The 404,245-nt window shown below is 44.7% G+C and overlaps 18 protein-coding genes and 1 long non-coding RNA gene across 44 annotated transcripts in view; 9 read left to right on the top strand and 10 right to left on the bottom strand.

Annotated features, from left to right (window-relative positions):
• Positions 1-367: 367 nt before the first annotated feature.
• fam110c (family with sequence similarity 110 member C) lies at positions 368-2,541 on the top strand. Its single transcript, XM_037449588.2, has one exon. The coding sequence runs from the start codon at positions 700-702 to the stop codon at positions 1,693-1,695; it is 996 nt and encodes a 331-aa protein (XP_037305485.2). The 5' UTR covers positions 368-699; the 3' UTR covers positions 1,696-2,541.
• Positions 2,542-4,807: 2,266 nt separating this feature from the next.
• On the top strand, positions 4,808-17,232 carry fbxo25 (F-box protein 25). Of its 4 annotated transcripts, none has more exons than XM_037449502.2 (11): positions 4,808-4,918; positions 5,496-5,667; positions 7,198-7,301; positions 7,586-7,722; positions 7,817-7,909; positions 13,383-13,476; positions 13,939-14,123; positions 14,369-14,551; positions 14,763-14,906; positions 16,036-16,062; positions 16,375-17,232. In XM_037449502.2, the coding sequence occupies exons 2-11, from the start codon at positions 5,543-5,545 to the stop codon at positions 16,462-16,464; spliced, it is 1,182 nt and encodes a 393-aa protein (XP_037305399.1). In that variant the 5' UTR covers positions 4,808-4,918; positions 5,496-5,542; the 3' UTR covers positions 16,465-17,232. The 4 variants fall into 4 exon arrangements, with proteins under 4 accessions (XP_037305399.1, XP_037305400.1, XP_037305401.1 ...); XM_037449504.2 differs by having other exon boundaries at positions 4,810-4,918; positions 7,673-7,722; XM_037449503.2 differs by lacking the exon at positions 16,036-16,062.
• LOC134107820 (uncharacterized) lies at positions 7,986-12,095 on the bottom strand. The gene is made up of 2 exons (XR_009942812.1): positions 11,679-12,095; positions 7,986-8,223 (listed from the first exon to the last, which is right to left on the bottom strand). It is a non-coding gene; the product is annotated as an uncharacterized LOC134107820 (long non-coding RNA).
• Positions 17,233-17,894: 662 nt separating the features above from the next.
• Positions 17,895-32,882, bottom strand: si:ch211-225h24.2 (uncharacterized protein LOC564539 homolog). Its single transcript, XM_037449506.2, has 4 exons — positions 32,457-32,882; positions 28,974-29,030; positions 20,172-20,287; positions 17,895-19,412 (listed from the first exon to the last, which is right to left on the bottom strand). The coding sequence occupies exons 1-4, from the start codon at positions 32,541-32,543 to the stop codon at positions 18,989-18,991; spliced, it is 684 nt and encodes a 227-aa protein (XP_037305403.1). The 5' UTR covers positions 32,544-32,882; the 3' UTR covers positions 17,895-18,988.
• A 9,398-nt stretch (positions 32,883-42,280) lies between these two features.
• On the top strand, positions 42,281-50,810 carry cmtr1 (cap methyltransferase 1). 3 transcript variants are annotated; one of them, XM_037449532.2, is made up of 24 exons: positions 42,281-42,447; positions 43,538-43,642; positions 43,793-43,944; positions 44,110-44,268; positions 44,387-44,479; positions 44,602-44,673; positions 45,127-45,221; positions 45,387-45,459; positions 45,547-45,745; positions 45,843-45,961; positions 46,091-46,187; positions 46,653-46,785; positions 47,005-47,184; positions 47,270-47,326; positions 47,449-47,506; positions 47,592-47,660; positions 47,889-48,020; positions 48,211-48,336; positions 48,528-48,619; positions 48,791-48,859; positions 49,072-49,119; positions 49,228-49,340; positions 49,474-49,582; positions 49,722-50,810. In XM_037449532.2, exons 2-24 carry the CDS (start codon positions 43,543-43,545, stop codon positions 49,855-49,857), a joined length of 2,481 nt encoding a protein of 826 aa, XP_037305429.2. In that variant the 5' UTR covers positions 42,281-42,447; positions 43,538-43,542; the 3' UTR covers positions 49,858-50,810. The 3 variants fall into 3 exon arrangements, with proteins under 3 accessions (XP_037305429.2, XP_037305433.2, XP_037305432.2); XM_037449536.2 differs by lacking the exon at positions 42,281-42,447 and adding an exon at positions 42,459-42,690; XM_037449535.2 differs by lacking the exon at positions 42,281-42,447 and adding an exon at positions 42,459-42,728.
• Positions 50,811-51,336: 526 nt separating this feature from the next.
• On the top strand, positions 51,337-54,787 carry hebp2 (heme binding protein 2). Of its 2 annotated transcripts, none has more exons than XM_037449538.2 (5): positions 51,337-51,414; positions 52,212-52,304; positions 52,657-52,792; positions 53,451-53,631; positions 53,754-54,787. In XM_037449538.2, the coding sequence occupies exons 2-5, from the start codon at positions 52,230-52,232 to the stop codon at positions 53,935-53,937; spliced, it is 576 nt and encodes a 191-aa protein (XP_037305435.1). In that variant the 5' UTR covers positions 51,337-51,414; positions 52,212-52,229; the 3' UTR covers positions 53,938-54,787. The 2 variants fall into 2 exon arrangements, with proteins under 2 accessions (XP_037305435.1, XP_037305434.1); XM_037449537.2 differs by lacking the exon at positions 51,337-51,414 and adding an exon at positions 51,847-51,990.
• A 1,623-nt stretch (positions 54,788-56,410) lies between these two features.
• nhsl1b (NHS-like 1b) lies at positions 56,411-130,066 on the bottom strand. 7 transcript variants are annotated; one of them, XM_037449755.2, is made up of 8 exons: positions 128,492-130,066; positions 73,050-73,202; positions 69,751-69,878; positions 67,733-67,937; positions 66,161-66,292; positions 61,258-64,530; positions 60,191-60,323; positions 56,411-57,899 (listed from the first exon to the last, which is right to left on the bottom strand). In XM_037449755.2, exons 1-8 carry the CDS (start codon positions 128,808-128,810, stop codon positions 57,242-57,244), a joined length of 5,001 nt encoding a protein of 1,666 aa, XP_037305652.2. In that variant the 5' UTR covers positions 128,811-130,066; the 3' UTR covers positions 56,411-57,241. The 7 variants fall into 7 exon arrangements, with proteins under 7 accessions (XP_037305652.2, XP_037305653.2, XP_037305654.2 ...); XM_037449756.2 differs by having other exon boundaries at positions 61,258-64,527; XM_037449757.2 differs by lacking the exon at positions 128,492-130,066 and adding an exon at positions 101,032-102,101.
• Positions 130,067-131,720: 1,654 nt separating this feature from the next.
• Positions 131,721-137,379, bottom strand: acbd3 (acyl-Coenzyme A binding domain containing 3). Of its 2 annotated transcripts, none has more exons than XM_037449768.2 (8): positions 137,055-137,379; positions 135,813-135,954; positions 135,349-135,489; positions 135,075-135,233; positions 134,671-134,845; positions 134,267-134,507; positions 133,154-133,441; positions 131,721-132,611 (listed from the first exon to the last, which is right to left on the bottom strand). In XM_037449768.2, exons 1-8 carry the CDS (start codon positions 137,320-137,322, stop codon positions 132,397-132,399), a joined length of 1,629 nt encoding a protein of 542 aa, XP_037305665.2. In that variant the 5' UTR covers positions 137,323-137,379; the 3' UTR covers positions 131,721-132,396. The 2 variants fall into 2 exon arrangements, with proteins under 2 accessions (XP_037305665.2, XP_037305666.2); XM_037449769.2 differs by having other exon boundaries at positions 133,154-133,438.
• A 1,994-nt stretch (positions 137,380-139,373) lies between these two features.
• Positions 139,374-141,794, top strand: mixl1 (Mix paired-like homeobox). The gene is made up of 4 exons (XM_037449770.2): positions 139,374-140,207; positions 140,378-140,598; positions 140,701-140,827; positions 141,081-141,794. Exons 1-4 carry the CDS (start codon positions 140,111-140,113, stop codon positions 141,656-141,658), a joined length of 1,023 nt encoding a protein of 340 aa, XP_037305667.1. The 5' UTR covers positions 139,374-140,110; the 3' UTR covers positions 141,659-141,794.
• On the bottom strand, positions 141,702-150,497 carry lin9 (lin-9 DREAM MuvB core complex component). Of its 2 annotated transcripts, none has more exons than XM_037449765.2 (15): positions 150,446-150,497; positions 149,450-149,482; positions 148,958-149,049; positions 147,577-147,690; positions 146,332-146,462; positions 146,021-146,146; positions 145,753-145,910; positions 145,304-145,437; positions 145,065-145,193; positions 144,633-144,734; positions 144,457-144,537; positions 144,246-144,371; positions 143,919-144,101; positions 143,604-143,701; positions 141,702-142,838 (listed from the first exon to the last, which is right to left on the bottom strand). In XM_037449765.2, exons 1-15 carry the CDS (start codon positions 150,474-150,476, stop codon positions 142,733-142,735), a joined length of 1,644 nt encoding a protein of 547 aa, XP_037305662.1. In that variant the 5' UTR covers positions 150,477-150,497; the 3' UTR covers positions 141,702-142,732. The 2 variants fall into 2 exon arrangements, with proteins under 2 accessions (XP_037305662.1, XP_037305663.1); XM_037449766.2 differs by lacking the exon at positions 150,446-150,497 and adding an exon at positions 150,121-150,137 and having other exon boundaries at positions 141,706-142,838.
• A 637-nt stretch (positions 150,498-151,134) lies between these two features.
• On the bottom strand, positions 151,135-161,257 carry parp1 (poly (ADP-ribose) polymerase 1). The gene is made up of 23 exons (XM_037449927.2): positions 161,018-161,257; positions 160,081-160,243; positions 159,367-159,482; positions 159,030-159,244; positions 157,141-157,231; positions 156,907-157,023; positions 156,619-156,795; positions 156,312-156,474; positions 156,040-156,180; positions 155,682-155,927; positions 155,477-155,542; positions 155,259-155,391; positions 154,877-155,072; positions 154,651-154,779; positions 154,464-154,547; positions 154,121-154,243; positions 153,909-154,037; positions 153,665-153,763; positions 153,426-153,578; positions 153,168-153,295; positions 152,988-153,049; positions 152,503-152,617; positions 151,135-151,862 (listed from the first exon to the last, which is right to left on the bottom strand). Exons 1-23 carry the CDS (start codon positions 161,138-161,140, stop codon positions 151,781-151,783), a joined length of 3,051 nt encoding a protein of 1,016 aa, XP_037305824.2. The 5' UTR covers positions 161,141-161,257; the 3' UTR covers positions 151,135-151,780.
• On the top strand, positions 157,942-159,003 carry LOC119195281 (adenosine receptor A2a-like). Its single transcript, XM_037450110.2, has one exon. The coding sequence runs from the start codon at positions 157,942-157,944 to the stop codon at positions 158,953-158,955; it is 1,014 nt and encodes a 337-aa protein (XP_037306007.2). The 3' UTR covers positions 158,956-159,003.
• A 1,362-nt stretch (positions 161,258-162,619) lies between the features above and the next one.
• LOC119195178 (uncharacterized) lies at positions 162,620-169,312 on the top strand. The gene is made up of 3 exons (XM_037449915.2): positions 162,620-162,748; positions 163,368-163,464; positions 164,013-169,312. The coding sequence occupies exon 3, from the start codon at positions 164,045-164,047 to the stop codon at positions 167,609-167,611; it is 3,567 nt and encodes a 1,188-aa protein (XP_037305812.2). The 5' UTR covers positions 162,620-162,748; positions 163,368-163,464; positions 164,013-164,044; the 3' UTR covers positions 167,612-169,312.
• A 1,357-nt stretch (positions 169,313-170,669) lies between these two features.
• itsn2a (intersectin 2a) lies at positions 170,670-197,300 on the top strand. 6 transcript variants are annotated; one of them, XM_062559437.1, is made up of 39 exons: positions 170,670-170,785; positions 174,574-174,645; positions 177,640-177,732; positions 177,841-177,904; positions 178,157-178,332; positions 178,604-178,825; positions 179,732-179,825; positions 181,425-181,567; positions 181,797-181,860; positions 182,865-183,002; positions 183,094-183,200; positions 183,285-183,535; positions 183,629-183,778; positions 183,869-184,009; positions 184,096-184,183; positions 184,262-184,401; positions 185,172-185,252; positions 185,792-185,958; positions 186,044-186,440; positions 186,854-187,029; positions 187,145-187,205; positions 188,333-188,565; positions 188,652-188,692; positions 188,781-188,947; positions 189,132-189,165; positions 189,278-189,402; positions 190,094-190,190; positions 190,315-190,506; positions 192,796-192,917; positions 193,001-193,107; positions 193,191-193,374; positions 193,486-193,584; positions 193,707-193,874; positions 194,106-194,318; positions 194,414-194,535; positions 194,605-194,714; positions 195,128-195,211; positions 195,369-195,542; positions 195,842-197,300. In XM_062559437.1, the coding sequence occupies exons 2-39, from the start codon at positions 174,639-174,641 to the stop codon at positions 195,991-195,993; spliced, it is 5,184 nt and encodes a 1,727-aa protein (XP_062415421.1). In that variant the 5' UTR covers positions 170,670-170,785; positions 174,574-174,638; the 3' UTR covers positions 195,994-197,300. The 6 variants fall into 6 exon arrangements, with proteins under 6 accessions (XP_062415421.1, XP_037304918.2, XP_062415423.1 ...); XM_037449021.2 differs by having other exon boundaries at positions 194,632-194,714; positions 195,842-197,299; XM_062559439.1 differs by lacking the exon at positions 178,604-178,825.
• Positions 197,301-197,508: 208 nt separating this feature from the next.
• On the bottom strand, positions 197,509-203,255 carry ddx1 (DEAD (Asp-Glu-Ala-Asp) box helicase 1). Its single transcript, XM_037449022.2, has 26 exons — positions 203,196-203,255; positions 203,022-203,073; positions 202,862-202,925; positions 202,744-202,773; positions 202,541-202,637; positions 202,400-202,447; positions 202,222-202,305; positions 201,977-202,060; positions 201,791-201,867; positions 201,640-201,712; positions 201,469-201,545; positions 201,280-201,394; positions 200,917-201,055; positions 200,646-200,706; positions 200,423-200,521; positions 200,177-200,266; positions 199,792-199,980; positions 199,557-199,608; positions 199,271-199,417; positions 199,068-199,159; positions 198,913-198,985; positions 198,724-198,796; positions 198,537-198,579; positions 198,346-198,441; positions 198,032-198,152; positions 197,509-197,923 (listed from the first exon to the last, which is right to left on the bottom strand). The coding sequence occupies exons 1-26, from the start codon at positions 203,209-203,211 to the stop codon at positions 197,793-197,795; spliced, it is 2,223 nt and encodes a 740-aa protein (XP_037304919.1). The 5' UTR covers positions 203,212-203,255; the 3' UTR covers positions 197,509-197,792.
• A 223-nt stretch (positions 203,256-203,478) lies between these two features.
• On the top strand, positions 203,479-309,855 carry nbas (NBAS subunit of NRZ tethering complex). Of its 3 annotated transcripts, none has more exons than XM_037449411.2 (53): positions 203,479-203,625; positions 203,975-204,026; positions 204,181-204,217; positions 205,379-205,456; positions 206,162-206,209; positions 207,210-207,253; positions 209,568-209,701; positions 210,434-210,567; positions 212,263-212,361; positions 214,396-214,534; positions 214,624-214,689; positions 214,793-214,921; positions 215,351-215,414; positions 215,896-216,089; positions 217,501-217,767; positions 221,476-221,601; positions 221,858-222,009; positions 222,131-222,268; positions 226,925-227,003; positions 228,546-228,650; positions 229,077-229,213; positions 231,979-232,065; positions 232,724-232,877; positions 235,823-236,008; positions 237,994-238,167; positions 238,440-238,573; positions 240,461-240,523; positions 242,033-242,155; positions 242,252-242,354; positions 242,560-242,637; positions 242,771-242,925; positions 245,633-245,745; positions 247,559-247,672; positions 250,365-250,478; positions 252,150-252,307; positions 252,755-252,838; positions 254,570-254,680; positions 255,336-255,449; positions 256,418-256,541; positions 259,918-259,994; positions 260,517-260,654; positions 267,195-267,418; positions 267,716-267,826; positions 272,679-272,929; positions 275,609-275,949; positions 277,524-277,748; positions 280,506-280,696; positions 283,297-283,386; positions 283,933-284,116; positions 299,015-299,154; positions 301,636-301,783; positions 302,828-302,962; positions 308,695-309,855. In XM_037449411.2, the coding sequence occupies exons 1-53, from the start codon at positions 203,533-203,535 to the stop codon at positions 308,968-308,970; spliced, it is 7,035 nt and encodes a 2,344-aa protein (XP_037305308.2). In that variant the 5' UTR covers positions 203,479-203,532; the 3' UTR covers positions 308,971-309,855. The 3 variants fall into 3 exon arrangements, with proteins under 3 accessions (XP_037305308.2, XP_037305307.2, XP_037305309.2); XM_037449410.2 differs by having other exon boundaries at positions 254,570-254,734; XM_037449412.2 differs by lacking the exon at positions 254,570-254,680.
• A 27,482-nt stretch (positions 309,856-337,337) lies between these two features.
• Positions 337,338-339,690, bottom strand: lratd1 (LRAT domain containing 1). Its single transcript, XM_037450186.2, has 2 exons — positions 339,511-339,690; positions 337,338-339,039 (listed from the first exon to the last, which is right to left on the bottom strand). Exon 2 carries the CDS (start codon positions 339,000-339,002, stop codon positions 338,214-338,216), a length of 789 nt encoding a protein of 262 aa, XP_037306083.1. The 5' UTR covers positions 339,003-339,039; positions 339,511-339,690; the 3' UTR covers positions 337,338-338,213.
• A 60,629-nt stretch (positions 339,691-400,319) lies between these two features.
• LOC119195384 (mitoregulin-like) lies at positions 400,320-401,196 on the bottom strand. The gene is made up of 2 exons (XM_037450281.2): positions 400,920-401,196; positions 400,320-400,595 (listed from the first exon to the last, which is right to left on the bottom strand). The coding sequence occupies exon 1, from the start codon at positions 401,091-401,093 to the stop codon at positions 400,923-400,925; it is 171 nt and encodes a 56-aa protein (XP_037306178.1). The 5' UTR covers positions 401,094-401,196; the 3' UTR covers positions 400,320-400,595; positions 400,920-400,922.
• A 162-nt stretch (positions 401,197-401,358) lies between these two features.
• The window catches only part of scml4 (Scm polycomb group protein like 4), an 11,970-nt gene continuing 9,083 nt past the window's right edge, over positions 401,359-404,245 (bottom strand). For 4 of the 5 annotated variants that reach the window (XM_037449897.2, XM_037449899.2, XM_037449902.2 and 1 more), the window contains 3 exons: positions 403,703-403,915; positions 403,072-403,217; positions 401,359-402,878 (listed from right to left, as the gene is read on the bottom strand). In XM_037449897.2, the coding sequence (XP_037305794.2) occupies positions 402,753-402,878; positions 403,072-403,217; positions 403,703-403,915 (485 nt within the window). In that variant the 3' untranslated portion in view covers positions 401,359-402,752. The remainder of the gene's footprint in view (positions 402,879-403,071; positions 403,218-403,702; positions 403,916-404,245) is intronic. The other variant, XM_037449898.2, reaches the window with a different exon arrangement.

Raw genomic sequence — 404,245 nt, 5'->3', positions numbered from 1 at the left:
GGATTCCACTGTGGGACACTACACTTGCAAATGTTTACGTTTACCTGCACACTTACAGAAATACATAGTTGATGTTGATGGAATTTTTTTTAATGTTTTTGTTTATTCACATGGTTTTATTGTGTTTGAATAGATTAGAGTGTTTTTGTTGGACCATTAAAGAGTGTTTCTTTCAGCGTTCAGTGTTACTTTTTCATCCAATTATAACTCAAAATATAGCTAGTGTCATAATATCTCATCAGATATCTTTAGAATCGCACAACACTGTTTTGATTGTCGGCAGATTAAAATTACAGTTACAGGGCAGACAAACTCTGTATGATGTAAAGATGTGGACAAAACCATTCATCAAAACTTTTTTCTTAGTAGGAATTCACATCAGACTTTTTCAGAAATTGAGCAACAGGGATGAAGGCCCACATTCCCTCGAGGACACGGGAAGAAAACATCCGCGTCAGCTTTCACTCACTTGGTATCAGGTGTACTTTGAACAGGCTTGTGTTTGGTTAGAACTCGCCTTGCACAAGATGGGTGGGGTAGTGTGGTCTTTGTTTGTACAGACATGGTGAAGCCTCCTGTTGTAACACATGCTCAGGCAAAGCACGGGCCTGAATGGAATCTTTTTACCTGAGAAGAGCCCACGCTTAAAGATCGCCCACTCTTTGGGGGGAAATAACTGATTTGAATGTTCAAACCACAATGGAGGCGATCAGTGGAACCACAAAAATCCTGGAGAAGGGGCCCGAATACCTCCGAAAGCAAATGGAACTTGAGAGTGAGACAAAAGGACGCATGAGTGCGGTGGAGAGGCTCGCTGCGACCAAACTCAAATACGTCAAGAGCAAGCCGGTGGTCAACTCAACTCAGGAGCCACTCGTCGGCCTTGGATTGGCCTCTGTGTGCAGCAGCGGATCCTCAAACCTAAGCTCGAGGCGCCGTGAGAACCTCTGCGTCGGGAGTGACTCGAGGACGGCGGCGTGCGGCCCTCAGATCGCCGGCTCGCCCTCGCCCGGGCAGGTGCGTCGGTCCAGCTCCAAAAAACGACGGGACTCGCTGCTGTTTTACAGGCAGAAATGCGAGTTGCTGACAACGTCGGCGGGCAACCGGAAACCCCGCGGAACGTGCGAGTTGTCGCTCGGCTCCGCGCGTAAAAAGGTGCCGATACCCGATCCAACAGAAAGGGAGCGCGAAGGTGAGCGCAGCGAGGCGGAAGCCGTCCCGCAGGAAAGGAGGAGGAATGGAGCGGCAGAGCAGCGCAGCGCAGCAGACCGCAACACCGGCCCAAAGGCCACAACGGGATCCCAGAGGAAATCCGGTCTGCTGACGATCCCCGAGTTTGAAAGGAGGTCCGGCAAAGCGGTAGGCCGGTCTCACTCTGACATCAGCTCCAGGTACTCCAAAAGCATCGCGGACTTTGATGTTTTTTTCAATTATTGTGGGCTGGGTGCGGATGTTGTGGAGTCTTTGGGGAAGGAGAACTTCTCGACGCGCTCGGACGGAAGTGCCGGCGCTTCCACGTCGGACAACTGCTTCTCCAGGGACAGCGGGGACAGCGACGGCCTGCTGGAGGACGAGTTGCTGGAGAAGACAAGTCAGGGGACGTCAGTCATTGAGCGCAACGCGAGGGTCATCAAGTGGCTGTACAGCTGCAAAAACGCTACAGAAACTGGAAAGAAGTTAAGAGACCTCGACTGAGGTGCCGACATGAGACCTCGAATGGTTGATAATAAACTCCTTGCTTTATTCTGTGGAAAAACACTGATCAACTGTGATGCTGTTTATCTTTCTTCTACCATAATAATTGTACCATTTGGTTTCTGGACATACTGTGTGTGTGTGTCTGTGTGTGTGTGTGTGTGTGTGTGTGTGTGTGTGTGTGTGTGTGTGTGTGTGTGTGTGTGTGTGTGTGTGTGTGTGTGTGCGCCCGCCAATTTCGGCAGAAACATCTGGAAGAAGATACTACTGTTGAAAATTGCACAGAAAGCTTCCTGTCACACACAGAAACATGGCAGCTGTTATGTTCCAAACATTTCCATTGGGAAAATATGTATTTGCTTGTGGTTTACTTTATTTATCAAACTGTGCAATCTTCACGGATTTACAGCACAGCTGCAACTTAAAGATCCAACTCGTATTAAAGAGCAAAAATTCTGACACACCTGGAGACACAAACAATAACATACAAATCCAAAAGATGTCATCAATTTTAAGTTTAGGAGTTATCATATTAAGGAAAACTAAGCAACTGGCCAAGAATACTGATTATGACAGATACAGTTGAGGATATTGCTAGTCTTTCAATTTCTTCTGAGGATGAAAAATGTCAAAAGACTATTAGTGGCCTAAAATGGTCTACACATGGGCTACAGAAAGATTTGTAATCTTCAACAGCACCACGCAGGGGCAACCGTGTTAATGGCAAACAGGAAACAGCACATATTGGTTTTGTATTCACAGTTGCAAATTATCTGCAATTTGGAAAAGAAAAACACGGACATAACACGTCTTTTAAATACATTTTTAGCAGCAACTGCACGTGACTGGAGTAACGGCCAAGTCTGTTTCTCTCTGACCCACACAGAAACAATGTTTATGTTTCTGTATGTACTCATTACTGAGCTGCACCTATATTTTGATCACGCCTTTCCCCTTTGCAGAAGCCCGGCATGTCATGTCGTGCCCTCTCGTGTTCTTTGCTTCTTAAAATGAAGTTGATGATTCCCTGAGAGAAACGACTACTTAACTTTGCATTTGTGGTTCAACATACAGAAATGTACAGTGTAATGAAATAGAGTGCAATTTATAATTATTGACTGAAAATGTACTTATTATATTGGAATTTGTATTATGTAAAATTACTATTACCACCCCGCCAAGTCAGACTATAGTTATGTTGCTGCCTATATTACATGTGTTTTATACTTACTGTATATTTTGCTACACAAATAAAGTTAATATTTTTCTTACATAAACTTTCCTCAAATGTATCGATGCTAACAAGTTGTGTGCACATTTCGTTGTGTCTTGTGTATTGGATTCTCTGGATGTCAATAACACGGTGAGTACATCACTAGTGGAGTAGTTTACATCCTTTTGAATGTACGATATGTAGCCTAAAACGTGGTATCTGACAACTAGTCTAAACCGGATCACTGCATTAAAAGGCCAGTAGCAGCACTAGTCATACTAAACCATTGACCACACTGTAATTACATAACCACAAATAAACCAGACTGAATGGATAAATGTAATGCTAGTTTTATTTTATTAGAGGAGACCAAAGCAAAACGTTTTGCACTAGTATTTTGTTAAAAATGAAATAATATCTAAGGTTGGCTCTTCAGCCATCTTTTACAGATAATTTAGATATTAGTGAGCTTGAGATTCTTTTAAATTAGACCCATGTTAAAAAATGAAAACATTTGACTTGACAGCAGAGGTTTTAACAATGCAGAAACAATGAAACCGTTCCAGGCAGGCTTCACATCAATTGAACAACGATTAAATGTTAGATGTTCGTGTACCAACTTGGGTCTTCTTTGGATTTATTCAAAGAAAAGATCAATAACCTAATTTAACATCTGTGGAAATGATACGTAAATCATTATGAAACCCAGCATTTATGCAAATTTTTGTTCAATGAAAGCATAGACTTATAGATTGCAGAACTCCTAACTTCTATAAGTGGTTGTCTGACCATGATTAGCCTCCAAATTATCTTAAAACCGTGCTTGTGTACAAACCTCTTAAACTCTTAGCAACATTCCACTTTAAACAGATGAATGTGAAACAGCTTTACAAAGACAAACTTATTAGTTATTAAGCCTAAGAAATGATTTGTTAAAGTTGTTTAAAACCCAGCTACATAAAGCTCAGGTTTGAAAGAATGTTACCTGTATCATTTTAGCCTTCAGGCTGTCTGATACCTCATACCTTGGAATTTGCCCATGAAGTCTGGGGAAGTAACTTCAACTTGCTTTTTAAAGAATTGCAACTTGACAAACTAAAAGGCAGGAGACTAGATTTAGGCTTGACAACAATAAATAGAAATGTTATTCCTAAAGTTCAAGATGAGAATGAGCAGCGGTCAGAATAGTAGAACGGTGACCTATATATTATTTTATCTAATGAGATTTGTGAATAATTCATTCAAATGCCTGGTTAAACCACATCATCATCTTATCATCACGAGAGTCTCTGTCCCGAACCTCCATCTCAAAATCAAAACATAAATACATGTGTGCAGCTCGAGCTGTCACGTGTGGAAGGAAGAAGGCCCAAACAAAACAGAATGGATTAAAAAAAAAGATTGACAGCTACATCAAGCCAATCAGCAACTCAACTGACGGTTAACCAGAGCCGTTTAATGGAAGTCGCGTTATCTCCGGTGATTTCTAAGCAATTCCTAAATCGCAGGTCGATGCGGGAGGATGGAGGAAGCATAGAGGACCGCCAAAGGAACGAGGAGCAAGGAAACATTCCTTTGCGGTTGTTTTTTTACCACACGTAAACAGATAAAGGGGCTTGACGCACGGCTGCAATTATCTCAAACTATGGCTGGACGTTCTGTAGGTTATTCAAATATTATATTTATTAAAGATGATCAGATCCACAATCAAACGTTCTGCCGTTTGGTTTCGTTTGGAACCTCGTAAAGAGCTGTTGTAACCACATTGCTTGATGCTATTTATCAGATTATCAGGTTTTTATAACCCACGAAGGCCGATTTGTTTTCCGCGACTCCTGGTTCTCACGGCTCTGGTGTCCGGTAGAAATTCGCTGAACAGACGCGTCGTCCAATCAGAGAGCAGCAGGGGGGCGTGTCCGCGGCGCTGGGTGCGCTTCCGTCAACATCTCTGCGCAAAAGAGACAAGAAGCGTAAACAGAAACAGATGAAACAACAAACGAGTCGCTGAAGGTTTGTTAAGCTCTTGTCACACAGACCCAGTGCAGTTATACCGCAGTTTTTATTCGTCCTGTCCTTATTGTTTCATGCGTTGAGCCGACTGACAGGTTGTCTAGTTTCCATCGTTTTACTGTACATCGCTGAAACGACGTTGACAGTGTTTGCTGTTATTTTTTTTCCAAAATGCTTTAGTAAAATGCGTCATAGACGTTGTCAGGGGTGTTTTTAAAGCATGTAATATCGCGTCAACATGTTTAATATGGGTTCGTTTCAGAAATCCGATGACCCTCGGTTTTATTTAGCAGCTGTTATCAGACAATAACCTGATGATAACCAGTAGTTAGACTAAAGACTGAAGCTATGGCAGAGAAAGACCATAATGCTCGTTTTCTTGTCCTAATTTAACCATCACTGAACACTTGTTGTTGACATATCATTGTATTTATACCAGAACAATATGTTTAATCCACTCAAGGGGTCAATTCAAGACGTGCATATAAAGAAGAGCTTTTGTGTCTTTTCAGTTATTATTTGTCTCTATTTGCTTCCAACTTGCACAAATCATTTCTTCATATTGTTAACCCTCCAGGTGTTTAGGCAGCGACCCTCTCGGCTCAGAGTCCTCCCCCTGCCTCGATGCCTTTCTTGGGAAAGGACTGGAGGTCACCGGGATGGAGCTGGACAAAGACAGAGCACGGCTGGAAGAGGATTTTCCTTTATGGACACGAGTTGGAAGACAACAGAGAAATCGACATAAAAGGGTAAGATCATTTATTTTTTACCATTGTCATCTACGTATATCCCCCTTTAACCCTTTTTCTCACCATTGTCAAACTTGAAATTGTCAAGGAGTCATAAATTAGACAAATTAATAATAATAATAATAATTTTTAGAACTTTGAAGTAGCAGGAAACTACCACAAAGGCGGTACGGAGCACACCAGATGTTTATTTCTCTGGGCACGCGCCTGTGGTCCGATTAGGAGTCACAAATCTTTACAGATGTGAAGTTGATATCAAAATCAAGTTTGAGTTTGAAGATGTGTGTGGCTGGCACTGTTTAAAGGGGGGAGGGGGGCATTGTCTTCTCTAGTTTGTTTATACTGTTTATGGCTTAGTAGTTATTTGTGTTGCTTGCTCACAAAGCCTCTTGTAAGCTTCAAACATGGATGTATTTTTTTATGGATGTACTTTGAAGAATAGCATTTAATGTTGGATTTTATACAAACAATTTCTCTTAAAAAATATACTTTGTTAGAATTCTGAAAATGGATAAAAATTGTCCTATAATGCAAAGAGTTAAAAAAAATCCTAATTATTGATGGTACGCTATGTAGCCTCCTTATTTAAATGCAATTGATTTACTTCCCCATATACAAACAATATTCAGTACACAGGGGAAGGAAACCATGTTCACAATAACAAAATACAACATAAAGGACAACATAAAGAGGAAATATAATGTTATTTAAACTGTGGGGGAAATTATGTGCCTTGTTTCATTCAAAAAAAGTTATAAATAAGCATAAAAGAAATACTTATAAATATATTATATATTATATATAATAACTGCCACGATAATGATGTTTTTGAAGTAAATGTGAGAAGACGGAGTTGCAGTGTTCAGCAAGGACAGCATACACCAACCGGCTCAGGAGCGAACAAAGCTTTAAACAGTGATCAGCATGTTAGTGTCCGGCCTGACGGAGTTAACTCAGCACCAGTACACGATATCTCCCTCCGGCCGGACGGGTCAGAAGGATGACTAATGACATCACGCTCTGCAGCTGCATTGTCAGTCAGAAAGGACGGTGACTTCATGCAGCAGAGGAGCATTGGCCAGACAAAACCTGCAATAAATGCGTTTTGAACCGGATCAGGCTAACAGTGAGCAAGAGAAGCGTTCCAGCTAAATGTCATTCACTTGAATGCTTGTTCTCCTCCGTGTCCATACTGACTCGCTACTTAACCTTCGACCCTCTGGTTCATGTATTTCAGGATATAATTCAAACATCCACAAATCCTTCTGGACATTACTACTGTTGTGTGTAACGTCTTTTTTTTTAAAGCCCTGACATGCAAGCTGCGCCAAGCTTGTTACTCTGCTCGCGAGAGTGTTTGTGTGTATGCCTGTGCGATTAGATAAATGGATTACTCTTCTGTTGACTAGACAAACAAAGCCATGCATTCAGTTACGCTGGAGAGAAAAGTAAATGTAAAGTTGGATCCTCGGCTCCGCTGGTCAACGAACTGTCAGGTAACCATTAACATTGTCTGCTCGTTCCGCTCAGGCTCTGCAATGACAACAATGAGCATCTGTTGGTCGGAGATGTGTGTGAGCTCGCCACCAAAAAGAGGAAAAAGGACCTCTACAACAATAACACCAAATCTCAGTGTGAGTTTCAGCAGCAAATAATCCCTATCTTGATTTTGAAAAATGTGTAATTAAAAAAGAACAAATAAATAAAGCAAATCCTGCATTATGATACATGGAACACCACTATAAACAAATGTGTTTGCTTAGACATGCATTCTCTTGTTATTTTTTATCTGTCGTATTGGGTTGGTTTAATAAGTACTTACATTCGTAATCTTTATAAATGGTTTTGGCCAATAATTATTTCTTTTTTGACCAGTAAAAATTAACTGAAAAGCAATTTCTTTTTTAAATTTGCACAGGTGCTCATCATATTATGTCACCCTTAATTCTACACCAAAACATTTCAACAGATGAATTAGGTGTTTGTTTGATTTTTCCCTGGCCAGTTGTCTTTGTGGATAAGTGGATCTACGTGCAGAACAGAAGCACCAAAGAAGTGAGTGCTGCAGCTATTTCACACAGAGGCTGTTGCTTCAAACTACGGCATTTTCACACAAAAATCGATGCGTGTGTTTTTTTTTTACACACAGCGGCATGTATACTCAACGCTCGGCGAAGCCCTGAACCGTCTAGACTTCTCCAGCGCCATTCAGGACTTGAGAAGATTCAACTATGTTGCAAAAGTGAGCGATTCTGATCACGCGTGTTCATTTTGAAAACGTTTTGTGGTGTGGAGAGAGAGAGGACCCAAAAGCGGGATGCAGGAAAAATAATGCTTTTAATAGGAAGGTGCAAACTTAGAGGACGCCGCGAAGGCAGGCACAAAAACAGCAACTGAGGTCTTCAGAGAAAAAGGGGAACAGAAGATCTCCCGGTGAAACGGGGCATTAGAGGTCGAGGGCTGGGGAGAGGAGCGCTCTGCCCGTCGTTCCCGACAAAGCCGGCTGGCCGTAGTTCAGCTGGGACTCCTCCTGTTCGGCGGGACCGGACGCTGGATCTAGACAATGAACACAAGACACGGTAGGACAAAACTCGGCGTAAAGACTGAGGAGTGTGTCTCCTGTGTGGGTGGCAAAATAATCTGACAGGGAACAAAGGGAAAGGGGAGCTAGAAATAGCAGGAATAATTAACGTCATGGGGAACAGGTGTGTAACAATTGGTGTGAGAGGAGGGGGATGGAAAATGGGACTCAGCTGGTGAGTTGTGGACACGATGTATGAATAACTAAAGACCAGTAGGGGGGGGGAAAGGGACAGGAGGAGCCCAAAACCATGACAGTGCCCCCATCTCAAGGAGCGCCGCTTGGCGCTCCCAAGGGGGGAACCTGGCGGGTGCGGAGGAAATCATCAACCAGAGAGCGGTCCAGGATGTCCCGTGAGGGGACCCAACTCCTCGCCTCAGGACCAAAGCCCTCCCAGTCAACTAAAAACTGGTGACCACGACCCCGCCGGCGCATATCCAGGAGTTTACGCACGGTGTAAATAGACTCATCCTCAGCGCGCACCGGAGGGGGCGGGGGCGCGCGGGGGGCGCGGGGGGGAGTGCGTACGACCGGTTTGATGCACGAGACATGGAAGACAGGGTGGACGCGACGAAGACCGGGGGGAAGTTTGAGCTTGACCACGACAGGATTAATGACCTTGGAAATCCGATAAGGTCCGATAAAGCGGCGGGCCAATTTGCGAGACGTGGTCTGGAGGGGTAAGTTACGAGTGGAAAGCCACACTTTCTGACCGCAAAGATACCTAGGGCTCTTAACCCGACGTCTGTCGGCATACTTGCGAGTGCGGGTCTTGGCACGGCAGAGCGCGGACCTAACTCTCCTCCAGGTGCGCTTACAACGGCGAATGAAAGCGTTTACCGACGGGACATTAGAGTCAGCCTCCTGTGAGGCAAACAAGGGAGGCTGGTAACCCAGGCAGCCGTAGAACGGGGACAGGCCGGTGGCAGACGTCGGCAACGAATTATGGGCATATTCTGCCCATGGCAGCTGATCTGCCCAAGAGGAAGGGTTACTAAATGCCAGACTACGCAGAAGACGACCCACGATCTGATTAGTGCGTTCGGCCTGACCATTGGTCTGGGGGTGGAACCCAGAGGACAGGCTGACGGCTGCACCCATAAGACGGCAGAATTCCTTCCAGAATAGGGACACGAATTGAGGGCCCCGGTCCGAGACGACGTCAGTGGGGAGACCGTGTAGCTTGAAGACATGCGTAGCAAGGACTTGGGCCATCTCCTTGGCTGAGGGGAGTTTAGCGAGGGGGATGAAATGCGCAGCCTTAGAAAAACGATCCACGACCGTGAGAATAACTGTGTTGCCAGCTGACGGGGGTAGACCAGTAATAAAATCAAGGGCAATGTGAGACCACGGACGGGACGGTGTGGGTAACGGTCTTAGAAATCCCGCTGGCGGGGCGCTGCTAGACTTAGTCTGCGCGCAAATGGTGCAGGCGGCGACGAAACGTCGTACATCACGGTCGAGAGTGGGCCACCAGAAGCGCTGGCGAATTGTGAACAGTGTTCCCCTGACGCCGGGATGGGCAGTCAGTTTAGAGGTATGAGCCCACCGGAGAACAGCTGACCGAACCACTACGGGAACGAAAAGGAGGTTCCTAGGTACCTTACGCGGAGCGACAGAGTGAGACAAGGCGCGTTTAACAATTCTTTCTATTCCCCAGACAACAGACCCGATAACTCGTGAGGGGGGATGACCTCCTTAGGCGCGGAGGAGGTGTCTGGGGAATCGAAGAGGCGTGAGAGCGCGTCGGGCTTCACGTTCTTAGAGCCCGGACGAAACGAAATGGAGAAGTCGAAACGGGTAAAGAATAAGGACCAACGAGCCTGTCGAGCATTAAGTCTCTTCGCAGATCGGATGTACTCTAGGTTGCGGTGATCCGTCCAAACGACAAACGGCACGGTAGAGCCCTCCAGCCACTGACGCCACTCCTCCAGCGCCATGCGAATGGCCAACAACTCGCGGTTACCAACGTCGTAGTTGCGCTCTGCGGGCGAAAGGCGGTGAGAAAAAAAAGCGCACGGATGCACCTTATTATCAGAAGAGGAGCGTTGGGAAAGGACGGCCCCAACACCCACCTCCGACGCGTCGACCTCGACAATAAACTGCTTGGAGCTGTCAGGGGTGACGAGAATAGGCGCCGTGGTGAAAAGGGATTTGAGACGATCAAACGCTCTCTGCGCGGATTCTGTCCACTTGAAACCTGACCTTACTGATGTTAAAGCGGTAAGGGGCGCTGCGACTTGACTGAAGTTGCGTATAAAACGTCGATAAAAATTAGCAAAGCCCAGGAAACGCTGGAGCGCGACACGGGAGTCAGGGGTGGGCCACTCCGTAACCGCCTTTACCTTAGAGACGTCCATACTCACCCCCTCGGCTGAGATAACGGAACCGAGGAAGGAGACGGAAGACGCGTGAAAGGTGCATTTCTCTGCCTTAACGAATAGGCGGTTCTCGAGGAGGCGTTGCAGAACACGGCGCACCTGTTGTACGTGGACCTGGAGGGACGGGGAGAAGATTAATATATCGTCCAGATAAACAAAGACGAAGATATTCAGCATGTCTCTTAGAACGTCGTTAATTAAGGCCTGGAAGACGGCCGGAGCGTTGACGAGGCCGAACGGGAGTACCCGATACTCAAAGTGCCCTAACGGTGTATTAAACGCGGTCTTCCATTCATCTCCCTCCTTAATGCGGATGAGATGGTACGCGTTACGAAGGTCCAGCTTGGTAAAAACCTTGGCTCCCTGTAACAAGTCAAATGCAGACGACATGAGCGGCAAGGGATAGCGATTCTTAATGGTTATGTCGTTAAGCCCCCGGTAGTCGATACACGGACGCAGAGTGCCGTCCTTCTTCTTAACGAAGAAAAAACCGGCACCAGCAGGTGAGGCGGAAGGCACGATAGTTCCGGCGCTAAGGGATTCTGACAGATACTTCTCTAGTGCTTCGCGTTCTGGGGCGGACAGGGCGAACAATCTACCGCGCGGGGGCGTGGTCCCGGGACGCAGGTCGATAGCGCCATCATATGGACGATGGGGAGGGAGAGAAGTAGCCCGTGAACGGCTGAAGACCGCTCTCAGGTCATGATACTCCTCCGGTACCCCGGCCAAGTCACCCGGCTCCTCCTGTAACACAGCGACAGGAGAGACGGGGGGGTTAGCAGACAACAAACATTCGACATGACAAGACAGGTTCCAAGAGAGGATGGAACCAGTGGACCAGTTAATATGAGGGTTATGTTTGGCTAACCAGGGGTGCCCCAGCACTAACGGGGCAAAGGGGGAGCGAAACACTAAAAAGGAAAGAGTCTCATGGTGATTGCCGGAAACAGTGAGCGATAAGGGAGTGGACTGGAGGTGGACCCTAGGTAGGGAGCTACCATCTAGGGCAAAAAGGGGGGTGACCCCCCCGCGTTCCTTCAACGGGATACCTTGCTTTCGGGCCCATGTCTCATCGAGAAAATTCCCTTCTGCCCCAGAGTCTATTAAGGCGTTACATGAGACCGATGACCCCGCCCACCGCAGGGCTACTGGAATCAGGGTGCACGATTTTGACGGAGAGATGGAAGTAGCGCTCGCCAGTAATCCCTCCTCTACTGTCGAGCGCTGGCTTTTACTGGACAGGTTGACACGAAGTGGGTGGCCGCGCCACAGTACATGCAGAGACGGTTTGTGATGCGACGCTCCTTCTCCTTAGCGGTAAGGCGCAGTCCACCCAGCTGCATGGGCTCCGGTTCAGCCCGGGGGTTAGGGTGGGAGTGGGTGGGGGAGGCGGCCGGTTGAGGAATGTCCACCACCCTGGAGCGATGACGAAGGTCAAATCTCTTCTCGATTCTTATTGCCAGTTCAATAAGGGGGTCGAGGCGAGTAGGCAGCTCACGGGCGATCACCTCGTCCTTGATGCTGGCCCGGAGGCCCTCCAGGAAGCGCGCAACGAGCGCCGGCTCGTTCCAGCCGCAGGTGGTGGATAGGGTGCGGAACTCGATAGAATAATCCGCAACTGAGCGTCCTTCTTGACGGAGGGTGGACAGGATGCGAGAAGCCTCTTCGCCATGAGCCGATCGATCGAACACCCGTATCATCTCCTCCTTAAACAAGTCAAATTGGGTGATGTAGTCAACCCCAGCCTCCCATGCAGCGGTGCCCCACTGACGAGCGCGTCCGGTTAGGAGCGAGATGACGTAGGCGACTCGCGCTCGCTCTCTAGCGTAGGTGACAGGCTGAAGTGAGAACACCAGTTCACACTGAGTGAGGAAGGCTCGACACTGTGTGGGCTCACCGGAGTAACAGGGGGGATTATTGACCCTGGGCTCTGGGGGTTCCAAGTCCCTGGAAGCAGCAGGAGAGGCTCTCCTGAGGTGGTGGACCTGGGCGGACAAGTCCGAAATTTGGGCGGCCAGGGAATCCACCGCATGGCGAGCAGCGGCTAGCTCCGAGTCGTGTCTCCCGAGCATGGCTCCTTGCGCTTCGACAGCTGCACGAATCGGGTGTTCATCCGCTGGGTCCATTGTTGGTCAGATTATTCTGTGGTGTGGAGAGAGAGAGGACCCAAAAGCGGGATGCAGGAAAAATAATGCTTTTAATAGGAAGGTGCAAACTTAGAGGACGCCGCGAAGGCAGGCACAAAAACAGCAACTGAGGTCTTCAGAGAAAAAGGGGAACAGAAGATCTCCCGGTGAAACGGGGCATTAGAGGTCGAGGGCTGGGGAGAGGAGCGCTCTGCCCGTCGTTCCCGACAAAGCCGGCTGGCCGTAGTTCAGCTGGGACTCCTCCTGTTCGGCGGGACCGGACGCTGGATCTAGACAATGAACACAAGACACGGTAGGACAAAACTCGGCGTAAAGACTGAGGAGTGTGTCTCCTGTGTGGGTGGCAAAATAATCTGACAGGGAACAAAGGGAAAGGGGAGCTAGAAATAGCAGGAATAATTAACGTCATGGGGAACAGGTGTGTAACAATTGGTGTGAGAGGAGGGGGATGGAAAATGGGACTCAGCTGGTGAGTTGTGGACACGATGTATGAATAACTAAAGACCAGTAGGGGGGGGGAAAGGGACAGGAGGAGCCCAAAACCATGACACGTTTCACGACTCAGACAAGCGTCTCTAACTGTTCATCTCTGTGTTTCTCCCACAGCTTTTCCAGCTAATAGCCAGGTCCCAGCTGACGTCTTTGAGTGGAGCTGCACAGAAAAACTATTTCAATATACTGGAGCAGATTGTCCGAAAGGGTAAGGAGGCCTGAGACAGAGACATTGCCCTGATATTTTGTGTATTTTTTCTCTGCATCCTCACCTCAATTTAGGCATATTTTTATTTGAAATTACCATATTATTTTACAGAGAGATAAATTCAATAACAACAAGTGTTATTGCAAAGAAATCCATTATTTTAGTTTTTGGGGTTGTGTTGCCTAATGAAGCAACTTACAGATCAAGTCCACCACATGTAAAGTCATTCATTTTAAAATAATTTGTTGGTATATTTGGTTAAGATTCTATTTTTCAGAAAAAATATAATGTTGGATATTCTCACTAATTATTATAATCTATCAAGGATTTTAATATCCCCTTACCTTCTGGTATGGGTATTGAGGTGGAAGAAGGACAGAAGTTTCAGCTTTTAATGTTTTGACATTTTTCTTGTTTGTTAAATATTCCTTGTTTTCCATTTTTTTCAAATATCACCACTAGTTCTAGACGACCACTACAACCCGCGCCTCGTCAAGGATTTGCTGCAGGACCTGAGCTTGACGCTGCACAATCTGACTATCCACGTCGGCAGGTGTGTCCTCGTGGGAAACGTCAACATCTGGTTGTGCCGACTGGAGACCATTCACAAATGGAAGCAGCAGGTCAACAACCTGCAGATCCCCAAGGTAGAAAACCTTTAACTACATTTAACTACACAGAAGCTGAATTCAATGAGAGGAACATGAAATGTGTATGGGGAAGTATTGTCAACTGACACATAGTTGGACCTGTTCATTTAATTTTCAACTGTGTATGAATCGTAATATCCCCTCATGTCATGTATGTGACATGAGTATATTTTAGTCTAGAGAATATTTTAGTTTTTCAGTTCTTTTTTATTTTAATGCATCTCTCTTTATCGCCTCCCCAGCAAATGTGCGGTGGCATGACTTTCAACGACTTGCCGCTGCACATGCAGAACAAGATCCTCAGCGAGTTATCTGATGCCTATGACATCATTAACGTGGGCCAGGCCATGCCTGCTGTGCACTGCCTCAGTGAGGACTGGATACTGTGGAAGAAACTCTGCCACTTTCACTTCTCAGACAAACAGGTGAGAAAACAGAAGCGTGATTGTTAAAAAGCTCACCTTTTCAACACTAGAGGGCAATATTGGCCCTTTTTTTGCTGCTCAGGTGCACAGACACACCATCTCACTCTATGAGATTCTATCAAATTACACTTCACTCCAGTTGCAACTACACAGCTGGTCCCTGTGTTTTAATTGTGTTTTAAATTAAGTTTTTCCTTCCATTCATGTGCAGTTCTGTAGGAATTTGGTCCTTTCCAACAGCAATAAAGTGGACTGGAAGCTGATGTACTTCACCCTGAAGAAACATTATCCAATGAAAGAGCAATACGGCGACACCTTGCACTTCTGCAAAAACTGTAACATCCTCTTCTGGAAGGTAAACAAAAGATGGCACACAGAGAGAGACGTTGTGTTATTTAGGAACTCAATGTTACATGTGAAAGCGTGGTTCATCAGACGGTAGAATACTAGTTCATTACATTGACGGACAATCTCATGAGAACACAAATAACTTAAGCTATAAGGACAAACAAATAGCTTAAGGACAATTTTTTTTTTTTAAATAAACCTAAAATAAATCCTGTGATAACTGACCAAAGTCGTAAAACAATTCAGTAAACTACATCAATCAATTCACTTTAAAGCCAAATAAAGGCAGTTAATGCTCTAATGATTCATAATCACAGAGTCTGAAAACATTAAAAGTGCTCCCTCCAAAAATGGTGCACAGTGTAGGAATGACAGCAGCTACTGGTTGTAGATGAGGTTGGCAGTGCAATGTGCGCTCATAAAGAAAGCAAACCTTACACAGACTGCAGTGAAACTGTGACAAAGACACAACGCAGCATGGCACACTGAATTTTCAAATAAGACACATTTGAATGCATATACAAAATGTCACCATGAGCAACTGCTGATAGAAGTGCAGGTTCAATTTACCTTTTGACCTGTCTGTAGGTCAGACAGTTGATTCTATCAAATCAAGTATCAATAATAACACTTTATTCCCTTGGCCAGAGAGCAAACATCCATTTTTACACTCTTTGGTATTCCTTCTATTGTGTCTAAAGTCTCTTTGGGCCAATCATACAGCCTCTCTCACACTGATATCTGTCTCTTGCAAGAAAGGTGTTCAACAATGATTGGAACGTAATAGTGTAAATATTTAGGAATATTTAAAAATAAAAATTAACCCCGACATAACAGATGGAATTATTGTAAAAGTTTTAGGACTATGTCAACGAAAAAAAGCTCCACTTGTGATTATTCAACAAGAACTGATGAGTGCTTTTCTGACCTGAAACCATTTACACACACTAACAGTTCTTGGATGTGGAAGGCAGCTATTCCTCTCCATGCTCCATGTTTTCTCAACACAATCTTGTTCTCCTCCTTGACTGGGTCCCTATGCTTTTTAACCTTTGCCCTCTCTGCGTCCCTCTCCTTGCTTGTGCTCCTTCTTCTCCGGCTCTTCTCCTGGTTCCCCTTCTCCCTGATTCCTTAAGGATCGCCCACTGGCCTTGTTATTCAAGGTACTCCCCGTCACAGTTTGTGCCGTGTTTTCTCCATGGTGACATATCTTTTTCCATGTGTTGGGCTTTGTCTTGTTCCATTCCGGCTGTTATCTTTCCAGTTTATCTTGATGTCCCCGTGTGTTTAGTAAACAGTGCTGTCATGCCAAAGTGCATAGATTCCTCTCAATGTTGAGTCCTCGTGTCCAAAGAGAAATCGGTCGGTTGTCGTTCAGTTGAACAAATGTTTCTGCGCTAGTGTGTGTCGAGTGAGCACCTCTGGTTTCCTGGTCTCCTTCCTCTCTCACGGTGTGGTTGTTGACTGTCTTGCAGGACTGCGGTCATCCATGCACTGCCAGCGATCCAGACAGCTGCCTGGTGCCCATTTCCCCGCAGCACTTTATCGACCTCTTCAAGCTCTAAACGCTGCACGGCGGCCATTAAGCGAACCAAACCAAGAGTGTGAGCGAGGCGTCACGGTCATTATGTATAAATATAAAGGGCTTCAACTGAAAGAGAGGACATTCGTTTAATGTCTGCATTTCCTCACGCACAAGTGTTTCCATAAGACAAAGGAAGGTGGGAAGATTTGAAGAATGTTGCTAATGGTTTGAATATAAAGAACTTTCATGTTTTTCCTCCACCTGCACAAACCATTGTCTTTTTGACAAAAATGGATAATGAGGGTAAAAGAAAAAATAATATATAAATGTAATATTGGAAAGGATTTATATGTACAAGGAATTGTAGCATGTTTGTGGTAGGTAAGTGTTGATAGGTCATGTCTAAGAGGTTGTTGCTTTTTAATGGAAACGGGTGAATATTAACCGTATGACGTGTCTAATGTTCAATTAATGGGATTAACTATTCTGATTTTGTTCTGTTTGGTTTTGGTGGTATTTAAATAATATGGTGGTGTAAGTGAATGCTGTTTACATGCTTCATGTTGTTCTTTGTGAATTCTTGATGTGCTCTGTGTTCATTAAGAGAACATAATGAACTCTGTAGGTTTTTACTGTCTAGTTCAGGCAGAGAAACATGGTACATTATTTATGGGGGAAAAATATTTTTGTATCTTTCCTTCAACTTTTGTAATAATCCTTTGGCGTCCCAAACCTTGTGCTGGAAACATCATTTCACTTTTATGGGACATGAACTAGCTAAAAATAATTAAACATTTGAAAAAAACTTGTTCTGTTCTTTTTATACTGCTGAGACCAATATATATATATATATAAATATATTTATTGTATCATTGACAGGAGGATCAAAGTTTAATGATTAATATTCTTCAAAGAATTGAGTAAGAATGTCCTCTAGGCAAAGTGTTGTTTTAAAGAACAATCATTTTCATAATGATGTAACAGTATTTCCATTTCGCTGTACTGTTATAAGCCAAGAAGAGTTATTACGTATTACGTAGATTTGGTTGCCCTTGTGGATAAGTTTCTGAGAACCCATGTCCTTTCATTTTAATGCTACATGGACTGATATATAAACCGCACCAAAACCAAATCTTAGTCTGTCTGCAGTGGGCTGGTTGCTGGAGTCAGATCTGAAAAACTTTCAGGTGAACCTTCATTTTTTTATAGAAATAGACAAACCTGTGGCTGGTGGTCTCGCTTACTTGAGAGGTCAGAGAAAGGCGTCTGTATCCCATTGAGACCGTTCCATAACTCGTTAAAATCTCCTCACAGTAAAGTAAAATTAATATAGAATTGTATGCCTTTCGAAAGTTGCATTTATCCCCATTAAGAAATCCATATTTTTCAAGTTTGTGTTGGTTTGACATTCCAGTACAGTAACACCACTACTACAGACGGCAAACGCGTTGAATAAAATAGAGCCAGACAGTCGGACTAGATCTTTATTCTGCTGGAGAGAATCCGACCCAGCTGCTAAACAAATAAATACCGGATAAATGCTTCCAATGTCCAAGTGTGCGTGCACAAGTGTACACATCTGGCTGCAAAAAAAGGAGACAGTTCAGATCAAAACACCATACAAGAGAGAAGAACACCAGTGGCATGACTTTACTTATTCAACTCAATCAAGAAAAATCTCTGTATAAATGAAATGACTCTTCATTGTCTGGGTCCTATGCAATATAAAAATATACAAACAGATGTCTGAATCGTACACCATGGGGGGATGGTCTGGATGACTAAAGCAGCAGCAGTGCATGCTGGGTCGACCCGTCCACACGTGCATCTTGGTCTTACAGAGGATGGTCTGGTTCAAATGTACAGCACACACATGATGTCTTTGTATTAATACAAGGCACAACTGGTTGAAGTCTCTGATTTTTACTGGAAACAAGTAAATACAGAGTTAGGCTTTTATTTTATCAGCATTACAAATGTTCTAAAAAAATTATCCAGCATCAGATTTAAACAAGGATCAACGCTGTGAGGGTTCTTTGATTTGATTCACTCGCATGCCCCCAACACAGCGGGACAAATATTTGATTTTGCTATTCATTAAAACAAATGTCCATCATTTACTTCCACTCCATCAACTTCTCTTTTACATATTTTAATTTGACATATTTGAGATCCAAATTATTTCATAAGCTGTTGCGTGATTGCACATATCGAGAGACACAGACGGAGGTTTGCATATTCCTCACAAAAATTATATGAAAATCACTCTTCTCATTTCTTGGCAGTACAAAATATATAAACGCCAGGCCGGTAGATATCAAAGTTAAATTGCTAAAATAGTTTAGGGCTTTTATTTGTATTCATTTACAGTTTATGTCAGTGATTCAAAAGCTCATTGATAATTCTAGAATGTTGACCTTTAAACGCTAAAATAGCATCATAAGTTATGCTCTGGGCTCTGTTAGCTTCTCACTATCAGTTGTTAGACTACCGAGACGAGCATGTTTTTGGTTCATCGTCTTTACTGACAGAGGGGTGAGAGGACATCGAAGGTGAAAAGCCTCCTATTTAAACCCCTCCCAAGAGCTTTCTGACACGATCCCTCTGCTCATTCTGCTGATTCCAGCCAACTTGACTTTGGCGCGCGCTGTCCACCTGACCGCGGCCGTCGAATCCTTGGAGTCCGACAGGTTAGCGTAGCGGGAGGAGTCCTCCTCGAGGCCTTGGCCCGCCCAGGCGGCCGGTGGAGACTCGGGGAAGGGCCCTGGCGAGTCCCCGTTGTGGCTCTTCTCCTCCTCAGCGTCGTCGGCCCCCGTCTCAGCTGAGTTCTCCAGATGCGGAGGCTCCCAGCCCTCTATTTTCTCCAGCTTTTTGGTGGGGGAGATCTGCCTCATTGTCATGGTAACGCTCTCCCAAAAACAGTGGGCCTTCTCTTGTTTGTCCTTTTTTTCCTTGTCCTTCTCGTCATCCTTGCTTTTCTTGAGAGACCTTGAGGGAAAAACAAACATCCCCCACACAGCACGTCATCAGATAGGAATTCCCAGTTGTTTGTAGCAGAGACACAATTTTGATAATGTTAACGATGTGCTGTAATGTATCCTAATAGTTTTGCCTTGGAGCTATATTATTATATCAGATATTAGATGTCCTCCCTGATTGTTGATATCTTATATAAATGGAATTATGATTCCTGTTTATCCAATTGTATATTATTTCATACTTATTTCTGATTGAGATGGTGCAGCCGCCACAACAAACTAGCAGGAGAGGGTTTGGCTATTAGCAAGTGTGAGAATAAAGTTGGCTGCAATGTAATGGCGGGTCAAGTGGCCAGTGGATTGCCTTCATGAAGCATGAATGAGCTACTTTGATCTTGTTCGTTGTCATTTCTCCCACCAACAACTAGGAAGTAAGCCGCGCTGTGTTGGCGGGTTAAACTGTTCATTCTCGTCTGGCTTCTGCAAGTTTAAAGTGGCGGAGGATCAGGGCAAGTTATCCATTTGTCCTTCAGAACCCAAGACTGGATCAGTGTTTTGGTTTGGGCCAAATCTCACACTCAGGTGAGACTTTCACGCCTGTCGGGGCGATTATGCAATCTATAAAATGACTGGTGGGCCTCTCACTTTTGTTTCCAGCCAAATGGTGAAGTACCAACAAGCTGTGATGCTCTAGAGTCTAGACCGACTACATCTTTGTGACATTTCTTCTTTGGAAGGAGACGGGTGATGGCAGCGTGTGCAACCTCACCCTCTGCGGTCGGTCAGCTTTACTCCGGTCAGCAGGAAGTGCTCGTCGTCTTTAGAGGAGAACATCTTCTTCTCACGCCGCTCCTTCTTCGACATGATCTTCTTCCCCTTCACCTCCTGAAAGAAATCAAAAGATAAGAGGTGATTGATTTTTAATCCCAGAGGTGGAAATATTGCAGCATCTGTTGCACGTTAGTTTGTTATCTCTTTTCTCTATTTGGTTGATATTTAACAGAGTGGGAAGTGAATTTCACAAAAATTTAGAAAAGCAATCTGATGCTCAGCTTGATGAATGTGCACATTTTGAAATTTTGCTATGGGCTTACTTGGTTGTGATCTAATGAAATGTGCCTTTTATCCAACCCAAGTCATCTTTTGATATTTAAACCTATTCTAAGTTTTAAGTAAGTTCAAACAAACACTTCATAAGTAACGCAAAAGTAGAAAGAAAGCAGCCATCATCCTTGGTTAAATAATTGGACATTTTGGAATATTTTAATGTTCGATCAAAGTCTCAAAGCTCCTAATTCTGTGTTATAGAGAGATAAGTACGGAGGGAGAGGGGCATTGAGTTGGCAATAACATGCGGCACATTCCAGTGAAAGACCCTCCACCTTCTCTTAAACTCCCCCGGTCTCCCCCGTCACATCGGAATTCCTCCCTTCCCTTTGCTGCTCTCTCCCAAGCACAGATACCGCCCTCCTCAGCCATCATAGAACAGACCTTTGGCTCTGCTTCTCTGCTGGGAAGAATTCCCAACGTCAACCGTCAAAGGCCACAATGTTTACTCGTACTCGTGTCCGTGCCGGCCTTTGCGTCATTGTTAAAATGTGCCCAGTTCTCACAACATCATTTCAATCAGGAGAGACTCGTTTAATAGTAATACAATAATTTATTCCACAAGCATAAAATACGAATTGTGCAAGGTCTTTGGCGATTGGACTCCATCACGAAGTACTATCCCAGAAGGCAGGGATAGTGAGGTCCAATAAGCCCAATCCCCCTGGAGTCCAGACACTGGTGGAGGTGGTGTAACCAATAGCAGCAACCTGATGACGAACCAGGAACAACGCTGATGCCAACTGGAGGTGACAGGGGTGGAGGAGGGTCGCTTCAGCTACACGCTGAAATGACAGCTGACAGCCAACAGAGAGGAGAACACTTATAAAGATTGACAACGACAACGTGATTGGCTTAAGGAAACCGTGTGTAGAATCTGATTGGTTACTAAAATGTGCCCGCCTCCAATCAGCTGATAGAGTAATTGCAAAGGAGGCGAACAGAGTCAGACTGGTTGTCTTCCTGACTGAACTTGCGCTTAAGCTACATTTCAATCAGGAGAGACTCGTTTAATAGTAATACAATAATTTATTCCACAAGCATAAAATACGAATTGTGCAAGGTCTTTGGCGATTGGACTCCATCACGAAGTACTATCCCCGAAGGCAGGGATAGTGAGGTCCAATAAGCCCAATCCCCAAAAGACATTTATTTTCTACGAATAAGTAAATAAATAAATACCGTACCCACTGCCGTAGTGAAATTCCTAAGCAAACGCCAAAAGTTAGTCATGACTGAAGTTAAACTTGCATGGGTTGATGTCAAAACAGAGGTAAGAGATCTGGTGAGTCCAAGCCCAGAATAGGACGTCGCAATGGACTGCCGATCGCTCACCGGGTTTACCAGACTGAGACTTAGAAAGAAGGTTACCTGGATGGGTCTTACGAAATCGGCCCCAGACCTTGAAACTTGTGTTGCCTTGCTGGGACTTACGCACTCGGCCCACAAACTTAGGATGATGTCATCTTGCTGGGACTTACACCTTCGGCCCTCAACATGGCAACGATGACATCTTGCTGGGACTTACACATACGGCCCTCATTAGAATGATGTCACCTGATGGGTCTTACACATTCGGCCCCCGCCATAGTAAGATGACATCTTGCTGGGACTTACACATACGGCCCTCACTTGACTGATGTCATCTGCTGGGTCTTACACAGCCGGCCCCCTCCATAGTAAAGATGACATCTTGCTGGGACTTACACATACGGCCCTCACTTGAATCATGGCATATGGTGGGTCTTACACACATGGCCCACAAACTTTGCATGATGACCTCCTGATGGGACCCTACGGCCTCTCTTCCAAGGGACACTAAGGAACCACGGCGGTCCACTGTAAGGGGACGCTGAAGTGACCTCCCCACATTGCCAAGGGAATACACCACCACCACCAGTTATATGCATGATTGTCTGTTCTTTTACCGCTTCAGGGATCTTGCAAGTACCGTGTTATGGTCAGGCTGGAGGAACGTCGCAGCAGCCGCCGCCGCCGACCACCGCCCTGTCAGCGGTGAGCTTGTCACTCACTTGGGTAGCTGCTGCAGCTCTAGCCCTTATCTGTATTGAGCGTGTGTAGGACAGCCTCTAGTGGAGCTTTGAGCATGGGCCAGGTCCGGAGCCGCATGGGCGGCGATAGGAAGTCTGGAGACGGGAAATTGCAGCGACATTTCGCAACCTGCCAGTGACTCGTTCCCGGGGTGAGGGCTCAGAAAACGCAGGTTAGATCTACCTCCAGTGCCGGTGCGCAACCTGCGAAGATAAGGGGGGTTTAAATGCTTAACAGTAGCTAAAGCAGATAGCAGCTGCCATTCGACGTGCTAGTGCCGTTGCTCCTTCCTAGAACTGCAAACTTGTCAAGTTGAGCCAGATTACCGAGTCTAACCCTCGGGCGTGCAAGGACTTCTAGGGACACGAGAGAAGATCCCCTGCCTATATTGTGGGAACCATTTAGTGCTGCAGCACCCTGCATGAGGAATACTGCTACATCGGCAACCACCCAACGAAAAGAGCTTTCCTGAACCCAACTTACCATCCTCGATGTTTGTGACTGTAGGGGTTGCCGCAGTTCAACGTCCCATTAGTGGCAGGGATGAAGAGGAGATACCTTTGTTTATAGTTTAACGTAGCTGCCCCTAAACGAATGTCTTGCGTACTGTAGATACTCACTTCCTTAAGTGGACCATCTATTATTTCAGCCAGCTAAGAAAAGAATTTTAACCTTAGTTGATATTAATGCTGCACTCTATTGTCACACTAAATGCCATCATCTGAAGAAAGGAGGCCATGGTCTAGCCAGCTGTGGCTCTGACTGAACCTCCCCAAAAAACGATGGCCTGCATTGTCTCAAGTTGCTGATCAGAACCGCTGTTGTGGCGGTTACCCTAATCATATGAAACCCCTGCCATCCACGCTCTGTCCGTACCGATCCTGTTGCCAGATTCAGTTTGCAAAGACGCCATGTCCTGCTAGCAGAACGGAAACGCAGGTCCGCCTGAGATGAAGCATATGGCAAAAGAGCCTCTCACTCTAACGCAAACTCTCGTCAACATGCTGCGAGTGTAGTTTAGCTTGCATGGTGCTGCAATGCAGCTCCATCTTACGCGCACTTGTGTCGATGACTCGTCCCAATTAGTGTTCCTAAAGGAGCCTGCACGTGCTTCAAAGAACTTCACTGCCAGCACAGTGGAGCAACGTCCCTTGTTGAAGACGACCCAGAGAACGACGTCTGGTGTGTGAAAGCCGTTTGTTTGTTCATTTGTTTCCGCTGTTCGCGGACATATTTGTCCCGTGTTCTCCTGCAGAACTATCGGACCCCTTAACCAGCCACCCGACGTTTGCAGAGATCTCCCGCCATGAATTAGAGTCCCTATGGGTGTCCTTGTAGTTTGCCAATGACTGGTTGAATAAGTGGTCCTATTTCCACATTACTTCCGACAGAAGCTATTCAATCTGATTAATCGCTTAGCATCCTTTAAAATGCCGGTATTATGCGAAAAGGATGGATGGAAAGGATGTTAGCCAACCAATCGCATCCCGCAAGAACATCGTTCGCAAGAGGGTGGAACCAAGCACGCCCCTGCGTTTCTCTGAAAAGCAGGACCATAAACTAGGCTTTAGGACCTCCTACCCGAAGATTTCTTGCTGCCGCAATGACTGTTCCATGTCCAAAGCAGGTGGTTGACGCGTCGCTGACAGGCCATCGGCGCTGGGTAACCCAATGTCGCACGGCTAGAGAGCGCAGTTGACTGTCGAGAAAGTAGAGTTCCTTGAAAGCTTCCTGTCCAAGTTGTTATTAACTTCTTTTGCTTGAAAGCCTCGAAACCCATGTACCTGCATACAGACATACCATTATTTATTTTATTCTATTCTATTGCTAGTGGTCCTGTAGTGTATTTATTTATGCTATATGTTGAGGATTAAATATAATCATGCATGCTCACGCTAGACTGCAATTACACTTGAACAATAATTGAATACTAATAACGAGTGGAGGCTGTGTATGACCCGGAGCACACAAACATGTTGATAAAAAGGCTGCACACACTCTCAGGGTCACGTCCAACATGGGACGGGGTGACCATGGCTCACACGCAAAACAGCCTTAAAATGGAGTGAACCTGTTGCTAAAGAACTGCACGCCCTCCCAGGGTCAAATGTAGATAAAACAGAATATTGAGACCAACATGTCTCACACACAAACTGTCTCAAGTATGCAGTGAACTCATGAACAACAGGAGACGTGATGATCCGAGAGCCTGAAGGGATAGACATCCCTGTGCTCCAATGGGGCTCTCCGAAGGTCATAAACAAAGGAGCTGCCTCCATCATAGTGAACCAATCAAGAATGCTCTTAAAGACTTTATATTCCGAGCGCACTTTGAACTAAGCGCCCTTTCATTGCTGTTGCTAGACAGATTGAAACAGGTCCGTGCACGTATGACTGCAGGACTGAATACTCCTGTCACAAATAAACATTGTCATATTGCTTTGATTAAAGCCTCAAGTCTGGTCCTTGTTTTGCGTTCACGACATATACATTATCTACATCATAGCCTATAGAATAGTCCAGGTGAAGCCGTTATTCTGCTATGGTCGTGTAGAGGATCCCTTCCTTGTAGTCAATGCGGTGGAGTGGGCCTGAGGACTTTGAAAGTTTTACGGTACTGGTGGCAGAACGATTACTCCCGTAGTTCGCGCTGAGATCGCTACCCAGCTCCGTACGAGTCTAGCTCATGCTCCCCCTCGGGGTATACATTACATTACACCGCAACAAACAACGCCAGAGCTACGTGCTCCCCCGTGGAGCGGTACTTTAAACAGTGCTTTACTTAACCAGACGCTGCGCTAGCATCACACAGAGGACGGCCGGATAAATGCTAACCGGGGTATAGCTTTGCATCGCGGAGCTTCAGCTGAGCGTGTCGTTACGTTAGCAGTTTAACGTGGATGGGGAGCGTCGACTTGCCTTACCGCGTGTTAGCCTTTTGAGAGGCTGCTATGCTGCTTGCTGGACGGAATGCTGCGTGTTTCCCAGGCGTTGGAGATGAAGGAGATTCCCGTCCTCGATGTCCCGCAGTAGCTGGAGAGCCCGTCCGGGGCGTAGCGCTCTCCCGGTTAGCCCGCGTAGCGGGTGCTTGTCGCTCCCTCAGAGAGATCTAACGTAACCCCTTAACAACAACCCGACTGTTTACGCCCTGGCTCTTAATAAAGCACTTGTAGTTTGGCTTCTTACTTATTTGTACTCTCTTGCTTCTTGTTCTGTACCCTCTGCTGAATGCATTTATTGTGCCATTGGAACATAATGGTCTGTTTCCGATTCACTCCGCCCGTCTGCCAGCTGTGAGCCTCACCCACTCACACCTGGGCAGAGGAGGCTTGGTACCGCGCTCTTACGTTTAGCATGACTGCTTCCTGCTCCGCCTCGTAGGCGAGTGCTACTACGCCGGTACCTCAGCGGGCTGCACGACGGCTCAGATTATTGATTTAGTTTCTCCACAATCGATCATCGTCCAATCGGAGTTTGGAGTTTACCGCAAGACTTTGGTGCCGGACCCGCTAATTGAACGCTTTGCTTTGCTTCGCTTCGCCTCGCTTCAGCTACACGCTGAAATGACAGCTGACAGCCAACAGAGAGGAGAACACTTATAAAGATTGACAACGACAACGTGATTGGCTTAAGGAAACCGTGTGTAGAATCTGATTGGTTACTAAAATGTGCCCGCCTCCAATCAGCTGATAGAGTAATTGCAAAGGAGGCGAACAGAGTCAGACTGGTTGTCTTCCTGACTGAACTTGCGCTTAAGCTACATTTGATGAATGAATTCGGGCCACGGCGACCCCCTAACTGCTTATTTTCCTTTCTATACAAGTGCCAACAAAACACAGACAAACACACACACACACACACACACACACACACACACACTGCGACTCTCCTGAGGATTCGACAGCAGCTACAACAAGCAAACAACCAACAAGAAGGCAAGTGGACCCAGACAGGAACAGGTACAATGCCAGGTCTGAGGTCACAGGTTCACAGTGGCAGTTTAGATTGCATGAACTCAAACAGATCTGCTCCTTCCACAGACTACACCAGCTCTGCGGTTCATACACACACAGGCTTCTTATCTGTGTTATCTTCTCATAATTCAAAACGAGGACTTTTGATGGATTGTCGAGCACTCTGCTCGCTTTGGTATCTCGTAAGGAGGCCGGCAGCGCTGCCAATAAACTGAAAATCAGGTCCTCCCCGTCTCACCTCTTTATCGTCATGAGCATGCTCGAGGGCAAGAACGTCCTCAGTTTATCATCATTAGCAAAATATTTAAAAAGAATAGTCTCACATATTTCAACACGGTCTGTTACTGTTTCTGACTCTCCTTTCCGCTCTGCTTCTTGTTTCCCGTGTGCCATCATGTGCAAACCGGCGATCAGATTTGCAGTAAGAATATCAGTGTGTACATATGTGTGTGAGTGTGTGTGCGCACGAACTGTAGCTGAAGTCCAACTGTGTATGTGCACGCATGCATGCCCATACAGAGGCCTTCCTATTCACCATTCTCTGCAACATTAACCTCCAGGCTTTTGGATCCAAAGCAGCTCAGTGCCCAGTAATCTGGTCGGCCAAAAAGCAGGTAAAGCCAGCAGCTCACAGAGGCTCGCTGTGTGGGGGGAGATTTACCTACAGCTCCACGCCCGGCAGAACAATAGAGCTCTTATTGGACCAAATTCCTCCTTCCATACAGCAGCGCTGGAAGCTGGATGAGAGGCATTTTCATTTAGAAAAGTTGATCCTTGTATTTTTCTTTTCTTTTTGAGAGACACTGCGATGACATTGTAATATTTACTTTCTCGGGATAAATCAGGAATGTTATGCAATTAAATCTGGATGGATCTTATGTCGGAAAGCGCTGTAGAATGTGAGTGGAATCGGACTCTAACAAAGGTGACCTTCCGCTTCCAGGACGCCACGTCTACTTTGTGTGTCCCAATGTGAGCAGAAAACAGCCGACAGCGGAAGAATTGTGGCCTTCCACCGTGTCAGAGCAGTCTGTGGCTATTTTCAGCCTTGTTTTCCTTCCTTAGCGATTGTTCCCGTCCAAAAGACCCAGCTCCTCCAATGAATGCTGCGTTTCCTTCCCTTGTCCAGCCTAGCAACCCCCTTGTCCTCACAACCGTCCAGTCCTGCGAACCGAGTCACCCACAATAGCCATAGATTCACGGAGGGAGGGGAGTCAGAGTTCAGAGACCACTTATATATGATACACACACACATTGTTCAGACACACCTTAAGAGTGAAGACTTGTTGTCAGTAAACAGATCAGGAGATATGTCACATACTGACACACACATCTACACACACACACACACACACACATTGTTTGGAGCGGGCACTGCTGATGAAGATACCTGCACACAAAAAGGCCACTGGTCAAACCTGCATCAGAGTTTAGAGGTCATTATTTTCAGTCAAACTCACCATGACCTTTGGCCTAATACGCATTTTCAAATGTGCGAATTGGTTACTTTGAAACACATTTAATGCTGTCCAATCAAAAATCGACTTTGTTGTCACTGCAGCATCATAAAGTACTTTAGAACATGCCAAATAAATCATGATGCATTTAATCCTTTTTCAGTTTGTACTTAGAATTTACATGAAGGAACGTGTGTTTCAGAATGAATATATTGCTACAGTTCAACCAACCAATGTTATTTGATCATTCAGACAAACATTATTGATCACTTGTACCATACTTTATGTTTTTCAAAAAAAGTTGACACTGTTAACAAATATCTTTTCATTTAGGGCGGATGTGTCAAGCATGACCGGTTGGCGTGAAATGATTGTCTTTTTTCCTGCCTGCAGTTGGGCAGCGTTCCCAGATATCAGCGTTTAACTTGCTGAGCACAATGCTGTAATCACTGATAAAAAATGATGGTCGAGACTCTGTGGGTTTCATGATAAGGATTATAGTACAAGCACACAAACAAGCGCCATAATAACAAACAAAATAGCTTTCTAGTCATAAAGTTATGGATAAAGCAGCTGGGTTTACAGATAAACAATAAAGTGCTCTGACACTTGAAACTGCCTGTGCACATGAGTGCATCGGGGGTATTGAGTTAATCAACAGATTAAGACATTCTTAGTCTACTAATTGCTTTGTTAGTTTCTTGTAAATAAGTAATTCAGCACTAAAAAACATTGACAAAAGAAATGTTATTCTACTAAGACCAAAAGAAACAGTTTGTTAAATAAGAGAGGGCAGAACAAGAAAGAATATGGATGTTTTTAGAATATGGAAGACTTGTAGATCATTTTAGGGTTACACAACCCTTAGTCAAAGGTGCAATATTGTGAGCACCGGTTTGTCGATGTGTGAGCAGATGAGAGCATGTTGGAGGAGTGCATTTATTCACGGTTTATTTATGTAGAAATACCTGTGCTGTTTACCTTGGATGCTGCAGTGACGTCTTCCTCCTCCTCCTCCTCTCCTTCTATCTCTTTGCCCTGGGTGACACACACATACACACAACAGCAGTTAGTTTACACAAATCCACACACCAGACACACTTTGTGGAAGGGATGTGTGTGACATAAACACGCTGCACTTGAAGGGTGCGCTGGAGGAACGGAGGACCAGGCAGGATGAGAGGAAGCAACACAAGTCAGAGGGCAGATTCGGACAAAAGAGAGAACAAATAAACCCGTGACCCGTGGCCTCCACAGTACAATGTTATGATATATGAGTGGAGATATTTAGGATCTATTGTGCTTTGGTCTCAATGATTTTTTTTCCATTTTTCGTATATCCTTTGTTTAAAAACGGTGTTATAGTTCTATTGCTTTCAACATTATTGACTAAGTTATTTTGTTCTAGATGACATAGATCTATAAACTTGACTTGGACAATACTTAAAGAGTAAAGAGTAAACAACTATGTGCACTAATTATCCTGCATCTTATATAATATATATTCTGATAATATTATTATTATACATTTACAACAACCGTTTTTTTTCACCAAGTTGTAGCCATTACAATAAAGTTGGATGAAATTTAAGTTAGTGATAGAATACCTCAACAAAGAGAGTAATTAAGTATTCACACAAAGTTAACAAGGCGTACACATGTCTCATCATAGTCTCATCACATGTCTGGGGCAGACTGTGATTACTCAAATAATTACACCCACTGATTCTCTTCACAGTGCTTGGCTAAAGAAAGTCAAGTTTAAAAACTTAATGTTATCCTCAATTACGATACTGAGGATAACACAGCTCTGCTAAAGATCATTAAGTTGTACAGGTTATCCCTAATTTTGGATTCATATGTACATGATTGTGCAACAATTATGGTAACCCAAATGTATCTAGAACGTTATCAATCTTAGAAATGAGTTTTGACAGACTATTTTTACAGGTTGCCAGTTAAGATGAATGACTTGACTTGGACTTCCAAAGGATTAAAAACATTAAATCATAAGAAGGGGGTAGCAAGAAGTCATCAGACGTGCAGCTGAGCCTGAGATCACTGAGGTCGAGCCAGAGTTCCTGTAAAATCATCAAAGCTGTAAGACGTTCTAACATCTCAGAGAGCGAGAGAGAGAGAGAGAGAGAGAGAGAGAGAGAGAGAGAGAGAGAGAGAGAGAGAGAGGGAGAGAGGGGAGGATAAATGGTGGTTGGACATGTCTGAGCAAAGTCTGCTGGGTTTACACCACCTGAGCTGATCAAAGACACACTCACACACATTGATTGCAAACTACCGTCAGAGGAGAAAAAGCATTAACAGCTTGGGACAAAGGGAGAGGGTGAGAAGAAGGGAAGATTCAGGGGAGGGAGGGGGAAAAAAACTTTCCTCACGGAAAACAAGGGGGGGCTTTTTTTTTCTTCTGTCTGCCTTTCTTTCATCCTTTGACCGAGTTTGTGAGCAAGTGTGTGAATGTTACCACAGCGTTGTCTTTTAAGAAGCCAGATTACTAGGCAATAAAGATGCAGAGCTAATGCCAATACCACAATAGCAGTAGGTTCCAAAAAAACACTGCACACCAACAATACTCCACAGACAATGTGCCTTTTCACCTCATAGAGGTTTATAGAGATTAAGGAGTATCAACCTCCCTGTCTAAATCAATTTAAGAAGAAGAATCACCCTTTTAATGTTAAGTAGACATAAAGCGGCCACATAAACCCTATTCTTTAACAATAACATGATTCGGTTTGAACTAAGACAAAACACACACATTTGATTTCCTTGATGTTAACCCTCACTCCTTCAACACATGATCCAGCCAGTCTCACCTCGCCTTTCCCCTCCACTTATAGTTAATACGTCAGGCCGTGGTATTAGAGTGGTGTTATTGAAGTATTCAGGTGTGTTACCGCTTTAAGCCGTTGGCAAACAGGCACACACGTACCTCCTACACGTACCTCCTGCACATACCTCCTGCACGTACCTCCTGCACGTACCTCCTGCACGTACCTCCTGCACGTACCTCCTGCACGTACCTCCTGCACGTTCCTCCTGCATGTACCTCCTGCACGTACCTCCTGCACGCTCCCACAGCTGCCTCTCAGCCTGCTGAGCTTCAAACAGAGAAAGCTAGCTGCGGCATGGGGGCCTGTGCTGTGGTCGCCCTGCAGCACCGCCGAGGGAGGACAGATATTCATTTTCCCCTTCATGCTCGCCCTCTTGTCGGCTGTGTGTCTGTGGATGTTTTATCCCTTCATGCTGGTTTGCCTCCGTCTGTCTGCGTGTCGGTGTACGTGTGTGTCCGTCTGTGACGCTGTTGTACCGTCCTGCTCTACCATTCAAAATAAAATAAGTCCTGCAAGTCCAGACTGCGTTATCATAACTCTTTATGTCTCACTTCATCCTGTATCACTGCTTGGCGGGATCTGGCTCCTCGCTGTGTTTACAGTATTTCGATGGCGTGACCCCTGACCCCGGCCTGTATTCAAACACCACGGTGACTCTGAGACCTCCATGGTGACTTTCCCAGGAATCGGCTCTCATCATCCAAAGTAATTCTGGTGTCACCAGCTGAACTCAAATCATCTCTTCTGGGGTACGGGTCACGTGTTGGTTCCCAGGGTGGAAGTTAAGAGCGGCCAATAAAACCCAGCCAAGGGTCACAGAACTCAACATTGTCCCAACAACGGATGAAAAAGGCCGCCGGTGATGGTTGATCCTACCAAATGCCAAATAATGCATATAGACACGCAGTATGGCACTAACACTAAATCAAATCAGTTTGTTAATATGCAGTTTTTACTCATAGAAGCCTGTCACAATACTACTGAAATATGATTCATAAAAGAACATTATTTTACTGTAAGAAGCAGAATAAATGTCACATAGCTGTTTCTAATGAAACAGCACTGTTGGGTCCTTTTGGCCCTTACTTACTTTCAAAAGAAAATTTGTACAAAATAAGTAATAATTTGTGTGCTTGTGTGTGTCTTTCTCTCCCAAAACACGTGCCTTCTGTCAATCCAAAATCTGATCTTTCAACTTTATTCAAGGAAAATAGATGCAAAGCTGACACTAATTTTGGTCAAAATGCTTTGACTTTATATTCCTGTTTAATGGGCCTACAGATTGATGTTGTTAATTATTCATTAAAACGGGCATGTTATCTTTGTAACATTTATTGATAGTTCTATTTTTTAATAATTCACTTATAATAGTTTTTGTAGAAAAAAATGAAGCTGTTTTAAAGACGCCTTTGGTAAAACATGAACCTTTACGAACCTTGAGCCTCATATTGAAATACTTAACATGCTGAACGCGTCAAACAGCGCGCGTATTAGCTGTAATGACTTAACCATTACTTTACCATTTCGTCCCTTGAACCCTGTTGTTTAAGGAAAGAAAGAAATAAACCGACCACAATTGCCTTTCGTTGTTAGCGGTGTTTGACATCCGTCTCTTTACCTTGTAGGAGTGGTGATAGCGCCACGACGTGTCCTCCTCCTCCGACGCGTAATCCACCAGCACTTTACTCTTGCTTTTTTTGAACATATCTCCTTTTGTCGCTGAGACAAGCCGTGTTGATCTGGTTTTCTGCGTTACCTTCTTTGGCCAAAAGTCTGAAGTTCACGCCGAACTATTGTGTCCGTTTTCAAGAGAAACCGCAGCGACGCGCCACCGGAGTGCGTTCTCCTCTTTGCTGGTGGTTCCTCCCGCTGAGAAGTATCCACGAGGAGGCTTTGGTTGAAAACAGCTTATTTCGTGATAGGACTACCGGGATCTGGAGGGATTTTTTTCATGACGCTCAGTATTCCGTAAATCCTCTGCGTGTGTTTGATGCGTTTTTACGCACGCTCGACCACCTGGACCTGCGCCCGTCGCCCCTCCCACAATCACACCGTCGCCTATGAAGTTGCGATGGTAGAAGGAGGAAGCCTTGAGCCTCGCGTTCATGCTAATATTGTCACATTATTATATTCTCAAAGTGTGGGGAAATAAAAGAAAGCATATTTGGAAGTTGTTCGTCAGCGAAGAGTTTAATTGAACAAAAAGATAAACCCGTGTTGTGTTTGAATGACATATTCAGAGATATACTCACTATGATGCCATGTTATTATAGTGGATGTTATTGGATTGCTATTTCTAAATCACAATGTCAGCCATGAATGGTGCTGGTCAAGATAGATTGAACTTCAGGCACGTCATATTCTGTTAGGCGTTCATCATCAAGTCAGCATATTTGATCAAATATTCAGAAATCCATAATATGCAAATTAATTGTAGCTCTGTTGATATTGATATCTGTTAAATCCAGAGGCCTTCGAACATTAAGAGGAAGGGTATACCTCATATTTGTGTTACATGAGCAAAATGTGTTTATTTGAATAAAATCATTATTATCAATCAATGCATGGAATAACAGCTGTTTATCATTTGGTCAAAAAGAAATGTTATTTTCAAAATGGTTTTTTTGCCTATCTTTTTTTTAAAAGGCTGCAGGTTCATATCTATTATAGTTCAAATCATACCTCTGAATTGCAGTAATGACTTCTTTCAGTTTAGAGTCTCGTATGTCCTCTCTCTCTCTCTCTCTCTCTCTCTCTCTCTCTCTCTCTCTCTCTCTCTCTCTCTTAAGCCAAAGGAAACAAATGACACATTATGCCGGTGGGCTGACCTCTATAAATAGCCACAGTCCAGCGCCAGTCCAGGTTTGTAAATCTCCATTTTCTATGTGCACATTATAAAGTAAAGAAAGTGTGTAATGTAGTTTGTTAGATGTGTCGTTTTGAATGAATTGCTTGTCTGGGCTCTGCATTATTACCAGCTATGACACAAGCCATGACCGGCTAAAACGTGTCAATCATTTGTCATCAAGCAGGTCGTTGACCTTTGACCTCTGAGATCATCAGTGGATTAACTGTCCATTTGAGCTTTCTGGGACGTGTATTCCCACAGTATCAGTACATCGGTTATTCGCAGTCTTGTTCTGGTTTGTCAATATGTACGTCCCCAACCAATCCTCTGCGATGAGCGTCTTACAAAAACTACAAATCCCCCTCGTGACACGATGACAACCTGACATCCTTCACACGGCTTTAGACAGAAGAAGAATATAAAAGATGATGTATATTGTACCGTGTTTGTAATCTTGATGAAGACCTTTACAGCTCCTAAACAATCCTTAATGCGGGCTCTATGTTGTGGACGGGCTTAAAAGGTTAAAAGTTTAAATTAGCATTTATTGTTTAAAAATACATTGTGCTGGTAATTTTTCATCTATAGTAAAAAAAATATCTTCCAATATATTCCATAACTATCTGTTGGTAGTATTGGTCATGGATGTTACATAAGTCTGCACTTAATTCATAGTCATTCAAAGAGATTTTCACTTAGTTCAGTCCTGTTGAGGTTACTCAGCAAACTGAAGGAGTCAGCTGAGGTTAACCATGACTCACCAACTATCTGCTTCCCCGGTCACAGGGTTCTCCTGCACAAACCCCCGGGTCTGTCAAAACGTGTGAGCCAAGAACAGAGACTAAAGCTTTAATTATGTTCACAACTCTCAAAATATTCTTTCCAGACTCTACTGGAGCTTTGCTGAACGGTTGTTCTCACCCGTTATGGCATTTAAATGACTTTCATGTTTTGCTGAGCATGCTCATCCTCTTAGAGAGTTTGATCAGTGAGCATTGTACAATATTTAGAATTTAACTTAAATTCAAGTCTTGTTTTTATTTACGTTATAATCTACATAACCGACAATAACATCAGGCAGCAAAGCTTTAGCTAAAATGTTGAGTGAGTTGATTGTTCGTCCAAAGCTTGTTTCAACAGGAGACACTGTGCTGCAAGTATTGATTGCCCTTAAACATTTGAGCATGTTTGGGCAGCAATTTAAGCAAATATTAGTGTTCTTTTGAGAGAGAGTCATCAATGACCTGATCTTAAAACTTAAGCTCCTCTGTTGGAAAATGGACATGTGAGACTCAAAGTCTTGACTAAAAAAAGGTCAGAGATACAAACGGTCGGTGAGAGGTTGTACAAGAGTTAAACATCTTGGGGGCCGTATAGCAGGTGATGAGTCATTAGAGCAGCCTCGGCGCTACAGCTCGAGGAAAGCGTGTGTTTGATGTGTGACCATTGAGCCCTCAGGCGATTGTACTTGCTGAGTGTCATACATCTGTGAACAATGTTTCTCTCTCTCCGTCTGTAGACTGAACAAGAACAGAACCGGAGGGTAGCTGATACCATTGTACGTATTTATACATATAAACAACAGATTGTATGTATGTATTGGAGTGTGTGTGTGTGTGTGTGTGTGTGTGTGTGTGTGTAAGAGACGGTGAAGGGGACAGAAAAAAAGGATAGATGTTTTAGTGAGCTTAAGGTAGAGAAAACATGTAAATGAGGCTAAGCTTTTATGAGGCATTTACACACCCATAGAAAAACACCAGGCTAAAGAATGAGTTTTGTAGTTTGCAGGCATGTTTATTTCTATGTGTGGATTTGTATTTACAGTTATTAAAATACATACTTTAAACATACAACTTTTCTCAAGAATAATCACAGTTACCTTTACGTCCATCAGTTAAACGATTCATTTTGAAATCTACTAAGAAAGGTCCATAGAGCTGCAATAACTTATTTTGCCACTTGACGGCAGCAAAAACAACTCTTGAACAAAACCGTGACATTAAACTGACAACCTTTGAGGTTATGGAGCCTGACTTGTTCACAACGAGTTCTTTATTCACACATCTAGCATTTACAGAGCACAATCAATCACATTGCAGTTATGTCGGAGTCCAATATCCTTTCCTCTCTTCCTCTGTTTTCTGTTATCAACTCTCAGGGAAAATCTCTGGCTCTTTAATGACTTAATGCTTCATCTCTGCTCACCAGCTGTTCGGTGCTGCCGAGGTAAAGTGTTGACTGGGTTAATCAGAGCTTTTTCCCTGGAAATGGCTGCCCGTTGCAGCGAAATAAAGCTATGAGCAGGCTGAAAGTGAAACAATACTGTAAATGAAACACCAGACGTAGTTTTTTTAAACAGTCTGATGCTCAGAAAGAATCTGTAGATTACGGTGATAATGATGTTATGGTGCATGACTGTGAGCTCCCTTTTGAAGTCATGATTTTATTCATTTTTACAACAAACATATTGATTATGGTTTCTTTATAGTGGAGACGTATCTTTTTGAAGACATATTTCTTTTAAGTTCCTTTGGCCACTGAATGATCCTGACTGTAAAGGTTTTACCTCATCAATCCTATCCACCACCTAAGTCCATTTCTAAAGACGTGTTCATTGTTCTTTTATAAGAAAATGTTCTCATACATAACTCTACTCTATGAGGGAAGGAAGAAGCAACAGATTCAGCATAAATTCCTCATAAGTAATGTAGATTACATTATTGCCATGTCGGATGGAAAGCCTTAAATAGCCCGTCTAAGTTCTGTGATTTAGAAACAGATGATTAAATGATGAACATAACAAGCACGGATGATAAACTAATCTGTCTCAAACTCACATTGTTGGACCCCTGAGAGAATTCTCTTCTATAAAGAGATCAAAGGTCAAACGCAGAGGGATTTTGTGTCTTGCTCTTGGACACTTCACAAAGGTGTTCACTTGATACTCGACCACATTGAGCTCCAGTTTACAAATGCAGTGCCATTAGAAAGGGCTCACTGACACATGGGCAGCTGTTTATTTTGCTGTGTTAACGTTGCTTCTCTGCCAGCTTTTAACTTTGTGCAGCTACTGGCAAGAAACCGGTTGTCATTTGCTTTACTTGTAAACACCTTGCCAAACATTCCTGTAAGATCAGAATCTAAGAGACACAACACTGATAACACAAGTGAGTCATACACTGCATGAACATACACGTGTATACATATGGATACGTATGCACAGCTTCTAAATGTTGAAATGAACTCGGGGATACGTCCCTCACTCGTTCTCATCTCATCTCTTTGGCACTAAAGACATTCAGCCTCTTTGTTATGGACAGTATAAGAGCGACTGTAACAAGAGTTTCCAGAGGGGAAGTCACTGAATCAGATACACAATGGGCCTCTGTCTATGTGTATGTCTGTATGTGTCTGTATGTGTTTGTATGTGCGCGTGTGTGTGTGTGTGTGTGTGTGTGTGTGTGTGTGTGTGTGTGTGTGTGTGTGTGTGTGTGTGTGTGTGTGTGTGTGTGTGTGTGTGTGTGTGTGTGTGTGTGTGTGTGTGTGTGTGTGCATTAAGCACTTGTATAGATTGTGCTGGACATGTGAATCCTGATTCATTTTCCTCCCTCAGGCTTGAAACCTGATGATAAAACCCCAGTCACACAGGTGAGTTTCCCACTACTAAAGGAAACCACAGGGATGTTTGTAATGTTGCCAAACTATTTGTCAAACTCCTGTTAAACACGGTCTGTGTTCAGATTCACCAGTACATTCACAGACATTTTCTCTGTAAAGCTAAACCCTGAGCTCCTGTTGTAACCAGGGAGGCACCTGCTCATTTGGGCTTGTTTCATAAAGCAGCTTAAATCGACAACTGGGTCAAACCTTTGTGTCTTAGCCTTGAGCTCGACCAGCAACACAGGAGGTGACCCTCTGGCGGGCGGATCAACGTGCCTGGATCGAGAGAAGGTGATTCAGCACAAAAGTCACTGTGCATGTCCAAAGAACAAACCTTTAGCCAAAGAAAAAGTGACGGTTTACGTATCACTAGAGCAGTGTTGATGCTTTAAAGTTTGACATAATTTTGCTTTGGACATCAAAACAGCTTTGGAGTGATTGTTACAGATTAAGTTTTTGCCGTGGAGTCTTATCAAATGCATTTTATTTTAGAGTTAAATCAAATGACATTATGGCTATTTGGACATCCTAACAAACCAAATAACTATAGCTCACGGACTCGTGATTTCAGTGTGAGCAAATGGCTGAAAATCTATGCTGACATCTAGAGCATGGAGGGAGAAATCTTTCCTTTTTCAGGAAGTCACAAGAGACACATACAAATCTGCCAAGTTCTTTACAATCTTTTGATTTATTCTTTATACAGAGTGATTATATAGTACAAAAGAATGCAAGTCAAAGGGTGCATTGTTGTGCATTTGTAATGCTTTAAACCACTTCAGGGAAACATAATACTTGAATACTAAAATGTATCTAACACTCAATCTGATCCCCATTGGGCACAAGCCTAATTAAACTCCTTCAACAACCAACAAGAAATACAAAAGGACAATTTCACGATATTTTACAATATTAATTTGCATCACAAAATTAGCTAAAATAATATAAATCTTGCTTTGTCACACTGTTACGTGTCTCCATTTCAGGGTCAGTGACCCTTCTCACATGTGAGCATAAGCTGGTCCAAAACAGACATGTATTGTAAGAGGATCTGTGAGGGATCACTGCCTCAGCGCCACACGCCGTGTGACCGGTTCACATGCCAATCTGTTCTTATATATTCAAACTATTGATAACCTCTCTACATACATTCATACGCTGTCAGAGTCATATCTATTCCACTACAAAACATTGTGCACAAGAGATATACGGCCCAAAAAAGTCTACCTATGTTAAGAGACCGCAGGGGTCATACATTTACATTCATCTTGTCTGACGATGGGGTGCAAAGGGATGACATCCAGGGGGGGATTCACATGTTGTTTCAGGTGGTGTCCAGGGTGGCTGTCCTGGTCCCTCTGCCTGACAACAACCAATCCAGCTGGATGTCACCCAGTCCAGCTCACAACACAGGCTGGTAGCGCATAACGTCACGGACGACTAATTTCCTTTAGCATTCAAGCGTCATGTACATGATTATATACTAAAAAAGAGTGCAAAGTAGCATTGTATGTTTAGGAGTTGAGCAAAGCCAAACAGATGGGGATTAATTCCTGACTTTTTCCTCTGATGCTCCCACAGAGGAGCACAGAGATAACAGCTGCTGCTGATTGGATTTCTCGCTGAAAATCCAAGCAAAGCAAAGTAACGGTGATTAGAAGTACAGGGCAAATATAACTTTGAAAGAAATCCATTGCATCAAAGACCATTTATGTGTTTGAAGGAATTGGGAACTCTGAAGGGATACTCCCATGATAAGACGAGGAACCCGAGGGAGGGATTGTGGTTCAATGTCAAACAAAATCATCAGTAACATCAAAAGCTGCCTTTCTGTTCCACTGCATCACAAGAAAATAACTGCACTTATAGCTTAAAAGGACTGGCAGTTTTAAATAACAAAATGTATTTTTATACTGCACATACGAAGCCTTAAGGCAACAATCTGTTCATCTCAAGCAAACAAAATCAGAATAAATCCAGAACCAGGATGACGCTGAACTTGAACCACAGTGAGGGGATTATTAGCAATAATGAACAGAAGATAAACTAACAAAATATAAAAACTGTTGGCTTCAATTCCTTCACTATTGTTAGTCTGTTCATATTGCTTTTTATTTAATAATAGGACATTTTGTTTTCTTTTTTGACATTTCAAAGAGCGTTAAGTGGCTTTTTTAAAAATAACTTTTAACTTTCCAGAGTCGGTTCATTTTCTAGGTCTAAGGTCTAACTTTAACCAAAAGATGTGTGTGTGTGTGTGTGTGTGTGTGTGTGTGTGTGTGTGTGTGTGTGTGTGTGCATGTATACGCCCTTGTTCTCCATCCGTCTTATCTAAAGAGGTGGCCCGCGGGCTTGTAGTTCAGTGTGAGTTGGCGGGAGCTGTAGCCGGACACGCCGATCCCCATGAAGCCCAGCAGGGTTGCCATTCGCGCCATCACAGCGCCCTCGCGGTTCTGCAGCACCGTCTGAGCTGCCTGAGTCTGAAAGAGAGAGCAGGGGTCACCACCAGGCTCTGGTCGTGGTGGAGTCCTTAAAGTGGAGAGACCCTGGTGGCACCTGCCTAAATCCCAGTAAGTCTTACCATGAGGGAAAATTCAAGTTTCAATACATCGCTGGAGAATAATCTGACATAAACTGAGCTGATCTGAGACACAGATAATGAGGTTTGACACAGTCCATCTTTTAAAACAAGCACACGCCAGGCTTTATGTTCCTAAATCCAGTTGCAGGTTCCTGGAATACTCAACAGAGTGATTGGGAACATGGAGCTCATGCTATTCCTCTGGAGATCCAATTAAATGGCATTTGGCTCTAGCTGAGGGGCTAAGTGCATCGCTGATTCAAATCCATTTAAAGAGGCTGCTGAAATCCTCTGTCTAAATCCTGCGAATGCACTCACGCAAAATGGGCACTTTGTGTACAATGATGAGTCAGTGCCATCGGCTTAAAACAAGCTGTTAGAGAAGGGACAATTCAATTGGAATGTCTTTTCCATTTATCTTTACTTTTTCTTCAGCAACTTGAGTTGGTTGTCTTGACAATTAATGCAACACCAACGTTTTACTGAAGCAGCGTAGAAGGGGGAATGTGCATGGATTTAGATCCACACAGTTGTTGGAAGCTCTAAGGAAATTTGCTCCGCTGATGTCCAAGACTAATCAGGAATCTATCGAAAGCAGAAAAATTGCCTTGATGCATTGTACGCACCTGGAGGTATCTTATATATCCAGGGGTCAGTCGAGGGATGCGGAAAAACATTGTTGTTGTTCTCTAAAGCACGAGACCACAGGAGAACCCTCCTCAAGCAGCCCTCAGGACTGTCTGCTAAGCAACTTTAACTCTGCGAAGCCGTCTGCGTCTCTCTCCTCAGTCTGCTCCACCAGGCCGAGTGTGTCAGCAGATCTCCCCTGTGCCTGGAAACACAGGTACATACACCTGCACTGTGACGATCTCCCACAAGAGAGACCAGCAGTCCCTACAGGTGGTTTATAAAGCCTTGGTTTCATTGCGTAAGCTGGTCACATGGTGTTGGATTGTGTTTGTGTGGGTTTTTGTGTGCGCTTACTCTTGTGTCAGTGGAGGATTAACAAAGCAGCTGGAGTTGTGGTGGATTAATGTACCTGTGATGCTCTAAATCCGTTGCCAACCCATTATGTTGGGAAGAAGCACACAACCTAATCGAGGGATGGCAAAGGAACGATGTAATGACGTCCGCTGGGAGGCAGGTTAGGATTTATCTCAAATTAAAATGCCGAAACCCATTGAAAAAAGAAACGCAAGTGTGTCAGCGGGCAAAGCAAACAAAACAATTAAGCAAAGTATCACTTACTTAAAAGATGAAGCAGATGAATACATGTGAGCTTTGTCAAAACAACATATTAAACAATTATCTAAATGAAGCCACAGCCACGCACCTTTTAAAATAGATTAAACAATTTAGACAATTTTTTTTCTAGTATTTCCAAAGCGAGGCTGGTTGTGGGTGCTTCTTCTAGTTATCTCTTTGGTGTCAGGAGTTAAGGGTAATGACGCTGTTTCTTCTGAGAAGGATTAAACAGTATCATCGATGATAGCATGCAATGCACTGACACGATGCACTAAGTCACGAAAAGAAGAGCCTTGAACCTTAATAATCCTATTGGATCTACTAAACCAGGCTCAGCGCACACATTTTGTAAAAACACAGAAAAAATGATTAATTTAGCCTGTGGGCAAAAAATGCTTTACTCCACTGTGCCGACAGTCTGGAGCCATAGAGGTTACGCTGACGTCTGTGTCAATGCCTTCCTCTCTCACAGGAAAGCAGAGGCCTATTTTCATGAACCATCATAAAGTACTACTGCGAATAGCCTAATAGTTGTTTTTAAGGGTAGCTTAAATGCCAAGAACAGATTAGCCGAATGGCACAGACATGTGAGACTGATTAAAGGAATATCCAATCACTTAATCACACACACAAAAGACGACACAAATTAAGGTTTTTTAAAATGAGTCCAAGCCACGATTATTTCTTGAGGCACATTAAAATCAAAACTGTATTCACTAAAAAGTGCAGCTTCAGTGGAGACCATGTGTTTTTATTGTGTACGTAGCCTTTTTCGAATTGTTTGCAACACGGTCATATAGCATGAAATTGCTTCTCTTGCATTCATATTTCTTCTTTATGTCACTATTTCATCAACAATACAAAATATGTATATATATATATATATATATATATATATATATATATATATATATATATATATATATATATATATATATATATATGTGTTACATTCAGAACAGTTGAGTAAAAATCGCGATAAAAGCAGGGAACGTAATATTATTGAATAAGTTAAATAAATAAACAATGTGTGGCAATAATAAAACAAAACCCACACAGGCACATGTTTAGACAGTCGTCATATCAGGCGCATCATCACTGCGTGGCATTAACACAGAAAGGACCCCTGAAATCTGTAAAAGCAGAACGCGGGCTAATGTAAACTTAAAACAACGTGTATTTATAACAAACGTATCCATGCAAATTCAAACCCAGCGAGGAAAGCGCGAAATATATGCGGAATTAACGTTTTGTCGCTGCTGTGTGGCCACAGAAGTGAGTGTTTCGTTTGAGCTGCTAGGAACCAGCTGGCTAATTCAGCTAGCTAACAGCTAAAGTTGCTACAGCTGCGCAGTTTCGTTTCACAGAAAACACCGAGAGCACCCACACTGACACGAACCACTCTGTTTACTTTAGCTGGGTTGTTTTCCTGCAATAGTAGTTCTTGGGGAGTGGTATGGACCGACTTTAACTTAACTTTGATAGCTGAATGCTGCTAACTACTACACACCCACAGAGGTAACTTCGTATCTGCAGTGGCTTTTCCTTTCAGATAGGTAACGTTAATACATCATATTGTGACGTGGGGGATCAAGACATAGCTTGTGTTTTATCTAAGGTTGAACAGCCACAGTTAAAGCCTTTTTAAAAACCTAGCTTAAATACATTGAAGCGCTAACTATAACTAGATGTCCCAAAATAACCAAGCGAGACTTGTTGATAATACAACTTGACGATACGTAATGTTATTCGATTACTTCCAACCCGGGGATTTATCACGATTTCCTCAAACAATTTTTCTATCCCAAAACAAACCGCGAACAACCGAGCAACTCTACTCAATTTAAACCAAACTGAGCAGAGCAGACAGTCTGTGGCATGAAGGACTGTTGTTGTGATCGCTGTTGGGATAGTGATCAATTTGTACTTATATTCTGCTTATCGGGCATATGTAAGGAAGTAACCCAATCATGTGTATTGATAGCCATGCACCAGGCAGCAATAATAGCTTGAAATAAACATGTTTTTATATGTACATGTTATCGCTTTGGTGGGCAAAGAGAGGTCAAAGCTAATGTCAAATGCATGCGGTAACCATTAATCAGTTAATTGAGTAATGGTTTAATCTTCTGTCAGATGCGTTTCTCCTGGCACTGCCTACACGCTTTATTGTCATACTTGCTGTTGTTTTTTTGTTGTTAAATGAATTTAGAATCAGTTTCACTTCATGTCTTAATTTCTTTTAGTTTTTTCTATTTTTAGAGCTCTATCTTTTGAAATGTTTCAAATTGCCCGATGAGTGCTAACGCACCTCATCCATCACACATGGAATAACATGTGTATTGTCCTTTCTGCTCTGTGCTAGCCATAATGAAGAGAAGAGCCGAAGCACCGCTCACAGTGGTGCAGGGGACGAAGAGGGTTTGTGAGGAGAGCAGCTCAGATGAGGAGTCTCAATTATCCAGACAAGGTATATATATATATATATATACAATCCTGTTGGTAGAGCTCTCATTTGCCACCTCTGAGAGGGGACCATAAAAAGTGTGCTTGTTTACGTTGGTTTCTCTGTCTGCTCCTGTATATATTTCAATGGTATGTCTGTTTTTTTCCTTTCTAGACTCCAGCCAAAATGATTCCCTCAGTGACCAGGACGATCAGAGGCCAGGGTTTTCCATGCCCTCCATTTCATCCTGCGATGACCAAGACACTGACCCCACACAGGCCGCCTCCAATTTCTCTATGTACAACAGTGTGTCACAGAAGCTCATGGTAATATATGGAGACTGTAACTAACTATCCGTTGGTTCTGTGGGATAATTTGAAGTTGCAGATATTAGCTTCTTAGATTAGGACATTTTTTGCTTATTTAACATTCAGTACAATCTGGATTTTCAGTTTTCTTTCTCTGCCTTTTTTTTCATTTCATACATTTAGGCCAAGATGGGCTTCCGCGAGGGTGAAGGACTGGGGAAGTTTGGCCAGGGACGCAAAGAGATTGTGGAGGCCTCTAACCAGCGAGGGAGAAGGGGTCTTGGTCTCACTCTGCAGGGCTTCCAGGGGGAGCTCAATGTTGACTGGCGCGATGAACCAGAGGTACACACATGCAGATGATAACCATCAGATGTTCTCACTCTAACTGAGTGGATGAGGACACTGCTTTTATTTATTTTTTCCTCCCTTAGTTTACCTCGTTTTCTGTTTGTCTGTGCAGCCCACTGCCGCACAGAAGGTAGACTGGTTCCCAGAATGCACCACAGAGACACCCGATTCAGATGAGCTGAGGGACTGGATGAAAGTTGGAGAGGTAAATACAAATCCTGAACAGACTCACAGAGCTGAAGTATTCACAATGTTCACTGTGTTTCAGCGTTTTGCCTCAAAATGTACACATTTAGTTTTTTAAAATCGTATATTGATTGCTTCCAGAGAAAACTTAAGATTGAGGATGAGACAGAGTTTTGCACCGAAGACCTCCTACACACTTTATTAAGGTGCAAGGTGAGTTACGACATCTTTTATTTTACTACCTTTCTACCTTACACAGAAAAATACATCATCTTAATAGTTCAGCGGTATACTTCTAAGGTTCAGGGAACAGAGGGGGAGTTTAGATAGAAGAAATTTACAGTGAAAATAGACAATGGCCGGAGTACTTGATCTGGTGTGTGTGTGAGTTTCGGGTTAAATTACTTAATTGCTTAAACAGTGCACACATAATAACTCTTAAGCACAGAAAAAACAAAAATAAGCCCAATATGCTGTCTACACAGGACACTACACAACAAGATTAGTTCCTGACGTCTCTGTATGGATCTGTATTTATTCAGTATAATGCTGTTACATCAGACAATCAACTACTCGGTTCCCTTTTTTCTGTCACTGGATTGTGCTGAACGAGAATGTCGAGGGACTTTTCTTTGTGTAAAACCACTGTTTCTGATGGATGTTCAGACTGTGTTTGACAACCTGGAAGGTGAGGAGATGAGGAGAGCGCGGACACGTTCCAACCCGTACGAGACCATCAGAGGAGGTATTTTCCTCAACAGGTCAGTTAACCATATGTGTGTTAGTAAATGATAATATTGTATGAAGATACGTATATCTAACTTAATGTATTTTGCTAATTTTAATATTTTCTACATACTTTTAAATGTGATTCGTATGTAATATAAATTCAGTGAAAATAATAATAATAACCCTTCTGTATTCAGAGCAGCGATGAAGATGTCCAACATCGACCATTGCTTCGACCAAATGTTCACCAACCCAAAGGACTCACAAGGGGTGAGTGAGTCGTTTAGAGTAGCAGCTGATGTGTGTCGAGGTGCTCGTTATGAACGCATGCTGAGACGAGCCTCTCTCACGACGCAGAGACCTCTGACGAAGGACCGCGAGGGGGAACTGCTGTACTTCGGCGACGTCTGCGCGGGGCCCGGCGGCTTCTCGGAGTACATCCTGTGGCGGAGGCGTTGGCATGCCAAAGGGTTCGGCATGACGCTGAAAGGGCCCTGTGACTTCAAGCTGGAAGATTTCTTTGCGGCGCCGAGTGAGCTGTTTGAGCCTTACTACGGTACGCGCACGGTCCCGCCCAGGAGAACGCAACCCTGGTCACGCCTCAAGCGATGAAGGATCCAGCGAACGGCCTGACCTTTTTGCCTCGTCCGCAGGTGAGGGAGGGGTGGACGGGGATGGAGACATCACGCGGCCCGAAAACATCACCGCCTTCCGAAACTTTGTCCAGGAGAGTACAGAAAGGCGAGGACTGCACATCCTCATGGCGGACGGGGTGAGATTATTTCACGTACTTTAAACCGCAGATAATGTTTTTTAGCTTTTCATCATCGAACAGAACGTCGGGTCACATATTCCTGCTCTTGCTTGCGGTGAGTTGAACGGAGATGACTTCCTTTGCTAGGGGTTCTCTGTGGAAGGCCAGGAAAACATCCAGGAGATCCTGAGCAAACAGCTGCTGCTCTGTCAGTTCCTCACGGCCCTTTCTTCCCTCAGGACAGGTTTGTGTGTACATGTGCATGGATGGATGAGTTACCTAAGTAGTATGCATACCTGTTCATATATGCATCATATCTTAATTCCTCAGCGGGTGCTACGTGCCAAGAAAGTGTTCACTTCCTCGCAAAGCCGGGGCAGCAACGCCTACATTCTCAGTCTCCTCACACTCCATTTTTTTACCTATATAATCCGGCTCTAATAAATAAGTATAACATCAGCAAAAAATGTAAAATCCCCAGCCATTCTTTCAATGGATGCCATGTTTGCTTTCCAGACTTGTTTTTTCATTTAACAATTTGTCATGCACGCCGTAAAGATCATTGCCATCGAGATTCCAATTCCAAACATCCAAATATCCTGTAGTTCTTCCCTGCATTGTAGCACGCACCGAGGAATTTATGCTTTAATCGACGTGCAAATATTTCCCTTTTTTAAATAGTTGATTAATTATATTTTTTCTCCTCAAGGTGGTCACTTTGTCTGTAAGACGTTTGACCTCTTCACTCCCTTCAGTGTGGGTTGTGTGTACCTGCTCTACCTCTGCTTCGAAAGAATCTCTCTCTTCAAGCCCGTCACCAGCAGGCCGGCCAACTCTGAGAGGTACGAGGGGCTATTCGTATATTTTAAAACAATATAAACACTATCGTGAAAAGACTTTTGACATCCGTAATCAGCATTTTACCTCACATGAATCCTCTGATCAAGCTTTTGGCAAATATCTTTTCACGCTTTGGGTAACTTTATTAAAACAAGCAGCTTCTCAATGTCATAAATGAGACACTGCCTCGGTTGCATCAGTTGAACTCGTCCCGCCCGCAGGTACGTGGTGTGTCGCGGACTGAAGCCCGGCTCAGAAGCCGTCAGGGAGTACATGTTCAGAGTCAACCTGAAACTGAACCAGCTGAGGAACACAGACCGCGACGTCACCGACGTGGTTCCCCTGAGCATCATCAAGGAAGACCTCGACTTCTACCAGTTTATGGTCAACTCCAACGAGAGGTGAAGACACGCCCGGGCCACAATGTCACGGTCATAGTGTTTCCAAACCAGTGGCTAAAAGAGCTCATGTTAACTCTCATTGCAGCCTGTGTGTTGTCCAGATCAAAGCCTTGGCTAAGATCCACGCCTTTGTCGTAGACCCGTGAGTGACCTTTGGTGTACTTGTCTATGTGCACACTCTCGTTCTCTACATCTCCTTTGCCGTGTAGCCGTGACTGATGGCGTTTATGTTCACAACTGACTGAGTGACCTTTGTTCATGCAGAACCCTGATGGAAGCAAAGCAAGCAGACATCAGAAAGGAGTGTCTGAAACTGTGGGGGGTGAGTCGAGAAACTTGATATGGGACCAAAAGAGAACTAATGGAAGGGACAGTTTGTTGATTATACAGCGTCTGTTTATTAACAGGTCCCGGACATGGCCAGGGTCACGCCGGCCTCCTCAGACCCAAAGTCCAAATTCCACAAACTGATTAAGGTTAGTAAATAAATCTTGGATTTAAGAAGCCGTACTGGGAATAAGTTTATGCAGATGAATATGTTTTGTCACAGAATTCCATTTGTTAATAATGAATATAAAATAAAAATTCATAACATTTCCCAAATCTTGTCAATGGTGATACATTTCTCTTAAATTTGAGTAACAGGAGACACTTGAAGAGTTAACTTTGTCTCTGCTGTCGCTGTACTTTTTGTTGCACCTCAGAACTCCGACGTGGAGTCGTTCCAGTGCAAGCTCACACCTCTTAACTCCACTACACTCGAGAAGCTGCGCCATATCATGGACCACAGGTGCATTGTGGGAGGCGGGGAGCAGATCTTCCTTTTATCTCTCGGGGTGAGTCACTAAGAAGCACAAAAGACTAAATGATTTTCTTGAACTTGATCTTTTTTCAAGATTTTCTGTATTTGAAATGAAATAGCCCTATTAGTCTGTTACCTTTTTTAAAAGCATGTGATTGAAGCATTCTTCATATATTGGTAAATATTATATATATTGGTTCTCTCCATTCGTTCTCGGCATGCAGAAGTCTCAGATATACACGTGGGATGGGAAGATGCCTCCGCGCTGGAAGAAACTGGAAAGTTTCAAGCTCGAGCTGCCTAGAGACACACTTCTAAGTGTGGAGATTGTCCAAGAGCTGAAAGGCGAGGTGAGAGGGGAACTGATGAAATGTGTGAGCTGACGTCCCGATAACTTGAAGCTGGGCTCCATTTCTTTTCATTCTGACATAATAATAGTTCTGATGAGATGATGTGATTTAGTTGTTTGTTGTTAAAACATTTTGTTTGATGCTCATGATGATGGGTTTTAGATGTTTGAAGGCATTTATTTGGTCCTCAGGGCAAAGCCCAGCGTAGAATCAACGCGGTTCACGTAATGGATGCACTGGTGCTGAATGGCACCGACGTAAGAGATCAGCACTTCAACCAACGGTAGGACAACGTCTCCTTTAACCGCTTTCATTCATTTACTGTAAAGTCCTCTCACTTTGAAGCATAAACACATACATATATATAGAAAAAAAACGTACATGTATTGTAACACAATTTACTTTTAATACCGGTTTTCTTTAGTTCCGTAAATAATGCCCATTGAATGTCCAGGATCCAGATGGCGGAGAAGTTTGTGAAGGCAGTGGCCAAACCCAGCAGACCAGACATGAACCCCATCAGGTATTCATTTAAATGAATTTAAACCTTCTGAATAACGGTCCACAATGCAGATCTGATGCGGAAACTTGAACCCTCCAGTTTACGTGAATTGAGAATAGATGTAAGTTTAATGGTTAAATTAATAATTCACAATTCTATATCCAGTGATTTTTCTTTATCTCCTAAAACATGTCTGGATGACGTAAACGTAACACCTTTCTTTTCCTAAACAGAGTGAAGGAGGTCTACAGGCTGGAAGAAATGGAGAAAATCTTTGTCAGGTACAACAGGACGACCAATGGGCAACATCATCTATTTAATAACAGGCCACACTTGATAAGGATGTACTTCATGTTCAGGATTGTCTACTCTCTTTTCTCCTCGTCTAGGCTCGAGATGAAAGTGACAAAGAGCTCTGGAGGAGTCCCACGTCTGTCCTACACCGGCCGAGATGACCGACACTTCCTCCCCACCGGCCTTTACGTCATTAAGACAGTTAATGGTGAGTTGGTTTTGTGCATTCACTGTCAATGAGCAGCTCTTCAATTTGTCTTGCAACTTCAAGTTGTTTTAATAATGTCAAAGGTGACTTACATTTAATTTAATAAGTCTCCTCCCCCTAACCCGTCCCTCAGAGCCGTGGACGATGGCATACAGTAAGAACTCTAAGATGAAGTTCTTCTATAATAAGACCACAAAGACCTCCACCTATGAAATGCCGCCCAACTCTGCTGCCCCCTTCAAGTATGTACAATCTTCTCCGCACATATTATTAAAACGAGAAACTGACAGTTCTAGAGTGGCGGTGAGAGAAACCGTGTCTGTATATAATAAAAGCATTGATGATGTTGTGGCTGAAATTCATCTTTTTCTCCATCCTCAGTGTTTGCCACTCGGAGCGGCTCTTCTGGGCCTGGGTGGATGGGGTCATAGTTCATGATTCTCAGACACGGATGGACCATGAGAAACTGTCCAAAGATGATGTTTTGTCCTTCGTCCACCAGAATTACCAGCAGTGAACCGCTCACAGAGCCCACGGCTTCCATCAGCTGCAACCTACACGAATAATTCACTACATTGTGGAGGATTTAGAGGCTCAGAAAAGGTTATCATACAGTGCATTAATTGATATCTAGTAAAAGAGGGATCTATAAAATAACGCTTAATTAATACATCTATCAAAACATAGGTCAGGACTGTCATAAAAGTTCAGCTTTTATTGATCCCTGTTTTTTATAATCCACCTAAATATCAATTACGAAACTGTTTATAACTAAGGCTCTCATGTGGCTTAGAGAGGTTGTAACTGGAGTTATGGAGCTCAACGGATGAGCTGTTTGTTGCTATTTCCAGTGGGAACATTTGGACTTTTCATGAACCACTTTCTGCTCTTTCCGCCCTCCTCGGCTCTACGGATTGTAAAGAACCGCTTTCTCCTCAGAACAATACGGCGACAAAAGCCGCTGCCGTCGTGCCCGCGTAGGATTGCATGTCCCCTTACAGCTCCGCCCGCCGCATCCGCCCTTTGGACGATGCTAGAAAGAGAGACGCGTTTTAAACTATGCAGCCATATATGTAAACACAGTCTCACTTGCCTTGCTCTACAAGCGCGTGCCGCAGAAGCGTGAATACAACAAACATGTTATTCACGTTTTGATTTATCCCCACCATCGCTTCAACATTAATTTCGGTTACAGGTGTAGAAGGTTTTTTTTCCACTCATAAATTATCTAGTTTGTGTGCGTGCGTGCGTGTGTGCGTGCGTGTGTGTGTGTGTGTGTTGCACATCTGGAAGGTGTCCTGGTTTTAGGTTGTTTTTACTCCTCTTTGTGGTCTCACCTCATAACATCTTGACTGTGGTTTTCTTAAACTCTGCCAATTGCTTATTTGTTTTTGTAAAGTTATCAATCCTTTATGATGTAAATAATTCAAATGTAGTAAATAAATGGGAGATGTTCTTCCCAGAAATAACTTTAATTGCCTGGTCCTATTTGATCTAGTCAATATAAATGATAATAACCACACGCGAAGCAAGTTTGAATGCTTCTGTTGCCTTAATTTGAAACTTCAACCATCCTGTTCTACACTGGTTGAAGTGTGTCCAGTACCACTTACTGGATTTAAGCGTTATTGTTTTCATATATATTTCAAATCTGACTCTAAAAAAATCAACACTTCACTGGTACACATGTAGGTTAATGAGTCCGGCGAAGCAAAACCCTAAAATACTGAAGTGAACAGGTATTTAAAAACACATGTTTTTTTCGGGGCTACAACAATAAAAGCGAAAAATAACTGGTTTTCTACTTTTAGGTTTAACTTCTGTTTCAATTGCCGATTTCTTGAACCAGTTCGTAGCATAACCGCGTCGCAACTCAATCAAACCCAAACTAATTTGAAAAGGTGGCCGAATGGAACTTTTCTATGTTCCTCTTTACTCCCTGGTGTAGACGTTAGGATCCGAGCTCTTATTGTGAAGTTCAACTCACTCAGCACACATTTCCGGTTTATGTAACAAGAAGCGAAAACAAACCCACAGACGCTCGAAACCCAATTACACAAGTGCACCTTCACAGGTAACTTTAATTACGTATTTAATTCTTAAACTCTGCCAATTGCTTATTTGTTTTTTGTAAAGTTATCAATCCTTTATGATGTAAATAATTCAAATGTAGTAAATAAATGGGAGATGTTCTTCCCAGAAATAACTTTCAATAGCCTGTTCCTATTTGATCTAGTCAATAATATAAATGATAATAACCACACGCGAAGCAAGTTTGAATGCTTCTGTTGCCTTAATTTGAAACTTCAACCATCCTGTTCTACACTGGTTGAAGTGTGTCCAGTACCACTTACTGGATTTAAGCGTTATTGTTTTCATATATATTTCAAATCTGACTCTAAAAAAATCAACACTTCACTGGTACACATGTAGGTTAATGAGTCCGGCGAAGCAAAACCCAAACTAATTTGAAAAGGGGGCCGAATGGAACTTTTCTATGTTCCTCTTTACTCCCTGGTGTAGACGTTAAGGATCCGAGCTCTTATTGTGAAGTTCAACTCGCTCAGCACACATTTCCGGTTTATGTAACAAGACGCGAAAACAAACCCACAGACGCTCGAAACCCAATTACACAAGTGCACCTTCACAGGTAACTTTAATTACGTATTTAATTCTATTTCTATTCGACACTTTGAGACTTTAAAAAGTGATGAGCTACAATGTTGCATCGGAAATGGCGACGTGACACAGCAGAAACAAGCGCTTTAACGATGTGTCACATAAACTATTCTCATGACCATCGATCAGTTCCATAACGCCTCACGAGTCCCGCTGAGTGTTTGCTGATATTGTGCTTTACACTTTGGACAGTTTGTGTGTCCTTGAGTCATGCTGAGGGCTGTGGGACAAGCGCTGTTCTCCACCGGGCTGCAGAATCCCAAATACACCGCAGGGGACAAAAAGGTACTGATCGCCTCGGACGAAAGGACAGTTGGGCCTTTGGTCCGAGGTTGTTTTGTTGTGTTTGTCATTTTACCTCAGAGGTGAGTATTTTGAATACAGTTTTTTTTTTACAGTACAACTTGACTTTTAACAATTCTTTTGTGGGTCTTTTATATCATCTGGAATGAAATATTACGGGGCTTTGAATTGAAAAAAGTGAGCTTGTGACCTTGTGACCTTGACAAATACCGAGTATTTGTATTCCAAGTAAAGGCGGCCACAATGAGAAATAAGACACAGATCCTGGTCACAGGAATTCATGTAAACGATTAATTGGATGAAATAATCAACATTGCACATGTCATTTCTGCAGGAACAGGACTATGAGGTTCGCACCTACCACGACACCAAGTGGGTGAGCACCGCTGTGAGTGGAATGCAGTGGGACGAGTCCATGAAGACTGGCTTCCGCAGGCTCTTCAAGTACATCCAAGGCACCAACCACAACAGTGAGCTCCAGCCACGGTGTTCCTAAAAATAACGTGAATTTAGCATATGTAGGGTGGAAAAAAATCCAACAGGAACAGTCTGATGTCATTTTCCTTCGTGAAGGTTACAATATTCTCAATTATATCGCAGCCTTTTCAACGAGATGCTAAACATTTTTTGTGTTTATGTTTTAAAATTAAACCGGATTAAATCAGACAGATTCATTTTGTCAAAATGCCGTAAAGTCCTAGATAACTTTAGCGTGAAAACAAGGGCGTCGATGAGTACGTGCGAGAGTCGATAGAAAAGTGCACTTTAGTTCTTGCTCAGCAGTTTGAAACAGCACTGCTGCCTTTGTCTTACTCAGCAGTTTACACCTGCATTATTTATGAGAGCATACAGTAGGTTGTTTGTACTGTGGACTGCATTGTGAGGAGTGTGTGTATAAACCTGCTGTTTAATCCTCACATTGCAACGTCTGCCATCTGGTCAGATTTTATTATTTAGTGAATTCTTTGTAATATCTGTGCGTGGTTTGTAAACTGATCACATGACAGAACCGTTCATCAACCTCAATGTTTCATTCCTTTTAAAATGCATCCAATTGTTTTCACGTGTTTTCTGCCTCTGGTCATTTTATTTAAAAGAATTAATATTATTATTATTTATTCCCTTCAGATGTGAAAGTGGAGATGACGGCCCCCGTGACGTGCCGCGTGGCCCCCGGAGCCGGCCCCGCGTGTGAGTCTCAGTTCACTGTGTCTTTCTACATCCCAGAGGAGCATCAGGACAATCCGCCGGAGCCGAGCGACCCGGAGGTGTTTGTGGAGCACCGGAAGGAGTTCACGGCCTACGTCAGGTACAGCGCAGCCTTAAACCGTCTTTTAGATTCATGCTTTTTGTTCGATTTGTATTAGCGAATGGCTGCACACATAAAAAAAGGAAGACTTAGACTTGACATCCTCTTGTTCCTTCTACCAGGACATACAGTGGTTTTTCCACTGAGGATATGAAGCGTGAAGAGCTCCTGAAGCTGATGGAGAGTCTGCAGAGAGACGGACTCCAATACGTCGACCAGCCGTTCTACACAGCCGGGTACGACAGCCCCTTCAAACTCACCAACCGCAGGAACGAGGTGTGGGTCCTCAAGAAGGAGCAGGAGTAGGAAGGTCAAAGGTCACCCACTCGATCTGACACTTTGTCCCAATCGAGAGGAAATACAAGTGTAAGTTTAATTGAGAACACTAACGCAGCCGTTACCAATGCATAAAGGGAGTCAAAATCATTCACGAAGAAAAGAAAACCTTTAAGCTTTAAGGTCATAAATTATTTTGTTTTACAAAAGGTTACTGATATTACACTTTCCTAAAAAAGGCTGCACAAAGAGACCAAATATATGATTACAAAAGCATATCATAAACAGATGAAATATGAATACATAGTGTATAATGGATATGGGGAGACAATATTACCAGCAGGGGGCGCCGACAGCTTTCTGTCATCAGGTGTATCTTAACAAAAACTACTAGTGCCTGTTTTTAAACTAATTAGTGGTTGAAAATACACTAATTTGTTTGATATTACAAACGTGAAACAGCAGGTTCCGTCTCCTTCCAGACGGTTTCCCCGCTGTGAGGGTGACTCCGCCCGCTCGCCTTCAAAACGATGGTGAATGTCATTTATTGTCATTGCAACAACAAAAAACATTCCTCTGACAAACATACTTGGGACTTATGTTGAATATGCTTTGAATATGTGTGGTGCTTGGTGAAAGACATTTTACTTTTTCTTTTTTTTGAGTTTACATCTTTTTATACATTAAATCATCATTGTATTCAAATAAAATTTACAATATATTATGTTTTCATCCTGAAGAAGGGAGACTACTGATACTTAATGAGGGGATGATGACATAACCACTGCACTCACGTATGAATCATGGGAGATATGACTTACTGCTAAATGTTTAAGAACGAAAAATGTATGATGCCATTAATAATAAACACAGCTCTGCAGTAATGTGTGTTTTGTGATGCAAGTCTCTTACTGTAGTTTGAACAGGTGGTCTGCAGACACACCTCCACACGCTGATCGATGGGAGCTGTCCGTCAGGGTTCACTCCTCTCTGACCTTCCCTCGTCACCAGGGTCGCGCCCGCTGAGTCGTTCTTTTTATTTGTGGCAGAACTGTTCCTGCTATCATGTTCAGGCGCTCAGCAGAAACGGCCTCTTTTTTTTCACCCTGCGAGCGCTTCGTCTGTATTTCACCAGTCGGATCGATGCTCGGTGCGGTGACGCACTGCCGCGCATATCAAATGTGTGAAGAGGCTCACGGTGGTGCGTTTAAACTCTTACTCTTATGCCTAAACTCACTTTGTGGTGGCAGATTAACTGGAAGAATCTGAACCAGCATTCTGATAATTCATTCCCCCCCCCCCCCATCACATATTGCAAATTAGGTGGACTCGACTTGACTGAACTGTAGGTGTCAGCTCATGTCATTGGTTTCCACCCATTTTGGCACAATGTTTTGCTCTGTGAGAGAACCGCTCTGGTCGATGGTTCGGTTTCCTTGAGTCTGATATGAGAGCGAAGAGAAGCACCGAGGTGTCAGAAGTGTGATTACAGCTGGGAGGGGTTTGATTCCTGTCTGACAGACAGATGGACACAGCATCAGAGAGCGTAATCTTAAAATACTGTGGTAAAAAGTATTTAGCTTTCCAGGTGACAGAGTAGGGGTGCCATGGCAACGGCGCTAATGAGGCTGCAATTTAGGGTGCTAGGGCTGAGAGACCAAGAGAGAAAGGACACAGAACCTCTTTAAATATCACCTTTTATTACACAGACAGACATAAGATCGTTATCAGCTCCCCTCCACCTGCCTCTTCTGTCCTCCCAGCTTGTCCCTCTGCGATTGAGGACGTTTATCCTGGCGTGAGACATGAGTTCTCAGTTGGGGGAGCTCGGAGACACTTTGGTCACAGGTGATTAAACCACGGGGTGTAATGAGGTTACTCAGGTTCTCAGTTGATGACTCTTAGGAGACCACATTTACTCAGCGCGGTGTTTTCATGCCTCCAAGATTAAGGGCGGTATAAGGTTTAAGCATAAATATAGGTCATTATTGACTTATTTTGCTACTATAAAGCACCTTTAAATGGTGGTAAAAACGTGGTAAATGTGGCCCTCATGACTCTTCCCTGTGGCTCCATCACCTCGCAAGTGGACTCTGATCACGACGTCTTTGACAGCTGAAAATAAATAATCTACAAAAAGGTAACCACTCCCTTCCAGGAAACACAGGGCTCTAAAAATGTTCAGTCTTCAAGTCCAAATGTCACTTAAAACGTATTTCTCTATGTATTTACATACGGGATCATATAAAACTGCAAAAGAATGAAACCTAGCAGAAAAGTCAACAGAATTATTGAGCTGGTTGAAGCCTCAGAGGGTTTAGTAGGTTCCAGCAGCGACCGGGCTGTACGCAGGGCGGCACACGCTCGGATTGTGTTCACTTCCAGTTTTAACGGCAAGTATTTCATTTCTTAGCTCTTTGGTACCCAACATGATCACTAAAAGACCCAGAGAGTAAAACGAGGTTATTCTCTTATATTTGTATATTCATACTTAACTCCAAAACACGTCATAACATAACTTGTTTATTAAAACAATTTTTAAAACATCGTTTTTAAGACACAAACGAAGAAAAAATATCTATGCACAATGCAAAATCTACAAACTAAAATTCAATTAATGGAGGTTTTATGAGTGAATTTGCTGTTTTGGTTGAGTCTACAGTTGTTTACTTCCTGGCCGCCACTAGGGGGCAGCACTGAGGCTTCTGCGCTTCCTGTGCACCACAGAACATCCCGGCTCTGCAAACCAAACCTCAGACTAAGAGCAGTAAGCGAAACCTGCCGATCAGCGTGGAGCCGTCCGCCTCCTCCTCCTCCTGGAGAGAGCCAACCGGTGAGAAGCAGATTCCCACGGCGAGCGTCCAGCACGCCAGACCTCCGAACAGCCCCATAGCACCGCGAGTTACGAGAACTTGTGACTCACTTCCTTCGGCTTATCCTTCCAAGAAAGATTCCTGCACGTTATTGACATCATAGTGAGAAAAGAAAAACAAAACAAAAAAAACAATGGAAACAAACTGAGAAACCAGGCGGGAAAACAACAGCGTTCTTTGAACGCGGCGAGTCAGGAGGACAAAGCCAGAATCACGGGAGCAGCGACAAGGTGCAGCAGATACAGTTCTCCACTTTGGACTAAGTTCAGTCTGGTCCGTGACCGGGCGACCTCTGACCTCACATTCCAACTTGACATTTAACTGGCCTCAGATGCGACCCGAGGGGGCGGGGCTCAGGAAGGTGTGCCTTGAGGGCCTTCTATTGGCTCCTCTTCCTGCCCCCACCTGCCTTACAGCGTGTGAGTTCAGCTCCTTGTATCTAAAGGGGCGGTCCTTGCTGTCTAACTTCTGCTCTCCTCGGATAAAGTGCCATTGGAGTTATTGAACGCGGGGAGAGTCGGAGCGGCGGGGGCGTCTCCGTACTCGCCCTCGGCCAGCTCGCCCTCGCGCTCGCAGATCACCGTCATCGGGCTGCTGAGGATCCGGCAGCGGGCGTTGTACTTGCTGCTGGCGGCGGAGGGCGGCGTGCGCGAGCGCCCGTGCCTGAACCCGCTCATTGAGAAGGACGGCGAGGTCGGCGAGGACATGGCCAAGGCCTCGTAGCGGCTCCACTCCTCCGGCGGCCTCTTGCCGCGACCGGGGGAGTTACAAGGGCTGTGCGGCCCCATCGGCGACGAGGGCGAAGCCTCCGGCGAGTCCAACGCCGACTCAGAGTGCGGCCTCTGCGAGCGGGGGTCGGTGGTGCGGAGCATCTCGGCGGCCGACATCCTGAAGCTGGTCCCCGAGTGGCTTCCCTTCTTCAGGAGGAGGGCCTTGAAGGTGTCGCTGCTGGTGGAGGACTTGCGCAGGTTGCGCTGGATGGAGCCCGCCTGGCGGGACGAGGGGGACGCCGTGGCCGGGGAGCCGCCTGACGGAGTGACGGGGGGCGATTGAGGCTGGCTCTCGGACCGGGACTTTTCCTCCTCAGATTCCTTGCGACCCAGGACCTTGCGCTTGGACCTAGGATGGATGATGGATAGTCAGATTAAAGACAGCGTTAGTGAATTGGAAAAAAAGTTGGACAGATGTTGAAGGGAGGAGCAAATGAAATGATCATCAAATCACATGTGAATGCAGAATATGGGAGTTCATAAAAATGAGCAGGAAGCCGCCTTTTGTTTCAGAGTTGTAGAAGCTAAAAAAAGAAAATCCGCTTTGTCACATCTTTGTCCCACATTCGCCGTATGTCAGCACTGCCCACAGCAGCCATGCGTCACAGAACAAGTCTTCAAAGAGGTAAAAACCAGGAGCATCGGCTGGCAACGAGTTACATTTGTGTTAAAGAAATCAAATTAGCTTTTTTTTTTTACACAAAAAGCTGCAGACGGCGCATCTCTGCAGGAAAGCTCGCACACAATGAAATTAATCATAAAGTGGGAAAGGTGACCGAAGCGGTTTTGATCACACGAGGACGATTCAGCCTTCTCTCAACAAGGGGTATCAGAGTGGTCGACTGCACCAACGCACAGCAATAAAGCTGCAACTGGCAGAATACGGGGGATTAGGGAAACAGCTCGATTAATCTGTGGTCTACGGGGGTTGCACTGTGGGATTAGTGTTGGTAATCCAAAAAGGTAGCAGCACCGCGATGGCAGGAACAAGGCTCGCTAATTAAAGGGAAGGGGATCTAGAGAGGATGCTCCCCCCCCCCCCCCCCCAAAGCATGTCCCCTCTGCACCAAGAGGGAGAGGAGGAGGAGACGGGGGGACAGAGATTAAAGGCATGAAAAATGCAGATACTGTGACAAGTACAGCCACGTGATGCGAAAAACTAAAAAGGGAGCAGTGATGGACAACATCCATAATCCTCAGATTGGATCTACAGAAAACAAGTCTTCCACACAAGACACAGAAATAACCGGTGGAGAATAGATTTGTGAAGGTCAGATGAGAGGGAGAACTGGAGAGAACAAACGGTCCCGCCAGGCTGTCTGTGTGAGGAAGACAGAGAGATTCAACCTACATCCAGCGCCATCCCCGTGATCTCCGTCAGCATTACATAGCACTTTGTCTCACACGTTCACACTCGCACACCTGAACTCAGGTCGACCGAGACGGCTCCACACTGAGCTCACGTTTTGTTGAATTCGCACACATTCGCATACATTCGGTCTGGAGCTTCTCCCTCCAGACAGGTTGGACCTTCAGCCACAGATGTGAGGGCATTTTTGTCGTTCTCTCTTTGAGAAGACAAGGAATGTGGAGGTGAAAGGACAACGATACTGGACAGGTGATAAAGGGAAAGGAAATTTCACAGAGACGTTAACCCAGAGGAAGAAAGTCACCATGAGAAACACAAACCATACACTAATGTCTCAACCTCTTCATTGAATTCTTTATAGTCATCCATGTGATAATGTACATTCTTCTACCAGTTGTTGAACCCTCTAGTCACTTCCCACTCATCAAAAAGCTGTCAAATGATGGAATGATGTTCCATACTGAGGAGGAGGAGGGCACTAAAGGAAGTGCTAACAAACCAATTCCACCGTGTCGCCCGAGCACACATGCATACACAATCCTGCCGTCCAATTAAACGGCACAATAAATCGCACTAGTGCACGTGATGTGTGTGCCATAAATACACCAACAATAAAATCCCGTGAAATTAAATCCTGCGATGCTCAAGAGAACTCCGACTGGCGGCGCACGTGACCGTGAAACACAAACGCGCGGGCTGCATGAGAAATTTATGTGACCTGCCTTTGAAGCACAATAAATATATATAATTACAGAGAGAGAGAGACAGAGAGTAAAAAGACAAACCACCCTGCTGGCCTCTAACCTAGATCAGGACCCGAGGGTGTCGAGTAGTTAAATAATGGATGAAGCACTCGCCTCTTTTTCTTCTGCTGAGAATGAGCAGCGTTACTGTGACTTCAATAGCACAGATGCCTTGATAAACATGTGACTCGTGACTCATTTTGCCTCTTGACTCTGACGAGGAACAAAAAAAAAAGAGCACAGGCACTCCGGGGCCGGAGAGCAGCTGTTTGACAGATGTGCGCGCTCGCCGATGGGACGGTGCTGCGTAAAGTTATGACCGAGAGGTGGAGGGCAGAGGTAGATGGAGAGGCGCGGTGTGGAGATGGAGACAAGACAAATCACGGGTTGCAGGGGAGCTCGGACTTCAGGGGGATACATTGTGGCTTATGAGAGGTGGGGTTGGGGGGGTGAGGTGGATGGGGGCGTGTGAAGCGTGTGAAGCAGTCAGAGTGGATGAAGTTAAAAGAGACAAATGCATCATGGTACCTGTGAATGGCAGCAAAAAGGTCCTCGGTGGTCCGGGGCCGCGAGGGAGTCGGGGTCACCATGTTCTCCTCGGACGCCCCGTTGGCCGACGGCGCCGGAGACGATTCGGCTGCACTGGAGTAGAACACCTCACCTGAGAGAGAGAGAAACACACACACACACACAGTTACAGGGGAGTAAACACATACACACTTCAGGTTAACTCCGTCAAACACACACTCGCGTTAACCTGTCTGTGAAATCAGAAGTGTTAAGAAGGAGGTGCTGCACTGTCTCCATTCTCTTTCGCTCTTTGGATATCCTCTCTTCTCTTCCCCTCTTGTTCTGCCTCTCTCCTCCTCCTCCTCCACCTCCACCTCCTCCTCCTCCTCTACACGCTCACGTCTGCCTGGGAGCTGCAGGCTCAGTCTCACTTTACGCTCTCTCCATCCTCTTACCAGATCTGTTCACCCCTCCCCTCTGATACGATAGAGCCCCTCCCCCCTTTTTCCCCTCCAACCACAAAAAAGCAGCCCCTCCGGACACTTGCCCCCTCCCTCATCCCAGAGTGAGAGAAGAAAGGATGGATGCTGGATGGGAGCGGGACAGAAGGAGAGAGGAGCTGAGTAGGAAAGATTAACAGCAGACAAGAGGAAAAGGCAAAAATTGATGTATGGGAGTGAGGATGGATGGTGGAGAGGGGGGAGGGGGGAGGGAATGCGGGGCAGCATATGAATATGTGGATGAGAGAGAGGGAGAGCGGATGAATTCGGGTCGCTGGGAAGCAGAGTGCCGTCCCAGCGATAAGTCGCCTCTCCTGCACTATTTTCACAGTTTTCAAATCTTTAAAAGCTGGCGGTTGTAAGTTGGGATCTGTTGCTTCGGAAGGCTACATTTATGTCACAGTCGACGGATGAGCAGCGTCACCTCCACCACTAAGCACATTGGACTACGGTAATGAGCTGAAGTGAGAATTAAATTTACATTTGGACTAACGGAGTGTTCTGTTTATGCAAATTGTCTGTGTCTAACTTTGTTTTGATGAGCAAAACTTGCTAAAACATTTTGGGGATTTAAGTCCGACTCACCAGCGTCGTCCTCCTTGGAGCTGATGGATCCAGTCGTGCTGCTTGTTCCATCTACCTCGTCCTCGTCCTCGTCCTGAGCCTCTCCATTGGTGTATACATCATCATCATCATAAACGTAGGACTCGTTCTGGGTTACTGTTGACGTTTTGCTGCTTTCTGACTCAATCTCCGAGCCCTCCGAAGCTTCCTCTTCCTCCCGTTGCTCTCGTTTACTCTCCTCCTGTTCCGTCTGTATTTGTCTGCGCGGCGCATCAACTTGGTCTTCTATTGGTGACGTGTCGGTTGTGTCTTCAAGGTGAGAAGGAACCTGTTCATGGATTGGCTTGGGGCCAAACTGTGAGAGGAAAGAGATTTGGGGTTTCTTGGAGACCGCCGGGGGCTTCTGTTTGACAGGAGAGCTCTGGGGGCTCTGTGGGGGGGCGGGCAATGATTCACGCACCTCAAATGTCTCTCTACTGCTCAGGATGAAGTAACTCTGGTCCTCGGCTCTTCCATTCATGACAGAGCTATCTGCTGCGTCATCTGTGATTCTGCAGTCCACAGAAAACTCTTCTAAGAGCCTCGACACAGGTGATGGTGAGGAGTTGCGTGGATCTTCTTCCGGGGGGGTCGCAGTAGGTTGCTCCAAGGGGGGAGACGGCTCCAGGGCCCGTGACTTTAGAGCCTGAGCCTCGGTCCGGTCCGATTTGCCGTTGATCTCCTTCTGTGAACGTTTGGCGGAGCGGAGCTGCACACTCTGCAGCGCCAACGGGGTGATCAGGGGCTTGGGTGACTTTGTGGGCCCGCTGGAAGGAGCAGCTTTCCGGGACTCTTTCACCGCCTTCACAAAAGATGGGGAGGGGGAAGGAGGGACAAAAGCCGGCAGTGGGGGAGGCGGAGGGGGACCCATGGAGGGGACGGGAGGTGGAGGTGGAGGGGGAGGGCTGAAGCTCCCATTGAAAGATGAACTGGGATGGATTAGCATTTCAGGGGATGGAGGGGGAGGGAATTCTGGGGAGGTGGAGCAAGCGGAAGGCGGGCTCAGAGATTGACACTGAGGGGTGGATGGCTGCGGGGGATCTGGCGACGGAGTGCCGCCACTGGAGCATGGTGGCAGGGGGGGAGGGAAGGGTGGAGGTGGGCTGAGAGGGGTGGTGGGAGCCGAGGAGGAGAAGACGGGAAAGGGTGGAGGTGGCGGAGGGGGAGGTCCGCAGCTTTTAAGTGAGTCCGAGGTGTTGGAGGACAGGGAGGTGGAAGAGGAGGACATGGATAGGGAGGAGAGGAGGGAGGACTTTCTCTCGGGGACTTTGGGCTTCGGCCGTCCGCCCGAGGGAGACATGGACCTGACGAACGAGGGCACTGGGGTTCCAGCTGTGGGGGTGTTGGACTGGCTGGAGTAGCCGCTGGATGGGGACGTCAGCCGGTGCACCCTGTCCGGCGAGGAGGTGGCCATTTTGGGCTTCGCTGCCACCGCTCCCTCCTGACCCGTGGCATCAGGAGCCTGGCTGATCTTCAGGATCTCCCCTCCGTTCTGCAGCTCTGCCGGGTGAGCCCCGGCCGACAGGTTCTCCGGGGCGTGGGCCGGAGGGGTCTGCACCCGCTGATCGCCGTGGTTACGGGGGTAGTCCATGTAGTAGCCCCAGGAGTCGGCGTACTCCGAACGCAAGCTGCTGGTGTCGCTGTGAGCCGGCGTCACGTGGCACAACGAGTACACGTTGGACACGCCCCCACAGTTGGCGTTAGCCAACAGTGACGCTGCGGAGCTGCACGCGCTGATGCTGCTCTGGCTGCGCGGCCGCAGCACCCAAGGGTCGTCGTAGTCGCTACTTGGGCTGTGAGAGGGGGAAGAAGGTGAAGCCCCCTTTCCTTTCCCGCCTTTCAGACCCATCTGTAGGCTCTGCTGCAAGCTGGCGATAAGAGTCTCGTTGAGCATGGCCCCGTTTGGCTCCTTGGCGCCGCCGAGGGCGCTGACGCCTCCGAGAGGCTTTTTCCCGGAAGTCTTGCGTCTAAGGGAGTCGGTGCGAGCCGGCGGCAGAGGAGGCTTCTTGCACTTGCGCAGGGAGATGCTGCGGGACAGCGAGCGGTCACTGTACAAGCTCCCGGAGTCGTCCCGATTGGCCACCTCGCGGCACTCGTACATGCTGTGCCTGGTGGCCCGTCCCGGTGCGGCGCCGTGCCCGCTGCCGTGGCTGCGAGAGCGCAGGCCTGAGTCCAGGTGCATGGAGGTGTAGTATCCATCGTTGTCTTGGGAATAGAGGGAGCTGGAGTCAGTGGTGGTCCTGGAGGAGTGATCCAGGCTGCTGTACAGCTGGTTCATGGGAATGGAGCAGCTGGAGGTCAGCGTGCGGTGCGGAACCGCCACGTTTTCCGGCGTGTCGTAGATCCACGGCTCCTCCGGCAGACCGGATGGAGGTGTGGGCGCCAAGGTGCTGCGGCTGTGCATGCTGCTGTCCGAGTGACCCGACTCACTGGCAGGTCTCGCCACTTCCTGCCCGCCATCCTTTGACGTGTGCGCGGGGGTAGAAGTGGCCAAGGCCGGGCAGGTGAAGCTGTGGGAGAAGGCGGTCGGACTGGAGATCCTGGGTTCGGTGGAGGAGGCGACACCGAGCGCTCGCCCCGTGGCGTAGGCGGGGGCCTGGGAGTGGGGGAGTTTACCACAGGTGTTGAGGCTGATGACCTCGGAGGAGCTGGACAGGGTGGCATTGGGGATGAACGAGGTGGAGTAAGCGGCGTGCGGGGAGACCACGCACGCTGGACCCCCGCCCCAATCACTGGCCTGCGTGCCCCTCAGCTCCTGAGACCTGGGCCGAGGCAGGGTGCCCGTCCGCGGCGCGTTTCTCATGTGCACCACTGTGTCATCAACTTGAAGCTTGCTGATCTGCCTCTGAGGTGTAGCTTGCTCCTCAGACCTGATGGGGGTGCTGCTATAAATGGGGTCGGCACTGAGGGACACCCGGGCGCCTGGTCGGGGCAGACTGTGGAAACGGGAGGCGTCTCTACTAAACTGAGGCAGCATCAAGATCCCGGAGCTGTCACTGCTCGCGACGGATATGCTTCCCGTCGAGGAGGAAGTAGAAATGCCGGCCATCTGCGCGGCGATTCCCTGTCCTCTTTGAGCCCGGATACGTCTCATGGACGGGGGCACAACCTTCACGTTTTCCGTCTGGCAGCCGGATTCTCTCGTCTCTGAGCGTCGGAGCGTGGAGCTGACACTCCCAACTCGGCCTAAGGTGGAGTACTGCCCCGGGATGAACATGGAATGCGGCCGGAGCTCTCCGCCGTATCCTTTAGCTGCTGTCAAAGAAATAAAGGAAATAGTTAAAACACACAAAGAATATCTTGTGTAACCCTTCTCCTGCCCTGCTCTATAACTCTGTCAGCAACCATGTTCTCTGCTCTTCTCGACTGGACCGGCCAGATAAACTGTGGTCACATGGAAGTTAATTCATTTGATTAGCTGTACCAGTCTCATGCGCGAACAACTCCTGGTTTTCTTCATCAAGGAGGAAAGGTTATGAGGGAGGACGAACTCCCCTCTTATGCTTCCTATCATGGCTCCGGCTCAGTCCGAATAGAAAAGTCAACAATCCGCTGGGGTCCGACAAGGTAAGGCAGCCGACGAACCCACACGGGCACGCACACAATGTGGATATGGTCACGCATTGTCACACAGGCCAGAACGTACAGAAAGATACAGAGACAAGGACACACAGGAATGCAGATATCCCACACACACGCACACACACACACACACGCACACCGAACATACCGGCTTGTAAACAAACAATTTGAAGAACGAGTTGCAAAACGAGAGACGATCTGTAGCCGGTCTCCCATCTGTGGTACCTCTCCTGTTGATGCTGGTGTCCCACAACACACACTCACTTCCTTCCTTTATGCTGTCTCTCCCTCTCTCTCTCTCTCTCTCTATATGAACACCCCCCCCCCCTCTTCCTCCGTTTGCTGAGAGAGTGACAGCTTGGCTGCTGTTGCCGCTGCTGCGATAGATTAAGCTGCAGGTCTTGTGCGAGGGGAGGGAGGGAGGGAGGAAGCACTGGGACCGTTACCCCCGGCCCAGTAATCATGACATTCGCAGGCTGTCGTCTGGCCGGTCGCTAACCAGACTTTAAATCTCCCTGCCTATCAGCCTCGGCGATCTTATCACACAAGAGAAATGACGTTCTGCTTTAAACGCAGCGGCTGCCCCACCGCTCAGAAGCGTGTAAATAAACATCAGCCGTGCAGCGGCGTCATCACAGCACAGTGTCAGCTTAGAAAGCTTAGTGTTTGCTTAACGCCCAGCTCAGCTCAGTCGGGGACGTCTGAAACTTAATATTTACCATGCATCCCTCGTCTGTTTGGAGGGTCCGGGGATAATATGTTCTGAAAATGGTTGGTGGGTCTTCTTTAGGTGTTCATGATCAGGGGCCTAGTTTGTCTCTTAATCAGTACTTGTTGGTAGGTAAGACACACATGCAATACATGCTAAAGATTATCATTAAGGCACATAATTAGGACACACAATTCACCGAAGCTGAGTGGCAAACCCAGCGTTAACTTCTCTTATGTGACATGACGACAGGCAAAGTCTAAAATCCGATTACACGAGTGCAAAACAGGGTGGAGGAGAGCAATTGAGGACATTTGGTATGAAGAACTGAAAGAGGGAAGCACATAACATCTGGGGCTTGATCCAACACTGTGGACCAGCATGGGTCATTTTCTCCCACTCAATATAACTTACTAAGACCAATGCTGGTGGGGTGAGTTCCTGCTCCAGCCCAAAGTATATGGCTGTTGGATCTAAGCATAGATCTGTGGAGAGTATTATTGGATGTAATGGAAGGGAGGGGTGCTTGTCCCCAGTGTTGGTACAGGCCCGTGGACGGTAGAGGGCAACATATTGCCCCGCGGCGATCCATACCTAGCTCATGGTTGAAGTTGTCAGGCAGCCCTGATATAGTCTTTCTGCGTTTGACCTTCTTGGGCCGGCGGGACACGGTGTCTGTGTTAATGAGGGAGCGCCGGATGCTCGCCTGTCGGTCAAACACTGCCCCTGGTAGCCGGGAGGGCGAGAGCAAGGCAGGCGGACACACACACACAGGCAGAGAGCAGTTAGTCGGAACAAACTCGACAACGTGCAGAAGTTTGTGTTTTTTTTTCTTCAAGTTAAACATGCAACATAGTAAAGGGTCTAGCGGTATCCAGGCATACAGATCCAAACCGTATAAGTCACCAAGTGTGTCAACATGCAAGACTTGTGAGAGAGCCTCCCTTAAGGAAGTATTATCTTAGAGGAACCACTCTTCTTTCTGTAGCGAGCCGGTGACAGCATGCAAGCGTAAGGGAAATACAACTTGATATGAGGGCAGATGGTGTCCATCACATTCCCCCCTGAAAATGACAGAAAAGTCGTCTCTCTTCGGTCTATACGTGTGTGTGTGTGTGTGTGTGTGTGTGTGTGTGTTTCCTCTCTCTTTCTCAGTAATGTAAAGTGACAGGAGACAAAGACAACAATGATTTGTGTCAGGTGGGACCACATTAAGCAGTCGTTAGTGTCTGAAGGACAGCGGGATCAGAGTGGCATTGACAGCAGTAAAATGAAGCTGTTGATACTGAGCTGCAGATCATCTGGCGTCATACAACAATATATATCTGGTGAGTTTTAAGTCTTATGAATGAACACGCCACCCTCTCATATACTAATCATCACGATTGGCAGAATGAGACGTAGTTTTCTATGTGTGGCAGGGAGCGCTGAAAAATGCTAACCGGAGAATTGCATTGACACGTTTTGCTGTGCTTGTCAATCAGACGCCGCGTGATCTGATGTAAAGTCAGCGAAGAGGCCTTGACCCTTGGATAAGCTGTCAAATGATTTTCACACTCAAGTGCCCGCTCACACACGCATGAAGGAAGGTGAAGGTCGGTCGGCACGGAGCGGGATGACAGAGGAGAATGTACACAGGAGGTACACAAGGAGAGGTGGACGTTCATGACTGACACATGCAGGTTTTTCCTCTGTGAGTAACTGATTTGAGTAATTGATTAGTCTATATGCACTATACAAATGAAGAATTTCCCTTTGTCCTGCCTTACTGAGAATTATAGGAGCATAACAATAAAACCACAGTATATGACATGTCAAAACTGCCATATATAAATTTTTCTTTTTTTAATCATCTAGCGCCATCACCTGGTTAAGATGTGAATTTGTACGGAAGTAATGACATTCCCATCATCCTTCTCAGTAAAACAGAAATAAAGCTAATTTAATGGTAAGAGGTTGATGCTACAGAGCAGAAATCAGGGAGGAATAGTTACAGATCAAACTCAAAAGTAGTTGGATCTTTCTAGGTCGCTATTCAACATGAAACTACAGGACCGGGACATTCATTTTCCACTAGACAACACTGATGGTGATTGGTCGCTACTCGGTGGCGAGTGGTAGATGTACACAGTGGTTGGCTGACGGCGGTTGCCGTGGAGGTCATACCTGTGACGTTGATGGGGACTATGTCGGTGGGCACGGCCCGGGCCGCCAGCCTCATCTTCTCCTCTGGGGTGGGGAGGGACGCGCCCCGGTTCCATACAACCTGTCCGTCAACCTCGTACCTCTCCCCTCCCTCGCCGCCCCCCTGCGGCGTCTGGGGCCTCATGGAGAGCTGGGATTTGTTGTCCTCCGCTGAGGACGCTGTGGACTGGACGAGAAAGAGGATTCGGTGAGATTTGGTGAGACAATGTCAACGAGGAAGAGAGAGATTACAGAAACAAGGAATGAAGGAGATTAGAATATTTTAGAACAGTTTAGAAACTAACTGACAGACGTTAAAAAGTGCATTAACGCACACGCACACACACACAGACGTATTACATCATTATGACCTTTAGATGCTTGCTGTGCTGTAAACATAATTAAGGATCAATCAAACCCCAAATGGAAACACAAGCGTAGAACCACGCATACATCGATCACAGGTCGCCGACTGAGTTTTAAAACTAGCAGGATAAAAGCGAGAAAGCAACAACGGTTTGGAAACCGTCACGCATTGAACTGTACTCGGTACTCAAGCCTGAAGTAGAATTTACTGCTGAGAAGCAACACACAACGACGCTTTACTGCAGCAAAGACGCTCCGAAATTGAGTTGTTAGTCAACAGAAAACCAGCTGCTTCCAATTTGCTGTCAATGCCCTTTTGAAATCATTGTAATGAATCATCATGAACACAAATACTCCCCAATGATTCTCATCATAGATCAATTCTGGCATCAAGCAGAGTCTGCCGTGGAAAGAAAACCCTCCTTGGGACTTTCTCTTCGTCAGCGATTTGATTTTGTTTGAATAAAGTTGTTTAAAATCTCCAAAATAGATCCAGTAATCACCCAGTGTCCATTACTTTTTATCCTCGCGCTCTCCAGCAGAATACTGGCTAGAAGGGACAGCGATTAGTGCTTTCATGCAAACCACGCATGGCTGGATGCAGAAAGGGGGTGAGGCAACAGAGGGGGCAGTAAACGGGGGGATGTAGAAGGCCAGGCTTGTTATTTTGCATTGTGGCTCTCAACCTGCGCCCCCCCCCTCCCCCCCACCACCACACCACCCGTTTCTCCCATCGAAGCTGCCATCAGGCAAAGTTAGGCTCACTGGCTACAGGACAACAGGAAGCGACAGGGACGAGAGACAAACAGAGTAGAAAGACCGATAAAGAGAGATGGGGGTCGACAGTTTAGAGAGGCGACAGCGTGTCATGTGGGTCGAGGGTCAGGGGAAGGAATGAAACAGGCGGGTCGACATGAAGGGGCTGCGTGGGACAAAGGGGACCCGGGATAATAAGAGGGTAAAGACCCCCAGACCCTCTCAGGACCCCTCATACCACTTTGTGTGGGAGAAATACAACTGAGGAGAAATATGTGGCCGTCCAACCATTTACACCTTGCTGCACACTCACTGCACACCAGCTGTCAGCCAGTTAACAGAGCGACAGCTTTTATTCTCTATTTACGTTCTGCCTGAAAAAAACACAAACCAGAGAATGAGACTAAAACCGGGAGTGAAACATCCAATTCAACTTTACTTTTAATTCACACAGACCGTCACAATGAAACGTGAATGTTCTTTACGTACCATTCATTCTTATGAATCTGTACATAATCTGATGTTACCGGTGAGTACAGTGTCAACCAAGGAGGAAGAATTTAATGGCAGAAGATGGTAAAATAAAATCCCTTTGTAGGCGTAAATAGATTTAAAAAGGTGATTACTTAAATAACGCCAGAAAGACAGACGTAACGCAATTAAACAGCATTCTCCTATACAACCACTGGAGGGCAGACTGACACTGTGGAAATGACAGGAGGTGAGTTGCCATGCCGCTGAATGGGCTGACGTGTGCACGTACATGCACAGCACTTGTATGTAATCCAAACAAGGTGACTTTTACACCTGGACAGCTGCGAGTGCAGCACGCGTGTGTGTGTGTGTGTGTGTGTGTGTGTGTGTGTGTGTGTGTGTACCTTCTTATCAATGTCATCCTCCTCCTCATCCTGAAGGCTGCTGGTGGACTGTAAGGGGTCAGAGAAGGTGGGACCCTGGGAGTAGTACTGAGAGCTCCGGAAACCATCCTTCCTCAACTTGTCGCATTCTGTAGGACAGACGGAAACAGAGAAACGTATTAGAGACAAAGGGAGATTGTTCCGTTCGTAGCTTTCTCCACGTCAGGAATCTGCCTGCAGTTGCTTTTGATTTCCCATTGTCTCCATTTGAGAAGATTTGATAAATGTCATAAATAAATAAATATCGTAATCCTTTGTGGATTACAATATACAAACAAAAGCCCCAAACTGTGTGTGTGTGTGTGTGTGTGTGTGTGGTGTGGGGGGTTCTGTGTGTCGGTCACATGACCACCGTGTCTGTTGGACGCTGCCCAGCGCCACTCACACCTCTTGTCACCACCTGCTGTGACGTGGGTTGAGATGTATATGTGTGTACGCCGATGCGTGACCAGATGGGAGTTAGTTAATAAAATGTGTGTGTCTGTGTGTGTGTGTGTGAGGGAGAGACCAGGAGGAGGGTATCCATTTCAGTCTGTCACACACAGATGGCAGAACTGTCCCTGTCTCTTTTTTTCCATCCTCTTCCATCTTTCCGTGAGGGGGCATCTAGCGCATCGTATCTCTCCCTGCAAATATCTACTTGTGCATCCTTTGTCTCGTTCTCACTGAATACTCACTTCTGCTGCAGCTCACAGCGTTTTGTGTGTGTAACCTGAAGGATCCAGACAATTTCACTTTTAAGGACAAACACTTAGTACTTTTGTAAAAACCTCCCTAGTGTTTTTTTTCATGCATCTTTGGGATTTAGTCTGCGTGTGATGCACAATTAAACTCCCTTTTGGAGACTGACACGCATGTGTACAAAAGCACATGCACATCACTCCTACCCTGGCACTTTGGCGATGCTGCTTTTGATCCCTTTTATGTGTCATCTATCTCCCAAGCTAATTACACCCCCCCCCCCCCCCCCCCTCTCAGAGGAGAGACACGCTGGTGCATGTATAATACTGTCAGTTAATGGATCCTAATTGGGTTGGCAAAGGTAGCAACAGGTTGATGTGGTAGCAGTGTGTAAGAAAGGATTTAGGAAGCATGATGATAATGAGGGTGATGACCGGGGGGGTGGAGCTGTTACGATGGTTGGGTTTTGCATGATTGACGAAGGGTGATAAAAAAAAAAGTCTTGATGAGGCACTTGAAGCGGCTATGGGACAGGAAGACAAGCAGCAAGGAGGACAAAAACCCTATAATTAGATGGACTGGGTGCATCCATGTACGTATACGTTGGCAGATTATAAAGCGGTAATTGACAGCAGACTGTGCAGGTAGCGTGTGGAGGGGGGTCCATAGTCGTAGTGACGCCTCGCAGACAGAGCGTGACGCGACAGCCTTTCCGCCTCATCAAACAAGTGATGTTGTTGGAAGCGAGACTCAACTTGTGTTCAGGCAGGAGATCAGAAGCACTTTTAAAGATTCTGTGTGTGCTCTCGGCTTTGATCCCTGTTTGTTCTATCAGCAGTATTTTGTGGTTGGAAATGAAAACCAAACACTGGCTTATTTTGCTGTATGATAATAAAAGCTCTTAAATAACAAGGCAACCTAAGGGAAATAAGAAAAAATAAAATGTGAGGGTTCAAATCTAAAATCTAAACAACCTGCTTGTCACTGAATGGCATCATTGACTAAACTAATAGATCATTCTTGGATATTATTGACGATCATGACTGTTGCGTAACGTTCCTGATATTATCTCGACCTGTTGGCACATTTTCTGTAACTCGGCTGCACCGCAAGCTCAAACGTATGTGTGTGGATGCACATTGCCATCTGATTGGTTATTGATCATTTGGCTTGACTCGTGTAGCTCACTGCACTCATGCTGACGTCCCTGGATGGAATGGATGGTTACGTGTGCATGAGAATGGGCTGGTTTAATTTGCCGATGTGATCCTTTAAATTACTTTTTTTTTTAAATATATCATTACATTTACACATGTAGACAACTTTGGTTTAAACGCAACCTAGATAGTTGTACTTGAATGTTTTTGAAACATTAAATATACTCTCTCTTGGTCGAGCTGTAGCTAGGTGTGAACCCTGCAGCCTCAACTTCCTTAATAAAAGTGCCAAAACACACAAGGACTCAATGGACATCACAGGTGCTCCCATTGAACACCTGTTGTCTTCCAGTCAGGACCCCTGGGGCTGAGTGGAGGACAGGATGGGGGAGGGTGTCTAATTTAATCCAACCTCCCAGGTGGTGTTTGCGTACTTAGCAACATCAATATTGCAGGAAGCGATATGCAACAGCACAGTGGTCAACAAAAGTAAAGATAAAGGGAGCCTGTAGTGTGTGTGTGTGTGTGTGTTTGTTAAAACTCTTTACAAACCATCACCATTGCTCTCTCTCTCTCCCTTTATCTCTTTTTTTATCAGCTGGCACACAAGGCCAACCTTTCATGTAAACAACAGGCCTTTATTGTAACACATGCACCTCTTTACGCACCCATAAGCACACCTCCAAACCTTTTTCTCACACCTGCCTCCCAATCTGTTATCCGAGTAACGAGTGGACAACCTTCCCGGGAACTGTCAGCGAAACAGGTGACCACATTTACTGGTGGATCCATTTCCTGCTCTACAAATGTTGTGAGAGTATTAAGAACATGTCACTCTTCTGCGACTCGACTCCCTTGTGTCGTCTCGACAACCAGGCTGCGGCCTGCTTTTTCCTCTTAGTTGTGCTGCACAAACATGGAGGAGAGGATCTCACACTGTTGTGTTGTTGGTTAAACTTAAGAAGGAACGGATGGACGCTTTTACAGCTTTTGTAGACAAACAGCTGCTCCTCAATGTCACGCGAGGGCGGGCTCGCATGCAAGATTTGTCAGTGTGTGTATTTTGTTTAATTAGCATGGAAATGATTTTGGATATCACTTAAAAGATAATTGGAACTACAATGACACAGAGCGTAAATAATTATTTGATGCATCAGTTCATTAGTCATTGCCAAAAATAATAAACAAAACAGTGTTACTCCTTCCAGAAAGTGTCTTATGGAGTCTCCCTGTGCACTGTGGATGTTACAAGCTCTCGTCGAGCTTCACATAAAGAAAACTAAACTTGAAAAAAACGCAAGCACTCTGTCATCGCCTCGTCTAGACGAGGGGCCAACGACTCCTCTCACCCAGACTCTTATCGCTTATTCCGTTGGATCCTGTCCAGCTCTCTGAAGCGAACCAATTTGGACCGATGCTTACCTCGCAGGGCGGTCTTAAGGTTGACTTTGGCCTGGCGGTGGAGGTCTTCTACGCAGGGCGGCCTGCTGCCCGGTAGGAAGACGTTCTCCTGCTGGTGCCACGGCGCTGTGTAATGAACCGTCCACTTGCTCTCCTCGTCCAGGTTGGACACCGCTGCAGAAACACAAAGATCAGGTTATAGATTCTTGTTCAACATTAACTACATTTAAAATTTGACCCTGGTGGATCTCCTGATGGAAGATATTTTAATGCATTTTCCCTCAAGAGCAATTTTGTTGGTTGTCGAAGGGAAAAAAGCAAAACATAACCTGCAAACATATCAGAGGAGTTATTTTTATTTTTGAAACGGGGAGTTCTGTGATACCCAAAACTTTGGATAAAAATGTATTATGGACTAGAAAATGTCTGGTAAAAGCAGAACTTGCTCCTGGAGGTTTATATTTGTCAGAGAAAGGGACGAGGAAGGAGATTGAGGTAACTCGCATCCAGGCGTCGGCCTCCACACCAACAACTTGACACACATCTGAGACATCGCACAGTTGGCCACACAAGTCCGAGGGGGAGGAGGGACGAGGGGCAGGTCAGAGTGAAGCAAACACCGGACGATATCCAGCCGACAGACTCAAACGGGCTACCGAGAACGTACAAACGCAAACCCAAAAGGTAAGCAGACTTGTGGTTAAGAACTGCCTCAGAGAAAGAAATAAAGACATTTCGTTTAGTTAGATCTCAAGTGACCGAGATGTTTATCTCTCTATTCGCTCACAAGAACAGACCAGACTTCTCAGAGTTTTAACAATTTTCTAGAGAACTTCGCTCTGTCACAACAAAGGAATCATAACAGAACATTATTGCATTTTGGCGCTTGTAATGATCATGTAATTGGCGGTTCCCCCCCGTGCTGCATTACATATACAATACAAACCTCAGGAAAAAAACTGGGGTGTAAATATCCACAAACGCACACAATCCTCAAAAAGTTTGGCTTACCAAGTGAGCGTATCCAAGCATAAGTAGCTGATCGTGGATGAAGGACTACCTCCATTTGGGCTGTCTGTCCCTGTCCTGACCGTCACAACATGTCCATCTGACTGAGGACTGAGGGAGACACGTCGGAGGGAACCGGGAGGAAGGGCACGTGTTGTGAAAGGGGCTGAGAGTGGGTGGACTGCTTTTTGTCTTTTTCACAGGTGCTAATGAGCCACAGTTGGATACATTGGGTGTGTGTTTGTGTGTCTCGGGGGAAAACAGAAGACCTCCGAGGTAGATGTATAGGACGGGGGGGTGGGGGAGGGGGGGTCCCATACATCCCTGAAATAGGTCGTTGGAGAAAGTGTGAGACAGTGTGTAGCGGCTTTGTTATACAGATACCTTCTACTGGGCTTCAACGTTAGTTACCTTAACACCTCTTTCCGTCCGACTCGGTTTACATGTGTGTCTCCTAACGAGTGCAGCAAGGTCAAAACACGGCTGCATGATTTCATTTAGAAGTCATGCAGCCGCTGGTGACTAATGGCAGCTATAGTCTGTTGCTACGGCTCATTGAGGAGCAGTCAGCTGTTAGCATTAGCTCAGGAGATCACTCTGTTCACATTCATGTCAACGTGGCAGCACCTACAGTCATGTCACCATGAGTGAGTGAGTGTGTGTGAGAGAGAGAGCGAGAGAGAGAGTGTGTGTGAGAGGTGCAGACGTCTCCCTGTGTGTGGCTGCGATGCGGTCAGAACTGGTCAGAACAATCAAAATGGACTAGAGTGGTGCGCCCAAGTAGTTTGTGTCGCACAATGCAAAACACACTCATGAGCAAGGCACTGAAGTGCCCCCAAAGCTCAACGGCCAAATCGTGGTCTCACATAATGACGTTTTTATGAAACCCATTTGTAATATTCTTGCTCTCCGACAAGTTCAGCACAGGTAGCCCTCCTCCTCCCTCCTTTCTGACTGTGGGGATTGAATAGACCTCAGTGAAGTCTATGGGTGAACCAAGGACACAGGGACTATGGAGACAAAGCCTGCATTGTCCCCCTGCATCAGTCTCCACATCAGGCCTTTCAGAGCCACAATATGCCCTAGCCCCTTAAAAGACACACACACACACACACACACACACACACACACACACACACAGGCGCGAAAGTCTTTCAGAAGCCTAATAATCCCTCTGTCCATTGACATCCCAGCTCTCCCTACGCAGACGGAGAGCAAACTGGGTGCTGAAAACTCTGAAAGACACAAACGGGCACGTATCGTGTGCAGGTGCGCGCGCACACACACACACGCATCCAACGCAAGTGTCAGCTCAGTTCATTTTTTTAGATACATAGTGTAAAATTATCGTGATTATTAATTGTGGGGGAGGTTGCCTTTTTACATAAAACCCAGATTGAGTCACAATTCTAATGCTACCCCTAAAAAGTGTGTGTACTCCTAATGATGAAAAGTTAAGAATGTAAGCAGTGCTTAGTTTGGAGCTCGCTCTCCTCTGGACTGCGGTGGGTAACCAGGGAGCAAAGTGCAGGCACATGCAAAGATAAGACCTGCCAAAAAACGCTGAGCTAATGATTAACAATAGCAGCTCAGCCTTGACCGAAACGCACGCTATAAATACACCTGAGATTAGAGTCGGCACAAGCAGCTTGCATCCACCAGGTCTTTGTTTAACGTCCTCACATACTTAATACACAGCTATCAACAACATAGTTATGTAGCCTTTTAACCAATAGTCCTGACCAGAATCTACTCTACACGCATGGCATAAAGTCCCAGTGTGGGTTCCTTTGATATCAGATTATCTCAAATATTTAGAAGTAAATAAACATGAATAACCCCTAAATTGCTCCCAGAAGAAAGAAAAAGAGGGCAATTCTTTTCAAATGTAGAAGCTGTGATTTCAAATGCTTCCAGCTGCCACAATAACAAAACGCTGTTGGGTCATTAAGTGCCATTAGTTGTCGGCTCTGTGAAGTCCTGGCTCAGTGGTTACCTGGTAACGGGGGGGGGGAAGCAACACGCTCACAGAAAAACGTCAGTTTGTATTAAAATGATGTGCAATTAATTGAAGCTGCCATGTGTAAGCATTTGATACAGTACAGCTTGACATTTTTTTTTAATACTTGGTCACAAGAAAGTACAAAAACAAGACAGTATGAATTTGAATCAACTGCTGTTCATTTGTTGTAGTTTTCATGGCAAGTAGTACTCACATGAGACATTGATGATCAATAGAGAAGAAAAGTAAATATATCTTACCCTTCCTTTTGAAGTACTTAATCAGAGATTTTAACGAGGTCCCGATAAACACCATTATTCCGATTGGGAGCCTGTCTCGCTTTAAAAAAAAAAGGCACTAAGAAAAGAAAAATCCTGCCAACGAGCGCTGGTGTCGGCTCACATTCTCACTCCACGGCGGCTTCACTGAGAGTGTGTGTGTGTGTGTGTGAGAGAGCGTCCACCACGCTGACAATGAGCCTCTACCCCTATCGCTGTCCCTCTAAACACACACACTGGGTCCGCCACTCCCACCGCCGCCACCACCGCCGCTGCTGCTGCTGCTGCTCCCCCCTCAGGCAGTCCAGTCGTCTGAGACGCACACACACACACGCACACACACACGCACGCACAGTGGGAGGGGTGTAGGACCGGCCCCCCTGTTCCCCTGTGCTTTGGTTACCAAGGAGTTCTGGCTGCCTCTCCCTTCATTTCTCATCCTCGGCCCGCCTTTACGCCTTTACGTTCTCCTCCTCCTTCGCTCCGCGCCACTCGAGGTCTCGCTCAAAGTTGAACTCGCTTCATTAATACCAACAGGTCAACTCGTGCACTTTTGCTGGGGAACGTCAGTCGCCCTTTACTTTCTGCAGCGAACTACAGGAGAACCTCGGACTTCCTTGAAAAGAACAGAAACGCGTCGAGATGGGAGGGTGCAGCTTCCACCTGCATGCAAAAGTAAACCCGAGCCCGTAGACGACAATCTGTCAGATGTGTTTACAGTTGTCTAAAACACTATTGACCCCTTCCTCCTGCGTCTGCTCACTCCCAACCTGCTGTGTGTGTGCACATGGCCTCGGAATCTGTGCCACATGAATATAGATCACATACAATCCTCCCATTGTCCAATCTATCACACACACACGCACACACACACACAGGCTGCCCCTCCTAATGCGGCCGTATTTCTTTTCAGCCCACATGGCTGAAGAGGGGAGGGAGGGAGGGAGGGAGGCTGTGCGGAGGGGAGGGAGAGAGGAGGCTGCAACAAGAGCTTGAATGGGAAATCTGCTAAGAGAGTATTTGGTATTTTTAGTATTTGGTCACTGAGGAGTGAAGCTCTAAGCGAGTCTCTGTGAATGTGGTGTTCCTCTCCAGCGTTCAACCTGCGTTTGACCTTATGAAATACTGCTCTAATGGTTTATGAAATAATTCTTCTTTTGCAATGAATGTTTAAGTACGTGTCATGTTGACTCCAAAGACCAACAAGTCACCAACAAAACCTGCTATAAAGTTACAATAATAACCATATTTAGGCTACAAATAACCTTGATCCTACAATAATTATAGAAACCAGTGTTGACAATCTCATATCAGAGCTAAAGAATGTCAGGTGGTTAAAGTTCTGATCATAATGTATCACTTTGTCATGAATCCAATTGTTGAACTAGATTTCTGCCTTTCACAATTATACATCGTTAAATTGAATATCTTTAGTTTTGTGACTATGGTCAGACAAAATGACCTATGAGAAATTTGCGAGGGGCATTTATTTATCTTTTTGCAGGTAGTTAAACAAAAAATAAGTATGATAAAACGCAGGTCTATCCCAACTGGGTTTAAACAAAGTCCCCCCAGAGTCCCTGTAGCCTCCGATTGGCTTGTATATCTCATACAGATTGGCACGCGTACAGTATTATGATCATTGAGGCGGAGACACGAGCCCGAGGAGCATCACTCATTAAAGAGCCCATTGTTCTCAGGCACACACACACACACACACACACACACACACACACACACACACACACACACACACACACACACACACACACACACACACACACACACACACACACACACACACACACACACACACACACACACACACACACACACACACACACAGGTCAACAGCTCTCTCTGCTGAAGGAGGGCTTCAGATCTAGGCCACCTCTAGGATTAGGGATATCCATCCATTGAGCCATACGTCTTCCCTCTCCCAGCGACCAAACAATATCAATCTTTCATGTGTTCATACCGTAAGCAGGACACGAAGAAAGCGTGATGCTTGGACCTTGGAGGAAGAGGCTTATTTAGCACCAACAAACATCAGGGATTATTAAGATACGTGATTAAAGATCAATCCTACTGATAATTGCCCTGTGGTTATGCAATTAATACATCTTAATTACCTAAACGTTAGGCATTTTTTGCTTTTTCTTTCTTCTTTATGAAGTAGTTTTACAAACTAATATTCTATCATTGTTCAATCTAAATCAGGATTTATTACTTTATTATTATTATTTATAGAAATATTCCTGTACTTCCGAAAGACATCTCTTCAAATGTCTTGTTTTGTGTAACAAACCAAATAACAAGAGATACTTAGTTATGAGTACACTTTGCTTAGAAAAGGACTTAATAAATGTATGATTCAACTCATTCACACAGAATCTCTCTCATTAGCATTAGCCCTTCTCGTTCAGAAAAAAACAAAACATCCCTCATCCAATATTGAGGTCTATCAAACCTCCTTTCAAGTTCCTGAATCAGGCACCTACACACACCCCCCCCCCCCCCCCCCCCCCTCATCTGACACGTTTACGCTTTTATTTCCTATTTGGACGCAATAAGAGGAGCGGTAGGCGGACCCCCTAAAAGCCCCTTAAGCTCTACCGGATCTGCTAAATGTAAAAATCCCCCCCCCCCGTCTTTCTTCCTTCACCACCAGTTGTCTTTCTTCTTTTCTTTTTGAAATCAGCCCTCGGCACTGCTAATGTAATCAAGCCTGCATCGATTTTACCCCCTACACCCCCCCACCTTCTTTCACCGCGTTGTCTTGTTCAGGCTGCGACATCGCACACCTTCCCAGTGCCGGAGGAAAACCTGCTGGGTGGAGATAAGCGTGAAAATGTGAGGTGTGGAAAACCATGAGGTCAAGTAACTGTTCACAGGAAGCCCACTGGTTTGTAAATGCATGAACTTAAGCTTAGTGAACAAGAAGCACCCATCTTGTCTTCAGCGATTGGAGGCGAGATGTCAAGGCTCTGCGCTACATTCCTGATCGCATCGGTTGTTAAAATTGAAATACACATTTCCCTCAATTTCTGACAAAGACCTGCCTACAATAAACAAAACATGTTGCGAGGTGGCTTATTAAGTCAAACAGCCCAAAACAGATAATTGACAGCGTAAAAAAGACAGACCCAGAAGCAACAAATGTTTGGACTTGGGCGGTTGGCTCTACCAAAAATGAATAAATAAAGATCATTTTCCCCTTTGTGCCACCATTTTCATTGTTCAGTCAGTGAATGAAGTTGTAGAATTTATTGCATGTAGAGCAACGTCCTTGCTCTCCAATCCAATCCCCCCTTTCTTTCATCCCTACATCTGTGTGAATGAAGGCGTGGCACCAGAGGTCAGCAGGAAACCCCATCGCTCTGGTCCTCCCAGAGATGAGGAGCAAAGCATGAATTATCTATCAGCACTGGGGGGAGGGGGAGATGGGGGAGAGAGGGGAGGCAGTGTAGGATGATGGAAGTTGACATCATCATACTCCATGTTTATAAGCAGCATTTCATTTTCTGCCTTTGTGTGAACAAAAAGAAAATGTGTAATCATTGGATAATAATGACATGAAGAGAGTGATAGTAGCACGGTATAATTGTCGAGTTTTAAGGATGTTGAAAATCTCTGTAGACACGACTACAGTAGAAGTTCAGCCAAGTTAAACTCATTCCTGAATAAACACCACTCTGTCTCACACACACACACACACACACACACACACACGCAGACACACGCACGCACGCACACACAGACCAAAGTGATAGAGAGGCTGTCCTGAGTAAACAAGGCGTGATAAATGTTTTTCTGCCACTGATGATTTTAGCATGAGGTAAAGTTCCCGAGCATCACGCACACAAACGCGTTAAGTTAAGCCCTAACATTTGCTTAACGACCTTTTTCTGACACCAAACTCTTGTTCCCTCCCTCACTGCCCCCCTTGTTGCACGTCTGCCCGTTCAGCAGACAGCGGTTACTGGGTAACAACGATCCTCCTTCCTCCCCCCACACTACTGCTCCGCTGTTTCCGTCTGACCTACTCCATTGAAGCAGCTGGGATTCCATCACACACACACACACACACACACACACACACACACACACACACACACACACACTATTGACAGTCTGCCCGTACACATTTTAAGACACGTTTGATCATGTTAGTGAGCTGACTCTGCACAGGTCGAACTGTAGAGGCTCTCCACATTTCATGTCCAAAGTGTCTCATGTGTGCCGTGTGAAATGTTGCCCTCGCAGCATAAACCGGGGGGGAGGGGGGGGGTCATTCACATGAGCAGAGCAGAGCGCTGCCTTTTGCAGTTACTGGGTGTTATTCTTCTGAATGAAAGGCAGCGGGGCCTCCTCCTGTCGGCTGCTGCTTCTCTGCGAAAGTCAATAGACACAATGCAAACTACGCCCTAATCCCACTGTGCTCCTTGTTTGTTTTTGGTTTTCATAACTCTGTGTCTTGATGTGGGCACACGCGTGTACTTGTGTTATCTGTTCAAACACAGCTTGATGTGTGTGTGTGTGTGTGTGAGAATCGTAGAAATGTCTTTGTAGAAGGGCAACACAATGCTAATGGGGTGGATAGGAAAAGGGAGATGGTATCAAAAGCAAAACTTTTCACAAAGACTTTTCAAAAACGGGGGAAGAGATGGGAAGCAGCGTTTTGCCACAGCAAGAGGGTGAAAGACTCTTTGATGTGCCGGAGCCATTTTGACCGAGTAGCGATGCGAAGCCCGATAGCGGAAGGGACAAAAGAAACAAGAGAGGAGAGATAAAAGCAGACCGGGAGAGAGAAAAGTCAGGGGGAGGAGAAAGGAGCAAGAAGTGAGGTAGACAGAATGCGAGTGCAAAACATCCCAAGGAAAAACAGTTATTATACACACAAACATACACAAAGACCCAGCAGGCATGGCGGTTATGCCTGGTTTTCCCTCCCCAAGTGTTAGACCCGACCGACCCCCCCCCTCCCTCTTTTGAAATTCGAGCCGGGATGAAGGAGAAACACTCGGGCCGGATCTGTGCACCTCTGCTGGGAGCAAGTGGACGGACGTTATCAAGAGACACAGTCGAGTGTTTCGTCTTTGTGCCTCAGCGTGGCCGCGAATCCAGATCCGGCCACGAAAAGACCGAAAGAACGCACAAACTGGTAGCACACAAACTGTGTGGGTCGGGGGGGATCTTGAGAGGTACTCGTGTTAAAACGCTCTTGTTTTACGAGCAGGCTGATTTGTACGCCGGAGCTTTTGGTGCCTTCGGACAGGGAGGCAGGTTTGTTGCAGAGTTGGAGATTTGTAGCCAAGCGTCCATTTCCATCAACCCCTCTCTCCCCCGGCAACAGAGTTTTATATTGAATGCAATCTAACCCCACTGGCCTGGTGGCCCCCCCGAAGCCAGAGGGACAATAAGATGGAACTGAAGAAGGAAGGTTTGTTAGTTCGCGGGAGCAGATTCAGTGCATGTTTTCCTGTTTCAGCAACTAAAAGAAAACTATCTCTGATTTTACATTTACTTCTGGTCATGAATACGGTTTTCAAACCCGTTTCAGAGCAGCGTTGAATGGACCTCTGCCCGGTCTTTGAAAGACAAAACACAGGGGAAAATTGTGTCTGACAAAATAATTAAATGCTCTGTAAGTTAAGTGTAACCCTCCATTAGTGTATCGTGCCAAAATTGAGCAGCATTTTGGCAAACTTTCATTTGATTCATTTCTGCTCGGCGGCATTCATTAAATCATCAAAGCGTAGTAACATGGAGACGGATCCCTGGCACCCGGGACTACATTAGGAGCCATTACCATCCAGCCTCACTGTCTCCACTCATATCGACTCCCATCTCGCTCTCCAGCGGAGCCTCCCGAGGACCGGCCGCATCAATAACCACAAGGCCCGAGTGTTTGTGGGGCTCTCTGGCCAACAGCCGGTTCACATCATTGTTTATCCCATTGTGTGTGTGTGCGTGCCTGCCTGCCTGCGTGTGCATACAGCTGGTTCTGGATCTCCTGCATTTAGACAATGGATTTATACACACTTGACAATGTAGATCTCAAAGGGTGCTGAATTAATATCATTGCATCCCATTAAGCTTCATCCTTCTGGTTGTCTTTGTTTACGCCGTCGACCCACACACATAAACAACCCGTGTGCCTATAGTCGACCTGCACACAATCATGTAACCGCACACACAAGTTAACATGAACATGGACACACTTCAATGTAGGAATGCCTGCACACACACAGCATTATGTCGGATGCCGCGCTTGTTTCCTGACCTACATTCCAGCACCAGGGCTGTCTGCTCTTCTGTCCTGAGGGCCTAAGTGTGTGTGCGTCTATCATTAATCCAATTTTATAATTAACTTCACACACAAAATGCCATAAATCTGACACAAAAACACTGATGCAATGCACTGGAGAGCCACGCTTGTAGTTGTGCACTGTATTCCCTTTTAGTGTGTGTGTTTGTGTGTGAGAGACTTTCCATCCCCCACATAAAGTTCACAACTGGCTTGATTAAAAGTGTGATGTAAATAATGTCCAAGCTGGGATAATGACAGGAATCAATAGGTAGCAGCTGGAATATTACTTCATTGACTCTCACTATATGATTGATGTGCATCAATATTCCGCTGCACACTTCACTCTGATGGCCGACACTCCAATTGTGACTGATTTACAAAGACAGTGCCGTGGGTTTGATGTCCAAAAAAAGAAGCAGGAAGCAGATGTAATTAATGTTCCTCGTTTCACACAGCTGTGCACAGAAGCTTCTGCATTGCCCGACACCGTGACCCTCGTGCTGCAGACGGGGGAGTGTTGTCTGAGTTAGACCGACAGCCACAGACCGAGCTAATTTAGGTTAAGTGCCTCTAGTCGCTCAAGGGCACAAAGCAACAAGCCACCTGGGGCTGGCAGAGGAAAGCCGAGTGTGTGTGTGTGTGTGTGTGTGACCCACTACCCACATTGCACCTCACTTCTCATAAACAACAGGTCATTTGTGGAGGGAAAACGAGGGCGGTCGCAACACCAAACCCGCTGATCAACAATCAGCCACGCAACCAATTTACCAACGACCACAAAACTAGGAAGTGAGCAAGACAATGAGCCCGGAGGTGGAGGCACAGCCGGGAGGTCGGATGTGAAGTCGGATGCGTGTTCTGGTGGATGGCATTGATCCGTTTTCCAAAACCAATACATCCACACTGCGTCACTGGATTTGGCCGTGTTCACCAGGGCCGTGATCCATCGATCCAAAGTCTCTTCTTTGTTAGTCGGATGTTCTGCACGTCCCACATTTCCTTCATGGGGCACAGAGTATGAAAGTAAACTCCTGATATAAATAATTTGTACATATAAAACGTTTATCTTCATGCGTTTCATTAGTCGCCATTTAGTAATGCCATGCTGGCAAAGTTCCTGGAAGGAGTGTGTTTTAATCCCTGGGTAAAGACTGAGAGGGTTTAATGTGTCTCAGGACAGGCTTAGGGCTCATCGGATGACGTGGATCGGTATCATCTGTAAGGCACACACATGCACACAGACACTCTGTGATGGTTTCATCTGACTTATGGAACAGACTCAGGGATGCACACAGGTGTGTGTGCTCTTGTGTGTGTGTGTGCACACACACGCACACATGTGCTAAGCCTGGGTTCCTCCCTTGATAATCCTGTATTGAGACCTCGTCTGGGAAATAGGCAGAACCCCAAATCCACTTAACCCCTCCCTCTCTCTCTCTCTCTCTCTCTCTCCTCCTCCGCTTTCCTTATTTTTAAACCACCCCTTCACTGTCCCATTTGAGCAATGATGAAGGGATGGAGGCATTAATAGAGAGAGCGGACCTCTGTTGGATGAAATGAGTGCAACCTGCTAATGGTTCCTGAGGGAAACGGGACTTGCTCCCTGATCTAATACTCCCAAAATGTATGACCCCCATTATTCTATTATGTGACAACCCATATGTCTCTCTTTGGTGTTAGTAAAATAAGCCCGTTCTCTTTGACGGGCAATTAATCCAACTGTAATTTGGTAATCTCCATAATCCAATGAATTTAGTCTGATGTTGTTGTTTTCGTTTTGTTTTTTGACTGTGTGTGATCTTAAGTCATTTTTATACTGCTTCTTAGATGATCAACTTTGAAATGTAGGCCTGGAAGCACCGGCTCAGTCCCTCTGCATGTCTGTACTACGTCGCCACCTGGTGGTGGAGATTAGCAACAGCTGACAAACGCTGGTTTACCAAAGTCATCCTGCTTCGTTACATCAGTTTAACAACATTCTAGAAATGTAGATTCTGCTATAAGCAAACGAAATGTGAGTCGAACGGTCACCGGTGGACACTCCCCTGAGGTTTTAAAAGCTGCAGCTTCCCTTTCTCCACATTGTTCCTTCTTTTTTTGCCTTTAACCGTAATCAATTGATGAAAGTGGAGTGGAAAGCCTTCAGAGAAGAGACGTTGCTATGGTGAGGAACACTCATTAGGAGACAGATTTAAAGAGGCTCCTAAAATCACTTTCCCTCTCTCTTTAATAATCAGCCTCTATGGGGGGACATGAGCTCTTCACAGGCTCGGCTTTGCTCTGTGAGGCTTAATGGAGCCTCCAGCTGATTGGGACATAAAGGAGAAGGGGAGAAAGAAGGAGCTGGTGCTTGGGTACAGGGTGGAGGAGTGAGGGTGTCTTTGGATAATGGGAGCTATGTGTCCTCACAAGCAATCACATAAGTTGTTTTGTGGTTGTCCAAGTCATTGAAAAAATACGTCTAACTATAACATTACTGGCACCCAAATAATTAACAGCTACCTTTTCTTTCTCGTTGGGTTGAAGCACATTGTGCACTTTGTGTGAAAGCGTACGGTAGAAGAAATGTAACCATGTGTGCATTCTGCGGGCAGAACCGATGAGGAGCGCAAACTAGGCCGGGAGCCTCAGAGGGCCAGACGCAAAGCAGCATGAGGTGGAAAAAAAAAGCTCCCTGTAAATGCAGCGCTCATTAAAGAAATGAGCTGCGACCGAGGTAGATACAGCCGTGGAGCGCTAAGACACACTTATCCTGCACTAAGGTACAATAAGATTACAATTACCAACGACACAGCCACCGCTGAACTGACTGAGGCTAAAGGAGAAGGCAAAAGCTGTAGTCAGATTAAGTCTTAAAATCGCGTTATGGCAAGTGTTAAGACAAACTCTTACATTCATTACGTAATTGTTTTTCCAGTGCAGATGGGTTTAAGCTTATTGAGACTTTGTAGTTTATACAAAACAATTTGTACCGAGCTCTATCATTTTACAATTTGTTAACTGGCTGCATGGAATACGAACGCCAAAGTATTGCTCACTATCAATACCAAATAAACAGAAGATTTGAGTTACAGCCTAAAAAAAAACATGGTACTGAGAACCAGGATGAGAGAAAAGGGTGAGATCCAAGAGCTCTAATTGTGAGCTAAAGATCTGCATGTGCATCAGCCATCTTCAGAATCCGGGTGCCATGTGGTGCCAAACAATGAGCCAACCCCCAGGTGACTCCCTTTGCAGAACACAGGAGATGGAATTGTTTGAGATAATTAGAAACAAAATATAAATCTACCGTGAAAGCAAACAGATGCAAGTGGGCCGTTACAGTGTTAGATTGTTGTTTAAAGCTCCCAGTATGGCCTTTGACACATTTGGTCAGAGGAAGGATTAATGTCTCTGTAGATTCCAGTGATTATCTCTCCTGATTTGATAATGAAGCCATTAAATAAAATTCAATTGTGCACATAAGGGGGCACCGAGGGTCTCGTACACCTGATCACTCCTGACAAATGAACTCCTCTCTCGTGCCGTCGCTTCCAGTCTCCCAGCTGAGAACAGCCCCATAATATCAATCAGACTATATTATATTACTACAACAAATTAACAAGCATGTGCACACCAAAAGACAATACCAACCCATCAAAACACTACATCTGACTTCAGGGCAGAATTAAAGAAGTGAAAACATGACAAATTAAACATTATTAAATCACATTTGGTAAAATTAAACTACTTTCTTTCCCCAAATTGCTTCCTTCTAGATTCCATCAACAAACTGTTACTTCAACTTAGAAAATGGAAGCAATCTGTGATGTGATTAACTTATTTGAATGTAACCTGCCACCATATTGATCATCATATTTCAGAGGAAACATGCTTATCTGCGAGGAGCAGACCAACAAAAGAGCCAATGAACAAACTCAATTACCTCCCGACGTGTGCCAGCGAGGACCCTCGCTAGCTGTCGGTCGCACGTGATGGAGGAGCGCCTGTTTAGCCAATCGCCGGCCAGCCATTACCTATTAGGCCTTTAACAAGCCGAGAGGTCATCCATCTGTCAGGCACACGGCTCCCTATTACCCACTGATTACACCGCACCTCTTTGGATCAGACCTGATAAATGTCGAAACGCATGCTCAGGACTGAATCAGCTGTTATGTCCGGTGAGTAGATTAGAAAAAAAAAAAAAAACACACACCGTTCACACAGACTTTATCTACGAGAGCGAGGAAGAGAGACTGATGGATCGTGGCAGACAGTTGCTTCGAAGGAAAAACACTGCCTCAACCCATTTTACAGTTGAACTACTCCGAGCGACCCCTGACCCCCTACTTACAGAAATGAGTTAGTGTGTGTGTGTGTGTGTGTGTGAGAGAGAACTCCCCCCTCTTTCCTTCATCTCATTAAGCCGTGTGTCATGCTCCCTCCTCCATTGTTCGCTACCTCCGACCGGCCATTGGGGGGTGGGGGGGGATTTCCATGCACATTCAGGACTGAGGGTGTACTCATGTACGAGTGAAGCCTTGAAACTGACGTGTTTCATTGTGTTGTCAGGAGAAGGTGTTTGACCTCAAACCTGAAAAGTCCCTGAGTAAGAGGAAAGACTTTACTGCAAAGTGTGGGAAAAATTAACGGTTTTATTCAAAATCAGTCAGTACGAATAGTTAACTACGGCTGCATGTATTTTGAATGCAGGAAAGCTTTAATTTTTCAATTGTGGAGCCACCCTCAATCAACTACCTGTTTTGATGGCTGGCGTGGTCCTTTTTATGTGAATGAAACCACAAAAGGAAGACGGTGACAAAGAGCTGAGGGCAACACCCAGCCGCTGCTGGTTCCCAGCGCCCCGCTCTTATTTCCCTAACTGGTTTTCAGCAGTACTTGCCCATTTCATTTGTTCTCATCTAGTTACTCTGCCTCCCTCAGGTGCTCTTCCCTCGGGAGTTGTTGGCACCGATCTGTCGATAGCTGAACCTGCCTCCCCACTGAGGGATTATGGGGGATTCGGTGGAACACCTGCTCCACCTTTAAACTGATGTAGAATAGGAGGAGGATCAGAGGAAGAAGCTCCTGGAAAAAAAAGAACTGCAATTTCTAATCTGCAGTATGTGAAGAACTTGGGGTCAGGTTGCAAACAAAGATAAGTGAAGACTGAAAAACAGGGCTGCACTATTAGTGGAAAAGCTTACAATATGAAAATATGGCCTACAACAAAATGGCAACATTTTCAATTATATATTGTCACGCTGCAGAGGACAAATTAGCAAAAAACAATTTGAGCGTGTTAGGGTCGTGTGTTCAGCGGCGCATGAATGCTGGGTGGTTGAATCAACCTAGAGACCCAGACAATACTGTACCCATGGCAGCGACATCTTGAGCTGTCACGGCGTGTTAGCCAGAGCAGGCGTCAGGGCGGGCCACACTGGTATGTCAGCACGCGGGTTTACCAAAGTTACCATGAAGGAAGACAGAGGAAAGCTGTGAATAGAGCGGATTGAAAAGACTCAACAAAAAAAGTAGCTACAGAAGTTGAATCTTCCCTAATTTGCCTTTTCACAAGTCATTTGGTCGCGACCCCAGGCACAATAAGCACTATGAAGTACTGTAATGTCGGATCTTTGAGTGTTCTCGTCAATAAAAAACGTGATCATGTGACGGATCTTGTCAAATCCTTCAGCACTCTGTCATGTCCCTCCGTAGCTCCTTTATGAAGTGGTGGAGGTGAAAGTGGGTCACCTCCATCACCCATCCACTGTCAGCTCTGCTACCCTTCCCTGCGGGCCTGGCCCATCACCTCCAGCTGCTAGCTATTGTGTCTTGTTCCCAGGGGGTGGCCACCCAGGGGTGTCACGGTGTCCTACTGTCGCAGAAGACAGTGAAGCGGGGTCTAAATGCAAGCAAGCGCACGGGCATCCGGTCTAGATGGCACATATTGACTAACAAGGTGGCTGACCATACGTGGAAGTGCTCAAACACATTTCTTGGACAGTAACTAGTGCAACATGCAGCATGAATGACAGTAGTCCTCGACGCCTTTCTCTGGGGGGTCACGGAGGCCTTTCTAGGAGCCCTGGCCAAGAGTCTCAGAGGTCACAAAGCCACAGTCTGTACAAACGAGACGCAGAGCATCTCTCACACACATACACAATCACAAAGACAGATGGCACAGATCACTCAGATAGCCGTAGATACCTTTCAAACGCTTTCCCCCCCAACAAAAGCACCACAATCATTACTGCAGCAAAACAGCAATGTGCTGCCACGTTAAGTCGGCTAAGTCTCAATAAGAGGCTCACAGAGACTGCTACCTGGTAGTCCGGCTCCGACGTTGAAGGCAAGAACCCCCTTCTAATCACATCGCCTTTGAGGTCAGAGAGGACGCACACACATGACACAATGAAGCTACACTAGACAGCACTCAACATCTCTGGCAAACTGACGAGTTTGTCCCAATTCCACAACTTCAAACCAACGCCCCCCCGCCCCGCTCTGCCAGCCATTACCTTGCCCCCCATGAAAGGCTCCAGTTCTCCCAGCTGAGACTTTGATGGTTGGTCCCAGCAGCGGTTTGGGTGTCCACAGAGAGTCCGGCCTCTGGTGGACCTTTGACATGGAGAGCAGGCGTTTGCGGAGGCAGCCCTCCGGCCTGGCGGGTCTGGGGCTGGGGAGGGCCCGGCTCTGGAGGCTGTTCCCCATCTTGCTGGTGGGCAGGAAGGAGCGCAGAGTTCCTTTCTCGCCAGGCGGGTCCTCATAGCAGGCCCTGTGCCAGCAGCTGACCACCGGCTCAGAGGAGAGGCACTGTGCGTATGTGATCATCCCCGGCTAAGATCCCCTCCGCCCCCCACCCCCCTCAAAGTCCACCCTCTCCAGCGCTATACAAGACCAAAGAGCCCCCCGACACACACACACACACACACATAACTCCTCCTACTTCTAGCACAATCCAATCTGTCTTTGGACACATGCAGTGGAGGTGATGGGACGCAGGGGTGACAGTGAAAGACCTCCCCTATGCTTCAAAATCCTCAGTAGGCCTCCCCCCGTCTTTCTGGGACGATAGAACGGGGGTTTGGAGGTTTTTGCAACCCACAGGGGACCCCCCCTCCACCTTGTATCCTCCCCTCTCCTCCTACTGTTTTTGTCCTTCCTCTCCCTCTCTCGGGGGATCCTTTTCACCCGCATGGATTTGCCTGACAAAGGCGGCTGTGCAGTGTTACAAGATTTAACTCCAGAACATCTACTACACTCGACTACTGCAGCATACAGCAAACAAAACCCAACATTAACGTGGGTCGGATGTCTGGAAGACACATACAAAAGCTGGATATATGACCCTCAGAAACAATCACAACTGAAGAACTTATGCAAAAACAAGGTTTTAAAAAGGACAATGCCTAACTGCAAATACCTGTGGTTAAAGTAGCTTTTTTTCTAAATACTAAGCTGTCCTCGACCCAAAAGTCGCCACCACAAATTGTGCAAAAAAAGATCCACAAAAAAGTTTAACAAAACAAACACATTATGACCAAAGATGGTGAGCGATTTGTTTGCTCAATATCTTTCAACACAAGGCTCAGCAAGTCTACAGTTTCCTTCTTCATCCATCCATCCATCAGACAGTGTTGCACTCTGGCGTCCACATGGCCTCTCCTCTCCCCCGCAGCTCTGCCTCCTCCTTCTCTTTCCTCCGCTGCGGTTCTAATCTGTAAACCCAGATTAGCCAGCCTCCAGCTCTACCCTGCGATTGTGACGGACACACACAACACAGATGGACACCAGGATCCACACAATTAACTACATGCTTCCAGTGCTCAAATGTGTACAAGTTCAAGAAGACCTGGCGAGATACGAGTCAGATGGTTAACTCGGATAACGCAAAAATCAAGCGTGGAGAGAACTGCGCTGATGTTACCAAGTACAGAGATCCAGCCAGAATCTAACTATTTAAAGAGGAAAAAAAGGTCAAAGGTCAAAAAGAAAGACAGACAGACAAAAAAAAAATGAATGAGAAAAACATCTTGAAAATGAAGAGAATTGCACGATTGCAACAACTATTCCTATGGGAATGTCTCCCTCTTGTGGTGACTGACACTGTTGCAAAAAAGACCACAATCTCTGGTTATAGCTTCTCCAATGGGAGGATTGGCAAACATTTTGAGGTGAATATATATTTTGGGCTGTTAGAGGAGCAAGACTTTTAAAGACCTTTCCTTAACTCTGGTAAACTGGGATGCAGTCTCCCCTTGTTTTGTGATATTTTGTGGTCTTCAATTAATCCAAGAAATATCTACTCAATAGTGAAAACAATTATTATCGCAGCAGCACACTCGTAGACCTAATGCAACTTTGAGGAAAAGGGAGATAATGTGTGAGTTTGTGCGCTTGTTACACTGCCAAAGCCTCAGCAAACAGCCTGAGGCTAAAACAGCCATTAATGATGGTTATCATTTCCACAGTACGGGGAGACGGCCAACACGCAAGCTGATTACAAAACCAAAACCCCTGGACGGGCACACACAGAGCATAATGGAAGAACCACTTTATACACACACACACACACACAGACATAAAACATTAGGTGGACTCACACAACCCACAGGGCGGGCCAAAAGATTCAGGCTGTGGCCTAAATTGCACTTATCACTCTTGATGCCCCAAATCCACAAACACATCGACACACTGGGTCATACAGATCACAAAGAGAGCGTCTCTCAATGGGGGGGGGGGGGGGGGGATACAGATACGATGATCTGTGGTGGGGACAGTTGTGTGAGAGGAGCGAATGTCCCGTGTGTCCCAGTTGGCTGTCAACGCTCAGGTCTTGCCCAGACGCAGCGTGCACGTCCGTCACACTCTCACAGCCCACTGCCCACGAATAGAGATTAATACCGGTCAGGAAATGTGTGTGTGTGCATCTTCAATGGTGCAACGTCCACTTCAGGACTGTGCATGTTGTGTATGCATCATTGCGAGTGTGTTTACATGCTTGTGTTCGACTCTCCTATGTGGACTGTGTGTGTGTGTGTGTGTGTGTGTGTGGAGTGCAGCGTATTGTGAGTGAGGGAAGCCAAAACGGAAGGCTTTGGTGAAGGGACAATGGTAACCGTGGAAACACATAGGTCTGAATGGAGCGAGAGGAGCACCTGCACGCTGAGTTAGTCCTGGGGAAGTCATCCACTCATCCACAGGGGGTCGGCCATTCTCTTTCCAAACTTCACCAGCAACAAAAACCTTCAGCTGTTGTCCCTAAAACAGGACGGCTTAGCGCCCGCCTCCTGGCACTAAAGATACAGTAAGTCCCCCTTAATGACTGCAGCATCTCTAAACTTTCCTAAGAAGCACATTGTTTTGTAAATGCTTCTCATGGCACAAAAGCTTCCCTTAAGTCCCGACAGAGGCCACTCACAGGAACTTCGGCAGCTATTGTTTCCCAACCAACACCAGAAATCGTGTTGTTGTTGTTGGGAGGAGTTTAACTTGTTTACAGAAGGTCATCGTCCCCTCTGAGGCTTCTTCTAAAGTCTCGAGCCAATTCGAAAGTTTGGTTTCAAGTACTCTTTTAATTTGAGGGCTAAGCAAACCCGCTCAAATCTCAATATAAGTACTCATCAAGAGTTCAACTATGCAAAACTACAGGTTAATATCAACCCATGTTGTGGTATTTATATCTGATTATTGGAAGTGGCTTTAGGATCAAACTAGGCCACACTGGAAAACACTTACTTTGCAGTCTACATTTCAGCCCCTCCCTCCTGCCCCCCCCCCCCTCTTCCCCTCCACTGGGCATAAGCAGCCTGTCATGTTGAGTGTGAGAACATCCATCAACACGACTACCCACAAGGCCAGAGGGCAGGTAGCGGGTCAGCAGCTCGAGTCAAGGGGTCACGGTAACTCCAGACGCAAAGCACAGGTGCATTGGTTAAAGAGGGACTGAAGGGAGTTTAATTGGGCCGCTAAAAACAGGTTGTCCGCCACTTTGTTACAGATGATTCTAAAAAATTTCAGACAAAATGTTGGTATTCCCTCCAGCTCATGCAAAAACATGCAAATTGACTTTGCAAATGTTCTACTTGGAGCTGCAAAGATCAACTGTGAGCACTTTAACATTTAATGATAATGAATAATCCCATCAATAATAAGGTATTGCCCGTACGCCAATATGGAATGGAAATGATTTTTCAGATGCAGCTGCCATAAAGGTGTGAAGAATCCTAAGTGAAATGTCACTAAGAATTTGAGGTTAAATATAGGTTTACACACATAGCCATATGGGTCACTGGGGGATGAACCCAACACGGCTTCCCCAGAGAAAAGAATCTCACACACACACACACACACACACACACACACACACAGACACACATATTGAATGTTTGACCTGATCAATAAAAAAATGAATTGATTTATCACTTTCATTGTGTGAATATACATATTTTTTGGTTACAAACCAATGAATACCACTGCTTCATCATATAACCCTTATAATACTTCACACAATGACTAACTTTATTCAAACTAGATGATTGCTCAGGCTCCAGTCAAAGCGCACACTTCATCAACCGAACATCTGGGCATGGCCTGATCACCACATCTGCACGTCTCCCCTCAGCGGATGTCCGCATGTAAACACATCCAAAGTCTCTCCAACGCTCACAGACCCGAGAGAAGTGCAATCACAAGTCAAAAAACAGACCGCCAAGACGTGTTCCTCCAGATCGGACATGGCCTTAAAGGACATCACGACAAGGAGGTCGGATACATCTGCCTGAAGGGGCTTACGTTGTCCAACTTGGACGGAAAAGATGCTGTTCTTTAAAACCGTCACACTGAAGGAAACCTCCAATTACAGTGGGAACGAGGTTTTCCAAAATCACTCCAACTAATCCCTACTTGGGCAGTATTCAACTAAAGCGGAGCTCAAGTGCAGAAATCACTTATGTAACACACCAAAAGCCACACCAAGTGGTCGGGCCGCCCGGCCAAAAGCTTACGCTAAAATGTGAGGCTTTGCAGCGGTAGTTGGGGGGGGGGGGTGTGGTTAAAGCAGATGAGAATCCACTGGCCACAGCTGGATGTGGAGGAACGTTGACTGAAAATGTGTCGCATCTGCCCAAGAGTTGGCAACCTCTACTGGGAGGACTTGTTTAAATCATAAACATAAGCAGACATTCTGTAACTGGCGTCCAATGAAGAGTAATCTACTGCTCGGATCACAGCGCTTTAAAGTAATACACAGCATGTGGGTCACTTTTTCATATCTTTTGCAGCTGGAAACCCAAACTGGAAGTGGTGTCTTTAACTTCTAGTGAGAGAAGAAATGTATGACAGCGTTTACAACAACATTTTACATATTATGTTTAACTTCTATAGGGAGGAGCAGCCATTTTTGAAGGGAAAGGAACTTCCTTCTAATCTACAGCTAGGTAGGTTGGTCATAATTTCAGAACTGTGCAAACAAAGTAAAATTTGCAAAGACAAACAACCTCTTTTCGTTTCTACAACACATGTGTTTGTGACCAGTATGAGGGCAGAAATGAGTGCGTACAGCTGACGAACTGAATCGATGTGTAGTGAAGTGTTCAGGTTCATTACACCTGGTCTCTGGAAGACATAAATCTACAGAAGCGTGAAAAAGTCTGAGGACCACAATGCTCCTCATTTTACTGCCTCTGCAGGCCTGGTGTTCCCTCATATCTTTTAACTTAGCCAGTCGCGTTTTCCTAATCTTACGTTATGTCCTGCATTTGAAGAACTTGTTTTGTACAATACAATGTGGGCGGACTGTTGCGGGGCAACAGAAGAGTTACTATTCACAATAACTAACTACTAAATCATCACTAATACAGCGCACATGGTGCGGTCAGTGTGTGTGTGTGTGTGTGTTTTTAAAACAATGAGAGAAGGGCTGGAGCCACTGCAGAGTCATAAATTGAGCATGAAATGTACTGCAGTGTAGCTAAGCAATGAATCCGAGTGAGAAGAGACAGAAATGCAACGAGATGCTGCCAGTAAAAGAGGAACCAGTTTTCCCCCTTATCTCACTTTAACTGGTCGGCCGACACATGGCCGCACTCTGCAGGACTGCTGCTCCGCCAGCTGTTACCGTGGACAACGCACACTGGAGACACGGGGACACACTCGCCTCCGGTTCAAATTTGATTGCGAGTGAAGCGGGTCCGAAGCGCAGAGGGTGTTGAACGTCGTCGTCTCAGAAGTAGAAGACGTGGGTGGATCGAGAGCGAGGCGATTAAAAAGCAAATAAAACGGAAAATAAAAAAGGTGTAGGATTAATGTCAGGGAACCATGAGCGATGCTGGGAGAAAGAAGAGAGGAACAAAGGGAGAAATCATTAAAGTGATGAAAACAAAAAGGGTTTCCTTCGTGAAGAAAAACACGCAAGGAAGGATATTGTGTTGGAGGAAGCCGCTGTGACAAAGATTACTTTCCACACGGAGGCGAGAGATGGTGCACAACTTTTTCTTTGTCTCAGACACTCTGCAGGGGGAAGAGTCCCACACACTCACACTGGGTTGATGCAAACACTTTCATGTGATGTACACTCACACACACACACGCACACACACACACACACGCACAAACTTACCTTTCAGACAGAACATGACTCTTTGCTTATATCCCCATGAAGCCAAGAGAAACAGATGCTTCCTGATGTTCCTCGCCCTCTTCGCTCCTCTCCCCCTCTCCTTCCAACTTCACAGCGCTCACACACGGACACACGGATCCAGACACATACACTCCTCTCGCCATCTCCCTCCCTCCCTCCCTCTCTTTCTCCCTGTCTCTCTCTCTCTCTCTCTCCTCTAAACCCGCTCACACCCACAACCACGCGCTGAGTGGCAGCTAGCCAGCTTCTAGACCGCAGGAAACTGCTTCACCCCCCCCCCCCCCCCACCCCTTCTCTCTCTCTCTCTCCCCCCAACTCCCGCCTCTCTCCGCCCCTTAAGTGTTAAGAGGAGGGGAAGCCCAGTCTGGATCTAAAACTCTGGCAAAATCATGGCGATCCACGATTGGTGTCCTGTGTGCATGATGCAAGACTTAAAACGCTGGCATGTATGTGCACGAGATAGACATACAAATATATTTGGTATTTAAATGAGATACACGCTGGTGTAAGGGCCAGAGTTTAGGTGTGTGCTGATCTTGTCTAAAAACAAGATCAGCACACACGCAACGAGCCTCGCAGAGGATTGTGATTGCAGAGAATCCGGGCAGTCAGCAGTTCAGAGAGAGGCAGGGGGCCCCCGGCTTGAGGCCAACCCATTGTGCGCTGATCGAATATAATCGCTTTAATCCCCACAATTCAACTGTTTGTCATCAGGAGCGGCTACAAGCTCGGTGATTTAAAATGCAGCAAAACACGAGAGAAACACGCTGTCACTCAAAAAATAGCACTCGCCTTTTGGTGTTACGGTGCTACTTGTGTCACTTCCATCAACTCCACTTTGAAAAGAGTCCAGTGTACATACAACGCTACAACGACATTACAATTTAGGACACAAATCATACGGATTAGATTTTATGAAAGCAACAAAGAAACGTTTGTTAAAGTAGCGAGCATTTTGTGTTGCTGTTTTTTTTAAACTTGAAATGAAAATACAGCGCTCTCAATATCGTGTCAAAAATCTAAAAAGAATGACGATAAAGATAAAAACGCAAACCCTCCACGTGCCAGAAGACCTGGTGACTGCAAATATCTTTTATGTATCATACACATACTATGGTGACATGCAGAATAAATGGTGTGCATTACTTTAGAAAAAAAAGTAACCAGTAACAGAGACAATTTCAACAGAGCAATGTGACAGCAATACATAAAACATATAGACACATCGCCTCGACCAGATGTCACCAATTAGAGGCTGATTGGTGTGTGTGTGTGTGTGTGTGTGTGTGTGTGTGACCTGCAGCCCCTCTTTAAGGGTCATAAAATGAAAATGCCACAAGTGCAACCCTGGAAATAATCAACAGTTAAAGACTCACATAAACCCCTGAATGGACTCACCTAACCGGACAATAAAATCTGACTCCATCAAACTTCCACCTTAATTGGATGCAGCTTTGCCCAAATTGGCTTTAACGAAATAACCGTTACCACGAAACCGTTGGCTGTGAAGTACCACTGGAGGTCTGCCTAATCACCGCCCTCACACAGCTCAGGTGGAGAACGCAGAGAAGAGGAATTTATGCCATCAAGTTAAGGGCCGTGACATTTTAAGTTATATTTGATCGCAAAATATAATTTTACATTATATCTAATATCTATTTTGAAAGTCATGCAGACGTAATTATTTATATGGCTTTGCTTTGTTCGAGCTGATCAAATGACATTCACACTTTAACATTTTCCAAAAGCCTCTTCCTGAAGGACGTGAAAAGGTCTCCTGGTTAAATGGCAGAGTTGCACTGTAACTACAGAGTATAAAGAGCGCATTCAGAGACATTCCGAGGGGTCATTGTTGACATTCTCCTAAAATACACTCATTGTCCCCGAACACAAGACTATCATCAGTCGTGCATCCTGTCAAAGGCCCCATGTGGGACAATATCTCATCTCAAACATCAATCAGTGACTCGGTGTACTGCACATCTTCTATGGTGTCCAGTGCTGCACAAACACACGTTGTTTGGTCCGCTGCGGGCTCTCCGTCAGGACACCAAACAACACGCGCCGATAAGAATTAACTCAGAATTCAGTATCTAAAACGATAAGACACGCCCTGAGAAGGAATCGGGAAATTGAAACATCTGACCCGACCTTTCAGGTAAATCAGGCGGGAGAAAAGCATGATTAGGTCCGCGCTAAAAGGTGAGTGGAGCAGATCCCCTCATTTCATTCGAGATCCTCACAACTCCTGCACAGTATTTTTAATCTCTCCCTTCAGGGTTGTGTTGGGACAACACGAGTTCAGCCTTTCGACACAAGCCTTAAATCCCCTCAGTGAAAAGATGTCCACAAATAATGTTTTTTCTCTACCTTCCCTTCTCATCGCTGAGCCAGGGCATTTATGGCATTTCACCAACAATATAAAAGGTAATAGGATACAGACAACAAGTAGAATCGGTGGGCGGATATGGGTTTTTAGTGGTAAACACAAGTTAATGCGATTTAATACAAGCCAAACTGGACTGTCACGAGAGAGCGGTTTTGTCCGTACCAAAGGTCTGATATGGGATCAGCTGAGAGACCTGAAAATGAGGTTATGTGGGTCAGTAACCAAAAAATGGGACTTACCTGAAGTCAACAGGTCACAGTCAGCACATACGAGAGAAGACAGAAATAAAGCTTGATTAGAAAGTTTAAAGACTTTGAACAGGTTTTTCATTGCATGTGTGTTAACATACATACAACATGTCTGTGTACAGCAGCAGTGTGTACACTCCCTGGGCTGTGGGCCACATCACCAGATTCTGTCTTTTAATGAGGCCTTGCTGGTTTATACATCACATCTCCTCCTACAGCGAATTATCATCTGCTAATCTGGATTTACTCATGCGCAGCATAATCATGACGAGTGTGACTGTGTGTGTGTGTGTGTGTGTGTGTGTGTGTGTGCAGTCTGTAGAAATGCCCTCTCGAATTTCAATATGCATTTCCAATAGATATAGATACTAAGAGACATTTTTATGCAACCTAAATTCATAAACAGTGAGGCCAAATTCAGATTCTGGTGTGCAAATATTTAAGTTAAATGTTTAAATAAGAGCCAAGATTACTTAAAATAAAAAAAACTAACATACTGTAAATACATAAAGCACATCCCACACAAGAGTACTACTAAATCCCTCAATCTTCCTACTTGCATGTTAACACGGTGCACTCCTGCTTGCCAACAGCGGATATCTTAATAAATTCACCAACTTCATTTCATATGGTGCACAACATACTGTATATAAGAAGCATCCACTGCGGGAGGCAGTGACCTAATCACACAAAGCTCAGATTCCAAGCTGCCAGACGGGGCTTCGGCCCCCACCACTCGTTCCACTTCTTAACACTGGCCTTCCCAATGCGGCCATTACACTCCCCCCCTGAATAGATTCAGACGTGCAGCCTCGAGGGGCGAGATCGATAGTTTTGATCGAGGTTAGAGATCGATCAGGTTATCGTGTGTCCCTGTGCACTTGTGTGGCAAAGCGAGGAAGAGGAGACGTTGAGTTCAAGCTGTTAATGGAGGAGGAAGAGGGAAAATATCCCCAACAACCCAATCATCTCTCCCCTCATCATTAAAGTGATGCCACTTACAAATGATCAGAGAATATTACTTAGTTTTCAATAATGCTTAAAAGTATTTTTCTCTAATAATTGACCATGAAAATGAGTTTTCAGTACATACAGTACTGTAAAATATTAGTATATAGCATAGAATTGGGCATTAAATACTATATACTGTTCACCTGTAGTGCTATTCCAACGATAAGTAGTACATCTTTTGTATTTGATGATTGTTCTCAGGACGAATGAGAAGCACCAGACGGCTCTCTTGCACATGATTGGTTAAGAGCGGCCCCAATAGAAAAGTTAAACTGAACCACACCAGGAAGCACTGACTGCGTCAAAATTGCAGGTTTCGGCGCCACAGGCGCTCATTTAAAGGCTATATTTACGCACGGGCACGGCCCACAGAGGCCCGTGTGTCCTGGCAGTCGTGTGGAAGCAAGATCCAGATGTTATAAATACTTGAGGTTCCAACTAGAGGGGCATTCTTATGAGAGGTTTCCTCTGTGTGGTGTGCAGCGTATAAACGTGTGTGTGTGTGTGTGTGTGTGTGTGTGTGCGAGAGAGAGAGCTACGGATAGAGTCGTATTGTATTGACCTGTCTCTGACACCATCTCTGGGCTAGAATAAGCTGTGACAGTAAATCAGACAGTACACCGTACATGAGAGAGAGACAAGGGAAAGAAAAAGAGGGCGTGTGAGGTTGAAAGTTTCTGGAAAAACAAATCCAGTAGTAGAGCTCTTTCTTTGTCTACAAGCCGATGTGTAGCTCAGAAAGAAAAGAAAAACCTTCCTTCCTTCTTTCAAGAGTAACAGGAAAGGATTGCCAAAGATTGAAATTATAGGGAAAATCAAAAATCTGAATTTTAAATTACAAGGATTACAAATCTTGAAAAAAGCTTAAGGAGGAAAACAAAATTTCAGATCAAAAAGGAAATAAAGTATAAGTAATAATGTTTTTTTCAGACAAAAACAAAACAGGAGTTTGTCACAGTTTCTTCATGTGGAAATCATTTAGGGAAAGATATAAATGTAATGAAGTATTTTTTACATTCTGTGTGTTGCAGCATGAGCGGTCTGCCGATTGTATTGACCTTCATGTTGTCTTTCTGGCCTTCATAAGCATGTTCAAAATATATAATACCAAAGTCACTGGCAGCTTTAAAATAAAGACAATAATCCTCTCCCACCTCGGTATTGACAATAACATTCCACCAGATAACTAACTAATGGATGCGATCATAAGGAAATGTTTCAAGATCTCGATGCAGATGAGACTTTGTTGCATATGAACCTGGACACATGGAAACATGTTGGGAAGCAAACAGCTACGGAGCTACGGACTCCCTGTTGCTTGACGTGCCGTCAAGTCCAAACTCCAATGTGTTTTTCCCTGTAGAGAAAACTTAGGATTTTTATTGGTAAATGCTAAATATTTGGATTGGAAATTCCTAATGATTATTAAATATCCGACTAGCACTCGCCCAGCTGAAACAGAGCCGTGGCTGCAGCCGGAGGCGACGACAGTATCGGTCGGAGTGAATAGAGAGAGTCATGAGACCGTAGTGCAGCAACGGTTTTATGTTCCATTTTCAGGTTTGTCTACGGTTACATCCGTTGTCTCCGAAACCTTACTGACACCACTGAGAGAGCGCACGCACGCGCATGGACAGACACACATGATCAATAAGTAACGAGCCTAATGAAGAGAATCAATATCCCAGAGATACTGAAAGGATATGAATGGCATTCTTACCTCAGTCAAGGTGGTGCCTGTGAAACTATAAAACGTCACAGAATGAACGTGTTGTCACTTCGGTCGGAGTGATGGGCCACGCAAGCATCCACACACACACAAACACGCACACACACACACTGCCTGCACTCAAATCACCACCAGCCTCTGACATCACCGCACCCGTGACATCCCCGGCTTCCGGCCTGCCGCATCATTGTTTACCTCCTGAGCGCGCACACACACACACACACACACACAAAGTGCCCTTTGACCCCCCTCAATAAGCTCCCTACAGCAAAGAGGAAGTGTCCGGGGGGAGTGGGGAGGGGGGTTGGAGACAGAGAACAAGGGGCCCATAAAAAGACGGTGGCGTTGGGTGGCTTCCGCACTGATACGAGTCATGTGGCCCGGGCGCTTTCTCGCCGCTCACCTATTCGGTGCTGAGGCCGGTACACCCATTCTTCCTCGTCCTCCGCCTCCTCGCCCTCCTCTCGGTCCGCCGCGTTGAGGTGAGTGTGCGAGTGCGTTCGGCGGTTGTGTGCGACGTGGAGCTCGTTCTGGCTGTGGAAGATGCGGCGGGTCTGGCGGGAGAGCGTGGACACGTTGAGCCAGCTGAGGGCGCGGGACAGGCCCACCGGTTTGTCCTTGCGAAAAGAAGCGCACCTCCTTTCCCCCCTCATCCTTGGTCGAGAGGCGTGAAGGTTCAATATGGAAAAAATAATCCTCAAATGCGGATCCTTAACTAATCCAAGTGAATCGTTAACTTCAGCTGCACCGGCCCATTTCTCGACTCTGACCCCAAAAGCCTCAATTTCCAACCTCTTTCTCCTTCAATTAATGTGCGTGTCCCGGGCAACAACTTTCAGCCGGGCTCAAATCATCTCTGCTTCTTGTCCTTTGTGTTTGAAGACTCCAGGCGTGATTCCCAAACCCGAAAAGCAGCAATTAAGCCATCCAGCATTCGTGGAAAAAAGCCGCCGCCCCTCTGCAGCACAGACACACACACGCACACACACACACAGACTGTTGACTGCGATAATCCCCGGTGGAGAAGAGAGGTTTCCAGAGGACACTTTTCACTCACAGCAAGTCGGCGTAGTAGCATTTACAACAACGTGTGCTCCTGTGTGTCGTCATCTTCAGCCTTTGGCACAACACACGCCAGCGGACTTGGGCCAGAAGCGACCATGAGGTGAGGAGGTGTCGGTGTCCCCGCGTCTATTCCCAGCCTGATGGAGTTACATTCACACGCTCGGGTATGAAATCCTCTCGCCACAGGTTCCAAACAGGGAGCCTCTGTTATGTGCGTGTACACGCCGCAGGGGGGGGGGGCGGCGACCCCTTCCTCAGTTTCCAAAAAGGCTTCAACTTCTTGCCACCACTTGGTTGTTGTTGTTGTTCCGCTCCATTCTGTTTTGAAGGAATTCCCAAGTAGGTCGACGTAGTGAAAGAACTTTGACCCTTCTGTCAGCTGATCAGCACGAGTGATCAGGAAAGAAAGCTCCCACCTGATGGACATCACACACACACACACACACACACACACGCGGGCGCGGGCGTGCACACACTTGTGTCGCGCAGACAGGCGGGTTAAGGAGTGTGCGCGCGCGGGGGGGTGGACCGAGCTCCGGTCTCGGTCGGAGCGTGACTGACTAGGAGCGTGGTCCGTGTTGTGACTGAGGCGTTGGGGTTACACCCAACCGGAGGAGCCACGCTGCTGAAATACGAGTGGACCCGTCCCTTCTTCTTCCTCTCTCCTCCTCCCTTCTCCCCGCGGTCTCTGCTCCGCCCATTCATTCCTTTTTGCCGGCATGGCAACCGCTCCTGCTTGCTTACGTACCGCCCTAAACACCCCCCCTTATCTTTATGTCTACTTTCCTCATTATCCTTGTCATCTCTAGTCCCTCAGGTGCTCGGTCTTCTGAGAAATCTGGAAGACTTCAAAGAAAAAAAAAGCACTGTACATCTGCAGGTGCTCAACTGTATGCGGCAAATTTTGAGAATATGAAGACGACTTCAACTTAACGAGCGGGTGAGAACACTGGGTGAGTCAAACACTCCACGCTTCAGCGGGTCTCGTTTTTAAAGCAGTTCGAGAAATATGCACTTGGGTGTTTTATTCTCGTGTAAAACATAATGCGCACCACATATTTAGCTGCCCAACACATAGTTGAGGAAGGCTAAAATAGCACACGGAGGCCCACAGGCCCAAAGACAAAGTCTGTACTGGGCCCTCGAAGTGTGTCAGGGAGGCGGAGCTTTCCCACCAAAGTGTAACTGCAGAGGGAGGGTGAACACCAAGGTGTGACCGTAAAATGGTGCTGGGAGTGCGAGTGTGTGCGAGTGTGTGTGTGTGTAAGGATATAAAGCACACAGCTGGAGCTCATCGATTCCAATCCCCTTTTGGGGAGCCATGGCGGAACCATAAATATCTGCCATCTCAGCACTTACACAACAAAAAGGACAACCGCTTGCTCTCACTCACTCACACACACACACACACACACACACACACACACACACACACACACACACACACACACACACACACACACACACACACACACACACACACACACACACACACACACACACACACACACACACACACACACACACACACACACACACACACACACACACACACACACACACACACACACACACACACACACACACACACACACACACACACACACACACACACACACACACACACAATATATATATTTTAAGACCTTTGGCCGCATTGATGAAACATAAGGCCACAGTGCTTTAATAATTAAGCTGCTGTACCCTACCGTGCTGCAATTAAAGTGATCAGCTGACGTGAAGGGCTGCAAGTATAGAAAGGAAAGCAAACAAGTGAAACACACTACTGGCTTTAATAAAGGAAAACGATGTTCAGTGCATCAATCTGCAAACGATACTGCGCATACTAGACAGACCAGTTTAGTCTATTGATTTCCTCTTTTCAGGAGGAAAAGCTCCTTTAGTACAATTTCCGACCCAAAGGGAATTAAAAAGTCAAAGGTCATCATAAGAGGTCGGCGCCCTGGTTCAACCCCCAACTCGTTTCCTTTTCATAGATCTCCTTGTTTTCATTCCCTTAAAGCTACACACAGAGAGGCGACAGCAGGGACCATAATCAATACGTTGAATCGGATATCTGTAGTGGACGTTTAACAGCTTCCTTTTGGCTGCCTCTGGTCAGATGAGTCAGTCAGACACATTCCCACTAGCAGCTCAGACATTATGTGTTGGTCTTTAGGAAAAATGCTAATAATTTGACCGTATAAATGAAAGTTGTGGATTCTATCAGAAATTTAACGATTTTTGCAGATGGAAAATGTGATTCTGATCATGACTGAAATAATGGGCCTTTATTTTTCCAATACCTCTGTCACTACTGATTAACTAACACCACCTACAAAACATGAAAGCACAAATACATTTCCAAACAATTGTGCGCTTTAGTTCACGTTTATTTTCTCTTTGCAATTCATCAGTCATGCTTGACTTTAGAAATTAAAACAGAATGGGTTTGTGATTCGGGTTGATTGTGAAAAATCTTGTTAACCCGTAATGTTTACAAAATATCAGATGTTCTGCTGTATCACATTGTGGTTGTTTTCTTACTGTAGGCATTAAACACACGGCCCTGATGCTGGTAGAGGTTACAGTAAATAACCAATAACGTCAATTCAGCCTCAGTCGCTGCCGGTCAAGGGAAACATGCAATAACAAGGAAGTGACTACATAGCAGACAAACATCAAGATTTGAATGTATACCTTCTTAGGCATGTGGGAGTGATTAGCAGCGACGCGAGACAGACGCTGAACGAGCTGCTTTGTAAAAGGCTCAGAGTCTGTTTGGGACATTCCTCTCACACGTGATGAGAAAAGGAGACACGAGGCAAAGTCAAAGCAAGGCCGGGCTGTGATCCTTTCAACTCACCGACGTTATAATTAAAGCCAAATCAGAATAAGGTTATAAGGCTGCAAAGAGACAGTGTGACGTCTCTAAAAGAGCGAGCTGGAGGAGATGACAGTGTGGATACACCGAATCAAACGGAGCTTTGAAAGGATAAAACATTGGGGGGGGAAAAAAAAAAAACTGCAACCTATAATTTTACTCCACAAAAGATATATCCTTCAGTGCCGTTCACATTTATTTTACCCTTTTCACATCCAGACACACACGTCACTGATTGCGTGACACAGACAGGGGGACGGCGACATTAGACCCGGTTGCCAAGTAACCCGATCCGACATCAGAGGCCGGGAGCGCTTGACATGGATACACACACTGGCTGACGGTCACACGGAGGGTAACCGCAGCAGAGAGGAGCGGGCCTACCTGGAAGCAACACGTAGCCAAACGCATTTAGAGCATCCACCCGTTGTGAGCCTCCACCAGACCCCACCCTCGCGTGGAATATGTAGGACGTATCAGGTGAAGATGCGCATTGAGGGTCAGAGTTTAAAGGTTTAAATTAGGAGACACGTCAAGGGAAGTAATGCACGTCAAGGGGAGTATGCTCAACCGGTGTGTGCGTGTCCACGTTCTACATTAGGTGCCTATCTATAGGAGTCTCCTACTGAAGAGTAAAGAGGACGTCTTCTCCTCACTTGGACAAACACTTGTAGGTGTTTCAAATGCAATTCTGGTTGGTCGGAGTCCCGACTGATTTTCAAACTCAGGACCGAGAAAAGTGATCAAAACTATTCCTCACACTTGCTTTCCATATACATATCCCAGATGTGCGTGGGAAGTCTGGTGTAACTTTATAATTATCAAACCATATGTGAATAAATGGTGGGGTTTGCTGCATGTGGACGCAAAAGGCCTGCCTCAGGATTACGGAAAGAGGGACAAGCACTAATGTAAACAATGGAAGACAAGAAACATTCAGCCTTGCATAAAGGAAGCTCACATTGGCATCGTATTCTTATCTTCACACTACAAACACTACAAACAGCAATATTTGCAGAAAACACTTGAGTGCTGATTGACCTGTGATGCAGTGAACCCTGACCCCTGACCCCTCTTTGAACCTCAGAGCTTAGCCTCCCTCTTCTTGTTCAGCATGTCTGACTGGATCATTTATCCTTCCTTTCGTCTTATTGCTTGTTCTAATTACGCTTCGTCACATTAAGGTACATCAAATGTGTTCTTATCACTCCCTACTTATCATTTAATTGATCACCCTCCTGTAAAATTCACACTGTTTGTGACGTGTGAACATTCAAACACTGTCATGTTTCCCTTTACACATTTCCATAAAAAAAATTAAAAATGCTTTTGAGGATGGAACCTCAAACCCTACATTTCTCTCTGAAGTCGTCCTTCACTGTCGGCCGCACACATTAATGGGATTAATAAAGAGCACCAAGAGTGACATTAAATTGTGTTACCCTACCCTGAGTGTATGTGGCTACTTCTTCAGGCTCCCATGAGGCTTTGCAAAGAGGTGATGGGTCATTCACACTGACAGTGATGGACAAGAGCCTCTGCTTTCGGACATCAACGTGTGTTTATGTGGTTTGTCAAAGACACCGCAGGATTTGTGTGGGTGGGTTAGTAAGATCAGGTAATTGTGCAGTGCTTTCAAATGTCGGGTCATGTACGCGAGTATTTATATGCAGAAACGGCGGTGTGAATATGTGTGCAGGACCACTCACTCAGTCAGTTAGCCATCTGAGCCTCTTGAGAATCCATATACTGACCTAATGTGGTGGCACAATGCACTTTAACTGCCACTAAGATCGATGGGAGGTTGAAGGTTGGGCGAGGTTGACCCTAATCATTATTTTTCGTGAGTCTCTTTACAACGAAAAGGCTTGAATACACACTCACAAGCAAGGCACACACACACACACACGAATGAAGTTTTTTTTTTCATGTAACACAACCTTGATGAAACAGCAGTGAAGGAAGGAAAGGAGACAACAGAATAAGAGTGACTAATCCTCATAATAATGCACAGGGAGAATGAAGGAAGAGCAACCCGGGGCGGGCTGGAACGGGGCAGGGCCTGTAACCCGGCAACGGCCCTCTGGTGGGTGCTGACGCTTACGGCCTTCAACGGAGCTTTGAAGTTAAAATAAGTTTCAAACTGCACTGGTTTTTCTAATTAACTTCGCACAATAATCGCTACAGAGAGTTGCGCTCCTAATGTTCCTTTCAAACTGTCCTTTCAAAATCTTTTCACTATTTTGCTTTTGCGCTTTTTGTAATGCACCTTCCCCAGCTCAGTCCTCAGAAAGAGAGACCACGTATATAAAATATAACATGGCAATGATAGATACTGATAATTGTGTCTTTGCATGTACTTAAACTACTTAAAAAGCACAAACAAGGCTCAATAAAGCTTGCCTCGTCTAGGTGTAATATTTATTTCTGACCACATGAGGACAGCATCACACTGAAATTCGCCTGAGGAGTAAAGTCTTGTCTACTTTGCTGGTCGGGGGCGCCTTGGGTCTTCACTGGAAGGTTAAATGGGCCAGAAAATTGGGCAACTGTGGGTCCGTAAGTACCCCCATTACACTTGGCTATCACACTACAATAAACAACACTATCTCCAGGCCTGAAGGGGATGGAGAACGCTTATGGGTTTATGCGCGCACAAAGATAGCAAACTTTAGGCCCGGGATAACGCTGCTATTCCAAACACTCAAGGCCTATGCTTGGCCTCTCTGGAGCAGCCCTGTCGAGGACGCACACGCACGCACACATGCACGCACGCAGTCCTGTGTGGAGTTGTTGGACAGCAACTAAGCTGGTTCAAACCCCCACAGTCTACTCTTATCAATTCGATATGGTTTGAAGACAAATCCCTTCATTCCTCTGGCCACGTGCTCCTTTATTCCAACATCTATGATGTGTGTGTGTGTGTCTGTGAGACAGTGTCAATGAGTGCGTGCGTGCGTCACTTCCATTAAGCTCTGGTAAAAGCAGTTGGCTTAGCTGGGAGCACCATTCTCAGACACCCCTCCTGTGTGTATGCAATTAAGAATGTCTGTGTGCATGTGAATATTTGAGTAAGTGTGTGTATGTAGAGTCACAGAGTCAGGAGAGTAAGTGAGTTTATCCAAAGACAAAACTGAAGCAGGTATTTTTGACCTCTCACCCCTGACCCAGCAGCAGCAGCTGACTTCAAGCTTAAGTCAGTCACTTTGTGTTGGGAGTGTGTATTTTAACACAAGACCAGACAATGCTGCACTTAATTCTCACACACACACACACGAGGAAGCACAGGCTGGGTGTGCGTTTAAGACTGTTAAGTTGTGTGCTCTCTGCTTCCAGTAAGTGTTGTGCCCGAAAGTCTGAATGATATGAAGCCAGGAATACTGAAATAAGGTGATGCCATGGCATGAAAAGAATTAAAGTTTAACAAAGGAGTGGCATCTTACAAAACAAATGGACTCCGGTAATCTGAGCAGGGCATTCACACACACACCCCACAGGCCTGCGTCCAGTGGTTGAAGGGGAGAAAGGGTGCGGTCGGCTCTGTGCATTCCTGATCGGTCATGCCTGAGTGGAGGAGCCTTCCCAGTAGACCTGAGCCCAGATGTGGTTTGCATATGCATTGAAGTCTCCACGCAGATTATGGTATTTGTAAAAATCATACGCAGATGGGGAATTTCAAAATACGAAAAACAGGACCCGGGGTGAAATGTGAAGACTTATTTAAAAAGGTTCCACATCTACCCGGGTGCAAGCATTTAAACTGCGCCTCTAAATATTTAAACACTGAACACACTTAAAATGTGAGATGATTCATGAAGTGCCAGCCAGCGTGTTTGTCATTGCAACAATGTTTTATTTTGACATGCGGGGGAACCTGTCTTCAAAATCTCAGAGGCGGGACCGTTGGAGAGAGCATGTGTGAGTTAGCTTTGACAAGCAGCTGTTTTAGGGGAAGCAGTCAAGACGGAAGAATGTATGGGTTCAACGCACAAGTTCCTACATGAAAGCAACGTCAGAAATACCGCAAACATTGCACACAAAAGTTTTAGCCTGTATGCTACTTTAAAACATATTGGTTGTTCAAAATGATTCAAATTATATCGATTGATTGATTGACAAAGCAAAATTGTGTCTACTCTGCGGTGATCTCAGGCTAAGCTGCTCTTAAATCAAGCTTCAGCACAAGGAGGCTGACCCCTACACACACGTAGCAGGGTTATTATTAATATATTGCCAGATTTATTCTTACAAAGAAATCCAGCTGAACTCCCGGGGGGGGGGGGGGGGGGGAACCTACAGAATGTAAAAGGAGGTGGGGACCGTTGGACAGTGAGACTGAACCTGGCAACCCTCCCGGGACTCCAATCTGGCACCAGGCCAAACCAAACCCCCCAGTGGGGCCTGCTCACTACAGGTACCCCAGTCCTCTGCTGAGGTTTCTTTTTTGTAAGAGCGTATGGCTACAAAAGATAGAAATAGAGAATTAATAGACACTGGTGTGTAGAATAGAAGTAAAAAGAAAAGGTGTTTCTTCAACACGCATTTGCAGGTTTACAACCCGCCATGAGGTGAGAGTATTAAACGCCACGTGTTTACATGTATAAAGCTTTTTAACAAGCACACAAGTGAGAGGAAAACTCTCACTTGTGTGCTTGTTAAATAACGGTAGCAGCATCCTTTTATTTAGAGAGAGTGTGTGTGTGTGTGGCCCTCACCCATCCCGCTTGGGTAGATGTGTGTGTGTGTGTGTGGAATTTGTTCTCTGGCCAGCAGACAGACAGACACACACACACACACACACACACACACACACACACTTTGAAACTCTCAGCAGTGGCATCGACGCCAATTTTGAGAGGACAAAGGCAATGTGTAAGGTATAAAAGCAGAGAGCTTGAGTGTAAAAGTAAGACTGGAGCTCTAAAATAAAAGGGGGGAGGCAACCGAACAAACAGAAAGACAGAAAAAAAAGAGACAGAAATACAGAGAGAGAGTAAATTATGCTGTTTGAGCAGACGGTAGGACGACCGTTACAATGGAGGCCGACTTTGGGTCTGGCGTTTTGCCCTCTCCAGCTGCGAGCCGTCTGACACACACACACACACTGAATGCAAAAATGTTCGTTATTCTGAGCTCATCCCGCTTTATCCTGGCTGATAGTACTACATCAATCCAGCACAGGCCTCCTTTAAATGCTGGACAAAGACCAGTTTTAATTCACAAACACACACACACACACACACACTCGTCTGAAACCTCTTTTGGCTCTGCTGGCTCAGTTTCCTCACTCCTGATCCAAGAACAGCTCTCAGAGCAAGTCATCCCTTTAGTGAGGGATTTAAGCGCAGAATCCAGATCAGCAGCGCCGACTTCCAGCCGCTACACACTGGGGGTTTCAAGGCACATTTCAGCCAAACCATGAGTGTAATGGGGAGCCCGCACACACACAAACAGTGAAACTCACACAATGGATTAGCTCAAAATAGGGCCCCCGTGAGGAAGCCACCCACACAGAGTACTATCAACAGAGAGGAAGTTCATATTCGCTGCGGTATGATTAACTATATAACTCCACAAGACTGTCAAAACACAGCCGTGTTCACGCACACGCACACACACACATTCGGAAATAGTGTTCCCCAAAGACATTCCTCCCACGATCTGTCAAAAAAGTTGGAGTGCCATCTGGCCATGCTCCATTTCTCTCCCTCTTTCCTTCTCCCCATCTGTCTTCCTCCCCATCCCTTCGTCTCGTCCCACCCGTCCTCAAACTCCCCTCCTTGATGGGCTTTTGTTATTTTGCCCATCCCAGACACCACCACCCCCCAATTGTTTTTAATCTAAATAAATCTGTTTCAACGTGTCGTTGTTCTTTCCCAATTTCCTGGAGCCCTGCCCTCTCCTCATCTGCGCCGGCTCTTTTCCTCGGACACAGCCAGTCTTTGTATCCCCACGTTGAGGGGGCGGGGCGCAAACTCTCGGCCCACCTCAGACTCAAAATCGAAAGGCCGCTGATCACAGCGTCCCGCCCACTGTGCCCCGAGACAGTAGGGGCTTTCCTGCTGTGTGTTTGTGTGTGTGTGTGCATAGCTGGGCTTCATGCCCATCCGTCTGCATGCATGAGGCTGCTCATAGGTGTGTGTGTGTGTGTGCGCGCGCACTAGTACGAGCATGTGTGTGTCTAGTCCAGTGACCACTTCCTGCAGCAGGCGAACAGCGAAGGGGGCTAGCGGGGCTACACTGGCCTATGTGCTCACCCTGTGTTGCTCAAACTACACCTTACACTCATAACTGTGTGTATCCGGTTCCTACACCACGATGAATATTGTTGTCTTTCACCAGAAAAAACAAGATGAATACATGAAATGTAGCCTTGTCCATGACAGGCATTGTGTATTTTCATTGTATCTCAAGTTCCACCGTTACCTCCTCCTCCGGGGCCTCTGACTGTGTTCAAACCAGCTTAGGTTTCTTAGACATTTGGGAAGAAAACCTCCATTATGGATTTAAAAGTTGGGCTTCAACAGTAAATTAATGACACTGCTTGGACACCAGCATGAAGAACAAGTGGTCTTACGGGGACCACAACATTAAGATCAAGTGGCCTTAAGGGGACCTTAACATTAAGAACAAGTGGCCTTGCAGGGACACCAGCATGAAGAACATGTGCCAAAAAGGCCGACCCATTCACAACAACACATTGTGTTATAAATATTCTGAACACCTCTCCGACCTTTTTGTGACTCCTTGAACCCCTAAAAAGGTCCTCCAGGTGGAGGTCTCCCTTACAAAAACATTTCCCCCCGCTACAGTAATAAAAATGGCTCGCAAATCTTTGGATCTAAGTGGCCGGTCGGACTGGTTGGACGAGTCGGCTGTAGCTACAGGCTGCTGGGGAGAGAGAGTCAGAGAAACTGTGCAGAGGAGTGATATGGTGATGGGGGTGGGAGGGAAGGTCAGCGCACTACAGTGAGGAAACACTTGGCCGAGCGGACCTGGAGTCTCTGTGGGTGGTTACCGCAGTGTGTTCGTCCCTGGGTTTGTGTGTCTGTGAGAGTTACACAAAGACAGAAACAGGGAAAACGAGAGTGGCGCCTGTGGGCTCAGCAAGGCACAGCTTTGACAAAACAAAGAGGATTAATGGTCCCACGCTATTTCACTTTCTGTCCCCACGTCAACAAAGACGACCGCGGGGACATTTCCACCACCTGGAGAAACACACTTAAGCTAAATTGGCTCTTTTTTTTCCCGGTTACAAGGTGTCGCTAGGAATGAATAACCAGTTCCAGGTGTAATTTTGACTGTCGCAACTCCTGTAAATGCCTAAATACAGCGAGAAGACAAAGATGGCGGTGGAGTTAGTATAAAAAAAAAGAGAGCAGGTGAAGGGATTGCTAGTAAAATAACACGTGTAGCTTGAGAGAAGATGGTGCAGTGTTGTAAATCTGTGGGGAAATTGTCAAATAAAAGCACTTACCTGTTGAGTTAAGTAGGAGGAGTCACAGAGGGGTCGGGTACCAGAAAACGACCATGTGGAGAGAAGAGGGAGAGACCGAAGGATTCATTAGTTTCACTCGGCAGACGTTTTGAATAATGAATAAATTTGAATGGGAAGCTGAAAAGGTGTCAACTGTGCATTTCTAAATCATCTGAAGACTCCATCGTGATCGGAATATTTCCCCTCACAGGAAAGTTTTGACAGATATCTGTAAAAGCACCTCGAGCCATTCTCAGAGCTGATAGAAAAAGACATGCCGAGCAACAAAATACTCAAGGGAGAACATTGGGATCCTAATAATCCAACAGGCCCCGAGGAGAGCTGTGTTTTGGCACAGTTCAGTGCTCATATCCCTGAAGGCCGCGTTACAACACGTCTGATACTCCTACGGCCTCATCAGAAGCATGAATAGATCATTGAAAATGTCAAGTGGAACCTTTATAACAGCTGTCAAGACATTGGGAAAGAATAACAAGACTGACGAGCACCCAAACATCTAGTGAAGATATGCAGCTGTCAGTCTGTTCCTGTTTACGCTGTCCAATGTGGTCTAACACTCGCAGTGATGCCAGACCCTTTTCAGGAAAAAAAGAAAGCAACATCCAAACAGTTGCTTTGGAATCGAGAGGAAACGAAGGCTGAAGGCCCAAGTCGAAAACCAAGAGAGCATAAAGAAACAGTGAAGAGAAGATTTAAAATAAACGTTTGTTCTTGACTGCAGCGGATGAGTCAGTGCCCAGCGAGGTCATCCAGGCCGATGTGAGGAGGAGGAACACTCGCTCTCTCACACACACACGCACACACACACACACACACACACACAGGCCCCACCAGGGTACCACCGAACAAATACTCTGCAAAGTGAATGGTTATTGGCCTGATTGTACAGTTTTCAGTCTTCTCACCACAAAAAGCATTCATGACAATTCAGACACTAATGGAACAGAAAAGTTCAACCTTCCTCGCTGCACCGTAGCAACACTGTGTCATGGACATGATGCGCAAAAATAGACCTGAATAGTTCCAAGCCATAAAAACAAATATTCAAACTTAATTTTTGGCCAATTTTACCAGCTGCCTTACAAAACATAATGTTTTAAGTGCAGCACCACTTCCACTTGCCGAGCAAACTGACCAGAAAAGCCGATTTAAAGGAAGTGCATTTAAGAAAGATTCAGAATCAGTGAAATCACACAAATGGAACGTCAAACGTGACAAAACTAAATCACTTGAGAACGAATGATAAAGAATTGAATCCGAACTGCTCATGTGGGTTGAAATAAAGAAACTGGGGAGTGTGATGTATGTGTTAGAAGGTGAGAGAGAAATGTGTTGATGACAACTATTGCAACACTGCTAATGAGCAAAGACACACCTAGGAGATGTGGTTAGTGTGTGTGTGTGTGTGTGTGTGTGTGTGTGTGTGTGTGTGTGTGTGTGTGTGTGTCACATATGGTAATGGTTATTTATTTTTATTAAACAAATAACACAGGTAAAGCAACATTTCAACCATAAAATTCTGAGTTGTCAGATCATTTATTTTTTTGGACTGTGGTATTGAATTGCCGTACACAAACTAGATATACTTAATAAACATATTTTGAGTAGAATTTAAAATTGTTTTCAGTTCATGTGGTTTAATACAGAATGTAAAATAAAAAAGGAATGAAATATCTGTCTTTAAAAAGATGAATAAAATGTATTTTTGTTGGAGGGAGGTGTAGTGTGTCACGTGACTCCAAATAAGAAACCCCTAATTAACAGGATAATACAGGTGGGTTGAATTACACAATAATGGGTTGCACCATAATGCAGTATAATATGATGTTGTACCACTCCTGTCCTCAATGGACTAAAGGCAACACTTTCTCACCTGCTGCACATCCTGCCCATTAATAAAACAATGCATACTCCTCTCCCATTGCACTAATTTCCCGTCAAACAGCTGGCTAGACCAGTTAGCATTAGTCAGCAAGCAAAGAAGCCCCACACGCCCTATTAAGCAGCGACTCAAATATATATAAATGAGGGTTTAAAAAAAAAGAAAAGCATCACCTGCAGTCTACCTCTCCATCAGCCTCCATTGAGTCCCAGCATACAGGCTCCTGCTGCTCTTCACCACGTCGTCCCAGCAAACCAACAGGCTGAACAAAGCCCGTCTGCACGGTGTATCTCCCCCTCTCACACCTCTCCTTCCAATTCACACGTCTCCATTTCTGCTCTAATCCCCCTTCGCACCCTCAGCTGCCTCACTCTTCCAACTAGTTAGACGTGGACGTGTGTGTCGGGACACTTTGCCTCTCACTCAAGAAAAAAAATACATACTTACCGGTGTAAGGGTTCCTTTTTTGCTTCCGGCTCCAAACCCTAATCCCTTTAACAGGCATGATGTTATCTGATCAATACATCGCTATAAACGTGCAGCGGTTGGCCCCTACACTCAACCAAAATCACCACTCACATCAGTTTAAAGACAACACACACAGGCAAAATCACTCCTGATCGCACTGTGTAACCTCTGCACTGCCTCGCTGCACGCGTGCAGAACCCACACACACTTTGACCAATCAAAAATCTGTCACAGCGAAAGAGGGGTGTGCATGTGTGTAAGGAGGGAGCGGTGCATTCAAGGGTGGGTGGGGGGGCTTAACCGGGTAACCTCTCAACCCCCAAGGTTGCTACGGTGATGCCCAAGCTATCTGCCTAGGCGACAGTTGTTGCCGGGGCGATGCAGCGCTTTGCGACGGGTCCTCGGCCCCTTTCAGTTATCAAGTTGGGGGTCATCGACGCAAAACACAGGAAAGCACTCACTTCTAAAAACAGGTTCATTGTAGGTTTAAGCTGAGCAATAAAGACGTAAAGAATGTTATCTGATTTAATGCAGTTAGTTTGGTGAAGGAGACAGCCGGCCTTAACAAGGGTTTCATTTAAAAGAAGAGAGATATGTTAAACCCCTAAAGGTTTCAAAAAAAACTCAGCACTGGCCGGTACATTGTTCGCCCTCATCATAACTCGCAAAGCACCCGGAAACCTTTTCGACAATCCCTTTCCGCGGAACAATTCCTCCACGCTGTTCTACTTTTCCAATTTGGCAGGAAGCAGTGGCGGAAGACTCGTCACATCCTCCGGATGCTGACAAGAAAAGTCAAAAGGGAAAACTCTGACGGAGGTGATTGGACGAGGCGGCTGTTCGACGAAGATCATTTTCCTTAAAAGTCTGAGTTCATGGTCACGGGTTGTGGGCGTTTTGGGAGGATGGCGACAGGGACAGGAAATGGAACAGGATGGAGTTGACAGCGCCATCTCCAACAGGATGCTGGGAAATGCATCTCTGACAAAAAGGGTTGATTCATGGTTAATGTTGTGTAGAGTGTGCAGGGAGAGGAGATTAACTTAAATAACAAGGTACGGTACGAAAGGACGAAACAGCAGTACAGAGTTCACAAGTTGTAGTTTTCATGCAAATATACGCCATCATGATCCCCTTTTTCAGATTTTCCTCCTAATCCAATAAAGAGACTACATTAACCTGTTAAAAAGAGGGGTTTCATTCAACTTTTCTACAGTCATGCTGAACAAAGACTGTGCACATGTGTCATCTGGGAAAGTCCCAGCATCTTGATATCTCTGCTCTTTATTCGTGCCGGGCCGTCTCTCGTTTCCTTTACAACCCCATCCTCTACATCCTTTCATCTCACGTCCTCTCGGCTTCGCTCTGCTATACAAAGATCAAATACATTTACCAATAACTGCACTCATTTCCACACAGTAAGGATTTCCTCCTTTTGATTTTTTAGGCACATCCTTTCCCTCTTCACCCTACCTGAAAAAAAGGCTTAGTGCGCCAACTACTCTCAAGGGCGTATTTTAAATGTGAAGCGCGCACGCACGCACGCTAAGTCTGTACAGTACAGTATGTGTCAGTATGTGAGCGTGTGTGTGTGTGTCTGCACGCACAAGTCATGCACTCACCCTCCTCAGCATTTGATGCCAATCACACACTCATTAACACCATGAGAAAAGTTGTCAAGACCCTCAATTAGACGAACGTAAACACAATTACCCACCACACAAGCCTTCATAGAACACGCGTGCGCGCGCACGCACGCACGCACACACACAAAAGAGTGAAGACAGATGAAAACATGCGCCGAAAACAAGAACATGTTTGTCTCATTTCTGATGCCAATGGAGCGAATCAGAGTAGCTGCACCATGAGGCAGCACTTGGTGTCTGTTCCTGCAGCATGTGTGTGTCTGGACAGTGTCAGCAGAGGGCCGCGGCAGAGAAAAGACAGCTGGAGAGTCCTATCGGTAAATGTCACCAGCACAGTAGCAGGGCACAGTGACTAACCACACACACACACACCCACCCACACCCACACACACTCTTGTTAAAGTCTTTGTGAGAGCATTGGACGGTCTGTGTGTTCAACATTTAATAGAAATGGGCAAATCTGATACACATATACTTAAGAGTAAGAAGAAGAGTTTCCCACAACTCCGACCTTTTACATTTAGACAAGTCCTATCTTCCTTTGGGAGGAACGGCATTAGCTAAGCCGTGTTGGACAAACATGAACTTGACCCCTTTGGTGCCATAAAAACAATCCCGCAGAATGCATAACTGCCACTTACTTACTAACTAACTAATGTAAAACCCCGCCAGTCGCCTTGGTGATTCATCGACACCAGCCGGCTACACGCAGCGAACTAATCAAATACGCTAGTAAAAGAATCAGTGATCGCTGTGCGTCTTAATGCTTTCCACAATAGAGAGCTCTTCTCCATCAATGCCTGTGAACACTCAGAAATGGGTTTTCTGGAGGGGGACACAAGATACACGGAGAAAAGGTCTTACAAAAACACACCTGAGGGGAGGAATATGATCCTCGTGCATGACGTTCACACTCTTGTCGAAAGCGGAGGCTCAGTGAACCCACTGTGTTATGAAGTGTTTTCGCAACATATACAGCCAGTTGGGATAAACAAGTCCACATGGATTTGGTTTCTTCAGCTCCACTGTGGAAACATTTTGGCCTTAGGCCGAGTCGGTATGTCGACTTCCCAACCAAGAGAGGCAACACAACTAACCTAAAATCTCACCTAAATCCCAACAGCAAGTACAGCTGGAACTGGAACGAGGTCTTCCAGCCAGTCCCCGGTTACAGATGGCTTTTCTCAACAGTGCAAATATAAACTTGACAGCAAAAAAATGGCGCACACTCACAGATGCCATGTTGGTGTTCCTTTCTCGGAATAAGCTCAATTGAAAAACAACAGAAAAGGCCTGTTGATGCATCTGTGCCTTTGTCTAGTTTTTGTTACCTTGCACTTTTTGCTAACAAAAGTGTATTTATTATTAATTTGTTTTATTTATTTAGGATGGATTTTTTTCCCATTTCAATTTTAATGTTGAATAATTCTGAATATAATAATATTGTCATCCGTGGCATAAAATGGCCTGAAAATGACAATAATGTTTATCGGAATAAATTTTGGTGCAATATATCGCAAAACGTAGTAGTAAAAAAGTAGTTATCGTGTGTGTGTGTGTGTGTGTGTGTGTGTGTGTGAGAGAAAGAGGGAGGCAAAGTTTGGACATCTACCACTACATTTGCTACAATGGTATTAACGTCAACATTCATCTACTATGGGTTTACCTTATATGGATATGTGACCTGATTCCACTCAGTGTCCCAGTGACCCACAAGGAAAACTGGTGGAGTGTGTGTATTTTCGTGTGACTTATAGTGTTAGTACATTTCAAGCTGCCATGGCCGGTAGACGTGAGCTCATACAAAGGGCTTCTGTGTGCAGCCGAGTGATGGAGAGATTAAACAACGAGGCAGAGCGGCTGAAATGGGAAGAGCAGCGTCGCACATCTGTGTGAAATCAGACTTTGAAGATTAACGCAGGATTCACAAAACAAAGGGGAGCGAGGGTTAGTTTTTCCTCTTGGCAAAAGCCACTCAGGATATGTTCAGTTAATAGAAGTAGTCATAACATAGAACAGACATGATTGAATACCAGCACTACCAGGAGCATATCCCACGTATTACGCATCAGTGCTTTGGTGAAGCGGACGAAAAAACCTTCCAAAAACTGAAAATTGGGGTGCTACCTTAAATTGCCTAAGCGGACATCTGGCAAAGCTCAACTACACCCAAAGCCCTCTACGCCCCAAACTTTGGCAGGGAACGGGGAAACTATTGGGTTTGAGCCCAAACCACAAACCGCTCTGTTGCTTCATGACCCGGACGAAAATGAAATATAAATAACTACCGCGACTTGTGCAAGTCTTCAGCATGAAACAAAGGGATGGGACGAGGCGGAGTGGTAGAGGAAGACTGCTTAGACCTTGTGTGTCACCTCCCTCCCCTCCCGTCCCGTCCCTCCTCCAGACCACAACCACATGAAAGGCCTACTGGGGTTGGGTTCCCATATGGTGCGGAGACACTGGGTGTGTTTGTGTGTCTTTAGACTGGTTAGCTGGCTGAGGGGGCTCCCTACGACCTCACGTCCCCGGGCCTTAAGAAGCCACGCACGCAGCTGTTTTCTTGGAGCGCTTCTCCCTCTTGAACACACAGAAGACACACACACGCACGTCATTGCCCAATTAGGACACCCAGTTGTGTTGTTAGCGTCTGTTTACCATAAACTACCCTCTGCCCCTTCACCCTGCCCACCCCCCCTGACCACACTATTCTTCCCCCTCGCGTAATGAATCATTAGCATAACATCTATTCTATTCCACAAATAGCATAATGTTCCATAACAGAGGGGGGGGGTAAACTAAAATAAATGTATTATTGGGAGACACGTTTTTTTGTCACCATAGTATTAACAAATGTTTTCATAATTTTCTGTCATGGACACAGTAAAAAGGTCGAGCTCTGGCTCCGTATTTGTTCACTCTCGCTCATGCTTTTTTTTCTCTTTCCTTCCTGTGTATACTTTATCCCAGCTGTCTATTCTATTCTTATTTTTTTTATCCTCTTTCTCCCCTCCTCTAGGGTATCCTCTCGTTTCTGCTCCCTCCCTCTGTCTGTCTGTCTGCTCTACCTCTATCGAGCTGCCAAGTTGTGACTGTACAGAATGGTCAGCTGGCTGGGAGGGCTAAAAACTGGTGAGCGATCTGTGTGTGTGTGTTTGTTTGTTTGTTTAACTGTGCTGTACTGCCAAAGGAAATCAGCCTCTGTTTTCTTCTTTGTCGCGAACAGTGCAGTCAGACTCAACGACACACTTTCAGAAGCGACGCATGAAAAGTGAAATCAAGAGGTGGTTGAAGAGAAGATGGGCAGGGGTTGGAGGAAATGCAACGAGCTGACCACGCTGAGACTGACTGAGGATTGGGAGTGAAGCCAAAGAAGGGAAATGAACAAAAGGGCAAAGAGGCGGACGTTTAACTGAATCCAGTATTGAATCGGCTTATTGAATGTGAATCTTTTAAAAGTCATTACCATGACAAGCATGTATGTGAAATTGTGTGTGTGAAATTTCAGTACCTCCCAACTCAACAACTATTCTTTGGGGTCATAATTTCATCCTGAAGTTCCCACACAAATTCCACTTTTGAAATGGTCTTGAGTTTCGTTGCACAGGGGTCAAGACTGTTGATGGAGGGAGGAGGTCATCGACAGGTTTGTTCTGCTACTCCACAGTAAAGCGTTGAGTCGCTGTGCGGAGTTTCCTTTATTAAAATCCATGCACGAAAGAAGCAGTTGAAGAGAAAAGGATTATAAAGACAGACCGAGTGGAAGAGGAGATAACATGAAAGACTAAATGGAGACGATAGCAGGACGCAGAACAAAGACCAGACTTATTCATAAATGATTGATAAAAGAGAAAGATTGATGCATTTCTCTTTTCCTTCCAGCCCTAGGGGATCTGACATTTCCATCCCAACCACTCATTGCTGCTCGAGTCTTCCCACAACAAAGGCGTTTCAGTCCAGTCTCTGGACCTCCGGGGTAGCAGGGCCCAGAGGACCTCTGCTCCCCAAAGGCCCACAAGCCCTTACTGGGCTTATTAACCTGCTGTCACACACCCTTCTCCTTCCACGACCTTTGGGCCTCTTGGCCGAGTCTTTCCCTGGAGGTAAGGGGTGCATTCGAGGCAGGAGCAGTGGGAGGGGCCTCTGGTGGGGGGAACCTACCCTGATGCTAGCAGACAGTAGAGGCACATTACTGGGTAATTGGGAGGAGGAGGGGCTTTTTCTTTCATGTGGTGCTGCCTCGTTTGCTGCCGTTGGCCTCATTTTAGGTTTCCGGATCAAAACAAGGAGTTATATTTAAGAGTGTGGGAGAGTTTAAGATGGTTAATTGCATTGAGTGGAAAGTGATAGGACTAGAATATAAATAAATTCATGAATAAAAAGGTCTAATGGAAAAGAAGTACAACAATTGGAACCAGAACGCAGATCAAGTTAAGCAACACAAAACATCTTGAACTTGAAACACAAACCTTGAATAAAGACAAAATGCCTTTCGCTGTGAGGCAGGAACAGCAACAAAGGGAGTGAAACTGCCCCCCAACAACCACATCTCAGATGACGCCACTGACAGGTGAACAATAAAGGCTACCTGATACCCGGCACCACATCGCTCCAGTTCCAGCTTCTAGTTCCAAAAAATATTTAAATTAATCTATGATCAAAAGAACTAGTTGAGGTCTTTGCATTGAATATATTTTGTCATCTTACCGCCCAACTTGACTACATTTGACTCAGTCTTTTCAATATTTAGTGATTTGATAACTACAAAAAGCTTTTCCACAGATTCTCAATCAATTATATAAAACGCATCCACGTGCTTGTCCGGGCTTCTGAAACCGCTTGGGGAAAACACACCAGGGGACGAGGGAACACACCCAGTCAAACAACTCAAGCACACACACACACACACGTAAAGAGAAGGTCAAAAACACAGCTGAGTCAATACACAAGCCGGCAGCATCCTCGAGGGTAGCCATGCAGTTTGTGACCAAACGGTTTGACCACTCAGATCCCAGCGCCGTCGCCACGGAAGAGACCCGAGCAACGCGCCTCGGGACACATTGTCGGCAGTGAAAAGAAAAGCAGGACATTAAAGAATCCGCAGGCAGGAAGAGAAGATTACAGCGACAGCAGCGGCTGAACCTTAAAAAGGACTCATTTCGATATGAAAACCACAAAAAGTCTTCCTTCACACGAGTAATAATCAGCAATGGTAGATATCTGTATCATGTGCCCACACTTATTAACCAGCAGGTAAGACTAACAATAGACACCATGCATTGTCTGTTCAGCTCCACATTCTCCTGTTGCCTCCATTAGTGGGCAGTAACAGGAATGGGCACGCAGACTCCGGCTGGGTTTAGGGAGATTAACCCTTCTGTCGCTGTATGAAATCAAATTCCTCATAAATCCCCATCACTGACTCCGAAAATCCCCTCTCACTGTGTGGCATGAGAAGGCCTTTCTAAATGTGCTCTGTTGTTATTTTAAACCCTGCACATCTGCACAAAACAGCTGGATATCTACACTACTCTTAACATATATACATGTAGGGTTACTGTGTGGGTGAGTTTTTAAACTTGAGCAACAACACAATACAGATGCAAAAATCAAATTAGTTTAACGGTAAATTGTGATGCACTTTCCTGTCGATGTTGCAGTAGTGATGCTCAGTGTCTCATATTTATTTGTCTCTCATTGCTTTTGCAAAAGCAAAAATGTTAAAATCAAATAATCCCTTTGAATATACCAGAACAAGAAGGTCGTTGTTTCAACTGAGAGAACATGTCAACACACGTCAGTAAAACGGCCGGGAAACCCCCAAGACATTATGCCGGACTTTCATACGAGTGTGTGATACTCCCAACTTATTGTCCCGTCTGATCGTGAAGGTTTGTGGGCACGAGCTTCTTTTTCTCCTTCTTCAAAAATACTTGCAATAACCTGCAGCTTTGTCTGCACGTGTGTTCAGCAAGGTACAGCATGGAGGGGCTATGGATTGTACAAATCACCGATTTGGATTTCTGCACCTATTCTCACAGAGACAGGAGAGAGACACGTCAGTAATTCATCGTGTTGTAGAAGGTAAAGGGCGTTGTGTTAAATGACGCAAGATAATGAAATGTCAATGTTATAAGATGGCACACACACACACACACACGTTTTTGTTATATAGACCCCCGGAGGCTTAAAATTGGGGGGGTTGGTACCTTTAGGCTTGTCCAGACCCATGTGACAGCAGATCGTGGGCCAAACATTTGCATCCCTCCACACCACAACTCACCCAGAGGGGAACAAGCCACGTAAATAACTACCTGAGCAGTGGTACTGTTCACGGGAACTACGGACGGACGGAAACTTTATCAGTGCACGTGCACACGATGAGGTGTCTGGGGAGGAGGCAGACAGCCAAAAGGAGGAGATTCAGGAGTCAATGGGGATTCCTGCATGGATTAAGTCATATTTCAAGTGACATCAGCTTTCTCGGGCAGTGCGATGGACGCTGAGTGGCTTATTTGTTGAGATAAATTAGCAGAGCAAATAAATCCCCTTGATATTAAGTATTACGTCATCGCGTCGTGACACTCTTGATTAGTTGCATTGAATATAACTGAAGCAAAAGCAATAAAAGGGTGTATTAGAGAGTTAGAGTAAGACTGAGAAAGACTCAACTAAAACAACACAGACAAGTCTTATTTTTAGTCTCGTGAAGCTTAAAGACTGTTTGGTAGAAAGAGAGAGACAGACACCGGCAGGCCTCGTGAATGAGTTGGTTGTTGAAAGACAGGAATAAAGTCAAAAAACTTGTCAGGAAGAAGTGTGATATTTAGTTTGTAGTTTAAATCAAGACGATCCAAGCTAAGTCAAAGACTCCCAACACCTGGGCCAACGACTACAGCTAAAAAACAGCCTTTTCTCTTCATACCAGTGCTAATTCATTTGGGTCTAGAGGCATTGGGCACTTTGATTGTATTGTATCTGTGCACGGAAGCTATGCAGTACGGGGCGGGGTACACGTACAGAGTAGATATGATCACCCAGGTCGACAAAAAGGAGCACACGAGCCGCTCCGAGAGCAGATTACGCTGCCTTCCTTGGAACCAAAACACACTGGCGGCACGGCGGTTTGAAAATGAAACTTAAATAATCTTGAATATCCCTCAATACTGCCAATTACTGGACTGAGTGTGAAAAGATATTAAAAAGAGCTTGAGTGTGCGTCTCTGAGGGAACAATAGACAGGTGTCTGACACTCTCGACTGTGACATAATGTTAACTATGACTGAAATCGGGGACTTTTCCAGCAGCTTGACAAGACGTTAAGACATAAGAATAAACACATTCTATGAGATCTCCTAAATATTAGACATTGTGTCTTTTTTCCTAAGACTAAACCTTACATCGCACTTGTTGATCAGCTTGTTGATTCAGCTGAAGAAACTCCATGTTTAAAATGTGCTCAAAAAGAGCCAACAAACCGCTGTGGGGAAACACAAACTTAGCGGCAGCTCCGCCCCCTTCTGTCATGTTGCCCCTGCTACTTTTTCAATGAAAGTCTTCAGTTTCTTCCTAAATTCAATGTTTGCTGATTACATTTAGCCATCACGAGATAAGCCCCGGCTCGCTGCAGTTTAGAAAATGCCCGTTTATTTCACCGCGGTGCTCATGGAGTCAGACTGTATATCCGTGTGCATCTGAGTGTGACCGCTGTGTGTTTACCAGGCCTCGAGTGCAGTGAGGGGAGGACGTGGCATAACAATAACCTTCACGCTCCCGTAAGAAGAGCTCCCACCTGCTGCAGTGTGTCATTACGCACTGTGTGTCTGTCTGCACGCCCCGTCTCACATCCCCCCGAATATTACACAGGATGCATTTAATCTCTGGTATTGTCTCGGTTTTTTTCTTCTGCTACACCTCTCGGTCATAAGCAGCTGCAGACTGTCGCTCTTTGAGTGGCCCCGGGCAGGATTTGTGTTGGCCAACACTTGTTCTTTGAAACATAGAACAGGGAGAGACAAACGGATATGAGGGAACAACGAGAAAGGCAAAGAGCGAGCAGGGGCCACGTCTTTGTTGTGACAGTGTGAGGCCGGACATCAAAGTGCAGAGGATGGACGGAGAGAGGAAAGGTCTGGAAGCCATATGAAAACAACAGGAAGAGAGAAAGGGAGAGAAACAGGACAGGGAGTAAGAGAAAGGGGAGAGAGGAAAGTCTGAGGCAACAATGGGAGTGACCGACGATGGAATATGCTGAAACGTCATGTGCACAGACACTGTCAGACGTTGCATGAGAATATACAACCTCCCTCGAGGCGTATTTCGTCGTTTTTTTATTTGCCTTTGGGGAAAAGAGCAGGGCACGGGCTCATCCATTCTCAGGAGACTTGGGTCTCGGGCCCCTTGGTCTGGCGCTCTAGTGGAAATGCTATTGATCCTGAACCCTGAACTTCGGCTATTTGTCATACATTTTCGCCAAAGCCGCAGTTGTGTAACATCGGGAGCAAAACTCAACTTCACGGTTCCCTAAATGCCAACAACTTGCTGATAACTTGTGATGCATTTCAGATGCCTACACGGTCATCGTTTCCCATAGAATAAACATCTGGATATCTGAAATGAGGACTGGGGACAGGAGAGATCATTGTGGTTATCTGTTCTTTTTTTTTTACAAGGAATTCAGTTACATTCAATTGCTAATTGCAATACATACGATCCAATCTAGCTATTAAATCTTTAAAACTCTAAATTGCTAGGACGAGCAAAGCTGTAGAGTTGACATCTTAATTAACAATCCGATAAGTAGGAAATAGTTTGGACCAGAAGAATTGCCATCTCATCTCTGAATCCTCTGAACAGAGGCCACCGGAGTGGGAGGTAAATGTTGCTCATCTCGCCGCCGGCGGGTTAAACCACAAATTACTCTGTAGTACCCACAACTGGCGACTCACAAGTGCTGAATCAGGCTCTTCTGAGTGGGTGAAAACGGACAGCCATGTCTAAAATCATACTATTGTGGATATGTAGGTCATACTTTCTGATTGTTTCAGCAGACACGCACACACCTCTACATTTAGACGATTTCTTATTAACTTAATTGCCATCAAGAGCAGAGAAGTCTTTGACAGATTTAGTTCTTCTAAGCGGGGGAACTGGAGTTGAGACACTACACATGGCGGTAACTAATAGACTGAAGGAGAAAAAAAGCATGCGTTATGCAAGTGCACATACACAAACAGGCGAGACGGGTTTAAGAACACCGCTTGCCAGGCTGTCCCCTCGCTGGAAGGAGCCCTGTGGGAACTGACTTGTGCATTCTGGCTGTGTGATGACTGCTCGCTTTCCATGAATGGAGGGCACCACGGCGGGCCCGAGTTGAATAGTGGCGACTGGGAATAGAGGTGGGAACAGGACGACGTGGGCCTCAATGTGTGTGAGAAACAAACAGATGGTTAAAAAAAAAACATAAACAGCAATTAGTTGATTTCGCCGTGGCAGTTGGTCTTTGTCATGTGATAAGGATTTCATTTGAGCGCTATGGTTCTTACTGTCGTTATAGTCATCGCTGAATAGAATTGTTTATGCATAAACATGGCCGGTGTGGTCCAAGTCTTAGCCGAAATATGTCCAACGTCATACAAGCCGAGTGTGAGAGTGTCCACACACACACACACACACCCCCACCCACCCACCCTTGAGAAGCTCTTGACCATCTCAACACACTAAAGATAATGCACACTGCAGATGAAAGACAGGTCTATTAATAAATGACTGGAGAGAGGAATGTTTGGGGGTCTGCATGCGTGTCTTTATGAGACAAAGATTTACTGTGGACATTAGCAGGACATTGAGCCCCCCATAGCAGGTAGCTAGAAGGCATCGAAATATGTGACATAGAGGCTTGTTAAGTCTCATCCAACTCCAATTAACCTTCACTAGTTTGACCTACTTTTAATATGGAAATAGCTTACTCCCTATTCGACCCGGTACTATATTTAGCGGGGGAGACTGTGTCTAATATTTATTAAAAAGGAAAAATCTTCTTAAAAGTTAGTATGTAAAACTTTTGGGCTCTCCCAGACAAAAGATGACAACTGAGAGAAATGTAGTGAAAACATTGGTCATCAATCAAAAGTTGGAGGTCTTGGATTGTTATTTGGCAATCAAAAATGTCTCCAACAGTATAAAACATATTTTTGCTACAACCCAAAACATCTGAATGTTACATAAAACTATGGGAAATTCACTGATGAGCTACAGCAAATGCTACTACAAAAATGATCTGGTTATCGTGTTAGATCTCCGACTCCGACTGCCTACCCCGTACATTGTGACATGCATTAGACACGGTTTCTTAATAACTACACTGTCGACTAAACAGTGTAGTTAACACACTCTTGTCAACCAGAAGCAGGATACTAAACTAGACTTTATCTAAACTCTTGACTCTGTTCCCCTCAGAGGCTGGACAGAATGACCTCTGACCTGCCGAGCGGGACTTCGGCACAAATGGATTAACAAAAAGGCATGAGACGGTCAAAATACACACATTAGCCTATCGTGTTCCTGTTTAAACTGCAACTGATGATTGCTTTGACTGCACAGGCAGACAAACAAGACCAGAGACACTAAACACACACACACTTACTCACTCACTACGCCCTTCCCTCAATGTCAGTCTTCCCAGCATACGGGGGGCCCTTTTTGCTGCCCCTTACCAGTAACACGATCCATCTCTGACCTGAGGTCATAGAAGGAATCCTAACCCACAGTAGTTGAAGACCAAAGAGTGACCGGTCACAATTAAATCATTATGTAATACAGTAGTTTACCGGACCTAAAGAAAAGTAACGGCAATGTGTGATGAGGTCTCAAAGTTGAAGTTAAAACACATATCGGACGTAAACACAGACGCAGTGCTGCACAGCAGCATGACATTCTACCATTACACATTAACTTTCATCTGAATACCAGTTCAAAGCAACGGCGCCAGCTGTTCTATGTTATGACACATTCAAATTCTCGAGTAACGCTGTGTGTGTGCGTGTGTGTGGGAGGGGGGGGGGGGGGGGCGCTGGGGTCTTCTAATGGCATTCTTGACAGACAGGTGTGTGTGTGTTGAAACAGTCAAGCATACATGTGTTGTAATGAATCTGTGGCACTGCTGGCCTTGGGGAGATGGCATCCACAGATAGCCACGCAACACACCGCATTCCAGTCTTCTCTCTCACACCTACATTGACTGAGTGAATTACTTAATTGGCTTCTATGTAAAAAGGAACTCCCAACCCCGGCTAGGACTGCCATCAGAGCGTCAGCAGGTACAGATACTAGGAGCAGTCCAACCGCACCACGACAGATTAGTCGAACGTCTGGTAGCTGTCACATAGCGGGATGGGGTATAAGTCTGTGTTCATGTGTGTGGGTGTGGTTTGTTCAATGGATTGCTCATCACACATCACATGTACTTGTGTCTGGGAACTTATAGTTTCCCTGCAACCAGTTTGTGAACCTTTGTGTGTGTGTGTGTGTGTGTGTGTGTGTGTGTGTGTGTCACAGTCAGAAAAAGGCGGAGTGAAAAGATGGGAGTGGGGACAGTAAAAAGGGAACCAAAACGTGTGACTCAAGAATCAAATCCTCTTCCGTCACCAATGTTCAGAACAATGTGGGCTCGTCTTCTGAATCCTACTGTGCAACATTTTTCAGAGGCAAACAAGTTTACAGAGTACCATGGAACTACCATTAAAAAGGGGAGCATGTACTCACTTAAAAGGCTCTACTATCAGGGCAGACCGAACGTCGGGCTAATCTCGCAGTCTTTACGACGCTGGGATTAACTCAGGCTACGCTGGAGGACCGTAGCCCGAGTTAATACACAACCAGCGTGTGACTACAGGAGGGCAGCAAAACAAATCACAAACCCACAAAAGTCAACACATGGGGGAGCAAAAAGGGGATTGATTTTCCATTTATCTTTCAGTTGACCAACTTTGTTTACGAGCATAAAACAGCAAGCATGAATGTGTGTGTGGAAGAGGGTCAGGGGGGGGGGGGGGGGGTGAGGCCTCCTGTGATCTCTGTGGCCTTTGAAGAGCGCAACACAGATGGCGAGTCCGTTGAGATGGAATCCATCACTTCTGACGGGACGCAACAGCCTTATTAACATAAGTCTGCTTCAACACACAGCCATGTGTCACCAGTCCCGCAGTCCTGGCTTTCAATGGACACGATGTGACACCTATTTCTGTCTGAAAAACTAATCAATATTTACATCACGCATCTATGTGTCCCATTCAGAAGTTCATAGTGATTCTGGTTCACCCACAACGTCATTATCTGGCTATGGGGCCAGATCTGTAGATCCGCATTCTAGCTCTCACACTGCGGATTTACATGTGATTTAGAAGCCGCCGCTAAACTCACGGATTTGAGTCTTCTTGGCATCCAGTTGAGCGACTTCAACTTGCAGCTTTTGCAGCCTCCCCTGGATCCTGCAGGATCTCCTGAACACCATCCCCGCCTCCACCTCGATGGCCAGGAAGATGTCGCCGGCATGTCGAGAAAGGTCGGAAAGTTGGTGGATTATGTTGGTCAACGTGTGACAGCAGACCTCGTCCAGGGACGAGAACAACACGGGTTTTCGCAGTTTGCGTCTCCCGGTTTCTTCTCTCTGTATCCAGCCATCTCTCGCCGATAACCTACCAACACGCCGCGGCTCGATGGTCCTCTGGGGAAAGGGCATATTTATTTCAGACCAGTAAATTCCAGCGGGACCGAAAACTGTTCACGCAATAAGCTTTAAAAAATAAAAATAAACGAATCCAAGACGCATCAACGTCCTTTGGCTGCTACTATTCGCGAGGCAGCGTTATCCTTCAATCCCGCCATATTTTTTTGTTTTTCAAAGCGTGAGAGTTTGCTGCTGTACGCTGGAGACGTTGCCTCCCAAAGTCTATTCAAATTCAACCAGACAGAGTGCAGGCTGGGGAGAAAAAGAAGAAGAAAAAAAACAAGGAAAAGTAGAGGGAAAGTATCGATGAAAGCCCGGAAAATACTGCAGCCACCTGTAGCAACTGGAACCGGAGCCAGATATTCAGGGGAGACTTTACCTGCCGCCCATCGAAGTCAGCTCAGCGGTCTGATGGAAAACCTGGAGCGGAGTACTCCTCCAAGTAGAACGAGGGACTTGGGCTTCAAACATTACAATAAGTCACAGTTGGGGGTTAAAGTTACTGTTTAACCAATTCATTCTTCATGAAGCACAATGTCTTGATTAAATTAATTATATTCTTGCTGGATTTATCAGCTGTCTTTCCATAAACAATCTCATAATTATACGGAAATTAACGTTAACGTTAAATGCCGTCTGAACTAATGAAAGCCTATCATATGTATGCTAGCAATAACCATATTTTAGAGTACCCTTACAATAATACAGAATGTGTGACTACAACAGTTATTTCCTTTCGCAACGTTGCAGTATAGTGAAATTAACCATGTAACGTTACATTAAAGACAAGAGGATAACAAAATGACCTCTTATTTTAATATTTCAGTTGACATGGCTAGCTTTAGCTTAAGTCTATGCTAACGCTAACTAACTCAGTCCTATGTGGGTCTTTCAGATTGTAGACAGGTTAAGAGTGAAATCACAGCAAAGCCAAACAAATCCTGGGTTGTATTGCTGTAAATCTAACGACTCTTGAGCTGCATGTGGGTATACTGTTAAAGAAATCCAGACGGGAAAACTTTACTTATTTTCTTCACTTTTGTGTCCCGTCTTTGGACTGGTAGGCCTGCTGCAACTTCCACATCTTAAAATTCATCTCCTGCTCGTCAGCAAAAAGTTTTAACATTACTCCAAATACTGACCTTTATTTACCACATCATCCGGTTACACGTCGAGTAACATCCGCATTTGAACTTACCTCAGCACTAAACGTGTTAGACAGCAGGGCAGCAGGAGGACGACACATTCCTCACCAGGGGGGAGAGGAACTAGATAATCTGGGTCCGTTTTCCCATGAACTTTATCAGTGTTCTCACATGTTCTCACCTTGCGAACACCTGTATCCTTCCTTTGGCTTGTAAATGCGATCATCTGAAGCTAAATGACGTCTGTCGCCCAGCGGGGTTTTCTTTAATATGTTGCTCGGCCTGGAGCAACGTTGCTGCTTATCCGTTTCAGGCAGTGAATGATAAAACATCAAAATCCAAACAAAAGTAAAAGAAAACTAGTCAATTCTAGAGATGAACATAAGTTTAATCAAGATTAAATATATGCCCCCAAAAAAGATTAACTCATAAGAGATCGAAACAAGTCAAAACAATACAAAAAGATGAGCTTTTCTGTCTGTCATGTCAATAGAGTATTCCAGTTTTATACTTCATACGAGTTTTGGACTTTCATTTGGGGTAAAATTGTATACATAAATCTCATTCACCATTTTTTTTTACAGTGCATTGATTCTCAAAACCATAGCCTTCTTCCACATCTAAAAACCCAAACAAACTCCTTTATAGAATTATTTACATACAAGGCTCAAACAAGTCAACTCAAACCATTTGGTGAGCAATATCAACGTTAAAACAAACATCACCCATCAGAACATTTGGGAACTTTCTTAAACTTTACGGCTGAGTTAAGCCATAGTGACATTTTGTTGCACAAATCACTGGATGGATGGGAGTGGCCTCTAATTATTAAATAAGATGAGGAACTCTGACTCAAAGAACATTGCAGAGTTACTTAACTTGCAAGTTATTCCACCTCCCTCTTTAAAGTTCAGTTGCGGACAGACAAAAATGTACAAAACTCAGCTCTGTGAGTGATGAAGTGAAACAAAAGGTCTACTAAACACATCGCTCGTAATGCATCTTTGTGGTAGGTACCCAAAGAATACACAAGTAACTGAACAGAATGAATCTAAAGTATGCTAGCAAATTAACTTAGAAAAGTTGAAAACAAGTGATTTAATAAGCAACCATGTCCCCATAGGCGCTAAAATAAGTTTACGTCACCTCTGTTTATTCACAAATCATTTTTTGAGATGCCAAGTTGAGTCAATCTTAACCAGGAAGAATAAAACTGAACAGCCACACCGCATTTTGTGTAATAGATTTTGATTTCCAATTGCTGCAGAGATGTAACAGTGTGCCTTGACCTCCAAAACTGACATATTTATTGTTGGGTGTAGTTGTAACACAAAATCTTCCTGGGCGATATTAATAGAATAGTTGCTGTAATACCAACTCCTTTTTTCTTGATCCTATCATGACAAATTGATGAGCAAATACAGTTAATGATTTGATGTAATCAGTCATGTGGAAATAGACACAGAGGAGGAGAAAGGAAGAACAAATGTAAAGCCAGATAGTCCATCTTTCCTTATGGATGTTACTCTAGACTCGCTCCCATAACACTTTAAAGGATGGAATGACGACTTCTTACCTGTCCTTCATACCTCTTAAATAAAACTATACTCCTGATGCATTCTGTCAATCAGAATGCATCAAAAAATAAAAGCGCAAATGTATAGTTTTTGAGAGTTCAGATCTTAACTTATTAAGGGTGGCCAGGGAGAAGAACAACAGACTCATGTTGGACAACAAAAAATATCAAGTTTGTGTACTATTGTGGTTTTTAAGTGTGTGTGCGTGTGCGCGTGTGTGTGTGTGTGTGTGTGTGTGTGTGTAGAGACTCAGCAAAGACCAAAGGCTCTTTGTGGAAAAGGCATAGTGTCATGACACACATTTGCAATATAACTATAATCCAACATTGTCTGTGTTCTTCTGGGATAAACAACGATCGATTGCCACCAAACATGAAACGTGGCTCTCAAAGAGGGCTGGACTTCCCAGACTTCCGACTAACACGGTCACAAAAGCGTCACCCGGTGCAGAAGTAGCCACAAGCCACGTTAGACAGTGCAGAGTTGCAGTGGCGACTGAAGAGGAGCCCGGGGGCGAGAAGTGATCGAAACAATACGAGAGAGAGAGATCGAAGCCCTGCAGCTTTGTCTACGGGGGCGCAGCGAGGACAGGTGATGAAAAAAAAGTAGAAAGGGCTCCATGACACACACTAGCATGGGATATCTTAGATACACACACTCACACACACACACGTATTAGTCCAGTCTCCAAACTAGGGCTTCCAAAGAGTCTCTTTGTCGCCCTCTGGTGGTTTTGTCCAGAATAGACCTGGTATCACTTTTTCCTTCAAACACACACACACACGTATATACGTATATCTGGACACACACACACGTATATACGTATATCTGGACACACATACACACTCCTTGGATCCCCTGTGTCTGTAGTCAGGCTTATCTGGTGTAGTAGACTCTGTAGTAAACACTCTTGGAGCGCCAGAGTGAATAGGAGTTGTCGAACTTGAGCAGGTAGACGCCGCGGCCCGGGTACTGATGGCTGCCGGCGTACACCTCCTCGTGACAGTCCCGCCGGTACACCGGCACAATTTCATCCACCTGAGGCTTCCCCGCCTCCTTCTTGGCCTTCTCCTCCTCGCTGGGAGGCTCACCTGATGACACGGGAGACATTGTTACATTACATGTCATTTAGCTGACGCTTTTATCCAAAGCGACTTACATTGCATTATAACCCACGCGTTACATTTTTGCCTGGGGAGCAACTAGGGGTTAGGAGTCTTGCTCAGGGACACATCGACATGGCACATGGGGCAGCCGGGCTTGAAACCGCTAACCTTGCGGCTCCCAGCGCATCACACTACTCCATGCGCCACCATCCCCCACAGTTGCAAAAAGGCGCAAGTGGGAAACCACTAAAAAAAAAAAATCTACATGGGCGGATGAGTCAAGAGGCAGAAATATGTCACTAAAACAGACATTCCTACATAAAGCAGCATCGGTGGCAAAGACGGAAATAAAGCACCACCATGACTAACTGAGCATGTGCTTCACATGGTAACAGCAAATGGCCCTGAATCGAATATCTAAAAAGTAATAAAAATGATGACCCACCACTAACATTTTATATCCGAGTGCCTCCAAGGGGAAAGATTGCGGCCTTATTTGACACACACACTCCCCACCCACAGCTCACCTTCCTCCTCCTCGTCCTCGTCGCTGGACTCCGACACGTGCACGCTGACTGCAGCGGAGGCTGCGTCCGTCCACTCGAAGAACACGCCGAAGCCGATGTCGTAATAGTCCGTGGCAAACTCCCAGAAAAGGTACGCGCCCTCCTCGTGGGTGGGCACCCGCACCGTGACCACCTCCCCGCGCCCCACTGTGATCACGCTGTCCGCGTCCTGCCGGATCTTCTCCTTGAAGTCCTTGATCTGTGGCCGCGTCCACATGGAGGGAGCCGCTATGACCGGTGGAGAGTCTGCTGCAAACAAAGGGATAAGAGACTTCTAACAATCTGCTGATTCAGTTTTTCACTTACACTAAAATAAACTTAGTATTCCCTATCATCACACACATCCTTCTGAAGAGAGTAATGCATTTAATTTAGTTTTTATGGCATTCTTAGCTTGCCATGTACGTCCACTTTGTGATATTTCCATCACCGTTTGATTCGGTTTAATCTGGACAAATCACAGGTTTGCCTCAAAGGGCTTCAGAATTTTTTTGTACAGAATTTGCAAACCTTTCCTTTGTATATGAAATTGTTAGAGGAAATGTGTGTGTGTATATATATATATATATATATATATATATATATATATATATATATATATATATATATATATATATATATATATATATATATATTAGTGACTTGTTGTATACATTTAAAAAAAAAAATAAGATCTGTATAATTTACCACTATCACATTCCACGTACGGTATAAATATGTTTTGCAGCTGTCCATCAATTTATCCTGCAAACGTTTTTTCTTTTTTAAAGTGGGCAGCCAGTGAATAATTTGGCTCAGGGTGTATGAATCACACTGAGGCCTTATTCACCTCTGGTATGATTGTTTACTCTTTTACAAGCAGAACGTGTGGTTGGATCAGACCTAAACCAGCATACAGTCATGAATCACTTGGTTCAAAACAGGTTTCCAGTTTGGAATAAAGCCCTGCTTTATATACTCTGTAGCCTTTAGCTGCCCAATGAGGAAAGATACGATTCTGTAGATTACTTTCTCCATGAAGTCTACTCGGATGGTTTAAGGGCTTTAAATGAGGAACATCCAAGGCCCACAAACCTAATAAAGGCCCGTTTTCCGAGACCTCCTCTGCCGGCTCAGGCTCCCTGTCCATGCTCTCCGAGTACGAGTCCGAATGGCCTCCATTGACTGTCGGGGCTTCCTCGCTGGCAGGCGGTGAGGCCGCATACATCAGCCCTGCGGCTGAGGCGGGGATCAGTTCGCCGCCGCCGAAGCCACCGGGCTCCAGGGTGCCCTGCACCATCGAATCCGCCTGCATCTGCTGCTTCTGTAAGGCCGCCTGCGGCGAAAAAGGAAGACGCAGCCGAGTCGAGACATTGAAATCCAAACTGGGGACATTAAAATTACTTTTATGTTGCAAACACCTGATCCTCCCCATTAACTGCAAACTATTAAAACAAAGTCCATCAACGTGTATCCCTCTGCTAGTAATGACATGCTACCTGTTGCTGGGCCAGCTGCACCTGGTAGAGCTGCTGCATGTACTGCTGGTAGTGCTGCTCCTGGAGCTGACGGATGAGGCCCAGCTGTTGCTCCGGGCTGTTGGGGTACTGCTGAGCAGCGTATTGCTGGAACTGCACCGCTGTCTGAGCATTCAGCGCCGCCATAATCTGTTGTCTGGGGGGAGGAGTAAAGGACACGGGAGCAGATTTGGTGAGGAAGGAACAGCAGGAAACCGAGAGAAGACAATGGTGGACGGTGGAGAATTGCAGGACTTTAATACCAATTTAGAGTTATTTTCTGATCTGAGCACAGACACTGCTGTCGATTAGAAATGTGAAACTGTGATGATCACGTCGAAGTTACTTTGCATTGTGCAAATACACGGTGATAGAGACACACATACTTCTGCTGCTCAATGCGTAGCCTCTCCTCCTCTGCCTCTCTCCTTTCCTCTTCCTCTCTCCTCTGCCTTTCCTCCTCCACGAGCCTCCGTCTCTCCTCCTCCTGCCTTTGCCGCTCCCTTTCCTCCTCCTCCAGGCGCTGCCGCTCCTCTTCTTCTTTCCTGGAAAAGAGCAAAGTAATGGAAGATGTTATAAATTACACGAAGATCATTCAAAAGCATCGTACGCCACTAGAAGAAAAAAAAATTGTTTGCAATTTAACTATTGTCACCTCACCTTTTTCTCTCCTGCTCCTCCCTTTCGATCTTGTGAGAAGTTATGTAGGGAGCAAAGAGGTTACAGCACTTGTTCAGCAACTTGACAAACTCCACCATGGCCTCCTCCTTGTCCAGGTTACCCAAGGAGGCCCACTCTTTCCTGCACAGTGAGAACAGAGGTGAGGCAAACTGGGCTCGGTTGTCAAGCACAACGCCACTTTTAGATGCCAATGTTATTGATATAAAATATCAAAACATGTGTTCGAGTGTTATTTTAAAAGTACTGGTAGCAGTTGTAACAAACATTGTTGCTTCCAAAACATAAGGTCTGAAATACAGAAAGTGTTTGTGTCCGGCCAACAAGCTATTTTTATGCATTTTTAATTTCAGAGCAAAGTGTTTACTGGACTAAAAGGACACATTAAATTGCTGGAATATTCATGCCCTCTGGCACACACATACAGAGATCTTGGGTTGGGTTACCTGCGGTCGTTGCCCAGGACATCAAAGAAGCCGACCTCTGGTGAAGCATCAGGATTATAAGGCCCCAGTAACACCTGTTTGTGCAGAGCCACCAGGCGAAGCTTCTCCTCATAGGTCGGGTGGAAGGCCTTTCCATCTTTATCTGAGAGCAGCAATGAGGAAGCAGTGTGTCTGCAGTCATTGCATTTTTTTTTTTTTAAGTTCAACATTGAAACGTGCTTGTAAATACTGTGACACACCCCTGTGTTGTAGTGTAACGTAGTAGTAACAGTAGAAGTATACAGCCTATAGTATTCTTTTGTTACTAACTTAATAAGATCATGGCGAGGTGTGTTAATTCCCATTGAAACATTAACTTAAGCTGAGGCAAGGACCGGATTCTGTACAAAACAAGTTACTGAAGATCGAACCCTAACCTACTACACATGTGCAGTTAAAATACAAAAAGCACAGATTAGAACACATAGTGGCGACCAGGCCCAGACCGGTTTGCACAGTCATCCCAAGCGCTTTGCTCCAAGAACAGAGCAAATGCACAGATTCCAAGAGGGGATCAGGATGTGTCCAGGATGTTTATTGGATTTCCTGTTGGAATGGCAGCACTGGGAGTGGCTTATGGTTACGAGCAGGAAGTTGGGCTGTAAAACACAGCCCCGTAAGTGCAACAAGCCCCGGTTTTAAAGCACGTCGATCGGAGACAACGGACCGGTATTCTCAGCGCAGACTCACTGCTGCAGCACAATGAGAGCCGGTCAGTCGACTCATCACAGAGGAATCTGTGTAGGCAGATGAAGTGCGAGCTAGCAGGGCGTGTTCAAGCTACAAAAAAAACAAATCACTGCGAGACACCACCGGGTTAGATTAGACAGCTCATAGATCATGACTGCATTAGTTGATGGGAGCAGTTGCACGCCACGCCAAGCCAGGATATTCTTCCTGACCCCGACAACGGAATGTGGATAACACCCTGCAAAGTGATGCTATGGAGGTGCAGCGCTCATTTCACCCTTTAACGAGCAGCTAGCAGGCTGTTAGCACCGTTGGCTACTCGTTAGCATCGAAGCTAATATAACGTTCGGGAGCTGACAGCAGCAGCCGAGGCGGTGACAGCTAACGTTGCAAGCTAACGTTAGCAAGCGGCTAACCTCGACCAGCGAGCGGAGTCGTCTCGCGTCTCTTAACGCGAACCATAGCCGCTTCTTGTCGGTCGGATGTGTGAGGTTTGGACACAAGCTAAAATACCTTTGAAAAATTTAAGGCCCATTCCGTAGAGCTCCAGCAAAGGAAAGCCCCATTTCCTCTCTATCGCGGATTTAGCAGTCTCTCCATCTTCGCCCCCCGCGGCACCCGACGTGTCGGTGTCGGGTTCCCCGGGTTCGGGCCGCGGCTCTTCGAGCTGGGTCTGCTCGCCCTCCGGGTCCGGGCTGAGGGTGAGGCCATCGATGGAAACTTCGAGCCGGCTGGAAGTAGCACTGTCGAGGTCGCCGCTCTGAACCTCTGTCGCCATCATGTAGACTGTCAGTTGAAGCGGCCACGTACCTACTTCCGTTTAAATTTGGCGGAAGTTCCGGGAGATTTTTTTCTTCCATGTAAATAATGACGACGCTTTAACCGAGAAGCGAAATATATTTACATATATTTTAAATTTCTTCTATACGGGGAACTGAACTAGTTTACATGTATTCCAAATACAAGACAAACATAGCAATGTAATTTGTAATTAACATTATTTTAATCAGCAAAGATTCACAACGCTGTGGTCACTTTTTCAATGTTGATATTTGATGTTACTGCTTCTAGTTATAAAAAATAAACTGCAAAATAATAGCGCTACAATAAAAAATTCAAATTTGTTATTTTACGATTCTTATTTTTTGTATAGTATTTATGTATTAAGAGCTAATTTAAATTTAAAAAGCCCCATAGTTATTACGTAATCAAAAGAAGATTGAAAAAATATAATTTATTCTCTCTTTTTGTTACATGATTGGATAGTTGTCTTGCACTCAGGTAAATACAGAGAACTATAATAAATTAATAGAATATTAAAACCATACCTCTAATATACTCTCTGTGGAATGGGTGTAGATGGATTCTCATACATCTAAATCATTTTAACAGGAAATACAATCCTCCCAGTATCCAATGCCATCAAGTACTTGGCTATTAACATATGTGCGTACAACCAGACATCCATGTATAAATGCATCATATCATATAATACATACATAAATACATTGATTTGAGGATGGATGTATTTCGGTTTATTTTTTGAGTAAATATGAACTATAGCATAATAATGAAAATATGTAGGGCTGCCTGGTAGTCCTTTTTCTATAAACACAAACCATTACGATCTGTAAAATTTGGCAAATATATATATAAAAGCTGTAATATAAATGCAATTTGTTACAGTAACATTTGCTAATGTCAAATAATCATCACACTTCTGATAGGCATAATAGTACTGAAACCTTGTAAATGAATGTACTATTCCTGAAATCATCCCTCAAATACACAAAGAACAAACTCAAAAAGAGGCCCATAAGACAGCTGTCTTTCTAACACAAACCTGTAAATTTGTGAGGACTTACCTGTCTGTCTACAGATTAAATGTATAATGGTCAGGTTCAACGGTGGGTGAAACAGTGGTCAGACTTCAAAGGTGTGAACATGCTTTTGTTTGTGTCTACAGCATGAGCTGCCAACTGGAAATGGCCAGTAGAAATCCCAAAGTGCTTTACTGTTTGATGTTTGAAAGTGCTGCCTGTTAACTACCCAGCATGAGTCAAGAACAGCATTCTGCTCGGCTGTCGTGGGCTGACAAAATGGGAATGAGTACAAACTATCAACACCGGAAATAAAAGTGCAATACCATTACAGCACAGCTGAATTCCTATTTTTCTGTGGTCATAACTCCAAAGCTTAGGGGACACATGTAGATGAATCTAAAAGTCATTTAATGTTCATTCTGTGATCTGAGGATAGCTCGCAGGAACACTGTCCATATATTACAAAAGGAATCAGGAAATCCAACAGCCTGATTTTAGCATACCAATCTGGTCTGTGAACACAGGCAATACCCAATTAGGGTCCCAGACAAAGCCGCCTGTGAACTGTGAATGTCTCTACCAACAGGCCCGTCCGACCTCAACAATGCTGTATGTGTCAAAGTACAAAGATCAATAAGAGCGGTTGTGGATGGGAAATGACATACAGGCTGTCAAGTAATTTTCCCACATACATTTTAACAAGAAAATAAAAAATCAAATCAATTAGAGTGAGGTTCTTGTCTCCCCACACCCAAAGTAACTGAACAAGTTGCATGAAATTGAATCTTTTTTTCCCACGTAAGTACAATATTTTACTATATGAGCTTGGACTCTCACTAAAAGTACATGTAACCAAAAATGTGTGAACAAATTAGTCCGTCTGTGATGTTACCTTACCTCTCCACTTGATCCTCCTCTCCTAAATCAAATGAAAGACAAGCACTTACTTCATGGGTGCTTTTGAACTGAGGTTCTTGTGTATTGAGATTAACTTTGTTGGAAATTAAAGGGCAGGGGGGGGATGCAAGCTCCAATATCAATGTGGATGAGCAGACTGCTAAAGGCCTCAAACTTATACGTACTACTACTATTTTTTCCCCCATTAACGACTAAATACGTGGACGCAGAATTGCAATTAACAAGGAATAAATACTTCTTATGGATATTCTTTATGCCATTTCAAGATGCTATTTATTTAGTGTCCTCCTGCTTTACTGCCAACACATGCAGATACAGCCTGCTACAGTTCACAAACATATCTGCCTACATAGCTTTGACAAATGTTGAAATAACGGGTGTAATATGTTATAATATTTATAATTTGATTATCACAAGGTAAAATTCGCTTCTTATAAAGAAACGGACTGCAACGAGGCTCAGATTTGGAAATGGCAGTTTCCGACTTGTCTCTCTCTTGGATGGCTACAGGTCAGTTATTTCTTCATCCTTTCCGACGGGGATAAATGTTTTCACTGCGGATGTGTATTGCGCATGCAGATTCCATTAAAGCCCCTTTTAAAAGAGACCTGCGGCCGCTCCACCGTCCCAGGTGTGATGCCTTCACACCTCCGACGTCCTGCAGACGTCTGAAGTCAGCGCGCGGCCGCTGCAGTGCCAGCCGGCCCCGATGGTCGGCCCATTCACACGTGCAGGCAGCAGCACCTTTGATCGCGGGGGGGATTTAAGTGCGGCGAGGCGCGCAGGTCTCAGGCTCAGTCAGTCGCTGGAAATAAGACGCCGCGGAGCATGTCTTCACTTCACGGGAATATGTGTGTCGGGGATCTGAATCATTACCAGATGTATCACGAGGGACCTCTGCAGATAAACAACATGGTGAACTCAGGTACGTCTCCTTGAAGCGACAGTCTGATCTGGTGACAAACAAACCGCATGGTGTCCAACGGTCACAGTAAATCAGGGTTTACAGCGCAGCTCCGCGCGTAATTTACGCGCACGCTCGTCGTCGTGATCCTCGCGTCCTCAACTAAATGGTCTGCACGTCTTTCTCTACAGATTATGTAGCGGCAGATGTTACAAACTACTTCAATCCCGCAAACTCGGTGCCGAGGGCGGATAAATGCGTGGCAATACTGACCCACAGAAGAAAGAGGACCAACTTCACGCAGCAGCAAATCGAGGTGTTGGAGAAAGTTTACTCGGAAACTAAATATCCTGACATCTACTTGCGAGAGAGACTGGAGGCTCTGACCGGGCTGCCGGAGTCCAGAATTCAGGTATTGTCTCAACGACGCCCTTTGATTTAAAATATATTTAATGTTGTTAAATCATTATATAGTACTTAACTTTCCTCACGTTTCTCTCCCACTGGTTTCCAGGTGTGGTTTCAGAACAGAAGGGCCAAGTCTCGTCGCCAAGTTGGCTCATCTGTGTCGATGAAGGCCGCGAGCACACCAGCTGCTGGCCCCTTCACGCAGCTGCAGAGCAGGATGGCCCCAGACAACGGTAACGCTCACAGTGACATACTCTGGGCTTTCTGTTTTGATTCCACTCAGGCACCAAGTTCTCAGTTCTGTATTGCACAAGTGTTTTTTTAATACGTCCAGACATGACTGGCTGCTGAAATGTCTTCTACACTTTACATGTGTACAATAAGTCTGCTTGAAAACTACTACTTTACTAAGGAATGAGCAAAAGATCAATACTGATGCACAACGTTTATTTTCATGTAACGACAAATGCCTCACTTCTTTTTCAGTTTACAGCAACAATCATGGCGTCGAGGCACACAGGACAGGAGGCTTTGGACTGGAGGAGAGCTTCAGACCCACAATGCACCAAAGCACGGACGAGCCTCACAGAACCAGCGCGCCCGCCGCACCCAGCAGCTACGCGCACACCTCCGTCTCTTGCATCTACGACAAGGAGGGAGGCAGAGAGAAGAGCGCGGAGATGCAACTCCGCGAGCTCAGCGTCAACGTCCCATGCTGCAACATCCATCTGTATCCCAAGGAGACCGAGCTCCCTCCGAGGATCGAGGCGAACGTGTCGGTTAACCAGGGCGCGAAGGTTCTGGTGGAATACGACAATTTCCCACCCAACAAGACCATCGGACCGGAGATGAAAGTTGTGATTCCTCCCATCCCCATCCAGAATAACTTCAGCAGGTCATCACCCAAGGATAACGGATGCCAAATCCAGTATCCGTGTGCGAGGGCCACAGTGGACCGGTTCAGTCCCTTCTCCCCGATCCACGCTGCGGAGGCCCAGGACTTTACCGACTCAGACTCAGACTGGGAGACAGAGGCCATGGCCGGCCTCAGTGGCTTCATGTGATGCATTATGAGAGCATATATATAAAAAGACGGCTATGTGTATCATAAGAGGCAGTATGCAGTTGTTTGCGTGAAAGAAAAATGTATTTATTGTTAAATAGTAATAAAAGTGTTGATTGTTAAAAAAAATAACAACACTTGATGTCATGGTCATGTCTGTTAATAAATACTAAAAACTAGACAGATTGCTGGTCTGCAATATGTTTAATATAAAAAGACGGAAACATTTATATACAATTGCCCTGAGGCACTCTCATGTACAACTTTACAAAACTGAAAAAGGAGATTCTCAAGGAATAAACGGTTGACTTAAATTTCAAGGCTTAGTGTGGGGGTTTGCAGCGATAGCCATGCCAAATATGGAAATGCTAAGATCATCTCAGGGAGTAAAAGGCTTGAAAACCAGAGTTCTCCTTTATACAAAAATACCAAAATCTCTTTTCAGTGCACACAAAATTACAAAAACCCATTTCTGAATACAGAGCAGAAATGGTGATCCTAATCCTAATAATCAGAGATATTATACAATTATCTACAATAAACAACTTTATAAAAACATTCTTTAGCCTCCCCGTGTGTACCATCAGTGGAGCAACAGAACACAACACTTACAGGGCTCAACTTTAGAGATAGCAAAATATTGTTTCAAAACCATACACACCTACTCAAAAATAAATAAATATGGACTATAAAAACGGTAAGAATCAATGTTTGGCACATGAAACCAATAAATAACCATCGACAGTTTGGAGATGTGGATTTGTGGCAACAGCTAAAAGGTTCTTTTGGAATCGTGTTAAACCAGGTGCACCAACATTTTCATATGATAAAATGGGCGGCTAAAATACTTGTGACATCCTCACTGCGTTCGGCGCTGAGCTGCCGGAGTCCGGGAAGAACTCAGAGTCGGATCACTGGGACATCCGGTGTCATATTTTTTCAGTGGGGATCCACAGCATCCAGGTGAGCCGTCTCGTGTCAGTTCAGGCGAAAGCACTGTCTCAAAAAGACAACATTGATGGCCCGGAACCTCTGGCCGTGCACGCGCCTGTGTGGTGTGGACGTTGCCGGGGTCTCACACTGCATTGGTGTTGTTGGCGGAAAATGCGTGCAGATTTCCCAGCTGACTAAGGCCACTCTGGATGTGTGCCACGTGGATCTCAACGTTATTCTGGAAGCAACTGGAAACACAGAGAAGACGATAGTATCAGAAAGGTTCTGATCTTTGAAGCTGACCGAGTAGGGACACTGATCTGGATAACAAGTAGGAACATGTTTATTTACCGTGTATGCCACTAAAACAACGAGCCATCCAATTAATCATTCATTTTAGCATGCTTTGAGCTCTGCAGACTAATAAGAATACAAATGTAGCGCTTGAGATCTTACTCTATATAATTAAACAGGCAGTTTGATTTAATGGGAAAAATTATTAGATTATTTTCAAGGACGTTGGTCTTGCGCCAGCCAATTGACACTTGATAATTAATGGTTACTAGATGTGTCAATAGGTTTGGTCTCTCTTGTTCTGTTGTCTGTTGCTCTGCTAGTGGCTTGGGTCCCTATCGTAGAGGAGACCATACGTATATCAGTTATCGGGCTCCTCAAAGCCCAAAACTGGGTCTGCTCGGCTGAACATGCCGCCGGTGTCGCTTCCGATAGCAGCTTACTTTCTCTGCATGTGAGCAGTAGTAGCACTATTTAATACGGCATTCAACTGCACAACAGCCACTAGTATCAACAACAAGTCCAGCAACACTCAGACAGAGATTCCGACACCCGAGGTGCAACAGCAACAACTTCGGGCCGCGTTGCCTCTGATCTGAGCTCTTTGTGGGGGGGGGGGGTTACAAAAGCTGTTGGCTAGTAAAAATTCAGGGCTAAAGTCGTGTGGTGTGAACTAGTCATGAGGAGGTTTAGCTAGAAACACTAAAGGGTCTTTTTACCTGAGGTTGGAGGGATCAATTGACGCCTTGATGTCATTAAGGGAATCTGTTAGAGATTTAAATTCAAAGGAATTCAGGTCACCCCCATCTGCCAGACACTGAAAAGCAAAGAATAATTAATGCACAGGTTATCAAAAGGTTAGTGGTCAATTATGTTTCAGTGTAGATACAAAAGCTGTAAGACGCTTCAGAACGTATATTGCTGCAAAATTTGAATGGACGACCATAAATATGCGTGCATCAAATGTTCCCCTGACATGCGTAATAACATCAGTGAGGAGGACTGAGGTATTCCTAGCGCCTCCTCCATGTTACCTTGATCTGTAGCAGCAGCGCGGTGAGGCGGGAGATGAGGTGCGTCAGGCTGGGGTTGGTCACACTCTGTTGTCCGTCCTTCAGCGAGTTGCTCAGCTGCACCATCTGCTGGGCTTCGTCTTCACAACGCCGTCGCAGCTCCGTGGGATGGTCGGCGGGAACCATGCCCTGATCTGGAGCCAGCTGGGTGGAGACATTTTTTATTTTTATTGATTAACAAGTCAGATGCCAGGAATGTCAGAACAGGGCATGAAATATTACAGGGAGATATATTTTCCTGTGCTGAGCTTCAGGGGCAATAACAGTGAAATTCAACGACAGACTTACTTCACAGCAGAACTGCTGAACCTCGTGGAGAACCTTGTTCAGATCTTTATTAAGCTGTTCAAGCTCAAGCACCGTGGTTGCATATCGCTTCTGAAAGTCAAGGTCAATGGGCATCGAGTACGACTTCTGAAAACCAAAAGCACAAGCAGTTAGGCTTGATATACTCATCTCTGGCCACAGTTCATCAACTTTTAGTAAAATGATGATGTACCAGTTTCTCTGCCTCCGTGTTCATTTCTTTTAAGTTCCTGACGTGGTCTTTTTTGATCATGAGGATTTTTGACAACCTTGTCTAGTCATTAAAAAAATAAAATAAACAAGGAATAGGTTACAAAGTTGTCGGATGTCAGATTTTAGTATTCCAGTTTCATCACAGGAGGTAGTTACCACTTGGACAAGGAATTTGACAGGAAATCCTCCCAGAGTATCTCCCTCAGCAGCAGGCAGCTTGCTCCTCCACGGCGACTGGTTGATAAGAGGGTCATTGTCCTGTTATCAGAAGATAAAAAAAGACAATATAAGGTAATTTATCTTCTTCAGCAATCTAGTGGAACAGATTCAAAACAAGTTGATTTTTCTCCAGAAGTACATTGTGTGAATGTCTAGACTTTCCTTAAGGTCAATGCCACCACTGGCTAGCAAATCCCAAACACTTTTGCATATATACATTTACAGCCCACTGGTAAAATATATATTGAAAACTAGATTGGGATTTGTGGCTGCTTGCTAAAGTATCCATTGCAATAGATACACCTTCTTCAGCACCAAATAACTGACACGGCAGATGTATATTTTTCATTAGACATCGGGGTACGATACCATGAGGACAGGAGTTGTAGCGGTTGGGTAAGACCCCCTGGGCGGCGTCATGACGCTCTGCATGTAGCGTGATATCCGATGCTTCTGGGCAAAGGCCGATATGGGCATGGTCTCGTTGGGCTCATTGCTCTGGAAAAAACAATCAATCCCTGGGGTTTACAACCCATGTAAATGGATAATAAAATAGTAAAGAGGTTGTAAGGACTAAAGTTGTTACTCGTCCAACGGGCTGTTCTCACCAAGACCTCGTAGTCAGGCACAGTGTGTGTTCCCAGGCCGCTGCGGTCAAAGGTGACGCGGTAGGTGGCTGCGCTGGTGTCCACCGCATCGATCTGCCCGGTGAACAAGCCATCGTGGACGCCTCGGAGTCGAGCTGTAGAACAAAGGAAAAAAAAAGAGAAAATCTGAATTATCAAGGGTGGTACAGCTTGAAGGAGTATTGAGACACCCTCACTTGTGCATGTGGGTCTAGTTTTTATTCCAACCAATTGCCAAACACTGATGCGATAACTCTAATTAGGTTTTAAATTGTGTCTGACTGATGTTTTTGAATGGACATCTTGCGAACACTGAAATTTATGACCGTGGTGCTTTTTAGGGAATTTGAATCCAATGTCAATGCAGCACTGGACCACAGCGCCAGGCTGCTCTTTAGAACGGTGGTGTATGTTCATTTCAGCCGTTTTACCGGTGACTTTGGTTCCTATGATGAGCGGCAGGGGTATTTCATCCGGGAGGTCTTTGCAGTTGGACACGTCGGACAGTTTTCTTTGCTGCAGCAGGCGCATCTTCTGCCTCTTCTGTCTCAGCGCTGTCCGCTCCTCAGCAAAGAACGCCGACGAGCACCTGAGTGAGTCGACGGGGCAGAAAACAATTTCCCATAGGTTGAAATGTTTGACAGACACAAGGAGTGAAAATGGTGTGCAGAAGCACGCGTCCTAAAGTTTGCAACATACCGTCGGGGTTTCCCCATCAGTCTCCGAATTGTCCCCCACTCAACCCTGGTCAGCTTTCTGGTTTTTAGGTTGGGGAAAGACTCCTTGAGACACAGGCAGAATTCATTGTCCCCCTCAAAGAGCGGCCTGAAAAAGAGTAATGATGCACAACATAATGAACACATCATTGTGCTGCAAACATTGCTGATAAAGTGGCTGCTGACTTATCAAACCGGGCTCAGTGTTATCACAAATTATCAAAAAGCTTTTCTGAATGGATTACAAGTTGTAGAAATGAATGGCTGTCCTCTGAAGGTCAAAGTGAGATTTACCTGTCGATATTGGAATAGAACCATTCATAGATGCACCATTTGTGAGCTTTGGGTAGTTTGAGAAGGTTTCTTAACCTCAGCCCTATTTTCTGGGATGCCTTCTTATCTGGTGTCACCACATTAGAACATTTCTGTAAAGCAAAACATTAAAATTGTTATTCCATAAAAGGGAAGAGCTTTGAAAAATTGTTAATTATTATATTACGGGTAAATGAAATCCAGTGATCTAATTGGTTGAGAGGGAGTCACAGGGTGTACATTATTGAGCGATAATGTACAGTACCTGTTCACATTGACCCGAGCGTTCCATATCACTGCGCACTCAAAGTAACAGGTTCAATTTTGCGCAACCATTGTCATTTCAGTCTTTAGTCCGCAAATGATCGGTTTGGGGCAACGCAAGATTTTGACACCGGACAATTAAGGTGGTCGTCACGAGCGATGTGAATGAATGAGATGGTGCAACATCTTGCAAGGAGACCCAATGCTGTTTATATGCACGTACAGGGACTACTCGAGGCTACTGAAATGCGATACGAACCTTATGGTGGCTACAACTATTTACAATTACGTATTATAAAAGCAAAAAATACTTAAAAGCAAGGTACTTGGGGGGGGAGAAATTTATCTTCAATAATGTAACAATTGGAGGGTGTTGTTAGGCCCGACACGAAGCAAATAAAAATGTGAACATTGTAAGGCTTATACTATACCAATTCTGTATTCAATGTATTCTTCTTCTTCTGTGATAGTCATCTGTAAAAGTATTCACTCTTGCCGATTGAATTTCTTCTTCACAAAATGAAGCTTCATGACGTTTTCTATGCAGGCAGCAATTCTCACAGTGCCTGGCAGTCTCAAATTATTTGGGTTTTTCCTATAATACAATACAGCCTCTTGTAAAAATGTCAGACATTGAGGCTTTCGACTGACTGCCCACTTCTAGTCCAAGTTAATGTGATGTTCAACATCACAATGTGGGCGTCTTGTTTTTTTGTAAGTCAATTGATTTGAGTTTTTTTCACTATGGAATAGTGAATGACGTACCCATAATTAGTTGAAAGGAGATTTAATCTATGTAGATTATTATTTCTCGGGCAATATAGCATGCCATGAGGAATTTATCGCTTCAAATTGAACGCAGTTACCAGGAACACTTGAAAGCACATCCCCTTAAGTCGAGGCCTACATTTCTAAGAGTAAACGAGTGTAAGTTAGAGAGTAGGAAGGGCCTCCACTTTTTACCTGTGGTGTGGTGCTGACCCTTTGGCTCCTCCGAGGGGATCTAGATGGGAGACGCTGCTGGGGCGACTCGTCCTCCTCCCGAAACAAACGACTTCTCTTTGAGCTCCGCGTGGGCTGGAAGGGCAAACGAAGAAAGATGTTGATGATGAATACTACCAATAATACTTCATACCAGAAACAAATATTTGGATGCATTATTCTTGTAGAAATGTATTTAATGCGCGGTTGTAAAAGTGTTGGAATAATGGGAATATTTCTTTTTATTTGAACAGCAAAATCATGTTGGACTTAAACATGCGTTTTCCAAGTGAACCCTTTTTTCTTGCAGAACCAAATTAGTAAGTACTTAAACAGGAACTAAAATACAGTACTGTATAGTAAACACTGTGTACAGAACAAAAACGTAACATTTAAATAGCGCGAAGAGCAAAGCATGCCATTCAGACACAAATCATTTTCTAATAACATGAAAATTTAAAGCTCTAACAAAATTCCATATTTTTTGGTTTGCATTTACTAAAGGTCCCACACTGTGTCATTGACAATCAGAAATACAGCTGGGATAGATTTGCACTTGAAATAGTGACAAGTTGCATGTGAATGACACACTCCAAACCTGTCCAAACCTGCATTTTTTTTCAAATGCATAATAATTGAGTCAATACATATTTAGGTCCTGATGTGATGCAGTTCAATGAGCAGTAGGATATTTCATAATAATGTTTGTAAGCTTAATTAGTGTTTCCCCTGTTATAATGGCAATTTAAATTTGTTTTTATTTTTCTACGCACAGCAGTTCCACATTGACATTAATATGTCGCAAATATGTCCGTGCGGCGCTCACAGCACCAGAGTGATCACCCTACTGCACCCCCCCCCCCCCACCCTGAAGTTGTAAACCTAGGGAAAATACTGTTTCAGGGTAACAGACAATGCCATTGAACTATTCTTATATATGAATACCGCACCTCTTCTAAACAAGTACACTAACCATCATCAAGTCCTAATGTGCTGTGTGGGAATGGTGTTTTTTTGTGACCTAAGCGACAGAGGTGAAGATAGTAAATCCTGGGAAACGTCTTGAACACATTTTGTTTTTAAAAAGTTTGTATGTCCGGTTGAGCCATGAGGATGGATAGAATTTCAAAACACATGTGTATCATAATACAATTCAATACATTAATCCTATAAATACTGTTCTGTGGGGTCTGAATGGGGTTCATTTCACAGTATGGTAATTGGTGAACTGATGTTTGCATTGTACTCTATCACATCGTAATGACTAACTTGCAATGTAATGTTGTTAAGCTTTGCATTTGTAATGGTGTACAACAGAAGCTCCTCCACTGCTTCCTCTTCACAAATCTTAAATGTCTCTTACGGTGTCCATTATGAGGGAGGAATGTCGTCCCCTGGTGTTGTGAGCTCTTGGGAAGCTGTTCTTTTCATTCAGAGTGTTGGACAAACTGCCTTCTATAATTAAAAAAAATGCATTCATTCAAAATAGTATGAGGACACCTGATACAGGACCCCGCTGAGAACTTCTCTTTACCGAATTCCAGACTCAAAACACTTCTCACATTACAGAAGAGGTAATTGAAGTGAAACAAGGCTAGACCATTTTGTTGACACATCATTATTATAATAAAGCCACAAATGTAAGGGAGATTGTCTATTGTCGTTTCAGTCAGTAGTTGAAAACAATAAAGGACATACGATTCCTAAACACATTGAATTAGAATCAGGTCAAAAACCTTCAATGGTCAAGTGTGTTTCAACATACAAGGAATTTGTCTCAGTAGTTACTTACACAATACTTATACACTGTCAAGAAGAGCTGTACAGAAAGTTAAAAAAAACACAACCCACATACCTTTTAGACTGACGAGTGCCTCTGCTGAGGAGCCTGGAAAAGAGCACAATTCTCGCTTTACATTGATTGAACGTCACACTCACCGCATACAGTATGACAGTTAAATGCTGTGAATGTTATACTACACGCTCCAGGGTGATAAAAAGCGTACCGAGGGGCCTGTCTTTAATGTCAAGTCATTGATATGCCATTAGTTCATTCAAGCTATCATGGAACACGTAAAACGAAAGGTGCTTATAAGTCAATGAGGCTGCCCTTTAAACGTTGACAGCAGCCGGACGGCGTCAGTTGTTAACTGAAGTTACATTAAGCTAGCGCAGTCAGTTAGGCCTTAAGCCCCAATATGAGCTGTCAAGAACGGGCATAACATCAGCAGAACACGTTCATAACCACGAAACCACCGGCACAAGCTAACGTTATCTTTTCGTTACGCCAATAATATGATAGAAAACCCACTACGATACTATTTATTCGGTTAGTAGCTAAAACAACTTGGCTGGTATTCCTTCTCCGTCTTGTCCAAACGATACTCAACGAGTCACCATGTAACGTTAACAAACCGCTAACGAACGTTAAATAAAAAGGAGCGTGTCACGGAAGACTAACAAACTACGGCCGAAAAAACAGAGCGCTAACATTGGTGGCTAGCGTGTGTAACGTTGCGGTAGTACCGTTGTTATTGCTGTTTACGACCGAAGGCTAGCAGACGTTAGCTCGTAGCTAAGCTAACATTATTTGTTTACCCGGTCGGGGCTGAAGTAACTTGCTCAACTCCAACATTAGCCACGGTTAGCCTCTGCTGCTAACAGGGGCTAGCAGACTTGGACAGACCGGCATCACTTTGCGTCTACGAATTACTTTGTGAACTCCGACCAAAACTCACGATATCCATCGCATGAACAGATATAGCAGTGCATTAACAAATGTGCATTGCATCACCATTAAACCGCTGAGTGTTTACCAGCCCGAACTCCTTCAATCCGTGTTGTTACTTACTCTCGTCTAACAGCTGGTCCATCTCCGCCATCTTGAATTAGCCGCGCCGCTTTTTCAAAGACGTTGTCAGATTGCATTCTGGGTCGGGACGCTATCTGGAGGGTGCTTTGAGAAATAGGTGGTCTATCGTTTAGCCGGCGACTAAATTATCACGTTGTAAATGTAAATATACACTTAAAATCATTTTTTACAAGCCCAACTTTGCGTACAGAGTGTAAAGGGAAAGTATCCGAGTCAGACCAGGCAGAATAGGCGTTCAGCACCGGAGTCAGATTTATTTGTTCTTATTCGTTGCTGTGAAAAAGGTAATAAATGGTTTATTCAACAAACAGTTTTCCTCTTGGTGAATATTGTCCTTAACCAGACTTAGAAAATTATTGTCAGAATAAAAAGCCTGTCGTGAAATATGCAAGTCTCTTTCAAAATTGTTAATCACCTTAGTAAATACCTTGTCTCTCTGTAATAATAAGGGTTTAAAATGTCCTAAATTGTAGGTGTGATGAACTGCACTGATATGACCTGCCCAAGGCTTAATATGTAAATAAGAGGGAAAAACCTATAGAATAAAATCCAGTATTTAATAATAGATGGCATGCAAATTCCCATTTATTTCCAAGAGGTACTCAAACCCAAAGTTGAAAGTGAATCCCAGATGCAATAGAAGAAAATAATGATACACAAGCCAGACATGACATTTTGAAAAGATTTTATTGCATTTGTGATAAGTGAGAAAAATACCAAGATGTACACGGCGGCCCTTTCTTTTGCAGAGTGCGCGGGAAAACACAAAATCACATACTTATTTATCAGCAAGGAAGGAAGGAAGTTTACGAGATCAGCAAACAAAACAAATATATACAAGTCCAACCTTATTACAGTATCTTTGAATCCAACGGTCTACAAAAATGTTCCTCTCAGCTGCTACTGTCTATTGTATACCTTCAGAAAATCCCTACTAAACCTTAATGAACTAAAAAGGTTTGATTAAGAACGAAGAAGCAAGATCCTTCTGAAGATAACCGCGAGACAGAAACCACAACCCTAAACCTGTCTACGAATGCACCACTCGCTTCTATCACAATATACACTGGGATTTCTGGGTCTCTTGTGTGAACAACTGAAATAGGTATTTAAGCACCTAATGTGTTACTAAGGAGGACTGGCAGCTAGTAAACCTGATGAAAAAGCAATAAAGTGTCTTGAAACTTTGCCGTGACCATCGTAGAACATCAACTCCGTCACCAAATATTCTCTGTTGCAGTGAAAGAAAGCCCAGGCGCTTTGAGGCAACAGTGGTGTTCATTTTCAGTGAAGAGGGTCCGGACGAAGCCTCGTTCACCACAGGGACGTCTGGTAGTTAAACTTGATCTTCAGGAGATACTTCATGTTCACCTGGGCCACATCATACACAATGTACCTGGAGGAGCAGCAGTTTAGGAAAACAAAAGACTGACACGGCAGACTCGAGACTCAAATAAGAAGATTTCACACAAATTAAAGAGAAATGAGGTGAACAGAAAGAGGATCCGAGAGAAGAGATCATACATTTACGGACCTGTGAAGTAATTGGCACGTTTAGGGAGGCAATGTGGTTTGAACACCTGTTATTCTTGTCCTGTCTTAGATATTCAGTCAGTGACTTATGGGTTAGTTTATGCTGGCATGTCATCCCAGTATAAAGCACTTGTAAAGCCTCATAGTGATCCACATCACAATAAGGAAGTTAGAAAACAACCCTACTTTTAGAAGATACAATGGGTACCAAAGATACAATGGGTACCAATTTTAAAAACAGATTGGAAGCATTGGTCTAAATTCAGAATGAATATTGTGTTAAAAAGAACTTGGCAAAATCAAAAGCTAAACCCTTAATGAGTGATAATAAATGTAATGCAGTTGTATTTAATTACAAGAACAATATGTTCCGCCCAAGTCTCTGACGCTGCACATACAAACTAAATAAATCATTACATTGCAAAACAGGAAACATGAAGGTTGAACTGGAAAAAAAGACTGTAAACGTCATAAGCCAAGTGGTTGTTGCTGTTAAAGGATACTCGTTGTACAGGAGACTTGTGTCATCAATGTTAGTGTTGGTTCCTTTTCCCAAAGGTACTTGCACCCCATCCAAAGTGACCGATGCACTAGGATCAGGAGCAGATCTGCCCAAACCTGCAAGAAGCAAAAAGTTGATGAATGAAAAGCTTCTCAAAATGTATTATCAAAAAGAGGATTGATTTGCAAATGTCCAGACATACTAATGAATAACACATTATTAATCAGGAACAGTGTGTAGGATTTAGGGGGATATATTATACGTTACTCGGAATTGAGTGTTGTGACGATTAAAGATTGAGACGGACTGACATGAACGTCGTTGCCACGGTTACCTCATGGGGAGGGTTGAGATGAGTAATCAGCCACCTTACTGCTGGAGGCCACCAAATTCTACACACTGTGCTTTTAGGCAAATACGTCTATTCCGAACTATTCCTCAAACAGACATTGAAATTTAAATTTGCAGTCACTAAAGTTTTCTGACCTTTGACACTGTGTTTGCCCTTAGGTAATTTTGTAATGTGGGATGCCTTCTTCAATTCATGCCTGCATTGAAGAAAAAAAGAAGAAAAAAAGACGTTAATCTATATATTAGTACAACACATTTCTAAAGCACATGAAAAAGTTGATATTCAGAGTGAACTAAACTCAGAGGGTCACTTACATGTTGCCGAGGGCAACCTCAGCCAGCAGCAGGAGGCCCACAGGCTCTGACCGGGAGGTGTGACAGTAGTTCGCACTCTTGGACACCATGTCGGCAAAGTACACACCTTTACCGAACATGTAACCAGTCTAGAGAAAATGAAGCAAAGCGGAATTGTAACAAAGTTCTAATAGGAGAAAAGTATACAATAAAATGGGACATTGTTGCTTCAGCACAAATGGCGGAGCAGTTTACGGTTCCCCTCAAACAAGAACTCACCACAGGAGCCTCTGGGGGGGCGATGCGGAGACCCTGAGACATGATGCCAGCGTAGTTGGTGGCGCGAGAACCGTGCCACAGGAGCTGCCGATTGTGTAGCTCCTCGAAGGGATGGAACCGCTGGCGCTCGCCCTCACGGACAATTTTGAAGATCTATGTAAAAAAATAAATTAAAAAAATGTTTAAAAAAAAATGTACGACATAATAAGCGGTTGTCATGTGAAAAAACGTTGACGTACCTCTTGCACTTCGAGGGTGTAGGTGTTGTGTGTAGCAGCGTGGGTGTTCTTCACATATTGTAAAATGATCTCAGCTTCTTCTGTGGTCTTGTCAACAACCTGTGGAACAACAAATACATATCAGACTGTAATCTTAGCTTACATAATCACCTCGTCATTCTATTACCATGCTAAAAAATAGCATGCTTGAAATAGAACCGCCCATAACTATGAAAGAGTAAAAAGGTGGAGTCACACTCCTTACCTCAATCTTGGTCTTGAGTTTCTCATAGTTGATGTCGATGGGGTCGCTCTCATTGTCCTGGGCCCCGCCTCTCAGCAGGCTGTACGCTACCTCGATGTCCAACAGGTTGTCCAACATCTGAACTTTAGCCTGAACAGTGAGGTGCGCGGATGTTATGAGATGCATTTGTACTCCGCCCGTTCATCAGTGGGACACAGCGTTTGGGTCCTTACTTGAATGTAGTCCAGGCTGTTGAGCAGCGGCGGTTTCTTCATGCCAAAGTCGTGAGGTATCAGGGTGTAGAAGCGATTGGAGAGATCCAGGATGTGGGCCTCGGACTGAGTGTCTGACACAGCCTATGATGAACAGAAACAAAGCGACTAAGAAACTGTGCTTCAGAGGTCTTGGTCCTAGAAGATGCTTCCTGGCAGAAGCACTACTTGTGATAGTTAAGTGAAGGAAAAGGAAGCAGGACAAGGAGCAGAATGTGTTGAAGTGGATTGTAATGGTGCACAGAACACAGCGAAGAGGAATAACGATAGTGAGGTAAACCGTGAGCGGTTGTTGGTTTCTGACCTGCTGTACTTCAGTGAGGAGAGAATAGGCGCTCTGGATCTGCCTCTTACTCAGCTTTCCCAGGGGCATTTTCTGGAGGTCGATCTAAAGACAGGAGAGATGATAATTAAAACTGGATTGTTGGATCTTCACTCGCAAGTACACGGCCCCCTAAATAAATAAATAAATAAATAAATAAAGGTCGGACCTCGAACTCCACCATGGCCTTCTTCATGCTCTCCACATCAAAGATCATCTTGATCAGCTCCTGGACGGGCTTGGCCAGCTTGGACTTGGTGCCACCACTGGCCGTCAGCCTCTTCACAGCTTCTTCGTCCTGTCAAGGAAGGTGAACACCTCAGAGCCCATTCAGATGCACCGGTCCCGGTTAGATGCGCCGCCTCCGGGTGGAGAGCGCGTTGACGTGTGTGTACCTGTCCGTAGTCAATCTCCAGCGGGTAGAACTTATTGGGGTATTTGGTGAAGTTGGAGGAGCTCCAGTCGTTGCCCGTCTTCTCTTTGTAGACACCCAGGAAGTTGTCCAGTGCAGAGTTTTTGTCGTAGACCTTGTCCAGCTTGTTGCCTCCGATGGTAGTGCCCACTCTGCCCCACGACCGGAAGACCCAGTACCTGGACACACAGGAACGATGGGCGATGTAAGACAGGGTCTCGGGAGAAATTAACCAGATTCAAATTCAATATTTCTCCAATTGTGATAATAGAATGAAGAGGAAAAGAAATTCCATGGATGGGAAATACAAAAATAACCTCCGCCCAACAAAGAAGGTGAAAAGATTTTTCTCCAGTCACACTGACCGTTTCTGAACATCATCCTCCAGCAGCTGCAGTTTATAGTAAGAGTTAGTTCCTCTGACGATGTCCACAAGGCCCAGCGTGGCACTGTACATCCTCCCGCCCTGCTCCAACACATGAGCGCTGTTCTCCAGACCTATGAAATGAAAGAAATTAAAATCTTCAGAAGTGGCGCAAAAAGGGACAAAGATGCGTTTCCGATGCGGCGTGCTCATGTCTACCTGAATCTGGGTCCACAGCAGCTCCTCCTTTGACCGTGAGTTTCATCTTCTTGGATTTGCTACCGCCTGCAGTGATGCAATTTGGAATTATTCATTAAACAGACCAAAAAAAAAAGGCACTCTTCCTCTCTGAAACATGACAAAACCTTTATATAACCATCTGATAACAGCAACACATATACAGTAACAGCAGAATGTCCTTTACCTTCCTCCTCCTTCACCTTCACCTTCCCTGTGCTCTTGGTGGCCAGCGGTCCAGACTTGGAGGCTGCAGACGAAGCTTGTGCCTCGACCTTGACCTCGGCCCCCCAGGGGGAGATGGCGTGCAGGGAGATCAGTTCTTGAAGGGCTTTAACCGACGACTTGATGTCCGCGAGGAAGTCCTCGGAGACCACGCGCACGCCAGCGTCTCTGGCTTCCTCCATTTTCTTAGTCATCTTCTCAACCTCCTCTGTTTGGGGGAAAAAAAACCCAAACCAAAAACATTGGAGGAGGAAGCGGGTGCGACACAGACAGGAAGTTAGGCACATCGGTAATCCTGCCGTTCCTGCCCGGTGACTCACTTTTGGTGCTGATGCAGAGGGAGGCCTTATTGGCCGTGGCGCTAATCTTTCCGCCCATCTCCTCCACGAGAACCTTCAGCTCCTCCTTGTTCTTGGTGAGCTTTCCCACGGTCAGCAGCTTCATACCAGTAAGAGGTTTGTCTGTGTGACAGAATTCCATTATACACTGAATCATTACCGTTGTATTTAAATAAGATGGCAAAAAAAAAAAAAGACCATCGATTAAATCAAATCAGAGGGATGACAAAGCAAATCCAGGTGTGATCACTTACCTGCGGGGGCTCCCTCTGGCAGGCACTCCGTGGGGGCACTGGATGCACTCGCCAAGGGTTCCGCTTTGACTTTGGGGAGGGTTTGGGTAGGGGCCTCCTTCGGGTAAACTCGGTCCTGTCGCTTGAACTTGAATTTTTTCAGGAAGGGAACTTCGTGGAATTCCTAAAATGTTTGGGCACAATATTCCGAATGGCAAATGTGAGAAATTGGTTTTAGATGTCGCTCGATCACCTGGACACGTCCATACTAATGCGTGCAACCATAACTAATTATTAGAAAATACATATCGAGCCCCGAGGAACCTACCTTGGGGGTGACCCAGTCTCTGCGTATGGGCGTGGTGGTTTTGAAAACACACTTTGTCCAGGCAGAGATGTCCCCTGAACAGTAATAAGCGTCGCCCTTGAAAACCAACTGGCCCTTGCACTCCTTGCAAGCCTCAAGGGCACCGAAAGCCATGGCATCGGCCAGGGAGTCCACCACCTGCCGGTTAGACCACACAAAACGAGGCTTTAATGGAGGACGCCACACGGGACGACATTGTGTATTTCATGTGTTTGAAATAAAGTGGGAGTTAAGTAGAAGCTCTCCTACGTTCGATTCTCCAGAGGGAACCTCTTGGCCATTCGCAATCAGAAGCTCCTTCATATCATTGGTTGAACAAAACTTCTTCAGCTTGTCCTTGAGTCCCCAAATGAGCTGACTTTGGTTCTGCAGATGCAAGAAAAAATACATTATATTGCACGTGCGCGTATTAAAAGCATGATCACCAACCAGAGTGTGATGTCTTCTGCAAAAATAGGAAATCAAATGAGGAAAAAAGGTTACTTTCAACAGCTCGTCCAGCTTCTTCTTTTCATCCTCTTCCGCTTTCTTTTGTTTCTTTGACGGTCCGTCCACCTCATCAGATGGACGCTTCCTGTAAGACCAAACGGAAAACTCACGAAAAGTTTTCTTCCAAACTTTTTATATTTTGTTTTTTTAATTATTCACCATGGACTAAAAAATTAAGAGGATGAAACAAACAAACATCCAAATGAACATCTTAAATGAGGCCAAAAGGGATACTGGAACAAACAAGCCCCAGTCTGACACCTTCATTCATTAAGGGAAATTCATTAGAGCCTCATCAGTTAACACACACACACACGCAGGTACATGTCTCTACAATCCCAGGTGTCGATGCTGATATCACCTATTCTGCCCTGCCAAGAAATATTCATTAGCCGCCCCATAGTACACACAGACACACACACACAAACAATGGTCTCCATCTAGTCCTTTAGGAAGAAAACAAGACAAACATCCCTGATCGGACATCTAGTGATGCCCCGAGGGAAGAAGGGACTCCTATAAAGAAACACCTTTCAGATTGGTTCAAAGCGAGCATGGGATGTTTAGTGTGAGGAGAAAGAAGTGTGCGCGTTATCAGGACGGCTGCGGAGTAACTCTTCAGTTCAATGAGTACGAACACTCGTTTTCCTCTCCTGCGGTGGACTGGTGAGCGACGGGTTTGCTTCCTGGCATCGCATCGCCCGACTGAGCGGCTCAGCTTGACATCGGACTCAAATCTTTCTCCTCTTCCTTTAGGGACAAACCACGGAGAACCGCTGCACTTTCCACCGAGCTATGAACTCCTCCCGTCCTCCTACTCCTTTACCGCGGATCTCCTCCGCTCCACCCTCCTCCAACAGCACCTCCTCCCTCCCGCCCTCTACGCCCTACCTCAACGTGGCGTACGTGGCGGCCGAGGTCGCCATCGCCTTGCTCTCCGTGGCCGGCAACCTGCTGGTCTGCGCCGCCGTGGGCCTCGAGCGCAGGCTGCGCACCGTCACCAACTACTTCCTGGTCTCGCTCGCGGCCGCCGACGTCTGCGTGGGCGCGGTCGCCATTCCCTGCGCCGTACTGACGGACATCGGGCTGCCGCGCCACAACCTCTACCTGTGCCTGCTCATGCTGAGCGTTTTGATCATGTTCACCCAGAGCTCCATCTTCAGCTTGCTGGCGGTGGCCGTGGAGCGCTACGTGGCGATATTCATGCCCCTCCGCTACGGGGCGGTCATGACGCCTCGCAACGCGGCGCTGGTGATCCTGGCCACGTGGCTGCTGGCCTTCCTCATCGGGCTCGTGCCTCTGATGGGCTGGCACAAGACGCCAGCCGGCGCCGGCTCCTGTTTCTTCGTGGCGGTGGTGGACATGACCTACATGGTCTATTTCAACTTCTTTGCGTGCGTGCTGACGCCGTTGGTGATCATGTTCCTCATCTACGCCAAAATCTTCGTGGCGGTCAAGCGGCAGGTGAGGCGCATCGCTTCGGAGCGCGGGGAGGGGCGGGCGAGGGCGGCGGCCGGCTTGCGCCGAGAGGTGAAGACCGCCGCCTCGCTCTTCCTGGTGCTCTTCCTCTTCGCCGGCTGTTGGATCCCCCTCCACGTGATCAACTGCTTCCTGCTTCTCTGCCCGCACTGCCCCGTGCCGCTGGAGCTGCTGCTCACCGCCATCCTCCTGTCGCACGCCAACTCGGCCGTCAACCCCTTCCTGTACGCGTACACCATGGCGGCTTACAGAGACGCCTTCAGGGCGATTTTCATGCGCTGCCGGAGGGGCGGCGGGGCTTTAAGCGCACCCGGCGGCGATGGCGGTTAGGGGGGGGGCAAACACACGGGGCGTGGCCCGCCTGCGAGAAAATATTTTTAGGCTCCCTTTCTTTTTGGACTCACCCTTCGGTTTTGACGGCCGGGAGCCTCTTCTCGAGTTCCTCCTTGTCTTCTGCCCGTAGCGCGTTGAAGCCCTTCAGCTGGGCGGCGCTGTACTCGGACTTGAAGACCAGCTCCTCCCTGCGGCTCACGAAACACGCCGTGTGGTACCAGCGGTCGATCAGACCCAGTTGGGGCTTCTCCGCGTCCACGGTTTTCTTGGATACACGAATTTGATCCTAAAAAACAAAAAGTCCACCTTCATTAAACTTATAACAGATATAACACATGCGTCATATGGAACCCAATGAGAGCATTTGGGACCTTTTCCCCCGTGTGCAAGAGAGAAGGAGCGGCGCACCTTTTCTATTTTCTGATCGCAGCCTTTGCACGTGCTGCGGTTCGATTTGGCGTATTCGACGGCAAAGTCATTCAGCGTCTTCTGTCCTTTGGCTCCACTCTTCTGGTCCCCTTTTCCTGCAAGAAGGAAGTTATCCCATTATCACTGCCGAGCGAACCGAGAGGAACAAAGTCTGACGCTCAACCCCCTGCTCCGCCTGTATGAATGCCGAAGTTCTCCTTGAGCCCAGACACCCAAAGAAGCCCACTGCTCCTAAAATGTTTGCCGTTTAAATTCTGAGGGCAGATTTGATGCATGTAGCTGTGTGTTTATGACAAATGTAATAGTTTTGATTATTACATGCAAATATGTGCACATTCTCTGTAACGGAATATAATTACTAGAACAAACCACCAGAATATCTTTAACTACCCTGCTGTAAATCCTGTGAATTTCCCCTCTGCGGGACTAATAAAAGATTCATCTTATCTGAATGTATTTGAAAATGTATATACACAGATGTGATGAAAGACTGTGAATCACACACCAATCTATCCTATGCCACTGAATCAAAACTCCTCTACGTATCAGTGTAATAAGCTTTGTTCGCCAATCAACCTCAATAGAAAAAGATGAAGTCAGCTGCTCAACAAAGCCAGACTGAGTGATGGTGGAAAGGTGACATACAAACTACCCATTAGGATCGAAGTGAAAGGCTTAAAGTGGAGCACTGACCTCCTGTGGCTCCACCACTTTCAATGGCCTTCTTGACTTTCTCCTGGTCCTCCCAGCGCAGGTCAGAATACCCAGAAATGTCCGCGGGCGACTGGGCCGCTGCTCGCAGCCAAAAGCAGGAGAAGTGGTGCCAGTGGGGGACTTTGCCATCGAACATGGGGGACTGGACGGACAAAAGACCAAAACACAACATGCTCAAAGTCAATGATCGTGCGGGACATCTCTTGGTGGCGTGTGCGGAGGATACATCACTATTTAAATTTCAATGTAAAAGGTATATGTGGTAACTCATGTAGCCCTGCTCCTCGGGCAAACATTAAAAATGGGGCATCTTGCAGGTGAAGGTGGGCATTTGCCTGCAAAGGGTGACACAGTGTATGGCCATTGTCACTTTAGAATATGTGGTTGTTTATAATGAACTTGCTTATTTAAAAATAACCCCTCATTACTGGCCTTTAGTGTTTAAAGTCGAGTGGGGTGAGGATGTGCAGCAGCTGCACGGTGCATGAACAAGAAGCTTCCTGAGCCTCTTAAGTTCATTCATTCATTCATTCCCTTAGGCAGGCTCACTCTGCAATGTGTTAACGAGGCTGCTGTGCGTTCGGCCTTTGAGGTGGGATCAATAACCTTCAGCCACGTAAAAAAATGTTATATATATAAAATGAAAACTCCCTTTAACGAGGAGCAGGATTGCGCGAGGTGGAAAGAGTCGGACGTCAAAGCCTTTGACGGCTCTTTGTGAGCAAAACCCCAAAACAATGACGCTAGCGAGGGCCTAACACAACACGTCCGGAAAACCCCAGTGCACAACGCGTGGGCTCGTGCTCTCGTCGTGTGCATCCGCAGAGTGGAAAGCAGGCCGGGTTGTTCACGCACGCCGCCACGGCGGCGTGAAGAGAAGAAGAAGCTAAAGCCCGTTTAGACGTCGCCGCGTTACCTGCACCATGATGGCCATTCTCAGCGAGTCTTTCGCTATGTTTTCCTTGCATTTCTTGCACGACGCACGGCCGCTTTTGGCATATTCCGCCTTGTACAGCTTGTCCTCTTGAGAGTCCGCCATACTTTTTTAGTATTGTTGCAACAAAATAAATAAATAAAAGCGACTGTGAGGCCAACTTTTCTACTGATGACAAGGGGCCGCGATCAACGCACAGAGAAGGGAAAGCCGCGTGCCTGTGTGGCGTCATCGAGATGAGACGAAAGAGAAGAGCTCTCACTCTGCCCCTGTTTACCGGCACCATAGCGTCCCCCAGGAAAGCATCAGCAGCTCTTTAAATATGTATGGGATTACCACGAGACATTTATTGATCAAAGCTTGGAGGAGCTTTTTCTGAAAGCTAGGTTTCATGTTTCAAGATGTATTGTAAAGTATTTACGATAGATTTGAAACTTTCCCACTTCTTGAAATTGGACACTGAAAAGCCACAAAACTACAAAGAATACCTAAATAAGGCAACAAGAGACAGATATAGGGAGCTGCTTAATTAAGGTATACGCATTATAAACAGTATTTTCAGGTAACAAGCAAAAATAGTAATGCAATTCTGGAATCTTTCTTTTGGTCATTTAGTCAGAGACCTTAAAGACGTTTGCTAATTAATTTAGCTGTGACTGGATTTAAGGCTTTTATTTTTATTTGTGCAAGATGTTGACACCCTAAAAAATCTATCGTCGAAATTACTGGTCTATTAAAATAGCAATGTTGTTGTGTAACAATTGTGGTGTATGATGGTGTCAGATTTTGATTTTTAGACTAAATATCTGTACAATAGATTTCCTAAATATTCCTGTACATGTTCTAAAACACTGAAACGGCATTAACAAAGAGAACATTTCTCGAAAATATAACAATGTGTGTGTCATAAATATCATAAACTTGGTTTCTTGTGCCAGATGAGTCGATATGTGCCGTAATGTGTATTTATTGTTCTGCATGAAACTGAGAAATTAAATCTAGCGTGAGAGAGGTTTAGAGCCTGGAGACGAACCCATGTTGATCCATCTGTCTTAATTTACGATTAATGGAGTCGTCCGCGAAATACGCGCGCAAGTTGCAGACAGAAGTAATCGAGTCCAGAGAATTGTGGCGTTCGTTCATCCTTGATGCCATGTGAAATCATTTAAACTGAAAAGCGGTAGCTCTGCTAAAGAGTTTGGAGTAGCCCCTTTGAAAAGCATTTGTCAACACAAGACATGTCAATAGATGAGCTTGACACTCGTGTATTGACATGCAGGGTTATGAAATAAGTTGTTCATGAACGAATTGTCTGGAACGAAAAATAAGATTATTAATGAATCCTTAAACACAACTTCAATATTGCCCCCCTGGCTCAATAAGCAAATCTTAATTTTCTCGCCAGACTTAGGAGCCAAAAAGATGTTGTGCCTCAAGGCACTAAACCGCTCACTATCCTCTCAGGAGCCAAATAGAACTCAAAATATTTTGTTGTCATTCTGTACATTTTCATTTTAATCAGAGACGCTCAGTTTCAAGACACTTTTATTCTGAAATCCCCGAACACTTCGTCACTTCCTGTAACGGTTCCGGGCGGTTCTTCTTCGCATCAACGTTTTTAAGTTTACCGATTTGAAGCCTTGCTTTACACAAGAAGACGTCGGAACTGAAGCACTGCGTGTAGTTAAAAGCGAATTATTCCCCCTCCGTTTGGTACGTATTGACACGATAGTTTCGTCCTTTTTTTTGTCCTTTCTGAAACTGAGAGCATGGCTCCATGTCTATGACTTTCCTTTTTGTCGCTGTCATGTTTTGTTTGGTACCATTTCATTAGCATTTACTTATAGCACATTTGTAGTTTCTTGCTTCCCGTGGTTCTTGGTTTGCACCCTCTTAGTTTAATTCACTTGAGTCACTTTGGATAAAAGTGTCAGCTACATGAAGCATGTAACTGTGTTTGGTAGAAGTGTTGCCATAGGAGCTGATTCAACCTGGGCGATTCAAAACGGGGAGCTTTCCACCTTGTAAGAGGCAGAATAATCAAGAAACGTCCGTTTACACAACAACGTTAAACACAGCAGCCTCTCAAACCCTTGCCCCTTACACAAGTGGTTCCCAAACTGGGGGTCGCAATCCCCAGGGGGGGCGGTAGGCCGACAGGTGGGTCCCAGCTCCAACGCCAACCCACGGTTATGGAAAAATAAAGGATAAGCAAAATGATTTTAAAAACGTGTGTTGTGTTTGAACTGTTGAGTTTAACGAGCATGAACTGTTCCCTGTAAATGTGTTTTTAAAAACAACAGAACGTTCTTTCCTTCTCCCATTAATTCAGGGTGGCTCTGACTGAGGGTTGTCTGACTAAGATGCAGGGATGCAGTGTGAGCCGGACATGATGGAGGTCCTAGCAAAGCTACATCCTTTTTTACGAGGTATGTAGCAAGCGAAAATCACGACCAAACAGAAGATAACTGCAATATGTAGAGATTATAATCCAAAAGATGTGCATTAATGTAACTCACTTCAACAAATGGGGAAACTTGAACAAAGATGTGAACACCCGAAACAGAATAGACCTAATTTTAAAGAGCTGCTGTCCCTGGAAAAGCCTGTTAATCTTCCTCCATTCAGCACAGAGCGAGTGGTCATTGTGGTGGTGGAGGAGAGGGCATCTGAGGGGGACAGTTTTGTAGAGGCCACTGCTTCTTATTGAAACTTAATGCAACCTCCTGTTAACTTTAGCTGCAGCCGCTGCATATTGCTGCTGAGAGAAATCACACTAATCTCATCTCATGTTTATGCCTATCGTGTGATGGCCAAAACACACATGGTTTAAATTAACAAGAGTGCAATTCCTCACAGTTAAGAGACTGACAGTATAGTCTGTTAATTAGTTCATAATTTATTTAAATTGTTTATGACTCCAGGCTGAGATTTAGTGTCTATATTGTATTCTGTTTTTGTCCTGAACTGAATACAGAAAAGCAAGATGTGGGAGGATAGATCACCATAATGGACAACATGGACTCCTGCAGTCTGGAGGACCAAAAAGAGATGGATTCCAACAAAGTATGGCAGTGGCGCATTACGTGTGGGAAGGGAAATTCCAGATATCAAGAACCATTCCATCACAGTAATAGAATAGGATTAGATTTTAACGTGGCATCCAACACACACAACAAAATTGACGCACAATCAGTAACAAATGGTGTCATCCTTGAGGTGTGCAACTTTGCGAAAACAGTAAACGAGAGTAAAGGACATTTTATCATTAATATTCTGAAAAATAATTTTGATCTTGGGTTGGAAAATGAGCAACAGGTGACTGATTTTACTGCTCAAATTCTGCGTAAAGTCCAAGACTTGATGAGAAAACCTCCTAAAGATAAAAAAGAAGTTTTTACTCTCTTTGATACGTCTTCAAAGCGAGAAAGCAACAATGGACTGAACGTGGCATCTGCAGAGCTCGACTCTGATAGTTTTGTGGGGGACATTGACGATACTGATGATCGTGGACATGGTGATGAATACACGTGCTCAAAAACCACTTCCAAAGAAGACTTGAAGACAAAGAGTCCCTTGGAGGAGACGGAAGGAGCACTCAGCGATGACAATGTGGACAGGAATGAACTGAAGTGTTCGGGAGAAATGTCAGCAGAAACACTGGAGGAGGATATTTTCCTTCCTAAGTTCACTTGTTGTGAGAAAATTGGTCTGAGTCTTGATGTTGGGTCAAAACAAAGTCTAGATATCGGTATGTTAACAACGGGTGTGATGTTGGAATTGGTGCACTTCACCAAAATACTGACCGCGTCCTACAGACTTATTGTTCTCAGGGTGCTGGAGCACAACTTTGAACTTGATCTCAAGAGTCAAAAAGGAAAAGATGCTATTTGGTTCAGGATATTGCACCTAGTAAAGAGAAGCATGGAGTTTAAAAATGAGCCATTTCCCCTCCCTCAGCAAAATACGTCTTCGTTAAAAAGTGAGAGGGCAAACCAGAAGCACAAAAGAGGAAAGTCTAAAGACACAGAGACAAACACACTCTCATACAACACTGATGTTTCTACAACTCAAAAGGCAGAAGGAGATGATTGTCAAACTTGTCCTCCATCAGAGTTTGATCTAGGCTCCTACACTGGCAATGAATGGGACAAAGAACTGGAGGAAATGGAAGTGGAGGAAGCGGGGTCAGATCTAGACAAAGTCACAAACTCTGAAGCAAGTTGTCTGGCTGTTCTTGAGTCTTCCTTCACCACCAACAACTCATCAAGTCTAGCAGTTGTAAAGGCAAGCGCCGAGTCACTGTGTGACTGTGTGATGTGTCAACCTGATGCACAAGGGCTCTGTGGAGGTGAAGCGCAAACACAGTCTCCAACTGAACGTGATGTAGAACAAGAGAAGATGAAAAAGGAGAAGAACATGTGGAAGATGCGGGCCAACAGAGTGAAACAAATCCTCTCTTCTGAAGAGTTTGGTCCTTTCAATAAGACCATACGTTTTGGCCTTACATTTAATGTTGGATACGGACCAAAGGAATACTTCAGTGTTGACTCTGTGCGTGATTCGTTTTTGATTGAACTTGCTAAATTCGCCCTCGCAATGAATTCATCCCAACAGCATTTCATCATGAACATTCTTGAGTACAACTTTGACCTGAAACTGAAGTCTGAACTTCAGAGAAATGGTTTCGGCTGGGAAATGATGAATAGAGTGAGACATCTAAAGGAATGTGAAGATTCAGTCAAGTTCTCCAAAGAGGTCTTTAAGCTGCATGGTGCCCTTCCATCAATAAGGATGGCCAGTCAGGGTGTGAGCTGTGTCAACGCTGAACTCAGCAGCACATCGAGGATGGAGGAGAGTGAAGTCACCTGTGGGATTCCTCTTCATTCGCAGACTGAAGAACATATTTCAGTAAAGAGTGAGGACCTTTATCCCTTCTGCAAGGAGATTGGTCTGAAACTACATGTAGACAATACTCAACCAAAAGAGAAACAAGATATCAACAGACTGACCTATGGAGCAATGACTGAAGTGGCAAACTTAGCAGAAAGCTTGTGTGGGACTTTTGAGCAGATTTGTGTTGACATCCTAAAACACAACGTGGACCTTGATTTGCTAAGTGGAGATGCTGACCATGTCAAAGAAATGGTTGCACGAATTCCTGCTGTGCTTGAGAAAAAAAATGTAATAAAGGTCTCATTCCTTAAAGGCTCAACAAACATGAAACTTGATTCTCAGAACTCAATTCCAGAGGCTGGTCATGCTGGTTCTTGCCAGGCTTCAGTCAAAAATGAAGAAGAAGGTAGTTCCTCTGACATAGAACACCAACCCAAGCTCAATTTAAAACTCTGGCAATTGAGGAAGAATCAAATTCAGCGAATCCTCTCAAGACCTCATATAGAACATTGTCCACTTTATTCTTTTTCCAGATGCAAGAAACTGGGCATTGATTTCAATGTAGGATCTGGAGTCCAACAGAATCTTGATCACAAATTACTGACCAATGGCATCATGGTTGAACTTTCTACTTTTGCCACAGAGATGGCGTCAGCCCCAAACTATTTCATCACAGAGATCCTGGAGCATAACTTTCATCTGGTTTTCAACCAAGAGCTGAATCGCAGTGCCTTTGTACAGCAATTGTATAAGAATATGAATATGAAGGGAAGCAACAAAAAATGTCTATTGATAAAGACGTTTGAACTCCCTGACACAAATTGCATACCAGAACCTTCCCATCTGAGAACCTCCTATTGCCCCAAATGCTATCTAGTCAGAAATTCTGACCATCGTCGGTATAAATGCGTCTCAGGTCACATTCATCATCATCCTCAACACACCAGGATTGATGCACCCTCTGCTGATAGAAACTCCACCACACGAAAGCCAGCAAAGTATCCGTCCTCCACCTTCTCACCAATGGAGGAGATGTTAATGGACAGGTACCCTCTCTGCAGGGAAATAAGCTTGAAACTGATGGTGGACAAACACCAGCCAAAACATAAGCTTGACCCACATGTATTGACACGCGGGGTTATGAGAGAAGTTGCTCATTACTCAAAACATTTGAGTGGAACGAAAAATCAGATCATTAATGACGTCCTTCAACACAACTTCAACGTTGGCAAGCTCGCTCAACAAATCAATCCTGCTTTGTTTTTCCCCAAACCAAAGGGACAACAGGATTTACCTCTGGCCTGGCTAAATGAAGTATTTAAAATTCAACGATATCAGTTGAAACATGAAAGTGAATTGAAGGAAACTGTAAAAAAAAGGACATTGCCAGTGGAAACACAGAAGAAAACGGCAAGGGCAACTCCTCGAAGAAAAGTAAGCCGCTTATCCACTCTCACTAAAAATGAGTTGAAATCAGGAGAGAGTCAAAAACTGAACTTGAAGCCAAAGACCAAATATATTGGTGACATGGAACAAGAAGAAATAGCACCAGAGAACTACTACACTCGTCCTCTAGAAGAGTCTGATCTGGAGTCAGATGAACTCACAGACTCTGAAAACTCTAGCATTCAAGATCACTTACAGAAACCCAGAAGTTCCTCTAAGCTCAGACGTCTGTAGAGAATCAGAAGCAAGTTCTCTGGGTGTTCACGAGTCTTCCCTCTCCACCATCACCTCCCACATCTCATCAAGTCTACCAATAGTAAAGGCAAGCACCAAGTCACTCATGTGTCAACCTGATGAACGAGGCCTCGGTGGAGGTGAAGCGCAAAGACTGACTCCAACAGAAACAGACAACAACATGTGGAAGATGCGGGCAAACCGTGTGAAACAAATACTCTCCGCTAAAGAGCTTGGTTCATTTAATAAGTCCAACATGTATGGCCTTGAATTCAATGTTGGATATGGACCACAGAGAAACGTCAGTGTTGACTCTTTGCCTGATGCTGTTGTTTTTCAAGTTGCTGACTTTGCCCTCGCATTGAATTCATCCCAACAGCACTTCATTATGGAGATTCTTGATAACAACAAGTTCTCCAAAGAGGTTTTTAAGCTGCATGGCCCCCTTCCATCAATAAGGATGGCCAGTCAGAGTGTGAGCAGTGTCAACGCAGGAAAGTTCCAGCCAAGAAATTGAACAAAGTTCGTTCGGGGCAACAAGTGAGATACTTTTTAGATGTATACAATCTGCATTTGGTCGACCGGGACAAAGTTAGCACGAAACTTCTGTCGCCTAATGAGGACACGCAGTTCCCAACCGATCCGGGGACAGTTGTGCAGACGGATGAGCAGCGTTTGGATACACGTTGTGACAGTCCTCTCTGGGTAAAAGTGGAGATAAAGGAGGAGGAGTGTGATCCACGCTACGGCAGTACGACTCCAGAACAAGACACAGAGCATTCATGGTTTGAAGCCTTGTTTTAAAGGTGGTTCGACTGTTCCACAGTTGGACTTTAGTCCAGATCTTTCCTTTTGTTCCGTGGGGAGCCTTGGTCATGTATGTTTGTATGTTGAGTATTTTTTCACTTCATTCAATGGATAACAGATTTTTATTGTATTGTTGTTTTTATCAGTTATTCATCTTCACTTTTCTACCACTTCATATGGTACTATGTTTTGATGTTGGACCTTAGGAAACGTTTTCGTTTTTTCAAATGGAAAATACTACTGTAAATTACTTTTTGAAGCTGTGATGTAAATGGCTAAAGATTGATTTCATCACCATTTGAATTACACAACAGAAAGGAACATCTATATCTTGATATGTTGTTATACATTTCATTTCTGTTTAGTGCATTTTACAAAAACATGTTGTTTTTTTTAACGTGTAATCCTTTCAAATACATCAATGCATACCATATACACAGGTTTGTGGCTCATCCTTTATTTTCTTGACTTTTTAATCCTCATAAGGAAATATTGTTCTTTGAATCTTTATTCAACATTGACTTTTTTGTCTTTTTCTGATTTTCTAGATGTGTATGCACAGCCAAGTGCATGTGATTTAAATGTTATAGCGGAGAGGAGCATTAAAATCTTGAGAAAAATCAGCATTCACACTTTCATTTTGGGTTAAAACGTAGCTAATCTTGTAATGTTTGCAGAAATAATAGCATGAAATACAACAAATCCACTTTACCTGCACATTGTCTTTGTTCCTCTCTGTGTGCCTGTCATACTGTTCATTCTGTCACTCTGGTCTCTCTCTTCCTTCCTGTGTTTCTCTCTCACACACACTATGGTCTGGTTGAATTTCAGAGGGCATTTACCTCTCATACAAAGTTCTTAAGGAAAAATCTCCCCAGGAAAATCTGATTGTGTCACCTTTTCAAAATAAAGCTCTGCGGTGCATTAACTGTATTCAAGCAGGAAGCTCAAAATTGGGCTTTTTTGTTGAATCAGACAATGATCGAATACAGTGAATATTAATATTCACACTATTATTGTTATTATTACTACTACCACCAGGTTATATCCGTACCTAATCTCCTTACTATAGCAATTACTACTACTATTACTTACCTTTTTTTAATTGACAGCTAAATTATTTAGTGTCCAGATTTAGCAGCATTGTAGATTTACGCATGTTGTCAGCAGCATAGTTTAATATTTTTGGCAGGCAGTTTCACATTTCTGTATTTTCACCAGTGCTTTGCAAATTACGTAAGCTTTTAGCAATCATCACATCCTTTTTACTTATTTGCTAAAAGTGCCTTTAAGAGTATTCTACACCAACTTTTTGACTGTCATATATCTTCATCTCAACCAGTCAAAGTATGAGGACCAGTGAGGTGATGAGTTAATTTGTAGATGCAATACTTACAATGGGCTGTCGGTGGTGCCCCAGACCAGCAGCAATTGTACAACTATGACTTCAGGGCTTTTAGTACATGTTTGTCTCAGGACTTGGCTTTTAACAGTTTAACTGGCCTAACTAGTGAAATCATCAATTAACAGCCAAACGCTGACATCACATAAGGTTGCCCCTTCAAAGAAATTAATTCATTAAATTAAATTCTCTAACTCTAATTTTTTAACTAAAAGTGAAATGGGATAATTCAAGTGGACACACTGCACCAAACGTTTTGTTTGATCCAATTAAACCATCTGGTCACGTGTGGCAGTAGTCAGTCAGACATCACGACACACTAACCCTCATGACCTGCAGAGCTGAAGCACAATGAATGTTTGGAATCAATATAATAGAAGCAATCTACAGGGGTTCATCAGTTACTTTCATAAAAAGTACTTTTCCTTTAGTTTGATTTCATACAATCAGCCTAAAATGTATACTCGTATACACATCTGAAACATCTAAATGACAGAATAAATTACCATTAACAGACAAAAGAAACATTTATTTTTTTCACAATAAATAACGTGGTATTAAAACAATGACTTTGGCTCACAGAAACACACATTTTAGAGGGACTGAGTCTAAAGTAACCATCAATATATTAATTTGTATATTTTGTTAAAGGTGTATCTTTAGTATTTTTCTTGTTAAAGAAGGTTGGGGGATAACCTCAGTTCAGTTCGTAGAGGGCATTTACCTCTCAAAGTAGTATTTACCAAAATGTAATAGTAGTATTTACCAAATGTCAAATAACGAGGGCCAACTTTTTTGTGAAAGTCCTAACCGGAAGTCTAATACGTATCTGCGCGACTCGACTCCTTGGAAACGCCCATTTCCGATCCACACCTTCAGCGCCGCTGGATCGGTTTCCTCCTCATTCAGGAGCTCGTTTTTTGCAGCCTGGATGGTGGATGATCACCGCAGTTCAACCGCAACAGGTAAACGACAATAAATAATGTTCAAGCTTTTATCGGAACAAGACGAGTCTTGTTAACACGAACCGGGTTTCCGTTTTTTGTTCATTTATTTTATTATGTTTTGCTTTTTTTATTTAACATTCGAGGCAGTGTAACCGTTTAAGAATGTAGCCATTTTTTTGTCATCCATAGAAGGTGAATTCCTGACACCTGTCACTACACTTGATCCATAGCTAGCTTTTTGTGTGCCTTTTAGATTAGGAAAATTAAGGCTGAAAACGACTGTGCCTACACATAGACCGGATTATACTTGAATATATATATATATATATATATATATATATATATATATATATATATATATATATATATATATATATATATATATATATATGTATATAAATATATATATATATATATATATATATATATATATATATATATATATATATGTATATAAATATATATATATATATATATATATATATATATATATATATATATATATATATGTATATAAATATATATATATATATATATATATATATATATATATATATATATATATGTATATAAATATATATATATATATATATATATATATATATATATGTATATAAATTTCTGCTGGGCAAAGAAGGTTTTTATAAATGTTTTTAATCACATGACTTTCTGTGATTAACATTGATTAATCACATTATTCGCAATTCAATAATGAGAAAAATTCAAACATTCACTATTACATTACAAACTACTGTAATGCACGCTTACAATATAAAAACAATATAACAGGCACTCTCAGAGCAACAGCAGGTTAACATATAGTAAATACATTTTCTCAACAGAAGAAACCAGCCTAATGCACAATGCAGCATCTGTTCAGTAGTAAGAGTCCCTGTTGGAGCACAACTAAAGGCCAAACAAACCTCTCCCCACACAGTAGTGAGTGTCTGTGTGCCTTCAAATTACGCCAGAGGGAAAGACATTGGATGTTTAGATTTTTTAACGGCACTGCAGTTTTCCATTCATCGCTGAGGTGACCTGGCGAGGTGCAGCCGTTTATCTCTGGTGTTCGTTCAGCACGGTATCAACTAACTATTGAAATTGCTAAGCGTGTTTGTTTGTTTGTGTTCTGCTGCTCTCGGTGAAATCTTTGCTGAAGTGGCATAGTCCATCCAAGTTAGTTTTCCCAATGGCATCCCAGCAGGGACTGTTACACATCCACCCGCCAAAGAAGAGAAGCATTGCATGAAGCACACAAGCCTACATACATACACATTCATATTTACATTCATTGTTTTATTGAAAGCTGGAGATTAAATTCCGACTTTTTAGGGTCCGGTTTCACAGGACAAACTCATGCAGCCAGACTAGAAATGCTTTTGTCGAAGACATTTCGGTGTAACGCTTTAAATGCATATTGTGCCGAAGATTAAGTTAAGAAGAAGCAGGGTTTGTGTTGTTTCAACGGGATGACAAATACGGATTCTTCTGCATCCCAATTTTTCACCTGCAGCACAGCGGAGGAAGATGTGGGCATGGTCTTTGTGTGTTCCGGTGCTCTTGTGAACAGGCAGAAAATACTGGCACATACGTACAACCCCCCCCCCCCACACACACACACAGGGGTCTTTCTTCCTCAGGCTCAGCAAAGCTTCCCGGGCTGTGTCTGCTCCAAACAGGGACCCCCTCTGTTTGGGGAGTGTGTGCCGGACACACTTGCGCACATACAGGCCGCCGCATTGATATGCACATCCGAGCGGGGCAGCACGCCGCACACAGGTGTCAATCAAAGTCAAAGGTTCTTTGATTCATTTTTCTCCCACAGTGACGTAGATCAGCAAATGGCCCTTAAATTTGACTCGCGCTGTCTCCTAACTACAAAGCTTCTTCCTTCCTAAATTATCAATATACCATCAATGTCAGAGAGGGAGGGATGTCTGCGCTGTAGCTTTTTGACATGTACACACACAACAGAGTCTGTGGCCTCGGAGGGGCCAAGCGTTGACGTAGAGGGTGTCCTCTGCGCCTCGTGTTGATTCTCCGCCGCTGCGATCCAGGATGTGTCCCGTTTGAACCGACAAGGCTCGGTAGCGATGGCCAATAGCCAATAGGCGCTATGTTGAGTTTTAAACAAAACAGGGAGTTACATTATTTGTGCATAAAGGAGTGTGCTTAAACCACTCATACACAACATTCAAGTGTTGACATAAGCGAGTTTGAGGAGCACTCCCACAGTGTTTACACAGACATACTCCCACATGGCTGCCTGTTAAGAGAATGCTTTTGTGTGGCATATTATAACATATAAGTAATATATATTACAAAGTTTCCATCGCGGAAACAAAATGGCCGCCAGCCGCACTCGGTTACATCGGAGGAAGAAATGCGGTAGTTCAAGAAGGAGAGCGCGCTTCGCATTGGAAGTGAAACTCACTGAGGCCCAGCAAACAGACCGCTTAAAGCACCGCTAGGCTAAGTTCGCTGCTAGGCTAAGCTAGCTGCTAGGCTACTTCCATCTCAACATCTACCCTGCAGAGGACCCTAGTTTATAAGACCTTCATTGAGTCTACGATACCAGGGATTATTTTCTGCTACAATCCAAAGGACAAATCCCTGAGAAGATTGATGTATTTCCCAAAAATTACACGGCATAGCTCAACATGACTTTAGCTGCGTTAGCATGTTGGCTAGTTTGAGAAAACATAGGATTATCGTTTTTGGACTTGGAATGCCAGTAATGTTTGCCTGTGTGTGCACTAGTGCACATATTCAAGCGTATGCGGAGGCATACGCCACAGTTCATTGCTCTTAAGTAATTGGCAGTGTCGGCATGTGCAGGGAATGATTAATACTACGACAACCTCGCCTCCCCCTCCAGGAATTCACACGCAAAGAGCGAAGCCAATGATGGCGAAATAGTGTACCGAGAGCAGAAGGGGAGGGAGGCATGAAAGACATTTGGTGGGAGTCAAACCAGAGCCACGATTCAGGAGTAGGGGAGTGTCAGGGGAAGGATTTGGTGCTTGCTCCTCATCTGTACGCTTGTAGATGGATGGATGGAGCGAGAGGAAATAGAAGGTTAGCTCTGAGTGGAGGCACTGATAGAATGTGAAGAGTAGGGTCAAAGGAGGAGGTGCTTGAATAATGGAATGAGAGACGGCAGAAATGGGAAACTCAGCTTTGCGTGAAAAACAAGGCAAACTTTTCCTCCTATGAATTTCAAATAAGACAAATATTTATATTCCTAATGATAGAAATATTTCCGATCTCATTTGAACAGAATATTCTTTGCAAAAAAAAGACAAAATATTTGTCTTTATATCCCAATAAATATGAATAAATGCCGAAACGGTAATCAATCGGCAATTTCATAAAACCATGAAAAATGAAGACAAAAAGCCGCCATCTGTGATCGAAGGGGAGGCGGTAACAGTTGCTTCGTCCTTTCTGCGACCACCATCATTCTCCTCCACCCTCGGTCCTCCTCTTTCTCTCCCCTGTAGCATCACCTTCCTTCTATTCTCCTCACCCTGCCTCTCCCTCCTCTCTCTCTGTCATTTTGTCCCCCTCCCGTGTCTTTATTTCCTCCCCTCCCTCGCTCCGTCATCCCTCCCCCCTCCTCCCTGTGCTTCCCATGCATTTCCCCTCCAACCGGGGAAATGAACCCCCCCGCCACCCTCACTCGTGCCCGCATTTATATAGTTTCTCACTTGCATTCCTCAGATATACGCATGCTGCTTCGTGACACACACACACACACACACACACACGCTCACATCTTTCTCCCTCTCTCTTTTTCTCTGCAGATGTCTGAGAGCTAGCCAGCTGAGTGGAGGACTCCCCTCTCTGCCCGTGCTCTCCACCTGCAGCCATGAATGGTAAGAACAAAGACGTGTGTGCACTTTGTGGCGAGAGGTCGGGACGAAAATAGGACTTTTCTTATCTTTAACGGGGGGGAAAAAAAGATCATTTAAAAGAGAACAGAAATGGGGAGACCAGGAGGCAGCAACAGCAGTTTTGTCGCGCCCCTTCTTTAAACTTTAATCTTTCTCCCCGGTTATCTCCCTGTTGAGACTGGAAGACGCGTTTGTACGCGCCTCTCGGGACGCGGTGATGTTTGCGTGACTGGTTGTCCCTGCCAACAGCTGTAAACTACACCCTGAGAGCGTCTGTTAATATGATATAGATCGGCTGATGGAGTGGGGGAGCAGCCACTTGACCCGTCTTCGATCCCATGACATATTGCACAATAAATTACAGCCAAGCGACCATATGTGTCATATGAACCTCCTCAGCGATGAGGGCTTGAAGGAAAATGATTAGTTATTATTTTAAGATTCATTTTGTGTGAATCCTGAGCTATTCTATTCTGCGCTAACTGCCTCGGTTTCTGTTGTGCCGAGCCTTGATTGTTACACATCACTTTCGCCTTGGTCTGTAGTCAGAATTGCGTGTGTGTGTGTGTGTGTGTGTGTTAATCCTCTTGTTTCACAGCCTTTGATCATAGAACAGTAGTTGCCGCTCCTTAAGGGCCTTTATGGGAAAGCCCTGTGTCGGAAGCATCGTATCCACATGACAAATTATGCATTTTAACAAAGTGCCAACACCCCCCCCCCCACCCCCATCTAGTCTATGAACACCAGGAGGGAGCAGTTCTGACTCACAGGCCCAGCGTGTGATGAGGGAGGCTGAGCTCGTCGCTTTATGGCACACTCCTAACCTGGTGGAATGGGGTCGTTTCAGTGAGTTGATTTCCAAAACAGGTGCACGCCGAGGCTCTTTGAGGAGGGGGGGGGGGCCGTGGTTTACATTCGGCACAGACATCGTCTACCATGCATTTCGGTGCTGCCGTTCTTTTCTTCTTTGTTTTCTGTCCATGAGCCGTGTGTTTACGTTGTCATAATATTTGCTGACCCAGAGTTTGTCTTTCTGTGCGGGAAGCTGCTCCCCTTCGTATTGAGCACAAGGTGGCCGTCTTAAAACAGGCCAACCAGCCAAAAGGCTCATTCTTACCAGCTCGCGTATGCCAAAATATATCAGAATTTGGCAACGTTTTATCTGGTCGCACATTGAATGGACTTGTGCTGTCAAGGTCCCTCGGGATGGCTTCTGTAAGGAGCTTTGCGGTGCCCCACTTACCCGTCGTACTGACGGGCCTGCGGAGGCGGCCATGCTGGCCCTCCCAGTGGCCCTGTGCTGAATATCCTTCTTCTCACTTGCGGTGACCTCTAAACGAGGTCTGTCAAAGCCAAAGAGACAGAACGGAGAATACTCACATCTCCGCCAGATATTAATTACTTTCGCCTTTTCCGTGGCTGCAGTTTAGCTGAGGGTGCCAAATCTAGGTCTCGGCTCAGCAAGGTGCTGTAACTTTGTGTAATTCCTCAGAGGTGTGTGTGTGCGTGTGTGTGTGCTGTGTCAACAGATGCCAGTTGCGTGTTTGTGTAAGCAAAGGGGAGGAACTTCCATCATGGGCAGGGTGGCATTTCCTGATGCCGGTGACTACATTACACCCTCGAAACTCTATTCTCCATCATATACTAGATTCTCTAAAGACATACACACATAACATAATAGGTTTTGTATTAGATTTGTAGATTTGAACGACATCACAGCTTCAATATTACAACTAGGTTTTCCAGTCTTTAGCTCTGCAGTATAGTATTTATATTTATACTTTTAGTAAACTAAACATTGTCACAAGGTGAGCTTTAAGTCAAGGATTCTTTTCAATTCGATTAGTTGATGGAATGTTTTTTCCCGTTCCCCATTTTGTCAAAGTAATCCTTTCCAACATGATATTTTTCACATAATGATGTCCATCAGCTCTATTGAGCTTATTCAGGAACTGAGCTCAATAGAGCTGATGGAGTTTGTTCTTTTATTTTTCCACCCAGTTGTTTTCCATTTGTAGCATTACATCTGTCCACTTTAAAACGGAAGCATTCTTAGATGAAACCATCTGTTTCCACCGTCTGAATGTAGGTTTCAGTCAATTAACTTTCACTCGGCTGTGCTTCACTCTACTTTCAAATCTCTGTTCATTATCTGTCATCAACTCCTCATCTGCATCTTTGTCCTTCAGTCTACGCCGTATGAACAGATCCATCCGTGCACATTGTCCATAGAGTTAAACTGTCCTCAAGTCATGGAACAAACCGAAGGAAAAGGCTTTGAGTACCTAATCGTGTTGTGATTTGATTCCCCAATGAATAATTTATTACCAGCTCCTATGATAATCTCTCACTCCCGCTCTATTAATGACGTCTCTGAAATTTAGTAAGAATTAAGTTTCACAGCCCTCACACGTTACATTCCACTTGATGTTTAATTCATTCAACCCTTAACTTACCTTGAGAAATGCATGAGTGGAGCGGAGCATAAAAGCGCCGAGTGGACGTTTTTACCCATTAATCATTGTCTGGAGTCGGTGGTGACCGGTTTCATCTGAGGAGAAGATCTCATTTGGGATGGAAATTCCGTCGTCTTTTCATATGACCAACTATAGAAATAGTGACTGTAAACTGATTTCCGCTTTGGGGACTTTCAACATGTTCCTGCATTTGCAGGCGTGTTGACGAGCTGAACGCAGCCTACGCACAAGGTTTTAAAATAGCATTTTTCTTCCTAAAGATGTGGCTCTATAAAAGCAGAATCTTTTTTGTATTTGAGTTATTTTTACACTGCAGCGGTGACCGCTGTTGACGTTCTGTAGCATTGCTGTCTATTGAAATGATGATGTGTGGTGTCTGTGCTTAAACTGTTTACACCTGTTGGTTTGCGTCTCTTGTATCAGCGCTTGTATCACTTTTTACGTTTATCCCATGTCGCGTATTACAGATGTTGTTTTTCGATGCGCTTTGTTCGTGCAGGCGGAGCCAGTGTGTGGGCCGTCACTCCGGAGGAGAGGGAGAAATACGATAAACAGTTCGACACGCTCGCCCCCGCCCTCGGCTACGTCTCCGGTAGGCCCTCGCCGGGTTAGGGTTAGGGTCGACGAACACCAGGGTCGTCGGCTGTTGAGCTGTATCAAATGTCTCTCTTAACCGGTGGGTTTTGTCTTCTTTTTTCAGGAGAACAAGCCAGGAATTTCTTCCTCAGGTCCGGCCTGCCCGCTTGCGTCTTGGCTGAGATCTGGTAAGCACCATCGGGGCGACCTTTGTGTTAGTTTAGCCGCGTTGGCCTGCTTTGTTTTCCCCCGTTGAGCGCTCACTTCCTTCACAGCTTGCCCCACCTAGGAAACCGAGTGTGTAAGTGTGTGTGTGTGTGTGCTCGACTCCGAACAGAAGCTTGTGTTACCCTTTCTCTTGACTCAGAAGGAAGAACAACTGGGAAAGCACCCTTAGCTAGAAACAGATGATGTTATGAGTCAGCTTTCTCCTCTTTTAGGAACATTGCTGACATGGACAGCGACGGGAAGATGGACAGACATGAGTTTTCCATCGCTATGAAGCTAGTAAAACTCAAACTTCAGGGGCGGAACTTACCTTCCGTCCTGCCAAACCCCATGAAGCAACTTCCCGTCTCCATTTCTGCTCCAACCATCCCTTTGTCAGCACGCTTTGGTAAGGATTTACATCCAATCTCAAAACCCTGATATCACAACTGTTTCTATTACAACTCCATTTCTAATACGTAACTCTCTTAAATAAGAACTCAAATTGGCATTGTATTTCAAAATGGGATACAGCTCCTCTCATGAGGGGATTGTCACTTCATTTAGTCCTGGTTAAAATGGAAATTTCCCATTTTTAAATTCTGCAATAGGTTAGTATCTCTTCTTAAACAGGCTTCTGGATCAGTTCATGTTCACATGTGTGTGTTTCCTCCTCACAGGGATGGGTTCTATGCCAAACCTGTCAATCGGTCTGTCATCCATGTCATCTATGTCAGCCATGCCCATCCTAACACCTTTCCCGGCTAACCCCTCCATGCACGCCGTGCAAACCTTTGTGCCAACACCAATGACCCTGCCCCTCGTCAACTGCCTGGGAAACTCTGGCCTCCCAAACGGCAACGTTAACCTCCTAACCCCGCCTCTCCTTCCCAACAACTCAGGTTGGTTCGGCAATGGAAGCGTTTTCGATTTGCTGACGGGACAAATGCAGCTAGAAATTGATGTGTGAATTAGCACCTTATTTATTCCAATTTAACCCGGGATTATAAAAAGTGAATGTTCACTGAAGTTGTTGGACTGTGTTCCAAAGTAACCGAGATATTTCACTGGCACACGAAAAAACCCCACAGAACAGCTTAAATAAGAGGCGTGTGCTATTGATACCATTTAAACATCCCCCCCCAAAAAACCACATGACCGTAGCATTACAGCTGAGAACACAGATCCAGGTAATGTTTTTACATACCTTCTAACCATATGACGTTACCTTGCTACTGACTTGAATATAGAATGGAAGTATATGAACATGCTGTATGTCTATGTATCTTGCAGTAACAGCTGCTTTTTAACACCTAAGAGTCACAGCAGTAAAATGTTGATGGATCTTTTATCCGACTGTGCAACATTCCTTTCTCACCTCCTGCATCTCTCCTTCATTCTCACCCTGTTCAGGATTCCTTCAAGCCTGTGAAATGTGCAGCCTAATTAGCATGACTTTTCTCTCCTACCTGCTACTGGATCTCAATCCTTCCCTTATGAAAGGGGGAAATCCATCAGAGCCACTGACTGAACACTCTGGGGAAGAGGAATCCGCTCTAGTTTTTTTATTAACCCCATGTCAATAGCCTTGCTGCCAGGGCTCTCTGTGCTGCGATTGTAAAGTATGAGGAGATAAGATTAGACATTCACACGTTCAAGGGCAGCAGCATCACCCGTCGCATAGTATGCTGCAGATTGATTGACTATAAAAAAAAACAGCATTCAGCAGATTGTTTTGTCATGTTATCTTGGTTTGTCAGAATGAAATTTGACTGTGAACAAACTTCCATCTAACCGCCTTTTTGCAGCGCTCCCCCTCTCTGGATTTTCCTCCCCTGTGGCGTTCTCTCCGTCCACCGGGATGTCCAACGCCAACTCTCTTCTGGACCTTGGATCCAGCAGGTGAGCGTGTAAATAGATAACATTTAAGAGAATACTGCTTTTCCTCTGTTGTCACATTCATGGGAGCTGTGACGATTTCTCAACTGCACCATTTATTGTGCAGGGATTTTAAGGGAACGGCTGCTGCTGTCACTGGTCTGAGTCTCACACCACCAGCCCCTTGGTCCTGTGCTTACAAAGAAGCGTTTTTGCAGGGAGGATCAGAAGGCGAACTGAGATGAAACTCTCAGATAATAGAGAGAGAGCAGGAAGGGCGTTTTGAAATCAGAGGTTCTGTTAAGGAAGTGATCTTGTTTAGAGTCATGCCCATTAGAGGCAAAAAGCCTTCTCCCGGGAGGAGGCCACTGTTACTAAGTAACCAGACCAGGTCCAACTCATGTTTTAGCTCAGCAGTTACCAATTGGATGGTCCTTACAGTTTGGAGAGATATTTGTGTTTCCCAGAGGACCAACCAGTCAGGTCAACATTTTAACTTGCCCAATACTTAGTTTGTATGACTTCATACTTTCAAATGCGATGAAAGTCCCATCAGTCCCAAAAGCAAATGCAATCAAAATGTAAGATGAGCGTGATCAATACATCTGCCGAAATGTGAGAAGGTGCCTGGAGGGCTTTGCAATCCCACATCCATGGCAGTGGAGCTGCCACTGTCGTTTGTGTTTTTGCACAAAGCACTTTATCCCTGCCTGGAATAGCTACAGTAGTGGGAAGTAAAGGACGTGTAAACGAAGACGAAACCAGTCTGAGACTGAAAAAAAGAAAATCGCATATCAAATATCGTAGATACTTCTCCTGGTGCCATGTGTGGTTTGGGAAAATGAGTAGGATAGTGTCCGATTTCATTCACAACGTTTTGTTTAAGTGAACAACTGTTTGCTCCAACCTCGGGTGTCGTTGGTGAGGCAAAGTGTGGAAAAATGGCATCAGGCAAGTAGGGAAGTCCAATAACAGGACAGGCTGATCCACACTACTTCAGCCTTTCAACTTTATTTTTTTGTATGCAACAATATGTGGGAAATCACATGCAGCACAGTGAGGAAAAGGAGAGGCATCCTGAATGCAAGTGGGCTAGAAGAAAAGAAAAACAGCAGACTGTGCTATGCAACAGTGTGCAAAAGCATTGTCTTTTTTTTTTTTTTCTTCTTTTCTTTGGCCCCCGGAGATTTTTACCCACATACAAACCCTGAAAAAAAAAAAGAAAATCCCTGAGGCAGAGGGAGCTCCCATTGTCTCCCTGAAACCTCTTCTATTTCAGAAGGGCGGTGCGAGTTCCCACCCAGCTTTAATGAATGAAAAAAGTACATTCTTCTCGAATGAACACCGGCGACCCGGCCTGTCCCATTGCTATTCTTGCAGAGGCGTTTCTTCGCGGTAGAAACAGACGGGCTGATTAGCCCGAGAGCGCGGCGCAGTCTTCTGTCAGAGAGTCAATGTGGTTGCGGTCGCTTCCTCTGTAGCTAATTAAGAGCTGAGAAATAACACCTGGGAGTCTCGGAGCAATTAGTGAGTCTAAGTCCAGGCTTGAATACAATACCGTGTAACATGTTGTCTCGTTTCACAATTTTTTTTAAATTTTTTTTTTTTACTCTCTCGCCTTAGTTCAAACTCTTCCTCCACCACGTCTCTGGCCGGCAACTCCCCGAAAACGGGCGCGAGCGATTGGGCCGTCCCGCAGGGCTCGAGACTCAAGTACCGCCAGCAGTTCAACACGCTGGACAAGCTCATGAGTGGCTACTTGTCCGGTAGGTGGCGCTCGCACAAAAGACACAACCGCACTGCAGTCAAACTACGCAGGAGGTGCTGAGGCCCGCTTGGCGGCCCACGGGGTGGCTTTAAACAGAGGTCAACGGAGCCTCGCGTCACTAAACACGCACTCGAAATCAAACCGATTGTTCTTCACCTCACGCCGTCAGACGTGGGCAAACACGTCCGCACCGTGGTATCATTTCTTATCTCATTCTTTCTTTGCAGGACCTCAGGTGAGAAATGCGCTGATCGCATCCAACCTCACCCAGACTCAGCTCGCCACCATATGGTGAGTGTACGTTGTGTGTGTGGCCAGGTAGCCACATCCCTGGGCCCTATTAAGTTCATATTAGTATCTATTGATCGCAGGACAGGCAGAACATGTAGATGTATATGACCTGCACCGATATTTTTGCTTCTTCACTTCATCTGGTACTTAATGTTACTTACTTTGCGAGTTGGGTTCATGGGAGATGTTTTGTGAGTCTCTATGTGATGTGAGTCTCACACCAACAGCCTGTTAGTCCTGTGCTTATGAAGAAGCAGAGTTTTTGCAGGGAGGGGACAAGGATCAGAAGGCGAACTGAGATTAAACTCTCAGATAATAGAGAGAGAGCAGGAAGGGCGTTTTGAAATCAGATGTTCTTTTAAGGAAGTGATCTTGTTTAGAGTCACGCACATTAGAGGCAAAAGGCCTTCTCCCGGGAGGAGGCCACTGTTGCTAAGTAACCAGACCAGGTCCAACTCATTATTGTTTTAGCTCAGCAGTTACTGATTGGATGGCAATGACCATTGTGTGTGACTTCATTCTTGCAATTGTGATGACACTTAATGTTATGATCAACGCCAAATAAAAACTGAAAAGAAAATCATTTAATGCCACTTGGTGTATAATTAAACAAAAATAATTATCCCAAATGACACAACTTATGTACAGATATACGTAATATGAACAGTTCCCTCATCAGCTGTTTTCAGCAAAAAAAATACAAGAAAATCAAGTTAGCGTTGAAAATCCAGAAAAACTTAGCATGGCTGTGTATTTAGGTATTTTCCCCTGAGGATGTCCTGCAAACCTGAATGCGTGTTGGGAAAGGGATGTATGAGCCAGGTGGTCTGTCACATTTCTGCAAATTCTTCATCGCTGTAACTAGATCGCTCACAATTTTCAGGCTGGCGGGTGGCAACTCCTCAGCATTCACAGTTTACCTCGCTTTCCCTTTGAGGAAGACCATTATGCTGCTTTAAAATCAGACAGGATCTTAATTGCTGTACTACCTTGTGCGCACGTAGGAACTTGGCAGACGTGGACAAGGACGGTCAACTGCAAGCTGACGAATTCATCCTGGCCATGCACCTTGTGGACATGGCTAAAACTGGCCGACCTCTACCCCTCACACTGCCTCAGGACCTGGTGCCTCCTTCCCTCAGGTAACCCGCACACAGATTGACACGCGCAATGGTTTCATTCACACATCTATCGTTACATATTCATTAATGTCTTGTTCACATTTGTCCTCAGAGGAGGAATTAAGCCCGGTGAGCTTGTCAATGGAACAGGGCCCTACATCCCTCCTTGTTTAATGGACACACCAGAGGTGGAACCTGCCCTAAAGACCAGGAGCAGTGGTACGTCATGTCCTGCTCGCAGGTTTCTTATGTTATAGTCTTCCTCTGTGTCACACTTCTCGGTCGGTCTTTTCCTTTCCTCAGTGTCTTTCGAGGACAAGCTGAAGGAGAACTTTGCGCGAGGCAGCGCCGAGCTGGAGAAACGTCGACTGGCTCTGGAGGAGGAGCGGAGAAGGGAGAGGGAAAGGAGAGACCGGGAGGAGAAGGAGGCCCATGAAAGGAGGGAGCGGGAGGCGAGGGAGCAGGAAAACCGGAGGAGGCTGGAGGTGGAGAGGCAGAGGGAAATGGAGAGACAGAGGGAGGAGGAGAGGTTGAGAGAGCTGGAGAGGAGGGAGGTGAGCTGAAGGAAATGGCCGAACATCGTCCCGGGCGTGACCGTGTCCCACCATGTCCCACCATGTCCCACCATGTCCCTACCATGCTTTCAGGCGGCCAAGCTGGAGATGGAGCGCCAGCAGAGGGAGGAGTGGGAGCGCGCGATGAGACAGGAGCTCGGCGGAAGGAGAGAGGGGGAGCAGGGGGAGATCTCCCGACTTAGGGCCAAAAAGAAGAGCCTAGAGCTGGAGCTGGAGGATGTGGTGAGATATTCAGAAACGAGCGCCAACAACGGTGCGCGGGGGGAGGAGGCGGGGGGGAAACGCACTGATATCCGTTGCCTCGTCTCGCAGGGCAACAAGCACAAGCAGATCTCGGGCCGCCTCCGCGACGCTCAGAGCAAGAGGCGGATCCTGAAGGCCGAGGTGGACCACGTCAATCAGAAGAGGGACTCGCGCAACATAGAGATCAACACGCTGCAGCTCCAGTTGGAGGTGAATTAAATGCTTTCTCTTTCAGGGTCCAACATTCATTCAATCCTCCCCACGGATGTTGTTCCTTCATTCCCCTCTGTGTGTAGGACTGGCAGAAGAAGCTCTCGCTGCTGGTCCCGGAACAACATCGGCTGACAGAAAAGCTGCGAAACATCCACCTCAACAAAATCTCCCGTGGGTGACAGGCGGACATCACTCGGGTCGCTGAGGTCTTGCTCTTCGCCTGCTTTACCTTTTTTGACCTTTTTTCAGCGATGACTCTGGCCTCCCTGAGCGGGAGTGTGACGGAGAAAGGAGGGAATTGCCGGAGGCTGAAGGGCCAGCTCGACACTCTGGAGAGGGAGACCACCGACAAGCTGGCCCAGATGGAGCAGTACAACAAGGAGCTGAAGGTCAGTGATGGCCACAGACGCCTCCAGGATACGGAGGCGAGAGTCCGGCTCGGGCCACTGCAGCAAAAGTGCAGGCTCCAGATTGATGGAACACTGATGTCACTCATTTGGACGGCTAAGACTGTTTACTTTGTTTACTAAGTTTTGTGTTCACCGCTTTCAATATCTTGAGATTTAGACGCGCTGGTATTTTTTTATTTTTAGACTTATAGAAGCTTGGTGTAGTCATAATATGACAAAATAAAGCAATGTAACTCCTCTAAATGGATTACACCATTATTACAAAGAAGAAAAGATATTTTTATGTTCCTTTTTAGCAATGGTTTATTGGAATAAAGAGTTGCACAGAGAGAACGTTGCTGTGAGAGCTTGTTCAGCAGGTCGTGTTTCCTAACGTTACAGGCTCGGACGGGCATGCTTACTGGTATACGGCCTGAAAATTCAATACCTAAGATATTGTCATTCTAATACTAAGAGTTGCGGCATTACATTTCTGGTCTGTTCTATTGTTTTCTTAACTGCTTTCAAACCTTTTAACACCTTTCCTTCTTTCCTCTTTTTCCCCCTGTGCTTACCTCAACCTGGAATTATTTCTCCTCTGCAATGGTTTTTCCTTTTTTTGGGGGTTTCTTTCTGATGCTTTTTTTCGGTCTTCCATTTCTTCTCTTATCCGTCTTCCAACTCACCTTTTGTTTTCCTCTATTCATCCTGATTATCTACTCTGCTCTATTCCCCTCGCTCCATCCTCACACGGTGTGTTTCCTTTATAGCTCGGGGATATGGATGACTGTGTCCTGCGAGGCCTTCTGTCTCTGCTGGCCTGCCTCAGCCAGCTCTTCCTTCTCATCAAGGTTACCCTTCTTCCTCTCTCTCTCTCTCTCTCTCTCTCTCTCTCTCCCCATCCTACTGCGTAATCTTTACCCGCCCCCCCTCCTCCTTGTTATCTCACCTCTTGCCTCAATCTTCCTCTCCTTTTCATCCAGTCATGGTTCGATCTGTTTATCTCATGCTTGGGGTTGTTTTTGTCTGGTATTATTATCAAATGCAACTCTGCGTGGCAAATGAACTCCATTTGTACACATACACACACATCCGCATGTGTCCGCGAATGGCTGCTAGTTTGTGGACTGTTTTGGATCACTTTTGCATGTTTGGACATGAGTGTATTTGCAATATTGCACCAAATATGTATTTATCTTTTTAAACCCCTGCTTAATATACATAGGGAGTTCAAATATCTATAGATCTTTTAAGTATAAATGTACCATACAGTCCTGTGCATCCACTACCTTTGCTTGTTTGAGGAAAAGCTTGCGCCCGCTTGTATTGTCGGATCATAAGACTGTTTCCTGGATTGTTGCGACACATTGTACCGTACGTTCTGCATCAGGAGCTGAGAGAGAAGCAGGTGAGGCAGCAGGCTGTCCTGGACGACCTGCACAGAGTCAAAGAGGAGAAACTGAGAGAGCTGCAGAGGCGCAGGGAGGAGGAGATGGAGAGGAAGAGGAGGGAGGAGGAGTTGGAGAGGAAGAGAAGGGAGGAAGAAGAGGCGGCCCGGTGAGTGTGACAGCGAATTACTCATACTGTACTTTACCTGAATCGGCTATATCTCTGTCGGGCTTTAAAAGTTTACTTTCCACAGGCAGGCGAAGCTAGAGAAAGAGAGAAGACAGCAGGAGAAGGAGGAAGAGGAGGCACGTCAGAGGAGGCTCCTGGAGGAGCAGAGGGCCATACAGAGGGAGGCGGAGGAGAGGCAGGCACAGGCGAGCCTCCAGGCAGCACAGGAGAAAGCCCAGGAGGAGGAGAGAAGGAGGAGAGAGGAGGAGGGGAAGGAGAAAAGGAAGAGGGAGGAGGAGCAGGAAAGGAAACGAAAAGAGGAGGAAGACGAGGAGGAGAAGAGAAGGAAAGAAGAGCAGGAAAGAGGAGAGCCGGCGTCGGCGGCTCAGCGACCCTCGGAGCTGACGGCGTACCGCGCTCTCTACTCGTTTGCTGCCCGGAACGCAGACGAGCTGAGTGTCGATGCGGGAGGCCTCATAGAGGTGAGAGACGCTCTTTCTGTGAGCTCCAGATGTTTGAATCAAATATTCACACGTTCGCCATGAGGGCTGGGAGCCGCCAGAAGCTCCACCACACAACATTATCACCGTACTTAGTGTGTCACAATTCAAACTCATTGCCATTTCAAACATTTCCCGATGTGCACATTGCAATGATTTAATAATTGCGAATTGTTACCTGCAAATGTTTGTTGTTTGTCGACACCTGTCCCTTCAAATGAGATGGTATCTAAGAAGAGGGTTCGTCTCACTCAAATGTTGTATTTCAGTTTAATAGTTATTGACCCTGATTGGTCCAACATGATTTCACCTGGGAAACACCATATTTATAATACCATCGAGTTGTTCTGCCTGCTTGCCTGGGATAAAGCGGTGTCTTTTTTTTCATGACGCAGGTGGATGAGCAGACCGTCGGTGAGCCCGGCTGGTTTTGCGGGCGTTACCGCGGAAACCGGGGCTGGTTCCCCCAGAGTTACGCGGAGAAATGTCCAACCCGCTCTACCGCCGACACGGCCGCCCCTCCTTCACCCGGAAGGCTGTCCTGTCCGCCGCCGCCACCGCTCAACTCAAGGTAACCCGCCGAAAGCCCGCCGGACGTTGTCCGTGTGAGCCGTCAGCCCCCCCCCCCCCCCCTCCTCCCCCCTGCGTCGCAATCACAATGGTTTGTTCCTCCTGTTTACACACAGAGTCCCAGACAGGGAGGTGGCGTGTGGCAGCCCTCTACCGGCGCAACCGGATGCCTCACAGGTAAAGCTCGATTCCGTTTGACTTTTAACTGCAGGCACACTGATGAATTGGGTCTGACTTAGTTTCCTTAATGGAAAGCTCAGAGTGGACAGGGGGCACTTTTTGGTGGCCGACTCCAGATGCAAAGTCATTTTTATATTAACAATGGATCAAATAAATGATTATACAAAAGAAGTCCATTGAATGACAAACGGAGGCAGGTGAATAATTCAGGAGTTCACCTCAGCTCTCAACTTTTTGTGTTTGCTCATTAATTATTGTTCTATATCATTGACATTTACTGTTCTCATCAACATCATCTCCAGCTGTTACGTATTTACAGACAAGTGTCGGGAGTCGGTGGCATCAGAAACAGAGGTAAAAGGAGAGTGAATATAGGACTCGCTTTTGTCAGGTGACCAAGGACATGAACGAATTTCATGTGTGTGCCAACATGTTTCCATATGAACATTTGAAAGTGATTGTGTGCAAAGGTAATGTTTACAGCGGGTTGCTGTGTTGGTTTCGAGATATCTGCCTTCATAGTATGTGTGAGCTATAAACAAGCTTTGGCAAGCAGCTATCTGGGTCTGGCTGTGTACACATGCTGCTGCTGTCACCAACACACACACACACACACACACATACGTCTTCAACAGCAGGGTGGCTGTATATTTATAGCTCTTCACTATGAGAGTTCCTCTCTGTTTGCCTTTCTGTGGGTCACACAGACATTTACAGATCTCCGTCTCCCAATGCATTTCATTTTAGCAACGTTTTATAGGAATAGAACAAAGAGTTGCACAGAGAAAACACTGCTGTGAGAGCTTGTTCAAGCAGGTTATGTTCGCTATCGTTATCACACACATAAAGACTCGGCAGACATGCATACTTGCTGGTACTGGCAGCCTGAAAATTCAATACATGTGATGAATGTTGTCGTATCTTTTTACAACATTGGTGTTGGTTGAAAAGATGCTCAGGTAATTTTTGGCTGTTGTTTTGTAATGAAGGTTCCATCATCTGCGTCATGCCACCCGCTCTGTTTGGGGCAGGGCACAGCTTTATCAAGGGAAGCTGCATGCAGTTTCACAAAACGAAAGCTGTACTTTGGGATTTGAATTTGCCCCTCTCATCCCACTTCTCAGACATCTGTCCCTCTGTTGGCTCGAGCCGTGTCCTCGTGGTCGGCCACCTCAGAAAAAAGCCTCAACCTCGGCTCGGGCACGGGTGACGTCATCACTGCAATGCTGAGCTTCTCCCTGGGCGACATCATCAGCGTGCTGCAGCAGAGGGAAGACTGGTGGTTGGGGCAGCTCAACGGGACTCAGGGATGGTTCCCCAAAAGCTACGTCGCTTTGGAGACGGGAGGCAATACTGAGTATGAGGACACCCGGGAGTGAGCACGCCTCTCTGATGTCAACTGTGGACCGTTAGACTAAATTGACTGTGTTGTTCCCATTCTAGTGTGGATGGATATGACACACCTGACACGGCTCAGCTAGAAGGTAACGACTGTCTATTGGAGGAAAAAAAATAAAACGTACTGTCAGACATGTTGCTCGCACTTACGCGCTTGTATTTGATCCAAACCAGAGTACGTGGCTCTGTACACGTATGAGAGCCCGGAGGTGGGGGACCTGACGTTTGTTGAGGGCGATGTTGTCGTGGTGACAGAGAGAGAAGGAGAATGGTGGCGAGGATGCATCGGGGATCAGACTGGAGTTTTCCCCTCTAACTATGTCCGACCTGTTGAACCGGAGGTATAAATCGAAAAAATACATACTATATTTTATGTAAAACTTCAAAAGATAACTCTGCTTTAAGCTTCTTGTTAAAGAAATGAATCTATATTGACCCATCTGTTGAAATACTGTGCATTTTTTTTAATCCAATTTCCTAATTTGTTACTTCACTCCTTAATGTACTGTGACTTTATTCATTTAGCTGTCAAAACCTGGAGCGCCAATCAAAAAGCCTGGTGAGACCGAAACACTGCACACAAAGTCTCTCACGGTCTGATGATTAACTATTACGCTCTTGAGATGAACCCGACCAACATCCACTCTCTGCCATATCTGTTTCGTCAACAGAGATCGCCCAGGCAGTCACAGCGGCTGCCGTCGCCCCGGCGACTCATCAGCTGCATCTGTCTCCGGGGCAACTGATAGTTGTCCTGGCCAAGAACTCCGCTGGCTGGTGGCTCGGGGAACTGCAGGTCAGTGTGTATACGTTGTTTGTATGGATCTCGTGTGTTATTGCATTCTTATAGATTGATATATATATCTATACAAGAATCATGTTATAACGTTAAAAAGTAGGAACACAGTTCTACAGGAATCATTTGGCTCCTAGTGTTCACGTGCCGTTGTTTGCGTAATCCACTATGACTGTATTATCTTTCCCTGTTGGAAGAAAGCTGAAAAATGAAATGAAAAATGTCTAGGGAAAATACATTTATTTAGAGAAACTTATTGCAACAAGGGACACAGTCGTGTTAAAAATGAGACAATGGAAGACGATTTAGCTCCGCTGGTGCCAAAGCCTTTTGTATCTGCTGACTCGTCGGATCCATGAAGAGCTGGAGGGGTGATAAACATCTGCAGCAATAAGAGGTCAATCCCCACGGCCTACTTAGTGCTGATGCTGTCATTAAATCTGTTTAGACTCTGTGAACTGTGTGACACTGTAATGACACAAAACAATTGATGCTTACTTAACAATGTTGGAGGATTCCCACAGCTCCTGGTGAATAATATGCTGGTTTTATATTTGTGTTAAATTTGGTCAATTTGGTCAATCTGCCCCGCTGAGACTCTGGAGGTGCAGCTCTCAAACCCACAACAATATCAATTCTAAATTTCAGAATTGAACCAGTGATTTACTCTCACTGGCTCTGTGCCCCGCAGGCTCGAGGCAAGAAGCGGCAGAGAGGCTGGTTCCATTCCTCCCACGTCAAGCTCCTCGGCCCCTCCAGCAGCAAGTCCTCCCCCTCCCCTCTGCCGGGTACGTCACCATTCCCCGATTCTCTCCAGAGGGGGAGACCCCGGCAAAGTGAACTATCACCACTCATCTTGACGCTTAAACTCCTCCTCCTTATAAAAGCCAATGTGTGCCCCTGAACCCTCAGTGTGCCAAGTTATTGCAATGTACGACTACACGGCCGCCAATCGAGACGAGCTGAGCTTCTCCAAGGGTCAGCTGATCAGCATCCTGGACAAGACCAACCCCGACTGGTGGAAAGGAGACGCCAACGGGGTCACAGGCCTGCTGCCCACCAATTATGTCACCATGACGACCGAATCAGACCCCAGCCAGCAATGTGAGTAAAACACATGTTTGCTTTCTGCCTTTAAAGGTTTGCACAGACGGAGGATGTTTGTCCGTCTGCTTGCGAGGAAATCAATAATGCACACTTATTATTGTGGTGCTTTTAGGGAAAAATAAGAGAAATGGAAAGTGATGAATTATATGCATCAGCTGGAGACATATTTTTTGGTGTTTCAGCCCTTCCTAAATTGAAAAAACTAAATTGATTTTGCCTTTTTAAGGTGCCCCTGAAACGATACAGTATACAATTATTCAAAGGATTAAATGTATGTGTTGGGAACAGCGTTTAAGCATCTTTTCGCAGAGAATGTGTTTAAAATTAAAACGAGTGCTAGCCGGCAGTTGGCTTAACAGGAAGGAAGGAACCAGGGAGAAAACATTTGTCTTGCTTTCTACCCAAAGAGGTAAAACTAACATAAACCCTAAATGGCATATCAGAACGTTTTCACACGCCAACAGTCTTCAGCTGCTGCTCGATACTTGGCGTGCGGATATGAGAGTATTAATATAACTCTGGGCACGGAAGTGAATGAGTTTTTTTCCCTCAAAATGTCTCCAACAAATCACCGGGTCACAGAATAAAAGTCAACAACTACTGATCAGTTTTAAAACAGAACCGCTTTTTTTCTATTGTATCAGTCACAGTTTTGGAAGATTAATACGTAGAATGCACTTTTGCATCATGCATACCATGCTCTATCGGGTGTTTTTCACTGAATTCACACAATTCACCTGAGTATTTCCTATGTGCACATTTTTAAGCCAGAGGTGCGTGTTTGAATTAGTATTCATAGTTTGCGTGTTCTTCCTACAGCAGTCGATCTGTTAACGAGAGTGAGCACTCTGGACGTTTCATTCTGAAGCATTTGCTAAGGCTGCAAACCCCAAACTCAATGACATTTTAATTCTGATGAACATGAACTCTTTCACACCCCAGCAGCCTGCGCTTCATCACAGATAAAATGGAAGGAATTACCATCACGTTACAACCGAGACGATTAGCAACATTTACATTTCCAAAATTACATTATTAATGCGCTTGCATGTAAGAGTCTAGCATTAATATTAAAACTATATTAATGTATCTTCGTCTCTCCTTCATCTCACTCACCTCCCCCTCCCGCTCCGACACTTCATTTTCTGTTTTCTCTGTAGGACAGTAATGCCGCCCTCGCACCCTTTCTCTTCTTTTTCCTCCTCCTCCTCCTCCTCCTCCTCCTCCTCCTCCTCCTCCTCCTCCTCCTCCTCCTCCTCCTCCTCCTCCTCCTCCTCCTCCTCCTCCTCCCTCTCTGTCTGAGCCGACCTGAATAGCCCTATCGCAACAGGAAGCCTGAGGAGAACAGCCCGACGCCGCGCTTTCCTCCTCACTCGTATTAGGACTGCGTTGTTCTAGGCTTCTCATGTTCTTGTGGACAACTTTTTCATGTGTTGTTTTTTACGTTTTTTCTTCCTTTAACTTCTCCTCTGTATTTGCTAATCACTCTTATTCCCCTGGCTCTCTAATCCTTTGTTTATATTTTATTTCTAACCTAACTAATTAGCTAGTGGGGCGCGGAGGCAGCTAGAGGTGATTTAGAGGCTTTTGTCACTAATACAAAGGCATAAAAAAAAATCACAAAAGTTAAGTTAGACAGTATAGTGACAATAATATTGAAAGGCAGTCAGACTGAAGTCATTTAGTTTTCTATTTTCAATCAGTACAACTTTTTTCACAGGGTCAATCATCCTTGCACTAACAACACTAAAACCTTGCTATAATGGACCAACATGAAGACTCGCGGTTGCTTAACTCACCAAACTACCCGATTGCTGCTTGCTGACGCATTGCTCTTACTAGAACCAATTAATTGTGATTTAATGATTCACTTCTGATGCACGCCTCCTTTATCAATGCTTTGCGTTTCCCTTGAGCACGAGCCACTTGACTCATTCACACCTATGCAAGCATTCGGAGCGAGCGCTCCACCATGACAGGTGCTTGTCCTTTGTAGCCATGACCATAGCGTTAGCATCGCCCGCTATGTCCCCCCCCCCCCCCCCGCCCCGGGTTCATGTCCTGCAACTACAACGTGCCTCACTTTTGTCTGTGCATTAAATGTAAATAAAATATAGAGCCAATAATAAATGCTCTGTGTCGTGTTTTTGACAAGAGCACTTGCTGACAATTCCTCATTCACGAGGGACAGAAAAGTATTGTGTGTGTGACGCACATGCTTGTGTGTTCGTGCACGCGTGCGTGCATGCCCGCATGTTCCCCCGTCGGCATGTACGTGCGCTGCAGGGTGCGCTGACCTGATGACGTTGGACACGATGACCCCTCAGGAGAGGAAGAGGCAGGGTTACATCCACGAGCTCATTCGGACTGAGGAGACCTACGTGGAGGACCTGGAGCTGGTTCTGGAAGTACGCTCACACATCCAAACGGGGGGGACCTGGTATTTCTACAGCGTTTTTTGTTTGTTTACATGTCTGCCCGTTCGCATTAGGTTTTCTACAAGCCCATGTCCGAGTCAGGCCGGCTTACAGAAGCTGAGATGGGAGTGATCTTTGTTAACTGGAGGGAGCTGATTATGTGCAACACCAAATTACTGAAGTAGGTACTGCTCGCTGACGATGTATCGAGAATCTTGTTTTAGCTTTACGATCATCATGATCATCATCATCCCTGATTTCCAGAGCGCTGCGCGTCCGCAAAAGGACGGAAGGAGAGAACATGCCGGTTGAGCTGATCGGGCACCTGTTGGCTTCGGAGCTGGCGCACATGCAGCCCTACATCCGCTTCTGCTCCTGCCAGCTCAACGCCGCCGCCCTGCTGCAGAGCAAAACCCACCACCAGCCCGACTTCAAAGACTTCCTCAGGGTGCGGGTTGCAGATGTTGCATAGTGACGACAGGAAAATGTTGTTTTTTCGAAAGGAACAAAAACAGGCTGATAAAACACCTCTTTCCCCGTGTTCCCGGCTCTCGAGCAGAAAATAGCCACAAACTACCGCTGCAAAGGAATGCCGCTGTCCAGCTTCCTCCTGAAGCCCATGCAGAGGATCACACGCTACCCGCTGCTCATAAAGAACGTACGTGGACAACGTGTGTGTCAAATTACCAAGCTCCTCGCCGTCCATTTTCTTTTTGTTTCCCTTCTAGCAGACATTCATTGTGTGATTCCACCTCTTTTTCCTCTTCCCCGCGCGGTCAGATCCTGGAGCACACCCCGGACTGCCACGGCGACCGCGGCCCGCTGAGGGAGGCCCTGCAGCGGGCGGAGGAGCTGTGCTCTCAGGTCAACGAGGGAGTCCGCGAGAAGGAGAACTCGGACCGGCTGGAGTGGACACAGAGCCACGTGCAGTGCGAAGGCGCGATAGAGGTTACCTCCTAATAAATATTTGATCGCTGCGATGAAGTAAATGCCCTCGACAGTGAGATTTGCTTTAGACAACTCGACGTCAGGATGAATCGTCTCGGTTGCCATAACGATTGCAGGCGTGAAGCACTGAAGCCGCTGAGCATTCTTTCCCCAAAGCACTGACTGTACTTAATCGTTTTTAGTCCTTACCCTCCTCGCTCCTCAGTCACGCCTGTCGTTACTGTCTTTCAGCACTTGGTCTTCAACTCGCTGACCAACTGCCTCGGGCCTCGCAAGCTGCTCCACAGCGGCCGTCTGTACAAAACCAAGAGCAGCAGGGAGCTGTGGGCTTTCCTCTTCAACGACTTCCTGCTCCTCACACACAGCGCCAAACCCTTCTCCTCCTCGGGACCAGACAAGCTCTTCAGCCTCAAGACCAGCATACAGCTGAAGATGTACAAAACGGTAAGCAAGGGGCTAGAGGTAGAAACAGGCGGGGTCTTGTCGTTGTCCTTCTCCGGACTCCTCTATGGGATTCAGAACTCGCCCTTCTTCCCCAGCCACTGTTTCTAAACGAGGTGTTGGTGAAAAGGCCCTCGGACCCGTCCAGCGACGAGCCCATCTTCCACGTCTCGCACGTCGATCGCGTCTACACGCTGAAAACCGAGACCTTGACCGAGAGGTACGCGCGCGCTTGCGCACATTCACAAAGTTCGACAACACGCCGACCACCTCGGGTTAATGTTTAAAGGACGCACGTGTGTCGCTGCTTCGGTAGGACGACGTGGGTCCAGAAGATCAAAGCGGCATCTGAACACTTCATAGAGACGGAGAAGAAGAAGAGGGAGAAGGCGTACCAAGGTGAACGCGGTCCACACAGCTTTTTTGCTCTTCACTTACTCCAACATCTCATGAGTCGGCACAACTTGTTTCACTGTTGACTAAATGAGGTGGAGCAGGAAACAATTTAACATGCCATAATCTAACTTAAACCATATTAGTGAAGTTCTGGAAATGTGGACATTAGTGGAATGAGCTATTTCAGAATGCATGTTGAACATTACAAAAGGTATGAATATGGTAGCCTCTCTATTTTAGAAAGAGATACTATTCAATACTTAATACTTAATACAGGTCAACTTTACATTGCTTTTGTTAATGCATATTAAAGTTAGCAGCCGAAATGGCTGCTAATGTGACTGATGTTTGCACAAAGCACTGAGAGTGTTTTCAGGCCAACATCAAATATCTCTGTGTGTGTGTGTTCGTTTCAGCACGTTCCTTAAAGAGCAGCGGTATCGGACGACTGATGGTTACTGTCTCTGAAGCCCTGGAGCTCAAAGCCTGTAAACCCAACGGTGAGGCCCGGAGAGGAGGAGGAGGAGGAGGGAGGGGGGGGGCGGGGCAGAGCCCGTCCATCGCTCTCCCTGCTGCCTCTCGTCCAGCCATATCATTTCACTGTAATCTCTAGTTAATTCAACAATGCATATCACCCCCCCCCCACACCTCCCCCAGGTAGGAGCAACCCGTACTGTGAGCTGACGATGGGGGCTCAGTGCTACACGTCCCGACCGATCAGCGACACTCTGAACCCAAAGTGGAACTTCCACTGCCAGTTCTTTGTCAAAGACCTCTACCAGGACATCCTGTGCGTCACTGTGTTCGAGAAAGACCAGTTCTCACCAGACGGTCAGTGGAGAAGAGACACAGGCATATTTGTGTGAGGCTCTTGGTCCATTTTTGTCCTGCCTGAGCAGAATGATGTAAAACGCACGCATTCGCTGCTTGCAATTCAGGCTCTGATGTCGGCTTCTGAGCTTTCCAGGCAGCATCTCTTTGTTTTGGTATGCTGCAGTCCCTTTTTTCTGTGTCTTTGTGTTCTTTGCTTTTCACATAAAGGTATTTTGCAAATCGAGCTATCTGTTGACACACTCACACATTTGAACCCCCTTGGAGACGCACGTTTCTTTGTCATTTAATCACTTCAGATTTTCTGGGTCGTACTGAAGTTCCTGTGGCAACCATAAAGAAAGAGATGGAGAGCAAAGGAGCAGCGAACCGTCGCCTGCTCCTGCACGAAGTCCCCACTGGAGAAGTTTGGGTCAAACTAGACCTGCAGCTTTACGAGCCAACCAAATGAGGACAACACACAGCCCAAATACTCATTCAGGGACTAGTAATGAAGAGAGGACATTTTGCATGTTTATTAACAGATGCATTCATCTGGAAGGGGCTATTTGTAGCGAGGGTTCCCTCAAAAAAAATGTTTTGCCACCACCGCCTTTTTTTGCCTCAACTCATTAAACTGACCCTACCAACAAAAGGTCTCATCATCTCTTACCCGGGATGACAAGGTGATGAAGTATGTATATAATGTATAGTTGCAGCCGTTAGTGAGCGGTGGCGCAGAATTTGCCGTTTATTTTTGTAATCATTTGACAAGATATTACGCTCCGTGAGAGTACCCCTTACACCCATTGATTTGGAGATATAACATGTGTTTGTACTACATAGGTCTAAAAGAAAAGTAATAGCATTCATATGATCAAAAAATCCCCTCAAATATAAAATTGGAATATTTAGTCTCAACCACTGGCAGTCGACCTTACAGTGTCCTGTTTGTGACGGTAATTCAACTTTTTTTACATTAGGAAGATTACAGCCGCCTTTACCCAGAAACATTTTACCATGCCATGTTTCACCAGCAGCACCAATGTCTCCATTACCTTTAGCAGCCCGGTGATCTCCAAATGCAGCTCCTGTGCGTGGTCACGTGATGGTCAGTGAGAGCTGCTGCAGGCGCATGCATCACCTTCTGCTCAATGTCCTTCGTTAGTAAGCAAGGATCGTTAATTAGCACTACCACGTTTTCTGTCAACTCCCGCAGCCTCATCACTTTGAGTTAAGGATATATGACAACCAGAACGTTAGGGTTTAGACACCGTCTGAACCTCCTGGGGAGATTAGTTCCATGAGAACTTGATATGAGCCGTAAATCATTTTGTATCCTCGGGTTGGAGAGATGCTGAAAAGGATTGATTTGTTGAGCTAGCTTGCCAACGTTGAAGTTGTGTTTAAGGACGTCATTAAAGATCTGATTTTTATTTCCACACAAATGTTTCGTGTAGGAAACAACTTCTTTTCATGACCATCTCGCAGGCAAAAGTAGAAAATTCAACCACGATGCCATTGGTCAAAAATTTGAGATCAAGATTCTGTTGGACTCCAGATCCTACATTGAAATCAATGCCTAGTTTCTTGCATCTGGAAAAAAGAGGACAATGTTCTACATGAGGTCTTGAAAGGATTCGCTGAATTTCATATTCCCTTAATTGCCACAGATTAAGTTTGATGTGGTTTCCTACATCTTGATTCTTGGTTGCAGCGTTGCACGTATGCCGTAAACCATTTTTCATTAAAAACCTTGCAAGGAAAACTATTTGTTTTTTGTATAAAATAAGTGCTTCTTTCAGTAAAAGGGGAAATTGGTATAGCCCCCTTTTTGTCTGGCTTTAAAACTCCAAAGCAATGATCTACTGTGGTCAGGAAAACCTACAATGCACAATGCTCCTTATTTATCAGACAGATACAACATAGAGACTCATCACTGCCACCCCAGCATTTGATGACGCCGCCACAACAAACCAAAGATGCATTCTTTTAGCCAATTACTCTTTAATGAAACTTATATTTAATTCAAACATATCAATCAGAAAGAAAAACATGAAATCCCCAAAATTAGATTTTAATTAGCGTTAGATGCCAGGGACAACTTGGCATTTTGATACCTTACAATATACATTTTATGTACAGGAAATCATTAATGAGTTGTGTCTATACGTTTGCCTGCGTGGAAAAATAGGCCGAGATCAGCACACTGCTGCTTGGTTGAATGAAGACTTGTATCTTTTATTTCTTTATTCTCTCGTTGGGCTTGGCTCAGAAGGCTCTGAAAAGCTGATTCGGCATGTAACCCAGGTGGAGGAAGGAAGACTGGGCTTCTCTCTCGAGGATTGCCAGCTCTTTGACCGTCGGGGCCAGAACATCCACGTGACCTTTGTAGTTACCACCTTGGCAACCGGAACATACAGGCGGTGAATTAACAGCCAATCCATGCAGTATGTATCAATATATATATATATATATATATATAATACGTCATTGTATAGCACACATACCTCCCAACTTCTTGCGCTGACCATAGGTGACCTTTCCATCAAAATCATCCAGGGGCACTTTGATGTCTGGCTCACACTGGGTGATGGTGCATTTTAGATGCTCCTCAATATCTGACAGGAGCTTTAGTCCAAGGGAAGAGGGGTGAAAAGACACATAAGGACACAAGTAGAACAGAAAAGTTCCACGATGGGTATTACGTCGTACTGCAACATTCAAATCTGTGTAGAGATTTCACATCAGACACACCCTCCGAACCAGAGGGGTGCGTTTCCATTTCAAAAAGCCAACTCTGCTTGGTGCACAAGTTTTTCACCTCTTTCTCGTTGTACCAGATGGTGCAACCTCCGTCCTCCTTCAGCCGAGTGTTGTAGCAGCCTCTGCCTCGGTTTGGGCAAGCGTGGTACCACACCTGCACAGATGGAGCAAATTTAGTTAGGCCTGTTTTTTCCAAACACTCTGCAGGATTAAAGTGAATGATCAGCATATTTCTATATTCCAGTCAACCTTCTCCTTCTCCATAGCGACCAATGAGATGGCCAGTCCCATTCTGCGCATTAAAAAAGGAAATTAGTCTTTTGGTTGAATTAATGACAAGGTACATCGCATGAACGTTTCCGGTTGCAATGAACATGGATTTCACAAACAATTATGTCTAAGAAAATACAAACTTCTCACGACAGTTCATGCTCACCTCTCTGCTCGTCCAACTCTTCCAATACGATGGACGTAGTTCTGCTTCTCATCTGGCAGGGTGACGTTTATCACTGGAGAAAAAAAAAATAGAGCGGACTCGTAGATACAAAATGCAGCAAAGCATTTTTTTTCAATGAAAAAGGTATATAGAAATGCATGTTGTGTATGCAAAATTGAATATATTTACCATAAGGAACCCCGTGAACGTCAATTCCTCTGGCAGCTACGTCTGTGCAGACCAAGAGCCTCACTTCTTTTTTCTGAGACAGAAGAAGATCTTCAAACACCGCGAGAGAGATTCCAATTGGGAAAATGGTCATCCATAAGTCGGTGTCCTTTTACCTTGAATCGCTCCAAGTTAGTCTTTCTCTCGATTGGCTTTCGATCACCATGGAGACAGACACAGGAGAGCTGGTGGTTTTTACTGTCTGGACCTAGAAATAAAATAACAAACACTCATACGTCGTCGCTGAGTTGAACGTGTATGATGTCATCTTCATGTAGATGAGTGTGTGTTCAATAGTTCACTTTGAATCGCCTCCTACCTCCTCCTTGCTGAATGAAGTACTGCTCCATGTTGTCACAGTCGATCTTGGTGCGGCAGAAGATGATGGCCTGGTCCATCTTGTGCTCTTTGATGGCCCTAACCGTGTACTCGCCCTTTAGCAGCTTAATGGCTTCCGACCACATTTCTAAAAAGAAAGAAAAAAAAGCACCCAGACACGTTTTTTTGTTCTCAATCACGACTTGTGAAAATAAATGACTACTGTGTCTGTGTTCTTGTGTACGTGATGCACATTGGTACATCCCAGGCTTCTTTTCAGCTCTTACCTGCAGAGTTGGCTCCAGGTCTGGTGTTATCTTTGGCATGGACTTCATCAGTCTACCCAAAACAAACCAAAAAGGGAAAAGGCCTAGTCATTCATCTCAATAGAGAGAAACAGCAACATGTGAGCTTAAACGTGTGTTGAATCTTCCATAACGCTCCAGCAGCAAGGCACTTCCCTGCGGCATCCTCCCCGTCATCAAAGCATGTCTTTGGGCCAACATGAGGGACGGGACTCACCCGGATGTGGTTCTTGGCGAGGCGCTCCCAGAGGCGATCGTTCTTAGGATTTACTGGCACTACCACGTGGTGGACGCTCTCAGGGACGGAGTCCTCGCCCTTCAGGTCCACCCAGGTGGGAAAGTGCATGATGCGCTCAGACAGCTTCTTCACGTCAAACGAATGCAGCGTGGCTGAACAGACAATCACCTGAAAGAGAAGACATCAACGGACGCTGATCGAGTGGACTTCCCCCCCACTGTCTTAGGACAATGATTTGATCCGTGAGTCTAGCACTGCTAGACCGCTTTTACTGTCATCTAAGGAAGTCGTTAAGTGCCTACACTCATTAAGTGACCGGAGGTTGTCGTCGCTGAAATGTTTATTGTCACACGTGTGTTTTTACCTGCAGTCTTTTACCGTCAGAAGTGACCTGAGGGATTTGTTTGTGGATCCTGTTAATAAAGTCTGTGTAGCCCGCGGACAGTAAGCCGTCCTAAAGGGACATCGGGAAAGGAGACAAACATCGAGTTACTTTAGGGAATTTTATGGAATGCAGCTAATAAAAACTGTATATTTGTACTTTGCAGGAAGGGAACAATTCAAACATTTTCATGCAACAGGACATATTTGTTGCACGTGTTGCACGTACACACTCATCCAGGACTAGAAAGCGGACTTGGGAAAGACTGAGCTTCCCAGTTGATATAAGGTCATCCAGTCTTCCAGGGGTTCCCACCACAATGTCAACCTAATTATACGATAAAACCAACAACAGGAAGAAAGGGGAGGAAAACATAGAATGAAAATTATGTTTGTTTCAACTCTGTTTTTAAATTTCCAATGTTTGTTTTGAGACATTACATGGGACCTACCCCCTGTTCCAGAGCAGCCATCTGATCTTTGGCAGGGACGCCACCAATCACCAGAAGGTTCCTGTAGGGACAAATGTAAATATTTAGTCAATGGGTAATCGCAGGAAGCGCTGGCTCCATCTGCTGGCATGAAACCAAAAGTAAAAAGCCCCATGCGATGACTTGAGAAAACTTGAGTAAACATGCAGCGAGAATTATTTTATGGGATCAGTATTGCTGTTTAACCCACACGTGGATTTGACAGTTCGTGGCTTTACGATCATCGTCATACCTGAGTTTGGGATTATCTACATATTTCCCACACTGCTTGACATTGTTGAGGGTTTGTTCGGCCAGTTCTTTCGATGGCTCCAGGATCAGTGCTCTAGGTGCGTTTGATGATGCCTTTGCCTGACTCACTTTGGCACTGCCTGCACCAAAACAGATCATAGACTGTTATTAAATTCTGTAACACACGAGTGACCCCTGTCTTTGGGGGGGAATGATGTTTAAAACAAATTAAACCTTTGCAAAATATTGTGAAAATAACTAATACATTACCCGGCCTGAGAAGAAATGATCTGTTGTTGTATACAAGTGTATGATATCTATTTCACAATGTCATTTAGTGTATTTACTTGCTGCATCCACACACCTGCTTGAGAAGATTTGACTGCGTGGCCCTCTGGCGCCTGTACCAAGGCAACAAACCCACTCTTAGGGGCATTTTTAAAGTCTTCTCCTCCAAAGTTGAACTTCAGCTCTGCATTCTGGCAAACAGAAGAGCAAAGAACCATTTGTATGGTGCACATCTCACGCCTGTTTGTTTATCTTGATGCAGTACCTTGAGCACACAGGAGGCAAAGAAGGGCTGACTCTGCACATTTTGAGGGATCTCAAAAGCCGTACCCAGGTCGTTCCCTGAAAGACAAAAACCAGAAACATGAGCAATGTTGCCATTTGAAACTGATCCCAGATGTCTTACGTATTTATGATAACGAGTGAGACTCGGCACCGTTTTTAGAGAAGGAAATCTGGCCCTTGTCTAGGTCCAGGTAGCATCCAATAGTGTCGTGCATGGTAAACTCCTAAAAAGGAAAAAATGTTTAAAAAAAATTATCCTTGCAATTGTTTACATGTCTAAATATTCACTGATAGATTGTCACCTCTCCATAGCTGTCAAACTGCTTGTTGTTGGATTTCTTTCCAGTCCCTCCAAAACCAAAACCATACTTATCGGTTCCTGGAAAGAAACACAAGAGTTTGTGGGGATTGGGTCAGGTACTATATAGCCAGTTCATTTGAGCGGTTTGTTATACAGCGTGGGGATTGTGATGCCGAGGGGAGCGTACCCAAGTCCAGAGCTGCCTGACTGGTCGACCAGCCGATGCGACACAGACCCTGATCATGGCAAGTCACCTCATAGTAGTACTTCCCTGGACACAGAAATACATGGATGGATAACAATTGCAAAGACATAAAAGGATCCACACAATGCAAGTCTACCAAATAATGATTTGGTTCCCTATAAAATGCACATATGTAGTCATGGAATCCTTATTTGTCTTCTACTGAACATCTTGGGTGCATTACACACCTTTGGAGACCCCTTTTGTAGAGCGACAGCCATGCCACTCTTTAAACTCCCTGCTCTGGCAGCACAGACCATCTGCACCGATCGCTGCAGAGGCATAAAAGGAAAACGTGTCAATGAAGAGAGATGACAAATAACAGAGCTGAAACGTGAGACTCAATGCTCATTTTCACCCTCGTACCGAAGGCAGCGCTGCGGTCATAAGGATTCATCTGCCAGTTGTTGAAAACTGAACGAAAACAAAAAAACAGGTAGGTTAACTGTCTGCAGAATGGAGAGCAGACTGAAACCTATAAAGTAACTAATATTTGAGTGGTCTCACTAGCTCCTCCAGTCTTGATGGAGGATCTGCCCCGCTTCCCCTCTTGTTCATCCTTCAGGGTCTCATACACAATCTGGATCACAGGGATACTGAAGGCCTGAGGATGACAAGGATTACATAGTTTAGTAGCTAATTCTGACTAATGTCGTTGATGCAAATTGCAGAGGTACAGTAGTTCTTTAAAACGAATGTCAAGTACTTACGCCGGTTTTACCGCTCCCAGTTTCAGCTGCCTGGGGGAAAAAAAAGTATAATAAATGTCAAACCTGCAGCATACAAACTTTTTGCCTGAGACAAGGAGAAGCAAAGAAGTAAATCTACCATAAGTACATCTCCTCCACCAAGTATAAGGGGAATAGACTCGGCCTGAATGTCAGTAGGTAGCCTGAAATCAAATGGTTGAAGCACATCAGTCAATTGTCAACTGTAACAATATGGGCATTATTTTTTTTAAGTAATTACAGAAACCAACTCGACTTACAGCCAGTCCAGCTCTTCCACAGCCTGCGCGATTTCGGGCATAACCCCCATTTCTGTTGGACAAAATACATATTATTCAGCGAGCACGTTCACGTAGATTTTAAAAACTAGTTTGGTGTTTTAAGTAAAATACGACTGCGACGTCAACGTGAAGTTTGTAACGTTAATTTCTCACCAGAAAATGCTGCCATTATAGCTGCTGCGAATGCAGTTTTACCGGATGTGACGTTTACACGTGTAGTGTAACTGGGCTTATCCCGGCAGCCGAGCAGCCTTATGACATTGGTTCCGGATGGTAAAGTAACTCATGAAATAGGTTGAATATTTGACTACCCATTTACTGCTGATTTGAGCTACATAAGCACATGTTTATGTTAATTTCATAATATGTAAGGAAATATTAAGCAACGAAAAAGCTTATATTGGGGGTTTGTCTCCAGACGGGGTTCCTGGTGTATTTTGTCCAGTGCTACTCGCCGTACTCGAGTTTTTGACAGGCTGTTCAAGTAAACATGGCTGAAGAAAGTCTGATTGAAGGCGAAGATGAGAACATTTTATACGATTTACTCGTCATTACTGAATGGCCGCCAGAGACCGACACTCAGGTCAGTTAGACTTCGATTTTGAACATCCTCAGTTTTGTGTGTAGATCTTTCTTGAACATTTATTTTGAATAAACGGCCTCCGAAAAACTCAGCCGCTCAAAGCCACGTAGCATACAGCCACATCAATATTTCTAATCTTTATTTAATACTGTCATTCGGCGTAGAAGGATTTTTAATTATAATACATGGTGTTAACGTTTGTTTTCGTCTGTGAGTACCTGGTGTTTTGCTCCATTTAGAAAGCTAACGTTAAATGGACTAAGCTAACTGTCATACTTTCATTAAAGTCAACCCGAAGACACCGACGCGCCTAACGTTAAGCTAACATGTCACTTTCTAACGTTTGCAGTTGCGAGGTAACAAGGAGCGCAACACGTCACTTATTGCAAAAGCAGTGACAGGTAAGTTCACTTGTAGTCTACCCTAACGTTAGCTGTGATACCCTGTAGGCCGAAAGGGGGCACTAGATCACGGTAAATAGGCTTATTTGGAGGTCATATTTGTCCTTAACGGCAGGTTTCACACCTTGATTTAAATGTGATATATTTCTTACAGGGCCATTCCGCTTAATCCTGCAGTACTTGTGGTACAGGTAAGTTCATTACTAGTGGGCTGAGAGTCACAACGGACCTGATCAGTCCCAAAACAGTTAACGTATGTCAAAACATGTTTTGGTGAAAAAAAAGTCCAAATATGTATGTATATATATATTATCAAGTCGGTTTTAATGTTTTATTTTTCCTCATGTTTGAACAACACAGCTATAGTTGGGAAACTCAACAATAAAGGCAAAATAAAATAGATTTTTCTGCCTGGAACTTTCGGCATAATTCTTTTGTATATATAACAGGAAAATCTCTTTCCAAAAGCATTTTTGTCTGTTTGTTTTGTTATTGACAACAACTTGCATTGTTTGTTAAGTGGTATTTGATGTATTAGATATTTGGGTATGATGTTTAACATGTTACATCATATAATGGCATTGATTATTCCCATTCTGCCTTTCATTTGGGCATTTTGAATTCTTTGCTAACTCAGATTAATGTTTCTACGTAGTAACTAAGACAAGTAGGACAACTGCACATTATTTTTATACATGCACAATCCTATATCCCAGATGTATATCCTGCTCTTATTGCCCATCCTGTTAGCTGATGACTAGATGTGGCCCATTGTAGATTCTGTAATGCTGCAGCATCAATACCTGCTTATCTTCTCCTTAGGTTGTTAGCTAGCACCTCAATAATCTGATTAAACACTCAAGAACTCTTTGAGCCATGTCTGGTTTCTAAAAAATTACAGATTGTGTGACAAACTTAGGACTTTAATGTAATTCAATTCATACCTATTTCTCATGAAACCTAATTTATTTATTAAACCTATTATTCATAATCTGACATAATTTGATATATATTAAATTATAATCTAATAAAATCAAATATTTAGTGTAACTAAATGAAGGTAGTTCAATTTAGTTACACTAATTCAAAAGGATTTTCCTTTTCCTTTTAGCTTGATTGTATTAATTACAATAATTGATTTCATTAGATTAAATTTCAACTTTAAACTAATGAAATCAAATCTAGCTCCCGTTCATACTTGTGCTGATTAACACAGATATTTTATTTAACATTTAATGACAGCCTGGTTCTGAAAAGAGAAGCCGATGCTAGACGCATACGTAGTGCCGTTTAGACGTTTTTTGTGTGTTTGTTCTCTGATCGTTATGTTTGTTGGATTTTGTGAACCTCAGCCCCTCCAGCTCGTCTCTGCCGCTTGGTCTTCTCCGCCTGGCCAACAAGCAGATCAACTGGCAGCTGGTGCTGGCAAGGTGCACGCAAACAAACACACACACACACATTACATTACATTACATGTCATTTAGCTGACGCTCTTATCCAAAGCGACTTACAATAAGTGCATTTCCACATAGAGATACAAACTCGGAAGAACAAGTAACAAGAAAGTACAATTTTCATCAAATAAGCAGTTTCCAAACAAAACACACACACACACACACACACATTCGGACTCAAATACCTGAATACAAGCTGCTTTGTTGCCAACATGCACTAAGTCTGCCTCCCCCAGGCTTCCCCGCTCAACCAGTCATTTAATTGTACTCATTATAGCAGACAAACCAAATAGAAAGACTTTTTTTAATTGGCTATCGATCCCACTGTAAGACGGCGTTAAGCGCAGTCAAATGAGTCCGCCAGTGTCCATTAGTTTGATGTGCTTGATCCTTAATCCCTTTTGTTTCTGTCTCCTCTTGAATTTTTCTCTCTCATTTAATTCCCTTGGAAAGGATCTCTGCTCTGGTTAACGCTCACAATAATTGTTGTTTCTCCTCAACTTAAGCCATCCAACGTCTTATTCGACCCCGAACATCCCATCCAAATCGGCCCACTATCAGACTTGTATTGTCCTAAATCAACCTAGCTGGTTTACATTTCAAAATCTTAAACATAATGACTTTTTACCACTTTTTTTCCCCATTCTCTGCCTTTCTGCCTTTCTCTTCTTCCCCCCACAGTAACGGCAAACTGTTGGCCGTGGTTCAGGACCAGTGTGTGGAGATTAGGTAATTATTGAATTCTATTTGCTGTTCGCAGTCTGAGGCGTTTTGTATGTATTGAGTGTTGGAAAGCGTTTTAATCAATCTGGTGTATGATCACATCATCCCTTTTACAAAGAGCTGCATTCTCAGCCTGTAGCTAATAAAGGAAAAAAAATGTTTTCAAGAATCAATCAGTAACAAAACAATCGGTCATTGTAAAAATATCTGTCAATTTAGCAAATCCTCCAAATGAAAGTACAAGCGCTGCCTAAATGTTTTCATTTGTTTGTGTGTGTGTGAGGTATAGAACAAGAGACCAAAGCATACACACGCACGCACGCTTGTGCTCATTTTGAGTGGCTGTAATTATTTTCAGACACAAATCCAATTTCCCTTTTGCACAGAGAAAATGTGCTCACTCTGCAATCTGCGCCACTGACACAAAGTAACGCTTTAAATGGAGCAGGAATTGAAAAGAAAACTAATAGCAATGTCGCGAATGCATCCTGCTCTTAGACTGACAAGAGGCGAATTTAACCAGTGCGAAGCGCTGGCTGAAAGGACTTGTTTTTCCAATCGACTCCTCCGTGTAATCGGAAGTAGTTCTCATGCAGATACCGATATGCAAAAAACCAGAGCGTGTCTCATTCATTGTTCGCATTCACCACACACCAAATTGTGTTGTGGTTGCGCCGTTTTAATCGAAGGCAATCAGGTTTCCCCCGCGAATGCCTCAGCTTGATATCGCCTTTGTTTGTTCCACCGCTGTTTAATCACAGCGTGTTTTATGGCCTCGCTTTATGGCATCGGTTAGTGCGAGTGGGTGTTAAGTCAGCTCAAGGCCTCATCCGCTGGGCTCTGTGGGAGAGTCTGCTCTCAACGCCGGTACCTCGATCCATTGAGCTACGATCAGTGGCGATTACATTCTACCCTTTAACTGGTCATGTATGGCTATGGAGTGCGTATGGTCGCACCCTTGGGTGCAGTGTACCGCTTTTTCATCTGTCCTGTGTTTGCTCCTCAGGTCTGTGAGAGATGACTTTGGCTCTGTTATTGGCAAGTGCCAAGGTAAGACCTTCCCCATCCTTTTTTTTTATTAATCACATTACGTTGATTATTTATTTTAAACCTGGAGTCTTCATTTGCAGTGTCTATGGCTATGTGTGTGTGTGTGTGTGTCTGATTGTGACCTCTGCTTTTAAAAGAGAAATAACGACCACGGTGGCTAATGGGAATGTGTGTGATCAGAAACACTGATTTACCCCCCTCTCGTAGCGGTTGATCAAAAGAAATGGCCTCCGTTGTCCGATGAGCCGGTAGAATGTCCCACAGAGGTTACACGTGCAACAGATGCACCACTTTGGAGCCATTGTGTGTATAATTTCTATTTACCGGACTCCAAATGATGGATTATGTTGCTCTGTGACTCCTCAATGGGTAATTGTAGTTGACATGCTAATCATAACAACTTTCTACGATCATGTTATTATGCAAATGTTGTGCTGCCCCCGGCTTGCCAAAAATATCAATTAACAGGGGTAATGCAACCTCTTTGGAGCCACTCTGTGTCCCCCTTTTCACCATCTAGTCAGTCTTTGTCTTAGCCGTTGTTGTGGGCCGTTGTTGTTCTAATGCCCCCCCCTGGGCCTGCGCAAACGCAGCCTCCTTCCACTTTTTCATTCCATCCGTTTCATTTTCCTTTTACTTCATTTCATTTCACGGAGATTTGTCCTAATGGATTTTGCCGTGATCCCGCCTTTTTCTTTTAATGAAGGGGCTTGGGTGTGTGTTAAATGCTTTTCTTCGCTTGTGCGCGTGCTTTGTGCGTATGCATCTCCTGGCGCGTTCGACTTATCCACACCTGTGTGCCCCCCACCCCCCTCCCATCCCTCTCTGCTCTTGTTACAGTGCGGTTGTCTCCCGCCTCTGTGCATAATTCACAAGTGTTGCGTTCTGATAAATGCATCCGTAGGGGGTTTGGATAGAGGGCTTTTGTTGGGTGGTAAGATGGAATTCTCCCCAAATTCAGGGCCCCACCATCACTATGTGACATACAGTAGCATCCAATTTTCCTTCTAACCCTAAAAAACCCCATCTATGTGGAAATGGAGCCCTTTCAGCCATAGAACAACACACTGTATGTTATTCATAATTTGACCGAGATGGGAAGGGAGGCAGCGTGAGAGTGAAATGAAAAAAGAAAAAGGAAGCAAAAAAAGGCCAAAAGAAAAAGGATCAGAGGAGACGCTCGGTACCTCTGAGTCTCATAATGCCCCCATGTTCGTGTCGGCGCCTTCCTCAGCCCGGAGTCTCACAGGTGTGTTAAATCGCCGACTTCCCGAGGTGCTGTCTGATACTTAGGCCTTCCAATTTTGGAAGCCATTATTTCTCTCAGTGGGTGCCGTATTCATTATTTCCTCCTCCCCCCCCCCCCCCCCCCATCCTCTCTATGCCTGTCTCGCCTCCCACTTCTCCCTTTTCGTTCTTCATTTAAAATTCTAGTCATACAATATCCGACGCCTCCAATCATTTGCTGTATTGCCCACCAGGGGTTGCGCCGGCGTTGCTCAGCCAGGAAATTCAATACAATAAACGCCGATAGTGGCGTGATTTGATATCAACAAAAACACAAGTCCCTCTTCATAACGTTATTGCTCGGCAGACACGGCACACGTGCTGCTCTATTGTGTCCCGCGCTGTCCTCCCACGCAGATGTCTGTGCTGAAAGTTGTGTGGTGTTCTACTCAAATGTTCTAATGGGCTCATCACAATACACAGAAAAAGGGTTACCCTGTTACCCCCCCCCCCCCCCCCCCATTGTGCCTAAAGCTTCATAATTGAAACGGATCTGGAATCGGAGGCCTGCCTGACCGCCCAGGCTCTTCCATTAGAGGGGGAAGTACGACACAGAGGCCTTGAGAAAGTGCCAGCAGGCGCAGATGTGCTTCATCACAGCGATATGGTTACATTCACTGCCCTGCTGAGCCAGCAGATTGGTAAAACAGTAGCCTATACTTCAATAAAAGCCGGATTTATGATCTCTGTTCTCCTCCCCCATCCTCTGCGTCCATCAGTCACTCTCTCCCACCTTTTTACCCCCCCCCTCTCACCACGAGCGGACGCACGCGTCTTTTGAGAGACCATCATTGAGAGGGATTGCTCTTGCTATCCCTCAGCGATGACTTGGATAGGTCCTTAGACAATTGTGTTGATGCATGGCTTCAGCTTCCTCCTTCTCCCATCCGTACTCCTGTCCGGCACGCCACACAGCGCCGGGGACGACTCGCAGAGAGTCCCCTCGTCTGTGTTAAATCCTCGACGACCTGTTCTGTGTCTGTTTGACCTTTCAAAGTCATTTAAAAAAAAATCCCGTCTGCCGCAGTGCCGAAGGACCCGAACCCCCAGTGGCGGAGGGTGGCGTGGAGCCACGACTGCGCCCTGCTGGCCTACGCCGACAGCTCCGGCACCGTGCGCCTCTTCGACCTCACGGGCGGCGAGCTTTTCGTCATGCCGCCGGTAACTGCGCCGGTCCGTCCTCTGTGACCTCATCAGAGGCCCCCCCCCCCCTTCACGCTCTTCTCCATGTGTAAAATGTTTGGTTTGCTCGTGTGCAAATGCTGCTCAGCCTCCTCGAGCATTCTTTGCATGTCTACCCCCCCCCCACACCCCCCACACCCCCTCCCCTCCACCTCACAGTCTCTCCCCCCGTCTGTCATTCCTCTATTTTCTCTATCCATCGCTCCTCCTGCTCCTCGAGCGCAGGCCCTCGACCCGACTCCCAAGTGTGTGAACTTTGTTCCTTTCGTGCAAGTCTGCTTTGTTGTGGATCTACAGTACGTGTTTCTGCACCCCCGTCCCTCCCCCCCACTGTTCCCCCTGTTTGTAGCTGTTTAGTGCACACACCGGTGACTTGCTGCTGTTTCTGAAGGGGAGAGAGAGCAAAAAAAAAAATCAATCTGACAGAGTATGCCTGTATGATTTGTTTCTACCTTTGTTCACTTTGTCTGTCTCCTATCTTTTGTTCACTGGCTCCCGTGTCCCGGCATTTCCCTCCTTAATCGCTTTCACTGTCTGTTTCATGTCATTTAACAGTTGTCGCTGATGTGGAGTATCTTTCTTGTTAGTCGTGGCGGGGCCACAGACTGCTGGATAATTACACATATTTCTACCTGTTTTAATTCCATCTACCGTTGGTACCTTTCCCCCCTGCCGCCGAACCTTCTACTCTGTCTCTTTGTGGCGCTCCAGGCGGTGAGCTTTCCCGGGGATTTCAGCTGCGCCGCGGCCGGCCTGATCTTCCTGGAGTACACGGGTAGCGCCCAGTGGTCAGCCGAGCTGCTCGTTATCACATGCGGAGGCGGACTCAAGAGCTACCTGGTCAGGTGAGTGAGGACCGTGACCAACACAACCAAAGCCCCTTCTTGTTAGTCACACTATCTTAAGTAGAACAAACGACTGTTTTTTTAAGCATTGTTTCGGATTAGAACCCCTCACGAATATATATTGCAATGGTCTGGTCTGTAGAAAAAAGGACCCTAGCCCTCTCACTTCCACTTACGAGTGGACTGTGATCACCTGCTTCTTCAATTGACGTTTCGACGTCCTTTGATGCTTCCCCTTCGACTGACATTATCGGCCCTTTCAGGTCTTTCGCTCTTTCCCTTTAATGTGTAATTGTGATTGACTTTAACCGCGTTTCTACTTCAGCTGATACATATTTGATATCATCTCTACATTATCAGTAATTCGGCTTCATCTACAATTTAAACCTTTTCAGTATGTAAGCCATATTAAACCTTTAAAATGCAAAGTCTCTGCAGGTACCATACCGATATCTGTCTTTTGTAGCTGTCCCCTTGTCCCCTAGCTGTAGCTTTTCTATATTACCATTTAATCTAAATGCATGTACTGTACACTGTAACCTTTTTAAAGGACATTGCAGCCTATTTGTGGTGAGATTTAATGCCCTATGCTTGTCTACATGGACACGTTAGTCGGAGGGATGCATACCAATTTCCCTACTTGCTAATCCCAATGCACATTTGGAATTATTTGATTAATGCCATTGGACTTGCTCCACCCTTTAGTGTGCGCACAAAATCAGCAAGAGTTTGCGTGTGTGCTTTCCTCGTGAATGCCCCACAACCGCCCTTTAATAAAGCATTCTTTAATACGGCATTATTTTTGATGTTTCCCATTTCACTCCGTGTGATTGCTGCTGTCATTGCGAGCCTCGGTGCACTGACACTCCAACACACAGGATGAGGCTGTGCATGTGTGTGTTGAATCTCGATCAGACGCCATCGTGCACACGGCTTCACTTCGGCTCTGTGTGCACGGTGGCGATTGCGAGCGGAGGAAAGCCCGTTTTTGCTTTCTTATTAGAGGGAGATAACTGGTGTTAGCTGCTTTTTTCAAGCCATCAGGGTGTCACTGCGTGTGCACATGTGTGAGGAGCTAATTAAGATTTGGGAGACATTTGCTCCTTTTAGGATTTCCAACTCACTACTCCTCACTCTCTTCCTCCTCATACGGCTGCATTCCAATATTTTCACTCAAACACTAAATTACAATTTCATAATTAAAGCTGAGCCTTGACAGAAAGTCATCTCTTATTCTTTGGCCCACTCTCTCTCTCTCTCTCTCCCTCTCTTTTGCTCTGCGCCAGCACTGCGCACACACACACACACACACACACAATTTATCATGGCATAAACACCTAAACTTCCCGAGGAAGTTAAACTGTTTTGTGTCCTTTCTCTCCTTCATTTTCTTCACCTCCCTTTTCCTCTTCTCTCTGTGCAGTTTACATTGCACTTCTCCCCACTGAGATATGTCCCACAAATTACATGGCATCTCATCTAGCACCAATCTAATTTAGATTGCCCACTTAAATTAGATTATACATTTTGCCATGTGTCATTTTAATTGCAGCTGAGATTTAAATTGCTCTGTCATCCTCCCCAAAACAGCTCTGTCGTACCATTTTGCACATGGGTGTTCGTGTTGTGATTGTTTGTGCGCCGGAGTCTAATCATAGGTGACATTGTCCTGTGATTATCTTATCCCTCTCTCAGCGTGGGAACCAATCAGAACTTCCAAGAGAACCACAGCTTCAGCTTCTCTGCACACCACTCTCACGGGATCACCTCGGCTATTTACCACCCTGGCCACCGGTAAGTTTAATCCAACACCCGGTCAACCTCAAGCGCTCAAAGAATATAGTGTAAATATTTTGAAAGATTGACATTTTTTCCATTTAACTTTTAATCCATCAGTGGCAGCATAATCAACGGCCGTAGCCTTTACTTCACACCCTCCGTGAATTAATTTTCTCTTGTGGTCTCCGCAGTTCGGTTTAAAAGTAGCCATGTGGTTGCGAAGGCTTTCATCACTTTTTGTTTTTTGAATAAATACCAGCATGTCTTCGAATATGCCCGTGTATATGGATTGATCTACCTACTAGAATTTACTGCAATAAAACTTTATACAAATCCGTTTTTGACCATAAAAGTCGGTTTACAGAGGTTATAAGGTTAAAGCACATATTAAGAACAGAAACAGATAATAGAAAATGTAACATCAGTTGATGACATAAAAAACAAAACACGGCAGAAATGCATTCAGACCTTTTCTGCATGGGCTTTGTAATGGTAAAATATGTTATAACATTACAATAACAACAACACAATAACAATTATTGCCTGTATTGAAATAATGTGAGAAAAGAAGGGAAATTCAAAAGTTGCCTTTGGCAGCAAGGGAGGGCAGTCAAACATGCTTTCACACAAATGCTCGAACAAAGGAACTCTGTTACTCCCATCTTAACCTTGGTTTTTATCTCAACTTGATTTGCAATATTTCATACCTGCCACTGAGGGTGGCCTTCACATGTGGGTATAAAAGCTCAGTGTTTTGACCGCTCAGAGACGGCGTCTCCACAGAGCACCGTAATACGTGCTTGTGTATTTGACCTCCTGCTCGCAAGCAATAAATGGACTTTTGCAACGTTGATCATTCATCAAGACCCTGTTTTTATTAGATGAACCTAGAAACAAATCATTCACTTTTCCCGAACTTTTATTGAAAAAAAAGCAGCATGAGATGTTATATTTTGGAATGGGGCCATCTCGCTCACTCAGGAATAAATGAACCGCCGACTTTAATGCAGAACCCGCAGGAATGGAATACAGCCGTCTCAGATGTCCTTGGCCCTCCTCGCCATGTAGAATTGGAAAGTTTCGCTACTATTTGCCCACTACCGTGACCTTACTGTTTTTCACCACGCTCCCCCCGGTCTGCACAAACCAGATTTAGTTTGGCCGGTGGAGCTTGGTTCGGCAGCTCAATGGATTCTGGCAGCTACTGTCAAGTGTTTGCCCACTGATGAGATGAAACTTTAATGATCCCTGTGAGAAATCTGGGTCAGGCTCAGAAAGAATAGGACAGAGAGAAAAGGCGAGGCAAGGTGAGGTGCTGGATATAAAAATATGTTTTCAGCCGCCAAAGATGTATGCATAATGAAGGAGATAAAACAGGATCAGGGAGACAGTATGTTTGAAATAAAGTGGCGCAAAGACGAGATTACAAATGTAGTCGGACTCATGTTTCCAAAGACCATAATGCATTATTAGGATCACAGAGTTGGTATACGACATGTATGCAAAGAATATGCAGATGTGAAACCAGGGCTGCGAGAAGTAGCCTCACATCTGATTTAAGGAGAACATCCTTGTATCACAGTAACAGTAAAGGTGGTTTCTTTCAGTCATTAGCTGTCGTCGACTATCTTTCTGTTGGCTCTTGCCCCTTACTAAATGTCTAAGTTCTCTGCAGCAGGGGGCAGTGTTGAGCTGGTCATCACTTCTCCATCCACACCTCACCCTCGGCTTCCTGACCGTTGTCGCATCTGTTCGTTTTCACCGCAAAGAGAGACCGACAAATCCCCGTAGGCGCTGTGGTATTGTTTGTGTCTTCAAACTATTGATTGACAGCCAGACTTTTCACCGTCCCAGGATAACTTTTTCAAACTCGCGCTTTGCTAGACGGCTCTTCAGGAGTGAAAATACTAACCACGGCTGTAAGGCCGAAGTAAGACATAGCAAGGACTGTCTAAATTAGCTGTCCTTCTTATGCCATGCAAATAGGTTTGTGAAGGGCACAATGATTGAGGTTCTTATCCTGTGTGTGTGTGTGTGTGCGTGCGTCAGATTGCTGCTGGTGGGAGGCTGTGAGTCGGGGGATGACTGTACGTCCAGGGCCTCTTGCTACGGGATCACCGCCTGGAGGGCTCTTTCTGGCTCGCCACACTACAAGCAGGTCACCGGCTATGAGGACGACGTCAGAGCGGTGTGGAGACTACACTCATGTTCATGCACACGTTATTCATAGATACACACACACACTGATCATTGACATTCCCTCTTTGTGTCTGTTAGAATCACAAGAGAGGTTTCTTCAAGATCCCGAGCTTCAGATTGTTTTCCAGGCAGGGAGATGAAAAGGTACCGCAGCTCTCTTCTCACCGTCCTCCTCAATAACAATTAAAAGCTCACGCAGAAGAATGTGGCCTAAATATGGGTGGTTGTGCGCATTTGTGGTGTCCAGGACGGTGTGTTCCGCATGAGCCTGAGCCCCGACGGCACCCTGCTGGCTGTCATCCACTTCTCTGGCCGCCTGTCTCTCTGGGACGTCCCCTCCCTCAAACAGAGAGCCGCATGGAGCCAGGACCAACAGGTACGCCCCGGCGCTGCTTGCAATACTCAACGAACCTGTGTGCATCGCACTGGCGTGTGCTGGTATTATTTTCTGCATTAAATGCTTGACTAAGCGTATCAATATCATCTCTCTGTAACCCAAGTACGTGTGTGTGTGTGTCTGTGTGTATGTGTGGTGCGAAGGATTGGATATTCGCGCGCCCATTAGACATTGAGTGAGGCGGCTTAGAGAGAACTTATATTTGCAGACGCTTTTGCAGATTCATGCAGCGGGTGTTTATGTTGTTCTTCGTCGCCCGGTCTGAGCCGACACACCAACTGTGTGTGTGTGTGTGTGTGTGTTCTGTAAGTGTAAACCGGGTTAGCAGATTCATTTCTCACCTCCATCTTCTTCTTCTTCTCCTCCCTTTCCTCTTATGTCCTTTCATCCTTCCGGCCCTCCCCGCAGCCAGGATTTGAGGAGATCAACCCGGAATGGAAGACATCGCTGGAGAGAAGGAAGAAAATAAAAGGTAGTTTGTCCCCGAAGGGCCGAAGAGAACCGACTTTGTTGCTCACACAGCAGTGCACGCTGGATACAATTTAATGATCTTTCGACACGTCTCATGCTCTGAATTATACAGTCTTTTACCCATTTTTTTGGCAGCGTCTGCCAAGGCCAGAGAATATTTCCCTCCTTCACACTGTCCATGCACGGGATTGTGGGTTTTTGTGTAGTTACATCTATATGTATTTGCGTGGCTTTACAGTCTTTTTGTCTGACAGTTTGGGGCCAGTTGTGACAGCCGTGACAGCTCGTGTAAGCACAAGCATGCGTGCGTCTAAACGCGTGACAAGCCACGAATACGTCCACGTGTGTAAATATGTCTCCGAGAAGCCGAATTCCCCAAAAGTTAATGAAGAAAAGAGTGCAGGAAAGTTTCAACGCAGATCCGGATCGACTTTGTCCCGACGTCATTTGTAAAATGTAATTCTCTCCATCACCTGTCCCAGATAAGGAGCAGTACTACCCGCTGGTGGATGTGAACTGGTGGAGCGACATCGTGTTGATTCTGGCTCGTTGCTCCGGCTCCGTCACAGTGTCCTCCGTCAGGACGCTGCGCAACCTGCTGGGGAAGTCCTGCGAATGGTTCGAGCCCTCGCCCCGAGTCACCGCGGCACGCGACGGGGGCTTCCTCAGCCTGGAGGTAGATGTGACGACAGCGGTGTGCATGTGTGGTCCGGTAAACGGAGTCGTTTTGGAAGAGCGTGTGAGACTCTGGGGAAACATCTCCGGGGCGCTAGTCACAGACTGTATGGGAGAAGTTGACACATCTTGGATCTTGGTCTTTAAGAATATTACAGATTTCTTTTTTTTAATAATTTAACAATTTGTTTTTTTGGCTCAGGAAGGTGCAGAGCTGCAACTCACACAAAGGGAACAAACTAGACAGGTCACCAGTCTGTCAGTAATTTGTTTTAATTGTTAGAGATGTGAAATGAAAAGTTCTTTTGAGCACACTGTTTCTGATCCTTTGTACTTTTAGCAGATGGGATTCCCCCAATAGGACAGTTTCTTCTTTCAGACAAATACAATTTGGATCTTTTAGGACTACCTCAGTTTGAGAATGTCGTGGTGTCACATGTGTGTATTTGTGCGTGTGCGTCTGTGTGTGTAAAAACTGGTTCAAAGTGTGTGATATCTCTCTATCTCCTTATTCGATAACAAAGACCGTAATTTCCGATCACCCTCCACTTTGATTTTAGCCCTCCCCTTTTCTTTTTCTTTGCCTTGATTGCATAAAGAATGAGGAAGGAAAAGATATTTCCTCACCAGCCAACTTTATAGAGAGGTTTCATCAGCCTGCTTCAGCATAGAGAGGGGGAGGGGTGTATCTAAAGCTGAAGTTCTGCGCGTGTTAAAGTGACCTTGAGCATGGGGGGGCTTGTGCTTGGTGTACGCCTCCACAGACTAATAATGTGAGCTTGTGTGTCCTGGATGATACCTTGTGCCTCTTTTGGAGTAGTGTATGAGTGCAGCACTATGGAAGCAGCCTCAGCTCCTCATTGATTAAGGCAAAACAAAACAAGACAAGTTGGAGAAAGTACTACGGACAGATTTTTTTCCTTTTTTTTTCTTCTTCTTCTTATTGAGCGAGCAGCTTGACCTTGTGTAGTTTTGTGTTGTGGGCAGCGCGCAGATGACAGTGTTAAAGTAATTGCGTTTCCCAGCTGAAGCACGGCTAGATGTGACGTGTGCTGCATGGCATTCCATGCTTAATTCTTCACCTCCTCAAGAAGTGTCCACTCCCGGCATCGGAAAGTCCTTCATGGCGAGGGCTGTAGATCTGTCTCCGTCTCAATCATCGGCATAATGGGCCTTCTTCGGTTTTGCAGCCCTCGCTTTATGAATCCAGCCTATTTTACACAGATCTATTTTTATGTACAGAGACAACTGGCTGACAACTGAAAGTTATGTTTAATTCCATTCTGTATTTGTTGTTAGTTTTCTTCATTCGTCCTGTTGCGCGGCAATCGGCTTTGAACTGTCTCTCCTGCTTCTGTTAAAGTTGACTTCCCTCCCGTTCCTAACGCTTCGCTTTCCCGCGCTGCTCCCAGTGCGAGGTGAAGCTGGCCCAGAAGCGCGGCCGCCTGGAGAGCAACCTGAGCGGCGAGGACGAGGAGGGGGACGACGGCGGAGACTCTGACTCCGACGAGGAGTCCTCGGCCAAAGCCCGCTACTTTGGCTACATCAAGCAGGGCCTGTACTACGTGACGGAGATGGAGCGCTTCGCCCCGCCGCGCAAGCGCCCCCGCACCGTCATCAAGAACTACCGCCTGGTCAGCCTGAGGTCCACCACGCCAGAGGAGCTGTACCAGAGGAAGGTAGGCTGCACCCGCTTATGCTTGATTCCTTTTTCTTTAAGCACTCAACCGGAGTTTTGAAAAGTGCAGTCTCAGATTAAAGGGAGAATAATGAGCCCCTGCGGTTTAACGTTGTCTGTGTTTTTGCACGGCTTTTCACAAAAATATATTTACCGTTTGTCTTTTAGTTTTTGGACTCAAAGCACAGCCTCTCGGGATCACCACTGTGGTCCAGACTGAAATATCTCAAAAGCCATCTGATCAATGCATTCATGCTCCCTGCAGGATGAACCGTAATCATCATCTAGCGCCAACATCAGGTCATTCAACACATCTTTTGAATGACCAATGGCCCCGCAGAACTAATGACATTCCCATCAGCCTCAGCTGATTGTGTGTCGCACTAATTAGAGAATTTCAGCGTGGTGACGTTTACTGTGCCCAATTCGAGCCACCAGCGTCAGTCTCAGGGATTTGAATGAATAGCCTGTTGGTTGGTTGGTTGGTTGCTGAGGTGCTGGGCGACACTGTGGAGAAGTCCCAGCAGTATTCATAACATTTCACATTGTTTTGACCTGTCGGGAATGGTACTTTTATTTGAGAAGTTGGGTCGCAGTAGGTCCAATAGGAGTCATCAGCATGAGGTGGCTTATTTCATTCTGAGTCACAAAGGAGAGCCACATTTCTGTTACTGTTTGCTCGCTGATGAGAGGAAGGCGTCATTCAGTGCTCACGCCTTGATGTTTGGATTTGAATGTTCTTTAGCTCAGCAATCTAAACAAGCAATTTCCTGAGCTGATGTGCATTTCTCGGTGCTCACAGTGTTAATGAATTCATTTTGCCAAAGAAATTGATATTGCCTATTAAATATTTCAAAGATTCTCATTCCTAATTAAACCACCCCTTATGTAAGGCCTTTATCACATGCAAAGGGATTCAGCCAGTTGTGGCTCACTGTAATGCCATTAATCATTTTTTAAGACGAATGGTTGGTTGTCTTCAACTGTGGATATCACACTTACCATGAAAGCCTTGTGTTTCTTTAGGCAGCGTGATTTAGCGGCAGCTGAAAGACGTCACATGAATCTCCGTGGTCACTGACTGAATCATAACAGGCTGATTTGCAAAATAGTTTTCTGACTAAGTTAACCCCGTGCCAGTCATCGAAGTGCCATTGTTTTGTTGGCTCAGCACCAGAGTGCCGTTGATGAGAAAAGAAAACCAAGCAAGATGTTCAGTCCGCTTTGAGGCTGTTTCTCCGTCCCAGGGGTTTCTCTGAAATGCTAATTGCTGCATTAGAAATATGGCTGTTGTTGCTCCTCGCTACAAATTGCTGCAAAGACAACAACACGCTCCGTCATAAAGCACAAAATCGTCTCTCAACGGCCCCGCGTTGCAGCGCTGTTCATCAGTCATCTTTATGGCCCGTCATCCACTTCCTTCTTCATCACTGTCATCATCATTAGATGCCATTAGTCATCGCCATCAATCCCACCAGTGGAGAGTTACAAAGTAATATATCATTATTATCTCTTTGCAACACTTGGTACCCGACACAGCACTTCCCCAGCTTCTGCTCTCCTGGCGAAAATGTTTTATTTTTTTATTCACATGTGAGTGTGTGTGAGTGTAGATGAGAAGAGGAAGGGTCTCTGCATTGTCTTTATGTTTATGTATGTCTGCGCATGCATATTCAATTCATTTCTTGTTGCTGTGAGTGTCAGTGCCAATGCTTCTGTTAGATTTGAGCAGTTTGACATTTCCACTTTCAAACCCACTCACAGAAATCCAAATGACCCGATCTCTCCTCGGAGATTCACCTCAGCTGAGGGTTTATAGTCCCGCTGACTGCGAATGGACCCTATCGAGTGATTTTGAGTTATTTCCTTCATGCGTTTAGGAGGGTGATGATGTGTTCTGTGGCGTAACCCTGCCTGCGTGAGTAGCTCACTGGCAGGGCTGCTCACAGTTTTATTAGCTGAATCCAGAGAGAGAAGGAAGCCGTGTTTGATGTCCTCCTGTGAGAGGTTTAACTGTGTGGGGTTCTTAGTGCCCTCAAGGAACCACAGTCTGGCTAATGTGTCTCTTTATACTCCCACACACAGAAAGAGATGGATAATGTGTGTGTGTGTGTGTGTTCTTGCACACAATGTGTGGGCCGGCAAAAACTGAAATGTTATGATGTTGTTGGATCAAATCATTTTGCGAGACATTGATAGGACACAAAACCTAGTAGTAGAAAAACATCTAAGGAAGGCCAATTTAATGATGACAAAAGCAACTACTACTGCGGCTACAAAATCAAAATATATGGTTACAAGACTAGCAACTTATGCTATTCCCTGTGCTGTCTGCTAACATTGGCGTATACATTATAATCACATGTTACGCATTTATCATGTTACGCATTTTAAAGTATCCACTACTCTTCTTTATGACCAAATACCTACAAAGCTATCATCTTTATTTTAATTCTACAGTATGTCCGGTGCTACTAGGAAACATTTGATCAAGCGATCGCTGCTACAATTGGAACGTATATTGTCAGTTGAGGGGATGATAAACAAATGTCTTTTGAAATAACCTCTAAAAGCTCTGAATCATTAATCAGTTAACAGTGAATTTCGTCCCTTTTTTTTAATGGATCTGACCGCACATATCTCCTTCTCCATATGCACTGTCGACAAGACCTTGCTCCCTGCTCCATTAGAGTGAATAACCTTATTGATATGGTTTGGATTGTGAGATGAAAGATAGCGGTGTGATACCGTCGCACGCAGGCCACTTTTCTAAAAGGATCCCTTATTTCAGTAGAGAGGATTAAATGGGCGATTAATTCGTTTAAAAAAAAAAAAAAATCAAAATGTTTATTCGTCCAACTTGAATGTTATTGTTCAATTTATTTTCCCACGCTCCATCAGATGCTGAGCCCTGTCGTTGCCCCCTGTCGATCTTATTCATCGTTGGACGTCCCGAGTAACCACGATCAAACGATATAAAACCACAAACCATCAACCGACCATAATGCTCACATGCTAAGATAAGATGGCTATTGGTTTTCAGTCCAGACACCGAGATACCCGAGTCACCGATTACCGACCCGATGCCAGTGAGAAATTGACTGGTACCAATCTTTTATGCAAGTCCCAATATCTCACTCCAGCTTCATCCCTTTGGCTTTTTCCTCCTACTGTCCTTTTGATACCCTTTCATAAAATATCCCCAAATAAACCGTTAGCCATACCCCTCTGTAGCAGCCCCTGTCCATGCTGTGTCACATTGCATGCCGCCGCACAGATTGAAATCTGCACGTTCCCATTCAGTGTCTCGAGTATCCAGATTGCCTACTCAGAATTTTGGTGCCATAGCTTGTGCCGAGGCCGACGGAAACCAGAACCATGAACTTTGGTCTTTTTTTTGTTGCATTTTATAAATTCAATCCTTTGTAGATGAAGATTTAATCAGGGGTATACCCTTGGGATAATATATACCAACCTAAATGTTACATCAGAAAATAAAATCATTTCTTAATTAGTTTTCTTCAAATAGATAATTCTTTCGTAGGCCGAAACTGAACGACTTCGAAATAAATGTTCATGTTCCCGTCTTTTCCGATCACATTGGTTGCAGTGCTCTTTGTTCCACAGTGTGAGGAAACATTTATATTTAAACACATTGATCATGCCCTCATAACGTGTTGATTGTGTGCGTTTTTTGTCGATCCCACAGATAGACAACGAGGAGTACGGTGAAGCCTTGTCTCTTGCTCAAGCGTACAATCTGGATTCTGACCTGGTCTACCAGAGGCAGTGGAGGAAGAGTACCGTCAGCATTGCCTCAATACAAGATTATCTGGTAAGAGGCAGAAGACATTAAGATTGATAGATGTCATGTATCACAGTATATTAGATGTCTGGTAGGAAATGTACTCTTTGTGTGTGTGTGTGTGTGTGTGTGTGTGTGTGTGTGTGTGTTTGTGTGTGTGTTGGGGGAATCACAAACAGCCCAATTTTTACACCCTTCCCTCCCAAGTTCACTCATTCGTCTCATTTCATCCCGCCACTTCTTCTGAACTCATTCCTTCTCCGTCCGTTCCCCGCATCCCACCCAGAGCAAGATCTGCAAGCGCTCATGGGTGCTGCACGAGTGCGTGGAGCGGGTCCCGGAGAACGTCGACGCGACCAAAGAGCTGCTGCAGTACGGCCTGAAGGGAACCGACCTCGAGGCCCTCATAGCGATAGGAAACAGGGAAGACGGTGGCAGGTGGGCGCGTGCACCAACACACCAACACAAACCCTATTTTTGCTGAGGCTCGTCCCGCAGGCCTCAAACAGCCAGGTAGCGTTTTAGCCACAGCCTGCGTCATTTCCTCGCCACCGCCCAGGTTCATCATCCCGGGCGACGTCGACCTCGATGACATTCCGTACGAAGACATCCTGTCGGGCGACGAGGAGCTGGAGGTGAAGAAGGAGCGCGACAGCAGGAAGAGAGCGGAGCTGTTGGCCAGGGTCGACTTCAGCAGGTACACAGTTGGCGGGAGAGTTGCTTAGTCGGCTTTGTTATTCAGTCAGACAGCAGATGAAAAGAGACGGTCGCAGCAGGCCGAGATGCTGACAGTGGTCTAAATTTCTAGCGACTGGAGTTTTTATTTGAGTAATGAACAAGGCCCGCTCGTGGTTGCGCCACTCCACCTCTCAGCTGGAGGACCCGAGCTTGGTAGACAAGCATCTTCCTGACTAAAGACATCATTTCATAAGCATTATCCTTTTAAGGTGCAGTTTACCCATTTTTAGGCAGGCTTATGGCATGGCTTTTATAGAGAATGAAGATTACTAGTCGGTCACTAGTTGGTTGTATTAGTTTGTACCTTGGTAGTTGGTCTACTATTGTGGTCCGAACTGAATCGTATCAACTGCTTGGAACTGCCAAGCAAACAGCATCTCGTTGCTCTTGTGCTCATTCAGTGTAATTGCAATTTGCATACATTCGGTACAAGACGGGACCCTTTCTATGCAAATTAACCTCAATTGAAGAACAATCCAATTCACAAGGATTGATAGTTGTTGGTAACTGTGACAGACTGGGTTTTAAATGCGGGCTTTTTGGTTCCTCTTAGTCGGTCGGGACCTGTATCTCAGTTCATTTATGGGCAGGTTGGCGCTGTAAAATTATTATCTACAATACGTTTTGTCGGTCAGGCCGTAAGGACGTGTTCATTGCAGCTGCAATCCTTTAACTGTGAATTTGCAAATTAGTCACTAAATTGGCGGAATTGGCCGCCGGGATTCAATACCAGCTTCCGCCTTCTAGGAACAGTTGTTAGGTGGGTTGCAAAATCGAACTGAGGGAAAACTGCGACTGCCAATCCGACAGGTTTCCTCCTACTTTTTACATAGCCCAAACCCAGTCGTCATTATTCACGGTATGAGCTATGAGGACGAGCGTAGCCCGCCGCGCCGCTGCAACTAAAGCCTAGGAGTGATTGCTGTGACGGCATGTGAAGTGACGACGAGGACGCGGCATGGAAAGGGGCGAGAGGTCTGCCAAATTGAACACAGATTGTTTGACGAGGTCGCGCGCCGCAAAGCGGGGATCATGGAGGCCGGGACATTAATGAGGATGAAGGAGCGTGAGGGAGGGACCGCTGGTGGAGATTAGTGGGTAATCTGCTGGAGGTAATTAATGCCTTTTGTTTTTGAGTGCCCAGGGAAAAGACTAATGAAAAACCCTTTAGTGATCACCAATCACCTCTCGCACACACACACACACACACACACACACACACACACACACACACACACACACACACACACACACACACACACACACACACACACACACACACACACACACACACACACACACACACACACACACACACACACACACACTTGCATGCAAATAAGCATACCCATGTATCATCAAACACTCTTAAGCTGAATTTGATTTCATACACCTGTTACACAATTAAAATGTCAACACAAAGAAACACATGGATTTTAACGACGCACACCCACTGCGTTTGTGCGTGCGTTGTGCGCAGTATTTAAGCTGCAGCGGTGGGGGTCGCGCCGCTTCCACTGTTGCCCTCGCCGCGGATACTTAGCGGGTGAGCCTCGGGTCTGTATCTCAATGAAGCCGCCCAGAAACTCTGTCATATCTGCCCCTCGGCTCACTGCCTGATTTCCTTTTTTGTCTGCTTGATTTTCTTTGTGTTCGGCTCATTGTCCCTGAAACAGTTTAGCTGTAATGCGGGAGCCGTAGTCCGCGGCAGATTGAGAAGATGGAGGGAGGTTCAAAAGAAAGGGCAGAGACTAAAGCGAAAGCATAATACACAAACGTGAAAGAAAACCGTTACATTAAATCGTCAGTAAATTGCCTTCTTAAAAAAGAAAAGCGGATGTTGCTGTTTTGTTGGTCTACCTCGCAGGCATAAATACACGTGCAGATCGGTGTGTGCGCTCGGGTGCAGCGATGCCCCCTCGCCACTGACACTTCCCCGAGTCGCCTTGAGGCCTGCGGCCGAGGTCTGACGGATAATAACTCTCTTAATTTCTTTTTAACTACACCACCATTACAGAGAAGGCTCTGTATCGATCACCGCCGCTCTGTGGGAGATGCTTGTGTGTGTAGATAAGGACTGTACTTAACTACTGACTGTCACGCAGACCTTGTGTGTGTGTTTTTGTGTGTGATTTTTACTATAAAGAAGGTGCTCATTTCCCTTCCAGGATACACACATTCTGGTTTAAAGATCCAATAGTATAATAGATGTTGATGCACTTCTCTAGCCTCTCGTGTTACTATTAGCTTTAGCCCCATAGGCATTGCATTACTTTATCCTGAAATGTAATGTCGCATAAGATACAGGCTTCCTCAGGTCTTTGGTTATTGCTCCACATTCTTAATTGTCATGCTCCATTTTTTTTTTTTAAACAATTTTGGCATTTTTATCTTTTAGCCACTTTCTCCTCCGTGTATGCATAAAAAAGTATCATTCAGAATCCGCCACAGGCCATTATATCTGCTGCTCTGACTCTGCAAACAGCAACGAGACGGAAATTACTGCAGCACTAGTGTGTGTGTGTGTGTGTGTGTGTGTGGGGGGGGGGGGGGGGAGGTGAAGGTGAGAATTTATGCAGTCTGCTGCAAGGTGTTTATGTTCTTATCTGATCAGATTCAGACCTCAATCAGAAGTCTCGTTTTCTCATTTGCTCCAGCATTGGTTGTGCGTGTGTGTGTGTGTGTGTGTGTGTGTGTGTGTGTGTGTGTGTCTGCCGGCACACAGACACCTTTCACACCTTTTCTGCGGCATCCATGTGCATGTGAAGACATGAGCCGAAGTGTATGAGCCAAAGTGTTTTGTCTGTTTATGCAGTCCAATTTTGTCCATCACTGTGATAATCGCTTTTATCACATGCCGCATTTCTCTGGGTGACAGTGTGTTTGTGTGTGTGTGTGTGTGTGTGTGTGTGTGTGTGTGTTTGAATGCAAGTGTGTGTTGTCCTGTTTATATGGTTCAATCTCCGTCCAGAACGGCACATCCAGAGTGTAGAGATGGAGGGCGATGCCATCGGATTTTAATAACCCCCAGAACTGAATACACGACACACACACACACACACACACACACACACACACACACACACACACACACACACACACACACACACACACACACACACACACACACACACACACACCTTGATTTAATTAGGGCCCAGTCTCTTTACATTAGAAGGCGTGTGCGATGACGCGTGATAGTATTAAGCGGAGTTTGAGTTGAATCCCCTACATCTCTGTTCAGATGTGTCTCTGTTCCCTCCCGGCCCCCTTCTCCCCCCCCCCCTTGTTCCCCTCAAGTCGACTGTTTATCCAAAGGGTAATTCAGGGACATAATGCAAAGCCCCTCTGCAGGTTGTCCATTTGTATGTGCACCGGCCAGCGTGCTACGTGCCCTTTCTGTGGAATTCTGCAGTGGGACTAGCGATTGAGAAAAAGTAAAACGAGGAGGCCTGAATTAAACATCGGGCTAACTGCTACCCGTCTGTGAGCGTCTATGAAGTGCACTTGGAGGAAAGGTTTCAGGCTTTTTTAGTGGCTGATGTTAAATCCCTGACCGGTAATTTGGATGAGAGTCGGATACTTAGTTAGGAAGAATCTTAGATGCATTCATGGTTCAAAGTGCACTTAATTTGTACAGATTTTACGTTTTCCAGTTAATGAAGAGGGTTTTCAAAACTTGAGGATGAGAGATTAGTTTTTCTTTTTCATTTTTTTTCTGTGCTGAAATGATTGAGCCGTCATTCAGACCCCCAAGAGGACAACAGACCGGCTAAACTATCTTTTTAACATTCCCTCTCAACCCCCTCTCTTTTTCTTTTTTCTTTTAACATTTACTCTGAAGAGGCAGTGCAAAGCAATAATTACCACTGGTACGAGTGCTAAGCCGCCCCTCTTTGATGTGCCAGAGAGAGCTGGTTGAGCCGGTGTTAATCTCTGCTAGTCTGTGTAGAGGAACCCCCGATAAGGCCTGATAGCGCACTCTGTAATGAGGGATTAGGGATTAAGGCGGCGGTGGAGGGGTCAGCCCTCCTGTGGTCCCACCGCGGTTGATCCAGGGGCGAGCTTTTCGGGAGCTCCGGGCACGGCTCCACTTGGTTCCGCGGTTTCCTTCTGGATCGCGCTTGGGAGTGTGAGAACAGGTGGTGAAAATGGCTTTATTTTAACCGACCGGCCCTCAGCCTCGCGGTGCCGTTCCCTCGGGCACACCTCGGGTGATGGAATTGCAGGTGGAAGCTTTACAACCTTGTGCCTTTGGTGTTTGCGGTCATCCAATTTATTTACGGTCGTGATTAAACGACATTGAAAATGGATTTGATCCTCACGGGGCGTTTGCTCACCTCATTGACAAACAGCGTCCCATACATCACAACCCAAGGGTTCTTGTGGTCATAAGGGGGTTGATTTGTTGCCCTTAAAAATGATTGGGTCTTGGGGGCTCTGATTGTATTGTAGTCACAGGTCCCAAGCGGGACCAATCGTTATTGGTCCCTAATTTACAGTTTATTAACAGCTACAGCACGTGTTGGCTATTCAGATGTTGTAATTTGAGTTTTGAATGTTGCGGGGATGTTGACATGCGATTGTGTGCTTCTGTGTGTGTGCGCATGTTCAGGCTGACTCTGGAGCAGAAGGAGCTGTGTCGGAGCCGACTGAAACTGCTCTCCTACCTGAAACGCCTGGAAACCTACGAGGTAACATTGACCGGCCGCCACTCACCCATCGATCAGCCCAACGGAGTCCTTCTGAGATATCGCAAAAGCGCCACAGTTAAAAGAGACTATTTGATTTATGGATGTGAAGATTTTCTTTTCGGGGCTAATCTTTCGATTACTCATTTTATTCAATTGTTTGTCTATGAAATGTCAGCAAATTGTGGAAAAAGTTCAGTCTCAGACGCTTTATTAACACAAAAAATAACAAATAATCCAAATTTGCTTTACTGTCAATTAAATGTTCTACTTATTATTTAATCTCCTGAATTAGCAACCAAAACCCTTAGCTAAACACCTCGTTGTCCAAACTGCAGCTCCAATGCGTGTCTTCACTGAAACCATTCAGCCACGACCTCACTGCAGTTACACATGGAAACAGATGAATGTTAACGGCTCTGTCGATTTAAACACTTGAAATGGTTAATAGTACCGTTGCCTGTTTTGGAAAAGATACAAACGCAGTGTTAATGCTTTTGTCAAACATTCTTCCTCGCTCTGTTGTTTTCCCCTCAGCAACCTAATGTGTTCTCCTTTCACATCCAATCCCACCAAAGCCCAGGGGCTTCTCTATTAAGACTCTCTCTTAACCCCACTAATCTCCTTAGAAATATTACAAAGTTGGGGAAGATATTTACGCGATGGGCCGCGATGGGAAGTATATAAATAAAAGCACCAAGGTAGAGTGGAGGTGTTCAGAAGTGAGAGAAATCAGATTTTAAAGAAATAACAGTTGTTCTCTGATAATGATTGGCCTACTGTACATAAGCACAGAGTGCTGCAAAGACAGATGGATGCTTGAAGTTGAACTTTGACATCTGCAACCACTTACCCTTCAGATTTACCGTGATTAATATCAAGACAAATGCCCTTTTCATCCACAACTCCTGGAAGAACAGGGCCGCACTTTCTCCTATGCAGGAGAGTTGAGACGAGGTTTTACCCCGGCTACATATTCCAGTCAGACAGAATGCTGTCTCTCTCTTTATACGGACATTGTCATGGTAACTGCAGTACTCGTCTGATTCCTTTTGCCCCCAATCCATTTTCTCTGGCTGTCTATGAATATGATATTGGGGTTTTTATCATCCTGACTTGGGCTGGATCTGTCTGCGTACGGCTCATTCAAAGGCGATCCATTGGACACACGCACACATGCACACACCCTGACAGAGAGGAGGGTACAGAGATTTTATAGACACAAACACCCCTCTCAGCCAAAGGCCAGCGCAAGAAATGTTCCCTTCTGACGCTCTTTCTTTCCTCAGATGGTTTCAGCTGTGTGCAGCCGTGTGCTGGAAAGTTAAACAGCATCTCTGTTGATTTGATGATCTGCATTGACATCTTCCACCCCCAGCCCTCTCCCCCTCCCCGCCCTTTCATCTTTAGTGCAACTTCCCTCTGACAAAATGACGCTATGCTTCTCCTCAAATGTCTTTTTATGATACCCATTTGTAATGCCTAATTCCCCCCCTCCCCCCTCTCTCTGTGTGTCACTCTCTCCCTCTGGTTCACACTCTCCAGGAGATTCTTGGTGGGCCTCATGCAGCGGAGCAGAAATACGATGCAGAGTTCTTCAAGAAGTTCCGCAGCCAAAATATTGTTTTATCAGCAAGAAACTACGCCAGGGTAACATAAGGTTCTTTTCTTGTAGTGCCTTGCCAATAATCTCACTTAATTTGGTTGTTTTAGTTGTCTGCGTGTCCCCTGGCATCGATGTGAAATACGCTCACGAAAGGAATGCAATAACTGTCTTGCAATAACTCTCATTGGGAAGGTGGGATTTATAGCAGGATTGTTGGATCCGACTGTATTAGTTTGATTTAACTACTAAACTTGCACCTGTGTGAATGTCTCGGTATTTTCTATCAAAGGGTTTTGGAATTTTTTCTTTTCCAGTTGATCACATCGAAATTGGTTTAGCAAATTATTTGAAATGAGTCATAAAGTCAATCCATTTTTGTGCTTTTTCTTTTAGTACTTTATTCACATAATACTAAAATAATTTAGCAAAATTTTAAAATCAGCGTCATATTGCATTTCTTTCACCGACAGGAGAGTAATGTGCAGGCGCTGGACATCCTGTTCACGTACCACGGAGCCGAGCTCCTCCAGCATCGGCTCGCTATCCTCCACAACTTCCCAGAAACCACCTCTCCTCACGAGTACACCACCCTGCTGCCAGAAGCCTGGTGAGACACACACAAACACACCTGCATCGAGGGCTGCGTCAGTCCAGACACTAACACATACACCGCCAGTTTCAAGAAGCAGGCGGTCCCTGCTGCTATCGGCCTGTTGAAGAACATCATTTCATTCACAACTGTATTACTGCTGACTGCAACAAATTGCCTTTTCAAAATCATTTATTTAGTCCAGTTAGTCAAAGCAAATGTCAAAAAGGGCTGTTCCTGTTGGTCTGTTTAAGAGAAAACACATCATCACATATCTAGATTGCTCCCTGTGTGTTTTCAATGACACAAGGGTGTGGATTTATGTTTGAATTCCAAAGACATATCAGCCTCTAAGACCATTTAACATGCAACATGTAAACATAATTTATAAATTTGCGTAACTGAAAAACAAAAAAATTGTTTTTTACTTTTGTCTATTTTCTAATTCCCATTAAAAAAAACAATTCACTTTTCAAACACGACAGTGGCGCTGTAAAAAAAACACACGCATTACCTCAGGGAAATGCGCACCCTCTGATGTCTGAAAATCAACATTCATAGCTTTCCGGGATACACAAGTGGCACGTCTCGCTACATTTCAAATTAAAATCACCTAAATGTGGAATCACACCTCTGTCAGCTCGTGCACTCTGAGGTCTCTTTCTCTCCGCCACACCGCAGGAAGCCTTCTTCCAAGTGAACGCACATAGCTTAAGGGCTCAGCTGCAAACACAGCGAGGATTCTAAATTTAAATGGAAACAACATTTAATACTTAAAAATGCTACAATACTTGGTGGTTGTATCGTTCTAGTTTTTAACTTTTTGCTCTGGGATCGGAGAGGAGAAGATGTGCGAGCAGTAGGTGATGGAGGAGCGCTGCATTCCTCACACCTACAGTTCACTCATACAGGGGACAGACTGATGAGTGCAGCTGGCCATCCATTTCAGCCTCTCCGTTTCCTCTAGCTTGTTATTTCCATTTCGCTCTTCTCCCTGGCCCCTTCTCCCCCTTCCTCCATGCTTGACTATTCCTATACGCCCTGTGCCGATATGTAAGTTATTCATACACCACATACACAGTTGTGTCAGGAAGCACATGAATACAAGACTCCACCTGGAGCTCAGTAAAACAGAAACGTAAATATATAAACATTTGTGTTCTTAGGGCTCTGCAGCCACACACACACACACACACACACACACACACGTTGCACTCTTCCATTGGATGTGTCGGAGTTTGTATGGAGGTCAGGTGGCTGTGGCTCTGCAGTGAGCATCCATCACTGCTCTGCCGCTGTGGGGCAGTTTCCTATTTTCCCCCGGCCCGTGGGCACCGACTGCTCCTCCCGACAGCGTGTCGCTCCTCCACTGCGGCAGGCGGAGGCCATCTGTTTGGGGAAAAAAATATCCTCCTGTATGCAAGGGGTACGACGTGCAGAAGAATGCAGAAACGGCGCTCTTTGGTTGGAAACTTTGCCCCCCGAGGCTGAGAGAGTCAGCCCGGGGGAAATAAAGATAAACTAAAGCATCGGCTCCAAATTTGCTTTGCATCTCCATCGTCCTCGGCGGCCCCGCCTCCTCGCCTCCCTCCGACAGACCAGAAGTAGATCAGGGGGAGCGAGTGCGGAATAATTCATTCTCTTCCATCGATATCTGAGCGCACCCAATATTTACTCTCCACCCTCTAGCCCGGCTGTCGGTAATGAGGAAAGAGGACCGCTGGAGTCGGGCAGCGACGAGAGGGGGGAGGGGGGGTGGGGGAGCATGTGGAGGTTCTCTTGCTGGGGGCCTTTTTTTAGAGGACAAATCGGCCCCTCGCCGTTAAAACTGAAATCTGAATAGATGAACCCGTTTGTGAGTGTTGGTGGGGAAAAAAAACAAACTTCCTTCTTGTGCGCCATGACAATCAATCAATCAATCAATCAATCATCCCCGCTGCTTGGACACGTGTTGTGTATTTTTTGCGGTTGGATAGAATTTATGGCCGCGTTAAATGGCTGCGGCCTTTTACTGCACCAAAGCTACACATGATTTGTAGCTACTTGAGTTTTTACATCCACAGTACATATTTTTCCGTCTGCAGAAAAATGGCTAACCGGAAGAAGTGCATTAATCCGAGAATGAGGCACGAGACGGCTTCTGCTCGTCTCCCGGGCGTCCCCGGTGCGAGGGCTCGCGTCCGGGCCGTCCGTCTCCGCGCCGCGAGCCCCGCCGGCGCTGACACGCGAGGTTACCGAGTCGTTCGTCACTTCGGTTTTCTTCTCTGTTCCTCCTTTATCTTCCTCAGGCCTGTCACACTCAAGGAGACCCGGGGAAGAAGCAAAGCTGAGCTCCAACAGGGCATTTAGGAAAAATAAAAGTCCCGGGCTTGTTTACAACCTCGGGCACGACTCGGAGTCTTTCCAAAAGTTCTTTGAATTGTTTATCGCTGTGCTTTTTGTTCTGTTATTTCCTCGCCGGTTCCCTCCCCATTATGCTCCGCTGTTCCCATTTCCCATAAGTTGCTCCCTGTCACCACAGTTTCCCTGTTATTTATGACCACGTTTGGTTTGAGACAGTAAATGTCTTTGCTGATTTACCAGGTGCCATTATAGGGTGGGGGGGTATTTTTGACTCCTGCCTAGCCGCTCGTATTTGTTGGGGTATTTGTTCCAGGTAAGCGCCTTTTCCTAAAGCCCTTCTTCCGATTTAGTATCTCCTCTTCCGTACCTCTCTCCAGCCTCGCCTCTTTTGCTCTTTTTGACTTATTGGTGTGTATTTTTTTTTTTCCTTTTACCCTCAGCACGGATGACGGAGGCGAGCTGGTGTTGATTCCATGGGACGAGCAGAGGCACAGAGAGATGGACTGGTGCGAGGCGGAGGAGTGCAGGTAGAATTGTTCAAATTCATGCTCCATTACGGGGCCAGGTGCTCGTGCCGGCATCAACAAAACATGACGTCCTCTTGTCTAAATGGGAAACGGAACCACAACAAACCAACACAGAATCTTGTTGAGCAGCCAATTTATGGCATTCGCTGGCTGCGTTCGGGAGGCCAGCTTCATTTACAATTTCATTTAGCGAGCTCTTTATTTCTTTTTTATTGCTCTTTTGTGTCGAGTCATAACACCGATCGGCTATTGTGGCGCGCTCGGCCCAGTATTGCTGGGTGAAAGTGTGATACTTTCCTTTTTTTTGCCGTATTCTTTCCTCTGCCTCGCTGTTTTTATAAATTATAATAATGATAATTTTTTGCATTATTATTCTCGCAATCTCTGCCTCTCAATTCTCTCCGCCTTCCCTGTTGTTGGCATCAATATGTTACTCCCGTTACTTAAACCCAATGTATTTACAGCAGCAGGACAGTAAATGTGGGATCGACTCAAGATAAAGCACAATGTTCACGCTGGCCGGGTGGCAGACTCATTGATGCGTTTCTAAATTGATAGTAAAAGTTTAAGTATAAGGAAAAATACAGAATGTAATATAGATTTTTACAGACATTTCCCCTTTCCAGCCCTTTTATATCATCTCTACGGTCTTTCTCAGAGCGATGCTGGACCAGAACCTGTTTGAGGACGACGGTTTCCTGTACGAGGGCGCTCCAGATCTGAAGAGGTTCCGCACAGCCTCGCCCTCCATCGAGCTACTGACCGACTGGTACCAAAGCCGAGCCAAGGACATTGACTCCTGCTCCAGACAGGTAGCAGCACTCCATCATGTTTTAGCAAAAAAAAGAAAGCTAGCCGAGTCCTTATTTCTACGGATTTAAAGAGTCAGACTCCAGATTGCCACGAAGACTCTTCACTCAAGTAGTTTCTTGGCTTTTAACGAATTGCACTTAGCATTAAGGTGACACATTTTCACACCGCGCAAAGGTTCCTTTTCAGGTTTACCTCCTCGTGTGATAATTGCCGTTGCACATTCTCTTACATGATCGCGGCAGAAATAAGTGACGAGCTTTCATTCGGGCTGCAGAAGAGAGACGTAGCCAACCCCCATCATTCAAGGTCACTCTGATCCTATCTGTGGCGGTCATTGTCATATGTGCCGGATGGACTTCTAATGAAGAGTCTCCTAAGCTTCATTCTCTCGGTGCCATAGAAAAACAGGACTTGATGGGACTTATTTAGTGGAGTAATGGGATGCAGCCGCTGGAGCGGCCCACTCTCTCCACCCACACCCTCCACATGGCAGCTCTGTCCCCCTCCAGCTCCTTCACAGTGATGGATCAAGGGTGTCACAGCGCCGTCTTTGTCTTTGTGAAAGGACTAACCAGGGTGCAGTCATATCTTTCCCCCCCTCATTTCTCCGTTTCATTCCTTTTCGCTGGGCGTAAGGAGGGCGGTCGACAGGGGGATTTGGGAGTCCAATCCTCATATTTCGAAGACAATGCCTTTCATCATCCACTCGTAGAGAAAGAAAGAGAGACTGATCGTGTGTTGATTCATCTCTCTAACCATCTCTTTCATTTCTTCACTTGTTCCTTTTCAATCTGACCGTATCTCCTTTTTTTTCTTTTCTTTCCTCTGACACATTACTCCACCAGCCTCTTGGGAGCTTCCCAAACTCTCAAGCCTCTTGCCTCACACTCGCATGGATTGAACGGAGGGTGACATTGGAGCAGCTCAGTGTTTTTCCCCCTCCTTCCTGCCCTCTTTACTATTTCATCTCATTTGTTCCCTCTTGTTTGGAAGAAGAGCCCCGCCGATTCCTCATCTGGCCGCGTTTATGTTTGGAAGAGCGTTTTAATGGAGGGAAATGGGGTTTGATTAAAAGGCGGCAGATCAGAGGAAGTTGGAGTGTTTTAAATACAGTCGCAGAGCGACAGTGAAGAAAGGCGCTGAATGGGAAGATTGACGAGTTGATTCAGTGGCGGAGAGACATTGTGAGAGATGGGTTTGAAAAAGCAGAGAATGAAAGCACACCCAGTGGAGGAGAAAAGGGGATAATTGCTGGGGCAATCTGACACCTCATGTTATGTTAGTGTGTATTACATACACAAAAATGGGAGGGGGACTGGATGGTAAGGTAAAAGGGGGGAAGTAATCTCATTTTCTGGCCACGAGACAACAAAAATGACCTGTGTGAAAGGGTCCAAATAAAGGATACAAAGGATATAAAAGACGAGCGTTGTTTGAAACACGGTTGGTACCAAAAGGACGGAGTGGAGAGACGGGCAAACACAGACGGCAAAGGGGCCACATGTGGAGTTCAAATGGAGGCCAGTCGGGGTGACTGAGGAGAAAATTATGTTCGAGAGAAAAGGGCCGATATAGGACACGCAGGGGAGACGAAGAGGGACAAAATTGAGTTTGGCAAATTAAAGTGAAGTGACAGAGGACACGAGTTGTGTTACTAAGCGCTGAGGAGGGTGAGGGCCGTGCCCAGAGATGAGGTTGTAATTAGAAAGTGTGATATTCGCACATCTGAATTGCCCGTGGTTTGCTGGCAATCTCTCTGAGGAGGGGAGAGGAGGAGGAGGAGGAGGAGGAGGGGAGAGGAGGAGGGGGAGGGGGAGGAAGAGCAGCATCTTTACTCACAGTTCGATCAATAGACTTCTCTCTCTTGTTGTGTCTAATTGCTCAGGCTCTGACTCCAGGTGATTCGGGTTCCCTCTCCTTCTGTGCCTGGGCGCCTTTTCCCCCGAGTGGAGGCGTGCGATTATTAATTCAACGAGTGTGCGCGTGTGTGTGTGCGTGCGTGTGCGTGTGTGTGTGTGTGCGCGGTCATGTGCTGGGGGTCAAGCCAGAAGCTGCACTAACCGCTGTGCTTGAGGGCTTTCCTGATCTAAAAGGCGGGCAGAAAGCAATCATCGCCACAGGGCCCGGCGGCATCTGCTATTGATTGGCTCGCGTCCACAGGTGGCCGAGGATCGATTGGCTGCCCGGCGTATGGGTGCTAGGGTATCGACCCGTTGCTCTTCTGGAGGGAATTTTATTGACCCAGAGTTGCAGTAAGCCCAACTCTTCCCCGTTTTATTGTCCCAAGACTAATGATTGGATATTAGTAATGACTGACTGGTATTATTTCATCCCGGATTAGTTGGGATGTTGTTGTTTTTGTTTGCGTCCCAGTTCAGCGACCTCGGCAACAGTTTTTCAATGACATGGCAACTCGCTCCAAAATGTCTTGATTTGACCGCTGCGTGCGTTACTTTGACCGGGCTAACTTGATTTTAACAGGCCTGGGAGACGGATAGCACAAAATAAAATGACCTGTAAATAGAAACTGAGTTTCGGTGTTGGCTTTGAATTTCAAGGGGGTTGTTTCATCACGCTGCAGGACCGCTGTGACGGTAGCAGCTTGTTGAATGTGAGCACCAAAGTAAAGGGAGGCACACTGCAGGGTCAGCACGGAGTATTTGATTGAATACACGCACAATACATCATACAATGGATGCTCCAATATTGACCTAAGAGTAAATAAGAAATAAATAAAAGTCCAACAATTGCATAACACACACTAAAGAGTAAGTACATTATCTTATTAAATACATGGTGTTTTCTCTTAATAGAAAACAATTCTGACTGGTAAGAAAAGAAGAATTACGTAATAACGTAAATGCTGCACTAACTGTTCAGACAGGTATTTTTTGTTTTGCTTTTTTTTTGTCCTCCCTTATTTGCTTTTCTGTGTCTCAATCAGGTGGACTGTGCCCTGTCGCTGGTGCGTCTGGCGAAGGAGCGGAAGATCCCGGGGCTGGAGCTCTTGTCCGACGACTTGGTCACCATGGAAACACTCGTGTATGAGACATCATGTGAATTGAGTCTGACACTTAAAGATCTGCAGCAGCTAAAAGACATTGACAAGCTCCACCTGCTAATGAAAAATGTAAGTGGCCTATTTTACATTTCACATTCTCGCTAGAAGGATTTTTATTCTCCCATAATTTGTGTTCTTTGTTGCATGACATTAATGATTTAAGTCTGGTTGAATGGTTTTCACTAGGTATGTGCTGATGTAGCGTTATCTGTCAGGGTTATATAGGCACAAGAGATACATTATAAAAACATTAACTGAACTTATCTTCTGGATCCAAACAGGATGGCCATGGATATCTGTCATTGTCATTATTAGTCTTTTGCTTCTTCACATTTTTTCAAAACCCAATTCTTCTGAAGTATTTGCACATAATTCATCAAACCCTTAATTGAGATTGCACCATTTATGTATTTCTTTTTACAATGCAGTCTGTCAATCCTAATATTTCTTTGTGTGATAAGTGAATGTTGCAACATGTTGCTTTGTCTAGCTGGCATAGTGTGGGTTGTTCAGCAAAGAAATAGGAATAAATACTCCATTTCCCTGCAATTACTTTTCACTTTGATGTCCCCAAATGAAGAATCTGTAATCATTCACTCCAGCTGAAAAGAATATGATGTACGCTAATTGAACCTTGAATAGGCAACGAGAGGAATTGAAGTTGCACATAATGTGAAAATGTCATTATTAACCATCTCACTGTGAATCCGTTGTTTTAACTTATGAAATCTCTGACATTGGACAACACAAACTCTCCATCCAATCTCAGGCAGAGAGCCATGAAAACGAGTGTGTAGTAGCTACTACAGTTTCAAGTCCCCTTGGAGGACATAATATGAGTTGTCCTCTAAATTGTAGCTAATAACTGCCAGCTTTAGCCGGTGAGGACCCCTGCCAGTAGGATCTTCCATACAGGCAGGCAGCCAGTGAATCCTGTTGACTGCGCTAACACATGCTGTTTGACGGCTACTCCCTTTGGGCGGTGTGTGTGTGTGTGTGACTTTTAAGTGTCCACCTCATCTTCTTTAGATGAAATGCTCCGCGTTGCCTGCGTCTGATGTCTTTCTTTATCAGAGATTGGGTAGGGCAAAGGGAAAGGTTTGCCTGTGGGTGTGCACGCTAGCATTTACCATCTGACTATTTCTCAAATCGATGTTTTTCCTGTGCATTCCTTCTTATCGGTGTATCCTGAGCATGAGCTGTCACAGGGTGAGTCCGGGGTCCTAAATAAACTCCACATGCATCTGCAGACAACTCAGCAAAACCCACACGCTGACTCATTTATAAGTCATCTTCCGGTTTAATTGCAATGCACGACTTTATGGAAATTTAGTCTTAGATTCTTTGCACTATTTTCACATGAATCTAAATAAGAAGAAAATGAAGGCAGCAAACACATAACTTTACATGTGACAATCTGACGCGCGATAGAGGGACAAATATAACCTTGCCAGCCTAGACTGACTAAAGGCATTTATAACCCATGATGTAACAAGTTTAAAAAGAAATACAATTAGTTTGGACTATGGTGTTTGATTGGTGTAGCATTGTAACAAGAAATTTCCGCTATTCAGCTAACTCTATCTGTGCCGAACAAGACCCGAAGTCTCATTAATAAAGAAGTGAATAGGATTCACACTACGCCAAAACAACTCATACACTTATAAAACCTTACATTTACTTCCCAGTATGCAATTTACCTTTATGATCTTTTATGAAGTGTGTGCAGCTGGTTCAGCCTCCTGCCACATTCTGCCATAAATGGTCAGTGCGAATATTGATCCATAGAAATGATAGAAATGATCGCTGCAAGTATTCGAGGAATATCGTGGATATCATGTAAGACAAGGACGTTATTAGATGGTTTGCATTATTTATTTAGTTTTTATAGCATTATAGTGGGAATATTCAGTGATTGTGTGAAAGCTGTCGCTGAGTTTTCTTCAAGAGATATTTACACAGTAAACATGTTCACAGCATGAGGAGATTATTGAAAGCTATTGACGCTCTGTTATACATTTCATTAACACTAGTTAATGTTTTTCTGTCAACAGTCCAGCCCCGAGCGCTACGTGAAAGACGCCACCCAGTGGATGGTGCCGTTCCTGCACCGATGCGAGGGGCAGAAAGAGGGCGCGGCTAAGTCCCTGCTCAGAGAGTACCTGGTCAGCCTGGCCGAGCAAGACCTCACCCTGCCCTTCATCATCTTCCAGCACTCCAAACCCGACGCAAGTATCCCAAACATACACACAAACACAACGGTCCAGGGTGTCCGGCTGGGATGATCACAAGACAGACACACACACACACACAGCGTGCGTGGCTGTTTGTGCCATGTCAGGGACAGTGTTGTCTCCCTGTGCTGTAAATGTTATATTTATGACCCCCATAAGGGCACAGCCAAGGACATGCCTCGTGGCCGTTTTGAAAATATGCACCACACACACACACACACACACACACACAGAGTGACACTGACCTCTACTCTCCTGCGCTCCAGTGCCAGCAAAAGATCATCGCAGACCCGGATGAGCTGATGGCCGTTGCCCTGCAGTGCATCTACAGCTGTGAGAGAGATGACCAGCTCAGCCTCTGCTATGACATCCTGGAGTGTCTGCCTCAGAGGGGCTACGGGTGAGACACACCGACGCAGCAGCCATGCATGTTTACACATACCCACGCACACTCGTCACACGGATTTATTTCTAGTAAACCATGATATCACCGCAATAAAGCAGTCCCCAATTGCCTCATTGGAAACAATACATCGGTTCAACCCTTACTGCCTCTTTCCTTCAGGGTCTTTCCTTCAGCCTTTCTCTTAGGACCCATCAATAAACCTAACCATCACCTCCTTTTCTGCATCCCTCCCTTTTCACCTTTTTCTCTTCTACCTCTCTTCATTCTCTCTTTCTCGCTTAACTCCCACCCCAAAGAGTGATCAGTTAGCCCTGCTACATCCTATGCTATTACTATCCAACTATAGCCATCTATCAATCCATCTACCCATCCATCTCTCTCTCTCTCTCCACCTGCAAAAGAGTTCCTTTAAGTCTCCCACGAGGCTGTGTGGGTGATACAGTAGTAATGGAGTGAAAGGATGGAAGCAAGAGTACAAAAGAGAGAATTGTTGGTAAAATGGTCCGCTAGAGGGTTCTGAATACTTTGAATGAACTAAAATGTCTCTTTCTTATATAAATGTGCCCCTCTGCGTGCACTTTAATTGCGTACTTTTCAACAATAGCGTCTTTTGCCCCCTTTCAACAGGGCTCACATTGCTCGCTTTGGCTGTGCTGTTGCTGTATGCTGTGATCTTGTACTTTTCCCCCTTCACACTCGCAGCAGGGATAACTGCAATGCAACAAGATATTATGGTTCGGCTTAGCAGCAGGCTCGTACTAAACAGTTGACTTGAAATTATTTTTAACCAAACATACTTTCCTGGGTGTTGGATCCTATATATAATAATATATATCGTTTTTTTCCAGTTCAATGTGAAAAAAAACGACAAAAATGTAGCCAAAGCCATGCAGAAGTACACTATAATGTTAAGATGAATACACTGAATATTTCTATGAGCAGCAGCATCATCTTCTATCTTCCTTCCAGAAACAATGCCTTTGTTAGATGTCTTAGGTCACAGCCGAGTCGGTCACTCCATCAGTGCCCCAAGTGCGTATTCTCTTAATAGTCCTTTAAAAAAATGCACACTAGCTAGTGAGCATATGAACTACTCAAAATATGGTTTTACTGTACAAGTATTTGAGTGTATATAAAATCCTTAATATTTCTCTCTTTCATTGGTAGCATTTCACTTTGGCAGACATGCTTCCCTTCTGCAGAGTTTGGATTAGCCGCAAGCCTTCACTGTATATGCAATGCCTTCAGCTTCTCCCAGGAGGGATTTCTCTGATTTGCTAATCTCCAAAATTGCCACCCGAGTATAGAATATTGCAAATTTGCGAGGAGAGAAACCACAACTTAATAGTTTCAGCCCAATTTTCAGATTTTGTTTTATTTTTTATGAGACAGCTTAATTAGGTCTGCTCAGAAGAACGTGACGTGTATTCTCCCTAAGAGAGTTGGGGAGTGGGCAGAGGATTAGTCGGTAAGGGAGGGAAGTGGAGTGAGGGAGAATGGGATGTTAGAAAGGGGGGGAGAGCTGGAGAGGAGCAGCAGAGCCAGTCAGAGCAGAAAGAAGAGAAATGCGTTGGGAGGTCAAGAGATTTGTGCGTGTGAAAAAAGCAAGAAATGGTTTTCTCCCAAAACACACACAGAGAAGGTTGTTTCATCAGGGTCAGCACTCTAGTGGGGCACAGGCCAGCCTGACCCAGAATCCTTTGCCTCGAGGCAAAGCATCATGGGGCTTTATTTTTAGTGGGGAATCGGTACAACTTCCACACACCCACACATACACTTCGCTGTACCAGTGTCATACAGACGCAAGGGCATACACACACTTATTAAAAAAAATAATAATAATAATCGTGTTTTTGTTTGTGTGTTTTTGTCGTCCCACAGACCAGACACGGACGTCACCGCGTCCCTCCACGATCAGGTGGACAAACTTGAGAAGCATCTCAGGTACTTCAGTGCGCTCACGCTATCTTTCAGCGGTCGTCCCCTCTTCTCTAGTTTCAGGAGCTGGACGCACCTTTTGGGCTGTGGACTCGGGGAGGAACAAACGCTTCCCTGCTGCGTCTGTTTGCGAGGGATTAAAGGTGTTGAGGAGGAGCCCATCAGTTGGTGGATTAGTGCTGCATTACTTGGGAAATGTTCACTTTGTAGTCGTGCTTATTGCTTTCCTCTCCCGTTATGAGCTTGATGCAAACACTGACAAGGATATACTGGCAGACACACACACACACACACACACACACACACTGACACTCAATATCAAAGCACCTCTGTCTGCCTCATGGTATTCAAACAGCCTGAGGCGTTTTCTCTGTTACAGGTTGAAATCCCTCTCTCTCACTCTCCCTCCCTCCTCCACCCCTCCCCTCAGGATGAACTTCCAAACATAGAGAAGTTATGAGGGGGAAGGGCAGAGGATACGGATGAAAGCAGGGGGAGGGGCGGGAGCCTGAAGGGAATGTGAATATAGATGATGAGGAGGAGGAGGGAAGCGGCAAAAACAGGAAAGCCCGTGTTGGCCTTTGCAGACAACTATCCACGCGTATTTACATGCAGACACACACCACCATATCCAAACGCACCCCGGGGAATCAGGAACGTGTGTTGATGTATATTTTTTGTGCTGAAGCATTGTGACTCGCACACGTACACACACTCCTACCCAGATGAATCAGGGAGTAAATGCAAAGTGTCTGCTCATTGAGCGCCTCCAGAATAAAATCTGTTTTCAGCTGCTGCCGCTACCACTTGCTGGCACATTAATATGTGCACAGGGAACATGCAGACACTCCCACACACACACACACATTCACACGCGAGCGAACACACTCGCATACTCGCACACATGTTAATCTCTATCTTTTGCACACGTACGCACACAGTCACCTGTTTACCATGGTAATGACTTGCAGCAGAGAGCGAACATCTGTAGCAAGACGACCCTGTTGAGACTCGGAGGGGCTTCATGCTAATCCCGCACCAACAAACACACGCACACGCACACACTCGCTCCCTTGGTCACATGTTACTGCCAGCATTGAAATCCCTCCAGACAAACACTTGCTAGCAAAGAGGCACCGCCTTGCTCGCTCGCGGTTCATCGTGTTGCTCTTCAATCTTACTCTGCTCCCTCTAATCGGCACCGTGGCTTACACATGACTATCTGCTGCCAAAATAATGAACGGCTTACACATCTGCTCTCTTTTGCACCTGTACCCTCCCTTCGATTTTTCATCGCTTTTATTTTTTTGAACCCCAGTTTCCTTTGGCATTTGAAACTGTGATACCTATCACTGCCAATTATCCCAGCTTCTGCTGAAAGTGAGACTCCGTAAATCTGAATTTTTTTCTTCTTTGTTTTGATTGCGCTCTCTCCCTAATTTGTTTGATTATATTTCCGGTGACCTTACCCAGTGACGGCAGCGATTGTACTCATATTGTGTTGATGCTTTTCAGTGTGTCGGAGGTTCTGGAGAAACACGGCCTGCAGAAGCCCATTTTATATGTGAAGAACAGTCAGAACAGTGAAGAGGAGGCACACCAGTTGATGGTGAAGCTGTGCCGCCACACCGGTCGCAAGTACGAACATCGACAAGACCCCACACCGACGGGTGGAATCACAAATGTCTGTTGAGATCCCTTGACTAGACCTAACGTTCATATGCATGTGTCCAGGGTTCCTCCAGTGAGTGAGACCGTGTGGACAGGTCTTCTGCAAGATCTGCTCCACATGCAGAAGAATGTCTACACCTGTCTGAAACCGGAGACATGCCACCAGGTAAAAACATCAAGAGAAGATGACACGGAGTTGAAGCCAAATTGTGTTATTTAAAAGAGCAAAAGCTATAATTTAAGGTCACAAAATCACACTTTTGTCCATAATTGACACATTGAGCGGTGTATTTCCACCAGGAGCAATGAATTCTGAAGTTGAACGCCTTCTCTCCCTGCATAATATCCCCTCTCCTCGCTGAATGCTGCAGGTCTTTGTGGAGTCCCTGCTGTGTTCCAGCCGTGTGGAGAACTTACGCCTGGCGGGGCAGCACATGCACTGCTCCAAGGTATATTAAACATGACTCATGACACCACTTCACATTCACAGAGCACATTCTGGTCCACATATATGAAACTGCCCACAATGAATTCTAATGCTGCAGTCTCATTGATCTCTAAATGTTATATTCATGTTTCCAGGTCAGCCAGGACATTCCTGTCAGTTTGTCTTTCCGGGGTAAAGGTTACGCGCTGAAGGTGGCTTACGACAACAGCTTGGAATTGGTGTTAGCTGCTGCTAGAGAGTACTTCAACTCATCCACAATGCTTACAGACCCCTGCATGGGCCTGGCCAGGTAAGGAGCAAAATGAGTAGTATTTCCCGATTTATGTTGTGAATCATCCTCGTTATAGAAGTAGTTTTGAGCCTTACTACACACACATTTACTCTGTAAAATGAAATGAATTATAAAATATTTTGAAGTTTTGGGTTTGATTTAACTTTTAACCAACTATGTACATGTCAGTCAGTTCATGACTGACTCACGGTAAAATATTGGTGGCGGCTTTCACTTCCTCCTTTTATAGGAACGTTGCGTTAAGTTTAAACCAAATACTTGTTTGGTTGGGAGTGAATTTATGTCAATTGCTGGTCTCAGATCTCAGAGGGGGGGCTGCTGGGTGCCCAACCTTACCGTCTGTTCCTGGTGGGGAAGTGGGGCAGTAATTGGGTCGTCATTCATTTATAGTAACGCATGCAGAGAACCCCCTCCATGCATTTGGACATTATCATCCATTGTAACAGTCGCTGTGTGTGCGTGTGCGTGTCCGTGCTTTTGAGACATGAGACAAAAATTAGCGTCTGATCTTATACAATCGCTCTGTAGTCCCTACAGACCCGGCTGCCGGTGTCCTTTAGATTAAAATAACTGCTCCACAGACACACATTTTGTCCCGTGTACTAAATACCCAAGACAAACACACACACAAACTGCACCGGCCATCTATCCTGAAAGCATGCGGCTATTTGCGCCAAGCAAGGCCAGAGATCCCTCTAAAAATAACAATCGGAAACCCCTTCAAATATGAAGGTGATCCTGCAGTATGACTGCAGGATCACCTTCATATAGCAGGAGAGGCAGAAGAGAGGCTCGGATGAGATAAAGAGACGTTCACATGTAACACAGTTGAGGGAGGCCAAGAAAACCGTACAAACACAGCATCAACTAATCCGTCATTTTGCGTGAAAAGAGGTTTCAAGCTATACGTTGTATTTTAGTAAATAATTTCGATTTGTTTTTAATAGCCCACAGTTCATACGGTCTGCTTTTGTAAACTTTGTTTCCACCTGTATAAGGAATTTGTTGAAGAAGACAAAAAACACTTCCTGCCGAGCACCAAAAGGCCGGCAGAGAAAGTAGAAAATTGATTCTAGACTTCTGGCTATAAAGGAAGGCTTCTGTTTTTCTGTGGCCGCTGCATGTGTACGCCATCTGGTTGGTGACCTGCAATAAGTTACAGGTGAAGTAGCAACACGTTGGCGTCGAACTCTACAGCCACTTCGCTAAGCCGCGTGATCACCCAGATCTTTATATTCTGAAATATATCACAGCTCTCTCCAATTACCTAAAATAGACTTATTTGTAATTTTGAGTTTTGTTATGGTACTTTTTCGGTTGATTGCAGGAAGGTGGACCAACATGCATGTTGCCATCAGAACTTCCAGGCATCGCAATGGCGAACATTTTCCAATTTTGCTTTTAACTCATTTTTGCTGTTTAAGCTTCAAGCCATTGGCAAAAAATAAAGTAAGGTACTTTGGTGAGTAAGATGATAATGCCTCTTATTCAACAAGAAGTGCAAAAGTACCAGCAATATTCCCAAAAGGGGTGATTTGTTTTTTTTTGCTTTTATTAGAGGCAAAAATGAAGAAAGAATAACTGCGTCCGCACACTGCTGCTCGATGTGCTGCTCCACGCAGTCACTGATTACCGCTATGCAAATGTTAACCTGTGTGACCTCCCCTGTGTCCGTCCAACAGGACGTAGTTATCCGCACACTCCAAAATACATGCTGCAAGGCACATTGTGACTCTCGACACCAACAAATATCGACACCCAAAAAATATATTTCCTACCGCTTGTCTTTTTCTAAGCCCTGCGCGCACAATCACCAAGAACCACACGCTGCACCCTGCAGACCCTCGACAGCGCGTAATCAACAGGCCCTTCTTCTGTCCCTCATTCGCCCAGACACAGGCTCTTTTTCCCGCTCTCGTTCGCCAGGACCAACCTCTTGTTCCTGGGACCAACGCCAGCCGCGCTCTGAGAGTGGGAAGCCGCCGAGGGTTTCGCTGTGTGTGTGTGTGTGTGTGTGTTCAACCTGTTTTGAAGAAGCATGCTTGGGATTGCTATGATTACGCCGACAGGGACGCTGAGAGGCCTCTTCTCCTGTGCTGCTGGCTTTGTTGACTACACACTCCAAGGACAAGATTCCTCTTCTGTACTGAGCTGACACCGACGTCAGAGCTCCTCTCTAAGCTCTTGTTTTATGGGGGATTTATTTATTTGTAAATTAATCATTCTGGTTTTTTTTTTTTTTCAATCTCTCAAGCTTTGCAGTATTTTGCTTTTGCTGTATAATTGCTTGATTAGAAAGCATCTCAAGCAGGCACCACACACACTCACACTTTCAGTGCACTGTTACATATGCAAAGTGATGTGCTACATAATCCCATTAAAGGTAATGAGTGTGGATTGCGTTATAAGAGTGAAACTCTCCGTCAAATGAGTTCTGACCTTGTAAATAAATCCATTTGAGCAGTCTCCTGATGGTGAAACTTCACAAACTCCAGATCGAATTTTGGCATTTTGTCACAACTACTTTGAAAGTTTATAGCTTTTAATAATATAAACTATACTACCAATGTCTCGTACATTGTTGAACTTCAGCCATAAACTTACTGCAGTAAGTCAGTGTTTCAGACATCCTCTTATGGTACAGATTATTATATGTGATTGGTAGTCACGTATCCATGTTTTAAGCCGTTGTTGTCTTGGCCAGGTCGTGTCTCCAGCTGATCACAGACTGTCCTCCGGCCGTCCAGGAGGAACTGGACCTCATCAGCGCCCTCGTCCAACTGGATGACTTCAGCGCTAGCATCCTGCCTCTGCAAGGTACAGCACAAGTGTGCTGGAATGTGCTTTCTCTGTGTTGGAATGCTTCTGCTCTCAGTCCCTTCGTCCCCATAATATAGAGCTTCTTCCCGCCACTGTATATAAATATATGGTTATTTATGGGTTATCTGTGCAAACAACATATGCCTGATGGGCCTAAATAGGATTCAAATGCTCGCCACGTGCACTCTCTGCTACACTCACATACGTGATTTCTTTTTTTTTACGCTTGCTCTCCATCTGCAAACCTGACCAATCAGTATTCACCTTCAACCTCTCCTTTTCCTTCTCTCCTGGCTCCACATGAGTTTCTCTAACGCAGCGGTTTCCAGGCCTGGCTTCCTGTTAAAGCCACAATGAGCCAGCTTGGCCCCCTCATTGCCTCACCTCTGAACCGAGATGTTGTTATGCCCCTCAGGCCTGTGCGCTCTTCCCCCATTTGCCCTCATCAAAGTGATCTGGCAGAATAAAACCCACTGTGACAGAGAGAACCAGCAACTGCCCTCTCTCCCACCCTCCCCCGCTGTCTCCCCATTCTCTCTTTCTGCATCACACATCCCTTAGTTTTTGTTTCTTTTTCCACTCTTTCTACCTTACGCGCACTTCTTTTTCTCCTCACGCCTTGCAGTCTACGTGCATTATTTTTTCACTGCCCACTTATCCTTCCTTACCTGAGAGAGAAAGTGGGGACACAAGGGAGTTTAGGAAGGTGCAGTGTGTGAAATAAAAGTGAAGGAAATGACCCAAACAAAGAGGTGCAGTAAAACTGTCCAATCATCCTTTCCTTTGTATTCTGTGAGTTTCGTGTAAGTGATCACCTCCTGGACTCTGAATTGGCTGCATGTACTGACTGAAAGACCCACGCACACGTACTCTGAACACACAAAACCACACATTCTATTTATATTTAAGTTACAACCGTATCCCTTTTGCACACACACAGATTAACAAGCTACACTACAAAGTGAAAGGATCGCAGCATATGTAATCCATTTTAGGCTGCTTCCTGCAGCACCCCACAGCGCCTCAGGCAACGCTTCGGAACTAACACCCTGCGCAGAATTTCCTCTGGGCCTTGCCCAAAGTGATGCCGAGCTGTCAACATCCTCAGCAGGGAAAGCTCAAAAGCCTGCGGAGGCACCACCGCACGCTACTTCTCCGGTTTTCAGGAAAGAAAACATGAAAATGCATTTTATTGTGTCTTGAATTCAAATTGTGGAAAAGTTTCAAACCCTCCTAAAAATTCACTACAATGCACCACCTAAACGGCCAAATCAAAGGCGAATGCCAAGCAGGACATGTTGCATCTTAAATCTTCTAAAATTAAGTGCAGTTTATAAAATGCCCAAATCCTACACATTTTGGCAGATTTAGTGATGCATTTATGGCAGTGAAATGAAATTGCATGAAAATCGTTTTACCGTACGGGATTTAACTGTGATTTGTGTGTGTTTTTTGTATATTTACTTATATACCCTGCAGGGCTGCAAATAACTACCATTAATGTATTACCTAATTGGTCCACAAAATGTCAGCAATTAGGGAATAAAGAAATGTCCTAAGTCCACGACCTCGTCTGGGACTGTTTTTTTTAATGTTATGCCATCGTCATCACTACAAACCAATTCATCATCCGGCTGGAGATTTCCTCTATACGCCATTTTAATATTTTGCAGACATCAAGGCAGCAGCTGCATCATTTGCACAACATCATTTTTATTGTCACCTCCAACATTTCTTTCCAGATTCAATAGTCCCTAATTTGCCAAATATGTCATGCACCCCTCCCCTTCTCTCCCTCTCTCCCTCCCAGTGCGCCTGCGATCGGACCGCCTGTCTCTCATAGAGGAATGCATCGCCCACTGCCCCACGGCTTACAAGCAGTCCACCACTCTGCTGAATCTGGCCTCGCTTCTCCGAGTGGCAGGTACCCACAGACACACACCTGCACAGCGCCAATCCCATCATCTTTCTCCTTGCTTCCTCTTCTGGGTTTTACCGGGTGGCTGAGGGATGCGTTCTGTGAACGTCGGCTTATTGAGTCCGTGCTCTGGTGGCGGTTTCACGATGAAACCCTTGAGATTAAGTGAGAAAAGGACCGCCCACACAGGGAGAAGAGCCGTACCCCGTGCATGCGTGGGTTCTTTCAGCCAGCGCGCTGGCGGCTCTCAGGCAGGAGAGAAACTCAGGATCATGAGCGGCGTTACAGCTTGCAAGCAAAAATCCATACTTGAAGCACACCCTCACTTAAGGAGCAAGCACGTTTTATTCCCCCGACACATCACTCTGCGCTCTCTAAATCGTTTTTTTTTTTTTTGCAACTTAATTTCCATGTAGTCAAGACAGTCAGAGGCAGGTTCTATTCTAAGCCTTTAAACAAATATATAAACATGTATTTGTAAGAAGATGTGTAGAGGATTAATGCATTGTTTTATGAATGTCAGCATATTCATACGAGGCACCTAAATTACTTTTCTTCAAAGCTTGAAATGGTTACAAACCCCTTTATGAGTTTGGTGAAAGCTACATCATCTGTATAATAAAACGTAAAAAATTGTTTATGTTGTTTCTAAAAGACTATTCAAAAGCTTGTGAAGTGTAGCATTTTGAGTATGACATCAACAGGTATAATTTTTAGGTGTAGGTTTAATCGAGTGTCACCTGAAAACAGGAATTGTTCTGCTTGTGTTAACTTGGAATGAGCTTCCTACCTGACCTAACTGACTCTGTACTCTACGCGGAGGCACAGGACTGTGGCACGTTTTTTTTTTTTTTTGCACAAGGGAGAACATTTCGGTCGGTTGCAATCTGAAACCTTTTTTATCAACATCTCACAGACTCTCACATCTCGCCAGGAAAGCCAGTGACTAACTGCGTCTCGTGTTGGTATACAGACTTTAGTTTAGCTTTAAGTTAAGGACTTTCTATCCCTTCATATTCACTTTCTTTAGAAGTTATTTACACAACCTCTGCGCTTGAGGTTTTTTTATTTTATTTTTGAAGCGTCAGTCTTTTTTACCGTTTTCCAAATGGGGTTCTCCTATATTTAGAATATAAAAAAAAAAAATCATGCAAGCCTTCATATCGCCCATTTGGGATTACAGTATCACTGCAAGCACACTGCAGCTAGCTGATGACTCAACACATGAGGCTATGTTTTGGTCGAGTTTAAATTCCTATTTAAAATTCATGAATTCCAAAAAGATATCCTCATGTACTATATTGGGGCCGCCGCCCCAGCCCTCCACGGCTACATGAAGTTGCATTAAAGCTAAAGGTGCTCATTGTATCGCCATGTGTGTTTCATCCGACAAATAAAAGCTAGACTCCCCTCCGCCGGTGTGTCGCAGCGTGTGTATTTTCTTTCTCCGTCTTCTCTCTCTCTCTCTCTCTCTCTGAGTCCTGTCACCATCCAAAAGGGAACCTGCTTACCGGCCTCGTGGCGTTCCTCTGTCTTTGCTGCTCGCATTCAGTCGGCAGGCAGCTCTCCCAGTGTAATTCAGGGTGAAGGCAGAGGGAGATGAGAAGAGGAATAAACACATTTTAAAATAAATAAATGCAGGAGGGGGGGGGGAAGCTTTTGAAGGGCGCACTGCTTGGGGGCTCCGTGCTGCATATTTAATGCAGGTATCACCAGCACAGCGGTTCGAAGCCCTTTGGGTCTGGTTCCTGCCTCGTTCTACAGAAATGCTCCGTAAATCATTCTTTCTTATGGGAGCCGAGAGGATACGAAGCAAAAGTTTATTTGTTTTGTTTGAATGTATCAATAATTATTGTGCTATTGAATTGTGCTGACTCGGAACGGATTCATGGTGGTGATCCGGTGCAAAGCTTCAGGAGCTTGTGTTGTTTTCATAGCAATGAATTGACTATTTCCAATTGGTTCTTTTTTTAAGATTTCTTACCGTGAATGACGGTTGAAGTCTTCAATCGGATTCCCGAGATGCCTGATTTAGCAGGGCTTGAAATAACTGCCAGAGCATGTCTTGATGATAGTATTCAGTCCAAAATAAACACACACAGAGACGCACAAATGCACATCCTTTCTCTCGAGTTCTTAAGAGCATTTGAAGACAAACCTTTCACAGGTCACTGAAAATATTTGACCAACCCTTCTTTCCCCCTCGCAAGAGACACTACGTTCCTATCGGCCACACACACACACGTCCCTCTCCTGCCTCCTTTCATCGCCCCGTCCTCTCCTTTTTGTTTGCTAAACTCAGATAGCGATCAGAGATTGTCCTGAGATGCCACGTGAATGTTAACACCACAACCAATCCCACCAACACTAAATTATCAAACTTTCCTTTTCAGCGAGACTGCTTTTTTTTCATTCCTTTTTAATATTTATACTCGTAGGTTTGAGACTGCAGTAACCTAATTTACGGCAGACAGATTAATATGCGGTCCCAGGCTTGGTCTAATACAGTCAGAGGCCCTGATGTTGCAACCTTGAGCCTCTCTGAGTGCATTCAGCAAGAGATTTAATAAAGACGTTTATTAAGCCAGATGTGATATGCAGGATGATGAGATTTGCCGTTGCGTGTGTTTTAACCTCCACATCTAGTCAGTTCTGTGTGTTGATGTGCGCTGAAACGGATACCTTCCTGTGCATCTAGGAGATGACAAGGACATGCGCAGAGGCCAAGTGCTGACCCTGCTGGCGGAGCAAGCTCTCCAGTGTCTGGACTTCAAGGCCTCGTCCATCCACTGTCAGGACGTCATGGCCGCAGGTACCCCCCCCCCCTCATGCCCGTCTACTTTTCCACCTCCTTTGCTTCGAACAGAACACGAGCACAGAGCTGTCCAGAAAATGTCATTTCCTGCCAAAGTGTGTTCAACTTTTACAATCCGGACAACACAGTCACTGTTGTTAAAAGGTCTATATTTTTTTCCAGCACTTTTCTTTGTCAACCCTTCATTAGCCTTCCATTTTCGTGTGAACAATGAAGCAGCAACAGTTTTATGACCTCGGATCATGGAATGGACTGTGTTAGCGGGGTTCTTTTCTTTATGCCAAAGAAATGCTGCAGCGCGTCAACGAAGTTCTTGACGGACAAATAATAGACGGTCATCCACTCACATTCTGTCCAAGGGGCATCACGATGTCATTCTAGGCTGGTGTTACATCATCAAGCGTACATCGTTCTATTCCTGTATCAAAACTTAAAACTGGAGATGATCCAGATTTCTAGAAAAAAACCTGAAGTAAAACTTTGAAATAAACAACATTTACAACGACATTTAAAATAAATGAATGTCCATGGGTTTTGTCAACTACTGAGGTGGACTTTGTGGTCTTTTAAGTCGATGACTGTAGTGGTATGGGCTTCCTCCTTCCTTAGATATCCCCAAATTGAGGTTGAGTTGCTTTGTGCTCGTCCTTGTTCAAGAACGATAATTGCAACAGCAATACAACAAATGACATCCTTAGTGAGACCGCCTGCTCCTCAGGGCCTCCCTGCAGGGATTCCAAGTGGTCGCTGCGGTAATTATGTTTTGTCTGACCCTGTTTCGTAAGAAACCCAAGCCAATAGGACTTGGATGAGTATTCCCACGTTGCAGGGTATCGGTAGACGGTGTGTGGATGAGACAAAGGTCTCCTGTAGGATGAGAAGGTGTAATCTGATAAGCACCGAGGTTCTCTGCCTGTGAACGCAGTGGGAGTAATTGGATCTGTTTGGAGGAATGAAGTGTTGCTTTGTGACTGTGATTAAATGAAATGTGTATTTGGAAGGTTGCACTTTATTGTGTCAGTATCTCAGCATTATATCCTCTCCATTTCTTTTTGCTTTTTACAACAAATTCGCTGAATTGTTACGGTGTGTGTGTGTGTGTGTATTTGTGCCCATCTGATTCACGATGATTCAGCAGTCATGTAAGGAGGCTGATGGATAATGAAAAACACTTTTGCTCAGCTATTTGGTGACGTGTTTGTGTAGAGTGGTGCAGGAATAATGAGTAATGTATTTTCGCTCTGGTTCGATTGTCTCGAACGCGAGGGCTTTTACAAATGGGCTTTTGGTTAGATGTCTGAAATAAGGTGAACATAAGCTTAATATATTCAAACATTTTGTTCTATGGTATCAAATACCTCAACACGTCTTCAATAAAGTGGTTTCTACCTCATGGCTAAATGAGACTAAATAAAGTTGTGGCGCCGACTAGTCCACCCTCACTCAACCCAGTAATCTTATTTTGGCCCACAGAACAACGTTACCCCTGCAGCAATCTTTATATGAGTTTGATCACCTCCTGCACAGCAATAGCTTCATGCACTCTCTCTCTCTCAGCAGGTGCTCTTATATCCTGCCCTCGGTCCCATGAATTAAAAGTTGTCTTATTTCCTCTTACTTCACCTTACCTCCTCTGCTTGTTCCGGTTCCCTTCTGGTCCTCCTCCAGGGTACAGTCCAGCGTGGGAAGTGTGCAGTCTGCTGGGTCAGTGTGAGGGCTACGAGGACCTGGAGGCCCGACAGGAGCTTCTGGCCTTCTCTCTCACCCACTGCCCCCCTGACAGCATCCACGGCCTGCTGGCTGCCTCCAGCGACCTGCAAACCCAGGTGCCTCTACTACACCTTCTATTGTGGTTTCACCAATATGGATTTTTATGACACCAATGTGAACTCTTTATTATAGTATTTATTCTTTAGTTTTCCTGCAGCTGATACAGGTATTTCTTTGTACCAATAGTCAGTGACTAAAAATGAGTTAGACCATAATTAATAACCGTACATGTAGGATTTTAAAATCAAGCTCATACATTGCAATCAATCAATCAAAACAAATGCATGTCCTCCTGGAACAGAAGTTATTTCTAATAAGTTATTATTATGGTAATGTCTTTTTTTCTTTTAAGAGGCACATTGAAAACTTCCTCCTTTCAACATTTTTGCCTTTCAATCATACCAATTATACTCAAAAATCACAGCTTCTAATGAGGTTGCTCCAATCAAATAGCAGATTGTCATCCTTGGATTTCCGTTCTCATCCCCGTCTCTGTCCTCCAGGTTTTGTACCAGGCTGTCAACTATCAAATGGCGCCCACTGTTGCTCCGAGTGGACGAGAGGCCGACGAGACCGATTCAGTCAAGGTTTGTGCATGTTATTCTCCGTTCCTTTTCCTTCCTGCATGTTAATGTGATTGCTCTTTGTCCCCAAGTTGTAGCGGCATCCTCTGCTCTTCCTGTGTGGGTGCGGGCTTTAGTACGGTTTGTGTGCTTTCCTATTGCTCCATATTTGATGAGGTGTAAATCTAGTGTTAAGGTTGCTCGGCTGGCTTGGTTTATTCATGCCTTCTCTTCCCCATCAGCACCGCCAGCTTTATGATGCCCTGAGTGGCTGTTAATGTTTCATGACGTGCATTGCATCCCCCTTGTGTGGGGACGGGAGCTCATTTGGAGTTGTCTGTTGTCATTTTTTGTTGTTGTATTGATGTCCCTTGTCCTTGCCTGTGTATATTTAGGCCCTAGATGCATGTGTATGTATGTGTGTGTGTATGTGCACTTCTAGAGGTGATTTTATTGTATTTCTATTTTTTTTTAATCAAACATCTCGACTATATGTATGTTTGGTTTGTTTTCATTCCCCAACCGGCAATCCCTTGCTAAATAAAGTATTGATGAAAGGCACTAAGCGATTTGGCCTCGGCCCACTGGCTCTCTAAATTTGGTTTTAAAACCCCTTTCAATTGTGCAGAAACCAGCATACCATGAAAACTGGTGGCACACTTTCAAAAATACCCCATGAATGCAATCCGCGGTGCTACGCACTATTCATTTGTTCATTCAAAAAATGATGACCTAATTAGGTGAGAAAAATGACGCCATTCTCATATATGTCTGTCAAATTTGATGCTGCAGCCAACAATCAGTTGGCTATCCCAAGAGCTTATAAACAAGCCTACTAGCACCTCGCACTCACAAATCAAACATTAAACTAGAGTATCAGTAGATGTTGTGACCTTTTAGACAGAGCCAGGCCAGCTGTTTATCCCCTGATTACAGTCTTTATGCTAAGCTAACTGGCTTTAGAAGGACATATAGGGGGGTGGTGTCTCTCATCTAAATGGCTGGAGAGCAAATAGTAGGTAAACTATATTGTTATGGTAATTTCCATAGACTTTGGTCACAAATGCTTATTAGTACATTAGTATATAGTATAGTATATATTAGGATGAAAACACATATACACTTTATAAAATGCAAACAAAACCAAACCTAATTAACAAAAACAAAAAAATTGGCAAACAACTAACTTGTACTTTTTAGAATGAGCACATTTCCCATAGTGTTGAACTTCTTTAACAAACAAGCAATTGGGTTTGTGTCGAGGAGTTAATCACTGGATGGAATTTGATTCAAGAGAGGTAAAAAGATCTTTGTGTAATGAATCTGCCCCACACTGCCTCCACAACATGATGCATTACCTGTGAGACTTATAGCACATTTACTACAAGAACTCACTGTGGCTCTCTCAGACAGGGCTGGGAGAATTTCTAATTCCCTCTTCCACTTTGCACAAACAAACCAACAGGCACAAAGAGCCCTGCTCTAATTCGAGCGCTCCTCTCATGTAGCTAATCAAAAAAAAAAAGAACACAACCATGTCTAATACCACTCTGATGCTCGAGAGTCCTCAAGCCCCACAGTACAGATGTAGCAATCAGAACTTTTTTTTTTATTGCCAAGTACTAAGAAGTGTTTAGATGCTTCTGCATGAAGAACCAAAGACTCACTGCAGCGACGCCCGAGTGACGCACTGGACTAACGTGGCTGCCATGCTCTCTGTCCCTCCTGCTGCCGCTGTCGCTCGCTGGGCCCCAGGCCGTCGCTCCCTCCGTGGCCTCGGCGGGGGACCTGCTGCACAGGACCACAGCTAAGACCATGAAGGTGCTGACCACGACCGGACTGACCACCAAGGCCGTGCTGACCAAGGTCAGCGACCACCGCTGGTGGAAGGACTCGCTCAACTACCTCCGGCCGCTGCATGTGAGGACACGTTATGACCTTATTGATGCGATCTGCCGCTCAAGCCGAAGGCGCCTCTCTCTCTCTGTCGGGGGCAACAGAGGGTCTAATAAGTAAAATATCGAACTAACTTGTGGATCTAAAATGTGCGTGGTCCAGCAACGCCAGCCCAACAACCGTGTGTGTGTAACCGCTTTGAGCTTGTTTTGAGCTAGTTCCTGGGCTGCACAGCGTGTGTGTGTGTGTGTGTTTGTGAAAAAGCCCAGCTGCATGTCTGCCCCTGCCTTCTTACCTCAAATACGCTCACTCACAGCCTTCATAGGCCTCATCCTTAAAGAAAACAACCAATCGAGAGAATGCACCCCTGCATAATTAATTGGGCCCCATGTTGAATATTTCAACATCTGGCTCGGCGGTGGGCAGGAATTGACGGCGTCTTTCGGTCCCGGCAGCGATTTGGGAGGCCGGCTCTCAGTCGCACGTTTCCAAGTAGAGAGTAAGTGGAGGGAAAAAAATTAAAAAGATGATATGAGCCTTGAGTCAGAGAGTGAAGGAGAGTGAGGGAGATGACAGAGCTGTGGGCATGTTGTGAAAGTTTAATGATGTTTTGATGGCTCCTCAGGGTCACGGCACAGGAGCCACGAGTCAGGAGTGGGCCTGTGAGAACTCCAACCTGCAGCGTCAAGGCTGTAGCCCCTTTTATCAGGAACTCATTGATGATGCCTGTGTGGACCTGGTGAGTGGCTGAAGACCAGCCTTCATGGCTCATTATTTTCTCTTCTTCCGTTTGTGTCCCTGATGTGCTTATTTCTCCTTTTATTTTCTTAAATAACTGCAGAAATGCTTGGCTCTAGGCATTTAATCAGATTTTTTTTTCCTGATTTATAAAGCTCTTCAAAAACAATGTTGAACAAAATGAATATTGATTTCATACTCAGTAGTGCCAAAAGCCATTTGAAAATACTAACAGTATTTATCAGCAAAAATAATAAACCAAAAAATAATGTTAAGACAATAAAATTTAAGATGTGGTAAAAAAAAATAAAGCCATAACAGAAGAAGTACTGTATGTATTAGATGAAGGACGAGAGATGAATACCATAAAACTCTAAAAGGAAAAGGCATAAAAACAGAGTTCTGAAAGTAGAAAAGTAAGAGAAAAAGGAGCTTGACCTTTATGCCTAGAAAATGGTCGCCACGGGCCATGACTGTGCTTTTTATTCAGAGACACAAATCATGTGGATAGCTTAAAGAGTGGACACGAGGGCAAACAGAACACCGATACATCTCTTCTCATGGCATGTTAATGGGCCTCTCCAAATCCCTTGCGCCGCTCCGTCCGGCGTTCATCCACCTTCCATCATCCGTCCACCAATAACGGCTCCCCGCGTCCATCTGTCTACCAACCAGTGGGATCAGTGGGATTGTTGTTTTTTAGCTCAACACTTACAATGAGGAAAGTGGTGGAGGGAGGAGAGGCCGATTGAGGAGAGAGACAAGAACAAAAGAGCTGCAGAGATAGACGTGAGATTTTCATTGTTAACTGAGGAGGACAATTGAGGAGTAACTTGTTTAAGAATCGTTTAAACAAATGATCTAAAGCCTCTAAGCCTTTGTTTACTACACAGGTGTTAGCGTCCTGACCTGTTCTCCCTAGTGTTTCCCTCAGTGCAATCACTCACTCTCGTTTGTTCTTTCTCTTAGAGTCAAGACGTGTATTCGACATTCAAAGACGTGCCTCAGGAGAACTTTGCCGAGGTTCTGCTGAGGACCGGCAAATTGGCGGAGGCCAAAACGGAAGGAAAAACGCTGTTTCCTGCTACGGAGGGTGAGCATGCAGAAAAACAGCCACACACACAGATGCTTACGCAGATAAAGAAAGTATAGCGCCATTTCTGAAGTAAATGATAACATCCGTGTAAATTTGAATCCAAAATTCTGCCTAGTTGGTCGTCATTTGATGCTCTGAAAATCTTCTTCTACTAGAATGTTATTGAATAAAATTGGAGCAGTTACAAGCGAGTACATTCATTGGTCAGCTCCAATCACAGTTTATTATTATTGTTAATTAACCTACAAGGTCTGACTAAAGAGACGCAATGCATTGTGGGCGTGCTAGGGTAAGTCCAGTAAGGTCACGCCTCCTACTCACCTGTGTGTTTGTGAGACCGTATGTGGTGGGCAAAGGGGACAACGTGGCAAGAATAGCCTCACATTGATTAATTAATGTACACCTTTGTAGCCCAGGGCAAAAGTAAATAATGACACGTCACCACGGCGATATCAGCGAGATAGTATGAAGTGAAAACATCAAGGCCACGCTGCGTGATGGATCACAGCTGCTTGCCAAAATCAATGCCACGACGGAAATAAACAGCAAGTGTGTGCGTTTGTGTATGCGTGTGCTTGTTTGAATACTAATACGCTGACACTAAAGAATTCGAGACACACACTTTGAACATAGAGTGCTAATGTGTCGATATGCACCCACACACACACACACAATCGAACCAAATTCAAGCGCTCCCTGCTGTTTAAAGGAATATCTCGCTTCTTAAAAAGTCACCTTCCCCAAGCGGCGACGTGTCGAGAAAGAAAAAGCGGCGTGGCGTCCGATAACAACCTTCGAATAATGACCACGCCGGCTGTCCTCAAAAACAGACCAGGAGATGGCCTTTAAGAATATAAATATATTGATTTTTCACCTGGCCCAGATAAGGTGGAGGTAATTAATGATGACACCAGTGGAAAGTGACTCAATGGTATTGAGCTGAGTAAGAAACGGGCGGTTTGTGTGAGGGGAAGCAGTGGGAGTCACACACACACACACACACACACACACACACACACACACACACACAGCAGTGAGTGCTGCCATTGGCATGTTGACCAGGCTATAATCATCTGTTTGTCACACGGCACGCACAGCTGAAATAGTAATACGTCACTGTCTCACGCTAAACAATGTTCCTGATTTTGCTGACGCAGGAGTGTGTGTGTCTGTATGTCGGGGGGTGTATGTATGTTCGTGGCGGCGCGAGGACACGCCTGCACCCCCCCCCCCCCCCACACACACACACACGGTCTGTTTTCCTCTCTCACAGTATGCTTTTAAGTCTGGGTTATCTATTTTGTGTGTGTGTGTTTACCCCTCTGGTAATTCCTGTCCCGATGGTATCAGTGGCTTTAGAGAGGCGTGTAATCAGCTCATTCTGAGGTGTAGCTCATTGAAACCCAGGAGGAGGAGGTGGAGGTGGTGGTGGTGGGCACTCCGCTTAAGAGAGCTGTTATGGCTCTTTAAGCTGGCGCATCGCTCTGCCCCCAGCCCCACCTGCAAATGTACACGGCGGGTATCGGCCCGTGTGCTGTACGCGCACATATGAATACATGGGTGCATCTTTAGTTTCCGGCAGTGTGCGTCTCCTCCCCCCCTGTCCATGCTCCACTTTTCTCCACTCTGTTCCATTTTGTCTGCGGCTCTTATCACCAGCACAGGCTTTTGTTCTCGTTGGGTCTGAGACTACAAAGTGATTCTGTCTGCCTCGGCTCCTCCCTGCTCTCTGCCCCCCGTTCCCTCGCAGTGACTGAGCGAATGACTCGGGGAGTCCGTGTGTTTACAGCGGGTGGTGTTTATCTGCTCTTGTGTGTGTGGGTGGATTGTGCATCTGTGCGTTTGCCTGTTGTGGCCTCCAGGCACAGGCAGTTGGACAAAAGTCCATCGCTGAGCCCAAAGTGTCATCTCAACGCCAAATCCCTTGGGCCTCAGGGACACCGAATGCACGGGCTGTGTCCCAATTCCGTCTCGCACACTAACTCTAAAGAGTTTTCCTGTATGTATTATGCCTTGTGGCTATAGTGTTACCTAGGTTATGTCAAGTCATTTGTACGTTTTTCTTTTGCAAGGATCACCGCCACTTTTACTCTGCCTCGCTCCTGGTTGAGAATTATGGAGGCTACATTTTTTAGTAAATGAGGAAGTTGACAGCATTTTGGGTGCAAATTGAGAAACCTTGCCTTGATGAACCGCATGGAGAACAAAACGCACCTGGGCTACAGGTCCTATTTAGTATTATACACACATAAATAGCCCTAAATAATAAAACAGTCTCATAATATCAAATCATATTGCATATTGTTTTTAATATAAGCGGAGATTAACACAAAACTTTGACATCATACCTGGAGGATAATGTCAGTAAATTCTATTAAAATGCTTCGCTTACCCCGTGGTACCCGGGCGGGTTTACATCACATTATGCCCCCCTGGAAATACCAGTCCCCTACAAATAGGGCTTTATATCAGGTGTGCTGGTTTGTTTGAGCTGGTGTGAGCGTGTTGATGCACACTATGCCCAACAATGCAATAAAAAAAGTAAATGGAACTGCAGTTCACAGCTGCGCGACATTAAAGCTCATTGCAAGAGGGAGTGATGCAGCTCGAGGACATGTTTGGATGACTTTAAGAGCAGTTTTGGTTCTCTCTGGGAGGCTTAATGCTTAGCAGTGCTGAGCCTAATGGACAGTAGCGTTCCAAAGTTTTCTGTTTGTTGTACAAAGCAGACACGTATGTGAATAGAAGTACACTACGGCAGTATGACCTTTAATCACAAATTGCTTATTCATACAGTCAACATTGCCCTGCTGTGCCAGAGCAGCGGTTCAAATGGACACGTCCGAAGCAGCTGAACTTTTTTTAATTGATTTTTTTTTGGATCCTTATGATTAAATGTCAGTCAATATACATAGGCTTATTTGGCATTCAGGGGATTTGACTTGAAAGTGCACTCAGATGAAGTTTGGACTCATCTGGAGAGCACTTATTAGAAGTGGGCATGTACTTACTCTTTGAATAATAAAAAGCTCCCTCTACAGGAAGCCGTGCACGTGAACACACACACACACAACCAACCAGCATTCATACAATGCACATGCAGACACAGGCACACAGGAAAGAGAGAATATGGACAGAATCCCAGAACTCGGGGGGACTTTTAATGACGCTTCTTGACTTTGTTTCCCTCTATTTTTACCTTCCCTCTCTTTAGTCTGGCCCACAGAGAGGTGTGTGCTGACAGGCATTGTCGTCTGAACTCAACAAACGTGGAATGAAACTTGTCGAGAGGGGAGGGTTTGTTGTTAATCCTCAGTGCTTGAGTTTAAGTCTTTCTCTCTCTCGCTATCTCTCTATCTCCAACCTTTTCCAGTTTTGCTGCAGCTGGCCAACGATGCATTTCCCAGGGACATGATGCTAGCTCTGTCCTACTTACTGGCCCTGCCTCAGGTTGGTGGACACAAGTTGCACCCGCACACATGCACACACACAGCTATTTTAGGCACATTTATATCAGGCTCTGCTAATACAAGTGTGACTGTATATCCTAGAGACTGAAGGAGTCCATATCCCTTCTAGACAAGCCATTGTGTTATCCAGTTGTCGTCATCAGCGTGTCAATCGAAGTCTCACTTAAAAGACACGGGCGCGATGCTGCCGACTGACATGTAACTGTAGCACTTAATCAAAGGCGCGACACGGCGCCGTTCGTCTCCCAGCGCACGTCGTATCTCACACGACGCACACTATAAAACATTCCCGCGTCATCAATATGTGGCCCCCTGTCCACTTTGTCCCGGCTGTCAGAGGAGCAGTAAATGTCTTCTGGTGGCTCGGATGAAATGTGAGACGGAGGCTAGCGCAGTGGATTGTGTTGTGTCTCAGTGGACTAAATTAAGATTATTTGTTTCCTTCCGTCGCTACCATTCTTTCTGATCTCTATATCCCCCCCCCCCCCTCCCGTCTGTGCAGGTACTGGATGCCAACAGGTGCTTTGAGAAACAGTGTCCTTCTGCCCTGTCACTCCAGCTGGCAGCCTACTACTACTCTCTGCAGATCTACTCTCTCCTCACACCTTGCTTCAAGGACAAGAAGCACACTCTCTACCAGGTTAGCATGGAATACCAATCAGGTGTGTGGGTGGTGGTGTGAGTGGAGGTACTGGGTGGAATGCACAAGGCGGCAAGTGACACATTTTCCAATTTGACATTGATATGAAGGATGCTTGAAAGAAGGTTCTGCACACCAGCTTTTCTTTACCCCAAATTCTGCAAATTGCACATTTGCACATTCACAGGTAATTGAGGATAGGTGCTGTTTTTGCTTTTTAGTCGGAGCGTTTCACACCAAGTGTAGTGAGCCTGGTGTGTGTGTGTGTGTGTGTGTGTGTGTGTGTGTGTGTGTGTGTGTGTGTGTGCGTGCGCAAAAAGGGGCAAGAGAGAGACAGCTGGCAGCAGAGAGAATCAGTGAACGTGTTGAGTGGAAATGAATGCTTTGATTCAAAATCACCTCTGGAATACGTGTCTATATTTCCCTCAACAAAGTGAGCTATAAGTAACCAGAAAAGGTCACATTGCTGTATGTTGTGTTTCTTTTGACAAAGTGTGAGAATTGATATGCAAACAAGATAAGAGCCGGAAAACATACGAGCGGGAAGTAGAAGAAGAGGAGAGTAGCAGCAGGGGGGGGGGGGGGGGATAAAAGAAGAAATGGTTGTGACCTTTACCTAGAATGGACCGCGGCTCTCATGGGTGCACGTAAAATGCTGTAATAATCAAAGGGAAGAGGCAAAGAGGCCAGCAGAGAAAGTGGATAAGTGTATCCTAGTTGACATTCGAGGTCAGAACCGGGCACAAAAAAAAGACCTCGCTCACACACTCAGACATGAGCGAGTCATCCTCACACATCGACACCGACACACACACACACACATCCTCCCCGCCATCTAATGGCAGTAATTACTCCCCCATCCCTGCTTGCTAAAGTGAAGTTCACGTCCATTAACTTAATAATATATATACCGCTTCCCCTCCTCCGCTCTGCACTTTGTACCTTCACTTTTTCTGTGTCCTCTCCACCAGAATGCTTGTTATTGTTGTTTTTTTCCACTATTTTTGACGAGGCAGCGGCGACTTTCTCCTCGAATACGGAGAGAAAACCTTTCAATGCTTTTACGCTGGTCTCTTTCTCCTCATCTCCTCACACAGTGTGTGTGTGTGTGTGTGTGTTGGGCCTGTATTTGCGTCTGCGTTGTGGCGTGTCTAGCTGTCTCCTCTCCACTTGAGGAGCAGCAACACTGCCTCCGACGCTCTCACGCCTTTTCCCGTTCTCTCGGCGCTATCACGTGAATTTCATATCTGAGCAACAAGACCAAACACTCGAGACGGAAAAGTAATTCACTTGCAAATGGTAACACAGCCCTGTGAGGGCTTCTTTTTTTCAGGTCTTTGGCATTCTTCCAAAGCCTCTATCAGCAGCCTGTTCCCTGACTGCGCTGTACATATGAAACTTTTGCGCTGCCTCAAAACATCTACACTTAAGGTGAAGGAAACTGTTCCTTAACTTGAATTAGATGAGTAAAATGTTCCTTTTTAGGAGTAACGAAAGCATCGATTGTACCATAACCCTCTTCAACATACACACACATACATTTGATTTCTCATCGACCTTCATGCTATGTGAACTAGACTAGCGTACACATTCGTCTATTTTTAAGGAATCTTTTGTGACTGACATAAATCCCAATCCTCTTTTACTTTTTTGTCTTTTGTGTTTATTGTTATCAATTGAATTGAGATGCATTAGTTATACTGATGACACAAAATTGACAGAAATGTTGACCAATATAAAAAATGCATTTGTAGAGTTCTGCTTTATTGATCCCTCCATTTGTCTCATTGTACTGTAGCTATCCGAAAAGGCTCCTACGACCTCAGTGAAGGATAATCAAGCCTATTTCTAGATTAGTTATCTTCCATTATCTGGCCATTTATAGTTTCGGAGCTAATAACACAATCATCACCAATGAATCGGTAACGTTGCGGGACGTGGTAACGTCACTAAAAGGAAGTCTGATGGGGCAAGAAACATGAGCAGTTAGATGATCATACAGGTTTTGATTAAGAGACGCCAGGTAAGCCAAGCAGCACGGCTGATGGAATCATTGTGTAATGAGGGCCTTATCTCTGACATTCTTTTTAGATTATTACCTCCAAATTCAATGATTGTGGAATAGACCTAACTTCTTTGCGAGTTCCCCTGATCTTCTGAGTACTCGTGTAACTCTGCTTTGTCAGACCTTTTTTTGTAAAATTGCCTCATTCCCCCAGACCCGAGTAATTCTCTGGTGACTTTGTTGTCAAAGCCAATAGAGCCTGTGGCTGTGAGAATGAACCGAGTTGTGACAAATTGAAAGTGATCTTTTAATTTAAAACCCTTTAGTTTTATTCAAACTCTCTTCCTACTTTCCTTCAATCCCTTGAATGCTAATTTAATATATTTTCATATTTACCTAGTACATTTGCCAAAATTGGTGATTAATTTGAGGCTAACCTAGTCACATGTAGCCTTTTTATTCAGACCCTGGAAAAACAAGCCAGTGTTCCCTGCGTCAGTCTTAATATCTCAGCCGTCACATTAAAAGTTAAGTCCTTAGGTGTTGTGATGCTTGTGTGCCCTTGTGGCATCATTCCAATTCTGCTCTTTAAGCAGGTGAACTAAAATACTGTCCTTTTAGTCTTGTTTTGTAATTCTCTTTCCAGGATCATTTGTGAGATGAGAAAGGCCTCATCTCTGCACATCAAATTGCGAACCGCCCGAAGCGAGACGTCTCAAATGATTTTTGAGTGCGCGCGCGCTAGTCAACGTCTGGAGTCAATAACGCGGGACCTTGGGAGCATGGTTTGGCGCCCCTGGTTCCAGAGGACCACATCAGACAGCTTTGTGCCCCTGGAAGATTCTTTTTGCCCGCTATCGACTTTCGAGCCCAACCATACGACAGCGGCTCCGGGGCATAACGGCGCCGCGCCGGGGCTCAATGACACGCATGCCGGGTTTCTGTTATTCCCCGAGTCATAATGAGCTGATTTCCACCTGCTCGCAGTGGAAGATTTCATCATTTCGCCTCAACTTTTCCCCCACATAGACGGCTTCTTTGCCGTTAATATTCTGCCGGTGGTGTTCACCCAGCATCGCGCAGTAGGCCCGGGCTTGTGCGGATGTTGAGGCCCGTCTCCCCCCGTCCTCGGCGGTGTCGCAGCGCGCGGAGCTGTGAATGTGCAGCCGATGTGCTGAGTAAAGACGTTGAGCTTTTTCACTCAACCATTCATCTCCCCCCTCTCTACTCACTGAGTATCGATCACTCGCTCTCTCGGGGGCCTCGCAAGTAATCATACATTTAAAGCATGTGCACCTGTGCCATAGGCGCACCCAGCGTGACTGCGGAGTACATCACTTAGACAGTCCGCCCAGCTCTGTGAACATCTCATTATGACATTTCCTTTTGTTACAAAAGCTCTCCGATGGAGTCAGTGAATTGGAAATAGAATGTGCACATTTTATTAAGTATATCAATTTGTCTTTTGCATCTACCTGAAGGAAATGTAAACTGTGTTTTTTTTTTTCGGACCGGAAAAAAATAAGGCACAACATTTAGCAAAGCACTCAGCAGAGACAAATAGATTAGGGGAGCAAAGATGAGGAGAAGTGTTTCCCTCCCAGCATCAAGACTCGGAAATATAACAGCACTTTGCGCACTTATAGCGACACGTTTACGGCGGTCAGCGCGGATGCTTTTTGTGGACTACGTGGCCGACTACTATAAACCTCTGATTTGATGCGCTGGGGTTGATTGTGCTAAGTGTAGGAAGGCTTAAAATGGAGTTTCCCTCCCCCTTAGAGTCTGACATGCCTAATAATGTGCACATGCTGCGTATTCCACTTACAGAATTAGTGCTAATGAGGCCACTGACTGTATAGCAAAGTGTTGGGCAGGATATAAACATATCTCATTTAGATCATTACCAGCTAACCCGCGAGGTAGGGGGTTCTCGGAGCCTCTGTTGTGTTTGTGTGTTCCTCGCCTCACAAACGGACTCAAAGAGCCAATGTGTTAAGAACTAGGCTACGAGTTTGATGATGTCAGGGTAACTCACACGCAGAATGATAATTATACTGAGAATGCAACAGAGTTCCGCCTTTAACCGCCTCAAACCCCTTTTAAGGATGGCCCAACTAATTGAGAGCAAATGAAGTGTTTTGATTTTAACAGCAATTAATATTAATTTATTCTACTAGCTCGGCTCTTCCATGTTAATAATTTAGCTGTATAACCTCTGCCGATTTTGCTTGGCTTTACTACTATTACTAATATGTTTTTCTTTTTAAAATGACAAAGGTGACTGGAACGAGTATAATGTGTCAATACATAGTTACCCTGTAGATATCAATGTATATTTTGATATAAGATATTAACATATTAGCCACAATGACAGGCGGAACAGAATTTGGTAAAAGGGAATAATGAGTAATACAATTTAGTTGATTCCTATGATGATATTGACAAATAGTTACTATCAGAGTCGCTGTGATCATATTAAATATTTAAGCAGACCGCATTTGGAAAAAGGCCGAAGGAGATTACACGGCTGCGAGGTCGTGACTGAAATAAGGTAACGCGGCACATTAAGAGTGCAACCAGACAGCAAGCCTGGATGAAAAGAGTTAGGGACAGAGACTTTTTATTTTTACACTCCTGCAGTATCACAGGAAGGAGGGAGTTTGGAGAAAAAAGCCCGAGGCAGCGCTGGAACCGCTAAGAGGGAGCTGGAGAGAGCCGGCTTCCTCCCAGCGACGCAACATCACGTGCTACCTTATGCAGCTAGACTCGACATACGGATTAAACGTCCCTCCCGCACACCAAAGACTACAAGTGGGCTGTTTAAGATACTCTGCAATGAGATGAGCAAGTCATTATAAGATAAATAGACAGTGAGAAATACAAGCGTTTTTTTTTGCTTAATTTGAAGATTAAATAGAATTGAAAAGAATATTTATTCAAAAGACGAAGGAGTTCGCGGCGATTTGAAATATGCACGGTACAACAAATGTTCAGAGAGGTTTATGGAAGGTTTAATCCAGCTCGCCCAGAGGACAAAGTACGACAGATGATTGACAGAGTGAGAAAGAGACGGCAAACAGAATTTCGTCATGAAAGACTTATTTCAATAAAGCTCTTCAAACATCGGCCCGTCCATCACAGTTGCAGCAGACTTTCTTCTCTCTTCCTGTTTTCTCCTTTGTGTGTCATTTTTCCTCGTCTGAATTCTTTAAATTACACCCGCATTAACAAATAACACCGACTTTTCCTCTCCTTCCTTCCATCGCTTTCCTGCTCCAATCTCCCGGCTTATTTCCTCCACCACTGACTGTCGAGACTTTTAATATTCTGCTCTTTCTAACTCTGTCCCTCTCTCGCTCCTGTCCTGCTTTTGAACTGCCACCATGACAAACACACACACACACATGCTGAGGGCGGGAAGGGACACAAATATAGACACACACCTCCGTTTTCAGGCTCACATGTCTCCAGCCGCCGTAATTACCTTATGCAAATAAGATCAGTGAATAAGCCATCTCATCCTGCTGGGCGACAACTCTTAAGGGGCCAAAAACCAAATTCAGGGGCACATTTAATTAGAACAGAGGTGATGAGAGAGATGCTACATTCACCTACTGCTGCCTGCGTAAATGTGTATCCGCTGTCAAATTCCCCATAGGCCTGATTCACCGGTGCAATTATGGTTCCTGGTACATTTTTTCCATATTTTTCAGGCGTGAGGGGAGAAAAGGCACGTAAAGAGTTGCCCGGTTTTAAATGGGGTGACTGAGTCAATGTCTCCCTGGAAGCCATCTTTTGACAAGTTATAGGAGTACGTCCTGGATCTTTTATCTTTCCCTACCTTTTAGTTTGCAGAGAATTACAGCCATTTAAAAAAAATGGTATACTGTATACTAGTTTGTCACTGCAAAGCATCAAAAGCCGTGTGCAGTTTCAGATACCGCGCAGGGTAGCTTGTTTGAATCGCAAAAAGAGCAGCCTTAAGGGCAGTTAATTGGTGGCTTGTGCACTGTGGTGCACCTCCTGGAACGCTCTACAAGTAAGAGCAACAGGTTCTGTGTGCTGGAAATAAATCCTGCATCTTTTGAGGTTGGACTGGTGCAGTTTCCGTCCCGTCATCTCGCTGCGCTCTCTTCCTCTGACGCAACCTTTTGTTCTCGAGACCAATCTGGATTTTTTTTCTTTACAAAGTGGTTCCAGGAGCACATTAGTAACAATAATAACACAATATCAACAAATACAATCAATTCAAGCTTTTTTGCCAATCCATGAACATTCTTTAGAACATCTTCTTTATTGTATCAAAAATGATGTTTGAGGTTTTGATTGACTTGACTGCAAAAAAAAATCTAAATTGACAAATGTTAAGCCGGCAAAAATTGTAAAGATTTTAGTTTTTCAACATGGGATTTGCAAATCCAGTATGTATTTGGAGGATGTCGTAAAACAGTCTAAACTTGGCTTTAGCCTCCCGAAATAACACATTCAGCAGCAATTTGCGAGTAAACTAATTACTATTCCTCCTTTCAAAGGCTGACCCGAAGGAGCTGATTCGATTGGTCACGCTGCACGTGTCCGCCTACTCGGATTGGCCGGAGGAGCTGCAGCAGATGATCGGCCAGCTGCACGGGTACAACGAGCGCCTGAGGGACTTCACCCAGGCCCAGGTGCTCCAGGGGCTCGGCCGCGGAGTGGACGTCCAGCGCTTCAGCTCCGACGCCGACTACAAGAAGGAGACCATCCTCGGCCTCTCGGAGTAAGTAGCGAGTGGACTGGAAGGAATACGCGTGGTCCGTACCACGTTTCTCTGACTGATTGACCGAGTATGTTTTACATGCATACGAGTGGGTGTGATTCTGCTTCATTGAGTCTGATCAGTTTTATTCTCTCCACCCGTGTGTGTGTGTGTGTGTGTGTGTGTGTGTGTGTGTGTGTGTGTGTGTGTGTGTGTGTGTGTGTGTGTGTGTGTGTGTGTGTGTGTGTGTGTGTGTGTGTGTGTGTGTGTGTGTGTGTGTGTGTGTGTGTGTGTGTGTGTGTGTGTGTGTGTTTTCAGGACGCTGGAGGAGGACGTGTACAGGATCGCTCTGTCTCTGGCTAAGCGCTACAGCGTTCCTCTGTGGGAGGTCTACATGACTCACCTTGAGTTCCTCTTTACAGACAGCGGGTACATGCACACAAACAAACAAACAAACACACACAAACCGAAAACACCCTCACATAAGCCTCCCTGAGCATTCCTCACCTCGGTTTGCTATATTAAGTCAGTCAATGCACACTAGAAATGTTCCTTAAAGCTTCTGTAATTTGATAAAGAAACGCATACTGCTCTGGTTTATTTTTTTACTCTCGTGTCTTTTTAGTTAAGTATGTGCACATTTCCTAGTCCTCTATTTACAAATTATAAAAAATTGAAATGTAAAGCCAATAATTTAAAGAACAACACAGCCGAGTTCCAACTGACACCTTCTACCTAAAAGCCTACTCAAAGCACCCCGTCGGTTAATCAAGCATGTTGTGAATATGTGTTTGTATGTGTGCGCTTGAGTGTGTCAGTCTATTTCCATAATCTATTTCCTCTCTGACTTTATGGCTAAGGATCTGACTAGCTCTGCACCTTTTCTTGTTTTAATAGAATGCCTTTTCAGCAGATGTGCGTGCACGTGTTTGCATCTGTGATAAATAACCCCGCTGTCGCATTCTGATATAAGGGAAATGGTTTATGGACTCTACTTAACGATAAATTACAACCTATTCCTTCTTCAAACCCCACCACAGCTGCTGTGTGTGTGTGTGTGGGGGGGGGAGTTTCTACACAAATCTCAAGATCGTGACAAATGTGTGAAGAATATTCATACTACAATCTTGGCAAGAGGCATCTGCAATATGCGTATTGATTTGACGGATGGATGGACACAGCGACTGGTATAAATAGAGCAGAAGAGGGGAAAGTTAAAGGAAAAGATGCACGCAGACAGAAGCAGCGGTGTGAGATGGAATTTAAACTGGTATTGATCCCTGTAGGGAAATGCTGCCTTTCACTCATTCTGTCTAGCTCTGAATCTGGTACTTGGAATCAAGGCGAGGCCTCCTATTGCATTACATTCATTTGACATTGATTTTCTCCAAAGCGGTCTCGCAAAAAGTGCATGCAAACAAACTAAATTTAAATACGCGGAAAGTGCGTAAGGAATCCTGTCCAGCTTCCTGGCCTAGACTGGTCTACGTAGGCTAGAGGTCGGCCGGGGTCGCCATTCTGAACCGGATGCAAGTAGCGACGGGCAGCTGGTGGTGTCTGAGGGGAACTTTGGGCCGAGTCCAATGGGAGACGCACAGGCTCCATCCAGAAGGGAGCCGTAGTCCAGGTTGTCGGATGAACACCTAGCGGGCGGCTTCACAAATCGTTGTGCACGAGGAATCATCTTCAGTTTTGAGAAAAATTAAATGATGATTCAGAATCCTAGTTGCATTGATTTTCCGTTTCAAAAGAAATACAGTACTGGTGTCGGACATCCAAGCTGCAGCCAGAGATCCCGAACGAGTCCCGATGACACTGTAGAGATCTGCGGCTCTTGAAATGAAATAGGCGCATATATTATTAGCAATACGATGAAAGGTGACAAATGGAAAAATGCGCAAATGTACTCGAGGTGAAATTCGCAGAAAGAGCCCCGGGGACCGTCGTCGTTAAGTGTTACAAAACGCCGCATCTGGAGAAAAGGTCATTAGGCACCAAAGAAATACCCACTGAATCAGTGTGTGCAGCCTGGGAGGGGTGGAGGGGTTGAATGGATTGATGGAGAAAGAAGAGATGGATGATGGAGCCGGAGTGTCCCTGAGACAGTCCTATTAACACAGAATAAACGCTTGGGAGGAATCGATGCCCCTCTCTGCATGGAGGGCTTTGTGCATGTGCGTGGGGGGGTGGGGGAGGCGTTTAGGAACACTCATTCCAGCTGCTTTTATTGACATTTTAGTGACAGTTGTTAAATCAGTTAAGAGACCTTTCCAAAAAGGGGGTGCCTGACTTTTTACTCGCTGGTGACCTGCCAAGTCTCTCTCTCTCTCTCTCTCTGTTTGACCTTGTGCACATGACATTAACTCAGTGTCTTGTAAAAGCCTTCGCCGTCACAGCTGGAGTTCCACGCTGGCTGGCGGTCAGCTGATCCAAACAAGCATCACAGATTTCCAATGGCGGCGCTGCTTTTTCTGCCGAGCGGCGTTTGTCCCGTGATGAGAAATAGTCTTTTGTGGCAGCTCTCCCGCCCGTCTCATCCAGAAGAGGTGTGTTTCTTTGAGCCTAATGAGGACTGCTCAGAGACGGCGAGGACAGCTTTTTGAGTTCTTTACCGACTCCATCGAGACTGCACAGCCGGTGAAGACAAAGTTCAAATGACATCGCACATTTGCAGTGTTACACACCATACAGTCATAACTTCATGAAAAATGGTGTATGTGAATAGTCTAACTCTTGCCATGTGAGGCCCTACGAGAAGGCTAAGTATTGACCTGCGATGCCAGAACCCCCTCAATTCCTCTTCATAACATCCGACGAGTTTGACCCTTATTTCTACTGAACCAGCAACCTTCACCTTTCAGCGACCTTGTGGCAACAAGCATTCACATCTGTCCTCAAAAATTCCTGATCTCTTTCATCTCCTCACTGCCAAGGGCATTTTTTTTTTTTTTTTTAGCAAAACCGAAGCAAATGAATGACTAGTCATTCTTGCAAATTAGACTCTCCTCATTAGCCTATGCGTGAGGCTGTTGCGCCCTTTGTAGCTGCCACACGAGCAATGGTTCACCCTGTTTGCATCATGCTGCTGCAGACGTCCATTTGATTATCTCAAACAATCTCTCTCAAATGAAGAAAATTCCTCTGCTCCGCTGCCGTTGGTTCTGATACTTACTGTAGGGACTTTCGATGTGCTGCCCTGAGATGCTGTGCAAGGTTTAAGCCTGCAGCGTGACCTGCAGAGTGGCTCTGAGCTCGATTCTTCGAGCCATTGGGTTGGGGTTCTCAGTCTGAAGAATGCCACTGCATGTGGCATAGTAGGTAAAAGAAAACGGCAAAAGTATTTTAGACTGAACCGCGCGCGGCTGGTGTGGGTCAAGACTTTTCAGAGCAATGCAAATCGCTCCGAAAGTCGGACGGTTGAAACGAAAGCAGTTAGTAAATTAACGCTCCTCATGTGACCCGCTCTTCTTAACTGCCATGTGACATGTGTATGCTTTTTTTTGGTGCTAATTATGTTTTGTTTCATGAATACATATTAGAAATGAACATTTCCGCAGTGGTAGCAGCAGGGCTCGAGGGATGGCAACTTCAGGAGCTTGTTGGTCCGCCAGTTTTCTCTAGGCATCATAAAGTCAGCAATTTTAATTTGTTTTGTGCTTTTGGTTAATGACCAAATGACTGTAAAAATAATGACATTCTTTTTGGCACAAGGCGGCTATTTACTATTATGAAAAAAGAAACGCATTCAACTCACTGTACAATACCTGGCAGCATAAAACGGCATTTAGCAGTTAAAGAGCCGGATATTTTAATCAGGAATTGGTTGTTGCCAAAATTCAGTTATAAGGGGAGAACATTTTGGACATCCACGCTGGACTGCATTTAGGAGGCAGACTGCATAGCGGAGACTGCGAGGGTTTTTGGCCGTCGCCAACAGGAAGGGACTCGAAAGGCATCAGCCACAAACTCAATATCACATGTAATGATTTTCACAAAAGTGGGTGTAGATTTGCAGATGGTGTGTTTGTACGTGTAATAAGCATAGAAGCACTGCTTCCCGAAGAAACACGTCATCAAGTCAAATTGTTGATAGCTATTGTCCAGTTAATGCACTGCGCAGCAAAAAAACATATATATATATTTATATTCATCTTCCCAATCTGAGAGAGGGAGTATCTGAGGGGGGGAACTGTGCTGTTTACGGAGAGAGATGCGAGCTCGATGCTTCTTGTACCTGGACAGAGGAAGAGGGCCGGGGTGAAAACAGAGTCTGACATGACCTCAGGGCCCTGACCCCCCCCCCACCCCCCTCCTCCATTCTTTTAACACCACTTGTTCTCATGCCGTGGTGCTTCCAGTCACTTATGTGATTTAAATAATGAAACGCCAGGGCTCTGATTGGGCTTTGGCAGTGAGAGAGGAGCAGCGACCGAGCGAGAGTCTTCACTTAAGTTGTTGGTGCTTCTGTGGAGCCCCCCGTTGTGCGGACGATCAGCGTTATCTGCATTATGGAGCTTGTTGTCTGCCCTCTCTGTTTTGGTCGAGAGCCTCTGATGGAGAGCCCCGAGGAACGGTTGTCCTCGTCGATGTTCGTTTGGTTCTAACAGAAACGTCCACACACACTGATGGCTCAGAGCCTCTCGGGGACAAACCGCCTCCTGCTTTTTTTTTTTTTTTTGCTCATTTTTTGCTTCTTCCCTTGTTCAACCTTTTGCTTGCGGTTCTCCTCTCCTGTCGCCGGTGTTTTTCCCGCGTTCCGTTCACTCGTCCTCCTGTCCTCCGAACCACCGACCGCTGTCGCAGATGTTTTCCGCTCTCGGAGCACGTCCGCGTCTCATCTTCACCCTCTTTTCTGTCCCCCTCTTCCTCATTTCCTTTTCACTGTTCTCAGTAGCAATCTATAGTCCTCATCTCATTTTCGTGGGACTGTGTCTTTGGAGATAAGCCCACAGATCTGTCCTGTTTTTCTATACTAACAAACACTTTACAGTGCTGGATATCTCCCTCTTTTCTTTTTTTATATTTTTATGCTCATGCTTTCTCTGATCTTTTTTCGGCGCAGTAGTTATCGCTGCTTATGTGAACAACTTGGTTCCTTATTAGTTTTTTTCTTTTTCAAACAAGCTGCCGTTTATGATGCCAGAAACTTGATGTAGAGAAGACGTATCTCACACAGCAGGTGTTTACATGGTGTCAAAAATGTGTTTGTATGGCTATGAAACAACATGTTCCTTGTGGAAACATGTAACGTTGCTTTGTTCTCTTTACCTTTCACGTCCAGTCTTTCCACCAATGACATTGAATCCCGGAGCGAGTCCCTCGGCCTGTTTGACACTTTGAAGCGCGACCCGGAGGCCTTTTACGGCCACATGACCAAGTACGTTCTGCCCACCGTGGAGGGAAGCGACCAGGGCCGGCTGCTCTACTACTACACCTTACTGGAGGCCGCAGGCTGTGAGCCCTACGTCACCACCACCATCAAGCCAGACTCCCACGTCAAACTGCTCAGGAAGCTTCGAACTGTTGCCAACGGTAAGAGCTTTTCTTCTCTTTCATGCAGATGGAGCCACGACCACAAGACGCAGTAAGAACGAAAGGCAGCCATAACACGCTGCATCATCTCCTAAAAATGCAACCTTTTCAACCTATGGATGCGGTTTGCAACGAAAAACCTGATTAAGTTTGAATTCTTTCAAATTATATGCAACTACTAATCCCTCCGCTACGAATTCATCCACACTTTGCTTATGCAATCATCTATGCAAGATGCATGTATTGTAAAGAAAGGAATTGATTTTCTTTGGCTCGACAATGCCAACGCTTACAATATCTCAATCAACAAAATCGCCCATTTGCCAAAGAATGTATGCTTTTAAAAGGGAGAAAATAGGCGTATAAAATAAGACGTGCCTTGGATTGGGCCCGGCTTAATGTACCGATATCCTACGTGGAAATGAATTTAAAAATTCTACCCGAGTGAGCAAAATCCTAGTCGATTCAAACTCCACGCGGAATAATTCTTACTCAAATTTTCTGCATCAGGGTTGACACAGACAAAACTACTCGCACAAGGGGAGCAATCCACCTCTGTATACCATGCCGATCCAGCCAACAGCCCGGGCTTGTGACACAGCGGCACCGGCAGAGCCTGTTTCCACTCAGAGTCCCGAGGTAGCGGCAGCGTCTCCAAGGACGCCGTGTCCAGGCTGGAGCGTGTCACTGGTTCAGCGATCTGGCTACAGTGCACAAGCCCGGCTGTGTGTGCAGGTGGAGGTGGTGTCACCTGTCGCTGAGGTTCAGTAAAGGTCAGCCAGGTGTCAGCTGTGTTTTCACGCCTCACTTCCTCCCTCGGCTCCAGATAACGCCGCGGCTTTTACCGGTGACACGTGTCTCTGTTTAACACACACACACACGCACACGCCTAAAGTCATCCACATTAACTCCCTTTTGCATTTCAAAAAAAGTACTTTACTTTAAGCTCGCGCTGCATCTACTTCATTTCAGTTTCATTCCCACACAACTACCGTATCATACCTCTAAAATAGAAACGGGTTGTTTCGCCCTTTGGTTGTTATGGCTTATTTTTCACTTTCAATGGTTCTTTCATTTCAAGAGTAGAGAATTGCTCCACCAGGGATTTTCTGATAGTTGGCGTTTTTGTGTGTTATCAATCATTTACACAACTTAATTGTGTGATATGTCATTGTATGACTTGTATATATTTATTTTTATATAATTTTTAAGATAATAAATGATCATACAGGATTATATATCTGCCCTAGATGGCCAATTTTCTTGAATAACATGATAAAATAATGAATAAATGATAACAGAGCCCTGGGAATGGCTCGCCTAAATGCAACGCGGCAATCACTAATTAATAACTTGGTGGCGTCTCCTTTCTTGAGCCAGCAGCAGAAACAGCAGAAATGAAACATGAAGGCTTTGCTCCGACTCGAGCTCCTTACACATTGCTTCAAAATGAGGAGGAAATACCAAGGTCATCAGGACTGCAATGCCAGGCTCTAGTTGCTCACTCTTCACTTCTGCCCAACTGCAGCAAAAGAAAGCCCTCACACAAATATCCATATAATACTAGCACTAGTCTGTGTGTCCGCACATGATCACTTTGCAGCAAAATTGACAAGCAGGCTGTCGCTTTAATCAACTCTAGGACACACACACACAACCACACTTGTAAGTGACTCATTTGCACCACTAAACCGACTGAAAAGGCATGCAGACAATGTAGAGACAGGTGGTGTGTGTCCAATATTCATCACACAGTTTCAGACACAGCACCAGGTGACTGTCTGAGCAGGGCTCTCCCGAGGTAGAGGATGACATGGGGCAGGGGAGAGACAGACAGGCATAGAGAGGGTGTACATGTGTAAGTGCGTGTAACTCTTATCTGTGGTTTAAGTGTCCGTCTGGACTTGTCTGAAAGTATTGTGTGTGCACTCTTACAGTTTTGTGTGTGTGTGTGTGTGTGTGTGTGTGAGAGCATGTGAGGCTTTCCGAGCAGCGTTGACTGAGTCCTCCCCACAGGCAGACATGTGTTAAATATTTAAGGCCCAGACAGGCTGTGGTGTTGCCACAGTAATGTGTCTGTCTGATAGTGCTTGAGACTAAGAACATGCCACTTGCTCTCTCTCTCTCCTTCACACACACACACACACACAGCGGTACTGCAGTGGCGTTTTCAGACGGATTCACAGGCTGTGCCCCTTTGCATGCAGATGGCACTGCCATTCGCACACGCTCTTCATTGTTCACATAAACCTTTTATTCTCTCCCGCGCATTTCTGTCATGTAATAGAAAATTCAACAACATCTGCATATCAAATCACAGTAATTATCCTGCAAGCGCTGTATGCTTTGCACATGTCGCATGTAATTGCAGCAGGAAAAGAGCCACTTTCTGAACAGCGTTTTGTTGGGTTTGCTCTTGTAGTTGTGAATGCTAATTCTTCCACCACAATGCACTTTTTTTGTTGTGTATGTATAATGCCTGAGAATCACTTTTTTTTTCTTCTATATTTTTATGAAAAGCCGTATAAATAAAAAATACATACAACAGATTCCAGAATTCAATTAAAGGTGTGGAAAACACGCAATCAGGATGTGTTCAGTGTTTTAAATAAAAAAATCTTATAGAAATATGTAGTGCAAACTTGTTCCTAAATAGTAAACTCTTTTTTTTTCCTGAAGGTTTGAACTACCGGAAGCTAACAGATGAAACGTCGGATCCACTGGTGACTTTGCAACCAGTTCTGACCAGTCAGAACGTACTGTCCATCTCCAAACTTGCTAATCGGCTGCCTGTGCCTGGAGGTGGGGGGGGCACAGTGTCCCCCAGTGCAGTCCACGCAGCGTGGCTGCAGAAGCTGTTTTGGAAAGGAGACCCAGTCTTGCTCAAGAGAGCCCCTCAGAACGAACAAGACTACCTCCACGCGTACGACACGTGCGCCAAATACCTGGACAGGCTGGTCCCGGCGGACGCCGTCGACTTCCTGGACAACGTGACCTTCTCACCCGATGCAGCCGAACAGGTACGCCTTCATTTTACTCAAACCCCCAAAATTCCAAATTCAGAGCATCAACCTGGCGGCAAACTATTGAGAGGATGTGTCACCCTGAACCAACGCTCGGCACGAGAGAGGGAAAACTGTGTGATGCGGTCCAGCCTGAAGGAGGTTCAGACAGGAACCGGTGTGAAGTTTGCAATTCCTAATTGCAGCACGAGGTAGTGTGTACCCCGGCAGGCACCCAGACAAGGTTAATATTGTCTAAGAGGAAGGATTGTGGGGGGTATCCAATCACTTCATCCCACTGTCATCTCCATCGTCCGCACAGTCCTCTCGTGCCCATCGGCTCAATTTTTTTTGAACTTTTCTAATTTCAAATGCATTATTCTGTTCACATCCACACTTCACTTAAAGCACAGATTGCAGTCATGATTTGAAAAATCTTATCTGAAAAAGTGTCTTGCAGGGGGAAGTGACTCAGAGCACTTTATCAATAGCAGCCCACTGCTTTTTTTCTTTTTCATACTGACACACTGCCAGCCACAGACCTTTCTTTTCTTCCCCTTTTGTCTCTTTGGCAGACACTCTAAGGGAGCTAATTGATCCCACTCCACTTCAGTGCCAATTAAAGTCAAATTCCCAGCGGGCACCATTTTCCCTCTGCTGCTTTTTAACATGCAGATTAACCTTCAGAAACCCACTGTCTTTTTCCTCTTTTCACTCCCCTTTGAACCCTCAAAGGAAAATGTTCACCCCTCTCACTGTTAGGAATGTATTTGACCTTTCACACCTCTATGGCCCCCCACAATTAATTGATCCATTACCTGCATGGCCAAAGGGGCGAGATGGAGGACTCTCACTTATTTCACCTGTAACAGCGAGGGCACTTTCCCCTCTCTGAAGCATTGATCTCAAATAACCTCCTTAGTGGAAGCTCAACCTCCAGCCGGTTTTCATTTTGGCCCGAATGCCTTGACTGATGTTGGAGTTTTTTTTATTTTTTATATCTGCTTCTTTCCCCACACACACATATAACAAAAGAGGAAAAAAACTTCTACAAACTTTCCCCTGAGAGAAATTGTGCCGGTTTGTCAGGAAACTCTATTTGAGTGATCATCCTGTCCGGGCAGAGGGAAGTGCTGTCCGTCTCAGTCGTGATATCTAGCCAAGGCAGACGTATGAGTTGCATGTGTCTGAGTGTGTGGCTGACGTAGGTGGTGATGTGAGGGTGGAGGATTTGTAAATGTCTTCTCTGGTGTGAACGTGCACGCTTCCATGGAAGAGAGTAAAACCTCCCACAGCCAAAGCCCCCCTTCTGCCCTACTGAATATAATCAATCACACCATGCTGTGAGCTGAGCTATCTCTCTCACACACGCCTCGCACAGATGCCACCCCAATTCCTGTTGATATTTTTGTGAATACATTAAGGCTCGTCAACTCGTTAAGTTTGAAATGAATACACGGTACATTACTTGTGCGCCTCTCTTCCCCCCTCTACCCTCGATTTGACCCACACCCCTACCCCAATTTGCTCTCCTTATCCCGTCCTTCCTCCTCGTCCTGGTGTGCCTTCCATCCATCCTCTTCCGTCTCCAGCTGAGCATCCAGGCGAGGTCGGAGGTGATAAGGCGCGCCACCAAAGCCCTGCGCCAGCTGGGCGAGAAGAGCAGGAAGAGAGGTGCCGATGGCAGCGGGGAGCTTCTGCGGAAGGACCCAGCCGAGATGACTTTTGATGAGGCTCTGACGCACCTGCGGCAGTCGCAGGCCCACCTGGACACCCTGAGCCACCCCTTCGTTCTGTCCCTCAAAGACTGCCAGCAGGTAGGCCCCATATGCCAGACTATTCCGGTGTTATTTTGGGAGAAGATCTTTTCTTGTTCATTTGTTGTAAATGATGGGTTAAAAAACAGTGGAGAACCAAAGTTTAGCATACGCAATATATGGTGATCAGTTCAGGGCTGAAATGGTAAGTTACTGTAAATTTGATTCAGCTGCATCCTAGTGGTTTTGTGTTTCATCTAGTGGTTTACTTAAAAGAGATGGCAAGAATATGTGATTGCCTTAAATAGTACTATTGTATAAATGAGACGATATAGTGAAAAACCTATTATGCATATTATATTAGAAAGTCTTGAAACTTTCTAACCTACTATGACATAGTACATCTACAAGTGACATATACTCAGTTTGTGTGTCTTTCATCTTGTTGATTTACACAGGACCCAAAAGAAAAAAATACAAATCTTGTGTTGAATAATGGCATGAAATTAAAACAATATATATATATATGGAGTCATTAAATGTTTTTTAAAAAGTCAAAATATGTTGAAAGATGTCATGGAAAGAATATGTTGCTTTAAAAAATGTTTTTGAAATATTAGGTTGAAAAATGTCATGGAAAAATAAGTGACCAAGTCATGCCTTCACTTCCGTTATGACACAATTACACATTACACACACTTTGTGGACTCTGCTCTGTTTGAAGTGAGCTCGCTATATGGCTGTGTAAAGTATGCACACAATGCTATGTCACTCAGAAAAGTCACGCAGACTTGCCTCACCGTTGTGTGTGTGTGTGTGTGTGTGTGTGAGCGTGTGTGTGTGTGTGTGTGTGTTTGTGAGCGTGTTTGTCTGTGTGTATACACACAAAATCAATGTGGGGCTAGAGAGGGGACCTTGTTATTTGGGGAGCTCAGTGTTGCTAGGCAACTATGAGACACCCGCAAAAACTGATCGTTTCTGACCCGCACGCTGTGCATGTTTACGATATTTACTGAGTGATTCATCGGTGCTTAGAAGCATTTACCCTCCATAATGGTGGAGAAGATACAGGCATTACGAGACAGAGCCAATGCTAAATTTACATATGCACGCGCACACACACACACACACACACAAAGTCTTCCCTTCTTTTAGTGCAGGAAGTGATTATATCCTTAGAGATAGTTACAAAGGATAGAAGTACCACGAAAGGGCAGATGGGTAGAGAAAGATAGATAGAAGGAGCCGTGTAGGCTCTGTTTGGCTGCACCGTGGTCATTTATCAAGTGTACGTGACCAGCTGCTGGGAATAATGGGGGATCGTAGAGGAACGTACCCCAGCGCCTTAAACTGCCACAGAGACGGACAGCAAATTACACGCAGTAGGTAGAGATTGCAAAATAACCTTCTCGTTTTCCTTTGATATTAGGCTCAATGGATCAAATCCTGCAGAGTATAAAACCCATGCCTGTGGTGATTAGCCTTCTCAGTAATGTAGCGTGCCGAATTCCCATCACATTTAAAAGTAATTATCATTTAGGCCATTTTCAACCTGTGTTTGAAAGCAGCAGTAGTTGGTCCAAAGTGAGCGGAGGGAGCGAGGGATGGGAAGTGAAAGGCAAAACGTCTCCTCTACTAGGTGCAAACTGGGGACAACCAAGTTTTTGGTTGGTACCAAAATTGCCACATAACAATTTCTGTTAGAAATGTGGTTTTCCATCTTGTTATTTTTCTTAATTTCAGTGTTGATGTCTGTAAACTTCAGCTAATCTGAGCACCGCATTGAGAGCTTTGTTTAATCATGCCTCTCTGCTACTTCCTCAATGGCTTTGAAGAGATTTCCATCTCTCAAATAGACGACCGCTGTCTGAAACTTGACTCCCAAACTGAATCACAATCGGCTTGTGAAGATTATCTAAAAAAAACTCATCAGTATTCAGCCAGGACAACCCACTTATGAATTTAATATGACTGTCATATATCATGAATGATGTCCATATATCATGAATATCAATAGCCTGCTTCGACTCGATGCAGAGAATGTCGACGTCTCCAGGGAATCAACGCAAGCTCTTCTGTGATTGTTTTCCTAAAGACGAGTGCTTTCAGATTGCTTTCTAAAAGTTTGCCCTTTTGAGGTAACTCGAGACAACAAAAAACGCGACAAAGTGTTGCTGGTCTCTCTCCTCGCAAACGAGAGCGACCTGCAGTACCAGCAGCAGCGGGCATCTAACTTTACAAGCCCTGCTTCTCACAGTATCTGCACGCCGCATTTACCCAGCAAAGCTCGTGCAGCCTCAGGAGTCCGGTATTAAGTATTAACCTCCAGAGCGGATTAATATAGAAAGACAACAAAGGGAGAAAAACAGAAAAATGATTAAATAAACAGACAACGATAGATGGTCACTTAATCGCGCGCACACACACACACACACACACACACACACAACACACAGCAGACAACACACACAACACACAACACACGACCACAGGCCACGTTCACCTCACCAGGTTGAGATTCTCAAGCCGTTTTTATTGGAAGAGAAAAACAAGCAAAGGGGAGGAGGACGTGGGGAGGAGTGAGGAGGTTCAGGTCTGGGTTAATACCTTCAGAGAGCCAAGCACTCGACAACCGACTCCACTCACTCAACTTTGTACTTGTACTTTGCCATTTCACATTACTATTTTCAAAATGTTTTTAACAAGTCTGAAAATTCTAAATTAGTATAAAATACTCTTGCCCTTTCACTTTTTAATATAATTTAAAGGTCAAAAATATATCTCGCACCATAACCTTTTTTCCCCCCTTTATTCCAGAAGTACTATCAACTTTATGATTTGTCCCGATCCGAGAGGTCAAAAGTACACGAGCTAGCAGTCACCATGGCAACTGATGGACAGCCCCTGGATCGCATTGGAGAGCTTCTGCGTGTGGCTGTTGGACCCCTGGAGCTGTCTGTGAAAACCGTGCTCGGTGACGCCATGGAGCGAGTAGTGGCCGCACTCAGGTAATCTCTCTCTGCTGCTTTCCCTACAGACCGAAAAAAAGATCAGCCCATTGAGAACAAGCCCAGTTACACAGAGGAAGCTTGGCTGGCAACTACAACTAATGACAGCGCACTTCTTACACTTCTTTGCTTGCTTGCCCGCAATCTAGATGAGAAAATGGGCCACGTCACGTCTGAGCCATACATACATGTGGAGCTGGAGCCCGGAGATTAGCTTAGTTTAGCATAGCTTAGCAAGAGTGAAAGCAAAAGGGAAAGTGCTCTCCTGGCTTTCTCTTCAGTTCAATAAGCAACTTAATGCGCCACTAACACATTCTTCGCCTGCCACTAATCAGATAAAATCACACCACCTGTTTCAGGAGTCAGAACACGGGTTATTTTTGTCCTTTCTGTGGGCATCGCTGGTGTTTTCACTGGGTTATAAATCATAAATGGTGTTGCACACTGATAGGCCCACTGCTAGCCCTGAGTTGTTCATTCGTTAATAATAGTAAAGCACTGAGAAAATTACAGTGCTGTAGGCTTGTGCACTGTGTGCCACCGAAGATAACCCACAGCGTGACAAAGCTAACGAAAGCAGGAGGAAAATCAAGTTGTCAGGTTTTACAAGCTGGTCTGGTATGATTAAAACATTTGAATGTAAATATACATGTGTTTATTTGTCAGATCAGTACAAATCCCTTTTGCCCACCGCTTAAAGGGGCTTTATGATGTGACATTTTCAAAATATTGAAGGTTACCTGAATACACCACCTAACCGGATCTCTGCTGGTTGTTATCTCAAAATGTTGTGTGTGTTGGTCCACTCTGGGCTCAGCATGTTTGCAGGGAAGCCACTGTCACAACACATGCCCGAAGGGTTGAATTGATTTTACAGTAGCTGCCTGTGGGAGTTGGACTGGCGGCATTTCATCTGTGTCTTGTTGCTCGCTCCATTCAAAAGGAAGGCAGTGATGTTTAAGGCTGACATGTCTCCGAAATGTTCAGGGCAATGGAAAATACTTGGGTCTTGTTGGTCTTAGCAGACAAAAACTAGAGAATGTAAGCAATGTTACGTAAGCTAAAATTGAAGGCTTATCTTCAGAGTAGTATTTTCTTTCATTGTTTTTTCAACCTCCGCCGACGGACCAATGCAAGCCTTTGTTTTAGTGACAGTACCTGACATCTTATCGGGCCATCTGATTGGCTTGATGAATGAATGCCAATCACCTTGATTATATTCCTGCCTCATTTCCCGCCTCTTCATGGCTGCTCAATGACGCATGGTGCAGATAGATGGCAAACGCACACTCACACACCGGAAGATTCTCGTGCACGGGCCCGGACACTCGCACATATGCAGACACGTGGCCACTATCCCTGACGGACAAAACACTGTTTTAGCACATACACGCTTTTCTCCTTTCTCTGAGTCATTATCTCCTAATAATGAATGCAGCCCGATCCAGCTGTTCCCCTCCAGATCTCACTCTGCTCCTGGACCAACACACAAATACAGTACTGTCGGTGTGCGTGTGTGTGTTCTGTTTGTCAGGTGCAAAATACACACACACAGCCTTATGTATTCACCAAAGGCAGCCGTTACCTTGAACATGTCACTCTGTTCGTGCATAATGAATATCCCTTTGTGCATTCAAGTAGGAGTGTGTGTGTGTGTGTGTGTGTGTGTGTGCGTGTGTGCACGCACACGTGTTTGAGTGTGTGCATGTCCGTCGTTGCAGGGCTTTCTCAAAGCATTGTGTTTGGCAGGTATGAATGAGCCGGTCTTGTTTTTGGCTCTCACAAAGCCTTCAGTCTGGCACAGCAGGCCTCACACTAATGGCCATCTTTTGTATCTGTCATAACTAGTCTGTGCGTGTGTGTTTTCAAAGAGAAAATAGCCGTAAGTAGTAAAATGCTATAAAGGAAATGCTGCGTTGTCATTTTGCCCTTTTCTAGAGTATGTTGTGTGCATGTATTTGTCTTGTCTTGAAAATATATAAATTTATATGTGTGTGTGTGTGTGTTTGTGTTTTCTGGTGCCTTTGTGTAGATGTGTACCTACATTAAAACTGCAGAGTAGAGTCAGGGGAAATTAACGTTTTTTTTCCCTTTCTGTCTTTGTGAAAAATAGCTCTCCTTTTGCGACAAACAGATTACACACACACGCGCACACGCACAGTGCAGCAGAACCTACAGCCACAATAGGAAATGCCACCAATGACTAGATCCCACGTTACCTATTTTAAGCTCAGCTAGTATGTTGTGCTGTTGAATCTTACACCTTTTTTGAAAGTACAAACCTCTTTAATCAACGTTAAATAACTAAATTGTTAAGACGTTCTTTGCTAAATTGAACCTGGTTGGTGAGCTGTAACGATGTCGACGAGTTTAAATGTTTTGCTCCTGCTTCATGTCTCTTGGACTTGTTTTTTACAAAGCTGTATTTGAATAAAACTTTTAATTGCTGGCAGACCCGTTTTTAGCTAACACCGTTCAGGAGAAGAAAGCCTTTGATTTGTTTCTTTCCCTCAGTTATTCTCCCTCTGCTGTGGACATTTGAAAATTGTATCTTGATTAGCGTATTCTGCAAGATGTTTGAGATGTGGTTTGTTTTACAGTGGAGACCCGGACGCCCTGACAAATTACCCACAACCCCTCAGAGTCCTGGAGGCCATGGTCACCGCGGTGCACAATAATGTTCAGAGTGGGTAGGTAATCCTCTCTCTCACTCACTCACACACACACACACACACACACACACACACACACACACACACACACACACACTTTGTTCCACATTGATTGAACGTTCTTCCAAAATGTTTCCCTTCCTCTTGTCGCTTTATTTATTCTCTCTATTCAAAGCCTCAAAATGAACACCTGCTGTGTGTCAAATGCCAGTAAAGTGTCTGTTAGTTGAACAACAAAAGGCAGCAGCAAACCTTCCTGTTAGCTTAGATGAGAACAAAGTGAAATAAATGCATGCCTGACTAAATGATTCCTCATTGTCAGTGAGGGATTTCCTTTCAGCTTGTTCTTTACTTTGTGTGGATTATTGGTGCAAATAAGAATTATATCTATCATCGGCACACAGCATGAGGCCAAGCATCCTCCGAGTTGGTAGAAAAGAACCATGACAGGCAAAAGATAGTGGCCCAAATAGATAATGTATAGCAAAGAGTTTAAGAAATCTCTGTCCCTTTATCACTGTCTCACTCTGTGCCCGACTGACCGCTGTCCTCCTTCTCCCTCAGTGACAGCGCCGTGACCTCGGATGACCTCCTGGCGTGGCTGCATCCGTTCTGCGGCGACGCGGCGCTCCCCGTTCGGCCCCGCATCGACGTGCTGCAGATCCTGGAGAGCAACTTCAGCCTCCAGGACAGTGACGTGCGTCTCCTGCTGCTCTACAGGACTCAGGCGGTGCTCAAAGGCAGAGAGGTAACGCGCACGCGGTCGTGACTCATCAGCCCCACTCCAAGAGTCGGGCGACTTTGAGAGATGTTCGGCATACGTTACTTGAGAATTAACTTTACAACACTGCCACTTGATTCGATGGGAGCCAGAGATGGCTTTTTTTTTTTTCGTTCTCTCCGAGGTCGTAACATCAAAAGCCGGACCGTAGACTTTGAACAGATACTCAAGATTGAGGATAAAGGGAAGAGATAAGTGGACGGAGTAGAACGGGTAGGAGTGTTGTTGAGGGGATTATTTTAAGAGGATTGAGAAGTGCCCCACACTCCATCGGGACACAGGAATGTGGACGTATACATTCCCATCATGCAACATTATGGGCTTTGAGCTGAAAAAGCGGTGGTGTGCCGCCGAATGCGTAAACAAATCACATGCGTATGTTTGAAAATGTGGCTCTGCCTGCCCACCCCAACCATCGAGCGCCATTAAGTTTCCTGACTGGCTGATTACCAAGCTGGTCAATTAATGTGTAAATGTATGCGTGCAGCCGCGGGCCATTGTCAGCGCAGGTAGACAGGTGTGTGTGTCTGTGTGTGTGTGTGTGTGTATGGGTCCAGGCTCTTTAACTAATTGGGTGCACTCCCGACATTTGGCAGCGACAAGACACACACACACACACACACACAGGCGGGCGCAAACGTGCGCTCTTAAGGCAATGTTCATCCCAGGGATCAGTTAATTTATCTTGTTAAAAAGGAATTGAACTCATCTTAAATTAGTCTCCTGCTCTCCCAGCGAGACTTGTTTCAGATGAAGTGCCACTTTCTCTTGTTTCTCCCCGAGGCAACCAAAAGGCCTCACAATGTGTGAACAGGGTTTTTGTAGCCAAATCTCTCATTAGATATGATTAGTCTAATTTTTTGGTAGTTGCATAGCTTTTCAGTTTCCACATGTGTGCCGAAGCACAAATTCAAAGCTTTTTTTTTTTTTGGTGCTCCCTAATTGGAGTGACACTCCATCCACCCATCTCCGCCGGCTGCAGCCCTGCTGAAAGCTGCCGGTGGCACAGTAATCATGTTGGCTCGGACTGCACCACCCGCAAGCGGTGCTGGCACCGGCGTCGGAGCCCCGAGGCCACGGCCGAGACCCGGTGTGACCTCGTCTTGTCGGCTTTGAAGCAGAAAATGAATCCATGGTTTTGATGAAGTCAGACGACAACATTTGGGAGACGGCAAGGATACACTGGCTGAGAGGGACTCACACACACATTGACCGTTTTATCCGCCTTGCACTGCATACTTATGAGGGGTGAAGCATATCAGAAATCATCACCAGTACCTCACACACCAAACTAGCACCAGACAGGGCCTCTGCCATCCTGAAAAATATTGATTTTGTAAATGTCAGACGTCGCTCGGTAGAGCGGCTCAATCAACAACTTACCTGCATTTGAACCAAACTGCATGAACTAGACCAAACTGCATGAACTAGGTAAAGGGAGTGAAAGTTTAAAACTTTTTATATGCTCCACACCTGAAGGCAGCTGCAAAATAGTTGCACACACACCGAATGTAAAGAAGTTTCCATGCGTTAAGATGCATGTACAAACACTCCCCCGGGCAGACTGGCTGAATGTCTTAATGAACGTTTTTTTTCCCTCCATCTTCTCTTTCTCTCTCTCTCCTTCAATTTGAACAAATACTAAAGTATTGGATTAATGAATCAAAGGGTATTTAACAAGTCATTCATTTTGCATTTTAATTATTTATATTTGTGGCCAGTTAAGAAAACGTATACTTTTTAATAATAAAAGGTTGTCTTTCTTTAAGGTTTTTAATGGATAGACTAATTATGCTAAAGAGAAATTGCTGTCATTCATCTTTTTTAATCTGCTACAAATCAGCCTGGTTAATTGTCATTGATAAATTACAGACATTATGCCAGACTTGCATTATATAGATTTTTTTGGTTCTTGAAAACAGGAAAAAGATTAATGTAGACACGTGGATATGTGCAAAAAATGAATTAATTAAATGTGGGTCATGAAATTGCAGAAGATGAATACTAACCAGGGATTCTCGGGGGAAGTAGTGTGCGAGGATACAAATAATGGAACGGGTACGCTTTGACATTGTGCCGTTGCAGCAGTATCTGAAATAATCTGATTCCAAAAGTGAATTGATGTTGACTTTCACTCATAGAGGGAATAAAGGAAACCCGACTAAAACACAGCAAGACTATTTTTAGTTTACTATTTATTATCATTATTAGCTCATGTTGGGACTCTTCAGCCGGAGACCTTTCAAGTAAAGGCAACTTGACCAAAATGAAGGCTCACAATCTGCGTGCTAAGCTAAGGCTGTAGCACCATGTTTACCTTGCAGACCCGAGAGAGCATATTTCAGAGATGTGCCACTATCTCATTGGAAAGCGAGTTACCTTAAAGACCGTAGGTTCGCAGCCTCCATTATGACTGTACATAATATGTCCCGGCTTGGTGCAGTGTGGACTGTTATGTAAATAACGCGCTAAATATGTCTGTCCTCGATTTGTTGCTGTTAATAAGCTGTGTGATCGGCTGCCAGGAGGCCCTCGCAGCTCTCACAACGGGGCTCGCGGCCTCGTCTGCCGCATGTGAGTCACAAACACCACGGACTCATTTAAACCACCTTATGTAAACCTGCAGACTTTTGGGCCACCGCGGAGGAGGAGGAGGCGACACTCGCGCTCTGTTAGAGCTCCTGTCTGCAACCAGTTGCCTCCACCTTCACAAAGCAGCATTGTTATCCATTCATTCGGAGTTATGTCTTTGGCAAGTTGGCCCTTCGCTCACCTTTTGTTCTCGCTTTGCTGCTGAATTCTGCACCACGTGCAAAAGCAGTGACTTGTTCTGTCCGCTGCGAGCAAAGCTTATGGTGGTGAACTGCCGAGTAGCAAAGTGACCCCATCACATCACGTCTGAGAAAGTATGATGTAGCCTCGTCTTACAATGCATCCGTCCATCCACAGGCTTAAACTGAAGATCCTTTTCGAGGGTATCAGTGGGCTGGAGCCGGGAGGTCACACTGTGGACGGTCCATCAAGGTGCTAGATTTTCCTTGTGCTACTCAAGTATTTTGCCAAAAGCTCACATACACAATGTACAGGCATTACGTCGGGCCAACTGGATTTTTCTGTCCGGCATCTCCGATAATCACAGTTGATTTTAGTTTAAAGCTCATCAAGCGCTTTCTTTTGGTTTGGTTCAGTCTACTGATGACCTACTTGGTGGTGTCTCTAGGCTGCATTGTGTATTCTTACAGAACTGATTCACGTACTGTGTAATCCTCCATCCTTGCCATATAGCCTTGTGAAAACACTTCTTTGATGCTACCTCAAGAAATCCTCAGATCCTCAGAGTCTGTTTCAGGATGTGAAAGGTCTCGTGTTCTCCTCATATTGGCCTTCCAAGCATCCGCGTCCCTTCTGCATGTTGCGGTCTGTGCACCCTCATCCATATACAGTTTGCCTTATTTGAATAACACCCCCACAGACCAACGTGTGTGCACAACCAGCATGCCAGCCTGTGAAAGAACCAAACAAATGTCATTATGGCAGAGGCTGTTTCGCCCAGACCGGGTCAAGCTGGGCCGTGTCAGTGGAAAAGGCCACTGGATGATGCAAAGCTGCTGCCTCGCACACACCCAGCGATGATGGATCAGAAGTAAACAAATAGAAAAATAATTAGAGAGAGGAAGGGAATGATGATGGATCCCAAGCGTACACAAAGAGAGGGAAAGATTTTGAGATGATATTGAAAAACATAAAAAGAGGACAAGAAGCCGCTTGCCTTTTCCGATACATCAGCTTTCCTCCCGCCAGCGGCATCCCGTGTGCATCTCAACACACTACTCAGGCGCTGGCACAGATGAAGACGCATAAAAAGGAGGAATTAATGAGCCCAATAGAAACGCTGACATTTAGGTACCATGGAGGGAGGATGTTAGAGGTGCAGACCGCGATACATTTTTTGCCTTCATTTTGAATGATTAGTCATAACAGCGGGGCATCCAAATGTCACCACTGTCAACACTGAAGCGTGCGTGTGTGTGTGTGTGTGTGTGTGTGTGTGTGTGTGTGTGTGTGTGTGTGTGTGTGTGTGCGCGCGCGTATTGTGTTAGAGCTCCATGTTACAAATATCAATATGCTTTAGGTCATTTGTTGACAGCGTTTCTTGGACAAAAGCGGTGACCACCTGCTGCTCAATGTAGAGCCTACTCTGCTTACCGTATTTTCGCGACTATAAGGCGCACTTAAAATCCTTTTTTTTCTAAAAAAACGGCGCGTGCGCCTTGTAATCCGGAGCGCCGTATATATGGCTCAATTGGTTGATCCATACTGGTTAACGAGGATCCATTGGAGGGAAAGTCTGGTGCCAGCAGCCGCGGTAATTCCAGCTCCAACAGCGTATTGTAACGGACTGTGTTTTCATGTTCTGGAGCGGCGTTGCACTTTACAGAGTTTTGGGATGTTCAGTGAAGGGCGCACAATGTGACGTCACTCATCTTAGTGCCACCTATGGGGACGCGGGAATTGTTGTTGTTTTGGAGAGCGATGGTGTGTTTTTGTTCGGCGTAGGCTACGGCCGACAGTAGCCTGTTTCTCGACAATAAAACCAGAAGATAAGCACATTGTCCAGAGATTCATTAGCGAGAGTCGCTACAGTATATTAAAGCTCGTAGTTGGATGTCGGGATCGCGCTGACGGTCCGCTGCGAGGCGCCACCGTCTGTTCCAGCGCTGCCTCTCGGTGCAAGATGCACGAAAGCATTTGCCAAGAATGTTTTCATTAATCAAGAACGAAAGTTGGAGGTTCAGAGATATTGTTAATATCCACATTAACGTTTGAACAACGTTTCCATGGGAGTGAAGAGTTTTCAGAACGCTTAATAACGTTTGATTTAGCACAGCCCGATCTAGTGGATGCATAACGCAGCCCCAGTCAAACGTTTTACTGCAGTTACTTCTATGCGCCTTGTGATCCGGTGCGCTCTATATATGAAAATAGTTCTAAAATTGGCGATTTATTGAAGGTGCGCCTTGTAATTCAGTGCGCCGTATAGTCGCGAAAATACGGTAATCCTCGATGTTTTCATCCAGGGAGCCAGGACGTTGCAGCAAGGTCTTCACACCTGTGTGCGCTCTAAATGATAGGAAGGTATGCGAGAAGATTCAACCCTGTGTGCGTGTGTGTGTGCGTGCGTGTGTGTGCGCGCGCTTGTTTGTGTGGATGAAAAGTCATCATCTAAGCTCATCAAGGATGATAGTTGATTCCTGCTACATGCCCCCCCCCCACCCCCGCTGTCAGTGTCACGGATCATTTGCTGTGACACCCTTGTTTTGATGCTGTGCTGTTTGGCCTTGCCGCGCGCCTTCGATCTGATATGGATGAGCGGAGCTGTGTCTGCTTCCAGCCTGCAGCTCCCACATCCCGACCAAGCTCCCACTTGTCTTCACTGATGCATGTTTTCGTTTATTTTTCTCTTCTTTAGATTTCATATGTTGTTGATGGTTTGATTTGATCAAGGCTGAGATCAGATTCCATTTCTTATTAGATGTATGGACTATTTTCCACTTGTGAATCTTATTTCAGATAAACATCGCGGCTTTGAACAGATCTTTGTTTGTATACCTACAGCATTAAGTCTACAACCGTACTTTTTATTCTTATTTTTTAAACCCTTTCCTAAATTCTCATTGCAGTCTTAATTGTCTTTCTCTTGTTTTTTCCCCTTTTTGAAGGATGCTAATTTATATTGAAACTACCAATTAAGCAGAAAATTACATAATTCCACCATTTCTGGACGCAATGTGTGAATTGTTTGCATGCATGCACACACACAGAGAGGCCATACATTTGCATTGGTGTATAGTCCACATCGAGGAAAACATTTATGTGACTCTAGGCCAGTCCTTGTTTCTCCACCTGTTGTGTGATTAGGTTGTAAGGCCACATTTTGGAAACCCCCAGTGAGCAGATAAGCCTTAGCCTTGACACATGTGCAACAAAATAAGTGGAAGAAGACAAGAAGAGCTGCCAAGTAGCTGCTGTATTTCTATCATACGACTGGAATACAAACAAACATAAGCAGGAATGTTGAAGGTTGTTAGAATCATTTCTTTTGTCTGCAGCTGATCCTTGTCAGAATCAAATATTATATATTGACAAACGGCTGGATGGGCTGTCTCTGTCAAACATGTGACCTGTGTTCAAAACTGGAAAAATGTCAGGATTTGTACCGCCAGGGATTGTCGGTGAGATTTAAAAAAAAAAAAAAAAAGTAGAAAAATAGACCAAGCTCAGCCGAGGTGAAGGCCGAGTGGAGAAGAGAAGACGGACTGAAAAGCTGAGGGAGATTTGTTTGATGAGCCCGGACTGGAGAGAGAGAGACACAGAGAGAGAGAGACAGAGAGAGAGAGAGGAGTCTGTTTCCAAGTAGATGAATAATAAATGTGACAGGGTCGAGGACGCTATCTAATAGCCACTCTCTAAGGCAACAGGTCATAGGTCAATGCCGTGATAGCCATGAATCCACGTGTTTTACTGGCGTTTATCTTTCCCCCTCATCCCAGAACAAGTTTACTCGCGCTCCATTTCATTCTTACTTTTACAATTTGAAACCAGGAGAGGAGAGCACAAGTCAGTTTAGTCATCTCGGCGGGACAGTCGACGATGACTCGTTTTTATTGGCAGGCACTCTGCTGCTCTCCAGCACCCAGCACCTAATAAAGGCTTCACTTCAACGGGTGGGATTTCTACTGTTCTTTAAGCACTAAGACACTTGTGTGCCAAAGCAACGCTGCTGCTTGTTGTGTTACATCATTTAGCCCCCCCCTCCCTTCTCCTTGGCCTCGACCCTTCTTAAAAATAGAAATATAGCGTGCGTGATTAAGCTTAACATACTATAGTGGCGGCTTGTGAACGTGAGCTTGTCACCGTTGTGATGTCGAGCTGGTTTGTGTGTGTGTGTGTGTGTGTGTGTGTTTGTGTGGGCCGACACGCTTGTTCTTTCCTTTCGTCCCTTCATCTGCTCTTCCCCTCCTGTATTTTGTCTTATGATCCACCCCCCCACCCCCCCTCGTCTCTTATCCTCCTCTACTTCCACTCCTGAGGCGCGTGTACCATTATGTATACTCAGGTGTCATGTTATACAACGTGGCTCCACTCAGACTCAGACTACAGGGAGAGAGAGAGAGAGAGAGAGAGAGAGAGAGAGAGAGTAAAAGCATAACAAATAGGTGTGGGGGGTGGGGGGGGTTAGAGAGCCGCATTTGTTTGTCATTGCACTCCCCTTGTCATGTCATCCTTTGCATGCACAATAATGTGTGTGTGTGTGTGTGTGTGCGTGCACATTTGTTTGTTCCCTACGGGCGCGCCTGTCTTCATCTTTACGCTTGTGTTTCCTCTGCATGCTCTTTGTGTGTTTCACTTTGAAGCCGTAATAAACCCCCCTCCCACTGGCCCTGAGGCTTCGTCCTTTTGGTGTTTGCTTCTCCGCTGCTCTCAGTTTGCACTGAAACCTGCACTCTCCCATCATCCCCCCCCCCCCCCCCCCCCCACTCCCCCTTGTCAAGTGTGCGACCTCTGCAACTTTATTCTGCCCGTCGCTCGGGACATTAGCCGGGGCGGGTCGATGAATATTGATGAGCGGCACCCTCGCGTAGAGGCCAGACACGGAGATGCGCAGGTCCCACGGCTCTACCAGCACTCCCAGTCCGATACACCGACGTGCCCACATCCCGTGTGCCCCAACCCCCACCCATCCCCATCCCGCTCCTGCTCGGGTCAAGGACCTGGGATAATTGCCGAGTCACAGAGGAGATCGCCCGGGCGGCTTTGTTGATGGGGGCAAAAGTTCACGAGGGTTTTTACTAACAGCTCATACAAATTCAGGCGGATAGAAGGCATCTTTGACTTGACTCAGAGAGGCGAACGGCCTCATCAGCTACACAGCACAGGCGCAGTGCCGCTTGCCATGCAGATATTTTTCAATAAACGGGGTTTCTCAAATTGGAAATACTTTCGGTATATTCAAAGGTATCGCCAGTGCTTTTTGTTTTTTTTGTTGGCAGCCTGCAGATTTATGCGAGTCGTCAATAACCGCCATGGTGTAACTGACGACTTTGCAGTGTCAGTGTTATAATTTAGTCTTAAAAGTCAGACTAAATCGAAACAGAGTTTATTAAGTAGGCCTATCTGTAAAAATAATGAGTTTTATGTTTTGGTAAGTGCAGGTTCTAGGGTAATGCTCCATTGGGTATTATAATCAGCCTAAAAGTGATGAAATGAATACACAAATTAAAACTGTATTAAATAGTTGGTTACTTGGAGCCGTAGGGACAAATTGTGGGTCCAGTAATCACAAACCATCTCAAAGATTGCTGTTGCTGTTTGGGTCCAGAATTCAAACTAGGCATAAAAATCATATCACAGCTGTTTTTTTTAACCATCATGTAATCCACAACATTTGTTAAACTGCCAGAAAACAGCTACCTGAAGATGAAAAGGGGAATCTGATGATCTATTAAAAGATGGGGTTGACCCTGCAGCACGACATTAAATAAAACATGCTATCCTCCTGATAGAAAGGTGCGAATTATGGCGCCCGCCATCATGAGCGGCAGTAGTAATCAGACGTGACGAGTGGGAGACGCGCCCAATGGCGGCCGCTGATGGTCGCACCGATCGTTAACCTGTCCTCCGCACGGGTTTGTTTGCCGCATACTTTAGCGAGTGCGCCGCAGGGTCCCCTCCTGGCAGCTATGAAGACATGGCGTGTATTCTCCGTACATGATAACTGGTGTTCAAATTGGGCTCCTGCTGGGCTTGTTTTGAGTTGTACTGACAGTATGAGTGGGTGTCGTGCTTGTGTTCTGGTGTCATCTCTGCCTTGAAAAGTGGTGACATCAGAATCCTTTTTCATTCCTTTGGTTTCTCATATCAATTCCCACCCATTACTGGGTTGTTTTGATGTAATTCGCGTTGTTGGCTTCCGGTTTTCATCTTATTGTCTCTATTGGCAAAGTCCGTCTGCTGGTCTTGGGTCCAGACAGATTCCTCTCAGCAACGGTTGGATGAACAACCATTACATTGGCAGAGAGCCTTTGGTGACTTTTCTCAACACACACAGTGCATGCATGCTTTGGCCAGTAGCCTTATCTCAACTATATTTGCTCTGGATTAATTGTCTATTCTAGGCAGGGGACGCACAGACAGAGGGGCTTAGCTCTGATTGTCTCCAAACTGAACATCTGATAGGACGTATTGATGCTGGCGGTTCAGGAGAAAATCATCCAGCTTTGAACAAACTTGCTCGAACCAGCACCGCGGATCGTTGTGTCTCAGAAGGCGCTGGGAGACATCCCCCGCAGAGTCCCCCAGGGATTGAGCAGTTTGTTTTCAACATATTCAAAACACAAATAACTAACTTTTAATCCAACAGTGTTTTGATTAATGGCGGGAAAGTGCAGATACAATATGTGAGGCTGACTGGTCCCTCTCTGTAATCGATTGACATTTGCCTTGCTTGTTGAATGTGTCATTTCCGCTGGTTGAAATAGCCACTGTCTGTCTCGCTGTGGGTGTAACGTCGTACAAGCGGGTCTTAACGCCCTGGCAGTGGCTGTCAATAATTTAGTGTCATCGGGCCACTTTAAACAGCTGTGGGAAACCCTGGGCATTGTGTGCTGTAACAAAGGGCCTATTTCCCTTCTGCTGGTGGATTCACAGATCAGTCAAAAGTCCGATTTAATTATGTGCTCTGTGGCTTTTGGACACCCACTGCCCCTTCAACACCTCGTTCGGGACTGCTGTAATAAATGGAGCGAAAGCTTGAGATTCATGAAAATCCTCAATCACCACCGACGCTTCGTACAGTGAAGGAGTAGTCTGATGCGCTGGGAGCTGCAAGGTTGGCGGTTCAAATCCCAGCTGCCCCATGTGCCATGTCAAAGTGTCTCTGAGCAAGACACATAACCCCTAATTGCTCCCCAGGCAAAATGTAACGCATGGGTTATAATGCAATGTAAGGTGCTTTGGATAAAAGTGTCAGCTAAATGTGATGTAATGTAATACAGTGACTTATTTTCCTCCTGATGGAAGTAAGCCTTAAATAATGATTATTCAAATGCTTGAGAACTTGAAATTGGTTTGGAGTCCACGGTTATTTGGTTAACATACTATGGTTAAAAAGGTTATAGCACTGAACATTTGTGTGAAAAAAGCTACTGTACCAAAATCAGCACAAAAAAAACAACTGATGTATGTTATAAGTAATGTTGCATGCGTGTCAGTGATGAGAAAGTATCAAAACAGCATTGGTTTTGCTGCTTGTGCTTCTTAAAATACAAGAACAATCCAGCTGGGTCTAATCAGTCCTGGATGTTCTTGGACACGTGGGGGGGGGAGTTCACCCCAGTAGACCCCTAATTGTCTCATTCTGACTGACACTTTAATCCCAGCTTTCTCATTTATGATCTTGATTGCATAATGCTACAGTTCATCAGAGGCCAGGCCAAATTGATGCTTGCAGAAATATAACTCCAAGGATTGCACATACACAATAACATAGCTGTTTTGTACGTGTCAGTATATGAAGTAAATGACGAAATGGTAATTTCAAAAGATCACTAACATTCCTGTCTTCTGGGCTTATGGGTTGTTTTCCAAGACAGGACAACAAAGTACAATCAGCCAATTCACCAAGACATCAAAACCCACATTATTTAAGCTGTGTCTGAGTGTCTAAAATGATCCACGGTATTAAAGTGAAGTGCGACTTGTGTGTTGAAAGCAGTTTAAATTTAAAAGCCGACAGTAGAGCATTTTGATGCTGGTGTGCATGTGTGTGTGTGTGTGTGTGTGTGTATATCATGTCCATCATTCAAAAGAGGAAAAGGTGACTTCTCTTTAATCAGTCTCACTCTCATGCGAGGGTAAAAGACACACACACACATACACACACATACACACACACGTTTCACCAAAGGAAAAAAAATGGAGATGAAGTAAAAAAGACGTGTGTGTGTGTGTGTGTGTGTGTGTGCGCGTGTGCGTGCGTGTTTTACCCTCATGTGGCTTCTGACAGCTTTCTGCTCTGCCTATCGATTTGCCCTAAAGCGGCTCACGTCTGTCTTACACACACACACTCGAAAACTCTGTTTCTGTTTCTCCGTGAACTCGGACTGCCCTGCAGTTTTTAATCAGTGGAGAGTCTGACTACACAAACTTTTTTTTTTTTTTTTTTTTCAGAAAAACTTTGTAATTGCGTTTTTGTCGTGAAATGTACACGTGACTGCATTCATATAACTTTAGAAGTGATAACAGTTTAGTCTTTTAGTTTTCATTTCTTACTTGAATAATTTAATTTAGCTGCTGGTAACAGCTATACTTGTCAAGATTAATTTACTTCAGCCTCTTCGACTGCTTACTTCATTTCCATGTTTACTTTTGGCATTATTTTGAAAAGCATGCCTACTTCCAATCACAGCAGGCCAGTATGGTGCACAGTGGTGGCGCTGCTTCCTTCCTGAAAACACCTACTGTCAACACACAGTGTGCGTGTGTGTGTGTGTGAGAACATCTGCATTTTAACATGTTGTCCATGTTGTTTCTGTATTCTTATTTTTTTGCTCTTGAAGCTGAGTGGTTGCAAGCTGGTGATGCCGTTCATAGCTCTTGTAGCTAGACAAAAGTAGCTCAATGGACACAGTCGATGGACTACAGTAGTTCTAAACAGAGATTTTAAAGAAATGTAACAAACAGATTAAGCCCACAAACTGATGAAGCTGGTTAAGTATACGCTCCCTGGCCCAGAAAGTAACTTCTGTACTTAGTTAGCTGGTGAGTGCTAACGAGTGCTAACGTGGTAGCGCTTTCAGCATCCATCAGAGTACATAAGACACAACTGTACTATGGCATGTAGAGAAATCTAAGGCTGGACAGGCCTATAGTGGCTAGTTATACAATGTACTAACCTATGATTGGATTGCTATTCAATATAAATGTTTAAACACTTCTCCTCCAAAAAGGAAAGTGGGAATCGGCCAAAAAGTCCTATAGTATTTCACAGATATAGTCCATTGGCCATTACCCTGCTGTCCACTACTGTAGCTGATCTTTTGATGGACAGATGGACAACGATGGGAACGTTGGAAAGTGTTTTAAAGGCCTCGATGGATGCAGAAGGGGAAGAATATAGGATGACTGACGGACCGAGAGACCATGTGTCAGATCCAATTTGCCAGCACCCCTCTGCATTTTAGCTGACGGTCTCGTCTCCTCCCTCCTCGCTCTGCCCTCCTGCCCCTCCGCACCCTGCTCTCGGTACAACACCCCACACAATAAATGCTTTAATCACTAGCTTTAATTAATTCCCATCCCTCACTGTTACGAAAATGAGAGCCACGTAGTCATTTTTCCATGCCATTCATTTGTGACCTACTGTATGTGAGTGTTGATCATTACGCGTCTGTGTGTGGGTGCATGCGCGTGAGAGGATAGATCTGAGTATTTCTGCATGTCTCGATGCAATTTCTAGTGTGTCTTGAATGGAGAACATGCGGTCAAAATATAATCAGAGAATCCCAAGTTCTTGCATACCCCTTACATTTCGAAAAGATGAATACATGTGGCCATAAAACTTTATGAAATGCCTCAACAGCTAGAGAGTCTTCAGTATTCAGCCTTCATAACAGAGTAAGGCAATAACAATGATGAACAGGCTTTGGGTTGCAGTTTACATTCAGTGATGGATTTGAGAGCTTTAGATTGCATTGAGGGCTTTTTACAGGTAGTTAAGATTCCATTTCTGTTTCCCAAATGACCTCCATTTCCAGAGGGTCCCGAGCTCCAGCTTTACTCATTTATTGCTCCATCCCCCATCGTGAGACGCTTCACTTCACCACTGTGCAAGGATCTGCGGTGCTGCTGCTTATTTGCATAAGCATTTACTTGTGAATTAGAGGTTCAACACCACCGATATCTTAAAACCGGTATCAGTACTTCATCAAGGAAATCAGCCCATGTGCGTTCTTTAATAATTACCGTTCGAATACCGTGATGGTTCCATTGTAGCACAATTACACAAACAAGTGGAATATATTGAGTGCCATTATTGGTTAAATGGACTAAAAGTGATTCTATTTATGCTCCATTTAGATTGTTTGACTCCTATATAATAATGAAGGTTGGTGTTTTTATGTACGGTATTAAAAACGTTTTTCCAAAGGTTTGTAACTTTCTTATTTAAGAGTGAAGATTGTTTATATATTCCATATATCATCATATCATTTTCATCATTTTTATTGACGTCTTTAGTTGTCACTTTGTCAAAGTCTGCACTTTATAATTCTTATGTGAAATAGCTATTATGGTTATGCAATGGATATTAGCCGAAATTATGGCTGGTGGACATTTTGTAGCTAATTCAAATCACCGAAATAAGTGCTTTTCATGTTTTATATTTTTTCATTAGCACTCAATCAGTTACATCTGGGCTTCCTCCACTTCTGACTGCACAATGACCCACATGGTAAAGGGACTCACCGCAGAGCTCCACTGTGGCTTTTCAACCAATGTCTCTCAGGTATATGTTTCGTAGAGAAGCTTATACCATTTAGCAGATGCGACACGCAGCTGGAACGCCACAGCAGCATCAAGCCACAGAGGTTTTCCAGCGTTGTCAATATCACAGACTTTAATTGAGGGGAAACGGAAAAGTTGTCATCATTTTATCAAGCATTAGAATTCCCGTGGTTCTCTTTGTCATCTTAATGTACCTATTTATCCGCTCTAGGAAAATGTGTTTTACTGCCTCCAAAGGAATTTCATTATATTATTTTCAATGGGACGCCTTCATTTGCAAAACCCAAATGTGAGTAATTTGGAGCTGCTGTAGATTGCACCTGCACTGATAGAAGTGCACAGATGGTTCCTGTACTAAGCTTCATTACCAACCCGCCATAATAACCGCCTGTGTTAACACGTTCGTCCGCAGACAGTCGCTAGTGTCTATTAAATGTTTAAATTAGACTGTGCATAGACCTTTTAAGCCGATGAAATATCACCAGGCATTACATGGATATCCAGTTTCTTGCTGAAACTATATTTTTTGAGCCTGGCTGCTGTAAGAGATGTATGTGTTGAGAGCGTGGGTGTGGGTGTGGGTGTTGGTGTGTGTGTGTGTGGGTGTGTGTGTGTCTTTTTGCAGCCACGCTTTGGCAGGTTGTAGTTTTCCCCTCAGAAATCAGCCGCTCTCTGAACTGTTAAATCACACTAGAAGCCAACCTTTGAGAAGAAAATTAATTACTTTCCCTCCGCCTCCTCTTCCTTTTCCTCCCCCCACATTAACCCCCCCCCCCCCCACACACTTATTCCATTTCACTCTTACACTCCCCTTCGCGATCTGTCTCTTCCTCGTAATGAAATACAATAAGTTTGGCCACAGGTGACGTTGTTTTGAAGCGAACACGCAGCGAGGCACGCTGCCCGGTTCCCTCCTTTCTGGCGCTTGTGTAAAGTTTGCTTTGATGCTCGTCTTGTTTGAGTGTTTGTGATCGCTCAGTTCATTTGGGCTCTTGTTTTTTGGCAGGGTGCCTTTCCCACAAACTGTGGCGCAATCATTGTGTCGTCATCCCAATCGAGAGTTTCATTTGAAATCGATGGAAGCTTTCCTGTTTCTGTGGAGCATTTTTTTTTTTTTTTTGGGATAGAGTCTAGTGGAAGTATCCAAGATATCAAAATAACAACTATTAGCGTATTTATCCACAAAATTGCTCGTGCTGCAGGATTTGAAAAGAAACCGATGGCCACTCTAGTTAGTCAACTCTCTTCATTTACCTAATTTGCGCTTTGTGCTCAATGCCTTCTCCCCACCCTTCCTCTCAGGTCCAGATAGAAGATGTGGAGAATGAGGAGAAACGCTACGCCCTCTTCCTGGAGCTGCTGGAGGCTGCAGAAAATTGGGAGGACCTTCAGCCCCTCGCCCTCCTGTTACAAGCGTGGCCACCGATGTTGAAAGAGGAAGTGTAAGACACGTGATTTGATCTCTTTTTCATTGACGACATTGCCATAACGATGGGCCTCTCTGCAAACGTGTTGTCATTTCCCCGACAGTGGGAATAGAGACAGAGACTGGTCGGAAATAGAAACGGGCGTCTTCACAAAGCATCAGGCTCTGGGCTTCTTGCACCAGCTGGCACCTCATGAGCCTCATCCGGTGCTGGCTGGTGCCTAATGATTTGATTGCTCTCCTCCTTCTTCATTGTTCCTGATTAAAAGCGAGTGGTGTCAGGAGTTCATTCCCTCCAGCTCAAGCAGACGGTGTTTAAAACCGTGTCCATCAGCAATTTAAAGAGTTCTTCTCCAGTCGTTATGAGAAACTCACAAAGCTCTCTATAGGCGTGTGTCTGTCAGCATTACGGACACTAAATGACTTGCCTTTTGTCCGATAAGGGGTTCCTGCAGTGACTTCCCAACCTGCCTCTGATGTGTCCGGCAGGCTTCCCGGGTCATGAATGTGTAACAACCACAAACACAAGGAAAAGGACCCAGAGCCAAGTGTGAGAAATGCTTTTGAAGTTGTCAGTCCATTAGCGATGGACCGCAGAGTTGCTGTTGAGTTTGTGTAAAGCTAGCGTCGTTCCCACTGAGAAGCAGGAGGAGAGATGGGATTAGGTACCCAACGACACAACCGAGATTTCTCTGACTTTGACAGTGCAGAACAGCTGTAGTCAAATTGCCACAGCTGGGACAGTCTGCCCCAATCGCTTCATTTCAACTGGACTGAGCTGTTGTTCTGTAAATCTGATTTAAATTCAAATACAACCCTGAGTACAAACTCCGCTTCCAATTATGGATTTTATTTTGGCTTGTCGCTTCAGTCCGCCTCATTTAAACCGCTGGAGTTAATTTGCTGCGACCGGCATGCTATGAAGTAGTCTGCCTCTTTGAAGCTTAAGCGCCAGGAATTTAAGGCCTGGTCTGTGTTCAGAGTGCATTTTATGTGATACGGCAGCGGTCATCCTTTCAGGAACCAAGACTCCGAATGACCTAACCTTCAAATGTTCCGCTTAAGATTTTGCGCTTTCCGAGACACATCGTTAACCTTAGCTTGTGGTCGGACTCTTAATCTGCGCCGTTTACTGCGCGGATCTGTGGAGGGGGACATTTGTTCCAGTGAGACTACGAGAGGCGGTTTTGGGAGCTGCATTGAGTCGGATCTGAGAAGCTTATCCCAACAAAACAGAGTCGTGATTCAACGCACGAACCGGGAGCTGGCTGTGACTCACGCTGCACCCTGTGACAGAATTGGCCCGTAGTCGCGTGCTGCAGACTTTTATTTCTCCTCGTCTAGCTAGGGATTTATCAGCACGTTACTTTCTACCCTTAAGCGTGTGTGAAAACACCTGGAGTGAAACAAAGCCCTCGTTTGTACTGGATCCATCCTGTCATCTCCAATCCCCTACTTTTCCCTACCGGGCTGTTCGACATTTAATGCGCTGCTCGTCATGTTAATCAATGCAGATTCTCTCGGCGATGTCATAGCCACGCCACAGGAAACCCCGAGTTTCCCCAGTGAGAATTTAACGCCTGATGGAGCTCGGCACGGTTTTTGTTTCCGCCACATGGTGAAGTCTCAACAGATTTAGATGGATAAGTGTGTGGATGGATGTATAGACACATTTACTAACAACTACATCATCTACAACCACTCTGATTCTGGTGAGCAGTTAGAGGCACATTGACTCCAGGCCATGCTAATATTAATACAATTAATACTTTCAACAAGATCCATCAGTCAACCGAGATCTAATTAACAGATAATGAGTCTCCCTGTGCTTCCCAAAAGTGTTTTCTTTCCCTCCCAAGACTGATATTAATAAAGATTGGTGAAGGTCACACTGCCTTAACGTCGATGGCATTTGCTGGCCTCACTGGGAGCTAATCGGTTACTCTGGAGGCATTAGCAAAGGTCTTGAAGACCTCATAAAGGAGCGTGTCAACAAAGTGACGCCTGTCAGCTTCTCCCCCCGGTGTTCACGGAGTGAGTGAGGAAGGGAGGGAGAGAGGAAGGGAGGGAGAGAGGATGCAGCGTGTAGGTGTTTAATATTAACCGCAGGAGTAAAGTGGTCAAACATCTTTCCTCCTCACTCGCATGTCAACGTCAGAATTCATCAGATCGACTGCAAACCTCTTGATAGTTCTGTCTGAGCTCGTGTCAGCCTGTGATTTGATGCTGTTATTCTTATATGGCTGTTGTATTTATATTTTTCGCAATGACATACAGCAGTCGTCTGGTGGTTACCGGGTCATTCTGCAGGATCTCCATCGGGGGAGCATTGGTTTAAATCTGCCAGGTTTTTACATTCCGTCTTCTGCTATGTTGCATTTTAATGCTCAGTTCCGTTGTCCTGAGCACGCTCACTAATACAGAGGATGCATTCACCGGCCCACGTTGCCCAGAGGAGCTCCTCATTCACAGGTCCGTCTCGCTCTCGCTTTTCCAGGGCAGAGTCGGAGCGTAACCCCTGGGTGGTGCTGACCTCGGCCCTGCTGACCCACCGCCAGGCGTCAGAGTGCAAATTAGACCCGGGTCAGCAGGTCGTCAGCGTGGTGCGGTCCGTCTACAACACCAAACACCAGCTCCCTGCGCAGGTAAGCAGCAGAGGTTTCTCGGATAATAATCTCTCATTGCTTTTCGTGTGAAAGAGTGCAGAGGTTCAGATAAACCATTTTTATTTTGGGGGGGAATTTGTGATTTAAAAAAAAAATGTTTTGACTCTCGTCAATAAGGACCAACTGAGCTATCCGAAAGAGTGATGAAAACCAAAGACCCCTTTTACCGCTTTAGAGAGGGCCACAATGGGCTGTCATCAGTTCTCCATCACCACCGCGTCGCCTCATTCGGCGATGGTGACTCAGCTGACCTTTATGTACATTCATATCTCAAAGATTACATTGAAAAGCCAAAGAAAGATATCCGTCCCCGACCCGTATTTGAATCCCCTCCTATGCATTTCACCGCATCTCTTAATACAGGAGCCTGAAGCTTCTAAGCACGTTACCCACTGCAACGTGTTCGCATCAGTTCAGTGCGTCTCGCGGCGTGTTATAGGCACTCGCCGCTCTTTGATGTCGGCCTGCTTGTAATGCTATTCATGCCATACTGAGCAGCATGGAAGCTGTGAGCCTAATGCCATTCTGTGTGCCCAGCTCCGGCTGACTGTGATATTAGTTTAGCGCTAATGCTATTTAGTGTGAATAGGCTCGTGTCTGCCTGTCTGTCTAATATCAGTGTGGGAAGAGGGGTGGGAGGTGCAGAAGGAGGCATTTTACTCTGTTCTCAACAGCTTTAATTTAAATCTGCTGGAATGAAACCGCCAGAGCACGGGGAAGTCAGATTGCATTGTGATATCCATATATTACTGGATAGCGCTGTGTGCCTGGTGCGCGCGTGTGTTTTGTGTGTAGGCCTTTTGAAAAGTATTACGCGCCCGCATGTCTGTACAGTATAGGAACATCGATTGACCTTTACTGTTCCTTTCCTACTATCCTCCCACTGTCTCCTGATCTCCTCTTTTGTCCTCCCTCATATTTCCTCTCGTTTGCCTTTATCCCTACCCTGCCTCCATTTATCCATTCATCAACAAAATCTTTCCATTAATCCCCCCCCCCCCCCCCCGGCTTTTTTCCCTCCAGTGCATCAGATATATAGCCACCCTGCTGCTCCAAGACGGGCAGAGCCTCCTGCAGCCTGCACTCAAGCTGATGGCCGAGAGCGGCGATGAGCAACTACTGCAGCAGACTCTGGATCAGATCAACAGCATGGATGCAGTAAGTTAGATTGTGACAGTCTGCATCCTCCTTGTCCAGATGCAGACAAAGCGGGGTCCACAGGAGATGAGATTGGATGCCATCATTGTTTCTTTGTTTGTGTCCAGAAGGTAAATACTCCGGTTGGCTCTGGTAGTCTGGTTTTTGCACGGTTTTGCAACGAGTAGGCAACACGGCCGGTTTGTGTCTTTAAAGCATAATTACGGCATATCAGCAGTGACTGTACATTATGTACTTTATTTTTTCATTTAAAAGAAACCGAATAGAAACGGTGCAACACAAAGAGGATACGGGCAGGACTGGAGACAACTGATACAAATGAACCTTCCTAAGATACGAATAAAGTTCTCCAAAAGAATCTCATCACTCAAATAAGCCGGTGCTCATCGGCCTGCTGACTGTAGTTGTGGTAATCCACCATTGGATCACAGAGAGTGACGGTTTAACACCGTCTGGGCCGGCCTCCACTGTTCCCCCATCAGATTAGCAGTTGTCACAAAGAAGGCCTCTCAGACCCGGCAGACCTGCTCTTTGTTCCTGCATCAGATTGGAGAAATCCACTCCAGTAAACGGCAGAGCCGCCCCATTAAATGAAACGTTAACGTCGGCGTATATATCGGCCCACCCGAGCCACACGCCGCTTTCATCCCGCAGGGGGGGGAAAGGACGGGCGCAGTGTCGGAAAAGGGAGAAAAGATGTGTGATTTAGATGTGAGGAGAGGAAATCAGACGGAGGTGGAAGCGCTGTTCAGAGCGAGAAACGAGAAGACGGAGCAGACGTACGAAGACGCGAAGCGCGAAAGAGAGGGCGAGAGGACGGAGCCGAGGGGAGAGGGGGGGGTGCTTTGAGACATTATCTCGCCCCTCCCTGAACGAACGTGGGCCGTGTTCCAGAGAAGAGCCGAGCAGACTTCAGCTGAAGATAAGATCAGCGCAGACAGAGAGGATCCGATAAGGTGCCGGCTCGCGGCTCGCGGTGTCTTCGTCTGTGTGGACCCCTTCTCTCTCTTTTCGCTGTTTGTTTCGTGTTGCATTGATTCTGAAGCCTAAAACAATTTAAAAATAATCTGTTCATTCAAATTCAAGTTTGGGATATCTGTTTTAATAATAATAATAATGAGAAAATATATAATTGGGGAGGCTCTTATCCAACCTTTTCTATTCTAATATTGATTCTGAGGCTCGGCTGGGAATGTGAGTGATTTTAGATTAAAGCTTTTTTTTTACCATAATGTCCTTAAACACCTTATGTCCGATCTACAAACGGACTTTTCAGCAGCCAGCTATTAGCAGATCGGAGGAGATTTTTTAAATTTTAGTTTGGCTTATTCAATCAGAAACTCGGGTGAGAGCCCCGCGGGAGCTTAACTATTGACTAACTGTTATTATGAAATTACTTTCGCCCACATTTATATAAAACATTTATCACATAAAACCATGTGGTTTTATTTACCTTCATGTCTACATTATCACGACTGAGGCAGATTTTGGCCACAATGCATCACATCAAACGCCAAACACGGCGCTCTTAATTAAATACATAAAAATGTCGTGCCACTCTGAGTGATTGACAGGTCTTATCTCAGCACTTCTTCCAGCGCTGTGTGTTCCGTCGCACTCTGCCTTTGTGTCTGATGTCATAGATTACGGTGTACATTGTTTCCCCCCCTCCCAGTATTGACAGTTTTTTAATTTTTTTTCCCCTCATAAGAGAGATGGCCCTGGATTGCCAAAAAAAACAAGATTCATTTTGAAGATTAGTTTTTAATTAAAATCCTGTTCTAGAAAACCACTTGACAGGAAAAAAAAGTAAGGGAGTAAAAGTAATTTATTGAGCTGTGGCGTGAACTACTTTTATTTTGCTTTTTTATTTCGGAGTAGACCGGTACGCGGGGGTGGGGGGCGTGGAGGCAAAAGGAGTGGGAGTAGAGGATATGACTCGAAAGGGAGACAAAGGAGTACCAGATGAGGCCGGTAATGAAGAAGAGGTTTTATTGTTTGATGCAGGGAAAAAGCGCGTCGCCTTCACTGCGAGCAGAAAGCACGTGTAGCCTCCTACCTCCCCTCCCATTATTCCCTCCTTTCCTCTGCTTCCTTTTCCCCCCCAGCTCCTCCTAGTGAAGATGCATGGGGTGTGGAGGAGGCAGAGGTTAACACCAGGCTGACTAACGGATCACACACACACACACACACACACACACACTGAAAGCAGAAAGCTTGTGTCTCCTCACTTTTCTTTTATTCTTTGGCTCATCATATTTAATTTTCATCTGATTATTTAAATCAAAATCTTTGTCCTTGGATGTAACTCTAGGGGAGTACCAGTGTGTATATATCTATAGATAAATCTAGCTGTTTGCTCAACGTGGTTTTGTTTGCTCATCTGCGTCACTTCCCATTTTTTATTTTGGCTTCACAACTCCTGTCACTTTCAATCAATGTGTGTGTGTGTGTGTGCGCGCGTGTGCGTGTGCATGTTTGTGCATGTGTGTGTGCACACTGGGTTGCGCCCCACGAAGCCCGGTGTCAGCGAGGACGGAGGGATTGGAAGCAGAGAGAAGGAGGAGAGGAGAAGGAAGAAGACACTTGAGCAAAGATGCTTTATGATTGAAATGATAGACGAAGGCCATACATTATGCATCAGGCGTTGTAGGTGGACCGTAATTTCAATTAAGCTCTCAGAGATAAGAGCAGGAGACGGACGTATACAGGAAACGAGAGACGTGCTGAGCAGGAGCAGAAAACAAGGGTGTTAAACATTGACCAGACCGATCAGTCAATGTTTAGCGTCCATGAAGACAAGTGGGAGAGATAACATGGCTGTCTTTCACTGGCCAAGACAGCAAGAAGTCAGGAGCGGGGGGCATGTTATTGCTACCGTTTGATGTGTCTTGTCATGCTGAGTGTTTGTTCATTCACTCACTGCGCACGGCAGCAGCATGGAGGAAGAGACACACACACACACACACACCTCACTCCAGACAGGAGATGCCTCCTGTTATCGCTTCACTAGAGAGACAAAGTGTTGTTTGAACCTTTTAGAGGTGAATCGGGGGGGCTTTTATCCTGACACACACACACACACATCTTTACCGCAAAATAAACATACGCCGCGGGACAGGTTTTCACGTTCTCAAAGCTGCTGACCTTTTAGAGGAAGAAAGGGAGGCGTGATGGACGGATCCCCTCCTCAGTCAGATTCTGTTTGCGATGAACTGTTTGTGCAGGCGAGACCCGGGGGGAGTGGAACCGAGGCTGAGAGAAGGGGGGGGGGGGGGGGGATTCAGGTTTGTCAGAGGTACAGTAGACCGAATTGTGAGCTGTCGTTGTCTTAGTGACCGGTTTTCCATTTCTTGGCTTTGGCAGATGGAATAATTGTTACTTAAGTCCAGATCACCGCGGTAGAAATGTACTGCGTACCATCAGCACCGAAGGTGCGGACAGAGCTGTTCATGCCGTAGAAAGGACATGAAGTTGTCTGCTTATTCACATCTATTTAATGCTCCACTGTCAATCCAACGGACCCTGAGACTCAAAACCGTGTGTGTGTGTGCGTGCATGTGCATGTGTGTGTGTGTGTGTGCGTGTGCGTGTGCATGTGCATGCGTGTGTGTGTGTGTGTGTGTCACGCGGCGCCATGTGTGCTCCGTAGGTGTGAGTCCTCGTTACAGCCAAACACCACAGAAGGTGATTTCAGTCATTAACACCCTCTCCAGTAAAATCAAGTCAAATTAAATCTTGCATCATTTAATCACAATAATAGCTTCAAAGGGCACTATGTTTAACCAATTAAAATATTGAAGGATTGGGGTCGGTGACCTTTTCGGTCTTTTTTTTGTGCTCGTGGCTCTGTCGTACCTCCACTTTTGGATGGATTGCAATGAAATTGGCTCCCTCTAAGCATTAATTGTTAATTCATTATATAATAACAGAAGGAATCCGAGGACTTCACGAAGCTCTCGCAGCGTACTAATTTCTTTTTTCATTTGTCGATGCTTTGGTTCCTGACCAGATTGACTTTGTCCTCGGGGTTGTGAGGTGTCGTAGCGCAGCAGAGTCTATGAGAAGACTACGACTTACATTAAGCGTATCCCTGGGTTAGACAAACTTTTTATGGTATGAAAGTTTTTAATTGTTTAAATGATGAATGCAGCTTTCGAGATGATTGGCTTTGTCACAAACCCAGACTGTCTGAAAGGGCTTTTCCTCACACAGACGGGAGGCTTTCTTTCAAGATAAATGACTTGAATGAGTTAAGCAATTAGCTGTTCATAATCACCTTCATTCATCATTAATCGTTTTAGCCCATTTTGTAAAGTAAAAGCCTGCCCTGCCAGCCTGTCTTCTTGTTAACAAACATGTCTGAAATAGTTGTTTTTGTCCTTTCTGTTGTTTTTTTTTCCCCCATTCTCCAGTTGATCCTATTTCTGGTTCTCGCTTCTCTTTGAGCTTCACTTTGAGCTGCATTCACCTGTGTGTATGAAATATACAAATTTAGTTTCAATGATCCACACTGCTTGGTGCTTGTGCGCCCCCAAAATGACCTCATCCACAATTTGGTTCAACGGCTTTACCTCATTTCTTGTTTACAGGCGGTGTCGTCATCTATTTCTTGCCTTGACATACTTTTCTGTTGTGCCGACGACTGCTTCTGTGCTTCTGTGCTCCCAGAACTCCCAAAAAAATATACTTTGAGGACAATATAATGACACTCATTGAAAAAGCTTGTGAAGTTGGAAATGATCTCTGTAAGATATTGAGCTTCAAAATGGGTCAATGCTGACTGCAGCTCCAGAAATCACATGTAGGACATTTGTCCCGGGCCTCCGTTGTGTCTCCGAAAGTCTGAAGTGTTAAGTTGTTTAGAAGTGGCTCCCCTTTACGCTGCAGTGCATTCAGCTCCTCGGAAACAGTTGGTGTCCTTAAATATGAATGCGCCTGATGCTTTCAGTGCCTCTCCCTTATTTCTCATTAGGACCGGACGACCTCCTGGTCCACCCCCGCCTCCGACATTTAAATAGCTTGTTGTGATTCATCTGGTCCCATCTCTGAATGAAAGGGAGAAATTCAGTTATTGGTCATGCACGACTGTACTGTGTCTCTAAAACTGTAATGTCAAACCTCTGTCTCCCTTTGGGACTAAAGCAACTTGTATTGTATTGTATGTATCACATCCAGGAATATTTCCAACGAAATGGTGAAGTTTAGGCCCAAGTGTTAATTGTCTCCGTCAGATTTGCTCGCAGTAGAAGGAGTAAAAACTCAATGTTCAAAGAGAAAAGTTGTATGATTCTATCATTGTCCTCGAAGGGGGGGGAACGAGAGATTTTAGAGGTGAGGGGAGAGAAATTCATCCGTCCTCGCTCCCCTCCTCAAATACGGAAGAGAAGACATGAGCTCCACATTCATTATTGATCCGCCTCACTTCCAGAAATACCCTGACAGGGACGGGCTGTTGTGCGTGCGTGTAGAGTTTAAGCAAGTGGCGGCTTAATAATGGAGAGCAGCAAACAGGTGAGAGGATGCACTGCGCCTCGCTGCACCTCTCCCAGCAGCCCCGGCAGCACGTTTCATTAACATTAAAACATTACGTAAAGGCTCGTTGGCGCCGTGTGTGTTGATTGTTTTTTGGGTGAACAAGGATGTTTGTGTGGCTGCAGTGGTGAGCCCCCCCTACGTTACCACATGCGTGCTCTCACGTTGTCCCCCCCCCCCTTCTTGTGTTGCTCCAGGAGACGGCCTCCTCCTGCGACGGCGAACTCCTCTCGGTGCTGCTGGACGCCGGGCTCCTGGTGGGCTGCGTCTCCTCGGCCCTCTACCCCCCGCTGAGCGCCCACATGCTGGCCCACCAGCAGGAGGGGGGCTGGGACGTCGGGAAAGCCGCCGCCGAGCTGCTGGCGGCGGGCCACGGGCCCGAGGCCGGCTCGCTGCTGCTGGCGCACCGCGGCACCCACCAGGCCCAGTTCACCTTCAACACCGCGCTGGCCGTGCTCAAGAAGTGGTTGTGAGGGAGGGAGGGAGGGAGGGGGGGTGGAGTTTAGGGGTTTGGGGATTTGGGGAATGCCAGTACGGTTAAAGTGTCAAAAGATGCAATAGGGCTCTTTGATCTGAAAATATAAAATATTAAGATCTGTGCGTTTTGTCCTGTAATTCATCAAATGGATTCGATACTAGACAATCTGCTCGATTACAAACGCGCACACACATGAACACTGCGACATGCCTGGGGGCTAATCAGAAAAGGCACTTTCTGGCTGTGATTGTGTGTGTGTGTGTGTCGTGTGGTAAATTAATTGAGCAGTAGCAGGGAAGCAGTGGGTGGATATTAGCCTATTGTTCCGTGACAGGTTTGCCTCCTTGACGTCCCCCCGTTAAACACCCTGCCTCCGATCCATTGTTTTCCCCCTAATAATGTCTAATTAATTCTTCCTCAACAAATTAGCCTCTCAGCTGCCCCCACGCTGTGTGTTGGTCTGTGTTTGTGTATTTCTATGTGCATGTGCAAATATATGCAGGCTCCGGCGATCTCAATTATGGCTAATGATGATGAGGAATAAACATGCACACGTGTGTTTATACACTCATTGCTGCTGTCAGCACGGTGTGTTGTTTGGGTGCATGTCTTATTGTGTCACACCTTTTAAGATCTGAAATAAAGAAAAATCTCACAACACGGCAATGAGTTTGTTTCATGCTATTTCTTATAATACACAACTGGGTAACATCTACGTTTTTGCCTTTTATTTGAGTTAAAGTAAGACAAGACAACATTTCATTTGACTTATAGTTTTTTTTTTATACTTGTAGATTTTTCAAAACTTGAATAATGCAGTTGTGTTGACTGTCTCACTTCTTACTGTATGTGCTCTAAACAATAAACCTGCCCTATCAAAATTAAAGTCCTTTTTTCCAATGGGAACTTCAGCTTTAAATGTTGATACGGCATGAAAACTAATTTTCTCTTCGAATCAAATACGCTGAGATATTTTTATTCAGTCAGTCACACTCCACAATATTTGGTGCTTCAGCTGACCTCTTTGAGGAAGATGTTGATCAGATAAGCATTAAGTTTCCCTTTTGGCATCGCTCTCATGTGATTGCAGGTCTGCCACCTGGTACGATCTGTCCGGTGATCATTTCTGCACAAAGCCATGGAAAACCAGATGTATGTCTTGTGCAGCGGTGCATTGGTGGCTGGCGGCACAAGTCCCAAAAGGAGCTGTACGTTGCCCGGTGACATTGTTCTGCTATTTGCATACTGGCAACATTCTCCTTGCACACGATTTGCATGAAGCTTAGTTGCACGCGGAGCACGAGCAGCGCGAATAAAACCAGACACTACTTCTTTAGAACTGACTTCAACGTTATTATTATTTAACTAACCGAAGAAGCGAGCTGACGAAAGGCGGACTTGTTTGCCCCAGAGTGAAACCATAAACGTGACGACTTCTTTCAGAAGCTGACGGTGTAATGGACAGTTTTCTGAGCATTTTAACGGCTGCACTAATGTGAGCGGTGTGCTTCAGTGAAGGATCCAGGCGCAGCTCGTTGTGAAGCAGCGTGGTTCTCGGTGACTACCTTCTGGAAATGAGTCTTCGGTGGCTTCGAGGCCCATTTAAATCTGTTCAGGCAGTAAACAGCAGATCACGTTTCCATATTTACTTTTTAACATTCTCCCGCTTTTCGCTTCCACGGACTAAACACAAGTTAAATTCTTTTAATTCCCACAGTGATTACGTTTGTACTAAACTCATTTTGTTTGCGCCCCCCCCCTTATCTTTTTGTTCCGTACGTGCACAGTTGCATTTGCCTGCCTGACTCCGCTGTCATTGGCATTACTTGTTGGCACGCCACAATAGCAGTATTTACCATTTCCTGAAATGTTCAACGTTGATTCACTCAGGCAGGAAATATTTTTAAAAAGCTGCTGGCGCAGAGTAGCTCGTATCACGCCACAAATTGAATACAAGGCTGAGGCTTGGAGGTATTTACCCTGACAGCCATATTGCTGTGTTTCAGGCACACATACAGGAGATGGGCTTCCGTGGGTGGTCTATATATCAAACAAGAAAGTAATAAATCCCCCCCCCCCACCCCCCCGACCCCCCACCACCACCTGTGGAGGACCGGAGGAAAATGAGAGAATGCTTGTGTCAGTGTCGGGCCACATGAAAATACAGCTCGACAAAACACTATCGGATTGGTTTATTGCAGGCGGCCTGCAAGGAAGTGTCAACATTACATCACAGGAGGAAGTAATGGTTTAGAGATGAATGGCTCCATTTCACAGGCTTCCACTCCTTCACTCACAGTCTTCTGAGCCAGTGCCACACGCTGGTAGTCATCAACACAAACTGGTGCTCATTGTCTTGTGTTCGACCTTGCAAAACAAATGAGATCGCTCTGGGAGAATAATTGACCCAGGTTTGTTTGCACCCTTCAGCTACAGCAGGGGTCCGCTCTTTCTTTTCCTTTTTTTTTTACTGCTGGGCGGCGTGAAATCAACCCTCTGTGTTGCGTTAACGAGATTACACGGAGCCTCGTTGTAATCAATCTCAACTGTTTAACGCTCCAGTCATAAAGGTTGATCCAATCAGCACCAGCGAGGGCCGACCTTTCCGGGCCGTTAGCGCTGCGGCAAAGTGGTACGTCTCAGATCACGTTTAAGCAAAAACTACACACAAAAAAAAAAAAACGAGGGAAATCTAAAAACAAAATCGCCATCCGTCGATGCAGGTTCAAGGTCACACTGCGTTTGATTACCCTTCGTTGAGCAGAATTCAGTGGGCTGAGCGAAGTGGTGAAACCACCAAAGGAACAATAGAGCAGCTGTTTGTGTGTGTGTGTGTGTGTGTGTGTGTGTCTTGTGTGTCTTGTGTGTGTTCAACACTCGCTCGACACGTTTTGTTCTTCTTGTCTATTCACTTAATCGGTTTTATTGGCATGACGTTTGACATGTGTTGCCGAAGCAATCGCACACACACACGCAAACACACACACCCTCAAGTCTGATTGAAGATTCTGCCCTTGAGGTGAGTAATTATTCATCTGCGTCGAGCCAGAGCCGTCATTCAGCTAAATAAAATGAAGAAAAATAAGAGGAATTCTCCGGGTGAGGCTAGTGGAGCATTTGATGAACGAAAAGAGAGAAAGAGATGAGATAAACAGCTTTAAAATGAATGATAAATATGAAAAAAGGACAAGTGCAGAGTGGAAACTGTGCCAAGTAGATTACCAGTGCAGTGTTTTTTTGACCCGTCTTGATCAGCCCCCCGAGGCCCCTCTCCGGCCCTGGAACAGCCTCTCAGTCACGTCCTCGCAGCTTATTTCACAGCCTTCCTCCAGCGACGATACAGAGGGAAAGCTTTGTCACAAACATTTTCTGTTCTCTTCATTTACTTCTGAATTGACACTGTTCTCTTCTCCCTGCGCTGTCTGGCGAAACGTACTTTGCTCCCTTAAAAGCGCAGATCAACATGTTTTCAAGGGAGAACATTTTTTTTTAAGTTTGTTGTTGAGAATTTCCAGCTTGTGTCTTTACCGTCGTATCACTTTAACCTTTAACACTACCAAACTGCAGAGAGACGAAAGGAGATTTCATCTTTCTGGTCTCTATCAGAATTGAAGATGTTTCTTTCTTTGCTACTATTGGCTGTCCATATGTGTCATTTACTCAAACCTGTAATGGGGTAAGTCTTTGAAATATTTTTTGGACCAAAACTTTCTTAAAAGTGGCCTTTCACTCCGTCGTCATGAGCCCCAACGACCTGCATCTCATGAATATTAAACCCAAGCGTGGCTTTTCTGCAGAAACTCCATTGTGTCCCTTCATAATATTCTTGCTTTTAAAAAAGACGCTGAAAAGTTGATGCTGACAAAACCATGGTGAGAATATTGAGATCTCCGCTTGCACCACCGTTTCAAACTAAGCTGAAACACACTGAAGTCACCTTGACTGAGCATTGGAGTCAAACCTCTTCACTAACACATTTCTCATTCACGTAGAGCTCAACACGATCTACTCACGCACACAAATTCTCCTCTTTACGGTCTTCCTTCTACTCTTGACATTGAACGTCACTGCTGCAGGAGCCACAAGGAGAATTGCAGTGTTTTTTGTTCATTGCTTTCTGATGTTTTTTGAGACGATCTTCCTTGAATCCATTTCCTCTTTGTGTATCATTACATTTAACACATGTCGGGGTATCCCTTGTTAGCACAGACACACCGTAAGTAACTGTGGGAAAATGTTGTCTACCTCCCATACTGCCGGGGTTTGGTGTAAACAAGGCGTCACCCCCCGCCAAGTGTCGGCATTTCTTTTTCCCTTTTTGTTTTCATGGATCCTGTCAGACGAAGCTCTGGATGATTTCCATCCACCCAGAAGGTGAGGGAGCAGCGGAGGGAAGAAGAGATTGAGACGGGATCATACGAACGCTCTCGCCTTTGAAACAAGGCATTGAACTCGCGCCCAGGAGTCCTCCGCCGAGTTTGCAGCGTGAGGAGGAGGAGCAGGAGGAGGAGGAGGAGGAGGAGGAAACATGAAAGCACGAAAAGAAAAAAAAATGGCGTTCGCATTTCCGGGAAATCCCTCGCAGGCCTTCCAACTCGTCAACAGACTGAATCCTGGGAAATCATCCACTCTCCGAGGCCATACAGTATTTGTTTCCTTTACCTTTCTTGTTTTTCTTAACCATATTTGACCCGTCGCCCCACCCCCCTCCATCCATTTCCCACGGGGCGACCTTCGGTCATGCATACTGGAATACAAAACCATCCAAACCAAACCCCTCTAAAGGATGCCGTGTTGTTCAGTGTAGAACGTAGAGGATGGAAGAAGAATGGGGAGATTAGCACGTGAGATGGGAAATGACTGAAGGTCAAACAGGACGATGCTAAAAGGGAGAAAGAAGGGCTCCGCAAAACAGAACCACAGAGAGAACAAGGTCATTGGTGCTGGCCCTTTAAACTCTGCAGTGAAACAAAGAGAACTGCTTTCGTATTGTACATGTATTGATAAACGGTCCATGATTACATTCTGTCCCTGTGGAAAAGGTACTTGCACTTAGAGGATTTCATATGTGTGCATATTGACAAACGCAGCGTGTGGGATTAAGTAGTGAGTGGCCTTATTTTATTTTCAGACATGCAGTCTGTCAACACAACGTTCACCTTCAGTGTTTTATGTCCGCGTCCTCGTGCATGATACAAACAAAATGAGGTGTTGTGTGCTGCGTTTAGTTTGCAGAGGAATCCCACGTTGTCCGTCTGATGGCTCTGCCGGGCGCTGCAGACTGGCATGTTGCTGTGGGTTGTGTTTCATTTATTTCAGGGAATAGTGTTGTTTGCGCGGAGGCACAAATGCTGCCGTCGGTGGTTCTGCGGGCTTTAGCTGCTGCCTCACGGACCAATCACAGCTGGGCATCGTTCAGCAGGGTTGCTGCTTAGTTCAGCGAGGGGCCCCTCGTGGTGGCTCTAATGGGGCCCCTAGGGGGGGTGGGGGGGGGGACTGTTAGTGTGAAATCATTTTGGATGCAATGTGAGGCGCAGAGCAGCCAGTCGCGTCCCGAGATGGAAGTTGAGCGGAAACGGGACCTTCTGAACGAAGATGGAAACAAGTGAATACATGAGTCTTATTTAATAATGTGAGCTTGATACCGAAGAGCTAAGACAGAGATTTCTCTGCGACCGATATTCAGAGTCAATTGTGGAAATCGCTGGAAACTCAACATCAGTTTTCCTTTTTAACTTTGAATCTATTTTTCAACTTTTAGATTCTCTTTAAACATTTAAAATATTTTGCCAGCAGCACGAGGTTCTTCTCAAAGGTTGAAACGTGGCAGAATGAGGCCAATCACTGCCAAGCTGACACTTGATTCCAAAAACCTGATGAAATGATTTGACTTGCATTGGAGACACATGGATATAACTCCCACAGCTGGTGGAGCCCTTGATTGATCGTAAGAATTAATAATAGATAAACATCCTATCTTTTATTGTTCTGGGCTGTGATTGTATAAAAGCAGCTCTGTGCTGCTGGAATGAATACTGTGATGTGGAAATATTGATAGAATTAAAGAGGCCTTACTCTGCCAGACTGGAGCATTATGGAGGTTATGAGATTACACATACGTCTTTCAGCTTTAGATAATTATTGCAGTAAGCACGGCGTGTTTCCATAGCAGCCGATTTATCACATCCACCATGAAGTAAAAAAAAGGGGGGGGGGGGGGGGGGGTAATGGGTTATGTTTTACATATTGGCATTACCACCTCATCCTCATCCACAGACACACACACGCACCACGTCCTCCTCTGACTGACAGATGTTCCCCAAACTGTTTCAAAACGAAGGACAGAGAGGGAGCCCATTTGAGACAAAGCAGTGAGGGAGTTTTATTTTCTGCAAGTGTGTGTGAAAAATAGAAGCAAAGCAGGAGAGATCGAGGACGTGGACCCAGCAGTTCTTCCAAATCAATACGAGAAGCAGGGGATATTCTTTTATTATTTTGTTGTTTTCGCAGATCGTGCTGTAAAAAAATGAGTGTGCTGTGCCTTTTTTTCTTCTTTTTAAACACATCAAATGGAGCGGATGGAGAGTGGGAGGGATGGAGAGTGGGAGAGCAGTTGAATAGCTGGGTAATACTTCAGACTAAGTGGAGTAAAAGTTTCATCAGCAGTGTGTGTGTGTGTGTGTAGGTGTGTGTGTTGTGGAGCGTGCAGCTACCTGTGGGCGCACGCGTGTTTCTGTGTGCGTGCAACGCGGCCTCGTGTCTGCACACTATACATTCTCCAGTGTGTATTTGTGTGTTTTCATCATACTTGTGTGGAGCATTTCTTCTCCTGCAATCAGTTGTTCATTGATGTGGATCTTTTTGGCTGAATGAGGCACATTGCTTTGCCAGCAACTTGAGTTTTTCTTCCAAAAAAAAGAGAAGAAAATGGAACGCAAGATGGGTATTTTCAAGATATTAAAAAGAAATATGACAGAGGAAGAGATTGTGGTATAACTGAGAAATAGATTTTATTTTTCTAATGCTGTTTGCATGATCAATCTCAAGATTTTTACCCCGTAGTTCTCAATATCACACTGTTACATCATTCAACTCAAGATCTGCAGACACATTTTCTTCAAAGATTGGCTCATCAATTGTAGATCCCAACATTCAAATCAGACACATTTGGGGGGAGGGATATCTGTACAGTGAAAATCTTTGGGACAGAGACATTTGCACCTGCTGAAAACTATGGATTAAAAAAGCAGGGTATCTGACAGTAAATATTTGTGGCTAAATGAGCAACAATCAAAGTTAAAGTGAAATACATGATCTTAAGATATCCTTTTATAAGAGTTAAGAGCTGTGTGATCACAGTTTATTGACTGTAGCCCGGCAACAAATCTGTCATAAACGTTGATATGTTGCACAGAAATGAATGACTTCCTTCAAACTAGTGATTTGAGTCAGAAGAAAGCCAAACGGTTGTGAATGTCCAAGTAAAAACCCGAAGCTCTTTGAAAAAAGAAAAGCCTAAAGGACGAAAAGCACACATTGTAGAAGCCTCTGGTTTCAAAACAGTCCAAAAAAGTGACAGACAAAACGAGAAAAACAACAACAACAACAACGGCGGCAACAACAGGACCAACAGGTGTTTGTGTTTCTAAGGAATCCGAGCCGGAGGAGAATGTGGCAATCAGTTACCATGGTGATGTTGAAGGAGGAGGAGTAGCGGGAGCCGGAGCAGGAGGAGGAGGAGGAGGTGGTGGTGGGGTTGAGGGTGTCTGTTTTGCACAAATACTTTGGTTTGGAGAGTGTCACTTACAGGCTTTGATGATGATAAGGGTTGCTGCCGGGGTAAACAACGCAGGAGCTTTAAAATACTGAGAGAATTGGGCACTCGAGAGGATCAAGGCGCTGCTCGCTAACAGCTTTTTCTTTCCTCCACCTCTCTCTCTCTCTCTCTCTCTCTCTCTCTGTCTCTCTGTCTCTCTCTCTCTCTCTCTCTCTCTCTCTCTCTCTCTCTCTCTTGCCCCCCAAACAACATCTGCCTGTCTGTCTTTATCTGCACTCAGACCCAAATGATGATGCTCGCCCATCGACCCGGGCTACCACATGCTTCTCCGTCCCGGCAGGTGCGCCGCCAGCTTATCAACGATCGAGTAACCACGGCAACGCTCTGACGCAGACTTCCAGCCACGTGCAGCTTGGGCATTTTGATCCTTCAAACAAAACAAGATTTTAAAATGAAATAAATTGGATACTCCATGCACTTTTTCTGTGTGCTTTTATGGCAGTGTATCAGATGCTGGTTTTTTTTGGAAGGCGTGACGTCCCCCGGGGCTCGTTAATGCGTCACACGGAGAGGGAATGTCACACCGCCGGCGGATAGATACCATCGGGCACGCTCCAGTGAACGCTTCTATCACTCTCACGCGGGGGGAGAAAGGGAGTACAGGCCTGATGCACTAAAAGGCAGCGAGGCAATAATCACAGAGGCAGGCGGCGAGGCCTCCGAGGCCAATCGAAATGGCAGATAGAGAAAAAGGGGGCGTGTCGAAAGGGGGCGGCGAGAGAAAAAAAGAAGAAAAGATGAAACTCCCGGTAAAAGAAGAGCTGCAGGATGATCCAGAGCAAGAGGAGGGGAAGTGATGAATTAAGAAAGGAATACGGAGATGCGAGCAAGTGTGTGTGTGTGTGTGTGTGTGTGTGTGTGTGTGTGTGTGTGGAGAGAGGGAAGAGGATGTTGAGCTGAAATCTTAACAGAATCGGTGGCACCGCACTGAGAGGCAGAACTGAAACCAGACATCAGGGCTTTGAGCTAATTAAGAAAAGCAAGAAGCTGCGTGTGTGTGTGTGTGTGTGTGTGTGTTTGCATGCCAATGTGGATACAGTTGTGTATGTGTTTGGTTTTGAGACAGAAGAAAAAGCAGCGTGTTTCCTCCCATAGGACAGCTGACCTTACTCTCCCTCCTCCCTTCCACATTCTCATCTCATTCACATCTCCGTCACACGTCAAACCAGTGTGTCTGTTTGTGTGTGTGTGTGTGTTTGCATGCTTTTTACCGGCTTAATTACCAAAAGATATCCATCTGTCAGGGAAATGAGCTTCCGGGATCAGGCAGCCGCACAATATCGTCTCCTTGTTAGTTGGGTCATGGTGTTGATTACTATTCAATCTGCAGCTCGGATGCACTGATGCAACAGGACACTTGGTAAACCGTGATCCATGTGCTACCACACTGCTCTTGACGTTACATTTCGAGTCTTCAAAAGGCTTCGGCCATCACTCCTGTTGGCTATGATAACGTTTACTCACCGACTATCTCGAGGCGTGATGAATTGTGTTCCCCTTTGCGATGATTCAGCTGGAGGACTTGCTCTTTGTTGTTGTCTTTCATGAGTGATCATCGGACCGCTGGTGCTCCGTGCCCTTTTTCTGAGGCCCCTCGAACAACATGCCCAGACGTCATTTCGGGGACAGGCAGACTAATGACGACTCTAGTTTAAAATATCCTATCACTAGTTGTTTTATTAATACGGGAATAGTGCAAAAGGGCATCAAATGCAAAGTTATACTTTGGCCACGTGTGATAGCAGCCAGTGTGTATTTATTTAATATCATATATTTATAGCCATAGTGCAAAGGGACATATTTTCAATTGAACACTCTGTCTGTCTTCAGTGCCGACAGCTTCTGTGACATGTTTTTTTTTCATCTGCAAGTCGTGTTCCAGATGCTCCTGATGACCTTCACAACAGTTTCACACTGGGTTTGATGTGTAAAATGGGAGAGGCTGCCCTTCAAGACCTCGCCATCCATCAGCAGTCAGGTGGAGCTGTCGGTCCAGCAGCTCTGTCCCCCTCCTCCACGTCGTTTAGCTTGTTGTCTCCGTTCACTCGGTCCAGCCGGTGTGTCCTCTCACCTGCTTCTCTTCTTGGACACCTGTCCGGGGCGCTGAGTCGGCGTCTGTGTCGTAAACCGCTCCACTGACAACACGGTCCGCTTCATCAGCCCTCCTCGGCTGACCGGGCGCGGTTTAGCTGTCCCGTCCGCTGAGCGTGACTGGAGACAGTCTGCTTGTCTTACAGGTGTCACCGTCACTGCCCTGCATAATCTGGTGTTTTTATGTAATCCCCCTCTGAGGAAAAAAAAATTGAGAAACTTTTTAAAAAATGATTTCAGGGACCATAACTTTCTAGATCATGTCAGATATTTCTTTCATAATGGTATGGTTGTGAAATAATTGACCCAGTCACATATTATATGTGATGGTGAGGCTCAAAATGTCCTTTATTTTATCAGTTTTCACCAAAGAAACTCTTTTTGTTGGAGCAGTTTTGGGTGAAGGCCCTACACACCTACACAGGTGTGTCACTCAATCTGGACATTAGTCCATGTACAATAATGTATTCTAAAAGTGTACAGAAAGGGCGCAACAAAGCTTGAAGATAAGTGAAAGGTATTCCAACACCTCATTTACTTTTCGTAATATAAATTTAAACACATTTCAAGCAAATAAATAGTAAAAAACATACTTCTTTTACTTTTGACATTTAGATTTTTTTTCCCCTTCAAATTTCCAATAACTCTCACTCAACTCTCAATGAGTAAATTCTGTGTACATAAAAACTGGTGGAGGAAAATGTACATCCAGTCAGAACCCTCCTACGCAGTTCAAAGACCTAAATGCTTGAATTTGATGTGATATCACGGCTGGTGATCATCTGGCGCATATAATGAAAGCAGCAAACATACGTACTTAACACCAGAAAGTTAAGCGGTGTTTTTCCCCTGAGTTCTCTGGTTAAAAGTTTCAAGTGTTCTACACCTCTGACTGCACAACGTTACGGTGACGCCACTGGACACCTGGAAATACACAGGGGTTTTTTTTTAGACCTAAAAACAGATGCAGATGTAGAATACAATCACAGTCTCTTTCAGAAGAAGAGACGGGACACCTTTGGACCTGGTGATTGAACAGAGAAATCAGTGAAAGAAGCCTCTGCTAAACCTTTCCACAGTCCATACATCATCAAATGCAGGGTTAATAATAATGATCTTCTACACGTGTAGCAGGTGGCACCAAGGGGGGTGGCTCTTTGAATTCAAGGCTGTGCCCCCATAAAAGAGGAAGGGAGCACTTTGCCACAGTGTTGCTGGACCCACAGCAGTGTGGGGAAATCCCCATTTCTTTGATCGGGTAAATGTGTTTCTATGTTGATGTTTCATGTATACTGTACACCGGTTGCATATTTTAACGTTCTCTGCATGGCAGGATCGGGATGACAGGCGCTGATCCAAGCAGAATGAATGGATGAATGAATGACTGGGTGTGGGAGTTTGACACAACAGGTATGTTGTGCTTTTAAGTATTTTTTTGTATGAATTAAAATTCTTTGCATGTATGTCTTTGTATGTAAGAGCGGACTAACTACTTTCTTTTGTTTGTTTGTCATCTGGTCACGTTCCCTACGTTTCCTCTGTACTTTCTGCAGTGCTCTGATCCTGGGTGAACTAAAGGGTGCACACAGGTGTGCAGTGCCGTTTGGTCGCCGTGTGCTGCATGGATCATTCCGGTATCACTCAGAGCATGTGTCAGAGTTTATGTGGGGCCGGATTAGATTTGTATTGAATAAATACCGTTAAACTTTATTTTGCTTCCGTTTCTTATATACATAAGTCAACACACACTTCTATCTAATTTTTACATTTATTTTTAGCTTTTTTTTTTACCAACTCCCATGACTCAAGTTCACAATTTTAATCTACTGTAAAATCACTTTGTTTCTCCTAAATGTAGTATGAATTAATCACATCCTCGTGTTTCTAAAGACACGCGTGGGCCTCCTTTGCCACAAGGGATGTTGCCGAATAACTTTGGCTGTTTGCTCTTTCCCTGCTCGTCCCTCCATCCCTCACAGCGCATTGAATTATAACAAATCCCCATACAGATCGATGCATGTTCACATTTCGAGCGTAATCTCCGTCGGCCCATCAAATCAATGGCCTCAAACAGAATCAACCCTTCTGATTGGCGTGGAGACGTGGCCTCGATTCCCTCGGGCCCTGAAGCCAATCAAACGGCGGTTACCCCCCCCCCCCCCTCCCCGAGTCATTCAAACACGAGTGGATCAAAATTGTCCGACTGCTGCCACAAGTGCATTCCAGTCCTGGTGAAAAGACTTTTGGAAAAGATCGCCTGTGGCTTGTTTCGGTTTCTCAGGCGAAAAGGGGGTCGGTTTATTCAGAATATTAATGGACTTCGGGCCGATTAATTCAGCTCTCGAGTGAGTAATTAAGCTGATACTTCCGGCGGCGGTTTGTTTACGTGTTAGTCGTCGCCTCTCAAAGCCACGTGGTTTCTTGTGGCGAACCCTTTTAGCAATCCTCTCGATAGACGATGAAAAGCTCCGTTATGAGTGACACACTTACCTGCTGAGCCAGGTATCCGAGTGGAAGCCTCGTCTCCACTAAAAGGCAGTGCATCTGGATTGTTGATCGTGTGATTACAACCTGATTGAGCCCGCGCCTGTTTACATGCAATCAGCACCAAAATGGACTCAATAATATCCAAGTTCTCTTGTCAATTTACTAAATCCATTTCATTGCCATAGCAACTAAAGCCAGATTGTCTCAAAAATTCTGCACCAATTTCACTTGAGAAACAAATTCCAAAAGCAAAGTAAACTGATTTTATTGTCAGTTTATGGAACAACTATAATATTTTAGAAGCATCACAGGCAGACACGCGATATATTGTAATAGTTCTTTCTTCTCTTGGGGACTCTTTACTTGACTTCTGCATGTTGGATGAACAAGTGCTTTAAGCTTTTAAACCGACGCTTACTGTTCACTGGTCCCTCTGGGTTTTCAGCTTTTGGGGGCGGCCCCCGACCACTTTCTGCCCTCGGTGAGAATACACAAGCCTTCAGCAGGCGTCTGAAACCTGATCACTGCAATAAGCCAGGTACTTAGGCTCAGGTACACTGTCTGCCAGAAGGGGCTAAATGGCTTGCAAAGTGCTCAGGTCTCTGCTTTCATTGACAGCTGTCTGGACCCGCGAACCAATGTATATCTAATATTTATGACTTTGTATTGTCCTTCTTCTATTGGGACAGCTATCAAATTTGTGTTAGTGCGGTTGCACCAAAATTAGCTAAATTCTCAAGTGTGAATTAATAAGGTTTCGATGCAATGGTGTGTGTAAATATATAATCAGGACAAATGCATGTTTACGTGTGCGTTCACATTTTCCGGGCAAATTTGGTCGATATATTCTCAGGCTTCAGCTGACTGAAAAAATGACTGTAATCAAGCGGTACCTTTCCATCACATGCTGCTCAAATGCTGCGATGACATTTCCAAAGGTGCGCGCCAGATGGAATATTAAAACACCGTGTCACACCAACTCTTTTAATGGCTTGTCTTTGTGCCTTAAAAGCCGCTTGACATTTCCTGTCAGGGTCCCCGGCTGTTAGCTTTGGCTTTTTTGAAGTTTTTTTTTGTTAAAGTGAAATCCATTGCTTTGGATTTTATACACGCTTTATGTGCTCTTGTTTTCTCTCAATTCCGTGTTTCTATGGTTAAAAAGAACTCTCACAAAGTGAGAAAAGGGCACATTATTTTTTACTCTGAGGGTGGAAAGGATTTCGTAATGAGATGTAAGAATAAACGACCGTTTGATTAAAGTGCCACTATAGAAGTGTGTGTGTGTGTGTGTGTGTGTGAATGCATTCGGGGAGGTAGGTCAGCATCTCTGCCTTCCTCCATCAGCTCCTTGACTGAAATGGAGCAGGACAGCCCCTCAAAACACCACCCTTTCAACCCCTCCGCCCCGGTAAGATCGGCCTTCTGGCCTCGGGTTCAGCGGCAGGAGAAGTAACCACCATCTCTCTTCTATGTCTTCCTCCCTGCTCCTCTCTGCGGCAGCTGCTCTCCTCCGTCTTTCTGTCTCGTCCAGAAGCTTTTTGCTCGCTGAGGCTCATCCGGGCGCCGGAGAGACGTGCCCGGAATCGATGGTCTGATTAAATACGGGAGACAAACACACTTAAAAATTGACCACTGTGAATAATTTACCGAGGTGTCATGATGATTGGAGCTTGCTTTTTTTGGCCCCCGGTGGTGCGTGAACACTCCGATATTGCTGAGACCACGTGGTGCTTCAGGTTGCCTCTGGGTTTATAACTCTAAAGGAGGTGTGTGTTTGCACATTTGTGGGTTTAAGGTGTCTATTGGGTCACACATCATCGTGTCACTCAGAGCTCAGCGGTTTTATTTAGAACGAACTTGGATGAATTGTGACACTTGGCTGCAGCACTAAGGAAAACAAATCAGCTGACAGACAAATTGGGGGCATTGTGATTTCACCACAGGTTTTTTTTTTTTAACAACACTGCTGGTGGAGTTTCCTGGCAAATTACAAGAGACGACGTATTTAGCTCCCGCACACAAAGCTGACACCAGGCGAATACAGCATTGTCTTTAAAAAACACATTTCTTACTTTGCAAAAGCTCTTAATCCCGTCCTTAGCTGCAGAATGAGGGTTTGAAACTGCAACCGACAAATCCTACTCATTGGCCCTCTAAGGACAGACTTGATACACGTTTGACGTTCCCAGCATTGTTTTAAGTATTAAACTGTGATGTAGTTTTAGTGTGAGGTTATACGCATGCACAGGTTCCTAAGGATATTTATACATTCAGCAAAACAAAAACTACTCAACTACTCAATAATGCATTTTCCGGTCCGACATGCAAAACATCCCATTTGCATAGTTGGTATGGTACGCATGCATGATGTCGGAGACGTGAGCCTCGCGGATTAGACAAAGACTTTGCTCGCGGTTTGAGGCCCCGCACAGAAGCTTAGAGATATCTGAAGCCAGGTGCTCCCAAATTCTGTTTTCATCCTTCATCTAACAGCATGAATGATCAGAACATGCTTCAGCGTCTGCCTCTGCACAGCTGCATGTTTCTCACGTGCCACCTTTCATGAGCTGCTTGTACTTACCTGGGCATATGCAGTTTGTTTGACTCCTATTATGTGCAACATGCCGTGAGTAGCTTACCACTTCTAACACTTGCTTCCAATGCTCCATTAGCTTCTTTTATTGCAGGAGAAGAACAAGCACATTTCTCGACCGGCTTTATGTGTTTTAAACGAGCTATTACATTTTTTTTTTCTTCTCATTAATACAACTTCTTATTTCTTTGCTAAAATATGTGCTGATTTGGGTTGAGATTGAGAGCGTGGCAGCTGTCAATCACGAACAGCCTGCATACACCCACAAAACAGAGCTTTAGCCCCCACAAATGCTAAAGTGAAGGCTCTGTATAGGTGTGCAGGTGGGTAATGTTCTTTTTTTAAATGGAAATTAAAATTCAGCGGAAATAAAACACAGTGTTGATGATTTCATCATACAGGTTTTTGCTACTATCCGTCCTTACTTACTTTATTTCTACTTGCCACTGTCACCCATAATTCACGACTACACTCTGATAGTCAATTAGTGGCCACAGCTGTCCAGCAAAGGTGACGTTGTGCTCGCTTTAGCAAAATATTGCCTTCATGGTTGAGCGAAAACAACTTTCACTAATTATAGAAGGCAAAACATGAAGCTGGGCTTAAATACGTGACTTTAATGAAAGATCAGTGTTGCAGTGGAGTGTACTCCTTCCTGTAAGAGGAGACTGTTTTCATGTTTACATTCTGTGGGTTTCTGTTTGGGTCAGGATCCCTCGGGTCACAGCTTGGTTGACTAGAAAGAATCATTTTATCCAAAAAAAACACTTTGAGCCAAAGCTCGTCCATCCACCTCACCTCTCCGTCACTTCTGTCATTCACCCACCTTCTCACAATTAATACCTCATCGTGTTGTCATGGCTTCCGCCATCCTATTATGTACAAATGGGGAGATGGTCCAAGCCGGGAAAGATAAGATGGCCATTTAGCGGGCGTTCGCTCTGCTATCGTCTGTCCAGATTTAATTACAGTGTTCGCTCTCCTCCCAAGAAGGCAGAAAGTTAGGCCTTGCTACGTGAATGTAAATGTGATCTGCTTTAAATGGCAGGTTCACCGCGTTGGTGCTCCGGCGACACTTTGCAGTCATATTTATACACAGCGAATCTGCGGTTTTAATCTGGAAATGATCAACCAGGTGTGTCCCATCGCCATCGGACCTTTGTCTTCTAATGAAGAGGCCAAATCAAAAGAGCAACTCTTTCCATGCCGGGCCTGAACGCAGCATTCCCATCAGGACCGTTCATCCTGTAAAACATGAAGTGCAGTCGTTGCCGCAGGCAGAAGAGGAGTGAATCGTGTAAAATGCGACGACACGATGTCAGCGGAGTGCGTCTGTGGCGTAACGGGCGGGCAGGCCGCCCTTCAGGCCAAAGGCCCGAGTTCCGGTGCCCTTGAGAAGAAAAAAATCACCGAATCCCGACCGAAAAGAGAATGAGCCTGGAGGGCGTTAACATCCTTGATCGTGTTTGGAGCACCAAGAGAAAACCAGTAGGATGATGTCACTGACAGAGCCTGTGATTTAAATTGTGTAATTAGGTTGTCCGCTCCATTTTAACAGCAGAGATAAACTTTGCACAGTTTGGATTTCTATCAGTTTTCCAGGCGTATTGCCCTTTCTCTCCTTCCTCCTCTTTTCTTGTCGCTATTGTTTCTCTGGATCCGAACTATTGTTGTTGCATTTGCTCATTTGGGCCTCGCTCCTTTTTCTTTCCCTATCAGTGGCTTGCCAGGCGGTGAGTCTGTGAAAGCTGTCTGATTTATAGCAGAAAAGAGAGCCATGCTGGACAGGAGTCTTCCCCTGGGTATTCACTAAGTGTGTGTGTGTGTGTGGGAGAAGAGAAGAGAAGCAGAGTCGGGGAGACAGAGGTTTAGTTTAGATCTAGTTTAGGACGACCACCAAAACCCTTTGAAACGTTTATGCATCGATGTAAGCGCAAACTACGGTGACACATCCATCTTTAGTATTAAAAACATGCCACGGAATGGAGTGACTTTGCTTTATTCAGGAATAGTTCCTGTTGGCGCACGAGGCGCAGCCTGCTGTGAATTATGAAGCTCGTTACAAATTGAATATTTAATTGAAAGACGGCTGTGTGTGTAACTCTTCAGAACTCAAAATCCACTCTTTTGAATCCTTTTTTCCGGGGCTGAGATAACAGAAGAGTGAGAGGAAAGAAAAGGAGAAAAAGGATGGACAAAGCGACAAGTGGAACACACTGTATTTAATATCCACAGGACATGCATGTGGGTGTCTATGTCTTTATTTATGTCCAATTATGTGTTTAATAACATTCAATGCGATGACATTTTCAGGAGAATCAACCGACTTCACTCCTTTCGTCCCGATAAATTCTCTTTTTCTTTGTTCAAATGTGACCACACATTGTATTTTTTTCTAGCTCACGAGCAACTTGAGCTTGTCTTTCCTCCGGATACAATTGCACGTGTCGTGCGGCCTTTTGTCTGTCTCTGCTCTCTGTCTCTTCCCGCCTGTCAGCCGATCAGCCCCCACCCCGTCTTCTTCCCCTTCGCTGTCTCCAAAATTTTCTCACAGTGATATAAATGAAGCAAAAGGTACTGGGTTGCTAAGGTAACCGGCCTCCCTATCATTCCCGTGATCCATCACAACTGTGTTAAACAAGCCAGTTTGAGGTTGAAATCCGTTTGAAGTTGGAAATTTGAACGCTCCCGGATAAATGATCCTGTAATGGCTGTGAGTGTGTCTCTCTGCAGCAAACCCGGTTGAGACGGGAAGCGAAGACCTTTTGACTGACTTTTGACCGATGATGTTAACTATAAAATATCATTTTGCACTTATGAAAGTGTTTTGTTGCAAAACAGTTGAGGTGGAAATGGGTAATGGGTAGAAGTACAGCGTTAAGCTGATACCAGTGTGTACATGTACTCACTGCGTTTTGGCTCTTTTTTCCTCCCTTTGCTATGAAGCTGCTGGAGAAACACAAACGTTTCCAAAGGAGGACGACTGAGCCTCAACGTGGCGAGAAAACAAAAGGAAATGGTCTCGTCAAATTGGGCTGTAACATAAGTTTTATCAATATTTAAACAGGTGTTTCTAAGAGTTTGTCCGGTTCCCACTATTAGATCACAGCACGGGGAAACGGTCCGAGGGAAGTCTGGCCCCGGCTCGGAGTTAATCAACCTGTTAATTGTCCCTCTGCGACAGGTTGATGTTTATGCTTTTATCTCCCTCTCCTTGCTTCACCCTCTCTTCCTCTAAGGTCCGGCTGTGGTAAGAAATCAGACCCAATCAGTCATTCGCAGAAGCAATTAACAGCGATTGACCGTGGCTGGATGGGAATTGTGCTCAATCAAAGTGTGTGTGTGTGTGTGTGTTTGTGTGTTTTCGACAACATTCATTCAGGAAAAAGTCCCCTGTGTGGGCTGAGGTTTTAGTTTTTGCAGGTGACGCTCAGACGCTGAGTGCATAATTTAACGTGAGTTGTTTCCACAGCTTCTGTGAGCTAATTACAAGTAATTAAGAATCATCTGTAGTTTAGGAAAAAGCATTTACACTAGAAAATATTTTAGGGCAAAACACTTTTTATTTATTAGTTTCATGTATTAAATGCAATGAACTCTGGACCACAACTCCAGAGGAAACTCGGTCGGTGGAGCAAAACTAACTAATGAATTATTCTAGAAGTATTTATATAAAAACAAAGCACAATCCGTCCCTTCCTTTTTCTTGACATCTGATTTAATTGGAATTCAAACCTCACACACACACACAGCAGCATGTTCGCAGTGGGGGAGGTGAGTGGGGGAATGTGAACACAAGCGCTGGCCGCAGCAACTTGTTGTCGACCCCCCTGTTGTGTGTCACTAGTTTGACATTCAGGGCCTTGAAGGACTGTGGAAGCACGTCTCTGTTGCCCGACCTCAAGTTGTAGATAATGAAAAAGGATACTCCCCCCCCCCCCCCCCCCCCCACCGTGTCTACATGGAATATATCACTGAAAAAAAAGAGCCATTTGGACGATGGCCACTCACTGTTGAAAAGCACTTCTTGGAAGTGGAGGCTTTTTATTTGTGCTGAATCATGCTTTTGCTAAAAAAAAATGCCACCCTGTGTGTGCGCATGTGAGCGTTTCACTCATCAGCTTCATTGTTACACGCCGCTTTATGTGTGTCTGTCTGTGTGAGCGCGGCGTCCATTGCCTTTCATTGGGAATTCAGAGCAGCTCTATTTTTGTGCTTCACATTTCTCATCAATATTTTACTCCCTCTCCTCCTCTCCTACCCTCTTTCTCTCACTCTCTCTCTCTCTCTCTCTCTCTCTCTCTCCTTCTTGGGCAACAAAATAAGGTTTTATCTATGCTCCACCACACACTATTGAAGAGCTGCCTGGCTGGCCGGGATCCCGTTGGGACGATATGAATTGCATCTGGTGCTATAAAGAAACTGCCACAGCCAGATGGTTGCAAACAATCCTTCCGCTATTTGTTTCCAACCTTTTATTTACCCGCAGCAGGTTGACACGGCCACGGCGCGGCCCGACACCAGCTCGGCCCTCCGCAGAGGGGGCTGTCCGGCACGCGACCGCTCTCTTTGACACGGGGCCATTTGGATAATCCACCGGAGCAGCTGCGGTCAAGGGCAGAGCGGTCCATGACAGCTCTTGAATCTAGTTTTTGGCCAATTCGCCGCCCCCACGCTGAGTCAATCAGGTAGCCCCTCAGCACCAATGGCACCCAGCAGACAGAGGGAGACACAGGGTGGGTTAAAAGAGCAAAGAACCCATGTGGCGGTGCGTAATGGCAGCTTACCCCCCATAATGATGACCCACGGCAGGCGCCACAAACACAGCTGACGACCCAGACGTCTGACCTTTGCCTCTTTCACCTTATTTTTCAGGTTTTGGCTCCATTTCAGCTCCCTTCAAGGGCAAAGTCCCGTAGCCTGTTTGCTACTAATCCGAAGTAAGATGGACACAGGAATTACAATTAAACGCTTGTGTAACCCAGAGTCCAGTCAGTGCACAGCAGGGCTGAAATGACTGAAGGAAACCCAGGATCCAACGTAAGGAGCACATGGAAATGAATGAAAACTCTGAATTAATGATGAACGAACATGGACTTGGGTTTCTGAGCAGTCTCAGAACTATTTTCTGCGAGGCGAGTTAAAGCTCCAGCTTGGACAGGCTTTGCTTTTATAGTTTATACTGCATTAAAAATGTAAAGATATTCAGACAGCCCACTGGTCAAGAGGGCCATTAGCCAACCATGAGCCGAGCGGGACACCCGTCCAAAGATCATCAAGCGAGATGCTTATTACCTGCTACTTTAAGTGCATGTACGCATATATATTAAAAGAAACACACCCAAAGGGATTTTGAGGATCACTCTCATGAACTTGGTTCTTTATTTCAGCGACACATTTCAGCCGCCCACACGTCATGATGAGAATTTAATTATCATATTGTATTTAAAGAAAAAATATATATATATTTCAATTTAATTAATTGATGTAATTAAATTCATGAACTTAGAAGTTGGGTAAACTATCATTTTATTTATATACCGTGTTTGCAGTATATCAAAGCGTCATAAAAGGTTTCACACATTGGAGGGAACATCTGTCTGCTAAATCTTTGCAATTCTAATTATTTCATTTTAATTACTGAAACATTTCAAACATATTTTTGCTTTATTAATTGCTGTCATTTTGAATGTAAAAAACATTCACATTGAGTTTTGAGTCCATTAGGAGAAACTGTGGCAGGCGCTCTTGCTCTCAGTAGCCAGCCGATCCTCGAGGGAGCAAAATGATGCTTTCTAATTATCATCGAACCTCTTTTGGAATATTCGGCTGTGCTCCATGTGTGTCTGTGTGTGTTTTCTTTTCTTTTTGTGTATCAAAATAAAGGTTTGATTATAGAGGACATTAGACCCTCTGCCTCCCATCATTAGGCCTCACATCAGGGGCTTTATTTCATCAGAGCTGACGACCTTCCTAGGAGTCATTTCTTTTTGCAATTTTCTGCTCGGCTTCATGTTCCATTAACGGCAGGTTATGCTTTTTTCTACCTTGCACATACGCTTATTTATGGATGAGCTCACGCAAAAACACATTTTGCACACACACAGATGCACACTCATATTTTGAATGCTCATGAATCCGCTCTCTATTGTCATTGGACCACTGGTTGCTGAATGGTGAATGGCAGAGCAGAGCACAGTAGTTAAACCTGTAAAGTGAAATCAATGATGTCAGTTTATTTACCCCTTGCTTCCATCCTTATTTCTCTACGTGTGTGTTAACTTTTGTGTGAGTGTGTATCGATACATTGGCAGGAATGTCATTTGGAGGATACTCATGTTGACATGTATTGTGTTGATTCAATTTGTTCTGATTCCTTTCTAGAGACACTTCAAAGATTTGATATTTAACAACCCAGTAGTTCATGTGAAAACAGCTGCATGTCTTCTGTATTCCTGGAAGAGTTTTGCCAAGTCTGAGAAAGTATCGTTATTGATTAAATTTTTAAGAACAATCCAAAAGCCTGTTTTGTGAACTGGGGGCGTGAGGTTTGGCAGCCGCTGGCGTTCACTCGAAGGAACGTTTGTCACAAGCTGCACGAACAGAAGGTTGAGCTCCTCAACCGTTTCTTAATGACTCCTGGATGGATCGCCATGAACATTCATGGTCCCCAGACGATGTTCCCTGGTGTCCTCCAGAGATCAGACGGTCTTGGCGCTGATGCCGACATCATTGGTTTTGGGTAATAATTGATCGACAAGCTGGTTTTCAGACATTCATGTTGCAGACGGGTCAAATGATTTCACTCATTTACATCCAGCGCAATACACGCGCAGTCCTGCCCCAGAAAGGATGATGAGATGCAATACTAAATCACACGACTACTCTGAGGGGTACATACACTATTGTGATTGTGATGTATGGTTGGTTTGGTTCTTGCAGTCAGTTATTTTCATGCTTCTGACCCCAGATAAATAGTTTTGAGCCTTCTTTGTCTTTCACAGTGTTTGGCTCCGTACGGTGTTGGACGGGATGTGAGGTATTATCATTATTCTCTTTTCCATAAACATCAAGCTACAGTTCTTTGCTATAAAATCCAATATGGCAACATTTGACCTTGGATATAAGCGGGACGGTTGAATCTCCACCGGTGTCACCTTCCGTTTTCCCTTTCCCGTTTCCCTGTGTCCTGCTAATTTACAAAAGTAGTGAAGGTGTTTATTCAGCTCGCTCTTTCAGCAATATTGGCCTTGGTTTACATCAATCAGGCCTTGAATATGCCAAAAGAAAATGCTGCTATGTCTTGTGATAAAAAAAAAATCAGCAAATAACAAATTGCAGTTTGTGTGAAAGTCGATGTCTTTTCCCTCACACAGTGCTTACGCCGTGCATTCTCATTTCTACGTGGCTTTCTTTTCCTGCATGACTTGCCAAAACAAAAAAGTGATGTTGATTCTCCAGCTATATCAAAGAAAAGCATGTATTTAAAACCAGATGCTATTATCTGCAGGCGTGCAGACAGAGAGTGGAGGATACAGAGCCGAGGGGAGGAAGGAGCCTGTACTTTCAGTCCATTAGTCTGCCGATGCTGGACCAGAATAGAAAGCACACACGCGGGTCACTGAGACACGAGTGGGAGAGGCTGAAGAGTGCAGGAGGAGATGGGAGGTGATAGACAGCGTTGTGAGAAAGAAACCCCCCCCCCCATCCCCCTCCCCCAACAGTAAAAGCAGCAATCTGTGAGCGTTTACGAGTGTCATTGTGCGTTTCGTCGTCGGTGTCATCAGTGGAAATACGAAGAACAATTGTTGTCAAAAATATCCACCACTTTAAGAGTGTTAAAGTGTTCCTGTTCTGTCTGTGTGTCATAGATGGACCGCCATTAACTGCGTGTTAGCACTCATTAACTTCTGAGGATATTGCCACTCTGTGTGTGCGTGTGTGTGTGTGTGTGTGTGTGTGTGTGTGTGTGTGTCTGAGGAATTCGTCTGGCTTAGTCGAACAGCATCAACACTAATTGATGAGTGTCAGCGGTGTTATTGACAAGCGATCTAGGATTCCTTCTCCACCTTCCCATCTGCTGCTCCGTGGTGAGCGGCTGTGATGGTGTTCATCGGAGGTGTTTATTTCATCCCAGAGATTTTTAATTTAGTTCTATGGTATTCAGAGTGAAGGAAATGTCCTTAATCTTTGGTGTAAGCGGAACTGTTGCACTCTGGTCACGTGTTGAGCAACATGATATTCACAATTATTCTTTCGCACTCACCACCTGGCCACAGGTTTAGTTTGAAGTGTTGCGGCATTGAAGATAACCATAATATTTAAAAATGAAACTTTGATTTAGTGTTCGTCATACGCATGTAATGAAATGTAATAATTAATCCAGCTCCTCTGGGATCATTTTGTTTCAGTTTTTTGTGAATGTAGTTATGATTAAAAGGTTTCTCTGCACCTCCCTAATCATAGATAAAGTATAATTAATCTCCCCATATTAAGACAAAGGTTATAAAAAGTAAGGGATGGCATGTCACTTTTGTATCTATAAAACATGATAACGTAACAGACGCTGCAATGATAATTTAATGAAACACACACTACATGTCGAAGGCTTAAAAACGACACCTTGACACAGAGATCCTTTTTAAGACACGGCTTAATGTTCGGCCATGAAGCCGAACTCACAGAAAACCAATCGATTTGGAGCCGTGCAGTCTATCATTGAACCGTTGAGATATTATTTTTTACTGCCCGGCCCGGCCCGATCACACACCTTTTTCTGTATCGAGCCGTGGTCTTCAATATGCAAACGCACGCTGCAGGCCTGGATGAGCTTCATGCTTATTCACCAGCCTCTCACCTCTTAAACAACCTTTAGAGGGCCACACGCTGACTGTCAAGTGACCACGTGCTTGTGTTCCAGCTGCACTCTTAAGTTCTTATCCGGGGAGGCAGAGATTACCAACTTCCTCACATGAACCTGGGCAGCGTGCGACTGGAGGAGAGAGGCAGGAAGCGTCCCTGGTTCAATGAGGGCCTCAATCAGCAGCGAGCAATGGTAGGAGATGCAAGAGAAAATTCCGGGTGCAAAGAATAATGATATGAAATGAAAAAATATGAACCTTTGCCGGGGAAAAAAAAAAAACCACTCCGGAGTCTAGCGAAATGTTAAGAGAATGACATTTAGCAGCGGGCTATTCAGAGCACGGCGGACATGAAGTTTCTGAAATGCCCATAATGACATTTACAATAACCTTTTCCTGTGACTTTTTAAAAAAAAGGGTTAAAACCACAGAGACGGAGGGATTGGGCGATGTTAGGTCCTTCCCATTAATCAAACTGTGATTGCGCCGGGCCGCAGCCTGAGGGCCATTTCTCTTCTCACTCATTAGGAGGCGAGGAGGAGGTGGACGGGGCCACACGCGTAGACACGTCACGGTGGACTGATGGGAGCAACGCTTGTCCTTTAACCAGACGCCCCGCGGTTAAACACCCCCCCCCCCCCCCCCCCCCAAGTGTCTCGCAAAATCGCTCTCAGTACCTCAACTACGGCAGCTTGGCCAGGGCTCCCACGTGTTGCGTTGCCTTTGAGCCACGCGCCAAAGCAACGTTAATTATTTTTGCACCAGTCGTTAAATGGAGCTGATTCAAAGGAAAGACGGCCGCTTTGAAAAATACGGATTGTGACGGACACATTAGCAAATGGGATTGGACGTTCATAAAATGTGGGAATGAGACCGACCACAAATTTCATCTAATGTTTCAAAAAACTCTGAGCTGAGTAAACACCAACGTGTTGTAAAGGGTAATTGGTGAGTTGCTGTCTCTTGACGTGGAGGTGGAGGGGCTCACGGGCCGAGTGGTGCTGCTCAGCACGCAAACACCTTGAGGCCATCACTCACTCCCTGAGCTCCACGCCGCGCCGTCAAATGTTGGAGCACCGGCCCTCGAAATAGAAAATGTATGAGCTGCACAAACATTGCGCTGTTTAATCATGGAGAAGTGCTTCTTTTTATGCCGCTGATTTGAAAGATATTGCGAAGAACGTAGCACAAACGATGCTAATGATATTGACTTCATAAGGCTCTGGCTTTAAGAGCAGTTGATTCTAAACAGGTCCTCTAATATTAGTATTAGTGGCATTACCGTATTACCATAAAAATGGATAGCAAATACATGCACTACATTTCAAGGGGAAATATTATACTTTATTTACTCTATGCTGTGTTTTTATAATCTATTTCAGAATTTTTCTATTTCATATAGGAAGAGCCATCTCACACCCAATTTCTTTGGGCTGCCACCTCTGTTAATAACAGTGTTTGTATTCTTAAAACATTGGGCATTTCAACTTTTATGTTAAAGAACTTAATTCTTCTTCCACCCCTATTCCCCCAAATATGTATGAAGTTTGTCCACACATCAAGGATATAACTTTACAAAAGATGCAAAAAAACTACATACAATAAATGTATATATTCAGCTGCAGTGTGACTCAAAGAGACTCCACAAGTTAACTTCACACATAAATCCTGTTGTCCTCCTCCTCCTCCTTCTCCTCCTCCTCCTCCAATGTAGTGAATTAGAATTGAGGAAGCCGGTTATGAATGAACACAACAGTTACTGAACATTGGCCAACCAGTCAAACAGCCGTGTTTGAAGAGGGGGTTTATTTGAATGGCAGTTAGTCCACCTGTTGATCCTAAAGCCGGATGGGGAACACTAGGGCGAGTATTTAAAGCACGAGGAAGAGGACTTTTTTGGTCACCAGTAAGATAATTTGAACAAAGTTCTTGCGAACAATAAAGTCTGACATGATTAGTCTGACTATTAAGCAAAAGATTCCATGAAAAGATCCAAACTAATACTCAATTAAAGCATTGCCTGATTAGTAAAGAAACAGGTATTGTAATTATATTAAAACACATATTTGAGCCATCCTGACCACCATGTTACTTTATAATGAGACTCATGGCCAGTGCAGTTTTTTTTTGACTCACCGCAGCTCAAGTGACACTTTGTGTTACTTTGTGTTACAGGTCGAGCGAGTCTTGCACAAAGACAATGCTGTGAAGGCACGGACGCTCCTGTTCGCCGTGTAATTCAAATCACAAATGTGTCGCAGCGTGTAATCAGTTTTGAATCCGTCGAGTGTAGCTAGCTGGTTCAAACATGGAAGTACTGCTTGTGATGTGCGCACACATTTTGTACAACAGATGTTTGGGAGAAACCACTGTTAGCAATGATTTAACAGCGTGTCACCCATTTGCCGCCGTCTCATTTACGTCTCCAGCTGTGCAGTCATTGTTGAATAAAGCTCCCGCTCTAACACGCGGCACAATAGGAAGACGAGACGTCTTTGGTTAACGGAGGCCACTGTCTGGATGAGAGGGAGATCCTCATTAAGAATATTCCGTCTTGTTGCCTCCTCTCCACAACATCTCCTCCAAGAGCAGGTTAGGAGGCATCTTGTTTTTGTCCACATGCAGAGAAACCCAGTGCAGGCACAAAGGAACAATGGTTGATCCCCAGTGAGCTGGTGTGTGAGGGGGGAAGGAGAGTTTTGGTTGTCACATGTTTTTTTCTTATCTAAGTAGCTGATAAGGGTAAAAAATTAGCTTTAAGATATGGATCACAGGCACACACACACACACACACACACACACACAGACACACACACATAGTGTATATCCATATGATGGAGAGTATAGTCGATAATAGCTGGAGTTGCCCTAGTAACAGTGTTTACTTTCACTCTGCTAATAGATACAACAAAGCCGACCTTCATGAATATACATGCAGTCAGCATATTGCATATTGTACATTTTATGTAATATATTTATATGTGATATTACTTTGTTTTGGTACTTTGGTCTCACAGATGCTATTAGTTGTCCATCAAAGCCAAGTAGACACACACACACACACACACACACAGTAAAGATAATGTCCAGTGTCACAGACCACAAACTCAGTCCAAGTTTGCTAATAAGAACTACAAGTTCGATGATTTTAATGTTTTGAAATTCTAACTGATGCCAATTTGGAATCTGAATCTGTTAAACATCATTTCTGTATTTGCCCATTTTAAAATTAAAATGAGTCTGAGAGGAAACACTGAGAAAACAAAAGTGAGGAGAATTAAGCAAAACGGAGCAAGACTGGAGAGATATCTGCCATCTGAAAAATGAAAGTAGAAGAGAGGAAAGCAAGATAAGTGTGTCAATATAATCCCATTGAAGCTGATAGAATCCAGTTTTGGGGTCAATAGCTTAAGAATATCTTAATAGGATTCAGAGGCTTATTAGCATGTGAATCTGTGAAGCCATGAAACATGTGGGCTGGGATTACAACATCTGTCACTTGAGAAGACCTGGGTCTGAACTGTGCACACCAAACCACACACACACACACACACACACACACACACACACACACACTGCACACACGCTGGTTTTCACGCTCTCCCTCTCTCCAACAAAACACACAAACATCTAAACGTTATGTCTGCCAATCAAGCTGTAGTCTGGCTATGTATGACCACATTGTGGCAGAAATCCTGAGAATCCTATAGGTCTAGATCCCAGATTGAAACGACATTATACTGTGAAAACTCATACATTCACCCATCACTCGCAGTCAGGCTGCCAGGAAGAACAAAGACAGCCGTTACAGCAGAAGCTTTCCATGAATCCACTCTGTGGTCCTTTCAGACTCAATTAGGCAAGAATAAGGAGACACGAGAAGTCAGACCGAGGTGATTAATCCCGCCTTCACTGATGCTACAGCGGATCAAGGAGGGAGGGAAGGCACCGCGTCAAAACAACAATCCAGAGATGAAGCCACTGCAGACGAACACAACACATGGTGCCAAAGCAACACAATGTGTTTCGTCAATATAAGCAATAATTGCTGGAGATCTTGTCTTCAGTGCAGTTTAGAAATAAGAGGTCAGTACTTGTCTAATGCAATTGAAAGAAAAACATGATCTACAGATCCACATGCCCTTGAATGTATGAATACCAACAGGAAATAATCAAGAGAGGGAATGTATAGGAATATAAATGCTGTCTCTAAATGTGTGCTCTCAGTGACAGACAAAGCAGCCTAAATTTGGTAGCTCCCGGGTCATATATGGATTTTTCATAAAGCCTTTGTGGGTTGGATGCAGATGACCATTTTATTGCCTCAGAATACTGTGGAGATATATGAAGCCCATCTGGCTGGGGGCAGGTCAGGAGCCACTCATATAAATCATTCATACATCCCTGCGTGTGCATGTGAGAGCAGCAAGAGATCATGCATTTTGCGTGTCAGTAATCATATGTGACCAAACAACACCTGCCAGACCGGATGCTTGTTTTCATACTTCAACCTCCATTTATTTCAACCAAAAAAAAAGATCAGGTTTAAATCCACTAAACGTAAATACAAAAATAAGGGACTCAAATCGAAACCAATATATGAATACAATTTACACATACATCCAGTGCTGTGGAGCACGATGGCAGCATTGTGAGAACGACAATACTCTTGTTATGGCAATAGGGAAGCTTAAGACAAGCCAACTGCTTTGTTTAGGCAACTGCGTAGCCATCTGGGACCGTCAGAGGTCTATGATTTAGTGGATCTGTGTTACGCTCAGTCCCGGTCTTAAAGCTAACAGTAAAAAAATAGAAGGGAGACTTTCAGAGAGCCATCCCAGATCCTATCTTTCACCCCCCCCCCCCCTCCATCTCTCACCGTCTGGTCTGCCGCAGCACGCGCCCTATACGCCGAGAGGGGGCCAATCCCATTATCCCGACAAATTAAACAGTGAACCAAACCGAGCCGTGCGCGCCATGTGCGGTCTGTAAAGGTGACTTTTGCTGTTCGGGGTAATTATATTATCCGAAATCGCGTGTCCCACTCAGCACGGATTCTTATCTGAAGGGGCGTTGTCTGTTTACGTGGCCGATGTCTCTCAGTTTTCAACACTCTGCAATATGATGGAAATTCCACTGAGCGCCTCCGGTCCAGGCGCAGCGCGGGGGCGCATCCACGGCAAGCAGACAGTCCAAAAACCAACAGGTCCCTTGCATGTGTGTGCGTCTGTGTGCTTGTGTGCGTGTGTGCCAGTACGTTTGCGTGTGCGCAAAACTGTGCGCAGCGGGCGGGCGGGCGGGCATGGGGGGGAGGGGTTTGAGGGGGTGGGGGAAAGGTGGGAACGGGGGCGATCAAACGGAATCCCCGATCACTCCTTGCCCCCGTTAACCAAAGACAGCTCTTTGAGAATGCCACTGGCGTCCACTCGCCTCCTCTCCCGGATCATGTCCTCCAAGCTGCGAAAGACCAGAGTGTGCACCCCGCTGCCGGACAGATGCACTTTGAGGAAATACTGCTGCTGCGCCGAGTGCGCCTCTCCCCCAGCTTTGAACTCCCGTTTCCCAAAGCGGCACCAAGCTGCGAAACTTTCCGCGTTGGTCCAGCATATCTCCTCGCTGCTCAGGCCCAAGTGTCCCACGGCGTTCTGCATCACTAAGTCAGGGTGAAGCGGTCGGTACCGGTACCGATTGTTGACTATCCTTCCGTGGCGGCCGTTGCTGATCTCAAGCAGGCTGTCCTTGCGGATCTCGCCCTTGTGCAGATGAATGACCCGGTCGTCCTGCTCGTAGATGGCCCAGTGGGGGGCCTGCGCTGTGGCCACCAGCTCCAGCAGGTCCCCCGGTTTGCACATTGTCAGCAAAGTTTTGGCCGAGTACACGTTCAAGTCCTCGTTCTCCCGCAGCTTGGAGAAGATGCATTCCTGGCAGCAGAAGGCTGAGTACTCCACCTCGCTGACCGAGAATGGTCCCTCCTCGGCCGGGTTTAGTTCCTTGGCGAAGCCGCAGTCGGACGGAGTCCGGTCGTCCACCTCCTCCTCTTCGTCAGAGAAGAAGTAGGCGACGCCGACCCGAAGCTCGTCCTTCTCCAGCCCGGACGGATCCCCCGTGGGCAGCTCGCTGTAGTTGAGGTGGGTGATCCGATCCAGTTGATTTCCCATCAATGACCTGGCAGGGCAGAGGCATGGACTGCGGTGTCTTTGAAGGAGAGGGGGAGAAATATGCAGAGATGGATATCAGAGTAGCGTAAAATATAGATGTCATGGAGCAAAAGCACAATATGCCCGATCGTATGGCTGCATTTAACCCCCACTGATCAATAGATAAGAGAGCAGGCTAAGAAAACACTCAATACTTCTCAGCAGTTCCTTATTGAGGGGCAAGAGCTCTCTAGTGGTATTGAGCCCAAAGAGAACACCAACACAATCAATGATCCACTGCACCTTGCCCCCTTCACACCCATTAGTCGATCATTAATTCCAGGGGAAAGTAAATGAGCCCGTGGTTCCCACGCAGAAAAAAATAGGTAAGAATAAAAGGAAGGACAAATTAGTATGAGGCTTTCGGGTGCTAAAGAGTGCTAAAGGAGAAATAACTGCGATTAAAGGCAAACCCTCTGTCTTTACGCACGGCGCAACACGAGGAGAAACTGGGTAAAGAGAGAAATACCTGTGCGCTCCCCGGGCAAATGGTTAAATATCCTTATGGTCCATTAGTTCAGAGGGCAGTCCGGTCCCCTGCTCTCCTCCTCGCTCTTCTTCTTCCCTCTTTCTTCACACACTTTTCTCTCACTCTTCGCACCGCGCACCGGGCGCTCCGGCAGTCGTGCCTGCTTGGACTTCACTTCTATCAGCACCAGAACCGCTTAAGTACCAAGGAGAGCTCCGCCTCGGCCGGCGCGCTCCGCCCTCGGTGGGGTTCTACTGGAACGACGTCACGGGCACATTAGCTCCCAACCAACGGGAATCGTGGAGGAGTTCGCCTGTCAATCACAGGAGCCAATCGGGTGCGCGCATGGCGGCTGGCGGCGATAGGCGGCTGTTACCGTGGCACGCTTTTTGTTGTTGGAGACCTATGGAATTCTCTACATGATCAGCCGGCGAGTGTTCAAGGCAACAGTCAGCAGCGATAACCACCTGCATATCTCAAGGCAGGCATATGAGAGAAGCTCGAGTTTCTTTTTTTTATTCGTCTCTGGTGTGCTTTAAACATTTCCACTATCTTGGCAAAAACTCAAAACGTGCACTCTTATCGCACGCGCGCGGTTGCTGTGTGACATGATAAATGTGTTCCCCACCTTCCAGAATACCAGAGCGGGGTCTGTTCTCTAGTTCCCGTGTGTATCTTGTAATTTATTTCCACATGCTTCCCTAGCTTCGCCGTGTGTGTGTGTGTGTGTGTGTGTGTGTGTGTGTGTGTGTCTGTGTGTGTGTGTGTGTGTGTGTGTGTGTGTGTGTGTTGTGTATAGACGATAAAGGGAGGGGCTGAAGGCAGGTGTGTATTGGTGGGAAAGGAACATAACAAAGGAGTCTACAGGGAGTTGATACTCACTAATATATTATCTTACTTTGCATTGATGTTGTACAAATGATGGAAATTAAAATGCATATTGAATTTCATATTTTGAACTGAGAGATAATTGTATCATCCGCACTCTCATGTGTCTTTTTATCACTGCCCAAAGCGGATGGCCTCTCACGGTTTATGTCGACCCTTCTATGAAGTGAACGTTTTGTCCACCTCCGCATTAGAAATATTTTTTTCCCCTTTTTTTGGCAGCATCCACAGAACTCCTCAGAGTATCTTTATCTTTTTTACTCTTCCAGATGGTTGGAGATAGCAGCCCTCCAGGTGCTGACATAGAACGCTCCCTGTTCTTTGTTTCCACCCGGACAGGCAGAGCGGATGGTGGCTTTTTGAGATATGATCGTGCCAATTTGAACCCTCTCCCTTACACACACACACACACACACACACACAAACGGTCATCTATGTCACCATGGGTTTAAACTTATTTACACCTCCTTGTAAAAGCAGCAGCATGAATTTGATTGAACGCCTTTTTTTTGGCAGTCCTGCATATTGGTATATGATTGTGATGTACTACTCACTTTTGTGTGTGTGTGTGTGTGTGTGTGTGTGTGTGTGTATGTGTATTTGTCCATAGCTACTTAAAGTCAGACAGGAAAAAATAAAAGAAGTGCCAATACCCTGGCTCTCTCTCTCTCAGACACACACAAGGTGTCATAAGACTGTCAGCAATGGCTATTGCTGCAGCACCTCCGGGCATGTGACCTGCCACCTATAATCTACAATGAGCAGAAATGAGTTTCCTTTGTAGACACCACCTTTCCTGGACACACACGTAGCATTTTCCCTCTCTCTTTCACACAAGCAAACCTAATCATATATGCAACTGGTGTAATAATAAGGCGGTACTGGAATAACTACTGAGACAGGGTGATATTTCACAACCCCAATAATTGGATATGTCTCTATTCCCTAATTACTATCTAAATCATGTACGCTGCATCAATGCAGTTAAAGCCAACAAGCGCACATTCAGATGTCCGCAAATGCTCAAGTTTATTCCAAACATCAATGTGCTCATCCGTGTTTCTTACTACCTCATAAACAAACACACAAAAACAGTAAGCCAGCCACAATATTTACAAAATCTTTTGCTTCTGGAAGCCGACATTTTATACAACACCATGATCTGTGTTGCACCGCAACCCTGCAACCACACTCCTGGCAGACACTGAGCATTCATTGACAGACTGAAACATATCATGACGGGTTTTCCTTCTATAGAAGAAACAGCACTTTATGAGGTCGTAAACCTTTGAGGAACAACATTTGAAACATTTGTGTGTTACTGGTGTTTCGGCCTTCTACTCTCCAAATCACTGAATCATTAAAAGAGTGCATAAAAACCAAGGTAGCACAAATATAATATCCCATAAGTTCCTTATCTTTTGCGATACCAGAGTAAATCCTTTTGTAAGATTTACAATAAATACGTTCAAATGGTGTGGTTTTTGTGGGGGTTGAGCACTAGGGGCACCATTCAAATCTCCAGCAATGTATTCCTTCTGTTTAAAAGCACTGCACGATTATGGAGAAGTGAAACGTGGCAAATGCTCCTCCACAAAATCTTGGGCCAGGAAGAAACAGAATATTTCTTCGGAATTAATTTGTGGTCCAGGATGTTTCTAAAAAAAAAATGTATAGACGGATGCAAAAATCACTCATCATTTCTAAAGACCATACCATCTGTTTGTATTTGATTCTTTTATCCTTATTTTTTTTGTTTAATCTGGTGTTTTCTTCACTGTCCGACCTTCTCAGTCTTGGAGTCACGGTACAGTCACACCAAGCCAGATGTGTAGTTGGAACACTTATAATTTACTTTTGCCAATAGATATTGTATCCGAATGAAAGCCCAGCATAGTAGTGACTGAACCCCAGATTTTGTTTGCCAATGGTTTAAGAGTTAATATTATGTAAATGAAAGAGGGGATGTTAATCCATATTTAAATTAGAACATTTGCAAAGCTCAATATCCAATTCTTATCAAAAACCTCTTTAAATCTTTAAAAATGTGTTAAAGTAATTACACCCTCCAGCATGAGTTTTGTTTGGGACTGTGATTGTAGGTACGGTACAGCAGATGGTAGCTATCTACATCATTGTCATATCTATAATCACAGTGAAGACTTTGCTTTGGGGTGTTATTTCTTGAATTGAGCATGGTCTTCAATGTAGTGGGAAAGAAAAGCAATTAAGCTCTGCAGGTTTGCATGGTTAAACCACATAATAAGTAATTATAGTATAAAATCTACACTAGCACAGCGCTGTGGTTTAGCTGACAAAAAATGGATTACTCCATGCACACATTCAAACCTGGTAAAGTGTCTACTGCAAGAAGTCCTTAGCAGGGCCGATGCTAGTTGATCCTGGTTCCATCTCTGAGGACCAATTTTGCTTAACTTTTTTAAGTGCAAAGGGCTCCACTCAGAGCTTTACATCTTATTTAAAGTTGCAAGGTGTAAGGCATTAACCGAGTGGAGCCACTCTCTTGTTTAACAATCCTCTTTTGGATTTTCATAGATATTAAATAGGGCCCCAAAGTGCTGTACTGCATAAATAATTTGATAAAAATTGATTAAAAATCCTAGTGAAAATGATTAAGGCTATCCCACCGTATTGATGATGTCGTAAAAGATGTTTGTCATCATGTCTTTCAGAAAAGAGGTGATGTCGTGAGATGGTGGATGTTGAAACCAGTGAAAAAAAAAACGAAAGCAAACACGCTTGTCTTTAATGGAGATGTTCTGTAATGTCTAAACATGTGAGTGTTTTGCTGGCTTAAAGGCCCTGATTCACATCCAGGCAGTCACATATGGCATCAAGCTGTCCCTAGACTTTGGACAATTCAACAAGGGAGGCAATTGCCATAGTTTGCTCACAAAACACTCCTTTTGCCAATTTGAAGGATTGAATTGGCAAAAGTCTTTCTGTGTTCCACCAGTTCCAAAAGTCTCCCTCCATGTGTTTCCTAATACAGACGGCCCCCTCTTTGTGATGCAAAACAACTTAATCTGTTGTACTGCTCACAACAATGTTCCTCTAAATAACTGGGTGTCAATAAGTTTGACTTTGAAGTTACACATCTCTGAACAGAGTGATATTATTCAAAGATGAGCAAGTCTACTCTCTCTTCAATAAGTTTTTGCAATATTTTAGATCTTTTCATTAACTGTGAGAGACAAGATTTACAAAAGTAATATAAAAAACTGTCACCCAAATCCTCTTTTGTCTGATAGTATCCATTTTGTGTGTTTGTGTACGGACAGGTTGTTTGTGCTTGTGTGTGTTTTGATGTGTTTTGTTCCAACTCCATCTGTCTCCCACTGAAAAGCAGGTCTTCTGCCGGGTCTTATCAGCTCGCCTCAGACTGTGGACTGTGACTCATTCAGGGGGCCTCATTTGACACATCTGAAGCCCATCGATGTGGCCTTGAATTTTAACTTCTGCAAATCCAACTCCTCTCCATCTCCAACATAACTTCCACAGACGTGAACCTTTAACAAACCTGTACCTTTAACAGAACTGTACCTTTTACAAACCTGTACCTTTAACAGACCTGAACCTTTTACAGACCTGTACCTTTAACAGAACTGTACCTTTTACAGACCTGTACCTTTAACAGACCTGAACCTTTAACAGACCTGTACCTTTAACAGAACTGTACCTTTTACAGACCTGTACCTTTAACAGACCTGTACCTTTAACAGACCTGTACCTTTTACAAACCTGAACCTTTTACAGACCTGTACCTTTTACAAACCTGTACCTTTTACAGACCTGTACCTTTAACAGACCTGTACCTTTAACAGACCTGTACCTTTTTACAGACCTGTACCTTTTACAAACCTGTACCTTTTACAGACCTGTACCTTTAACAGACCTGTACCTTTAACAGACCTGTACCTTTAACAGACCTGTACCTTTTACAAACCTGAACCTTTTACAGACCTGTACCTTTTACAAACCTGAACCTTTTACAGACCTGTACCTTTTTACAGACCTGTACCTTTAACAGAACTGTACTTTTAACAGACCTGTACCTTTTACAGACCTGTACCTTTAACAGACCTGTACCTTTAACAGACCTGTACCTTTTACAGACCTGTACCTTTAACAGAACTGTACTTTTAACAGAACTGTACTTTTAACAGAACTGTACCTTTAACAGACCTGTACCTTTAACAGACCTGTACCTTTTACAGACCTGTACCTTTAACAGAACTGTACCTTTAACAGACCTGAACCTTTTACAGACCTGTACCTTTAAGAGACCTGAACCTTTTACAGACCTGTACCTTTTACAGACCTGAACCTGAAACGAAAATAGAACAAATAGCGATATGTATCCCCTCCTCCCCGTCATGGCTCTGTGGTTGGTGGAGTCTATTGGTATGCAGAGTTATGTTGGCTGGCGTTTTCAGGGGACGAATAAAACGGTAATCAGTGGCAATGAAGCAGCTCTTGTCCCAGAGAGCAAATGTGCCAACATCAGCAACACCACCAGACCATGTGTGTATGTGTGTGTGTGTTCTTGTGATTATTTATGTCTAACAGAAAGGGAGCGGTATCAAAGAGGTCAGGCAGAGGTCATTGTCTTGACTGTTTTACTAAATTGATTGGAAAGAAATGTTGTCTCCACAGACATATGTAATGCTCACTAGATTTATTATTGTAAGAAGAATACACCCAGATGCATGTTGTTAACGTAGAGGCAAGGCATTTAAAAACTCATCACTTTTAGGTGTGTTGCGCAACAAAAATGAGTTACGCAGCACAACCTAATAAGAACTTAAATCGATAAAATCCATTCTTCAGGGACAGAAACCTTGAAGGCAATAAACAGTCAGATACTCAGCAGACAACTGTGGGGGACTGACATGGCCGCTTCCTGCCAGCAGCTGGCTAAATACAGGGATAAAGAATATCTACCACTCTGAAATCAGCGGCCTTAACCCTGATTATTCTCCTCAGATGTTTCTAATTTACACATTCCACATCCTGACTTCTTAGCGCATGAGCACATTAACATGCGTTTCCACCTAATTTATGTTATCTCTGTCCATAAACGTGTTTGTTTTGAACGGTTTGCTGAATATCTGGCTGAGCTCAAAGTGTTGACTGAGGGGACTGAGCCAGATGGCGGATGATAGACACGTTCCTGGTGTGATTCTCAAATCAAGCATATTGTTCTTCTAATTATGTTCATGTTCCTCCTCTCTCTTTCTACCTTGTTAATTTTAGCTGGGGGCTGTGTTGGCTGCAGTGAAACAGTTCAAGTTGAAACACATGAAACATTGTTTCTATTGTCATAATCTGCTTCCCCCTTTCAGGTCACTAAATCCATTCATGGATGGCGTTTCTGTTTTTTTTTTTCTTCTGTTATTTGCGTTTTCTCTCGCTTAATATTATTTGACTTCCTGCCTTTGTGTGTTTTCCTTCCAGTTTTGATTGTCTTCCCCACTCTGATTAGTTTTAAATGTCCCTTGTTAGCCCTGCAGTCATCGGACCTGCCTACCTGTTCCCTTTTCTCTGTCAGAGACCCCGCATTTGTAGCGGCCCAGTTCCAGTTTTTGGCTGCATTGTCTGCTCCTCTGTTGCGTGCCTGGTATTTTCTTTCGGACGTCATGCCTTTGACTCGTTTCCATTGCCTTCTCATATATATTTGTGTTTGTGTCCTTTTTCAGCAACCTGCTCTCCAAATCGTCACAAAAACCTGATATGATTCAGTTCAGTCTAAGAGAAAAACATTTTATATGATAGCAACAATGCAGAGCAAAGTCCTTGGCATGTCCTTTTACGCATTTCATTTATTTCATTCAACATCCAAGGTGCATTTATTTGATATTTTTATTTGTACTTTTGCTAAAAGCTTTTCCCCCCCTTAGTGTTTCCTACTTATTTTCAACAGTGGTAAAATCTCCCTTCTGCTAAAACTAGGAAAATTGTATAACTGAAAAAATGGGCCAGTGTTTTATTTATGTGAGTTCATCAAAACGCACAAATAAGTTCTCACCTTCACCTTGTTTTTTAATATGTTTCTTGTTGACTTGCCCTGACTTGCCCTGTAATGGCAGGCACAGTGATGAAGGAAGGGTCGATTTTCTAACAGATGGCTTGATTCAAATTCGATGTCAAGCATTTGTGTGCCCTGCACTTGAAACATGCTTGCGGTGCACATCACGTGGCCGGTGCTGTTACCATGCTTTGATCAATAAATGTGCTTGAGATGAGATGCCCTTAAAGGGCATTTAGCACCATCTCATGAAGGACATGCCAGTCCTCGTGCATCGTGAATGGCTCGTGGTTGTTCCAATCTCACGGTCAGCTGTCTGTACCTCTGCTTCTGTGTTGCTATTTTAATGAAGTGTTCCCTGCAACGCAACATTTCTCCTCGGACCACCGCACCAGGGTAAGCAGAAACCTTATCGGCCGCCAGGTTCATTTAATTTAAGGTGGCGTGTATTTACTTGTGCCGATTCTGCACCTCCTGCACAAGGACATCAAATTCCTCTGGGAGAAGCTTTTGTGACAGCTGTGCTGAAGACTGTTCTCATCAGGGAATGCAGAGTGCACAACGGCTCTCAGGCTTACCGATAGCGTATTTTCCACAATTTTAGCCCTTTATGTTTGTATCCCTCTGTATGAAGAAGAAAAGTCAGTTGCCAGAGTTTAACACTTAAAGCTCTGTGGTTTAAAGCTGTGCGTTGTATTTAATTACTACTCCCATATTCCACCGTCTGAGCCGTTACCAGCTTTCAACAGGTTTGACCTCGGAGGTCTGGCATTGAAAAGGTTTGTGTTCAGTCTCTTTCAGAGTGTGCCCATGAATTCACATATGTTTTGCCCCATGGGACTGTGTGTGTGTGTGTGTGTGTGTAGATTCAGCATGTGACTGCCTGCTGTGTGGCCCGGTCCCTTGTCTGACACGCCATCCTAATCTGCTTTCAAACAGCCTTGTAGACCTCTTGCCTTGTGCAATGACTGCCTAGCCCTGATTTGTGTGTTTGTGTGTGTGTGTGGCTGAGACGGTGACATTAAGGCTTGATGTAAGGGGTTCAAATAAGGGTTAAGGTGGAACATTCTTGTTATGGATTGCAGGGCCATGAGAGTCTACACATACTGCATGTGCACATCAAGTTCAAAGCCGTTCATGCCTGAAAAACAAAGATGGATTGAAAGTCAGAATTGTGTTTATAAATTGCCTATATTTCGCCGTTGCAATTTTTACGGTGTAATCTTTTACTTAGAGCCCGTAGTGTCTAAGTACAGCAGGAAAACACTGGCGCAAGCCCTCTTACACAGCTGTAAATGCAGTAAATTTAGAATCCAGATAGTTTTTGGGCTCACAATGCTTTCTGTCTTTGTCGTGCACAGTTGTTCCACTCACGTTCATATATGGAATTTCATTTGCATATTTACAGACAAAGAGAGGAAGGCCGGCATGATTGTACTTGTGATTTGTTCAGTATGAGATGTAAACCAGGTTTGGGCACAGTGACCATTTAGAATAATTGGCTCTTCTCCAAATACGACGGGCAGAGGGTTTTTTTTCTCGCAACATGTATTGGAAGCACAAACACAAAACTATGATTGAAAACTTGGATCTATTATACAAAAGGACACGAAAAAGGAGCATTACTTAGAAAGAGCGATACGGTTTTTAGCTGTTTCATTCATGCTTTACCTTCAGCTGTGACTACTATTATCTCCTCATATTCAGTCCGTTAGCGAGGTCGCTAGCTATTTTGCTAATGGGCCAGATTGCAAATGAATCATTTTTTGTTGCAGTTTATTGAAAAGTTGATATGACATGACAGCTGATGAACCACGTTAGCTTCCTGCATTCAACTAAAATTTAGCTGCAACAAAATTTGACAGTATAAAAAAAGAATATCACACCCTCTCCCCTTCATGTGTGAATGGACCGAATGCCGCGGTTCCGTTGGCATCAGCAGATTTTGCCGCTTTTTCCCCACTCATGTCATTGTTGCAGCTCCCTCCGCCACAACAACCATTTCCTTTTGTGCTAAACTTTTGGTGTTCTCATCTTTTACCGGGATTTATTCTTCATGTAGACTACGTGTTCGTTAAAGGGTTGTTGTTGTTTTTTACCCATGCTGCTTCTAAGATTCTTTGAGAGCTCCCTCAAAGAAACTCATCAGTTTCTTGTCACAAATGTGTCGCTGACTGTTGTAGTACAGAGAGGCTTTGAAAACATGGCCGGCTCGTCTTCTCTCATCCCTCAGTCCCACAGGAATTGGGAAGTGTGCAAAGGGGACGGAGAGCCGGTTTAATCATGTCGTCCAGCAGCAGAAGGAACTCTTCCAACTGAGGCGGCGCTTCAGCGCCCTTTTAATGCTGCTTAAGAGGTTTGGATGGCTCATTGTTCTCCGTGGGAGGGTTTTTTGTTAGTTGTGGTTTGGCTCAGACATGAACTCAGAACACTTAAGCTCATCCTCAGATAATGACTGTTCGGCCCTTTCTTCTCACTCTCTCACCCGGTGAACAGCCAAACAAACAAACCGCACGGACCACAGCTCCCCTTGAACAGACCTCTCCCCCCAGTCGACCTCCAGAGGCTCCACCACATGATCCCTCTGAAGCACGCAAAGCCTCATCTAGCTGAGCTAGCTCCAATGTTTACTGAGAAATAATCTGGCCTTCAAACCAAATATCACTCCTTAACCACGGCACTAAAATAACCAGATAACCAGTCTGTGTTTTGCCCAGCGAGCTGAGAGGAGCCACCGAGGCAGTTCGGTCAGCTGGGGCTGGACCGTGCATGGTGAAATGAAGACTACATTCCCCTTTAGAGTCAAACGCGATCCGTTCATTCAACGACCTTCAGTCGTCAGAAATGATTCCTGAAGGATCGTGTGAACTTTGAGGGCAGAGAAGCAGCCGGGGGTAAACGTGGCTGCTCGCTCAGGCGTCCGACTCCTGAAAAGGTAGGAGCAGAGGGGTCCTGATTCCCCCCCCCCCCCCGACTTGGTTATAACGCTGAAGGCTAAAGGCAAACACACATGACATCAGCACGCACACATATTGCACATTGCTCGGCTCCCCCTCTGGTTTCCCAAATTGTCTTCCAGCTTTAAAAGGTTATCTGTTCATGAGAGCGTGAGTGAGTGTAATATTTGTGTCTTGTGTGATTTCCTTTCCTTCATATCATGCCCTCGGTCCTCTTCTTCTCCTCTTCCATCGCTCTTGTTCTCTTCTTATCCCACCTGAGTAAAGCCCAGTCAATCTCTCCTATTTCACACATCTCCTTCCATTTTCCTCTTTTTTATTTCTCTTTTCGCCTGCTTCTCGGTCATGTGCTTTCTCTCCCCTTTTCGACAATTCTGGCCAGTAATCGTGGGATATACCGTGTGCTTTGAATCTAAAAAAGACCTGCCATTTTCCACAGTAGTGAACGCTTCGCCTGACTCTTTTGTGTCTTTCTTCCTTCACGAGTCCATCCCCTAAGTCGACCATGCTCTCGCTCAATATACTTTTTAAATGCAAGCACTGTCGTTCAGTATCTTTGAATTTCTCTACTTTTTATTTTTCCTTCTTTCTGCTCCCTCCCTCCCACCCTCTCTTCCTCTCCCTGTGTGAAGAAGCCTTTGTTAAATGTGTAAAAGGAGCACGGCGAGAACTTGGCAGAATAGGAATTCAATCAGTGAATGCTACCAAATAAGCACAAGAGGTGAATGCAGGCTTAACCAGACAATGGAGCCATTAGTGTTCTAAAAGACTTTATTTTTTTAAATATCTCCATGGTTTTCGGCGATGCTGCTATGCATATTCATTGTGAAAACCTTAGCCATCCTGGTACACAAACAGCATTTGAGAACTTTTCATTTTCGTGTCTTTAAACAAGAAGATATCCAGCGGTTTTCTCATTAACTCAAGTATTTGTGGGCGATAGTAAAAGTACTGCCACAGGTCTGCGTAACAAAAAATGAACTTCCATTGAAGGGTGAAAGCGCACTTGGAAGCGAACTATTCCATGAATACACAAAAAGATACCACAGTTTGAGCTGCATTTATGGGTAAGATTCTGTTGAGAAGGACACATCTGTCACATTTAGGGAGCTTCTTTGGTATCTTTGGTGCTCCTCAGATTTTCATCATGACCCTCATTGAGCAAATTTATACCAGGCACTTACCTGCAGTTGGTGCGTTGCTATGATGGGAATTAGTCAGAGAAACACGTGACTTTTTTCATGGTGATCTCTGTTTGTGTAAAACCGAAGTGAGAGGTTAAGGCAAAAAATAGAATAGAAATCAATTATCCGTGAAACAAGCCTACATCGACAGGTACCTACCTATAGCGTCACAGTATAAGAGTTATACTACGACCAAAGTATTAGGTTGAAAAGATTCAAGGAAAAAATACGTTTTTCATTGACAAAATAGACAAAGATTGAAAAAGTATTTAAATAAATAGGTCAAAACATGTCATGGGAAAGAAAGTGAAAAATATTTTGTTGAAAAATATTATCGGAAAAAAATTAATATTAGGTCGTAAAATGTCTAGGAAAGAAAATTAACAATATAAGTTAGACTTAAACATATCATTAAAAAAACTTTCAAATGTTATGTAGAAAATTGTCATAGAAAAAAAATGTTTAAAAAAATTTGTTTAAAAAAATTGGTCGTTGGCCAAAGTTAGTGGAAGAATGTGTAGGTGGGCGCCGTTAGGCGGTGGGCTCACTTCACGCTCCGGGTGTGATGTGCCATGAAAGCAAGTGATGAATGCTGCTCACATTCCAGTGTGGCTGCATTGTAGACACATCTTTTTTCAAGCAAGTCAAAGATTGATCGTCAACAGTGTTTTTCTGCATATACCTCATGCATATGTTTACAGGTTAGTGTGTGCATTGAGGGATTGTGTGAGCCCGGCTGCATCTGCCATGTTTATCACCTTCTGCTTTGTGGCTGTTTGCTTTGCCTCTGTGAGATCAGAGATCTGTTTGAATTTCTGTGCAGGGACGCTGTCTTTTTTTTTTTTGTACCAGTGACTCTTTCTTGCTTTTGCAACATCCACAAACTCACCCCTCCCCCTCACACACACACACACACACACACACCTCAGCATCCCATTTTCTTCTCCCTGTGATATTTCCTTACAGTGTGGTGCCTGTCATACAGTTTGCTGTTGCACTGACAGTTCAGCAGACTGTGGCTTCTGCTACTGTATGCATATGCAATTTCATTACCGATGCTCCCCACTGACAGAAAGTTCAGCTCTATGTGGCTCTCTGCTTGTTTTAAATATCCCAGGAGACTTGTGTCTTGTGTGGTGGTTGAGGTGCAGAATGTTGCAGTGTTTTCCAAGCAAATGCCTTTTTTTGTGCATATACTTGTGTTTGTGTGAGTTTCATTGTAATGAATGCATTAATTGTTTGCTTTGATTCATATTATGTCTTTTTGTAATTTAATAATAATAATATATTTTCTCTGTGATGCCACCACTAGATTGCCGCTTGTATTTTTTCCTAAAATATCTGTGTTTGGATGGATTTCCATGAAATTCTTGTTCCCTATCAACAGGTCAATATTTTTATTAATTTAAGTATTTAAGTAATTTTTTGACCAAACACTTTCAAACTAATTAGGTTTTCATTAGTCTCAACTGTATTTAATGCTAATTAAAAAACGTTAGCACGCAAACATGCTAAACTAAGATGGTGTACATTGTAAAAATCATACTATCAGCATTTTAACATTGTTTTTTGCCCATGTCGTAATCCTGCCATTAAAACCTCAAAGTACTGCTGCACCTTTGCTTTACTATTTTATTTTTTCGGGTTCGAAATAATAAATTCAACAAATTAAAGTCTTTATGGAAACATTGCAGTCCTCTAGTTTAGTCCTTTAAAGTGTGGTCCCTACGCGTAGCACCCGAGCGATGAGCGACATCAAAGCCATTCATTGCTTAACTTGAAATTCTGTCAATATGTCACTTTAATGATGTTTGATCCCGTGAAATAAGAGAGTGCACATTTAGTTTTTGAGAACGTATGTGCTCAGGAAAGCGTGGCTAATGCATTTTGTGTGCCCATTTGAGCCGAGCATGATAGAGCGGCAGCGATGGGGGACGTTCCTAATCTCCCCCCCACACAGGCAGGTCGACTCTTGTCAGACAGCCAGAAATTAAACCTGTAAGTCATACCTGCTGCCGTTGTTTTACATTTGCATTTAAATATATTTGACCTCCCCAGCAGTCAGGCCCTGCTCTGTCAGATGGGTGTCAGTAATGACGTCATGCTACAAGTAGCTTCTTCTTCTTCTTTTAATTTAATTCCAGGGTCGCCCCAGCGTGTGGATGAGGACAACAACCAGACAAATTACACACTCCCACGCGTCCATTTTGGACTCTGGAAACCACGTGTCAGAGTACGTTTACTTAGTTTTCTGTGTTACTATGCAGCAAAATACTTTTTTGGGGGTTCAGACAACAAAGGCACTTTGTCAAGTCCTTAAATTAGGTCAACATTGACTTTGTTTCCCATGACTCATGCATTCATCCTCCAGCCATCCCATGTTACACAGACTTAACTCACCGCATCAGTTGCTTCGACGTCTAATAATCACGTAACTGTTCTTTTAGATTTGCGTTGGTTTCAGACAGGACAACTAGTTGTCTGGTCTGAAGGAGACCTTGAGCAGTTGAGGGACTTCTCTGTTTGGTGATTCTACAGCTCGAATGCAGAGGGCTGAATAATTAAATTCAGACCACGAGGCTGTTTTTTTCTCCACTTAAAACTTGTTGTAAGGTAAATGCACACAAAGAAAGCACACGCACACCTTGGGGGTTTATGTAGATCAGTGTGCTCCTATGGACATTCTGTCCAGGACATTTCTGAATATTCTCTTTTCCTACACTCGATGATTGTATCTCCTTTAAAGCACAATGAAGCCATTTAAAACATTGCCCACTCGTGCTTGTTGTTGATGAAAACAAATTAACCCTCCTCCGCCGCAGTCAGGGAATGACCTTGGGACGGGTACTGATGCTGTGGCTCAGACAGAAAACATGGACAACAGTCTAAATCGACATCTGTGAAGCTTTCTTTACTGCGTTTTGACCTAAAAGTTTTGTGTTCCATTCTTTATTCCTTCCGTGGTTTCCATTTGTACACCCTGTCACCCTTCAATAATTATTGGATGGAGGACATTTAGTAGAAACATTCACTTTGAAAATTCACTTTCTTTTTGAAAAGGCCGTTAACTAAAAGTGTCTTTATGTGTGTGCATGTATATCTATAAATATCTATATACAGTAGATATATATATATATATATATAGATATATACAGTATATCTATATATATATATTTTCCTCCAACCATAGGAATTATTTCCACCATTTTGTTTGGGATTAGAGGGTTTTCATTCAAACCCCAATAATAGACACGTTCACACGCGCTCGCACACATACTCATACACAGCAGAATGAAAACCTCTGGCCGATCAGTACCTTCGGATTCTGCCCCCAACTATACAGAGCATCATCAGTTGCGAAGCTATTTTTCATCATATCGTATATAGTTGACTCAAATCCATGGAGCTGTCTGAACATTGTCCCTCACCTGAGGGTTATCACTTCATTCGGTGGCTTTTTCTCTGGGTTTTCATCCCCGTGTGTGTGTGTGTGTTTGCATGCGCTCACAAACAGAAATGCGACACCAAAGGCTGATCTTCCCATTTTGTCATGAAAATAGAATCTCGGTTTCTGTTTTTCTAAGCTTTAGCATCACAGGCTGTTTATGCCTCACATCCACGTGCACGCAGTTAGACACACATACGTCACCGGCGCGTAACCGTGGCACGGGGAGGTCTTTTAACTTGAGTTCTTTGGGTAAAGCTTTTATTTGCTTCCCACAGTCGGCCACAAACTGGACCTTTTTGTCCCTCGCACAAGCATTCCCACACATGCAGGACGCACAGCATTGTAGAGGGCAGTAATTATGACTCAGTGACGAAAAGGCCCCGTCATTTACTTCCACACTGATGCACACAGACAGCAGAGCACAGAGGGAGGCACACTGGATGACAACGAAGAGGCACACAAGCTTCATATTTAGGGGAATATCTTGCAGAATTTTTCCTTTCCCCCCTCTGACAAACATTTACGGTTCAAAGGACTACAAAAGTAAAGAATCTCAGGGTGCATCATAGGAAGTTTGACAAAGGGGAAATGGATATTATTTTAGCTGTTAATGCTACGAATGCCATCATCTAACCAAAGTAGGCTTGCATTTTCCCATTGGGTGACAGGGAAAAACTGCCAGCAAAAAAAAGGAAACAAAAGAAAAGCTCAATAATCTGCACGTGTGATGCAATAAAAAGGGGGGCTGGGTAAGCCTTGGGAGACCCATGACAACAACTTGTCTACTAAGAAATTCAAGATGACAAGAAAATACATAACTGCGCTGGATAACTGAATCTAATTGACAGCTCAAAACAACCTCATGGAAAATAACAAGATGCATGGAACGACAGGGGAAATGAAGAAAAATTAAAGTAGCCACGATGCAGAGAAATGTTGTGAATCCTGATTGTGAGATGATCAGTGGAATATAGGAGGGAACATGTACTATGAATAATGATTTATCTATGCAGTGACAAATTACAAAAACTCATATAAAGAAATGTTTCAAAATATCCAACAACAGAGTAACAATTGGAGATGTTTTGTACTGCAGCCAATTTCTTTTCTTTCAATTTCTTAAATTTTACACAATGAGGAAATCCAAATGTTTGAGTTATTGTGCTTCAGCTTGCATGTCTTATTGTGTGTTTGCTGCAAGGAGGCCGTCAGAAGATTCTTGTGTGGGATTTATGTTTTCCTTCTGAGACCACATGCACCGATTGGTTTCACTGGGAGACGTGTTTATTTTCAGTTGCAGAGACCTACATTTCTCTTATCACCTTGAATGATTACGGAGGCAGAAACGTTGACCCTCTTTGACAAGGCTTATTTTTTCATGTTGAATTGAAAAAGAATCCAGTGCTTGGAAGAAACCTCTCGAAATCACACTACACTGTATTTACTGGACAGAAAATGAATCCATAGATATGGAGGCAATTGAATTTTTGAATCTCATACAACTAACAACTGAAGCAACTGAATGATTGTGCTTGTTGGCACCAGGAAAACCACCCCTGCTCTCAAAAGACTATTCTTGTTGCTTTGAATTCAATAGGTTTTGTAATAACCTGACGGAAAAGTAATGCCTAACAGAGAAATTTGAACTATAATTAAAAAGATAGAAAGAGATAGAAAACATTCAAATGAAAGTAAATGTATTTATAAATAAAGGGAGGGTCTTAAGGAGGAATTTCAAAGTGCCAATAGATGGGGTGTGCGTGCAGAACTCAAATTGCTTTAGGAAATAACTTCCAAACTAATTCGTCACATGCAAATTAAGGAATTTGAATAATGTTGGAAGAGCGGGGATAATTTTGTACCATTTAAATGCATGAACGGATCCCTCCACGCCTCGTTTTATACAATAATCTACACTCAAGTGTCTTTATAGCTGCAAGTATACCTCTCCCTTTCTTTTTATGCTTTTATTTACTGATCTACAATATCAGTGTAAAGCACCCTGCTTTATTGTATTTTAATAGCTTTGGTGACTGAATGAATAAATAAAAGGTTTTATTTGACATCATTTTATTGTGATTAAAAACACTTGCAGAATAGTTGCATTAGAGGGTATGATTAGCACTGTTTTCATTCATAAAATGCAAACCTTTCATAATTTACTAATACACAATATATTGAGACCTAAGACCCTGGAGCCTCAGCAGCAACATTTTGGGGTTCCCTGGAAAATCCAAATTGAAGAACATTTATTCAAAAAAAATGAATACAGAACACCATTTCTTACAATGGCAGTTTGGGACACATGATAAAAGGACATACAGGATACATCACTCTGTCTCCAGCAGGAGCAGGTGGACCCAAACGCACAAGACCGAAGGAGGAAAAAAACGTTTAATTCAAGGTTCAAAGAAACCAGAAAGACTGAGGTACCCCGCTAATCTGACGAGCGGATGAAGTGCAGTAAAGAGACGGGTTCGGGAGCACAGGTGAAGGGGGGGGGGGGGGGGGGTGATGAGGTGATTATGCTGGAGAGCACGCAGAGAGCCGATTGGCAGGGTGAATAATGGAAACAGGGAAGGAGGGAAAACACAGCAAACAGACAGGACTACAAGACGGACTAGCCACACTTTTATTTGTAGGTGATCAGATCAGACCTGTGTGTCCATGCGCCGATCCTTTTTCTAATTTCTAGTATTCTATGTAGTCACCTGTAACAAAGAGAAGCTGCAGCCTGGTAAATCCAGACCAATTTTCCTTATGGAGAAATGAGCACAAGAACAAGGCTGCACTAAGGGAAAAAATCTCTTCTTTTAGACGAAATCCGGAGTTCACCTAAGCTCTTTAAAGTTAGTTATATAAGTTAAAGAAGAGGCTTTTTAATTATCTGGATTCATAAAATGCTAATATATAGTAGCTTTACCTGACATTGGGTGACACATACTGGAAACATGATCAGCCTCCTGCAAACTGTAATTTTCTTTGATGCAGTGCAACGTATCAAGTTGAATCACTTTAAACCTCAGAAGGATTGACATGAAATATGACCGGTGCAGTGAACAGGAGGTCTGTGCATCAATGGAAACAATGCAGATTGGAAAAAAAACATGACAGGTGAATAGAAATCATCTGAGATTTAGTTAGAGAGAGGGCAGCACTGTGTATAACCACATTACGGCAGTCCTTTGTCGATTGTATATGTCTACAGCATTCCCTTTTTATTGTGTTTTAGAATTCAATATCTGTGTATATACATAATCTCTTTATCTTAAACAGTGTGATGTCGTTCAGTAATAATAATAATCGCTTTCCAGTAATTCGCATTCAATAGCAGAAATCTGGACGGCTTCAGGAAGTCTTTATTTCTAATTCAGGAGGCCGCACACCAACACCCACAAAGAAAAAACACATTTCTTTTATGAATTGCATCTACTTGATTTGTATTCGATAGATTTCCTCCTGGGAGGCCCGTCATCGAGTACAACGCACTCAGCAGTACGCCATGTGTACTGCTGATGAATTTAAAGAGAGTGGAATAAAGAGGGGGGGTTCTGGCTCGATGTGATATGTAACAGAGGACAGAGGAAGGGAGGGGGGGGGTAAGATCTAGCTGGAGGATGTAAGGATGTAAAAATAAGGTGGTGTTCATGTGTGTGTGCTCACACCTGCATGCCTTTGAACACACACATATAAAGCCTGCTTTACTCTAACTGTGCTGGTATGTTTGCTCCAACCACTTCCTGCATTGATCCGTTTGGCTGGAAAAAGGACCCTAACAAGTGCTCGCTCTCTTGCGTAACTTATTTGTGGTGTTGATACTCTGTACGGATATAGAGGAGTTGTTAAGGAAAATTCTGAGTTGTGTAGAGATAGCGATGGGGTAGAGAAGGGGCTACAGAGAGCAGGGAGACAGCGAGGAAGAGGTTACAGAGGTGCCTTTCCATCCAGCGTGATGGAAATTAAAATGAGGATTAGAAAGATAGGGAGGGCGGATGAACAGGGAGGGGTGAGAAATGGTTTCAGGGAAGCGCTCACCTCGCTTCTCTCTTTGTGTCAAATTAGATTCTTTCTTTCTCTTCCCTTCCCTCCTCTGCAGTAGAAGGACCCGCAGCGTGTTTGCTGGTCATGCCCTCAGCGCCCGATGCTCATCCTACTGAAGCATTACATTAACTTGTGTGTGTCTGTCTATGTGTGTGTGTGTGTGAGAGAGAGCTCTGAGGGAGTTTAAGTCACACAGAGGATTTCTCCCTTCATGGCCACAGATCTGGGAACAGCTTTACCCTTAAACCAAATCCTTATTCTACCCATCCGAGCGTAAACGGAACTACGGACTCACAGTCACTGTGAACAAGGAGCTTCACCCTCAGCCTGTGGGAACCAGCTGACACACACACACACACACACACATGCATGTGACTGTGTTCCCTTTTTTTTTCATCAGCAGGTTCCATCTTTGATGTTGTTTTTCTCATGCTTGGCTGAATGCTCACCGTGGCCCCCTCACTTCTCCCTTTGACGTTGTGTCGTGCCGGTGGCTGTACGATGCGCATGTGACACCTCAGAGCCATCGCCGTGTGCTCCGTGCATACGGCTGAACAACCTGGCGAAGTCAAGATTAGCATTTCCCGCCCACAGTGGCCGGTTGTTGAACAGTCACTGTGGCGCTGGCTGCACACATTGTCAGCACACAGGGAAACCCACAACATGTCATCACCATTAAATGGGGCAAACCCATTTGCTTGCGTATGCATTTCTTTTTCTTTTATTTATATTAAGCACATATTCCTTAAAGCCCTTATGCTAATGTCTGTATGTGTGCCAGTGTGTATCCGTTGACTCTTGGTGCGTCCTGTGTGTGTCGGCGGGGTGCCGGGCTGGTATTCGAGGGGGACTGACCTTTCTGCATGCCCTGATACCAGATGAATATGGTTCGTTAGGGTGCTGAGGCACCAGCTAACGGTCACATTGTCAAACAGCCAGCGGGCGCTCTGAAGAGACCAATTAGGATTGATCATCAGCTCCTATTAGCGTTGTTACACTCCGACGTGGTGCGATTGCTTAATGAGAAGAGTCATAGGAGAGATGAGAGGATAAATGAAAGAGAGATGCAGTCTGCCGCTCTCCTTTGGGAAGAGTTTATTCCATTCGTTCAATATGGGGGTGAGAGAGGGGACAGATTTTACTTACTGTGTATAATAGAGAAATACAGAAATAAAAGAGGGGGGGGGTGTAGAAGTCTAACAAAACAAGAGTAAGAAGAAGTAAATCTTGATTAATTTTTACAATCCTTTCAATATACGTTTTTTTTATTTGAATCCTTTAAACAAAGACTTTAATTAATGAATTGTGAGATTATCTTGTTTGCATTGTGGGTCTTTTGACTCATGACACATATTTGTATTAAAACAGTGGGGCAGTTTTATATTAGATATTCTATATGAATCATATGTGATCATATATGAATAATTACTGTTGGACTCAATTGAAAATACAATATGAGAAGAAAAAAATTGACCATTGATGCTGTTGTAAAACACTTAAATAGCTCCAAAACTACTAATTGAAGGTAAATCCATTTGTGTACAACATTGGTCTTTTGGAAGCCTTTTTTGGTTTAGAATGAGAGCCTGTCTTCATACAGGGTTTTTTAAATGGGATGGAAAGTTAATTAAATAAATGTATAATGCAAGTAGCATTTATCATGTTTATGCTGGTCATTTACACAATACACTCGTACAAGCCCACAGCACGAAAAAAAGCCAAAGAAGGTGGAGATTAGATTACAAAAATATTGTTGTATTGTGGACATTGTCTATGCAGAAAATAAATTATTTTTCTGGATTAAAAAAGTTACTCTTATTAACTGGAAAGCAGATACAGTTAGTTGTTTGAGGTGCACAATGCAACGAAAGGAAAAAGTGTCAAAGAACAGAGATCACCTATTTTTCTTGTGAATTTTAATATCAGATTTCACTAAGTAGTATGCCTTTTTTTGTATCAAGCTTTAACACAGCAAAGTTTGTAAAATGAAGTTAGCATGCAAGTGGCAGGACTTACAAAGAATCCCCCAAAAAAGGAGACAAATTAGAAAATGGAAAACACTAATGCGCATTCTGAGGGATGATCTTTTTTCACACCATCAGGAATAACAGCCCGAATGCCTGCAGGGTGTAAATCACCAGCAGGTAATCAGTGAGCATGATGGCGTGTGAAGGTATTATGGAGCGGATAGATTTGTTTTTTGATGAATGTTGGCCATGACTGTATTGCTCTCTTTGCCCTTTGGCCCCACTCTTCCTGCCCTCGCTCCGTTCCACCCTGCATCCGTCCTCTCCGCGGTGATGGGGACGGATCCGAGTGGCGCGGCTTATCCCGGCACACTGGAGCAGCTCTTTGGATCAACGGCTTCGGTGGAGCTAAGACCCTCAGACGAGAAAGGGGAGTGCGGAGACAACCCCCCCCCCCTCCCCACATCTCTGCAACACAATAGAAAGCTATTATTCCTTTCTTTGTTTAGCTCTCACGGATCTCACGTCTTGCTCTTTTGACTCCGAGAGGCGACTTTGAAACCTTTTTGACTCACATGCTTTTGTGTGTATGTGAAGACATATAGAAATATTCTATTTGCTGGCATTGTGATGATAAAAAAAGGGTTTGGCCGAGTGAGTCTCAAACTGTGAAAGCTTTTAGGAATCAATCCATAAGTGAAAAAAGTAAGTAAAAAGGCATTTAGCAATTTGAAATACAAGCGCGAGACAAATAAATGTAGGTCATTGGATTTTTTAAAGCCATTATTTGGTTTTTCACTCAGAACAGGTAAAATATGGATGACTTATGTAATGAATAATAGATGATTCTCTCCACGACTGTCAACATAAAGACGGTCTTGTATCTACATCCCTTCCAACACTGACCAAATTCATATTAAATAGTTCAAAAAGAATGACTTTATATGTCAATGGGATTTAAGTATCCCATCTCTTTGATCATCACAATCCAGGGCTTCTTTTCTCTAATGCTGATTAACAAGATGGATAAAGGATTTAAGCATTTCACTCTTGTGAGGATTGACCCTTTTTACCGGAACAGTTAACATATTGGTGAAAAGTACCGGACATTTCTCGCTCCTTGCTAATCTCTTTGATTCCAGAGCGCGGACGTCTAACTCTGTCACCAATAATGAAAACTGCTTAAAGCTCGATTTGGCTGCTTCATTCCTGGCAGAATCCAGGTATTTTTAATTGCACATCCTGAAATAATATCAGCTTAGGACAGCACTCTTTAATCGGTCTGCCCCTTTTAGGGTCACAGGTATTACTTTTAGCAATAAAGCTAGCCGGTTATATGAGGGAGCTACTTGTCAACTGGGACACCTGGAGGCATGCTTTTGGATCCCTTCTCCAAAAAGACAGAGAGAACCCCCCCCTCGCCCCAAACGATGAAAGAGCCCTAATTAATTTTTCATATTAGTTACTTTTTAAATCTAACTCCAGCCAACAGGCCTTGTGCAGTGCTTTGAATGTTCGTACTGATGTTTTTATCCTCTCCCTTACCACTGGCTATGATTTAATGACATCTTGCCGAGCGCTGTGACCAGAGCTTTTCTTTATTTATATATCGGAGCCTTAATTAGCTACAACTTGCGGCCTCTCGTCTCCATCTTCCTGCTTTAACACCCCTCTGCCCCCCCCGGTTTCTTACAGCTTCTTGCAACTAGTTCTTGTCCTCCTCACACCCTCCAGTAGTCACTCAAATATATATAAAATGACACGTCCCTGCTTTGGGCTTGCAAAGTCTGAGCCGTGTACGTCTGTGTTTGTGCAACTAATGTGATTTTCACATGTCCTCTCTTTAACCTGTGCACGTAACACACCGGGGACAGGTTCCCCAGGAGGCGTGCACGCACACACGCACACGCTCCAAAGCATCTGATGCATCTTAAACTTGGTAAACACTCTTTTACGACCGGTGCTCATTAGGACGAGAGACGAAGGAGAAGAGAGAAGAGAGAGAGGGAGGGAGGGAGAGAGGGAGAGGGAGAAGGCAACAGGACCCATTACAGACAGACCTGCAGACGGGTCGATAAACAGAAAGAGGGATGTTTTCACCAAGCTGTTGTTCTTACAGCAGGATTTGCACCTTTTAACGGGCCTCCGGTAACGACGAGGCCATATTAGAGAAGTGTGTGCGTCTGCGGTTAAGCACACAGCAAATTTCAGAGAGTTAAATTGACTCTGTGAGATTCAATTTTAACTCTAAGCTGGTGTTTATATTGTCCCAATCTTGTCAGTGTTAAAACAACACTCAACGAAGTGTTAACAATTTAACTCGGAATGTCAAAATAAATCTGCTCAGTGTTGAATACAACGTCATTTAGCCCCATTTTAGCCCAGGGAGCAATTCAGGATTAGGTGTATTGCTCAGGGACACTTTGACATGGAACATGGGTAAGACAGGGTTCGAACCAACAACCCTGTGGTTCCTGGCGCACCGTCTCCAATCCTTGCGCTATATTACAGGGAGTTAATCCTGATACCAAGAAGTGTGACTCTGTACAGTTGCATTTAAAACCTAAATCAAAGAGTTAATTTACCTCTACTAAGTGTTGCAAATGAATCTGATCTTGACACTGGATAATGACTCCAGCTCTGTCCTACAATTGATTGTGTAAGAGTTGAATCTTTTTGCAGTGTGATTTCAGCTCCGCACTTTTGCCTAACACCGGAAAATTAACTCTAAGGATTTTGCTGTGCAGCAGTCGAGGTAATGGCGCCACCTGTTGTGGAGTTAACCTGTAAAGCAGTGCGATATGAGTGGGTGTGAATGTATGTGTGGGGGGGGGGGGGGGGGGGGTGCATGAGCGTGTATTACTGTGGCTCGGCTATGCATTTGTCACGCATTAAAAAGGACCCTTTATGTCCCACTGAAATGCACTCGGAGCAATCAGGGTGACTCTCGGCACAAACCCGGGTCCCGGGCCACTTTTCTATGACTTGATTAGGATGATTGTGGATGATAAACGAGTGCCAGCGCAAAGTGATTGCATCTGCTGAAAAACAATCACTCCTTATAGCGGAGCTGCTGTGCGCCGGCAGAAGAAATAGACAAAATTGCCAGTCGAAGAGGGCCCGCCTGCAATCTCGCTGCTTCGCAGAAAGGCTTTCGGTCTAATGTGAAATAATTCTGATTTAGAACGAGCCTTGTGGACAGCGTGTATTATCCCGCCGTGGTATTGTCGCCTGGAGAACACTCCACTAATCAGGATTGGAGTAAAGTGTGTGTCTGCCCGCCTCAGACCCGGGGGAGTAAAGGAGCAGCGCCGCATCGCACCACACAAATGGCCCCTGAGTCCATGATGACGCCTCCTTGAGGCAATCTGAATCCCATCAAGGACTTTGGAGTTTCTCCTGCCGCTGGGTCGACGCAGGTAAAGGCGCCACGCGGGCTGCATTGGATTACTGCGTCAAAGCCGAATATTCTGTTGGTTATATATGCTTTAAGTGGTGCCGCTTTTGCTTTCTGGAGGTTGTTGTGGTGGATCTGGATCTGCTCAGCAGTCCTCCCTGTGAGACAGGGACTGCTCACTATGTTTCATATTGTAGGGATGGAGGAGGAAAATTCCTTTTGTGAATACAACAATACACAATACAAAGTGTTCCATCTCACAGATAAAGCGGCAAATTGTCAAATATACCTCAGCTCCTCTGCCTCTACAAGAAAGTATAATTACGTACTTGTTGGTGTTGGTGAGTAACATTTTGTTTTACTGTCATAATAGATTTTTAGATTCTTCTCACTAATGCAACCCTTGTGTGATTGCATTTCTGTTGTTGCTGCAGGTCCAGGTGCAGCTTGTTTTAGCCAAAGGGTCAGAAGGTAAATTAAGGGGGTCGTGAAATGATGAATGCGGCAGGAAAGAGGAAAAAGAAAACTTCTGCTGCACACATTCTTTGGTGACCTTTTCATCAAACCTCAAGAGAACGTTTTAGCTCTCTGGGCTTCAAACCATTACTTGAAATCTGATTATTTTAAAGAGAAAATGTCTCTGGAACTGCCAACAACTCTCCTTTTAGTGAGGGATCACAAAGCATAAAGACTGGGATTATGTATGCTTAATATGAAAAATGAACTATTAGGCAAGCTGTCAAATGAATATAGAGAAGCAGAAGTATTCTTTCCTCTGAATAACATTGGAGTTGAAATATAAAGTGTGGTGCAAATTGTCCAGTAAAGAACAGGTAATAGAAAACCCTATTTGAGGTGATTCATTTGAAATTCAGAGCAGTAATATTTGCAGCAAACAACAATTGTCGGTGTAAAGGTAGCGTGAAGTATCGTCTATATGAGTCGAGAATAAAGTGAGTGTTTAGTATTTGCTTTCTTCTCCGTGCTTGTGAGCTTGACTCAATAGTGATGACTAACCCATGGCATTAAAAGGAGGAGTGAGGCTTTCTAAATGACTAAATTAATTTTTGTATGTGCGATAACTTTCATCCTTTTGATTCAGTGCGACCACAAAAGGTTATTAGTGCAGTATCTTTTCATGTGTGTGCTTCTTGGTTACTTTCCACCGCTGCACTCAGTGATGCATGCAGCAGGCTTTGCACACTTATGTGCACACCCACACACATACACGCGGCGTATTATCATTCTAAATGTTCCGTCTTGGCTCTTATCTCCAGCCACAGCGGCGTAATGGCTTTGGAGTGTGGACGTGTATTTTGAGGGACCTCTGTCCCCATCAACAGCCTCTCTGAAGAGACGGAGAGCACGAAAAAGATGGAAATGGCTCATATCAGCAAATGAATTGATAGTGAAAAGCAGAAAAAAATGTATTGAAAGACATCTCATCCTTTGACCGGTCGTCTCTTCGTCTTGTCTGAGTTTACTCGGGGACTTCACTTCTCTTTAGAAAACTCTCGCTTACCTCCCCCAGTGGCCACAGCCGTACGCTGGTAACGTCTTGTAGTTCCAGTGCCCTTTCTATCCACCTCTTCATCTCCCTCTCCATCCCTTTGGCCATCAAACCCCCAATTCTCTCCATCCCTTTGGCCATCAAACCCCCAATTCTCTCCATCCCTTTGGCCATCAAACCCCCAATTCTCTCCATCCCTTTGGCCATCAAACCCCCAATTCTCTCCATCCCTTTGGCCATCAAACCCCCAATTCTCTCCATCCCTTTGGCCATCAAACCCCCAATTCTCTCCATCCCTTTGTCCATCAAACCCCCAATTCTCTCCATCCCTTTGGCCATCAAACCCCCAATTCTCTCCATCCCTTTGCCCATCAAACCTCCAATTCTCTCCATCCCTTTGCCCATCAAACCTCCAATTCTCTCCATCCCTTTGTCCATCACGCTCTCCTTGTCTTCAGCCCAAATGGTTGCATCTACGGCCATTTTGACCTACTTCCAGACGACACCCCTTCCAGCAGGCCCTCGGCCCCCTCTTTTCTTTCCCTCCTGCAGACACTGGTCTCTCATTGCATACGCGGGGGAAGTTGCGAAGGAGGAAACCCTCACGGGGAAGTCAGGGCTCCCCTGTGTCTGAATGCCTGAGAGGCAACCTATTAAGGAGCAGAGAAAGAACAAAAGACGACAGGGTTTTAATATTAAAATGTATTTTCAGTCTATCGGGTGGAAGCTATTTGGAGTGTATGTTTAAAAAGACATAGACAGCAGCAGAGGAGGATACGGGTTACTTTTGGATGTACAGTGCGGTTCCAGTGAGACGGCCAGTGAGGATATTTTCGGCGCGATCGCAAAATCAATACAAGTGCGTGGCTCACGATCACAGATCCCAAACACAAAGAGCAGAGTACATCCAAAGGACCTTTAGTCTCACTTTACATCTACTCCGAGCGAGCATTTCTCTTTGCAGCAGACAGTGACGGCAGAAGGATTCTCACTCGCCTGTCACCACTCATGTGAAATATATTTATTGAAGGACTTTTACGACACCTTTGACGTTTGTGCCTTTGATGAAGATAATCTTACTGATTTATGTTACTGTCGATTTAAATATAATACAATCAGTTTCATCAATAACTATATAATAAAAAAGGTGTGCAAGTCATTTAAAGCTGGAGTAAGTGATTTATTTAGAAAGCTTTCATGCTAAATCTGTTGAATATTGTTCATATTCTACCAGAAATTGATGAATTAAATGCTCTGGCTGCATCACTCCTGTTATTTTTTTTTACAATCATATCAATGGGCTTGAAATTACTGGATGGCCAATCTTCCCGTCTTACTGCCTACCTACTTGTTCATGCTTGGGTATTTTTTTTAATGGTTGAGCTTATTACACCTGAATCTGACGCCAACACAATTTCTCAAAGTCATTTTTCATCATGATCCTTGAATAGGGAATTGCCTTTTTTCTTCCCTGAATCAAGCTATTTCCTGAAAGTTTTGCAGCAAAAAACATGAGGAACTATTTCCCCAGAGTTCAGAAAAAGCCAATTTTAAGGTTGAATTTGAGACTTAATGACTTGTAAAGCTATGTAGCCATCAAAGTAAAATGAAGTTTTATTAACTGTGACTGCAGGAAAAAAAGATTTGGCCAGAAAACGTCCCTGAGAGGAATTTTATCCTGTGCATCCTCTCTGGACACAGACTGCATATCTTGTTACTATAGTTAAACAGTGGATTTTCTTTACGGCATGTTACACATAGAATAGTCTTTTGCCTAGTTGTCCAGATGGCACGGTTGGCAGACAACGCATTGGACAGGAGAGGCAAAGCATTTCCTCTGCAACGTGATAAAAATACAACTTCCATCAAAAGGATAGTATCTATTCACGGTGTTGTGCAATGCAGTGCGAGCCTACTTTGAGGTCATCTTGCAAAAGTGAAATGTCAAAGGAAATTCTCATTTGTAGATATAATGCGCAGACGGCATGTGTGCTCGTGCAGCTTATTAGGAAAGTGCGGTTGGTGTGTGCCTGCATGTGTTTGCACGCCCACGCTGATGGATATCTGATTGTCTCTGTGACACGGAGCCACCATCCCATTTGACAATATTGATCCAAGCAACTTTCACATCTACGGGGAGCTATCCAGGACACGCAGCAGCCAAATCAAGCAAAATCCTTGGCAGAAAAGAGGGAGCAACAAAAGAGAAGCATGTACCTTCATCCCAGTTCATGCAGTCGTTTCCCAACACTGGTTAAGCTGATGCAACCTGGACCATGTCAGAGACTTTAATATGACATGTGCTGTAACTATTGTGGACTGTGTTGAACATTATTTATGAGATAGTAGCAAAAAGATTAACATGTTTTTCTTTCCTCAGTCTTTTCTTCTTTAAAAAAATGAATTCCCTCTACATGGCTCAGGCAAGTAAAGTGTGTTCAGCAAAAAAGGAAATTAATAAGATACAGTAAACATTAAACATTCATTCCCTTCAGGGCATCTTCTACATTCCATTATTCATCTAAAGGCATGCTATATGTAAATGAACAAATTCTGCTTGACTGCGACATGAAACATGAACACTTGTATCCCTCGCTGACTTGTGTATCCCTTAATGAAGGACTGGAAATGAGGCATCGTGCATATTCATAGTTTTAAGCTTTCTCTCGTCGCGTCGCCTGCAGGTCCTGTAAAGAGAGTCTTGGTTTTCGCCCTTGTGTGGCTCCTCTCCCGTACGTGGAGATTGTTGGGACGCTGTGTTGAAACATTTGACTCTTTTGCCATCTTTCTCATGGTGATGGCGCAACCCGTGCTTCATCACTCACATCACTCAAGAAGAAGCTGTTCAACACAACAGCACGTCAGCAGATACCATCATGCGAGTGCAGACCGTTTTTATACATACATACCAAATGCAAACGGTTCAGTCAAAATGTATCTACCAATCTTCAATGTTAAAATCCAAACTCCACAAATTTAGCATTTATACAACTTATTTTAAAATAGTCCTACAGACGTGGATTGGATGGTTGGATCCCCCCGAATGACCCCGTGCAGGATTCAGCACTCGTCACTTCAGGAAAGTATAGAAAGCTGCTTTGCCCCGGGCTGTTTATAAGGCTCCTTTTAAATCCAAAGTCGCATGTGTCTCACCCCGCCGGGGAGACGTCCTGTCTGCACGTACGGAGACCCACTTGAGTGGCTCATCGCGCACAGCAACATCGGGCACCCCTCCCCCTCCCCCCCCTACCCCCGCTATGCGCTCAAGGTACCTGGCAGTGCATCCACTCACGACATTTACATTTCAAAGTCGCAAACCGTTCCACAAACACACATTCACACACATTAATGGTGTTGCTGGTTCTCTCCCACCCACCCGTTGGTTTCCAGACCCTACGAGGCCCACGTGGTGTGACGATAAATGCTCGCGTTGATGCGTATCATCCTTTAAAGGGAAGCCGTGTTTCTATAACCCGTGGCTATGTACAGCGGCTACTGCAGGCCACAGTTTATACGTACACAGCCGTGCGCGTCACCAAGCTCTTCCTCGCGTCCCAAATTCACACGTGGGTTGTGTGTGTGTGTGTTTGTGCGTGCTGGCTTATGGAAGAGGCTGCGGCATTGAGGCGGCCTTATCTGCCGTGTTCAGAGAGGAAGCTCTAACAGCAGATAGAGCTCTCAGCTGGAAGCATGTGCGCCGCTGAAAAGACTTCTGACACACACCTACAGCTCTGGGTCGGACAGCCAAAGAATGAACCAAAGGGGGACGCCGTGGAAATATCAACAAACACATTTCAGTCAGAGGTGGGAGGGGGCATGTTTGTGCGGTGTTTGTGTGTCCGTTATTCTAAATGAAGCAATGCAAAGCGTGCATTAAATGCGTGTTTGCCCTCGGAACATCGCTTGAATATATCTCAATTTAACGCAATTCATTTAGGAATGCACTTGCATCAGCACCTCCAGAGGCGGCGCGTGCGTACTTCACAACACGAGAACTGACGTACGCATGCGTCCGTGTGCCCGCGTCCACTCACGTCTGCCGTTGTCCACGCTGCTGAATGTGAGTCGGGGGTTAATGCGGCCCAACCCTGGGCGGATGAAGCGGCTCTCGCTCACTATTAAACTGTCCTTCACGTGGGAGGAGATGAGCCTCATCATATCAGAGTCGCCATCTAATGAACACTAATCCCTCCCTGCTGAGGAAAGGCTGTGAGAAAGAGGAAGAGGAAGTTTGGATGAGAATGCTAAGCCAGGGAATGTAAAGAAGGAGGGACAGCTTGGAGGAGGAGAAGAGGTAGGGGTGAGAATGTGACCACAGGCGGCCATTCATAATTTTTGATCTTCTGCCTTTTTCCTTTGACTTTTCAATTGTACCCCCCCCCCACTCCTCCACAAACACAAACATGGAGACAACTCACACCCTACCCCTCTCCTTTATTCCTCCCTGCAGAGATCAGTGTGAGGGGAAACGGACTGTGAATGCATTAATGTCATCATCATCATCATCATCATCACCAGGGGACAGGATCCTTCATCTGTCATCATCCAGCGACAGCCGGGGCAGTTCTCCACATGGCGGGCTATTACTCTCCATTACCCACCGCACGCACACACGCACGCACACCGGGACGGGCAATGAGGGGGTGCATCAGTAGGCGTCCTCACGCTCCAAAACCTCGGATACATAATGTTTTTTCATCACAGTCTGGTTAAAAATGTATAAATCAATTTCCCTCACAAAAATGCTGCGCTATCGACCACAGGAGAATGTTTTTTTTTTTTTTACCAGACTGCAGCCTCAACTGATCCAGAATGAAATCAAATCTTCTTCCGGTAATACCCGCCCTACACAGTTACTGTTATCGGTTGAAGATGGAAAAATCTCCCACACACACAGTGATGAGGAGAAGATGGGATGGAATTGCAGAGGGGAGATGAAAGCATGAGGACGGCAGAGTAGAGATTTCAGCGACCGCCATGATCAATATTTCTCCATTTTTCATTCTATTAGAGCGGCTCTGGGACAATTTTCGCCCTCATTCAGAATGGAATACAATCTATTTCTCCTTTAGTCTCCAGTTGTGGTTTCATTTACACTGTCCTGCAGGGGGGACAGTATCGAATCCCTGACCATTAGTTAGTTATTATTACTATATGTGTTTTCAATTTTTCTTTAACATGAAGTCTGATATCATCCAGTCATCTCGTGTCTTTTGACTTAAGTCTCCAGTACATTAGAGTCTCTTTTCATCTCATAAATCCTTTCAAGTATAAACTCAAGTGCAGTTAATACAGTCCAGGTCTAAACTTTTTGAGAAAATGACGGGTCAAGTCTAAAATCTTTCAGATATAAAGTAGCCCCGTGTCAGGTTTCACTTCTTTTGGGTCGAGTTTAGTTTTTTGAAGCTACGTAGATGAACCTTAACATTACTGCAAACTAAATCCAAGAATCATATTTTTGACAGGTTGCCGTCAATCTTCATGTTCACCTCAAACTAAACTGAAGAACGAGCAAACGTAAAATCCCGACACCAATCTTGCATCGATGCTGGGCCAGAGCGGCATCATGTACTCAACCCCCCCCCCCCCCACCCCCCCCCCTCCGTGCACGGCCGACTTGCACCCGATTCATCTTGCATTACTTGTCATGGCCCTGAGGATGTCGACCTCTGTCAGCCATGCAGCTGAAATATCACAATAACCCAAACAGTCAGAGGGGAAGATTACATGGTGCATGGTACCATGACGAGAACAGCCCGGGAGGACGTGCACAGCACCGGCACCAAATATTTGACTCCCGCTTAACCTGCTTCCTGCAGGATCATGGAGGCTGCTTGAAAGCAACTCATTGAAGGGCATGTCTGTTCTCACCCAAAAGCCAATCACACAACCCTTGATTAGCACTGGAATGCATTTATCACAGAGGTGAAAAACTAAAACTCAGTCCATGGATTCCACCCACCGATAGCGACCGTTTTCTGCAGGAAGCCAAGACAGTTTTAGCACAAAGCGTCCGGACGCTGCGAGGAATCAGTCACACTGATTACAACGTGTCGACTTTAGCTTTCGGATGTCATTCGTGTCTAAGAGCTGGACAAGAAGGTCAAAGGAAAACGGTCAAAATGGAAAATCAATTACTTGTTAGAAAGCAGGCTTTTCCCTGTTATTTGTGTTGATCCACTAATGGCTTATTTGCTGTTTCATTGACTGGCCAGACTCTGCACACCTTCGGGTCCTTTTCTCTTTTTCGTTTTCGTTGGTGTCCCCTCAGCCGCCGTGTCCCTGTTCATGTTTTAATCGGAAAGTTTTTTATTACATGTTATTTATCTGACGCTTTTATCCAAAGCAACTTGCGTTGCATTATAACCCATGAGTTACATTTTGCCTGGGGAGCAACTAGGGGTTATGTGTCTTGCTCAGGGACACATCGACATGGCACATGGAGCAGCCGGGATTCGTTCCACCAACCTTCCAGCTCCCATCACACTACTCCATGCGCCACCATCAGCCATTATTAGAAAATGTTTTTGCAAATTCTTACAGTCGTCTCCGTCCTCTGTCCTCAGTTTGCCCTGAACCGTAATGAAAGTGGTCCCCAAAAAAATACCAAGTACTGGCCCTGTTAAGCATATTTGATGATATGAGCAGCAACGCCATGTTAAACAGCATATGATAGACTGCTGCAGGGATGTCTAACGCTGCAGGTACTATCCACAACTTTTGCACATGGAAAACCAAAAACTGTGCCGTTCATCTGTGGCACAAAGGAAAGGAGGGGTGAAAATAAGTACATGCTTTTGTGTGTGAAAAAAAGAGATTCAACGAAACGCTTGGACCAAATATTTTTTTACCTAACATATTTTGATTTTTCTTCCTTGATGGTTTTTTTCGACCTAATACTTTTACCCACACACAGAAGATGTGGTGTGTGTGTGTGTGTATGTGTGTGTGTGTGTGTGTGTGTGCTTGGGGCAGAATGAGAGTAGCAGAGCACTCGCAGGGAGGGTTTGCGCAGCATTGATGTTTTCACCTGATGATCACTTTGAGTCACTCCAGTCAGCCAGATATCATTATTTAATTATCAGCTTTGAAGCGATAGTGTGTGTCGTTGTGTGTCGTTGTGGATCAGAGAATCTCTCTCCCCACATGAATCTCCTTCTTTTGCAGACAAGTCGGCCCTTCGCCCAATCTCGTCCTTTTCAAAACAACCACGTTGTCATTAAGAGCGTTTCTGAGACAGACAGCAGGTGGACTCGCTCTTTTGATCTCACCAAATAAAAGCAAATCTGGAAGCTTTATACTTTTGTCAGAAACGGTATTTCAGACGATTGATTAGATTCAATAGATGAATGGTTTTACATCTCTACTTACTGCTCGCTCCTAAAATATGATATATCATTAACTCGCCATTTAACGACGATGTCTGTCTTTGCCACTGCGACGTCCTGATGCTCTACGGAGCCACTAACCTGAATCCAGACATCTAGTGTTCTCAAATGTGTGGATGCACATACGGATGGGTGAACCTCATTCGGGAAACGAAGGTGCCCTGTGAATTGAATTTGTCCCAACTCTGCCTCTTAAGAAAAGGAGGCAAAAAAAACAACAGGAAAATGGAAGAAAGTCAGAGAATGGAGACGCGTTCGAGCGGCATCGCCAGAGGCCCCTGTCAGAGGAGGCGCTGAATCGTGGAGTGTCTCTTTTTCTCTTAAATTCTACACCCCATTAACCCCCCCCCCCCCCTCATGGCTATACCCGGCCTTAGCCACAAAGGTGGGGGCCTGGCCTCAGGTGATTGAGGCGGAAGAAGGTGACACACACACACACACACATGCACACACACCTTCCTCTCGACAGCTGTAACGGCGAGGCTGAAGCGTGGAGACGGGGTCCCGGTCCGCCAGATGTTGGGACGCAGACGGAGGTACTGAAGTGAGCAGGAGCAGGAAAGAGGCAGCGAGGGAGGAAGGGAAGGAGGGGAGGATCGGAATGGGATTCCCAAACTCACAATAAACACATTCATCCTCATTATTGTAATAAACCGCTCGCCACGCACTGGTGCAGCATCTCTCCTCCTCTATCTGTTACCATCGGTCCGTCGTTTTCCCCCCACACTCACGCACACAGACACACTCATAGCCGGCAATACATTTCAAATAGGCTTATCGGTGCGCAAAGAAATACGGAATTTCAGTTTCACACTGTGCCCATCACGTCTAATCTTAGACCCGCAGAACAAAATCACTTTTTTTGTGCAATATTGTCGGTCAGAAGGGGTTCCACACCAATACGTCTGATAGATTACAAATGAACGTTTCCTCTGGCTTCCACACATTAAGCTCATCACATATTCCTGCTTCGTCCATTGTCCACCAGAAAAGCTGAGGGAACCACTAGTTGGATGTAACTAAAAAAAACAAACACACACAGGCACGGACAGAAATACATCCTCCTTGCTGTGCTGGATTCAGGTAGCGGACTGCAGTCAATCCCAAAACCTGAGAGTGTGGTGCACTGTAGTCAAAGGGACGATAAAAAAAAGAAATATAATTACATTTTAGTCTTTTTTTCCCAATTATATATATATACTCAGAGCTCCTCAGTCAGCTTCTGATTTCAGATTCAGTACCATTTGGTGAAATCTCATTGTTACCCTTCATGATGTATTTGTTAATTTCAGATTATTCCTTTCGTAGCAGTTTCTTTGTTTCTCTGCTCTCCCCCGTGTGAGAGGGAGAGAGAGGTGACAGGGTGAGAATAATCACTTTCTCCATCTCCATCACCTGTGTTATTAATAGGGTGAGACTTGGCCTATCGACCCGAGCAATTGAAAGGGTGAGAAGGGGGGAGGGCGACCTCGGCACATCCAGCCGACACCCATCAGCAGTCTGGCCACAAATCGTTGAGCATTTGTGGGCCAACGTCGGCCGATCCATCCAACACACATCCGGCAGCTATCAACTTCTTCGTGATTACTACTATAGACTTGCTATCGACATCAACAAAGTGAAGGGATGAACCGACCTGTGGGCAGCAGTCTTTAGGTGTGTCCAGGTGCCTGTACGTCACGACATGTGACACCGCAAACCGCTTCATCAGCACCTGTGTGGGATAGTTCTTAGTTCAGCAAGAAGGCGTTGGTGATCACTCTGTCGGGGGTAACCGCGTGGCAGCTGGTATAGATCCAGTCTGACCCCACTTTGTCTGCCAGCTTTAGTAATTGTTTAAATAGTGTGTATTTGTGGGTGTGTGTGTGTGTGTACGGAGCACATGGAGGGCGAGCATGGGTGGCTGCCGTCTGACATCTTCCTTCAGCTCGTGTTATTTGTTGGAAATCACTTGCTGCTTTGTGTCAAGGTTGTATGAAACGCACAAATACGCACAGACACACACACACATACACTTTGTACTACTATGTTACTTAGTAACATTATTGATTGAAGAGAGGGTAGAAGAAAGAGTTTCTTTAAGCACCCAAACTGAAAATATCCTTCTGGATATTAACACATTGGAGTTATAGGTCACAAATGTATCTCCTCACACATATAAACGGTAAAGCAACGTGGTAAGACATGTGGAAATACAGCGTAAAGTGTCCCCGATTTTTGGAAACATTTCTGCTCACCTTTGAATAAAGGGAAATATGTTTTGTATTGTGCTGCAGTGGCTGTCAAAAGGAATTTATTGACAAAAAAAGCTAAGACGTTGTTCCCGTTGCTTTGAGTGCAACCTCACATTTCATCTCAAAAAGTCAGCATCGCAGGAGAAATGCACTTCAAGGCCCCGCTAATGCATCAAGTGCAATTCCAAATAACATTGGGTTGAGGCGTTTCAAGTTGCAAACATGCTAAGAAAGTGTGCAGCAGCATCACGGCAGGGTGCACAATGCCCCCTCACGCTTTCCCCATCGTACTAGAAGTCACCACTCAGCCATTATACTGATCTGATGGCATTGACGGCGGAGAAAGCCTCCTTCCAACAAAGAGCGTTGTGTAGACAATGTGACAATGTTGCATCTGGGATCCGGAGTCACTAAAGACATTTTCTGATTTGATGACCTTGTTTTGGCTACAAAGGATGTCACGGTGAGTAAAAAACAAGCGCTCCTTGTAGGGGGAAAATGACATGGAAGGTTTATCTTTCCAAAAATGAGAAAATATTACAAATGCTGTTGTAACTTAAAAGCTCCCACAATCTCAAGGCTGTAAAAGTGTTAAAGTGTGTGTGGGTGCAGAATATTGCAGGACACAGGCTTTAAGCTTTGTATGCAGCAAACTTGATTGAGTCAGACAAACCAAATGGCCGTGAAGTAAATAAGATCAGCAGGTAAAGAGGAGCAGCAGGGTGTCACGTAGGAGGGTCAGTGCATGGAGGGAGGTGCCGGTTTGTGTCGTTCTTCTCTCTTATTATTTTATGTGATACGAGACTCCCTGTTTCCTGACAGCAGGTTGGCGGGGTACCTGAATGAGGGCAAAAACTCACAGCGCAGGGCATCTAAACGGACATAACGGCCAGAGAACTGCTGACGAGTGATGTTACATGAACGAGTGCAATGGTTTTTCCAGATGGGGGGAAGCAACATAAAGGGTTGCAGCAACGCAACACTATTCACCTGCCAAACGCACTGAAAAAGAACAGATGTCAGACGGTGCACAAATGCCCCCCCCCCCGAACATCGAGTCTCTCTCAGTCCAAGTTGTTTGGAAATTTGGGTTTTTATAAAAAACAATCCAAAAATGTAGAAGCACCATACATTTGTCTTAAGTCTGAATCGACTGTGCAGTGAATGGTCGAAGCAATTCCACGTTGATTACTGTTATTCCCCTCTTTTTTGCCATCATTACTTTTTGTTCTTTCGCCCATATTCAACTCATCACTCAGTCGATATCCCGGAGCGACTTCAAATGCGGGAGGGTGCTGGCGGGAACTGAAGAACTTAGAAGAAATGGATTGTTATTCGAGGTTTGTGCGTGCCCGGGCCAAACTGATTATAAGAGAACAAAAAGGATCCAAGAAAAACCTGTGCGGCATTAGGACCTGCATGTAATAAGTTGTCTGAGTGCAGGTGGAGAGAGGGGCGGAGCAGCTTGGTTGAGGGTAACGAGGTGATTAGGCTGGAGAACAGGCAGCCAGCTGATTGGCACGGGACACACTGGGAACGGGTCGGCACTAACGAGGCTGATTTAGAGCTGGAGTGTAAGAGTGTGTCAGACACACAGATAACAGAGAGAGAGAGAGACCTTCGAGAAACGCACAAACACCGTGGCTGCAACTCGCTTTTTGGGGGAAAACAAAGGAGCGGGCTGTTTCAAAGCACAGCGGAGAGAAGGGCCGGCCGCATGGAGGCTGAAGAGTACACGACGCAGGCAGAAGACGGATTAATGTGCTGTTCCTTTGAAGCAGGTTAAGGCTTTAAATCCAGGGAAAACATATTTTTAAAAAAGCAACCGCTGCATGTGTACGTTTTAGAATACTTTTGGTAGCTGGCGTAGGATAAACGAGCCATGAGCAATCCCTGGATTACGTTCAACAATGATCTCCATTGGCCAAAAATATTTCAAATTAAAAAAAAGAATATATATGCTCTTCTGTAACACCTGTGCATGGGATGTCATGTCAGGTTGGGATAGATTGTGTTTAAGAGAAAGATGCTGCTCACACAGTTCCAGAAATGGTGATTAAAGAGCCTTAAACTGGACCGACACTAAACCGTTTTTACCCTTTTTAAGAATTTCACACCAATGAATTACTGACGGCTGACGGCTCTGAGTTAAGCGTTGTGCTCGCTGATAGAAATTGTTTTCGAACTGCTGAGTTGGCTTTTCTTTTCTTTAATCACAGGGTCAGCCAACCAATTAGCCCGATGTCGAGACCAGCGGTGACTTCAGACATCATTGAGTTTTGTGTGGAAAAAAAAGCTTTAACTCAAAGTGTGAAGCAATGTGCAGTGATTCCTAAACAAAGGGGAAGCTTTTTGGAGGGCCACAGTGTATTAACTGAGTCTGCTTTTGGTGTCCTGGTCACATCCCAATGAAATATTGTTGAGGGAACGTGTGGAAACGATTAAAAAAAAAAAACGTTCGACAGATGCACCCTTCCGGCCAGCTTTTTCAGATTGGGTGGCGGGTGAATTGCGCTGCTCGCCACGCGGCCTTGTAGATCTGTATCAACTTAGTCGTCCTCCTCCATAACCACATTGCTTAGGGTTGTGCATCATTCTGAAAGAGGTTCTTTGTAGCTTCTGTGCGTACCATGGGGGACGAGGATTGTTGGATGATATCAAAAAAGAATATATATATATATATATATATATGCAGGGATGAAATTCATCATGTCTTGTCTTCTTCCCGCTCCCATTCCCCAACTTCATTTTTCTCCGGTATTCATGTCAAATCCGGTGTTCCTGCGTCCCCAGGACCCCTGCGGTCGCAACGATAAGAGATAAAGCAACATGCCCGCGGGCTACTTGTTTCGAATTCCAAAACAAACAGATGTTCCCAGATTCCCTTGCTCGCTGCGCGGAACGAATAGCACGACTTTGCGAAAGGTAATAAACGAACGTGTCAAGCGTACGTGTCCTCCGAGGATCAATGCTGTGTGAGGGACGTGTTCTCCCAGAAGCACATTACGTCCACAAAGACGCATCGCTTAGTTCGAGGGGACGCATTACTCATATGCACGAGATAGCTGTACACAAGTGTGAAAATTGGATTCACGTTAAATGGAACATGAAAAAGAGGCGACGCGGAGAAAGGACCCGGCGCTGCAATCGGATACATATCATTGACTGAGACGTGCTGGGTTGTGTTAGAGAGGGACACTTTGCGCTCCTGCATAGAGAACACTTTCTTTCCTGCACGATATGTTTTTGTTGGACTGAGCAAATCAGAAAGAGAGGCCAAAAGATGAGACGGGAGGTCTCCCTTAGAGACATAATAAAAGTCATCCAGGATTTACCGGTCCCATATATGAAGTATTCCTTTCCTGTGATTCAACACGGCAGATGCACATAAAGAGGGAAGATAATTTGCAAGAAATACAGCTATCCTCCACATGGAAGTATGTTCATGAATAATACATGACACCTGTTACAACTTTTCTCACCCAGTCCGATTTTCGATGTGAGCAGAATGTGGTTAAATACCCGCTGACTAGGACTCCAGGAGACCACTGTCTAACCTTTTCATTAAAGCTCCATTTTCATGCTACGTGCTGGTGCTTGTATTACATCGACACATCAAGTGTATGTAGATTCTTCCAATATTTCCCACAATAACCATGTTTGAATTTGACTTGTTTTAGACCACCAGGGCGTAAATAGAGAATTATAATGTGTTCAAAGCATTTGCCAATTCCAAACAAACAGGCTGTGTTGTCTTCCTAAACATTTAGTTTCAAGCGCGATGGTTCTGTAGATTGAAGCACAAACACAGCAAACTTTTCTTCACTCCCCATTTGCCTCGGCCTCTGTCGGCTCAGCTGTCCTTAAACTCCACCGGATGGCGTGACGCTGGCTTCCTGTTCGAGGGCTAAAGTGAAAGAGAGCATAGGGAAGAGTGACTGATTGCATTTCAAAGAGAGCAGAATCACAACGGAGCGCTGACCAGCCTGGCCTCCGGTAATCACAGCTGAGGCAGAGGCTCAAAGAAGGATGGGAGGATGTTCAAGAGGCTTCTGCCAGAGGGGAAAAATTATGTTTCTGCTGCAAAGTCTGAGCATTGTGCGGCACCGGTGGGTTTTATTTGTAGCCGGCTGCAGGAGATGTCTTGTTCTTGGCCAAAAGAGCAGGAAGCCAAGTAGTCATTTTTCTTTAGGCATGTGCACAATATATATATGCATGTAAAATACTTCAGCCTGTCCGTGTTCCGCTTCATGGAAATTGGGTGAGGCAGATTCCGCCGACACGCATCGAAATATCGAATCTCACCGGCAGCGTCCCTCTCAACCTTGCTCCTCTCCTCTTCTTCTTCTATCACCCCTCCTCCCCCCTCTCCCCCAACCAGTGAGCAGTCGGTACAGAAGCACAAACTCAATCTGCTGCTAATGATTGCTTTATTGGCGAGGCGAGGGTCTGTTCACTCGCGCGGGCATGCGACAACTTCAGGCCAAATCAGTTGGGGAGAAGAGACGCTGAGCGAGCCAGAGATGGAGATTCCATTCTATATTTACAGTGGTACGAATAATACTCTGGAGAAAACAATAGTGAACATGGCAGAGTTTAAATCCCAGAAATAAATCATCTGTTTGTATACCGTAGACCAAGTGGACCTCATCTTTAGAGGAGCAGGTTTCATATGGTCGGCATGGTGCAAGGCCAGCTGGTGTCGAGAGACATGACAAATGGTTAAAAAATGGGGAAAGGCCCGCTGAACACAGATGAGGCATTGCATATCTATTGCACTATTTACAGTATTTTGGTTCTGATATTAGTAAAATCTCTACACTCAATGCCGACATCCATCATCAGAATCCGTGCTTGAATTGGAAAGAAAAAGCCTTGAGCTAAATCCACTATTATTAATCACATCCTTCATTTCAACATGAAATGTTTCCCTTGTAAAATTACTTTCTGTAAATCAGAAGTCTGCATTTTTCTTGCTGTAACACAAGAAAAATGCACCGGAGTGCTGGTAGTTTGTACTCGCAAGCACTGACAAGAATACGTGCTGTTAGATCTCATTTTATGTATGGAAATCCTTCTCTGAATGCAGTGGTGTGATCTGTTTATATTCCTGATCCCTCTGAGACAGTTCCCTGAGCTTGGACCCTTTCTGATGAGAAATGGAAGCTCTCTGTATGTGTGAGCCTGCAGTGATAATGGTATTAAGAAGAATTCTCGACAGCCGGCCTTTAGCTGCCATAATAAGATCATATCTCCATGAGATGCGGGTTGAATTGAGCTCAAAAAACAAAGCAAAGCTGCGATTGCCAGTGGATTGGATTTTACACTGAAGTATGTTATTGTGTCTCTTAACAAGAATTACAGTACCTTGAGTCTGACCCAAGCACACGTGCTGTCAGATAAGTCTTTTCTCTTGAATTCATCCATTGTAGATACATCTTTTCTTTTTGAATGTCTCCGGAAGCATTTCTGGAACCTTTTATTTCCTACCAATTTTAAAGAAAGTAATTAAATGGTTTCATTTCAAAATGAAGCTAGTAATCCAACCCAGTCTCCAAAAAAAGCGTGAAATGGCTACGTTGGTCCACCGTGATAAACGTAGTCATGTTACGTTTTCCCCCAAAATAACGTTACTATGTTACGTTTCTTTTGGCCCATTCATTTACATTGCTTTGCAAATAGGTCACGTGACTATCAAGTTTCCCGGTAGCGAAAAGAAAAACATGGCGGACGGTCAGCATAATCTCCGTGAAAAACACAATATTTTAAGAAAGCATCAGCATTTGTATGCATTTCGATGGCATTTCTAGCGAGAAGTATGCGTTATTCTTTCATAATCTTCTATCAGAGACTGTAGAAGACCTTCCGTTTATTCGTTTCTGCGAAGATTTGAGTGTCCCTTTGGCAAAGCGTGGCTACGCAACGCCTTTAACGGCGCATTATTAAAAAAACACTTCCAGTGGGGGCGTTACCGTAAAGAGGCGTTCAGCCTTAAAGCCACTAATCGCCAAACAAAACAAACTCAAAGCACTCGAATCACATTATGACTTTTTAAACATAAATTCCGTTATTTTTATGAGTTTTCAATGAAAGAATGCATCATTTCCGGGGGTAGGCATGCCCGGGACATCCCGAATTATGGGCAATTTTGATTTGTCCAGCTTTTTGACAGCTCCAGTCCCGACTTCCAATCACAGCCTCCTAAATCAATGACGCGCCTAAAACTCTCGGATCGAACATTACGTCTTGTTTACATGGGAAAGGGGGGCGGGGCTTCGCCCTCAGAGCGGAGCGTCATTTCTCGCTCCACACGTCTCCTCTTTTTACTGGCCAGGAAAACGGGCGATCTATCCCACGTGGGTCTGGCTCCATTCCATTGGCTCTGACGAATCCATAGAGAGGCGGGACTTATAATTTGCCCGGCAAACGGAGAGATTTGAGCTGCATTGCTTCCACTGTGCGTGAAGTGGCCGTGAGGCCTCCACTAAAGTCTCTCTCTATTTGTTCTGCTTTACTCAATAAAAGTAAAACCTTTACAGATATACTGTCCACACACTAGGCTAACATAATGGAGACTTCCAGGCTTCGTCCTTTATGTTTTATGGGGATAAAGCCCCTGTAAGTAGTTTTTTCCCAAGCAAATCTGAGTTTCTTCTTTTTTTGTGTGTCCCATACAAATATCAAAATATATATACTGATTTTCACATCCAAACACACTCACTTATGTTCCCTTTTATCATGACAACAAGAAATTTCAAGATATACCTTTTGCTTTCATAAATCATACAGTTTTAGTGTGTAAATGCCCAGCAGTGTACGGTCCGAGGGCCCCTATCGGGCCACTTGTTAGATGGGTTTGATGGGTTACCGACTAAAATATATGCCCCCACCCCCTAACTTGATTTAGGTCTGTTGCCTCAGGGTAACTTGTAAATATAATAAGTCAAACAAGCAATGTAAGCATTAAGAAAGTAGTGCATTTTGAGCACATTAACCACAAATGGATTCAAACATAAATTCAAAAATATTAAACAAAGAAATGAAATGACCAACACTGTATGTACAAAATCCACATACAAAACATGTAAACTTAAAGGGCTTGTTTGTGTCAAATTTTATGGCATACACATTCAACTGGCCTACAATAACCTGAAGAATGTCTTAAAATACTGAAGGGGGGGACATGATATCATTAGAAATGTTATGCCAGAGGGAGCACAGAATGTATTGTGGGGTGTTCAACAAGGAGGATTTTCAACCTCTACTATGTCTCCATCCTCATCTTGATCGACAGACTCACTGTCACTATCATCAGACATGCGTTATCCTAGTTTTAGTGTGTAAATGCAATTTCCAGCATGAGACCTAAAAAACGCCTACAGGAATAAAAGGGTTAAACCAGATACAACTTGCTTGTTTGACTTATTTGACTTATTATATTTACAAGTTTCCCTGAGGCAGTTAGGGGGTGGGGGCATAAATTTTAGTCAGTAACCCATCCAACCCATCTTAAAACTCAGTCGAAGGAGTCTAACGCCGGAGTCACAGGGTGCAACAAAACTCTGTAGTGAAAAAAGTGAAGGCCGAGGCATGCTGGGTGAGGTGCGATCCCGGCCCTTTTGGGACAGTGTTGTGCCTGAACGCGTTCATAAACTTGTTGATATTTTGGGCGAACGTGAACTCAACGTACTGTATTAATGCCCGATGAACGTCACTGTTCTCGTTCATTCTGGTGTCTATGAACGGCGCGTTCGTTCAGCTTAATGTTCAATGGGGTACCAGATTTCTATAGAAAACACACCATAAACGCGCATTAATAAGTGTAGCAAAGAGGCGGCGTATAATAATTTTAAAGAGTTTATGAAGTTACTGACAAGGTCGGTGAGGATGGGAGGAATCTGACCTTTCTTTGCAAACATTTGCACCTTAATGATTACTGTCCTGTTTTTCTTTTAATAATTCCTTATTTAAAAAAGACCATTTAAGCAGCATGTGTTTGAGAATGTAGTGTAGGGGTAAACTCTGCAACTGCTGCTAGTGTGGAGTGAATAGACAGCAACATAGCATCAAAGAATCATTAGGGAAATGCTGTCCCCTCAATGCTAATGTAAACCCTGGTTGGATAAGGATTCAAATTGGATAAGAAGATTAAATCTGATGCATAGCTTCAGTGTTAAAACTGATAAAATAATTGCTGTCTGTGGTTCTGGGCTGTGGCAATAATTTAAAAAAAAAATAGCTCGCAGCAACGTATGGAAAAAAAGAACTGAACTAGTTCATTTTTTGGAACCGTGAACTTAGTTCAAATATTTTGAATTATGAACTGAACTAGTTCCTTTTTAAAATTTGTAAACTAAACTTTGAACTAGTTAATGTAGAAAGTAAACTTTCCCAACACTGGCTATAGGACCCCGGAAGATGATGAACTATGCCTGGGAAGGGCGAAGCCATGCCGGTACGAGCATGATGTGCAAATTAGTCGTCAGATCAAAGTATAGTAGTGATAGACTAATCGAACCATCTAACAAGTGGCCCGATAGGGGCCCCCGGACCGTACACTGCTGGGCATTTACACACTGTATGATTTATGAAAGCAAAAGGTATATCTTGAAATTTCTTGTTGTCATGATAAAAGGGAACATAAGTGAGTGTGTTTGGATGTGAAAATCAGTATATATATTTTGATATTTGTATGGGACACACAAAAAAAGAAGAAACTCAGATTTGCTTGGGAAAAAACTACTTACAGGGGCTTTATCCCCATAAAACATAAAGGACGAAGCCTGGAAGTCTCCATTATGTTAGCCTAGTGTGTGGACAGTATATCTGTAAAGGTTTTACTTTTATTGAGTAAAGCAGAACAAATAGAGAGAGACTTTAGTGGAGGCCTCACGGCCACTTCACGCACAGTGGAAGCAATGCAGCTCAAATCTCTCCGTTTGCCGGGCAAATTATAAGTCCCGCCTCTCTATGGATTCGTCAGAGCCAATGGAATGGAGCCAGACCCACGTGGGATAGATCGCCCGTTTTCCTGGCCAGTAAAAAGAGGAGACGTGTGGAGCGAGAAATGACGCTCCGCTCTGAGGGCGAAGCCCCGCCCCCCTTTCCCATGTAAACAAGACGTAATGTTCGATCCGAGAGTTTTAGGCGCGTCATTGATTTAGGAGGCTGTGATTGGAAGTCGGGACTGGAGCTGTCAAAAAGCTGGACAAATCAAAATTGCCCATAATTCGGGATGTCCCGGGCATGCCTACCCCCGGAAATGATGCATTCTTTCATTGAAAACTCATAAAAATAACGGAATTTATGTTTAAAAAGTCATAATGTGATTCGAGTGCTTTGAGTTTGTTTTGTTTGGCGATTAGTGGCTTTAAGGCTGAACGCCTCTTTACGGTAACGCCCCCACTGGAAGTGTTTTTTTAATAATGCGCCGTTAAAGGCGTTGCGTAGCCACGCTTTGCCAAAGGGACACTCAAATCTTCGCAGAAACGAATAAACGGAAGGTCTTCTACAGTCTCTGATAGAAGATTATGAAAGAATAACGCATACTTCTCGCTAGAAATGCCATCGAAATGCATACAAATGCTGATGCTTTCTTAAAATATTGTGTTTTTCACGGAGATTATGCTGACCGTCCGCCATGTTTTTCTTTTCGCTACCGGGAAACTTGATAGTCACGTGACCTATTTGCAAAGCAATGTAAATGAATGGGCCAAAAGAAACGTAACATAGTAACGTTATTTTGGGGGAAAACGTAACATGACTACGTTTATCACGGTGGACCAACGTAGCCATTTCACGCTTTTTTTGGAGACTGGGTTGAGTAATCCCAACACTGGGACTGAAGTGAAGCTCTGATACACACACACACACACACATATAATTAAACAGTCTAATCTCTGTATCTCTGAGGGCCGCAAAGATCAGACGAAAACGTACACTCAGGCCTCACGGATGAATATTAAAGGCACTATTTTTTTATTAATCCTTTCTTTGTATCTGTAAGAGAAATGAGCAGCATTTGACTCACTGTGGAGAAAAATGCATTAACCGGCCCATGTCAACTTTCAGATTTAATGAAAACATTTTGAAAAGTTTCTTTATTAGCATCTGTTTGTTGTAGCTGGGGGACCATCCGCTATGCAGCAAATTAAAAATACATTTTTGTTTTCTGCCGCGAGTGAAGCAGTAAAGGTCAAAAAGCTGATATAATCAAAAACTAGTTTGTCAAGGATCAAGAGATGCTGCGGGAGATATTTCAACCAATCTGGTCCCATGTTCTGTATCCATCTTGTACATTTGAATAATAACTAAGCATCACAAAGGCTTGGAATGAAATCACTTGGTTGTATTCTCCATGTTGATGCCTCTCCAGATGTGTTTCTATGTCCTCGCTGAGTCATTCAGAGGCTGGGAGAAATCTTTTCCAACAGAAATATGAAGCCAAGGCCAACAATGTTTCTTTGCATCTGAAAAAGACATCAAACCGTGTGTGTGTGTGTGTGTGTGTGTGTGTGTGTGTGTGTGTGTGTGTGTGTGTGTGTGTGTCTGCTGTAGAGCATCACTGAGCCTGGGAATGAAGTTGCTGACTGGTGCTGGAACAGGCCTTGACAATCTTCCACTCCTCCAGCCCCTCTTCCTCATTGTCTCAATTCAGATGCATCCCAAGTAAGGACCACTGATTTGTGTGTGTGTTTGTGTAGGCTTACAAACAGGTGTCGATCTCTTTGTGTGTACGCGTGGCGTTCAGCCCGAGCGAATAAAGCCCTCTCGTTGTCGTTGTGTGCGATTGCGTGGGTATTTTTGGTGATTTCTAAGAGCAGGAGGATCACAAATTCCCCTCAAAAGCTCTGCTCTCCTATTTGCTTTTTTGCGGTCTTGACGCCGAGTGCAAGCGCTGCCAACGGATCCTCTTTGTGTTTCATTGTATGTCTTCTTGTTGAAACCCACACCCAGCGTTTAGCCCATTACGCTATGAACTTCAATGCAACGCATGTGACACATGTGTTCATATTCAATAAACAAGGAACTCTGTGTTTTGCTGGCGGCTTGCAGCCATCGCCTCAGGGTTTAGACAACGTTTTATGGGTAGATCTTCCAAACGCACCGGAGCTATAAAAATATCTAAAATGGACTCCCCCATTTAAAATTGGGCTGATGGTGTTGAAGAGTTTTGTGCAACACTTCAGCCCAGAACCTCAAGACGTGTTGCTGCACAGACTGGATCCTGTTACTCAAATCATATTCCCCAAACGAGTCAGTGATCCCTCCAGCCCACTGAGGAAGCATCCGCATTCATTTATTCGGTATTTTTTTTTCCTTTAACTTGTCATCCGCTGACTCATGGGTAGTCAAGGAGACTGTTGCATGCAAGTGAGGCAGCAGGCACATAAAGAGGCGGCAACAGCACGAAAAACTGCCAGGGGGACTCGACCTGAGCAACTGACGGGAAGGGAAATTGTGGAATTCATGCCCGGATTCAGGTTTCAATAAAAATAGATTCTGTTTAATATATGAAATACAGTCAGATTTAATGAATGAGAACATGATTGAAGAGTTGGCTGAAACCAGCGAAGTGTTTTTTTACACTCAAACATTAGCTCTGAGCTCGTGTTCAGGCTCAGCCGAGCTCGGGTTCACACAGATCAGGGGGGAAGGCCCGGCCCGGAGCTGAAGTTTTTGAGCCAGTGGCAGAGAGGGGGACTCTCGTGGGGGTACATGAAGACTAATGAGGTGTCAAAAGTGTGTTGGCGGCACACTGGCTGCTAAGGATTGTGAAAGCGATGTTTGTGTTGCTCGATTCGAGTGTGTATCTGCACACACACACACACACACACACACATACACATACAGTGCTGCATAAGCAATCCCACTCCCACCTATTTGTTTGATGTGGCTTATCGGATCGGCCTTGCCTCTGCGCGCCGCTGAGAGGCTGACTTTGTTCAGCGGCACTGACAGCGTGCATTCATCACAGGTCCCTGCAAATTAGCATGCTAGCACGCGCCCAGCAGCTAGCGCTTGCTCCCGGGGCACACGAGTTGTTATTGTGTATTGAGTGAAGGCATTATCACTGCCCTGACTTGGCACTACGACACAGGTTCGGGCTAATCATGCCCTGCGGGAGAATCAATAGCCAGCGCAATTCAGTGGGAAGGGGCCAAGAGGGAGAGAGGAAGGCAAAGAGAGGAGAGGATAAATATGGTTTACAACAAGTTGTTGTTCAAGATGTATACGGAGGATTTGGATGTTTTAGTCCATTGGTTAAAGATGGTGCTTGATTTGAAAAATGATGTCTTTGTTGGTGTGTTACCATGGATGCATGAAAAAGGCCCCCTTCCGGATTCCCAATTATTTTGGAAGCCTTCTTAAAAAGTGGATTGGCTCAGTTATTGAGAGCCGCGTCACAGCTGACGTGAAACTGTTGATCGTCGATGTGACACCCCTGCGCAGGAGGGGACGACAGCAGTACCTTCAAACACTGTGAAACATTGCTTTGAAATATTTTTTTCATTCTAATAGCATATAATTGTATTCATAACAGCTTGCGCGAGTCCTAAATGTCCATTTCACACCCTGATTGGAACATTCAGTCGTCTTTTAATTGGCTGTGATTTGATATCAGTGGATTTTTGGACTAGATGCATTTTCATATGCATTCATTTTAATTACAGCTTATTTAAAGCACCTTGTGCAGCTGATCAGGGTATCAGTTGCTTCACAGTTGTCTAAAGAAATATGTGACAAATTGTTCTGTTTTGATGCTTACTTCAATTGGCCTTTTTCCCAGACGTTGCATGGCGCTGACAGCACAGCTGTTACTAATAACAGGGACGCGGGTTCTTTTCAATGTAAGCGTCCCGGTAAGCAGCGACGCAGTGGGACTGAAACCTGGGACTCTCTTGGAGAAAAGTGGCCTTTTACATTTTTTGGGGGGGGATGTGATTATAAACATATTTGGTCTTTGTGGTATAAAGAAAATGTGATGAGCGACACTTTAGATTGTCGCGCAAAGCGCCGAGACGCAATAAAACTGCTCAGTTAAAACCGTGTGAGCTGGATGATCACCATCTAAACAGGCTCGAATATACTCAGTTCTACTTCCTGATCGTTATCCACTACAGATTGTGGTTCTTATTCTCTTTAACATACTGGATTCAGATGTAGCTCCTAATAAAACTATCTCACCATTGACTGTGTAAATTCAAATAAGCCACAACTAATGATGTTTAAACAATCTTTTCAGACAAATAATTCAGCATTTCATTGCCTGTGTGAAGAAGCATTATAAAGAGACTTCTACTTTGTCCTAAGTTTACATTTGTTTTTGGCATAATTTGGTTTGAATTTAGTTGATTTATTGAATTCTTAAACAAAAGCTTATTTATTAACTCACTTAAAACATATTAAAGCCTGGACCGAAGTTTGTTTTTGTTAAGTCCATGTTTCATTATTGTCTGTGAATTACTGGATGAGAAAGAAGTCGCCCAACATAGTGACACCCAGACAGACACAATCAGAAAACCAATAAAGTCGTTTTTCTCTCTCTCTCTTCTGTCTATCTAACTACATTTGGGCAGCTTCCTGATCCAAAGCAGATTAATTAGGCAAACACAGTGCATGCTGGGAAAATTAGACCTTCATTTCTGCGATGCATTCCTCATTTTTAATTCCGTCTGTCTGTTTTGGGTGCAGCTCCATGGATTGATATGGCAGACGCCCCCCTCCACGGAGAGAAATAGTCAGCAGTGTGTTGGTGAATATTTTGTTCTGCTTCATCAGTGCAGACTGTTTTGTGGAAAGTTGAAAAGAGTCTGCTTAAACATTGCATTTTTTAGGAGAAAAATACTCCAAGTATCTAAACAGTAAAACGAGTGTTAGGAAACTGTCTGGAATAATGATTGGGCCTTGGAAGCAAAACCATTTGAGTGGAACCGTTTTGCAGTTTAATATGTTTAAATTCACAAATTACCACAGCTGTTAAAGGCTAATCTTTTTTAACCTTTTGGATCATGCGACTGAACACACAGGAGCCCCAATAGCCAAAAAATATGAATGCTTTAATGTTTGACGTCAGTCTTAAAATAAAGCTGTTAGAAGGCAAACATTGTGAATGAATCCTGTCAAGTTCAAATACTGCACTCGCTGAACTACTCACGGCAGCTTGATTCGATGCCCTCGACTCCTGTGAAAGAAAAACCTACTTCGTTTTTGATCATTTTGATAACTTCATTAAGGGTCACAGGCCCGGGGGGGCCCAGAGAGTCAGAATCAGCTTTATTGGCCATGTATGCTTACCCATGTATGGAATTTGATTGTTTTTTTTTCTTTGTTTCTTTTTTTTGGGACAAATTAACAAGAAAAATAAAAGATAAAACAGAACACAACAAAAAATGCAAACACATGTAAATATAAAGATGTGTCAGAACTAGGGCCGGGACTTTAGCGCGTTAACTACGGTTAATTAATTACAATGTGAATTAAGATTAATTAATTACACAAAAAATAACACATTAAACATTTTTACGCATTTTTACACTTATTTTTTGCACCGCGGAACGTTTCTTACTGGATGAGTTTCGGAGGACCGATTATACTGGAGCACCAACTAGCGTTCATGACTTCAGACAACAACAAACCACAGTGAACATGAACGAAGACGCTGACGAGACCGTGTCGGTTGGCCCCGTGAATGGGAAATCTTATTATAATAAACACACGGATGGTGGCGTCGATAAGAGCGTGGTTGTGTGCAAGCTGTGCAACAAGGAATTCACATCGAGCCTCAAGTATCACCTCAACGCACAACAATTAGCAGCTAGCGTGGACGTTAGCCCCACTCCGGGTACAAGGACCCACACCCAACCCGCACTGCACCAGATGACTGGTTTAAGGACCAGGGTAACTAAGTCCACGTCTGAAAAAATAACCAATGTTCTGAATGTACTTGAAAGTATTGGTCTACTTAAAAAAACCTAGTTTACAGAAGGTCTACTTACCTTTAGGCTACCTGAATTTCTGAAAGTACTATTTCTAAATATGCTATTGCTAAACTGGAATTGGTTGAACAAAAATAAAAATCCATGTGAAAAAAAATGACCTCACTGTTTTCAGGTCGAATATTTGTATGTATAATATATGCGATTAATTTCGATTAATTAATTACAAAGCCTCTAATTAATTAGATTAATATTTTTAATCGAGTCCCGGCCCTAGTCAGAACAAACATCAACATGACAGCTTATGTATGGAAGGATATTTTAAAACAGACACACAGCGCCATGTTGTTATGGCGCATGACTCCATACGGCATTGATCCGCTGTGAGTGATGATGACCAAAACGCTGCCATCTTTATTCACTGAGCAGGTCCTCCAGCTTTCTCAATGAGTCTTTTACTTTCTCAGAGCATAAGTCAATGCAAACGGAAGTAGTGAGGAAAGGGAAGAAAAAAAAAAAGCCTTTTAGGATTAAATAGATTACGTCACAAATACCGCTGTCAGACTCATTTACAGAAAGGCTGAAAAAAAACTGTTAAGTGAACAAATCCTATTCTTAGAGGGACTAAGTGAACAGCTGGACAACACAGTCAAGCTTCCTTTTGAATTAGATGATGGATCCACCTCACTATACGGTACATATGAAGCGTAGCGGCAGCAGCTGGTTATCTAAGGTTAGCATGACAATTTAAAAAGGAAAAAGGCTAAATGGCTCAGTCTTAATCCGTCAAACAGCATTTCTAAAGTTCACGTTACATCCTGTCCAAATGTTATATAGTGAGCCTTGCAGAGGCTGGTCCGCTTATTCTTTTAACCTTTGGATAATCCCAAACTGCTGCCCCTGAATTCCACTCTTTTACAAGGATATTTAACTTTAAGTTAGTGTGACCTCCTACTCTGGTTTTTAAAACAGAGATTCGAATGCATGACTTTTTAGTGAAGCCCATAATGAAACCCATCCAAGGCGTTTTCAAACTGTCTCGTCGTGACAGAGTTACTGCCACGTCCAACAATATAACTCACTTCAATAAAACTTTAGTAGGAGCCTTTTAAAACCATAAGTTAACCGGCTTTCATCTCAGGAATGAATCCGCACAACAATTTGATATTTAAGTGGAAATATATGATGGAGATCAGAACAAGTGAATTAGAGGCTTTCAAGTTTGTCCCAGCAGAGTCATTGCACAAAAGTAAGTACAGAGTTATCAAATATTCAAGTGTGTATTAAAGTGGGATCAGCCTCTGTGGAACACGGATCAATTGCCTCACTTGAGATTACTGACAATAAGTAGCCCACGATTCACACAAGCTCGGCGTGTGTATTATCCAGGAGGATAGAAATTATTAAAGGCTTATTGCAGTCTAATGGCCCCTAATTGCCATTCAGAAAAATGAAGGAGGTATCAGTTTCTGATTTCTTAAAAAATACAGAACCCCCCTAATTAATTTAGATAATGGTGTCTGTGTGAAAACGGCAACAAATTACTGATGTGCTTTACATTAAGAGAGACAATGAGGTAAAGAAAAAAAAATACAGCTATCTCACACAAACACCTTTAAGCTGCTTGAGCGAGGAGACAAACGGGTGCCGTCTGTTGCTCAGCATTGGTAAGCGAGACTGAACTCAACTGCTCTCTCACGAAAGTCAGGCCAAACCGTAATAGGCCGCCGCATTAAACACCGCGATGCAGCATTGATTTATGTCTGCATAAATTCCGGCCTATCATCTGTCTTCATTGGATTATCCAGGCAGCCAGAGAGATGCTCATATTGTTGGGACATGAAAGGCTTGCAGACTTTCAGGCGAGCTAACGGGAGGATGTGCCATTCACTTAATGCTGCGCCATATCAAAGCCGAAACATCAGGAAACTAATGCATTTCAAGTAACAAGCAGCCTTTCGTTCCACATTTGATGGCAGGCAGATGTTCTGCAGATAATGTATGTCTGTGAGCGTGTCGACAATTTCTTACTAAAAAAGCCTCACAGTTTCTTCCATCTTTGTCTACAGTTGTAAGTGCTGCAGTGGAGGAGGATCGGAAGAAATGAGTCAGAAAGGTCAGATCAAGGGTGAAGTAATGGGACAGAAGATGAAATAAGGCTGGCAGCTGTTGAAATGTGGGGTTCAGCATTGCTTTTTTTGCCACTGCACTTGCCACTTTAGTGTCCCTCTTCCAGGAGCACAGCTGTGATGGCAATATATTTAGACTTCTTGCAAAACACCTTTAATTAAGAGTTCTGCTTTGCATCAATTACAACGGCAACAATGTGGCTGCAAAGTGTGTTCATCCATCTATCAAACACGATGCGATCTGAGTACGATTTCACGTTCGATTAAACTGCAACACTGTCAAATCTGATAAATATGCATGGGCAGGTTATGAACATCCTTTTATCCCCCCCCCCCAAAAAAATGGTTGCCCTCAAGGTCCAAGTTGAAGTGGTTTTGCTTCACGTTCACCTGTGGTAAGGGAACTTTGTTGTCCCGGTAACCGCACAAGAGACATACAATTGTTTTTTAAAGATTTCAATTGAATTACATTATTCATCATTTGCAAATATATCCTGGCACAAAGTCATTTTGGTCTAATTTCCCGATAAGCAGAGCTGAGAGTACTTTATTTTATTATGATCTGGACAATCAGGAGGCTTAGTGATGCGGTTTGAGAAGAAAAAATGCTTTTTCTTAAAGCTTGATTAAATCCTTAAATGAAAAACTGATTAAACTGTCAGTACTGTGAAACAGACAGAAAGAAAAAGAGGGAGCTAAATGCCAAAATCCATTTGTTTACCCAGAGGCTAATTCATTCTATTTTCCCCTTCTATAATGACCGCCAGCTCGACTAAATAGTGTTAAAAACAAGTCACAGGATGAAAAACAAGAACAGGGGACAAATAGTGTGAATGTAGGAATAAAAAGGTATTTAAGTACGTGTTTATTTTAAATACAGTGTTTTATGTCAGATTAGGCCTCGCATGACGGAGGTTCCATGCGCATTGCAAAAAACGCATGGGGCCCTTTTAAAAGCCGGTAATCCCAAAGACCAGAACCCGATGCTTGAGATCTGTTCCGTGGGAGGCGGACCGCGGGGGATGGATACGGGGGACATGTGACTTGTGATTGCTCGTCCACACCGCAATAGTCAACACTGTAATTCAATTACTGGTTACAACATGTATCGCACCCGCGGAGAGTCACACGGGGCACCTCAGTGTAGTTTATTGGTGAGTTTATTGATCGTTCCTTGTTGCAATTGTCACGGACCGATGAGGACGTGCAATTGTTTGTTTTGGGTAAACTTTGATTAAACAATTAACAAGAGTAAATCACAGGAAGCTGTGAGGCTGAGATTCACATGTTAACAGGAACATATCCTTCTAGGTCTTTCCCTCTTCTTGCGCGATCAAAATAAAATAGGATCCTTTGTGTAATGATAATAACAGCACATTACTTTATTGATCCGGGTTGGGGAAAGTCCTCGCCACAGGCCACCGCCCGGCCTTGAGTGAAAGACGGGCTAATGGGAAGGAGGGAGGTTTTTGTCTCGCATAAGGCCCGAGACGACACTAAGAGGCTCTACAGTCGTTGGAAGACATTTGACAGTGCAGCACAGAAAGGGAAATGTGGCTCTTTGATTAGCTGTGTGCTGGTCCTTGTGTGACGCAAAGCGAGAAGTGACATCGATTATTTTCTGGAGCAAACGGAGCTCAATTAGGGCCCTCCGTGAAGTGCCATTATGAGAAATGTTGCGCAGAAATGCTGTTCGTTCTTGCAGTAATTGCTGGGGTTTTAACGTGATTGCAGTGATTGGCTTTCATGTTGCACGCTGACAGGGGGGCTCTGCGCGTCTGTGTGCGCGTCGATCTGAGTGCGTTTGCATGTGCGTGCTACTGTTTTATTTTGGGATGTAATTAAGATGCACGTTAGATTAACTTCTAACTCCCAAGTCGCTGCAAGGTGTGACTTTGGGGTCGCCTCAGTAAGTCATGAATGTAAACTTATCCCATCTCTGAATTCATTTGGCTTTTACGAAGAGAATGGTGCAGAACTCAATAATGACAATATGCAAAAAGCCCCGGAATCTAATTTCTACTCTCTCCATCGGAATTACAATGGCATCATTATTATTCCAATGTTGAAATTATACACTCCATCAGCTGGAATAAGCAGTTTTCACCAGCACACTGACTTTGTGTGTGCATATTGCCCTTGCAGAGTGTGTGTGTTGCATGTCCATGAGGGAAGCGAGTTTTCACTCATACATGAAAACTTTATTACAAAAAAAGGTAAATTTTTCAGGCCTGCAGGAAACATATCAACTTCTCAAGTTGCCAAGTTAGGACTATGTCATATTCTTGAAAAAGGATCTGGCCTGACCCCAACTTGCATTTGTTTTAAGATAACTATGTTACCCCAATTTTAAAGACAAATTCAACATTTTTGACCAATTCTCATGTAATATGTCACGTTGCTGCAGTGATGTTGAATGACTATGAGAAGTGTTCTATATTGGACGTGAGCAGAGGTAGTTGATCTACTTAAAAGAAGAAAATACGTTATTTAAAATGTAATTCAATATTCATATTATATTCATTTAATATTCCTAGGTCACATTTCCTTTTATAGGGGCCGTGGTGACGTGATATGAAACTGTGCCATCAAAGACCGTGGATACAACGCATTGATTGTCAACACATGTGGAACCACATGAACTAAAAGAGTAAATAATGTAAAAAACCAACACTCCATATCTGTATAACGGCCCTTTTTAGACGCCTGCATACAATGGATTATCAATCCTAGATAGACAGTTGCCTTCGTGTGCGTAGCCTGATAATAATTAACTGCTAGATTCTGCAAACACACAGATCAAAGCAAAAAGACGGGGTATCTGTTTAATGTTTCCAGTCTTTGCGCTGTGATACGCCAACCAGCTGCAGGCGGTAGCTTTGTGGGGAATACAAATGAGAAGGCTATCAGTCTAACTAAAATTAGAAAACAGCATAATAACAAAATCCTCTCAGGTCAATTGTTACATTTGTGCCCCTAGTGGTGAGGATTTAACCAAAGAACAAGTGTCCCAAACAAGTTTTATCCATTCAGCAGTTTTATTGTCGGCGTGAAACGAGCATTGAAGCCTCACCAGACCAGCACATCAGCCACAGGCCTTTAGTCATGTTTGCTGTTTGCTGATGAGCTTAACTTGGTCTACTCGTCAGTCTATTCTAATGTGTTTGCCACGGCCTGTGTTGGACGACTCGGGGCTCATCATTTATGATTAATTGGCTGAAATGGAATATAATTTCTCTCTCTCTCTCTCTCTCTCTGGAGATTTCTTGAGTTGAAAACTACGCTAGTTTGTTTCAAACCATTGCTTGAAATCTGCAGCTCCACCACTAGACGACATTGTATCTCACACACAGGGAGAGCATCTGGTCCTCAAAGTGTTTTCACTCCCCCTAACTGAAGAGCACAGACAACAAACACTCCCTTGAGTGTGTCCACATTGTTCATGTACTAAAAACTAAAAACCAAACACAGATGGATGAGCGTTTTTAACCGGGGCAGAAATCCTGTGCCAGTACTGTATACGGCTTAATTCCACATCTGTCCTTCATTTGGTTGCCAGTGCGAAATGAAGCTTTAAACCTGCGGTGCTCCCTGTGCCACACTTTACCCATCACACCAGTGAACACACTCTCAAAACAAGCCGCTTCAAAGGAAAGCAAAATAACAGTTTAGCAAAGTAAGTTTGGTCTGAATCATCCTTTTACGTCCAGTTTATTATACAATGCTGTATGCATTTATACCCCATGGATTATTTTAGGGGGGATTCTCTATTTTAAGGCTTTCTAAATCTGTAAAAAACTACATTTAAGAACTATGTTTGGATTTCTAGGATAGAAAAGACAAAACAAGATCAATTCTAGTAGGATACACATTTCATATGTTAACCCTAACCCAAATGTTTGTATTCACAACTTATTAATGATCTATAAAATGCGTCGAAGTATTGAGTATTTTGGGGTTTAAATTGAAGAAAATATCTAGTGTGATATTTTCAACTATCAAACGGCTTTTCTTGCCGTGTCACGTCACCGTTTAGATGGAAGTCTTTGCTTCTGATTGATTCCAATTCACCGTCTCATTCTCCATCAACATGCAGACTGTGTGCGGTGCGCTGAAGCTCAGTAAAGCTCGAAGCTCGGGTTGGTGTGTGCGTCCACAATTGTGAGTACATTACAATGTATTTATATGAGTATGAGAAGCATTAGAAAATAATACGTTTTCTTTGCCCTTTTACACAAAACCGCACACTCAGCTGTTTCCTCTGTTCTTTCATACTGAGAAATATCCACACAAAACCGTTACTGAGAATGCTCCTGTCTTTAGGCCAAATGGATTATATTTTGTGCAGGAGGTTTACTTCACAGACAACATAGGGATAGGAAAAGCACACTTGAAAGAGTGAAAGATACAAAGATGGGTTAAATCTGGCTGCTTCGTTGTCGGAGTGCGTCATCAACATTGGTGGGAGAGTAACTTTGTTTCAGTAAAGAAGGTAATTTGACTCGTTTTTCTTAAGGCTTTTAAACATGTAGACTTTTTCCTGTTGCTACGTGGCACGGCTTCTGGGGGTCTCAGTTGGGCCTCGTTAGGAATGATCTTTTTTTTTTTTTTTACACTATGAATTGTAACTCTAGAAAGACTTTCCCTCCTTTGTATTCTTTCTCTTCTCGCGTCCTCCCACCCTCCCTGTTTTGTAGACAATCCAGAGCCAGAGGGCACAATCACACAACTAGAAAGCCAATCAGGAAGCTTATTAAACATGACACCCGGCCTGCGCGCTGAACGCAGGCGAAGGACACAGGGCCCCGAGGCCTGCTCGCCAATTAGGAAAATCCGATCAATCACGGCAGTCGATGCCAACTCTCCAGCTCCGCTTTCCCTCCTCTGCGTCTCTTTTTCCGGCTCTCGTGCACATTACCTTCCCTCGTTAACATCTCTCGCTGAAGATACTTCTCGGCTGAATGCACCAGCACGGCGGCTGCACATGATCGCACACAGCTTGCTGAAAAATAAGCACAAGACGCTCGGCGTCACACAAACGCACGCCGTACTCCAGCACGCTATTCATCACAATTTAGCCACGGCATCAGACGTTGAGGGACATGACGCCCTCGCTCGCATACCATCCGGAACACAAACAGCTACGCGCGCCTTAATTCCCGCTAAGCTGTCTGTCACCTCTCTCTTTTTGTCTTATAAACCAGACTGTGCCATTCGAGTAAATTAAGAAAGATGTGACTGAAAAAGTGCCAGAAAACTTTGCTTCCTAACTGTGTTCTTTGTATCATGTGAATAGATTCTAAAATGTAGCTGTAACTAGTTGAGTATGGAGTCTATTCGTATAAAATGTGCTTTTTAATACTTTGTTGGGAGGTTATGCATTGCTGATTAGCTGATTATTGCTTATTTTTTGTATTCAGGAGATTGTCGTGGAGGTAGCTAACACAAAGAATGTTGGTATCAGATATGCATTGTGTGTTCAATACGTAAACAATTTTCTAATGAGAGAATAACATCCCATTAATACCTTGTGGATTTCCAGTCATTAATTGAAATAAATTCCCCAGTTCTCGTTATATTCAGAGGAGGCTGAACTCTACTTGTAACACGACGGGATATGTGACTTCATGAAGGACGTTCTAATTGCTAAAATGCATTGAGGGTAGTTATTTAAGATGATTAAATGCGCTACTGAATATGGGTATGAACTCAAATAAGAGTATAACAAAAGAGAGAGCAATATACAAAGTACCAGTTGTTGTACTTTGTATATTGCTTTGCCTATATTATATTGAGGAGACATCACATTGAAACTCTTTATATCTTCCATGTTGAGTGTAATACGTTACAAAAGCCTCCTTAGCTTTTTTAAAAATTGGTAATAAACTAAATAAACCCCACAAAATGTTAAAGAAGTGATTATTCTTGCACCAGACACATTCGCACACCTTCTGCATTCAAGTGAGTCCTTTTCATCATATTCAGACAAATTCAACCATACTTTCAAATCCTCATAAGACATGCTTCTATCAAACTTGAAATAACATTTTAGCGTAATGCCACCGTTCAAACACCTAATATTTTTATATTTTATGAGCCGATTTGATGAATCGAAATGCAGCTCGGTAAAGGTTTTTTGTATTCGTCTGTCAACTATACTTCACATAATTCCCCTCCAGTACCCTCACCACCTTATTTCTCATCAAGCCACAGAAGGAGTGCTACAGAAAAAGGGACTTCTTAAGCTTTTTTTCAAAAGCTTGTTGAATGGAGGTAAAAGGCCTGCTAGACTGGTGATGATGAAAAAGAGAGATCTGCTCGCAAGATTTAATTTCACAGCCACTGACCAGAAAGGCAAATACTTGGTTTGTGTGCTAAAGGTTTTAAAGTGCACTAGCACCACCCATCGACAAGCCGTGCACCTAAAGCTTGAGCCATCAATATGAAAGTGAATGAATACCTTCAGTGTGCATATGTACGCGTAACCTATTACAATAATACATTTGGGAAAAATCCATTCAAATACAAATATTTAAAGGGGTCTTTGGAAGCAGTAGTTTACTAAAATAATCAGCAACAGCGTCACAGTCTTCATTAGCAGTTTAATGAGGTTGAAACATAAATAAACAACGCAAATATGTTTATTGGCCTGATAATGCATCACAGTACATGGGATTTGTTGTATACAATGAACTTTTAATAAAATAATAGTATTGAATTCGTAGAAAATTGAGATTTCCAAAGTCAGTTTTGTAGGCCATTGCATTAGTGATTTAAAAAAAGTATGGTATCCAATAAAAATAATGAAAAATGGCACAGTATACTATGTCATAAAATAAATTAATTGAATGTTATGCCATAAATGTTCAATAAAGATTAACGGTAGCCATAAAGTGATTAAAATGATAAAATAGCTCACCACAGATATGTAATGAAAATAATTATAGGCCAGAATTAATTATATTAAAAATGATTCCATAGGATATCCAAAACGTGGTGGTATTACAGCCCATTACGTTTCATAAGTCATAATTTATTGTGTCAAGAATAAATTGTAAAAAAAGTCATAATATAAACTGCCATTTCAATGGTGATAACAAAGTCATAGCATTGTGTGTCACCAACAGTTAGAGCCATATTACAGTTTTTCTCCATTGGTTTGGCTCAATTCTTGAAACAGAAATTACATTCTCAAAGCTCTTAATGCATTTGGTAAAATAGCCTATATGGTTCAGCACAACTACATAGATCACCTTCAAAAGGTCATATCTCACCCAAAACAGTTAACTCAAGCTTCAAAACCAAATCATTTTCTCATACAAACAGTCAGTGCCCCCAAAATGAAAACTTCCTTCTCGATTGCTGTGGCTCATCTATCTCTCGAAAAAACGACATTCTCAAAGCTTTAAATACATTTGCCAAAATAACCTAGATGGTTTAGCAAAACACTATGGCACACCTGCAAAAGGTCGTATCTCTCCCAAAACAGACAACTCATCAGTCACAACGAATTCCTTTTCTCATACAAACAGTCAGTGCCCCCAAAATGAAAAGTCCTTTTGTCATTGTTTAAACACTGCAGGTCAAAATGTTTAGTTGTTTTGTCACTATGGCAGAGGACCATTGAAATCCCTCATGTCCACCAGTCTTTGCCCAGTCCTTCATTGACAATGGTTACTGTACTGTTTTTTTGGTCTGGCTAACAGAAAAAAATAGGATTTTAGGGTAAGATTAGCCTCCAAGGTTTGACATCACACATTGCACTCATACTACCGGAAATTGTAATTGCAATTATCATTCACAAACATAAAATAACTTCCATACATCAGAGTAAAAAGAAAATATATACAGCATAGTATACTGTAAAATAAACACAGAAACAAAAAACAATGAAAATTATATGCGGCCTACAGTGCTGTAAATAAAGCTGGTTGAAGAATAAATAAAATAAAGTTCTAGTTTCACCTGACTGTCAATTGTTACTTCAATTCAATACTGTGAATTTATCAAATGTTCCAAGGGATTCATATATGGTATTCATGGTATTATGTTCTTGAGTAATTTTGACAATTGAACAGACTATTGTGCATGTGATGACTTATACAATGAAAATACGCTGAGACGTTTTGGAGCGAAAAACAATTAGACTGAGAATCAACAATCAGTTTAGATCAACAAGATCTATTCACTTGGAAATTGTGCTAAATGTAGGCTACATGTACTTAATCATTTGCAAATATGTACTGACACATTGAGATATGTACTTAGACATTTGCAATTTACCCAAATGAATGAGAAATTCAATTCTGTATTGAGAAATTGCCAAGTGGTTTGGAGGTTTGTCCATGTTGTTTTGAGAATGTCATTTCTGTTTCAAAAAATGAGCCAAACCAATGGAGAAAAACTGTAAAGATTGTATAAACAGGGTTTACTTCACGTCCAAGTTGTAATTCCCACTTTGATTCGGCAGATGGAGCCACAACTCAGGGAATACTGTGGTGGAGCAAAACTACATTTACTATACATGTTTGGCATGGATAGTATTTACAAAATTGAATTTACTACATATTATTTTAGCATGTGCCACTATGACTATGTCACCTAATATGTATCTGTTATAGTGATGAGGAAAACGAAAAATGGAAGAAATCATGACCTACAAAGCTGAACAAAAGCAGAAAAGTTACAGAAACTTTATAAAACAATTTCACCCGGTATGTTACAGACGAGCTGGGACTGAAAAAAAACAGGTGACACCAAAGATGATGAACTTCTTCCAAAAGTAATGAGCTGTGGTGAGACGGTCAATTTTGTATTTCAAATCGGTTGGCCGATGAATTAAATGAAGTGTGGTCATGTCGAAGGATGTAGGAAGAGGGCAGATCACAAGTAACGAGGTGCAGCACATCCAGCAGCTTCTGCAGAGAAGACCAGCCTTCAAGACAGCCCCAAACCTGTGAAATACATAATAAATACCATCAGAAATCACAGCGCTCAACGGAAATGATGCAAGGTACATGCACGATGGAAGCGGCGCAGAACCTCAAAAACAGGCTCTGCAAGTTATTTGTAATCGTTGTGAGTTAGATTGCCTTGCATCATCAGGCCTCCACATGCGCGTGGGAAACAGCAATTAAAACTCTTAAATTATACATTCTGGACACGATTCTCTGGCCAATGCCTGTGTGTAACCCCGCCAACCTAAAAAGAAGACTAGTCAATGATCACATGCAACTAAAAAAGTGACACTCAATGAAGCAAAACATCCTTCACTTTACCATTCAAGCCAAATCCAGCTTCTTCTGAGTCTCTGACAGTTTGGCTTGCAGCCGCTTCTTCCTCCAGTCCAGAAACTGTCTCCTCATTCTGTTCGCCTGCCATCCCGCCGCAAAGCCGGCGGCGAAGGAGACCACGACAGCGACTTGTAGTGTCCTCTCCGAAATTTCGGCCATGTTCACCTCTGGCTGGCAATTACATACATTTGTGTAAGGCGGAGCGGCATGAAAATCGTGTTGCACTCGTACAGGAAGTGAATCGATGCAACTCTCGCGATACAATAGCAACGTGAATCTCGCACTCTTCAAAATAAAGGTCCGCCAGCCCTCTGGCGTTCTTGTCGTTCATGTTCAGCATAAAGTAAAAGAAAATAGTTAAAATAAAAAGTTATTAATGATTTGAATTATTTGAATAATAATAACAACAATACAAATAATTAAATACGTTTCATTGAACATGAAAGTTTATTTTTTCTGAACAAAAAGGGTTAAAAACATCACATTGAATAGGAAAGGAAGGTCATAAGGGAGTCCAAATTGATTTAATATAGGTTACAAGTTTGATGAAAAAAAATTGAAACATGGAAAATATTTGGAAATTTCTAGTTTGGGTAGTTGTAACATATAGCCTCATTTCCTGCAAGTGACTTGAATCAAGATGTCAAATTGGAAAGGCAAATGTTAAAGTTTAATGCTGAAAGCTTCCTCTGACTCAAGAAAGTTATGAAATACATACAATCATTCATAGACATACTCAGTATTGACAACATGAAAAGACAGCCACAGAACACAGACGATTAAAGTGATTAATAAGTAGGTCCCTGTACAGTTAGAAAAAGAAAAGTTTTTAACCAAATGTTTGTCATCATCAACTGATCATTCATTTGTATACAAGATAATGCTCAAGATATCTCACTCAATGGATTTTAACTTTTAATAGTCTAGAGATGAAATACTGCATAATTTTTGACAGAGTTAAACATGACTGAGATGCATTTATATTCAAAATGACTAAAAACTATTGCATGAGAAGAATGTAAACGGTTTGGAAGTCAACCATGGTGGTAAGTGTGGTTACGTGTTTTGATTGTAGTGGCAGTAACGGTTTCAGTGAGCACCAGTTTGTAATAAAATCATGAGAAACATATTAAAAAACACAAAAACTATGTATATGTCTCATTTCCTTCTTGTCTTGTCCCTGATGCACCTCTGATGGATGCAACGCCCTTGTACTGTGCGGTGGTCTGCGGCAAAACATTTTTTTTTTTTTTTTTTACAGTTTTTCATACTCTTGCGTTTCACAACAACTCAAATGATTTACATACTGGAAGTTGACGATATCAGTAATAAGTTAAAGTTTGTCTAGGAGTGCTACCTGGGGCAACATTATTGTACATTTAAAACACAATAAAACTAACTAACAAAACCATTATTTCAAAATTGCAGAAGCATTGTGCTGTATCCCAAAAACAAAGTTTAAATATCATGTCCAAGGTCAAGCGCCGTACGTGTTTGTTCAGCCCCCCTCGGGTCTCGCGGGTGTTGGTACAGCGTCCGTGATGAGGATTGAAAATTGGACGGCTTCCATTCCAGTATTCAGCAGCTGCCATCTTCGTGGAGCTAAGCTATTTACAATCTAAAGCCATTTAGATAACCGGTGAACGAAGATGCTGCAAATAGTCGAAATATGTAGAGTCAACCAGTCCCACTTGTCAACGAATCCGGATCCAAAGGCATTCATGATGTGTCGCTGTTGGCTGGAAAGGTTTCACAGAACCAGCAGCGTTTGCAGTTTCAGTGAAAGGTGATCAGCAGTTTCGACTCCTCTGCAGAAAATCACAAACGGTTCTGTTTAAGCCTGTCAATGTGGTAACAGAGTTTAAGTGCAGGTCCCAGCTTCAGCCCCAGATACTTCATCATCATCTCACTTTTCAGCAAGAGCAGAGCGTCTCCGTCTATCTCCTGAAACAAACAACGGAGCCGTGTGAATTCGCGCTCAGGGCTGGCTCAGGACCTCGTAGCCGTGACAACCACAGTCGTGGGCTTCCACATCTGCTAACCAGGTGGGCATCAGGGCGACACCCCGTTGCGTACGAGGACATCGGGCTGTGTCACAATGCATTGAGCTTCACGTCACATAGTGCTCTGAACTCACATGCTTCCTGAACGCATCGGCGTGGGGTCCCAGGGCTTGGGGGTCAGCGTCTTTGATGAACCGAACAACCTCCTCAACGTTCCAGCCGGACGGGTCCTTGCCGGCGGGGCGCTTGCAATCTGCCGAGTCTGGCATTGGACTGTAAGCTGAGTAGCACAGGGAGCAGATCGGGTCAAGCAAACGCACACCAACCAAACACTGACATTCTAATAGCTTTGTGTAGCCCAAGCCACTGGCAGCGATATCCCACGACGTACAAAAAGACACGTCATGGAAACAATTAAAAAAACAGGTAAAGTAACCCATAAATGTGTTACATTATTGCACGTAACAAAAGAATTCAAGGTACAGTATGCCGTGAAGAATCATGGTAGAGTTTATCAGAAAATTAAGGGAACATCAAAAAAAGTAATTCATCATTTTTGATTAAAGGTTCTGTACACCCCCACAGGTGTTGTTATTCATTGATTTATTGGCTCCAACTTTAATAACGAGGGGGCACGCTGGATATGTAAGTTATGCAATTTGACACAACCTCTAGAGGACTTGGGTCAAAGCTGTTCAGCTGGTAAAAAGGACGCCAGAAATGAAAAGAAATGTCTCAACATACACCTCACAGCGAAAGCCTCACCACTCCTGTTTGCATCCTGGAAGTTTCCGGGGCTCGACGCTTGTCTGCACAGGCCCATGGGGGTGGAGCAACTGCTGCCACGGTGACCGTAGGAGTGCTTCGGTGGGTACTGTGATGTCATGACATTGAAGGCGGAGTCGCTGGGGTCCACGGCGTACCGCTTGGAGTCCGCCGGTGGGTCACACAAGAAGTCGTCGGGCATCGACGTCTCTGCTGGGGGAGGAACGGCGGGAAGAGGCACCGTTAGAGCCGGGCCCGGGTAGGGAAATGATGTTTTGTTCTTAGCGTTGCACTCTCGATCTGTTCGAGGATTTTACCTTTTCTATCATTACATTACATTACATGTCATTAACTGACACTTTTATCCAAAGCGACTTGCAATACATTATATGCAGCATTATTTACAGCGGTTACATTTTTCATGTCCTTTAAATATGAAATGAAATCTGTCAAAGCCCCACTCGGCCTGTAGCTGTACTGATGTGATACTGCCGAAAAGTAATTAGTCGTTTCTCTAATTGTGGTCCCCTTTTGAGCTGAACG

The sequence above is a fragment of the Pungitius pungitius genome, chromosome 20 (genome assembly GCF_949316345.1).
Source record: "Pungitius pungitius chromosome 20, fPunPun2.1, whole genome shotgun sequence".
Lineage (NCBI taxonomy): Eukaryota > Metazoa > Chordata > Actinopteri > Perciformes > Gasterosteidae > Pungitius > Pungitius pungitius.
The sequence above is the reverse complement of the archived record's forward strand: the minus strand, read 5'-3'. Positions and strand labels throughout refer to the sequence as shown.

What these genes read in the sequence shown, in the direction of transcription:
- fam110c (XM_037449588.2), top strand. Translation starts at nt 700, where the DNA reads ATGGAGGCGATCAGTGGAACCACAAAAATCCTGGAGAAGGGGCCCGAA.
- fbxo25 (XM_037449502.2), top strand. Translation starts at nt 5,543, where the DNA reads ATGCCTTTCTTGGGAAAGGACTGGAGGTCACCGGGATGGAGCTGGACA. An exon ending in CAATAACACCAAATCTCAGT is followed by an intron (nt 7,302 to 7,585) that starts GTGAGTTTCAGC and finishes AAATTTGCACAG; the next exon opens with GTGCTCATCATATTATGTCA. An exon ending in AGAACAGAAGCACCAAAGAA is followed by an intron (nt 7,723 to 7,816) that starts GTGAGTGCTGCA and finishes TTTTACACACAG; the next exon opens with CGGCATGTATACTCAACGCT.
- si:ch211-225h24.2 (XM_037449506.2), bottom strand. Translation starts at nt 32,543, where the DNA reads ATGTTCAAAAAAAGCAAGAGTAAAGTGCTGGTGGATTACGCGTCGGAG. An exon ending in GCTATCACCACTCCTACAAG is followed by an intron (nt 29,031 to 32,456) that starts GTAAAGAGACGG and finishes TGTGTCACCCAG; the next exon opens with GGCAAAGAGATAGAAGGAGA. An exon ending in AAGCTGACCGACCGCAGAGG is followed by an intron (nt 19,413 to 20,171) that starts GTGAGGTTGCAC and finishes TTTTCCCTCAAG; the next exon opens with GTCTCTCAAGAAAAGCAAGG.
- cmtr1 (XM_037449532.2), top strand. Translation starts at nt 43,543, where the DNA reads ATGAAGAGAAGAGCCGAAGCACCGCTCACAGTGGTGCAGGGGACGAAG. An exon ending in GTGTGTCACAGAAGCTCATG is followed by an intron (nt 43,945 to 44,109) that starts GTAATATATGGA and finishes TCATACATTTAG; the next exon opens with GCCAAGATGGGCTTCCGCGA. An exon ending in ACTGGCGCGATGAACCAGAG is followed by an intron (nt 44,269 to 44,386) that starts GTACACACATGC and finishes TTGTCTGTGCAG; the next exon opens with CCCACTGCCGCACAGAAGGT.
- hebp2 (XM_037449538.2), top strand. Translation starts at nt 52,230, where the DNA reads ATGCTGAGGGCTGTGGGACAAGCGCTGTTCTCCACCGGGCTGCAGAAT. An exon ending in ACACCGCAGGGGACAAAAAG is followed by an intron (nt 52,305 to 52,656) that starts GTACTGATCGCC and finishes TCATTTCTGCAG; the next exon opens with GAACAGGACTATGAGGTTCG. An exon ending in GAGTTCACGGCCTACGTCAG is followed by an intron (nt 53,632 to 53,753) that starts GTACAGCGCAGC and finishes TCCTTCTACCAG; the next exon opens with GACATACAGTGGTTTTTCCA.
- nhsl1b (XM_037449755.2), bottom strand. Translation starts at nt 128,810, where the DNA reads ATGCCCTTTCCCCAGAGGACCATCGAGCCGCGGCGTGTTGGTAGGTTA. An exon ending in CCTTAAGACCGCCCTGCGAG is followed by an intron (nt 69,879 to 73,049) that starts GTAAGCATCGGT and finishes TCTGTCCTACAG; the next exon opens with AATGCGACAAGTTGAGGAAG. An exon ending in CAACTTCAACCATGAGCTAG is followed by an intron (nt 64,531 to 66,160) that starts GTATGGATCGCC and finishes TTTCTTTGACAG; the next exon opens with CAGCTAAAGGATACGGCGGA.
- acbd3 (XM_037449768.2), bottom strand. Translation starts at nt 137,322, where the DNA reads ATGATGGCGACAGAGGTTCAGAGCGGCGACCTCGACAGTGCTACTTCC. An exon ending in TGCAGCTGGCCCAGCAACAG is followed by an intron (nt 134,508 to 134,670) that starts GTAGCATGTCAT and finishes TTTTCGCCGCAG; the next exon opens with GCGGCCTTACAGAAGCAGCA. An exon ending in CGAGGACGAGGAGGAGGAAG is followed by an intron (nt 132,612 to 133,153) that starts GTGAGCTGTGGG and finishes CCGTGTCATCAG; the next exon opens with GTGAGCCTCCCAGCGAGGAG.
- mixl1 (XM_037449770.2), top strand. Translation starts at nt 140,111, where the DNA reads ATGTCTTCACTTCACGGGAATATGTGTGTCGGGGATCTGAATCATTAC. An exon ending in AAACAACATGGTGAACTCAG is followed by an intron (nt 140,208 to 140,377) that starts GTACGTCTCCTT and finishes CTTTCTCTACAG; the next exon opens with ATTATGTAGCGGCAGATGTT. An exon ending in CAGGATGGCCCCAGACAACG is followed by an intron (nt 140,828 to 141,080) that starts GTAACGCTCACA and finishes CTTCTTTTTCAG; the next exon opens with TTTACAGCAACAATCATGGC.
- lin9 (XM_037449765.2), bottom strand. Translation starts at nt 150,476, where the DNA reads ATGGCGGAGATGGACCAGCTGTTAGACGAGA. An exon ending in GGGTCAGCACCACACCACAG is followed by an intron (nt 146,463 to 147,576) that starts GTAAAAAGTGGA and finishes TTTGCTTTACAG; the next exon opens with AAATGTTCTAATGTGGTGAC. An exon ending in TGCCTGACTACGAGGTCTTG is followed by an intron (nt 145,194 to 145,303) that starts GTGAGAACAGCC and finishes TGTTTTTTCCAG; the next exon opens with AGCAATGAGCCCAACGAGAC.
- LOC119195281 (XM_037450110.2), top strand. Translation starts at nt 157,942, where the DNA reads ATGAACTCCTCCCGTCCTCCTACTCCTTTACCGCGGATCTCCTCCGCT.
- parp1 (XM_037449927.2), bottom strand. Translation starts at nt 161,140, where the DNA reads ATGGCGGACTCTCAAGAGGACAAGCTGTACAAGGCGGAATATGCCAAA. An exon ending in GAATGGCCATCATGGTGCAG is followed by an intron (nt 160,244 to 161,017) that starts GTAACGCGGCGA and finishes TTGTCCGTCCAG; the next exon opens with TCCCCCATGTTCGATGGCAA. An exon ending in GCCAGAGGGAGCCCCCGCAG is followed by an intron (nt 156,181 to 156,311) that starts GTAAGTGATCAC and finishes TCTGTCACACAG; the next exon opens with ACAAACCTCTTACTGGTATG.
- LOC119195178 (XM_037449915.2), top strand. Translation starts at nt 164,045, where the DNA reads ATGGACAACATGGACTCCTGCAGTCTGGAGGACCAAAAAGAGATGGAT.
- itsn2a (XM_062559437.1), top strand. An exon ending in GGTGGCTCGGGGAACTGCAG is followed by an intron (nt 189,403 to 190,093) that starts GTCAGTGTGTAT and finishes TGTGCCCCGCAG; the next exon opens with GCTCGAGGCAAGAAGCGGCA. An exon ending in TGCAACACCAAATTACTGAA is followed by an intron (nt 193,108 to 193,190) that starts GTAGGTACTGCT and finishes CCTGATTTCCAG; the next exon opens with AGCGCTGCGCGTCCGCAAAA.
- ddx1 (XM_037449022.2), bottom strand. An exon ending in TTCTAGTCCTGGATGAGTGT is followed by an intron (nt 200,267 to 200,422) that starts GTACGTGCAACA and finishes ATGTCCCTTTAG; the next exon opens with GACGGCTTACTGTCCGCGGG. An exon ending in CGTTCACGGGGTTCCTTATG is followed by an intron (nt 198,797 to 198,912) that starts GTAAATATATTC and finishes TTTTTTCTCCAG; the next exon opens with TGATAAACGTCACCCTGCCA.
- nbas (XM_037449410.2), top strand. Translation starts at nt 203,533, where the DNA reads ATGGCTGAAGAAAGTCTGATTGAAGGCGAAGATGAGAACATTTTATAC. An exon ending in AACCGGAGACATGCCACCAG is followed by an intron (nt 242,355 to 242,559) that starts GTAAAAACATCA and finishes TGAATGCTGCAG; the next exon opens with GTCTTTGTGGAGTCCCTGCT. An exon ending in ACGAGACCGATTCAGTCAAG is followed by an intron (nt 252,839 to 254,569) that starts GTTTGTGCATGT and finishes GCTGGGCCCCAG; the next exon opens with GCCGTCGCTCCCTCCGTGGC.
- lratd1 (XM_037450186.2), bottom strand. Translation starts at nt 339,002, where the DNA reads ATGGGAAATCAACTGGATCGGATCACCCACCTCAACTACAGCGAGCTG.
- LOC119195384 (XM_037450281.2), bottom strand. Translation starts at nt 401,093, where the DNA reads ATGGCCGAAATTTCGGAGAGGACACTACAAGTCGCTGTCGTGGTCTCC.